Source organism: Moschus berezovskii, chromosome 10, assembly GCF_049115385.1.
Source record: "Moschus berezovskii isolate FMDL1 chromosome 10, NW_MosBer_1.0, whole genome shotgun sequence".
Taxonomy (NCBI): domain Eukaryota; kingdom Metazoa; phylum Chordata; class Mammalia; order Artiodactyla; family Moschidae; genus Moschus; species Moschus berezovskii.
Window position 1 is genome coordinate 72516419 of NC_142469.1, and position 487587 is coordinate 73004005.

General features: G+C 39.0%; 3 protein-coding genes, 1 non-coding gene and 2 pseudogenes across 8 annotated transcripts; 2 read left to right on the top strand and 4 right to left on the bottom strand.

Moving 5' to 3' along the window:
• Nucleotides 1-25549: 25549 nt before the first annotated feature.
• On the bottom strand, nucleotides 25550-33537 carry LOC129561088 (protein LEG1 homolog). Its single transcript, XM_055433459.2, has 6 exons — nucleotides 33181-33537; nucleotides 31751-31837; nucleotides 29577-29761; nucleotides 28994-29130; nucleotides 26975-27213; nucleotides 25550-25680 (listed from the first exon to the last, which is right to left on the bottom strand). Exons 1-6 carry the CDS (start codon nucleotides 33494-33496, stop codon nucleotides 25577-25579), a joined length of 1068 nt encoding a protein of 355 aa, XP_055289434.2. The 5' UTR covers nucleotides 33497-33537; the 3' UTR covers nucleotides 25550-25576.
• A 105446-nt stretch (nucleotides 33538-138983) lies between these two features.
• On the top strand, nucleotides 138984-139055 carry TRNAR-CCU (transfer RNA arginine (anticodon CCU)). The gene has a single exon. It is a non-coding gene; the product is annotated as a tRNA-Arg (tRNA).
• A 6877-nt stretch (nucleotides 139056-145932) lies between these two features.
• On the bottom strand, nucleotides 145933-199202 carry LOC129560802 (protein LEG1 homolog). Its single transcript, XM_088840481.1, has 7 exons — nucleotides 199149-199202; nucleotides 198763-198847; nucleotides 162240-162424; nucleotides 161473-161609; nucleotides 159448-159686; nucleotides 157043-157050; nucleotides 145933-146109 (listed from the first exon to the last, which is right to left on the bottom strand). The coding sequence occupies exons 1-7, from the start codon at nucleotides 199200-199202 to the stop codon at nucleotides 145933-145935; spliced, it is 885 nt and encodes a 294-aa protein (XP_088696607.1).
• Nucleotides 199203-204511: 5309 nt separating this feature from the next.
• LOC129560803 (endogenous retrovirus group PABLB member 1 Env polyprotein-like) lies at nucleotides 204512-206910 on the bottom strand (annotated as a pseudogene).
• A 12606-nt stretch (nucleotides 206911-219516) lies between these two features.
• LOC129560970 (vesicle-associated membrane protein-associated protein A pseudogene) lies at nucleotides 219517-220266 on the top strand (annotated as a pseudogene).
• A 20147-nt stretch (nucleotides 220267-240413) lies between these two features.
• On the bottom strand, nucleotides 240414-482541 carry THEMIS (thymocyte selection associated). 5 transcript variants are annotated; one of them, XM_088840734.1, is made up of 6 exons: nucleotides 482260-482539; nucleotides 435190-435348; nucleotides 412975-413433; nucleotides 389280-390325; nucleotides 269484-269619; nucleotides 240414-240633 (listed from the first exon to the last, which is right to left on the bottom strand). In XM_088840734.1, exons 1-6 carry the CDS (start codon nucleotides 482348-482350, stop codon nucleotides 240578-240580), a joined length of 1947 nt encoding a protein of 648 aa, XP_088696860.1. In that variant the 5' UTR covers nucleotides 482351-482539; the 3' UTR covers nucleotides 240414-240577. The 5 variants fall into 5 exon arrangements, with proteins under 5 accessions (XP_088696860.1, XP_088696864.1, XP_088696861.1 ...); XM_088840735.1 differs by lacking the exon at nucleotides 240414-240633 and adding an exon at nucleotides 250841-252689 and having other exon boundaries at nucleotides 482260-482538; XM_088840738.1 differs by lacking the exon at nucleotides 412975-413433 and having other exon boundaries at nucleotides 482260-482541.
• Between the last annotated feature and the right edge of the window lie 5046 nt (nucleotides 482542-487587).

A 487587-nucleotide genomic window follows, 5' to 3' on the forward strand; every position in this document is an offset into this window, starting at 1 on the left:
CATACATTGACGTGAATTCACCCCGGGTGTACATGTGCTCCCCATTCTGAATCCCCCTCCCACCTCCCTCCCCATCCCATCCCTCAGGGTCATCCCAGTGCACCAGCCCCTAGCACCCTGTATCATGCGTTGAACCTGGACTGGCGATTCGTTTCACATATGATAATTTACATGTTTCAATGCCATTCTCCCATATCATCCTGCCCTCTCCCTCTCCCACAGAATCCAAAAGATTGTTTAATACATCTGTGTCTCTTTTGCTGTCTCGCATACAGGGTTATCGTTACCATCTTTCTAAATTCCATATATATGCATTAGTATACTGTATTGGTGTTTTTCTTTCTGGCTTACTTCACGCTGTATAATAGGCTCCAGTTTCATCCTCCTCATTAGAACTAATTCAAATGTATTGTTTTTAATGGCTGAGTAAGACTCTGATGCTGGGAGGGATTGGGGGCTGGAGGAGAAGGGGACGACAGAGAATGAGATGGCTGGATGGCATCACCAACTCGATGGACATGAGTTTGAGTGAACTCCAGGAGTTGGTGATGGACAGGGAGGCCTGGCATGCTGTGATTCCTGGGGTCGCGAAGAGTCAAACACGACTGAGTTACTGAACTGAACTGAACTGAATATTCCATTGTGTATATGTACCACAGCTTTCCTATCCATTCATTTACTGACAGACATCTAGGTTGCTTCCATGTCCTGGCTATTATAAACAGTGCTGCAATGAACAATGGGGTACACGTGTCTCTTTCAATTTTGGGTTCCTCAGTGTGTATGCCAAGCAGTGGGATTGCTGGGTCGTATGGCAATTCTATTTACAGTTTTTTAAGGAATCTTCACATTGTTCTCCATAGTGGCTGTACTAGTTTGCATTCCCACCAACAGTGTAAGAGGGTTCGCTTTTCTTCCACACCCTCTCCAGCATTTATTGCTTGTAGACTTTCAGATCGCAGTCATTCTGACTGGAGTGAAATGGTACCTCATTGTGGTTTTGATTTTCATTTCTCTGATAATGAGTGATGTTGAGCATCTTTGCATGTGTTTGATAGCCATCTGTATGTTTTCTTTGGAGAAATGCCTGTTTATTTGTTTGTCCCACTTTTTGATTGGGTCTTTTATTTTTCTGGAATTGAGCTGCAGAAGTTGCTTGTAAATTTTTGAGATTAATTCCTTGTCCATTGCTTCATTTACTATTATTTTCACCCATTCTGAAGGCTGTCTTTTCACCTTGCTTATATTTTCCTTTGCTGTGCAGAAGCTTTTGATTTTATTTAGGTCCCATTTGTTTATTTTTGTTTTTATTCCAATGTTCTTGGAGATGGGTCATAGAGGATCCTGCTGTGGTTTATGTCAGAGAGTGTTTTGCCTAAGTTTTCCTCTAGGAGTTTAATAGTTTCTGGTCTTATGTTTAGATCTTTAATCCATTTTGAGTTTATTTGTGTGTATGGTATTAGAAAGGGTTCTAGTTTCATTCTTTTACAAGTGGTTGACCAGTTTTCCCAGCACCACTTGTTAAAGAGATTGTCTTTTCTCCAATGTATATTCTTGACGCCTTTGTCAAAGACAAGGTGTCCATAGGTGTGTGGAATTGATGCTTTTGAACTGTGGTGTTGGAGAAGACTCTTGAGAGTCCCTTGGCCTGCAAGGAGATCCAACCAGCCCATACTAAAGGAGTTCAGCCCTGCGTGTTCATTGGAAGGACTGATGTTGAAGCTGAAACTCCAATCCTTTGGGCACCTGATGCAAAGAGCTGATGCACTTGAAAAAACCCTGATGCTGGGAAAGATTGAGGTCAGGAGAAGGGAATGACAGAGGATGAGATGGTTGGATGGCATCACCGGCTCAATGGACATGAGTTTGGGTAAACTCTGGCAGTTGGTGATGGACAGGGAGGCCTGGCGCGCTGCGTTTCATGGGGTCGCAAAGAGTCGGACACGACTGAGTGACTAACTGAACTGAACACCCAATTAAAAATGGGTAAAAGTGCTTCCCTGGGGGCTCATGTGGTAAAGAATCTGCTCGCCAATGCAGGAGAACTGGGTTCTATCTATGGATCCAAAAGATGCCCTGAAGAAGGAAATTGCAGCCCACTCTAGTATTCTTGCTTGGAGGATTCCATGGACAGAGGAACATGGGAGTCCATGGGGTTGCAAACAGTAGGACACGATTGAGCAATTAACAGACACACACACAGGGTTTGAACAGATATCTCATCAAAAAAGATATATGATTGACAAATAAACACATGAAAAGATGTTCAGTATAATTTGTCGGGAAAATGTAAGTTAGTACCACAACAAAATACAAGCACACCTATTTCAATGGTTAATATTGAGGGGGAAAAAACTGACAGCAATAAATTCTGGCCAGAATGGGTAGCTCAGAAACTCTCATTTACTGCTAATGGACATGCAAAGCAGTAGAGCTTTGTTGGAAAATAGTTTGTCTGTTTCTTATAAAGTTAAACATAGGCCTACATATGACTCAAGTGATATTTTTTATATCTAGATACTGCCCCAAGTGATTTGAAAATTTACTTAAAAAAAAAATCCTGTACATGAATTGTTGCTGCTGTTATTCATTCACTCAGCCATGCTCACCTCTTTGTGACCCATGGTCTGCAGCATGCAAGGGTTCCCTGTCTTTCATTATCTTCCAGAGCTTGCTCAAATTCATGTCCACTGAGTCGGTGATTCCATCCAACCATCTCATTCTCTGTTGTCCCCTTCTCCTCTTGCCCTGACCCTCCAGGATCAGCGTCTTTTCTAACAAGTAGGCTGTTTGCATCAGGTGGCCAAAATACTGGAGTTTCAGCTTCAGCATCAGTCTTTCTAATAGTATTGTGGATTGATTTCCTTTAGGATTGACTAGTTTCATCTCCTTGCAGTCCGAGGGGCTCTCAAGAGTCTTCTCCAACAACACAGTTCAAAAGCATCAATTCTTTGGCACTCGGTTTTCCTTGTAGTCAAAATCTCATATCCATACACGACTACTGGAAAAACCATTGACTAAACAGATTTTTGTACATAAATAGAAACTTTCAGTGCAGTTCAGTTGCTCAGTTGTGTCCGACTTTGTGCCACCCCTGAATCGCAGCATGCCATGCCACCCTGTCCATCATCAACTCCTGGAGTTTACACAACACAGGTCCATCGAGTCAGTGATGTCATCGAGCCATCTCATCCTCTGTCATCCCCTTCTCCTCCTTCCCCCAATCCCTCCCAGCATCAGGGTCTTTTCCAACGAGTCAACTCTTCGCATGAGTTGGCCAGGTATTGGAGTTTCAGCTTTAGCATCAGTCCTTCCAGTGAATACCTAGGACTGATCTTCTTTAGGGTGGATTGGTTGGACCTCCTTGTAGTCCAAGAGACTCTTTAGAGTCTTCTCCAACACCACAGTTCAAAAGCATCAATTATTTGGCGCTCAGCTTTCTTCACAGTCCAACTCTCAGATCCATATATGACCACTGTAAAAACCATAGCCTTGACTAGATGGACCACTGTTGGCATATTAATGTCTCTGCTTTTAAATGTGCTGTCTAGATTGGTCATAACTCTTCTTCCAAAGAGGAAGCATCTTTTAATTTCATGGCTGCAATCACATTCTGCAGTAAATTTTGAATTAAAAAAGTCTAACACTGTTTCCACTGTTTCCCCATCTATTTCCTATAAAGTGATGGGACCAGATGTCATGATCTTAGTTTTCTAAACGTTGAGCTTTTTCACTCTCCTCTTTCACTTTCATCAAGAGGCTTTTGAGTTCCTCTTCACTTTCTGCCATAAGGGTGGTGTCATCTGCATATCTGAGGTTATTGACATTTCTCCTGGCAATCTTGATTCCAGCATGTGTTTCTCATGATGTACTCTGCATATAAGTTCAATAAGCAGGGTGACAATATGCAGCCTTTACATGCTCCTTTTCCTGTTTGGAACCAGTCTGCTGTTCCATGTCTAGTTCTAACTGTGACTTCCTGACCTGCATATAGGTTTCTCAAGAGGCAGGTCAGGTGGTCTGGTGTTGCTAAAATAAAATTGGACTTCCCTGGTGACTCAGATGGTAAAGAGTCTGCCTGTGATGTGGGAGACCCAGGTTCAATCCCTGGGTCAGAAAGATCCCCTGGAGAAGTGAAGGGCTACCCACTCCAGTATTCTTGCCTGGAGAATCCCATGGACAGAGGAACCTGGTGGGTTATGTCCATGGGGTCACAAAGAGTCAGACACGACGGAGCAACTAACACACACACACACACGCACACAAAATAACTAAAAATGGGAAACAATCCAGAAGTTTTTGAACAGAAGAGGGGGTAAACTAGAGTGTATAATTTATCATAATGGAACTCTAGTCAATCATAAAAAGGAATAAATTATTGATTCAGGAAACAAAAATGAGTCAAGTGCATTTTGCTAAACAACAAAAAGGCAAGAGCTACATGGGATGTGATACTCATCATATGACATTATGGAAAAGCTAAAAATATGGGCTGAAAACCACATCTGTCATTGGTAGTAACTGAGACTGGAGAAAAGGCTGAGTACCAAAGTGTACTGTTGCTGCTGCTGCTGCTAAGTCACTTTAGTCGTGTCTGACTCTGTGTGACCCCATAGATGGAAGCCCACCAGGCTCCCCCGTCCCTGGGATTCTCCAGGCAAGAACACTGGAGTGGGTTGCCATTTCCTTCTCCAATGTGTGAAAGTGAAAAGTGAAAGTGAAGTCACTCAGTCGTGTCCGACCCTTAGCGACCCCATGGACTGCAGCCTACCAGGCTCCTCCGTCCATGGGATTCTCCAGGCAAGAGTACTGGAGTGGGTTGCCATTGCCTTCTCCCAGAAAGTGTACTAGGAAGGGGTAAATATTTCTGTGACAGAAGTGATGTATGTGATACTATCGTGATAGGGACACATGTGTGCGTACTTAGCCATGTCTGACTCTTTGCAATCCTCTGGACTGTAGCCCGCCAGGTTTCTCTGTCCATGGGATTTTCCAGGTAAGAATACTGAAGTGGACTGCTGTGCCCTCCTCTAGGGGATCTCCCGTCCCAGGGATCAAACCTGAATTTCCTGTGTTTCCTGCACTGAAGGCAGATTCTTTACCACTTGAGCCATCGGGGAATGTGCTGAGGACATGAGTCTATGCATTTGTCAAAATCCATAGATCTGTGTACGAGAAAGAGTGGATTTCACTGTGTGCAAATTCTGTAAAATTTTGATAGGATATACTATAAGAAGATGAAATGTGGACTGGAACAAATCTATCTGTAAGTCACAAACACTGCAAAGTGTGAGATTGAAAAGAGATTGAATAATTTTGTAAAACAATATTTTGCCTAATAAGTAAAGAAAATAAGGCCTCCCCTGGGCGACATATGACAAAAATACTGAGGTCTTCAGTCAAGAGTTCACATTGTGAAAATCACTCAAGTTCTTTGGAGGAGACTGTATCAATATCATTGGAGTCTAAAACTAGGAGAATGTAAAAAGAAAATGAAAGCACAGTGGAGTGTCTCACCAATTGTTAGTTGTCAAGAAACTTGTGCTGATTTAGTAGACGACTTTGATCATATGAGATTAGTGACATTAGCAAAAGACCCTTAAACTCAATGATAAACAACTCATATACATCAGGTCTCTATTTCAGGAGGTCATCCTAAAATTTTGGAAAGTTCCACCACCTCAAAAGGATACTAACGCATATATATGGAATTTAGAAAGATGGTAACCTGAACCCTATATACGAGACTGCAAAAGAGACATAGATATATAGAACAGTCTTTGGGACTCTGTGGGAGAGGGTGAAGGTGGGATGATTGGGGAGAATGGCATTGTAGAATGTATATTATCATAAGTGACCAGTCCAGGTTTGACGCATGATACAGGATGCTTGGGGCTGGTGCACGGGGATGACATGGAGGGAGGATATGGGGAAGAGGGAGGTGGGAGGGGGTTTCAAGAAAGGGAACACATGTACACCCAGGGAGGATTCATGTCAATGTATGGCAAAACCAACCAATATATTAATGTAAGGTAATTTGCCTCCAATAAAATAAATTAAAATAAATAAATAAATAAAAAAGTATACAATATATAATTAATTAAGATTTGCCAACAATGAAAAGAAAGCCTATGAATGTTTGAAGGATTGTGTTAATAGAAGATGAAACTGCACATAGAATAATTTTGAAAAAAATAATCAGTATGGCTCCTGTTCTAAATAGGCCAGAGAGAAATGTACTCTTATTAACTGATCATTAAGGAAATAAGAATACATCAGAATACCTTAGTTTAATGATTTAGCCTGTGGGTTCAAGCTGTTTACTTGCCCAGATTTTGTGTTCATGGGATTCGACTTCCTTTGGGGAGTCCTCTGCGGGGACAAGAGTTCCCATCTTAAGAGCATGAATGTACAGCCATGTTTGCCTATCTATTGTAAATATATAAACAAGCACTGTGTTTAAAATAAAGTTTTATTTTGTTTTGTTTGGCTTGAACAATGTGAACCAAGTATGTAAATGCAATCAATGTTGGACATAAAAACAAAGAAACTTTGTGTTCATGAAAAGGAACAGCAGGTCCTGGGCAAGGACTGAGGAAATTTTACCTGATGGAGGTCACTTCCTCTGTGGTCAAGGTCACTTCCATCCAGGGATTTTAAATGCTTCCATCTGTTCAATTTTCCAGTAATGGAAAAAAAAATTTATTGAGTGTCTATATTATGAGCCAGATATTGTGTAGTGTCTAGGAACAAAAGATTGAAAAAGGCATACCTTGTTCGATGGTGGTGCTATGTCCAGTTTATTGTAAAAATGAGTATACTACCCAAAGTAATTTATACATTCAATGCAATCCCTATCAAGCTAGCAATGATATTTTTCACAGAACTAGAACAAATAATCTCACAATTTATATGGAAATACAAAAAACCTCGAATAGCCAAAGCAATCTTGAAGAAGATGAATGGAACTGGAGGAATTAACCTGCCGGACTTCAGACTCTACTACAAAGCCACAGTCATCAAGACAGTATGGTACTGACATAAAGACAGAAATATAGTTCAATGGAGATAAATCCACGCACCTATGGACACTTTATCTTTGACAAAGGGGGCAAGAATATAAAATGGAGAAAAGACAGTCTCTTTAACAAGTGGTGCTGGGAAAACTGGTCAGCCACTTGTAAAAGAATGAAGCTAGAACACTCCCTAACACCATCCACAAAAATAAACTCAAAATGGATTAGAGAGCTAAATGTAAGACCAGATTCTATAAAACTCCTAGAGGAGAACGTAGGCAAAACACTCTCCGACATAAATCACAGCAGGATCCTCCAAGACCCACCTCCCAGAATATTGGAAATAAAAGCAAAAATGGGACCTAATTAAAATCAAAAGCTTCTGCACAGCAAAGGAAACTCTAAGAAAGGTGAAAAGACAGGCTTCATAATGGGAGAAAATAATAGCAAATGAAGCAACTGATAAAGTGTTAATCTCCAAAATATACAAGCAGCTCCTGCAGCTCAATTCCAGAAAAATAAATGACCCAATCAAAAAATGGGCCAAAGGTCTAAACAGACATTTCTCCAAAGAAGACATAAAGATGGCTAACAAACACATGAAAAAATGCTCAACATCCCTCATAATCAGAGAGATGCAAATCAAAACCACAATGAGATACCATTTCACAGCAGTCAGAATGGCTGCTATCCAAAAGTCTACATGCAATAAATGCTGGAGAGGGTATGGAGAAAAGGGAACCCTCTTACACTGTTGGTGGGAATGCAAACTAGTACAGCCACTATGGAGAACAGTGTGGAGATTCCTCAAAAAACTGGAAATAGAACTGCTATATGATCCAGCAATCACACTCCTGGGCATACACACCGAGGAAACCAGAATTGAAAGAGACACATGTACTCTAATGTTCATTGCAGCCCTGTTTATAATAGCCAGGACATGGAAGCAACCTAGATGTCCATCTGCAGACGAATGGATAAGAAAGCTTTGGTATATATACACAATGGAGTATTTTTCAGCCATCAAAAAGAATGTATTTGAATCAGTTTTAATGAGGTGGATGAAATTGGAGCCTATTATGCAGAATGAAGTAAGCCAGAAAGAAAAACATCAATAGAGTATACTAATGCATATATATGGAAATTAGAAAGATGGTAACCTTAACCCTGTATACGAGACTGCAAAAGAGACATAGGTATATAGAACAGTCTTTGGGACTCTGTGGGAGAGGGTGAAGGTGGGATAATTTGGGAGAATGGCATGTGTATTATCATATGTGAAATTAATCACCAGTCCAGGTTCGATGCATGATACAGGATGCTTGGGGCTGGTGCAGGGGATGACCTAGAGGGAGGATATGGGGAAGAGGGAGGTGGGAGGGGGGTTCAAGAAAGGGAACACATGTACACCCGGGGCAGATTCGTTTCAATGTATGACAAAACCAACCAATATATTAATGTAAGGTAATTTGCCTCCAATTAAAAAAAAAGTTATTATTATTATTTTTTAAAGAAAGTAAATAAGAGAAGAATGGCAATGGCAAGCCACTCCAGTACTCTTGCCTAGAAAATCCCATGGATCGAGGAACCTGGTAGGCTGCAGTCCGTGGGGTCGCTAAGGGTCGGACACGACTGAGCGACTTCACTTTCACTTTTCACTTTCACACAGTGGAGAAGGAAGTGGCAACCCGCTCCAGTGTTCTTGCCTGGAGAATCCCAGGGACAGGGGAGCCTGGTGCGCTTCCATCTATGGGATCACACAGAGTCGGACACGACTGAAGTGACTTAGCATCAGCAGCATATTATGAGCTAGGTATTGTGTAGGGTCTAGGAACAAAAAATTGAAAAAGACATACCTTCTTTGATGGTGGTGCTATGTCCAGTTTAAGAAAGTAGATAAATGAACAAGGCTCATGTTGTAAATGCTTACATACTTGTGAGTTCAGAGTCTTCTGAGAACACAGAATAAAGGCATTTTAGTAGGAAAGGAAAGGCAAAAACTAATTCCCAATTTATAGCTACACAAACTTGAAAGAAAGGGGGTCCTTGCTGAGGGTGCTGCTCTTGCCTGGGGTGGGATGCTAATGTCATGTAGTACAGAGGGAAGGAAGGGTGAGAGACTTCCAGAGAGACAGAGAGAAATACCTCACAAAGAAGAATTATCTATATCCATACTCACTCAGCTAAGCACTCACGTAGTTAAAAATAAGCAATTTCTGAGCCTAGCTCTTTTTTAAAATTGAAGTATAGTTGATTTACAATGTTGTGTTGACTACTTCTGTATAGCAATGTGATTCAATTATACATATGCATCTATATATATTCTTTTGCATTGTGGTTTATCATTGGATATTGTAAATGGTTCTTTCTGTGCTATATAGTAGGACCTTGTTGTTTATCTATTCTACACGTAAAAGTGTACATGTGCTAACTTCAAACTCCCGCTCGCATCTCTCCACCAAACACTTCTTCGGTAACCACAAGTTTGTTCTGTTTGTCTGTGATTCTGCTTCTATTTCATAGTTAGGTTCATTTGTGTGCTACTTTAGATTCCACGTGTAAGTGATATTGTATGATATTTGGTTTTATTTCTGAAATTTAACTTGGTATGATAATCTCTAGGTGCATTCATGTTGCTTTAAATAGAATTATTTCATTCTCTTGTATGACTGAGTAGTATCCTACAGTATATATATGTACCAATTCTTCTATACCCATGCCTCTGTCAATTGAAATTTGAGTTGTCTCCATGTATTGACTGTTGTGAATACTGCTGTTATGAACAGAAGGGTGCATATATCTTTTTGAATTGTAGCTTTCGTGCAGGATTTGCTGGATTATATAGTGATTCTATTTTCAGTGTCCCGAGGAACCCCCATACTGTTTTCCACACTGGGTAAGCCTAGGTCTTAATCCCAATTAGGAGACATGATCTGTTGTACATTAAATATTCATTTAATTTTCCATAAATGCCACTATGAAGTAATTCAAGAGAGGGTTGCTACAGTATTGTGTTGAATGATGGAGTTTTTGTAATGTTCAAAAGAAGAAATCACTGATAGAAAAGTCATTAAAGGCATTTTTACTTCTAGTAAAAGCATATATAATATACATATATATGTATATGGCTCTGCATTTACGGCTGTCATATTTCAATGATTTTACTTAAATAAGTGGTGTGATTTGCTTCAACATTGACATACTAAGATGCATTTTTAAAATATTTCTTTTGATTTCTTTTCCATGTTTCCTGAGTCTAGAGAGTAATTATCTCTCTATATAAAATATTTTTGCACTTTACTATTTAAAAGGATTTATTTACTTATTTATTTTAGTTTTCGGCTGTGATGGGTCTTCGTTGCTGGCATGAGGGCTTTCTCTACTTGCAGCCGGTGGCGGCTACTCTTCATTGTTTTGTGCGGGCTTCTCGTTGTAGTGACTTCTCTTGTTGGGGAGCACAGCCTCTAGGTCTGCAGGCTTCAGCAGTTGTAGCACTTGGGCTCAGTAGTTAGGTTTCTGGGTTCTAAACCAGGGGCTCAGCTGTTGTGGGGCATGGGTTTAGTTAGTCCCTGGCATGTGGAATCTTCCTGGACCAGGGATCGAACTGGTGCCCTATGCATTGCAAGGCTGATTCTTGGTCCAGGCTTCCACTGCATCACCAGGGAAGCCCCCTGTACTTTAAATATGACCATAGTTTTCGAAAAGTATAATAACCTCATGTTTCAAAGGAAAAAATGTGCATAGTTCTCCTCAGAATTATATATTTTTATCATGTTGGGAAATGATGTCACTAAAGGCAGTGCTTCCCATGATAGTTCATTTGTTAAGAAACAACTCATTTATCAGGTTTAATTAGTAATTTTCAGAGTCATGTGATTTGACTTACAAGAACAAGTATCTAACTATTTCAATATCATTTCTTTAATAGTGTGTCCAACATTTTCAAATCCAGGAATTGCAGGTAGAGTCCTTTCAAGGTGCATGTATCTCTCTGATCCTTCTTCTGTCCTCACTTCTGTCTAACCTAGCCAGGAAATGTTCTCTGATTTTAAAGGCCCATGTGGCTAGACTTGACCCACAAGAATAAGTCAGTATAATCTACCCATCTAAATGTCTGTACACTTAATTCCATCTGCAACCTTAATTTCCGTTTCATATGAGGCAATAAATATATCCACAGGTTTTATAGATTAGGGTGTGGCCCTCTTCCTGGACCCTAAAGCACAACCTCAGGTGTCTTGCTCAGGAGGCTACAAATATAAAATTGCCACCTATGACTTAAGGTTACCTTTGATATTGAAATAGGTTTCTTATCAGAGAATTCTGATGCAAACTTCCTGCAAACTTCCCAAATGTTTGGCCACAGTTGTCAGAAGAATAAGGGCTTCTTCTCTTCCACGTTACAAAAAATCATGTTTACTTCTTGTGGTGATCAAAGCCAGAACTCTCCTAACAAGAAAATCAAGGAGATGTAGTTTCCATGCCAGTTTAAGGAATAAAGATGATGATGAATCAACAACATGCAACACGTTTGTACAGTCCACATAGTTGTCAGTTCAGCATGTGTAACATCCTCCTATCCTTTCAAATACCTATAAAAACTGCATCATGATCAAACATGATGACAGCAACCCTCTTACAAAAGTATTAGGTTCTTCCACTCTCCAGATGGTGGGAAATCCAAGTTTTGCCATCTAGTCCTTCCAGTTCACTAAAATTCCTCTTTTGATATTCTGTAACACAACTACTAGTATCTCACGTCAAACTTCCAAGAAATAATAGGAGACGGAACAAGGGAGAAACCAATTAAATAAACAAATATATAAATAATCAAACAAGGAAAAATATACCAGGTTTCTATCAGTTCAGTCGTTCAGTTGTGTCTGACTCTTTGCAACCCCATGAATCACAGCATGCCAGGCCTCCCTGTCCATCTCCAACTCCTGGAGGTCACTCAAACTCAAGTCCATCGATTCGGTGATGCCATCCAGCCATCTCATTCTCTGTCGTCCCCGTCTCCTCCTGCCCTTCAATGCCTCCCAGCATCAGAGTCTTTTCCAGTGAGTCAACTCGTCGCATGAGGTGGCCAAAGTATTGGAGATTCAGCTTTAGCATCAGTCATTCCAATGTATACCCAGGATTGATCTCATTTAGAATGGACTGTTTGGATCTCCTTGCAGTCCAAGGGACTCTCAAGAGTCTTCTCCAACACCACAGTTCAAAAGCATGAATTCTTTGGCGATCAGCTTTCTTCACAGTCCAACTCTCACATCCATACATGACCACCTTAAAAACCATAGCCTTGACTTTACGGACCTTAATAGCATTATTGGCACTGGTCATGGGAAAGTTAAAATTTGCTTTTTCCATACTCATTCAAATTCTGGTCTTGGCTGTATAGCTGGGAGAATAACTCAACCTTGTATTCTTGAAGTGTCTCTAATGTAGTAGTATTGGCTTGCAGAACTCTCCTATTAATTATTGTCACTAGTTTTAAAAGTACTAAAAAGCTACCTAGATAGTCACCGGGAAAACAGACACATTTCTCCTCATTCCTTATACCAACAATCCTCACTCCCCTGGATAATGAATATCAGTCACCTAGGAAATACTACAGTATACTTTTTTGGTGATTAGGAAATATAAGAGTCCAAACTGACTGAATCACAGCAGTTATTTTGATTCAATAGAGCTGAGCCTACAGCATTTAAATCAGCAGAGCACAAAACTGAAGGCATGAGAATAGAAAAATGTATGTTTGTAGCCCATCAGTGGTTAAGTTAAAAGTTAATCACTTCCATTCTCTATACTTGGTTCACAGGCTGAGAATTCTGTTGAGAGAAAGTCACCACTTAATAAAATTGATTTATATTATATAACGTGCTGCCTATGATATCACCTTAACTGTATGAGATAAGGTTTAAACAGGGTATAAGCTCTTTCACAGTTACATCATGTTTGCTTCTTCTGGTTAAGACAGTGAATCCCTTGGTTATTTACCGGTAAAACAAACACCTTTATCAGAAACAATGCAATGTGAACTGTTACACCAATAATTAGGTCATTCCACAAATCTACAAATATGGTATTGGCAGAAGATTTTACCTGTGGAAAGCAAATGCACTTAACAGAAGAATAAGGTTGTATTTTCAATGAGTGTAAACTCCTGCACCTTCTATGATGGAAGGAAGCTACTATAATTCACTGGCTAGCAGGAAGTCTAGTGATAAGGTGAGGGTGGTGTAGTACCCTGTTGGGGACTTACAAATGTCTGCTTATTCTTGGTTGCTCATTCAGCAGGCCACCTTACTTGCTTCCTGAGAAATCTGTATGAAGGTCATAACAGACTTGGATGCATACAAGACCTGTATGCGGGTCATACCAGACCACCTCACCTGTCTCCTGAGAAATGTCTGTGCAGGTCAAGAAGCAACTGTTAGAACCGGACATGGAACAACATACTGGTTCCAAATTGGGAAAGGAGTATGTCAACGCTATCTATTGTCACCCTGCTTATTTAACTTCTATGCAGAGTACATCATGAGAAATGCTGGACTGGATGAAGCACAATCTAGAGTCAAGTTTGCTGGGAGAAATATCAATAAACTCAAATACACAGATGATACCACACTTATGGCAGAAAGTGAAGAGGCTCTAAAAAACATCTTGATGAAATGGAAAGAGGAGAGTGAAAAAGCGACTTAGAACTCAACATTCAAAAAACTAAGATCATGGCATCTTGTCCCATCACTTCATGGGAAATAGATGGGGAAATAATGGAAATAGTGACAAACTTTATTTTCTTGGGCTCCAAAATCACTGCAGATGGTGATTGAAGCCATGAAATTAAGATATGTGCTCCTTGGAAGAAAAGCTATGACCAACCTAGACAGCATATCAAAAAGCAGAGATATTACTTTGTTGACAAAGGTCCATCTAATCAAAGTTATGCTTTTTCCAGTAGTCACGTGTAGAGATTAGAGTGGGACTATAAAAATACTGAGCACTGAAAAAATGATGCTTTTGAGCTGTGGTGTTGGAGAAGACTCTTAAGAGTCCCTTGGACTGATAGGAGATCCAAACAGTCCATCCTAAAATAAATCAGTCCTGAATATTCATTGGAAAGACTGATGCTGAAGCTGAAACTCCAATACTTTGCCTACCTGATGCAAAGAACCAACTCTTTGGAAAAAGACCCTAGTGCTGTAAAAGATTGAAGGCAGGCTGAGGAGGGGATGACAGAGGATGAGATGGTTGGATGGCATCACTGACTCACTGGACATGAGTTTGAGCAGGTTCTAGGAGCTGGTGAAGGACAGGGAGGCCTGGCATGCTGCAGTCCATGGGGTTGCAAAGAGTCAGATATGACTGAGCAACTGAACTGAACTGATTCAGCAGAAGTAATATTCAGATCAGCTTTGGTTAGAGGAAAATTAAGTTGTTGAAATAGCTGCATGCTATCCCCCAAGTCATCTTCACACTGATGTCCTTTTTAAGTCTCTGACTACTGACATTGAGGTAGTGTAGATCTGTACCTATGGCCATCTAAGCAAAGTGAAGGAGCAGATGCATTATTTAAAGTTCTTCCCACTGGAATACTCCTCCCCTTCCATTTTCCATCAAGTCCGTATTTGAAGATTATGGGAGTCTATTTCTAGTTTCTGCCAGTGTAACATGCAAAACTAACAGGTACTCAGGCAATGTGGAGAGATTTTTTCCCTTCCTCTTTCTACATCATCTGAAATGAGAGATTCTCCATGATTTCAGAAGTGTGGATTTGAGGAGAAATAGCCATGTGGCAGGAATAGATATTTCTAACTTCTTTCCCATGGTGATTTCAAATTATAACTAAATGGCTTTAGAGGAAAAAGAGACAAATTATGATTATCATTAGGGTAACCCAGGTATATTTGCCAACTAGTTGTACACGTTCAATTTCATAGGAAATATTTTCCCATTTCTTCTCACCTCATAACTAGCCATCTCCACTAATTCATCCTTGACATTTCAATAGTGTGCCTCATTGTAACAACCTTAATTGTTTCAAATAAGATTGAATTAAAAATAATTGTGGTATTAATTTGTTATGATTGCTCAGACTGTTCATTTACTATATATAAATTAGCTCATAGTCCCTTCCTATATGTGTATGTGTGTATAAATACTACAGACATATATATACTCTGAAGGAAAATAAAGGATATAAAATAACCATAGTACAACTTCTTGGATTGCCAATATTCTTTAATATATGCCATGTTTTATACAGTTTTAATGTACATTCAGTAATACCATATTCACTTTTCCTACTACAGAATGTTGCAAAAATTCTGTCATGTTTCATTTCTGTTTACCAACAACAAAAGTTCAGAAAGAGATATTAACAAAACCATCCCATTTACCCTCGCATTAAAGAGAATATAATACCAAGGGGGTTAAGGGTCTCCCTGTTGGCTCAGTGGTAAAGATTCCACCTGCAATACCAGAGGTACAAGAGACTTGTGTTTGATCTCTAGGTTGGGAAGATTCCCTGGAGGATGAATTCCCACTCCAGTATTCTTGCCTGGGAAATCCCTTTGATAGGGGTGGCAGACAACTACCTTCCATGGGGTTGCAAAGAGTTGGACAGTACTGAAGCGACTTAGCACAAACAGATATAGGGAGCAAAAGACTCATACTCTGAAAGCTAAAAAATGCTGATAAAAGAAACTGAAGATGACGCAAACAGAACGATATATGGTGTTCTTAGATTAGAAGAGTCAATATTGTCAAAATGACTATACTATCCAAGGCAATCTACAGATTCAAAGGAGTACCTATGAATATACTCAAGGCATTTTCTCATAGAACTAGAATAATTGTAAGACATGTATGGAACCAAAAAAGACCTCAAATAACTAAAGCAACTTGAGATAGAAGAACCATGTTGCCCCCAGTTTTCAAAATATATGACAAAGCTATGGTCGTCAAAACAATATGGCACTGGACCTATAAAAGATACAGAGAACAATAAAACAGACTAGAACATCCACAAATAAATCCACACACATATATCACTTAACTTATGACAAGAGAGGCAAGAATATGCAATGGGGAAAGACAGCCTCTACAAAGGAAGGGGAGGAGTATTCCAGTGGGAAGAACTTTAAAACACAAAAAATGGTGTTTTAAAAACTGAAAGGCTACACGCAAAAGAATAAACCTCCACAAAAGTGTACACTATGTAACTATGTCAAAAATAAAAAGAAAGTTTATAATTGCTTGAAGAGTTATGTTAACAGCAGATGAAAGTTTTTCTTAATAACTTCAGGGGAAAAAATACTCTGTCTTGTATTCCTAAGAAGATTAGAAAAATGTAACAGTACTCCTATTAATCTATCTTCAAAGACATGATTCATCAGAATGACCCAAGGCCCTACGACCAAACAGTTATTGATTCAAGCCCCTAAGCCCAGACACTTGATTACTCCTGTCCAGATTTTATTGACTGATCTGGCTTCTTCAGTAGCTTCCTCTGCAGGGGAAACACCGTGTTTTGAAAGCATGAGTGTACAGCCAAGTTGTCATCTCTGTTGTAAATAGATAAAAGTGTTCCTTCTTTTAAATGAGCTTGTCTTGGACTTACTTATTGTAAATGAATTGCTGGAGTTCTGACAAGGTTGGGCACAGGAACAAAGTTAATGTCCTGTGTCTACATGTCTACAAAGATGAACTCAAGATCCTCAATGAGATGATCTAGTTGAGGAGCCCCTTCATTTCTAAAACATGTTCTAAAAGCTTCTTTTTCATTAGGTTTTCCAATAAGTCAGCTGACCTTTTTTGATTGTTAAGAATGGGAGAAAATACTTGCAAATGAAGCAATGGAGAAAGGATTAATCTCCAAAATATACAAACAGATCATGAATGCATGCTAAGTCGCTTCAGTCATGTCTGACTCTTTGTCACCCTATGAACTGTAGCCCACCAGGCTCCTTGGGATTCTCCAGACAAGGACACTAGAGTGGGTTGTCATGCCCTCCTCCAAGTAATCTTCCCAACCCAGGGACCGAAACCAGATCTCCTGTGCCTTCTGCACTGCAGGTGGCTTCATTACCCTAGGCCACTGGGGAAGCTCCCACAAAATTATAGAATTCAATTAAAAAACAACAACAATGACAACAAACTAGCCAGTCAAAAAATAGGTGGAAGACCTAAACATTTCTCCTAAGAAGACATACAGATGGCCAAGAGGCACATGAAATGATCAACATCACTACTTATTAGAGAAATGCAAATCAAAACTACAATGAGGAATCACCTCACACTGATCAGAATGGCCATCATCCAAAAATCTACAAACACTGAATACTGGAGAGTGTGTGGATAAAAGGGAACCCTCATGCACTGTTGGTGGGAATGTAAATTGATATAGCCACTGTGGAGAGAAGTGTGGATGTTCCTTAAAAAGCTAAAAATAGAACTCCCATATGAGCCAGCAAACTCACATTGGGCACATACCCTGAGAAAACCATAAGTCAAAAGGAAACATGTACCCCATTTTTCATTGTAACTCTGTTTACAATAGCCAGGACATGGAAACAATCTAAATGTCCAATGACATTTGAATGAATAAAAATGTGGTACCTAAATACAAAGGAATATTACTTAGCATAAAAAGTAACCAAATTAGGTCATTTTTAGAGATGGAGTTGGATCTAGAGTCTGTCATACAGAGTAAAGTAAATCAGAAAGAGAAAAACATATATTATATATTAATGAAAATATGTGGAACCTAGAAATGGTACAGATGAAACCATTTCCCGGGCAGGAATAGAAATACAGATGTAGAGAATGGACATATGGACACGGAGGCAGGGAAGAGGGGATGATGGGATAAATTGGGCCATTGGGACATATGTATATATACTGCCATGTATAAAATAGATAGCTAATCAGAACTTGCTATAAAGCACAGGGAGGTCAGCTTGGTGCTGTATGATGATTACATGTGTCGTATGAAAATCTAAGAAGGAGGTGATATATGTTCACATACAGCTGATTCACTTCATTGTACAGCAGAGACTAACACAGCATTGGAAAACAATTTTAATGCTCCTGTAATGCACTTTTGCTTCTGTACTTTGCTTGCTGCTCGTAAAACCAAAGTTACTCCATTTTAATATAAGGTTGTTTTTAAGTAAAGATTCCTAAAATTGTTTTAGAAAAAATAAAAAAATTTTAAAAAAAGAAAAAAAAAAAAAAAAGGAAAGTTCCCAGTCTAGAGTAGAAAACAATACGTTCAATCTTTATACTTCTAGCCTAGAACTGAGAGACTGAGAATACTTGGCATTCATGTTATTTTATGAATTTCAGATAATTGATATGTACTATCAATTATATACCATAAATTTTGTTGCCCCTAGGGTAAAAAAAATAAATATAAATGAAATAGGAAAAAAAAAACACACAAAAAAAACAAAGGAAGCAGGCATTGTGCTAGAATCTAGGAACACAAAATTGAAAAAGACATTGTTCCTGCTACTTGGAGATCAGTCTGTGTACAAATACTCATAAGCAGGTAAGTGTCCATAGCTTATACAAAGAAAGCTATCTTAAGTACAGAGTGCCATGAGAATGTAGAGGGAAACACAGCTGGAAATGAGAGTAAAGGAGTAATTCTTATACTACAGCCATATGGTTTTGAAAGGACCTCATTTAGATGCTAGTCTTCATTCCAATCCTAAAGAAAGGGAATGCTAAAAAATGCTCAAACTACCGCACAATTGCACTCATCTCACATGCTAGTAAAGTCATGCTCAAAATTCTCCAAGCCAGGCTTCAGCAATATGTGAACCGTGAACTCCCAGATGTTCAAGCAGGTTTTAGAAAAGGCAGAGGCACCAGAGATCAAATTGCCAACACCCACTGGATCATGGAGAAAGCGAGAGAGTTCCAGAAAACCATCTATTTCTGCTTCATTGACTATGCCAAAGCCTTTGACTGTGTGGATCACAATAAACTGTGGAAAATTCTGAAAGATATGGGAATCCCAGACCACCTGACCTGCCTCTTGAGAAACCTGTATGCAGGTCAGGAAGCAACAGTCAGAACTGTACATGGAACAACAGACTGGTTCCAAATAGGAAAAGGAGTACGTCAAGGGTGTATATTGTCACCCTGCTTATTTAACTTATATGCAGAGTACATCATGAGGAACGCTGGGCTGGAAGAAGCACAAGCTGGAAGCAAGATTGCTGGGAGAAATATCAATAACCTCAGATATGCAGATGACACCATCCTTATGGCAGAAAGTGAAGAGGAACTCAAAAGCCTCTTGATGAAAGTGAAAGAGGAGAGTGAAAAGGTTGGCTTGAAGCTCAACATTCAGAAAACAAAGATCATGGCATCTGGTCCCATCACTTCATGGGAAATAGATGGAAAAACAGTGGAGGCAGTGTCAGATTTTATTTTGGGGGGCTCCAAAGTCACTGCAGATGGTGATTGCAGCCATGAAATTAAAAGACGCTTACTCCTTGGAAGGAAAGTTATAACCAACCTGGATAGTATATTGAAAAGCAGAGACATACTTTGCAAACCAAGGTCCGTCTAGTCAAGGCTATGGTTTTCAAGGTGGTCATGTGAGAGTTGGACTATGAAGAAGGCTGATCGCCAAAGAATTGATGCTTTTGAACTGTGGTGCTGGAGAAGACTCTTGAGAGTCCCTTGGACTGCAAGGAGATCCAAACAGTCCATTCTAAAGGAGATCAATCCTGGGTGTTCATTGGAGGGACTGATGCTAAAGCTGAAACTCCAAAACTTTGGCCACCTCGTGCGACGAGTTGATTCACTGGAAAAGTCTCTGATGTTAGGAAAGGTTGGGGGCGGGAGGAGAAGGGGACGATGGAGAATGAGATGGCTGGATGGCATCACCGACTCTGTGGACATGAGTTTGAGTGTACTCCTGGAGTTGGTGATGGACAGGGAGGCCTGTCTGCTGTGATTCATGGGGTCGCGAAGAGTGGGACACGACTGAGCGACTGAACAGAACAGAACTGAACTGAACTTCCCTAGGACAGGGAAATAGTAGCATTTAGTGTGGGATAGGAGGAGAGAAAGAGGGAAAGTGGAAGATAAGGTGAAAGTCTTCTGGACAAATTACAGAGATATCAACCACAAGGAAAAAATGTCATATATCCATGTCCGGTTGACAATTTATGTAGTTGAAAAACCTGTTTATAATTAATTGAGCCTAGGTCTTAATTCCATTAAATTTGTAAACATTATGTTTTTGCAAGTTTAATATTCACTTAAATATCATGAGGAGGTAACTCTAGGAAACGTTATAATACTTTGTTAGGTGATTAATAGTTTTTCTTGGTGGAGAATGACATCATTCATGAGAAAACCATTCATGGTTTGTTTTATTCCTGCTTTAAAAACATATAAGTGAGTATATATATGTAGCTGCTTTATTTAGGTTAGTCCACTTATAGGAATAGTGTGATTGACCATTAACATATTAAAACTCATATTTCATTAATATTAATTTACTTCAGTTTTTCTTTCATGTTTCAATTGGAGCATCCTGATATATTTTCATTAGTATATAGGTGGCTTATATTTTCTGTGATGTTCAGTTACTGGTTATAGAGTAGGCGTCATAAAGCATTTGATGTTAACAGTGGGTCAGTCAGTCAGTTCAGTCGTGTCTGACTTTTTGCAGCTTTATGGACTGCAGCATGCCAGGACTTCCTGTCCATCACCAAAACTTGGAGATGACTCAACTCATGTCCATTGAGACAGTGGTGCCATCCAGCCATCTCATCCTCTGTCATCCCCTTCTCATCCTGCCTTCAATCTTTCTCAGCATCAGGGTCTTTTCAAATGCGTCAGTTCTTTGCATCGGGTGGCCAACATATTGGAGTTTCAGCTTCAGTATCAGTCCTTCCAATGAATATTCAGGACTGATTTCTTTAGGATGGACTGGTTTGATCTCCTTTCAGTCCAAGGGACTCTCAAGAGTCTTCTCCAACACTACAGTTCAAAACCATCAATTATTTGGTTCTCTCTTTATGGTCCAACTCTCACATCCATACATGACTACTGGAAAAACCATAGCTTTCACTAGATGGAGCTTTGTTGGCAAAGTAATGTCTCTGCTTTTTAATATGCTGTCTAGGTTGGTCATAGCTTTACTTCCAAGGATCAAGCATCTTTTAATTTCATGGCTGCAATCAGCATCTGCAGTGATTTTGGAGCCCAAAAAAATAAAGTCTGACACTGTTTCCACTGTTTCCCCATGTATTTGCCATGAAGTGATGGGACCAGACGCCATGATCTTAGTGTTCTGAATTTTGAGCTTTAAGCCAACATTTTCCCTCTCCTCTTTCACTGTCATCAAGAGGCTCTTTAGTTCCTCTTCACTTTCTGCCATAAGGGTGGTGTCATCTGCATATCTGAGGTTATTGATATTTCTCCTGGCAATCTTGGTTCCAGCTTGTGCTTCATCCAACCCAGCGTTTCTCATGATGTACTCTGCATATAAGTTAAATAAACAGGGTGACAATATACAGCCTTGACATACTCCTTTCCCGATTTGGAACCAGTGATTCAAGTCTGATATAATTAAAAAAAAAAAAAAAAGAAAAAAAATAAGGTATGAAGAAGATTGCAAAATTTGTGGCTTTGGCTTTGTTTGAGCATTTGTGGGGAAAGTGAGAAGTAGTTAGGTGTTTCACTCTGTAAACCTAGTGATCCTTGCTCTGCTCTGGTAAAATATTTGTATAAATTATTGCCATTTATATAACAGACTAAAAATTTTATTCAAAGAAAAGTTGTGACATAGAAGAAACGACTGAAATTTTTGAGATTTTGTTATTTGTTAAATTCAAATTTCTACAAAGAGATGGTTTTACACTGAATGTAGTCAACCTGTAAGCAGAGTTATAAGAGACTACACCCCATCCCACTACAAGAAGCACTCTCTGCCTTGAATTCATAATACAAAGTGACCAAAAAACCCAGGTAATTTGGGACCTTTCCATGCATTCATTTTCAGAAGGAAAGTTTTACATTAGATATGCTCTTTCTATTGCATATCATTTAGTAGGAACTGAAAAAAGGTTTTTATTTTTTTTTCCATTTATCATTAATTCTACCATGAAGGATTCACCTGCTTCTAACCAGGAGGTAGAAGGATTTAGGTTGACTTCCTTGGAAGAGGGAATTGGCAAGACTGTTGACTTATGGGGAAAGTACAGATGCAACTATGAGAGTGATAGGAATACAGCTGGTGACAAAGACCACTAACTGTTCTCCATGTTCACTTTCTCCCTTCTCTCACAGAAACATTACTCAATATATTTTTTACAAAATACTCACTGCATCGTTTGTCCTTCCATATACATACTTTGAACAAAGCTTCTATTTTTCAGCATCTCTGTTGAACAGATACAGTCCAGCGACGTGCTTCTTTAGTTTCTGCCATAAGGGTATTGTCATCTGCATATTTAGGTTATTGATATTTCTCCCACCAATCTTGATTCCAGCTTGTGCTTCATCCAGCCTAGCGTTTCTCATAACATATTCTGCATATAAGGTAAACAAGCAGGGTGACAAAATACAGCCTTGATGTACTCCTTTTCATATTTGGAAGCAGTCTATTGTTCCATATCCAGTTCTAACTCTTTCTTCCTGACCAGCATACAGGTTTCTCAAGAGGCAGGTCAGGTGGTCTGGTGTTTCTTTCTCTTTAAGAGTTTTCCAGGTTGTTGTATTCCACACAGCCACAGGCTTTGGCATCATCAATAAAGCTGATAAGAGGTCTCTTTCTGGAACTCAACTGCTTTTTTGATGATCCAACGCATGTTGGCATTTTGTCTTTTGGTTCCTCTGCCTTTTCTAAATCCAACCTGAACATCTGGAATTTCACGGTTCATGTACTGTTGAAGCTTGGCTTGGAGAATTTTGAGCATTACTTTACTAGCAAGTGAGATGAGTGGAATCGTGCATTCTTTGGCAGTGCCTTTCTTTGGGATTGGAATAAAATCTAACTTTTCCAGTCCTGTGGCCACTGCTGAGTTTTCCAGATTTGCTGGCATATTGAGTGCAGCACCTTCACAGTATCATCTTTTAAGACTTGAAATATCTCAACTGAAATTCCATCATCACCTCCACTTGCTTTCTTCGTAGTGATGCTTCCTAAGGCCCACTTGACTTCACATTCCAAGACATCTGGCTCTAGGTGAGTGATCACACCATTGTGATTATCTGGGTCGTGAAGATCTCTTTTGTATAGTTTTTCTGTGTATTCTTGCCATCTCTTCTTAATATCTTCTGCTTGTATTAGGTCCAGACCATTACTGTCCTTTGTTGTTCCCATATTTGCAGGAAATGTTCTTTTGATATCTCTAATTTTGTTGAAGAGTTCTCTAGTCATTCCATTCTATAGTTTTCGTTGCATTGATCTCTGAAGAAAGCTTTGTTATCTCTCTTTGTTATTCTTTGGAAGTCTGCATTCGAATGGATATATCTTTCTTTTTCACCTTTGCCTTTCACTTCTTTTCACAGCTATTTGTATGGCCTCCTAAGGCAACCATTTTGCACCCTGGTGGGCTTCCGTCTATGGGGTCACACAGAATCAGACACGACTGAAGTGACTTAGCAGTAGCAGCAGCAGTCTTCAGGATGGTCTTGATCCCTGCCTCCTATACAATGTCATGAACCTCCATCCATATTTCTTCAGGCACTCTATCAGATGTAATCCCTTGAATCTATCTTTCACTTCCACTGTATAATCATAAAGGATTTGATTTAGGTCATACTTGAGTGGTCTTGGGTTTCCCTACTTTCTTCAATTTAAGTCTGAATTTGGCTATACAAATTTCATGATCTGAGCCACAGTCAGCTCCTGGTTTTCCTTTTGATGACTGTATAGATCTTCTCCATCTTTGGCTGCAAAGAATATAATCAATCTGGTTTCGGTATTGACCATCTGGTGATGTCCATGTGTATTCTTCCCTTGTGTTGTTGAAAGATGGTGTTTGCTATGACCAGTGCGTTCTCTTGGCAAACTCTATTAGCCTTAGCCCTGCTTCATTCTGTACTCCAAGGCCAAATTTGACTGTTACTCCAGGTATTTCTTGATTTCTTACTTTTACATTCCAGTCCCCTATAATGAAAAGAACATTTTAGGGGAGTGTCATTTCTCGAAGGTCTTGTAGGTCATCTTAGAACCATTCAACTTCAGTGTCTTCAGCGTTACTGTTTGGGGCATAGACTTGGATTACTGTGATATTGAATGGTTTCCCTTGGAAACAAACAGATGTTCTGTCGTTTTTGAGATTGCATCCAAGTACTGCATTTCGGACTCTTTTGTTGACCATGATGGCTACTCCATTTCTTCTAAGGGATTCCTGCCCACAGTAGTAGATATAATGGTCATCTGAGTTAAATTCACCCATTCCAGTCCATTTTAATTCACTGATTCCTAGAAGGTCTATGATCACTCTTGCCATCTCCTGTTTGACCACTTCCAATTTGCCTTAATTCATGGACCTAACATTCCAGGTTCCTATGCAATATTGCTCTTTACAGCATTGGACTTTAAGTCCATTAGCTGTCACATCCACAGCTGGGCATTGATTTTACTTTGAATCTGTCTCTATTCTTTCTGGAGTTATTTCTCCACTCATCTCCAATAGCATACTGGGCACGTACTGACCTGGAGAGTTCATCTTTCAGCGTTCTATGCTTTTGCCTTTTCATACTGTTCATGGGGTTCTCAAGGCAAGAATACTGAAGTGGTTTGCCATTTCCTTCTCCAGTGGACCACGTTTTTTCAGAAGTCTCTACCATGACCTGTCCATCTTGGATGGCCCTATATGGCATGGCTCATACTTTCATTGAATTAGACAAGGCTGTGGTCCATATGATCAGATTGGTTAGTTTTCTATGACTATGGTTTTCAGTTTGTCTACCCTCTGATGGATAAGGTAAGAGGCTTATGGAAGCTCCCTGATGGGAGAGATTGACTGAGGGGGAAACTGGGTCTTACACTAGAGTAGCTCAGAAATTTTCTACTGACGATGATATTATTTCTCCATGTGCTCTGACACTAAAATAGCAGCATCACTCACTACATGAATTGATAAATGTGCTCATATGGCAATGTACTTGGAGTTCACTCCTAGACTATAAATTACTTAAAATGTCTCTTCAATGCCCAAAGTTGTATCTTATAAGAATAATCTCTTACAGGAGAACTTTCCCTGCTGACCTGGCAATCTATGAAAAAGCATTGAAGATAGTATCAAAATTTTAAATATCAATAGTGTAACCTGTCTTTGACACAGATATGGAAATATTAATGTGTAACTCAGGCATTCTATGAAACTACTTAGCTTCTACCAGGTATGTGTGAATTCTGAGGGGAGGTTGGAAGGGGATATTATTGGCTGGTAAATTTGAAATACAAAGATGAAGCAGGGATAATAAGAACCACAAACTTTTTGCAGTCATTATAACATTTGATTGCTTTTATTCGAATTAAACTGATCTACATGTAATAGCACAAATTTAGGCTACTCAATTGGAATTAAGAGTAACCTTTTAATGAAGAAACGTCCTATAGCCCGAGCAAATTTTGAAGTCATGAGCTTCTTCCAAATTGTTAAAAATAAACCTCCTGTGAAAATAGAAACATTTATGTTTCCAGTTAATAAAATTATGAATACAGCTTTGAAATCTAAAAATATCCAAATAAGATAAAAATTCTAATTACAGGATTTGTAATATATTATTAACACTGTCTGACCATTAGGCTTGTCAAAGGTTGCAGGGAAATGCATTGTGTTGGACAATCTAACAACCTAAAAGAAGAGCTATTTCTCCTCGTGCTCATTTGGCAGCATATATAATAAATGAAGAGCTGTTTCCCTTATTTGAGAATGAGAAGTATTCAAAATATTCTCACCCAATGTAAAAACCATACTATTTATGGTGTAAATTAAGCACAAATTGTTGAGATCCGTCATAACTCCTTTCTTACTCTTGTTTGCAATGTTTATTTTCTAGAGTGAACCTTTTCCTGCTAGGAAGAAGACCTGGTGGCTGTCCAACTGTCACTAAAACTAAGTGATATTTGCAACTTAGCTTCCCTGATCCTCAGGATTAATCCATGAAAAAATGGGCTGGAACTGAAGAGATTCCACAGTTCTAATTCTAAATGACTGAGATTTAAATGTGTAAGATTCACTAGCTCATCAAAACTTTCATATTTTCAATGCAGGTAGTATTAGATAATGAAGAAAAACGAAACCCTCAAAAACTGAATTTAAACAAGCTATAGTTTATGTTTGCTTCAGCTACTTACAAAGTATATCATTGTTATTTAATAGTAATACATGTTATTTAATGTCAAATGGACTTTTTCTTCAAAAATGTAAACAATGCTATGAATTTCATACCGTACCTAAGGACAACAAATAAAATGATGTGTGAAGACAGAGGCTTAATATCCATTATTTAATTGATGCTCAAAAATTTTATATAACTGTCTCTCTGCACCCAGTCTTCCTACTTCCACCTCAACCATCTCTCTTTCTTATTATTTTCTCTGTCTTGGTGGATGAGCGGAATTTACACAGGGGAGAATGACACAACAATAATGAAGGAAAAGATTTTCACAGACTAGCAATTTTGAATCCTAAGCGAGAACCCAGAATTTTTCTGGGGTAGCAATAAGAATTTTAAGAAGAAACATGTAAAGTGTCTATTTTAGAACTGTCACTGTTGCAGAAGCTACAAGATATGTGAGGTCCTGGATGGGTAGTTTTCAGTAACTGTCATAATTATATTCAATATATCTATAATATATCTGGTATTCCATCATTCCTGTTGAATGAATCATTAAATATATTTAGTTCTTAAATAACTTTGGTTCATTTAGGCTTCATGGATAGCATAACTCATAATTATACCTGTGCTTTTATTTATTTTTGGAATGAGTTTTACTGCAGTCATCAGTGCTTTTTCCCGTCTGCTGAAGTTACTCGTGAGAACATTATGTTCCTCATATTTGAGTTGCCTGTGTGGGAAACCCACTAGGAATTCTGCTGAACTTTCATAGTATGGACGATATAATACTGCCTCAACAAATTCTATGGCCAATAGAAAGTCCATGGTGAAGTCCTGTTCAGTTTCTGAAGAATAGAATGATCTAAAGGAAGGACACAAAGTTTGCTGCATGAGTTACAAAATACTTCATTTAAATACAAATTAAACTCTAAATGTGTCTTTTCTCCCATGTTCCTTGGGAATTTTATGCTATTTATTAAATAGTTGACTGAACCGAAACTATAGTTTCAGTATACTGTAATTAATCCTCACACTATCTTCTACATGGTGCCTGGCTGAAGAATCTAAGTGAAAGCGAAGTCACTCACTAATGTTCCAGTCTTTGCTACCCCAAGGACTGTAGCCTACCAGGCTCCTTCCTCCATGGGATTTTCCAGGCAAGGGTAACGGACTGGGTTGCCATTTCCTTCTCCAGGGGATCTTCCCCACCCAGAGGGCGATCTCAGGTCTCCTGCATTACAGGCAGATGTTTTACCATCTAAGACACCACGGAAGAATCTATTACATAGCAACAGAGACGGCAACACTTTGGATCACAATTTTAAAAATTGTAGCATCTTAACCAACTCTTACTTACACTAGATTTACTCTTGGTGCTTTCTCGTTGTGCTTCTCCTATATCTAATTTCTGTGCCACCAATGTCTAATGTCACTTGTTTTCCACCAACACAGTTCAGGGACTGGGTACTGTGAGCCAGTATAACAAATAGAAGGTTATCTAAGAGCAATTTCTGAAAATTCTTCAACAACATGCATAATTGACTCATGTTTATTGTGTGTATATGCTTATACAATTGCTCCTAATTCCTAGGAAATAAGAAGTGGACTAGAAATTTGCCACAGTAATCAAATCACCTTCTTGAATAGGACATAACAGGGCCCAAGGCCAGGGGCAAACAGACAACAGATGGTTTCTCTTGAGCTCATCTAATTTAAAGACTTAAATGGCATGCTCAATTCTCTCTTGCAGAAAACAACCATAAAAACTGAATAAAATATTGAAAACATGTTCTATGAAGTCAGAGTGGACAACAATACTGAGAAATTGTGCATTCAAAATTAAAGAAAAAAGGTATGATAGTCTGAAAATTTACATGTTAAAGTTCATGCTAAAGAGGAAGAGGGACTAGAGTGCAGATTTTCTCGCTCTCTCTCTTCTCCATGTGAAGACACAGATGCCATGATGCAAGAAGGAAGTCATCTGCAAGCCAGAGGGCCCTCAGCTAAAGTTGACCATGCTGGCACCCTAGTTGTGAACTTGCAGCATCCAGAATTGTGAGAAAATAAATTTGCATGATGTAAACCAACTAATTTATAGTATTTGGTGATGGCAGCCCAAGTTCCTAATAAAAAGGGAAGACTCAAGGCAATGATTGATTTTTGAGAGGTATTGCTCTAATGTTGACATGATAAGAGTCTTTGATAACTTTGTGGAGCTGAGAGAAGAAACATCACAGTCAGTGATGAAATATTAATAAAAAGGACTCTACACACAGAGAGAAACATACAATAAAATTCCAAGCCATTGAAAATCACTGGGTAGGTTTTTGTTTTTGTTTTAAACCAGAAAAATAATTAAATGTTAAAAGAAAACAAGAGATTGGTCTATTCGGAAAAATTTTCAAATTATGAGACATCATTGAAAGAGTGAACTGACAAGTATCAACTAAGAAAAGCTACATTCAAGATATATAACTGATATGTGACTCTTAGATGAACTGCAAATAATAATGAAAAAACTATTTCCTGATTTTACGGAAAATATGAGCAATGAACATTTGAGTCAACCAAAACCTAAACATTATGTTTTACTATGCCAGAAAAAAAAAGTTTAATTACATCACATAATGCGATTCACTTACACATCACTGAACTTCGATTTTGCCACATCAAGGGCAGCTTGATGGACTGCCCACATCTTAAAGATCGCTGTGTCCTCATCTGTGTCATACTGTGGAATACCGCTGGTAGTAGAAACTATCTTTCTGGATTGCAGATACTGTAGAATGAATAAGATTTAGGTGAATAAAAGATTTTAAAGTAAATTAAAATACATTTAATTACCAGTATCATGAATTCCTGAAAAAGAATATTGTGACATACTCATCTTACTGATTGTTCAGAAATGAAATTTATTTTCAGAATAGATTTTAACACTTAAAGATGTCATTAAAAAAAACAAACAAACTTTGTTTGCTTTGTAGAAAGATTTATGCTGTTCTGCTTGCAGAGACAAACATAATTTAGTGATTATTACATGAATTCTATTGAAAAAATGTTTTTATAAATACAATTATGCCAATTTGCTATTAACTATTAAGATCACTTCAGGATACTAAGCAGAACGATTAAAGGGGGACGTGACAAAGCTCTAACATAATTTCCAATGCATATGTGTGAAGTTTAGTCTATTTTTAAATCAGAAATCATAAATAATTCTTTTACCTTATAAAAACTGTTGGCTATATCCATAACTTGTGGATAGGCTGCACGGCATTCCTCAAGTGAATAGCAGAAGTTAGATCTGTACTCCTCTCGAGATAGTAACTCTACCTCATATGGCAAATTCCCCAAAAACCCAGATTCAATTGCAGCAAGGAAATACATGATAATCACATAGTAGCTAATGTCTGTAAAAAAAAATAGGATGGAGATATCTGGAGCCATTAACTGTCTATACAAAGTAGGAGTTAACCAAATGACTAATGCTTAATCTATATAATTTCTCTTCTTTATTCTCCAAACTATCATGTTGAATTTGTTGCCTCTAGGAAATGCGTATGATTATGAGAACTTAGGGTTAATCGCAGTCAGGAAAGTTCCATTAGGGGCACATTCTGGATACAGAAATTTCTATGTGAATCTACTTAGTTCAATCGAGTTCCAAATTATTTACGTCCTATATTTATTTACCCCTTACATAAGAAGCAAATAATCAGATTTGACTCAGGAAAATATTTAGTTCAGTTTGGGAATATATGTAGATGATAATTGTGGAGATTCTCTGCCTAGACTATGGAAGAGATTTTGATACAACCATCTTGCTCTATCTCAGCTCTCTTAAGGATGGTTTTAGTCTGAAGCAAATCTCTTCCCAAACAACCTTGAATATATTTTCTCATTTTCAGTTTGACTTTCTTCTGGTTCTTGACGCTAATTCATTTCAACCCAGTCCTCACTCTCGTCTTTGGACTATTTATCTACTTCTTGATTCCTCGGTTCATCTTTTCTGCAAGGATTCTGGCAGCTCCCAGGCCAGGGTTATTCTTAGGCCTACTCCTCAGCCAGGCTTCGGTCATAGGCATGAATCCACATCTTCTGCTAATGAACCACATCCTTCCACATTCCTGCTTGACAATAAGAGAACTATTTTGATTGTTAATCTAGATGTCAAGGAGAAGCCAGAGATATTAGTGATATAAAATATAAGGGAGAAGACACAGTTGATAGGTATTTCCAGGAATATTTTCAAGCCTTTTGATGACAAGTCATTTTCTCATTACGTGAAACCTCGTGCACTAGTTGACTTCGTTTCACTTATTTCTACTTTTATCCTTAATTTTCACCTTTGAGTGGATGATTCTCAGTATAAACATTACATTGGATGAGAAAAATTTTGTTCATTGCCAAGTACAACCTTTATTTTGAAATGTACATTTATAAATTCACTTTTCCAAAACTTTGTCCCTAATGAAGATATATTTCTGCATAAACCAATCAGAAACAGCAGATATGTTAGGTGTCCCCTGCAGCAAAATTGGTCTTTAAGGCATGCAATGTTTTGCAATTGAAAATAATAAATCATTGTTAAGTTCTTGCTCTGTTTTCAAATTATGGGTTTAGGAAGGAAAACTTAAGTGATTAAGGAAATGAATTGAGAGAGAAAGATGAATGTTTAGACTTTCAATTACTAGCTTTGTGATAAAAAGCAAATTACTCAACCTCAGCTTCTGCTTGATTATCTGTATTATGAGAATATTAATTTAAGATCATGGCAAAAGATGAATTAAATCTCTCTAAATGGCTAACGAGAGATTCTGGAATGTGTAAGTGTGAAATAAACAGTAGCTAGTTGTAGAAGGAACTAGGAGTGTGTGGAATATGCAATAGAAAATTTGAAATACTAGGTACGGAAAGTATCATTTTATTCTTTAGTATATATCTAAAATGTACAGTGGTATCCCAGGTGGTACAGTGGTAAAGCATCCGCCTGCCAATGCAGGAGATGGCAAGAGACGGTGGTTCAGTCCCAGGGTCAGGAAGATCCCCTGGAGTAGAAAAGGGAAATGCATTCCAGAATTCTTGCTTGGACAGAAAAGCCTGGTGGGCTGCAGTCCGTGAGGCCTCAAAGAGTTGGACACGACTGAGCACATGCCCACATCTCTGACACAAAATGACAATGTACTGTGTACATCATTAATTTAGATATTGCCATAGCAGAGTTATCATTCATGTTTTGTTTAATTGATCATCTCCTGGGAGATTGCACAGAAAATTGTATATGTTTACAAAGGAAATATCGAGATTTCACCCAACTTAGCCTATCCCATAGAAAAGCAGAGGTAGCAAGCCCCACAGCCACAGATCAGTAAACATGCATGGTGAAATATAACACTTACCTCCCCAGCCACTGTTGATAGATATGCAGCTGGAGACTCCAGACTCATAAGCACACCGTGAACTCTTGGAAGGCTCTGAAAATCTATCTACAGAATAAACAGTGTAGGTGAAAAGAGTTGAACCTTGGATAGAAAGTAATAAGAGAGGAAAAGATTCATATGCTCCTTTCCAAAGAGTAAGAAGAGGGTTATCCCTGCTAATGATATGGTCTATTCATATGAATATCATTTCATTCACTTTGAGAGTTCAAACCTTCTCAGAAATTCCAACCTGTACAGACCATTTCTTGCATTTTTTCCTGGTTTTTTATTTTTCTTTATTATTTTCTTTATACCGTATTTATTTTCTTTACCAACTCCTTCTTGACTAAGCTGGACCTGCAGAGTGTTTCACAGGGCAGTCTCTGTGGGTCCTTCTTTCTTCCTAAATCAGTCAAGACTTCATTGCAATAATTCAAATGTGCAGAATTTTTTTTTTCTATATGAAGGCACCACATTCTAGTCCTTGTTTCATTCTAGACTCCATCAGGTAACATCCAAAGAAGACAATTTAAAAAAGAATTTCATGAGAATGGGAAACTGATTCAGTTCCAGAATCTCAGTAATATGATAATCTATTGAAGAAGTGGTGAGAGCAAAATAGAGATGGAGAAATTCACGGCAACTGAGGCAAAAAAGAGCGAAACTTTCTCCCTTTCTCAGAGAGGATGCTGGGTTTTGAGCATCACACTTGACTCACCATCCTACTTGTTTAAGTGCAGGAAGAGAGTGCTGCATTCTGGACCAGTTCCTCTCTGTTTTCAGCCCCCCCTTTTTTTTTTGCCTGAACCTAACAACTAACAGGAAAGACTGTGCAGTGAGGGCCAGATCTTATTACTCTTTCCACTAATATTTATGAGGAAAAGCCCAGGCTTTTAAGGGAAAATATGTTCCTTACCTTAGTTTGTGTGAAACCTCATCCTGGATTTCATACCTAAAAAGAATTTTGTCTTATTTCCTATAATAATCTTACCCCAAGAAACAGAGATAATTAAAGTGTCACATTTATCTGAGAAGCCTGTCAGGCTTTGAAAAAAACAAGATTTTTTTCATCTAGTAGGGGACATTTCCTCTTCAAACAATAAGCTTCTTCAGTTTACAGGAATTTATTTTAAAAGCTACAGGAATTTATTTTAAAAGCTGCAGGAATTTATTTTTAAATCAGGAAGTCTATAAAATGTAAAGCAAAGATCTGACATATAACTTTACTAAGTAAAAGATATATTTGATTAGGTAATATGAAAGACTGAGTACTTAAAGATAAACGATTATTTTGACTGCATTGGTTATATTGACTGAATGCATCAGCATGCAGACAGTAAAACTTAAATAGACTAGTATCAAAGAAAGAGAAAAGCAATTTTGCTTGCCAATAATGCAAATGTACATACCTGTTTTAAATAGCTTTCCATAAAATAAAGTCAATGCCCAAAACACATTGCCTGTATTGTTTTTTCCTAATGAAGCAAAATATTTGTTTGATTCTGTTATAAGGATCTTATACATTCTTAGTCTATCCATATATTTCCAGGGATCAACAATTATCTTGTTATTCTGCACTGGAAATTCTGCTATGTCTCCTTCGGTTTGGTCCCAAAATGGTGGGTAGTTGTCATTTTCTTCGGTAGTTGACCCTGGGTCTGGGGCCAGTCCCACAGAAGAAAAGCTCAGGAAGAGAAAAGTGGGGATCACCAAAGAAGACCACATCCTCTCACTGCCTGTTGTACTGAAGCGTGTCTCAAGCAGAAGCAAGAGATATAGCAGACGGGAGGAAGTCCTAAGGTCACTAGAGAATGATGAATATCTAAGGAGCTTATACACTGACCAACTAGAACCTGAATTAATGTGCAAATAAATGAGCATCTGCCAACATAGATTTAGTAATTAAAACTGTTAAAGAACATTGCAAAACACTTCAAATAAATTGTTTGTCTAGATAATTTTTTGCCGATAGGCAATTATTTCCTGTGGTTTAAGCTCAGTGGTTAAGTTAAAAGTTAATCATTTCCATTCTCTATACTTGGTTCACAGGCCGAGAATTCTGATGAGAGAAAGTCACCACTTAATAAAATTGATTTATATTATATAATGTGCTGCCTAGGATATCACCTTAACTGTATGAGATAAGGTTTAAACAGGATATAAGCCCTTTCACAGTTCTATTATGTTTGTTTCTTCTGGTGAAGACAGTGAATCCCTTGGTTATTTATTGGTAAAACAAACACCTTTATCAGAAACAATGCAATGAGAACTGTTATACCAATAATTAGGGCATTCTACAAATCTACAAAGATGGTATTGGCAGAAGATTTTACCTGGGGAAAGCAAATGCACTTAACAGAATATGGTGGTATTTTAAATGAGTGTAAACTCCTGCCCCTTCTATGATGGAAGGAAGCTACTGCAATTCACTGGCTAGCAGGAAGTCTGGTGATAAGGTGAGGGTGTAGTACCCTATTGGGGACTTAGAAATGTCTGCTTATTTTCTGGTTGCGCATTCAGCTGACCACCTTACCTGCCTCCTGTGAAATCTGTATGCAGGTCATAACAGACTTGGATGCATACAAGACCTGTACACAGGTCATACCAGACCACCTTACCTGTCTCCTGAGAAACCTCTATGCAGGTCAAGAAGCAAAAGTTAGAACCATACATGGAACAACAGACTGGTTCCAAATTGGGAAAGGAGTACGTCAAGGCTATATATTGTCAGTGCACTCTCTTGGCAAAACTATATTAGCCTTTGCCCTGCTTCATTCCGTGCTCCAAGGCCAGATTTGCCTGTTACTCCAGGTGTTTCTTGACTTCCTGATTTGCAAACCAACCTATAATGAAAAGTACATCTTTTTTGGGTGTTAGTTCTAAAAGGTCTTGTAGGTCTTCATAGAACTGTTCAACTTTGGCTTCTTCAGCATTACTGGTTGGGGCATAGGCTTGGATTACTGTAATATTGAATGGTTTGCCTTGGAAATGAACAGAAATCATTCTGTCGTTTTTAAGATTGAATCCAAGTACTGCATTTTGGACTCTTTTGTTGACCATGATGGCTACTCCATTTCTTCTAAGGGATTCCTGCCCACAGTAGTAGATATAATGGTCATCTGAGTTAAATTCACCCATTTCAGTGCATTTTAGTTCACTGATTCCTAGAATGTAGACGTTCACTCTTGCCATCTCCTGTTTGACCACTTCCAATTTGCCTTGCTTCATGGACATAACATTCCAGGTTCCTATGCAATATTGCTCTTTACAGCATTGGAGCTTGCATCTATCACCATCACACCCACAACTGGGTATTGGTTTTGCTTTGGCTCTATCCCTTCATTCTTTCTGGAGTTATTTTTCCACTGATCTGCAGTAGCATACTGGGAAGCTACCGACCTGGGGAGTTCCTCATACGGTATCCTATTATTTTGCCTTTTGATATTGTTCATGGGGTTCTCAAGGCAAGCATACTGAAGTGGTTTGCCATTCCCTTTTCCAGTGGACAACATTCTGTCAGACCTCTCCACCATGACCCGCCCATCTTGGGTGGCCCCACAAGGCATGGCTTAGTTTCACTGAGTTAGACAAGGCTGTGGTTTGTGTGATCAGATCGACTAGTTTTCTGTGATTATTATTTCAGTGTGTCTGCCCTCTGATGCCCTCTCACAATACCTATCATCTTATTTGGGTTTCTCTTACCTTGGTCATGGGGTATCTCTTCACAGCTGCACCAGCAAAGTGCAGTCGCTGCTCCTTAACTTTGTTGAGGGGTATCTCTTCAACAACACAAGACTCTACACAAGGACATCACCAGATCGTCAACACTGAAATAAAATTGATTCTATTCTTTGCAGCCAAAGATGGAGAAACTCTATACAGTTAGCAAAAACAAGACCAGGAGCTGACTGTGGCTCAGATCATGAACTCCCTATTGCCAAATACAGACACAAATTGAAGAAAGTAAGGAAAACCACTAGACCATTCAGATATGACCTAAATCAAATCCCTTATGATTACACAGTGGAAGTAAGAAATATATTTAAGGGACAGGATCTGATAGATAGAGTGCTTGACGAACTATAGATGGAGGTTTGTGACATTGTACAGGAGACAGGGACCAAGACCATCCCCATGGAAAAGAAATGTAAAAAAAACATAATAGCTGTCTGAGGAGGCCTTACAAATAGCTGTGAAAAGAAGGAAGTGAAAGGCAAACGAGAAAAGGAAAGATATAAGCATCTGAATGCAGAGTTCCAAAGAATAGAAAGGAGAGATAAGAAAGCATTCTGCAGGGATCAATGAAATGAAATAGAGGAAAACAACAGAATAGGAAAATCAAGAGATCTCTTCAAGAAAATCAGAGATAACAAGGGAACATTTCATGCAAAGATGGGCTTGATAAAGGACAAAAATGTTATGGACCTAACAGAAGAAGAAGATATTAAGAAGAGGTGGTAAGAATACACAGAAGAACTGTACAAAAAAGATCTTCAGGACCAAGATAATAAAAATGGTGTGAACACTCACCTAGAGCCAGACATCTTTGAATGTGGTGTCAAGTGGGCCTTAAAAGCATCACTACGAACAAAGCTAGTGGAGGTGATGGAATTCCTGTTGATCTATTCCAAATCCTGAAAGATGATGCTGTGAAAGTGCTGCACAAAATATGCCAGCAAATTGGAAAACTCAGCGGTGGCCACAGGACTGGAAAAGGTCAGTTTTCATTCCAATCCCAAAGAAAGGCAATTCCAAAGAAGGCTCAAACTACCGCACAACTGCATGCATCTCACACTGCAGTAAAGTCATGCTCAAAATTCGCCAAGCCAGGCTTTAGCAATATGTGAACCGTGAACTTCCAGATGTTCAAGCAGGTTTTAGAAAAGGCAGAGGTACCAGAGATCAAATAGCCAACATCCGCTGGATTATGGAGAAAGCAAGAGAGTTCCAGAAAAACATCTATTTCTGCTTCATTGACTATGCCAAAGCCTTTGACTGTGTGGAACATAATAAACTGTGGAAAATTCTGAAAGAGATGGGAATACCAGACCACCTGACCTGCCTCTTGAGAAACCTGTATGCAGGTCAAGAAACAACATTTAGAACTGTACATGGAACAACAGACTGGTTCCATATAGGAAAAGGAGTATGTCAAGCCTGTATATTGCCACCCTGCTTATTTAACCTATATGCAGAGTACATCATGAGGAATGCTGGGCTGGAAGAAGCACAATCTGGAATCGAGATTGCTGGGAAAATTATCAATAACTTAAGATATGCAGATGACACCACACTTATGGCAGAAAGTGAAGAGGAACTCAAAAGATTCTTGATGAATGTGAAAGAGGAGAGTGAAAAAGTTGGCTTGAAGCTCAACATTCAGAAAACGAAGATCATGGCATCTGGTCCCATCACTTCATGGGAAATAGATGGAGAAACAATGTAAACAGTGTCAGACTTTATTTTTTGGAGCTCCAAAATCACTGCGGAAGCTGGTTGCAGCCATGAAATTAAAAGACACTTAATCCTTGGAAGGAAAGTTTTGACCAACCTAGATAGCATATGAAAAAGCAGAGACATTACTTTGCCACCAAAGATCTGTGTTGTCAAGGCTACGGTTTCTCCAGTGGTCATATATGGATGTGAGAGTTGGACTGTGAATAAAGCTGATCGCCAAAGAACTGATGTTTTTGAACTGTGGTGTTGGAGAACACTCTTGAGAGTCCCTTGGACTGCAAGGACATCCATCCAGTCCATTCTAAAGGAGATCAGTCCTTGCTGTTCATTGGAAGTATTAAGCTCATTGGAAGGAGTAAGGTAAGGGTGAAACTCCAATACTTTGGCCACCTCATGCGAAGATTTGACTCACTGGAAAAGACTCTAATGCTGGGAGGGTTTGGGGGCAGTAGGAGAAGTGGATGACAGAGAATGAGATGGCTAGATGGCCTCACTGACTCGATGGACATGAGTTTGATTGAACTCCGGGTGTTGGAGATGGACAGGGAAGCCTGGCATGCTGAGATTCATGGGGTCATAAAGAGTCGGACATGACTGAGCGACTGAACTGAACTGATATATTGTCACCCTGCTTATTTAACTTCTATGCAGAGTACATCATGAGAAACGCTGGACTGGATGAAGCACAATCTAGAGTCAAGTTTGCTGGGAGAAATATCAATAGCCTCAAGCACACAGATGATACCACACTTATGGCAGAAAGTGAAGAGGCTTTAAAGAACCTCTTGATGAAATGGAAAGAGGAGAGTGAAAAAGCGACTTAGAACTCAACATTCAAAAAACTAAGATCATGGCATCTGGACCCATCACTTCATGGGAAATAGATGAGGAAATAATGGAAATAGTGACAGACTTTATTTTCTTGGGCTCCAAAGTTACTGCAGATGGTGATTGCAGCCATGAAATTAAAAGACGTGTGCTCCTTGGAAGAAAAGCTATGACCAACCTAGACAGCATATCAAAAAGCAGAGATATTACTTTGCTGACAAAGGTCCATCTAATCAAAGTTATGGTTTTTCTTGTAGTCATTTAAAGATGTGAGAGTTGGAGTATGAAAAAGCTGAGCACTGAAGAAATGATGCTTTTGAACTGTGGTGTTGGAGAAGACTCTTAAGAGTCCCTTGGACTGATAGGAGATCCAAAGAGTCCATCCTAAAATAAATCAGTCCTGAATATTCATTGGAAAGACTGATGCTGAAGCTGAAACTCCAATACTTTGCCTACCTGGTACAAAGAACCAACTCTTTGGAAAAAGACCCTAATGCTGTAAAAGATAGAAGGCAGGCTGAGGAGGGGATGACAGAGGATGAGATGGTTGGATGGCATCACTGACTCACTGGACATGAGTTTGAGCAGGTTCTAGGAGCTGGTGAAGGACAGGGAGGCCTGGCATGCTGCAGTCCATGGGGTTGCAAAGAGTCAGATACGACTGAGCAATTAAACTGAACTGATTCAGCAGAAGTAACATTCCGATCAGCTTTGGTTAGAGGAAAATTAAGTTGTTGAAATATTTGCATGATATCCCCCAAGTCATCTTCACCACTGATATCCTTTTCAAGTCTCTGACTACTGCCATTGAGGTAGTGTAGATCTGTACCTATGGCCATCTAATCAAATTGAAGAAGCTGATGCATTACTTAAAGTTCTTCCCCCTGGAATACTCCTTCCCCTCCATTTTCCATCAAGTCCGTACTTGAAGATTATGGGAGTCTATTTCTAGTTTCTGCCAGTGTAACATGCAAAACTAACAGGTACTCAAGCAATGTGGAGAGATTTTTTCCCCTTCTTCTTTCGACATCTGAAATGAGAGATTCTCCATGTTTTCAGAGGTGTGGACTAGAGGAGAAATAGCCATGTGGCAGGAACAGATGTTTTTAACTTATTTCCCATGGCGATTTCCCATCATCACTAAATGACTTTAGAGGAAAAAGAAACAAATTATGATTATCACTAGGGTAACCCAGGTATATTTGCCAACAAGATGTACACATTCAATTTAATAGGAAAAATTTTCCCACTTCTTCTCACCTCATACCTAGCCATCTCTACTAATTCATCGTTGACATTTCAATTGTGTGCCTTATTCAAACAACCTTAATTGTTTCAAGAGAGACGCCAGCTCCGGCAGCACAGATGTGAGAGACGCCAGCTCTGGGGGATCAGATGCCAGCTTCTGCGCAACCAACCACAAGCAGAACCATGGCCGAGAGGAGCTATCCCACACCCAAAGTAAGGTATAGCGGCTGCGCTTTGCTGGAGCAGCTTTGAAGACATATTCCACGACCAAGGTAAGAGAAACCCAAATAAGACGGTAGGTATTGCGAAGGGGCATCAGAGGGCAGATACACTGAAATCATAATCACAGAAAACTAGTTGATCTGATCACATGGACAACAGCCCTGTCTAACTCAATGAAACTAAGCCATGCCGTGTGGGGCCACCCAAGACGGACGGGTCATGGTGGAGAGGTCTGACAGAATGTGGTCCACTGGAGAAGGGAATGGCAAACCACTTCAGTATACTTGCCTTGAGAACCCCATGAGCAGTATCAAAAGGCAAAATGACAGGATACTGAATGAGGAATTCCCCAGGTCGGTAAGTGCCCAATATGCTACTGGAGATCAGTGGAGAAATAACTCCAGAAAGAATGAAGGGATGGAGCCAAAGCAAAACCAATACCCAGTTGTGGGTGTGACTGGTGATAGAAGCATGGTCCAATGCTGTAAAGAGCAATATTGCATAGGAACCTGGAATGTTAGGTCCATGAAGCAAGGCTAATTGGAAGTGGTCAAATGAGATCGCAAGAGTGATCGTCGACATTCTAGGAATCAGTGAACTAAAATGGACTGGAATGGGTGAATTTAACTCAGAAGACCATTATATCTACTACTGTGGGCAGGAATCCCTTAGAAGAAATGGACTAGCCATCATGGTCAACAAAAGAGTCCAAAATGCAGTACTTGGATGCAATCTTAAAAATGACAGAATGATTTCTGTACGTTTCCAAGGCAAACCATTCAATATTACAGTAATCCAAGCCTATGCCCCAACCAGTAATGCTGAAGAAGCTGAAGTTGAACGGTTCTATGAAGACGTACAAGACCTTTTAGAACTAACACCCAAAAAAGATGTCCTTTTCATTATAGGGGACTGGAATGCAAAAGTAGGAAGTCAAGAAACACCTGGAGTAACAAGCAAATCTGGCCTTGGAGCACAGAATGAAGCAAGGCAAAGGCTAATAGAGTTTTGCCAAGAGAACACACTGGTCATAGCAAGCACCCTCTTCCAACAACACAAGAGAAGATTTTACACATGGACATCACGAGATGGTCAACACCGAAATCTTTTTCCACCTCATGCGATGAGTTGACTCACTGGAAAAGACTCTGATGCTGGGAGTGATGGGGGTGGGAGGCGACAGGGACGACAGAGAATGAGATGGCTGGATGGCCTCACCGACTCGATGGACATGAGTTTGAGTTTACTCCGGGAGTTGGTGATGGACAGGGAGACCTGGCGTGCTGTGATTCATGGGGTCGCGGAGAGTTGGACACGACTGAGCGACTGAACTGAACTGAAATAATTGTTTCAAATAAGATTGAAATTAAAGTAATTCTGATATTAATTTGCTATGATTGCTCAGACTGATCATTTAATAAACATATAAATCTGTTCATAGTCCATTCTTGTATATGTATGTGTGTATAAATAATACACACATACATATATATATATAATCTGAAGGAAAATAAGGGATATAAAATACATAATACAACTTCTTGTGTTTCAAATATTCTTTAATATATGCCATGGTTTATACCGTTTTAATGTACATTCAATAATACCATATTCAATTTTGCTACTACAAAGTGTTGTAAAAATCTGTCATGTTTCATTTCTGTATACCAACAACAAAAGTTTAGAAAGAGATATTAACAAAACAATCCCATTTACCCTCCCATTAAAGAGAATATAATACCAAAGAGGTTAAGGGTCTTCCTGTTGCCTCAGTGGTAAATAATCCACCTGTAATTCTGGAGGTATAGGAGACGGGTTTGATCTCTAGGTTGGGAAGATTCCCTGGAAGAGGAATTCCCACTCCAGTATTCCTCCCTGGAAAATCCCATAGATAGTGGTGGCAGACAACTACCTTCCATGAGGTTGCAAAGAGTTGGACACAACTGAAGCAACTGTACACACACATATAGGGAGCAAAAGACTCATACTGTGAAACTTAAAAATGCTGATAAAAGAAACTGAAGATGACACAGACAAAAAGATATATGGTGTTCTTAGATTAGAAGAGTCAATATTGTCAAAATGACTATACTAACAAAAGCAATCTACCGATTCAAAGGAGTACCTGTGAAAATACTCACGGCATTTTCGCACAGAACTAGAATAATCTTAAGACATGTATGGAACAAAAAAAAGACCTCAAATAACCAAAGCAACCTTGAGAAAGAAGAACAATGTTGCCCCAAGTTTTCAAGATATATGACAAACTATGGTCATCAAAACAGTATGACACTGGCCCAAAAACAGATAGAGAGATCAATGAAACAGACTAGAACATCCACAGATAAATCCACACTCATATGTCACTTAATTTATGACAAAAGAGGCAAGAATATACAATGGGGAAAGACAGCCTCTACAAAAAATGCTGTTCGAAAAACTGAAGGGCTACATGCAAAAGAATAAAACTCCCCAAAAGTGTACACTATGTAACTATGTCAAAAATAAAAAGGAAGTTTATAATTGCTTGAAGAGTTATGTTAACAGCAGATGAAAGTTTTTCTTAATAACTTCAGGGGAAAAAATACTCTGTCTTGTATTCCTAAGAAGATTAGAAAAATGTAACAGTACTCCTATTAATCTATCTTCAAAGACTTGATTCATCAGAATGACCCAAGGTCCTAAGCCCAAACAGTTAATGATTCAAGCCCCTAAGCCCAGACAGTTGATTTCTCCTGTCCAGATTTTATTGACTAATCTGGCTTCTTCAGTAGCTTCCTCTGCAGGGGAAACACCGTGTTTTGAAAGCATGAGTGTACAGCCAAGTTGGCATCTCTGTTGTAAATAGATAAAAGTGTTCTTTCTTTTAAATGAGCTTGTCTTGGACTTACTTATTGTAAATGAATTGCTGGAGTTCTGACAAGGTTGGGCACAGGAACAAAGTTAATGTCCTGTGTCTACATGTCTACAAAGATGAACTCAAGATCCTCAATGAGATGATCTAGTTGAGGAGCCCCTTCATTTCTAAAACATGTTCTAAAAGCTTCTTTTTCATTAGGTTTTCCAATAAGTCAGCTGATATTTTTTGGTTGTTAAGAATGGCAGAAAACACTTGCAAATGAAGCAATGGAGAAAGAATTAATCTTTAAAATATACAAACAGATCATGAATGCATGCTAAGTCGCTTCAGTCATGTCTGACTCTTTGTCACCCTATGAACTGTAGCCCACCAGGCTCCTTGGGATTCTCCAGACAAGGACACTAGAGTGGGTTGTCATGCCCTCCTCCAAGTGATCTTCCCAACCCAGGGACCGAAACCAGATCTCCTGTGGCTTCTGCAGTGCAGGTGGCTTCATTACCTTAGGCCATTGGGGAAGCCCCCACACAATTATAGAATTCAATTAAAAAACAACAACAATGACAACAAACTAGCCAGTCAAAAAATAGGTGGAAGACCTAAACATTTCTCCTAAGAAGACATACAGATGGCCAAGAGGCACATGAAATGATCAACATCACTACTTATTAGAGAAATGCAAATCAAAACTACAATGAGGAATCACCTCACACTGATCAGAATGGCCATCATCCAAAAATCTACAAACACTGAATACTGGAGAGTGTGTGGATAAAAGGGAACCCTCATGCACTGTTGGTGGGAATGTAAATTGATATAGCCACTGTGGAGAGAAGTGTGGATGTTCCTTAAAAAGCTAAAAATAGAACTCCCATATGAGCCAGCAAACTCACATTGGGCACATACCTTGAGAAAACCATAACTCAATAGGAAACATGTACCCCAATGTTCATTGTAACTCTGTTTACAGCAGTCAGCACATGGAAAGTACCTAAGTGTCCAATGACATTTGAATGAATAAAAATGTGGTACCTATATACAAAGGAATATTACTTAGCAAAAAAAGTATCAAAATTAAGTCCTATATAGAGATGGAGTTGGATCTAGAGTCTGTCATACACAGTAAAGTAAATCAGAAAGAAAAAAACAAATATCATATATTAATGAAAATATGTGGATCTAGAAATGGTACAGATGAAACCATTTCCCGGGCAAGAATAGAAGTGCAGATGTAGAGAATATATATATGGACACGGAGGCAGGGAGGAGGGGAGGATGGGATAAATTGGAACATTGGGATTGACATATATATACTACTGTGTATAAAATAGGTAGCTAATGGGAACTTGCTATAAAGCACAAGGTGCTCAGCTTGGTGCTCTGTTATGATTACATGTGTGGATGTCGATCTAAGAAGGAGGGGATATATGTGCACATACAGCTGATTCACTTCATTGTACAGCAGAGACTATAACAGCATTGGAAAGCAATTTTACTCCAATGAAAGTAATGTAGGAAAAAAACACCACAAAACAAAGAAGCAGGCGTTATGCTAGACATTAGGACCATGAAAAAGACATTTTTCCTGCTACTTGAAGCTCAGTCTGTGTAGAAATACTGATAAGCAGGTAAGTGACCGTAGCTTATACAAAGAAAGCTATCGTAAGTACAGAGTGCCATGAGAATGTAGGGGGAAACACAGCTGGAAAGGAGAGTCAGGGAATATTTCTTATACTACAGCCATATGGTTTTGAAAGGACCTCATTTAGATGCAACTCTTCCCTAGGACGGGGAAATAATGGCATTTAGTGTGGGATGGTAGGAGAGAAAGAGGGAAGGGGGAAGATAAGGTGAAAGTCTTCTGGACAAATTACAGAGATATCAACCACAAGGAAAAAATGTCATATATCCATGTCCGGCTGACAATTTATGTAGTTGAAAAACCTGTTTATAATTAATTGAGCCTAGGTCTTAATTCCATTAAATTTGTAAACATTATGTTTTTGCAAGTTTAAAATTCACTTAAATATCATGAGGAGGTAACTCTAGGAAAGGTTATAATACTTTGTTAGGTGGTTAATAGTTTCTCTTGGTGGAGAATGGCATCATTCATGAGAAAACCATTCATGGTTTATTTTATTCCTGCTTTAAAAACATACAAGTGAGTATATATTTGTAGCTGCTTTATTTAGGTTACTCCACTTATAGGAATAGTGTGATTGACCATTAACATATTAAAACTCATATTTCATTAATATTAATTTACTTCAGTTTTTCTTTCATGTTTCAATTGGACCATCCTGATATATTTTCATTAGTATATAGGTAGCTTATATTTTCTGTGATGTTCAATTACTGGTTATAAAGTAGGTTTAACAGTGGGTCAGTCAGTCAGTTGAGTCACTCAGTCGTGTCTTACTCTTAGCAGCCCCATGGACTGCCACGTGCCAGGCCTCCCTGTCCATCACCAACACTTGGAGATGACAACTCATGTCCATTGAGACAGTGGTGCCATCCAGCCATCTCATCCTCTGTCATCCCCTTCGCATCCTGCCTTCAATCTTTCTCAGCATCAGGATCTTTTCAAATGAGTCAGTTCTCATCTGGTGGCCAACATATTGGAGTTTCAGCTTCAGTATCAGTCCTTCCAATGAATATTCAGGACTGATTTCCTTTAGGATGGACTGGTTTGATCTCTTTGCAGTCCAAGGGACTCTCAAGAGTCCTCTCCAACACCACAGTTCAAAAGCATCAATTATTTGGTGCTCTACTTTCTTTATGGTCCAACTCTCACATCCATACATGATTACTGGAAAAACCATAGCTTTCACTAGATGGAGCTTTGTTGGCAAAGTAATGTCTCTGCTTTTTAATATGCTGTCTAGGTTGGTCATAGCTTTACTTCCAAGGAACAAGTATGTTTTAATTTCATGGCTGCAGTCACCATCTGCAGTGATCTTGGAGACCCCCCAAAATAAAGTCTGCCATTGTTTCCACTGTTTCCCCATGTATTTGCCATGAAGTGATGGGACCAGACGCCATGATCTTAGTGTTCTGAATGTTGAGCTTTAAGCCAAAATTTTCTCTCTCCTCTTTCATGTTCATAAAGAGTCTCTTCAATTCTTCTTTGCTTTTTGCATAGGGGTGGTGTCATCTGTGTATCTGAGGTTATTGATATTTCTCCCTGCAATCTTGATTCCAGCTTGTGCTTCATCCAGCCCAGCATTTCTCATGATGTACTCTGCAAATAAGTGAAATAAACAAGGTGACAATATGCAGCCTTGACATTCTCCTTTCCTGATTTGGAACCAGTTGGTCAAGTCTGATATAATTCTTTATTTTAAAAAAGGGAAAAAATAAGGTAGGAAGACGAGTGCATAATTTGTGGCTTTGACTTTGTGTAAGCATTTGTGGGGAAAGTGAGAAATAGTTAGGTGTTTCAGTTTGTAAACCTAGTGATCCTTGCTCTGCTCTGGCAAAATATTTGTATAAATTATTGCCAGGTATATAACAGACTAAAAACCTTGTTCAAAGAAAAGTTGTGACATTAGAAGAAATGACTGAAATTTTGTTATTTATTAAATTCAAATTCCTACAAAAGAGAGGGATTTAAACTGATTGTAGCCAATCTGTAAGCAGAGTTATAAGAGACTAACCCTCCGTTACAAGAAGCACTCTTTGCCTTGAATTCATAGTACAAAGTGACCAAAACCCAGGTAATTTGGGGCCTTTCCATGCATTCATTTTCAGAAGGAAAGTTTTAAATTTGATATGCTCTTTCTATTGCATATAATTCAGTAGGAACAGAAAAATAGTTTTTTTTGCTTTTTTTCCCATTTATCATTAATTCTACCATGAGGAGTTCACCTGGATCAAATTGGCAGGACCGCACAGCACTTAAAACTCTCAGTTCACTTCAGTCGCTCAGTCGTTTCCGACTCTCCGCGACCCCATGAATCCCAGCACGCCAGGCCTCCCTGTCCATCACTAACTCCCAGAGTTCACTCAAACTCATGTCCACAGAGTCGGTGATGCCATCCAGCCATCTCATTCTCTCTCATCCCCTTCTCCTCCCGCCCCCAAACTTTCCCAGCATCAGAGTCTTTTCCAGTGAGTCACCTCGTCGCATGAGGTAGCCAAAGTATTGCAGTCTCAGCTTTAGCATCAGTCCTTCCAATGAACACCCAGGATTGATCTCCTCTAGAATGGACTGGTTGGATCTCCTTGCAGTACAAGGGACTCTCAAGAGTCTTCTTCAGCACCACAGTTCAAAAGCATCAATTCTCCGGCGATCAGCTTTCTTCACAGTCCAACTCTCACATCCATACATGACCACGGGAAAAACCATAGCCTTGACTAGACGGACCTTTGTTGGCAAAGTAATATCTCTGCTTTTTAATATACTATCCAGGTTGGTCATAACTTGCCTTCCGAGGAGTAAGCGTCTTTTAATTTCATGGCTGCAATCAGCATCTGCAGTGATTTTGGAGCCCCAAAAAATAAAGTCTGACACTGTTTCCACTGTTTTTCCATCTATTTCCCATGAAGTGATGGGATCAGATGCCATGATCTTTGTTTTCTGAATGTTGAGCTTCAAGCCAACCTTTTCACTCTCCTCTTTCACTTTCATCAAGAGGCTTTTGAGTTCCTCTTCACTTTCTGCCATAAAGATAGTGTCATCTGCATATCTGAGGTTATTGATATTTCTCCCAGCAATCTTGATTCCAGCTTCTGCTTCTTCCAGCCCAGCGTTCCTCATGATGTACTCTGCATATAAGTTAAATAAGCAGGGTCACAATATACAACCTTGATGTACTCCTTTTCCCATTTGGAACCAGTCTGTTGTTCCATGTCCAGTTCTAACTGTTGCTTCCTGACCAGCATACAGGTTTCTCAAGAGACAGGTCAGGTGGTCTGGTATTCCCATCTCTTTCAGAATGTTCCACAGTTTATTATGATCCACACAGTCAAAGGTTTTGGCATAGTCAATGAAGCAGAAATAGATATTTTTCTGGAACTCTCTTGCTTTCTCCATGATCCAGTGTATGTTGGCAATTTGATCTCTGGTGCCTCTGCTTTTTCTAAAACCTGCTTGAACAAGTGGGATTTCACGATTCACATATTGCTGAAGTCTGGCTTGGAGAAATTTGAGCATGACTTTACTAGTGTGTGAGATGAGTGAGATTGTGTGGTAGTTTGAGCATTCTTTGGCATTCCCTTTCTTTGGGATTGGAATGAAGACTGACATTTTCCAGTCCTGTGGCCACTGCTGAGTTTTCCAAATTTGTTGGCATATTGAGTGCAGCACTTTCACTGCATCATCTTTCAAGATTTGAAACAGCTCAACTGGAATTCTATCACCTCCACTAGCTTTGTTCGTAGTGATGCTTTCTAAGGCCCACTTGACTTCACATTCCAAGATGTCTGGCTCTAGGTCAGTGATCACGTTATCGTGATTATCTTGGTCGTGAAGATCTATTTTGTACAGTTCTTCTGTGTATTCTTGTCACCTCTTCTTAATATCTTCTGCTTCTGTTAGGTCCATACCATTTCTGTCCTTTATCGAGCCCATCTTTGATGAAATGTTCCCTTGGAATCTCTAATTTTCTTGAAGAGATCTCTTGTTTTTCCTGTTCTGTTGTTTTCCTCTATTTCTTTGCACTGATCACTGAGGAAGGTTTTCTTATCTCTCCTTGCTATTCTTTGGAACTCTGCATTAAGATGCTTGTATCTTTCCTTTTCTCCTTTGCCTTTCGCCTTTCTTCTTTTCACAGCTATTTGTAAGGCCTCCTCAGACAGCCATTTTGCTTTTTTGCATTTCTTTTCCATGGGGATGGACTTGGTCCCTGTTTCCTGTACAATGTCACAAACCTCCGTCCAGAGTTCATAAGGCACTTTTTCTGTCAGATCAAGTCCCTTAATTCTATTTCTTACTTCCACTGTATAATCATAAGGGATTTGATTTAGGTCATATCTGAATGGTCTAGTGGTTTTCCCTACTTTCTTCAATTTAAGTCTGAATTTCGCAATAAGGAGTTCATGATCTGAGCCACAGTCAGCTCCTGGTCTTGTTTTCGCTAACTGTATACAGCTTCTCCATCTTTGGCTGCAAAGAATATAATCAATCTGATTTCGGTGTTGACCATCTGGTGATGTCCATGTGTAGAGTCTTCTCTTGTGTTGTTGGAAGAGGGTGTTTGATATGACCAGTGTGTTCTCTTGACAAAACTCTATTGGCCTTTGCCCTGATTCATTCCGTGCTCCAAGGCCAAATTTGCCTTTTACTCCAGATCTTTCTTGACTTCCTACTTTTGCATTCCAATCCCCTATAATGAAAAGGACATCTTTTTTGGGTGTTAGTTCTTGTAGTTCTTCATAGCACCTTTCAACTTCGGCTTCTTCAGCGTTACTGGTTAGGGCATAAGCCTGGATTACTGTAATAGTGAATGGTTTGCCTTGGAAACGAACAGAAATCATTCTGTCGTTTTTAAGATTGAATCCAAGTACTGCATTTTGGACTCTTTTGTTGACCATGATGGCTACTCCATTTCTTCTAAGGGATTCCTGCCCACAGTAGTAGATATAATGGTCATCTGAGTTAAATTCACCCTTTCCAGTCCATTTTAGTTCACTGATTCCTAGAATGTCGACGTTCACTCTTGCCATCTCCTGTTTCACCACTTCCAATTTGCCTTGCTTCATGGACCTAACATTCCAGGTTCCTATGCAATATTTCTCTTTACAGCACTGGACCTTGCTTCTATCACCGGTCACATCCACAACGGGGTATTGGTTTTGCTTTTGTTTCATCGCTTCATTCCTTTTAGAATTATTTCTCCACTGATCTCCAGTAGCATACTGGGCACCTACCGACCTGGGGAATTCCTCCTTCAGTAGCCTATCATTTTGCCCTTTGATACTGTTCATGGGGTTCTCAAGGCACGTATACTGAAGTGGTTTGCCATTCACTTCTCCAGTGGACCACATTCGGCTGTGGTCCATGTAATCAGATCGACTAGTTTCCTGTGATTATGATTTCAGTGTGTCTGCCCTCTGATGCCCCCTCGCAATACCTACCGTCTTTATTGGTTTCTCTTACCTTGGGCGTGGGATATCTCTTCACAGCTGCTCCAAGATAGCGCAGCCACTGCACCTTACCTTGGATGAGGGGTATCTCCTCAAGGCCGCCCCTCCTGACCTTGAAAGTGGAGTAGCTCCTCTCGGCCCTCCTGCGCCCACACAGCCACCGCCTGTTGGACGTGGGGTAGCTCCTTTGGCAGCCGGCCCTGGCCTCAGGAGTGGGGTAAACTTTAAACACTGGTTAACCAGGAGGTACAAGGATTTAGGTTGCCTCTTTGGAAGAAGGAATTGGCAAGACTCTTAGACTTGTGGGGAAAGTCCAGATGCAACTATGAGAGTGATAGGAATACAGCTCGCGACAAAGACCACAAACTGTTCTCCATGTTCACTTTCTCCCTTCTCTCAGAGTAACATAACTCAATATATTTTATACATAATACTCACTGCATCGTTTGTCCTTCCATATACATACTTTGAACAAAGCTTCTATCTTTCAGCATCTCTCTTGACTAGATACAGTCCAGTGACTGTATGCCGAGTGGAATACGAGCAGATTCTACCTACATGTGAGCAGAGTCATGTGTAGTATTTCCAAATGTATCTTTTAAGATTTTAGGAACATTTCCTTCATTCCTGTCAACTGAAATGTAAACGTAAAATGAAGAAAAGTCATCATGTATCAGGTGGATGAATTCTAGACTAAAGAGGTGAAGGGCGGAAAGATAAAGAAACCTCATTTTTATTGAAAATTTTACATACTGTGCACTCTGCCCCCCCACCTAAAAAACATGAGGATTATCTTACACCCACAATACAGACTGCTCTGCTAATCTTCCTTGGAACCTACTCTGAAACCATTCTGTATAATAAGCATAATATTGAATAACACTTCACTTAACAAGTTATTCTATAATAGTATTAATTTGATCTTTATTTGGTTCTAACAGGGTATTTTATTAAAATACATAACTGTCATTAAGGTTAGAATTTATTATTTAAACTGATTATCTCTAATATTTAACTGAGAGTAAAATGGTGCTGAATAAAAACTAAGTTGAGAAAAGTTATATATTATTACTAGCACAAATATATGCTTCCATATAACAAAGTTACACATACATATACAAGACAGTACTGTTCTCTGAAAATGTGGTCTACATGCTTGTGGCAGAATGTAGCCTGGAACTTGTGTCTGATTGACAGAGGCCAATCAGAAATTAGTCAGCAAAACAGTAACCACTCTCATTGTTGCACAATTATTAACACAAACTTAGGTGACTGAAGAATTATTGTTAGGGCTGGAGGAATACAACTCATGGAAAACTGTCACTGAATCCAGGAAATCAGGAGGGTGAAAAAATATGGTTCTATATTTTTAATTTTCCCAGATGCCTTCAGTTTTGAAGCAGGTTTTTCATAGGATAAATCCCAGAATCTGATCTGCAACCGGCCTAAATATCTGCCCACATCTGTTAGAGAGGAATAAGGGCTGCTGCTTATTCGCCTCTTGCATTTTAACTTGCATTTATTTGGGGTATAAAAGGGTATTATTTTGTTTTAAAAATAGGTAAGATATTTGATATGTTGAACTTTACATTGTTCTAAGGATTGAGATTCCTATAATGAAAGTGTAATATTGTCATAATAATGTTACTATAGTGTGATGTATCATGATCAATTCTCTTCAACAAAATATTGATTAATGCTCATATAGTTCTTTCTTTAGAAACTAAATTAAAGATAAAACTACAACATCTTGAAGGATGGAGAAGGAGGGATTTGTTAACTGAAATTTCCAATTTATGAAAACTCTGTGTATAGATATAAGCGTGGAAGCAGTTTCTGCAGAGTTGATCAGAAACAATTTCGTAGTCCTTAAAACTGAACTTTTTTGGCCAAATGTAAGGCTTATTGTAGAAAGCAGACATGGTTTAAATTTAATTATTGAAAACACAGTTTTATTACACTTTTATAAACCAGTTTATTTTTTAGATGTTGTTACAGTAAATGCTGTATTTTTCCTCAGTTCTTATTCTAACAGAAAAACTAAGTATATACTGCAAATCTGATTCTAGCCATAAGGAATATGATACACTTTGAAAGCTTTTCAGTTCATTCCAGATGCGTATCTAACACCAGGTGTGTGCTTGCTCAATTGCTTAGCCATTTTTTACTCTTTGTAACTCCGCAGACTATAGTTACCAGGCTCCTCCCAATATTGCCTAAGCTTTTTCCTGCGTTTTAAGCATGAAAGGCATTACACATATTTAACAACCACAGAGTTCCTCCCTCATTTATAAGACTATAAAATTACACGCATATATAAAATTTATTTTTGGAAAGATTTTACTGTTGTCTAAATATTAATAAGATCCTTCCTCTTAGGTAGGTGTGAATTCACAGGCATCTTCAACTAATTCTCTTGGCTTAGTGAAGAACTCATGGATTGAAAAAGCATATGGCTTCTTCCTGAAAGTTGCTAGCGATATTTTAAATGAGTAGTATTAGAGTTTACTACTTCAAATCATCATTTCTACTCCATGTTAAAATACACTTTCAGTCTCGTATTTTTCCTCCAAAAATTCCATTAAATTTTCTATCTTATTAATATAATAATCATTGAGGAAGCAAAACTTGAAAATATTATATTGTTTTTATAAATTAAAATAGAAAGAAAATAATGTGTGAAAAAGAAGTCATGGACCCTCCCTCCCAAAGCAAAACATTGCAAGGACGTACACAAAAAGCTAACTGTACTACCATCCTATAACTCTTAAAAATGTAATGGAAAGTAAATGTCTTCATATCTGCATATTTGGATCACAGAATTACACATACTCGAAACACTCCTGGATAAAAACACCTAGCAGTACGATAACTAGGAGGCAATGCGTAAGAGTAAAACCAGGTTATCTAGACCATCACTGCCTAACATTTTGTGTATAAACACAACATAAAACTGCCTGTTAACATATAATACCAGAAGTGTGTGCCATCAAAATTGAGTGTTCCAAATAAAAGAGGCAAATACATTTAAATAAATAAATAAAATACAAAAGGCTGAGTATTAATATGACATAATCTAAAGCCATTAACTACCCAGAGTGAGATCGATGTATGTTAAACATAGTGAATCCCTACTTTCTTGCCTGATAGGAAATGTGCCTGCTCTTGATTCAGGGGCAGAAACTATCTAATCATCTCCCTTGAAAATTAGGGAAAGTGAGACTCAGTGAAAATTCAGGAAGTCTGCATTTATGCCTACAATTTTAAGATCTGAATATCATGAAGGAACATTTTCAAAAGCTGAGTTTCCTTTGTGGAATATAGCCCTCATTCCTACAATCTTGATAGGATCTATCACAGTTCAGTTCAGTCGCTCAGTCGTGTCCGACTCTCCGCGACCCCATGAATCACAGCATGCCAGGCCTCCCTGTCCATCACCAACTCCCAGAGTTCACTCAAACTCATGTCCACAGAGTCGGTGATGCCATCCAGCCATCTCATTCTCTGTTGTCCCCTTCTCCTCCCGCCCCCAGCCTTTCCCAGCATCAGAGTCTTTTCCAGTGAGTCAACTCGTCGCATGAGGTGGCCAAAGTATTGGAGCTTCAGCTTTAGCATCAGTCCTTCCAGTGAACACCCAGGATTGATCTCCTTTAGAATGGACTGGTTGGATTTCCTTGCAGTTCAAGGGACTCTCAAGAGACTTCTCCAGCACCACAGTTCAAAAGCATCAATTCTTTGGCGATCAGCCTTCTTCATAGTCCAACTCTCACATCCATACATGACCACCTTAAAAACCGTAGCCTTGACTAGACGGACCTTGGTTGGCAAAGTAATGTCTCTGCTTTTCAATATACTATCCAGGTTGGTCATAACTTTCCTTCCAAGGAGTAAGCGTCTTTTAATTTCATGGCTGCAATCACCATCTGCAGTGATTTTGGAGCCCCCAAAAATAAAATCTGACACTGTCTCCACTGTTTTTCCATATATTTCCCACGAAGTGATGAGACCAGATGCCATGATCTTTGGTTTCTGAATGTTGAGCTTCAAGCCAACCTTTTCACTCTCCTCTTTCACTTTCATCAAGAGGCTTTTGAGTTCCTCTTCACTTTCTGCCATAAGGGTAGTGTCATCAGCATATCTGAGGTTATTGATATTCCTCCCAGCAATCTTGATTCCAGCTTGTGCTTCTTCCAGCCCAGCATTCCTCATGATGTACTCTGCATATAAGTTAAATAAGCAGGGTGACAATATACAGCTTTGACGTACTCCTTTTCCTATTTGGAACCAGTCTGTTGTTCCATGTCCAGATCTAACTGTAGGTTCCTGACCTGCATACAGGTTTCTCAAGAGGCAGGTCAGGTGGTCTGGTATTCCCATCTCTTTCAGAATGTTCCACAGTTGATTGTGATCCACACAGTCAAAGGCTTTGGCAAAGTCAATGAAGCAGAAATAGATGTTTTTCTGGAACTCTCTTGCTTTCTCCATGATCCAGCGGATGTTGGCAATTTGATCTCTGGTGCCTCTGCCTTTTCTATAACCTGCTTGAACATCTGGGAGTTCAAGATTCACATATTGCTGAAGCCTGGCTTGGAGAATTTTGAGCATGACTTTACTAGAGTGTGAGATGAGTGCAATTGTGCGGTAGTTTGAGCATTATTTGGCATTGCCTTTCTTTGCGATTGGAATGAAGACTGACATTTTCCAGTCCTGTGGCCACTGCTGAGTTTTCCAAATTTGCTGGCATATTGAGTGCAGCACTTTCACAGCATCATCTTTCAAGATTTGAAATAGCTCAACTGGAATTCCATCACCTCCACTAGCTTTGTTCGTAGTGATGCTTTCTAAGGCCCACTTGACTTCACATTCCAAGATGTCTGGCTCTAGGTCAGTGATCACGTTATCGTGACTATCTTGGTCGTGAAGATCTTTTTTGTACAGTTCTTCTGTGTATTCCTGCCACCTCTTCTTAATATCTTCTGCTTCTGTTAGGTCCATACCATTTCTGTCCTTTATCGAGCCCACCTTTGCATGAAATATTCCCTTGGTATCTCTAATTTTCTTGAAGAGATCTCTTGTTTTTCCTATTCTGTTGTTTTCCTCTATTTCTTTGCATTGATCACTGAGCAAGGCTTTCTTATCTCTCCTTGCTATTCTTTGGAGTTTTGCATTCAGATGCTTATATCTTTCCTTTTCTCCTTTGCTTTTTGCTTCTCTTCTTTTCACAGCTATTTGTAAGGTCTCCTCAGACAGCCATTTTGCTTTTTTGCATTTCTTTTCCATGGGGATGGTCTTGGTCCCTGTCTCCTCTAGAATGTCACGAACCTCCGTCAAGAATTCACAATGGATTCTTATTACTGGAGATTAAGAACTTTTCGTAGTTACTCTGCTAATTTATAGGCCAGTGTTGTCTGATCTAAATTTTCTCCACAAAGCAGCTTATTCTTTGTGTGCTAAATTGCTTCAATCATGTCCAACTCTGAAACTCTATGGACTGTAGACTGCCAGGCCCCTCTGTCCATGGGATCTTCTAGGCAAGAATACTGGTGTGGGTTGCCATGCCCTCCTCCAGGGGCTCTTTCCAACCCAGGGATTGAACCCTCATCTCTTAAATTTCCTGAACTGATAGGTGGGTTCTTTATCCCAACATCATCTAGGAAGCTTATTCTATATGTTCTACAAAGTCTCTGATTTTTCCTTATATGGTATGTCTAGACAAAGAAATATAAGTTCAGTCTTAGATATAAGCCATTACAATGCATGATCAAAAAAGGAAGCGTGACTTGTAGACATTTCATCCAATGTTTCTGCAACAACACTTAACCGGACACCTTTATGGCTCTCCCACAACTGGCCTGACCTCTCTACGTGTCCTTTGCAAAATATCCTTGATTGACCTGGAGGTAATATGTAGCCTCTCTATTCCTTTCTTGGGTTGCATTACTTTTGTTTTCTTCATTGCTTTTGAAGATAAAAAAAAAAACAAAACAAAACATGAAAACCTGCCAGATTAATGGAAACCTTAATTTAAACTGCCTTACCAGAACTTTGCCTTTCCAATTCTGCAGATTTCAAACATAATCAAAAATTCTTTCCCCAAATTCTAGTGTTCTGAACCTGCTTTGGCCCTTCGCCAGCTCCTATGTTATATTGCAAAAGAAGAAACAGTTTATAATAGAAAATTTGATAGTTACACTTTCAGCCTAGTTGCAAAATAAATGTGTCTTGCTGAACCAAGTTATATTATCGTTGAATCACTTTTACTCTTTAAAGTAAAAATATCTAAACTAATGATAGCATGGAAGGAGGCAGTTTATGCATTTTTAATTATGTTGAGAATAACTATTTAGATATTATAACTAAGTTCTAGTTTTGAAAGGTATAAACCATCTCTTAACTTTTAGGACATGAAGAAAAAAGATTGAGTGGAGACTCAGATGCATTTTTTTTAAAAAACTTAGATCTACAAATTTATATTTTTATAAGCTCTAATTTTACTGACAGCATGAATAAGATATTGTATTTGGAAAACTTCAGTGAAGACAAGGGATAAGCACACTTTTGAGAAAATGGTTTTGATTTATAAATAAGACAACCAGCACCGTCTAGTGGTTGTTCCTATGATACCATTTTCTTCATTTCCAATGTTACTTAGAATTCAGTCACATGCCAAATTTCTTATCAGATATTTTGAATTAGGTTAAAGTAAAATAAACACAGAAATCATTATAAACTAAAAATCTAAGCATTAGTTCTAGTGTTTACATAATATAAAAATGAAATACACAATGTTATTCACAACTCTTCGGTTTCTGAAAAATAGGATTTAATATGTTGAACATTCAACAGTGTTCAACTGCTTTACCCATAAGAAGGGACAAAATTTCCCTATACACAAGAGACAGGACTTAATTCTACCAACTTTATCCCTAAAAGTTAAATTGATACTTAAAAACACCTGCTACAGATAACTATTATTTTAATTGATAGAACTGACATAGATTTTGAGCCATTATTTATTTTACTCAACTGTTTGAAATCAGATAAGAACAACAGATATTAGTCCTCGAATACACATACCATGGCAGTGAGGGCTGGTATACATGTAAAGAAATCATAGCTAATGCTTACTTGGGACAAAAGAAAGCTTGCCTGTGTTTTTTTAAATTTTTCATGGCAAGTTTACAAATGAATAAACAAGAGTTGAATATAGATTTTTTTAAAAAACTCAAAAATAGACAATTCCTTGGAGAAAATATTTGCAAATGATACAACTTACAAGGGCTTAATTTCCAAAATATACAAATATGTAATGCAGCTCAATATAAAAAAAAAAAAATTTAGCAGCAGATCTAAATAGACATTTCTCCAAAGAAAACATACAGATGGTTAACAGGCACATGAAAAGATGTTCAACATTGCTAACTATTAGAGAAAAGCAAATTAAAACTACATAGAGTTGTCACCTCATACCAGTCAGAATGGCAATCTTCAAAAAGTCTACAAACAAGAAATCCTGGAGAGAGTATTGAAAAAGGGAACACACCTACACTGTTGGTGGGAATGACAATTAGTGCTGCCACTATGGAAAACAGAATGGAGGTTCTTCAAAACGAAAAATAGAGTTACCATATGATCCAGCAATCCCACTCCTGGGCATATATCCAGATTAAACTCTAATTTGAAAAGATACATACACCCCCATATTAATTGTGAAGCCACTTATAATAGCCAAGGCAAGGGAACAGCCTAAGTGTCCATCAACAGATGAATGAGTAAAGAAGATGCAATACAATGGAATATTAGTCATAAAAAGAATGAATAAGGTTATTTGCAACATGGATGGACCTATAGATGATCATACTAAGTGAAGTTAGACAAAGAAAGACAAATACCATATGATATCACTTACATGAATCTAAAAAAAAATAATATAAATGTACTTATTTACAAAATAGACTCACAGACATAGAAAATAAGCTTATGGTTACCAAAAAGGAAATGGGGGAGAGGGATAAATTAGGAGCTTGGAATTAACAGATAAATACTATTATAAATAAAATATATAAGCAACAAAGTCATATCATATATCATAGGGAACAATATTTAAAATCATGTAATAATCGATAATGGAAAAAATCTTAATATATATATATATATACACACACGCATACATATATACATACCTACATATATGAATCACTTTGATGGCTCCTCTGTCCATGGGATTCTCCAGGCACGAATACTGTAGTGGGTTGCCATGCCCTCCTCCAGGGGATCATCCCCACCCAGGGATCGAACCCGATGTTTCCTGCATTGCCAGGCGGGTTCTTTACCACTAGCACCACCTGGGAAGTCCCTGTGAACCAACTATAATTCAATTTTAAAAAAATAAAATAGGTTATTTCTATTGATATTATTCAAATACTCAAGATTATTTCAAATAAAACAATAATATAATATACAGTATGGATAGTGAAAACATCAACAATATTGCAATCTAAAAAAATGAGGAAAGAAATGGAGGAAACAGATTTGTTAAGTTATGTGCATATCAAGTGCTAGACACTGGGTGGTGTTCCATGAGCTTCTGTCATCATACTTCATCTCCATGGTAATTCTAGAGACAGATGTCATTTGATTCCCCCCTCTACCCTATTTTATGAATAAAGAGACGAAGTCCCATTACTCTACCAGTAAGTGCCAAATCTAGGTTTGAATTCAGGTCAACTTGACTCCAAAATCAATGCTCTCAGTGTTTATCAAATCATTCCATTATGTATGGAATGATTTAGCATATATATGTTATATGCTAAATTTATACTGTGTGCAAAAAGCACTACATATGGTATTAGCATTTTATTTAAGTCTTCTAAATGTTTTGTAAGCCCTGGAAAAAATGGCTCTGGGGTGTGTCTTGAAAGATACTCCACTGGTCAAGTCTCACTTTTATTCATCAGTGAACAAAGTCTTTCATTTCACTCATTCATTTAACTATTATATCCTAATGAGACTAGAGAAAGTATAAAATAACAATCTATGTTGAAGGTAGCATAGTAAACTGAATTTATACAGCGTTAGAGATTCATTCATTTAAAAAACATGTATTGGATACTTGTAGTGTACCAGTCCAAACACAAAGACAATTGACACAAACTGCCTGAATACCAGGAACTCGGTGAAAACACATGCAAACAAGTATTCACAACCCTGAATTCTGTCCTACGTACTATAGCAGTAGAGGAGAAATGGGGATGGTGGTGTCTGCTTGAGTGAATCTTGCAGCATTCACGGAGGAGATGTTTGAACACTGCCATTCACTTGAGTTCATTGAGGTAGGAATGGAAGATCATGCCAGTTAGGAAAAGGAGTCCCTGTAAGGCAAGAAAGAGACAGACAGCAGTAGATGGGCATGAGCCACATTTAGAAAGAAATAATCAATGGTAATGAACCCCCAGGGCCTTAGAATAATGGGAAATATGCATCATCACCAGGTTGCAGGAGAGTCTGGTGTGAGGACAAGAAGCTATTGATTCGTCTTAACTGGTCTAACATGACAGGTTCTCTCCATGACACCATTTCCAACAGTCACTAATTATTTGCTTCCTATTTTGGTAACAATTACTATATAATACAGATGCAACATTTTCTCTTAGCTATTTTTAAAACTGTAATATATTTATTGCCAAAACATCAAAGTATATGCCTCTATAATTTAGCCCTCACTCTGCTTTACACGGTAGTAAGTAGGGGACATCACCAGATGGTCAACACCGAAATCAGATTGATTATATTCTTTGCAACCAAAGATGGAGAAGCTGTATACAGTTAGCGAAAACAAGACCAGGAGCTGACTGTGGCTCAGATCATGAACTCCTTATTGCGAAATTCAGACTTAAATTGAAGAAAGTAGGGAAAACCACTAGACCATTCAGATATGATCTCAATCAAATCCCTTATGATTATACAGTGGAAGTGAGAAATAGATTTAAGGGACTAGATCTGATAGATAGAGTGCCTGATGAACTCTGGACGGAGGTTCATGACATTGTACAGGAGACAGGGACCAAGACCATCCCCATGGAAAAGAAATGTAAAAGAGCGAAATGGCTTTCTGAGGAGGCCTTACAAATAGCTGTGAAAAGAAGAGAGGCGAAAAGCAAAGGAGAAAAGGAAAGATATAAGCATCTGAATGCAGAGTTCCAAAGAATAGCAAGGAGAGATAAGAAAGACTTCCTCAGTGATCAATGCAAAGAAGTAGAGGAAAACAACAGATTAGGAAAAACAAGAGACCTCTTCAAGAAAATTAGAGATTCCAAGGGAATATTTCATGCAAAGATGGGCTCGATAAAGGACAGAAATGGTATGGACCTAACAGAAGCAGAAGATATTAAGAAGAGGTGGCAGGAATACACAGAAGAACTGTACAAAAAAGATATTCATGACCAAGATAGTCACGATAACGTGATCACTGACCTAGAGCCAGACATCTTGGAATGTGAAATCAAGTGGGCCTTAGAAAGCATCACTACTACCAAAGCTAGTGGAGGTGATGGAATTCCAGTTGAGCTATTTCAAGTCTTGAAAGATGATGCTGTAAAAGTGCTGCACTCAATATGCCAACAGATTTGGAAAACTCAGCAGCGGCCACAGGACTGGAAGAGGTCAGTCTTCATTCCAATCGCAAAGAAAGGCAATGCCAAATAATGCTCAAACTACCGCACAATTGCACTGATCTCACACGCTAGTAAAGTCATGCTCAAGATTCTCCAAGCCAGGCTTCAGTAATATGTAAACCGTGAACTCCCAGATGTTCAAGTAGGTTTTAGAAAAGGCAGAGGCACCTGAGATCAAATTGCCAACATCCGCTGGATCATGGAGAAAGCAAGAGAGTTCCAGAAAAACATCTATTTCTGCTTCATTGACTATGCCAAAGCCTTTGACTGTGTTGATCACAATAAAATGTGGAACATTCTGAAAGAGATGGGAATCCCAGACCACCTGACCTGCCTCTTGAGAAACCTGTATGCAGGTCAGGAAGCAACAGTTAGAACTGGACATGGAACAACAGACTGGTTCCAAATAGGAAAAGGTGTACGTCAAGGTTGTATATTGTCACCCTGCTTATTTAACTTATATGCAGAGTACATCATGAGGAACGCTGGGCTGGAAGAAGCATAAGCTAGAATCAAGATTGCTGGGAGAAATATCAATAACCTCAGATATGCAGATGACACTACCCTTATGGCAGAAAGTGAAGAGGAACTCAAAAGCTTCTTGATGAAAGTGAAAGAGGAGAGTGAAAAGGTTGGCTTGAAGCTCAACATTCAGAAAACAAAGATCATGGCATCTGGTCCCATCACTTCATGGGAAAGATGGAAAAACAGTGGAAACAGTGTCAGACTTTATTTTTTGGGGCTCCAAAATCATTGCAGATGCTGATTGCAGCCATGAAATTAAAAGACGCTTGCTCCTTGGAAGGAAAGTTATGACCAACCTTGATAGTATATTGAAAAGTAGAGACATTACTTTGCCAACCAAGGTCCATCTCGTCAAGGCAATGGTTTTTCCCGTGGTCATGTATGGATGTGATAGTTGGACTGTGAAGAAAGCTGATCACCGAAGAATCAATGCTTTTGAACTCTGGTGTTGGAGAAGACTCTTGAGAGTCCCTTGGACTGCAAGGAGATCCAACCAGTCCATTCTAAAGGAGATCAATCCTGGATGTTCATTGGAAGGACTGATGCTGAAGCTGAAACTGCAATACTTTGGCCACCTCATGCGACGAGTTGACTCACTGGAAAAGACTCTGATGCTGGGAAAGGTTGGGGGCGGGAGGAGAAGGGGACGACGGAGAATGAGATGGCTGGATGGCATCACCGACTCTGTGGACATGAGTTTGAGTGTACTCCGGGAGTTGGTGATGGACAGGGAGGCCTGGCGTGCTGTGATTCATGGGGTCGCGGAGAGTCGGACACGACTGAGTGACTGAACTGAACTGAACTGAAGTAGGGGATCATAAAAATGACTGTGCAAACTGACATTGTACAAAGTGCTCTTAATAGTCAATGGGAGCTATTAAAACTGTGTCAAGATCTTTAAAAATTCTGTCTAAACATTACAGAATCATGTCTGCTATGTACGTGTGTTAAGTCGCTTCAGTTGTGTCAAATTCTGCGACCCCATGGACTATAAACCACCAGGCTCCTCTGTCCATGTGATTCTCCAGGCAAGAATACTGGAGTCAGCTGCCATCCCTTTCTCCAGGGTGTCTTTCTGATCCAGGGATCAAACCGACATCTCCTACATCTCCCGCATTGGCAGGGGGTTCTTTACCACTATGGCCATCAGGGAAGCCTCAAAACTGTCATTCATAAATGTACAATCAAACAAAAAATAGCAAAACTAATATTTATCTAGTACACTGTAATTTAAAACTGGAAACCATTGAGAACTGAGTGTCATGTCTCTTGGTAAAACACATCTGAGACAGTACAAACAGTCCCTGCATTCTTCTTCTCATCATATATCTTACAATAAAGAGCAAGTATACCTTGGTGAATTGTCATACTTTTTTTCTAAGTTTGGATCAGCATTCTGCATTTTACCCTTCAAATGTTGTGATACATCTCAGAGGGTTCCTGTAATATGAACATTTGTGCTGTCACCACCTTTTTAGCTGCCTCTTCATCTTCACACCCACTTTCTTCATTTATGCCTTCATCAGATCCCTCTGACTGCATACTTAAAATCTCTCAAATGGCAGCAGTGTCAACACTCTCCCAGTCAGGTTCTTCTACAACTTCGTTCTTGTTTTGATTCCCCTCTCACTGTCCGTGTTATCACAGTTCATTGATTTGCTGCACTTGCATTTTGATTGGCCTTTTTGATACCCTCTTTGGATTATCCAATCGTGTAAAATGTCAAGGGACTTCCCTGGTGGTGCAGTGGTTAAGATACTGCCTGCCAATGCAGGGGACATAGGTTCAATTCCAAATTCAGGATTTGACTTCCAGTAGACCTTGAGCCTTATTATATACTCATTGTAATATGTTAGCATATTCTAAATGACATACCCACAAGTGCCATGACTTCTTCTTCTTGGCCATTACCAACCCAAATGCAAACCACAGACTTCCTTCCATTAGCGTAAAACAGGGTTGACATCTTGTAAATGTAATATAAAACGAATCATGCAGCATATACTATTCTTGTGTCTGAATTCTGTCATTCAACATCATGGTTTTTAAATATATTCATTGCTGCATGTATCATCACCCTCATGTTGCTGCATCACAGTTTAGCTGTCTGTTCTATGGCTCATGGCTATAGACCATGCTCAGCTTGAAGCTATTGTGAATACGGCTGCTACAAACATCTTTTTTACATGTCCTATTGGTAGGTTAATGTACTCAGTTTCTTTTTAATAATTTAACTGGAGTTTGATTTACACCTAGGAGTGGAAATTCTGAGTCATTGAGCAGATATTTGTTTATCTTTGGTAGATACTGTAGTTTTCCGAATTAGATGTATCAGTTTAAACTCTCACCTGTGGGACTTCCCTGGTGGTCCAGTGGTTAAAATTCCACCTTGCAATGCAGGGGACATGGGTTTAATCCTTGGTTGGGGAACTAAGATTCCCACATACCTCACAGCAACTAAGTCTGCATTGCACAACTAGAGAGCCTGCATGCCTCATATGACACAGCAAAGATCTGGTATGCTACTACTAAGGCCTGACACTGCCAAATGTGCAAGTTCTGATTGCTCTACATGTTCTTCAATCTTGTTTTCATCATTAAAATAATCTTAGACATCTGCTGAATTTGTAATGGTATATGTCATCATGGCTCTAATTTGCATTTTCCTAAAGATTGCCGTTTCTGAGCACATTTACATATGCCCATTATAAGTTTGGATATATTTGTTTATGAAATGCTCACCTAAGTCCTCTATCCTCTCCTAAAATTAAACTATCAGCATTTTACCTAATGACTTGTGAAAGTGTTAATTACTCAGTTGTGTCCATGGAATTCTCCAGGCAAGAATATTGGAGTAGGTAGACATTCCCTTCTCCAGGGGATCTTCCCAACCCAGGGATTGAGCCCAGGTCTCCTGCAATGCCAGCAGATTCTTTACTGCTTGAGCACCGGGGAAATTGTAGTTATTTTTATATTTTCTGGATACAATTCTTTTGTCAGATGTGTATATGGCAAATATTGTCTCCCATTCAGTGAGTTCTCTTTTAATGTATCATTCTTTCTTGATTTTCTGATCTTCATTTCTGGATTTATTTTCTTTCTTGAAGTACATCCTTTATATAGTTTTGTGCTGAGAAGTAAACTGATTGTAAGTCATCTCTCTTTTTGTTTACTTGTAAAAGTTTCTTTATTCCTACTTTTAAAAATTATATTGGTTCACAGGTCTTAAGAGTGTCTCCCCCAGAACCCTTGCTTCCAGCTTCTCTTTTGGTCTTGGGAAAAGTTTATTGTTTGCCCGGCCTTAACTTGGCAACCATCTTCTCAAATTTCACTATTATATCATGTGTTGGGAAATTAATTTTTTTTCCTTCTTGAGATATTCTGTATTTTAATGAGAACTGGCATTATCTACTAATTCTAGAAAGTTCTCAGGTATCACCTCTTTGAATATTGCCATACCTCAGCCTTGCACCAGCCTCCCAATTTCTCTTGCTCTAACTCTAATTAAATAAGTATTGTTGTTGTTTAGTCGCTAGGTTGTGTCCAACTCTTTTGAGATCCCATGGACTGTAGCCTGCCAGGCTCCTCTGTCCACTGGATTTTCAAGGGAAGAATATTGGAGTGGGTTGACACTTCCTTCTCTATAATAAACAGTATACCTTCTAAAACTCATCTCAATGTTTTTTAATATCTCGTTTGTACTACCTATTTTCGTTTTGTTGCATTTTGGGTGATGACTTCATTACTACTATCCCTGCAACCTTCTCTGCTGTTGCACCTAAATGGTTTTTCTAATATTTTAAATGTTTATTTTATATTCTTACAAGGACAAGACCATTAGAATAATTTTCAGTTTCAGATTGTTAACTAATATACAAGACACATTAGGCTTACCCGCACCAAGTTTGCTTAGCTTAGTTCAGTTCAGTTCAGTCGCTCAGTCGTGTCTCACTCTTTGCCACCCCATGAATCACAGCACGCCAGGCCTCCCTGTCCATCACCAACTCCCAGAGGTCACTCAAACTCATGTCCATCGAGTCGGTGAGGCCATCTAGCCATCTCATTCTCTGTTGTCCCCTTCTCCTCCTGCCCCCAATCCCTCCCAGCATCAGAGTCTTTTCCAGTGAGTCAACTCGTTGCATGAGGTGGCCAAAGTATTGGAGTTTCACTTTAACATCAGTCCTTCCAATGAACACCCAGGACTGATATCCTTTAGAATGGACTGCTTAGATCTCCTTGCAAACCAAGGGACTGTCAAGAGTATACTCCAACACCACAGTTCAAAAGCATCAACTCTTCAGTGATCAGTTTTCTTCACAGTCCAACTCTCATCCATACATGACCACTGGGAAAACCATAGCTTTGACTAGACGGATCTTTGTTGGCAAAGTAATGTCTCTGCTTTTTAATATGTTATCTAGATTGGTCATAACTTTCCTTCCAAGGAGTAAACGTCTTTTACTTTCATGGCTGCAATTAGCATATGCATTGATTTTGGAGCCCAGAAAAATAAAGTCAGCCACTCTTTCTACTGATTCCCCATCTATTTCCCATGAAGTGATGGAATCAGATGCCATGATCTTAGTTTTCTGAATGTTGAGCTTCAAGCCAACTTTTACACTCTCCTCTTTCACTTTCATCAAGAGGCTTTTGAGTTCCTCTTCACCCTCTGCCATAAGGGTGGTGTCATTTGCATATCTGAGGTTATTGATATTTCTCCCAGCAATCTTGATTCCAGCTGGTGCTTCTTCCAGCCCAGCGTTCCTCATGATGTACTCTGCGTATAATTTAAATAAGCAGGGTGACAATATGCAGTCTTGACGTACTCCTTTTCCTATTTGGAACCAGTCTGTTGTTCCATGTCCAGTTCTAACTGTTGCTTTCTGACCTGCACATAGGTTTAGCTTAGTGAGGGGTAAAAAACGGATAGCAAGCATGATTCAGAGCAAGAGAACCCGAGCAGTATCTCATGTGCACCATCATAGCCCTGTTATCAAGAAATGACAAAATACATTAAGAGTGTGAGTCACATCAGTATAGGGAAGGTACAGAGACTAAGGACCCTCAGCTTACTTACCTAAAGGGCATTCTTTGGTGTGGCTTCAGTACATTAAATGTAGGGTATATAATAAACAGAGTATATAATACATATGGTAATATATATAATAAACAGAGTGTGTAATATACTTCTACTTACCAAAAAAAAAAAAAAAAAAAAACCCACTGAATAATTCAGTCCAGACTTTGATATATTTTAAATTTTTCACATTTTATAGAGTAAAGTTATAAGTAACAATCCATTAGGTGTCAGTAAACACTTTTCGTAGTTGAATGAATTTATTTCATTTCCAGTTGTACAGTTCTGTAGGCATTGAGTCGTTTTCAATAACCTGTTTCCACAATAGCTATAAGGAGTTTTAATTTTACACTCTTAATAAAATATTTGGGCTTCCCTGGTGGCTCAGTGTTAAAGCTTCACCTATCAACGCAGAAACCACAATAGATGCAGATTCGACCCCTGGGTCAGGAAGATCCCCTGGAGGAGAAAATGGCAACCCACTCCAGTATTCTTGCCAGAAAATTCCCATGGACAGAGAAGACCAGTGGGCTAAATGGGGTCACAGAAAATCAGACATGACTGAGTGACTGCGTGCGTGCACACATACACACACACAGACACACATACATAATAAAGAATTGTCGCAGTCATGGATATTGTGCTTAATACAGTAAAAAATAGTACAAGTCCTGTTAAGATGAAAAAGTGAAAGTGAAGTCGGTCAGTCTATTCTGGCTGTTTGTGACCCCATGGACTGTAGTCTGCCAGGTTCCTCCGTCCATGGGATTTCCCAGGCAAGAAGGTTCATTTCCTTCTCCAGGGGACCTCCCGACCCAGGGATTGAACCCAGGTCTCCTGCATTGCAGGCAGACTTCTTACCATCTGAGCCACCAGACAACTCCTCTCTGAGTAGGTCAGGTAACAAATAAAGTCTTTCAGGTCCATTCTGTCTCCCAGTGGGTACACTGATTCCACAACCCTGCTGCTGCTGCTAAGTCATTTCAGTCGTGTACGACTCTGTGTGACCCCATAGACGGAAGCCCACCATCTTCCCCTGTCCCTGGGATTCTCCAGGCAAGAACACTGGAGTGGGTTTCCATTTCCTTCTCCAATGTGTGAAAGTGAAAAGTGAAAGTGAATTCGCTCAGTCGTGTCCGACCCTTAGCGACCCCATGGACTGCAGCCTACCAGGCTCCTCCATCCATGGGCCTACTAGCAGTCATTTCCTCATTTCTCAAGTTATAATCAAAACACAAATACATCAGTTCCATTCATTTCAGTCGCTCATTCATGTCTGACTCTTCGTGACCCCATGAATCACAGCACGCCAGGCATCCCTGTCCATCACCAACTTCCAGAGTTCACTCAAACTCATGTCCATCGAGTCAGTGATGCCATCCAGCCATCTCATTCTCTGTCGTCCCCTTCTCCTCCTGCCCCCAATCCCTCCCAGCTTCAGGGTCTTTTCCAGTGAATCAACTCGTTGCATGAGGTGGCGAAAGTATTGGAGTTTCAGTTTTAGCATCAGTCCTTCCAATGAACACCCAGGATTGATCTCCTCTAGAAAGGACTGGTTGGATCTCCTTGACACTCAATATGCCAGCAAATTTGGAAAACTCAGCAGTGGCCACAGGACTGGAAAAGGTCGGTCTTCATTCCAATCCCAAAGAAAGGCAATGGCAAAGAATGCTCAAACTGCCACACAATTGCACTCATCTCACACGCTAGTAAAGTCATGCTCAAAATTCCCCAAGCCAGGCTTCAGCAATATGTGAACCGTGAACTCCCAGATGTTCAAGTAGGTTTTAGAAAAGGCAGAGGCACCAGAGATCAAATTGCCAACATCCTCTGGATCATGGAGAAAGCAAGAGAGTTCCAGAAAAACATCTATTTCTGCTTCATTGACTATGCCAAAGCCTTTGACTGTGTGGATCACAATAAACTGTGGAAATTCTGAAAGAGATGGGAATCCCAGACCACCTGACCTGCCTCTTGAGAAACCTGTATCAGGTCAGGAAGCTACAGTTAGAACCGGACGTGGAACAACAGACTGGTTCCAAATAGGAAAAGGAGTGCGTCAAGGTTGTATATTGTCACCCTGCTTATTTAACTTATATTCAGAGTACATCATGAGGAACGCTGGGCTGGAAGAAGCACAAGCTGGAATCAGGATTGCTGGGAGAAATATCAATAACACATATACATAGTGGCTCTTAAAACTGCAGCAATGGTCCTTTGGACTGTGGAGAAAGAGCTCATGGAGTAGAAAAAGGTGAACCAAATACCGTGAAACTATCTTGACTTACTTCTGACCAATATGGTAATCATAAAACAATAGTGTATCTCAGTGTATTGGCAGAAATCAATGCCATTCTCAAAGATTTCAGGATGATACATCGCATGTTAGATAGAAAAAAAATTATTAGGGAGAAAAAGACAATGGGAAGGAGAGAAGAAGAACCAGGTGGGGTTGTGTTCAGGGTTCCACTTTGAGGCAGTGTGGTCAGGACAGGTGTTTGCATGATGAAACCTGAGGGTAGTGAGGGACTGACCTGTATGGCTATCTGAGCAAAGAGCTCTTCCAGGTGGAAAGACAGCAAAGGAAAAGACCTGGAGGTAAGACTGCCCAGTCCTGTTGGACTAACAGTGAGGTGGCCAGCATGGCTTGAGCACAGTGACTGAGAGGACAAGAGGTCAGAGAAGTAACAGGAACAGATGGTGTAGGGCTTTGCAGATCATTTCAGGAATGTTGGCTGTTACTCTGAGTGAGGTGGGAAGCGACTGTGGTGTGAAATAATATGTTCAAATGAGATCATTCTTAGTACTGTGTTAAGCAGGAAAGGTGAGAATGGTTACAAGGTTGCTGTAGAAACCTAAGAAGAGATGACTGAACGTGGACCTCAGTGGTAGCAATAGAAACAGTAGAGTCAAACTGCAAATTTTTGATCATAAAACCAAAACAGTTTTCATTCTCTTGGGGCTTGACTTTCTAGTATTCCAGCCTATTGGGATATATTCAGATTCTGACTCTTCCTTCCCAGGGGTTTTACATACCCTTTTCCTTTTCGAAGCAGGTTGTAACTTAAGCCTTTGGATAAACATTCAATAGTCTCATTAATGTTGACTTTGATCTTAAAACAAATACTTTTTATACTAGAGTCTTGGTTATACAAATCAAACATGCCTCAAAGAACACCTTCCTTTCTTCATTTCTCAAACCTTTTCCATCCCCTTCCCCAAACTGCTTAATTCAGTTAGCAAGAAGGCAGCATTGATTGTTGGAGGTCTTGGCATCAATCTATGCTGCCCCATCATACCGTGAAATCTGATCATTGTGCTCAGGACTATGGGCTTCCCAGATGGCTCAGTGATTAAGAATTGGCCTGCAATGCAAGAGATGCAGGAGATGTCGGTTCGATCTCTGGGTGGAGATCCCTCAGAGGAGGAAATGGAAACCCAGTCCAGTATTCTTTTTGGGATAATCCTATGGACTCCTGTTGGGCAACATTCTATGGGGTCTCAAAGAGTTAGACACGACTGAGCTCAGCCCTATAGGTTCTTGGTTGTGGGTGATAGAGTGAGGAGTAAGTACCTCACTTCTGGCTTCTTTAACACAGGTAAACATGTTTCAAGCACGCATGTGTATTCGTGTCTGACTCTTTGTGATGCCATGGACTGTAGCCTGCCAGGCTCCTTTCTCCACGGAATTTTCCTGGCAAGAATACTTAAGTGGGTTGCTGTTTCCTACTCCTGAAGATCTCCCTGACCGAGGGAACAAACCTGTATCTCTTGCATTTCCTGTATTGGCAGGTGGTCTTTACTGCAGTGCCACCTGGGAAGTCAACACAGGTAAACTTTTCCTTGAAGAACTGATTTCAATCCTAGTTAAAGAATATTTTATTTGTTACAAGATGATACTTATTAAAGATGACAGAGAGCATACACATACGCAAAACAAACTTTATTTTCAAGCTCCCAAAGTCTTCCATAGATGAGCATGAAGTTTATTACGTCTTTGAAATTCAAGAAAGCCAGAAACACAGTACATAAAAGGACTTGCATTATTAGAAATGTTATATATGATTTCAAGAAGGCAATTGCAATTCACTCCAGTACTCTAGCCAATCCCATGGACAAAGGAGCCTGGTAAGCTGCAGTCCATGGGGTCGTTAAGAGTAGGACACAACTGAGTGACTTCACTTTCACTTTTCTCTTTCATGCATTGGAGAAGTTTCCATTTCGAAACCCACTCTAGTATTCTTGCCTGGTGAATCCCAGGGACAGGAAAGCCTGGTGGGATGCCATCTACAGGGTCTCACAGAGTCGGACACAACTGACGCGACTTAGCAACTGGAGCAGCAGCAGCAGCAGCAGCATACACGATTTCCACTAGAAAGCTCTTGATGACTTATGACTGAAATAACACATGCAGACTCTTAATTTTCTAATCAAAGAATTGTACTTACTAAAAGTACGGACTTAATTGTTCTCATGTAACAAATAAAAATACTAACTATTCATTATTATTTGAAAATTAACAAACTTGTCTATGAGTTTTACGAGTTTGCCAAAGTTGTTGAGAAAGGATTCTCAGTGGACTTCAGTAATCAAACGTGGGGACATAATCTTGTTTTTAGGGACACAACAATGGAAATAGATAAAAGTAAAACATCAGAAAATTTCAGAAATCATAAATAACGATATATGACCATATCAAATCACTAAATAATCCTTATGGTACTGGAAATCAGGGTCCATTTCCATTTAAAAAGGAAGAAAAATGGTACAGAGAAGCAAGCTAAGTCAGCATAGAAGCATTTATGAAAGATTTCTCATTGTAATTTTTTTCTGTTGAAGAGTTGTTTCATGATTTGTCTTCAGAAACGAATACTAAAAGAGTGAATAATTTCTATACATGATATAAAATAATTACGAGATATGAGATTACCTACATTTTTTTCTACAACACAACCTATGAACCAAGTGCAAAGTTGGCCATTAAATAACTGTGTAATACCAGTATGGATTCCCAGAAATCCAGGAACTAGCTGAGTGACTCCTACATAGGGGAAAGGGGGATAAAAAGGTAACCCATGTTGAGACAGGAAGGAGAAGCTGTGCCATAAACTCCACCCCTGTCACAGACACACATCTGGGATGGATCTTACAACTCCCAGCTTCTCCCTAAGCATTGAAGGATTTGGACCTACATTTGGTTTCCGAATTTTTGGGAATTCGACCTGAGAGATGAACCCCAAAACATGTAGCTTTGAAAGGGCAACAAGGAGTCCATTAATGGAACCCACAAGGCTAAAGTGAACCAAGAGGTACTTTTCAAAGGGCTTATGTAAACTCACTGTGGCCAAGTCCTCAGAGTCCACAGCAGAGGCAGCAGACTGAAACAGGCCCTCTTTCCTTGAAAGAAGCCTATTTTTTTTATCTTAGTAACTGCAGACTAGGAGCAGTCTTCTAATTTAACACCCATCAAGATGCTGGCTACATCACATTTCAGAGACTGGAGTCCCAGTGGATTCCATCTTCACACTCTTCCTCCATCTCACCCCAGATTGCTGATATCTCCTGGAAAGGCACTTTGCACACATTTGGTGCCCCACTTGTTTTTACAGCTGCTGTGTAGGGGATAACCTTTGAGTCCCTGGCTGTGGTTTTCAGCAAACTTTAAGTTCATAGGTTCCACAGGACTATAATGAACCAAAACTATTGCCTGAGGATCCAGCTTACCAACAACCTATATCTAGGTGCTATCTGAGATTCTCCCCTTTGGGACAGTGACCGGTCTCGGCACACTCACAACTTCTTTGAGCCACTAAGAACAGAAAAATGTTGCTTGAAAATCATGAAGGATTGAGACACAAGCAAAAGTTGGGTCAGAGATAAAAGATAAACTTCATCTTATATACTAGGTCACTCCTTCAAGATGGAAAGGGGTGGCTGTTTTTTGCTTTTGTTTTTTAATTGGAATATAATTGCTTTACAATGTTGTGTTAGTTTCTGCTGTACAATAAACTGAATCGGCGATATGTATATATACATATATCACTTCCCTCTTGTACCTCCCTCCCACCTGTCCATCCCACCTTTCTAGGTCATCACAGAGCGCCAAGCTGAGCTCCCTGCGCTATACAGCTGCTTCCCACTAGCTATCTATTTTACATGCTCTGGAGTTTATACGAACAGGGAAGCCTGGTGTGCTACAGTCCATGGGGTCACAGAGTCGGACATGACTGAGTGACTGAACTGAACTGAACTGAAAGTGTATGTGTCAATGCCACTCTCCCAATTCATCCCACCCTTTCCCTCCTTCCCCCACCCTCATCCATATGTGCATTTTCTATATCTGTGTCTCTATTCCTGCCTCACAAATAAGTTCATCAGTACCATTTTTCTAGATTTCTTACATATGCATGAACATACAATATTTTATTTTCTCTTTCTGACTTATTCACTATGTATGACAAAGTGTAGTTTCATCCACACCACTGCCAATGCAAGGGTGGCTGTTTTATACAATGCATAGAAATCAACATAGAAAATCTAGAAAAGTGAAGAAAAAAAGGAGTATATTCCTAATGAAAGAAAAATGCAACATCTCAGAAGAAAACCCTAATGAAACAGAGATAAGGTGTTACCTGATCAAGAGTTCAAAGTAATGGTCATGAACATGATCACTGAGGTCAGGAGAACAATGCATAAACAAAGTAAAAATTTAGCATAGAGAAAATACTAGAAATCACAGAGCTGTAGAATACAATATAAATACCTGAACTGAAAAATTCAATAGAGGAGTTCAATGACAGAATGTTGAAGTGGAAGAATGGATCAAAGAGAGGCCAATGAAATTCATCCAATGAAAGAAGCAATGGAATTCCCTGGTGCCCCAGTGGTTCAGTTCAGTTCAGTTCAGTCAATCAGTCATGTCCAACTCTTTGTGACCCCATGAATCACAGCACGCCAGTCCTCCCTGTCCATCACCAACTCCCGGAGTTCACTCAAACTCATGTCCATTGAGTCGGTGATGCCATCAAGTCATCTCATTCTCTGTCGTCCCGTTCTCCTCCCACCCCCAATCCCTCCCAGCATCAGACTCTTTTCCAGTGAGTCAACTCGTCACATCAGGTGGCCAAAGTATTGGAGATTCAGCTTTAGCATCAGTCCAATGAACACCCAGGATTGATCTCCTTTAGAATGGACTGGTTGGATCTCCTTGCAGTCCAAGGGAATCTCAAGAGTCTTCTCCAGCACCACAGTTCAAAAGCATCAATTCTTTGGAGATCAGCTTTCTTCACAGTCCAACTCTCACATCCATACATGACCACGGGAAAAATCATAGCCTTGACTAGGCGGACTTTGGTTGGCAAAGTAATGTCTCTGCTTTTTAATATGTTATCCAGGCTGATCATAACTTTCCTTCAAAGGAGTAAGCGTCTTTTAATTTCATGGCTGCAATCAGCATCTGCAGTGATTTTGGAGCCCCCCAAAATAAAGTCTGACACTGTTTCCACTGTTTCCCCATCTATTTCCCATGAAGTGATGGGACCAGATGTCATGATCTTAGTTTTCTGAATGTTGAGCTTCAAGCCAACTTTTTCACTCTCTTCTTTCACTTTCATCAAGAGGCTTTTGAGTGCCTCTTCACTTTCTGCCATAAGGGTGGTGTCATCTGCATATCTGAGGTTATTGATATTTCTCCCGGCAATCTTCATTCCAGCTGGTGCTTCTTCCATCCCAGCGTTCCTCATGATGTACTCTGCATATAAGTTAAATAAGCAGGGTGACAATATACAACCGTGACGTACTCCTTTTCCTATTTGGAACCAGTCTGTTGTTCCATGTCCAGTTCTAACTGTTGCCTCCTGACCTGCATACAGATTTCTCAAGAGGCAGGTCAGGTGGTCTGGTATTCCCATCTCTTTCAGAATATTCCACAATTTATTGTGATCCAGTGGTTAGGACTTTGCAATTCCACTGCAGGGGGCAAATGTTCAACTCCTCTTTGGGGGAGTAAGATCCTGCAAGGTTTGCGGAGTGGTCTCCCCCTGCCCAAAAAAAAAGAGTTTAAAAGTAGCTTAAAGACTTATGGGACAAAATCAAGTGGTCCCAAATTTGCATTATAAGGGTCCCAGAAAGGGAAGAGAGATTTAAAGGGACAGAAAATTTATTTGAAGACATAGTGACTGAAAACTTTTTTAAGCTGGGGGAGAAAACAGACATCCAGATTTACGAAGCATAGAAAGTTCCAAAAAACATGAACTTGAGACCCACACCAAGTCCCATTTTAATTAAATGGTCAAAAGTTTAAACAAGAAGAGACTCTGCAAAGCAACAGAGAAAAACAGCTTGCTATGTACTAGGAAACCCTCAAAGGATTGTCAGCAGATTTTTTTCAGCATGAGCTTGTTGGCCAGAAGGAGTGGCACAATGTATTCAAAGAGTTGAAAGAAAAAATATGCCAAACAAGAATACTCTACCAGGCAAAGCTGTTGGTCAAAACTGAAGGGAGCAGAAAAGCAAAAGCTGAAGTCCAACACCAGAAAGCAGCCTTACAAGAAATGTTAAAGGGACGTTTTAAAGCTGAAAAAAAGGATGCAAATTAGTAATGGGAAAATATATAAAAACATGTCCCACGGATAAAGGTAAAATGCAGTTAAATTCAGAAAAATCGAATGTTATAGTCATTAATTATAAATCTAGTATGAAGGCTAAAAGACTAGTTAAATTAACTATAACTACAATTATTTGTAAATGGATACACAAGGCGCTTCCCAGGTGGCACTAGTGGTAAAGAATACACCTGCTAATGCAGGAGACATAAGAAACATAGATTCAAACACTGGGTAGGAAAGATCCCCTCGAGTAGGACATGGCAACCCACTCCATGGAGAATTCCCATGGACAGAGGAGCCTGGAAGTCTACAGGTCACCAGTTCAGTTCAGTTCAGGTCAATCGCTCAATCATGTCCAACTCTTTGCGACCCCATGAATCACAGCACGCCAGGCCTCCCTGTCCATCACCAACTCCCAGAGTTCAATCAAACTCATGTCCAACGAGTCAGTGATGCCATTCAGCCATCTCATTCTTTGTCGTCCCCTTCTCCTCCTGCCCCCAATCACTCCTAGCATCAGAATCTTTTCCAGTGAGTCAACTCTTCCCATGAGGTGGCCAATGTATTGGAGCTTCAGCTTTAGCATCAGTCCTTCCAATGAACACCCAGGATTGCAAAATGTCGGAGATGACTGAAGCGACTTAGCGTGCATAGATGCACAAAAGACAAGAAATGTCAATTATGAAACTGAAAACATAAAACTTGGGGGTTGGAGCGTGATAGTAAAATGTAGAACTTTAGAATGTTTTCAAACTTAAGTTGAAGAATTAAGGTAGACTGTTATAAATATAACATATTTTATGTAAGTCTCATGGTAACCTCAAAGCTCTATAGTAGACACAAAAAAGGTAAAGAGAAAGTCATCTAAGTGTACCACTACGGAAAATCATCAAATCACAGAGAAGGAGAGCAAGAGAAGAAAGGCACAAAGGAGATACAAAACAACCAGAAAACAATTAAGAAAATGGCACTAAGTCCATATCTATCAATATTAGTTTAACTGCCAGCAGACTAAATTCTCCAATCAAAAGACATAGAGTGGCTGAATATAGAAAAAATAAGATCCGGCTGTATGCTGCCTACAAGAGACTCATTTCAGATTTAAGCATACTCAGACAGAAAGTGAAGAGTTGCAAAAAGATATCCAATGCAATTGGAAACCAAAAGAAAGCTCAGGTAGCTATACTTATACCAGAAAAAATAGACTTTAAGGCAAACATGGTAATAAGAAAAAAAAAAGATGATTGCATTATAAGAATAAACGGTCGATCTCACAGGGAGATGCAACATTTATAAATATTTGGTTACCCAACATCATAGTACCAGAATATATGAAATACAGTAACAAATTTTAAGGGAGAAATAAATTGCAAAAAATAATACTAGAAGACTTCAATATACAAATTTATTAATGGCTATATCATCTTGGCAGATGTTTCCTTACATCTAGGATTGAAGATTATTTTGGAGACTATTATAGTTTTCAAACCACTGATCCAATAATGGATCAAGGCTTTTATGTTTGGTCTACAAATATAAATATTTAAAATATCAAATTATTTGTGAAAATATAATAATGATAAATTTCATGAGAGTATTTATGATTTAAATGTAAAAATCTGAGACTCTTCTAAGAAATACAATGTAGGATATGGTGGGACCACATTTCTACATGTCAGCACACTCCTGAAGTTGAGTAGCAACCTCCTCTTGTTGGAACAGTTTTTATAGCTATCATCACTACTAATTTTCTTTTTTGTTTTCTCTTTATTATTCTCCCTCTTTGTCTCCACCCTAGATTTATCTTAAGGGGAAACACCGGGGGCTCCAATTTCCCTCCATTGGTTTTCACACGGCTGGGTCTGCAAACACCTGTTCCCAGTGAACAGCATCCTGAGGACTGAAGCAGCAATCCTTGAGTGCACAGCTGTATCTTCTCCCCCATCCCCAACTCCCACGTGCAACTTTGCCTCTCCCACTACTAATTTGATATATTTATCTGATCTCAAACATTTATGTTACCTTCTTGGCCTCTATGGACATTAGATTTTGCAGCCTCTGGTATAAGTAATGACTAGTGTTATATATATGTATATGAATTAAATCCCTCAAAGAATGAGTACTGGTAATGGTTACAGAATCAATAGATCACTTTTTTTGTCCCTGCCTAAAATCTAAACCAGTTGAGACAAGCGAAGGGATGGGTAAATGGAGGTGGAACCTCAGCTTTTTTTTTCAAATTGGAGGATAATTGCTTTACAGTATTGTGTTGGTTTCTGCTGTACAACAAGAATCACCTCTAAGTATACATATATCCCCTTCCTTTTGAGGCTCCCTCCCATCCCCTACCCCAGAAGCTCAGCTTCAATGCTGAAAGACAATTGAAGAATATGATTTAGACATGCAGCGACTATGTTCTCCCCACTTTGTTGATGTTGTTCAGTCCCTAAGTCGCATCCAACTCTTTGTGACCCCGTGGACTGCAGGACACCGGGCTTCCCTGTCCTCAAACACTATCTCCCAGAGTTTGCACAAATTCATGTCCATTGAGTCGGTGTGCTATTAGCCCTCTCATCCTCTGCTATCCCCTTCTCCTTTTGCCTCTAAACTTTTCCAGCACCTGGGTCTTTTCCAGTGAGTCAGCTCTTTGCATTAAATAGTCAAATATTGGAGCTTTAGCTTCAACATCAGTCCTTCTAATGTCTATTCTAGTTTGATTTCTTTTAGGATTGACTGGTTTGAATTCCTTGCAGTCCAAGGGACTCTCAAAAGTTTTTTTTTCCAGCATCACTATTTGAAAGCATCAATTCTTTGGCGCTCAGTTTCTTTATGGTCAAACTCTCACATTGTACATGACTACTTGCAAAACCATAGGTTCAACTATACAGATCTTTGTTGACAAAGTGATGTCTCTGCTTTGTAATATGCTGTCTAGGTTTGTCATAGCATACCCCCATGTTAGATCTGGGAAAGGGTACCCAAGGGAAAGTTTTCCGAATAGGTAAGTTTCCTAATATCAATTCCTAACTAGTCTAGGTAGAAAAAAAGAGAAAAAGAGCTATTCCTGGGTCTTAGGACTTTCATAGATTAATTCCAATGAACTGAAAACCATGAAAGGAATGCTGTCACCCATCAAACATGTAACATGTTATATCTCCATGGAAGAGAGTAAAGGGCGTTCATGAAAATAGCTCTTCATGGAAATTAAAGGTTATACTCTCATCACCAAGGAGGCTAGGAAGAAAGAGTAGGGACCAAGTATTCTGGATACTTCCAAACTGTTACCTCTTGTACATTAACAGATCTAACCTAAAATCTTCTTGTCAAAAATTGTTTTTAAAACTCTAATTAGAAGATGGAGGAGGAATAGGACTGCGAGACCACTCTCTCCTCAACAAATTCATCAAAAGAACATTTGAACGCAGAGTGAAGTCCACAAAACAACTACTGAATACTGGCAGAGGACGTTAGGCACCCAGAAAAGCAGCCCATTGTCTTCGAAAGGAGGTAGGAAAAAACGTAAAAGATAAAAAGCGAGACAAAAGAAGTAAGGATGGAGCTCCGTCCCGGGAAGGGAGGCTTTAAAAAGAGAGAAGTTTCCAAACACCAGGAAACACTCTCACTGGCGAATCTGTGGCGAGCCTTGGAAGATCAGAGGGCCACATAACCCTATTTTTTTTTTTTTAAGATTTTTTTAAAACCCACAGACTACCCGCCAAACGGTAACTCCCAGCGGAGAAGCAGCGCAGACGCCTGCATACGCCATTAGCAAGCGGGGGCTGGGCAGGGAGGAGCCGGCTGAACTGCTTAGAGAGAGGACTGGGCTTGAATGCCGCGAGAACAATTTGAGAGAACTGGGGAGACCAAAGCAGACTGTGGGATAGCTTCCCCACGAAAAGGCGGAAAGCTCTAACCTAAGACTTGGCCAGCCCCGCTCACAGAATAAAGGACTGAGCAGAGCGAGCCGACTGCCGTCGGCCCATCCCCCATCCCCCGCCGAGACAGGCAGGGAGCACTGCCAGAGCCGGAGCGGGCAACAGTGGCCCCAGAAAGGCATCTGATACAAACTGCAGACAGGCTTGTTGCTAATCATGACTTCTTGGGCTTGGGCCTGTCGATATCCCCCTGAGAAGGTGCGCCAGTTGTACATCCAGAAAACTGAGTGGCGGGGACTGGGGAGGCGATAAGTCGCAGAGACAGTGCTCGCCAAACACCTGGTCCCCTGAACTGCTCGGACCAGGGAAGGCACAAAACGCAGGCCCAACCAAGTCTGCGCCTTTGTGGAGTACCTGAGAACCTGAACTTGAGCCGCTCAGACCTGGGAAATGCATACAACCCGGTGCCAGCCTTGGACAGTTCCCGGCAGAGCAACCTAGAGCCTGTGCTGTGTAGACTGGGACAAAATACGTGCTGTGAGCGGGGGCAAACCCAGTGTGGCCGAGACACTGCGTGCACTCCCCACAGACGCCAGAGATATTCGACTGCAGCGTTCCTCCCTTCCCAGAACAGGACTGAACAACTGAGCCTTACAAAGTGTCCACCCACCCCCTAGTATCAGGGAGGAAATTAGACACTGAAGAGACCAGCAAACAGAAGCTATAACAGAGTGAACCACCTTGGAAATGAAAAAAAGAGACGTCTAGAGGCTACTCCAAGAATAAGACCAAAAACCAGAGGCAAGAGGCTTAAGGCCGAATCCTCAGAACACCAGAGATCTCCTGACTCCAGGGAACATTAATCGATAGGAGCTCATCATACGTCTCCATACCTACACTAAAACCAAGCACCACCCAAGGGTCAACAAGTTCCAGAGCAAGACATACCACGCAAATTCTCCAGTAACACAGGAAACTAGCCCTGAGCTTCAATATACAGGCTGCCCAAAGTCACTCCAAACCCACTGACATCTCATAACTCATTACTGGACACTTCGTTGCACTCCAGAGAGAACAAATCCAGCTCCACCCACCAGAACACCGACACAAGCTTCCGTAACCAGGAAACCTTGACAAGTCACCTATCCAACCCCACACACAGCGAGGAAACTACATAATAAAGAGAACTCCACAAACGGCCAGAAGAGGGAAAGGCCACCCCAAGCAAAGCATTATAAGCAAGATGAAGAGGCAGAGAAATACCCAGCAAGTAAAGGAATAAGATAAATGCCCATCAACACAAACAAAAGAGGACGATACAGGGAATCTACCTGATAAAGAATTTCAAATTTTGATGGTGAAAATGATTCAAAATCTTGAAAGCAAAATGGAGTTACAGATAAATAACCTGGAGGAAAAGATTGAGAAGATGGAAGAAAGGTTTAATAAGGACTTAGAGGAAATAAAAAAGAGTCAATATACAATGAATAATGCAATAGATGAGATCAGAAACACTCTGGAAGGAACAAACAGTAGAATAACAGAGGCAGAAGACAGGATAAGCGAGTTAGAAGATAGAATTGTAGAAATAAATGAAACAGAGAGGAAAAAAGAAAAACAAATTAAAAGAAATGAGAACAATATTAGAGACCTCTGGGACAATGTTAAACGCTCCAACATTCGAATTATAGGAATCCCAGAAGAAGAAGACAAAAAGAAAGACCATGAAAGAATATTTGAGGAGATAATAGTTGAAAACTTCCCTAAAATAGGGAAAGAAATAATCACCCAAATCCAAGAAACCCAGAGAGTCCCCAACAGGATAAACCCAAGACGAAATACTCCAAGACACATATTAATCAAATTAACAAAGATCAAACACAAAGAACAAATATTAAAAGCAGCAGAGGAAAAACAGCAAATAACACACAAGGGTATTCCCATAAAGATAACAGCCGATCTTTCAACAGAAACTCTTCAGGCCAGGAGGGAATGGCAAGACATATTTAAAGTGATGAAAGAAAATAACCTACAGCCCAGACTACTGTACCCAGCAAGGATCTCATTCAAATAGGAAGGAGAAATCAAAAGCTTTACAGACAAGCAAAAGCTGAGAGAATTCAGCATTACCAAACCAGGTCTCCAACAAATGCTAAAGGATCTTTTCTAGACAGGAAACACAGAAAGGGTGTATAAACTCGAACCCAAAGCAATAAAGAAAATGGCTACGGGATCGTACTTATCAATAATTACCTTAAACGTAAATGGGTTGAATGCCCCAACCAAAAGACAAAGGCTGGCTGAATGGATACAAAAACAAGACCCCCATATATGTTGTCTGCAAGAGACCCACCTCAAAACGGGGGACACACACAGACTGAAAGTGAAGGGCTGGAAAAAGATATTCCATGCAAATAGAGACCAAAAGAAAGCAGGAGTAGCAATACTCATATCAGATAAAATAGACTTTAAAACAAAGGCTGTGAAAAGAGACAAAGAAGGAAACTACATAATGATCAAAGGATCAATCCAAGATGAAGATATAACAATTATAAATATTTATGCACCCAACATAGGAGCACCGCAATATGTAAGACAATTACTAACAAGTATGAAAGGGGAAATTAACAATAACACAATAATAGTGGGAGATTTTAACACCCCACTTACGTCTATGGATAGATCAACTAAACAGAAAATTAACAAGGAAACACAAACTTTAAATGATACAATAGACCAGTTAGACCTAATAGATATCTACAGGACATTTCACCCCAAAACAATGAATTTCACCTTTTTCTCAAGCGCACACGGAACCTTTTCCAGGATAGATTACATCCTGGGCCATAAATCTAGCCTTGGAAAATTCAAAAAAGTTGAAATCATTCCATGCATCTTTTCTGACCACAATGCAGTAAGATTAGATCTCAATTACAAGAGAAAAACTATTAAAAATGCCAACATATGGACGCTGAACAACAGGCTGCTGAATAATGAACAAATCATAGAAGAAATCAAAAGAGAAATCAAAATATGCATAGAAATGAATGAAAATGAAAACACAACAACCCAAAACCTCTGGGACACTGTAAAAACAGTGCTAAGGGGGAAGTTCATAGCAATACAGGCACACCTCAAGAAACAAGAAAAAAGTCAACTAAATAACCTAACTCTACATCTAAAGCAACTAGAAAAGGAAGAAATGAAGAACCCCAGGGTCAGTAGAAGGAAAGAAATTGTAAAAATTAGGGCAGAGATAAATGTAAAAGAAACAAAAGAGACCATAGCAAAAATCAACAAAGCCAAAAGCTGGTTCTTTGGGAAGGTAAATAAAATTGACAAACCAATAGCCAGACTTATCAGGAAACAAAGGGAGAAGAACCAAATCAATAAAATTAGAAATGAAAATGGAGAGATCACAACTGACAACACAGAAATACAAAGGATTATTAGAGAATACTATCAGCAATTATATGGCAATAAAATGAATAACCTGGAAGAAATGGACAAATTCCTAGAAAAGTACAACTTTCCAAAACTGAACCAGGAAGAAATAGAAAATATGAACAGACCCATCACAAGCACGGAACTAGAGGCTGTAATCAGGAATCTTCCAGCAAACAAAAGCCCAGGTCCAGACGGCTTCACAGCCGAATTCTACCAAAAATTTAGAGAAGAGCTAACACCTATTCTACTCAAACTCTTCCAGAAAATTGCTGAGGAAGGGAAATTTCCAAACTCATTCTATGAGGCCACCATCACCCTAATCCCAAAACCACGTAAAGACCACACAAAAAATGAAAACTACAGGCCAATATCACTGATGAACATAGATGCAAAAATCCTTAACAAAATTCTAGCAATCAGAATCCAACAACACATTAAGAAGATCATACATCATGACCAAGTGGGCTTTATCCCAGGAATGCAAGGATTCTTCAATATCCGCAAATCAATCAACGTAATACACCACATTAACAAATTGAAAAATAAAAATCATATGATTATCTCAATAGATGCATAGAAAGCCTTTGACAAAATTCAACATCCATTTATGATAAAAACCCTCCAGAAAGTGGGATTAGAAGGGACATACCTCAACATAATAAAAGCTATATATGACAAACCCACAGCAAACATTATCCTCAATGGTGAAAAACTGAAAGCATTTCCCCTCAAGTCAGGAACAAGACAAGGGTGCCCACTCTCACCACTACTATTCAACATAGTTCTGGAAGTTTTGGCCACAGTAATCAAAGCAGAAAAAGACATAAAAGGAATACAAATTGGAAAAGAAGAAGTAAAACTTTCACTGTTCGCTGATGACATGATCCTCTACACAGAAAACCCTAGAGACTCTACCAGAAAACTACTAGAGCTAATCAATGATTACAGTAACGTTGCAGGATATAAAATCAACGCACAGAAATCCCTTGCATTCCTATACACTAATAATGAGAAAATAGAAAGAGAAATTAAGGAAACTATTCCATTCACTGTTGCAACGAAAAGAATTAAATACTTAGGAATATATCTACCTAAGGAAACAAAAGACTGGTACATAGAAAACTATAAAACACTACTGAAAGCAATCAAAGAGGACACTAATAGATGGAGAAATATACCATGTTCATGGATTGGAAGAATAAATATTGTAAAAATGAGTATACTACCCAAAGTAATTTATATATTCAATGCAATCCCTATCAAGCTACCAACGATCTTTTTCACAGAACTAGAACAAATAATCTCACAATTTGTATGGAAATACAAAAAACCTCGAATAGCCAAAGCAATCTTGAGGAAGAGAAATGGAACTGGGGGAATTAACCTGCCGGACTTCAGGCTCTACTACAAAGCCACAGTCATCAAGACAGTATGGTACTGGCATAAAGACAGAAATATAGATCAATGGAACAAAATAGAAAGCCCGGAGATAAATCCACGAACCTATGGACACCTCATCTTTGACAAAGGAGACAAGAATATAAAATGGAGAAAAGACAGTCTCTTTAACAAGTGCTGCTGGGAAAACTGGTCAGCCACTTGTAAAAGAATGAAACTAGAACACTTCCTAACACCATACACCAAAATAAACTCAAAATGGATTAGAGACCAGAAAATGTAAGACCAGAAACTATAAAACTCCTAGCGGAGAATGTAGGCAAAACACTCTCCGACATACATCACAGCAGGATCCTCCATGACCCACCTCCCAGAATATTGGAAATAAAAGCAAAAATAAACAAATGGGACCTAATTAAAATCAAAAGCTTCTGCACAGCAAAGGAAACTATAAACAAGGTGAAAAGACAGCCTTCAGAATGGGAGAAAATAATAGCAAATGAAGCAACTGATAAAGGATTAATCTCCAAAATATACAAGCAGCTCTTGCAGCTCAATTCCAGAAAAATAAATGACCCAATCAAAAAATGGGCCAAAGAACTAAACAGACATTTCTCCAAAGAAGACATAAAGATGGCTAACAAACACATGAAAAAATGCTCAACATCCCTCATCATCAGAGAGATGCAAATCAAAACCACAATGAGATACCATTTCACAGCAGTCAGAATGGCTGCTATCCAAAAGTCTACATGCAATAAATGCTGGAGAAGATGTGGAGAGAAAGGAACCCTCTTACACTGTCGGTGGGAATGCAAACTAGTAGAGCCACTATGGAGAACAGTGTGGAGATTCCTCAAAAATCTGGAAATAGAACGGCCATATGATCCAGCAATCCAACTCCTGGGTATACACACCGAGGAAACCAGGATTGAAAGAGACACATGTACTCCAATGTTCATTGCAGCACTGTTTATAATAGCCAGGACATGGAAGCAACTTAGATGTCCATCTGCAGATGAATGGATAAGAAAGCTTTGGTACATATACACAATGGAGTATTATTCAGCCATTGAAAAGAATACATTTGAATCAGTTCTAATGAGGTGGATGAAACTGGAGCCTATTATACAGAGTGAAGTAGGCCAGAAAGAAAAACACCAATACAGCATACTAACGCATATATATGGAATTTGGAAAGATGCAAATGATAACCCTGTATATGAGACAGCAAAAGAGACACAGATGTATAGATCAGTCTTTGGGACTCTGTGGGAGAGGGTGAGGGTGGATGATTTGGGAGAATGGCATTGAAACACGTATGTTGTCATATGTGAAATCAATCACTAGTTCAGGGTCAATGCATGTTATAGGATGCTCGGGGCTGGCATGCGGGGATGACCCAGAGGGAGGATAAAGGGAGGAGGGAGGTGGGAGGGGGCTTCAGGAGGGGGAACTTATGTAAACCTGGGGCGAATTCATGTCAATGTATGGCAAAACCAACCAATATAATATCGTAAAATAATTTGCCTCCAATAAAAAAAATAAATTAAAACTCTAATTATTTTCTCTCTACTTATATCGCACTTTACCTGCTGTACATTTCACTGATAATATATTCAAGCTTTATAAGTCTAAGTGACACATCAAATGAAAATAAAAGTCTTCTTTATTATCTTTCTTCACTTATGTCTTTTGGTCTTTTACCCAACTCAAAAAACTTGGTCATTGGCACATATTTACAGAATTATAAAAGCACTTAAAATAGTTCAAATAAATGAATAAATAAAACCCACGTTATTTGTATGAATGAAATCATGCTACAGCTCTACAATGAGTATATTATACTCTATACTACAAAGAGTATACGTTATACTCTATACTACACTCTATATATTTTAAATTAATTAATTATCTTATTTATTTATTTTTAAATAGTAGTAGTGTTTTATTTATTCATTTTTCAATTATATATTTTAATGGGAGGCTAATTACTTTACATTATTGCTTTGGTTTTGCCATACGTTGACATGAATCTGCCCTGGGTGTACATGTGTTCCCCATCTTGAACCCCCCTCCCACCTCCCTCCCCACCCCATCCCTCTGTTCATCCCAGTACACCAGCCCCGAGCATCCTGTATCATGCATTAAATCTGGACTGGCAATTCATTTCACATATGATAATATACATGTTTCAATGCCATTCTCCCAAATCATCCCACCCTCGCCCTCTCCCACAGAGTCCAAAAGACAGTTCTATACATCTGTGTCTCTTTTGCTGCCTTGTATACAGGGTTATCATTATCATCTTTCTAAATTCCATATATATGCGTTAGTATACTTGCTTTCTGACTTACTTCATTCGGTATAATAGGCTCCAGTTTCATCCACCTCATTAGAGCTGATTCAAATGTATTTTTTTCTTTTTTCTTTTTTTTTTATTGGAGACTAATTATTTTACAATATTATATTGGTTGGTTTTGCCATACATTGACATGAATCCGCCCCGGGTGTACATGAGTTCCCCTTCCTGAACCCACATCCCACCTCCCTCCTCCCCTTTTCCTCTCTGGGTCATCCCTGCACACCAGCCCCGAGCATCCTTAACATGCATTGACCCTAAATTGGCGATTCGTTTCACATATGATAATATACATGTTTCAATGCCATTCTCCCAAATCATCCCACCCTTACCCTCTCCCACAGAGTCCCAAAGACTGTTCTATACATCTGTGTCTCTTTTGCTGTCTCGTATACAGGGTTATCATTTGCATCTTTCTAAATTCCTTATATATGCGTTAGTATATTGTATTGGTGTTTTTCTTTCTGGCTTACTTTCTATAATAGGCTCTAGTTTCATCCACCTCATTAGAACTGACTCAAATGCATTCTTTTTGATGGCTGAAAAATACTCCATTGTGTATATGTACCAAAGCTTTCTTATCCATTAGTCTGCAGATGGACATCTAAGTTGCTTCCATGTCCTGGCTATTATAAACAGTGCTGCAATGAACATTGGAGTACATGTGTCTCTTTTATTTCTGGTTTCCTCGGTGTGTATGCCCAGGAGTGCGATTGCTGTGTCGTATGGCAGTTCTATTTCTAGCTTTCTGAGGAATCTCCACACTGTTCTCCATAGTGGCTCTACTAGTTTGCATTCCCACCAACAGTGTAAGAGGGTTCCCTTTTCTCCACACCCTCTCCAGCGTTTATTGCATGTAGACTTTTGGATAGCAGCCATTCTGACTGCTGTGAAATGGTATCTCATTGTGGTTTTGATTTGCATTTCTCTGATTATGAGGGACGTTGAGCATTTTTTCATGTGTTTGTTAGCCATCTTTATGTCTTCTTTGGAGAAATGTCTGTTTAGTTCTTTGGCCCATTTTTTGATTGGGTCATTTATTTTTCTGGAATTGAGCTGCAGGAGCTGCTTGTATATTTTGGAGATTAATCCTTTATCAGTTGCTTCATTTGCTATTATTTTCTCCCATTCTGAAGGCTGTCTTTTCACCTTGCTTATAGTATCCTTTGCTGTGCAGAAGCTTTTGATTTTAATTAGGTCCCATTTGTTTATTTTTGCTTTTATTTCCAATATTGTGGGAGGAGGGTCTTGGAGGATCCTGCTGTGATTTATGTCAGAGAGTGTTACTGGGCTCATTTTAAACTGTAGATATGCTAGATACATTGTTGTTGCTGCTGCTATTCAGTCGCTAAGTTGTGTCCGACTGCAATCCCATGGACTATACCCCTCGCGCTCCTCTGTCCATGGGATTTCCCAGGCAAGAATACTGGAATGGGTTGCCATTTCCTTCCAGTAGATCTTCCCAACTGAGGGATCAAACCTGTGTCCCCTGCATTGGCAGGCGGATTCTTTACGACTGAGCCACCAGGGAAACCCATACTCGATGCATCAAGTTAAAAAAATGCACAAAATATTCTTTTAAAGAATTGGTTCAGCCTTCCCATCACAGTTGTAAAAAAGTTAATAAACAGACACGTATTAAGTTGAAAGTTGGGAGACCAGAAGGAGGAGTTCTCACCTTACAATGATAGCAGAGCCCAACAGAAAGAAGAAAAATGTTTCTTTCTGCACAAGCACTCGGCCAGTGAAAAGCTATGCACTCTGTTTACTATAGCCCTCACAACTTTCTTTTTCTTCTATTAAAGTGTGTTCCTTCCCTTGCCACGTGAGCACTTGCATGTGGTTCACCATGGTTGTTGCTGTTGCTGCTCAGTCACTAAGTCGTATCTGACTCTCTGAGACCCCATGGACTGCAGCATGCCAGGCCTCCCTGTTGCTTACCATCTCTCAGGGTTTGCCCAAGTGCATGTCCATTGAATTGGTGATGCCATCCAACCATATAATCCTCTGTTGCCTTCTTCTCCTTCTGCCTTCATTCTTTCTCAGCTTCAGGGTCCTTTCCAACAAGTTGGTGGTTCTCATCAAGTGGCCAAAATATTGAAGCTTCATCTGCAGCCTCGGTCCTTCCAAAGAGTATTCAGGGTTGATTTACTATAGGATTGACTGGTTTGATCTCCTTGGTTTGGTCATTATGGCTGCTGACCCTGAATAAACCCATATTCCCTAGAGAAATACGTGGCAGTCTATTTACTTGTTTATTTGGACAACATTTTATTGGTCCATGCCGTGAACAGAGAAGATCCTCAAAGGTCCCCGAGATTGTGAGTAAACAGACGTGGTACCTACAATGGATCCCATTATCACTGCTTTCTCACTCACCCTAGCATTTGAAGGTACATCTTTCTCCTTGATCTGAGCTCATGTCCTCTTTGTGTCTAATGCTCTCCAGACTTTAACTGGGATCTGTTTTACATGGTCTTTCTGATTAAGTCCTTTTTCTGTGTGCAAGCACTTGTTTGGCACTTCAGTCTGATTTTCAGATTAGACCATTCCAACTGCAGCTGACTAAAGGGGACAGAGGTTGCATCATTGGATGTGTATTGAATTTTTTTTAGAGTTTCACTTATTTCTTTGGAAGTCACTGTTTTCTAGAAATTGTCTGAAAAAGCTTTTGGCCTGGTTTCTCTGGGACCAAACTATTTTGTTTTTTGGATTTTATTTTTATTTTTTTTTTAGCATTGGCTGGTATTAGGGTTGCAAGCTGCTTGAACTGACCCATAAGCTGTTGAAGTTGTTTGAAAATTGTTTGTTTTTTGGTTTTTTTTTATCATGGAGAGAGAGTAGTAAGTGGTCTTGAAGCTGGATCTTACTTCCCTGCCCAGGAATTGAACCTGAGTAGCCTGGAGGAAAACCAGGAATCCTAGCTGCTAAACTACCAGGAACTAGAGAATAGGGGCAAAATTACCCTGGCTCTTGTTCTCATTTGAAAGCAAGAATGGTCAGTTCAGTTCAGTCGTTCAGTCATGTCCGACTTTTTGCAACCCCATGGACTGCAGCACGACAGGCCTCCCTGTCCATCACCATCTCCTGAAGTTTACTCAAACTCACGTCCATTGAGGCGGTGATGCCATCCAAGCATCTCATTATCTGTTGTCCCCTTCTCCTTCCACCCTCAATGTTTCCCAGCATCAGGGTCTTTTCAAATGAGTCAGCTCTTCATATCAGGTGGCAGGAGAATTGGAGTTTCAGCTTCAACATCAGTACTCCCAATGAATTTTCAGGACTGATTTCCTTTAGAAAGGACTTGTTGGATCTCCCTGCAGTCCAAGGGACTCTCAAGAGTCTTCTCCATACACCACAGTTTAAAAGCATCAATTCTTTGGTGCTCAGTTTTCTTTGTAGTCCAACTCTCACATCCATACATGACAACTGGAAAAACCATACCCTTGACTATTTTGACCTTTGTACAGTAATAGTAATATTTCACTCTAGTTTAATTAGAATTTTCTAACTACTAACATTTTTAGCAACTTTGCATGTTGGCATATCTTCTTGGTGAATAATTTTTTTTTTTTTACTCTTTTGCTCATTTTAAAAACTGCATTATTTGTTGAAATTTGAGAGTTCTTTTATATGGCTCAGATGGTGAAGAATCTGCCAGCAATGCAAGAGACCCAGGTTCAATCCCTGGATAGGGAAGATCCCCTGGAGAAGGGAATGACTACCCACTCCAGTACTCTTACCTGGAGAATTCCATGGACAGAGGAGCCTGGTGGGCTACAGACCATGAGGTTGCAAAGAGCTGGACACAACAACTTAGTGTTGTTGTTGTTGCATGCAGAAGCAGCCTCAGAATTTCAAGGGGACAAAAGCAGGTATAAATTTTATTATTAGACACAGAGCACAACACATAGGAGAGTAAGTGGAGAAACAGTTTATCTATACAGAAGTAAAGTGGAAAAACACACCTGGAGAGAGAGAGGGTGTGTGTGTCTTTCCTAATGAAGAAGAGCTCAGCAAAGAGGAAGGTAAATCATCTACATAAGGGCACTGTGTGCATGTTTTTGCCAAGATGGATTCCAGCTCAGAGGCTGTGGGAGGTTTGACAATACCTACTATGGGATGGCATCCCTTCCCTTTTTGACCCTTGAGGAGCCTTCCTGCGCATGTGCAGTCAGGGAGGTTTTCTTGACCTCAGGAATGGAAGCTGTGCTCATCTTACCTCTTTACTCAAGCAGAGTTCACCCCCTGCCTTTAACTTTCTTATTGGCGTGAAACAAAACTCCAATTTACTCCACTTGACAAGGTCCAGCTGCTCAGTGCTGGGGCCCAACTACCTCCTACCTCACTTTCACTCTGAAGAAAACCTTTAAAGAAATAGGATCACAGTTACCTAAGTGTTTGGGCAGTGCCCCACCCAGCTGCCACCCTAGAACTCCAGCGATTTTTTAATTTAAAACCAGTGGTCCTTCCTCTTGTCATTTATAACCAAATGGATCAACCTGACCAACTACAATTAAAAATACCAGTGGTCATTATGGGGAAGGTTTGAAATCTCCAAGCAATTTCCGTAAAACCAAATTGGACTACAATCAGTTCAGTTTAGTTCAGTTGCTCAGTCGTGTCCGACTCTTTGCGACCCCATGAATCAAAGCACGCCAGGCATCCCTGTCCCTCACCAACTCCCGGAGTTCACTCAAACTCATGTCCATCGAATCGATGAGGCCATTCAGCCATCTCATTCTCTGTCGTCCCCTTCTCCTCCTGGCCCCAATCCCTCCCAGCATCAGAGTCTTTTCCAGTGAGTCAGCTCTTCTAATGAGGTGGCCAAAGTATTGGAGTTTCAGCTTTAGCAGCAGTTTTTCCAATGAACAGCCAGGATTGATCTCATTTAGAATGGACTGGTTGGATCTCCTTGCAGTCCAAGGGACTCTCAAGAGTCTTCTCCAACACCACAGTTCAAAAGCATCAGTTCTTCGGTGATCAGCTTTCTTCACCGTCCAAACATTTCCAAAACTGAGTGAAATGCTTACTTCAGTTGGTATCCTGAGGCTTCCCAAAATTATTGACTTTAATGTTGTCTCTCTGCAAATTAAGATTTTAACATTAACTGAGATAAACAATTGTACCATAGTTTGAGCTTCTTTGGCATTGCCTTTCTTTGGGATTGGAATGAAAATTTACCTTTTCCAGTCCTTTGCACTCTGTACAGTTTTCCAAATATGCTGGCATATTGAGTGCAGCTCTTTCACAGAATCATCTTTTAGGATTTGAGTTAGTTCAACTGGAATTTCATCACCTCCACTACCTCTGCTTGTAGTGATGCTTAGTAAGACCCACTTGACTTCACATTCCAGGATGTCTGGCTCTAGGTGAGTGATCACACCATCGTGATTATCTGGGTCATGAAGATCTTTTTTATACAGTTCTTCTGTGTATTCTTGCCACCTCTTCTTACTATCTCCTGCTTCTCTTAGGTCCATACTATTTCTGTCCTTTATTGAGCTCATCTTTGTATGAAATATTCCCTTGGTATCTCTAATATTCTTGAAGAGAGCTCTAGTCTTTCCCATTCTATAGTTTTCCTCTATTTCTTTGCACTGATCATTGAGAAAGACTTTCTTACTTCTCCTTGCTATTCTTTGGAACTCTGCATTCAAATGGGTATCTTTACTTTTCTCCTTTGTCTTTGCCTTGTTTTAGAAAAGGCAAAGGAACCAGAGATCAAATTGCTAACCAATGCTGGATCATGGAATAAACAAGAGAGTCCCCCTAAAACATCTATTTCTGTTTTATTGATGATGTCAAAGCCTTTGACTGTGTGGATCACAATAAACTGTGGGGAATTCTGAAAGAGATGGGAATACCAGACCACCTGACCTGCCTCTTGAGAAATCTGTATGCAGGTCAGGAAGCAAGAGTTAGAACTGGGCATGGAACAATAGACTGGTTCCAAATAGGAAAAGGAGTACGTCATGGCTATATGTTGTCACCCGGCTTATTTAACTTATATGCAGACTACATCATGAGAATGCTGGGATGTATGAAGCACAGGCTGGAATCAAGATTGCTGCGAGAAATATCAATAATCTCAGATATGCAGATGACACCACCTTTATGGCAGAAAGTGAAGAACTAAAGATCCTCTTGATGATAGTGAAAGAGGAGAGTGAAATGTTAAGATCATGGCATGCGGTCCCATCACTTCATGACAAATAGATGAGAAACAGTGGCAGACTTTATTTTGGGGGGCTCCAAAATCACTGCAGATGGTGACTGAAGCCATGAAATTAAAAGATGCTTGCTCCTTGGAAGAAAAGTTATGACCAACCTAGACAGCATATTAAAAAGCAGAGACATTACTTTGTCAACAAAGTTCTGTCTAGTCAAGGCTATGGGTTTTCCAATAGTCATGTATGGATGTAAGAGTTGGACTATAAAGAAAGCTGAGTACTGAAAAATTGGTGCTTTTGAACTGTGGTGTTGGAGATGTCTCTTGAGAGTCCCTTGGACTGCAAGGAGATCCAACCAGTCCATCCTAAAGGAGATCAGTCCTAAGTGTTCATTGGAAGGACTGATGGTGAAGCTGAAACTCCAATCCTTTGGCCATATTCCATGAAGAGCTGACTCATTAGAAAAGACCCTGATGCTGGGATAGATTGAAGGCAGAAGGAGAAGGGGAAGACAGGATGAGATGGTTGGATGGCTTCACCAACTCAATGGGATTGAGTTTTGGTAAACTCCAGGAGTTGTTGATGGATAGGGAGGCCTGGCGTGCTGCAGTTCATGGGGTGGCAAAGAGTTGGATCCGACTGAACGACTGAACTGAACTGAGATAAACAACTTCAAAAAGATAAAATGTCCCCCAAAGCCTCGAGCTCTTCTCCCTTGGTTCCTCCTTCAGCACCACCTTGTCTCTTTCCTGGCCAGACTTTACTTCTGATGTCATGATCCTCTCCCTTCTACACCACCCTCACCCCCTCTATACCCTCAATTCGCCCATGCTAACTCTCTCACTCAACTTCCCCCTTTCTCTGAAACTCTCTCCATTCTCTTTTCCTTTGAATTTGCCAGGATCTGTTCCTTTAAAACTAAGCCATCTGATGATCCAGAGAACTAATCCTTAATTTCTTATATTTCCTGGACTCAATTTAAACTGCACGTATTTGTCAAAGATTTCCCCAAAGTAACCGAAGGTCCTCACAGGTTTTTTAAGTAATTGAATATTGTGTTTCAAATTTACCAAACTGCTTTCTCTGACTTATTTTTGCTAGTTCATTTGCTTGTTGGTGAAGACTAGGCTCACCATTGCGTATGAATGCATGCTAAATTGCTTCAGTCATGTCTGGTGTCTGACCATTTGTGACCCCATGGTCTGTTGCCCCCCAGCCTCCTCTGCCCATGGGATTCTTCAGGCATAAATATTGGTTTGGTTTGCTGTGTCTTCCTCCAGGAGATCATCCCAACCTAGGGATTGAACCCACGTCTCCTGTCTCCTGAATTAGCAGGCAGGTTCTTTACCACTAGTGCCACCTGGGAAGCCCATAATTGCATAAACCCTGCTAATAGGGAAATCCTGAAAGATCTCTAGGAGATCAGCCCACTAACTTACTACATGCTCAGACTCGAGCAATCTCTAAGTGACTTCACCAAGCAATTTCTAGGGTTTTTCCAAAACACTGATTGGAACAAATTTCTAGCTTGCACAAAAATTCTATTAGCTAAAGAAAATCACTCTGTCAATAATTCCACAAGGAATGCTGCATTTAAAGGTACCATTAGGAGCCAAATCTCTGTCATGGTCCAAAGGGATATTTTCCCAAATGATAACATAGAAAAACTGACTTGAGAAGCCGAACAGTTGGCCTCAGCAAAAGAAATACAAGGTTGTAAATTTCACAATTGTTCATTTGTTAAAAAGAGAAAGCTCTGGTTTGACCAAACGACAATCTTGTCATACTGGAGACTCTAAAATTCCCAGTCCTCACCACTGAACATGCAATAAACTCCTGATCTTTTGTCAAAACGATAAACTTCATGAATCAGTTTTGGTGAAGAAACCTTAATAAGGTCACAAATAGTGCCTCCTTCATTATAGCCAAACTGTTCTTACCTCCTGTTGATTTCTTCTCTGAAGAATATTTTTCTTGGCTTCGATGGCAGGAAATACATCATTCTCAATAACATTGACCAAAACCTGTTTTTTCCTTTTCTTTTTTTTGGTATCTATTTTTTCCAGAGTAAAATTAATGTTATATCTTTTACTATTCAAACTAACTTATTCAGGAGACATAAGAGATGTGGTTTTAATCCCTGGGTCAGGAGATCCCTGAAGATGTCCTGGAGGAGGGCATGGCAACCCACTCCAATGTTCTTACCTGGAGAAAACCTATGGACAAAGGAGCCTGGTGGGCTACAGTCCACGGGATTGCAAATGTTGGACATGACTGAAGCAACTTAGCACATGCATACTAATTTCAAACTCTATCCTTTACCTCATTCTATTTCTTTATTCATGGGTTATTTTTCTTTTCAGTCCATCAATATTTACTATTTTTTCAAGATTCATTTCTAATTTTATTCTATTCTCAGATTATTCCAGCTCACATCACTCTCACTTTTATCCAATATTTTATGCCTTAGTCTCTTATTGTCCTCTGATTGTATCAGTTCTAACTTTTCTTCTGAACCAAATTGGAAGACCTTCAAGGGAAAACATTATCCTGACTCAGACTTTCAATAGTTTCTTTCCAATTCCAACATCTTTTTTAATTAAAACAATAAGAATGAACGAATACTGACACATGCAAATAGATTTCTGAATCTCAAAATAATTGTAACTGAAATAAACCAGAGCACACAACAGTCTGAAATCTCTAGGTAATGTCTAATTTTCAGTGACAGAAAGAAGATCAGTGGTGCCTGGGAAGTTGGGGAGTGGGGTGGGGTGAGGAATTAGTGGTATGTGGGGGTCAGGGAGAGAGTGGACATCAGAGTAGGGAAGTTCTCGAAGGCAAGAATACAAAGGGGGAAAAGAAAATTTTTAGAGTAATGCATGCGGTCATTATCTATGTTGATTAGTCCAAAGCCATAAAACATATCAGATTCATCAGTAAATACACTTTTGAATGTGCAAATTTTTGTATGCTTATTATATATTAATAGAGCAATTAAAAACTCTACTAAACAAGCAAGAAGCAAACATTCAGAAGTCCTGTTGCACAAGCATTATATCCTGCTGTTAAACTAAACCTTAAGAGCCCAATTGAAGTGCCTCAATCTAAATTTAAAGATATTTCTTAAACAGACCCTAACTGATCCTCCCAAATTTAATATCCATTACTTGTTTTACATTCCAATACTCCCACCCACGTGGTAGTATTGTTTCTAACACACCCTTCTGTCATTGCTATTTCTGTAATATTCTGGCAATACCTTTACCATGTTTCTTGGCCCCTACTTTCTTCTTATGTAGGGGATTCTCTGTGCTGTTGGAGAAGACGCTTGAGAGTCCCTTGGACTCCAAGGAGATCAGACCAGTCAGTCCTACAGGAAATCAGTCCTGAATATTCATTGGGAGGACTGAATGAAGCTGAAGCTCCAATACTTTGGCCACCTGATGCAAAGAACTGACTCACTGGAAAAGACCCTAATGCTGGGAAAGACTGAAGGCAGGAGGAGAAAGGGACCACAGAGGATGAGATAGTTGGATGGCATCACTGACTCGATGGACATGAATTTGAGCAAACTGTGGGTGTTGGTGATGGACAAGCAATCTTGTTGTGCTGCAGTCCATGGGGTCACAAAGAGTTGGGTACGACAGAGTGACTGTACTGAACTGAACTGAAGCGCTTCCTTGATAGCTCAGTTGGGAAAGAATCCACGTGCAATGCAGGAGATCTTGGTGTGAGTCCTGGGCTGGGAAGATCCACTGGAGATGGGATAGGCTAAACACTCTAGTATTCTTGGGCTTCCCTTGTGGCTCAACTGGTAAAGAATCCACCTGCAGTGCAGGAGACCTGGATTTGATCCCTGGTCTAGGAAGATTCCCTGGAAGAGGGCACTGTAACCCACACCAGTATTCTTGCCTGAGAATCCGCATGGGCAGAGGAGCCTGGCAGGCTACATTCCATGAGTTGCAGAGTCAGATGTGACTGAGCGACTAAGCAGAGTCCAACAGCTGTACAGCAGTAATTAACACACCATTGAAATTCAGTTCAGTTCAGTTGCTCAGTCACGTACAGCTTTTTGCAAACTTAAGGACTGCATCATGCCAGGCTTCCATGTCCATCACCAACTCCCAGTTTATTCAAACTCATGTCCATTGAGTCAGTGACACCATCCAACCACCTCATTCTTTGTCATCTCCTTCTCCTCCTACCTTAAAATTTTTCCAGCATCAGGGTCTTTTCCAGTGAGTCAGTTCTTTGCATCAGGTGGCCAAAGTATTGGAGTTTCAGCTTCAGCATTAGTCTTTCCAATGAATATTCGGGACTGATTTCCTTTAGGATGTATTGCAAGATGGCGGAGTAGAAGGACTTGCGCTCATCTTCTCCTGCGAGAACTCCAAAATTACAACTCGCTGCTGAACAACCGTTGACAGGAGAAAGTTGGATCCCACCAAAAAAAGATACCCCACATCCAAAGGCAAAGGAGAAGTCCCAGCAAGAGGGTAGGAGGGGCGAAATTGCATCTGGAATCAAACCCCATTGGAAATCTACTATACTTCAATTTAAATAAGCGTTTTTTTTTTTTTTTTAAAGTGGACAAAAGACATAAAAGGGAATTTTAGCTAAGAAAAGATATGGATGTTAAATAAGGACATTGAAATATGTTAACACATTAGCTCTTGAGGAAATTAAAACCCATAGTGAGTGGTCATTACATGCCTATTAGAATGGCTAAAATAAAAAAATAGAGAATACAAATGCAAGTTAGGATGCAAGAAATTGGATTATTCATATATTGCTGACAGAAATGTAAAATGGTAAAACCACTTTGGAAAATAATCTGGCAGTTTCTTTTAATACTAAAAACGGACTTATGATATACATGACAGCATATGATATACATCCCCAGGAAGTGAAAGCTTATTTCCACGCAAAAACTTTGTACACAGAGATTTTTTGCAGTTTGCTTTGTAGTAGCCAAAATCTATAATAGTCATAAGCCCAAAGGGCATTAGTGGATAAATGAATAAGCAAACACATACACTTATAGCAAAGTATATTAGTTGTTTAGTTGCCAAGTCATGGCCTACTCTTTTGAGACTCCATGGACTGTAGCCTGCCAGGCTCCTCTGTCCATGGGATTTCCTAGGGGAGACTACTAGAGTGGGTTGCCATTTCCTTTTCCAGGGTATCTTCCTGACCTAGAGATGATATCTGTGTCTGTTGCATTGGCAGACAGATTCTTTACCATTGAGCCATCAGGAAAGTCATGTAAAGAAGTAGAATGAAGACCGAGCCTTGTGTTAATGGTACAGTTAGTGTATTAATTATGGTGATAATTGCACAAAGCTACACATGTGATAAATTTGCAGAGATACACATACATACAGGTACACAAATGGGTACTGCTGTAAATGATGAAATCTGAACAGGTTGTATGGATTGAAACATTATCAGTATCAGTATCCCGGTTTTGATAATATAAAATCTTAACATTGAGGGAATTTTGGTGATGGGTGCCTGGGAGAATTCCCTGTACATTTTTTTGCATGTTCCAACAAATTATTGATGGTTTTAAACTATGGTGCTGAAGAAGGCTCTTGAGAATGCCTTGGGCAACAGGAAGATTAAACCAGTCAATCTTAAAGGAAATCAACCCTGACTATTGATTGGAATCACTGATGCTGAAGCTCCAATTCTTTGGCCACCTGATTTGAAGAGCCGACTCATTAGAAAAGACCCTAGTGCTGGGAAAGATTGAGGGCAGGAGAAGGGGCCGACAGAGGATGAGGTGGTTGGATAGCACCATCAACTCAATGGACACAAGTTTGAGCAAACTTCGGCAGATAGTGAAGGAAGGGGAAGCCTGGCATGCTGCAATTCATGGGGTTGCAAAGAGTTGGACTTGACTCAGAGACTGAACAGCAATGAATTTATGGTTGTAGCAAAATAAACTTTTTAAAAGTGAGAATGTATGTGGTCTTGTTATATATGGCCAGATCCTTCTGTGAGTCTTGTACTATTTTTCCCTGGTCCAATATTTTGGCCACCTGATGCGAAGAACTGACTCATTGGGAAAGACCCTGATACTGGGAAAGATTGAAGGGAGGAGGAGAAGGGGATGACAGAGGATGAGATGGCATCAGTGACTCGATGGACATGCATTTGAACAAGCTCCAGGAGTTGGTGATGGGAAGCCTGGAGTGCTTCAGGCCATGGGGTCTCAGAGTCAGATGCAACTGAGCGCCTGAACTGAACTGAACTAGTAATAATGACACACGAATTCATGAAGTGTTCCATATATGGCGTGGGGCACAGGGGGATTCCCTGGATCTGTCTGCAATGTAGGAGACCTGGGTTCAATCCCTGGGTTGGGAAAATCCCCTGAAGGAAGGCATAAAAACCCACTCAGAATTCTTGCCTGGAGAATCCCCATGGACAGAGGAGCCTGGTGGGCTACACTGCATGGAATCTCAAAGAGTTAGACATGCCTGAGTGACCAAGCAGACACACACTTGTATGAAAGATTTCATGCTTCATAAATTAGCTTTGTTAATTTCAGAGTAGGGTAGAGAAATGGTGTGCTAGCATCTTCTTAATTTGCATTTCTCTTATTATGAATGTGTTAAGACAAAGAATATAGCTGTCAAAGCATATTCACATGAACTGTAAATGTTTCCCTATCCCAAGCTTAATTAATGATTTTAAGAATATAAGTAAGAAGCAGATGGAGACAGATTTTATGTTTGAAGGGCAAGAAATCTTCAGACACTTCACCCTGCTTGTCTCATTCTACTTCACTAATATGCAATTTGATTTCAGATTAACAGATGTTGTCTTAAAAATGTATGCAAATAGTCTGCTCTCATAGGCAGTTATTTTACTCTGGGTGCTCCCCAGTTTTATGCTAGTTTATACTTACACAGATTTAAAACCTTACAAGATTAAATCCCATCACCTGCTCTGCCCCCAAATCTAAAATTTTTCTGTTTATGTGTGATAAGTCATAAACAAGGAGAGAGCTGCTGCAAGGACCCCTGCCTGAGCTGTTGGGGTAGTGTTGATCCTCTGAAGAGTGCAGAAGACAAAGAATCAAATCTAGATTTCATGTTGTTTGCCCTTTTAGACAAATTTGGGACCAGTTACCTCTTTCTTTTTCTTATTTCTTCCTTTTGGAATCGGGATGTCTATTTTATGCCTGTTCTATCTTAGAAGATACACACTTTCTTTGGTTTCATATGTTCATAGCTAGAGAAGAAGTTGCCTCATGATGAATCATACCTTGAGTCTCATCCATACAGGATATAGATGAGACTTTGGGCTTAGACTTTAAAATTAAAGTTTAAATGAGTTAAGACTTTTAGAACTGTTGTGACCTCATGGACTGTAACCTGAGAGGCTCCTCTGTACATGGAATTTTCCAGACAAGAATACTGGAGTGTGTTGCCATTTCCTTCTCCAAGGGATCTTTCTGACCCAGGGATCGAATCCTCATGTCTTGCATCTCTTCCATTGGCAGGTGAATTCTTTACCACCAGGGAAGTCTGCTCAAATTAGTTTTGGTAAAGGGTGTATTTCCATGAATCTACTTTTTTGGGGGGTCAAATTTATTAGCAACATTTTTCTCATAATATTTCTTTATTATCTCTTTAATATCTATAGGCTGTGTAGTGATGTTCCTTCATTAAGTTAATGGCTTTCTCTTTCTATATCGATCAACATTACTGCATTTTTGAGCAACTTGAAAGTGGTTTTTGCTGATCCAGTCTTCTTCTTTTTCTATTTCCTTGATTTCCACTCATTCTTTTCTTCCTCTCATTGTATGTTGGGTCTACTATTGCCTTCTATTTCTTGATTCTTAGCATGGAAGATGATTATTGACTTTTGACCCCATTTCTTTTTTCAATCTAACTTTAAAACACATACATTTCCTTTGTAGCACTGCTTTAGGAGCATTCCACTGATTTTGGACTGTCAGATTTTTATTTTCATTCAGTAAAGTTTTAAAAGTGTTCTTTGTCATATATTCTGTTATTGATGAATTATTTGGTCCTTTATTGTTTAGTTTATAAATATTTGTGACTTTTACAGATACCAATTTTGATAGTCTTTTTAAGTTTCTTTCTTTTTAATGAAACAGTTGATCTATAACATTGTATTAGCTTCCACTGTACAACAGAGATGTACCATATCAATACATTATGAAATGGTCATCATAACTCTAGTAACCATCCGTTTCCATGCAAAGTAATTACAATATATTGGCTATATTCCTTATCTGTATATTATATTCCTCTGACTTTTTTATTTCATAATGGGAAGTCTGAACCTCTTAATCTCCTTTACCTGTGTTAACTTAAAAAGAATGCACAGTATCAGAGTTGCAAGTTAAGCTTTATGTGAGGCAAAATGAGGACTGCAGCCCAGGAGACAGCACCTCAGATAGCTCTGAGAAATTGCTGCTAAGAGGTAGAGGGGTATGTTGGTATATATGTGATTTTGGTGAAGGGAGGGTACATGCAGTCAAGCACATATTTTCCTTTGGTAAGTTTCTGCTTGTCACGAGGAGTGGCTATCACCATGAAGGATTTTCGAGCTCTTCTAGATATGAGGAGATAGGAGAATTGGACTCCCAAATCGGCTTCAGAAAATATCTAACTATGAACACAGAGTGCTTCATTTCTGCTCTCTACTCTGAACTCCTTTTTCAAGGGGTGTTAAAAATCAGCAGCTGCAGCAGCACATGATTTAATCCTTGCAGAGGTCGATGGCCAGTCCCTATTTATAGCTGACATCTATTTCACACAACCCCTCACACTCTTCTCTCTGGAAACCACCCATTTGTTCTCTGTATCTATGAATGTGCTTTCATTATGTTTTGTTTATTCATTTGTTATGTTTCTTAGAATCCCCATAAAAGTGGAACATTACAGTTTTTGTCTTTTTGTGTCTGACTTGTTTCACTTAACATGATGACTTCTAGTCCATCCATGTTTTTGCAAATAGCAACATTTCATTATTTTCGTAACTGAGCAAAATTCCTCTGCGTGTGCCTTTATGCTTATTCATGATAATAGACACTAAAGTTGCTTCTGTATCTTGGCTATTGTAAATAATGTGGAAATAAACAGTAGAGTGCTAATCCCCTTTTGAATTGGTTTTGTTTTATTTGGATAAATACCTAGAAGTGAACCTGCTGAATCATATGGCAGTTCCACTTTTAATTTCTTGAGGAAGTCCTATACTGTTTCCCTGGTGCTTCAGGGATAAAGAATCCGCCTTTTAACGCAGGAGACACAGCATAGTCAGGTTTAACCCCTGGGTTGGGAAGATCCCCTGCAGAGGAATTGATAATTCACTTCAGTATTCTTGCCTGGAAAATTTCATGGACTGAGGACCTTGGCAGTCTACCGTCCTTGGGCCACAAAGAGTCACACATGACTGAGCACTAGAGCGCTAAAAGATAGTGGTCCAGTCTCAGCTTTTTGGCATGTGGGTCTCTGGTTTTCCCAACACCATTTTTTAAAGAGACTGCCCTCTCCCCATGTATATTCTGATCTCCATTGTTGTACATTAATTGACCAAAAGATTTTTAGGTATTTTCCTAGGCTCTATTTTATTTTATTTTTTTTTGCATTGATCTATGTGCCTCTTTGTATGTGAATGTCATACTGTTTTGGTTACTATAGATTTATTACATAGTTTAAAACTAGAAAGGGTGAGGCTTCTAGCTTTTTCTTCTATCTCAAGGTTGTTTTGGTGATTTGGGTATTTTTGTGGTTAGATACATGTTTGTCACTTCATTTCACTTATTAGTTTTATTTTTTTAATGTAAAAATGTCTCACCTGTATAGACATTGACCAATATGTTTTGTAATTTGAACAATAGATCTTCCTTAATAAGACCTTCCCCTAGCAAACACACACACTATAAAAAGTCATTTATTTTCATTAGGGATACATTTGGTTGAGAGGTAGTTAAAGAATACTGGGACTTTCAGGGGAAATGAGAAAATGACACAATATAGGGGAAAAGTACGACTGGTGAGCAGAACCATCAGAAGATAATTAGCCTACTTAATTAGTTTGATTCATGCCATTAGCAGTAGTTTAAATGTGGTCTCAGATACTTTTTATTCATTTTTAATAAGTGCTTTTTTACTTAGGGGCTTCAATAAAAACAAAAATTAGATTTAAAAGGAAAACTACAATTTAGTTTACACCAAAGTAGCTCAGAGATTTTCTACTTGATGTTGAAATGATTTCTCCAAGTGCTCAGACACTAAGAATGCAGCCTCTTTCACTACATGGATTGATAATTGTGCTCATAAGGCAAAGTCCTTTGAGTTCAGTCCTAGAATATAAATTAGTTAAAAACTCTCTTCAATGCCCAAAGTTGTATCTTGTAAGAATAATCTCTTAGAGGAGAATTTGCATTGCTTACCTGGCAATATATAAATAAGCATTGAAAGAAATATAAAAATCTGGAAAATCCCATGGATAGTGGAGCTTGGAAGAATACAATCCATGGGATCACAAAAGAGTTGGACATGACTTCGTGATTAAATAACAACAACCTGCCCTTGACACCGATATTGACATATTTAAGAGCAACTCAAGCATTCTGAGATTAATGAGGATTCCACCAGACGTGTAGCTAAATTCTAAGGAGAGGTTGGCTGAGGGGATTATTGGCTGGTAACTTTGAAAATTCAAAGATGAAGCAGGGATAATAAGGACCACAAATATCTCATAGTCATTACAACATGTTGCTTTTATTCATGGATTTAAACTGATCAACATGTAATAGCATAAATTTAGGCTACTCAATTGGTATTAAGAGTAGTCTTTCAATGAAGAAGCATGCCACAGTCTGAGCAAATTTTGAAGTCATGAACTTCTTTCAAATTGTTAAAAAATAAACCTCCAGTGAAAACAGAAATATTTATGTTTCTTGTTAATAAAATTATGAAGTATTTAGAAAAATAAAAGTATACAGACTGAGGTAAAATTTCTAATTAAAGTATTTGTAACATATTAGCAGCTCTGTCAGACAATTAGCCTTCTCAGTGTATAAAAGAAAATCCATTGTTTGGGGCAATCTAACAGTAAAATGAAGTGCTATTTCCTTCATTTGAGAATGAGATGCATTCAAAATTTCTCACACAATGTAATAGGCACAATATTTATGGAATAAATTAATTGCCCTACAATGTAACATCACTGTATTACAAATAAAATTGTTGAGACCCATGTTAACCCCTTTCTTTCTCTTGTTCGCAATATTTTCTTTCTAGAGTGAATGTTTTCCCTGGAGGAAGGAGACCTCATTGATGTCCAACTGGCACTAAAACTAAGTAATATTTGCCTACTTAGTCTCCCTGATCTATAGGGTTAATCAATGAAAAGATGGACTAGAATAGCAGAGACTCCACAGTCTTAATTTTAAAACATTGATATTTAAGTGTATAAGGTTCATTAGTTCATCAATACTTCTGTATTTTCAAGGCAGGTAATACTGGATTTAAAAAAAGAAAAACACCCACAAAAATTGTACTAAAACACAACCTAGTTTTATTTTGCCTTAACTGCTTACACTGTGTATCCTTTTGGACATGTTATTTATCTTCAGTGGATCTTTTAACTCAAAAACGTAAATGCTGTCATCATCATACTGTTTATAAGGACAATAAATAAACTGATGTGTGAAAACATGAAACCTAATATTTATTATTTAATTGATATTCAAAGATGTTATATAACTCTGTATCCCTGCACTCTGTTTTCCTAGTTGCACCCCAGCCATCTCTGTTTCTTATTATATTCTCTGTCTTGGTAGATGAGCACACCTTACACAGGGGAGAATTATACACCAATAATGAAGGGTCTGATTATCATGGATTAGCATTTTTTTGAAATGTAATCTAAATCCCAGAATATTTTTAGGGTAGCAATAAGTATTTTACGAAGAAATAGATGAAAGTGTTTATTTTAGAACTGTCACTATTGCAGAAACTACATGATATGTGGGGTCCTAGAAAAGTAGTTTTCAGTAACTGCCATAATTATATTCAATATATCTATATTATAGAAGGTACTCAATCATTCCTGTTGAGTGAATCATTAAATATATTTACCTCTTAAACGACTTTGGTTCATTTAGGCTTCATGGATAATATAACTCATAATCATACCTGTGCATTTATTTATTTTTTGAATGAGTTTTACTGCAGTCATAAGAACATTTTCCCGTACGCTGAAGTTACTCATGAAAACATTACGATCCTGATCTGTGAGTAGCCTGTGTGGCAAACCCACTAGGAATTCTGCTGAACTTTCAAAGTATGGGCAATATAATACTGCCTCAAAAAATTTTATGGCAAGTATAAAGTTCATGGAGAAGTCTCGTTCAGTTTCAGAAGAATAGAATGATCTAAAGAAAGCACACAAAATTAGATGCATGAGTTACAAAATATTTCATTATACATGCAAATTGAAATCTAAATGTGTCTTTTCTCCCATGTTCCTTAGGGATTTTATGCTATTTATTAAATAGTTGACTGACCTGAACCTACAATTTCAGTATATTGTAATTAATCCTCACACTGTCTTCTACATTGTGCCTGGCTGAAGAACCTACTAAATAGCAACAGAGACGGCAAAGCTTTGAACCACAATTTTTTAAAATTGTAGCATCCTAAGCAACCACCTCTCTTACTTCTACCAGATTTACTCTTTGTGATTTCTGATTCTATTCCTCCTGTATCTTATTTCTGTGCCACTAATATCTAACGTGACTTGTTTTCCACAAGCACAGTTCAGGGACAGGGTACAATGAGCCAGTTTAATGAATAGAAGATTATCTAACAGCAATTTCTGAAAATTCTTCAACAACGTACATAAGTGATTCATGTTTATTGTGTGTATATGCTAATATAATTTTTTAATTCATAGGAAATAAGAAATGGACTAAGAATTTGCCACAATTGAAAAATCTTCTTGAATAGAACACAGCGAGGCTCAAGGGCAAGGGACAAACAGATCAAACAGATGATCAGGGTTACTTTAGAGTTCATCTAATTTGTAGACTGGCATGAAAGACACAATTCTTTCTTTCAGTGAACAACTATAAAAACTGAACAAAATATTAAAAACACATTCTTGATACCAGAGAATGGACAATGATTTTGAGAAATTGTAAGATCAAAATCCAAGGGAAAAAGTATGATGGACTGAAAATTTACATGTTGAAGTTTATGTTAAAGATGAAGAAAGACCAGAGTGCAGACTCTCTCTCTCCCTCTCCTTTCTTTCTTCTCCACTTGAGGACAGAACAAGAATGCAGCCATCTGCAAATCAGAAGCAGGGTCCTCACCAGAAGTTGATCATGCTGATATCTTAATTCCTAAGTTGTAGCCGCCAGAATTGTGAGAATATCCATTTCTGTGATTTAAGTCATTCAGTCTTAAAAGCCAAAATGGACATAATCTAAAATTATTCAATTCTCTGAAACAAGATATTTGAACTAATGAGATAATACTTGCAAAGCACTACACACTGCTTGATTCACAGAAGCACTCAAAACAGTAAGTGACTAAAAAAGACAACAGGGGCTAATATATTGTTACTATTAAGATGTTTATAAAATAAGTCTGGAGCTGTTGATTTAAAAAATGTTGATGCAAAGGGCATGGCAACACTAAGTCTCAGAAAGTGCACAGTGTCAACCGTTATTGTAAATGGACGACTTTAACACTAAAAGACATGGAATAAGCATAGAGTGACAAGGGATGGAGAAAAAAAAAAGAATCTGCAGTGATAAAGAGGAAAATGTGCTTGGTCGCTCAGTCATGTCTGACTCTTTGTGACCCCATGGACTGTAACCCGCCAGGTTCCTCTGTCCCTGGGCATTCTCCAGGCAAGAATACTGGAGTGGGTTGCCATGCCCTCCTCCAGGGAATCTTCCCAACCCAGGGATCAAACCCAGGCCTCCCACATTGCAGGTGGATTCTTTACTGAGTCACCAGGGAAGCCCACAGAGGAAAATAACAAGCATTTTGATGAATAGGTGAGAAGATTTTTTGCCAAGACCATTCACCTTTGAGTAGATACTTTTTTACATTTAAATTCAAATATATTTCACTCACAAAATCAATAAAAAATATTTTACAAAAGGGAGTTTCCAGAGATATTCACAACTGAAAAAAAGACTCTCTTCAGGGTTTTCTGAGGTTCCATATCTGGGTACTGTTATACAGGAATTCTAGGGGCTTCCCAGGTGGCTCAGTGATAACAAACACAGCTGCTAGGTGTTTCAGGAGACACGGATTCAATATCTAGATTGGGAAGATCCCCTGGAGTAGAAAATGGAAAACCACTCCAGTATTCTTACCTGGAAACTTCCATGGACAGAGGAGCCTGGCAGGCTACAGTCCATGGGGTTGCAAAGAGTCAGATATGACTGAGCACTTGAGCACACAGAGATATAAAAACACCAAAAATTTTGTTCAAGGCTGTTTTGGGGCAAAAACTCATCTTAATGACTGAATGTAGATCAATGAAGTCACTGTAACTCAATTCACATTTATATCAAGAAATAACTCTGTGAATTGAGGAGGTGATGAACAGTACAATAGGCAGGAGGACAGAAGTTGACAATGGGTTTCTAGGATGACCTAGACCCAGGGAGATAAGAAGCCTAGAAGAGAAACAGGAGCAGGACCTGGACCTCTCCCACAAAAAGCCCTTACTTTACAAATACCTAGAGAAAGCTGACCATGCTTAGCAGCAGACTTCATTGTAGTCTTTGTCTTTTATTAAATGAAATTTCCTATATTTACCTAGATGTATGTTAAGCATGTAAGTTTCACATAGTTTATCTTACTACATTTTTATCTTTAAAAAAAGAGAAAATGACCTCTCTTTAAGAAATTACTTAACCTATTAGGAGAGTCAGACTACTAGATGAACCCCATAAAATTACCAAACAACATACTATGTATTTTAAACCTTTTTTTTTTTTTTTTAGGAGGATGAAGGTTGGCGTTGCAAATTGAAATCTAGTTTTTCCCGTGGTCATGTATGGATGTGAGAGTTGGACTGTGAAGAAAGCTGATCGCTGAAGAATCAATGCTTTTAGACTGTGGTGTTGGAGAAGACTCTTGAGAGTCCCTTATACTGCAAGGAGATCCAACCAGTCCATTCTAAAGGAGATCAATCCTGGGTGTTCATTGGAAGGACTGATGCTAAAGCTGAAACTCCAATACTTTGGCCACCTCATGCGATGAGTTGACTCACTGGAAAAGACTCTGATGCTGGGAAAGGTTGGGGGTGAGAGGAAAAGGGGACGACAGAGAATGAGATGGCTGGATGGCATCACCGACTCTGTGGACATGGGTTTGAGTGAACTCCGGGAGTTGGTGATGGACAGGGAGGCCTGGCGTGCTGTGATTTATGGGGTCACGGGGAGTCAGACACGACTGAGTGACTGAACTGAACTGAACTGAACTGAAGCGACTGAACTGAACTGAAGTATTTTGTATCACACTATTTGCATATCTACCTTATATAAACAATTAGAAATTAATTGCACATTGCATACATTAAAATAATATTGATTGGACATGAAGAATGACTTTGCTATGAGATATACTGTCACAGAATATATGGAACTTTCTCTCAAAAAACCTGTAAGCCGTCACCTAACTTTTCACGTAAAACTTCCTTGATAGACCAGAGGACTGATGAATTGCAATAATAAAGGAAAAATTATTTCTTGATACCTTTTGAAACTATGAGTAATGAATATATGAGGCAACCAAGTCTTACACGTTACATTTTAAAATTCCAGAAAGAAAGCCAGAGTTTAATTGCATCACATAAAGCAATTCTCTTACACATCACTGAACTTCCATTTTGCCATATCAATGGCAACTTGATGGACCGCCCACTCTTAAAGATTGCTGTGACCTTCTCTGTGTCATACTGAAGAATACCTCTGGTAGTGGAAACGATCTTTCTGGACAGCAGATATTGTAGAATGAGAAATGATTTGCATCAATAAAAGATTTTAAAATAAATTTACTTACCAGTGTCATGAATTCCTGAAAAAGAATACTGTAATACACTCATCTAGTTGACTGCTTACCAATGAAATTTATTTTCAAAATAAAATTTAACACTTAGAGATGTTATTTAGCTTAGCCTATTTGCTTTAAAATGGATGTATACTAATTTATTTGCAGAGACAGGTGTAATTTGATAATTATTACATTAATTTACAGAAAATTTTTTTTATAAATACAATTACACCAATTTGCTATTAACTATTTAGTAATATTTCAGGCTACTAATAAGGAGAGTACAAGGAGGTAGGGACAAAATTTTAAACTTAAAATTTCATGTGCATATTAATGTGAAATTTAGTCTATTTTTAAATCATAAATCCCAACAGAAGAACTTCATTGTATTCATTCATTCTATTTATAAAAACTTCATTGCATTCTTTTATCTTACAGAACCTATTGGCTACATCCGTAACTTGTGGATAAGATGCACAGCATTCTGCAATTGAATAACGGAAGTTAGATCTGCACTCCTCTCAAGATAGTAACTCTTCCTCATATGGCAAGTTCCCCAAAAACTCAGATTCAATTGCAGCAAGGAAATACATAATAACCACATAGTAGTTAATGCCCTGTAAAAAAACAGGATAGAGGTATCTGGAGCCATTAACTGTCTATACAAAGTAGGAGTTAGCCAAGTGACTAATGCTTAATCTATATAATTTATCTTCTTTATTCTCCAAACCATGTTGAATTTGTTGGCTCTAGGAAATGCATATGATTATGAAAACTGAAGGTTAATCACAGTCAGGAAAGTTTCCAATGGGGGCAGACTCTTGGTGTAGTTATTTGTATATGGGCCTACATTCACACACAATTAATTCAATTCAGTTCCAAATTATTTATGTCCTATATTAATTTATCCCTCACATAGGAAGTAAAGAATAAGATTTGACTCAGGAAAATACTCCCTTCAGTTTGGGTATATATGTTGTAGCTGTTTAGTTGCTAAGTCTTGTCCAACTATTTGCAACACCATGGACTGAAACCTACCAGGCTCCACTATCCACAGGATTTCCCAGGCAAGGATACTGGAGTGGGTTGCCATTTCCTTCTCCAGGGGATCTTCCAGACACAAGGATTGAACCCGAGTCTCCTGGTTAGGCAGGTGGATTCTTTACCACCAGGGAGGCCCTGGGTATATATGTGTGTGTGTGTGTGTGTGTGTGTGTGTGTGTGTTTGTCACTCAGTCATGTTCAACTCTTTGCAACCCCATGGACTGCAGCTCACGAGGCTCCTCTGTCCATGGAATTCTCCAGGAAAGAATACTGAAGTGTGTTGCCATTCCCTTCTCAAGAGGATCTTCCGGAGCTGGGTATTCAACTCCGGTCTTCCACACTGTGGGCAGATTCTTTACCATCTGAGCCACTGGGGAAGCCCAGGTATACATGTAGATGCTGCTAAATATTCATGTGTATGTCACATGTGGAGATTCTTTGCCTAAATTGTGGAAGAGATTTTGGTTTAACTATCTTGTTCTATTCTCTCAGCTATTGTAGGGATGGTTCTGATGCCCAACCAATTCTCTTTCCACACAACCTTGAATACATTTTCTCAGTTTTGGTAGTTTTCTTCTGGGCTTTTCTGGTGGCTCAATGGTAAAGAATCTGACTGCCATTGCAGGAGATTTAGGTTCTATCCTTGGGTTGCAAAGAGACCCTGGAGAAGGAAATGGCAACTCATTCCAGTATTCTTGCTTAGGAAATCCCATGGACAGAGGAACTTGGTGAAAGATAGCTCATGTGGTCACAAAAAGAGTTGGGCATGACTTAGGGACTAAGAAACAACAGTCTTTCTTCTGTTACTTGGCGCTAACTCATTTCAACCAAGTCCTCACTCTAGTATATTCTGTATTAAGACTATTTATCTGCTTCTGATTCCTGGGTTCATCTTGTCCACCAGGATTATGACAGCTCCCAGGCCAGGGTCATTCCTAGGCATATTCCTCAGCTTGGCTTCCAACATAGGCATGAATCTACACCTTCTGTTAATGAAACACATCCCCCCACAATCATGCTTGACATTCAGAGGACTATTCTGATCCTTAATCTAGCTGTCAAAAAGAAGCCAGGGTACTAGTGATACAAAACATGAGGGAGAAGACACAATTGATAGGTATTTGAAGGAGTATTTTCAAGACTTTTGATGACAAATCATTTTCTTACTATTTGAAACTTGGTGCACTACTTGAACTCATTCCACTTATTTCTCCTCTTAACCTTAATTTTTAAATTTGAGTTTATGATGTCAATATAAACTTTACCTTGGACTGTCTATACTAGGACTAGAAGAATTTTGTTAATTACCCAGTACAATCTTTATTTTGAAATGTTCATTTACAAGATCCAGTTTCTCAAAACTTTGTAACTAGTGAAGTTATATTTTTCAATAAAATATTAGGAAGAAGCATATATGTTGTTATTACCTATAGTGAAATTCACCTTTATGGCCTAAAATAAGTCTTGCAAATGAAAATAAGAAATCATGACCAAGTTTTTGGTTTTTTGCATATAAGTGGTTTAGGAGACAAACTAGAACAGTGATTTAGAAAATGAATTTTCGAGATAGATAAATATTGACACTTTATATTGAGTTTTGTAATAAAAGGGAAAATATTCAACCTCTCTCAACTCTGTTTGATCATCTGTATTATGAGGATATTAATTTTAAGATCATGGTAACAGTTGACTTAAACTATCTCTCTAAAAGGCTAGAGTGAGGCTGGGATATAGTGGGAAATAAAAAGTAACTTGTTGGAAAAGGGACTGGGAGTAGGTGAAATAAGCAACAGAAAGCTTGAAATACTAGGTTCATGTAAGGGTCATTTTCTTCTTTAGTATCTATCTAAGATGAACAATGTGCTGTAGATCTTAACATAGACATAGACATAGAAAGAGTTACCATTCATATATTTTTTTTTTTAAATTGACTAGACCCCACGCCAGGAAGTGCACAGAAAACTGTATATATTTACAGAGTAAATACCAAGATTTAACCCAACTTAGCTTACCCTACTTGCCTGGAGAATCCCAGGGACGGGGCAGCCTGGTGGGCTTCCGTCTATGGGGTCACACAGAGTCGGACACGACTGAAGTGACTTAGCAGCAGCAGCAGCAGCTTACCCTATCGGAGAAGGCAATGGCAAGCCATTCCAGTACTCTTGCCTAGAAAATCCCATGGATGGAGGAGCCTGGTAGGCTGCAGTCCATGGGGTCGCTAAGGGTCGGACACGACTGAGCGACTTCACTTTCACTTTTCACTTTCCACTTTCACACATTGGAGAAGGAAATGGCAACCCACTCCAGTGTTCTTGCCTGGAGAATCCCAGGGACGGGGGAGCCCGGTGGGCTTCCGTCTATGGGGTCACACAGAGTCGGACACGACTGAAGTGACTTAGCAGCAGTAGCAGTAGCAGCAGCAGCTTACCCTATAGAAAAGCAGAGTGAGCAAGCCCAACAACCACAAATCAATAAAGAAACATGGTGAAAATAAATATAACACTTACCTCCCAAGCTACTGTTGATAGATATGCAGCTAGAGACTGCAGACCCATAAGCACACTGTAAACTATTGGGAGGCTCTGAAAATCAATCTACAGATTAAACAGAGTAGGTGAAAAGAGTTGAACTTTGAATAGAAAGTCATAAGAGAGGAAAAGACTCGTATGCTCCCCTCCAAAGAGTAAAAAGAGGGTTATGACTGTTAATGATATGATCCATTCATGTGAATAGCATTTCATTCACTTTGAGAGCTCATGCCTCTTAGAAACTCTAGCCTGCATAGAACTTTTCTTGATTTTTTTCTGTTTTTAATTTTTCTTTATTATTTTCATTCAGTTCAGTTCAATTCAGTCACTCAGTCGTGTCCGACTCTTTGCGACCCCATGAATCACAACACGCCAGGCCTCCCTTTCTATCACCAACTCCCAGAGTTCACTGAAACTCATGTCCATTGAGTCCGTGATGTCATCCATCCATCTCATTCTCTGTCGGCTCCTTCTCCTCCTGCCCCCAATCCCTCCCAGCATCAGAGTCTTTTCCAGTGAGTCAACTCTTTGAATGAGGTGGCCAAAGTATTGGAGTTTCAGCTTTAGCATCATTCCTTCCAATGAACACCCAGGATTGATCTATTTTAGAATGGACTGGTTGGATCTCCTTGCAGTCCAAGGGACTCTCAAGACTCTTCTCCAACACCGTAGTTCAAAAGCATCAATTCTTCAGTGATCAGCTTTCTTTACAGTCCAACTCTCAAATCCATACATGACCACTGGAAAAACCATAGCCTTGATCTTTGTTAGCAAAGTAATGTCTCTGCTTTTTAATATGCTATCTAGGTTGGTCATAACTTTCCTTCCAAGGAGTAAGCATCTTTTAATTTACCAATTCCATCTTGACTAAGCCGGACCTGCAGAGTGTTTCACAAGGCAGTCTCTGTGGGTCCTTCTTTTCTTCCTAAATCAATCAAGATTTCATTGCAACAATTCAAATGTTCAGTTTTTTTCACCCTATATGAAGGCACCACATTCTAGTCTTTGTTTCATTCTATATTCTGTTTAGTCACATTCAAAGAAAACAATTAAAAAGGAGTTTCATGAGAATGGGAATCTGCTTTTGTTTCAGAGTCTCAGTAATAAAATGATTGATTGAAGAAGTACTGAGAGCAAAATATAGATGGAGAAATTCATCCCAACTGAGGCAGAAAAGAGAGGAGCTTTCTAGAAGCACAGAGTTCTGAGCACCACACTTGACTCCATTTCTCCATCCTACTTGTTTAAGTGCAGGAAGAGAGTGCTGCATTCTGGACCAGTCCCTCCCTGTTTTCAGCCCTTTTATCTGCCTGAACCTTACAACTTACAGGAAAGAGACTGTGCAGTGAGGGCCATATCTTATTTACTCTTTCTACTAATATTTATGAGGCAAAACTCAGGCTTTCAAGGGAAAGTATGTTCCTTACCTTTGTTTGTATGACACTTCACCCTGGGTTTCTTAGCTGAAAGAAACTTTGTCATATTCCCTATAATAGTCTCACCTCATGCAGTAGAGGTATTTTGGTACCATCTTGCTCTGAGAAGCTGTGACTACTCAGTGGCTAAGTCCTATCCAACTGTTTGGGAACCCATGACTCTAGCTGGCCAAGCTCTCCTGTCCATGGGATGTCCCAGGGAAGAATACTGAAGTGGGTTGCCATTTCCTTCCCCAGGAGATCTTTATGATCCAGGGATGAAAACTGGGTCTCTGGCATCTCATGCCATGGTAATCAGATTCTTTACCACTGAGCCAGATGGGAAGCCCAGGCTCCCAGTAGCCTCAGCAGTAAAGAATTTGCTGAGACTACTACCAGACAAAAACAACAACAAAAAATATTTGTTTTTCCAAACGATAAGCTTTTTCAGTTTACAGGAATTTATATTATTAAAAACTGCATTTTTAAACCAGAAAGTCTATAAAATGTAACAAAAAAGTATACCATATACTTTTACTAATCAAAGAAAGTGTTTAATAAGTAGACTCTTCAGAACCCCTTGGACTGCAAGGAGATCCAACCAGTCCATTCTAAAGGCGATCAGTCCTGGGTGTTCATTGGAAGGACTGATGCTAAAGCTGAAACTCCAATACTTTGGCCACCTCATGCGATGAGTTGACTCACTGGAAAAGACTCTGATGCTGGGAGGGATTGGGGGCAGGAGGAGACGGGGACGACCGAGGATGAGATGGCTGGATGGCATCACCAACTCGATGCACAGGAGTTTGGGTGAACTCCGGGAGTTGGTGATGGACAGGGAGGCCTGGTGTGCTGTGATTCATGGGGTCGCAAAGAGTTGGACACGACTGAGTGACTAAACTGAACTGAACTGAACTGAAGAGAGCCTGAATTATGGAAGATAAATGATTATATTAACTGCATACTCCATCAGCATTCAGAGAGTAAAACAGATTAGATATTTTGACTTTTAGTAACAAAGGAAGAAAAAAGCAACTTTCTTGGCCTTTAATTAAAATGTACATACCTGTTTTAAATAGCTCTCCATATTTTAAAGTTCCTGCCCAGTGTACATTCCCTGCATTGTTTTTTCCAAATGAACCAAAATATTTGATTCTGTTATAAGGATCTTATATATTCTTTGCCGATCCATATATTTCCAGGGATCAATGAATATCTTGTTATTCTGCACTGGAAATTCTGCTATGTCTCCATTAATCTGGTCCCTACAAGGGAGATAGTTCTTGTTTGCATTGGGTGGTTGACCCTGGATCTGGGGCCAATCCCACAGAAAAAAAGCTCAGGAAGAGAAAAGTAGGGGTCAGCAAAGAAGATCACATCCTCTCACTGCCTGTTGTACTTAACTGTTAGTCTCAAACAAAAACAAGTTATATAGCAGATGGGAGGTAGTCTTCTGGCCAATTAGAAAATGACGAATAAACTGCCCAACAAGTACCTGAATTGATGAGCAAATCAATGAGCATCTGCCAACACAGATTTAGCAATTAAAATTGTTAAAAGCTTCAAGTAAATTGTAAAATGCTTCAAATAAATTATTTGCACAGATAATTTTTTGCAAATAGGCATTATTTTGTATAGTTTAAATACGTAATCATTGTCAGTTTTTCTATAACAACGTATTAAATTTAACCTAGAGGAATACTTTCATTTTTTTGCGTTTTATTGTGAAATAGTTGACGTATGTCATTGCCTAAGTTTAAGGCATATAGCATTAAAGGTTTCGTTACATATCTTGTAAAATGATTACCACAAACGTTTCAGCTGATCTCCATCCTCTCATCTAAATACAATGAAAAGAAAGAAAAAAATAGGGAAAAGCACTTTCTTCTTGTGATGAGAACTCTTAAGTTTTACTGTCCTCACAACTTTTTTAATATATCATTAAACAGTGTTAGGCTTCCCTGGTTGCTCAGTGGTAAAGAATCTGAGGTAGGAGACCTGGGTTTGATCTATGAGTTGAAAAGGTCCCCTGGAGAAAGAAATGTCAATGCCCTGCAGTATACTTGCCTGAGAAATCCCAAAGACAGAGGAGCCTGGCTGGCTATAGTCCATAAAAAGTCGTATGTGACAAAGCAGGCATAGGTACTACAGTGTCAACTATAGTCATCGTGTTGTACATTATATCCTTCAGTTCAGTTCAGTTCAGTCGCTCAGTCGTGTCCGACTCTCCACCACCCCATGAATCACAGAATGCCAGGCCTCCCTGTCCATCACCAGCTCCCGGAGTTCACTCAAACTCATGTCCATCGAGTCGGTGATGCCATCCAGCCATCTCATTCTCTGTTGTCCCCTTCTCCTCCCACCCCCAACCTTTCCCAGCATCAGAATCTTTTCTAGTGAGTCAACTCGTCGCATGAGGTGGCCAAAGTATTGCAGTTTCAGCTTTAGCATCAGTCCTTCCAATGAACACCCAGGATTGATCTCATTTAGAATGGATGGGTTGGATCTCCTTGCAGTCCAAGGGACTCTCAAGAGTCTTCTCCAACACCACAGTTCAAAAGCATCAATTCTTAACCGGAAGTCTGTAATTACTAACCAGCTTCATTTCCCTATCCTCCTGACCACCTCCTCTGGTATCCCCAAATGTGATCTCTTTTTCTACAGCTTTTCTTTTTTTTCTTTCAGATTCTGCATATGAGTAAAATCATATAGCTTTTTTCTTTCTCTGACTTACTTCACTGAGTATAATACCTTAAAGGTTCATCTATGTTGCAGCAAATGTCAGGATTTCCTTGCACTTTATGGTTGAATAATATTCCATTGTATGTGTTTACCATGATTTCTTTATCCTTTCATCCATCAGTGGACACTTAAATTTTCAAGACTTAGCTCTTGTAAATAAAGCAGCTATCAATATGGGGTGGAGATATCTTTTGTTAGTGTTTTTGTTACCATTTGGATATACTCCCAGAGCGTCTCCCTGATAGCTCAGACAGTAAAGAATCTGCCTGAAATGCAGGCGACCTCAGTTTGACCCTGGGTCAGGAAGATCACATGAAGAAGGGGAGGGCTACCCACTCCAGTATTCTTGACTAGAGAATCCCAAGGACAGAGGAACCTGACGGGCTATAGTCCACGGGGTCTCAAAGAGTCAGACATGACTCTTTCATACTCTAACACTTCCATAATTCCAGAAGTACAATTGCTGGGTCATATGGTAGTTCTGTTTTTTGAGGTTCCATATGGTTTTCCATAATGACTACACCAGTTTACAATCCCACTAAAAGTGCACATTCATGCTAGCTTTTGTTATCTGCTGTCTTTTTGATAATAGACATTGTGAGGTGGTAAAACTGTGTGAGGTGGTATCTCATAGTGGTTTTCAATTGCATTTTCCTAATAACTTGTGATGTTGAGCATCTCTTTATGTATTTCTTTCATATTTCTTTTGTATTGATCATTCGTATTTCTTCTTGGAAAATATATTTGTGTTTTGTCCTAAGTTGTTGGAGCTTTTGTATGTTTTGAATACTAAACCCTTATCAGATAAGAGTTTTGCGAATATTTTTTTCCCATTGCCCTGGTGGTCTTTTCATTTTGTTGATGGCTTCTCCCTCTTTTTATTTTGATGTAGTCTTGCTGATTTATTTTTTATTTCTTGCTTGTGGTTTTATGAGTTATATTCAAAAAAACATTAACAAGACTATTGATGAGTTTTGTTCCTATGTTTTCTTCTAGGAGTTTCATATGATCAGGGCTTAAATTTAAGTGTTCAATTCATTTTAATTTAATTTTTGTAAATGTGTTAATTATGGGTCTGGTTTTATTCTTTCACATGCTTTCATTTAGTTATCCCAGTGCTATTTATTGAAGATTGTCTTTTCTGCAGAGTATTCTTGGCTTCTTTATTAGATATTAGTTGATTGATTATTGCATTTATTTCTGGGCTCTCTATTCTGTTCAATTGGTCTACATTTCTGTTTTTATGGTAACCTAGTGTTTTGCTACCTAGAGCTTTATAATATAGCTTGAAATCAGGAAGTGTGCCTTGTTATAAAAGTGCCTTGTTAGTTTTTCTCAGGACATTTTTTTTGGCTGTTCTTAGTCTTTTGTGGTTCCATATAATTTTCAGAAGTGCCTTTTCCTACTTCTCTATAAATGCCATTGAAATCTTGATAGGGATTAGTTTGAACTGAAAGGTGGTTTTGGTAGTATCAACTTTTTGACAGCATCATTTTTTACCATCCATGAACATAATGTATCTTTCCACTGATTTATGTCTTGTTTGATTTATTTCATCAATGTCTAATGATTTTCAGAGTAGACATCTTTCAGCACCTTAGCTAAATTTACTTTCTGTATTTTGTTTGATTTATATTGTTAAAAGTGGAATTAAAATATTCATTTTGTTTAAATTTGTTTTTAGTGCACAGAGTTGCTACTGTTTTGTATATGTTAATTTAGTTAATTTGTTAATTTTCCAACTTTACTGAATTCACAGTATAGATCTAGCGGGTTTTTTTTTTTGTTTGTTTGTTTGTTTGTTTTTTGAATCTAACAGTGTTTCAGTGTAGCTCTACTTCAATTCAACCTATTGGGAGATTCTTTTAGCCTCATGAATCTGGATGTTTATTTCTTTTTTTTTTCCAATTTTATTTATTTATTTTTTTCAAGTTGAACAGACTAAATTTCTTTAAACAAACTTACTTATACTCCAGAGTCCTTTAAAATATTAATAGCATTTATACATTGAAGGTATTTGATTTTCTTGTAACTAGCACTTCAAATGCAACAAGCATTTGAAGCAACAAGCATTTGACCCAACAAGTAAAACTTTCTACAGTTCATAACTTTTATAAATAAAATAAATTAAATGTACAGTGAATAAGTTCTCTGAAATATTTCAATATTTCTGCAGGTTTAGTAACATCGTAAAATACATTTCAACTAAAATTCACAAATCTAAAAACCTGTTAGGCATTTTTAGGCGTTTTAAGACGGAAATGAAGACCAATGTTACATCGTAATATGCCAGTTACAAATAGTACTTCAAATAGCAAATACTACAGTTTGTCCCAAACTTAAAAACTATTCATGAACTCAACACTGAACTATTGATGGCTATGAGAATTGTTTCCTAGCCTTTTTGAAAATTTCAACCCATTTACGTTTAAGGTAATTATTGATAAGTACGATCCCGTAGCCATTTTCTTTATTGCTTTGGGTTCAAGTTTATACACTCTTTCCGTGTATCCTGTCTACAGAAGATCCTTTAGCATTTGTTGGAGAGCTGGTTTGGTGATGCTGAATTCCCTCAGCTTTTGCTTGTCTGTAAAGCTTTTGATTTCTCCTTCATATTTGAATGAGATCCTTGCTGGGTATAGTAATCTGGGCTGTAGGGTATTTTCTTTCATCACTTTAAGTATGTCTTGCCACTCCCTTCTGGCCTGAAGACTTTCTGTTGAAAGATCAGCTGTTATCCGTATGGGAATCCCCTTATGCGTTATTTGCTGCTTTTCCCTTGCTGCTTTTAATATTTGTTCTTTGTGTTTGATCTTTGTTAATTTGATTAATATGTGTCCTGGAGTATTTCGCCTTGGGTTTATCCTGTTGGGGACTCTCTGGGTTTCTTGGACTTGGGTGATTATTTCTTTCCCCATTTTAGGGAAGTTTTCAACTATTATCTCCTCAAGTATTCTCTCATGGTCTTTCTTTTTGTCTTCTTCTTCTGGGACTCCTATGATTCGAATGTTGGAGCATTTAACATTGTCCCAGAGGTCTCTAATATTGTCCTCATTTCTTTTAATTTGTTTTTCTTTTTTCCTCTCTGTTTCATTTATTTCTACAATTCTATCTTCTAGTTCGCTTATCCTGTCTTCTGCCTCTGTTATTCTACTGTTTGTTCCCTCCAGAGTGTTTCTGATCTCATCTATTGCATTATTCATTGTCTATTGACTCTTTTTTATTTCTTCTAAGTCCTTATTAAATCTTTCTTCCATCTTCTCAATCCTTTTCTCCAGGTTATTTATCTGTAACTCCATTTTGCTTTCAAGATTTTGAATCATTTTCACCATCAAAATTTGAAATTCTTTATCAGGTAAATTCCCTATATCTTCTTCTTTTGTTTGTGTTGGTGGGCAATTATCTTGTTCCTTTACTTGCTGGGTATTTCTCTGCCTCTTCATCTTGCTTATATTTCTTTGCTTGGGGTGGCCTTTCCCTCTTCTTGCAGTTTGTGGAGTTCTCTTTATTACATAGTTTCTTCGCTGTGTGTGGGGTTGGACGGGTGACTTGTTCAGGTTCCCTGGTTAGGGAAGCATGTGTCGGTGTTCTGGTGGGTGGAGCTGGATTTCTTCTCTCTCCTTTAGAAGACAATGGGCTGCTTTTCTGGGAGCCTGATGTCCTCTGCCAGTATTCAGAAGTTGTTTTGTGGACTTTACTCCGCGTTCAAATGTTCTTTTGATGAATTCGTGGGGGAGAAAGTGGTCTTGCCATCTTATCCCTCCGCCATCTTGTTCCTTCCTCCCCAGAACACTGGATTCTTATATTCCACTTGGTCGTGGAGTATCTCTTCCCAGCTGCTCCGGCAAGGCGCAGCCGCTGTACCTTACCTTGGACGAGGGGTATCTCCTCAAGGCCGCGCCTCCTGCTTTGAATGTAGATCAGCTCCTCTCGGCCCTCCGGTGCCCAAGCAGCCACCGCCTCCTGAGCGTGGTACAGCTCCTCTCGGCCACCGCCCTAACCCTGGGCGCGGGGTAGCTCATCTCAGCCACGATTCTGCACGTGGTCGGTTGTGCCGGAGCCAGGCATCTCCCGCATCTGCGCCGCCGGAGCCGGGCGTCTCCCGCGTCTTGGATGTTTATTTCTATCTCCAGATTTGAGAAGTTTTCAGTCATTTTTGCTTTGAATATACTTTCTCTCCCTTTCTTCTTTTTTTCTCTTTTTGAAGTTCTCCTATTGCAAATATTGTTTTGTTTCATTGTGCCCCATAATTCCTATTGCTGTCTTCAATCTTTTTTATGAATTTTTCTTTTTCTCTTCTGTCTCAGTCATTTCCAGGGTCCTATCACTCTAGTTCATGGACTATTTCTCTGCATAATTAGTCAGTCTGTTTTGTTGCTCTCTATTGTATGCTTCAGTTCAGTTATTGTTTCTTTTTCTCTAGGATTTCTGTTTCTTTTCTTAATGGTTGCTCTTTTTTTTTGTCAAATATCTCATTTTCTTGCTCATGTATTGGTTTCCTAAGTTTGTTTAGTTCTTTTTCTGTATTTTCTTGTAGTTCAGTAAACCTTCTTTTAGAGAATTAATCTGAGTATTTTGTCTGACAGTTTTATAGTTTCCCATTTATTTGGGGTCAGTTATTAGATATTTATTAGTTTTCACTGGACTTGTCATTTGTATTTATTTATTTAAAAAATTTAATTTTATTTTCTTTCCCCAACTCCCTCCCCATCCCATCCCTCTGAGTCATCTCAGTGCACCAGCCCTGAGCACCCCGTATCATGCATCGAACCTGGACTGGCAATTCATTTCACATATGATAATTTACATATTTCAATGCCATTCTCCCATATCATCCCGCCTTCTCCCTCTCCCACAGAGTCCAAAAGACTGTTCTATACATCTGTGTCTCTTTTGCTGTCTCGCATATAGGGTTATCATTACCATCTTTCTAAATTCCAATATATGTGTTAATATACTGTATTGGTGTTTTTCTTTCTGGCTTGCTTCACTCTGTATAATAGGCTCCAGTTTCATCCTCCTCATTAGAACTGATTCAAATGTATTATTTTTAATGGCTAATATTACATTGTGTATATGTACCACAGCATTCTTATCCATTCGTCTGCAGATGGACATCTAGGTTGCTTCCATGTCCTGGCTATTATAAACAGTGCTGCGATGAACATTGCGGTATACGTGTTCCTTTCAATTCTGGTTTCCTCAGTGTGCAGGCCCAAAATGGGATTGCTGGGTCATATGGCAGTTCTATTTCCAGGTTAAAGAATCTCCACATTGCTCTCCATAGTAGCTATTCTAGTTTGCATTCCTACCAACTGTGTAAGAGTGTTCCCTTTTTACCACACCCTCTCCAGCATTTTTTGGTTATAGACTTTTGGAAAGCAGCCATTCTGAATGGCATGAAATGGTTCCTCATTGTGGTTGTGATTTGCATTTCTCTGATAATGAATGATGTTCAGCATCTTTTCATGTGTTTGTTAACCATCTGTATGTCTTCCTTGCAGAAATGTCTGTTTAGTTCTTTGGCCCACTTTTGATTGGGTCTTTTATTTTTTTGTAATTGAACTGCAGGAGTTGCTTGTTTATTTTTGAGATTAGTTCTTTGCCTGTTGCCTCGTTTGCTAATATTTTCTCCATTCTGAAGGCAATCTTTTCACCTTGCTTATAGTTTCCTTTGTTGTGCGGAAGCTTTTAATTTTAATTAGGTCCCATTTGCTTATTTTTGCTTTTATCTCCAATATTCTGAGTGGTGGGTCGTAGGGGATCCTGCTGTGATTCATGTCAGAGAGTGTTTTGCTTATGTTTTCCTCTAGGAGTTTGATAGTTTCTGGTCTTATGTTTAAATCTTTAATCCATTTTGAGTTTATTTTTGTGTATGGTGTTAAAAAGTGTTCTAATTTCATTCTTTTACAAGTGGTTGACCAGTTTTCCCAACACAAATTTTTAAAAAGAGATTGTCTTTTCTCCATTGTATATTCTTGCCACATTCGTCAAAGATAAGGTGTCCATAGGTACGTGGATTTATCTCAGGGCTTTCTATTTTGTTCCATTGATCTATAATTCCATCTTTGTGCCAGTCCAATAATGTCTTGATGACTGTGGCTTTGTAGTAGTGCCTGAAGTCAGGCAGGTTGATTCCTCCAGTTCCATTCTTCTTTCTCAAGATTGCTTTGGCTATTTGAGGATTTTTGTATTTCCATACACGTTGTTAAATTATTTGTTCTAGTTCTGTGAAAAATGCCATTGGAATTGCATTGAATCTATAGATTGCTTTGAGTAGTATACTCATTTTCACTATATTGATTCTTCCAATCCATGAACACGGTATTTTTCTCCATCTATTAGTGTCCTCTTTGATTTCTTTCACCAGTGTTTTATAGTTTTCTATATATAGGTCTTTTGTTTCTTTAGGTAGATATATTCCTAAGTATTTCATTCTTTTTGTTGCAATGGTGAGTGGAATTATTTCCTTAATTTCTCTTTCTGTTTTCTCATTGTTAGTGTATAGGAATGCAAGGGATTTCTGTGTGTTGATTACATACCCTGCAACTTTAATATATTCATTGATTAGCTCTAGTAGTTTTCTGGTGGAGTCTTTAGGGTTTTCTATGTAGAGGATCATGTCATCTGCGAACAGTGAGAATTTTACTTCTTTTCCAATCTGGATTCCTTTTATTTCTTTTTCTGCTCTGATTGCTGTGGCCAAAACTTCCAAAACTGTGTTGAATAGTAGTGGGGAGAGTGGGAACCCTTGTCCTTTTCCTGACTTTAGGTGAAATTCTTTCAATTTTTCACCATTGAGGATAATCTTTGCTGTGTGTCTGTCATGTATAGCTTTTATTATGTTGAGGTATGTTCCTTCTATTCCTGCTTTATGGAGGGTTTTTTTTTTTTTACCATAAATGGATGTTATATTTTGTCAAAGGCATTCTCTGCATCTATTGAGATAATCATATGGCTTTTATTTTTCAATTTGTTAATGTGATGCATTACATTGATTGATTTGCGGATATTGAAGAATCCTTGCATCCCTGGGATAAAGCCCACTTGGTCATGATGTATGATCTTTTTAAAGTATTGTTGAATTCTGATTGCTAGAATTTTGGTAAGGATTTTTGCATCCAAGTTCAATGGTGATATTGGCTGTAGTTCTCTTTTTTTGTGGTGTCTTTGTCAGGTTTTGGTATTAGGGTGATGCTGGCCTCATAGAATGAGTTTGGAAGTTTACCTCCCTCTGAAATTTTCTTGAAGAGTTTGAGTAGGATAGGTGTTAGCTCTTCTCTAAATTTTTCGTAGAATTCAGCTGTGAAGCTGTTTGGACCTGGGCTTTTGTTTGCTGGAAGATTTCTGATTACAGTTTCAATTTCCGTGCTTGTGATGGGTCTGTTAAGATTTTCTATTTCTTCCTGGCTCAGTTTTGGAAAGTTGTGAGTTGTCCATTTTATTGGCGTGTAGTTGCTGATAATAGTCTCTTATGATCCTTTGTATTTCTGTGTTGTCTGTTGTGATCTCTCCATTTTAGTTTCTAATTTTGTTGATTTAATTGTTCTCCCTTTGTTTCTTGATGAGTCTGGCTAATGATTTATCAATTTTATTTACCCTCTCAAAGAACCAGCTTTTGGCTTTGGTGATTTTTGCTATGATCTCTTGCTTCTTTTGCATTTATTTTTGCCCTAATTTTTAAGATTTCTTTCTTTCTACTTAAAGTGGAGTTCTTCATTTCTTCCTTTTCTAGTTGGATCATGTGTAGCGTTAGGTTATTTATTGGACTTCTTTCTTGTTTCTTGAGGTAAGCCTGTATTGTTTTGAACCTTCCCTTTAGCACTGCTTTTACAGTTTCCCATAGGTTTGGGGCTGTTTTGTTTTCATTTTCATTCGTTTCTGTGCATATTTTGATTTCTTTTTGGATTTCTTCTATGATTTGTTGGTTATTCAGCAACGTGTTGTTCAGCCTCCATATGCTGGAATTTTTAATAATTTTTCTCCTGTAATTGACATCTAATCTTAGTGCATTGTGGTGAGAAAAGATGCTTTGAATTATTTAATTATTTTGAATTTACCAAGGCTTGATTTATAGACGAGCATGTGATCTATCCTGGAGAATGTTACGTGTGAACTTGAGATAAAGGTGAAATTCATTGTTTTGGGGTGAAATGTCCTATAGATATCAATTAGGTCTAACTGGTCTATTGTATCATTTAAAGTTTGTGTTTCCTTGTTAATTTTCTATTTAACTGATCTATCCATAGGTGTGAGTGGGGTATTAAAGTCTCCCACTATTATTGTGCTATTGCCAGTTTCCCCTTTCATACTTGTTAGCATTTGTCTCACATATTGGTGTGCTCCTATGTTGGGTGAGTATTTATTTATAATTGTTCTATCTTCTTTTTCGATTGATCCTTTGATCATTATGTAGTGTCCTTCTTTGTCTCTTTTCACAGCCTTTGTTTTAAAGTCTATTTTATCTGATATGAATGCTGCCACTCCTGCTTTCTTTTGTTCTCTATTTGCATGGAATATCTTTTTCCAGCCCTTCACTTTCAGTCTGTATGTGTCCCTTGTTTCGAGGTGGGTCTCTTGTAGACAACATATATAGGAGTCTTGTTTTTGTATCCATTCAGCCAGTCTTTGTCTTTTGGTTGGGGCATTCAACCCATTTACATTTAAGGTAATTATTGATAAGTAAGATCCCCTTGTTTTGGTATTGAGTTTATACACCTGATCTCTGTTTCCAGTGTAGAGAAGGTCCTTTAGCATTTGTTGGAGAGCTGGTTTGGTGATTCTGAATTCTCTCAGCTTTTGCTTGTCTGTAAAGCTTTTGATTTCTCCTTCATATTTGAATGAGAACCTTGCTGGATATAGTAATCTGGGCTCTAGGTTATTTTATTTCATCACTTTAAGTATGTCCTGCCATTCCCATCTGACCTGAAGTTTCTATTGTAAGATCAGCTGTTATCCTTATGGGAATCCCCCTGTGTGTTTTTCTTTTTTTTTCCCTTGATACTTTTGTTTTTTGTGTTTGATCTTTGTTAATTTGATTAATATGTGTCTTGGGGTATTTCGCCTTGGGTTTATCCTGTTTGGGACTCTCTGGGATTCTTGGATTTAGGTGTTTATTTTCTTCCCCATTTTAGGGAAGTTTTCAACTATTATCTCCTTAAGTATTTTCTCATGGTCTTTTTTTTTTTTTTTTGTCTTCTTCTTCTGGGACTCCTATGATTCGAATGTTGAGGCATTTAACATTGTCCGAGAGGTTTCTGAGATTGTCCTCATTTCTTTTAATTCGTTTTTCTTATTTCTTCTTTGTTTCATTTATTTCTACCATTCTATCTTCTTCCTCACTTATCCTATCTTCTGCCTCCGTTATTTTACTGTTGGTTCCCGCAGAGTGTTTTTTATCTCATTTATTGCATTATTCGTTATACATGGACTCTTTTCTGTTTCTTCTAGGTCCTTGTTAAGCTTTTCTTGCATCTTCTCGATCCTTGTTTCCAGCTATTTATCTGTAACTCCAATTTGTTTTCAAGATTTTGGATCATTTTCACTATCATCATTCGGAATTCTTTATCAGGTAGATTCCCTATTTCTTCCTCTTTGGTTTGGTTTGGTGGACATTTATCCTATTCCTTTATTTGCTGGGTATTTCTCTGCCTTTTCATCTTGTTTATATTGCTGTGTTTAGGGTGGCCTTTCTGTATTCTGGCTGTTGGTGGTTCCTCTTTATTATGGAGGTTCCTTGTTGTGGGAGTGGTTGGACGGGTGGCTTGTCAAGGTTTCCTGGTTAGGGAAGCTTGTGTCTGTGTTCTGGTGGGTGGAGCTGGATTTCTTCTCTCTGGAGTGCAATGAAGTGTCCAGTAATGAGTTTTGAGGTGTCAGTGGGTCTGGTGTGACTTTGGGCAGCCCATATATTGAAGCTCAGGGCTATGTTCCTATGCTGGAGAATTTGCGTGGTATGTCTTGCTCTGGAACTTGTTGACCATTGGGTGGTGCTTGGTTTCAGTTAGGTATGGTGGCATTTGATGAGCTCCTATCGATTAATGTTCCCTGGATTCAGTTCTCTGGTGTTTTCAGGATTTGGACTTAATCCTCTTGCCTCTGATTTTCAGTCTTATTCTTAGAGTAGTCTCAAGACTTCTCCATCTATCCAGCACTGATGATAAAACATCTACGTTAACAATGAAAAGTTTCTCCACAGTGAGGGACAGCTGGAAAAGTACACAGCATACATGGAAAAGAGAAGAGGGAGGAGGGAGATATAGGTTACCAGGAGGAGAAGAGGGGGAATCAAAAGGGGAGAGAGCAATCTAGCCAGTAATCACTTCCCTATGTGCTCTCCACAGTCTGGATCCCTCAGAGATGTTCACGGAGTTACACAGAGAAGAGAAGAGAGAGGAAGGAGACAGAGGTTACCAGAAGGATTAAAGGGGGAATCGAAAGGAGAGAGACAAATCCAGCCAGTAATCAGTTCCTTAAGTGTTCTCCATAGCCCAGAACACACAAAGAGATTCACAGAGTTGGGCAGAGAAGAAAGGGTGAGGGGGAAGATAGAGGAGACCTGGTGGAGAAAAAGGAGCATCAAAAGTGGAAGAGGGCAATCAGGCCAGTGATCTCGTTTCCAAGTAAAAATGGGTAATGAAGATTGGGTTCTTAAAGGTACAAAGTTGATAACAAACACCAAAAAGCAAAGATTAAAAATCTAGAGTAGAGGTTAGATTCTCAAAAATACAATATTAAAAAAGTCACAAAAATTGTAAAATATATATATGAAGTTTGCTTTAAAAATAGGGTGTTTTTTATGCAAGATGATAGTAGGTTATGAAAATTAAAATTAAAGGAGTAATAGGGGACTTAAAAGTAAATTTTTTCTTTTTAATTAAAAAAATGATCATAGTAAAAATATATCTAGGATTTTCTCTGGAGCTGTTGTAGACAGTGTAGGGTCAGTTCATTTTCAGATAGTTCCTTGGTCCAGCTTGTACTTCTCAAGGTCTATAGGCCCCTTCCTATGTAGTCGGTGCTAACTACAGGGTTTTAATCTATTGCACCTGTCACTTCCAAAGTGGTTCCCTTTATTTTAGCTTCTTCTGTTTGCTTGTCTCTTCAGTGTCTAATTTTTGCCCTGACACAAGTGGGGTGGTGGTGGTCACTTTTTTTAGGCTCACTTGTTCAGTTGTGCTGTGGGGAGGGAGGAACATTGCAAACAAATATCACTGGCATGTGCTCAGAGTGATTCAGCCACACTGGGTTTTCCCCCACTCATGTCGTGTGTGTTTTCCCAGTCTACCCTGCTTAGGATCTAGGTTGCTCTGCCAGGAACTGTCTGATGCAGGCCCTGGGTTGCATGCACTCTCCAGGTCTAAGCCACTCAGGTTCAGATTCTTGGGTACTCCACAAAGGTGCAGACTTGGCTGGGCCAGCGTTTTGTGCCCATCCCTTGTCCGAGCAGCTCAGGTGACCAGGTGTGTGGTGAACCCAGTTGCCCCCAGATGAAGGCTGCAAGTTATTGCCTCCCCTGTCTCAGCCGCTCGGTTTTTTGGGTGTATAATGGGCGATCCTTCTTAGGTGTGCTGTGTGTCTCTTCTGGGGAGCTGATGTCTGGCTGTGACCCTCCCGGAGGATATCGACCATCCAGAATCTCAAGAAGTCTTAGTTAGAAAAGAAGTTGGCCTGCAGTTTGGTATAGAATGCCTCTCTGGGGCCACGATTGCCCTCTTCTGGCCCTGGCTGCCCTCGCCTGCCTGTTTCTGGTGGGGGATGGGCTGGTCCACAGCCAGTTAGCTCTGCTTAGACACCTGGAGGTGTCTTAGGTTAAGGCTTTTTAAGGGATAGTTCTGCATATAAGTTAAATAAACAGGGTGACAATATACAACCTTGACGTACTCCTTTTCATATTTGGAACCAGTCTGTTGTTCCATGTCAGGTTCTGACTGTTGCTTCCTGACCTGCGTACAGGTTTCTCAAGAGGCAGGTCAGGTGGTCTGGTATTCCCATTTCTTTCAGAAAGTTCCACAGTTTATTGTCATCCACACAGTCAAAGGCTTTGGCATAGTCAATGTTGGCTTGAAGCTCAACATTCAGAAAACAAAGATTATGGCATCTGGTCCCATCACTTCATGAGAAATAGATGGGGAAACAGTGGAAACAGTGTCAGACTTTATTTTTTTGGGCTCCAAAATCACTGCGGATGCTGATTGCAGCCAGGAAATTAAAAGACTCTTACTCCTTTGAAGGAAACTTATGACCTAACTAGATAGTATATTAAAAAGGAGAGACATTACTTTTCCAACAAAGGTCCATCTAGTCAAGGCTATGGTTTTTCCAGTGGTCATGTATGGATGTGAGAGTTGGACTGTGAAGCAAGCTGAGAACTGAGGAATTGATGCTTTTGAACTGTGGTGCTGGAGAAGACTCTTGAGAGTCCCTTGGACTGCAAGGAGATCCAGTCAGTCCATCTAAAGGAGATCAATCCTGGGTGTTCATTGGAAGGACTGATGCTAAAGCTGAAACTCCAGTACTTTGGCCACCTCATGAGACGAGCTGACTCACTGGAAAAGAGTCTGATGCTGGGAAGGATTGGGGGCAGGAGGAGAAGGGGACGACAGAAAATGAGATGGATGGATGGTATCACCGACTTGATGGACATGAGTTTGAGTGAACTCCGGGAGTTGGTGATGGACATGGAGGCCTGGCGTGCTGTGATTCATGGGGTCGCAAAGAGTCAGAAACGACTGAGCGACTGAACTGAACTGAACTGAAGGGATAGCTATCACACAGTCTGGGTTGCTATCTTAAGCTGGTTCGCTCAGAATGCCCTCAAGGCATTCAGGCACTCTGCTTACCCAAAGCAATGCAGCCCGCACCTCCCTGTCCAACCCCTGCTTGCTAGTAGGGAATACAAGTATCTGGGCTGCTGCTCTGCTGGCAGTTGCTGTTAGGCACGTAATCTGTGGGTTTTAATTATTTATTTATTTTTCCTCCTGGTTATTTTGCCCTCTGAGATTCCAAGGCTAACAACAGACCCACCGGACAGAGTGTTTCCTGGTGTTTGGAAACTTCACTCTTTTTTAACACTCTCTTCCCGGGATGGATCTCCATCCCTCCCTCTTTGTTTCTCTTTTTATCTTTTATATTTTGTCCTATCTCCTTTTGAAAACAACGGGCTGCCTTTCTGCGTGCCTGATGTCCTCTCCCAGCATTCAGAAGGTGTTTTGTGGAATTTGCTCAGCGTTCAAATGTTCTTTCGATAAATATGTGGGGGAGAAAGTGGTCTCCCCATCCTATTCCTCCACCATCATCAGTCTTGTCATATTTATCTGATTATTTTATCTGTGTATTTGAGTAATAGGATTTCTTTTCCAGGCCTTATAAATTTATTCTTGCAGAGACTGTTCTTTACTGTTCAGCTCAATTTGGGTTTCTGGGTGCGTCTGCTGGTAATGTTTTCAGGCAGGAGGAGCCTGCTATTATGGTCTATTCTGGGGCAAGACACATGTTCCACCTCTGAGGATGGAGATGGGATGGGGTGCACCACTGGCTGAGGACAGTTGGCTAGGACTTCTGGCTTGGTTTCCTACCCAAATGAGACCACAGAATGGAATCTATGACTGCGTGAGTTCTCTGGTCAGAACTGGGTCTATATTCTGTGGTAGGTGGGACTATGAATTAGTTTCCCTACTCTGGCAGGGCAGCAGGCCAGGACACAGGGATTGGATAGCTCATTTTTTCTGCTCCAGATTCAGCCTGAGTGTGCACTGAATTCTCTGCTGAGGACACCAGCTTTGCTCTGTAGTTGGGGGAAGGCGTGGGCTGTTCTCTGTTCAAGTGGTACTGCACTCCAACTTTTCTGATGAACAAGGACAATGGCTTTGCTCTGCAAACTATCGACTCTGTTTACCCATCTCTCAGCTCAAGTGCTATTGGACCACACAGCTCCAAGGAGTTGTTGCCAATATTTCTGGTCAGATTGGGCCAGGTTATTGTTTTACAGTCACTAAGTCGTGTCTGACCCTTTGCATACCCACAGATTGCAGGATGCCAGGCTTCTTTGTCCTTCACTATCTCCCAGAGTTTGTTCAAATTCATGTCCACTGCACTGATGAGTTGGGTCGATCCCAGCGTCAGGAAGATCCCTTGGAGGAGGGCATGCCAACCCACTGCAGTATTCTTGCCTAGAGAATCCCATAAACAGAGAAGCCTGGTGGGCTACAGTCCATAGGGTGGCAAAGAGTCAGACAAGCCTGAAGTGACTTAGCATGAACAAATTGGTGATACTATACAACCCTCTCATCCTCTGCTGTCCTCTTCTTCTTTTTCCTTCAATCTTTGTCATCATCAGGATTTTTTCCAATGAGTTGTGTGTGATTTTTGTCTATTCATCTGTCAATGGACAATAAATTTGCTTCCTTACTTTGGTTATTCTAAATAATGCCAATTAAACTCTAAAATGCAAATATCCTTGTGAAGTGGTTTTTTTCTTTGGGTAAATATCCAGAAGTGAAACTGCTGCATTACATGGCAGTTCTACATTTAGTTTTTTCAGAAGCCTCTATATTATTTTTCACAGACTCATAGATATTGTATTCTTGCCTGGGAAATCCCATGGACAGAGGATCCTGGCAGGCTACAGTCCATGGAGTCAGAAAGAGTCCATCAGGACTTAGTGACTAAACAACAACCATACAGGGAACAAACAGATTATTGCTGGTGCTGAGGTGGGAAAAATAGGTGAAGAGAATTAGACATACAATCCCCCATTTACATAATAAATAAACCATGAGGATTTAATATGCAGTACAAGAAATATGGTCAATAATATAGTAATAACTGTATGGGGACAGATGTTTACTAGACTTATTGTGGTGATTATTTCATAATGGATACAAACGTCAAATCACTATGTAATACACTTGGGACTAACATAATATTGTATGTCAACTATTTTCAAGAATAAATAACGAGTGTTCCTGAAGCAACTCTAGAGTCACCTTTGCCTGGGACTAGTTTTCTTTACTACTAAAATGTGACATTCATACAGTGTTTAATGAATGTTTTACTTATTCAACAAAAACTCCTCCATATGGTTGGAGGAAACTTAAATGAATGATGGCCTTCTAGGAACTTAGGGAATTTGAAGGCTTATGCAACCCCAGAAACTGTTTTTCCTTTGGTCTTGTAGAGTTTCATTCTATACATATGCCAATTGCTATTCAAATTAAAGATTGGAGGGGAGGAGAACTCTAAGCAAATTTCTGAAGTTCTGTCTTTGCATGTTTTCCTTTTTATCCTGGCATTATCCTTTGCAAATTCTGATAGCTTTAATTTCCCTAAAGTCTAGCCTTTTTCTCCTCAAGTCAGGATAAGCTCTGGAGTCTTGGGTTTTTGCTTCTTGAGCTTAGCAAATGGCAGAAAATTATGACTTGTATAGGACTCACTAGATTTGTTTCCTTTTTTCTAAACCATTAAATACTTCCCTCTTCTGAATGCTTTCTCATGTCTGGAAAAAAATTTTATATATTTTATGCTGGTTTTTAGTTTTTATGCAAGCAGCAATTCCAGTTGGAGTATCTTTGTAATAGGCTGAAGCAGAATTTCTTAAACTTACAAATTTGAGCATCTGGAATAGAGTTTCCAAGTTCTTTCTACTGAGGGACAATAGTGACCGATCTTGGCATAACATTCATAAAGGAAGCAAGTTTTCAGTGCTTGGGTACTATCAGTAGCATTTTTACCTTAGAAAGTCAGCTCTGAACTATTCAAGAGCAAAAGGCCCAATGGGATAACTCTGTTTTTCCTAGACTTGAAACCAGTTACATCTAGAGGGACAGTCAGGAGGATAAATGTTTGTTCATCAGAACACTACTGACATTAAAAAAAAAAATCATAGACATACTAAATATTTTGAACCACACTAAACCTTACTAAAAAGATGTTTGCCCATAAAAATATTTTAGATAGAGATAAAGGGGATGATATAAAATCTTGAAGGTTCGAAGAGAAATATAGGAAGAAAGAGACGACTTTTTTCTAAATGCTATAAACATGGACCACATGATCTAAAATTCTCTAGGAACTGCAAGTCCAGAAACATTGTTGAAGTTCAAAAATATATGAAAAAGAGATCTCATGTCAGATGCAAGTTCAGTTCAGTTCAGTCTCTCAGTCGTATGAGACTCTTTGTGACTCCATGTACCGCAGCACGCCAGGCCTCCCTGTCCATCGCCAACTCCCGGAGTCCACCCAAACCCATGTCCATCCTGTCGGTGATGCCATCCAACCATCTCATCCTCTGTCATCCCCTTCTCCTCCTTCCCTCCATCTTCCCAGCATCAGGGTCTTTTCAAATGAGTCCTCTCTTCTCATCAGGTGGCCAAAGTATTGGAGCTTCAGCTTCAACATCATTCCTTCCAGTGAACAACAGGACTGATCTCATTTAGGAAACTGATTGGATATCCTTGCAGTTCAGGGACTCTCAAGAGTCTTCTTCAACACCACAGTTCAAAAACATCAATTCTTCAGGGTTCAGCTTTCTTTATAGTCCAACTCTTACATCCACACATGACCACTGGAAAAACCATAGCCTTGACTAGATGGATATTTGTTGGCAAAGTAATCTCTCTGCTTTTCAACATGCTGTCTAGGTTGGTCATAACTTTCTTTCCGAGGAGTAAGCGTCTTTTAATTTCATGGCTGCAATCACCATCTGCAATGATTTTGGAGCGCAGAAAAATAAAATCAGCCACTGTTTCCATTGATTCCTCATCTATTTGCCATGAAGTGATGGGACCAGATGCCATGATCTTAGTTTTCTGAATGTTGAGCTTTAAACCAACTTTTTCACTCTTCTCTTTCACTTTCATCAAGAGGCTCTTTAATTCTTCTTCACTTTCTGCCATAAGGGTGGTGTCATCTGCATATCTGATGTTGTTGATATTTCTCCCAGCAACCTTGATTCCAGCTTGTGTTTCCTCCTGCCCAGCATTTCTCATGATTTACTCTGCATATAAGTTAAATAAGCAGGGTGACTATATACAGCCTTGACGTACTCCTTTTCCTATTTGGAACCAGTCTGTTGTTCCATGTCCACTTCTTACTATTGCTTCCTGACCTGCATACAGATTTCTCAAGAGGCAGGTCAGGTGGTCTGGTGTTCCCATCTCTTGAAGAATTTTCCGGTTTATTGTGATCCACACAGTTAAAGGCTTTGACATAGTCAATAAAGCAGAAATAGATATTTTTCTGGAACTCTCTTGCTTTTGTTATTATCCAGCGGATGTTGTCAATTTGATCTCTGTTTCCACTGCCTTTTCTAAAACCATTTTGAACATCTGTAAGTTCACGGTTCACATATTGCTGAAGCCTGGCTTGGGGAATTTTAAGCATTAGTTTACTAGCGTGTGAGGTGAGAAGCAAGTTAGAGTGACTTAACAAAGAAACCTTTATCCTTTGACCAGCATACCCTTAAAGCTGCAGATGAAGTCCTTCTATTTAACAATTGAGCTCACATTCCTGGAACACTAAATGCTTGCTAGAAAAGTGTTAAGGAATGGCAAGGAATTCTCGGTAGGTTCAGTTCAGTTCAGTTCAGTTCAGTCGCTCAGTCGTGTCCGACTCTCCGCGACCCCATGAATCACAGCAGCCAGGCCTCCCTGTCCATCACCAAATCCCAGAGTTCACTCAAATTCATGTCCACAGAGTCAGTGATGCCATCCAGCCATCTCATTCTCTGTCATCCCCTTCTCCTCCCGCCCCCAACCTTTCCCAGCATCATAGTCTTTTCCAGTGAGTCAACTCGTCGCATGAGGTGGCCAAAGTATTGCAGTTTCAGCTTTAGCATCAGTCCTTCCAATGAACACCCAGGATCGATCTCCCTTAGAATGGACTGTTTGGATCTCCTTGCGGTACAAGGGAATCTCAAGAGTCTGGGTAGGTTAGTACAATATATTTAAATTAATATTAGGGGAATTTTGAAATGATGTGGAATGGGAAATTCTTGTATAATTGGGAATTTTTGTATCTTTATGTTGCTTTTTCATTATTTTGTGTAGTTCCTGGTGCTCTGAGCTATACTGGTTAATTAGCTACAAATGAAGATGCCCGTAGGTGTGTGAATTTCATCTTCAAGGACAATGAGACCTTTGAGTTTTGTCACTTAATGTACTTCTTTAGACCCCTTTTAGGGTTTTCTGGGGCCAAAACTTCTTCTTAATAATGGTTCTATGGAATGGATTCTTGAAAATGGAAGCATGAGAACTCTAGATGATTCTGGTATCCTCCCTCAAGAACAGTGTCCAAGCTTTCATGATGAACATCAGTAGAATTTTTAAGCCTGACCGGCTAAGCAAACAAGAAATATTGTTACTATATAATATTTATATAATATAAATTTTTAAATATTCATGGTCAAAATCTTATCCATAAACCACCATTATCCACATTTATATTTCACTGTCTTGGTATTTCTTATCTGTTTTACATCTTTTAGATATAGATTGATATTTTAGGACTTCTCAGCTTACAACAGTAAAAGCCATATATAGATGCCTAACTTTGGATATGCATTTCAATGAAACAATTTTCTGCAGCCAGCCTTAGCTGTAAATTAGCTTCTAATTTTTCTGTAAAGTTTTAAGGAATAAAAGAACTCGTCATAAGAGTAACATTAGTTCAGCAGAACGGACATAAACAATAGCAGGATAGAAAATGTATTGACACTTTTATGATGACCATCTCAATGATATTTGAATTCTTTGATAGAATGACTATCATTTTATGGAAAAATAAAAGAACTGGTGAATTCACTTTGATGTCAACCACAAGGAAAGGAAAACACATTATTTGACCACTTTCATTTACTTTTCTTCTTATCTGTAGCCTATATCAAATAAGGTTAAATTTTTAAAATTGCCTGCATCTCATATCTCTTCTTTCTCCAACTGTATTTCTCACTAGGTTGCACTGTTAAGTGATCCAATTTTCTACAAAGATTGTGTTGTCACAGTATCATTTCATGCACTTAAATATCTTGCTTCATAGAAAAGTCTGAGATTCAGCACAATGGTTTGGGGGATGTGGGTTTCTCTGAGACTTATTCTAGGCTTGTTTTGATGAGCTGGCCCCAAACTTGCATCAGTCTTAATTACTTACCTTGTCAGAAGAACATATAAGAGAATCCTGGAACAAATGATAAGTGTTTTTCCAGGTTTTTCCAGGAGAAGATGGGGTAGTGGAAGGAAGAAAAAAGAAACGTCTTCTGGAGATGTAATATCCAGTAAAAACCGTATTCTTGGTGATTCGAACACTACTTTGCCCAGTAAATAAATAAATAAACCCTCAATAAAAATAAAAAAAAAAAAGAAAGAAAAACAAGAGAGAACTGGTGGTCTTGGGAGATGGATACGATGTGTTAGACAATAGGACCTGGTTAACTCACAGACACTAGAAGGATTTTCTTCCAAGCATCTGCTAGCACTTGGTTACTAGAAAGAAGTAGTTGGCAAATGGACTCTGTTTGTTACTGAGGCAGCACACTTGCCATCAGCTCTATGCCAGGAAACACAGAGTTTCTTTTTGCACTGCAAAAAAATAAAGTTACAAACTTAGTGACTTAAGAGACACAGATTTCTTATATTATACTTCTGGTTTCAAAAGTCCAAATATTGGCTTCACTTAGCTTAATTCAAGATGCTCATAGGACTGATTCTCTTTAAAGCTTCTGAAGGCAAAATCAATTTCCTTGCCTTTTACAGTTTCTAGATGCCACTTAAATGTCTTGTAATCCCTTCCTTTCATCACTGCAACTTGTGGTCTGGTCCTCCCATCTACTATCACATCTCACTCGGATCATCAGGATTCTTCTTTATAAGGATCTTGTGAGTCCACTGGACTGAACCTGATAATTCAGCTTAATGTCCCCATTTCAAGATCCCTGAATTAATCACATCTGTTAAGTCTCTTTTGTCATGAAGCGTAACATATTCTCAAATTCAGGGTTTAGGACATTGTATTAATACTAGTATTGCAAGGGCTCCCTTAACAAAATACCACCAACTAAGTGGCTTAAACAACAGAATTTGTTTTCTCACAATTCTAGAGTCTAGAAATCTAGGATCAAGGTGCTGGTAGGACTGATTCCTTTCCAGGGCTGTGAGGAAGAGTCTGTTTCATGCCTCTCCTCTGCTGCTGCTGCTGCTGCTGCTAAGTCACTTCAGTCGTGTCCGACTCTGTGTGACCCCATAAACGAAAGCCCACCAGGCTCCCCCATCCCTGGGATTCTCCAGGCAAGAACACTGGAGTGGGTTGCCATTTCCTTCTCCAATGTGTGAAAGTGAAGTTGCTCAGTCGTGCAACTTAGCGACCCCATGGACTGCAGCCTACCAGGCTCCTCCATCCATGGGATTGTCTAGGCAAGAGTACTGGAGTGGCTTGCCATTGCCTTCTCCAGCCTCTCCTCTAGCTCCTGGTAATTTGCTGACAAGCGGCCATTTCTCAGCATGTATAAACATTGCACAAGCTTAAATTTAATATGCTATTTAAACTGGAAAATGGGTTTATTATAGTGCTATTATGTCATGTCCAGGACATCATGAATTAAAAATGAAACTACATACCCTGTGGTACGTAAGTCTCACAGTTTTGAGCCAGAATTGCCATGTGCTATGCCCATGGGTTGTGCTTCACAATGATACATGAGTACCTGTGTTGTGAAATCTTGTTGCTTAGTGTCTAGCTTATTGTTATCCTCCCAGGCCAGATGGAACCAGAACATACCAAGCAGTACCTCTGGTTGTTATCTTGGTAACAGGATATAAACGGTATATAATTGGTATATACAGCAGAAGTATTTTGGGAGTCAGGAAACTTAGGGAAAAATAGGAGACTAACTGATATGAGGTGTTATAAACATTATGTTAACATTTCTGTCACCACTATAAGGTGACCTGGTAAAGGTCAGTTTTCATTCCAATTCCAGAGAAAGGCAATGCCAAAGAATGTTCAAACTACCATACAGTTGAACTCATTTCACATGCTAACAAGGTAATGCTCCAAATCCTTCAAGCTAGTCTTCAACATTACATGAACCAAAAACGTCCAGATGTACAAGCTAGATTTAGAAAGGCAGAGGAACCAGAGATCAAATTGCCAACCTCTGCTGGACCATAAAGCAAGTGAATTCCAGAAAAATATCTTCTTCTGCTTCATTGATTACGTTAAAGACTTTGACTGTGCAGATTACAGCAAACTCTGGAAAAGTCTTAATGAGATAGGAACACCAGACCACTTTACCTGCCTTCTGAGAAATCTCTATGCATGTCAAGTTCAAGAAGCAACAGTTAGCACTGAACATGGAACAATGAACTGGTTCAAAATTGGGAAAGCAGTACATCAAGGCTATATATTGTCACCCTGCTTATTTAATTTATTTGCATAGTTCATCATGCAAAATGTCAGGCTGGATGATTCACAAGCTAGAAGCAAGATAGCCAAGAGAAATATCAACAACATTAGATATACAAAAGATACTACACAAATGGCAGAAATCAAAGAGGAACTAAAGAACCTCTTGATGAGGGTGAAAAAGGAGAGTGAAAAAACTGTCATAAAACTTAGCATTCGAAAAACTAAGATCATGTCATCTGGTCGCATCACCACATGGCAAATAGATGGGGAAATGATGGAAATCATGGCAGATTTTATTTCCTTGGGCTCCAAATCACTGCAGATAGTGACTGCAGCCATGAAAGTAAAAGACACTTACTCCTTAGAAGAAAAACTATGAAAAACCTAGATGGTGTATTGAAAAGCAGAGACACCACTTTGCCAACAAAGATCCATCTAGTCAAAGCTATGGATTTTCCAGTAGTTATGTCCGGATATGATCGTTGGACCATAAGGAAGGTTGAATGCCGAAGAACTGATGCTTTCAGACTGTGGTTCTGGAGAAGACTCTTGAGAGTCCTTTGAATGGCAAGGAGATCAAACCAGTCAATCCTAAAGGAAATGAATTCTGAATATTCTTTGGAAGGACTGATGCTGAAGCTCAAGCTCCAATACTTTGGTCACTGATCAGAAGAGCCTACTCCTTGGACAAAAGACCCTGATGCTAGGAAAGACCGAGGGCAGAAGGAGAAGAGGATGAGATGGTAGGATGGTATCATGGACTCAATGAACATGAGTTTGAGCAAACTCTGGGAGATAGTGATGGACAGGGCAGCCTGGTGTACTATAGACGATGGGGTCACAAAGAGTTGGACATGACAGAGCAACTGAACAACAATAAAAAAACGTCACAATACAGAATTTGGAACTTCAGTATATGAAAACATGTTTGTGCCTTTTAAAGATTTTCATTTATTTAATTTTAGCTGCACTGCGTGTTCGTTCCTATACTCAGGCTTTCCCCAGTTGTGTTGAGCGGGGGTTACTCTTCATGGCGGTGCATGGGCTTCTCTTTTTATTTATTAGTTTATTTTTTTATTTTACATTATTGCATTGGTTTTGCCATACATTGACATGAATCTGCTTCGGGTGTACATGTGTTCCCCATCTTGAACCCCCCTCCCACCTCCCTTCCCATCCCATCCCTCTAGTTCATCCCAGTACACCAGCCTTGTGCTCCTGTATCATGCATTGAACCTGGACTGGTGATTTGTTTCACATATGATAATATACATGTTTCAATGCCATTCTCCCAAATCATCCCACCCTCGCCCTCTCCCACAGAGTCCAAAAGACTGTTCTACACATCTGTGTCTCTTTGCTGTCTTGTATACAGGGTTATCATTATCATCTTCCTAAATTCCATATATATGCGTTAGTATACCGCTTTGGTGTTTTTCTTTCTGGCTTACTTCACTCTGTATAATAGGCTCCAATTTCATCCACCTCATTAGAACAGATTCAAATGTATTCTTTTTAATGGCTGAGTAATACTCCCCTGTGTATATGTTCCACAGCTTTCTTATCCATTCGTCTGCAGATGGACATCTAAGTTGCTTCCACATCCTGGCTATTATAAACTGTGCTGCGATGAACATTGGAGTACATGTGTCTCTTTCAATTCTGGTTTCCTCGGTGTGTATGCCCAGGAGTGCGATTGCTGGGTCGTATGGCAGTTTTATTTCCAGTTTTTTAAGGAATCTCCAAAATGTTCTCCACAGTGGTTGTAATAGTTTGCATTTCCACCAACAGCGTAAGAGGGTTCCCTTTTCTCCACACCCTCTCCACCATTTATGGCTTGTAGACATTTGGATAGCAGCCATTCTGACTGGCGTCAAACGGTACCACATTGTGGTTTTGATTTGCATTTGTCTGATTATGAGTGATGTTGAGTATCTTTTCATGTGTTTGTTGGCCAACTGTAGGTCTTCTTTGGAGAAATGTCTGTTTGATTCTTTGGCCCATTTTTTGATTGGGTCATTTATTTTTCTGGATTTGATCTGCAGGAGTTGCTTGTATATTTTTGAGATTAATCCTTTGTCAGTTGCTTCATTTGCTATTATTTTATCCCATTCTGAAGGCTGTCTTTTCACCTTGCTTATAGTTTCCTCTGCTGTGCAGAAGCTTTTAATTTTGCTTCCCTGGTGGCTCAGAGGTTAAAGCGTCTGCCTCCTATGCGGGAGACCCAGGTTCAATCCCTGGGTTGGGAAGATCCCCTGGAGAAGGAAATGGTAACCCACTCCAGTATTCTTGCCTGGAGAATCCCATGGATGGAGAAGCCTGGTAGGCTACAGTCCACGGGGTCGCAAAGAGTCGGACACGACTGAGCGACTGAACGGAATGGAACGGAGGTCCCATTTGCTTATTTTTCCTTTTATTTCCAATATTCTGGAATGTGGGACATGGAGAACCCTGCTGTGATTTATGTCAGAGATTGTTTTGCCTATGTTCTCCTCTAGGAGTTTTATACTTTCTGGTCTTACATTTAGATCTTTAATCCATTTTGAATTTCTTTTTGTGTATGGCGTTAGGGAGTGTTCTAGTTTCATTCTTTTACAAGTGGTTGACCAGTTTTCCCAGCATCACTTGTTAAAGAGATTGTCTTTCCTTCATTGAATATTCTTGCCTCCTAGGTCAAAGATAAGGTGGATTTATCCCTGGGCTTTCTATTTTGTTCCATTGATCTATATTTCTGTCTTTATGCCAGTACCATACTGTCTTGATGACTGTGGCTTTGTAGTAGACCCTGAAGTTCGGCAGGTTGATTCCACCAGTTCCATTCTTCTTTCTCAAGATTGTTTGGCTATTCGAGGTTTTTTGTGTTTCCATACAAGTTGTGAAATTCTTTGTTCTAGCTCTGTGAAAAATACTGTTGGTAGCTTGATAGGGATTGCATTGAACCTATAAATTACTTTGGGTAATATATTCATTTTCACAATGTTTATTCTTCCAATCCATGAACACGGTGTATGTCTCCATCTATTAGTGTCCTCTCTGATTTCTTTCACCAGTGTTTTATAGTTTTCTATATATAGGTCTTTGTTTCTTTAGGTAGATATATTCCTAAGTATTTTATTCTATTCGTTGCAACGGTGAATGGAATTATTTGCTTAATTTCTCTATTTTCTAATTATTAGTGTATAGGAAATCAAGGGATTTCTCTGTGTTGGTTTTATATCCTGCAACTTTACTCTATTCATTGATTAGCTCTACTAATTTTTTGGTAGAGTCTTTAGGGTTTTCTGTGTAGAGGATCATGTCATCTGCAAACAGTGAGAATTTTACTTCTTCTTTTCCAAATTAGATTACTTTTATGTCTTTTTCTGCTCTAACTGTTGTGGCCAAAACTTCCAACTATGTTGAAGAGTAGTGATGAGACTGGGCACCCTTGTCTTGTTCCTGAATTTAGGGGAAATGCTTTCAATTTTTCACCTTTGAGGGTAATGTTTGCTGTGGGTTTGTCATGTATAGGTTTTATTATGTTGAGGAATATTCCTTCTATTCCCTCCTTCTGGAGGGTTTTTATCATAAATGGATGCTGAATTTTGTCAAAGGATTTCTCTGCATCTATTGAGATAATCATATGGCTTTTATTTTTCATTTTGTTAATATGGTGTATTACATAGATTGATTTGCAGATATTGAAGAATCCTTGCATCCCTGGGATAAAGCCCTTTTGGTCATGATGTATGATCTTCTTAATGTGTTGTTGGATTCTGATTGCTATAATTTTGGTAAGGATTTTTGCATCTAAGTTCATCAGTGATATTGGCTTGTAGTTCTCTTTTTTTGTGGCATCATTGTCAGGTTTTGTTATTAGGGTGATGCTGGCCTCATAGAATGAGTTTGGAAATTTATCTTCCTCTGCAATTTTCTGGAAGCATTTGAGTAGGATAGATATTCAGTTCAATTCAGTTCAGTTGCTAAGTCGTGTCCGATTCTATGCGACCCCATGAATCACAGCACGCCAGGCCTCCCTGTCCATCACCCACTCCTGGAGTTCACTCAAACTCATGACCATGGAGTCAGTGATGTCATTCAGCCATCTCATTCTCTGTCGTCCCTTCTCCTCCCGCCCCCAATCCTTCCCAGCATCAGAGTCTTTTCCAGTGAGTCAACTCGTCGCATGAGGTGGCCAAAGTATTGGAGGATAGGTGTTAACTCTTCCCTAAATTTTTGATAGAATTCATCTGTGAAGCCATCTGGACCTGGGCTTTTGTTTGCTGGAAGATTTCTGATTACAGTTTCAATTTCCGTGCTTGTGATGGGTCTGTTAAGATTTTCTATTTCTTCCTGGCTCAGTTTTGGAAAGTTGTACTTTTCTAAGAATTTGTCCATTTCTTCCAAGTTGTCCATTTTATTGGCATGTAATTGCTAATAGTCGTCTCTTATGATCCTTTGTATTTCTGTGTTGTCTGTTGTGATCTCTCCATTCTCATTTCTAATTTTATTGATTTGGTTTTTCCCCCTTTGTTTCTTGATGAGTTTGGCTAGAGGTTTGTCAGTTTATTTACCAGGTTTTGGCTTTGTTGATTTTTGCACTGGTCTCTCTTTTTTTTTTTTTTTTTTTGCATTTCTTTCTGCCTTAATTTTTACGATTTCTTTCCTTCTAATAACCCTGGGGTTCTTCATTTCTTCCTTTTCTAGTTGCTTTAGGTGTAGAGTCAGGTTATTTAGTTGACCTTTTTCTTGTTTCTTCAGGCATGTCTGTATTGCTATGAACCTTCCCCTTAGCACTGCTTTTACAATGTCCCACAGGTTTTGGGTTGTTTTGTTTCCATTTTCATTCATTTCTATGCATATTTTGATTTCTTTTTGGATTTCTTCTATGATTTGTTGGTTATTCAGCAGCGTGTTGTTCATCCTCCATATGTTGGAATTTTTAATAGTTTTTCTCCTGTAATTGAGATCTAGTCTTACTACATTGTGGTCAGAACGGATGCTTGGAATGATTTCAATTTTTTTGAATTTACAAAGGCTAGATTTATGGCCCAGGATGTGATCTAGCCTGGAGAAGGATCCGTGTGCACTTGAGAAGGAGGTGAAATTCATTGTTTTGGGGTGAAATGTCCTATAGATATCAATTAGGTCTCTCTGGTCAATTGTATCATTTAACGTTTGTGTTTCCTTGTTAATTTTCTCTTTATTTGATCTATCCATAGGTGTGAGTTGGGTATTAACACCTCCCACTATTGTTGTGTTATTGTTAATTTCCCCTTTAATAATTATTAGCATTTGTTTTAAATATTGCGGTGTTCCTATGCTGGGTGCATATATATTTATAATTGTTGTATCTTCTTCTTGGACTGATCCTTTGATCACTATGTAGTGTCCTTCTTTGTCTCTTTTCACAGCCTTTGCTTTAACGTCTATTTTATCTGAGATGAGTATTGTTACTCTTGCATTATTTTGGTCTCTATTTGTGTGGAATAATTTTTTCCAGCCATTCACTTTCAATCTTTATGTGTCCCTGATTTTGAGGTGGGTCTCTTGTAGACGACATATATAGGGGTCTTGTTTTTGTATCCATTCAGCCAATCTTTTTCTTTTGGTTGGGGCATTCAACCCATTTACATTTAAGGTAATTATTGATAAGTAAGGTCCCGTTGCATTTACTTTATTGCTTTGGGTTAGAGTTTATACACTGTTTCTGTGTTTCCTGTCTAGAGAAGGTCCTTTAGCATTTGTTGGAGAGCTTGTTTGGTGATACTGAATTCTCTCAGCTTTTACTTCTCTGTAAAGCTTTTGAATTCTCCTTCATATTTGAATGAGAAACTTTGGGTACAGTAATCTGGGTGGTAATTTATTTTCTTTCATCACTTTATGTATGCCCTGCCATTCCCTCCTGGCCTGAGAGTTTCTGTTGAAAAATCAGCTGTTATCCTTATGGGGATCCCCTTGTGTGTTATTTGTTGCTTTTCCCCTGCTGCTTTTAATATTTGTTCTTTGTGTTTGATCTTTGTTAATTTGATTAATATGTGTCTTGGGGTATTTTGCCTTGGGTTAATCTGTTTGGGACTCCCTGGGTTTCTTGGACTTGGGTGATTATTTCCTTCCCCATTTTAGGGAAATTTTCAACTATGAGCTCCTCCAGTATTTTCTCATGGTCTTTATTTTAGTCTTCTTCTTCTGGGATTATAATGATTTGGATGTGGGGGCAATTAACATTGTCCCAGAGGTCTCTGAGATTGTCCTCATTTCTTTTAATTCGTTTTTCTTATTTCCTCCCTGTTTCATTTATTTCTACCATTGTATCTTCTAACTCATTTATTCTATCTTCTGCCTCCATTATTGTACTCTTGGTTCACTCCAGAGTGTTTTTAATCTCACCTATTGCATTATTCATTGTATACTGACTCTTTTTTATTTCTTCTAGATCCCCGTTAATCCTTTCTGCATCTTCTCAATCCTTGTCTCCAGGTTATTAATCTATAACTCCAATTTGTTTTTAAGATTTTGGATCACTTTCACTGTCATTATTCAGAATTCTTTATCAGGTAGGTTCTTTATCTCTTCCTCTTTTATTTGGGTTGGTGGGCATTTATCCTCTTCCTTTATATGCTGGGTAATACTCTGCCTCTTCATCTTGCTTATATTGCTGTGTTTGTGGTGGCCTTTCCATCTTCTGGCAGTTTGTGGAGTTCTTATTGTTGAGTTTCCTCGCTGTGTGTGGGGTTGGACGGGTGGCTTGTCAAGGTTCCCTGATAAGGGAAGCTTGTGTTGGTGTTCTGGTGGGTGGAGCTGGATTTCTTCTCTCTGGAGTGTAATGAAATGTCCAGTAATGAGTTATGAGATGTCAGTGGGTTTGGAGTGACTTTGGGCAGCCTATATATTGAAGGTCAGGACTATGTTCCTGTGTTGCTGGTGAATTTGCATGGTATGTCTTGCTCTGGAACTTGTTGACCTATGGGTGGTGCTTGGTTTCAGTGTAGGTATGGAGGCGTTCCTCTTCACTTTCTGCCATAAGGGTAGTGTCATCTGCATATCTGAGATTATCGATATTTCTCCCAGCAATCTTGATTCCAGCTTGTGCTTCTTCCAGCCCAGCGTTCCTCATGATGTACTCTGCATATAAGTTAAATAAGCAAGGTGACAATATACAGCCTTGACGTGCTCCTTTTCCTATTTGTAACCAGTCGATTGTTCCATGTACAGTTCTGACTGTTGCTTCCTGACCTGCATACAGGTTTCTCAAGAGGCAGGTCAGGTGGTCTGGGATTCGCATCTCTTTAACTTTATTGTGATCCACACAGTCAAAAGCTTTAGCATAGTCAATGAAGCAGAAATAGATGTTTTTCTGGAACTCTCTTGCTTTCTCCATGATCCAGCGGATGTTGGCAATTTGATCTCTGGTGCCTCTGCCTTTTCTAAAACCTGCTTGAACATCTGGTAGTTCACGGTTCACATATTGCTGAAGCCTGGCTTGGAGAATTTTAAGCATTACTTTACTAGTGTGTGAGATGAGTGCAATTGTGCGGTAGTTTGAGCATTCTCAAAAGCCTCTTGATGAAAGTGAAAGAGGAGAGTGAAAAGGTTGGCTTGAAGCTCAACATTCAGAAAACAAAGATCATGACATCTGGTCCCATCATTTCATGGGAAATAGATGGAGAAACAGTGGAAACACTCTCAGACTTTATTTTTTTGGGCCCCAAAATCACTGCAGATGCTGATTGCAGCCATGAAATTAAAAGACGCTTGCTCCTTGGAAGGAAAGTTATGACCAACCTTGGTAATATATTAAAAAGCAGAGACATTACTTTGCCAACCAAGGTCCGTCTAGTCAAGGCTATGGTCTTTCCCATGGTCATGTATGGATATGAGAGTTGGACTGTGAAGAAAGCTGATCGCCGAAGAATTGATGCTTTTGAACTGTGGTGTTGGAGAAGACTCTTGAGAGTCCCTTGTACCGCAAGGAGATCCAAACAGTCCATTCTAAGGGAGATCGATCCTGGGTGTTCATTGGAAGGACTGATGCTAAAGCTGAAACTGTAATACTTTGGCCACCTCATGCGACAAGTTGACTCACTGGAAAAGACTCTGATGCTGGGAAAGGTTGGGGGGGGGGGAGGAGAAGGGGACGACCGAGAATGAGATGGCTGGATGGTATCACCGACTCGATGGACATGAGTTTGAGTGAACTCAGGGAGTTGGTGATGGATAGGGAGGCCTGGCGTGCTGTGATTCATGGGGTCGCGGATAGTCAGACACGACTGAGCGACTGAACTGAACTGAACTGAACTGATGGAGGCGTTTGATGACCTCCTATCGATTCATGTACCCTGCAGTCAGGAATTCTCTTGTGTTCTCATGATTTGGACTTAAGCCTCCTGCCTCTGGTTTTCAGTCTTATTCTTATAGTAGCCTCAAGATTTCTCCATCTGTCACTTCCAAGGTGTTTCTCTCTGTTTTAGCTTCTGTTTGCAGGTTTTTTCAGTGTCTAATTTCCGCCCTGACACTAGGGGGCGGTGGTGGACACTTTTTAAGGCTCACTTGTTCAGTCGTGGTGTAGGGAGGGAGGAACGCTGCAGACAAATATCTCTGACATCTGTGGGGAGTGCTCACAGTTTTTCAGCCACACTGGGTTTGCCCCCACTCACGGCGTGTGTGCTGTTACAGTCCACACTGAACAGGCTCTAGGTTGCTCTGCTGGGGGGGAACTCTCTGAGGCTGGCACTGGGTTGCATGGACATCCCAGGTCTAAGCCCTCAGGTTCAGGTGCTCGGGTACTCCACAAAGGCGCAGACTTGGTTAGCCCTGCATTTTGTGCCCTTCCCATGTCTGAGCAGCTCAAGTGACCAGGTGTTTGGTGAGCATGTTCGCGGCGACTTATCACCTCCCTGGTCCCTGCTGCTCAGTTTTCTGGGTGTACAACTGGCCAGAAAGCCAAGAAGTCTTGGTTAGCAATGAAGCCTGTTTTGAGTTTGGTATCAGATGCCTCACTGGGGCCCCAGTTGCCCCCTTCCTACTCTGGCTGCCCTTCCCTGCCTGTCTCTGTGGGGGATGGGCTGTCTGCACCTGGCTAGCTCTGCTGATTCTTTTTTTCTGTGAGTGGACTGGTGGAGTCTTAGGTTAGGGCTTTTCGCCTTTTCACGGAGTAGCTATCCCGCAGTGTGCTTTGCTATCTCCATTTAGCTCTTTCAGATTGCTCTCGGGGCATTCAGGATGGGCCCTTACTCTAAACAATGCAGCCTGCTCCTCCTTGCCCAGCCCCCGCTTGCTAATTGCCGATGAAGTTGTCTGCGCTGCTTCTCCGCTGGGAGTTACCTTTTGGCATGAAATCTGTGCATTTAAATTATTATTTCTTTTTCCTCCCAATTATGTTGCCCTCTGAGGTTCCAACGGAGAAAGCAATGGCAAGCCACTCCAGTACTCTTGCCTAGAAAATCCCATGGATGGAGGAACCTGGTAGGCTGCAGTCCGTGGGGTCGCTAAGGGTCAGACACCACTGAGCGACTTTACTTTCACTTTTCACTTTCACACATTGGAGAAGGAAATGGCAACCCACTCCAGTGTTCTTGCCTGGAGAACCCCAGGGAAGGGGGAGCCTGGTGGGCTTCCGTCTATGGGGTCACACAGAGTCGGACACGACTGAAGTGACTTAGCAGCAGTAGCAGCTGAGGTTCCAAGGCTCCCTGGAGACTCGCCAGTGAGAGTGTTTCCTGGTGTTTGGAAACTTCTCTCTTTTTTGTTTCCCTTCCTGGGACGAAGCTCCAGCCCTACCTCTTTTGATTCTCTTTTATCTTTTATGATTTTTCCTACTTCCTTTTGAAGACAATGGGCTGCTTTTCTGGGTGCCTGATGTCCTCTGCCAGCGTTCAGAAGTTGTTTTGTGGAATTTACTCAGCGTACAAATGTTCTTTTGATGAATTTGTGGGGGAGAAAATGGTCTCCCCGTCCTATTCCTCCGCTCTCTTGTTCCCTCCTCCTCTGGACTTCTCTTGGCTATATCTTCTGTTATTGTGGAGCACAGACTGTAGGCACGGAGGCTTCAGTATTTGTGGCATGTGGGCTCAGTAGTTGTGGCTCCCTGGCTCTAGACACAAGCTCAATAGTTTGGGCGTGCTAAGTTGCTTCAGTCATGTCTGACTATTGTGACCCTACGGACTGCCCTTTGCCAGGCTCCTCTGTCCTTGGGATTCTCCAAGAAAGAATTCTGGAGTGGGTTGCTATGTCTTCCTCCAGGAAATCTTCCCAACCTAGGGGTTGAACCTGCGTGTCTTATGTCTCTCCTGCATAGGCAGGAGTTCCTTTACCCCTCAGTTCAGTTCAGGTCATTTCAGGTGCTCAGTCATGTCCAACTCTTTGCAATGCCATGAACCACAGCACGCCTGGCCTCCCTATCCATCACCAACTCCCAGTCCACCCAAACCCATGTCCATTGAGTCAGCGATGCCATCCAACCATTTCATCCTCTGGTGTCCCCTTCTTCTCCTGCCCTCAATCTTTCCCAGTATCAGGGTCTTTTCAAATGAGTCAGCTCTTCTCATCAGGTGGCCAAAATATGAGACTTTCAGCTTCAACATCAGTCCTACCAAAGAACACCCAGGACTGATTTCCTTTAAGATGGACTGATGGATATCCTTGCAGTCCAAGGAACTCTCAAGAGTCTGCTCCAACACCACAGTTCAAAAGCTTCAAATCTTTGGTGCTCAGCTTTCTTTATAGTCCAACTCTCACATCCATACACAACCACTGGAAAAACCATAGCCTTGACTAGACGGATCTTTGTTGATAAAGTAATGTCTCTGCTTTTTAATATGGTGTCTAGGTTAGTCATAACTTTCCTTAGAAGGAGTAAGCGTTTCATGTCTGCAATCACCATCTGCAATTATTTTGGAGCTCAGAAATATAAAGTCAGTCACTGTTTCCACTATTTCCCCATCTATTTGTTTTGAGGTGATGGGACCAGATGCCATGATCTTAGTTTTCTGAGTGTTCAGCTTTAAGCCAAGTTTTTCACTCTTCTCTTTCACTTTCATCAAGAAGCTCTTTAGTTCTTCTTCACTTTCTGCCATAAGGGTGGTATCATCTGCATATCTGACTTTATTGATATTTCTCCCAGCAAACTTGATTCCAATTTGTGCTACCTCCAGCCCAGTGCTTCTCATAATGTACTCTGCATATAAGTTAAATAAGTGGCAATATACCACTAACACCATCTAATAAGTCCACATTGTTTTGGCACTTGGGTTTAATTCTCTGTGGCATGTGGAATCTTCCCAGACCAGGGATCAAACCCATGACCTCTACACTGGCAGGTGAGTCCCTATCCACCACACCATCAAGAAGCAGAGAAACCTGTTGTGGTAACATCACCAGGTATCTTGGGGAAACAATCTAAAATATCCAAATTTATGTAACAACAATAGAGACTGATTAAATAAGAAAATATATAAATTTACCTTTGAAAGATAATATATGCAGCTATTTCCATCAACAGCTTGAGAAGGTGTTGGGTGGTAAGGGAAAAAATTACAAGAAAACAAGGAAATATAAAGATATCCTGCTGCTGCCGCTAAGTCACTTCAGTCGTGTCTGACTCTGTGCAACCCCATGGACTGCAGCCTACCAGGCTCCTCCGTCCATGGGATTTTCCAGGCAAGAGTACTGGAGTGGGGTGCCATTGCCTTCTCCGAAGGATATCCTGAGGGTTATGATATTGGCTAATGTGCTATTTTAGGAAAACCTAAACTTTCTTTCATATAATGTAGCTTCCAATGGCTACATAAATCACAGTTATCTTTTGTGCACAAGAGACTATGGAGGCATCTTTATAAGAATTATGATCATACACTTGAGGAATATATTGCAAAGAAGTATTAATAATATGGCTAAGAGTCATATTAGAATAATAATATAGTAATCTCCAAAAAAAGCTTAGAGAATCCTTAAATAATTCTGGTCACATTTTTGAGTGACCAAGAGAAAAACATCCAAGATTTGTGTGAGAGAGTACCGACTATGAAATCCCATCCCATTCGTGCTTATTTAAGACTTTTTTCAAGAATTCTTACTATAGTATCAGGCAAAGTCACAAGAAACTGTACACTAGTATTTTTCTGAGTAATTTCAATAATTTGGGACATTCTTACAAAATGTCTTCCTATGACAAGGACTGTGTTATTCTGTTCTCACAGGGAAGCAGTTACAATTACATTCTTTACATTCTTCCTGAGAGGTGTTGTTGTTCAGTCACCAAGTCATGTCTGACTCTGCACAACCCCACGGACTGCAGCACATTAGTATTCCCTGTCCCAGATGTTCACAAGCCTGTAAAGAATTTGTCCTGCAGAAATTTTACATACCAAGCCTATGATTTATTGACCCACCTTTGACTGGGCTTCCTTGGTGGCTCAGAGGTAAAGAATTTGCTTTCATTTCGGGAGACTCAAGAGATGTGGGTTCGACCCCTAGATCAGAAAGATCCCCTGGAGAAGGAAATGCAGCCCACTTCAGTATTACGTGCTTCTCTGGTGGCTCAGATGGTAAAAAAAAAAAATCTCCCTGCAATGCAGGAGAACACTGTTCAGTCCCAGAGGGAAGATCCCCTTGAGTAGAAAGTGGAACCCACTCCAGTATACTTGTCTGGAGAATCCCCATAGACAGAGGACTCTGGCAGGCTACAGTCCATACTGTCGAAAAGAGTTGGATATGACCGAAAGACTAACACTTTCACTATGTGTTTCCACTTGTTTAATTTGCTTTTGTTGCCTCTGCATTTGGCATCTATTGCAATGTCAAGGAGCTTGCCATCTATATTTTCTTTTAGAACTTTTATAGTTTCAGGTGATATTCTCAAGTCTTTCATAAATTTTGAGTTAAGTTTTGTGTATATTGTAAGATATTCATCCAGTCTGTTTTTTTTGTTTTTTTTGTTTTTTTTTGGCACATGAGTTGGGTTTATTTCTGGCTCTCTATTTATTTGCACTAATCATGGCAAATAGATGGAGAAACAGTGTAAACAGCGTCAGACTTTATTTTTTGGGCTCCAAAATCACTGCAGATGCTGATTGCAGACATGAAATTAAAAGACGCTTACTCCTTGGAAGGAAAGTTATGACCAACCTAGACAGCATACTAAAAAGTAGCGACATTACACTGCCAACAAAGGTACGTCTAGTCAAGGCTATGGTTTTTCCAGTGGTCATGAACGGATGTGAGAGTTGGACTATGAAGAAAGCTGATCTCCAAAGAATTGATGCTTTTGAAATGTGGTGTTGGAGAAGACTCTTGAGAGTCCCTTGGACTGCAAGGAGATCCAACCAGTCCATTCTAAAGGCAATCAGTCCTGGTTGCTCATTGGAAGGACTGATGCTAAAGCTGAAACTCCAATACTTTGGCCACCTCATGCAAAGAGTTGACTCACTAGAAAAGTCTCTGATGATGGGAGGGATTGGGGGCAGGAGGAGAAGGGGACAACAGAGAATGAGATTGCTAGATGGCATCACCAACTCAATGGACATGAGTTTGAGTGAATTCTGGGAGTTCCTGATGGACAGGGAGGCCTGGCATGCTGTGATTCATGGGGTCGCAAAAAGTCAGACATTACTGAACGACTGAACTGACTGACTGATGTGCCTCTTTGTATGGCAATACCATATATTTTTGGTTTGTTTTTATTGTTCAGTCTCAAAGTCCTGTCTGACTCTGAACCCTATGACCTGTAGCACAATAGGCTTCCCAGTTCTTCACTATCTCCTAGAGTTTGCTCAAACTCATGTCCATTGAGTCCATGATGCCATCCAACCATCTCATCCTCTGTCGTCCCCTTTTCCTCTTCTCCTCAATCTTTCCCAGCATCAGGATCTTTTCCAGTGAGTCGGCACTTTGCATGAGGTGGTGAAAGTAATAAAGCGTCAATTTCAGCATCAGTCCTTCCAATGAATATTCAGGCTTGGTTTCCTTGAGGATTGACTGGTTTGATCTCCTTGCTGTCCAAAGGATTCTCAAGAGTCTCCTCCAGAACCAGTTAGAAATAATCAATTCTTTGGCACTTAGCCTTCTCTGTGATACAACTCTCACATCCACAAATGACTACTGGAAAAACCATAGCTTTGACTAGACAGACCTATGTTGGCAAAGTGATGTCTTTGCTTTGTGAATACACTGCCTAGATTTATCATAGCTTTCCTTCCAAGGAGGAAGTGTCTTTTAATTTCATGGCTGCAGTCACTGTCTGCAGTGATTTTGGAGACCAAGAAAACCTGCCTCTGCTTCCACTGTTTCTGCATCTATTTGTCATGAAGTGATGGGACTGAAGGCCATGATCTTAGTTTTTCTAATGTTGAGTTTTAAGATAGCTTTTCACTCTTCTCTTTCACCCTCATCAAGAGCTCTCTAGTTCCTCTTCACTTTCTTCAATTAGTGTAGTATTATCTGCATATCTGAAGTTATTGATATTTCTCTTGGCAATCGTGATTCCAGCTTGTGTGTCATCCACATCAGCGTTTCACATGATACACTCTGCATAGAAGTTAAATAAACAGGGTGACAATATACAACCTTGTCGTACTCTTTTACCAATTTCAAACCAGTTTGTTGTTGCACATCTGGTTCTAACTGATGTTTCTCGTCCTGCATATAGGTTTGTCAGGAGACAGCTAAGGTAATCTGGTATTCCTGTCTCTTGAATAATTTTCCACAGTTGGTTGTGATCCACACAATCGAAGGCTTTAGTGTAGTCAATGAAGAAGAAGTAGATGCTTTTCTGGAATCCCCTTGCTTTTTACATAATCTGATGAATGTTGGCAATTTTATCTGGTTCATCTGTCTTTTGTAAACCCAGCTTATACATCTGAAAGTTCTCAGTTCGCATACTGTTGAAGCCTATCTTGAAGGATTTTGAGTATTGACTTGCTAGCATGTGAAATGAATACAATTATATGGTAGTTTGAACATTCTTTGGCATTGTCCTTCATTGGAAGTGGAATGAAAACTGCCCTTTTCCAGCACTGTAACCACTACTGATTTCAGTTTATAGCTTTAACTAGAAAGTGTGATACTTCCAGTTTTTTCTTCTATCTCGTTTGTTTTGGTGATTTGGGTATTTAGGGTTTGATACATTTTGTCACTTCAGTTATTAGATTTATTTTTATGAAAAGATATCTCACTTGTATTGAGACATTGATAAACCTATATTTGACTTTCAAAAAGTGGCTTTTGTTTAATATGTCCTTCTCACGGGGAACAACAGATAATATAAAAAATCATTTATTTTCATAGTGGACCATTTTGGTTGAGAGGTAGTTAAGGAATACTGGGTTTTGAGGGGAAATTAAAAAGTGGCACAATATTGGGAAAAGGTATGACAGACAGGTGGTCAGAAACACCAGAAGATAATTAGCCTACATAGTTTGATTAGTGCCATTAGCAGTGATTTAAATATGGTGAGTTTCAGATAATTTTTACTCATATTTAATATGTGCATTTTTCATATAGGGCTCCAATTATAGCAAAAATTATGTTTAAAAGGAAAATTTTAGTTTTGTTTAGTTTACACTAGAGTTCATTTCAGTTGCTCATTCATGTCCGACACTTTGTGACCCCATGGACTGCAGCATGCCAAGACTCCATAACCATGACCAACTCCCGGAGTTTACTCAAACTCATGTCCATTGAGTAGGTGATGCCATCCAGTCATCTCATCCTCTGTCGTTCCCTTTTCCTCCAGCATTCAAAGTTTCCCAGCATGATGTTCTTTTCCAATGAGACAGTTCTTTGCATCAGGTGGCCAAAGTACTGGAGTTTCAGCTTCATCATTAGTCCTTCCAATGAATATTCAGGATTGATTTCCTTCAGAATGGACTCGTTTGATCTTCTTTCAGTCCAAGGGACTCTCAAGAGTCTTCTCCAACACCACAGTTTAAGAGCATGAGTTCTTTGGCACTCAGCTTTCTTTATTGTCCAAATTTCACATTCATACATGACTACTGGAAAAAACATAGCTTGGACTAGATGGACCTTTGTTGTCTAAGTTGGTCATAGCTTTTCTTTCAAGGAGCAAGCATCTTTTAATTTCATGGCTTCAGTCACCATCTGCAGTGATTTTGGAGCCAAAGACAATAGTCTGCCACTGTTTCCACTCCTTCCCCATCTATTTGCCATGAAGTGATGGGACCAGATGCCATGATCTTAGTTTTCTGAATGCTGATTTTTAAACCAACTTTTTCCACTCTGCTCTTTCATTTTCATCAAGAGGCTCTTTAGTTCTTCACTTTCTGCCATAAGGGTGTTGTCATCTGCATATTGATGTTATTGATATTTCTCCCTGCAATCTTGACTCCAGCTTGTTCTTCATCCATGCCAGCGTATCTCATGATGTATTCTGCATATAAGTTAGATAAGCAGGGTGAAAACATACAGCCATGATGTACTCCTCTTCATATTTTGAACCAGTCTATTGTTCCATGTCCAGTTCTAACTATTGCTTCCTGACCTGCATACAGGTTTCTCAAGAGGCAGGTCAAATGGTCTGGTGTTTCTTTCTTTTTAAGAATTTTCCAGTTTGTTGTATTCCACAGAGTCACAGGCTTTGGCATAGTCAAAAAAAGCAGAAATAGATGGTTTTCTGGAACTCTCTTGCTTTATTGATGATCCAGCGGATGTTGGCAATTTGCTCTCTGGTTCCTCTGCCTTTTCTAAATCAAGCCTGAACATCTGGAATTTCTTGGCTCATGTACTTTTGAAGCCTGGCTTGGAGAATTTTACTAGTGTGTGAGTTGAGTGGAATTGTGCATTCCTTGGCATTGCCTTTCTTTGGGATTGGAATGACATCTAACCTTTTCCAGTCCTGTGAACACTGCTGATTTTTCCATATTTCCTGGCATATGGGTGTAGCACTTTCACAGCATCATCTTTCAGGATTTGAGATTGCTCAACTGAAATTCGACCACCTCCACTCTCTTTGATCATAGTGATGCTTCCTAAGGACCAGCTGACTTCACATTCCAGGATGTCTGGCTCTAGGTGAGTGATCACGCCATTGTGATTATCTGGGTCGTGAAGAACTTTTTTGTATAGTTTTTCTGTGTATTCTTGCCACCTCTTTTTTAATATCTTCTGCTTGTGTTAAGTCCATACCATTACTGTCCTTTATTGTGCCCATCTTTGCAGGAAATGCTCTCTTGGTATCTCTAATTTTCTTGAAGAGATCTATAGTCTTTCCCATTCTAGACTTTTCCTCTATTATTTGCATTGATTACTAGAAAGCTTTCTTATCTCTCCTCGTTATTCTTTGGAAGTCTGCATTCAAATGGGTATATCTTTCCTTTTCACCTTTGCCTTTCACTTCTCTTCTTTTCACAGCTATTTGTAAGGCCTCCTCAGACAACCATTTTGCCTTTTTTCATTTCTTTGTTTTCAAGATGGTCTTGATCCCTGTATCCTAAACAATGTCATGAACCTCCATCCATAATTCTTCAGGCACTCTATCAGATGTAATCCCTTGAATCTATCTTTCACTTCCACTGTATAATCATAAGGGATTTGATTTAGGTCATTTCTGAATGGTCTAGTGGTTTTCCCTACCTTCTTCAATTTAAGTCTGAATTAAGCAATACAGATTTCATGATCTGAGCCATAGTCAGCACCTGGTCTTGCTTTTACTGACTGTATAGAGCTTCTCCATCTTTGGCTCAAAGAATATAATCAATCTGATTTCGATATTGACCATCTGGTGATGTCCATGTGTAGTCTTCTGTTGTGTTTTTGAAAGACGGTGTTTGCTATGACCAGTGCATTCTCTTGGGAAAACTATTAGCCTTAGCCCTGCTTCATTCTGTACATCAAGACCAAATTTGCCTGTTACTCCAGGTATTTCTTGATTTCTTCCTTCTGCATTCCAGTCCCCTATAATGAAAAGGACATTTTTTGGGTGGGTATTAGTTCTAGAAGGTATTGTAGGCCTTCGTGGAACCATTCAACTTCAGCATCTTCAGTGTTACTGGTTGGGGCATAGACTTGGATTACTGTGATATTGAATGATTTGCCTTGGAAACAAACAGAGATGTTCCGTTGTTTTGAGATTGCATCCAAGTACTGCATTTCAGACTCTTTTGTTGACTATGATGGCTATTCCATTTCTTTTAAGGGATTCTTGCCCACAGTAGTAGATATAATGGTCATCTGAGTTAAATTCACCCATTCCAGTCCATTTTAGTTCTCTGGTTCCTAAAATGTCGATGATCACTCTTGCCATTTCCTGTTTGACCTCTTCCAATTTGCCTTGATTCATGGACCTAACATTCCAGGTTCCTATGAAATATTGCTGTTTACAACATTGGACTTTACTTCCATCATCAGTCACATCCACAGCTGGGTGTTGTTTTTGTTTTCAATCTGTCTGTTTATTCTTTCTGGAGTTTTTTTTCCCACTGATCACCAATAACATATTTGGCATGTACTGACCCGCTGGAAATGGCTGGATGGCATCACCAGCTCGATGGACATGAGTTTGAGTGAACTCCGGGAGTTGATGATGGACAGGGAGGCCTGGCGTCCTGTAATTCATGGGGTCACAAAGAGTCGGACACGACTGAGCAAATGAACTGAACTGAACTAACCCACTGGATCATGGAGAAAGCAAGAGAGTTCCAGAAAAACATCTATTTCTGCTTCATTGACTATGCCAAAGCCTTTGACTGTGTGGATGACAATAAACTGTGGAACTTTCTGAAAGAGATGGGAATACCAGACCACCTGACCTACCTCTTGAGAAATCTGTATGCAGGTCAGGAAGCAACAATTAGAACTGAACAGGGAACAACAGACTGGTTCCAAATAGGAAAAGGAGTACTCAAGGTTGTATATTGTCACCCTGCTTATTTAATTTATATTCAAAGTACATCATGAGGAACGCTGGGCTGGAAGAAGCACAAGCTGGAATCAAGATTGCCGGGAGAAATATCAATAACCTCAGATATGCAGATGACACCACACTTATGGCAGAAAGTGAAGAGGAACTCAAAAGCCTCTTGATGAAAGTGAAAGAGGAGAGTGAAAAGGTTGGCTTGAAGCTCAACATTCAGAAAACAAAGATCGTGGCATCTGGTCCCATCACTTCATGGGAAATAGATGAGGAAATAGAGAAAACAGTGTCAGATTTTATTTGTTTGGACTCCAAAATCACTGCAGATGCTGACTGCAGCCATGAAATTAAAAGACGCTTACGCCTTGGAAGGAAAGTTATAGCATATTAAAACCTAGATAGTATATTAAAAAGCAGAGACATTACTTTGCCAACCAAGGTCCGTCTAGTCAAGGCTATGGTTTTTCCCGTGGTCATGTATGGATGTGAGAGTTGGACTGTGAAGAAAGCTGATCGCCAAAGAATTGATGCTTTTGAACTGTGGTACTGGAGAAGACTCTTGAGAGTCCCTTGGACTGCAAGGAGATCCAACCAGTCCATTCCAAAGGAGATCAATCCTGGGTGTTCATTGGAAGGACTGATGCTAAAGCTGAAATTCCAATAATTTGGTCACCTCATGCAACGAGTAAACTCAATGGAAAAGACTCTGATGCTGGGAGGAATTCGAGGCGGGAGGAGAAGTGGATGACAGAGAATGAGATGGCTAGATGGCATCACCAACTCAATGGACATGAGTTTGAGTGAACTCCGGGAGTTGGTGATGGAGAGGGAGGCCTGGCGTGCTGTGATTCATGGGGTCGCAAAGAGTCAGACAGGATTGAGCGACTGAACTGAGTGTTCTATGTTTTTGCCTTTTCATACTATTCATGGGGTTCTCAAGGCAAGAATACCAAAGTGGTTTGCCATTTCCTTCTCCAGAGGACCAGGGTTTTTCAGAAGTCTCCACCATGACCCGTCCATCTTGGGCGGCCGTACATCGCATGGCTCATAGTTTCATTGAGGTAGACAAGGCTGTGGTCCATGTGATCCGACTGGTTAGTTTTCTGTGATTGTGTTTTCTTCAGTTTGTCTGCCCTCTGATGGAGAAGGATAAGAGCCTTATGGAAGCTCCCTGATGGGAGAGACTGACTTAGGGGGGAAATGGATCTTACACTAGAGTAGCTCAGAAATTTTCTACTTGATGGTGAAATATCTCCATGTGCTTGGACGCTAAAACAGCAGCCTCATTCATTACAGGAATTGACAATGTGCTCATATGTCAATGTACTCGGAGTTCAGTCCTAGAACATAAATTACTTAAAATGTCTCTTCAATAGACTTTTCCCTGCTTACCTGGCAATCTAAGAATAAGCATTGAAGATAGTGTCAAAATCTTAAACATCAATAGTGTAACTTGTCTTTAGGAGAAGTCAGTGGCAACCCACTCAAGTATTCTTGTGAGGAAAGTCCCATGAAGGGAAGAGCCTGGTAGGCTGCAGTCCATGGGGTCGTGAAGAGTTGGACACAACTGAGCAACTTAACTTTCACTTTCATGCATTGGAGAAGGAAATGTCAACCCACTCCAGTGTTCTTGCCTGGAGAATCCCAGGGACGGGGGAGCCTGGTGGGCTGCCGCCTATAGGGTCACACAGAATCGGACACGACTGAAGGGACTTAGCAGCAGCAGCAGCAACCTGTCTTTGGCGCAGATATTGACATATTCATGTGTAACTCAGCCATTCTATGAAACTAATTAGCTTCAACCAGGTATGTAGCTCAATTCTGAGAGGAGGTTGGCAGTGGGGATTATTGGGTGGTAACTCTGAAAATACAAAGATGAAGCAAGGATAATAAGAACCACAAACTTTTTGCAGTCGTTATAGCATTTGATTGCCTTTATTCATGGAATTAAACTGATCTACAAGTAATAGCATACATTTAGGCTACTCAATTGGAATTAACACTAGCGTATTAATAAGGAAACGTCCCATAAGCTGAGCAAATTTTGAAGTCATGAGCTTCTTCCAAATTGTTAAAAACAAACCTCCTGTGAAAATAGAAGCATTTATGTTTCCAGTTAATAAAATTATGAATACAGTTTTGAAATCTAAAAATATACAAAATTAGATAAAAATTCTAATTACAGGATTTGTAATATATTAGTAACACTGTCTGACCATTATCCTTCTCAAAGGATACAAGGAAATACATTGTGTTGGACAACCTAACAGCATAAAAGAAGGGCTATTTCTCCTCGTGCTCGTTTGGCAGCATATATAATAAATGATGAGTTGTTTCCCTTATTTGAGAATGAGATGTATTCAAAAAATTCTCACATGATGTAATAACAATAATATTTTATGGAGTAAATTAAGCACAAATTGTTGAGGCCCATCGTAACTCCTTTCTTACTCTTGTTTGTAATGTTTTGTTTCTAGAGTGAACATTTTCCTGCGAGGAAGGAGACCTGGTTGCTATCCAACTGTCACTAAAACTAAGTGATATTTGCAACTTAGCTTCCTTGATCTTTAGGATTAATCTATGAAAAAACGAGCTGGAACTGAAGAGACTCCACAGTTCTAATTCTAAACGACTGAGATTTAAATGTGTAAGGTTCACTAGTTCATCAAAACTTTCATATTTTCAACGCAGGGAGTATTATATCGTGAAGAAAAATGAAAACCTCAAAAACTGAATTTAAACAAGCTGTAGTTTAAGTTTGGTTCAGCTACTTACAAAATATATCATTTTGGACATGTTATTTAATGTCAAGTGAACTTTTTCTTCAAAAATGTAAACAATGCTATGAATTTCATACCGTACCTAAGGACAACAAATAAAATGATGTGTGAAGACAGAAGGCTTAATATCCATTATTTAATTGATGCTCAAAAATTGTATATAACTGTCTCTCTGCACCCAGTCTTCCTACTTCCACCCCAACCATCTCTGTTTCTTATTATATTCTCTGTCTTGGTGGATGAACACACATTACACAGGGGAGAATGACACAGCAATAATGAAGAGCCAGATTTTCAGACTAGCAATTTTGAATCCTAAGTGAGAACCCAGAATATTTCTGGGGTAGCAATAAGAATTTTAAGAAGAAACATGTCAAAGTGTCAATTTTATTTATTATTATTATTTTTAATTTATTTATTTTTTATTGGAGGCAAATTATTTTACAATATTATATTGGTTGGTTTTGCCATACATTGACATGAATTCGCCCCAGGTGTACATGAGTTCTCCCTCCTGAACCTCCCTCCCACCTCCCTCCTCCCTTTATCCTCCCTCTGGGTCATCCCTGCATGCCAGCCCCAAGCATCCTGTAACATGCATCGACCCTGAACTGCTGATTCGTTTCACATATGACAACATACATGTTTCAATGCCATTCTCCCAAATGGGGAGAATGACACAACAATAATGAAGAGCCAGATTTTCAGACTAGCAATTTTGAATCCTAAGCGAGAACCCAGAATATTTCTGGGGTAGCAATAAGACTTTTAAGAAGAAACGTGTCAAAGTGTCGATTTTAAAACTGTCACTATTGTAGAAGCTACATGATATTATAGGTCCTGGAAGGTTAGTTTTCAGTAACTGTCGTAATTATACTCAATATATCTCTCATATATCAAGTACTCAATCATTCCTGTTGAATGATTCAATATATTAAACGGATCATTTATTATATTTAGTTCTCAAATGAATTTGGTTCATTTAGGTTTCATGGATAATATAACTCATAATCATACCTGTGCTTTTGTTTATTTCTGAAGTGAGTTTTGCTACAGTCGTCACTGCTTTTTCCCGTCTGCTGAGGTTACTCATGAGAACATTACGATCCTGATCTGTGAGTAGCCTGTGTGGGAAACCCACTAGTAATTCTTTCATAGTTTCAAAGTGTGGGCGATATAATACTGCCTCAACAAGTTCTACGGCCAGTAGAAAGTCCATGGTGAAGTCTCGTTCAGTTTCAGAAGAATAGAACGATCTAAAGGAAGGACACAAAATTAGCTGCATGAGTTACAAAATACTTCATTTAAACGCAAATTAAACTCTAAATGTGTCTTTTCTCCCATGTTCCTTAGGAATTTTATGCTATTTATGAAATAGTTGGCTGATCTGAATGTATAATTTCAGTGTATTGTAATTAATCTTCACACTATCTTCTACATGATGCTGGCTGAAGAATCTAAGTGAAAGCGAAGTCACTCACTAATGTTCCAGTCTTTGCTACCCCAAGGACAGGCTCCTTCCTCCATGGCATTTTCCAGGCAAGCATACTGGAGTGGGTTGCCATTTCCTTCTCAAGGGGATCTTCCCCACCCAGAGGGCCATCTCGAGTCTCCTGCATTACAGACAGATGTTTTACCCTCTAAGCAGCCAGGGAAGAATCTATTACATGGCAACAGAAACGGCAAAACTTTGGATCACAATTTTTAAAAATTGTAGCACATTAACCAGCTCTTACTTCCACTAGATTTACTCTTGGTGCTTTCCTCATTGTGTTTCTCCTGTATCTTATTTCTGTGCCACCAATATCTAACGTCACTTGTTTTCCAGAAACACAGTTCAGGGACTGGATACTATGAGCCAGTATAACAAATAGAAGGTGATATAATAGCAATTTCTGAAAATTCTTCAACAACATGCATAATTGACTCATGCTTATTGTGTGTATATGCTTGTATAATTGCTCCTAATTCCTAGGAAAAAAGAAGTGGACTAGAAATTTGCCACAGTAATCAAATCACGTTCTTGAATAGGATATAACAGGGGCCAAGGCCAGGGGACAAACAAACAACAGATGGTTTCTCTTGAGTTCATCTAAAGACTTAAATGGTATGCTCAATTCTCTTACAGAAAACAACCATAAAAACTGAATAAAATATTAAAAAACATGTTCTATGATGTCAGAGTGGACAACAATACTGAGAAATCATGAGTTCAAAATTTAAGAAAAAAGGTATGACAGTCTGAAAATTTACATGTTGAAGTTCATACTAAAGAGGGAGAGAGACTAGAGTGCAGATTTTCTCTCTCTCTCTCTCTTCTCCATGTGAAAACCCAGATGCTATGATGCAAGAAGGCAGTCATCTGTAAGCCAGAAAGAGGGCCCTCAGCTGAAACTGACCATGTTGGCTCCCTAGTTCTGAACTTGCAGCATCCAGAACTGTGAGAAAATAAATTTCCATGATATATATAAACAAATTAATTTATAGTATTTGGTGATGGCAGCCCAAGTTCCTAATAAGAAGAGAAGACTCAAGGCAATGTATGATTCTGAGAGGTATTGCTCTAATGTTGACATGACGAGAAGAGTCTTTGATAACATTGTGGAGCTGAGAGAAGAAACATCACAGTTAGAGATGAACTATTAATAAATAGGACTCTACACACACACACACACACATACAACAAAATACCAAGCCATTGAAGATCACTGGGTACGTTTCTTTTTTAAACCAGAGTAAGAAATAGGAAAGGGAAGAAAACTGACAAATTGGTCTACACTGAAAAATTTTCAAATGAAGGATACAACACTGAAGAGCGAACTTACAAGTATAAACTAAGAAAAGCTACATTGAAGATATATAGCTGATATGCAATTCTTAGATGAACTGCAAATAAAAATGGAAAAACTATTTCCTGATATTATGGAAAATATGAGCAATGAACATTTGAGTCAACCAAAACTTAAACATTATGTTATACTATGCCAGAAAACAACAAAACAAAACAGAGTTTCATTACATCACACAAAGCAGTTCTCTTACACATCACTGAACTTCGGTTTTGCCACATCAAAGACAGAGTGATGGACTGCCCACAAATTAAAGATTGCTGTGTCCTCATCTGTGTCATACTGAGGAATACTGCTGGTAGTGGAAACTATCTTTCTGGACTGCAGATACTGTAGAGTGAATAAGATTTAGGTCAATAAAAGGTTTTAAAGTAAATTAAAATACATTTAATTACCAGTATCATGAATACCTGAAAAAGTACATTGTGACATACTCATCTTGCTGATTCTTCAGAAATGAAATTTATTTTCAGAATAGATTTTAACACTTAAAGATGTCATTTAACTTTGTTTGCTTTGTAGAAAACTTTATGCTGTTTTGCTTGCAGAGGCAAACATAATTTGGTGATTATTACATGAATTCTATTGAAAAAATGTATTTATAAATACAATGATGCCGATTAGCTATTAACTGTTAGGATCACTTCAGTATGCTAAGCAGAATGATTAGAGAGGGAAGGGATAAAGTTCTAATATAATTTTTTCCCCCCTGTTTTCAATTTTTTTTTTATTTTTATTTAAAAATTGTTTTAAAATTTATTTATTTTAATTGGAGGATAATTACTTTACAATATTGTATTAGTTTTGCCATACATTGACATGAATCCGTCCCAGGTCTAACATAATTTCAAATGCATATAAATGTGAAATTTAGTCTATTTTTAAATCAGAAATCCCAACAGAACTTCTTTCAGTGTTTTCATTCATTCCATTCATAAAAATATCATTACATTCTTTTACCTTATAAAACCTGTTGGCTATATCCATAATTTGTGGATAGGCTGCACGGCATTCCTCAACTGAATAACAGAAGTTAGATCTGTACTCCTCTCGAGAGAGTAACTCTACCTCATATGGCAAATTCCCCAAAAACCCAGATTCAATTGCAGCAAGGAAACGCACAATAATCACATAGTAGCTAATGCCTGTAAAAAAATAGGATGGAGATATCTGGAGCCATTAACTGTCTATACAAAGTAGGAGTTAACCAAATGACTAATGCTTAATCTATATAATTTCTCTTTATTCTCCAAACTGTCATGTTGAATTTGTTGCCCCTAGGAAATGCTTATGATTATGAGAACTTAGGGTTAATTGCAATCAAGAAAGTTTCCATTAGGGGCACATTCTGGAAACAGAAAGTTTGATATGAATCTACTTAGTTCAATCCAGTTCCAAATTATTTATGACCTAATTTATTTACCCCTTACATAGGAAGCAAATAATCATTTTTGGCTCAGGGAAATATTTACTCAGTTTGAGAATTTATGTAGATGATAAATATGGAGATTCTCCGCCTAGACTGAGAAAGAGATTTTGATATAATCATCTTGCTCTATCTCATCTCTTTTAAGTTCATTTCAGTTTAGTTCAGTCTCTCAGTCCTGTCCGACTCTTTGTGACCCCATGAATCACAGCACGCCAGGCCTACCTGTCCATCACCAACTCTCGGAGTTCACTCAAACTCATCTCCATCGAGTCGGTGATGCCATCAAGCCATCTCATTCTCTGTCGTCCCCGTCTCCTCACACCCCCAATCCCTCCTAACACCAGACTCTTTTCCAATGAGTCAACTCGTCGTATGAGGTGGCCAAAGTATTGGAGTTTCAGCTTTAGCATCACTCCTTCCAATGAACACCCAGGATCGATCTCCTCTAGAATGGACTGGTTGGATCTCCCTGCAGTCCAAGGGACACTCAACAGTCCTCTCCAGCACCACAGTTCAAAAGCATCAATTCTTCGGCGATCAGCTTTCTTCACAGTCCAACTCTCACATCCATACATGACCACGGGAAAAACCATAGCCTTGACTAGATGGACTTGGTTGGCAAAGTAATGTCTCTGCTTTTTAATATACTATCTAAGTTGGTCATATCTTTCCTTGCAAGGAATAAGCGTCTTTTAATTTCGTGGCTGCAATCAACAAGTGCAGTGAATTTGGAGCCCCCAAAAATAAAGTCTGACACTGTTTCCACTGTTTCCCCATCTATTTGCCATGAAGTGATGGGACCAAATGCCATGATCTTCGTTTTCTGAATGTTGAGCTTCAAGCCAACCTTTTCACTCTCCTCTTTCACTTTCATAAAGAGGCTTTTGAGTTCCTCTTCACTTTCTGCCATAAGGATGGTGTCATCTGCATATCTGAGGTTATTGATATTTCTCCCAGCAATCTTGATTCTAGCTGGTGCTTCTTCCATCCCAGCGTTCCTCATGATGTACTCTGTATATAAGTGAAATAAACAGGGTGACAATATACAACCTTGACGTACTCCTTTTCCTATTTGGAACCAGTCTGTTGTTCCATGACCCGTTCTAACTCTTGTTTCCTGACCTGCATACAGGTTTCTCAAGAGGCAGGTCAGGTGGTCTGGGATTCCCATCTCTTTCAGAATGTTCCACAGTTTATTGTGATCCACACAGTCAAAGGCTTTGGCATAGTCAATGAAGCAGAAATAGATGTTTTTCTGGAACTCTCTTGCTTTCTCCATAATCCAGTGGATGTTGGCTATTTGATCTCTGGTACCTCTGCCTTTTCTAAAACCAGCTTGAACATCTGGAAGTTCACGGTTCACATATTGCTGAGGCCTGGCTTGGAGAATTTTGAGCATGACTTTACTAGTGTGTGAGATGAGTGCAATTGTGTGGTAGTTGGAGTATTCTTTGGCATTCCCTTTCTTTGGGATTGGAATGAAGACTGACATCTTCCAGTCCTGTGGCCACTGCTGAGTTTTCCAAATTTGGTGGCATATTGAGTGCAGCACTTTCACAGCATCATCTTTCAGGATTTGAAATAGCTCATTTGGAATTCCATCACCACCACTAGCTTTGTTCGTAGTGATGCTCTCTAAGGCCCATTTGATTTCACATTCCAAGATGTCTGGCTCCGGGTGAGTGATCACACCATCGTGATTATCTTCATTGTGAAGATCCTTTTTGTACAGTTCTTCTGTGTATTCTTGCTACCTCTTCGTAATATCCTCTGCTTCTGTTAGGTCCATACCATTTCTGTCCTTTATCGAGCTCATCTTTGTATGAAATGTTCCCTTGATATCTTTAATTTTCTTGAAAAGATCTTGTTTTTCCTATTCTGTTGCTTTCCTCTATTTCTTTGCATTGATCGCTGAGGAAGTCTTTCTTATCTCTCCTTGCTATTCTTTGGAACTCTGCATTCAGATGCTTATATCTTTCATTTTCTCCTTTGATTTTCGCTTCTCTTCTTTTCACAGCTATTTGTAAGGCCTCCTCAGACAGCCATTTTGCTTTTTTGCATTTTTTTCCCATGGGGATGGTCTTGGTCCCTGTCTCCTGTACAATGTCAGAACCTCCATCCAGAGTTCATCAGGCACTCTATCTATCAGATCTAGTCCCTTAAATCTATTTCTTACTTCCACTGTATAATCATAAGGGATTTGATTGAGGTCATATCTGAATGGTCTAGTGGTTTTCCCTACTTTCTTCAATTGAAGTCTGAATTTGGCAATAAGGAGTTCATGATCTGAGCCACAGTCAGCTCCTTCCCCAGGTCAGTAGGTGCCCAGTATGCTACTGGAGATCAGTGGAGAAATAACTCCAGAAATAATGAAGGGATTGAGCCAATGCAATACAAATACCCAGTTGTGGATGTGACTGGTGATAGAAGTAAGGTTCAATGCTGTAAAGAGCAATATTGCATAGGAACCTGGAATGTTAGGTCCATGAAGCAAGGCAAATTGGAAGTGGTCAAACAGGAGATGACAAGAGTGAACGTAGACATTCTAGGAATCAGTGAACTAAAATGGACTGGAATGGGTGAATTTAACTCAGATGACCATTATATCTACTATTGTGGGCAGGAATCCTTTAGAAGAAATGGAGTAGCCATCATGGTCAACAAAAGAGCCCGAAATGCAGTACTTGGATGCAATCTCAAAAATGACAGAATGATCTCTGTTCATTTCCAAGGCAAACCATTCCATATTACAGTAATCCAAGCCTATGCCCCAAACAGTAATGCTGAAGAAGCTGAAGTTGAATGATTCTATGAAGACATACAAGACCTTTTAGAACTAACACCCAAGAAAGATGTCCTTTTCATTATAGGGGACTGGAATGCAAAAGTATAAAGTCAAGAAACACCTGGAGTAACAGGCAAATTTGGCCTTGGAGCACGGAATGAAGCCCGGCAAAGGCTAATATAGTTTTGCCAAGAGAACGCACTGGTCATAGCAAACACCCTCTTCCAACAACACAAGAGAAGACTCTACACATGGATATCCCCAGATGGTCAACACCGAAATCAGATTGATTATATTCTTTGCAGCCAAAGATGGAGAAGCTCTATACATTCAGCTCTTTTAAGGATGGTTCTAAATCCCAACCAAATCTCTTCCCAAACAACCTTGAATATATTTTCTTATTTTCAGTTTGACTTTCTTCTGGTTCTTGATGCTAATTCATTTCAACCAAGTCCTCACTCTAGTATATTCTGGCTTTGGACTATTTATCTACTTTTTGATTCCTCAGTTCATCTTGTCTACAAGGATTCTGGCAGCTCCCAGGACAGAGTTATTCTTGGGCGTACTCCTCAGCCAGGCTTCAGTCACAGGCATGAATCCACACCTTCTGCTAATGAAGCACATCCTTCCACACTCTTGCTTGATAATAAAAGAACTATTTTGATTGTTAATCTAGATGTCAAGGAGAAGCCAGAGATACTGGTGATATAAAACATAAGGGAGAAGACACAATTGATAGGTATTTCAAGGAATATTTTCAAACCTTTTGATGACAAGTCATTTTCTCATTACATGAAACCTGATGTACTAGTTGACCTCATTTCACTTAGTTCTACTTTTAGCCTTAATTTTCACATTTGAAAGGATGATTCTTAGTATAACTTTACTTTAGACTAGAAGAATTTTGTTCATTGCCAAGTGCAGAATTTATTTTGGAATGTACATCTATAAACTCAATTTTCCAAAACTTTGTCCCTAATGAAGATATATTTCTGCATAAACCAATCAGAAGGAGCAGATAGATTAGGGATACCCTCCAGTGAAATTGGTCTTTAAGGCATGAAATGCCTTGCAATTGAACATAATAAATCATTATTAAGTTCTTGCTGTTTTTTCAAATTAGGGGTTTAGGGAGGAAAACTTAAGTGATTAAGGAAATGAATTGAGAGAGGAAGATGAATGTTTAGACTTTCAATTACTAGCTTTGTGACAAAAAGCAAATGATTCAACATCTCTCAGCTTCTGCTAGATTATCTGTATTATGAGAATATTAATTTAAGATCACGGTAAATGTTGAATTAAATCTCTCTAAATGGCTACTTACACACTGGTATGTGTTAGAGTGAAATAAATAGTAGCTAGTTGTAGAAAATTTGAAATACTAGGTAGTTGAAAGTATCATTTTCTTTAGTATCTATTGGCGGCACAGACACAAGAGATGCTGGTTCCACGCAACCAAACACGCGCAGAAGTGTGGCCGAGAGGAGCTACCCCACGTCCATGTAAGGTGCAGTGGTTGCGCTTTGCTGGAGCAACTGTGAAGAGATATTCCACGACCAAGGTAACAGAAACCCAAATAAAACAGTAGGTATTGCGAGGGGCATCAGAGGGCAGACACACTGAAATCATAATCACAGAAAACTAGTTGATCTGATCACATGGACCACAGCCCTGTCTAACTCAATGAAACTAAGCTATGCCATGTGTGGCCACCCAAGACGGATGGGTCATTAAGGAGAGGGCTGACAGAATGTGGTCAGCTGGAGAACGAATGGCAAACCACTTCAGTATACTTGTCTTGAGAACCCAATGAACAGTATCAAAAGGCAAAATGATAGGATACTGAATGAGGAATTCCCCAGGTTGGTAGGTGCCCAGTATGCTACTGGAGCTCAGTGGAGAAATAACCAGAAAGAATGAAGGGATGGAGCCAATGCAATACAAATACCCTTGGGGATATTTGTATATGGGTGATAGAAGCAAGGTCCGGTGGTGTAAAGAGCAATATTGCATAGGAACCTGGAATATTAGGTCCATGAAGCAAGGCAAATTGGAAGTGGTCAAACAAGACATGACAAGAGTGAATGTAGACATTCTAGGAATCAGTGAACTAAAATGGACTGGAATGGGTGAATTTAACTCAGATAACCATTATATCTACTACTGTGGGCAGGAATCCCTTAGAAGAAATGGAGTAGCCATCATGGTCAACAAAAGAGTCCGAAATACAGTATTTGGATGCAATCTTAAAAGTGACAGAAAGATTTCTATTCGTTTCCAAGGCAAACCATTCAATATTACAGTAATCCAAGCCTATGCCCCAAACAGTAATGCTGAAGAAGCCGACATTGAACGGTTCTATGAAGACCTACAAGACCTTTTAGAACTAACACCCAAAAAAAATGTCTTTTTCATTATAGGGGACTGGAATGCAAAAGTAGAAAGTCAAGAAACACCTGGAGTGACAGGCAAATTTGGCCTTGGAGTACAAAATGAAGCAGGGCAAAGGCTAATATAGTTTTGCCAAGAGAATGCACTGGTCATAGCAAACACCGTCTTCCAACAACACAAGAGAAGACTCTATACATGGACATCCCCAGATGGTCAACACCGAAATCAGACTGATCATATTCTTTGCAGCCAAAGATGGAGAAGCTCTACTCAGTTAGCAAAAACAAGATCAGGAGCTGTCTGTGGCTCAGATCATGAACTCCTTATTGCCAAATTCAGACTTATTGAAGAAAGGAGGGAAAACCATTAGACCATTCAGATATGACCTAAATCAAATCCCTTATGATTATACAGTGGAAGTGAGAAATAGATTTAAGGGACTAGATCTGACAGATAGAGTGCCTGATGAACTCTGGACGGAGGTTCGTGACATTGTACAGGAGACATTGACCAAGACCATCCCCATGGAAAAGAAATGCAAAAAAGCAAAATGGCTGTCTGAGGAGACCTTACAAATAGCTGTGAAAAGAAGAGAAGTGAAAAGCAAAGCAGAAAAGGAAAGATATAAGCATCTGAATGCAGAGTTCCAAAGAATAGCAAGGAGAGATAAGAAAACCTTCCTCAGTGATCAATGCAAAGAAACAGAGGAAAACAACAGAATGGGAAAAACAAGAGATCTCTTTAAGAAAATTAGAAATATCAAGGGAACATTTCATGTAAAGATGTGCTCGATAAAGGACAGAAATAGTATGGACCTAACAGAAGCAGAGGATATTACGAAGAGGTGGCAAGAATACACAGAAGAACTGTACAAAAAAAGATATTCACGAATAAGATAGTCACGATGGCGAGATCACTCACCTGGAGCCAAACATCTTGGAATGTGAAGTCAAGTGGGCCTTAGAGAGCATCACTACGAACAAAGTTATTGGAGGTGATGGAATTCCAGTTGAGCTGTTTCAAATCCTGGAAGATGATGCTGTGAAAGTGTGGCACTTAATATGCCAGCAAATTTGGAAAACTCACCAGTGGACACAGGACTAGAAAAGTCAGTCTTCATTCCAATCCCAAAGAAAGGCAAAGCCAAAGAATGCTCAAATGACCACACAATTACACTCATCCCACACGATAGTAAAGTCATGCTCAAAATTCTCCAAGCCAGGTTTCAGCAATATGTGAACCATGAAATTCCAGATGTTCAAGCAAATTGCCAACATCCTTTGGATCATGGAGAAATCAAGAGAGTTCCAGAAAAACATCTATTTCTGCTTCATTGACTATGCCAAAGCCTTTGACTGTGTGGATCACAATAAACTGTGGAACATTCTGAAAGAGATGGGAATCCCAGACCACCTGACCTGCCTCTTGAGAAACCTGCAGGTCAGGAAGCAAGAGTTAGAATGAGTCATGGAACAACAGACTGGTTCCAAATAGGAAAAGGAATACGTCAAGGCTGTATATTGTCACCTTGCTTATTTAACTTATATGCAGAGTACATCATGAGGAACGCTGGGCTGGAAGAAGCACAAGCTGGAATCGAGATTGCTGGGAGAAATATCAATACTCTCAGATACGCTGATGACACTACCCTTATGGCAGAAACTGAAGAGGAACTCAAAAGCCTCTTGATGAAAGTGAAAGAGGAGAGTGAAAAGGTTGGCTTGAAGCTCAACATTCAGAAAACAAAGATCGTGGCATCTGGTCCCATCACTTCATGGGAAATAGATGGAAAAACAGTGGAAACAGTGTCAGACTTTATTTTTTTGGGCTCCAAAATCACTGCAGATGCTGATTGAAGCCATGAAATTAAAAGACGCTTACTCCTTGGAAGGAAAGTTATGACCAACCTTGATAATATATTAAAAAGCAGAGACATTACTTTGCCAACCAAGGTCCGTTAGTCAAGGCTATGGTTTTTCCCGTGGTCATGTATGGATGTGAGAGTTGGACTGTGAAGAAAGCTGATCGCTGAAGAATTGATGCTTTTGAACTGTGGTGCTGGAGAAGACTCTTGAGAGTTCCTTGTACCGCAAGGAGATCCAAAAAGTCCATTCTAAGGGAGATCGATCCTGGGTGTTCATTGGAAGGACTGATGCTAAAGCTAAGGCTGCAATACTTTGGCCACCTCATGCAACGAGTTGACTCACTGGAAAAGACTCTGATGCTGGAAAGGGTTGGGGGCGGGAGGAGAAGGGGACGACTGAGGATGAGATCGGCATGATGGATGGCATCACCAGCTCGATGGACTTGAGTCTGAGTGAGCTCCGGGAGTTGGTGATGGACAGGGAGGCCTGGCGTGCTGTGATTCATGGGGTCACAGAGAGGTGGACACGACTGAGCGACTGAACTGAACTGAACTGAGAATAAATAAAAAAGAGTCAGTACACAATGAATAATGCAATAGATGAGATCAGGAACACTCTGGAGGGAACCAACAGTAGAATAACAGAGGCAGAAGATAGAATAAGAGAGGTAAAAGATGGAATGATATAAATAAGTGAAACAGAGAGGAAAAAAGAAAAACAAGTTAAAAGAAATGAGGACAATCTCAGAGACTTCTGGGACAATGTTAAATGCCCCAACATCCGAATCATAGGAATCCCAGAAGAAGAAGACAAAAGAAAGACCATGAGAAAATACTTGAGGAGATCATAGTTGAAAAATTCCCTAAATATGGGAAAGGAAATAATCACCCAAGTTCAAGAAACCCAAAGAGTCCCAAACAGGATAAACTGAAGGCGAAATACCCCAGTTCAGTTCAGTTCAGTCGCTCAGTCGTGTCCGACTCTCCGCGACCCCATGAATCACAGCACGCCAGGCCTCCCTGTCCATCACCAACTCCCGGAGTACACTCAAACTCATGTCCACAGAGTCGGTGATGCCATCCAGCCATCTCATTCTCCGTCGTCCCCTTCTCCTCCCGCCCCCAACCTTTCCCAGCATCAGAGTCTTTTCCAGTGAGTCAACTCGTCGCATGAGGTGGCCAAAGTATTGCAGTTTCAGCTTCAGCATCAGTCCCTCCAATGAACATCCAGGATTGATCTCCTTTAGAATGGACTGGTTGGATCTCCTTGCAGTATAAGGAACTCTCAAGAGTCTTCTCCAACACCACAGTTCAAAAGCATCGATTCTTCGGCGATCAGCCTTCTTCACAGTCCAACTCTCACATCCATACATGACCACAGGAAAAACCATTGCCTTGACTAGACGGACCTTGGTTGGCAAAGTAATGTCTCTGCTTTTTAATATACTACCAAGGTTGGTCATAACTTTCCTTCCAAGGAGCAAGCGTCTTTTAATTTACCCCAAGACACATATTAATCAAATTAACAAAGATCAAACACAAAGAACAAATATTAAAAGCAGCAAGGAGGGGAGACGCCCGGCTCTGGCGCAACTGACCACGTGCAGAATTGTGGCTGAGAGGAGCTACCCTGCGCCCAGGGTTAGGGCGGTGGCCGAGAGGAGCTGTACCACGTCCAGGAGGCGGTGGCTGCTTGCACACCAGAGGGCCGAGTGGAGCTGATCCACATTCAAAGCAGGAGGGGCGGCCTTGAGGAGATACCCCTCGTCCAAGGTAAGGTACAGCGGCTGCACCTTGCTGGAGCAGCTAGGAAGAGATACTCCACGACCAAGTGGAATATAAGAATCCAGTGTTCTGGGGAGGAAGGAACAAGATGGCGGAGGGATAAGACGGCGAGACCACTTTCTCCCCCACAAATTCATCAAAAGAACATTTGAACGCGGAGTAAAGTCCACAAAACAACTTCTGAATACTGGCAGAGGACATCAGGCTCCCAGAAAAGCAGCCCATTGTCTTCTAAAGGAGAGAGAAGAAATCCAGCTCCACCCACCAGAAAACCGACACATGCTTCCCTAACCAGGGAACCCGGACAAGTCACCTGTCCAACCCCACACACAGCGAAGAAACTACATAATAAAGAGAACTCCACAAGCTGCAAGAAGAGGGAAAGGCCACCCCAAGCAAAGCAATATAAGCAAGATGAAGAGGCAGAGAAATACCCAGCAAGTAAAGGAACAAGATAATTGCCCACCAACACAAATAAAAGAAGAAGATATAGGGAATTTACTTGATGAAGAATTTCGAATTTTGATGGTGAAAATGATTCAAAATCTTGAAAGCAAAATGGAGTTACAGATAAATAACCTGGAGAAAAGGATTGAGAAGATGGAAGAAAGATTTAATAAGGACTTAGAAGAAATAAAAAAGAGTCAATATACAATGAATAGTGCAATAGATGAGATCAGAAACACTCTGGAGGGAACAAACAGTGGAATAACAGAGGCAGAAGACAGGATAAGCGAACTAGAAGATAGAATTGTAGAAATAAATGAAACAGAGAGGAAAAAAGAAAAACGAATTAAAAGAAATGAGGACAATATTAGAGACCTCTGGGACAATATTAAACGTCCCAACATTCGAATCATAGGAGTCCCAGAAGAAGAAGACAAAAAGAAAGTCCATGAGAGAATACTTGAGGAGATAATAGTTGAAAACCTCCCTAAAATAGGGAAAGAAATAATCACCCAAGTCCAAGAAACCCAGAGAGTCCCCAACAGGATAAACCCAAGGCGAAATACTCCAAGACACATATTAATCAAATTAACAAAGATCAAACACAAAGAACAAATATTAAAAGCAGCAAGGGAAAAGCAGCAAATAACGCATAAGGGGATTCCCATAACGATAACAGCTGATCTTTCAACAGAAACTCTTCAGGCCAGAAGGGAGTGGCAAGACTTACTTAAAGTGATGAAAGAAAATACCCTACAGCCCAGATTACTATACCCAGCAAGGATCTCATTCAAATATGAAGGAGAAATCAAAAGCTTTACAGACAAGCAAAAGCTGAGGGAATTCAGCATCACCAAACCAGCTCTCCAACAAATACTAAAGGACCTTCTCTACACGGGAAACACATAAAAAGTGTATAAACTCAAACCCAAAAAATAAAGTAAATGGCAACAGGATCAAACATATCAATAATTACCTAAATGTAAATGGGTTGAATGCCCCAACCAAAAGACAAAGACTGGCTAATGGATACAAAAACAAGACCCCTATATATGTTGTCTACAAGAGACCCACATCAAAACAAGGGACACATACAGATTGAAAGTAAGAGGCTGGAAAAAGTTATTCCATGCAAAGAGAGACCAAAAGAAAGCAGGAGTAGCATTACTCATATCAGATACAATAAACTTTAAAACAAAGGCTCTGAAAAGAGACAAAGAAGGACACTACATAATGATCAAAGAATCAATCCAAGAAGAAGATATAACAATTATAAATATATATGCACCCAACATAGGAGCACCGCAATATGTAAGACAGATGCTAACAAGTATGAAAGGGGAAATTAACAATAGCACATTAATAGTGGGAGATTTTAATACCCCACTGACACCTATGGATAGATCAACTAAACAGAAAATTAACAAGGAAACACAAACGTTAAATGATACAATACAGCAGTTAGACCTAATTGATATCTATAGGACATTTCACCCCAAAACAATGAATTTCACCTTCTTCTCAAGCGCCCACGGAACCTTCTCCAGGATAGATCACCTCCTGGGCCATAAATCTAGCCTTGGTAAGTTCAAAAAAATTGAAATCATTCCAAGCATCTTTTCTGACCACAATGCAGTAAGACTAGATCTCAACTACAGGAGAAAAACTATTAAAAATTCCAAAATATGGAGGCTGAACAACACGCTGCTAAATAACCAACAAATCATAGAAGAAATCTAAAAAGAAATCAAAATATGCATAGAAACGAATGAAGATGAAAATACAACAACCGAAAACCTGTGGGACAGTGTAAAAGCAGTGCCAAGGGGAAGGTTCATAGCAATATAGGCATACCTCAAGAAACAAGAAAAAAGTGAAATAAATAACCTAAGGCATCTAGAAAAGGAAGAAATGAAGAACCCCAGGGTTAGTAAAATGAAAGAAATCTTAAAAATTAGGGCAGAATGAAATGCAAAAGAAACAAAAGAGACCATAGCAAAAAACAACAAAAGCAAAAGCTGCTTCTTTGTGAGGGTAAATAAAATTGACGAACCACTAGCCAGACTCATCAAGACACAAAGGAAGAAAACCCAAATCAATAAAATTAGAAATGAGAATGGAGAGATCACAACACAGAAATACAAAGGATCATAAGAGACTGCTATCAGCAGTTATATGTCAGTAAAAAGGACAACATGGAAGAAATGGACAAATTCCTAAAAAGTACAACTTTCCAAAACTGAGCAACGAAGAAATAGAAAATCTTAACAGACCCATCACAAGCACGGAAATTGAAACTGTAATCAGAAATCTTCCAGCAAACGAAAGCCCAGGTACACACAGTTTCACAGCTGAATTCTACCAAAAATTTAGAGAAGAGCTAACACCTATCCCACTCAAACTCTTCCAGAAAATTGCAGAGGAAGGTAAACTTCCAAACTCATTCTATGAGGCCAGTATCACCCTAACACCAAAACCTGACAAAGATGACACAAAAAAACAGAACTACAGGCCAATATCACTGATGAACATAGATGCAAAAATCCTTAACAAAATTCTAGCAATCAGAATCCAACAGCACATTAAAACAGTCATACATCATGATCAAGTGGTATTTTCCGAGGGATGCAAGGATTATCCAATATCCACAAATCAGTCAATGTAATACATCATATTAACAAAATGAAAAATAAAAAACTTATGATTATCTCAATAGATGCAGAGAAAGCCTTTGACAAAATTCAGCATCCATTTATGATAAAAACCCTCCAGAAGGCAGGAATAGAAAGAATATTTCTCAACATAATAAAAGTTATATATGACAAACCCACAGCAAACCTTATCCTCAATGGTGAAAAATTGAAAGCGTTTCCCCTGAAGTCAGGAACAAGACAAGGGTGCCCACTCTCACCACTAATATTCAACATAGTTTTGGAAGTTTTGGCCCCAGCAATCATAGCAGAAAAAGACATAAAGCGATCCAAATAGGAAAAGAAGAACTAAAACTCTCACTGTTTGCAGGTGACATGATTCTCTACACAGAAAACCCTAAAGACTCTACCAAAAAATTAGTAGAGCTAATCAATGAATAGAGTAAAGTTGCAGGACATAAAATCAACACACAGAAATCCCTTGCATTCACATACACTAATAAAGAGAAAATAGAAAGAGAAATTAAGGAAACAATTCCATTCACCATTGCAAAGAAAAGAATAAAATATCTAGGAACATATCTACCTAAAGAAACAAAAGACCTGTATGGAGAAAAATATAAAACATTGGTGAAAGAAATCAGAGATGACACTAACAGATGGAGACATATACTGTGTTCATGGATTGGAAGAATGAATATTGTGAAAATGAATATATTACCCAAAGTAATTTATAGGTTCAATGCAATCCCTTTCAAGCTACCAACGGTGTTTTTCACACAGAACAAATAATTTCACAATTTGCATGAAAATACAGAAAACCTCGAATAGTCAAAGCAATCTTGAGAAAGAAGAATGGAACTGGGGGAATCAACCTGCCAGACTTCAGGCTCTACCACAAAGCCACAGTCATCAAGACAGTATGGTACTGGCATAAAAACAGAATTATAGATCAATGGAACAAAATAGAAAGCCCAGAGATAAATCCATGCACCTATGGACACCTTATCTTTGACAAAGAAGGCAAGAATATTCAATGGAGAAAGACAATCTCTTTAACAAGTGGTACTGGGAAAACTGGTCAGCCACTTGTAAAAGAATGAAACTAGAAGACTCCCTAATACCATACACAAAAATAAATTCAAAATGGATTAAAAATCTAAATGTAAGACCAGAAACTATAAAAATCCTAGAGGAGAACATAGGCAAAACACTCTCTGACATAAATCACAGCAGGATCCTCCATGACCAAACTCCAAGAATTTTGGAAATAAAAGCAAAAGTAAACAAATGGGACCTAATTAAAATTAAAAGCTTCTGCACAGCAAAGGAAACTATAGGCAAGGTGAAAAGACAGCCTTCAGAATGGGAGAAAATAATAGCAAATGAAGCAACTGACAAAGGATTAATCTCAAAAATATACGATCAACACCTACAGCTCAATTCCAGAAAAATAAACGACCCAATCAAAAAATGGGCCAAAGAACTAAACAGACATTTTTCCAAAGAAGACATAAAGATTGCTAACAAACACATGAAAAGATGTCAACATCACTGATTATCAGAGAAATGCAAATCAAAACCACAATGAGGCACCATTTCACGCCAGTCAGAATGGCTCCTATCCAAAAGTCTACAAGCAATAAATGCTGGAGAAGGTGTGGAGAAAAGGGAATCCTCTTACACTGTTGGTGGGAATGCAAACTAGTACACAGCCACTATGGAGAACAGTGTGGAGATTCCTCAAAAAGCTGGAAATAGAACTGCCATATGATCCAGCAGTCCCACTGCTGGGCATACACACTGAGGAAACCAGAATTGAAAGAGAAACGTGTACCCCAATGTTCATCACACACTGTTTATAATAGCCAGGACATGGAAACAAACTAGATGTCCATCTGCAGACAAATGGGTAAGAAAGCTGTGATACATATACACAATTGAGTATTACTCAGCCATTAAAAAGAATACATTTGAACCTGTTCTAATGAGGTTGATGAAATTGGAGCATATTATACAAAGTGATGGAGAAGGCAATGGCAAGCCACTCCAGTACTCTTGCCTGGAAAATCCCATGGACGGAGGAGCCTGGTAGGCTGCAGTCCATGGGGTCACTAAGAGTCAGGCTCGACTGAGTGACTTCACTTTCTCTTTTCACTCTCATGCATTGGAGAAGGAAATGGCAACCCACTCCAGTGTTCTTGCCTGTAGAATCCCAGGGACTGGGGAGACTAGTGGGCTGCTGTCTATTTGGTCACACAGAGTCGGACACGACTGAAGCGACTTAGCAGCAGCAGCATACAGAGTGAAGTAAGCCAGAAAGTAAAACACCAATACAATATACTAACGCATATATATGGAATTTAGAAAGATGGAAACGATAACCTTGTACACGAGACAGCAAAAGAGACACAGATGTATAGAACAGTCTTTTGGACTCTGTGGGAGAGGGCGAGGGTGGGATGATTTGGGCGAATGGCATTGAAACATGTAAATTATCATATGTGAAACAAATCGCCATGTCCATATTCCATGCATAATACAGGATGCTCAGGGCTGGTGTAGTGGGATGAACCAGAGGAATGGGATGGGAAGGGAGATGGGAGGGCGGTTCAAGATGGGGAACACATTTACACCCGAGGTAGATTCATGTCAAATTATGGCAAAACCAAACAATAATGTAATCAGCCTCCAATTAAAATAAATAATTTTTTTTAAAAAAAAGAACAAAGCCCAAGTATCTTTCTATGACATCATACTATGACATGAAACATAGAAACAAAATAAAAAATATTCAAATCAAACTCCCAGAGATAAAAACTACCATGTATGAGATGACAAATATACAACCAATTAGATAAACAACTGGTGATATTAACAACCAATTAGTGCTGAAAGAAGATTAGAAAACTTGAAGACATAACAATAATAACAAAAGTACCTATAAGAAAGAAAGAAAAAATAATTATAAAATGAACAAGACGTCAGTGAGCTGTGGGTGCACTCCAATTTCCCCAAAATACATGTTATATGAGTCCCATAAAAAGGGGAAGATAAAACTATTTAAAAAACTGCCTGAAAATTTTCCAAAGAAGATGCTTGAGCTCCATATAAAATAACCATGAAGAAAACTACACCAAGGCATATCATTATTAAATAATTCAAAACCAATGATTAAGATAAAACCTTAATATCAGAGAGGCTTAAAAACATATTATGTAAAAAAAAAACCAAAGATAAGCTGATTTCTCCTTATACACACAGATATATAAGGCAAGTAAGAGTGTAATACCTTTAAATAAATAAATAGTAACCTAGAATAAATAATAATATAAATAGACAATAACCTAAAATATTTTTAAAAGAAATAAAACAATCATTCAGACATATCCAAGCTGAAAGAATTGATCACCTGCAGAGCCACAGTGCTCGAAATGTTAAAGGATGCTTAGGCCCAAGAAACAACAAATCTTATGCAAACGTGGATCTGCAGAAAGGAGAGAACACAATAAATGGCAGATGCATGGACAAACATATATGACTTATTTTCTTAAATGTAAAAACCTGAAAAGATAACTAGCTATTTGAACAAAAATGGTGAAAATGTACTATGAGGTCCATAACTTATACACAAGGTAAATATATTATGCCTTGAAGGGGAAAATGGAAATATATTAAGATGCTTATACTATACATGACATGGTATAAAAATCACTTGAAAGCTGACTGGGATAAGTTAATTATGTGTGTTATAACCCTGAAGGAATCACCAAAAGTATGAATTCCAATCATCGATAATAAGCAATATGTTTATTGAGCCTAAGAATCAATAGTAGTCAAGATGCAAATTCTCCTAAATTTGAAACATAGATTCAATGCAGCCCACGTTTGTCTCAAAACAAGTTTCTTGCAAACATGGATGAACCGATTACAAAATTTATGTGGAAAGGCAAAAGAACCCAAATAGTTAAAATAACTCCAAAAAAAGAAAAGAATGAAGTTGGAAGACTAGTAGATTTCAAGACATTATAAAGTTAGAATAATCAAGACAGTATAGTATTAGAGAAAGGATAGGTCAACAGAACAGAAGAGAGAACCCAGAAATAGACGATACAAACTCTGTCAATTTATTTTTGACAAAAGCTCAAAGGCAGTTGAACTGGGGTATTTTTAAGAAATGTTACTTAGGGTAAATGGACATCTATATACAAAATATAAATCCTGGCATATGCCCCCCAGTTTTTATATAAATTAGCTCAAAATGGATTACTGACATACATGTAAACTGCACAAATAAACTTTCAGAAGAAAACACAGGAAAAAATCTCCATGAACTTGATTTTAGTGATGTTTTGAGATACAATGCTGAAAACACAATCTAAAAAAAAAAAAAAGAAAAACAGAGCACCTGTAGGTAGATAGGAAGACAGACAGAGATTTACCAAAATTAAAAATTTTGCTCAGCAAAAGACACTGTTAAGAGAATAAAAAGATAAGTCACTATTAGAAAGTATCTGCAAATAATGTAACTACTGTAGGTCTTAGATCTAGAATGCATAAGGAATTCGTAAAATGTAAGATTTAGAAAACAATAAAGAAAGCTGAGTGCCAAAGAGTTGATGTCTTTTTAAATTAGTTAATTTATTTATTTTATTTTACAATATTGTATTGGTTTTGTCATACATTGACTTGAATCCACCACGGGTGTACATGTGTTCCCCATCCTGAATCCCCCTTCCACCTCCCTCCCCATCCCATCCCTCTAGGTCATCTCAGTGCACCAGCCCCGAGCACCCTGTATCATGCATTGAACCTGGACTGGCAATTCATTTCACATATGATAATTTACATGTTTCAATGACATTCTCCCAAATCATCCCGCCCTCACCCTCTCCCACAGAGTCCAAAAGATTGTTCTATATATGTGTCTCTTTTGCTGTCTCACATCCAGGATCATCGTTGCTGCTGCTGCTGCTAAGTCACTTCAGTCGTGTCCGACTCTGTGTGACCCCATAGACGGAAGCCCACCAGGCTGCCCCGTCCCTGGGATTCTCCAGGCAAGAACACTGGAGTGGCTTGCCATTTCCTTCTCCAATGTGTGAAAGTGAAAAGTGAAAGTGAAGTCGCTCAGTCGTGCCCGACTCTCAGCGACCCCATGGACTGCAGCCCAACAGACTCCTCCATCCATGGTATTTTCCAGGCAAGAGTACTGGAGTAGCTTGCCATTGCCTTCTCCGGTTATCATTACCATCTTTCTAAATTCCATATATATGTGTTAGTATACTATATTGGTGTTTTTCTTTCTGGCTTGCTTCATTCTGTATAATAGGCTCCAGTTTCATCCACCTCATTAGAACTGATTCAAATGTATTCTTTTTAATGGCTGAGTAATATTTCATTGTGTATATGTACCACAGCTTTCTTATCCATTCATCTGCTGGACATCTAGGTTGTTTCGATGTCCTGGCTATTATAAACAGTGCTGCGATGAACATTGGGGTACATGTGTCTCTTTCAATTCTGGTTTCCTCAGTGTATGCCAAGCAATGGGATTGCTGGGTCACTTGGCAGTAATACTTCCAGGTTTTTAAGGAATATCCACACTGTTCTCCATAGTGGCTGTAGTAGTTTGGATTCCCACCAAAAGTGTAAGAGGGTTCCCTTTTCTTCACACCCTATCCAGCATTTATTGCATGTAGACTCGGATAGCAGCAATTCTGACTGGCATGAAATGGTGCCTCATTGTGGTTTTGATTTGCATTTCTCTAAACAGAATGGGAAAAACAAGAGATCTCTTCAAGAAAATTAGAGATTCCAAGGGAACATTTCATGCAAAGATGGGCTTGATAAAGGACAGAAATGGTATGGACCTAACAGAAGCAGAAGATATTAAGAAGAGGTGGCAAGAATACACAGAAAAACTGTACAAAAAAGATATTCACGACCAAGATAGTCACGATAATGTGATCACTGATCTAGAGCCAGACATCTTGGAATGTGAAGTCAAGTGGGCCTTAGAAAGCATCACTACGAACAAAGCTAGTGGAGGTGATGGAATTCCAGTTGAGCTATTTCAAATCTTGAAATATGATGCTGTGAAAGTGCTGCACTCAATATGCCAGCAAATTTGGAAAACTCAGCAGTGGTCACAGGACTGGAAAAGGTCAGTCTTCATTCCAATCCCAAAGAAAGGGAGTGCCAAAGAATGCTCAAACTACTGCACAATTGCACTCATCTCACATGCTAGTAAAGTCATGCTCAAAATTCTCCAAGCCAGGCTTCAGCAGTATGTAAACCGTGAACTCCCAGATGTTCAAGCAGGGTTTAGAAAAGGCAGAGGCACCAGAGATCAAATAGCCAACATCCGCTGGATCATGGAGAAAGCAAGAGAGTTCCAGAAGAGCATCTATTTCTGCTTCATTGACTATGCCAAAGCCTTTGACTGTGTGGATCACAATGAACTGTGGAACATTCTGAAAGAGATGGGAATACCAGACCACCTGACCTGCCTCTTGAGAAACCTGTATGCAGGTCAGGAAGCAACAGTCAGAACTGGACATGGAACAACAGACTGGTTCCAAATAGGAAAAGGAGTGCGTCAAGGTTGTATATTGTCACCTTGCTTATTTAACTTATATGCAGAGTACATCAGCAGCAGCAGCAGCAGCAGAGTACATCATGAGGAACACTGGGCTGGAAGAAGCACAAGCTGGAATCAAGATTGCTGGGAGAAATATCAATAATCTCAGATATGCAGATGGCTGGATGGCATCACCGACTCTGTGGACATGAGTTTGAGTGTACTCCGGGAGTTGGTGATGGACAGGGAGGCCTGGCGTGCTGTGATTCATGGGGTCGCGGAGAGTCGGACACGACTGAGCGTCTGAACTGAACTGAACTGATGCAGATGACACTACCTTTATGGCAGAAAATGAAGAAGAACTCAAAAGCCTCTTGATGAAAGTGAAAGAGGAGAGTGAAAAGGTTGGCTTGAAGCTCAACATTCAGAAAACAAAGATCATGGCATCTGGTCCCATCACTTCATGGGAAATAGATGGAAAAACAGTGGAAACAGTGTCAGACTTTGTTTTTTTGGGCTCCAAAATCACTGCGGATGCTGATTGCAGCCATGAAATTAAAAGACGCTTACTCCTTGGAAGGAAAGTTATGATCAACCTTGATAGCATATTAAAAAGCAGAGACATTACTTTGTCAACCAAGGTCCGTCTAGTCAAGGCTATGGTTTTTCCCGTGGTCATGTATGGATGTGAGAGTTGGACTGTGAAGAAAGCTGAGTACCGAAGAATTGATGCTTTTTGAACTGTGGTGTTGGAGAAGACTCTTGAGAGTCCCTTGTACTGCAAGGAGATCCAACCAGTCGATTCTAAGGGAGATCGATCCTGGGTGTTCATTGGAGGGACTGATGCTAAAGCTGAAACTGCAATACTTTGGCCACCTCATGCGACGAGTTGACTCACTGGAAAAGACTCTGATGCTGGGAAAGGTTGGGGGCGGGAGAAGAAGGGGACAACAGAGAATGAGATGGCTGGATGGCATCACCGACTCTGTGGACATGAGTTTGAGTGTACTCCGGAAGTTGGTGATGGACAGGGAGGCCTGGCGTTCTGTGATTCATGGGGTCGCAGAGAGTCGGACACGACTGAGCAACTGAACTGAACTGCACTGAATAATGAGTGATGTTGAGCATCTTTTCATGTATTTGTTAGCCATCTGTATGTCTTCTTTGCAAAAATGTCTGTTTAGATCTTTGGCCCACTTTTTGATTGGTCTTTAATTTTTTTGGAGTTGAGCTGCAGGAATTGCTTGTTTACTTTTGAGATTAGTTCATTGCCCATTGCCGCATTTGCTATTATTTTCTCCCATTCTGAAGGCTGTATTTTCACTTTGCTTAGAGTTTCCTTTGTTGTGCAGAAGCTTTTAATTTTAATTAGGTCCTATTTCCTTATTTTTGTTTTTATTTACAATATTCTGGGAGGTGGGTCATAGAGGATCCTACTGTAGTTTATGTCGGAGGGTTTTTTGCCTATGTTTTCCTCTAGCAGTTTAATAGTTTAGATCTTTAATCCTTTTTGAGTTTATTTTTGTGTATGGTGTTAGAAAGTGTTCTAATTTCATTATTTTACAAGTGGTTGACCAATATTCCCAGCACCACTTTTTTTAAAAGTGATTGTCTTTTCTCCATTGTATAATCTTGCTCCCTTTGTCAAAGATAAGATGTCCATAGGTGCGTGGAATTGATGCTTTTGAACTGTGGTGTTGGAGTAGACTCTTGAGAGTCCCTTGGGCTGAAAGGAGATCCAACCATCCCATCCTAAAGGAGATCAGTCCTGGGTGTTCATTGGAAGGACTGATGCTGAAGTGGAAACTCCAATCCTTTCACCACCTGAGGTGAAGAGCTGACTCATTTGAAAAGACCCTGATGCTGGGAAAGATCAAGGTCAGGAGGAGAAGGGGACAACAGAGGATGAGATGGTTGGATGGATGGCATCACCCACTCAATGGACATGAGTTTGAGTAAACTCCAGGAGTTGGTAATGGACAGGGAGGTCTGGTGTGCTGCAGTCCATGGGGTCGCAAAGTGTTGGACACGGCTGAGGGACTGAACTGATCTGAACATCCAATTAAAAATGGGTAAAAGGGCTTCCTTGGGGGCTCAGGTGTTAAAGAATCTGGAGACCTGGGTTCAATATATGGATCCAGAAGATGCCCTGAAGAAGGAAATTGCAAACCACTCTAGTATTCTTGCCTGGAGGATTCCATGGACAGAAGAACTTGGAAGTCCATGAGGTTGCAAAGAGTAGGACATGATTGAGCAATTAACACACACACACACACACAAAGGGTTTGAACAGATATCTCACCAAATAAGATAAATAAACACTTTAAAAGATGTTCAATATAATTTGTCAGGAAAATGTAAGTTAATACCACAACAAAATACCAAAGCACACGTATTTCAGTGGTTAATATTGAGGGAAAAAAAACTGACAGCAATAAATGCTGGGCAGAATGGGTAACAACAGAAAATCTCATTTATTGCTAATGGACATGCAAAACAGTAGAGTTTTGTTGAAAAATAGTTTGTCTATTTCATATAAAGTTAAACATAGGCTTACATATGACCTATGTGATTTTTTTTTATATAGCTACTGCCCCAAGTGATTTGAAAATTTGCATTAAAAAATCCTGTACATCAATTGTTCTTGCTGTTGTTCAGTCACTCAGTCTTGTTCACCTCTTTGTGGCACCATGGACTGCAGGATACCAGGCTTCCCTGTCCTTCACCATCTTCCAGAGATTGCTCAAACTCATGTCCATTGAGTCTGTGATGCCATCAAGCCTTCTCATTCTCTGTCGTCCCCTTCTCCTCCTGCCCTCAATCTGTCCAGCATCAGGGTCTTTCCAATGAGTGAACTCTTCACATGAGGTGGCCAAAGTATTGGAGTTTCAGCTTCAGGATCAGTCCTTCCAATGAACACCCAGGAATGATCTCCTTTAGGATGGACTGGTTGGATATCCTTGCAGTCCAAGTGACTCTCAAGAGTCTTCCCCAACACCACAGTTCAAAAAGCATCAATTCTTTGGCGCTCAGCTTTCTTCACAGTCCAACTCTCACATCCATACATGACCACTGGATAAACCATTGCTTTGACTAGATGGACTTTTGTTGGCAAAGTAATGTCTCTGCTTTTTAATATGCTATCTAGGTTGGTCATAACTTTCCTTCCAAGGAGTAACCGTCTCTTAATTTAATGGCTGCAATCACCATCTGCAGTGATTTTGGAGCACAAAAAAATAGTCTGACACTCTTTCTAATGTTTCCCCATCTATTTCCCTTGAAGTAATGGGACCAGATGCCATGATCTTAGTTTTTTGAATGTTGAGTTTTAAGCCAACTATTTCACTCTCCTCTTTCACTTTCATCAAGAGGCTTTATAGTTCCTCCTCACTTTCTGCCATAAGGGTGGTGTCATCTGCATATCTGAGGTTGTTGATATTTGTCCCGGCAATCTTGATTTCAGCTTGTGCTTCTTCCAGCCCAGTGTTTCTCATGATGCACTCTGCATATAAGTTAAATAATTAGGGTGACAATATGCAGCCTTGGCGTACTTCTTTTCCTATTTGGAACCAGTCTGCTGTTCCATGTTAATTTGTAACTGTTACTTCCTGATCTTTATATAGGTTTCTCAAGAGGCAGGTCAGGTGGTCTGGTGTTGCTAAAATAAAATTGGACTTCCCTGGTGACTCAGATGGCAAAGAGTCTGCCTGTGATGTGGGAGAGCCAGGTTCGATCCCTGGGTCAGAAAGATCCCCTGGAGAAGGGAAGGGCTACCCACTCCAGTATTCTTGCCTGGAGAATCCCATGGACAGAGGAGCCAGGTGGGTTATGTCCATGGGTTCACAAAGAGTCAGACACGTCTGAGCAGCTAACACACACACACACACACAATAAACTAAAAATGGAAAACCGTCCAGAAGTTGTTGAACAGTGAATGGGTAAACTAGAATGTATAGTTTATCATAATGGAACTCTAGTCAATCATAAAAAGGAACAAATTATTGATTCAGGAAACAAAAATGAGTCAAGTGCATTTTGTTAAACAGCAAAAAGGCAAGAACTACATGGGGTGTGATATTCGTCATGTGACATTATGGAAAAGACAAAAATATGGGCTGAAAACCACATCTGTCATTGTCAGTAACTGGAACTGGAGAAAAGGCTGAGTACCAAAGGGTAGTAGGAAGGGGTAAATATTTCTGTAACAGAATTGATGTATGTGATACTATGGTGCCGGGGACACATGTGCGCATGCTCAGCCATGTCTGACTCTTTGCAGTCCTCTGGACTGTAGCCCGCCAGGTTCCTGGGTCCATGGGATTTTCCAGGGAAGAATACTGAAGTGAGCTGCTGTGCCCTCCTCCAGGGGATCTTCCCGACCCAGGTATCAAACCTGAATTTCCTGTGTCTCCTGCACTGCGGGCAGATTCTTTACCACTTGAGCCATCTGTGAATGTGATGGGGATATGACTCTATGCATTGAAGAGATGGACCTTTGTTAGCAAAGTAATGTCTCTGCTTTTTAATATACTATCTAGGTTGGTCATAACTTTCCTTCCAAGGAGTAAGCATCTTTTAATTTCATAGCTGCAATTACCATCTGTAGTGATTTTGGAGCCCACGAAAATAAAGTCTGACACTGTTTCCCCATCTATTTACCATGAAGTGATGGGACCAGATGCCATGGTTTTAGTTTTCTGAATGTTGAGCTTTAAGCCAACTATTTCACTCTCCTCTTTCACTTTCATCAAGAGGATTTTTAGTTCCTCTTCACTTTCTGCCATAAGGGTGGTGTCATCTGCATATCTGAGGTTATTGATATTTTTACTTCTAGTAAAAACATATATAATATACATATATATGTATATGGGTCTCATTTACAGCTTTCATATTTCAATGATTTTACTTAAATAAGTGGTGTGATTAGCTTCAACATTGACATAGTAAAATGCATTTTTATTTTATATTTCTTTTGATTCTTTTCCATGTTTCCTGAACCAAGAGAGTAATTATCTGTATATGTAAAATATTTTTGCACTTTATTTTTTAAGAGGATTTATTTACTTATTTTATTTTTTCACTGTGATGGGTCTTCATAGCTATTATGTGGGCTTTCTCTAGTTGCACCCGGTGGCGGCTACTCTTCATTCTTATGTGTGGGCTTCTCATTGCAGTGACTTCTCTTGTTGGGGAGCACAAGTTTTAGGTTTGCAGGTTTCAAAAGTTGTAGCACATGGGCTCAGTAGTTAGGGTTCCTGAGTTCTAAACCAAGGGCTCAGCTGTTGTGGGCTATGGGCTTAGTTGCTCCCCGGCATGTGGAATCTTCCTGGACCAGGGATCGAACTGGTGCCCTATGCATTGCAAGGCTGATTCTTGGTCCAGGCTTCCATTGGATCACCAGAGAAGCCCCCTGTACTTTAAATACGACCTTAGTTTTCCAAAAGTATAATGACCTCATGTTTCAAAGGGAAAAAAAATGTGCATACTTCTCTTCAGAATTGTATATTTTTATCATGTTGGAAAATGATGTCACTAAAGGCAGTGCTTCCCATGACAGTTCATTTGTTAGGTTTATCAGGTTTAATTAGTTGTCACAGTCATGTGACTTGACTTACAAGAGCAAATATCTATTTCAATATCACTTCTTTAATAGTGTGTCCAACATTTTCAAATCCAGGAATTGCAGGTAGAGTCCTTTTCAAGGTCCATGTGTCTCTCTGATCCTTCTTTGTCCTCACTTCTGTCTAACCTAGCCAGGAAAGGTTCTCTGATTTTAAAGGCCCATGTGGCTAGACTTGGCCCACAAGAATAATCCAGTATAATCTACCCATCTGAATGTCTATACACTTAATTCCATCTGCAACCTTAATTTCTGTATCATATGAGGTAATTAATATATCAAAAGGTTTTATAGATTAGGGTGTGGCCCTCTTCCTGGACCCTAAAGCACAACATCAGGTGTCTTGCTCAGGAGGTTACAAATATAAAAATGCTACCTATGACTTAATGACGTACTTTGAAGTTGAAATAGGTTTCTTATCAGAGAATTTTGATGCAAACTTCCCAAGGTTTTTTATTAGAAAATTCTAATGCAAACTTCTTGCAAACGTCCCAAATGTCTGACCACAGTTGTTAGAGAAGAATAAGGGCTTCTTCTCTTCCACATTACAAAAATTACATGTTTCCTTCTTGCAGTGATCAAAGCCAGAACTCTCCTAACAAGAAAATCAAGGAGATGTAGTTCCCATGCCAGTTTAAGGGATATAGATGATGATGAATCAACATGCAACACGTTTGTACAGTCCATATAGTTGTCAGTTCAGCATATGTAACATCCTTCTATCCTTTCAAATACCTATAAAAACAACATCATGATCAAACATGATGGCAGCAACCCTCTTACAAAAGAATTAGGTTCTTCTACTCTCCAGAAGGTGGGAAATCCAAGTTTTGTCATTCAGTCTCTGTACCCGTCTTTGGTTGGTTAAAGATCGCTCCCCTTTCAGTTCATTAAAATTCCTCCTTTGACATTCTGTAACACAACTACCAGTATTTCAGGTCAAACTTCCAAGAAATTATAGGAGACAGAATAGGGGGAAACCAAATAAAATACAAAAATATATAAACAGACAAGGAAATATATGCCTAGTTTCTATAGTAGCATTATTGAAACTGGTCATGGGAAAGTTAAAATTTGCTTTTCCATACTCATTCAAATTCTGGTCTTGGTTGTATAACTGGGAGAATAACTCAACCTTCTATTCTTGAAGTGTCCGTACTGTAGTAGTATTGGCAGAACTGTAGTAGTATTGCAGAACTCTCCTATTAATTATTGTCACTAGTTTTAAAAGTACTAAAAAGCTACCTAGTTAGTCACCTGGAAAACAGACACATTTCTCCTCATTCCTTATACCAACAATCCTCACTCCCCTGGATAATGAATATCAGTCACCTAGGAAATACTACAGTATACTTTTTTGGTGATTAGGAAATATAAGATTCCAAACTGACTGAATAACAGCAGTTATTTTGGTTCAATAGAGCTTGAGCCTACAGCATTTAAATCAGCAGAGCACAAAACTGAAGGCATGAGAATAGAAAAATGTATGTTTGTAGCCCATTAGAGGGGAAGCTCAGTGGTTAAGTTAAAAGTTAATCACTTCCATTCTCTATACTTGGTTCACAGGCTGAGAATTCTGATGAGAGAAAGTCACCACTTCATAAAATTGATTTATATTATATAACGTGCTCCCTAGGATATCACCTTAACTGTATGAGATAAGGTTTAAACAAGATACAAGCTCTTTCACAGTTATATCATGTTTGTTTCTTCTGGTGAAGACAGTGAATCCCTTGGTTATTTACCAGTGAAACAAACACCTTTATCAGAAACAATGCAATATGAACTGTTTAACCAATATTTAGGTCATTCCACAAATCTACAAAGATGGTATTGGCAGATTTTACCTGGGTAAAGCAAATGCACTTAACAGAATATGGTTCAATTTTCAATGAGTGTAAACTCTTGCACCTTCTATGATGGAAGGAAGTGAAGTCACTCAGTCATGTCCGACTCTTTGCGACCCCATGAACTGTAGCCCACCAGGCTCCTCCATCCATGGAATTTTCTAGGCAAGAGTACTGGAGTGGGTTGCCATGATGGAAGGAAGCTACTGCAATTCATTGGCTAGCAGGGAGTCTGGTGATACTGTGAGGGTGTAGTACCCTACTGGGGGCTTAGAAATGTCTGCTTATTTTCTGGTTGACCATTCAGCATATCACCTTACCTGCCTCCTCAGAAATCTGTATGCAGGTCATAATAGACTTAGATGCATACCAGACCTGTATGCAGTCATACCAAAACACCTTTCCAAATTGGGAAAGGAGTACGTCATGGCTGTATAGTGTCACCCTGCTCATTTAACTTCTATGCAGAGTACATCAAGCGAAATGCTGGGCTGGATGCAGCATAATCTAGAGTCAAGATTGCTGGGAGAAATATCAATAACCTCAAATACACAGATGATACCACCCTTATGGCATAAACTGAAGAGGTTTAAAGAGCTCTTGATGAAATGAAACGAGGAGAGTGAAAAAGCGACTTAGAACTCAACATTTAAAAAACTAAGATCATGGCATCTGGTCCCATCACTTCATGGGAAATAGATGGGGAAACAATGGAAATAGTGACAGACTTTATTTTCTTGGGCTCCAAAATCACTGCAGATGGTGATTGCAGCCATGAAATTAAAAGACGGTTACTCCTTGGAAGGAAAGTTATGACCAACCTAGATAGTATATTAAAAAGCAGAGACATTACTTTGCTGACAAAGGTCCATCTAATCAAATTTATGGTTTTTCCAGTAGTCATGTGTGGAGGTTAGGTTGGACTATAAAAATGCTCAGCACTGAAAAAATGATGCTTTTGAACTGTGGTGTTGGAGAAGACTCTTGAGAGTCCCTTGGACTGATAGGAGATCCAAACAGTCCATCCTAAAATAAATCAGTCCTGAATATTCACTGGACATACTGATGCTGAAGCTGAAACTCCAATATTTTGCTTACCTGATGCAAAGAACCAACTCTTTGGAAAAAGACCCTAGTGCTGTAAATGATTGAAGGCAGGCCGAGGAGGGGATGACAGAGGATGAGATGGTTGGATGGCATCACTGACTCACTGGACATGAGTTTGAGCAGGTTCTAGGAGCTGGTGAAGGACAGGGAGCCCTGGCATGCTGCAGTCCATGGGGTTGCAGAGTCAGATACGACAGAGAAACTGAACTGAACTGATTCAGCAGAAGTAATATTCAGATCAGCTTTAGTTAGAGGAAAATTAAGTTGTTGAAATATTTGCATGATATCTCCCAAGTCATCTTCACCACTAATGTCTTTTTTAAGTCTCTTACTACTGACATTGAGGTAGTGTAGATCCGTACCTATGGCCATCTAAGCAAAGTGAAGGAGCAGATGCATTATTTAAAATTTTTCCCACTGGAATATTCCTCCCCCTCCATTTTCCATCAGGTCCATACTTGAAGATTATGGGAGTCTGTTTCCAGTGTAACATGCAAACCTAACAGGTACTCAGACAATGTGGAGAGATTTTTTCCCTTCTTCTTTCTACATCATCTGAAATGAGATATTCTCCATGATTTCAGAGGTGTGGACTGGAGGAGAAATAACAATGTGGCAGGAAAAGATGTTTCTAACTTCTTTCCCATGATGATTTCCCATTATGACTAAATGGCTTTAGAGGAAAAAGAGACAAATTATGATTATCACTAGGGTATTCCCATTTGAATACAGAGTTCCAAAGTATAGCAAGGAGAGATAAGAAAGACTTCCTCAGAGATCAATGCAAAGAAATACAGGAAAACAACAGAATGGGAAAGACTAGAGAGCTCTTCAAGAAAATTTAGAAATACCATCTTTCTAAATTCCATATATATGCGTTAGTGTACTATATTGATGTTTTTCTTTCTGGCTTACTTCACTCTGTATAATTGGCTCCAATTTCATCCACCTCATTAAAACTGATTCAAATGCATTCTTTTTGATGGCTGAAAAATACTCCATTGTGTATATGTACCAAAGCCTGAACCCTGTATAAGAAACTGCAAAAGAGACATAGGCATATAGAACAGTCTTTGGGACTCTGTGGGAGAGGGTGAAGGTGGGATGATTGGGGAGAACGGCATTGTAGCATTTATATTATCATAAGTGACCAGTCCAGGTTCAACGCATGATACAGGATGCTTGGGGCTGGTGCACGGGGATGACCTGGAGGGAGGATATGGGGAAGAGGGAGGTGGGGGGGGGGGGTTCAAGAAAGAAAACACATGTACACCCGGGGCGGATTCATGTCAATGTATGGCAAAGCCAACCAATATATTAATGTAAGGCAATTTGCTCCAATAAAATAAATTTTAAAAAAAAAGAAATACCTAGGTAATATTTCATGTAAAGATGGGCTTGATAAAGGACAGAAATGGTATGGGCCTAACAGAAGCAGAAGATATTAAGAAGAGATGAAAAGAATACACAGAAGAACTGTAAAAAAAAGAGCTTCATGACCCAGATAATCACGGTAGAGTGATCACTCACCTAGAGCCAGACATCCTGGAATGTGAAGTCAAGTGGGCCTTGACGATGAACAAAGCTAGTGGAGGTGATGGAATTCCAGTTGAGCTAGTTCAAACTCTGAATGATGATGCTGTGAAAGTGCTGTACTCAATATGCCAGCAAATTTGGAAAACTCAGCATTGTGCATAGGATTGGAAAAAGTCAGTTTTCATTCCAATCCCAAACAAAGGCAATGCCAAAGGATGTTTAAACTACTGCACAACTGCACTCATCTCAAACGCTAGTAAAGTAATGCTCAAAATTCTCCAAGCCGGGCTTCAGCAATACAAAACCATGAAATTCCAGATGTTCAAGCTGGTTTTAGGAAAGGCAGAGGAACAGAAGATCAAATTGCCAACATCTGCTGGATCTTCGAAAAAACAAGAGAGTTCCATAAAAATATATATTTCTGCTTTATTGACTCTGTCAAAGCCTTTGACTGTGGATCATAATGAACTGTGGAAAATTCTGAAAGAGATGGGAATACCAGACCACCTGACCTGCTTCTTGAGAAACCTGTATGCAGGTCAGGAAGCAACAGTTAGAACTGGACATGGAACAACAGACTGGTTCTAAATAGGAAAAGGAGTACGTCAAGGCTGTATATTGTCAACCTGTTTATTTACCTGATATGCAGAGTACATCATGAGAAATGATGGGCTGGAAGAAGCGCAAGCTGAAATCAAGGTTGCTGGGAGAAATATCAATAACCTCAGATATGCAGATGACACCACCCTTATGGCAGAAAGTGAAGAGGAACTCAAAAGCCTCTTGATGAAAGTGAAAGATGAGAGTGACAAGGTTGGCTTGAAGCTCAGAAAACATTCAGAAAACTAAGATCATGGAGTCAGGTCCCATCACTTCATGGCAAATAGATGGGGTAACAGTGGAAACAGTGTCAGACTTTATTTTTCTGTGCTCCAAAATCACTGCAGATGGTGACTGCAGCCATGAAATTAAAAGACGTTTACTCCTTGAAAGGAAAGTTATGACTAACCTAGATAGCATATTAAAAAGCAGAGACAATATTTTGCCAACAAAGGTCTGTCTAGTCAAGGCTATGGTTTTTCCAGTAGTCATGTATGGATGTGAGAGTTGGAGTATGAAGAAAGCTGAGCGCCGAAGAATTGATGCTTTTGAACTGTGGTGTTGGAGAAGACTCTTGCGAGTCCCTTGGGCTGCAAGGAGAGCCAACTAGTCCATCCTAAAGGAGATCAGTCCTGGCTGTTCATTGGAAGGACTGATGCTAAAGCTGAAACTCCAATACATTGGCCAGCTCATTCAAAAGGTTGACTCATTGGAAAAGACACTGATGCTGGGGGGATTGTGGGCAGGAGGAGAATGGGATGACAGAGGATGAGATGGCTGGATGACATTACCGACTCGATGGACATGAGTTTGAGTAGACTCTGGGAGTTGGTGATGGACTGGGAGGCCTGGCGTGCTGTGATGCATGGGATCGCAAAGAGTCAGACACGACTTAGTGACTGAACTGAACTGAGCAGTCTGAACTCAGGTATATTTGCAAACAAGATGTACACATTCAATTTCATGTTTCAAATAAGATTGAATTAAAAATAATTGAGGTATTTATTTGTTATGATTGCTCAGATTGATCATTTAATATATATATAAATCAGTATATAGTCCCTTTTTGTATATATAGCCTTTGAGTGTGTGGATCATAATAAACTGTGGTAAATTCTGAAAGATTGGGAATACCAGACCACTGCCTCTTGAGAAAGCTATATGCAGGTCAGGAAGCAACAGTTAGAACTGGACATGGAACAACAGACTGGTTCAAATTGGAAAGGGAGTATGTCAAGGCTGTATATTGTCACCCTGCTTCTTTAAATTATATGCAGAGTACATCATGAGGAACGCTGGGATGGAAGAAGCACAAGCTGGAATCAAGATTGATGGGAGAAATATCAGCAACCTCAGATATGCAGATGACACCACCCTTATGGCAGAAAGTGAAGAGGAACTCAAAAGCCTCTTGATGAAAGTGAAAGAGGAGAGTGAAAAGGTTGGCTTGGAGCTCAACATTCAGAAAACAAAGATCGTGGCATCTGGTCCCAATACTTCATGGGAAATAGATGGGGAAACAGTGGAAACAGCATCAGACTTTATTTTGGGGGGCTGCAAAGTCACTCCAGATGGTGATTGCAGCCATGAAATTAAAAGACGCTTACTCCTTGGAAGGAAAGTTATGACCAACCTAGGTAGCATATTCAAAAGCAGAGACATTACTTTGCCAACCAAGGTCCATCTAGTCAAGGCTATGGTTTTTCCCGTGGTCATGTATGGATGTGAGAGTTGGACTGTGAAGAAAGCTGAGCACCGAAGAATTGATGCTTTTGAACTGTGGTGCTGGAGAAGACTCTTGAGAGTCCCTTGGACTGAAAGGAGATCCACCCAGTCCATTCCAGACGAGATCAGTCCTGGGTGTTCATTGGAAGGACTGATGCTAAAGCTGAAACTCCAATACTTTGGCCACCTCATGTGACGAGTTGACTCACTGGAAAAGACTCTGATGCTGGGAAGGATTGGGGGCGGGAGGAGAAGGGGACGACAGAGAATGAGATGGCTGAATAGCATCACCGACTCGATGGACATGAGTTTGAGTGAACTCCAGGAGTTGGTGATGGACAGGGAGGCCTGGCATGCTGTGATTCATGTGGTCACAAAGAGTTGGACACGACTGAGCGACTGAACTGGAACTGATTGTAACAGTACTCCTGTTAATCATTCTTCAGAGTCTTGATTCATCAGAATGTCCCAAATCCCTAAGTTCAAACAGTTAATGATTCAAGCCCCTAAGCCCAGACAGATGATTTCTCCTCTCCAGATTTTTTGAGTAATCTGGCTTCTTCAGTAGATTACTCTGCAGGGACAAAAGCCATGTTTTGAAAGCAAAAGTGTACAGCCAAGTTGACATCTCTATTGTAAATAGATGAAAGTGTTCCTTCTTTTAAGTGAGCTTATCTTGGACTTACTAAATGTAAATGAATTGCTGGAGTTCTGACAATTTGGGCACAGGAACAAAGTTAATGTTCTGTGTCTGCATGTCTACAAGCATGAACTCAAGGTCCACAATAAGATGAGCTAATTGAGGAGGCCCTTCTTTTCTAGAAAATGTTCTAAATGCTTCTTATTCATTAGGTTTTCCAATAAGTCAACTGCTATATTTTGATTGTTAACAATGGGAGAAAATACTTGCAAATGAAGCTATGCATAAAGGATTAAACTCCAAAATATACAAACAGCTCATGAATGCATGCTAAGTCCCTTCAGTCATGTCTGACTCTTTGTGACCCTATGAAGTGTAGACCACCAGGCTCCTTGGTCCATGGGATTCTCCAGGCAAGAACAGGAGTCGGTTGTCATGCCCTCCTCCAGGTGATCTTCCCAACCCAGGGATCGAAACTAGATCTCCTGTGGCTTCTGCACTGCAGGTGGCTTCTTTATGCCAGGCCACAGGGGAAGCTCCAATCAACTATAGAGTTGAAGCAAAAACAACAACAACAACACCAAACAAGCCAGTTAAAAAATAGGTGGAAGACCTAAACATTTCTCCTAAGAAGATATACAGATGGCCAAGAGGCACATGAAATGCTCAACATCACTAATTGTTAGAGAAATGCAAATCAAAACTACGATGAGGAATCACCTCACACTGATCAGAATGGCCATCATCCAAAAATCTACAAACACTAAATACTGGAGAGTGTGTGGAGAAAAGGGAACCCTCATGCACTGTTGGTGGGAATGTAAATTGATATAGCCACTGTGGAGAGAAGTGTGGATGTTCCTTAAAAAGCTAAAAATCGAACTCCCATATTACCAGCAAACTCACATTGGGCACATACCCTGAGAAAACCATAAGTCAAAAGGAAACATGTACCCCATTTTTCATTGTAACTCTGTTTACAATAGCTAGGACATGGAAACAATCTAAATGTCCAATGACATTTGAATGAATAAAAATGTGGGACCTATATGCAAAGGAATATTACTTAGCATAAAATGTAACAAAATTAGGTCATTTTTAGAGATGGAGTTGGACCTAGAGTCTGTCATACAGAGTAAAGTAAGTCAGAAAGAGAAAAACAAATATCATATATTAATGAAAATATGTGGAACCTAGAAAAAATGGTACAGATGAAACCATTACCAGGGCAGGAATAGAGATGCAGATGTAGAGAATGGATATATGGGCACGGGGGCAGGGAGCAGGGGAGGATGGGATGAATTGGGACAGTAGGATTGACATATATATATACTACCGTGTATAAAATAGATAGCTAATGGGAACAGGGAACTCCGCTTGGTGCTGTATGATGATTACATGTGTGGGATGAAGATCTAAGAAGGAGGGGATATATGCACACATACAGCTGATTCACTTCATTGTACAGCAGAGACTAACACAGCGTTGGAAAACAATTTTACTTCAATAAAAATAAAGTAGGAACAAAACACAGCAAAACAAAGGAAGCAGGCGTTCTCCTAGACACTACTGCTGCTGCTGCTAAGTCGCTTCAGTCATGTCCGACTCTGTGCGACCCCATAGACGGCAGCCCCCCAAGCTCCCCCATCCCTGGGATTCTCCAGGCAAGAATACTGGAGGGTGTTGCCATTTCCTTCTCCAATGCATGAAAATGAACAGTTAAAGTGAAGTTGCTCAGTCTTGTCCAAATCTTAGCGACCCCATGGACTGCAGCCAACCAGGCTCCTCCATCCATGGGATTTCCAGTCAAGAGTACTGGAGTGGTATGCCATTGCCTTCTCCTAGGACCAAAAAATTGAAAAAGACATTGTTCCTGCTCCTTGGAGCTCAGTCTGTAGAAATACTGATAAGCAGGTAAGTGACCATCGCCTATACAAAGAAAGCTTTCATAAGTACAGCGTACCATGAGAATGTAGAGGGAAACACAGCTGGAAAGGAGAGTCAGGGATTATTTCTTATACTACAGCCATATGGTTTTGAAAGGACCCCATTCCTCATTTAGATGCTACTCTTCCCTAGGACAGGGAAATAATAGCATTTAGTGTGGGATGGGAGGAGAGAAAGAGGAAAGGGGGAAGATAAGGTGAAAGTCTCTGGACAAATTACAAAAATATCAACCACAAGGAAAAAATGTCATATATCCATGTCTGGTTGACAATTTATGTAGTTGAAAAACTTGCTTATAATTATTTGAGCCTAGGTCTTAATTCCATTAAATGTGTAAACAGTATATTTTTGCATGTTTAATATTCACTTAAATATCATGAGGAGGTAACTCTAGGAAAGGTTGTTATAATAGGTTGTTAGGTGTTTAATAGTTTACCTTGGTGGAGAATGACATCATTAATGAGAAAACTATTCATGGTTTGTTTTATTCCTGCTTTAAAAACACGCAAGTGTGTATACACCCGTAGTTGCTTTATTTAGGTTACTCCACTTATAGGAATAGTGTGATTGACCATTAACATATTAAAATTCATATTTCATTAATAATAATTTATTAAATTTCTCTTTCATGCTTCAGTTGGAGCATCCTTATATATTTTCATTAGTATATAGATAGCTTATATTTTATGTGATTTTAAATTACTGCTTATAAAGTAGGTGCTATAAAGTATTTGATGCTAAAAGTGGGTCAGTCAGTCAGTACAGTCACTCCGTCATGTCCGACTGTTTGTGGCCCCATGGATTGCAGTATGTAAGGCCACCCTGTCCATCACCAACTCTTGGAGATTACTCAAGTAATGTCCATTGAGTCGGTGATGCCATCCAACCATCTCATCCTCCGCTGTCCCCTTCTCCTGACTTCAATCTTTCTCAGCAGCAGGGTCTTTAAAATGAGTCAGTTCTTCACATCGGGTGGCCAAAATATTGGAGTTTCAGCTCATTATCAGTCCTTCCATGAATATTCAGGACTGATTTCCTTTAGGATGGACTGGTTGGATCTCCTTGCAGTCCAAGGGACACTCAAGAGTCTTCTCTAACACCACAGTTCAAAAGCATCAGTTCTTCTGTGCTCAACTTTCTTTATGGACCAAATCTCACATCCATTCATGACTACTGGAAAAACCATAGCTGTGACTAGATGGAGCTTTGTTGGCAAAGAAATGTCTCTGATTTTTCAGATGTTGTCTAGCTTGGTCATAGCATTTCTTCCAATGAAGCAAGCTTCTTTTAATTTCATGGCTTCAGTCACCATCTGCAGTGATTTTGGAGCCCCCCCAAAATAAAGTCTGACACTGTTTCCACTGTTTTCCCATCTATTTGTCATGAAGTGATGGGACCAGATGCCATGATCTTAGTTTTCCAAATGTTGAGTTTTAAGCCAACTTTTTTGACTGTCCTCTTTCACTTTCATTAAGAGGCTGTTTAGTTCTTCTGTGCTTTCTGCCATAAGGGTGGTGTCATCTGCATATCTGAGGTTATTGATATTTCTCCCGGCAATGTTGATTCCAGCTTGTGCTTCTTCCAGCCCAGCGTTCCTCATGATGTACTCTGTATATAAGTTAAATAAGCAGGGTGACAATATACAGCCTTGACGTACTCCTTTCCTGATTTGGAACCAGTCGGTCAAGTCTGATATAATTCTTTAAAAAATAAGGGAAGAAAATAAGATAGGAAGAAGAATCTAAAATTTGTGGCTTTGACTTTGTGTAAGCATTTGTGGGGAAAGTGAGAAATAGGTTTTTTAGTCTGTAAACCTAGTGATCTTTTCCCTGCTCTGGCAAAATATTTGTATAAATTATTGCCAGGTATGTAACAGACTAAAAACCTTGTTCAAAGAAAAGTTGCGACATTAGAAGAAATGACTGAAATTTTCAAAATTTTGGTATTTGTTAAATTCAGATTCCTACACAAGAGAGGGATTTAAACTGAATGTAGTCAATCTGTAAGCAGAGTTATAAGAGACTACCCCTCTGCTCCAAGAAACACTCTCTGCCTTGAATACATAATACAAAGTGACCAAAACCCAGGTAATTTGGGACCTTCCATGCCTTCATTTTCATAAGGAAAGTTTTAAATTAGAAATGCTCTTTCTATTGCATATCATTTAGTAGGAACAGAAAAAGAGGTTTTTTGTTTGTTTTCTTTTTTTTTCCATTTATCATTAATTCTACCATGAGGAGTTCACCTGGATCAGATTGGCAGGACCACAGAACACTAAAACGCTGAACACTGGTTAACCAGGAGGTACAAGGATTTAGGTTGGCTTCCTTGGAAGAGGGAATTGGCAAGACTGTTAGACTTGTGGGGAAAGTACAAATGCAACTATGAGAGTGATAGGAATACAGCTGGTGACAAAGACCACAAACTGTTCTACATGTTCACTTTCTCCTTTCTCTCACAGTAACATACATAACTCAATATGTTTTATACATAATACTCACTGCATCATTTTTGCTTCCATATTCATACCTTGAACAAAGCTCCTATTTTTCAGCATCTCTGTTGACAAGACACAGTCCAGTGCCGTGCCGAGTGGAATGCGAGCAGATTCTATCTACACATGAGCAGACTCATGTGTAGAACTTCCAAACATATCTTTCAAGCTTTAGGGAACCTTCCCTTCATTGCTGTCAACTGGAATGTAAATGTAAAATGAATGAAAGTCATCTTGTATCCTGTAGGTGAATTCTAAACTAAAGAAGTGAAGAGCAGAAAGATAAAAGAAACCTCAATTTTATTGCTAATTTTATATGAACAGAGTGCTTACTGTGCACTCTGCCCCACCACCTGAAAAACATGAGGACTGTCTTACACCATCAATACGGACTGCTCTGCTTTCCTTCCTTGGAACTTACTCTGAAACCATTCTGTATAATAAGCACACTATTGAATAAGACTTCACTTAACATGTTATTCTAAAGTAGTATTAATTTGATCTTTATTTGATTCTAACAGGGTATTTTTTATTAAAATACATAACTGCCATTAAAGTAAGGATTTATTATTTAAACTGATTATCTCTAAATTTAACTGAGAGAAAACCTGTGCTGGATAAAAACTAAGTTGAGAAAGTTCAGTTCAGTTCAGTTCAGTCGCTCAGTCGTGTCCGACTCTCTGCGACCCCATAAATCACAGCATGCCAGGCCTCCCTGTCCATCACCAACTCCCGGAGTACACTCAAACTCATGTCCACAGAATCAGTGATGACATCCAGCCATCTCATTCTCCGTCGTCCCCTTCTCCTCCCGCCCCCAACCTTTCCCAGCATCAGAGTCTTTTCCAGTGAGTCAACTCGTCGCATGAGGTGGCCAAAGGATTGGAGTTTCAGCTTTAGCATCAGTCCTTCCAATGAACATCCAGGATTGATCTCCCTTAGAATGGACTGGTTGGAACTCCTTGCAGTATAAGGGACTCTCAAGAGTCTTCTCCAACACCACAGTTCAAAAGCATCGATTCTTCGGCGATCAGCTTTCTTCACAGTCCAACTCTCACATCCATACATGACCACGAGAAAAACCATAGCCTTGACTAGACGGACCTTGGTTGAAAAGTAATGTCTCTGCTTTTTAATATACTATCAAGGTTGGTCATAGCTTTCCTTCCAAGGAGCAAGCGTCTTTTAATTTCATGGCTGCAACCAGCATCTGCAGTAATTTTGGAGCCCAAAAAAAATAAAGTCTGACACTATTTCCAATGTTTTTCCATCTATTTCCCATGAAGTGATGGGACCAGATGCCATGATCTTTGTTTCCTGAATGTTGAGCTTCAAGCCAACCTTTTCACTCTCCTCTTTCACTTTCATCAAGAGGCTTTTGAGTTCCTCTTCACTTTCTGCCATAAGGGTAGTGTCATCTGCATATCTGAGGTTATTGATATTTCTCCCAGCAATCTTGATTCCAGCTGGTGCTTCTTCCAGCCCAGCGTTCCTCAAGATGTACTCTGCATAAAAGTTAAATAAGCAAGGTGACAATATACAGCCTTGACGTACACCTTTTCCTATTTGGAACCAGTCTGTTGCTCCATGTCCAGTTCTAACTGTTGCTTCCTGACCTGCATACAGGTTTCTCAAGAGGCAGGTCAGGTGGTCTGGGATTCCCATCTCTTTCAGAATGTTCCACAGTTTATTGTGATCCACACAGTCAAAGGCTTTGGCATAGTCAATGAAGCAGAAATAGATGTTTTTTGAAACTCTCTTGCTTTCTCCATGATCCAGCGGATGTTGGCAATTTGATCTCTGGTGCCTCTGCCTTTTCTAAACCCTGCTTGAACATCTGGGAGTTCACGGTTTACATACTGCTGAAGCCTGGCTTGGAGAATTTTGAGCATGACTTTACTAGCGTGTGAGATGAGTGCAATTGTGCGGTAGTTTGAGCATTCTTTGGCATTGCCTTTCTTTGGGATTGGAATGAAAACTGACCTCTTCCAGTCCTGTGGCCACTGCTGAGTTTTCCAAATCTGCTAGCATATTGAGTGCAGCACTTTCACAGCATCATCTTTCAAGACTTGAAATAGCCCAACTGGAATTCCATCACCTCCACTAGCTTTGTTAGTGGTGATGCTTTCTAAGGCCCACTTGACTTCACATTCCAAGATGTCTGGCTCTAGGTCAATGATGAGAAAAGTTATATATTATTACTAGCACAAATATATGCTTTCATATAACAAAGTTACCCATACATATACAAGACAACACAAACTTAGGTGACCGAAGAATTATTCTTACAGATGGAGGAACACAGCACATGGAAAACTGTCACTGAATCCAGGAACTCAGCAGGGTGAAAAAATATAGTTCTATATTTTTAATATTCTCAGATGCCTTCAGATTTGAAGCAGGTTTTTCATAGGATAATTCCCAGAGTCAGACTTGCAACCTGACTAAATATCTGCCCACATCTGTTAGAGAAGAATAAGGGCTGCTGCTTCTTCTCTTCCTGTATTTTAACTATTTTGGGGTATAAAAGGGCAATATTTTGTTTTAAAAGTAGGTAAGACATTTGGTATGTTGAAGTTTACATTGTTCTAAGAATTGAGATTCCTATAATGAAAATGTAATATTGTCATAATAATGTTACTATAGTGTGATGTATCATGATCAATTCTCTTCAATAAAGTATTGATGAATACTCATCTAGTCCTTTCTTTAGAAGCTAAATTAAAGATAAAATTGCAACATCTTGAAGGATGGAGAAGGAGGGATTTAGTTAACTGAAATTTCCAATTTATGAAAACTCTCTGTATAGATATAACTGTGGAAGCAGTTTTTGCAGAGTTGATCAGAAACAATTTTGTGGTTCTTAAAACTGAACTTTTGTTGTCCAAATGTAAGGCTTATTGTAGAAAGCAGACATGGTTTAAATTTGATTATGGAAAACACAGGTTTATTGCACTTTTATTTTTTTTTTATCTTTATAACAGGTTTATTCTTTTTTTTCTTTTTTATTGGAGGTTAATTATATTACAATATTATATTGGTTGGTTTTGCCATACATTGACAAGAATCTGCCCCGGGTGTACGTACGTTCCCCTTCCTGAACCCCCCTCCCACCTCCCTCCTCCCTTTATCCTCCCTCTGGGTCATCCCCGTGCACCAGCCCCCAGCATCCTGTATCATGCGTTGAACCTGGACTGGTGATTCATTTCACATATGATAATATACAGGTTTCAATGCCATTCTCCCAAATCATCCCACCCTCACCCTCTCCCACAGAGTCCCAAAGAGCGTTCTATACACCTGTGTCTCTTTTGCTTTCTCGTATACAGGGCACTTTTATAAACCAGGTTATTTTTTAGATGTTATTACATTCAGTTCAGTTCAGTTCAGTGGCTCAGTCGTGTCCGACTCTCCACAACCCCATGAATCATAGCACGCCAGGCCTCCCTGTCCATCACCAACTCCCGGAGTTCACTCAAACTCATGTCCACAGAGTCGGTGATGCCATATTACATTAACCGCTGTATTTTTCCTAGATTCTTATTCTAACAGAAATACTACCACCTAAGTATATACTGCAAATCTGATTCTAGCCATTATGAATATGATACACTTTGAAAGCTTTTCAGTTCATTCCAGATGTGTATCTTACACCGGGGGTGTACTTGCTCATTTGCTCTGCTTTTTTTTACTCTTTGCAACTCCTCAGACTGTAGTTACCAGGCTCCTTCCAATATTGCCTAAGCTTTTTCCTGCGTTTTAAGCATGAAAGACATTACATATATTTAACAACCACAGAGTTCCTCCCTCATTTATAAGACCAAAATTACATGCATAAATAAAATTGATTTTTGGAGTGATTTTACTGTTGCCTAAATATTAATAGGAGAAGACAATGACACCCCATTCCAGTACTCTTGCCTGGAAAATCCCATGGATGGAGGAGCCTGGTGGGCTGCAGTCCATGGGGTCGCTGAGAGTTGGCCATGACTGAGCGACTCCACTTTCACTTTTCACTTTCATGCATCGGAGAAGGAAATGGCAACCCACTCCAGTGTTCTTGCCTGGAGAATCCCAGTGATGGGGGAGACTTGTGGGCTGCCATCTATGGGGTCGCACAGAGTTGGACATGACTGAAGTGACTTAACAGCAGCAGCAGCAGCAAATATTAATAAGATCCTTCCTCTTAGGTAGGTGTGAATGCACAGGAATCTTCCAGTAATTCTGTTGGCTTAGTGAAGAACTCATGGATTGAACAAACATATGGCTTGCTCCTGAAAGTTGCTGGTGATATTTTAAATGATAAGAATATTAGAGTCTTACTACTTCAAATCATCATTTCTACTCGATGTTAAAACACAATTTCAGTCTCATATTTTTCCTCTAGAAATGCCATTAAATTTTGTATTTTATTCATATAATAATCACTGAGGAAGCAAAGCCTGAAAATATTATATTGTGTTTATAAATTAAAATAGAAAGAAAATAATGTGTGAAAAAGAAGTAATGGGCCCTCCCTCCCAAAGCAAAAAATTGCAAGAACAGTCTCTAAAAGCTAACTTACTACCAATTTCTACCTATAACTCTTAAAAATGTAATACACAATGGAGTATTACTCAGCCGTTAAAAAGAATGCATTTGAATCAGTTCTAATGAGGTGGATGAAACTGGAGCCTATTATACAGAGTGAAGTAAGCCAGAAAGAAAAACACCAATACAGTATACTAACGCACATATATGGAATTTAGAAAGATGCAAATGAGAACCCTGTATACGAGACAGCAGAAGAGACACAGATGTATAGAACAGTCTTTGGGACTCTGTGGGAGAGGATGAGGGTGGGATGATTTGAGAAAATGGCATTGAAACATGTATGTTGTCATATGTGAAACGAATCACCAGTTCAGGGACGATGCATGTTACAGGATGCTTGGGGCTGGTGTGCGGGGATGACCCAGAGGGAGGATAAAGGGAGGAGGGAGGTGGGAGGGGGGATCAGGAGGGGGGAACTCATGTATGGATTCATGTCAATGTATGGCAAAACCAACCAATATAAAATTGTAAAATAAGTAGCCTCCAATAAAAAAAAATAAAAATAAAAGTAATGGAAAGAAAGTATCTTCATGTCTGCATATTTGGATCACAGAACTACACATAATCAGAACACTTCTGGATAAAAACAACTAGCAGTACTGTTGTAGCCACGTGTTCCAGGAAACAAACTCACTCAGAAGGACAATGCAGATAGTGAAGTGCAGTTTATTACACAGGCGGGCCCGAGGCAGAGTCTCCTCTTAGCCAAGGACCCCGACCAACATTTGAAAATCTTTTATACCTCATGTGTACGTGTCTGAACCCACCACTCCAAATTCCTTGAGACTTACATAACCAAGGAAAATACAACCCCAGTAACCCCATCATTCACGTGCTATGTGCTCGTGTGCTATGTGCTCTTGTGATATGTGCTTATGTGCTCAAACAGTCAGTTAGCCAATAATCAATAAGCCCAAGGTTACACTCTGATAGATACAGAAAAATTTATGGCCTGTCTGGAGGAAGGGGTGATCAGTGTATGTTTTCTCTTGGGCGATGGGTAACCTAGATACGATCTTTAAGGTTCCCCTCTCCAGAGGGGGGTCTTATCCTTCTGTTGTCAGTTTTATAAGCACTAAACACAAAGTTCAGAGTCCATAGGAAAGGTGGCCAAGCATGATCAGCATGAACAGGCCTAAGATGGAGTCCAGGCCCTATGAATTCCTTCTTTATTCCCCCCTCTTGATGCTCTTAGTTTCTGTAACGAGCATCATTTATTGAGATATATTGTACCTTAGTCCTCTGGCCGCCTGCACGAGAGAACACTATCAACCTCTGGGTTACAAAATTTACACGACATTGTAAGAAGCAGGGCCCACAAAGCAGTATGATTAGAACGATTATGACAACAGTAGCAATAGTTTTCCACCAGTCTCCCTTTACCCAGGACAGGACCGAAGTCCAGAAGGAAATATTTTTATCAGACATGGCTTTCACTTGATTTTGCATATCTTCTAAGGCAGTACATACATTTCCAGACAAATCAGGGATGTACACACAACATTCCACTTTAATTATGGCGCAAGCTTCCCCCTGGGCTGCTGTGAATATGTCTAATGCCATCCTATTTTGAATTACTGCTTTCCTCACCTGAATTTGTTCTTCATTCAAAGCTTGAATGGCTTTTGTACTGTCTAAGAGGGCCTGTTTAGTGAAATTAGTTGAGGCCTCTACCTTAACCATGATATCCATTGTCCCTATAGAGGTTACAAACAGGGCAGCAAGAGAGTCATACCACTGGAACACTGATCGTGTCCATCTTGCATGCAGATAGGGCAGGTTTACTGGAGGTTGGTGTCAGTCAGTCAGTTCAGTCGCTCAGTCGTGTCCGACTCTCCGCGATCCCATGAATCACAGTATGCCAGGCCTCCCTGTCCATCACCAACTCCCGGAGTACACTCAAACTCATGTCCACAGAGTCGGTGATGCCATCCAGCCATCTCATTCTCGGTCGTCCCCTTCTCCTCCCGCCCCCAACCTTTCCCAGCATCAGAGTCTTTTCCAGTGAGTCAACTCGTCGCATGAGGTGGCCAAAGTATTGCAGTTTCAGCTTTAGCATCAGTCCCTCCAATGAACATCCAGGATTGATCTCCCTTAGAATGGACTGGTTGGATCTCCTTGCAGTATAAGGAACTCTCAAGAGTCTTCTCCAATACCACAGTTCAAAAGCATCGATTCTTCAGCGATCAGCCTTCTTCACAGTCCAACTCTCACATCCATACATGACCACGGGAAAAACTATTGCCTTGACTAGACGGACCTTGGTTGGCAAAGGAATGTCTCTGCTTTTTAATATACTATCAAGGTTGGTCATAACTTTCCTTCCAAGGAGCAAGCGTCTTTTAATTTCATGGCTGCAATCAGCATCTGCAGTGATTTTGGAGCCCAAAAAAATAAAGTCTGACACTGTTTCCACTGTTTTTCCATCTATTTCCCATGAAGTGATGGGACCAGATGCCATGATCTTTGTTTTCTGAATGTTGAGCTTCAAGCCAACCTTTTCACTCTCCTCTTTCACTTTCATCAAGAGGCTTTTGAGTTCCTCTTCACTTTCTGCCATAAGGGTAGTGTCATCTGCATATCTGAGGTTATTGATATTTCTCCCAGCAATCTTGATTCCAGCTTGTGCTTCTTCCAGCCCAGCATTCCTCATGATGTACTCTGCATATAAGTTAAATAAGCAAGGTGACAATATACAACCTTGACGTACACCTTTTCCTATTTGGAACCAGTCTGTTGTTCCATGTCCAGTTCTAACTGTTGCTTCCTGACCTGCATACAGGTTTCTCAAGAGGCAGGTCAGGTGGTCTGGGATTCCCATCTCTTTCAGAATGTTCCACAGTTTATTGTGATCCACACAGTCAAAGGCTTTGGCATAGTCAATGAAGCAGAAATAGATGTTTTTCTGGAACTCTCTTGCTTTCTAGGCTTAATACTGCCATGGGCGAAAGCAAATCCTAGTGTGCAACGCCCTACCCAGCCAACTGGTAACAATGGCCATAAGTTAAGCTCACAGAGACACTGGGTCCCACTGGGGGCTACTCAATGGATTCCGGGATTATATTTCCAGTCAGAACCGGACCACTGAACAGACCTATTGGGATGATAGGTAACTTCAAAGATTTGTTTACATTGTCCAGGGAACAAATAACCCATATATTTTAATTCTTTTGGGTCTAGGGGGCGGTCTCCAAACCCAACCTTGTGTTCTTTTTGTTCCCAGCGGGAGTAATCAACTGTCCTTTCTCAGGAGTCATTCAGAAATATTCATCCCAGACCTGGTAGTATTGCTCAAGGTACCGGGAGGCCTGTCACTTTTTTGTAAGGGAGCCCCTCTCCTTTTTATTTTTCACATATGAGGTATAAGCCCTTGTTACCTCCGCCCCATAACGAAGTGGCGACACCCACCATGGGAGTCCATCCATTACTGACAGGAGCATAGCCCCACATACCCAACAGTTGGAGGAGTTGTGGAAGTCCGCGTAAGAATGTGCCCATGAGAGGAAGATGTTGTCCTGTGCAGGAACAGTGGTCAGTCTCAGAATTGCATTGGTGAGGCCAAGTAGCAGGAGTCGTTTACCCAGCTCCATCCTGTAGAGGGCTCTTCCGGGACCTCGTTTTCTTCTTCTTCTTCAGAAAGATCTTGGTTTCCCATGGATGGGTGGGGTCCTTCTGTGCGGTCCACTCGGCGTCTTCCAGGTCAGCGTGGTATGCCTTCTTCACTTTGGTGTGATGGATCCAAGGGGCAATGCCTGCAACTTTAACTGCAGTAGGGGTGGTTAAAACAACAGTATATGGACCTTTCCATCGGGGGGCTAGTGTGTCATGTTTCTAGTCTTTCACCCATACCTGGTCCCCTGGTATAAACCCATGCATTTGCTCCCTGAAGGGGAACGGTATTCTTTCTTGCACAAACCTAGTTACTTGGTTAATTACCTTACCTAGTTATTCCATCTGCTGTGATATCCCGTCTCCTCTTACCTGAAGTATATCAATTGTTACCTGTCTTATTATGGGAGGAGACCTCCCTTATACAATTTCGTAGGGAGAGTAGCCGTGGGACAGTGGGGTCATCCTGAGTTTGAGCAAGGCCATGGGAAGTAAATCCACCCAGGAACAATCAGTCTCTATAATCCATTTAGAAAGCATCTCCTTTAGTGTCCGGTTAGTTCGTTCTACCATTCCGGAGCTCTGAGGCCGGTAGGCAGTATGTAACTTCCATTTTATATTCATGGCTTTACTTACTTGTATCAGATCTGGTATGAAGTCTGGGTCATTATCTGATCCTATGCTGGTGGGGAATCCAAATCGAGGAACTATTTCCCTAAGCAGGCTCTGAGCCACTTCTGAGGCTCTTTCAGTTTGGGTGGGGAAGGCCTCCACCCATCCTGAGACTGTACATACCAAGACCAGCAGGTAACAGTAGTGTCAGTGAGGTTTCATTTCAGTGAAGTCCACTTCCAGATGTTCGAAGGGAAGGGTACATTTTAGTTGGATACCTGGGGGTTTTGGTCTGCATCCTGGAGTGGTGTTAATCTGAGAGCAGGCGTTGCAATTTTGGGATTCCGTTCTACATAAAGAAGAGAGGCGAGGAACCAGAAAATACCTTCGGATCAATTCCTCCAATTTTTCATGTCCTAGGTGAACATCTGGTCCCATCACTTCATGGGAAATAGATGGGGAAACAGTGGAAACAGCATCAGACTTTATTTTTTTGGGCTCCAAAATCATTACAGATGGTGATTGCAGCCAGGAAATTAAAAGACGCTTACTCCTTGGAAGGAAAGTTACGACCAACCTGGATAGCATATTGAAAATCAGAGACATTACTTTGCCAACCAAGGTCCGTCTAGTCAAGGCTATGATTTTTCCCGTGGTCATGCATGGATGTGAGAGTTGGACTGTGAAGAAAGCTGAGTGCCGAAGAACTGATGCTTTTGAACTGTGGTGCTGGAGAAGACTCTTGGGAGTCCCTTGGACTGCAAGGAGATCCAACCAGTCCATTCTAGAGGAGATCAATCCTGGGTGTTCATTGGAAGGAATGATGTTAAAGCTGAAACTCCAGTACTTTGGCCACCTCGTGCGACGAGTTAACTCACTGGAAAAGACTCTGATGCTGGGAGGGATTGGGGGTGGGATGAGACGGGGACGACAGAGAATGAGATGGCTGGATGGCATCACCGACTCGATGGACATGAGTTTGAGTGAACTCCGGGAGTTGGTGATGGACAGGGAGGCCTGGCGTGCTGTGATTCATGGGGTCGCAAAGAGTCAGACACGACTGAGCGACTGAACTGAACTGAACTGAACTGAGGTGAGTCATACGATGAGCTTGGCTCACCAGAGAGGGGGCCATCTCTTTGGGCACAAGTAGCTTACTGCCTGCTAGCTCCCACCATCCTTTTTTTGTTTTGGTGGCTCCCTCCACTTAAGCTAGTTGGTTTTGAGCCTCAGTGTATGTCGGGGAGTCTACGACCAGCTCAGGTAGCTCAGCTAGGACAAATATTCTCATGGGGATTTCCCTGGATTCTTTTCTGTCCTCGGCTGCCCATCTGGCGGTCTCGTCAGCCAGCCTATTTCCTGAGCCTGTGGGGTGTCTTATTTCTGGTGCCCATGGCAATGCATGACTGCTACCTCTGTGGGACTCCAGACAGGGTCTAGCAGAGTCAGGACCTCCCCCTTATTTTTAATGTCCTTTCCATTGGCCGTTAGAAGGCCTCTCTCCCAGTATAAGGCCCCATGTACATGGAGTGTAGCAAAAGCATACCGGGAGTCGGTGTAGATGTTCACTTTCTTACCCTTTGACAATTGCAGCGCCTGGACTAAGGCCCATAACGCAGCTCGTAAGGCTGACCAGTGCTGTGGTAAGGAGCCGGCCTCGATAACAGTCCTCTCTGTGACTACAGCATAGCCTGACAGTAGCTGTCCTAGCTGGTGGCATCAGTATACAGAGTCCAGTCAGGATTTGAAATTGGCTTGTCTCGGAGGTCTGGACGGCTAGCATAGACCTCCTCTAAGACTTCTTTGCAATCGTGGGTAGGTCTACCTTCTCCCGTTGGGAGAAGCGTTGCCAGGTTTAAACCCTGGCAAGGCTCAATACAGAGGTTGGGGTTTTCACATAGCAGTCCCTGGTATTGAATAATCCAGGAATTTGACAGCCATTTGTGGGGGTCTCCTCGAAGGAGGGTGTTGACTTCATGTGGGACCTTTACGATCAGATCCTGGCCAAAAGTCAGCTTTGTGGCTTCATATACCAGTAAGGCAACTGCAGCCACTGCCTGCAGACAGCTAGGCCACCCAGTGGCAATGTTATCAAGTCGCTTTGAAAGATAAGCTATTGGCCTGTCCCATGTTCCCAAGGTTTGAGTCAAAACCCCCATGGCTGTTTTATCTTTCTAGGTCACAAATAAGGTGAATGGTTTGGTGAGGTCTGGCAATCCCAAGGCGGGGGTGGAGGTGATTGCTAGTCTTAGATCCTCAAAGGCTTTTTGCTATTTCTCAGTCCAGTTTACTGGATTCTCTTCAGGCCCTGTCAGGAGCTCAAATAGGGGCTAGGCTATTTGAGAATACCTTGGAATCCAAATCCTGCAGAATCCTGTGGCCCCTAGGAACTCCCTGAATTGCCACCGAGTCTTGGGCATGGGGAGCCTCAGAATTACTTCCTTTCTAGATTGGTCTAGCAACCTTGTGCCTTCCCTTAAAACAAACCCCAAATACCTTACCTCCTCCTTGCGGATTTGTGCTTTTTTCCTTGACACTCGGTATCCCACCTCTGCCAGCAATTGGAGGAGTGCTTGGGTCCCTTCCCAGCATTCTCCCCAGGTCTCAGCAGCCAGCAATAGATCGTCCACATATTGCAGGAGCCAACATCCATACATTTCAGGCTGGAAAGCTTCCAGGTCCGAGGCCAAGGCTTCTCCGAAGATGGTTGGGGCATTCTTGAACACTTGCAGGAGGCAAGTCCAAGTGAGCTGCTGCTTATTGGCTCAGATTGGGTCCCCCCATTCAGGAGAAGGCAATGGCACCCCACTCCCGTACTCTTGCCTGGAAAATCCGTGGATGGAGGAGCCTGGTAGGCTGCAGTCCATGGGGTCGCTCAGTCAGTTAGACCCAACTGAGCGACTTCACTTTCACTTTTCACTTTCATGCATTGGAGAAGGAAATGACAACCCATTCCAGTGTTCTTGCTTGGAGGATCCCAGGGACAGGGAAGCATGGTGGGCTGCCGTCTGTGGGGTGACACAGAGTCGGACACGACTGAAGTGACTTAGCATTAGCATTCAGAGGCAAAGATTGGCTGTGATGCAGGTGTTAGGCGTATACAGAAAAAGGCATCTTTGAGGTCCAAGCAAGTATAGATCCTTGTTTTAGGTGGGAGGAGGCTAAGTAAGGTATAGGGGTTTGGGACAGTCGGGTGCAGAGTTACAGTGGCCTGATTGACCAATCAGGATCCTGTATGGGCCTATAGTCTTGTCCTCCTTCCTTCTTTACCAGAAAGATTGGTGTGTTCCAGGCTGATTGACATTCCACCAGGATGCCTGCCTGCTTTAGCTTATTGATGTGAGGCAGAATACCGGTTCGGGCTTCTGTGGGTATTGGGTATTGACACTTTCTCACCGGGGTGGCGCCTGGTTTGAGTTCTCTTATTACAGGGGCTTGGTGTCTGGCTAGCCCAGGGGGGTTATCTTCCCCCCAGACCTCAGGGAACAGTTGATTAGCCTTCTCTCCAACTCTGTTGCTTTGTCTCATTTATCTCCAGGGGGCTCATGTAACCTCCACTTGTCTTAAGAGGGCACAGAGAGGGAGAGTAAGTAGGTTGTTGTGCCCACCTGAAAAGTGGGCCTCTCTTCAGGAGAGAAAGTCACTTGTGCTCCCAGCTTGGAGAGTAAATCTCTCCCCAGCAGGGGTACTGGGCACTCAGGGATATGGAGGAACTCATGAGTCACTTGGTGACCCCCCATCTGACATTTCCTGGGCTGGCAAAACGACTTAACCATTTCTTCTCCCGAAACCCCAGTTACGGCGGCGGTCCTTTTAGACAGTGGTGCCACAGGCTTAGTTACTACAGACAATTCTGCTCCGGTGTCCACCATAAAGTCAATGTCTTGGTCCCCAATTTTTAAAGTTACTATGGGCTCTTGGGGACCTGATGTCATTGAGCCCTGGCATCCCTATTCAGTCTCTATGTTAGTGAGTTCTGCAACTGGGAGGGGTTTGTTCTCCCTTCTTCTTTCTGGGCACTCATTCTTTCAACGACCGAACCCACGGCATCGGGTGCATTGATTTGGCTGTAATGGAGCCCGAGGCCTCCTTTGGGACCGGTTGGAGGACTGTCCTGACCTCGAATCTAAGGGGAGTTTCTTTCCTTTGGCAGTGTGGAAAAGTCTTCAGAAGACTTTCCAAGAGCAGCAGCCAACATTGCAAACCTCTCATCTGTTCTCTTCTGCTCGTCTTTATACCTTTTTTCGTATTTCTTTTCTATTTCCGTGTCCCTATTTTGGAACACCTTATCTGCTATTTCAATCAGCTGAGAACTAGACATGGATAGAACTCCCTCAGTCTTTTGAAGCTTTCGCTTTATGTCAGGACATGCTGGCGAGATAAATGTCGAATTGATAACAATCTGGGAGCCCGTAGCCTCTGGATCTATGGGTGTATAAAGTCTGTAGGCTTCACAAAGTCTCTCGTAAAATTCAGAAGGTGGCTCGTTCCCCTTCTGAACTATTCTGGCCAGTTTAGACATGTCCATCGGCCTCCGGGCTCCCCTTTTAAGTCCTTGTATAATCGCTGTCCGGTATCTGTCTAATTGGAATTTTCCTTCCTCTGTATTTTAGTCCCAATTAGGTCTGTCAGTGGAGAGGGCTTGCTCTATCTACTTCTCTGGGTTAGCAGTGCCCTCAGGAACCATCTCCTGTAACCATTTCCTCGCCTCAGTGTTGATCCTATATCTCTCTTCTGTACTGAAGAGGGATGCTAGTAATTGCATTATATCATCCCAGGTTGGTCAATGGGTGCAGAAAATAGTCTCTATTACTCTAGACATGCCCTGAGGTTCCACCGAGTAAGCAGGGGTGTTTTTTGCCACTTCAGTATATCAGTTGACGAAAAGGGCTGATAGTAATAGGCTACAGGAGCTTGGTGATAATTACCTTCCTCCCCAATCATTGGGGGTTGCTGAACTTGTTTGAGAGGCAACTGCAAGGGTATTCTTTTCTCTGGCTCTTTGGCAGAGCGGAGCCTTTCTAATTCCAGTGGTTCCTCCCCCTTGTCCTGGAATACTTACCGGGAGTGGATGGTAAGAGTTTAGGGAATGTAGTGGCAGCATCCGAGGTGGTAGAGTGTGGTGGGCTCATTGTCCTTCCAGGTGAGGCTGAATCCGGCCGGGAGCGGGCGGCTCTACAGCCTGTGGAGCTGTTGGGACCGTTGAGGAGTCCGGGAGGCTTACCAGTCTCGGACTGGTTCCTCCGGATGGGCCTCTGGTGGCCGCAGTGATACTAGCTGGTACGACCATCATCCAATACGGTGGTGGGGGAAGTTCATCTCCTTCAGGGTCCTGTAAAATTTCCTTCTTATCCTTGGTTACCTTTGGGCCATCAAGATTTTTCTTCCTACACCATGGGCATAAAAACGGGCCCATTTGGGGGGCTCTTGCATTGGCGCAGGAGAGCCAAGAGGAGCTACTCCACGTTCCAGGTCAGGAGGGACGGCCTTGAGGAGATACCCCTCATCCAAGGTAAGGTACAGAGGTTGCGCTTTCTTGGAGCAGATGTGAAGAGTTATCCCACGCCCAAGGTAGGAGAAACCCAACTAAGACGGTAGGTATTGCGAGGGGGCATCAGAGGGCAGACACACTGAAATCATAATCACAGGAAACTAGACAATCTGATCACATGGACCACAGCCGAATGTGGTCCACTGGAGAAGGGAATGGCAAACCACTTCAGTATACTTGCCTTGAGAACCCCATGAACAGTATCAAAGGGCAAAATGATAGGCTACTGAAGGAGGAATTCCCCAGATCGGTAGGTGCCCAGTATGCTACTGGAGATCAGTGGAGAAATAACTCTAAAAGGAATGAAGGGATGGAGCCAAAGCAAAACCAATACCCCGTTGTGGATGTGACCGCTGATAGAAGCAAGGTCCGGTGCTATAAAGAGCAATATTGCATAAGAACCTGGAATGTTAGGTCCATGAATCAAGGCAAATTGGAAGTGGTCAAACAGGAGATGGAAGAGTGAACATAGACATTCTAGGAATCAGTGAATTAAAATGGACTGGAATGGGTGAATTTAACTCGGATGACCATTATACCTACTACTGTGGGCAGGAATCCCTTAGAAGAAATGGAGTAGCCATCATGGTCAACAAAAGAGTCCGAAATGCAGTACTTGGATGCAATCTTAAAAATGACAGAATGATTTCTGTTCGTTTCCAAGGCAAACCATTCAATATTACAGTAATCCAGGCCTAGGCCCCAACCAGTAACGCTGAAGAAGCCAAAGTTGAAAGGTTCTATGAAGACCTACAAGACCTTTTAGAACTAACACCCAAAAAAGATGTCCTTTTCATTCTAGGGGACTGGAATGCAAAAGTAGGAAGTCAAGAAACACCTGGAGTAACAGGCAAATTTGGCCGTGGAGCACGGAATGAAGCAGGGCAAAGGCTAATATAGTTTTGCCAAGAGAACGCACTGGTCATAGCAAACACCCTCTTCCAACAACACAAGAGAAGACTCTACACATGGACATCACCAGATGGTCAACACCAAAATCAGATTGATTATATTCTTTGCAGCCAAAGATGGAGAAGCTGTATACAGTTAGCAAAAACAAGACCAGGAGCTGACTGTGGCTCAGATCATGAACTCCTTATTGCCAAATTCAGACTGAAATTGAAGAAAGTAGGGAAAACCACTAGACCTTTCAGATATGACCTAAATCAAATCCCTTATGATTATACAGTGGAAGTGAGAAATAGATTTAAGGGACTAGATTTGATAGATAGAGTGCCTGATGAACTCTGGATGGAGGTTCGTGACATTGTACAGGAGACAGGGACCAAGACCATCCCCATGGAAAAGAAATGCAAAAAAGCAAAATGGCTGTCTGAGGAGGCCTTACAAATAGCTGTGAAAAGAAGATAAGCGAAAAGCAAAGGAGAAAAGGAAAGATATAAGCATCTGAATGCAGAGTTCCAAAGATTATCAAGGAGAGATAAGAAAGCCTTCCTCAGTGATCAATGCAAAGAAATAGAGGAAAACAACAGAATGGGAAAAACAAGAGATCTCTTCAAGAAAATTAGAGATTCCAAGGGAACATTTCATGCAAAGATGGGCTCGATAAAGGACAGAAATGGTATGGACCTAACAGAAGCAGAAGATATTAAGAAGAGGTGGCAGGAATACACAGAAGAACTGTACAAAAAAGATCTTCACGACCAAGATAGTCACGATAATGTGATCACTGACCTAGAGCCAGACATCTTGGAATGTGAAGTCAATTGGACCTTAGAAAGCATCACTACGAACAAAGCTAGTGGAGGTGATGAAATTCCAATGGAGCTATTTCAAATCTTGAAAGATGATGCTGTGAAAAGGCTGCACTCAATATGTCAGCAAATTTGGAAAACTCAGCAGTGGCCACAGGACTGGAAAAGTTCAGTCTTCATTCCAATCTCAAAGAAAGGCAATGCCAAAGAATGCTCAAACTACCACACAATTGCACTCATCTCACATGCTAGTAAAGTCATACTCAAAATTCTCCAAGCCAGGCTTCAGCAATATGTGAACCGGGAACTCCCAGATGTTCAAGCAGGTTTTAGAAAAGGCAGAGGCATCAGAGATCAAATTGCCAACATCTGCTGGATCATGGAGAAAGCAAGAGAGTTCCATAAAACCATCTATTTCTGCTTCATTGACTATGCCAAAGCCTTTGACTGTGTGGATCACAATAAACTGTGGAATATTCTGAAAGAGATGGGAATCCCAGACCACCTGACTTGTCTCTTGAGAAACCTGTATGCAGGTCAGGAAGCAACAGTCAGAACTGTACATGGAACAACAGACTGGTTCCAAATAGGAAAAGGAGTACGTCAAGGCTGTATATTGTCTCCTTGCTTATTTAACTTATATGCAGAGTATATCATGAGGAATGCTGGACTGGAAGAAGCACAAGCTGGAATCAAGGTTGCTGGGAGAAATATCAATAACCTCAGATATGCAGATGATACCACCCTTATGGCAGAAACTGAAGAGGAACTCAAAAGCCTCTTGATGAAAGTGAAAGAGGAGAGTGAAAAGATTGGCTTGAAACTCAACATTCAGGAAACAAAGATCATGGCATCTGGTCCCATCACTTCATGGGAAATAGATGGAAAAACAGTGGAAACAGTGTCAGACTTTATTTTTTGGGGCTCCAAAATCACTGCGGATGCTTACTGCAGCCATGAAATTAAAAGACGCTTACTCCTTGGAAGGAAAGTTATGACCAACCTTGATAGCATATTTAAAAGCAGAAACATTACTTTGCCAACAAAGGTCCATCTAGTCAAGGCTAAGGTTTTTCCCATGGTCATGTATGGATGTGAGAGTTGGAAATTGAAGAAAGCTGATCATTGAAGAATTGATGCTTTTGAACTGTGGTGTTGGAGAAGACCCTTGAGAGTCCCTTGTACTGCAAGGAGATCCAACCAGTCCATTCTAAAGGAGATTAATCCTGGGTGTTCATTGGAAGGACTGATGCTAAAGCTGAAACTCCAATACTTTGGCCACCTCATGCGACGAGTTGACTCACTGGAAAAGACTCTGATACTAGGAAAGGTTGGGGGCAGGAGGAGAAGGGGATGACCGAGAATGAGATGGCTGGATGGCATCACCAACTCTGTGAACATGAGTTTGACTGAACTCCGGGAGCTGGTGATGGACAGGGAGGCCTGGCGTGCTGTGACTCATGGGGTCGCAGAGAGTCAGACACGACTGAGAGACTGAACTGAACTGGGCTATTCCCAGCCAATAGTCTATGTACGGGAACTGATCGGGGTGTCCAGGCTTTCCCGTAACTATAGGATAGACTGCCTTTATGAGATTTAAGTCCACAGTTCCCTCTGGTGACCAGCCAACACCCATGGAAGGCCATTCGACTTCACAAAGGGTACGGAGCCGGCCGGGTGTCATTTTCTTCCTGTAGTCTCCATCAAATCCTTTCTTAAAAATCTTAATCATATTCTCCAATACAGTGGCCTTAGATTTGCTTCCTCCCATTTTCTTACCTCTGGATTCCCACGTCCCAGGGCCTTCCTGAGAAGCCAATCTACCTGTTTCCACTGGCAGGGGAGATGATTGGTCACACAGTAGATGGGTACCTCCTGGGGGAGGGCAGAATACGAGCACACAGAATTCGATATTCTCTTTCTAAAACCCTGTGGTGACCACTCGGCACGTTTCCTAAGACGGTGTGGATACACCTCCTGACTGGCTTTCTTAAACCCTAAGTTCCCTTTCTTTATCCCTGGCATGGCCATCGACCTGAGTGCCGAGCAGCTATTGTCGCCAACCTAAACTAGCTTCCTATGTGTCTCCCTTCTGGTCCCTCCCAGGGGGATGATCAGGCCCCTTCTTCCACCCTACCGGGTGGGTTCCTCCTCACCTGAGCGCTCAGTTCCCTTGCTGCCTTTCACTACCTGCCAAAGCAAAGAAACTGGGCGTTGAAAGGCTGAATTCTTCCAGAGGAGTGAGGCGCCTTCCCCCCTCTAGGGGATTCAAGCCACAAAGCCTCGGAGTGGCCTCAAACAAGACCTGTCTCCTCAAAGTGAGAAGTTTCCCGGCCAATGCACCAAATGTAGCCACGTGTTCCAGGAAACAAACTCACTCAGAAGGACAATGCAGATAGTGAAGTGCAGTTTATTACACGGGCGGGCCCAAGGCAGAGTCTCCTCTTAGCCAAGGACCCTGACCAACATTTGTGAAAATCTTTTACACCCCATGTGTACGTGTCTGAACCCACCACTCCAAATTCCTTGAGACTTACATAACCAAGGAAAATACAATCCCAATAACCCCATCATTCACGTGCTATGTGCTCATGTGTTCAGTCAAACAGTTAGCCAATAATCAGTAAGCCCGAGGTTACACTCTGATAGATACAGAAAAATTTATGGCCTGTCTGGAGGAAGAGGGTGATCAGTGTATGTTTTCTCTTAGGTGATGAGTAACCTAGATACAATCTTTAAGGTTCCCCTCTCCAGAGGGGGTCTTATCCTTCTGTTGTCAGTTTTATAGGCACTAAACACAAAGTTCAGAGTCCATAGGAAAGGTGGCTGAGCATGATCAGCATGAACAGGCCTAAGATGGAGTCCAGGCCCTATGAATTCCTTCTTCAGTACGATATGACAAAGGAGGAAATGCATAAGAGCAAAACCAGGTTAACTAGACCATCACTGCCTAACATTCTGTATATAAACACAACATAAAACTGCTTGTTAACATATAATACCAGAAGTGTGTGCCATCAAAATTGAGTGTGCCAATTGAAAGAACCAAATAAATTTAAATAAATAAATAAAATACAAAAGACTGAGTATTAATAAGTGACATAATCTAAAGCCATCAACTACCGGATCAATGTATGTTAAACATAGTGAATCCCTATATTCTTGCCTGATAGGAAATTTGCCTGCTTTTGATTCAGGGGCAGAAGCTATCTAATCATCTCCCTTGAAAATTAGGGAAGGTGAGACTCAGCGAAAACTCAGTAAGTCTGCATTTATGCCTACAATTTTAAGATCTAAATATCATGAAGCAAAATTTCCAAAGAGCTGAGTTTCCTTTGTGGAATACAGCCCTCATTCCTACAATCTCGATAGGATCTATCACAGTGGATTCTTATTACTGAGATTAAGACCTCTTCGTAGTGACTTTGCTAACTTATAGGCCAGTGTTGTCTGATCTAAATTTTTTCCAGAAAGTAACTTATTATTTGCGTGCTAAGTTGCTTCAATCGTGTCCGACTCTGAGACCCTATGGACTGTAGCCTGCCAGGCTTCTCTGTCCATGGGATCTTCTAGGCAAGGATACTGCAGTGGGTTGCCATGACCCTCTCCAGGTGATCTTCCCAACCCAGGGACTGAACCCTCCTCTCTTATGTTTCCTGCACTGACAGGTGGGTTCTTTACCCCTAACATCACCTGGGAAGCTTATTCTATAGGTTCTACAAAGTCTCTGATTTTTACCTTATATGGTATGTCTAGACAAAGCATTATAAGTTCAGTCTTAGATATAAGCCATTACAATGCATGATCAAAAAAGGAAGTGTGACTTCTAGATATTTCATCCAATGTTTCTGCAACACTTAACCGGACACCTTTATAGCGCTCCCACAACTGGCCTGACCTCTTTACGTGTCCTTTGCAACACATCCTTTGACTGACCTGGAGGTAATATGTAGCCACTCTGTTCCTTTCTTGGGTTTCATTACTTTTGTTTTCTTCATTGCTTTTGAACATAAAATTAAACATGAAAATCTGTCGGATTAATAGAAACAATAATTTAAACTGCCTCACCGGAACTTTGCCTTTCCAGTTCTGCAGATTTCAGACATAATCAAAAATTATTTCCCCAAATTCTAGTGTTCTGAACCTGCTTTGGCCCTTCTCCAGATCCTACGTTATATTGCAATAGAAGAGAAAGTTTATAATAGAAAATTTGACAGTTACCCTTTCAGCCTAACTGCAGAATAAATGTATCTTGCTTAAGCAAGCTATACCATAATTGAATCATTTGTACTCTTTAAAGTAAAAATATCTAAATTAATGAGGGCATGGAAGGAGGCAGTTTATGCATTTTTAATTATGTTGAGAATAACTATTTAGCTATTATAACTAAGTTCGAGGTTTGAAAGGTATAAACTATCTGTTACCTTTTAGGACATGAAGAAAAAAGATTGAGTGGAGAATCAGAAGCATTTTTTTTTTAAACTTGGGGTGGCCGCGGCTGGCAGCTGGTGTGGGATTGAGTCAGTTGTGAGACCCGGAGCTGCGGACCGGCGAGCGACTCAGCGAGTCGCCGACAGAGCTGAGGGTGTCAGGTTCGGGAGCCGAGCGCTGGCCCCGCGTCGAGCCGCCCCGCCCCTCCCCCCCCCCCCCCCCGCCCCGCCCGCAGCCAGCGACCCGCCGCGGGCACACTCCCACTCTGTGCTGTCTCCGATGGTGTCCGCCTCTGGGACCATGGCGAAGCACGAGCAGATCCTGGTCCTCGACCCGCCCACAGACCTCAAATTCAAAGGCCCCTTCACAGATGTAGTCACTACAAACCTTAAGTTGCGAAATCCTTCAGATCGAAAGGTGTGTTTCAAAGTGAAGAGGACAGCGCCTCGTTGGTACTATGTGCGGCCCAACAGTGGGATCATTGACCCTGGATTGACTGTGACCGTTTCAGTAATGCTGCAGCCTTTTGACTATGACCCCAATGAGAAGAGTAAACACAAGTTTATGGTATAGACCATCTTTGCTCCACCAAACATTTCAGACATGGAAGCTGTGTGGAAAGAAGCAAAACCCGATGAATTAATGGATTCTAAATTGAGATGTGTATTTGAAATGCCCAATGAAAATGATAAATTGAACGACATGGAACCCAGCAAAGCCGTTCTCCTGAATACTGCGAAGCAGGACGGGCCGTGCCAAAGCCGCACAGTGTTTCCCTCAATGACCCCGAGACGAGGAAGCTCATGGAGGAGTGCAGGCGGCTGCAGAGGGAGATGATGAAGCTGTCGGAAGAGAACCGGCACCTGAGGGATGAAGGCTTACGGCTCAGGAAGGTAGAACATTCGGATAAACCTGGATCCACCTCAGCTGTGTCCTTCAAAGAGAACGTCACCTGTCCTCTTCCTTCACTTCTTGTTGTCATTGCAGCCATTTTCAATGGATTCTTTCTAGAGAAATTCATCTTGTAGAGTGAAGCATGCAGAGTGCTATTTCTTTTTTTCCTCTTGACCAGAAAAGATTCGTTCGTTTACCTGCCATCTCACTGGTAGTGTGGCCCACGGTGACCATGCTTTATGTGTACAGCTTCATATAGGCCTCGCCGGTAATGGTCTCACGGTTAGAAAGAAACACGTAAGAGCAGAGTGCTGGGCTCCGGACAGCGCCGCCGTCACCAGACTGTCCCTAGCAGGTGTCATTGCACATTCAGTCCTTTATGAAATTCATAAAGAATTGTTCTTTCTTTGTGGTTTTAATAAGAGTTCAAGAATTGTTCAGAATCTTGTAAATGTTATTTTAATAATCCCTTTAAATTTTATCTGTTGCTGTTACCTCTTGAAATATGAATATTTAGATTGCTAATCCCACTCATTCAGGAAATGCCAAGAGGTATTCTGTGGGGAAATGGTGCCTCGTACAGTGTAAATTTTCTCCTTCACCTTTGCTAATATCATGGCAGAATTTTTCTTATCCTTTGTGAGGCAGTTGTTGACTGTGTTTTTCATCCTTCCAATCCTGTCCCATGGTATTTAACACAGAAATAATAAAACTGTTAACAGATTCTTGCTCGGAAAAAAAAAAAAAACTTGGATGCTACCAATTTAGGTTTTTGTGTTTTTATTTTTTTAACATTTTCCCCAATAATCTTTAATTCTACTCAAGTAGGTCAAAGTCTGGTTTCAGCCATTAAAAGACAAAAGGCTAAAATAATAGTCTTTTATGCCTAGAGAAAGCGTGAGTATGAACCTTGATCCTGGCTCACCCCATGCGGGCTGCACAGAGAAAGGGCTTCCCCTGCTCCCCTCCAGCCCCCAGTGTTTATCTGCATGATAGAAAAAATGACCCTGAAAAGAATTTTTAAAAGAATAGATATGTATATATGTCTATCTGAATCACTTTGCTATGTTTCTGAAACTAACACGACATTGTAAATCAACTATACTCCAATATAAAATAAAAATTAAAAAAAAAAAAAAAACAGGCCCCCAGAAGAACTTCGTGTTCTCAGTCCTGGGCAGCAGGCGGGGCACAGGGCACAGGGCCCTGACCTGTGGGTGAAACATCGCATTTGTCCTGGAACAGGAAGATGCCCTGGGTTCTCGGGGGTGTTGTCACTGCCCAGAGTCAACGCTTGAAACAGGACTTGATGGTCTCACAGTGGGTGGCCGGGAGGTGGTGTAGTGCCCAGTAGGCAGCCTAGGTGAGATATGTGAGCAGAGAGAGAAAAGCGAGCCTCCAAGGGGAGAGCTGGGTGGTGGAGAGGGTGAGGGAGGTGGGAGTGAGGTCTGGCAGTCACTCAGGGGTGGACAGGACAGCAGAGTTCCTGCTGCAGAGCTCACAGCACGTGAGGGCAAAGTCTGCGTCAGCTGGATTATGCTGTTGGTGATCTCAGGCAGGACTTGGAGGAGTCTGGTACAGCATCCATTGGCATCCCCACTGACTGCTGTTTTTAGACTAGAGTCAGAAATACACCTTTGCCACAACCACCACACTGGCCAGAGGCTGGACAGAGCACAGGTCAGCAGCCAGGCCCTGGGGTCTCACATGACAGGAGAAGACCTGTGGTAGGGTCCACTTTGATAATGGAATCAGTGCCCCGAGGAGAGGTGTCCTGTTAGGAACAGGATACCTCAAATAGGGAACAGAACCTAAGTGATTGTTTATGATCTCTCTAAAGCAGTGACATAATTGAAACTGTATCGAAAGCGTCCAGGGAAGAGAATCCTTGGAGGTGTGTGTAAGGCATTGCCTGTGCACACCTCATTTCTAAAACCACAGATAACAGAGCTCCACCCAGAAGGCAGTCTTCTGAGGAAGAGTATGCCTCATGAGCCTGCATCACTGGGCACCTGACACAATATGAAAGTCATGGTGATTCTTTTTTTTTTTTTTAACCTTACATTAATATATTGGTTGGTTTTGCCATACATTGACATGAATCCGCCCCGCGTGTACATGTGTTCCCTTTCTTGAACCCCCCTCCCACCTCCTTCTTAACCATATCCTCCCTCCAGGTCATCCCCATGCACCAGCCCCAAGGATCCTGTATCAAGCGTCGAACCTGGACTGGTCACTTATGATAATATACATGCTACAATGCCGTTCTCCCCAATCATCCCACCTTCATCCTCTCCCACAGAGTCCCAAAGACTGTTCTATATACCTATGTCTCTTTTGCAGTCTCGTGGCCCCGGCGGCGCAGACGCGACGCGAGAGACGCCGGCCCCGGCGGCGCAGACGCGACGCGAGAGACGCCGGCCCCGGCGGCGCAGACGCGACGCGAGAGACGCCGGCCCCGGCGGCGCAGACGCGACGCGAGAGACGCCGGCCCCGGCGGCGCAGACGCGACGCGAGAGACGCCGGCCCGGGCGCAACGAACCACGCAAAGAGGTGCGGCCGTGAGGAGCTACCCCACGCCTGAGGCCAGGGCCGGCGGCCGAAAGGAGCTACCCCACGTCCAACAGGCGGTGGCTGCGCGGGCGCAGGAGGGCCGAGAGGAGCTACTCCGCGTTCAAGGTCAGGAGGGGCGGCCTTGAGGAGATACCCCTCGTCCAAGGTAAGGTACAGCGGCTGCACTTTGCTGGAGCGGCTGTGAAGAGATTTTCCACGACCAAGGTAAGAGAAACCCAAATAAGACGGTAGGTATTGCTAGGGGGCACCAGAGGGCAGACAAACTGAAATCATAATCACAGGAAACTAGCTGATCTAATCACATGGACCACAGCCGAATGTGGTCCCCTGGAGAAGGGAATGGCAAACCACTTCAGTATACTTGCCTTGAGAACCCCATGAACAGTAACAAAGGGCAAAATGATAGGATACTGAATGAGGAATTCCCCAGGTCAGTAGGTGCCCAGTATGCTACTGGAGCTCAGTGGAGAAATAACTATAGAAGGAATAAAGGGATAGAGCAAAAGCAAAACCAATACCCAGTTGTGGATGTGACCAATGATAGAAACAAGGTCCGGTGCTGTAAAGAGCAATATTGCATAGGAACCTGGAATGTTAGGTCCATGAATCAAGGCAAATTGGAAGTGGTCAAACAGGAGATGGCAAGAGTGAACGTCGACATTCTAGGAATCAGTGAATTAAAATGGACTGGAATGGGTGAATTTAACTCGGATGACCATTATATCTACTACTGTGGGCAGGAATCCCTTAGAAGAAATGGAGTAGCCATCATGGTCAACAAAAGAGTCCGAAATGCAGTACTTGGATGCAATCTTAAAAATGACAGGATGATTTCTGTTCGTTTCCAAGGCAAACCATTCAATATTACAGTAATCCAGGCCTATGCCCCAACCAGTAATGCTGAAGAAGCCGAAGTTAATCGGTTCTATGAAGACCTACAAGACCTTTTAGAACTAACACCCAAAAAAGATGTCCTTTTCATTCTAGGGGACTGGAATGCAAAAGTAGGAAGTCAAGAAACACCTGGAGTAACTGGCAAATTTGGCCTTGGAGCACGGAATGAAGCAGGGCAAAGGCTAATAGAGTTTTGTCAAGAGAATGCACTGGTCATAGCAAACACCCTCTTCCAACAACACAAGAGAAGACTCTACACATGGACATCACCAGATGGTCAACACCGAAATCAGATTGATTATATTCTTTGCAACCAAAGATGGAGAAGCTGTATACAGTTAGCGAAAACAAGACCAGGAGCTGACTGTGGCTCAGATCATGAACTCCTTATTGCGAAGTTCAGACTTAAATTGAAGAAAGTAGGGAAAACCACTAGACCATTCAGATATGACCTCAATCAAATCCCTTATGATTATGCAGTGGAAGTGAGAAATAGATTTAAGGGACTAGATCTGATTGATAGAGTGCCTGATGAACTCTGGACGGAGGTTCGTGACATTGTACAGGAGACAGGGACCAAGACCATCCCCATGGAAAAGAAATGCAAAAGAGCGAAATGGCTGTCTGAGGAGGCCTTACAAATAGCTGTAAAAAGAAGAGAGGCGAAAAGCAAAGGAGAAAAGGAAAGATATAAGCATCTGAATGCAGAGTTCCAAAGAATAGCAAGGAGAGATAAGAAAGCCTTCCTCAGTGATCAATGCAAAGAAATAGAGGAAAACAACAGAATAGGAAAAACAAGAGACCTCTTCAAGAAAATTAGAGATTCCAAGGGAACTTTTCATGCAAAGATGGGCTCGATAAAGGACAGAAATGGTATGGACCTAACAGAAGCAGAAGATATTAAGAAGAGGTGGCAGGAATACACAGAAGAACTGTACAGAAAAGATCTTCACGACCAAGATAGTCACAATAACGTGATCACTGACCTAGAGCCAGACATCTTGGAATGTGAAGTCAAGTGGGCCTTAGAAAGCATCACTAGGAACAAAGCTAGTGGAGGTGATGGAATTCCAGTTGAGCTATTTCAAGTCTTGAAAGATGATGCTGTGAAAGTGCTGCACTCAATATGCCAGCAGATTTGGAAAACTCAGCAGTGGCCACAGGACTGGAAGAGGTCAGTCTTCATTCCAATCCCAAAGAAAGGGAATGCCAAAGAATGCTCAAACTACCGCACAATTGCACTCATCTCACACGCTAGTAAAGTCATGCTCAAAATTCTCCAAGCCAGGCTTCAGCAGTATGTAAACCGTGAACTCCCAGATGTTCAAGCAGGTTTTAGAAAAGGCAGAGGCACCAGAGATCAAATTGCCAACATCCGCTGGATCATGGAGAAAGCAAGAGAGTTTCAGAAAAATATCTATTTCTGCTTCATTGACTATGCCAAAGCCTTTGACTGTGTGGATCACAATAAACTGTGGAACATTCTGAAAGAGATGGGAATCCCAGACCACCTGACCTGCCTCTTGAGAAACCTGTATGCAGGTCAGGAAGCAACAGTTAGAACCAGTCATGGAACAACAGACTGGTTCCAAATAGGAAAAGGTGTACGTCAAGGTTGTATATTGTCACCTTGCTTATTTAACTTCTATGCAGAGTACATCATGAGGAATGCTGGGCTGGAAGAAGCACAAGCTGGAATCAAGATTGCTGGGAGAAATATCAATAACCTCAGATATGCAGATGACACTACCCTTATGGCAGAAAGTGAAGAGGAACTCAAAAGCCTCTTGATGAAAGTGAAAGAGGAGAGTGAAAAGGTTGGCTTGAAGCTCAACATTCAGAAAACAAAGATCATGGCATCTGGTCCCATCACTTCATGGGAAATAGATGGAAAAACAGTGGAAACAGTGTCAGACTTTGTTTTTTTGGGCTCCAAAATCACTGCAGATGCTGATTGCAGCCATGAAATTAAAAGACGCTTGCTCCTTGGAAGGAAAGTTATGACCAACCTTGATAGTATATTAAAAAGCAGAGACATTACTTTGCCGACCAAGGTCCGTCTAGTCAAGGCAATGGTTTTTCCCGTGGTCATGTATGGATGTGAGAGTTGGACTGTGAAGAAAGCTGATCGCCGAAGAATCGATGCTTTTGAACTGTGGTGTTGGAGAAGACTCTTGAGAGTCCCTTATACTGCAAGGAGATCCAACCAGTCCATTCTAAAGGAGATCAATCCTGGATGTTCATTGGAGGGACTGATGCTAAAGCTGAAACTCCAGTACTTTGGCCACCTCATGAGACGAGTTGACTCACTGGAAAAGACTCTGATGCTGGGAAAGGTTGGGGGCGGGAGGAGAAGGGGACGACGGAGAATGAGATGGCTGGATGGCATCACCGATTCTGTGGACATGAGTTTGAGTGAACTCCGGGAGTTGGTGATGGACAGGGAGGCCTGGCGTGCTGTGATTCATGGGGTCGCGGAGAGTCGGACACGACTGAGCGACTGAACTGAACTGATACAGGGTTAAGGTTACCATCTTTCTAAATTCCATATATATGCGTTAGTATACTGTATTGATGTTTTTCTTTCTGGCTTACTTCACTCTCTATAATTGGCTCCAATTTCATCCACCTCATTAAAACTGATTCAAATCAATTCTTTTTGATGGCTGAAAAATACTCCATTGTGTATATGTACCAAAGCTTTCTTATCCATTCATCTGCAGATGGACATCTAGGTTGCTTCCATGTGCTGGCTATTATAAACAGTGCTGCAATGAACATTGGAGTACATGTGTCTCTTTCCATTCTGGTTTCCTCGGTGTGTATGCCCAGGAGTGCGATTGCTGGGTCGTATGGCAGTTCTATTTCCAGTTTTTTGAGGAATCTCCACACTGTTCTCCATAGTGGCTGTACTAGTTTGCGTTCCCACCAACAGTGTAAGAGGGTTCCCTTTTCTCCACACCCTCTCCAGCATTTATTGCATGTAGATTTTGGATAGCAGCCATTCTGATTGGTGTGAAATGGTATCTCATTGTGGTTTTGATTTTCATCTCTCTGATTATGAGGGATGTTGAGCATTTTTTCATGTGTTTGTTAGCCATCTTTATGTCTTCTTTGGAGAAATGTCTGTTTAGTTCTTTGGCCCATTTTTTGATTGGGTCACTTAGTTTTCTGGAATTGAGCTGCAGGAGCTGCTTGTATATTTTGGAGATTAATCCTTTATCAGTTGCTTCATTTGCTATTATTTTCTCCCATTCTGAAGGCTGTCTTTTCACCTTGCTTATAGTTTCCTTTGCTGTGCAGAAGCTTTTGATTTTAATTAAGTCCCATTTGTTTATTTTTGCTTTTATTTCCAATATTCTTGGAGGTGGGTCTTGGAGAATCCTGCTGTGATTTATGTCGGAGAGTGTTTTGCCTACGATCTCCTCTAGGAGTTTTATAGAATCTGGTCTTACATTTAGCTCTCTAATCCATTTTGAGTTTATTTTTGTGTATGGTGTTAGGAAGTGTTCTAGTTTCATTCTTTTACAAATGGCTGACCAGTTTTCCCAGCACCACTTGTTAAAGAGACTGTCTTTTGTCCATTTTATATTCTTGCCTCCTTTGTCAAAGATAAGGTGTCCATAGGTGCGTGGATTTATCTCCATTGAACTATATTTCTGTCTTTATGTCAGTACCATACTGTCTTGATGACTGTGGCTTTGTAGTAGAGCCTGAAGTCTGGCAGGTTAATTCCTCCAGTTCCATTCTTCTTCTTCAAGATTGCTTTGGCTATTCGAGGTTTTTTGTATTTCCATACAAATTGTGAGATTATTTGTTTCTGTGAAAAATATCGTTGGTAGTTTGATAGGGATTGCAATGAATGTATAAATTACTTTGGGTAGTATACTCATTTTCACAATATTTAATCTTCGAATCCACGAACACAGTATATTTCTCCATCTATGGGTATCCTCTTTGATTACTTTCACTAGTGTTTTATAGTTTTCTATGTACAAGTCTTTTGTTTCCTTAGGTAGATATATTCCTAAGTATTTAATTCTTTTCGTTGCAACAGTGAATGGAATAGTTTCCTTAATTTCTCTTTCTATTTTCTCATTATTAGTGTATAGGAATGCAAGGGATTTCTGTGTGTTGATTTTATATCCTACAACTTTACTCTATTCATTGATTAGCTCTAGTAGTTTTCTGGTAGAGTCTTTAGGGTTTTCTGTGTACAGGATCATGTCATCAGCGAACAGTGAAAGTATTACTTCTTCTTTTCCAATTTGTATTCCTTTTATGTCTTTTTCTGCTCTGATTGCTGTAGCCAAAACTTCCAGAACTATGTTGAATAGTAGTGGTGAGAGTGGGCACCCTTGTCTTGTTCCTGACTTAGGGGAAATGCTTTCAGTTTTTCACCATTGAGGATAATGTTTGCTGTGGGTTTGTCATATATAGCTTTTATTATGTTGAGATATGTCCCTTCTATTCCCACTTTCTGGAGGGTTTTTGTCATAAATGGATGTTGAATTTTGTCAAAGGCTTTCACTGCATCTATTGAGATAATCATATGATTTTTATTTTTCAGTTTGTTAATGTGGTATATTACGTTGATTGATTTGCGGATATTGAAGAATCCTTGCATTCCTGGGATAAAGCCCACTTGGTCATGATGTATGATCTTCCTAATGTGTTGTTGGATTCTGATTGCTAGAATTTTGTTAAAGATTTTTGCATCTATGTTCATCAGCGATATTGGCCTGTAGTTTTCTTTTTTTGTGGGATCTTTACCAGGTTTTGGGATTAGGGTGATGGTGGCCTCATAGAATGAGTTTGGAAGTTTCCCTTCCTCAGCAATTTTCTGGAAGAGTTTGAGTAGAATAGGTGTTAGCTCTTCTCTAAATTTTTGGTAGAATTCAGCTGTGAAGCCGTCTGGACCTGGGCTTTTGTTTGCTGAAAGATTTCCGATTACTTCCTCTAGTTCCGTGCTTGTGATGGGTCTGTTTCGATTTTCTATTTCTTCCTGGTTCAGTTTTGGCAAGGTGTACTTTTCTAGGAATTTGTCCATTTCTTCCAAGTTATTCATTTTATTACCATATAATTGTTGATAGTATTCTCTAATAATCCTTTGTATTTCTGTGTTGTCAGTTGTGATCTCTCCATTTTCATTTCTAATTTTATTGATTTGGTTCTTCTCCCTTCGTTTCTTGATGAGTCTGGCTAGTGGCTTGTCAATTTTATTTACCTTCTCAAAGAACCAGCTTTTGGCTTTGTTGATTTTTGCTATGATCTCTTTTGTTTCTTTTGCATTTATCTCTGCCCTAATTTTTACGATTTCTTTCCTTCTACTAACCCTGGGATTCTTCATTTCTTCCTTTTCTAGTTTCTTTAGATGTAGAGTTAGGTTATTTAGTTGACTTTTTTCTTGTTTCTTGAGGTGTGCCTGTATTGCTATGAACTTCCCCCTTAGCACTGCTTTTACAGTGTCCCAGAGGTTTTGGGTTGTTGTGTTTTCATTTTCATTCATTTCTATGCATATTTTGATTTCTCTTTTGATTTCTTCTATGATTTGTTGGTTATTCAGCAGCGTGTTGTTCAGTCTCCATATGTTGGCATTTTTAATAGTTTTTCTCCCGTAATTGAGATCTAATCTTACTGCATTGTGGTCAGAAAAGATGCTTGGAATGATTTCAATTTTCTTGAATTTACCAAGGCTAGATTTATGGCCCAGGATGTGATCTATCCTGGAAAAGGTTCCGTGTGCGCTTGAGAAAAAGGTGAAATTCATTGTTTTGGGGTGAAATGTCCTATAGAGATCTATTAGGTCTAACTGATCTATTGTATCATTTAAAGTTTGTGTTTCCTTGTTAATTTTCTGTTTAGTTGATCTATCCAAAGATGTAAGTGGGGTATTAAAGTCTCCCACTATTATTGTGTTATTGTTAATTTCCCCTTTCATACTTGTTAGTAATTGTCTTACATATTGCGGTGCTCCTATGTTGGATGCATACATATTTATAATTTTTATATCTTCTTCTTGGATTGATACTTTGATCATTTTGTAGTTCCCTTCTTTGTCTCTTTTCACAGCCTTTGTTTTAAAATCTATTTTATCTGATATGAGTACTACTACTCCTGCTTTCTTTTGGTCTCTATTTGCCTGGAATATCTTTTTCCAGCCCTTCACTTTTAGTCTGTATGTGTCCCTCGATTTGATGTGGGTCTCTTGTAGACAACATATATGGGGGTCTTGTTTTTGTATCCATTCAGCCAGCCTTTGTCTTTTGGTTGGGGCATTCAACCCATTTACGTTTAAGGTGATTATTGATAAGTATGATCCCATTGCCATTTTCTTTATTGTTTTGGGTTCAAGTTTATATACCCTTTCTGTGTTTCCAGTCTAGTGAAGATCCTTTAGTGTTTGTTGGAGAGCTGGTTTGGTGATGCTGAATTTTCTCAGCTTTTGCTTGTCTGCTAAAGCTGAAACTGCAATACTTTTGCCACCTCATGCGACAAGTTGACTCACTGGAAAAGACTCTGATGCTGGGAAAGTTTGGGGGCGGGAGGAGAAGGGGACGAAGGAGAATGAGATGGCTGGATGGCATCACCGACTCTGTGGACATGAGTTTGAGTGAACTCCGGGAGTTGGTGATGGACAGGGAGGCCTGGCGTGCTGTGATTCATGGGGTCGCGGAGAGTCGGACACAACTGAGTGACTGAACTGAACTGAACTGAACTGAAAGCTTTTGATTTCTCCTTCATATTTGAATGAGATCCTTGCTGGGTACAGTAATCTGGGCTGTAGGTTATTTTCTTTCATCACTTTACGTATGTCTTGCCATTCCCTCCTGGCCTGAAGAGTTTCTGCTGAAAGATCAGATGTTATCCTTATGGGGATTCCCCTTGTATGTTATTTGTTGTTTTTCCCTTGCTCCTTTTAATATTTGTTCTTTGTGTTTGATCTTTGTTAATTTGATTAATATGTGTCTTGGAGTATTTCGCCTTGGGTTTATCCTGTTAGGGACTCTCTGTGTTTCTTGGACTTGGGTGATTATTTCCTTCCCCATTTTAGGGAAATTTTCAACTATTATCTCCTCAAGTATTCTCTCATGGTCTTTCTTTTTGTCTTCTTCTTCTGGGACTCCTATGATTCGAATGTTGGGGCATTTAATATTGTCCCATACGTCTCTAACATTGTCCTCATTTCTTTTAGTTATTTTTTTCTTTTTCCGTCTCTGTTTCATTTATTTCTACAATTCTATCTTCTAGCTTGCTTATCCTGTCTTCTGCCTCCGTTATTCTACTCTTTGTTCCCTCCAGAGTGTTTCTGATCTCATCTATTGCATTATTCATTGTATATTGACTCTTTTTTATTTCCTCTAATTCCTTATTGAACATTTCTTGCATCCTCTCAATCCTTTTCTCCAGTTTATTTATCTGTAACTCCATTTTGCTTTCCAGATTTTGAATCATTTTCACAATTAAAATTCGAAATTCTTTATCGGGTAGGTTCCCTATATCTTCCTCTTTTGTTTGTGTTGGTGGGCATTTATCCTGTTCCTTTACTTGTTGGGTATTTCTCTGCCTCTTCATCTTGCTTATATTGCTGTGTTCAGGGTGGCCTTTCCGTCTTCTGGCAGTTTGTGGAGTTCTCTTTCTTATGTAGTTACCTCATTGTGTGTGGGGTTGGATGGGTGATTTGTCAAGGTTTCCTGGTTAGGGAAGCTTGTGTTGATGTTCTGGTGGGTGGAGCTGGATTTCTTCTCTCTGGAGTGCAATGAAGTGCCCAGTAATGAGTTTGAAATATCGGTGGGTTTGGAGTGGCTTTGGGCAGCCTGTATATTGAAACTCAGTGCTATTCTCCTGTGTTGCTGGATAGTTTGCATAGTATGTCTTTCACTGAAACTTGTTGACCCTTGGGTGGTGCCTGGATTCAGTGTATGTATGGAGGCATTTGATGAGTACCTATCAATTAATGTTCTCTGGAACAGGAGATCTCTGGTGTTCTCAGGATTTGGCCTTAAGCCTCTGCCTCTGGTTTTCAGTCTTATTCTTGCAGTAGGCTTTAGGCTTCTCCCTCTGTTACTTCCAAGGCAGTTCCTTCTGTTGAAAAAGCTCTTCTGTTTTCTGGTCTCCTCAATGTCTAATTCCCGTCCTGACACCAGGATGCGATGGTAGACACTTTTTTTTTTTTTTTCCCAGCTCACCTATTCAGTCCTGCTATGGGGAGGGAGGAACAGCTAACAAATATCCCTGGCGTCTGTGGGGAGTGTTCACAGTGTCTCGGCTACACTGGGATTGCTCCCGCTCGAGGCGTGTGTGCTTTCCCTGTTTATGCTGCTTAGGCTTTAGTTTGCTCTGCTGGGAGCTGAACGTGGCTGGCGCTGGGTTGCATGCACTTCCCAGGTCTGAGTGGCTCAGGTTCAGGTCCTTGGGTACTCGACAAAGGCGCAGACTTGGCTGGGCCTGCGTTTTGTGCCTTCCCCGGTCGCGAGCAGGGTCGCTGCGACTTATTGCCTTCCAGGTCCCTGCCACTCGGTTTTCTGGGAGTACAAGCAGCGCACTTTCTCAGGCGGATATTAACCGGCCTGAACCCAAGAAGTCCTGGCCAGCAAGGAAGCCTGCCTGCAGCTTGTCACTGGAAACCTCTCTGGGGCCACGGCTGCCCCCGCCCCGGCGTTGGCTGCCCTCCCCGCCCGCATCGGTGGGGGCTGGGGGCTGGGCTGCCCGCTGCCGGCTCACTCAGCTCAGTGCCCCATTCTGTGGGCGGGGCTGGTGGAATCCTGAGTTGGGGCTTTTCTCAGGATTTTCCTAGCTTTTTCACCTTTTGGTATCTTAAGTTCGAGCCCTCAGTTTGCCCTGGGGCGTTCAAGTCCAGTTCTCCCTCTAAACGCTGCTGCCAGTTCTCCCTCTAAGCACCGCTGCCGGCACCTCTCTGCCCAGCCCCTGCCTGCTAGTGAGGGGCGGGGGCGTCTGAGAGTTTCCTCTGGGCACTTAGTCTGTGAGTTTTAGTTATTTATGTCTTTTGTCTCCCAGTTATGTGGCCCTCTGAGATTCCACTCGCCAGTGTTTCCAGGTGTTTGGAAACTTCTCTTTTTTTTTAAGCCTCCCTTCCTGGGACAGAGCTCCGTCCCTCCCTCTTTTGTCTCTCTTTTTGTCTTTTTATCTATTTTCTACCTCCTTTCAACGACTATGTGCTGCTTTTCTGAGTGCTTGATGTCCTCTGCCAGTATTCAGAAGTAGTTTTGTGGGATTTACTCAGCGTTCAAATGTTCTTTTGTTGATTTTGTGGGGGAGAAAGTGGTCGCCCCGTCCTATTCCTCCGCCATCTTCCCGTGCTCCCCCCAATTTAGGTTTTTATAAGCTCCAATTTTACTGACAGAATGAATAAGATATTGTATTTGGAAAACATCAGTGAAGCCAAGGGAGAAGTAAACTTTTGAGAAAATAGCTTAGATTTATAAATTAGACAACCAGCACCATCTAGTGGTCATCCCTATGATGAACCAGTCTCTTCATTTCAAATGTTAGAATTCAGTCACATGCCGAATTTCTTATCACATGTTTTGAATTAGGTTCAGTTCAGTTCAGTCGCTCAGTCGTGTCCGACTCTTTACAACCCCATGAATCACAGCACGCTGGGCCTCCCTGTCCATCACCAACTCCCGGAATTCACTCTAACTCATGTCCATCGAGTCGGTGATGCCATCCAGCCATCTCATTCTCTGTCGTCCCCTTCTCCTCCTGCCCACAATCCCTCCCAACATCAGAGTCTTTTCCAGTGAGTCAACTTTTCACATGAGGTGGCCAAAGTATTGGAGTTTAAGCATTAGCTTCAGTCCTTTCAATGAACACCCAGGACTGATCTTCTTTAGAATGGACTGGTTGGATCTCCTTGCAGTCCAAGGGACTCTCAAGAGTCTGCTCCAACACCACAGTTCAAAGCATCAATTCTTCAGCGCTCAGCTTTCTTCACAGTCCAACTCTCACATCCATACATGACCACGGGAAAAACCATAGCCTTGAGATGGACCTTTGTTGACAAAGTAATGTCTCTGCTTTTTAATATGCTATCTAGGTTGGTCAAACTTTCCTTCCAAGGAGTAAGCAATTTTAATTTCATGGCTGCAATCAGCATCCGCAGTGATTTTGGAGCCAAAAAAATAAAGTCTGACACTGTTTCCACTGTTTCCCTATCTACTTGCCATGAAGTGATGGGACCAGATGCCATGATCTTAGTTTTCTGAATGGTGAGCCTTAAGCAACTTTTTCACTCTTTCACTTTCATCAAGAAGCTCTTTACTTCCTCTTCACTATCTGCCATAAAGGTGGTATCATCTGCATATCTGAGGTTGTTGATATTTCTCCCGGCAATCTTGATTCCAGCTCGTGCTTATTCCAGCCCAGTGTTCCTCATGATGTACTCTGCATATAAGTTAAATAAGCATGGTGACAATATACAGCCTTGACGTACTCCTTTTCCTATTTGAACCAGTCTGTTGTTCCATGTTCGGTTCTAACTGGTGCTTCCTGACCTGCATACAGGTTTCTCAAGAGGCAGGTCAGGTGGTCTGGTATTCCCGTCTTTTTCAGAATGTTCCACAGTTTATTGTGATCCACACAGTCAAAGGCATTGACATAGTCAATAAAGCAGAAATAGATGTTTTTATGAAACTCTCTTGCTTTCTCCATGATCCAGCAGATGTTGCCAATTTGATCTCTGGTGCCTTGGCCTTTTCTATAACCTGCTTGAACATCTGGAAGTTCACGGTTCACATACTGCTGAAGCCTGGCTTGGAGAATTTTGAGCATGATTTTACTAGCGTGTGAGATGAGTGCAATTGTGCGGTAGCTTGAGCATTCTTTGACATTGCCTTTCTTTGAGATTGGAATGAAAACTGACCTTTTCCAGTCCTGTGGCCTCTGCTGAGTTTTCCAAATTTGCTGGCATATTGAGTGCAGCCCTTTCACAGCATCATCTTTCAGGATTTGAATTAGCTCCACTGGAATTTCATCACATCCACTAGCTTTGTTTGTAGTGATGCTTTCTAAGGCCCACTTGACTTCACATTCCAAGGTGTCTGGCTCTAGCTGAATGATCACACCATCATGATTATCTTCATTACGAAGATCTTTTTTGTACAGTTCTTCTGTGTATTCTTACCACCTCTTCTTAATATCTTCTGATTCTGTTAGGTCCATACCATTTCTGTCTTTTATCGAGCCCATCTTTGCATGAAATGTTCCCTTGGTATGTCTAATTTTCTTGAATAGATCTCTAGTCTTTCCTATTCTGTTATTTTCCTCTATTTCTTTGCATTGATTGCTGAGGTAGGCTTTCTTATCCCTCCTTGCTATTCTTTGGAACTCTGCATTCTGATGGTTATTTCTTTCCTTTTCTCCTTTGCTTTTGGCTTCTCTTCTTTTCACAGCTATTTGTAAGGCCTCCCCAGACAGCCATTTTGCTTTTTGCATTTCTTTTCCCTGGGGATGGTCTTGATCCCTGTCTCCTGTACAATGTCAGGAAGCTTCGTCCATAGTTCTTCAGGCACTCTATCTATCAGATCTAGTCCCTTAAATCTATTTCTCACTTCCACTGTATAATCATAAGGGATTTGATTTAGGTCTTACCTGAATGGTCTAGTAGTTTTCCCTACTTTCTTCAATTTAAGTCTGAATTTGACAATAAGGAGTTCATGATCTGAGCCACAGTCAGATCCGGGTCTTGCTTTTGCTAACGGTATCGAGCTTCTCCATCTTTGGCTGCAAAGAATATAATCAATCTGATTTTGGTGTCGACCATCAGGTGATGTCCATGTGTAGAGTCTTCTCTTGTGTTGTTGAAAGACGGTGTTTGCTATGACCAGTGTGTTCTCTTGGCAAAACTCTATTAGTCTTTGCCCTGCTTCATTCCATATTCCAAGGCCTGATTTGCCTGTCACTCCAGTTGTTTCTTGACTTCCTACTTTTGCATTCCAGTCCCTTATAATGAAAAGGACATCTTTTTTGGGTGTTAGTTCTAAAAGGTCTTGTAGGTCTTCATAGAACCATTCAACTTCGGCTTCTTCTGCATTACTGGTTGGGGCATAGGCTTGGATTACTGTAATATTGAATGGTTTGCCTTGGAAATGAACAGAGATCATTCTGTCGTTTTTGAGATTGCATCCAAGTACTGCATTTCGGACTCTTTTGTTGACCATAATGGCTACTCCATTTCTTCTAAGGGATTCCTGCCCACAATAGTAGATATAATGGTCATCTGAGTTAAATTCACCTATTCCAGTCCATTTTAGTTCACTGATTCCTAAAATGTCGACCTTCACTCTTGCTATCTCCTGTTTGACCACTTCCAATTTGCCTTGATTCATGAACCTAACATTCCAGGTTTCTATGCAATATTGCTCTTACAGCATTGCTTCTATCACCAGTCACATCCACAGCTGGGTATTGTTTTTACTTTGGCTCCATGCCTTCATTCTTTCTGGATTTATTTCTCCAGTGATCTCCTGTAGCATATTGGGCACCTACCGACCCGGGGAGTTCCTCATTCAGTATCCTATCATTTTGTCTTTTGATACTGTTCATCGGGTTATCAAGGAAAGAATACTGAAGTGGTTTGCCATCCCCATCTCCAGTGGACCACATTCTGTCAGACCTCTCTGCCATGACCCACCTGTCTTGGGTGGCCCCACAAGGCATGGCTTAGCTTCACTGAGTTAGACAAGGCTGTGGTCCCTGTGACCAGATTGACTAGTTTTCTGTGATTATGATTTCAGTGTGTCTGCCCTCTGACACCCTCTCGCAATACCTACTGACTTACTTGGGTTTCTCTTACCTTGGTAGTGGGGTGTCTCTTCATGCCTGCTCCAGCAAAGTGCAGCCGCTCCTCCTTACCTTGGAGATAGGTATCTCCTCACGGCTGCCCCTCCTGACCTTGAACGTGGAGTAGCTCCTCTCAGCCCTCCTGCGTCTGCCCGCGGAGACACCGCTACTCGGAGGTGGGGTTGCTATTCTCGGCCACTGCCCTGACCTCGGGCATGAATTAGGTTAAAGTAAAATAAACACAGAAAACAATATAAACTGAAATCAAAGCATTAGTTCTAATGTTTACATAATATAAAAATGAAATACACAATGTTATTCACAACTCTTCAGTTTCTGAAAAATAGGATTTAGTATGTTAAGCATTCAACAGTGTTCAACTACTTTACCCATAAGAAGGGACAAAATTTCCCTATACACAAGAGACAGGACTTAATTCTACCAATTTTATCCCTAAAAGTTAAATTGATACTTAAAAACACCTGTTACAGATAACTATTATTTTAATTGATAGAACTGGCATAGATTTTGAACCATCATTTATTTTACTTAACCATTTGAAATCAGATAAGAACAACAGATTTTAGTCCTTGAATACACATATCATGCTTTGAAGGCTGGGATACATGTAAAGAAATAATAGCTAATAGTTACTTGAGACAAAAGAAAGCTTGCCTGTGTTTTTTTAAATTTTTCATGGCAAGTTTACAAATGAATAAATAAGAGTTGAATACAAAATTTTTAAAAAACTCAAAAATAGACAATTCCTTGGATAAAATATTTGCAAATGATACAACTGACAAGGGCTTAATTTCCAAAATATACAAACAGATAATGCAGCTCAATGTAAAAAAAAAAAAAAATTGGCAGCAGACCTAGATATAAATTTTTCCAAAGAAGACATACAAATGGCCAACAGGCACTTGAAAAGATGCTCAACATTCCTAACTATTAGAGAAAAGCAAATTAAAACTACATAGAGGTATCACCTCATACCAGTCAGAATGCCCATCTTCTAAAAGTCTACAAATAATAAATCCTGGAGAGAGTATTGAAAAAGGGAACCCACCTACACTGTTGGTGGGAATGACAATTAGTGCTGCCACTATGGAGAACAGAATGGTGGTTCCTCAAAAACTAAAAATAGAATTGCCATATGATCCAGCAATCCCACTCCTGGGCATATATCCAGATTAAACTCTAATTTGAAAAGATATATACACCCCAATATTCATTGTGAAACTACTTACAATATCCAAGGCAAGGGAACAGCCTAAGCGTCCATCAACAGATGAATGAGTAAAGAAGATGCAATACAATGGAATATTAGTCATAAAAAGAATGAATAAGGTTATTTGCAGCAACATGGATGGACCTAGAGATGATAATACTAACTGAAGTTAGACAAAGAAAGACAAATACCATATGATATCACTTACATAAATCTAAAAAAATGATATAAATGTACTTATTTACAAAATAGAAATAGACTCACAGACATAGAATATAAACTTATGGTTACCAAAGAGGAAATGGGGGAGGGATATTGAAATTAACAGATAAATACTACTACAAATAAAATTATAAGCAACAAGGTACTATCGTATATCACAGGGAGCCATATTTAAAGTCGTGTAATAATTGATAACAGAAAGGAATCTGAAAAAAATATATGTACACATACACACACACACACACACAGACATACATAATATATGAATCACTTTGAATGCTTTTCTGTCCATGGATTCTCCGGGCAAGAATACTAGAGTGGGTTGCCATTTTCTCCTCCAGGGGATCTCCGCGACCCAGGGATCGAACCCTCATCTCTTATGTTTCCTGCATTGGCAGGTGGGTTCTTTACCACTAGCACCACCTGGGAAGTCCCTGTAAACCAATTATAATTCAATTTTTAAAAATAAAATAGATTGTTTCTATTGACATAATTCAGATGCTCAAAAAGATTATTTAAAATAAAACAATAATTTAATATACAGTATGGATAGTGAAAACATCAACAATATTGCAATCTAAAAAAAAGAGGAAAGAAATGGAGGACAGAGATTGTTAAGTTATGTTCATATTAAGTGCCAGACACTGGGTGGTGCTCCATGAGCCTCTGTCATCATACTTCATCTCCATGTTAATTCTAGAGACAGATGTCATTTGCTGCCTCCCTACCCTATTTTATGAATAAAGAGATGAAGTCCCATTTCTTTGATCACTCAACCAATAAGTGCCAAATCTAGCTTTGAATTCAGGTCAACTTAACTCCAAAATCAATGTTCTCAGTTCTTATCAAATCATTCCATACATATATATGCTAAATTTATACCCTGCACAAAAAGTATTACATATAGTATCAGCATTTTATTTAAGCCTTCTAAATGTTATGTAAGCCCTGGAAAAAATGGCTCCAGGGTGTGTCTTGAAGGAAACCCCACTGGTCAAGTCTCACTTTTATTCATCAGTGAACAAAGTCTTTCATTTCACGCATTCATTTAACTATTATGTCCTCACGAATCTAGAGAAAGTTTAAAATAACAATCTATGTTGAAGGCAGCATAGTAAACTGAATTTATACAGCATTAAAGATTCATTCATTTAAAAATCATGCATTACATACCTGCAGAGTGCCAGTCCAAACACAAAGACAATTGACACAAACTGCCTGAATACCAGGAACTTGGTGAAAATACACGCAAACAAGTATTCACAACCCTGAATTCTGTCCTACGTACTATAGCAGTAGAGGAGAAACGGGGATGGTGGTGTCTGCTTGAGTGAATCTTGCAGCATTCACAGAGGAGATGTTTGAACACTGCCATTTATCGGGGACCTGCCTCGATATGGCCCAGGGTATCCTCGGGATGAATGGCGTTGGCGTCAGAGAGAGAGAGAGAGAAAGAGAGAGAGACAGGGGCTGATGATTCCTTGGTTTACGCTGGAAACCAATAAAACCCCAACACAGGGTTTGCTCTGTTTACGTAGGCCACAGGCGCCCTCTCGAATCACTGGAGGCACCCCACCAGGGCACCCCCTCGAGTGGGTCTTAGAAGCCCAGGCAGATAAGTAAACTCAGAGGGCCCAGCGCTCCAAGGATCTCAACCAGAAAAAGGAGAATAGAGAAAAGGACGGAAAAAGAAAAAGAACGACACGGGGAGACCAAGCTTCAGTGAGCAAGGCCCAAAACTTTATTTTCCAGTGCTGCTTTTATACCCTAAGTTATGCGCATAAGAAACAGAGAAAGGGAGGTATAGAGTCACACCAAAATCACGTGGGGTCAGCAGTCTTGACCCTTATCAGGATCAGGGCTTATTTTTGTGTGTCTCGTGATAAAAGTTTTAGGTGGTTTACATCATCTTCTGGCCAGGGGGCCTGCTAACAGTTTATGGCCCTCTCTCCTAACAATAGGTTAGTTAGCTAGTACATCATCTTCTGGCCAGGGGGCCTGCTAACAGTTTATGGACCTCTATCCTAACAATAGGTTAGTTAGCAAGTAAAAGGCTTATATTCTTTTAAGGTGACTTTCCTAGAGTCAGGTGCTAGACACATAACAAAGTTACATTCCTATAAGGCACTGGTGTAGTGAGCTACAAGAAAGGAATTTATTAACTTAAGATCTGATGTGCTTAAATCAAAGGCTACTACTTATATTCTCTATATGTGATTAATATATTTCCAAGGATACAATAGATAGAGGAAACTTTGCAGCAAGCATTTATTCAACAATGAAATCTTTTTTAGTACAATTCTAATGATTTTAACTTCTTCAACAGATTCCTGTATTTTAGAATATTAGGCTTTCTGTCCTTGCATGGCTGGGAGGCTATAAACAGTCACACTCATAGTTGTAAGAGCCCGGACAAACTTGTCATGCAAGTTAGAAAGCTATCAGAGGGGCTTGGATTGGAACACTCCTATTAAGCAGAGGAGAACTTTTAAACTACAGCTCTGAATTAATGTTTTCAGAGAAAGGTGGTTGGGGGGAAGCCCCCGTAAGTATTAGAGGACTTGATAAGAGGCGTAAGATAGTAAAGCAGTCAGACTCCGGTTTTCTTTGGGGTAGATGCTCAGGTAAGTCCAGTCCTGATTAGCCTTTGCCCGTCAGGCCTCTTCCCCAGTTGACCTTTGCCACGGGTAGGATTTCCCTCGCTGGCTCCCGGCAGCCATTCACTTAAATTCATTGAGGTGGGATGGAAGATCATGCCAGTTAGGAAAAGGAGTCCCTGTAAAGGCGAGAAAGAGACAGACCACAATAGATGGGCGTGAAACACATTTAGAAAGAAATAATCAAGGGTAATGACCCCCATGGCCTTAGAATAATGGGAAATATGCATCATCACCAGGTTGCAGGAGAGTCTGGTGTGAGGACAAGAAGCTATTGATTCGTCTTAACTGGTCTAACCTGACAGGTTCTCTCCATGACACCATTTCCAACAGTCACTAATTATTCGCTTCCTATTTGCAGAGTACATCATGAGGAACGCTGGGCTGGAAGAAGCACAAGCTGGAATCAAGATTGCTGGGAGAAATATCAATAACCTCAGATATGCAGATGACACTACCCTTATGGCAGAAAGTGAAGAGGAACTCAAAAGCCTCTTGATGAAAGTGAAAGAGGAGAGTGAAAAGGTTGGCTTGAAGCTCAACATTCAGAAAACAAAGATCATGGCATCTGGTCCCATCACTTCATGGGAAATAGATGGAAAAACAGTGGAAACAGTGTCAGACTTTGTTTTTTTGGGCTCCAAAATCACTGCAGATGCTGATTGCAGCCATGAAATTAAAAGACGCTTGCTCCTTGGAAGGAAAGTTATGACCAACCTTGATAGTATATTAAAAAGCAGAGACATTACTTTGCCGACCAAGGTCCGTCTAGTCAAGGCAATGGTTTTTCCCGTGGTCATGTATGGATGTGAGAGTTGGACTGTGAAGAAAGCTGATCGCCGAAGAATCGATGCTTTTGAACTGTGGTGTTGGAGAAGACTCTTGAGAGTCCCTTATACTGCAAGGAGATCCAACCAGTCCATTCTAAAGGAGATCAATCCTGGATGTTCATTGGAGAGACTGATGCTAAAGCTGAAACTCCAATACTTTGGCCACCTCATGAGACGAGTTGAATCACTGGAAAAGACTCTGATGCTGGGAAAGGTTGGGGGCGGGAGGAGAAGGGGACGACGGAGAATGAGATGGCTGGATGGCATCACCGACTCTGTGGGCATGAGTTTGAGTGTACTCCGGGAGTTGGTGATGGACAGGGAGGCCTGGCGTGCTGTGATTCATGGGGTCGCGGAGAGTCGGACACGACTGAGCGACTGAACTGAACTATTTTGGTAAAAATTACTATATAATACAGATGCAACATTTTCTCTTAGCTATTTTTAAAACTGCAATATATTTATTGCCAAAACATCAAACTATATGCCTCTATAATTTAGCCCTCACTCTGTTTTACACGGTAGTAAGTAGTGGATCATAAAAATGACTGTGCAAGCTGACATTGTACAAAGTGCTCTTAATAGTCAATGGGAGCTATTAAAACTGTGTCATGATCTTTAAAAATTCTGTTTAAACATTAAAGAATCATGTCTGTTATGTACGTGTGTTAAGTCGCTTCAGTTGTGTCCAACTTGCCACCCCATGGACTGTAGCCCACCAGGCTCCTCTGTCCATGTGATTCTCCAGGCAAGAATACTGGAGTAGGCTGCCGTCCCCCTCTCCAGGGTGTCTTTTGATCCAGGGATCAAACCGGCCTCTCTTACGTCTCCTGCATTGGCAGGGGGATTCTTTACCAGTATGGCCATCTGGGAAGCCTCAAAACTGTCATTTATGAATGTACAATCAAACAAAAAATAGCAAAACTAATATTTATACAGTACACTGTAATTTAAAACTGGAAACCATTGAGAACTGAGTGTCATGTCTCTTAAAACACATCTGAAATAATACAAACAGTCCCTGCCTTCTTCTTCTCATCATATATCTTACAATAAAGAGCAAATATACCTTGGTGAATTGTCATACTTTTTTTCTAAGTTTGGATCAGCATCCTGCATTTTACCCTTTTAATGTTGTAAAATATCTCAGAGGGTTCCTATAATATGAACATTTGTGCTGTCAACACCTTTTTGGAGGCCTCTTCATCCTCACACCCACTTTCTTCATTTATGCCTTCATCAGATCCCTCTGACTGCATACTTAAAGTCTCTCAAATGGCAGCAGTGTCAACATTCTCCCAGTCAGCTGTTCTTCTACACCTCCATTCTTGTTTTGATTCCCCTTTCACTGTCCGTGTTATCACAGTTCATTGATTTGTTGCACTTGCATTTTGATTAGCCTTTTTGATACCCTCTTTGGATTATCCAATCGTGTAAAATGTCAGGGGACTTCCATGGTGGTCCAGTGGTAAAGACACTGCCTGCCAATGCAGGGGACATGGGTTCAATTCCAAATTCAGAATTTGACTTCCAGTAGACCTTGAACCTTATTATATACTCATTGTAATATATTAGCATATTCTAAATGACATACTCACAGGTGCCATGACTTCTTCTTCTTGGCCATTACCAACCCAAATGCAAACACAGATTTCCTTCCATTAGCATAAAACAGGGTTGACATCTTATAAATGTAATATAAAAGGAATCATGCAGCATATACTATTCTTGTGTCTGAATTCTATCATTCAGCATCATGGTTTTGAAATATATTCATTGCTGCATGTATCATCACCCTCATGCTGCTGCATCACAGTTTAGTTGTCTGTTCTATGGCTCATGGCTATAGACCATGCTCAGCTTGAAGCTATTGTGAATACGGCTGCTACAAACATCTTTTTTACATGTCCTATTGGTAGGTTAATGTACTCAGTTTCTTTTTAATTAATTTAACTGGAGTTTGATTTACACCTAGGAGTGGAAATTCTGAGTCATAGAGTAGATATTTGTTTATCTTTGGTAGATACTGTAGTTTTCCGAAGTAGATGTATCAGTTTAAACTATCAGCAGTGGGACTTCCCTGGTGGTCCAGTGGTTAAAATTCCACCTTGCAATGCAGGGACATGGGTTTAATGTTTGGTTGGGAAACTAAGATTCCCACATACCTCACAGCAACTAAGTCTGCATTCCACAACTAGAGAGTCTGCATGCCTCATATGACACAGCAAAGATCTGGTATGCTACAACTAAGACCCGACACTGCCAAATAAATATTAAAAAAGAAAAACCTCCCACCAGCAATATGTACAAGTTCTGATTGCTCTACATATTCTTCAAATTTTTTTCATCATTAAAAAAAAAATCTTAGACATCTGGTGAATTTGTAATGGTATATGTCATCATGTCTCTAATTTGCATTTTCCTAAAGATGGCCATTTCTCTGTAGCCTATTATTCAGAGTGAAGTAAGCCAGTAAGAAAAACACCAATACAGTATACTAACACATAAATATGGAATTTAGAAAGATGGTAACAATAACTCTGTGTGTGAGACAACAAAAGTGACACAGATGTATAGAACAGCCTTTTGGACTCTGTGGGAGAAGGCAAGGGTGGGATGCTCTGGAAGAATGGCACTGAAACATGTATATCATCATATGTGAAACGGATCTCCAGTCCAGGTTTGATGCATGATACAGGGTGCTTGGGTCTGGTGCACTGGGGATAGGATGGGAAAGGAGGTGGGAGGGGGTTCCTGATGGGGAACACATGTACACCCATGGCGGATTCATGTCAATGTATGGCAAAACCAATACAATATTGTAAAGTAATTAGCCTCAAAAAAAATAAAAAGATTGTCATTTCTGAGCACATTTACATATAAATTTGGATATTCTTGTTTATGAAATGCTTAAGTCCTCTCTTTCTTAAAATTAAGCTATTAGCATTTTATCTACCGATTTGTGAAGTGTTAATCAATCAGTTGTGCCCAACTCTTTGCAGCACATGGATTGTAGCCATTCAGTCTCCTGTGTCCATGGAATTCTCCAGGCAAGAATACTGGAGTGGGTAGACATTCCCTTCTCCAGGGGAACTTCCCAACCCAGGGATCAAACCCATGTTTCCTGCAATGCCAGCAGATTCTTTACTGCTTGAGCACTGGGGAAGTTGGAGTTATTTTTATATTTTCCGGATACAATTCTTTTGTCAGATGTGTATATGGCAAATATTGTCTCCCATTCAGTGAGTTCTCTTTTAATGTATCATTCTTTCTTGATTCTCAGATCTTCATTTCTGGATTTATTTTCTTTCTTGAAGTACATCCTTTATGTATTTTTGTGCTGAAAAGTCAAGTGATTGTAAGTCCTCCCAGTTTTTGTTTACTTGTAAAAGTTTCTTTAGTCCTACTTTTAAAAATTATTTTGCTTCACGGATCTTAACAGTGTCTCCCCCAGAACCCTTGCTTCCAGCTTCTCTTTTGGTCTTGGGAAAAGTTTATTGTTTGCCCGGTCTTAACTTGGTAGCCATCTTCTCAAATTTCACTATTATATCATGTGTTGGGAAACTGGATTTTTGTCCTTTGTCCTTCTTGAGATATTCTGTACTTTCAATATCTTTTTTATACTTCCTTTTGTCTTTTTTGTTGCATTTTGGGTGATGACTTAATTACTACTATCCCTACAATCTTCTCTCCTCTTTCGTCTAAACTTTTCTTCTAATATTTTAAATGTTTATTTTATATTCTTACAAGAACAAAACCATTAGAATAAGTTTGCATTTCAGACTGTCAACCAATATACGACACACATTAGGCTTACCAGCACCAAGTTTTCTTAGCTTCAGTTCAGTTCAGTTCAGTTCAGTTCAGTCGCTCAGTCATGTCGACTCTTTGCGATCCAATGAATCACAGCACGCCAGGCCTCCCTGTCCATCACCAACTCCCAGAGTTCACTCAAACTCATGTCCATCAAGTCGGTGATGCCATCCAGTCATTTCATTCTCTGTCGTCCCCTTCTCCTCCTGCCCACAATCCCTTCCAGCATCAGAGTCTTTTCCAGTGAGTCAACTCGTCTCATGAGGTGGCCAAAGTATTGGAGTTTCAGCTTTAGCATCAGTCCTTCCAATGAACACCCAGGACTGATCTCCTTTAGAATGGACTGGTTGGATCTCCTTGCAATCCAAGGGACTCTCAAGAGTCTTCTCCAGCACCACAGTTGAAAAACATCAATTCTTCGGTGATCAGCTTTCTTCACAGTCCAACTCTCACATCCATACATGACCACAGGAAAAACCATAGCCTTGCTTAGCTTACTAAGGGATAAAAAACAGATAGCAAGCATGATGCAGAGCAAGAGAACCCTGGCAGTATGTCATGTGCACTGTCATAGCTCTGTTATCAAGAAATGACAAAAAAACATTAAGAATGTGAATCACATCAGCATAGGGAAGCTACAGAGACTAAGGACCCTCAGCTTCGTTACCTAAAGGGCATTCTTTGGTGTGGCTCTAGTACATTAAAGATAAGGTATATAATAAACAGAGTATATAATACATATACTAATATTATATAATAAACCGAGTGTGTAATAAACTTCTACTAACAAAAGAAACTGAATAAAGTACAGTTGATTCATTCCAGACTTTAATGTATTTTAAATTTTTCACAATTTATAGAGTAAAGTTAGAAGTAACACAATCCAGTAGATGTCAGTAAACACTGTTTGTAGTTGAATGAATTTATTTCTTTTTCATTTGTACAGTACAGAAGGTATTGAGTCTTTTTCAATATACTGTTTCCACAATAGGTATAAAGAACTTTAATTTTACACTCTTAATAAAATATTTGGGCTTCCCTGGTGGCTCAGTGTTAAAGAATCACCTATCAATGAAAGAACCACAGGAGATGTGGATTCAACCCCTGAGTCAGGAAGGTCCCCTGGAGGAGAAAATGGCAACCCACTCCAGTATTCTTGCCAGAAAAGTCCCATGGACAGAGAAGCCCGGTGGGCTAAATGGGGTCACAGAAGAGTCAGACATGACTGAGTGACTACGCGCACACACACACACACACACATACATAATAAACAATGGTAGTAGTCATGGATATTGTGCTTAGATTTAAAAATAGTACAAGTATTCTTAAAGTGAAAAAGTGAAAGTGAAGTTGCTTGGTCTATTCTGTTTGTGACCCCATGGACTGTAGTCTGCCAGGTTCCTCCATCCATGCGATTTCCCAGGCAAGAAGTTTCCATTTCCTTCTCCAAGAGATCTTCCCGACCCAGGGATTGAACCCAGGTCTCCTGCATTGCAGGCAGACTCCTTACCATCTGAGCCACCAGACAACTCCTCTCTGAATAGGTCAAGTAATAAATAAAGTCTTCTAGGCCCATTCTGTCTCCCAGTGAGTACACTGATTCCACAACCCTACTAGTAGTCATTTCCTCATTTCTCAAGTTATAATCAAATCACATATACATAGTGGCTCTTAAAACCGCAGCAATGGTGCTTTGGGCTGTGGAGAAAGAGCTCATGGAGTAGAAAAAGCTGAACTGAATCCCTTAAAACTATCTTAACTTACTTCTGGCCAATATAGTGATCAGAAAACAATATTGTATCTCAGCGTACTGGCAGAAATCAATGCCATTCTCAAAGATTTCAGGATGATACATAGCATGTTAGATAGAAAAAAATTATTAGGGAGAAAAAGAAAATGGGAAGGAGACAGGAAGAATCAGGTGGGGTTGTGTTCAGGGTTCCACTTTGAGGCAGTGTGGTCAGGGCAGGCATTTGTATGGTGAAACCTGAGGGAAGTGAGGAACTGACCTATATGGCTATCTGAGCAAAGAGCTTTTCCTGGCAGAAAGAGAGCAAAGAGCTTTTCCTTGCAGAAAGAAAGCAAAGGAAAAGGCCTGGAGGTAAGACTGCCAAGTCCTGATGGCTGAACAGTGAGGTGGCCAACATGACTTGAGCACAGTGAGTGAGAGGACAAGAGGTCAGAGAAGTAACAGGAACAGATCGTATAGGGCTTTGCAGATCATTTCAGGAATGTTGACTGTTACTCTGAGTGAGGTGGGAAGCGACTGTGATGTGAAATAATATGTTCTAATGAGATCATTCTTCAGTTCAGTTCAGTTCAGTCGCTCAGTCGTGTCCGACTCTCCGCGACCCCATGAATTACAGCACGCCAGGCCTCCCTGTCCATCATCAACTCCCGGAGTACACTCAAACTCATGTCCACAGAGTCGGTGATGCCATCCAGCCATCTCATTCTCTGTCGTCCCCTTCTCCTCCCGCCCCCAACCTTTCCCAGCATCAGAGTCTTTTCCAGTGAGTCAACTCGTCGCATGAGGTGGCCAAAGTATTGCAGTTTCAGCTTTAGCATCAGTCCCTCCAATGAACATCCAGGATTGATCTCCTTTAGAATGGACTGGTTGGATCTCCTTGCAGTATAAGGGACTCTCAAGAGTCTTCTCCAACACCACAGTTCAAAAGCATCGATTCTTCGGCGATCAGCTTTCTTCACAGTCCAACTCTCACATCCATACATGACCACGGGAAAAACCATTGCCTTGACTAGACGGACCTTGGTTGGCAAAGTAATGTCTCTGCTTTTTAATATACTATCAAGGTTGGTCATACTTTCCTTCCAAGGAGCAAGCGTCTTTTAATTTCATGGCTGCAATCAGCATCTGCAGTGATTTTGGAGATCATTCTTAGTACTGTGTTAAGCAGGAAAGGCGAGAATGGTTACAAAGTTACTGCAGAAACCCAAGAAGGGATGATTGAAGGTGGGCCTCAGTGGTAGCAATAGAAGCAGTAAAGAGTCAAACTGCAAATTTTTTTATCATAAAACCAACACAGTTTTCATTCTCTTGGGGCTTGAGTTTCTAGTATTGGGATATAATCGAATTCTGACTCTTTCTTCCCAAGGGTTTTACATATCTTTTTCCTTTTCGAAGCAGGTTGTAACTTAAACCTTTGGATATACATTCAAAAGTCTCTTTAATATTGACTTTGATCTTAAAACAAATACTTTTTATATTAAAATCTTGCTTTTAAAACCCAAACATGCCTCAAAGAACACCTTCCTTTCTTCATTTCTCACCCACTTTCCATCCCCTTCCCCAAACTGTTTAATTCAGTTAGCAAGAAGGCAGCATTGATTGTTGGAGGTCTTGGCATCTATCTATGCAGCCCCATCATACCGTGAAATCTGATCATTGTGCTCAGGACTATAGGTTCCCCAGATGGCTCAGCGATAAAGAATTGGCCTGCAATGCAAGAGACGCAGGAGATGTGGGTTCGATCTCTGGGTGGAGATCCCTCAGAGGAGGAAATGGCAACCCAGTCCAGTATTCTTGCCGAGATAATCCTATGGACACAGAAACCTGTTGGGCAACAGTCTATGGGGTCTCAAAGAGTTAGACACGACTGAGCTCAGCCCTGTAGGTCCTTGGTTGTGGGTGGCAGAGTGAGGAGTGAGTCCCTCCCTTCTCCTGACTTCTTTAACACAGGTAAACATGTTTCAAGCATGCATGTGTACTTGTGTCTGACTCTTTGTAACCCCATGGACTGTAGCCTGCTAGGCTCCATTGTCCAGGGAATTTCCCTGGCAAGAATACTGAAGTGGGTTGCTGTTTCCTACTCATGGGGATCTCCCTGACCCAGGAATGGAACCTGTATCTCTTGCATCTCTTGTATTGACAGGTGGTTTTTAACGCAGTGCCACCTGGGAAGTCAACACAGGTAAACTTTTCCTTGAAGAACTGATTTCAATACTAGTTAAAGAATATTTTATTTATTACAAAACGATAGTTATTAAACATGACAAAGAACATCAGTTCAGTTCAGTTCAGTCGCTCAGTTGTGTCCGACTCTTTGCAACCCCATGAATCACAGCACGCCAGGCCTCCCTGTCCATCACCAACTCCTGGAGTTCACTCAAACTCATGTCCATCAAGGCAGTGATGCCATCCAGCCATCTCATTCTCTGTCATCCCCTTCTCCTCCCACCCACAATCCCTCCCAGCATCAGAGTCTTTTCCAGTGAGTTAACTCGTTGCATGAAGTGGCCAAAGTATTGGAGTTTCAGCTTTAGCATCAGTCCTTCCAATGAACACCCAGGATTGATCTCCTTTAGAATGGACTGGTTGGATCTCCTTGCAATCCAAGGGACTCTCAAGAGTCTTCTCCAGCACCACAGTTCAAAAGCATCAATTCTTCGGCAATCAGCTTTCTTCACAGTCCAACTCTCACATCCATACATGACCACTGGAAAAACCATAGCCTTGACTAGACGGACCTTGGTTGGCAAAGTAATGTCTCTGCTTTTCAATATGCTATCAAGGTTGGTCATAACTTTCCTTCCAAGGAGTAAGCATCTTTTAATTTCATGGCTGCAATCAGCATCTGCAGTGATTTTGGAGCCCAAAAAAATAAAGGCTGACACTGTTTCCACTGTTTCCCCATCCAGATCCCATGAAGGGATGGGACCAGATGCCATGATCTTAGTTTTCTGAATGTTGAGCTTCAATCCAAACTTTTCACTCTCCTCTTTCACTTTCATCGAGGCCTTTGAGTTCCTCTTCACTTTCTGCCATAAGGGTGGTATCATCTGCATATCTGAGGTTATTGATATTTTCCCGGGAATCTTGATTCTAGCTGGTGCTTCTTCCAGCCCAGCGTTCCTCATGATGTACTCTGCATATAAATTAAATAAGCAGGGTGACAATATACAACCTTGACGTACTGTTTTTCCTATTTGGAACCAGTCTATTGTTCCATGTCCAGTTCTAACTGTTGCTTCCTGACCTGCATACAGGTTTGTCAAGAGACAGGTCAGGTGGTCTGGGATTCCCATCTCTTTCAGAATGTTCCACAGTTTCTTGTGATCCACACAGTCAAAGGCTTTGGCATAGTCAATAAAGCAGAAATAGATGTTTTTCTGGAACTCTCTTGCTTTCTCCATGATCCAGCGGATGTTGGCAATTTGATCTCTGGTGCCTCTGCCTTTTCTAAAACCTGCTTGAACATCTGGAATTTCATGGTTCACATATTGCTGAAGCCTGGCTTGGAGAATTTTAAGCATGACTTTACTAGCGTGTGAGATGAGTGCAATTGTGCAGTAGTAGGAGTATTCTTTGGCATTCCCTTTCTTTGGGATTGGAATGAAGACTGACATTTTCCAGTCCTGTGGCCACTGCTGAGTTTTCCAAATTTGCTGGCATATTTAGTGCAGCACTTTCACAGCATCATCTTTCAGGATTTGAAATAGCTCAATTGGAATTCCATCACCTCCACTAGCTTTGTTTGTGGTGATTCTCTCTAAGGCCCACTTGACTTCACATTCCAAGATGTCTGGCTCCAGGTGAGTGATCATGCCATCGTGATTATCTTCATCGTGAAGATGTTTTTTGTACAGTTCTTCTGTGTATTCTTGCCACCTCTTCTTAACATCTCCTGCTTAAAGATGGGTTCGATAGAAGACAAAGAACATATACACAGGCAAAACAAAATTTATTTTCAATTTTCCAAAATCTTCCATAAATAAGCATGAAGTATATTACGTCTTTCAAATTCAAGAAAGCCAGAAACACAGTACATGAAAGGACTTGACTTATTAGAAATGTTATATATGATTTCTACTAGATAGTTCTTGATGATTTACAATTGAACTGAGACACGCATTCTCTTGAATTTCTAATCAAAGAATTGTACTTACTAAAAGTACAGATTTCATTGTTCTCATATAACAAATAAAAATACTAACCATCATTATTTGAAAATTTACAAACTGGCCTGTGAGTTTCAAGAGTTTGCCAAAGTTGTTGAGAAAGGATTCTCAGTGGACTTCAATAATCAAATGTGGAGACATAATCTTTTAAACGTTCTTGTTTTTATGGTCACAAACAATGGAAATAGATAAAAGTGAAACATCAGAAAATTTCAGAAATCATAAATAACAATATATTATCATATCAAATCACTAAATAATCCTTAGGGTACTCAAAACCAGGGTCCGTTTCCACTTAAAAAGGAAGAAAAAATGGTACAGAGAAGCAAGTTAAGTCAGAATGTAAGCATTTATGAAAGATTTCTCATTGTTTTGTTTCAAGATTTGTCTTCATAAACTAGTACAAAAAGAGTGAATAATTTCTATACATAATATAAAATAATTAGATATGAGATTACCTATATGTTTGTATACAGCAAGATCTATGAACCAAGTCCAAAGTTGTCCATTAAATTCATGTATAATACCTGTATGGCTTCCCAGGTGGCTCAGTGGTAAAGAATCTGCCTGCCAATGCAGGAGATGCAGGAGACACGGGTTTGATCCCTGGATTGGGAAGATCCACTGGAGAAGTAAATGGTAAACCACCCCAGGAAAATTCTTGTTTGGAAAATCCATGGCAGAGGAGCCTGGGGGGCTATAGTCCATGGGGTCACAAGAATTGAGCAAAACAACACACATGCATAATTCCTGAATAATTCTCTGTCATGTCATTTTGTTAGAGGCAAAATAATGTTGTCCCTGTATACTTAATACATAAATGATATATAAATGAAATGGCTTCCATACAATCCTAATAAACATTTATCTAAAGGGTTATCTAGTGTACAGTACATAAATTAATAAAGCATATTATCAGATCTTTAGTGATATTGCAGTAATGAACTCTGGTTGTTAAGGCACAGGGGAAAAAGTTATTAGAACTTCCTGTAACTCACAGTGGTTTTGACTGTCAAGTCTCAAATACACTTTTCACTGTATGTTTCTAAAACTAAATGAAAATGTGAAGTCAAACTTATTTCCACAGCTCCACGGGAATGACATAAGAAACCTGGCTATTTTAGATCACTCTCATATAATTATTTTTTGTTATTTTTAACAATAATGATGATAACACTAAAAAATGGCAAAACAAATTCTAAGGAAAGTGAAGATATTTGGTGAGCTTTTATCCTATTTTAAATTGTTTTACTAAGAAACTAAAGTATAAAAGTAATTTTCAATTGCTTAATCGTCGGTAGTGGAAATAGAAACCACACACAAAAAAATGTGCACATTAAATAAACATGTCCCAAGAAACAATAAAAAAAAATACATGTAGATTTTCACACAACAGAATAGACTGTGAATTTTATATCCTTGGCTGCTCTTTAAGTTTTATCTGTTAAAACTTTTAATGTCGTCTTCGCCTTTGCAATGGCCCAGACTCCTCTTAGGGCTGTTTTTTCAGCTAGAAGGCTAGGTTTGGTTTTACATTGCAACATTTATGTTCACTGCCCAAGTGGCTTCAGTCACATCTCATTATTTTTGATGTTCTTCAGTTTTGAAGATTTCTGTAAGAAAAAAAGTTTAAGAGGGGTCCATCAGAAACATGTATTAGGAATAGTCAAGAAAGAAACTACTTGCTTTCAAGTACTGTTTGTAGGACACTCACTTGCCTGTAAGTTTTTTGAGAACTGAGAACAAAATAAGAACCAAAACAAAACAAACAAACAAACCCAAAACTCCAGGAACTAATGTTAACCCTTCAAAAACAAAGTAGATATTTCTGTGAGATAATACATTAAATTTGTTAAGTGTCTTTCAGTTTACAAAATGTTTTTCTTTGCGTTTTAGTTTATGCTTATAAAAACTCCTTTATCTGGTAATGTAAAGTAAAAACCTGACTCCAAGGTGAAGTTAAGAGACGCCTAGCAATCACACAGCTAGTAAGAGGCTAGAGCTTGATTGTGCTCTAAAAAATGTCCGATTGCAGACCTATCACCTCAGCTGTGACACAATGGCTATGCACTGGAGTCCATGTCTAGTGGAGGAGAAAAGGGTACCTATAATGTTAAATGAAAAAAAGCCAACGGTTCTCAAGCAAAAGCTGTACAATCTCGAGTTTCTAATAAACATGTGCACAGACTTGATGTTAAGACATCAAGTACACCCATAGCTGATTTATGTCAATGTATGGCAAAAACAACTACAATATTGTAAAGTAATTAGCCTCCAATTAAAATAAATAAATTGACTTTTTTTTAAAAAGACATCATGTCATACTCCCAAGGAAAGTAAGCTACCCTGCACTCTGTCTGTGTTCAGGGAAGATGGATGCTTCTTTCCACTATGGCTTTATGGAGCATGGGGCATAGGTAGTTTAAAAAAAAATTCTAATGGCATGAACTATAATGGTCAAACAGTACAGAAAACTGATCACTTCTTTCACTTGCACACTCCTCATTATACTAGTGATCTACTGTTAAGTGCTTAGCCTCGTGGACTTGGAGAGGAACACTCTGAGGTTGTTTCCCCTGAGCATTCATTAGCCTACGACTTCCTCCCTACCTTCCTTCCTGCCTCCCTTCTCCTCTTCTTCCTTCCTTTCTTCCTCCCTTCCTTCTTGCCTTCCTCTCTCCTCTCCTCCCTCTTCCTCTTCTTCCCTTCATTCCTTCTTTCTTCCTTCCTTTCATTGAAAACAAGATTGGGGGAAGGGACACTAATGCCTATCTTACAGGGTTATGACAAAGATCAAATGAGTCAATAAATGTAAAAGTTTTATATTTTGCAATAAACAGGTTTACTGTTTCATCAACTGTTACCTAGTTTTACTATCTGTATAAAATATAAGGACAAAACTTACAGTCTGTGATCTCCGAGGAGTTCACAAACTGGGAAAAAAGAAAGGGGATGTCAAAGCAGAAAAAAGTGGAATTTCTCCACACATCATGCTAATTCCCCTAACAGCCTAAATTTGTTTTCTTCCATCAACTTCCCCTCAGTGCTAAGTGAGGCTGGGGCCTGGAAGGTGGAGTTGGATGAGAGGAAGATTGTCTAGATCCTACGCTCTCTTTGATTTCATTCTCTCTCCTCATCATCCACCATCCCCAAATGCTGCCTTTAGATTTTCAAGTCTTCCTTTTATCACAAACAGCAATAAAACTACATACTGTGGAATATACATTATAGTTAAAGAACACAGGATTCTTAGGCAGTATGCCCAGATACAATCCTACTTCCACCATGGACTATCTTTGTGACTTTATCTGCGAAAAGGGATAACAACTGAATTTCTCCCTCACAGCATTGCCTTTCCTAAGGGGAGAGGCTGGGGAGGGCAAATGAAACAGATACACTGTAGTTCAGAGAAACAATCTGAAGAATTCGATCTGAAACCTGATTCTAAGATTTACTGACTGTGTGTCTTGAGAAATCTCTGAATTCCATTTTCTTACAAGTGAGTACTTTTTGATAGCAATAACAGAATCATAGGATTGAGGAAACATCAAATGCAATAATGGACCCACAAGTGTTTTGTAAAATGTAAAGTGCAACAGAAATATTACTTGCTATTACTATCTCATAGTCACACAAGCCTGTAACTTGAAAGTTCAATCTGTCATCTTGACAGTTATTAGTCTCACTTTCCCTTGTCAATAAATTGATTTAAAATAGTACAGAGTTAAGCAGAAAAATGGGAGGGGAGGAATTAAAATAATTAAATTATCTCAATATAAAATAATAGGATTTAAACAATCTTAGCTTTGGAAGCGACCTTATAAGTTGCCTGTCTCTTCCTGAATTAGCCCCATCTTCCACCCAGGGTGCAGATCCCCTCAATGATGCCAGTGCTTTAATGGCCAGCTGAAGTTAAGACACAGCTGATTTCATGTTGAATAGAAACTTTGTTCTTTATTGAACAAGAATTCTCAAAATGTGAATTGTTCCTTCTGACAATTATTTAGGTTTTAAAATTCAAATTGATTTAAAGCCATCAAACCTTTTGGCATTCATCGACCACTTCTTTGGAAAATGTCACCAAATTAATTTGGAGGTGATGTTTCTTACCTTGAATTGAATACTGACTGATTATTTTTGAAAATTCATAATTACTTAGATGATGATGTTAACTGAAGGCTGTGGAATCATTTACACTCAGTTCCTGGGAGTTCAAGCCAAATACTTCATCCACAGAAGAACAGACACAGAATGGAGTTTTATTTTGTTTTGTTTTTCCCTCAAAAATGTGTTCTTCAATTGTCAGAATAGTTATTCAATGGTCAACATCTATGTAAGAAGAGATGACTGTTTAATCCACAAAATGAAGCTTTAAAAATATGTAAGAACAAGTTGACACACTGGAAAAGATTCTGATGCTAGGAAGGATTGGGGGTGGGAGGAGATGGGGACGACAGAGAATGAGATGGCTGGATGGCATCACCGACTCGATGGACATGAGTTTGAGTGAACTCCGGGAGTTGGTGATGGACAGGGAGGCTTGGCGTGCTGTCGTTCATGGGGTCGCAAAGAGTCGGACACCACTGAGCGACTGAACTGAACTGAACTGAAGATTAGATGAGAAATTTTTTGAATGAGAGTATTAAAGTCGAAGAAAATCTCCATTTCATCTGATTTTTGAGGAATCCAGTTCAGGTGTATCTAAAAATGCTTTCAGTTCACTTCAGTTCAGTCGTTCAGTCATGTCCAACTCTTTGAGACCCCATGAACTGCAGCACGCCATGCCTCCCTGTCCATCACCAACTTTACATTCTCTTATAAAGCTGATTTTTCCCAAACAGTTAACTGAACCAAGGCTAGTCATGCCTTGCATTTTCCCTTTTGAGAACTTTGAGTGTCCATTTCCTCAAACTACTCAACCTTATGTTGAAAAGTAAAACTTGCAGTAACCACATCTACCTGCTCTAAGAAGTACTTTTTTTGAGAAACTTTCTAGAATCTCTTCCAAACATCTTCAACTGAATTTTCACCCATGTAGCTGATTGCAGCCATGAAATTAAAAGACGCTTACTCCTTGGAAGGAAAGTTATGACCAACCTTGATAGTATATTAAAAAGCAGAGACATTACTTTGCCAACAAAGGTCCGTCTAGTCAAGGCAATGGTTTTTCCCGTGGTCATGTATGGATGTGAGAGTTGGACTGTGAAGAAAGCTGATCGCCGAAGAATTGATGCTTTTAAACTGTGGTGGTGGAGAAGACTCTTGAGTGTCCCTTGGACTGAAAGGAGATCCAACCAGTCCATTCTAAAGGAGATCAATCCTGGGTGTTCATTGGAAGGACTGATGCTAAAGCTGAAACTCCAATACTTTGGCCACCTCATGCGACGAGGTGACTCACTGGAAAAGACTCTGACGCTGGGAAAGGTTGGGGGCGGGAGGAGAAGGGGACGACAGAGAATGAGATGGCTGGATGGTATCACCGACTCTGTGGACATGAGTTTGAGTGAACTCCGGGAGTTGGTGATGGACAGGGAGGCCTGGCGTGCTGTGATTCATGGGGTTGCGGAGAGTCGGACACGACTGAGCAACTGAACTGAACTGAACTGAACCCTTCCTCTACTTACTTTCCTTTAGTATCTTTTGTAACTAAGTTATTGGTTGAGAGAGAAAAAAGTAAATGATACAAATTTATTCTTCTTCTCATCTGTGATGGTTATAAGATATTACATCATTTTTCAAAGACAAGTCTTATACTCCTGGCAATTGTTTTTGCATGTTTGATAGGTGTCACACATAATCTGTCGAACAGAATGGGAGTCTGGGCTTCATTTCTCTATTCAAGAACTATTTATTGAGAACTGGCAGTAAGCCAGCAACTCTTTTAAATCTAAGGCAGATCAAATGGAATAAAATTCCTGTCCTCATGGAGCCCACATGTGGGGAAGATGGTCCATAATCAAAATTAAGAAGCAAGGTGTGCAGTATGTGAGATGGCATAAAGGAGATCAGTAGACCCCGATGAAGAGAGTACAATTTCAAATAAGGTGTTCATGGAAGGAATTGCCAAGAAGGTAATGGCTAAGGAAAAGCCTAAATGAGACGAAAATAAAAGCCATGCAAATTTCTAGGGGAAAGACTATGGCACTTCGAGAAAATAGCCTGTGGTGTGTTGAGGATGGAGTGCCCCTGTGTTTCTGAGAAGCAGCTGGGAGGCCAAGGTAGAGAGAAGTGAAGAGAAACCTGGAAGATTCTGAAGAAAAGAATTACATGATTGGATTAAGGTTTTAACACATTCACTCTGGCTGGCCTGTTGAGAATGGAGGATACTGAGGCAAGGGCAGAAGCAGATTGACTAGTTAGGAAGCAAATACAAGAATTCAGATGAAAGACGATGATGGCTTAGACAAAGCTGATGGCAGTGAACTAGGTGAAAAAAAAAAAAAAAAAAGATAAATTCTAGATACTGCTTGAGGATAAAGCCAATAGGAATTGTTGATGGAGTAGGTGAAGAGAAGGGGAGAAGAAGAGACAAGTTGTTCATAATTTTCCTACTGTATTACCTTTCAAAGTGTCATCAGACCTCAGTATCACAATCACCTAAAAATATGTTGAAATCGATTCAATTACTGTTCTTTCTTGAGAACTTCTGAATCAGACTCTCTAGAGCAGGGGTTAGCAAAGTTTCCTTCTAGAGGGCCAAATCATAAAAACTTTAGGCATTGCATGTGGTCTTGGTCAAAACTACTCAATTCTGCTGATACTGCACAAAAGCAGCTACAGACAAGATGCACATGAATAAGTGTGGCTCTGTTGCAGTAAAACTTTATTAAAAAATTGAAATTTGAATTTCAGGTAATTTTCATGTGTCAGAAAATATTTTTATTTTTCAACCACTTAAAAATGAAAAAAACTAATATTCTTAGCTTGAGGGCAGTACAATAATAGGCAATGGGATGCATATGACCCACCAGAGGTTGTTAACACTACTAGAGAGAGAACATCCCAAGAATATATATTTTTAACATGCTCAATAAATGAATATTTTATGTACAAGAACTTAGAAACTCACTGAGACAAATTTTAAAAGTCATCTGTTCCTTTTTGCTTTGCTTAATTTATTGGCCAAATTAAAGATGGGCCTTGTGAATGACATAAAAACCAGAATTGATTGAAATAATAGATGAAAGAAAGTCCTTTGCCAATAAGTAAAAAAGGTTAGGAAAAAAAGGGAAAGGAAATTTAAAATGATAAGATTAGAAGCTGCTAATAAGGAAAATTAGGAAATTGGGGAGAGGCTCAAAAGCTCATTATTTTAAAGAAAACTCTATAGTTTCAAAAATGCATTTACGATTAAAAAGGATCCATTAATGATGTGCATATGACTCTATAAAGGTCAAAGGCAAAGATCAACATACAGATCCAATTCCTTGTTCTCTGTTCAGTTCAGTTCAATTGCTCAGTCGTGTCCGACTCTTTGCGACCCCATGAATTGCAGCACACCAGGCCTCCCTGTCCATCACCAACCCCCGGAGTTCGCTCAAACTCATGTTCATCGAGTTGATGCCATCCAGCCATCTCATTCTCTGTCGTCCCCTTCTCCTCCTGCCCTCAATCCCTCCCAGCATCAGAGTCTTTTCCAGTGAGTCAACTCTTCGCATGAGGTGGCCAAAGTACTGGAGTTTCAGCATCAGCATCTGTCTTTCCAATGAACACCCAGGACTGATCTCCTTTGGTTTGGACTGGTTGGATCTCCTTGCAGTCCAAGGGACTGGTTTTACCCAAGTTAAAAATACTGTCACTGGTCATTAAGAAAAATATTATTTTGCCATTTGAAAGAATAGTACTTTTCTTTGCTCTGTGCACAGAGCTCCGGTCTCCTGTAGGAGCCCTGTATCAGGTCTCAGTTATTATGAGTTTTCACTGTGACATCTTTTTCCTATTTTATCACAGAAAAATGATACATTTGCTTTAATTGGTTTTCTTTCTAATGTTATACACAAATTATAAAACCATGTGGGGGAAACAATAAAAAAGTGAATACACTTAAACAGATTTGTTAATTGTAATCATACTACTGAAAGCATGATCATCCTGGACTTAAAATAATTGATTTTGTTTCTTCATTTTGTATCTCTCAACTTTATCTCTACTTTACTGCCACTGTCTTTGCTTATAATCTTCTTTGTTCCAAGACTTAATTCACCAAAATTTGTTTCTGAGAGGCAAGCAAGCAGAAATTGACAATTTTAGAGAATTAACTTTTAATAAAATCAAACACAGTTTCCAACCTGAATAGATAGGTCTAAAACTATTAGCAAACACCTTTTAATTTTTTAAGAACTAATTTTTGAAAAAAAAAAGTAAAAAAGTTCATAAGTATCTAGTGAGCATCATGAAAAGCGTGAGTGATGATGAGAAGAGAAAGGAAATGAGTAAAACTTCAAACAGTCCATCTCAATAAGGTGTCTTCATCTCATATGCCTAACATCTAAAGCTGAAAGATATATTTCTTCAAATTTCGAATAGATTAACATGTGACATGATTACTATTATGCCATACAAGTCAATCTGCAGTAGGTGCTAAATGAAGACTATGATAATGTGAATAATTTTCTAGTGTCTACTCTCTGCCAGTCTCATTATATAATTTCATATGAGGCAGGCATTTTTATGTTAATTTTACAGATAAAGAAACCAAATCCGAAAGAAATTCAACATTCTTTGAATTAGAATTCAGTCTTGGGTCTGTCTGGTGGCAAAGCCTTCACATTTCCTCTATATCCCACCATCTTGCAGAATGTTTCCCCAGTGGATAATGTTCCTACTGAGGCACAGTCTGAAGAGAGAATAAAGTGGAGAGAAAAGAAAACAAAAAGGTTTCACTGCCTTAAGAACTGTTTATCCCTTTTGATATGGTATATAGTTTTGCTTTTATAATTAACATTCTGCTGATGAGATCTCCCATTGGTGAAGGCTGACAAGTAAGATTTTCCACGAAGAGCAAGCACTGCAGGAAATAAATTGATCTCTAGGGAAGAAGAGGGGCAAGGCTGTCAGTACTCACACAACTGCCTAATAGGAAATGATGTTTCAGAATTGTTCAAAGAAAGAAATGACTGTGGGTTCTCCTTCCAGTATATTCTTCAACATTTAAACCTTCTAAAAAGAGGGAAATATTAATAGGTTGCTATAAAAAGAAGAGCAGACTTATAATGTTTTACTTTAGGCTTTCAGTATTTCTAAACTGAAAACAGTACTCCCTGGAGACATGAGAGAAATTCTACTGGTCTCATTATTTTGTTTATATTATATTTATATTATGAAAAATCTGCACGATGTTAAGTAGAAGGACAAAAGATATACCAGATTTTTGGATTACCAGTTTGAAATTATCTGATATCTTAAACAATGATTTTCTAGTCTTTAGGAGTAAAAGTAATTATTGTGCTTAAAATTACATATTCTCTAGAATAACAATGAATTATTGAAGTCTGCATTTAATAAAACTGAAAAACAAGGATATATTTTATTATTTCTAAGATGACTACCTCTAAATAACATATATTCAGTCATTCAGTCAAGGTCTTTAAAATGGAACCCTCACCTTGTTTAATTCTCAAATAGTTTTATAGAGAATTTCCTATGCTTAGATTCCCAACATATAAAAACTGAAGTTTAGAGTAAACGTTAACATTAAATTAAAGCTCAATATAAAAAATTCTTTATCTTCTATTTTTTTGAATTTTGTTAAAACTTTTTAATATTAAAAAGTGGCATGAACTTTCTATGTAGAACAAAAAATCTTGGGAAGGCAAAATTGGACAAAATCATTCGAACAAATAATAGTGCTTCAAATGAATCCCATCACCTTGTGATGTTTCTTATAAACCATCCCTAAGCCAACACCAGATACAAGTACAGTCAATCCTAAAAAAATGAGCAGCAGTCCAGGGCCTCCACATTTATCTTCTTATAAATCCATTCTTTCTTTCTAGCTTCTGCTATGACCTTAGTGAAAAGTTTTTCCATGAAACTTATTTCCTCTTATCTGTTTAATTTACCATAAGTATGTTTCTAGATGTGGTGAACTGTTTCTATGTGAGTCTTAACTTAGAGATGAAAGTCTTAACTTATCATGGTGTCATGACTCTATGATATCAGAAAAGACCGTCTAATCACAACTAAAAGGACATCAAAATTACCTGAGGCATCTCATATTTTGATGTGGAAAATATAATTCAGAAAAATGAAATGTCCTGTGAAAGGCTGTACAGCTAGGATGTACAGTGCTGGGATTAGACCTTACTGTACCTGCATTTTGCTTTCTGGCCCAGGGATCTTGTCACTGCTTGACAAATCTAACTAATGGAGGATGAGTCACGGCTTGGGTTTAATATAAAGATGTCGGATAATCAGAATATAGTTGGAGCTTCCAAAGCAAGGAAATTCCATTAGAGAATGTTGATCAGGAGAGTATAAAATTTACTCAATAGAGAACATTTATGTAGGGTAAAACCAAATATATAAAGAGGAAAAAAGAAAACCATCTTTCTGTTCAGCCAGTCAGATCACCAGAAGCAATCTCTGCAATTGTGATGCTGGGAGGGATTGGGGGTGGGAGGAGACGGGGACGACAGAGAATGAGATGGCTGGATGGCATCACCGACTCAATGGACATGAGTCTGAGTGAACTCCGGGAGTTGGTGATGGACAGGGAGGCCTGGCGTGCTGTGACTCATGGGGTCGCAAAGAGTCGGACACCACTGAGCGACTGAACTGAATTGAACTGAACTGAACACAATAACCAGATCCTTCTCACAACTAAATGATAATCCTCTGATACCAAACAACTTTGCCCGGGTTGAAGGAAGCCACTTGCCCACAGTCATGTCCCCTTTCCAAAAGCAGCTGAACCCAATGATGGACTGAAGCAGGGGCCATGAAAACCTGGCCCCCTTGTCCTAACACAGGACAACTCAGAAGAGCCACACCAGTTCCACAGTTCCCTGTGCATCAGCTGAGGTCTTTTTTGTGACTCTATTATGATTTCACTTCTCTGTCTGTCCAAACCTGCTTTCGTTCCTCAATCTATGTGTTGTTCCACAAAGCACTTCTCACTAAACTTTCCATATGCAAGTCCACCCTGGAAACTGGACATGAAACAAGTAGCTCGAAACAAACATTTACAATTAACACATGTCATCTCTTCAAAAATAGTGCTGTCACTGATTAACCAGGGAAACTGTGCTCTTCCTGAGCTACTGCAGCTGAGGTAAGGAAGGGGAGGGGTCCTTTAGGGAGGCTCAAGGCTTCCATGTCTCTGTAGGATCGCATTGCTTCAAAGATTCAGAGGATTCAGTGACACATCTCCAAAAGATTTCTAATCACTTTCCATGGACATAAGATGCATAGAGACCTTGAAATTCCCAAGAGGATAGAGTTCTCAAAGGGAAATACTGTGGACAGAAACTCAGAGACTATAAGAGCCATATCAAGTGATCAGAGCCAGCACTTTGCAAAATATACTGTCAAGAGGCAAAATTTTCCTTAGCCATCAACTCATAAATATGCAGGCATTAATTATAATAGCCATAATTCAACCGGAATGTATTATGTACTATACTAACTTTGGGCTTCTCAGGTGGTGTTAATGGTAAAGAACCTGCCTGCCAATGCAAGAGACTTAAGGGATGTGGGTTCAATCCCTGGGTTTGGAAGATCCCCTGGAGGAGGGCATGGCAACCCACTCCAGTATTCTTGCCTGGAGAATCCCATGGACAGAGGAGCCTGGCCAGCTAGTGTCCATAGCATTGCAAATAGTTGGACACAACTGAAGCGGCTTAGCATGCAGGCATACTAATTTTAACCTATTTTATCTAATGTAGTCATTGAAATAGCCTGTAGTATAGCACTATTATTAACCCAATTTTACAAATAAAGAGATAGAGATGTTAGCAAATTGTTTTTGGTACACAGCTGGTGAATGCAGTAGTCAATATTTAACGTTTAGTAGCATAGTGGCCTGGAGAAGGCAATGGCAACCCACTCCAGTATTCTTGCCTGGAAACTCCCATGGACAGAGGAGCCTGGTAGGCTGCAGTCCATGGGGTCGCTAAGGGTCAGAGGTGACTGAATGACTTCACTTTCAATTTTCACTTTCCACTTTCATGCATTGGAGAAGGAAATGGCAACCCTCTCCAGTGTTCTTGCCTGGAGAATCCCAGGGACGGGGGAGCCTGGTGGGCTTCTGTCTATGGGGTCACACAGAGTTGGACACGACTGAAGCGACTTAGCAGCAGCAGCAGCATAGTGGCCATTCCCCGGTGCCAGAATCCAAAAGTTAACTATGTAATCATCCTACTTTCAGAGAACTGCTCTTTTGGTAATTTATGGACAAAACAATGTGCAGACTTAATAACGATGTTCCCTAAATAAGATATGGGCCTTGTCGAACAGCCAGAGTGAATCGAGGATCCAGAGAGGAATGTCACCCTTGAGATCTGGTGAGGAATTTTCATCAGTTTCTTAAGTGAAGAGGAGCTGGGACTGACAGCACCGATCCTGTGGTAGAATTTCCTGTGCTCCCGGCCGCAACAGAGCAAACTCTCATTACACAATGTGTTCAGCCATTTAGAGCAAATCTTCTACTCGTTTGTACTGAATTTCAAAATAAATAATTCCCTTCAGTATAATTATTAGATACAGATCTGAAATGGTTCCACTTCACCTAACTGAAAGAATAAGATCTGGGTGTCCAGAAGGAGCAAAACTGGAGAAGCAGCTCCCCTGTCTTAATAAGGTTTTGTTTGGTTTTGCTTTGTTTTCTCTGTGATATGCTGCAAAGACTCTGTAATTGCCATTCTCATCCGAAGAGAATTTAGGAAATGACTGGCTTGTGTCCAAAATTTAAAAAGAGGAGAAACTCAGAAAGAGTATGATTTGTCCATCCTGAACTATCAGGTAATTAACGAATATTCACAGATGAGCTACTCATTCAAAGTACAGTAAAAAAATTTTTAATTTTTTTATTTTAAAAATTTTAATTGAGACGCGGGAGACGCCCAGCTCCGGCGGCGCAGGCGCAGACGCGGGAGACGCCCGGCTCCGGCGGCGCAGGCGCAGACGCGGGAGACGCCCGGCTCTGGCGGCACAGATGTGGGAGACGCCCGGCTCCGGGGCAACCTACCACGTGCAGAATCGTGGCTGAGATGAGCTACCCCGTGCCCAGGGTTAGGGCGGTGGCCGAGAGGAGCTGTACCACGTTCAGGAGGCGGTGGCTGCTTGGGCACCGGAGGGCCGAGAGGAGCTGATCTACATTCAAAGCAGGAGGCGCGGCCTTGAGGAGATACCCCTCGTCCAAGGTAAGGTACAGTGGCTGCACCTTGCTGGAGCAGCTGGGAAGAGATACTCCACGACCAAGTGGAATATAAGAATCCAGTGTTCTGGGGAGGAAGGAATAAGATGGCGGAGGGATAAGATGGCAAGACCACTTTCTCCCCCACAAATTCATCAAAAGAACATTTGAACGCGGAGTAAAGTCCACAAAACAACTTCTGAATACTGGCAGAGGACATCAGGCTCCCAGAAAAGCAGCCCATTGTCTTCTAAAGGAGAGAGAAGAAATCCAGCTCCACCCACCAGAACACCAACACATGCTTCCCTAACCAGGGAACCCGGACAAGTCACCCGTCCAACCCCACACACAGCGAAGAAACTACGTAATAAAGAGAACTCCACAAACTGCAAGAAGAGGGAAAGGCCACCACAAGCAAAGCAATATAAGCAAGATGAAGAGGCAGAGAAATACCCAGCAAGTAAAGGAACAAGATAATTGCCCACCAACACAAACAAAAGAAGAAGATATAGGGAATTTACCTGATAAAGAATTTCAAATTTTGATGGTGAAAATGATTCAAAATCTTGAAAGCAAAATGGAGTTACAGATAAATAACCTGGAGAAAAGGATTGAGAAGATGGAAGAAAGATTTAATAAGGACTTAGAAGAAATAAAAAAGAGTCAATAGACAATGAATAATGCAATAGATGAGATCAGAAACACTCTGGAGGGAACAAACAGTAGAATAACAGAGGCAGAAGACAGGATAAGCGAACTAGAAGATAGAATTGTAGAAATAAATGAAACAGAGAGGAAAAAAGAAAAATGAATTAAAAGAAATGAGGACAATATTAGAGACCTCTGGGACAATGTTAAATGCTCCAACATTCGAATCATAGGAGTCCCAGAAGAAGACGACAAAAAGAAAGACCATGAGAGAATACTTGAGGAGATAATAGTTGAAAACTTCCCTAAAATGGGGAAAGAAATAATCACCCAAGTCCAAGAAACCCAGAGAGTCCCCAACAGGATAAACCCAAGGCGAAATACTCCAAGACACATATTAATCAAATTAACAAAGATCAAACACAAAGAACAAATATTAAAAGCAGCAAGGGAAAAGCAGCAAATAACGCATAAGGGGATTCCCATAAGGATAACAGCTGATCTTTCAACAGAAACTCTTCAGGCCAGAAGGGAGTGGCAAGACATACTTAAAGTGATGAAAGAAAATACCCTACAGCCCAGATTACTGTACCCAGCAAGGATCTCATTCAAATATGAAGGAGAAATCAAAAGCTTTACAGACAAGCAAAAGCTGAGGGAATTCAGCATCACCAAACCAGCTCTCCAACAAATGCTAAAGGATCTTCTATAGACAGGATACACAGAAAGAGTGTATAAACTTGAACCCAAAGCAATAAAGAAAATGGCTACGGGATCGTACTTATCAATAATTACCTTAAACGTAAATGGGTTGAAATTTTCAAAAAGGCTAGGAAACAATTCTCATAGCCATCAATAGTTCAGTGTTGAGTTCATGAATAGTTTTTAAAGTTTGGGACAAACTGTAATATTTGCTATTTGAAGTACTATTTGTAATTGGCATATTACGATGTAACATTGGTCTTCATTTCCATCTTAAAACGCCTAAAAATGCCTAACAGGTTTTTAGATTTGTGAATTTTACTTGAAATGTATTTTACGATGTTACTAAACCTGCAGAAATATTGAAATATTTCAGAGAACTTATTCACTGTACATTTAATTTATTTTATTTATAAAAGTTATGAACTGTAGAAAGTTTTACTTGTTGGGTCAAATGCTTGTTGCTTCAAATGCTTGTTGCATTTGAAGTGCTAGTTACAAGAAAATCAAATACCTTCAATGTATAAATGCTATTAAGTTTTTAAAGGACTCTGGAGTATAAGTAAGTTTGTTTAAAGAAATTTAGTCTGTTCAATTTGAAAAAAATAAATAAATAAAATTGGAAAAAAAATTTTTAATTGGAGGCTAATTACTTTACAATATTGTATTGGTTTTGCCATACATTGACATGAATCTGCCCCGGGTGTACATGTGTTCCCCATCTTGAACCCCGCTCCCACCTCCCTCCCCATCCCATCCCTCTGGGTCATCCCAGTGCACCAGCCCCGAGCATCCTGTATCATGCATCGAACCTGGACTGGTGATTTGTTTCACATATGATAATATACATGTTTCAATGCCATTCTCCCAAATCATCCCACCCTCACCCTCTCCCACAGATTCCCAAAGACAGTTCTATACACCTGTGTCTCTTTTGCTGTCTCGTATACAGGGTGAAGGCTACCATCTTTCTAAATTCCATATATATGCGTTAGTATATTATATTGGTGTTTTTCTTTCTGGCTTACTTCACTCTGTATAATAGGCTCCAGTTTCATCCATCTCATTAGAACTGATTCAAATGTATTCTTTTTAGTGGCTGAGTAATATTCCATTGTGTATATTTACCAAAGCTTTCTTATCCATTCATCTGCTGATGGACATCTAGGTTGCTTCCATGTCCTGGCTATTATAAACAGTGCTGCGATGGACATTGGGGTACATGTGTCCCTTTCAATTCTGGTTTCCTCGGTGTGTATGCCCTGAAATGGGATTGCTGGCAGTTCTATTTCCAGTTTTTTAAGGAATCTCCACACTGTTCTCCATAGTGGCTGTACTAGTTTGCATTCCCACCAACAGTGTAAGAGGGTTCCCTTTTCTCCACACCCTCTCCAGCATTTATTGCATGTAGACTTTTGGATAGCAGCCATTCTGACTGGCATGAAATGGTACCTCATGGTGGTTTTGATTTGCCTTTCTCTGATAATGAGTGATGTTGAGCATCTTTTCATGTGTTTGTTAGCCATCTATATGTCTTCTTTGGAGAAATGTGTGTTTAGATCTTTGACCCATTTTTTGATTGGGTCTTTTATTTTTCTGGAATAAAAGGCAGGCATTGCTTGTATATTTTTGAGATTAATTCTTTGTCAGTTGTTTCATTTGCTATTATTTTCTCCCATTCTGAAGGCTGTCTTTTTCCTTGCTTATAGTTTCCTTTGCTGTGCAGAAGCTTTTAATTTTAATTAGGTCCCGTTTGTTTATTTTTGCTTTTATTTCCAATATTCTGGGAGGTGGGTCATGGAGGATCCTGCTGTGATTTATGTCGGAGAGTGTTTTGCCTATGTTCTCCTCTAGGAGTTTAAATGTTAAGTATAGATTCATAGGGGTTTCCCTGATCGCTTAGATGGTAAAGAATCTGCCTACAATGCAGGAGACCTGGGTTTGATACCTGAATTGGGAAGATTCCCCTGGAGAAGGAAATGGCAATCCACTCCAGCATTCTTGCCTGGAGAATCCCATGGACAGAGAAGCATGGTGGACTACAGTCCATGGGGTAGCAAGAGTTGGACACGTCAGAGTTACTAACACATCATACAATTATAATTCACAATGAAGATAGACTCTACAATTTATTGTAATTTCAAATGGGAAAGCAAGTGAAAATATTGCCCAGATACATATACTGTGTAGTTTTTAAATAAATTCTTGTTGAAATTAATGTAAGAAAGCAGATTTCATTTTACTCTCTTGAGTAAAGTTAGTAAGTCTCACTTGCCTAGGACCATCACTTTAATTCCAGGTCCTCTCTTTTCTTAAACCATCACTAACAGACAATAGGCTCAAAGCAGTTCCTGCCCTGTATCATACTCTGTATCATACTCTGCACTGATTCATTCACAGCACAAACCTGGAACTGTCATATAGCATCCCAGGAAGATTCACACACAGGGGAAGATCAGATAATAAGTTTTCCAATGATTGAAACAAAAACTTTGATCTCAGCAATTGTGTTATCTGGTACTTTTTAGGATCCATAATCTTAAGGAAAAAAACAGTTTCCAATGAATTAATAATAGCCTGAGACTCAGCACACTGCAGCCAGTTTTTGCTGTAGTAGTTGTTTCTTTTATAGTCACACTTGGTTAGTATTTGAAATTTGGAGGAATTGCAATATGCATGGTTTTCAAAGCCCTTTACAGAATTTCATTTTTATCATTCAGAAAGAGTCAATGAAAAGGTAATAAGAAAAGCTCTATGGGATATTTTTTTAAGAGTGTCAGAAGCCAGTAAGTTAACTACATGAAAGAACCCAGATTGCACAGTCAGAGTTTGAGCAGAAACACTTCAGAGACTTTATATCTAGTATTTTGACTTTTACATGCCCTTGGAGGAAAAAAGAGTGTTGGCTATAAAATCAAATAAGGAGGGAAAAAGAACAAACCATATGCTTAAGCATAATTACAGTTTCAATTTTTCTACAAACGAAATGTGAAGTTTCAAAGATAAAGTGTAATAGAAATTGAGCTTCTTTGGTGTGTTTAAAAATATTGCCAAAAAAGAAAATTCTCATTTCCCTTGCTAACTTATTCCAGATTTCCACAATGTGGAAGTTAGTCTGGGTAACTTAATTGAATGCTATCAACTTCTTGACAAGTCCATTTGCTCTTGATTTGCTTTTAGTAGAGATGAAAAATATCTGAACACTGTCTCTATAAACTAAACTATTATAATTCAAGTCTGCATTAGGCTACCCATCTTACACTTTTTAAAATTAAAAGCATCTCAATTATCTTGACCTCTTCTCAAGCTATTAATCCTTCTTGTTAAATCTAGCAAACATTTAGCAATATTATTGTCATGATAATGCAAGCAATATTAGAATAAAAACTCTTCCTTGGGCATGAAAATCATAAATGAGAAGAAAGTCTAATAACAGCAAACAACGAACAGATCTTTTGTCAATGTGAGTGTTTAATATTATGCTTCACTTAAAACTAAATTTCAGTGAGATTCACAGGTTAGGGCTGTTGCTTTGACTGAGTCATATACTCCAAACAAAATGGTAATAAGAAGCTGTACATTTTGCCTTTGTCATAAAGACAGTTAAAATCAGTATCATGTTAAAGCTGTACATTTTGCCTTTGTCATAAAGGCAGTTAAAACCAGTATCACAGGCTTAACCAACCTGTGGTTGCATTGGTACCTGTTACTGCAGTTGCCTCAGTTTTTCTCTTCTCTTTCTCCAGATCAGACAAATCATTTTGACAACCAGCTGGTACTTTTGAGTTCATACCAGCTTGATTTGAATACAGTTTCTTGGATCTGTCTACGTGGACACTCTGAAATGACACAGACCAGAGTGATTAATTTTACAAGTAAATTATCAGTCCAAAATAAATGCTTCCCAGTGCATGACAAGGATACTTATCATATGGCGAGTTATTTCTGTATATCTGAAATCAAACAGTCCATATGTCAAAGTGGGTTACAGATTATATCTTCATCAATATAATGGTAATCTAGGTGTCGAATTTTTGAGGCAATCTAAGTGATTCAAGTAACAAGTCCTCTCAGACACAGAATGTTATCTTCAAAACCTATTTGTGGACATTACTTTCTTCTTATGAAGCTTATAAAATATTGTTTACTTCATTTTTAATCTTAATAATTTAGTAATGCAGGCTTTCATTATATGTTACATAATTATGTATTGTATAATGAAGAACAAGTTTCACTTCTGTATTATCTACACGTTTTATATTATAAAACTAATCACAATATTTACTTTAAAATAACCCACATTTTTATCAACATTATCCAAGTATGACAAAGCTCCTCTAGTCAATTTTAGAATGGTAATTCATCATAACAATGAATTATTAAAGTAAAACATCAATGGACTCTAAAACATATCTCACATATAAGAAATGTCATAGTGTTTGATGTTAGCCTCATCAGATAGGAGCAAGCACTAAATTGAATTTTCAATTTAAATAAGAAATTGAATTTTCAGCACATTGATGCTTACTGAAATTCAGATTAGAAGTTTTTCAGTTTGGATATGATAACAAAACATTCAGAGATTCATGAATTCAAAAGTAGCCCATCAGTTTTGGCCATCCACACTAGCCATTTTGGTTCACTAAAGAGTAGGATAATGAACAGCTTTCCTTAGGTTCCTCTTATAGACTGTATACAGCATTAAATTCATTAAAACATCATTACAAGCTTGAATCGAAGGCTTTTAAAGTTTGGGAAGAGCCAATAAGGAAATTAGGGTCCATCATAATTAAACAATATACCCAAATTAACAGAATGAACAATGCTAAGCCTCAGGGATATGACTCCCAACCATTAGTCCAGGGCTCTTCCATCACTTGTTGATCCATGTATTCACTCAATGGACCAGTTTTACCAATGGCCCCAATTCTTGCTCCTCTCTGTATCCATGTCCTTCCTGTATGATTTTGCACTGCCTTCTTACTCTGACTTTTGAATTGTCTATGTTACTTTTGCTAGACCAACAGGAAATTGACACATGTGACACACAGTTGAAAATGCTTGCACAATTGGTTTTACTCATTGATGTCCTTCCCCTACATTGTTAGAACATGTCCAGACTAGCCTTCTGCAGGTTGAACAGGACAGAAATTAAAGTCAGGTTACCCCAGTCATCCTGGTTGAGACAACTAATGGCTAGAAGAGTCTTAAATATTTGGTCAAACCCAACCAGATCAGCTAAAACTAACTTAGGTCAGCTGAATTCCAGAACCTCATGAAAAATGTGTTTTTATTTGGATGCCACTAAGTTTTTCTGGTGAATGAACAGCATTGTGTGACAAAAGATAACTGGTACATCCAACAACCATTTGTATTTGGTATCCCAGATACTGGGAACATTGTGAGAATATAAACATAAATATAAATAATCTCAGACTCTAAGTTGTTCAACTATAATTTCTTAAACCTGTCATCCCCAACTTTTGTGTCACCAGGGGCTGGTTTCATGGGAGACAATTTTTCCATGGACCAGGGTGAGGGGGGGTGGTTTCAGGATGATTCATGTGCATTACATTTATTGCATACTCTATTTCTATTATTATTACATCAGCTCCACCTCAGATCATCAGACATTAGATCCTGGAAGTTGGGGATCTCTGCCAACTATTTAGGCAGAGAATTAAAAGAGTACAGTAAGTCATTTGTTGATAATTCTCAAATTCCTTCTTCTTCTTTTTTTTAAGAGCTCTGCTTTGTATTGAATGTGTTACTAAAGAGGTTTAGTCAAAAAGACCAAAGCTCATGTCATCATCAGACTCTTCAGTTTCTTCTATCTTTACTTCTACTTCTTTCTCTTAGTAGGGACAGCAGCTGTGGATGGGGTCGGACCTCTTTCTGGGTCTGGTCCACCAGCTCCCACATTGCAGATGAGGTTCCTGACGCTGACACTGGCCAAAACCTTTGCCAAAAAGCCTGGCCAATTTAATGACAAAAGATGGAATCCTGATGGTACTATGGGGACAACTCAAAGATCACAGCTTGAATATTGATATTTATTAACTAGAACTAAGCCACTGTACTTATTTATATTTGACTCATCCACAGCCCATAAAAGCTAAATCCATCACTTGATATGAATTTTTAAAATATTTTCAAGCCTGTAGTACCTCATAGCTTTGAAAAAAAAAAAAAAAACTTTCCTGATTTTGAATTACTTTGGAAAATATATTAATATCTCAAGTTATTAGGTGAGTATTAAATCATGGTACTTAGTACTGAGAAGTATTAAGCAGTAAATTAGGTTCAAGAGGGAATGCAGTTTCCTGCTTTTTCATACCAAATTCAATTGATGACATTAAAACACTGAGGAGAAAATGTTAGAAAAATTAATGCAATTTATGTAACTAACGTATATCCCAGACTTCAGAGAAGAATGCAGAATTTAAATAAAATTCTTAAACCTGAAAGCTTAACATGAAAGGCTGAGAAAAGAAAATAACTCTTGATCAGAATGGGTCAATTATTACAAAAGCCTGGAGCTTATTCGTGCAAACCTCTGGGCAGGTTGAACATTTTATATATCAGCATTTCAACAATTAAGAACCACACTTTGCTAGAGACAGTACCAACATTTTGATCTCTTCTAGTGACGCTCACTGAAGCTTTCCAAGCTCTTCTTTGCTTTAGTTATTACAGCCAAGCTCCTGTTCCCAGGTCTGAATGAAAAGGGAGGTACTCATCTCTTAAGCTACTAATCCTGCCACGATGTCCTCTAAACCCTGTTTACTTAGCCCTTCCCTCCAGGTCCCTGAGTCTTCAAACCATCCCCAGGTATTGATTTTGTGCTACAGTAAAATTCCCATAATGCTCCATTTTTCAGTGCCAATGCTCTTCACCCCACCCACCACCCACCCCCCAACCCCCAGCCCCCACCTCTTGCTCTGCCCCCATGGCTTTCTCTCCTTCATTCCTCTCTCTCAAGTTCTTCCACTGTGCCTTCACAACTTTGCTCTATGGTTTGCAAATTTCACCACATACATTTCAGAACATTGTCTCTACCTTCCAACCTTGACTATAACTCCATTCTTCACTAAGGACAGCACTTCCATTGCAAATGACAATGGCTGCCTATTCCTCCATACCCTAATACCCTAGATACCCTCAGGTTGATGATGCTCTGTCCCCTAGTGCTTATGTTAATTTGGTGTGTAGAATATTTTAAATGAGTTTGTGTGTGTTAAGTCATTTCAGTTGTGTCCAACTCTGTGAGACCCTATGGACTGTAGCCCATCCATGGGATTCTCTAGGTAAGAACACTGGAGTGGGTTGCCATGCCCTCCCCTTAAATGAGTATAAGATTGAATAAATGGATATCCTTAGCTCCTTACAAAAAAATCCTTGTTGCTTGGTTATTCCTGCAATCCAGCTATGCACTATCTCCTTTATTGTTGGTACCATCTGTCCACTAATCTCTAGTCACAGTTCATTCTTCATAAAAAGACTGGGTTATTTCTCTTCAAGCCCCACGATCAAAAGTGATGCTCATATCTACAAAAATATTCCTTTCAGCACCCTCACTGGATCTCCTTACTACAAATAAACTTTTCATTTCTCTTCCTTAGCCTTTCACTTCCAGAGTCACATCTGAAATCTGACATAACCTGAACATTTTCCACTTTCCAAATCACTAAACGTCCTCCTTTCTCCACTAATCTCCCATGCTCAAATCCAGTGTCTCTCTCTATTCCATCCAATGTTCTCATTTCCAAGAGTGCTTTTGTCCCCAGGGCTATTTCTGGATCTCATTGAGACCTCAGATCTGCTGATTCCTCTATTTTCTCTATGTCCAGTAGCCTTCTAGCTCTATGACCCCACCCCTCTACCTTCTCGTCTTGTGACTCTGCTATTTCGTTCACCTAGAATGTTCTTCACAAATGCTTCCTCATGGATTTTACTAAGTCTGGAGATCCTACACATTTTTCATCACCATGTAGTCATTAGCTAGCAACATTTTTTCCAAGTCTTTGAGAAACTCTTACTTCTACTGAAATGCAATTTTCACAAATACAATTAAACAACAGTTAGCTTCATGTTTAATATCTATCTTCTGATTAAAATAGAAATCCACCTAAAATAAAAATGATGTCTTTACTATTTTTAGTCCTTATTTTGGGATTTAAATATAGTATTAAATAACTATAAATTAAACAAAAAAAATGCATAAATAAAATACAGACAATTTTTATGACTTTTAAAGAAAAAGAAGCCGGCTTATCAATGGCTAAGACACAGTTACATGTTCACATGTTAAGAATGATAGCCACTCACTCTTAATAGTAAAGCTTATTATATAGTTGAAAGGCACTCATATTTTAACTTCTTTTATCCATTAAAAAAACATATCACAAATCCTGTGCTTTTAAATGAATTTATTGTTGCAATCATTGCAAACACTGTGTTATGTAACGTCTCATATATTTCTTTGATTCATGTTAGACAGTCACTACCTATGGAAATTATAAATCAAATAATGGTGATGTCAGGGAAAGTGAGAACCTGAGAACTGAGTATGTATAAACAGTGGCCCCATATTCCCAAGGCATGAAATTGTGGCCTAACAATAATAGAAGAAATAAAACCCTCTGTTTGGCACTGCTGCAGTGATATCAAGCTTTCAACCTGAAGATCAAGTCCGAGAAAAATGAGAAAGATAAGATGTGTGCAAAGAATAGAGAGGAACGCAGATAAATCTGAACTGGCAGTCACCGGGCCTTTGTGACCACTCTATAGTACTTCAAAAATAGATCCTGTTCATTTTGTGTAATTTCCATTTAACTTGTCATTAGAAATGAGTCATTAGCATCCTGTCTGCTAATATAAAATGACTGTTAAATTATTTGTCATGTTATTCTTGGCTTGCAGTTTAAGTACTGCTTTTAGTGTTCCTGCTGAAAGCAATGATCCAATTACAAGATATTGGATATTTTTCTCATGCACACAGAAAGGAGCAAATAAACACTGTCCCAGAAAAGTTAAACCAGACAGCCATGGAAAAAAAATTGAAAGACTTTTTTTCAAATCTATGTTTCGTCTCATACCTTAGGCCATGTTGTTGGGTAAAAATTACCTTTTCCAAACAATTCATTGAGATTCCCAGTTTGTGATTATATTCACTTGTGTCTTTTCTCCCCAAGGGCAAATAAGGCTTGCTTTTTCTTAGAAAGCCGCATAGGACTTCTTGGCCCAGGAACTAAACATCATCCACGCTTAAAATAATGCAAAATATCCCACTTAATGTACTTTACTTTTTATTTTGCAAAAAAATCAATCATTCTCTTAACAGAATTTAAAAATGACCTCCTTCTCTGCTTATATAAATAACTTCTCTTTTACACTGCCTGTACTTTTTCACTTCAGGGTAGTGAACTCAAGGGATACTTGAGAATAAATTTCAAATGTGAAATATTCAGGAAAAAATTTATCATGAACTTTATTCCTCGGAATTAAATTCTACTTAAAACAAAAAAGTAACAATAATTCAAGCCTATGGATGGCATCACCAACTCTGTGGACATGAGTTTGAGTGTACTCCGGGAGTTGGTGATGGACAGGGAGGCCTGGCGTGCTGTGATTCATGGGGTTGCGGAGAGTCGGACACGACTGAGCGACTGAACTGAACTGAACTGAACTGATACATTAAAATAAACAAGTAAAGACAAAAATCTAATCACAAGAAATATAGGTTTGCTATGCAGATTCAAATTATCACTCCGGGAGAACATGTCATCTTCTGCGTAGTCTGTGTTCTAGTAACTATGTGTTCTCTTTGGTTCATTTATTGTTGAATCGCCATAAATAATTTAGAAGGTTATCAAGTTGTTTGGAAAAAGTAATAAATTTCTCATTGTGCACTATAAAGATTTAATTAAATGGAGACAAATATTTGGTATTTTTTTTTCTGAGGAAAATATTTAAATAAGCAAGAATATCAACTGAAAAATAATCTAAAGTTGATCATCCATATAAACAGTCCTCTGTTTCAGACAATAATTTGAGGTTTCCGTACAATCATCCATTTACACAGATTAACTGTCTTTTCTGCAAAGAAAACATTCTCTGTACCAACTGAAAAAAAATGCTTTTGAGCTTGCTCTGTCCGATTCCAAAGATAAACCATCTCTGAAACCGTTTCAGTCCCTTCCAGCCTTAGGTTGTTTGCAAGGGGGTTGCCCAGGCCTGTGGTATGCATGCCCACTGACAGCCCATTGACAGCCCATTAGAACCCCACCTTCCCTTCCATTCCCAGAGCTTCAGGCTGTGGCTTCTCTGGCCTTTCTGAGACCCTTTGCTGGTATCGCTCACCCTTCTCAGCCAGGGCTCTTCCCTCCTCTACCATACACACCTTCTTTGCTCCCTGGGATCACACTAACCAGACTGAGCTGGCAGCTGACTGGGGGCCTCAGCAACAGTCCCAGGTGCATGCACACATGTGACTTGACACTTAGATGCTATTGGGCCTAATTGTGGTTAACAGGTGCGACCAAGCCCTCTTATCCCAGCCTGCTCCAAGGACCACCCAGAAGCTTAGACATTTAAAAGAGCTGGGGTTTTCTATTTGCCTTGTCCTTTCCCTTGGGTCAGAAAAGAGACAACTAGCCCATGGAAAATAAAGATCCCTGTATCTACTTCCCTAGCTGCCCTGATAAGAGATGAGAGTCTTCCATTTCTGACCTTCAGGGCCCTCCACTTCCTGCTGGACTTGCTGGGGCCAGAGCCAAAGGAGACTATCCTTCTTGGAACTATGATTAGAGATTTTATCATGTATCATATATCACAAATCACATCATGCTCTCTGGGAAAGAAATCCTTCAGTTATTACTAAGCCTACTTTAAACCTTTAAGCCTACTTTCAAAGACCTGTTTCCAGAACATATTATGTACCAAAGGAAGTTAATAAGTACTCATATATTTCATTGCATCGTTCTCTCTTTCCTCTGCTGAAAACTGGCAACTAGGTAATTTGACATCTACAATTCCACCATCTTAATTTGATGTTTATTTGGCCACTGTCTTGGCAAAAAATAAAATAAAATCCTAGTTTATAGATGCAAGAAGAACTCAATATAATAAAACACTTTGATTGAAAGAAATTATTTCAAGAATTTTCCTCCAGAGTCTCGGGGCAGAGAACCTCTTCACACTGTTCTGTCATGCTCAATTCAATCTTCTTCTTGCCACTCTAATTTTCTATGAATTAAGCCAAAGATGAAAAGGAAACTTGAGGTAATGCTTGACCAACATACCATTATTTTAAAATAAGGTCAGAAGAGACAGCTACTCTGTACATTTGTTATTCTTAAGGAAATAAATGAGAAGTCTGTCTGCCCTCAAAAGATGTTAGACTTGTTAGATAATGGACAGGCATGTGAATATATTTGCTGTTTTAGTGACAACTGCATTCCCTATAAAATACAGCAGTTGGCTTACTTACAGCGTTACTATTATGAACACAGGAATAGCTCTTTGTATAGAAATATATTTCCTTCTTTTTCATTATTTGGCTTTCCTGAAAGTTTTAAGATGATTAATTCATATGGTTATTATAACTTTCATGGCTCCTATTTTAATTGGAAAATTCTAACTCTTAGATTTTGTAAGGGCAATTTGTGACCAAAGGGCACGGAAATTAATCTTAATTTGAATTAGAGAAACAGAAATTCTAGCAATATAAATTATGTGACACATTTTTTGTTTAGATTAGTTTTGGTGAAATTAGTTTTGAATCAGTAGACATACGAATAGCATTTGAAAAATGTCCAGCAGAGCAAGGCTTGCTGCAGATGGCAGATGGGAACTGCAATCTACCATATAATAGTTCTGTATCTAAAAAAAGAATTTAAAATTCATTTCTTAAAAATTACATTTGAAACCATTTTAACCTTCTGGGTATTAAAAATGCAGGCTTTCACATGGGTCTTTGAAAGGCATCCATCCTGGCAACTTGATTTAAAACATTGCTATACTATTAATTGAGCCAGCAACAGCTTTGATGAGTATGATTCATCTATTTCTTCAGGTATTTACAGTCTATGAAATGTTAAATGGCACTCTTGCCACCAAAGTGCTGCTAAAATGTAAAAATCTCCTGCTCTTGTGAAAGAGCCCAACACAGGACGTCGTCTTCAAAGGCTGCTTCCCACCTCTTCACCTCAAGCCTGGCCACACTTCTGTGAAAGCTGTTCCCCATAAGGCTGCTTTCTGACCTCTTCCTGCTCATACACCCCATTCTCCATGCCCTTTATAAAGTGTGCTCTCGTACCACCATCCAACAACGTCTCTAAATTTCTTACACAATCTTGGTATGATCCCTCCATCATCTCTAGGATCCTTTCCCACTTTGCTCACAATGCTCTCTTCAGCTCCTGTCCTGCTCTTTGCCATCCCTCTACCAAAATAACATCAGAGGACTTAACATTTCATGTCCTGTAGCACTTTATTTTTGACTCATTTTTTTTTTTAAAGTCTCTTCTAAGTACAGTTAGAACTTGGATCTCACTGTCCCTCAGAGTTTCTCCATCATCCAGATCTTGGGTTCCAGCACTCTCCTCTGCACACACTCTTACTTAGCCCTGTTCTGCCCTCTCAGTCTTCAGTTCACTTTTTCCTTCTAGCTTCCCCCTTATCTCACTTGTTTTCCTACCCAAAGGATCCTTGGAACCCACGTTAACAGTTTTCTCACTGTGGTTGTTAAGATTTTCATTTTCTATTCCACTCGTTTTGCCAATTCCTAGAAGTCACTTTCTGTTCTATCACTTCCCAAAATGTGGCTCATTACTGTTAGTTGGTTTTTGTTTGTTTGTTTTTAAAGTCTTGTAATTTTCCCATTTGTCTCTGACATAAATCCATGTTGCCTGGTGACATTGGGTCCTCTGTATTGCTCAGCAATCTGAGGATCTCTACTTCAGTTCCTTGTGAAGCATCCATAGACAACGTTTCAAAATCTTTCCCTCCTTTATCAAGCTGAAGTTGTAACCTGGCATTCCTCAATCATAGAATGGTATTTAATCAGTTAATTCAATGAGATCATGGCTATTTGAAAATTTCCACAGCTTTCCTTGTCTTTTCTTAGAAAGTCAGTTAATCTCTCTTCTTTCTCATTGCCTTGCAAAATGTCTTGTCCACTTTCTAAAATATGTGCCTGTTTCTCTGACTGTGACCCTTTCTTTCCCACTTTTCCCTTGTCTCAATTACTATGCCCACTTCCACACTATTCTCTGACTCTGCCACTCCACTGTTTTGTTCATTTTCTGCCAAATTTTAGTGAGAGTGGACTATTCTTATTGCTCCTTTTCCTTCTCTCCTACTCATGTATTAACTGATATTTACTGCATAGAATTTGGTTTCTGTGCCTGCCACTTGACTAAAAACATTTTCAACTATAACTTTCTAATCATCAGTCATAAATCCCAAGGCTTTTCCTCAGACCTCATGGTTCCCGAGCTTTCTGCTGCACATAACTCTGTTACCAATCTCATCATTTTTTAAAAAATGTTTTCCCCTCAGTATCTAGAAACACTGTGGTCTCTTCTTTCTTGGATCCTCATTCACTCATCTCTTTCATCATCTTTTCTCTTTCCTCAGTTCAGTTCATTTGCTCAGTCGTGACCGACTCTTTGTGACCCCATGAATCACAGCACGCCAGGCCCCCCGTCCATGACCAACTCCCAGATTTCACTCAAACTCATGTCCATCAAGTCGGTGATGCCATCTAGCCATCTCATTCTCTGTCGTCCCCTTCTCCTCCCGCCCCCAATCCTTCCCAGCATCAGACTCTTTTCCAGTGAGTCAACTCATCACATGAGGTGGCCAAAGTATTGGAGTTTCAGCTTTAGCATCAGTCCTTCCAATGAACACCCAGGATCGATCTCCTTTAGAATGGACTAGTTGGATCTCCTCACAGTCCAAGGGACTCTCAAGAGTCTTCTCCAACACCACAGTTCAAAAGCATCAATTCTTCAGCCACCAGCTTTCTTCACAGTCCAACTCTCACATCCATACATGACCACTGGAAAAACCATAGCCTTATCTAGGTTGGTCATAACTTTCCTTCCAAGGAGTAAGTGTCTTTTAATTTCATGGCTGCAATCAGCATCCGCAGTGATTTTGGAGACCAAAAAATAAAGTTTGAGACTGTTTCCACTGTTTCCCCATCTATTTCCCATGAAGTGATGGGACCAGATGCCATGATCTTTGTTTACCAACCTCTAAATCAGTGATCTTTAAACCATTCTGATTTCATGTTTTTGACAATAAAATATTTAAGCATAAAACATAAATGTGATGCATGTGTTTTGTTGTTGTTCAGTTGCTAAGTCATGTCTGACTCTATGTGGCCCTATGTACTGTAGTCAGCCAGGCTCCTCTGTCCCTGGGATTCTCCAGGCAAAAATACTAGAGTGGGTTGCCATTTCCTTCTCCAGGAGATGCATCTGCAAATACACAAAATTTTACATATGTACTCTACTAATATGTATGAATTTATGTATATTTACTATACAACATATGATTATAAAACAAAGTAGAAAATTTGGTAAAGTTGAAGTAAAAATACTTTAAGCAAAATTTTATTTCATTTATTAATAACAGAGAAAAATGGTGGAATTGTTTTCATTATTTTTAAATCTTGATTTAACTCTTTGTGATACAGCAATTCAATTGTTTCCTTCATAATTAAGTTGATTTATATACTGAGTTTAAGTGGTTGTCACCAATGAAAAGTAGTGCTTCACAAAAATACATTGATCTAAATGGAAAAGGTACATTGTTAATTGCTCTCACTAAATCATGATGCTTATATTTCAACAAAGTCTACTAATTTTGCAAAGATAATATAGTACATGTGGTACAAAGTAATGTAGTTCAGCTAGTAATACCCTATCTTTCCTAACATACAACTGTTTTTTAAAACCCAAACAGATTTGAGTTGTCAATTAATTAAGATTTTAAATACTGTGTTCAAAACCCATTGAAATTCTTTGGAAGTGTTTGTAAATGAATGATTAAAAGTTTTGTTTCTAAGTTTTTAAAGTTTGTAAGATGAGAGGTTTTATATGTTGTACATTGTTTGCAAGAATTAAAGCACTTAGCATCAGAATTATTTTTAAACCATTCTTTAAAAAATATTCCTTATGAATGATTCTTAGTTATTTTTTGTCCTTTTTATTGAAAGGCCAGCTCAAATGTGTATGTTTGTATTCCTCTAGGTTATAGACAACAAACAGGCAATTGGAGTCATGGATTAGGTAGGCAGATTTGAACACTTGACTTGTTATAAAATAAATCTTAATAAATCTTCAGTTTTGCAAAAAATAACTTGCCATCAGATAATTTATAAATAAAGCTTTAAATGGCACCAAAAAAATGCCATAATCATTCCCCTCTTACAAAGTGTAGTGATTTGAGGCTCCTACTACATTTTTTACTTTTGTTTCTATAAATTAACCATATTCAAAACATCCTGTATAACTTTGTAAACTTCTGGCTACAATTTCTTTACTACAGTAACTTGCATATAATGACACTGGGAATACATATCATATGCTGATTCACCACTCTAAGCCTCCTGTGGGATCACTTTAAAGATTCTAGATAAGAGAGCTCCTCTATCAACTAGTTGAACTTCATTCACCCATAAAGCAATGCTTTTACTAAAGAAATTATTAAGGGAGAGAATCATAGTTTCTCTAGTGCATTAAAAAATACTTCATGGGTTCCATTATTGAAGCACAATCTAGCAAAACAAATGAACACACGTGTCAGGAAAAATTGAACTCTCACACAACTTTATAGAAAATCTTCCTCACTGAGTCATTTGTTTGAATAAATAATAATAATAGCTAACATTTATTTGGAGCTTACTGTCAGGCACCATATTCTATGCCTTTTACATCTACTAGCATATTGAAATCTTAAGCATTTTTCTATACATCTTATAAGATTATTTTCATGAAAAGAAATGGTTTTAATTTGTCACCATATTGCTTCTTTGTGTTACATTAGCCATTTTTAGAAAGTACTAGTTTACACAATAATATGTAATTTTTTTCCTTACTACTATTAGAAAAACTCAAGTTATCATTACTTATAGTGACTTTTAAGTACAATGAAGTACTAGAGTTAGAATAACATAATTATAAACAGCACTGAAAAACTATAGACAAATGTCTTCATATTCTTATTGCTTAGTTTTAAAATATATTGTTAATCACTAAGGTTTCATTTTCTCAGTGCTAATGTCACATAACAAAGTATAAAATATGGTGAAATTTGCTGTCATAGTGTTGTAAACACTTATTTCAATCTTTTTGATAATTTCAACTTTTTGGCTGACATTTTGATGGGTTTGACTATTTAACTTTTTTTTCCTTTTAATGTGGCTGATAGAAAAATACTAGAAGTAAAATAGAGTATTAATAGCAACTTGCAACTCTCTCATGCCTCAACCCACTCACATTTTCAATTCCTCTTCCCCAAAGCTAACCACTACCTTGACTTCTGATAGCATAGTTTAGTTTTCTTTTTTGTTTGGAAACTTTGCATATTTTGGATAGCAGAGTATATTCTCTTTTCTGTCTGGATTCTTTCTTCTTATCCAAAAGTTCAGAGAGTATTCCATTGTACAAATATACCAAAATTTATTAATATACTCTACTATTGAAGAAGATCTGAGTTGTTTCCAGGTTTTAGCTATTACAAATAACACTGCTGTAAATATTCTAATGCGTGTCTTTTTGTGCATATGTATATACATTTATTTCTGGTGCACATATGCATACATTTCTGTAGGCACAAAATTATTAGTTCATAGGGGATGTATATGCCTAGCTTTAGTAGATCCTGCAAAACAATTTTCCAGAATATAGTCTCACAGAGTATGTGAGATTCAGTTTTTTTATATTCTTGCTAAGATTTGATACTCTCTGTCTTTTTAACCACTCTATGAATCTATAGTGTTATCTCTCTGTGGTTTTAATTTACATTTCCCAGGTGACTAGTGAGATTAACTATCTCTTCAATATTATACTGGTCACTGTGAAGGAACTGTTAGTACTTTGTGAGTAACAACCATTCAGTTGTTCTGCCCATTTTCTGTATTATTCTGTTTGTAATTTTGTCATTGACTGGTAAGTTTTATATACTCTGAATACAAGTTTTTTTTTTTAATATTGCTTATTTATTTTATAAATAGTCTTCGCTTCTCTGTAACTTATCTTTTCACTCTTTTAACAGTGTCCTTTGTAATATAATCTTTATTTTGTATTATGTGTGTGCTCAGTCACATCTGACTCTTTGTAACCACATGGACTGTAGCCCAATGGGCTCCTCTGTCCACAGAACTTTTCAGGCAAAATACTGGAGCAGGTTGCCATCTCCTATTCCGGGGGATTTTCCTAGCTTAGGGATTGACCCTGCAGCACTTGCATTTCCTGCATTGGCAGATGGATTCTTAAATCGACAGTTTTTTTCTGTAATTAAAAAGGATTGTACATTTTGTGAGATCCGATTTTATTCAAACTAGAAAACAGTTTTTGAACACCTTGATCAGGTTTATCAAATCCATAGTGCAGTGCAATTTCCTGAAATCGAGGGTGTCACCATGTTCCTAGGCAGAGTCCCATCTTAGGGATATCCAATCTCTTAAAACAGAAGTGAGACCAGGTGACCCAGAACTGCTCTATAATTTGAGTTGGCAATGATCATCAACAGCAGCCAACTTTATAAAAACAAACCAAAACCTACTATACAGCAGAGAGAACTCTACTCAATGCTCTGTGGCTCCCTAAATGGGAAGAAGTCCAAAAAAGAAAGACTATACATATAACTAATTTGTTTTGCTATACAGTAGAAACTAATAACAACATTGTAAAGTAAATATACTTTAATTTAAAAAAATTAATAAATAAAAACAAAAGACAACCAGATATTATGTACCTCCTGATAGAAATACACAGCACTCTTTATGGATTAGTCCTTCCAAAAAATCAAATCTGAATCTTCCAAGCTTCAAGAGTCAACTAACAATGTATAAAAAAACATGTCAGAAGAACATCTTCAAACGAAGCCAACTCACAGGCAAAGCAATCTTAGAATGCATGACATCTAGAATATATTTTATCTAGATTACATGGCAGAAAGCAAAAAAGAATGAAAAAGTCTCTTGATAAAGGTGAAAGACCAGAGTGAAAAACACTGGCTTAACACTCAACATACAAAAAACTAAAATCATGGCATTCAGTCCCATCACTTCATGGCGAATAGATGGAGAAAAAGTGGAAACAATTACAGATTTTTTTTTTTCTTGGGCTCCAAAGTCACTACAGCCATAAAATTCAAAGACGCTTTCTCCTTGGAAGAAAAGCTAGGACAGTGTATTAAAAACCTGGACAGTTTATTAAAAAGCAGAGACATCATTTTGCAGACAATGATCCTTATACACAAAGTTATGGTTTTTCCAGTAGTCATGTATGGATGTGAGAGACAGACCATAAAGAAGGCTGAGCACCGAAGAATTGATGGGTTTGAACTGCGGTGCTGGAGAAGACTCTTGAGAGTCCCTTGGACAGCAGGGAGATCAAACCAGTCAATGCTAAAGGAAAACAGCCCTGAATATTGGAAGAACTGATGCTGAAGCTGAATTTCCAATACTTTGGCCTCCTGCTGTGAAGAGCCAAATCTTTGGAATAGAGCCTGATGCTGGAAAAATTGAGGGCAGGAGGAGAAGAAGGTGGCAGAGGATGAGATAGTTGGAAGGCATCATTGAATCAATGGACATGGGTTTGAGCAAACTCTGGGAGATAATGAAAGCCTGGCAATGGGGTCTCAAAGAGTCAGACTGAACAGCAACAACAAGATTACATGGCATGTGGTCGACCAAGGAAAAAACTGATACACAAAAATCCTATGTGAAATACAAGAAATCTACAAAGAAAAGGTGTTTGGTAAACAACTAAAATATCAGAGTTAATTTCAGTTTCTACACAATTTCTCTATTTCACTGGCAAAAAAAAAGCATTTCCACTCCTGAAACCACAGGGATACGATTGGTAAAATTCACGCTGTAGAAAACTGTAGAACTAATCCAGTTTTTCAAACAAACTGAGAAAAAAACAGAAAGAAATCTATAGATTAAAAGAGACTTTAAAACATGTCATTCAATTGCAATCTTTACATTTTATTTAGAGAAAACATTTAATAGACAACCAGACAAATTTGAATTCTAACTTGATAATAACATTCAGGCATTATTGCTAATGTCAGGAATACAACAAAATTGTTTAAGAATCTGTATCTTTTAGAGATATTCAGTGAAATATTTGGTGTATAATGCCCTATGTGGGAAAATAATCTAAAAGAGTGTATATAGGGACTTCCCTGGCAGATCAATGGTTAAGATTTGGCCTTCAAATGCATGAGGAGTGCGTTCGATCCCTGGTCAGGAAGCTAAGATCCCGCATGCCTTGTGGCCAAAAAACCAAAGCAGAAAACAGAAACAGTATTGTAACCAATTCAATAAATACTTTAAAAATGGTCCACATTAAAAAAAAAAATAAAAAAAAAACCTTTAAAAATAAAAGCGTGGATATATGTTATGTATAATTGATTCACTTTGATGTATACCTGAAACTAACATAACGTTGTAAATCAACTATACTCCAATAAAAATTTGAAAAAAAAAGCCTTAAAATTTTAGCTCTTAAGAAAATAAAGTAAAACATCATTTCATTTTTGCTTTAAAAGTTAGGTTGTAAACAAATAGCAACAGAGAGGTTGTGACTGTATTTTAGTAGTAATTTTACATTCCCACCAGATGGCAGTCTTCCCTGACTCTTCGCAGGTACCTTACGGAGTCTACTATTTATTGCTTACAAAGCAGTGAGATTACATCCGTGTACTCGGATAGAATATTGAAAATCTGCCAGAACTCCATGGCTCCAGGATTAAATATCTCTTTGAAAGAGACTTCCACGGCAGAGGTTTTTAGTTTTTCAAATGATATGTATATCTCTGGGACAACGGCTATTTATATAAACTCTAGGCTTACACTGAGTTTCTCAGGATCACAGTTGGCACCTTTTCTTGATGTGCAGGACGCCAACAGGCTGGTAAATGCACCAGAGAAGGTTTCAGAGTATTGTGTTTCTCCAAGCAAAGCCAAGTAAGAAGAATTCAAATGCCACCCGTATCTCAAGTATTCTCATCTAATCTCAGCTCCTAGAGTATTTACTTAAAACATTTTCATTTTCTTGGCAAAAAGCTACATAAATACATTCAATTTTACCTCTTTTATACATATGTCCTTGAGATATTTTGACTAATGTGTTAGGTTTGAGAATTTTACTCTCCAACTACATGTGCATGAATAGATCATAAACTAATTCTAGACTAAAGGCTTATCTCAATGATCAGTGACATTTGCAATTGAGAATTTATCTATTATTTGCAATGTTGGAGAGAATGTCACTGCATTTTCAAATTTAATTATTTTTTATTTATCAGTTCAGTTGCTCAGTCGTGTCTGACTCTTTGCGACCCCATGAATCACAGCACGCCAGGCCTCCCTGTCCATCACCAACTCCCGAGTTCACTCAAATTCATGTCCATCGAGTCAGTGATGCCATCCAGCCATCTCATTCTCTGTCGTCCCCTTCTCCTCCTGCCTGCAATCCCTCCCAGCATCAGAGTCTTTTCCAGTGAGTCAACTCGTCGCATGAAGTGGCCAGAGTATACCTATCAAAGTATACCTATGTATACTTATGTCATATCCCTGACACGGATCAGTATTAGTAACTATTTATTCAACAGGGAAATTCACACAACCCCTCTATTTTATATAGGGAGGGATAGATTAGGAATATTCTCACAGGGGCCTTGTGAAAAGAATCTTCTTAGTCAAGGGTGTGATGGTGACTGAGGGAGTAAATTCGAAGTCAGGCTCTGTCCTTATCTTCTAGACTCTTTCCTACTGACAGATAGCAGCACACATAATTTCAAAATATGACTACAGGAGTTTAGGGCATGCCACCTCAAAAGCATGTTGCTTTGGTATATTTATTATTTTGAGCTGTATGTACTTGGAAAATAGCAAATGGAGGAAGAGTCTGCCTCTGGACTCTCCTTATCTGATTAAAAGATAGATCCTCCAAAATTCAATTGTCATAGATCTCCTCCCTGGGGGTTTCAGGTTGAGATTTGTTGGCTCTTATCACAGAAAAGATCAGAAGTCAACACCACATTCAGACAGACTGTGTAACAAACTATCATAGCTCTTCTTAATGGCCAGGAATCAGCAATATGTGAACTGTGAACTTCCAGATGTTCAAACTGGTTTTAGAAAAGGCAGAGGAACCAGAGATCAAATTGCCAACATCCTCTGGATCATGGAAAAAGCAAGAGAGTTCCAGAAAAACATCTATTTCTGCTTTATTGACTATGCCAAAGCCTTTGACTGTGTGGACCACAATGAACTATGGAAAATTCTGAAAGAGATGGGAATACCAGACCACCTGACCTGCTTCTTGAGAAACCTGTATGCAGGTCAGGAAGCAAAAGTTAGAACTGGACATGGAACAACAGACTGGTTCCAAATAGGAAAAGGAGTATGTCAAGGTTGTATATTGTCACCCTGCTTATTTAACTTATATGCAGAGTACATCATGAGGAATGCTGGGCTGGAAGAAGCACAAGCTGGAATCAAGATTGCCGGGAGAAATATCAATAACCTCAGATATGCAGATGGCACCACCCTTATGGCAGAAAGTGAAGAGGAACTAAAAAGCCTCTTGATGAAAGTGAAAGAGGAAAGTGAAAAAGTTGGCTTGAAGCTCAACATTCAGACAGCAAAGATCATGGCGTCTGGTCCCATCACTTCATGGGAAATAGGTGGGGAAAAAGTGGAAACAGTGTCAGACTTTATTTTTGGGGCTTCAAAATCACTGTGGATGCTGATTGCAGCCATGAAATTAAAAGACGCTTACTCCTTGAAAGGAAAGTTATGACCAACCTACACAGCATATTAAAAAGCAGAGACATTACTTTGCCAATCAAGGTCAGTCTAGTCAAGGCTCTGGTTTTTCCATTGGTCATGTTTGGATGTGAGTTGGACTGTGAAGAAAGCTGACCGCCGAAGAATTCATGCTTTTGAACTGTGGTGTTGGAGAAGACTCTTGAGAGTCCCTTGGACTACAAGGAGATCCAACCAGTCCATTCTAGAGGAGATCAGTCCTGGGTGTTCATTGGAAGGACTGATGCTAAAGCTGAAACTTTGGCCACCTCATGCGAAGAGTTGACTCATTGGAAAAGACCCTTAGGCTGGCAGTGATTGGGGGCAGGAGGAGAAGGGGACGACAGAGGATGAGATGGCTGGATGGCATCACCAACTCAATGGACATGTGTTTGAGTGAACTCCAGGAGTTGGTGATGGACAGGGAAGCCTGGCGTGCTGTGATTCTTGGGGTCGCAAAGAGTCGGACACGATTGAGCAACTGAACTGAACTGAACTGACTGATCATAGCTCTTATGTTTTTTCTAAGGATCTCTTCTACTTTCTCGATAAGAATGAAAGATCTTGATGAGGATGAAAGTTGAGAGTGAATAAATTGGCTTAACATTCAACATCCAAAGAGAAAAAAAAAATCACGACATCTGGTCCCATCACTTCATGGAAAATAGAACGGGAAACAGTGGAAACAATGACAAACTTTATTTTCTTGGGCTACAAAATCACTAGGATGGTGACTTCAGCCATGAAATTTAAAAATGCTTGCTCCTTGGAAGAAAAGCTATGACAAACCTAAACAGCATATTAAAAAGCAGAGACATCACTCTGCCAACAAAGGTCCATCTAATCAAAGCTATGGTTTTTCCAGTAGTTATGTATGGATGAAAGAATTGAACCATAGAGAAGGCTGAGCACTGAAGAACTGATGCTTTCAAACTGTGGTGATGGAGAAGACTCTTGAGAGTCCCTTGGACACAAGGAGAACAAACAAGGCAATCCTAAAGGAAATCAATCCTAAATATTCATAGGAAGGACTGATGCTGAAGTTGAAGCTCCAATACTTTGGCCACCTGATGCAAAGAGCTGACTCATTGGAAAAGATCCTGATGTTGGGAAAGACTGAGGACAGGAGGAGAAGGAGGCAACAGAGGATGAGATGAATGGATGGCATCACTGACTCAATGGTCATGAGTTTGAGCAAACTCCAGGAGATAGTGAAGGATAGGGGAGCCTGGTGTGCTGCAGTTCATGGGGCCATAAAGAATGGAACACAATTTAGTGATGGAACAACAACAACATCTTTCCTAAAAATCACTGATTCCCCTCTGAAGGGCCTATGTTCCCCTACCCTTTCCTGATTAAGATGGTATTTAAACTTAAATTCTAAAGCTATCTCTTTGGTATACTCAGTTACCCTAGGTGTTACCAGGGTTACTCTCATTTACACATGAGGTCTACGTGTTAATAAACCTCTGCTTTCCTCTTGGTAATCTGTCTTTTATTACAAGGTTCTCAGCCAAGAACCCAGAAGGGTAGAAAGAAAAATATTTCTCCTCTCCTACACTATTCACACCTAACAGAGAAAATCTCAGCTATGGAACAAAGCTATGGGAAGTCCCCCCCACCACAAGATTCTCATTCTCTGCCTGTCACCCTACTTCACACAATGGTCTGCTGCACATCTAGAGAATATAAACTATTTTTCATATGCATAATATAAAGCAAGTGTTAGAATTCAGTATAAATTTAAGTTAAAAAAAATACTCATTATCCAGAACTAAATTCAGTCATTCACAGAGAATGGGGCTATAATCCAGTTGCCTAACAATGTAGCATATGTGGATACAATCATGCATAGGAAAGGAAAATTTTCTGTGGATGGGGCATTGGGGACTGAATCACATAGGGAAACAAGGCAATGAGTGGAGGCTCCAGTATTGTTCATGAGAGTTGAAGACAGAGACATTTTTATTTTATTTCAACAGCAAAGAATTTTAGGTTTATCATATAAAATTAGAGTTTTTGATTTAATTTCTCTGGTATTTAAAATTCCTCAATGAATGCTATGCTATAGCCCAAAGGACAAACTCCAGACCACCTTCTGTGACCTTTAAGATTATTTCTCAGCCTCATTTAATGCCTCCTCTTCTATGCTTTACAATTACATGAGCAAGCCCTGACTTTGCTTTTTTTCGAGTCCACCCCACTACACAGTGTGCTCCTGGCAGTCTCTCTGCTTGTTCACCTTTGAAATTTCCAGTGAATTCTTAATACATGTGTAGTGGATTAGTTAATCAATTATTAACTCATGGTTGGCCTTCTTACCAAGCTATTTCTGTAAAATTCTAAAATGCCTGGGAAGTAAATGCCTATCCATGGTTCTCTGGGAAGACTTGAGATACCTGGGTCTGATATTTATTCCTGCTGCAGCAAACTTCTACAAACTGATTGGCTTAAACAACAGAAATCTATTCTATAAAAGTTCTGGAGGTCAGAAGTTTGAGATCAAGGCATAAGCATGGCTCTGTTTTCTTTGTAGGCTCTGGAGAAGAAGCATTTTTGACATCTTCTGGTGGCTGTTGACATTTCTTGGTGTTCCATGGCTCATGGCTGCTTCATTTCAGTATTGGCCTTGTTGCCTTTTCCACTATGGTTTTGTGTGAATAAAATTCCTCACGTTTTGTCTTATAAGATGTGTATGATGCCATTTATGGTTTACCTGTTAATCTATGATAATCTTCTCTTATCAAGTTCCTTAACTTAATAACATCGTTGCCATATAAGGACATACTCATTCTTTTGTCATACAAGATAAGAGTCAGATTTTCATGTGACCAAGATGTAGACATTTTAAGATATTCTATGTAGCCCACCACAACCTTAGAGTAAATAATTAAACATATGAGGATACAAAGTCCAAACTGAATTCAGAGTATCTATCACAAATGCAGTTTTTTCTTGGATAGACCTAACCCTAGATGTTTCGATAGCTCTGAAGAAGAACTCTTAGATATAGCACCCAAATGAACTGCTACAGCTAAGTGAGCTATAAATGAACTGACACCTCCCAAAGAACATGAAGATGCAGTGGTAAAACTGAAGAAGACCCTGGTGATAAAAGAGTACCTCAGGAGGCAGACCTGATCAATGCCTTTTAGTCCTGTTTATTGGACAGGCCAGTACTCTGACTATCTGGGGATGGAGACCTCAAATACATGCCATCCAAAGAGAAGTATTTGGGGGCTAGATAGTTCCCTCATAGCTCAGACAGTAAAGCATCTGCCTACAATTCGGGACATCTGGTTTCGATCCCTGGGTCAGGAAGATCCTCTGGAGAAGGAAGTGGCAACCCATTCCAGTACTTTTGCCTGGAAAATCCCATGGACGGAGGAACCTGGTAGGCTATAGTCCATGGGATCGCAAAGAATCAGACACGATAGAGTGACTTTATTTTCAATTTTTCACTTTCTAAAAGATGGATAAGAAGCCCAAGTAGAAAAACAAATTTTCATTTCCAAAGAACAAAGGAATTGAGAGAGCAAGACTAAGCAAACTGTGGGGCAAAAATAAATGACAATTACTACTTCCAATTACTTCCAAGGGTTAAGAATAAAGGGGAAAAAAGCACCAGCAGGAAGAAGAAGATGGTAAAAAAGCACCAGTGTGAAGATGGTGGTATGTGAAACATGGAGGGCCTGGGCAGCCTACTTAATGATGTAAACCTAACAAGCTCTTCGGAACTAAAATGAGACTTTGTATAAATCTGCAGTCTACCACTTTGCCATTATTCTTGTATGCTATGACTCTGTTATACTAATTATTAAAAGCTTATGGTAGCTTTAATATCATTGATTAAAGGGCTCACATTCAGTTGATATGTACTGGTACCAAACAGACCAGCATCTCTTCTCAAATAAGGCATGGTTCTATGGCCAGCGCCCGTATCCATTTTCTCCAGTGTCATCTGATCATATGCATGGTCATGTCAAGACAGAGTTGGAAATAGAACCACTGGAGAAGGGACACTTGGGACAGAGATTCTACCCTGATTCCTCCAGGGAAAGAGATAGAAAAATAATTAGAACTTTGGCAATAGGAACCTAACTGGGTTTTCCCCCTTGTTTTATGGGTCTTTTCTGGGAAGCTGGGAATATCTTATCACAAAGAACATCTAAAATCATTTAAAATATCCATGAAATTAGGTGCTGGTAACTCAAATACCTTCAGAGCCCATGAAGTAGGGCTGAAGATGGAAAACAGAAAAAACAATAAGGACAATAATTGTGACTGACTTTGGGGGTGAGGGTAGGGGTAGGGGTGCGGTTACTAGTTTTTGATCCTGTTTAATGACAGTATCTTGTCAAATACTACAGAAGTTTGGACTCCTTTCAAGTATTCGAACATTGCTAATCCTTTCAAGTATTCGAACATTGCTAAAACTTTTTAATGGATATAAATTTCAAACTGTTCATAGGCATAGCCCAGTATTAAAAAAAAAAATTGAACAAAAGCGATTAAAAGGTGATTTTTAAAAAACTCAATTGCATGGCCAATCCAACTGATTTTCCCCAAAGTGCCTCTTAAATGGCCTAAAATGTCTGAGTGGAATGTGAAAATGTTGATTATATGTAAGGTCAGCTTCATTCTGCTATTGCTATATAAAGATGAAGGCATAAACAACCTGATCAGTTTTTTTTCCTTTTGCTATTTAAAAATAGAGACTGTATACGGTTACAAAGGCTGTGGAGAAGGGGAGAAATTATTTACTGAAATATCTGTGATGGACATAGCATCAGACCTCCAGAGAGCCTTTATGAGTTACTAGGATTCCAAAATATAAACTACAAACTATTTCCTACAATATTTATTATGAAAAAAGGAATAAGAATTTAGTAGGCATTTTATGATATATATATGTATCTGTGTATACATAAATATTTTTATATTACAAGCAAGTGTTCTAACTAAAAATCAAAAGCTTTTAAAAAATTTTGCCTTTGTAATCATGTTTGAATATATTTTTACTTTCTTGTTCCCCTCATTGTATATATAGACATTTGACATATTTGCATGCCTACATCTAAAAAGTTCTTAAATTTTATAGATATCATCTATGTGAACAAAGAAAACTCTACAAATACTGCAATTCTATAGAAAAGTCAGCTTTAAATATGTAAATATACTATCCAACCTTCTCACTTCTCAATAAACATGTGGTATTAACATGTGTGTCTATTAAGACACAGAACAGTCAAAGATAACAGTCCACAATACATAAATTATAAAAAATATGAATAAGCTTACTAATTTCTTTAAACTTGTCTATTAAGTTTTCTAGTGTGTTTTCAGTATTAAGGGTCAGTCACCTATGCAAGCAAGAGAGTTTCAGAGAAACATCTATTTCTGCTTTATTGTCTATGCCAAAGCCTTTGACAGTGTGGGTCACAATAAAGTGTGGAAAATTCTGAAAGAGATGGGAATACCAGACCACCTGACCTGCCTCCTGAGAAATCTGTATGCAGGTCAGGAAGCAACAGTTAGAACTGGACATGGAACAACAGACTGGTTCCAAATAGGAAAAGGAGTACATCAAGGCTGCATATTGTCACCCTGCTTATTTAACTTATATGCAGAGTAAATCGTGAGAAACGCTGGGCTGGAAGAAGCACAAGCTGGAATCAAGATTGCTGGGAGAATTATCAATAACCCCAGATACGCAGATGACATCACCCTTATGGCAGAAAGTGAAAAAGAACTAAAGAGCTTCTTGATGAAAGTAAAAGAGAAGAGTGAAAAAGTTGGCTTAAAGCTCAACATTCAGAAAACTAAGGTCATGGCATCTGGTCCCATCACTTCATAGCAAATAGATGGGGAAACAGTGTCAGACTTTATTATTTTGGGCTCCAAAATCACAGCAGTTGCTGATTGCAGCCATGAAATTAAAAGATGCTTACTCCTTGGAAGGAAAGTTATGATCAACCTAGATAGCATATTAAAAAGCAGAGACATTACTTTGCCAACAAAGGTCCGTCTAGTCAAGGCTATGGTTTTTCCATTGGTCATGTATGGATGTGAGAGTTGGACTGTGAAGAAAGCTGAGCGCCAAAGAATTGATGCTTTTGAACTGTGGTGCTGGAGAAGACTCCTGAGAGTCCCTTGGACTGCAAGGAGATCCAACCAGTCCATCCTAAAGGACATCAGTCCTGGGTGTTCATTGGAAAGACTGATGTTGAAGCTGAAACTCCAATACTTTGGCCACCTGATGTGAAGAGCTGACTCATTTGAAAAGGCACTGATGCTGGTGAAGATTGAGGGCAGGAGGAGAAGGGGACGACAGAGGATGAGATGGTTGGATGGCATCACCAACTCAATGGACATGGGTTTGGGTAGACTCCAGGAGTTGGTGATGGACAGGGAGGCCTGGCGTGCTGCAGTTCATAGGGTCGCAAAGAGTCGGACACGACTGAGTGACTGAACTGAATTGAACTAAACCTATACCTCATTTATATAAAATTATGTTTTTATTTCTTTTTGTGTTTCTTCTGATTTTGAAAATAGCTCCTAAAATATCACTGTTTGCTGTTGTTTATCAAACTTCATTTGCAATATTATAGAATTAAAATTACAAAAGGTGGAAAATCTGCCAGACATATTATGCTCTCTTTTCCATAATAAAATAAAAATGCAAAATGGAGTGAATGAGGAAGATAAGCCAATTAAGGATTTACAACATTTCTAGAATAAAATTTTAAGGCTTAAAGCAAACAAAAATTTAGAGACACAGCAGAAAGTATTCACTTAGAAATTTAGAAATTGATTTTAAAACCAGCTTCTCCAACTCCCTAAGTAACATGTGGAAGTTGTGGTTACTCTGCTTTTCAGTTAATCCTTTGCTATGCCAACTCAGTCTCATAACAGACATGCTCATCTAATCAATATCTCAATCTGCAAAATGGAAATAACAGTTACTGTTTGATCAAGATAATGGTTAAGGTTACACGAGGTGTTCAAGCTTGACAGAACACAGAAGAAATCATTGGAACACAGATACTTTCCCATCAGGTGACAGTTGATCCCCATGCAAATAATTAACACCAGTGAAAAATGACAAAAGTGGTTGCCGTATAATGAGTAAATGAAAACAATTTAAACCAGATCTTTGCAGAGCAGTCAATAGAATTACATCAGATTCAGGGGAGAAAAGGTTATGGATCATTGTGGAAAATAGTATTGTGGTTCCTAAAGCAATTAAACACAGAATGACCTGGCAATGTAACTTCTGGATATACATCCAAAAGCATAGAAAGCAGGGACTCAAACAGATGACTGTATATCAATGTTCACAATACCGAAAGATGAAAATGAAACACATGTCTACTGACAGAAGAATGGATAAACAAAATGTAGAATATTATTCAGCCTTAGAAAAGGACTTGTGACACATGATACAACATGAAGAAATTTTAAAGTTATTATGCTAAGTGAAGTAAGCCAGACTCCAAAAAACAAATATAGTATGATTTCACTTATATGAGTTACCTAGAGTAGTCAAATGCATACAGATGAAAAGCAGAAAGGTGGTTTCGAGTCAGTGGGGGGAATGGGTCTAACTGTTTAACAGGTACAAAGTTTCAATTTGGGAATATGAAAACATTCCTGAAATGGATTGTGGTGACAGTTGTACAACAATATGAATACACTTAATCTCACTGAACTGTATTACTAAAAATAAGTTGAAATGGTAAGTTTACATCATGTATATTTCATCACAATGAAAATGTTATGAATAGTATTTCTTCCTAAGTTTAAAAATCATTTGTTGAAAAGGCTAACAAATAACAGATCAAATTATTCTTACAATGATATGTAGCGTGCGATGAGATGATTCATAAACAAGAAAGTGGCTATTCTCTTGAGGAAGGTAAGCATCCAAATAAGTGGTCCACAGGAGACAGAAAGGCAAAAAGCACCACTTAGGTGACTGTCTTCTCTTGGCTAGTTTTGCTTTTTTTTTTTTTGGCAAGTTGCTCAGTCGTAACCGACTCTTTGCAACCCCATGGACTATACAGTCCATGGAATTCTCCAGGCCAGAAAACTGGAGTGGGTAGCCTTTCCCTTCTCCAGGGGATCTTCCCAACCCAGGGATAGAACCCAGGTCTCCCGCATTGCAGGCGGGTTCTTTACCAACTGAGTGACAAGGAAAGCCCAAGAATACTGGAGTGGGTAGCCTATCCCTTCTTCAGCAGATCTTCCTGACCCAGGAATCAAACTGGGGTCTCCTGCATTGCAGGCAGATTCTTTACCAATTGGGCTATTAGGGAAGTCCCGATAGCTGTTGCAGAGTCTCTTAATTTCAAATTTGTCACTTGTATGCTAATTTGGCTACCAAACATTCCAGATATGAAGTCTCAGCCTCAAGTTTTGTCTTCAGTTCAGTTCAGTTCAGTCGCTTAGTCGTGTCCAACTCTTTGCGACCCTATGAACCACAGCACACCAGGCCTCCCTGTCCATCACCAACTCCCGGAGTTCACTCAAACTCATGTCCATCGAGTCGGTGATGCCATCCAGCCATCTCATTCTCTGTCGTCCCCGTCTCCTCCTACCCCCAATCCCCCCTAGCATCAGACTCTTTTCCAGTGAGTCAACTCGTCTTACCCAAAGGTAAATTAAATGCAAAAGTCAGGTTGACATTTAGAAATTAATGGATGTGTATGGAATGAAGAAAAGAAGTTCACATTAGAAATATGCTTGGTGTTTAAGAGGAATTAAAGAATGAGATATCTGGGAAAAGAGTAGGACAAAATGGTAATGTTCAGAGGATAAGTTTTCTAGTCTTAAATGTAATGGGGATGGAGTATAAAGGTTTCTTAAGTTAGACTCTCTTAAGAAAAATGTCTACAAGTATTTTTTAGTAGCTATGCTATTAGCTTTGTGGGCAGAAGTCAAATTCAAACAATCCTGGACATCTTATTGTGCCCCAGGCTGCTTGACATATATACAAGGACGAAGAAGATGGTAATGAACTCAATTCGTTTCATAAGCTTTAACCCAAATTTCTCAGGTACACAATGTATTACAAAAGCAAATCTTGTATTTAGAATATGTTATGTTGAAAATATGAATAAATATTGAAAAGCTATTGTATGTTTCTCAATATTATTATAGTCATTTCTGTATTATGCCTATGTGTTTCCTTAGGTTAAAAGTACAACAGCTCACTAGGTTTTACTTTAAACAATTTAATGTTACCTTTGGAAAATTCTTTTTGGCCATGATAAAAAGATTAGATAGTAAAGACAAATGAGATCTGGAAATAAAACTTTTTTAAATCACTGAAATTGACCAACTTACCAAAATTTTATATCAGATACAATAATCAGAGTTCCCCCTAGAACAGACTTTTCACTGCCTGTTCTTGGCAATTATTCTTCAATATGTTATGGAAGCTGAAAATGTCTTTATTGGGTTTGCCAAAATCATCTGCTCACTTAGCTCAGGAAGTTAAAGAGTGGTTGATCCTTTGGAAATTGTCAGCAGAAACAAAATTTGTCTTTGGTATTCTCTTTTTGCCCATTATCCCACCTTCCATTTCCCAGCTCCCTTTAATATCCTTATATTATCCCAGATCCTTCATACTGTTCTAAATGTACAATGGAAAAGTATGAGAGAAAAGACTAATATAAAGAAAGAAAACACAATGGAACTTATTCTAAAATGGCTCCTGAGCTTCAGAGATGTTTAAACAAAATCCTCTCTTTAACTACATAAAACAATCAAAGCAACGTGACGAAAAATAGCACTCTTACACGTATCTAACTTGAGAGAACATAAATTATTCCCCAGCTCTTACAGAACGTCACTTGGAAATATATATCAAGACTTTTAAACATTATTATACCCTTGACCAGTAATTCTACTTGTGGGAAATAAGCCTAAGTAACTAATCTTAAATATAAACTGTTTTATAGAGAAATATTGGAAATGAACATTAAAATGACAAAATTCCAAAAAATACAGGATAACTGTAGGGAAACTGTGGTGAATTCATATAAAGTAGATATTTAAAGTCATTTAAAAAGATGATGCACAATATCTTTATGCTATAATTTTATATGGAAAATAAAGATTCAAGTGTGTTATACAATGTATCTGCACTACTGTGTCAAACTGTAAGTACTTAAGGGTATTATGTTACGTGAAATAATAGGATAGGAAAATACAAATAGTATACGGTCTCAGTTCTTAAAACAAACAAAAAGCTCAGAGACACAGAAAACAAATTGTGGTTGCCCAAAGCTGGCGATTACAAGAGGGCAAAATGAATGAAAGGGTCAAAAGGTATAAATTTATAAGTAAAATATAAATATGACATAGCTAGGTAATAAACAGCATGGTGACTATTGTTAATAATGCTGTTTCATGTTTGAAAGTTGCTAAGGGAGTAAACAGAGAAGGCGATGGCACCCCACTCCAGTACTCTTGCCTGGAAAATCCCATGGATGCTACAGTCCATGGGGTCGTGAAGAGTCATACATGATTGAGCGACTTCACTTTCACTTTTCACTTTCATGCATTGGAGAAGGAAATGGCAACCCACTCCAGTGTTCTTGCCTGGAGAATCCCAGGGACAGGGGAGCCTGGTGGGCTGCTGTTTATGGGGTCGCAAAGAGTCGGACACGACTGAAGCAACCTAGCAGCAGAAGCAGCAGCAAGGGGGTAAATCTTAAAAATTTTCATAACAAGAAAAAAAATTTTTAACTATGTACTATAACAGATGTTAACTAGACTTACGGTGTTAATCATTTCACAAAGTACACAAATACAAAATTATTATGAAGTAATATAATGTTATATGTCAATTATACATTTATTTTTTTTTAAAAAAGAAACAGGATGTTAATCATAGTTCTGTTACTACTACATAACATTGAGAAACTCACACTTTCTCAGAAACTCATATTCCATGTTAACCTATAATAATATAATTATGAAATGATTTGTGAAAATGAAAGTGTCAGTAGCTCAGTTGTGTCCAACTCTTTGCAAACCCATGGACTCTAGCCTGCCAGTGTTCTTTGTCCATGAAATTCTCCAGGCAAGAATACTAGAGTGGCTAGCCATTTCCTTCTTCAGGGCATCTTCTGAATCAAGGGATCAAATCCCAGTCTCTTGCATTGCAGGTGGATTCTTTACTGTCTGAGCCATATTCAGACCTCAAATCATTTCACAATGAAAGCAGCCTGGATTGAAAGTCAGGAGATTAAATGTCATTCCCAGTTTGACTCCTAACTTTTTAATTGATTCTAGGCTAGGCAGTGTATTAGGAATACATACCTACACATGAAAGAGTAGCATAAAATGAACTTTAAGGTCTCACTCCATTTAACATTCCATGAGTCTTTCAATATGGCCCCTATAACAATTTCATATGTCAGAATATTGCTATTGGCAAAAAATTTCCTCATATGCAAAACCTGATCTAGCCCTGAGGATATTGTGCCTCGTTGAGTCTAGAGCTCACTGCACGGTAAAAGCTATTTTCCTTTATCTGGAAAAGCACGTAATTATTCAGTCTATGCCCCTCACAGTGTGAACAACTTCTTTAGTTTCCATTGTTCAAACATGACAAGAGCATAAAGATACGTAGTGATTATAAACTGACTGTAAGCAAAGCAAGTGAACTCGATCTTTATTCAAACTCCAGGATTGATGCTCTCTATGTCAAGTTAATGGGGAAGAAAAGTCTTCATTAAACTACATATGAAGCTTTGCACATCGGCAGCTTATTTTGAAAGAATATTTGAAACAGAAAAGAATGATTTATATTCATAAAAAGGTATCACATTTTCAATTCTTTGGATTTTTGTTGCATGTCCAATATGCTTTCATAGGAAATGACATCTCAAATATAGCAGTAAACCTACAGGTGAGTCTGAAATAGATACCTTGATAGGACCAGAGATTTTTTTTAGACTTTTTGAAAGGAGGTTAAGACTCCAATTAAGTAATCTTATTCTATAAGATCCCGACAAAGCATTACCCGGCCATAAGGTTAAAAGTTCCTGGATCTTACTAGATTGAAGATGAGGTTTAAGCTGTACAATAGGCTTTATCCTCTGGACTTATAACTGAACTGGAAGTTTATTAGAGCATAATACATCATAGAGAATTGCAGCCAGCTCCAATGACCATAATAACCCCATGTCTCGAGTATTACAGAATATAGGGATAGATTCAGAATTTTGAGTGGATCAAAATATTAATTAAAATGGCATTTTGTTGATCTTTTCTGGGATACTAATAAAAGCCATTCCTAACCTCTGCTCACTTCTTTACAAAGTTGAAGCACTATCTCCCAGAGCACTTGGAAATGCTTGTAAAAAATGTTCTATGCAAATAAAATGTCATTGACCTCATTATAATCATTGTTTATTATGGGGGTATTACCACACTTCTGTCCAGGTCTCAGTCAACTAACTCTATGGGACCTGGGTTTTAATGAGAAAGCAGTCCTTGCAGGGCAGAGAAGGAATTATTGGCATCCTTTTCTAAGTAAAGCATATGCTGATCAACTGATGTTGAAAAACAACCATCTCTTAAGTGAAAATTAAACATCGTTTATATATCGTCTTTTTGAGTCAATTACAGTTTCTCCTCATAGCCTTGACCAACATGGAAATTTATCACTTCATATATATTTCAGTATTGAATTTGTTTATTTGATTTTATATATATACCTCATATAGTATTTTGTACAGTCAACCTGAAAAAGAAAACACAAAACAACTCACTAATTATAGGCAAAAGCTTATTTATTTCTAATCACAAATTCTAAATTAGAATGTTAATGCATCATTAATGTAAGAGCTATCCTCTTAGTAAATGTTTGGATTTAGATTCTCAAACAATAGAAATAAAAATGTGGTAAAATTCGATCTTTTTTGTCTTTTTATCTGATTTAAGGCAGGAAAAATCTGTTTGTTCCCAGACTGGATAATTACTTACACAATTTTAAGCTAATGGTTGAGATTTATGGGAAAGTTAAAATATGATATAAAAAAGCAACTTAATATTCATTGCATATTATTTAAGTGCTTTATGAGGCATAGATTATACAAGCAGTCCTCAATTTACAAGGGACCATATTCCTACACTTGGGTAAAGTTATTGACAGAATTTTTCTATAAAAGTATTCTCAACCATATGTCTAAGCTTATGGACTTTCTCATAACAGTTGTTTCAATGTAGCTTAAATTTAATACAAATAATATTTTCAAACTGATATTTAATATCTAATTTTTATTGTGAAATGTGTATGAAGCTGCAACTCATGATGCCATGGCCCAATGATGCTATTATGGACCTAGATTCTTGCTTCTCTCCACTTTGTCATTCTTAGCTTGTCAATTCTGTCTTTTTAACTGTCGTCATAGCCACAATATGACTGCTAGCAGCAACTCCAAAAAATGTTTCTTTGTTCACATCCACTGTAAGGCAGAAACTTCTCTACTCAACTAAGAATATACTTCCTCTCTTTGGTCTCAACTAGGCAATCTTGGATCTTGTGACTGTCTCCAGACCAATCAAGGTTGATAGGAAAATTGCATAAAATGAATCATAAAATAACCTTGAAGACTGGAACAGAGGTTTTTAAAAAAGGGTTACATTAGGAAGAAGGAGGACAGCAGTTCATTCTGGGCATTTTGAATGCTGCTTTACAAATCTGGGAAAGACAGATTTCAGGCAATAAAAAATGGATGAAGAAGGAGGTGATTTGTGGCAACTGTTCAAATTAGTGAATTGTTTATAGATTACTTACTGATAAATTGGGAAATTTTTATAATGTTCATAATGAAACAGGCATGTAGGACTATGCTTCTAGAAAATATTGTAACTAATTGGAAAAATCTCCCAAGAAATCAAGTTGTCTTAAAACTTTATCACATTCATTATTTTCAAAAGACTGCCTCCTTAAAAAATTATGTGACAGCTTGTTATTTTGGAAATAGATTCTTTAAGCAAAAGTCTTGCTCTGCTGATGTGTGAGGGCTTTATCTCCTAAAACTGCAAGTATCCACAGATCACATTTCTTCCAGAAACACATAATGCTCCAAAACTATACCTGGCATTATGATCATCATCACTAATTTAGACACAGGCAAAGCAATCCAAGGATAAAGCACATGAGAGACATTGACTGTCTAAATGAAAAAGACTTAAATACTATTTCAACTCCTAAAAGATGATGCTGTTAAAGTGCTGCACTTAATAGCCAGCAAATTTGGAAAACTCAGCATTGGCCAAATTTGGAAAACTCAGCTTTGAAAAAGGTCAGTTTTCATTCTAATCTCAAAGAAGGGTAAAGTCAAAGAATGTTCAAACTATGGCACAATCGCACTCATTTCACATGTTAGCAAGGTAACACTCAAAATTCTTCAAACTAGGCTTCAACAGTATGTGAACTGAGACCTTCAAATGTACAAGTTCAATTTAGGAAAAGCAGAGGAACCAGAGATCAAATTGCCCACATTCTTGGATCATAAAAATATCAAGGGAATTCCAGAAAAAGATTCACTTCTGATTCATTGACTACGCTAAAGCCTTTGGCTATGACTGAGCGACTTCACTTTCACTTTTCACTTTCACACATTGGAGAAGGAAATGGCAACCCACTCCAGTGTTCTTGCCTGGAGAATCCCAGGGACGGGGGAGCCTGGTGGTCTGCCGTCTATGGGGTTGCACAGAGTCGGACACGACTGAAGTGACTTAGCAGCAGCAGCAGCATGATCAGTTCAGTTCAGTTGCACAGTCGTGTCCGACTCTTTGCCATCCATGGACCGCAGCATTCCAGGCTTCCCTGTCCATCATCAACTCCCTGAGTTTACCCAAACTTATGTCCATTGAGTCAAAGATGTCATCCAGCCATCTCATCCTCTGTAATCCCCTTCTCCTCCTGCCTTCAATCTTTCCCAGCATCAGGGTTTTTTCAAATCAATTAGCTCTTTGCATCAGATAGCCAAAGGATTGGAGTTTCAGCTTCAACATCAGTCTTTCCAATGAAAACTTGGGACTGATCTCCTTTAGGATGGACTGGTTGGATCTCCTTGCAGCCCACGGAACTCTCAAGAGTCTTCTCCAACACCACAGTTCAAAAGCATCAATTTTGGCACTCAGTTTTCTTTGTAGTCCAACTCTCACATCCATACACGACTACTGGGAAAACAATAGCCTTGACTAAATAGAGCTTTGTTGACAAGGGAATGTCTCTGCTTTTAATATGCTGACCATGTTGGTCATAACTTTCCTTTCAAGGAGTTAGCTCTTTTAATTTCATGGCAACAATCAACATCTGCAGTGATTTTGGAGGCCCCAAAAATAAAGTCAGCCATTGCTTCCACTGTTTCCCCATCTATTTGCCATGAAGTGATGGGACCGAATGCCATGACTTTAGTTTTCTGAATGTTAAGCTTTAAGCCAACTTTTTCACTCTCCTCTTTCACTTTCATCAAGAGCTTCTTTGGTTCTTCTTCACTTTCTGCCATAAGGGTGGTGTCATCTGCATATCTGAGGTTATTGATATTTCTCCCTACAATCTTGATTGCAGCTTGTGATTCCTCCAACCCAGCAATTCTCATGATGTACTCTGCCTATAAGTTAAATAAGCAGGGTGACAATCCACAGCCTTCAGGTACTCTTTTTCCTATTGGAACCAGTCTGTTGTTCAATGTCCTGTTCAAATTGTTGCTTCCTGGCATGCATACAGATTTCTCAAGAGGCAGGTCAGGTAGTCTGGTATTCATATCTCTTGGAAAATTTTCCACACTTTATTGTGATCCACACCTTCAAAGGCTATGGTATAGCCAATAAAGCAGAAATAAATGTTTTTCTGGAACTCTCTACGTTTTTCAATGATCTAGCAGATGTTGGCAATTTGATCTCTGGTTCCTCTTCCTTTTCTAAATCCAGCCTTAATATCTGGAAGTTCACGGTTCACGTATTGCTGAAACCTGGCTTGGAGAATTTAGAACATTATTTTACTAGCATGTGAGATGAGTTCAATTGTGTGGTAGTTTAAACCTTCTTTGACATTGCCTTTCTTTGGGATTAGAATGAGAACTGTCATTTTCCAGTCCTGTACACACTGCTGAGTTTTCCAAATCTCCTGGCAATTTGAGTGCAGCACTTTGACAGCCTCATACTTTAGGATTTGAAATAGCTCCACTGGAATTCCATCACCTCCACTAGCTTTGTTCACAGTGATGCTTTCTAAGGCCCACTTGACTTAACATTCCAGGATGTCTGGCTCTAGGTGAGTGATCACATGATTGTGATTATCTGGGTCATGAAGATCTTTTTTGTATAATTCTTCTGTGTATTCTTGCCACCTCTTCTGATTCTGTTACATCCTTACAATTTCTGTCCTTTATCGAGCCCAACATTCATGAAATGTTCCCTTGGTATCTCTTAATTTTCTTGAAGAGATCTCTAGTCTATCACATTCTATTGTTTTCCTCTATTTCTTTGCACTGATCACCGAGGAAGGCTTTCTTATCTATCCTTGTTATTCTTTGGAACTCTGCACTGAAATGGGTATATATATCCTTTTCTCCTTTGCATTTTGCTTCTCTTCTTTCACAGCTATTTATAAGGCCTCCTCAGACAGCCATTTGCTTTTTTGCATTTTCTTTTTCTTTGGGATAGTCTTGATCCCTATCTCCTGTACATTGTCACAAACCTTCATCCATAGTTCACCAGGCATTCTGTCTATCAGATCTAGTCCCTTAAATCTATTTCTGACTTCCACTGCATAATTGTAAGGGATTTGATTTAGGTCATACCTGAGTGGCCTGAAGTTGAACGGTTCTACGAAGACCTACAAGACCTTTAGAACTGAACCAAAAAAAAAAAAAAAAGATGTACTTTCCATTATAGGGAATTGGAATGCAAAAATAGGAAGTCAAGAAACACCTGGAGTAATGGGCAAATTTGGCCGTGGAGTATAGAATAAAGCAGGGCAAAGGCTAATAGAGTATTGCCAAGAGAATTCACTGGTCATAGCACATACCTTCTTTCAACAACACAAGAGAAGACACTACACATGGATATCACCAGATGGCCAACAGAGAAATAAGACTGATTTATGGTCATGTATGGATGTGAGAGTTGGACTGTGAAGAAAGCTGATTGCCGAAGAATTGATGCTTTTGAACTGTGGTGGTGGAGAAGACTCTTGAGAGTTCCTTGTACCGCAAGGAGATCCAACCAGTCCATTCTAAGGGAGATAGATCCTGGGTGTTCATTGGAAGGACTGATGCTAAAGCTGAGATTGCAATACTTTGGCCACCTCATGCGACGAGTTGACTCACTGGAAAAGACTCTGATGCTGGGAAGGGTTGGGGGCGGGAGGAGAAGGGGACAACCGAGGATGAGATGGCTGGATGGCATCACCGACTCTGTGGACTTGAGTCTGAGTGAGCTCCGGGAGTTGGTGATGGACAGGGAGGCCTGGCGTGCTGTGATTCATGGGGTCGCGGAGAGTCGGACAGGACTGAGCGACTGAACTGAACTGAACTGAACTGATTCTTTGCAGTCAAAGACAGAGAAGCTGTATATAGTCAGCAAAAACAAGACAAGGAACTCACTGTGGCTCAGATCATGAATTCCTTATTGCCAATTTCAGACTTAAATTGAAGAAAGTGGGGAAAACAAATAGACCATTCAGCTATGACCTAAACCAAATCACTTATGATTATACCGTGGAAGTGAGAAATAAATTTAAAGGACTAGTTCTGATAGACAGAGTGCCTGACGGACTATGGATGGAGGTTCCTAACATTGAACAGGAGACAGGGATCAAGACCATCCCCAAGAAAGAGAAATGCAAAAGGCAAAATGGCTTTCTGAGGAGGCCGTACAAATAGCTGTGAAAAGAAGGGAAGGAAAAAGCAAAGGGCAAAAGGAAAGATATAAGCACCTGAATGCAGATTTCTAAAGAATAGCAAGGAGAGAAAAAAAGCTTTCCTCAGCAATCAATGCAAAGAAATAGAGGAAGACAACAGAATGGGAAAGACTAGAGATCTCTTCAGGAAAATTAGAGCTATCAAGGGAACATTTCATGAAATATGGACTTGATAAAGGACAGAAATGGTTTGGACCTAACAGAAGCAGAAGATGTTAAGAAGAGGTGCCAAGAATACACAGAAGAACTGTACAAAAAAGATCTTCACAACCGAGATAATCAGGATGGTGTGATCACTCACCTAGAGCCAGACATCCTGGAATGTGAAATCAAGTGGGCCTTAGGAAGCATCACTGTGGACAAAGCTAGTAGAGGTGATGGAATTCCAGTGGAGCTATTTCAAATCCTGAGAGATGACTCTGTGAAAGGGCTGCACTCACAAGGCCAGCAAATTTGTAAAACTCAGCAGTGGCCACAGGACCAGAAAAGGTCAGTCTTCATTCCAATCCCAAAGAAAGGCAATGCCAAAGAATGCTCAAACTACCGCACAATTGCACTCATCTCACACGCTAGTAAAGTCATGCTCTAAATTCTCCAAGCCAGGCTTCATCAATATGTGAAACATGAACTTCCAGAGGTTTAAGCTGGTTTTAGAAAAGGCAAAGGAATGAGAGATCAAATTGCCAACATCCAAAAAAGCAAGAGAGTTCCAGAAAAACATTTATTTCTGCTTTATTTACTATGTCAAAACCTTTGACTGTGTGGATCACAATAAACTGTGGAAATTTCTGAAAGAGATGGGAATACCAGACCACCTGACCTGCTTTGTGAGAAACCTGTATGCAGGTCAGGAAGCAACAGTTAGAACTGGACATGGAACAACAGACTGCTTCCAAATAGGAAAGGAGTACATCAAGGCTGCATATTGTCACCTTGCTTATTTAACTTATATACAGAGTACATCATGAGAAACACTGGGCTGGAAGAAGTACAAGCTGCAATCAAGATTACAGGGAGAAATATCAATAATCTCAGATATGCAGATGACACCACCTTTATGGCAGAAAGTGAAGAGGAACTAAAGAACCTCTTGATGAAAGTGAAAGAGGAGAGTGAAAAACTTGGCTTAAAGCTCAACATTCAGAAAACTAAAATCATGGCATCTGATCCTATCCATGGCAAATAGACGGGGAAACGGTGTTCATTGGAAGGACTGATGCTGAAGCTATGTTGGCCACCTCATGTGAAGAGCTGACTCATTTGAAAATACCCTGATGCAGGGGAAGATTGAGGGCAGGAGGAGAAGGGGACGTCAGAGGATGAGATGGATGGATGGCATCACCGACTTGATGGACATGGGGTTGGGTGTACTCTGGGAGTTGGTGATGGACAGGGAGGCCTGGCATGCTGCCTTTCATGGGGTCACAAAATGTTGGACATGACTGAATGAAGGAACTGAACTGAATGATCTAGTGGTTTTCCCTACTTTCTTCAATTTCAATCTGAATTTGCCAATAAGGAGTTCATAATCTGAGCCAAAGTCACCTTGTATTTGCTGACTGTGTAGAGATTCTCCATCTTCAGCTGCAAAGAATATAATGAACTTCATTTTGGTCTTGGCCATCTGGTGATGTGCATGTAGAGTCTTCTCTTGTATTGTTGGAAGAGGGTGTATGCTATGACAAGTGCATTCTCTTGGCATAAATCTGTTAGCCTTTGCCCTGCTTCATTCTCTACTTCAAGGCCAAATTTTACTATGTCATTGCAACAAATTTGAAAATTCTTAAAGAGATGGGAATTTCAAAGCATCTTACCTGCCTCCTGAGAAACCTATATGCAGATCAAGAAGCAAAAGTTAGAATCAGACATGGAACAATGAAGTGCTTCAAAATTGGAAAAGTAGTACATCAAGGTTGAATATTGGCATCCTGTTTAACTTATATGCACAGTACACCATGAGAACTGCTGGGCTGAATGAACCTCAAACTGGAATCAACTTTGCCAGGAGAAATATCAACAACCTCTGATATGCAGATGATACCACCCTTATAGACACCGGCTCCAGCAGCGCAGATGCAAGAGACGCCGGCTCTGGAGGGGCAGACGCAGGCTCGGCGCAACCGACCACGTGCAGAAGCATGGCTGAGAGGAGCTACCCCACGCCCAAGGTCAGGGCAGTGGCTGAGAAGAGCTGTCCCACGACCAAGAGGCGGTGGCTACGCAGGCACAGGAGGGCCGAGAGGAGCTACTCCACGTTCAAGGTCAGGAGGGGCGGTCTTGAGGAGATACCCCTTGTCCAAGGTAAGGTACGTTGGCTGCACTTTGCTGGAGCAGCTCTGAAGAGATATTCCACGACCAAGATAAGAGAAACCCAAATAAGACAGTAGGTATTGGGAGGGGGCATTAGAAGGCAGACACACTGAAATCATAATCACAAAAACTAGTTGATCTGATCATATGGACCACAGCCATGTCTAACTCAACGAAACTAAGCCATGCCGTGTGGGGCAACCCAAGAAGGACAGGTCATGTTGGAGAAGTCTGACAGAATGTGGTCCAATGGAGAAGGGAATGGCAAACCACTTCAGTATACTTGCCTTGAGAACCCTAAAACAATATCAAAAGGCAAAATGATACGATACTGAATGAGGAATTCCCCAGGTTGATAGGTGCCCAGTATGCTGCTGGAGATCAGTGGAGAAATAACTCCAGAAAGAATGACGGGATGGAGCCACAGCGAAACAAATACCCAGTTGTGGATGTGACTGGTGATACAAGCAAGGTCTGATGCTATAAAGAGCAATATTGCATAGGAACCTGGAATGTTAGGTCCATGAATCAAGGGAAATTGGAAGTGGTCAAAAAGGAGATGACAAGAGTGAACGTAGACATTCTAGGAATCAGTGAACCAAAATGGACGGGAATGGGTGAATTTAACTCAGATGACCATTATATCTACTACTGTGGGCAGGAATCCCTTAGAAGAAATGGAGTAGCCATCATGGTCAACAAAAGAGTCCGAAATGCAGTACTTGGATGCAATCTTAAAAACGACAGAATGATGTCTGTTCGTTTCCAAGCAAAACATTCAATATTACAGTAATCCAAGTCTATGCCCCAACAAGTAATGCTGAAGAAGCCAAAGTTGAACGGTTCCATGAAGATCTACAAGACCTTTTAGAACTAAAACCCAAAAAAGATGTCCTTTTCATTATAGGAAACTGGAATGAAAAAGTAGAAAGTCAAGAAACACCTGGAATGGCAGGCAAATTTGGTCTTGGAGCATGAAATGAAGCAGGGAAAAGGCTAATATAGTTTTGCCAAGAGAATGCACTGGTCATAGCAAACACCCTCTTCCAACAACATAAGAGAAGACTCTACACATGGACATCACCAGAGGGTCAACACCGAAATCAGATTGATTATATTCTTTGCAGCCAAAGATGGAGAAGCTGTATACAGAGAGCAAAAACAAGACCAGGAGCTGACTGTGGCTCAGATCATGAACTCCTTATTGCCATATTCGGACTTAAATTGAAGAAAGTAGGGAAAACCACTAGACCATTCAGATATGACCTAAATCAAATCCCTGATGATTATACAGTGGAAGTGAGAAATAGACTTAAGGGACTAGATCTGATAGATAGAGTGTCTGATGAACTCTGGACGGAGGCTCATGACATTGTACAGGAGACAGGGATCAAGACCATCCCCATGGAAAAGAAATGCAAAAAAGCAAAATGGCTGTCTGAGAAGGCCTTACAAATAGCTGTGAAAAGAGAAGCGAAAAGCAAAGGAGAAAAGGAAAGATATACGCATCTGAATGCAGAGTTCCAAAGAATAGCTAGGAGAGATAAGAAGGCTTCCTCAGCGATCAATGCAAAGAAATAGAGGAAAACAACAGAATAGGAAAAACAAGAGATCTTTTCAAGAAAATTAGAACATCAAGGGAACATTTCATGCAAAGATGGGCTCGATAAAGGACAGAAATGGTATGGACCTAACAGAAGCAGAAGATATTAAGAAGAGGTGGCAAGAATACACAGAAGAACTGTACAAAAAAGATCTTCACGACAAAGATAATCACGATGGCGTGATCACTCACCTGGAACCAGACATCTTGGAATGTGAAGTCAAGTGGGCCTTAGAGAGCATCACTACGAACAAAGCTAGTGCAGGTGATGGAATTCCAATTGAGCTATTTCAAATCCTGAAAGATGATGCTGTGAAAGTGCTGCACTCAATATGCCAGCAAATTTGGAAAACTCAGCAGTGGCCACAGGACTGAAAAAGGTCAGTCTTCATTCCAATCTCAAAGAAAGGCAATGCCAAAGAATGCTCAAACTATCGCACAATTGTACTCATTTCACACGCTAGTAAAGTCATGATCAAAATTCTCCAAGCCAGGCTTCAGCAATATGTGAACCGTGAACTTCCAGATGTTCAAGTAGGTTTTAGAAGAGGCAGAGGAACCGGAGATCAAATAGCCAACATCCGCTGGATCATGGAGAAAGAGAGTTTCAGAAAAACATCTATTTCTGCTTCATTGACTATGCCAAAGCCTTTGACTGTGTGGATCACAATAAACTGTGGAACATTCTGAAAGAGATGGGAATACCAGGCCACCTAACCTGCCTCTTGAGAAACCTATATGCAGGTCAGGAAGCTACAGTTAGAACTGGACATGGAACAACAGACTGGTTCCAAATAGGAAAAGGAGTACGTCAAGGTTGTATATTGTCACCCTGTTTATTTAACTTATATGAAGAGTACAGCATAAGGAATGCTGGGCTGGAAGAAGCACAAGCTGTAATCAAGATTGCCGGGAGAAATATCAATAACCTCAGATATTCAGATGACACCACCCTTATGGGAGAAAGTGAAGAGGAACTCAAAAGCCTCTTGATGAAAGTGAAAGAGGAGAGTGAAAAGTTGGCTTGAACTCAACATTCAGAAAACGAAGATCATGGCATCTGGTCCAGTCACTTCATGGGAAATAGATGGGGAAACAGTGGAAACATTGTCAGACTTTATTTTGGGGGGCTCCAAAATCACTGCAGATACTGATTGCAGCCAGGAAATTAAAATACACTTACTCCTTGGAAGAAAAGTTATGAGCAACCTTGATAGCATATTAAAAAGCAGAGACATTACTTTGCCAACCAAGGTCCGTCTAGTCAAGGCTATGGTTTTTCCTGTGGTCATGTGTGGATGTGAGAGTTGGACTGTGAAGAAAGCTGATTGCCGAAGAATTGATGCTTTTGAACTGTGGTGCTGGAGAAGACTCTTGAGAGTCCCTTGGACTGCAAGGAGATCCAACCAGTCCATTCTAGAGGAGATCAGTCCTGGGTGTTCATTGGAAGGACTGATGTTAAAGCTGAAACTCCAATACTTTGGCCACCTGATGCAACGAGTTGACTCACTGGAAAAAACGTCTGATGCTAGGAGGGATTGGGGGTGGGAGGAGACGGAGACGACAGAGAATGAGATGGCTGGATGGCATCACCAACTCGATGGACATGAGTTTGAGTGAACTCTGGGAGTTGGTGATGGACAGGGAGGTCTGGCGTGCTGTGATTCATGGGGTCGCAAAGAGTCAGGCAGGACTGAGCGACTGAACTGAACTGAACTGAACTGAACCATCCTTATGGCAGAAAGCAAAAAGGAACCAAAAGCCACTTGATGAAGGTGAAAGAGGAGAATGAAAAAGCTGGCTTAAAACTAAACTTTCAAAAAACAAAGATCATGGTACCCAGTCCCTTCACTTCGTGGCAAATAGATGAGGAAAAAATGGAAACAGTGAAAGACATTATTTTCTTGGGCTCCAATATAACTTCAGATGGCGACTGCAGCCTTGAAAGTAAAAGAAGCTTATTACTTGGAATGAAAGTTGTGACCAAATTAGACAGCATATTAAAAAGCAGAAACATTACATTGTCAACAAATTTCCGTCTAATCAAGGCCATGGTTTTTCCAGTAATCATGTTTGGTTGTGAGTGTTGGACTATAAAGAAGGCTGAGCACTGAAGAATTGATGCGTTTGAACTCCGGTGCTGGAGAAGGCCCTTGAGAATCCCTTGAACTGCGAGGAGATCAAACTAGTCAGTCCTAAAGGAAATGAATCCTGAATATTCACTGGAAGGATTGACACTGATGCTAAATTTCCAATAGTTTGGCCACCTGATGTAAAGAGCCTAGTCATTGGATAAGATACTGATGTTGAGAAAGATTGAGGGCACTAGGAGAAGAGGGCGACAGAGGATGAGATGTTTGGATGGCATCATTGACTCAATGGACATGAGTCTGGCAAACTCCTGAAGATAGTGAAGGACAGGGAAGTCTGGTGTGCTGCAGTCCATGGGGTCGCAAAGAGTCAGACACAACAGAGTGACTAAAGAACCACAAATACTTTTCAAAGCGTTAGTTGCTCAGTCAGGTCCGATTCTTTGCGACCCCATGAACAGTACTTTTGTCCATGGAATTCTCCATGCAAGAATACTGAAAGGGGTTGCCATTCCCTTCTCCAGGGGGAACTTCCTGACCCAGGGATTGAACCTGGTCTCCCACATTACAGGTAAATTATTTACCATCAGACCCACCAGGCTATCCTTTTCAAAGGAAATGTTATAAAAGACTGGTTAGTTCAACTTCCTAGTCTAATCCACGTTTGGGATTTATATTGAGATGCCAATGAGCAAGAACTGTAGGGCTTTCAATAAAATGTTTAACACTTCATATTTTTATCCAAAATAAACATTTTTTCCAACACCCTAGAGAATGCTGGAAGAAACCATCTGGCATATCAAGATAACATTTTATAAGTTTTTTTTACTTTGATATCAACTTACTATAACTTTTAAATATGTATTTGTATAAACATCCTCCAAATTCAAAGCAGTAGCATAAAATTCACAATATTCTCATCTTACATGTTATGATTTAGTTAATCAATAATCAACATTAATTCATCCAAGTATGGGAAAAGATTCATGGTATGTAACTAGGAAATGTAGCTAAATAATATTCTTTTTTGAAAAAGAAAGACTTTATCATCATTATCTTTAAAAAACTAGAAATGTCATTTCTCAACACTGTTCAGTGTAACTTCCTAAAAACCTATATGAAAGAATACCAATATGTAGTAGGTACCAAGCAGGTATTAATTTGTATGACTTTATAAGTACAACTGTACAGAGTGGCTGTCTGGTTAAAAAGATAGCACACAAAAATCTCATTAACTTGTAGACCAATGCCTCAAATGCAACTATGAAATCTTGGACACATTTTACTATATCTAAGATTATTATGAATCAATTTCACATTTGTAGAAGCATAAAGAAAGGAGCACAAAAATGGAAATTATTGTGTGACATTCTCTAACAGAATATCTCCATGAAAAAATTCAATTTTACTCAACATGAATGCCCATTGCCTCTACTGGCTCAGTTCAGTTCAGTTCAGCCACTCAGTCATGTCCGACTTTGCAACCCCATGAATCGCAACAGGCCAGACCTCCCTGTCCATCATAAATTCCTGGAGTTCACCCAAACTCATATGCATCGAGTTGGTGATGCCATCCAGCCATCTCATCCTCTGTCATCGCCTTCTCCTCCTGCCCCCAATCCCTCCAGCATCAGAGTCTTTTCCAATGAGTCAACTCTTCCCATGAGGTGGCCAAAGTATTGGAGTTTCAGCTCTAGCATCAGTCCTTCCAATGAATACCTGGAACTGACATCCTTTGGGATGGACTTGTTGGATCTCCTTGCAGTCCAAGGGACTCTCAAGAGTCTTCTCCAGCACAACAGATCAAAGGAATAAATTCTTCAGTGCTCAGCTTTCATCACAGTCCAACTATCACATGCATACATGACCAATGGAAAAACCATAGCCTTGACTAGACGTACCCTTGTAGGAAAAGTAATGTCTCTGCCTTTTAATATGCTATCTAGGTTGGTCATAACTTTCCTTCCAAGCAGTAAGCATCTTTTAATTTCATGGCTGCAATCACCATCTGCAGTGATTTTGGAGCCCCAAAAATAAAGTCTGACACTAGTTCCCCATCTATTTCTCGTGAAGTGATGGGACCAGATGCCATGATCTTAGCTTTCTGAATGTTAAGCTTTAAGCCAACTTTTTCACTCTCTTCTTTCACTTTCATCAGGAGGCTTTTGAGTTCCTCTTCACTTTCTGCCATAAGGGTGGTGTCATCTGCATATCTGAGGTTATTGATATTTCTCCCAGCAATCTTGATTCCAGCTTGTGCTTCTTCCAGCCCAGTGTTTCTCATGATGTACTCTGCATATAAGTTAAATAAGTAGGGTGACAATATGCAGCCTTGACACACTCCTTTTCCTATTTGGAACCAGTCTGTTGTTCCATGTCCAGTTCTAACTGTTGCTTCCTGACCAGCATACAGGTTTCTCAAGAGGCAGGTACGGTGGTCTGGTATTCCCATCTCTTTCAGAATTTTCCACAGTTTACTGTGATCCACACAGTCAAAGGCTTTGGCATAGGCAATAAAGCAAAAATAGATGTTTTTCTGGAACTCTCTTTTTTTGATGATCCATCAGATGTTGGCAATTTGATCTCTGGTTCCTCTGCCTCTTCTAAAACCAGCTTGAACATCTGGAAGTTCACGGTTCACGTATTGTTGAAGCCTGGCTTGGAGAATCCGGGAGTTGGTGATGGACAGGGAGGCCTGGAGTGATGTGATTTTGGGGTCGCAAAGAGTTGGACACGACTAAGTGACTGAACTGAACTGAACTGAATTTACTAGTGTGTGAAATGGGTGCAATTGTGCGGTAGTTTGAGCATTCTTTGGCATTGCCTTTCTTTGGGATTGGAATGAAAACTGACCTTTTCCAGTCCTGTGGCCATTGCTGAGTTTTCCAAATTTGCTGGCATATTGAGTGCCGCACTTTCAGAGCATCATCTTTCAGGATTTGAAATAGCTCAATTGGAATTCCATCACCTCCACTAGCTTTGTTCCTAGTGATACTTTCTAAGGCCCACTTGACTTCACATTCCAGGATGTCTGGCTCTACCTGAGTGATCACAGCATCGTGATTATCTTGGTCATGAAGATCTTTTTTGTACAGTTCTTCTGTGTATTCTTGCCACCTCTTCTTAATATCTTCTGCTTCTGTTAGGTCCATACTATTTCTGTCCTTTATGGAGCCCATCTTTGCATGAAATGTTCCCTTGGTAGCTCTAATTTTCTTGAAGAGATCTCTAGTCTTTCCTATTCTGTTGTTTTCCTCTATTTCTTTGCATTGATTGCTGAGGAAGGCTTTTTTTATCTCTCCTTACTATTCTTTGGAACTCTGCATTCAGAGGCTTATATCTTTCCTTTTGTCCTTTGCTTCCCTTCTTTTCACAGCTATTTGTAAGGCCTTCTCAGACAGCCATTTTGTTTTTTTGCATTTCTTTTCCATGGGGATGGTCTTGATCCCTGTCTCCTGTACAATGTCATGAACCTCTGTCCATAGTTCATCAGACACTCTATCTATCAGATCTAGTCCCAGATCTGACTTGGCCGTGGGGCGTGTGAGCCCCACCAGGGAGCGAGGATTACCCGGGCCTGCTCCCCACGGAGCCTCCAACGAAGACGTCGAGTGGAGACCCCCACCCTCACCCCCACCCCCGTCCCCGCGAAGTTGACTTCAGAACTGGAGCTCTCTTCTGATTGGGACAGTGGTGTACGTGTTTGCTAAGTCACTTCAGTCGTGTCCAACTCTTTGCGAACCTATGGACTGTAGCCTGCCAGGCATTTGTGTCCATGGCATTCTCCAGGCAAGAATACTGAGTCGGTTTCCATACCCTCCTTTGGGGGATCTTCCCGACTTAGGGATGGAACCCATGTCTTATGTCTACTGCACTGGCAGGCGAGCTCTTTACCACTAGCGCCACCTGAGACAGTAGGGGATTGCTTATATTTGGGCTCGCCTCATTATTCCACTGAGATGGCTTTGTTCTCCTCTAACTCTATAGGATATGCAAATTGATGTCAAGAAGTTTTTTTTTTAATAACGTGTATTGTTTCCACCTTGAATTATTGCTTCAGTAAGTCAATTCTTATTTCTTAATTGAACTTTCTTGGTTTGCAGGTGCCAAACCAAAATAAATAAAATGATCAGAAACACAGAACACTAAATGGCTTAAATGTATTTTATCTAAAATCAGAAAGAAATCTAAACTGAACAAAGGGCTATATTTAGGGATACTTCTCCAGTGTTCTTGCCTGGAGAATCCCAGGGATGGGGGAGCCTGGTGGGCTTCCGTCTATGTGGTCGCACAGAACCGGACTTACCAGCAGCAGCAGCAGCATAGCCTTATATACAGGAGCAACCCTACATCCAAGTAGCGGTGGCTGTGTGATCACAGGAGGGCCAAGAGGAGCTACTCCACGTTCAAGGTCAGTAGGGGCGGCCGTGAGGAAATACCCCTCGTCCAAGGTAAGGAGCAGTGGCTGCGCTTTGCCAGAGCAGCTGTGAAGAGATACCCTACGTCCAAGGTAAGAGAAATCCAAGTAAGAGGTTGGTGTTGCAAGAGAGCATCAGAGGGCAGACACACTGAATCCATAATCACAGAAAACTAGTCAATCTGATCACACAGACAACAGCCTTGTCTATCTCAGTGAAACTAAGCCAGGCCGTGTGGGGCCACCCAAGACAGGCGGGTCATGGTGGAGAGGTCTGACAGCATGTGGTCCCGTGAGAATGGAATGGTAAACCACTTCAGTATACTTGCCTTGAGAACCCCATGAACAATATCAAAGGCAAAATGATAGGATACTGAATGAGGAATTCCCCAGGTCGGTAGGTGCCCAGTATGCTACTGGAGATCAGTGGAGAAATAACTCCAGAAAGAATGAAGGGATGGAGCCAAAGAAAAACAAACACCCAGTTGAGGATGTGACTGGTGATAGAAGGTCCAATGCTGTAAAGAGCAATATTGCATAGGAACCTGGAATGTTAGGTGCATGAATCAAGGCAAATTGGAAGTGGTCAAACAGGAGATGACAAGAGTGAACGTCAACATTCTAGGAATCAGTGAACTAAAATGGACTGGAATGGGTGAATTTAACTCAGATGACCATTGTATCTACTACTGTGGGCAGGAATCCCTTAGAAGAAATGGAGTAGCCATTATGGTCAACAAAAGAGTCCGAAATACAGTACTTGGATGCAATCTCAAAAACGACAGAATGATCTCTGTTTGTTTCTAAGGCAAACTATTCAATATCACAGTAATCCAAGCCTATTCCCCAACCAGTAATGCTGAAGAAGCCGAAGTTGAATGGTTCTATGAAGACCTACAAGACGTTTTAGAACTAACACCCAAAAAAGATATCCTTTTCATTATAGGAAACTGGAATGCAAAAGTAGGAAGTCAAGAAACACCTGGAGTGACAGGCAAATCAGGCCTTGGAATATGGAATGAAGCAGGGCAAAGACTAATAGAGTTTTGCCAAGAGAACGCACTGGTCATAGCAAACACCCTCTTCCAACAACACAAGAGAAGACTCTACACATGGATATCTCCAGATGGTCGACACTGAAATCAGATTGATTATATTCTTTGCAGCCAAAGATGGAAAAACTCTATACAGTCAGCAAAAACAAGACTGGGAGCTGACTGTGGCTCAGATCATGAACTCCTTATTGACAAATTCAGACTTAGATTGAAAGAAAGCAGGGAAAATCACTAGACCATTCAGATATGACCTAAATCAAATCCTTTATGATTATAGAGTGGAAGTAAGAAATAGATTTAAGGGACTAGATCTGATAGATAGAGTGCCTCTAATGGCTACTTTTGACAAAATGACAATAAAAACAATCAGATCAGAATGATCAGTATACAAAACATTTCAGAAAGCATTCTGGAACTTTTAAATGAAGCTTTTGGCTTTTTCCTCTGAGTACTTTCATTGTCACTCAACTGCATCATCTAGAATTTTTCAGTAATTATTAACTATTTACTAAAATGATAGCTACTTTAGCTGAAGAAATAAAGTTTATAGTGATAGAGTATTTTGTAGAATTTTGATATGCTAGTCGAATTAATTCCAAAAGTGAGTTTCATCAGAGTGACTCACTGCTTAGATTTTATGAGGGAGTGGTAATGTCACTTTGAACTCTGAAATGTGCCTGCTCTGCAGTCTAATTATTTATATACTAATAGAAAATGCCATAACACTGGATTTTTCTTCTATTAAGTGAACAGCATATAATGACTTTTCAATTGAGATTTTTCCTCATTAGAATGTTCCTACCAATTTGTGATTTTTTTGTAGCAAAAAATCATAACAAAATAGTGTCATGATCAAAAAATGGCCACCATTTTATTTAGAAAGAAAAGTAGGAAATAAAAAATATCTGTACAGCAAAGTCAAAAGAATATTCTTTTATATGGTGATAGAAGTTTCCAATAGAACTTTCTGGAATGAAAGAAATGTTCTTTATCTGTGTTATCCATTACACTAGTCAGTGGCCACATGCAGTTATTTGAACACTTGAAATGTGACTGCTGCTGCTGCTGCTGCTGCTAAGTTGCATCAGTCGTGTCCCACTCTGTGCAACCCCATAGACGGCAGCCCACCAGGCTCCTCTGTCCCTGGGATTCTCCAGGCAAGATACCTGAGTGGGTTGCCATTTCCTTCTCCTGAAATGTGACTAGTTGAACTAGGAAACTGTATTTTTATTTTAGGTAATTTAATTTTAAGTAGCCCCACATGGCTAGTGACCATATTAGTCATGAAGTAATATGTTACTTATTTCTACAATAATAATTTGAGTTACTGATGATGCATTTAAACCTTAGGGAAATATATATATTCTTGAACAGACAAAAATGTACTTAAAATGTGATAGTCTCTAAAGGCACTGATATATTTAGGTGGTTTATATGTAAAAAGAAATTAATTCCCTTACATAGTGAGATAGATGAATAATACAGAATAATATACATGAATAAACTGTATTAGCTTATAATTAATTAGTTTAGTATCAACAATTACCAAATCTTAATGGGTTATAATATAGGTTTATTTGTTATTCCTATTATATGCTTGTTATGGTTCATCTGTAGCTAAGATCTGAGACCAAACTGAAGAAGTGGCTACTATCTAGGACTTAATTCTTGAGAATAATGGTGAAACCAAGCACAGGATCTAAAAACTTCTTCTTGGAAGTGACATGTGTCATATGAACACATTTCATCAGCTAAGTCAAGACACATGGACCAGTTTGATATCAATGGTACCAAAAATATTATCTTTCTTCAGGAATAACCTAGTAAAGAACAATCAGATAGATAAGGGCAGCAAATATTTTTACAATATCACAACTTATTCACCATAGATACATATAGATATAGCCACATATACCACATATGTATATATACACAAATATATATAGATATAGCCACAATCTATGCATTTATGTTCCTCATGATGTACTCTGCATATAAGTTAAATAAGCAAGGTGACAATATACAGCCTTGATGTACTCCTTTTCCTATTTGGAACCAAATCACTGCAGATGCTGATTGCAGCCATGAAATTAAAAGACGCTTACTCCTTGGAAGGAAAGTTATGACCAACCTTGATAGTATATTAAAAAGCAGAGACATTACTTTGCCAACAAAGGTCCATCTAGTCAAGGCTATGGTTTTTCCCGTGGTCATGTATGGATGTGAGAGTTGGACTGTGAAGAAAGCTGATCGCCGAAGAATTGATACTTTTGATCTGTGGTGTTGGAGAAGACTCTTAAGAGTCCCTAGTACTGCAAGGAGATCCAACCAGTCCATTCTAAAGGAGATCAATCTTGGGTGTTCATTGGAAGGACTGATGCTAAAGCTGAAACTCCAATACTTTGGCCACCTCATGCGACGAGTTGACTCACTGGAAAAGACTCTGATGCTGGGAAAGGTTGGGCATGGGAGGAGAAGGGGATGACAGAGAATGAGATGGCTGGATGGCATCACCAACTCTGTGAACATGAGTTTGAGTGAATTCCAGGAGTTGGTGATGGACAGGGAGGCCTGGCATGCTGTGATTCATAGGGTCGCGGAGAGTTGGACACGACTGAGCGACTGAACTGAACTGATGCATTTATGTATATGTATACACAAATATATATACTTAGTCTCATTACAAAAAATATATTTATTGGTTATAATTATATATAAAACCAACAGATTGCAATAATAAAGAATTGAGAACAGAACAAAATTAGAATCAAAACAGCGAGTATACAAAAATCAAATCATAGGTCCTTTACAGTTGAGAGAGCTGAATTGCAAACTTCCAGTATGCTAAATGATGGCTACATTATCAATTCTAACACTTACATTAAACTTAAGAGGAAAATAAATCCATTTCTTGGAGAAATATGGCTTTTATTAGTAGAATTTAGGAATATTATGATAATGAAATAACATTTCTTAATTACCTGAAATAAATACATATTATAAATATATATCACTACACTAAATAAAGAACTCAATGCCTATCAGGTTTTCAATAGATTTTAGTTGAATTTAAAAAATAACAGGAATATCGAGTTTCCTATAGCAGCAACACAAAAAGTCACTTAAATAAGGGAGAATATCTTTTACAAGAAGGCAAGTGTATGGATAGTTGCGTGATTTGTTACAAAAATAATTTGGAGTATATTGAAGAATGAATGGACTACAGATTGTTTAGCTAAGCATTCTTAAAAGAAAGTATTCTTGGATCATTTCCATGAAAAAAAGAAACTGGCTCTTTATTGGGTAACATGATCAGAATTATAGTAAAAGATTATGAGACTATAATCTGTTTTATATTTTTAAGCAGGTACGTAGGTATTTGGTGCAATTCTATGTACAACTGAAAGACTTATACTTAACAAAAGAACTCAATTCTAGAGATTCAAGGAATCTTGAAAAAGATATACTAAAAGAATAAAGTCATAGTGTTATGTACAGAAAATGGTTATATTTTTAGAATTTAGGAAGAGTGTCTTTATTTTAATTAGTTTAAAAAGGAGTTTAAGGGCACTTCCTTGGTGGTCCATTGGTTGAGTTCACCTTCTGATTCAGGGGATGCAGGTTCAATCCCACATGCCTCTTAGCCAAAAAACAAAAACATAAAACAGAAGTAATACTATAACAAATTCAACGAAGACATTAAAAATGGTCCACATTTTTAAAAATGCTAAGAAAAAGGTGCCTAATATATAAGTATTATTGGACATAGGATGATTAAATTAATTACAGTATTTTAAAATAAGGGAGTTTGATTACAAATAATTTTCTATTTATCATTATTAAATAGAACACAGCATAGTACTCTCATAAATTTTAATTGAATTATTCAATGAGTAATATTTATAAATAAACTTTGAGATTTGCTCAGTTATCAGACACACATAGACTAAAGACACTCAAAATTACATCTCCACCTATAATCTCTTCCCTAATCAGTGAACTTAAATACATAATATATATTCAACTACCTTCCAATGGGTATAGTTGTATGTGCAAGGCATTTTAGATTTATATCTAAAACTTATTACTCCCCTTCTCTCAATCATGTTGGGCTTCAGAGGAAAGAAGCAGCTCAGAGGAAAAGAATCCACCTGCAATTCAGGAGACACGGGAGACATGGGATTGATCACTGGGACAGAAAGATCCCACGGAGGAAGAAATGGCAATCCACTCCAGTATTCCTTCTGAGAAAATTCCATGGAGAGAGGAACATGGCAGGCTACAGTCTATGGGGTCACAAAGAGTCAGACATGACTGAGTGATGGGCACGTTCATTTATTCTTAATCATGATTCCTTATCAATTATCTCTATCTCAGTAAATGGCAAGTTATTTCTTCCAACACCTCAAATTAACAACCTTGGAGTCCTCCTTGACTCTGTATCAGCTAAATTCAGTTCAGTCTCTCATTCATGTCCAATTCTTTGTGATCCCATGGACTGCAGCACACCAGGCTTCTCTGTACATCACCAACTCCTATAACTTGCTCAAACTCATGTCCATTGAGTTGGTGATGCCATCCAACCATCTCATTCTCTGTCATCCCCTTCTCCTCCCGCCTTCACTCTTTCTGAGCATCTGGGCCTTTTCAAATGAGCCAGTACTTCGCATCAGGTGGCCAAAGTAATGAAGCTTCAGCTTCAGCATCAGTCCTTCCAATGAACACACAGGACTGATCTCCTTTAGAATGGACTGGTTGGATCTCCTTGCAGTCTAAGGGACTCTCAAGAGTCTTCTCCAACACCACAGTTCAAAAGCATCAATTCTTCAGCGCACAGCTTTCTTTATAGTCCAACTCTCACATCCATAAATGATTTCTGGAAAAACCACAGCCTTGACTAGACAGACCTTTGTTGGCAGAGTAATGTCTCTGCTTTTTAATATGCTATCTAGGTTGGCCATAGCTTTTCTTCCAAGGAGCAAGCATCTTTTAATTTCATGGCTATAGTCACCATCTGCAGTGATTTTGGAGACAGAATATAGTCTCTCACTGTTTCCAGTGTTTCCCCATATATCTGTCATGAAGTGATGGGACCAGATGCCAAGATCTTAGTTTTCTGAATGTTGAGTTTTAAGCCAGCGTTTTCACTCTCCTCTTTCACTTTCATCAAGAGGCTCTTTAGTTCTTCACTTTCTCCCATAAGGGTGGTGTCATGTGCATAACTGAGGTTATTGATATTTCTCCCTGCAGTCTTAATTCCAGCTTGTGCTTCATCCAGCCCGGCATTTCTCATGATGTGCTCCGTATAGAAGTCTAATAAGCAGCGTGACAATATAGAGCCTTGATGTACTCCTTCCCCGATTTGGAATCAGTCTGTTATTGCATTTCCAGTTCTAACTGTTGCCTCTTGACCTGCATACAGATTTCTCAGGAGGCAGTTCAGGTGGTCTGGTGTTCCCATCTCTTGAAGAATTGTCCTCAGTCTGTTGTAATCCACACAGTCAAGGCTTTGGCATAGTCAATAAAGCAGAATAGATGTTTTTCTGGAACTCTCTTCCTTTTTTGATAATCTTGTGGATGTTGGCAATTTGATCTCTGGTTCCTCTGCCTTTTTAAAACCAGCTTGAACATCTGGAAGTTCACGGATCATGTACTGCTGAAGCCTGGCTTGGAGAATTTTGAGCATGACTTTGCTAGCGAGTGAGATGAGTGCAATTGTGCAGTAATTTGAACATTCTTTGGCGTTGCCCTTCTTTGGGATTGAAATGAAAACTGACCTTTTCCAGTCCTGTGGTTACTGCTGAGTTTTCCAAATTTGCTGGCAGACTGAGTAAGGCACTTTCACATCATCATCTTTCAGGATTTTAAATAACTCAACTGGAATTCCATCACCTCCACTAGTTTTGCTCATAGTGATGCTTCTAAGGCCCACTTGACTTCACATTCCAGGATGTCTGGCTCTAGGTGAGTGATCACACTATCATAGTTATCTGGATCGTAAAGATCTTTTTTGTATAGTTCTTCTGTGTATTCTTGCCACCTCTTCTTAATATCTTCTGCTTCTGTTAGTTCCATCCTGTTTCTGTCCTTTATTGTGCCCATCTTGGCATGAAATGTTCCTTTGGTATCTCTAATTTTCCTGAAGAGCTCTCTAGTCTTTCCCATTCTATTGTTTTCCTCTATTTCTTTGCACTGATCACTGAGGAAGGCTCTCTCACCTCTCCTTGCTATTCTTTGGAACTCTGTCTCATATATCTATCAATGAATCATGTATATGTACAACTGATTCACTTTGCAATATGGTAGCAAGTAACACAACACTGTAAAGCAACTATACTCCAATAAAAATTAATTCTAAAAATAAAATAAAATAATGCCCTTGGTAAGGATTCAGGACAGACATACTACATGGTGGCTTTACTCAAAGACAATGAGAACATTGATAATCACACTGTAACTCAACAGCAGCTTGTGTATTTTCTTACTCTGCGCATTCTCTAATTTAATTTCTGATAGCTATATTTCCTTACTTCTTACTTAAGGCCTCCAGAAGTTGTTTCAACTCTGCTTTACATGAAGAGATGAATATAAATGTTATTATTTGTTCTGCCCTCTCTCTTTCCTTCCAGATTACAATAAAATTAAACCACCCTCAGCTCCAGTAAGAGTTTATGCTTCATTTTGTTCTGATATCTCCATTTGTATAGGCCACCATGGGGGGAACCTCATTAACTTTGAATTTCAAAGCTTCTTGTAAACTACAAGTGTCCTATAAATCTAATCCTCCTCCTGGAGACCCTAGCATTCTCAAGAGATACATCCTGAGACTTTCAAGAATTTTCAAAGTCAAAAATACTATTATATTACATAATTTCTTCCTTAAAAATTCAGAAATACAGAGTGAAAAAGAAGGTAAGTGGTTTCTTCTAACTCTTCACGGTCCTACAAACACAAGGCCAAAATCATATATAAAGCTATTTGAGGAATAAGAATTGCTACTCTCTTAGGTCTCTTTACTACTCACGAACATCATCAGTTGGCTATATTCTGGAAATATATCAGAAAGCAAAAAATTTTCACCATGTTATGAGTGTAGCTGTGTAGAAGATGATGAAGTGAGAACTTCATAAAAGCCCAAGTTAAGATGTATGGTGAAGCTAACTCCAGCACATTAGCTTCAAAGCATAAGATAGATTCAATTTCATTTGTAAACTGCAAATTGTTACATATTTGTGTCTAAATATGGTGTAGATATAAGGCTTACTGGGATGGGAAGGAGTTACAAGCCACGAAGTAGTAGAGTACAAGCAATCATTTGAATTCTATGACTCTTCAGCTTAAAACAGTCATTTATTGTTGCTGCTGTTCAGTTGTCAAGTCGTGTCCAACTCTGAGACCCCAGGGACTGCAGCATGCCAGGCTCCCTGATCCTTCACTGTCTCCTAGAGTTTGCTCAAACTCATGTCCCATTGAGTTGGTGATGCCTTCTAACCATCTCATCCTCTGTTGTCCCCATCACCTTTTGCTTTCGATCGTTCCCAGCATAAGGGTCTTTTCAAATGAGTCAGTTCTTTGCATCAGGTGGTCAAAGTATTGGAACTTCAGCTTCAGCATCAGTCCTTCCAATGAATATTCAGGATTGATTTATTTTAGGGTGGACTGGTTTGATCTCCTCGCAGTCCAAGAGACTCTTAAGAGTCTTCTAAAACACCACAGTTCAAAAGTATCAGTTCTTCAGCACTCGGGCTTTCTTTATGGTCCAACTTTCACATCCCCATACATGATTACTGGAAAAACCATAGCTTTGACTAGACAGACCTTTGTTGGCAAAGTAATGTCTCTGCTTTTTAATATGCTGTCTAGGTTTGTCATAGCTTTTCTTCCAAGGAACAAGCATCTTTTGTTTCATGGCTGCAGTCACCATCTGTAATGATCTTGGAGCTCAAGAAAACAAAGTCTGTCACTGTTTCCATTGTTTTCCCATCTATTTGCCATGAAGTGATGGGAATGGATGCCATTATCTTAATTTTCTGAATGTTGAGTTTTAAGCCAGCTTTTTCACTTTCCTCATTCAGCTTCATCAAGAGGCTTTTTAGTTTCTCTTCACTTTCTGCTATAAGAGTGGTGTCATTTGCGTATCTGAGGTTGTTGATATTTCTCCCAGCAATCTTGATTCCAGCTTGTGCTCCATCCAGACAGGCATTTCGTATGATGTACTCTGCACATTAGTTAAATAAGTAAGGTGGTAATACACAGCCTTGACATACTCCTTTCCCGAATTTGAACCAGTTTGTTGCTCCATGTCCTGTTCTAACTGATGCTTCTTGACCTGCATACAGATTTCTCAGGAAGCATGTAAGGTGGTCTGGTAGTCCCTTCTCTTTAAGAATTTTCCACAGTTTGAATGTTTCTTTTCATGGAAAGAATGCTTATAAGTAAGCTCTTAATATATAGTTCGCCTCTTTTCTATTCTACTTCCAGAAATCAGATAATTCCCTTACTCAGCTAAGAAAAAATGTAAAATCTATTCAATAGGTTCAATAAATTCATGAGTTATTTATCAACAATTTATGATAGAACGTCCATAAATGCATCTTCTTTCCTCTTACAATCTCTTTCTCTGAGCTGTGCACACAGATACACAATAGTTTATCTAGTTCTGAGCTTAGCTACTTAATGATTTCTCCATTCATACAGATTATAAGTTGGTAGAGGAATATGAAGCTTCTTTTATTTAATTAAAGAAATGTACTTTCAAAGCTAAATAAATATTAACTAACATTATTTGTATTCCAGGGATTCATCTTCCATCCTTTCTAACTAACTTAAATGCCACGCTGTGTTTCTGGATTCGTTAACAACTCTAGGCACATTTCCCTCCATTTGCCTCTGTCAACCCGGCAAGCTGTTTCTTCTGACTTCAAAGTGTGAATGTTTCTGCGCCATCATCAAATTTGTCATTTGTAGTAACACTTGGCTTACCTAAAAAGGAACTATACTTTCAAATAAAGACAAGAGAATAAGGATACTAATCACCACTTTCTTTTAAAATATGCATGCCTCTTCTCCTTCAAAAAGAAGAAAGACAAGGGGACTTTCTTTTCTTGAAAGAATAAAGGCTAAATGTGAAAGAGAGCTTCAAACAGTATTAATTACATTTTAAAAATTCAGAATATTATAATTACACAATGAAATTATAAGCTGAATTATTTATGCATTCAGACAATTATTCAGATTAGAATTTTAACAGTCTCAATAATATCATGTTTCTAAACAAAAGTTCCCAGGTTACTCATCATTTCTACAGTTACCTAGATAAAGCTCATTGTTGAGTGTAGAAGTACCACTTTGGGTTCATTATATTGGCTTTGCTGTCTGCTATCAGGTTCTAATAGTTTTTGCAGACCTGGTCTTAGTTAGTGATTAAATCACTTAGTAGTGATTTAATTTGTTTTAAAATAGTTTACCTTGGTAAGACTATTGTGAATTAACCTTCATAAATAAATACACTTTGAGACATTTCAGTGTCAGTAAATCTCCATAAAGAACGTTACTCTATAAAATTCCAAAGTGACATGGTCATCAGTTTTCAGCAATTTAACTCAGAATGAAATGCTGTGATTGATAAAGACTTTTCTTTTTAAAATTTTTTAATCCTATCCCTTAGCATAGGATCAGACTTTCTTATCATATGGCTAATCTGGAAGAATCTTTTAACCTTAAACACAAAGTTGCGCTCAATCTAAAATCCAAGTATTACAGTGTTTCAAACATATCCAAGACAACATTCATTTCTAATTTACTTTGCAAACCTTTCTTTACCAGGTGGCATTCTAAATTCTGGTCAATTTATGACTCTGTAGGGACATGGAAACATTACTTACATTAAGAATTATTTGAATTTCTTTTTTTTTTTTTCTACTGATTTTTTTTTTAATTTTTTTTTTGGAGGCTAATTATTTTACAATATTATATTGGTTGGTTTTGCCATACATTGACAATTATTTGAATTTCTAAAGCTATATTTCAAATGATAAATTTAATGAGGAAAGAAATAGACTAGAATAAAACTAATCCTTTTAAGGATTCCATTAAATTGGGTTAATCATTTAAGTTAACTGTCTTTACTTTGTTCTAATCAGTGATTTAAGATGCTGTTTTAAATTTCTTAGCTTATTTTATTATGAATACATTAAAATAGATATTAATTTATGAGGACTTATGTGCTTGGCAGCATATGAAATATTTTCCTATAATATCTTCTTTGATCTTCCCCAGGAACTTACTAGATTCATTTTACAAGTAAGGAAAGAGAGGAACAGAGGTGAAGTATCACTCAGTCCATAAACTCAGGTTTTGTGTCTGTAGTCAGTCGTTCTTATTGTTCTGGATTACAAAGATTTTATCTATACCCCATTAGATAATGGAACTTAAAAATTCTTTATATTCCATAGCAATCACTAACCTCACTTTGAAAGTTGGACCTATGAAGGTATTTGATTATTTATTGTTTACCTAGCCACTCCAGTACTCTTGCCTAGAAAACCCCATGGATGGAGGAGCCTGATGGGCTGCAGTCCATGGGGTTGCTAAGGGTCGGACACGACTGAGCGACTTCACTTTCACTTTCATGGATTGGAGAAGGAAATGGCAACCCACTCCAGTGTTCTTGCCTGGAGAATCCCAGGGACGGGGGAGCCTGGTGGGCTTCCGTCTGTGGGGTCACACAGAGTCGTACACGACTGAAGTGACTTAGCAGCAGCAGCAAGCACAATTTAAAACCAAAGATGAGATTCTTTCAAGTTGTACCTTACATTTTTCCCATTCTTTTTATTTCTGCATAAATACAAAATTAATATATGCATATCTCTTACCTCATTATTTTTCCCTCCTTTTCCCATAGGATCACTGTCCTCAGCATAGCTTTCTTCATGAAATAATATATCTTGAATACTTTTATTTTATAATACATCTAGATCTGTCCCACTCTCTTAAAATGCAATTTGCAGCAACAAGGATGGTCCTAGAGATTATCATACTAAATGAAGTAAGCCAGACAGAGAAACACAAATATATGATATCGCTTATACATGGAAGCTGAAATGATAGAAACAAACTTATTAATACATACAAAAGAGAAATAAATCCACAGACATAGAAAACAAATTTATGGTTACCATAGGTGTAAGTGGGAGAGAGGAATAAATTCGGAGTTAGGGATTAACATATACACACTATCATATATAAAATAGATTATCAAAAAGGAATTTATAGCACAAAGAACTATACTCAAAATTTTGTAACACCCTATAAGGGAAAAGAATATGAAAAAATCTACATATACATATGTAAAAGTAATCACTTTGTTGTACACCTGAAAGTAATACAACATTGTAAATCAGCTATACACTGGAGAAAAAAAATGTAAAATTATTTTAAATAAATAAATAAAATGCACTAGGGATATTCTCAGATTATAGACTCTCTCCTATTAATAGATATTTATATTGCTTCCATGTGTTCATTATTTTTTTTTAATTGGAGGCTAATTACTTTACAATAATATATTGGTTGGTTTTGCCATATATTGACATGAATCCGCCCCGGGTGTACATGTGTTCCCCTTCTTGAACCCCGCTCCCACCTCACTTCTCCCCATATCCTCCCTCCAGGTCATCCCCGTGCACCAGCCCCAAGCATCCTGTATCATGCGTCGAACCTGGACTGGTGATTCGTTTCACATATGATAATACACATGCTTCAATGCCATTTTCCCAAATCATCCCACCCTCACCCTCTCCCACAGAGTCCCAAAGACTGTTCTATACACCTATGTCTCTTTTGCTCTCTCGTATTCACGGTTAAGGCTACTATCTTTCTAAATTCCATATATATGCGTTAGTGTACTGTATTGATGTTTTTTTTTTCTGGCTTACTTCACTCTGTATAATAGGCTCCAGTTTCATCCACCTCATTAGAACTGATTCAAATGCATTCTTTTTGATGGCTGAAAAATACTCCATTGTGTATATGTACCAAAGCCTTCTTATCTATTCGTCTGCAGATGGATATCTGGGTTGCTTCCATGTCCTCGCTATTATAAACAGTGCTGCAATGAACATTGGAGTACATGTGTCTCTTTCAATTCTGGTTTCCTTGGTGTGTATGCCCAGGAGTGTGATTGCTGGATCATATGGCAGTTCTATTTCCAGTTTTTTGAGGAATCTCCACACTGTTCTCCATAGTGGCTGTACTAGTTTACATTCCCACCAACAGTGTAAGAGGGTTCCCTTCTCTCCACACCCTCTCCAGCATTTATTGCATGGAGACTTTTGGATAGCAGCCATTCTGACTGCTGTGAAATGGTATCTCATTGTGGTTTTGATTTGCATTTCTCTGATTATGAGGGATGTTGAGCATTTTTTCATGTGTTTGTTAGCCATCTTTATGTCTTCTTTGGAGAAATGTCTGTTTAGTTCTTTGGCCCATTTTTTGATTGGTTCGTTTATTTTTCTGGAATTGAGCTGCAGGAGCTGCTTGTATATTTTAGAGATTAATTCTTTATCAGTTGTTTCATTTGCTATTATTTTCTCCCATTCTGAAGGCTGTCTTTTCACCTTGCTTGGAAAGTTATGACCAACCTTGATAATATATTAAAAAGCAGAGACATTACTTTGCCAACAAAGGTCCATCTAGTCAAGGCTATGGTTTTTCCCGTGGTCATGTATGGATGTGAGAGTTGGACTGTGAAGAAAGCTGATCGCCGAAGAATTGATGTTTTTGAACTGTGGTGTTGGAGAAGACTCTTGAGAGTCCCTTATACTGCAAGGAGATCCAACCAGTCCATTCTAAGGGAGATCGATCCTGGGTGTTCATTGGAAGGACTGATGCTAAAGCTGAAACACCAATACTTTGGCCACCTCATGTGACGAGTTGACTCACTGGAAAAGTCTCTGATTCTGGGAAAGGTTGGGGGCGGGAGGAGAAGGGGACGACAGAGAATGAGATGGCTGGATGGCATCACCGACTCGATGGACATGAGTTTGAGTGAACTCCGGGAGTTGGTGATGGACAGGGAGGCCTGGCGTGCTGTGATACATGGGGTCGCAGAGAGTCGGACATGACTGAGCGACTGAACTGAACTGATAGTTTCCTTTGCTGTGCAGAAGCTTTTGATTTTAATTAGGTCCCATTTGTTTATTTTTGCTTTTATTTCCAATATTCTGAGAGGTGGGTCTTGGAGGATCCTGCTGTGATTTATGTCAGAGAGTGTTTTGCCTATGTTCTCCTCTAAGAGTTTTATAGTTTCTGGTCTTACATTTAGCTCTCTAATCCATTTTGAGTTTATTTTGGTGTATGGTGTTAGGAAGTGTTCTGGTTTCATTCTTTTACAAGTGGCTGACCAGTTTTCCCAGCACCACTTGTTAAAGAGACTGTCTTTTCTCCATTTTATATTCTTGCCTCCTTTGTCAAAGATAAGGTGTCCATAGGTGCATAGATTTATCTCTTGGCTTTCTATTTTGTTCCATTGATCTATATTTCTGTCTTTATGCCAGTACCATACTGTCTTGATGACTGTGGCTTTGTAGTAGAGCCTGAAGTCCGGCAGGTTAATTCCCCCAGTTCCATTCTTCCTCAAGATTGCTTTGGCTATTCGAGGTTTTTTGTATTTCCATGCAAATTGTGAGATTATTTGTTCTAGTTCTTTGAAAAAATTCATTGGTAGCTTGATAGGGATTGCATTGAATGTATAAATTACTTTGGGTAGTATACTCATTTTCACAATATTTAATCTTCCAATCCGTGAACACTATATTTCTCCAACTATCAGTGTCCTCTTTGATTATTTTCACTAGTGTTTTATAGTTTTCTATGTACAAGTCTTTTGTTTCTTTAGGTAAATATATTCCTAAGTATTTAATTCTTTTCGTTGCAACAGTGAATGGAATAGTTTCCTTAATTTCTCTTTCTATTTTCTCATTATTAGTGTATAGGAATGCAAGTGATTTCTGTGTGTTGATTTTATATGCTGCAACTTTACTGTATTCATTGATTAGCTCTAGTAGTTTTCTGGTAGAGTCTTTAGGGTTTTCTGTGTAGAGGATCATGTCATCAGCGACATATGTTCATTATTTGAAACAATGCGACAACTTTTATGCTTTTGAATGCACATATGAAGGAGATCAATCCTGGGTGTTCATTGGAAGGACTGATGCTAAAGCTGAAACTCCAATACTCTGGCCACCTCATGTGATGAGCTGACTCACTGGAAAAGACTCTGATGCTGGGAAATGTTGGGGGCGGGAGAAGGGGATGACAGAGAATGCGATGGTTGGATGGCATCACCGACTCGATGGATATGAGTTTGAGTGAACTCCGGGTGTTGGTGATGGACAGGGAGGCCTGGCCTGCTGTGATTCATGGGGTCACAGAGAGTCGGACACGACTGAGCAACTGAACTGAACTGAACTGAACTGATGGAGGCACTTTCTAGGTCACAAAATGTTAACTGGAAATGCTAGGTCAAAAATATTCATACAGGGTATAAGGAAACCTGTTAGCTCAAACTTTTTGATTATCTTATTACCCTTCTTTTCTCCTAGTGAATTCAAGTATCTTATTTTTAAATTTGTATATTTGTGATTTTTAGTGAGATTAAGCAGTGTTTCACTTATTTCATGTCATCTGGATTTCTATAAATTTTCTATTCATATCATCTGCCCACTTTTCAGAGTGTTCACCTGTTCACTAAGGATTTGTAAGGAAGAGTCCTTATATTTGAACTTTAAAAAGTTTCTTTATAATTGAATTGTCTAAAGATTAAGCCCTAGAGGTTATCCTCTGGAAAAAACTTGGATGTTATGTTTCATTTCTGTATAGCCAGAATCATTCAAATATTTTCTTGTTTCTGTAATTCCATTCTTCTGTTTAGTAAGTATACTTTCCAACAGATTCTAATTGTTATGACTTTTTCCTGGAAATAAGAGCAACAACTTTTAAATCTAATGTTATTATGATGTTTACACTCTCAGAGAAGTCTAAAAATGTAAAAAGTTCTACTGAATAATTTAGAAGTCCAACCTTTTCATTTAGTTGTAGCTCGCTTAAGGGAGGAGGTTGGAAAATACTCCATAACTAAGAAATTCTTATTTTATAAAAATAAAATTTGTATATTAGAATTCTATTGGCTCTGCCAGTCATGAGCTTTTAGCATAAAATGAAGTTATGCTAAATCAAGATGACAGAACTAGATACATTCCAGAGATCAATGTCTATGTGCGTATAAAGATACACTGATTCAAACTAAACACAAAAATTCTCTAAGTTACTTTTTGCATGGTTTTGAGGATGAAAATAATTAAGAATCTATAGGTAATTCCAAGATTTTTCTGATAAGAGAATAAAACTTTGGCCTGAAATGCAGTTTCTTTGGGAGTAAGGCAATGAATGTAACTTTTTGTAATGGTCTCATATAACCAACCAATGTGGAAGCATTGAGACCTATCAGAATATTTTTGGAGTACCAGCTTATTAAAGAATCACTATTTCTGATTATCACACATACTCCAAATATATTTCAGCATGACTAGTACACCAAGTTCTAAGCTAGAAACTTTCAAAAGAAAAATTTATATTTTTAGAACATGTTTGAGCCTCTTTCTCCTATTTTCTACTATTAAAATGAAGACACTATTAAAAATACTCAGCAATTTCTTTAAAGTATTTTATGTATTAAAAAAATCATGTTTTCCTATGACTGATAAGCAGATACAAATCTAAACTTCCACTAAAGGATTTTAAAAGATTTTTTAATGACAACAGGAAAATTAAGAATATTTTCATCACATATGGGACATCTGGTATCTTCTTTATTGCCAAATCTATAAATGGCTTAACTTTCATTTAACTTTGGGAAAAAAAAAACTTCAGAAAGAAGCAAGCAACCAAAAGTATAGTAATTAATACAACAACAACTGTACAAAACTCTAATATTAGTGGCTATGTAGTTATACGTCAGAGAAAAAGAGTTAACCTTAGCTCAATTTCAAAGCGAGGAAATCATAATTAGGCAATTCATTCATTTTTATTCTTTTAGTGACTTATGAGTGTCTCAGTTACCTATCAATGAACTACAAATCACCCCCAAATTTAGTGGTTTAAAACAACACCATCTTATTATCTCCACCACTGTGTGACTCAACTAAGTTCAGCTCTATGTAATGTCATCTGGGTCTACAGCATCCAAGATGGTGCACTATGTGTCTGACACTTTGGTGGAAAATTCAAGGTTCTGCTGGGATGCTGTGATGATTTGAGTATCCCAACGGGCTCTTCAATAAGAGTCGATTTTTGTACATGGAAGCTCAGGGCTCTCTTAGCATGCAAAGTAGAACCTACCAAGCCTTCTTCAGATTTAGACCAAGAACTGACTTACTGACACATATACTACTTTAAGTTGGAAGACCAGGAGGTAAGGCTCATTGGGAGCTGTCTAGCTAAACAACTCCAGACTATTGCTATCTTGGCATTTATTTGGTTTAGCCAAGCACCCTGAAGACCTTAAACTAATACCAGCCCTTCATGTAAGGGTGTGTTCTAGATGACAGCCTGCAGAGTCACAAGTAAATATAAGTTCCTAATATGACTTCCCCAAAAGCCCTTGTGACAAAATTTCCTTTGTCTCCCAGGGTCTTCCCTTTACACACTCCACGGAGCTTACTAAAACCTCATTTTTATGGTCTGAATTGATCGATCCAGGCTTAGATCAGGAACCCCAAAGTACCCCATTGGGATCCCAATAAAGGCATGTGCCCCTATTCCTGCCAGCTTTCTGCTGCATCCTTAACTTGGCTAGGTAGACCCCCCAGGCTTGTCATGTACTTTCTCCAGGACCTATGAGTATTCAATTTTCAATCTTAATTCCCTTGCAGTCTTCTCCTGAACCTCAGCTCACGGACAAACTGTGACTCTACCTATCAAATGTTTATTTAAACATACTTGTCATCTCCAAAATTTTCCTTGGGACTCTTTGTTTTTGTTGTTGTTTTGTGATAAGACCACTTAACATGTTATCTATTCTCTTAAAACATTTTTGAAGTAAACAATACTTTATTGTTAACTATAGGCATTATGTTGTACAATAATTTCAAGTTTACTCATCTGGTTTAATATTTACCCATCAAACAACTCCACATATTCCCCTCCCCTTATCACTGGGTAACTGCTATTCTATTACATATTTCTATATATTTAACTATTTTAGATGCTTCATACGAGGAATCAAGAGTATTTGTCCTTTTTTGACTTACTTATTGCACTTTTTATAATGTCTTCAAGGACCATCCATATTGTCACAAGTTCATAGGATTTCCTTCTATTTTAAGGTTGAATAATATTTCACTGTATATATATTTTATATCTTCTTTATCCATTCATCTGTCAATGGATGTTTGCATTGTTTCCACATCCTGGTTATTAAGAACAATACTGCAACAAAAATGGGAATGCAGATATCTCTGTGACATCCTGATTTCATTTTCTTTGGATAACTACACAAAAGTAAAACTGCTGGATCATATGATAGTTTTAAATTTTTTGAGGAAACTCCATAATGTTTTCCATAGCAGCTATATTTTACATTCTCACTATGGTGTACAAGGGCTCCAATGTCTCCATAACTTCAAATATGTAATACTTTTCCTTTATAATAATAATCACCCTAAAAAGGTGATGATATCTCATTGTAATTTTGATTGGCATTTTCATGATGATTATTGATGTGAGCACCTTTTCATGTACCAATTGACCATTGGTATGTCTTCTGTGGAACAATGTTTACTCAAGTCCTTCACTCATTTCTAAAATCAAATTTTTCTTTTTTTTTTTTGCTATTGAGTTGTAGTTCTTTATATATTTTGGAAATTAAGCTCTTATCAGATATATAGCTTGCAAATATTTTCTCCCATTCCATAAGTTGCCTTTTTGTTATATAGAAAGTTTTCCTTGCTGTGCAGCTACTTTTTAGTTTAGTGTAGTCTCACATTTTTGTGTCTCTATTTTTGCATTTGTTGCCTTTGGTATCGTATCCAATAAATCACTGCCAAGACTAATGTCAAGAAGCTTTTCCTCCATGCTTTCTTTTAGGAGTTTCAGATCTTACATGTCACTCTTTCATCCAGATTGAGTTAATTTTTCTGTATGGTATAAGGTTTTGTTGTGGTTCAGTTGCTAACGCATCTGACTCTTTAATTTTTGCATGTAGATATGCAGTTTTCCCAGCACTGTGTGTTGAAGAGTAGGCGATCTTGCCTTCTTTCCAGATCTCAGAGAAAAAGTTTTTAGTTTTCACCACTGAGTATGTTAGCTATGGGTTTTTCATATATGATCTTTTTTGTGTTAATTGACTATACTTAATTTTCTGAGAATTTTGTCATAAAAAGGTCTTGAATATTGCCAATGCTTTTTCTGAAACAATTGAGATTATTATATAATTTTTGCTCCTTCATTTTCCTATATCACATTGATTGACTGGCATGTGTTGACCCATTTTGGTATTCCAGGGATAAATCCGACTTGGTCATGGCACATGATCCTTTTTAAAAAGTGCTGTTGAATTTGTTGTGCTAATTTTTTGTTGAGGCTTTTGGCATCCATGTTAATTAGGGCTATTTGCTTGAAGTTTACTTTTCTTGTGGTGTCTTTCTCTGGCATTAGTATCATGGTGATGCTGGTCTCATAAAATGAGTTTGGAGGTGTTCCCTCTCTAATTTATTAGAGGACTTTAAGAAAGACTAGTATGAATATTTCTTTAAGTATTTGGTAAAACATCTACTTCTATTTTATTAACTATGCCAAAGCCTTTCCACAAACTGTGGAAAATTCTTAGAGATGGGAATACCAGACCACCTGACCTGCCTCCTGAGAAATCTGTATGCAGGTCAGGAAGCAACAGTTAGAACTGGCCATGGAACAACAGACTGGTTCCAAATAGGAAAAGGTGTACGTCAAGGTTGTATATTGTCACCTTGCTTATTTAACTTATACGTAGAGTACATCATGAGGAACGCTGGGCTGGAACAGGCACAAGCTGGAATCAAGATTGCTGGGAGAATTATCAATAAACTCAGATATGCAGATGACATCACCCTTATGGCAGAAAGTGAAGAGGAACTCAAAAGCCTCTTGATGAAAGTGAAAGAGGAGAGTGAAAAGGTTGGCTTGAAGTTCAACATTCAGAAAACAAAGATCATGGCATCTGGTCCCATCACTTCATGGGAAATAGATGGAAAAACAGTGGAAACAGTGGCTGACTTTATTTTTGGGGGGCTCCAAAATCACTGCAGATGGTGACTGCAGCCATGACATTAAAAGACATTTTCTCCTTGGAAGAAAAGTTATTACCAACCTAGACAGCTTATTAAAAAGTAGAGACATTACTTTGCCAACAAAGGTCCGTCTAGTCAAAGCTATGGTTTTTCCAGTAGTCATGTATGGATGTGAGAGTTGAACTACAAAGAAAGCTGTGCGCTGAAGAATTGATGTTTTGAACTGTGGTGTTGGAGAAGACTCTTGAAAGTCCCTTGGACTGCAAGGAGATCCAACCAGTCCATCCTAAAGGGAATCAGTCCTGAATATTCATTGGAAGGACTGATGTTGAAGCTGAAACTCCAATACTTTGGCCACATGTGAAGAACTGCCTCTTTGGAAAAGACCCTGATGCTGGGAAAGATTGAAGGCAGGAGGAGAAGGGGACGACAGAGGATGAGATGGTTGGATGGCATCACTGACTCAATGGACATGAGTTTGTGTAAGCTCCAGGAGTTGATGATGAACAGGAGGGCCTGGCGTGCTGCAGTCCATGGGGTCACAAAGAGTTGGACACAACTGAGCGACTGAACTGAACTGAAATTTACCTGCAATGTTATCCTTAGTCCTTGCTTTTTTTTGTTGGGAGGTGTTTGATTATTGATGCAATCTCCCTGTTATTTAGCTCTTTAGGCTTTCTATTTCTTTTGAATCAGTGTTAGTAGGTTGTATATTTCTAGCAATTTATTTCTATAAGTTGTCCAACTTGCTAGCTCACAATTGTTCACAATTATCCCTTATGATTTTTTATTTCAGTGTCATTATTTGTAATATCTTCTCTTTTAATTCTGATTTTATTTGCACCATCACTGATTTATTCCTAGTCTAGCTAAGGATACATAAATTTTGTTTTCTTTTCAATAATTCTTATTTTTATTGCTTTTTGTATTATTTTCCAATTCTCTAATTTCTGCTCTAATCTTCATTACTTCCTTCTTTGCGCTAATTGTGGCTTAGTTTGGTCATTTTTATATTTATTGAGGTATAAAATTAAGTGGTTTATTTGAGATCTTCCTTGTTTGAGATCTACCTTGTATAGGTGTTTTTAAACTTCCTTCTTAGTATTGTTTTTGCTGTATCTCATTTTGGTGTGCTTTCATTTTTGTCTAAGATATTTTTTAATTTCTCTTTTTATTTATTCTTTGACCCAATAATTGCTCGAGTGTATTCTTTATTTTCCATTTATTCATGAGATTTTCCAATTTTCTTTTGCTATTGATTTCTAGCTAATTTCCATTGTGATCTGAAAATATATTTGAGATCATGTCACTCTTCTTGAATTTCCTAAGACTTACTTTGTAACCTAATGTGTGATCTTAGATGTTCCATGTGCACTTGAATGTGCAGTCAGCTTGCTGTTGGGTAGAAAGTTCTGGGTATGTCTGTTCGGTTTGTTTGGTATTTAATGTTGTTCAGGTCTTGTTTCCTTAGTGACTTTCTGTCTGAGTAATCTATCCATTATTTAAAGTGGGTTATTTAAGTCTCCTATTATCATTTTATTGCTGTCTATTGCTACCCTCATATCTGCCAATGTTTGCTTTACATATTAAATGCTTTGATATTCAGTGTACGTATATTTGTAATTGTTTTATCTTCCTGTTTAATGGATCCTTTTATTATTATGTAATGATCTTCTTGATCTCCTGCAGCAATTTTTACTTAATGTCTAATTTTGTGATATATAAGTTCAGATAAATATATCTGTGCGATATAAGTATTTATCTCAGACAGTAAAGAATTTGCCTACAATGCCGGAAACCTGGGTTCGATCCCTGGGTTGGGAAGATTCCTTGGAGGAGAACATGGAAACCCATTCTAGTATTCTTGCCTGGAGAATCCCCATTGACAGAGGAGCCTGGCAGACTATAGTCCATGGGGTCACAAAAAGTCAGACACAACTGAGTGACTAAGTACAGCACAGACATAACCATAGTCACTTCTGCTCTCTTTGGTTCCAGTTTGCGTGGCATATCTTTTTCCATCCCTTTATTTTCAATGTGATCCTTTGATGGCTGCAAGGTTGCTGGTTTTCACAGACACTGTGTTTTGCAAGGCTACTAGTTTTTAAGTCCACTACAGAGGTGAGGGGGCTTCCCTAGTGGCTCAGACTAGGGAAAGCTCAGGTGGCTGAGCCATGGTGGCTGAGATTCAGATAAATCTGCCTTCAATGTGGGAGACCAGGATTTGATCCCTGGGTTGGGAGGATACCCTGGAGAAGGGAATAGTAACCCATTCCAGTATTCTTGCCTGGAGAATTCCATGGACAGAGGAGCCAAGCACACTACTGTCCATGAGGTCACAAAGAATAGGACACGACTGAGTGACCAACATATACACATACAGAGGTGAGGAGACAGAAAAGAGAGTAAATTAGTTTGGGATGCGTTTTTGGTAATAACAACTGAAAGAGTCTAATTGTCATAGGGCTTACCTATGAAAGCATTTTCTTTCCAAAACATCAGATAGCAAAGGCAGTCACACTGTCAACATATATATATATATAATATTCATGGAATACATGAAAAGATTATAGGAAGTTAAGTAAAAATGCTGATTCTTAAGAAATAAGTTTTTTTTTTTCAGAATGATTAGAAGGTTTTATGTGAAGTATGTCTATCTCCCTTAGATCTAATTTGATGTAATCTTTAACATCAAAATATTCAAAATTATAATAATTGAAATATATCAGTTGAGTCTTAAAAAAAGAACAGCTGATAAACTAACATAGACATCTTTGCTCTCTTATTCAAAAATCACAAATCTTGAGAACACTAACTAAAAATATAAATCCCAAAAGAAAACCTGAAGTGAATATTTACATGAATATTATGCTCAATATATTTATAAAAGAGAGGGGAAATAATGATGATTTTTTCATACCTAATTATTATTTTTAAATATTCTAAATTATCCATTTTGATTATGTATTAATCCCATTCACTGACAGGCTGAAGCTTGCTGACATTTAAGGCACTGAAATAGCCCTGTCCTAACATCCACTCACCTTTGGGAGAATATATCTTAAGGAAGCATCTTTGCTTGTTATTAAAATTTTAAATATTTCATAAAAACTTAATGACTTTGTAACTCTAGGTACCTCATAAAACATTATAAATTTTACATTTTCTTCCTGAGACAGTCCTTTCAAAAAGTGCAGTTTTGTTAACACATTTTAAAAAGTACATAAAAATATGTAGCAGGCTTATTTTTCTGAAGTAACAAAAGTACCCTGTTTTAGTGTGATTTTTTTCAGCTTACATACTTGAACAGTAAGTATAAGCATAATATCTCCAACAGGTTGGCCATCTGGTATTGCTTCAAAAAGCTTTAGGGAATACACAATGTGGTATGCGGGGATGACCCAGAGGAAGGATAAGGGGAGGAGGGAGGTGGGAGGGGGGTTCGGGAGGGGGAACTCATGTACACCCGAGGCGGATTCATGTCAATGTATGGCAAAACCAACCAATATAATATTGTAAAGTAAAAATAAAATAAATAAATAAATAAAAGTAAAAAAAAAAATTACCAACTGCTGTGATCTGAAACTTTGTATAATATAATCTATAAACCCATCTATCCAGATAAATGAATTCAGAAAAAAATAAAATGTGACTTACATTGTAAATATAAAAGTAAATATTTTTAAAAGATAAGTATGTTAATATCTGAACTTATGTATTTAAAATGAATGTAAATGATCATGTTGCCCAGTGTTTACTGGGTGTTATGTGCCAGGTACTATTCGCAGTGATTTTCCTCAATGAACTTGTCTAATACTCATAACTTTTCTGAGGTATGTTATTATCCCTGTTTCACAAATGTGAAAACTGAGAGGAAGGATGTTAATTAATTTGCCCAAGATGAACAGTTATAAAGTGTAGACTAAGGACCTCCAAAATAGCAATGAACACCAGCAAAAAACATCAGAATCAATTTTCTAAAAACTCCAGAGATTAATTAAATATTTGCAAGAATCTGAGATCTTTTATTCAAGAAAAATGACTGAATCTTGATGAGTGTGCTTTGTAGGGTCTTACTTGCTTCAGTCCTATTCTCTCTCTTGAAAACCAGCAGCATTGCAATTACAGTAGCTGTGAAAACCAGAAACCCTGTAGCCATCAGAGAGGCATGCAGGGATTTTAGAGCCTGAAAAAATTAAAAACAGAACTACATATGATCCATCAATATCACTTTTAGGTAGTTATCCAGAAGAATTGAAATTAAGATCTCACAGTGACATATACACTTTCATATCCATTTTAACACTATTCATAATAGCCAAGAGGCAAAAACAAGCTAAATATCCATTGATAGATTAGTGGATAAGGAAAATATGGTGTATATATATACAGTATAATACTGTTCAGCCTTAAAAAATAAGGAAATCCAATGAAATGTAATAACATGGATAGACCTGAAAGACATTATGCTTAGGGAAATGTCAGGCACACGGACATACTCCTCATTGTTCTATCTTTATGAAATATCTGAAGTAATCAAATTCATAGAGTCAAAGAGTGGAATGGTAGTTGTTAGGAGAAGAATGGGAAAATGGGAATAACTAATCAATGGACATAAATTTCAGTTAAGCAAGATTAATAAGTTCTAGAGATGTGCTGTATGATCTAGCACCTATGTTCAACAATATTGTATTATACACTTCAGTTCAGTTCAGTCACTCCATCATGTCTGACTCTTTGTGACCCCACAGATTGCAGCATGCCAGGCCTCCCTGTCCATCAGCAACTCCTGGAGTTTACTCAAACTCATGTCCATTGAGTCAGTGATGCCATCCAACCATCTCATCCTCTGTCACCCCCTTCTCCTCCCACCTTCAATCCTCCCCAGCATCAGGGTCTTTTCAATGAGTCAGCTCTTCACATCAGGTGGCCAAAGTATTGGAGCTTCAGCTTCAACATCAGTGCTTCCAGTGAACACCCAGGACTGATCTCCTTTGGGATGGACTGGTTGGATCTCCTTGCAGTCCAAGGGATTCTCAAGAGTCTTCTCCAACACCATAGTTCAAAAGCATCAATTCTTCAGTGCTCAGCTTTCTTTATAGTCCAACTCTCACATCCATACATGACTACTGGTAAAACCATAACCTTGACTAGACGAACCTTTGTTGACAAAGTAATATCTCTGTTTTCTAACAGGCTGTCTAGGTTGGTCATAACTTTCCTTCCAAGGAGTAAGCATCTTTTAATTTCATGGCTGCAGTCACCATCTGCCGTGATTTTGGAGCCCCAAAAAATAAGGTCTGCCACTGCTTCCACTGTTTCTCCATCTATTTGCCATGAAGTGATGGGACCAGATGCCATGATCTTAGTTTTCTGAATGTTGAGCTTTAAGCCAACTTTTTCACTCTCTTCTTTCAGTTTCATCAAGAGGCTCTTTAGTTGTTCTTCACTTTCTACCATAGGGGTGATGTTATCTGCATATCTGAGGTTATTAATATTTCTCTCAGCAGTCTTGATCCTAGCTTGCACTTCTTTTAGCCCAGAGTTTCTCATGATGTACTCTGCATATAAGTTAAACAAGCACAGTGACAATGCACAGCCTTGGTGTACTCCTTTTCCTATTTGGAACCAATCTGTTGTTCCATGTCGTTCTAATTGTTGTTTCCTGACCTGCATATAGATTTCTCAGGAGGCAGGTCAGTTGGTCTGGTATTTCCATCTCTTTCAGAATTTTCCACAGTTTATTGTGATCCACACAAAGATACTTTTAAAATATGTGAATAGGCTAGTTTTCTTGTTAAGCGTTCTTAACACAATAAAACAATTGTTTTTAAAAGAAATAGCCTCATTTTTGAGCATTGACACTATTACATCGATCTGGCAGCTCCCTGAAAAGCTCCTTTAGTTGGATTTGCCATTCCTTTACCTGACTCCACACACTTGCTGGGAATAGTTCTATATCTAGGCCATTTATTGAAAATCATTCAGCAATTACTCATCACATCTTCCTAAAGCTGTGATACCAGCTCTGGCAATCAAAATATAAAATATCGAGGTTATCCCTTTCATATTCTAAATCTCTTAACTTTTTTGTTTCATTTACCTCTGCATGCGTATCTTGCATGCAGAGACACAGGGGCACATGTGTGTGCTTGTGCACACCACACACACACACACACAAATGTATACCACACATACCACATCATCATCTTGTTCCTTAACCAGAAAGCAAAATCCCTGCATAGCTACTCACTCAAAGAAAAAAAAGAGATCACCAGTCCACTGAGTATGTCAACATGACATTCTGCAGCACTCATGTCACCATGTTCTCTGTATGACATCATGTTTAAACTTATTATGTTTCAATGAAATTCAAAGTCATCATCTCAGCCAGGGAAGTGCTTTTACCTATACATATCAACAGTCCTGAAAGTGTGTGTGTGTGTGTGTGTGTGAAGAAGATATTTATACACACATTATTTCATCTCTTTTTTGAATGTATCATAGAGAACAATTGACAGAATATCTTGACAACTAATATCACAAAACAAGTCTCATTTCTCAGTACAAACATCACTATGGCATGAGCCTCATGAAGGGAATATATCAGTATTTAATCTGAAATTGTGAAGGATCTGAGACATTACTTAGAAGATGAGAAATCAGACAACCCAGGTGATAGATAGATAGACATGTAGATGGTAGGTAAATGGATAGGTAGGTAGGTAGATAGATTGATCAATTGATTGTTTGATAAATCAGTCAATCAATAGATAGATATTCTAACAAGAAACACAAAATCTACAGATCAGAACACAGTTTATCATTCACAGAGCATCTCATTACTGGCAAGGCTATGGCAGCATGATATTACTCTACCCATACTGAGGGGTTGTATCACAGACTCAGAAAACCATGACATTCAGCAGTTTGGCTGACACAGTGGCCCATCCTCCCCTTTGAATAGGGAGAGACTTTTACTCTGGGATATATGCTACTATCTACAAGAGAAAGAAGTCTCAAAATCCCTCTGAAGCAATATATTACTTCTATATTCCAGGACATGGTTGCTCTTTAGTCATCCTTTAACCAAGAAAAATGGTCTTTACTCAGAAAGTTTGGACTCTGGGTTAACAGAACAATGTTCACAGAGAATTGTCTTCCAGTAGTCAGATCTAGGTTCTGAGGCTAAGCAGTCTAGTGACCTTTCCTGATTTATTCTACAATTCTCTATTATTTAATAATGAAAGGTTGGAAATCTAAAGGGGGAAAAGTAAAATGGTTCTTCATCATTATTGACATGTTCATTAAAGAAATCAATGATATTCATAATTATTGCCTTTGAACTGTCTGAACTTTTTTGAAAGTAATCATTTACTGGCAGTAACATGGTACTAAAATATATTTTAGACTGCAGTATCCTAATTGAAAATAAGTTTTCTTAACATTTTATTCCTATATCTTTCCTTGAAAAGACACAACAAAAATAACAACTCCAGCCGAGATCCACCCTGTGTGTCACTGAATAGGCAATATAATTTTTGTATCTTAACAAATTCTGTTCACACTAAGTTACCTCACTTAATCCTCATTATCCTCTACCTTGCCCAGAATATGACAAAGTATTACAGAATTAAAATAGACTTCATTTTGATATAGTAAAAATATTTTCAAATAAATTTGAAAAGTATAATAAAATGGTTGCAATATCTAGGTCACATTCTAGAAACAAAGTTTCAGTGTCTTGACAATTGACAATGTTAATAATTTGTGACCCACTTATATGCAGAGTACATCATGAGGAACGCTGGACTGGAAGAAGCACAAGCTGGAATCAGGATTGCCGGGAGAAATATCAATAACCTCAGATATGCAGATGATACCACCCTTATGGCAGAAAGTGAAGAGGAACTCAAAAGCCTCTTGATGAAAGTGAAAGAGGAGAGTGAAAAGGTTGGCTTGAAGCTCAACATTCAGAAAACAAAGATCATGGCATCTGGTCCCATCACTTCATGGGAAATAGATGGGGAAACTGTGAAAACAGTGTCAGACTTTATTTTTTGGGCTTCAAAATCACTGAGGATGCTGATTGCAGCCATGAAATTAAAAGACACTTACTCCTTAGAAGGAAAGTTATGACCAACCTACATGGCATATTAAAAAGCAGAGACATTACTTTGCCAACCAAGGTCCATCTAGTCAAGGCTATGGTTTTTCCCATGGTCATGTATGGATGTGAGAGTTGGACTGTGAAGAAAGCTGATAGCCAATGAATTGATGCTTTTGAACTGTGGTGCTGGAGAAGACTCTTGAGAGTCCCTTGGACTGCAAGGAGACCCAACCAGTCCATTCTAAAGGAGATCAATCTTGGGTGTTCATTGGAAGGACTGATGCTAAAGCTGAACTCCAAAATTTTGGCCACCTCATGCGATGAGTTGACTCACTGGAAAAGAGTCTGATGCTGGGAAGGATTGGGGGTGTGAGGAGATGGAGACGACAGAGAATGAGATGGCTGGATGGCATCACCGACTCGATGGACATGAGTTTGAGTGAACTCCGGGAGTTGGTGATGGACAGAGAGGCCTGGCGTGCTGTGATTCATGGGGTCGCAAAGAGTTGGACACGACTGAGCGACTGAACTGAACTGAACTGAACTGAAGCTGGTTTCATAAAAAGCAGAGGAACCAGAGATCAAATTGCCAACATCCACTGGATCATCAAAAAGCAAGAGAGATCCAGAAAAACGTATATTTCTGCTTTATTGACTATGCCAAAGCCTTTGACTGTATGGACCACCATAAACCCTGGAAAATTCTGAAAGAGATGGGAATACCAGACCACCTGACTTGCCTCTTGAGAAACCTGTATGCAGGTTAGGAAGCAACAGTTAGAACCGGACATGGAACAGACTGGTTCCAAATAGGAAAAGGAGTACGCCAAGGCTGTATATTGTCACCCTGCTTATTTAACTTATATGCAGAGTACATCCTGAGAAACGCTGGGCTGGAGGAAGCACAAGCTGGAATCAAGATTGCTGGGAGAAATATCAATAACCTCAGATATGCAGATGACACCACCCCTATGGCAGAAAGTGAAGAAGAACATCACTCTTGATGAAAGTGAAAGAGGAGAGTGAAAAAGTTGGCTTAAAGCTCAACATTCAGAAAACGAAGATCATGGCATCTGGTCCCATCACTTCATGGCAAATAGATGGGAAAACAGTGGAAACAGTGGCAGACTTAACTTTTGGGGGCTCCAAAATCACTGTAGATGATGATTGCAGCCATGAAATTAAAATTGCTTACTTCTTGGAAGGAAAGTTATGACCAATATGGACAGCATATTAAAAAGCAGAAACATTACTTTGTCAACAAAGGTCCATCTAGTCAAGGCTATGGTTTTTCCAGTAGTCATGTACTGATGTGAGAGTTGGACTATAAAGAAAGCTGAGCACCAAAGATGATGCTTTGGAACTATGGTGTTGGAGAATACTCTTGAGAATCCCTTGGACTGCAAGGAGATCCAACCAGTCCATCCTATAGGAGATCAGTCCTAGCTGTTCATTGGAAGGACTGATGCTAAAGCTGAAACTCCAATACTTTGGCCACCTGATGCAAAGAGCTGACTCATTTGAAAAGACCCTGATGCTGGGGAAGATTGAGGGCAGGAGGAGAATGGGATGACAGAGGATGAGATGGTTGGATGGCATCACTGACTCAGTGGACATGGGTTTGGGTGTACTCCTGGAGTTGGTGATGGAAAGGGAGGCCTGGCCTGCTGCAGTTCATGGGGTCACAATGAGTCAGAGACAACTGAGCAACTGAACTGGAACTAGCATGTAGTTGAGAAGTAAGTCCTAAAGTTATTTAGCTTTGCATTGAAACTACATGAATTCTGTGTATAATTCAATGTTTTTTCCTATGGGAGATTTTTTTCAAGTGTCTTGAAAATTTGTTCTCTTGTTCAACTCCAGACAAAGATTTATTTAGCATCTTTTGAGGGTAGTCATACGGTGGCCCAGAGGTTAACGCGTTTGCCTCCAATGCGGGAGACCCGGGTTCAATCCCTAGGTCGGGAAGATCCCCTGGAGAAGGAAATGGCAACCCACTCCAGTATTCTTGCCTGGAGAATCCCATGGATGGAGAAGCCTGGTAGGCTACAGTCCACGGGGGTCGCAAAGAGTCAGACACGACTGAGCGACAGAACAGAACAGAACATACACACTTTGAAATATGGTATTTAATGCATAGATTATTCCAGTCTAACAAAGGAGATATGTACATCAATATTAATTTTAGCAAGTAAGGTGGTAAAATGAAAAATAAAATTCTAAGGAATTCCAAGGGAACTCTGGTCAAGATATTTTCATTACTTGTTCCAAACTGGAAAATTCTCCTAAGTGAGGAATACCCAGAAACTTAGATCTGCTATATCTCAGAAGGAAGATAGAACAGAAACAGAGAGACATTAATTTTATAAAGTTCAAAGAAAAGTTGGCAGCAATGCCAATATACAGTCCAAAGGTATTAGCTTACCACAATCTTTGTTCATCTGGTTAGCACACAGAACTACAGAAACAGTACAGATCCAAAGAGGAAAACGGTTTACAACATCCTTCTTTGCAACAATATGTAACAATATCATTTTTATATAAAAATAAAATGCACTTGCTTCTAATTTACATTACTGATGTACCTTATCACAATATCTTTGACCTAAAGGAAACAACTTTATCTCAAATCATGAACTCTGCATATAAAACAGGAGAAATTTAGTTTGAAATGAAATTGTTCATTTTTAGACATGTGTTATTTGGGGACATTTTGTCTTTGTTATAAAGATGAAGGTGCAATCACTCCATTTGGCCAATGATGGAAACAATAAACATGGATTCCATACAAGGAACAATAGAGCATAAAACTGATAGAGTCATTCATATACTACCTTTCCAGGAGGCATCTGGGATCCTAAGAAGCTCAGGGGCTCTGCTGGCAGGAGAGTATGGAGAATATTCACCCTGATACTGACTGCAAACCTGGGAACCTTGGGCAAGTCTTCTTAGCTATAAAATAGTGATAATGATGCCCATAACACAAGGTTGTGTTATAGGGCTCAAATGAGATGGAGTACACAAAATCACTGTGTATTTTTAATTATAGCTGCTAAGAAAGACACAACTTGAAAATTTTATAACATATTTATCGATAACCCAATGTTAGGAAAATTCTGAGAATCTTCATTTTGGATCATGTTTCTGGGTCTCTCAAAGTGCTCCTTATTCTGAACTATTCCCTGAAAAGCCTATGCTACCAATCAAATCTGAATTACTGCTTACCTCTACAGACCACTCTCTTGAACACTGATTACCTTTTAACCATGACTTAAGATTTAGTTTTCATAATAGGAAATAACAGTTGTACAGAGTGGTCTGGCAGGGCTTTATAGAACAGCTTCAATCAGGTTGACATTTGCTTTTATTAGCCATATTTCCTGTAGCTACTCAGACAATGAGAAATCTATTTCTGTGAGTTGAACCAATTATAACTGACAAAGTACACTTTTTTCCTGGCCTGGTCATGATGTTAAATGTTTGATTACAAAAGCCTTGTGCTTTTAGCTAAATAGGAGTAAATTTTTTCCCATTTGCAAGAACAAGCTATTTCTGCCTTTCATTCCATAGCCTCTAAGTATTTTAATTCTGGTCTCTTAGTGCCAAATAGATTCACAAATGTAACACCCTTGAGATGGGGAAAACAATATTGTTATATTCCTTTGAAAACAAATTGAGTTAGCTTCTGGAAAGACTAGGCTGCACCACTGCATAGAAACAAATGCATTGCATGATCTAGGTGAGAACAGAGACAAGTTACACATGAAGAATGGGTTTCAGTGGGCAACATGGGGAAGGAACTGGTAGCTCTAGAAATAAATTTCAAGAAAGGCATCAAATACAGGGAAATTTTAAGATGAAGACGATAAAAAGGTGATGGGGATATTTTTGCATGCACACCTAATGGAATGACACAACCACAATAAAACATGCTTTGGAACGGCAGGCTTGAAATAGGAAAGGGTGATTCTGAAAAGAGGCAGTTCCTGGGAAAGTTTTTCCAGAGAAGCACAAAACAAGGGAAGAGAAAAATGGGTCAAATCCTACTAAGTGCAGAATTAAGAAGCCAAAACAGGCCACATTAAATCAAGCATTATAGATAAGGACTCCTCTTACAAGTAATGTCGTCAGGGAGATGACCATTGTCCCAAAGTACCATAAGCTTATTTTTTGGATACTTCTGTTTCATCTCTTTAAAATTATTCAGCTATGGCTAAGCAACATGTTGACATTTCACGTAACTCAAATGAAGATTTTTCAGTTACTTATAACTCTTTAATGACCATTATATAAATATGGGATCAGAGATTTGTAGAATACTTAGGTTCAAAGAAATAGTACTGATCATTAACTCCAACTTTACTTTATAGTCAAGGATGCTAAGATTATCCCAGATTACATGCCAACTAGTAACAGAGCCAGGACAAGAATTATGTTCTCCAAGTTTCCAGATTTTTTTTTTCCTTTTTTTAAATCATAGCTAAAATTAAAATTTCAATATTCTAAAAAGAGAACTACATCCATGTAAAGTCCAAGGGACAGCAATAAGATCAAACCAATTTATCCTAAAGGAAATCAGTCCTGAATATTCACTGGAAGAACTGATGATGAAGCCGAAACTCCAATCCTTTGGCCACCTGATGTGAAGAACTGACTCATTGGAAAACACCCTGATGTTGGGAAAGATTGAAGGTGGGAGGAGAGGGGGATGACAGAGGATGAGATGGCTGGATGGCATCACAGACTCAATGGACATGAGTTTGAATAAGCTCTGAGGGTTGGTGATGGACAAGGATGCCTGGCGTGCTGCAGTCCATGGGGTCCCAAAGAGTCGGACACGACTGAGCAACTGAACTTAACTGAACTGAAAGTCCAAGGGAAGAAAATTTTGTTATTAAAGGAACCCAAGTAGAAATAAGCTAAATTTAAAAAGTCAGCAGTAGAGAAGTTGTAAAATGAAGATCCCTTATTGAAAGTAGAAGGAAAAAACGCAATTCAGAAGAAATATTTTTGACTTTGCACTCAAAATAGTTTTGGAACTTATCATTTCTTATTACCTCCATTGCTACCACCCTGGCTCAGGACAGTATAAGGGGGGCATGAGCCCCAGTTTGCCCCCCTGTTTTCCATCCTTGCTCCCCTACCGTCTTAAAGCATCACAAAATCATAATGAGTTTAAGATGTAAGATGGTTTATCTCATTCCCCTACTCATCCTCCAGTTGTTTCACATCTCATGAAAAGTTAAGTGAAAATCACAACAATGACCTACAAAGACCTAACAAATGGCTTCCTCATTTCCTCTTATCTCATCCCCTTTGTCTCCTTCACTCACTATATTCTAACTATTCTGGCTGTCCAACTGACTCTCAAGCACATCAAGGACATTCCTGTCTCAGGATTTGTACCATCTCTCTCCCTGGCCTGGAACACTTCTCTCTGGTCTCTATGTAGCTTACCCATTCAAGTCTTTGGAAAAGTGCTGTCTTTTCAGTAAGGCATAGTATGACCACCTTATTTAAAATTATTCTATTTCTCTCATACTTTTAATTTTTCTTATGGGGCTTCCTAGGTGGCACTAGTGGTAAGAGATCTCCCTGCCAGGGCAGGAGGCAATGGGTTTGATCCTGGGTCGGGAAGATCCCCCTGGAGGAGGAAATGGCAACCCACTCTGAATTCTCGCCTCAAAAATTGCGGACAGAGGAGCCTGGCAGGCTACAGTTCATGGGGTGGCAAAGGGTCGGATGTGACTGAGCACACAAACACACACATCTTGCCTTATTCTTTTTTCTGTAGCACTTACCATGCTCTAACATTCTATATCATTTACTCCTACCAGAATATAATATTAAATGTGGTATCAAAACATTCACCAAGATGTTTTGCTACTGATGTATGCGTAGTACTTAAAATAGTACTTAGAACATAACAATAAGGAAATGTTTTCTGATTGAGAGACTTGACTAAAAGAAGATCACCATGTTAAAAGACATACCCTCTGGTTTTACTCAAATGTGTGTGTTTGTGCTCAGTCACATTCGACTCTTTGTGACCCCATGGACTATATAACCTGCCAGGCTCCTCTGTCCACCAAATATTCCAGGCAAGAATATTAGAGTGTTACCATTTCCTCTTCCAAGGGATCTTTCTGACCTAGTGATCAAACCCATGTTTCTTTTGTCTCCTTAATTGGCAGACCAATTTTTTTCCACTCGCACCACCTGGGAAGCCCCACAAAAATACATAAATCCTACACCAGAGAAAGTACCACAGTCCTGAATATTTCTATTTTTTTTTTTTTAAAGCAAGAATGGGGTTTATTTCTAGCTCGAGCTAGGGCTCATGCCTCCTCCAGCGCAGTGGAGTGGGACAAGAGCTCCGAGCCCAGGTCACAGCAGTTTTTATAGTCTCAGGTTACATAAGCACCTATTTCTGTTCAAAAGATCAAGCTGGCAGAAGCTCATTGGCCAGTTCATGCACGCGCGGAAGCTCATTGGCCAGTTTATGCGTGCACGGGGTTTTTCTGGGGGATTTCCTTTTTTCCTCTGATTGGCCTGATTTTTGGCGCCAGTGGGACTTTTCTAGGGAGGAGTTTCTTAATTTTGGCGCCAGCGGGATCTTCTTAGGGAGGAGTTTCTGTGAACTTAGCCTCCACCCTGTCTCCAGGAAATCGAAACTTAGGCCTAAGCAAGGTCTCAGGCCTATCCTGGCTACTCAGATGTTAGGGCTCCTAACATCTCCCCCCTTTTCTGTTGTTCAAACGGAGGAATCTTCCTCCGTGGGTAGAGTTTGATTCAGGGATCTTTATACAGCCTTACTCAAAACAATTCTAGGAATCTTTACTTAAAAACAACCTTATCTAAAATGGAGTAACTGGTTTTACGAGCAGCAAGCAAAGTACAGAAGCAAAAATGCATTACAGAAGCATTAAGTTCTACATTAGGTTACAGTGTCTAATCTGAAATCACACCCATAATATCATTTTTCAGGATATCTGGGAAATATTTATTTCCCAGGATGTCTGAACAATAGCTACTCTATTTTGACTTTTAATAGTAAAATTTTTTTAATAACCAAAGCAGATGTCACCATTAATGACGTCAGTGTTTTTCTAGGTATGAGAAGATGCAAGAATTGGAACTCATAAAACCTTTTTCTGAAAAGATCTGACTATCTGAAGGCCTGTTCTGCCAGTTTTTTCAGAGCACAGAGTGCCTCATTCCTGATTTTCACCCTGAACTTCTTTCAGGGGGTGTTGAAGTTCAGCAGCTTGCAATGGTCATGACATAATCTTTGTAAAGGCAGCTGGCGAGTACCAACTTCTAGTCAGCAGGGTCTCTTCATAGCCACATATCCGACCATGTGACACCATTTTATGGCCATTGTGTCCCGCGGTGCTGGGAAGGCTCATTTCCCAGGTCTAGGGAAGCGATTGGCCACTCAGTGTGCTAAAATTGGACCAGGCCTTGCAAGTAGCAAAAGTCTCTGGACCACTGTCTTACTAGCCTCCTGGTCCAGGAAAATATTTCCTCTTGTTGCTTTTTCTCATACCCAGAGTCACATTATTACAATTATTGATCTCATATGGAACTGCATATCAGCATTATATCACAGACTCAGTGAAACAAGTGACATAGAAAATAATATAGCCATAGCTAGCAGTTAAGAGTAAAATAAGAATTATAAGTCAAGAACTTTTCTTAGATAAAGCCTGGTATACCCCAAGTCACCTGACTTCATTTGTTAAATGACTATAGCCTGGTGTTAATCTCCTGGTTGTACATTATGGAGCATCTGACCTTTATCTGAAGATTGGTTACTGAGATAAGCCTTAGAAACTAACCTACAGTGTCCTTTTTAATCACTTAGTTAAATCTTTTAGCAGTATCACGTAACAAAGAACTGTTTCAGCAGTGAGTCTTAGTAAACACTAGACATTAACAAAACTAGAAACTTAATTTAACAATTTACAAACTTAATATTCCATGATTTTTCATTATGGAGGCATTAACACTGTAGCCAGGAAGGCTTTAACCCATCAAATAAAAAATGAGGGTTGTCAGGGAGCTGAAAAAAGCAAAGCAGCCATCTTGGATTTCCCATAGCCCTGACTCTGATTTCCAACTTTTTTTTTTTAATTTTCCAATTTAGAAGCAGACTGTTGCCATGGTTTAAGGACATTAGGATGGCACAAGTATAACAGAGTTTTTGTATAAGCAGAATGAGCTTTTACATGTCTACAAACCCGACAATTGGATTAATTTCTGAAACTAGCATAGGATCAGGCCTATGGTAGAAAAGCATTTGATTTATATGCAGAGGTCTAAGAAGTCAAGAAAACATTGTAAGTAATCATACGAATCAGGTCCAGCATCTTGGGCAAGCTGTCTACCTCTGATGTTGTCGTCTTCTCATCCTGGTGTAGTGTAGTTTCTTCTGAAAAAAGTCCTTCCATTCAGTTGGAGACAGTCCCTTAAATTATGTCTTTTTCTAGTCCTGGTTGCAGGTCATGAGGCATCTGATCTTCATTCAAAGATAGATCACTGAGACAAGCTTCAGAAACAAACCTAGGGTGCTCTTCAAGAACTCAACCAAATCCCAGTTCAGAAACTTGTATTTATCCAAAAGTCATTTTTATAAATCTTCTTCTGTGCGCTCAAAGTCCCACTGGGGCTGGGTCAATGGAAATCCCTCATCAATTAGGTTCGGCTGCAGGGTGGGCCTCCCGTCCACACCCCGGACATGTTTCTGAGCTTCCGATAGAATCCGCTCCCGTTCTTCCGTGGTGAAGAGCACCTGTAACAGCTACTGACAGTCATCCCAGGTGGGATTATGGGTGAAAAGGATAGAAACAAAAGGCTTTATCCATGCTGGTGGGTTTTCCACCAGATCTTGCCAGACCAGGATATAGGGCATCTGGTCCGGGTGGCCAGAAGGACCAGGCGTGAGAACCTTCCCCCAACAGCCCGGATGGTGGGCAGGCTGAAGGTTCCCTCTCTCGGCCACCTGACATTAAAAGCGGGCCACTCCGAGGAGCAGAGCGTCACCAGCTTATTCCTCTTCACTAGCAGAGACAAGTCTCGCGCCCTAGATTTAAAGTCAGAGAAATGATCCATCATGAGGGAGAGCAGGGTAGAGCTTCCTTGAGCCATGACCACAGAATAGATTAGGGCAGAGAATAGACACAGGAGAGAGAGACAATGCTGGCACACACAAAAACAGGACAAACTGAGGACAGACAAACGTCGGCCGAAAACACACTACTAGGTCTCTGAGACCTCTGAGGCTTCCTGCAGTTTAAAGTAACCTTACCGAAGGGCGTCCACTGCCCACCAGATTCCGAATCTGGAGAGACCTCCTCTCTCCCGCAGAGCCAGCTGCCTTCCAGCGCGAATACTGGGCCTCGGCCTTATGCCGGCTATGGTGATCAATTCGCCCCTGAACAGACCTTGCAGATCCAGCTCCCTTCCAGCGCGAATGCTGGGCCTCGGCCTTACGCTGGCTACGGCGACCAATTCGCCCCTGAACAGACCTTGCAGATCCAGCTCCCTTCCAGCGCAAATGCTGGGCCTCGGCCTTACGCTGGCTACGGCAATCGCCCCTGAACAGACCTTACACCGGTGCTATAATCAGCCCTCCTCCGGGCTGATGAACCCCTTCTGCCGGGAGAGCGTTATTCTCCCCAGTCAGAGGGATCCCGGACGAGCCCCCAAATGTTATGCCCTGAGTCCGGTCCCCCCATACTGGTAGAATAAGACACTCGCAGCAATGCAAAAGCAAGAATGGGGTTTATTTCTAGCTCGAGCTAGGGCTCATGCCTCCTCCAGCGCAGTGGAGTGGGACAAGAGCCCTGAATATTTCTAAATCTCAAGGAAGGGCCTCTAATATGAAACATCACAACTGCATGAAAACTTGTTAGAATGATACATGATTTTAATGAGAAGATTTAACTAAATGGAATATCAAATGATTTATCAAGTTGGGAAATCTAAGTGTCAAAAAATTTATATTCTCACAAATTAATATTTAAGTTCAGCATAATTTCAGCCAAAATCCCATCAGATGTTTATATAGAAATTAACATTGTTTTAAAAATTAATCTGAAAGAATAAGACAAGAACTTCAACAATTATTGATAAAAAGAAAAATATATGTCAGTGTTAAGATGTATTAAAATGGAATCTATAAAAATGGTTCTGAAGAATTTATTTACAGGGCAGCAATGGAGAAACAGACATAGACTTATGGACATGGGAGAGGAGAGGAGAGGGTGAGATGTATGGAAGGAGTAACATGGAAATTTACATTACCATATGTAGAAGAGATAGCCAAAGGGAATTTGCTATATGGTTCAGGAAACTCAAACAGAGGCTCTGTATCAACCTAGAGGGGTGGGATGGGGAGGGTGATGGGAGGGAGGTTCAAAATGAATGGGATATATGTATACTTATGGGTGATTCATGTTGAGGTTTGACAGAAAACAACAAAATTCTGTAAAGCAATTATCCTTTAACAACAACAAAAAATAAATTAAAAAAAAAAGATTTATTAGAAAATACTACATTGTGAGTTACTGATCTTGCATTAAAACAACTCAGGCAAACCAAAGAAATAGAATAAAAAATTGAGAAACTGCCTCCAATATAGATGGGTAAAGAATAGTCTAGCAAATATATAGTACTGAGAAATATATGCACCAGTTTTTATAAAGTTTGATCCTCATCTCATGCAATGCACAAAATAAATTCCTCATGGAATAGAGAGTTAAATAAGAAAACAAATAAAGATACAGAATAAATTATAAGTGGATCTTCCTTCAAGGCAGGTCAGGCCTTCCAAGCTTAAAACTACATAACTAAACTGTGAGAATGAGCATTTTGAATTCATTAAGTTAATAATTCAATTATCTATTACTTAATACCTTGTTATTATTACCACTCTTCTTATTGTTGTTAAGCAACAACCAATATGAGACAATCCTGGATGAAAAAGCATTGATTTTCAGTTCAGTTCAGTTCAGTCGCTCAGTCGTGTCCGACTCTCCGCGACCCCATGAATCACAGCACGCCAGGCCTCCCTGTCCATCACCAACTCCCGGAGTTCACTCAAACTCATGTTCACAGAGTCGGTGATGCCATCCAGCCATCTCATTCTCGGTCGTCCCCTTCTCCTCCCGCCCCCAACCTTTCCCAGCATCAGAGTCTTTTCCAGTGAGTCAACTCGTCGCATGAGGTGGCCAAAGTATTGGAGTTTCAGCTTTAGCATCAGTCCCTCCAATGAACATCCAGGATTGATCTCCTCTAGAATGGACTGGTTGGATCTCCTTGCAGTATAAGGGACTCTCAAGAGTCTTCTCCAACACCACAGTTCAAAAGCATCGATTCTTAGGCGATCAGCCTTCTTCACAGTCCAACTCTCACATCCATACATGACCACGGGAAAAACCATTGCCTTGACTAGACGGACCTTGGTTGGCAAAGTAATGTCTCTGCTTTTTAATATACTATCAAGGTTGGTCATAACTTTCCTTCCAAGGAGCAAGCGTCTTTTAATTTCATGGCTGCAATCAGCATCTGCAGTGATTTTGGAGCCCAAAAAACCAAAGTCTGACACTGTTTCCACTGTTTTTCCATCTATTTCCCATGAAGTGATGGGACCAGATGCCATGATCTTTGTTTTCTGAATGTTGAGCTTCAAGCCAACCTTTTCACTCTCCTCTTTCACTTTCATCAAGAGGCTTTTGAGTTCCTCTTCACTTTCTGCCATAAGGGTAGTGTCATCTGCATATCTGAGGTTATTGATATTTCTCCCAGCAATCTTGATTCCAGCTTGTGCTTCTTCCAGCCCAGCGTTCCTCATGATGTACTCTGCATATAAGTTAAATAAGCAAGGTGACAATATACAACCCTGACGTACACCTTTTCCTATTTGGAACCAGTCTGTTGTTCCATGTCCAGTTCTAACAGTTGCTTCCTGACCTGCATACAGGTTTCTCAAGAGGCAGGTCAGGTGGTCTGGGATTCCCATCTATTTCAGAATGTTCCACAGTTTATTGTGATCGACACAGTCAAAGGCTTTGGCATAGTCAATAAAGCAGAAATAGATGTTTTTCTGGAACTCTCTTGCTTTCTCCATGATCCAGCGGATGTTGGCCATTTGATCTCTGGTGCCTCTGCCTTTTCTAAAACCTGCTTGAACATCTGGGAGTTCACGGTTTATATACTGCTGAAGCCTGGCTTGGAGAATTTTGAGCATGACTTTACTAGCGTGTGAGATGAGTGCAATTGTGCGGTAGTTTGAGCATTCTTTGGCATTGCCTTTCTTTGCGATTGGAATGAAGACTGACCTCTTCCAGTCCTGTGGCCACTGCTGAGTTTTCCAAATCTGCTGGCATATTGAGTGCAGCACTTTCACAGCATCATCTTTCAAGACTTGAAATAGCTCAACTGGAATTCCATCACCTCCACTAGCTTTGTTCATAGTGATGCTTTCTAAGGCCCACTTGACTTCACATTCCAACATGTCTGGCTCTAGGTCGGTGATCACGTTATTGTGACTATTTTGGTCGTGAAGATCTTTTTTGTACAGTTCTTCTGTGTATTCCTGCCACCTCTTTTTAATATCTTCTGCTTCTGTTAGGTCCATACCATTTCTGTCCTTTATCGAGCCCATCTTTGCATGAAATGTTCCCTTGGAATCTCTAATTTTCTTGAAGAGATCTCTTGTTTTTCCTATTCTGTTGTTTTCCTCTATTTCTTTGCATTGATCACTGAGGAAGGCTTTCTTATCTCTCCTTGCTATTCTTTGGAACTCTGCATTCAGATGCTTATATCTTTCCTTTTCTCCTTTGCTTTTCGCCTCTCTTCTTTTCACAGCTATTTGTAAGGCCTCCTCAGACAGCCATTTCGCTCTTTTGCATTTCTTTTCCATGGGGATGGTCTTGGTTCCTGTCTCCTGTACAATGTCACGAACCTCCGTCCAGAGTTCATCAGGCACTCTATCAATCAGATCTAGTCCCTTAAATCTATTTCTCACTTCCACTGTATAATCATAAGGGATTTGATTGAGGTCATATCTGAATGGTCTAGTGGTTTTCCCTACTTTCTTCAATTTAAGTCTGAACTTCGCAATAAGGAGTTCATGATCTGAGCCACAGTCAGCTCCTGGTCTTGTTTTTGCTAACTGTATACAGCTTCTGAAGAGGGTTAAGGGTCAAGAATTAATCATTAAACATGAGGATTTAGAACTTTCACTTCCTGTTCCCAGCTATTATTACTAGACCTTCAGCAAATTCATGTTTACCCCAGGGTGCACTGCTAGTGTTTCCTTGAAAAATTGAAGAGAACAAACTTAATTCAAACATTGGGGTGGGGCACTAAAGATCCGGAAAAGGCAATGGCAAGCCACTCCAGTACTCTTGCCTAGAAAATCCCATGGATGGAGGAGCCTGGTAGGCTGCAGTCCATGGGGTCGCTGAGGGTCAGACATGACTGAGCAACTTTACTTTCACTTTTCACTTTCACACATTGGAGAAGGAAATGGCAACCCACTCCAGTGTTCTTGCCTGGAGAATCCCAGGGATGGGGGAGCCTGGTGGGCTTCTGTCTATGGGGTCACACAGAGTCGGACACGACTGAAGTGACTTAGTAGCAGCAGCAGCAGCAGCACTAAAGATCAGAGCAATCTGATGCAACTGAAGGGAGATGAGCTAAAGTGGGTGTGAAAGTTTAAGTTGCTTAGTCACGTCCAACTCTTCGAAACCCCATGGACTGTAGCCCTCCTGGCTTCTCTGTCCATGGAATTCTCCAATGACTTAGGGTGACTGAAAAACAAACGTTATTTAAGAAAGAGTGAGCAACAATAATAAATAGGGTGGAAGAAAACTTTTGGAGGTGACGAATGCGGTTTCTGACACGGACTGTGCTGATACTTTCATGGGTATCAGTTCAGTTCAGTTCAGTCGCTCAGTCGTGTCCGACTCTCCTCGACCCCATGAATCACAGCACGCCAGGCCTCCCTGTCCATCACCAACTCCCGGAGTTCACTCAAACTCATGTCCACAGAGTCAGTGATGCCATCCAGCCATCTCATTCTCTGTCGTCCCCGTCTCCTCCTACCCCCAATCCCTCCCAGCATCAGAGTCTTTTCCAGTGAGTCAACTCGTCGCATGAGGTGGCCAAAGTATTGCAGTTTCAGCTTTAGCATCAGCCCTTCCAATGAACACCCAGGACTGATCTCCTTTAGAATGGACTGGTTGGATCTCCTGGCAGTCCAAGGGACTCTCAAGAGTCTTCTCCAACACCACAGTTCAAAAGCATGAATTCTTCGGCGATCAGCTTTCTTCACAGTCCAACTCTCACATCCATTCATGACCACGGGAAAAACCATAGCCTTGACTAGACGGACCTTGGTTGGCAAAGTAATGTCTCTGCTTTTTAATATGCTATGTAGGTTGGTCATAACTTTCCTTCCAAGGAGTAAGCGTCTTTTAATTTCATGGCTGCAATCAGCATCTGCAGTGATTTTGGAGCCCCAAAAAACAAAGTCTGACACTGTTTCCACTGTTTTTCCATCTATTTCCCATGAAGTGATGGGACCAGATGCCATGATCTTTGTTTTCTGAATGTTGCATATGACCAAACTCAGCAAACTATATACGTTCATTGGGTACAACTTTTTTATATCAAAAAATATAAAACAAAATGGTAAAATACAGGAATAAAGAGTAAGAAGCATGAAAGCAAAGGAAATTTAAAGGAGAAAAGAAACGCCTCCACATAAATTTTAGGAAATAAAAGGAGTGGGGCACTGGTATGACAGAAATTATATGAAACAGATAACAAATTTGCTTATATTTGTACATTAAAAAATCTTGATATTCAAAAGGATGAGATAAATGCATTGCACATTTGAAAACATATATATTTGTACATGAGATATGCACACATGGTAATGCAAACACACATATAGTTATAAACAATTTACTGAGCAAGTTGGATTTGATAGGATATGACCAGAACCAACTTCATGCTTGTTCTTTTATATCGCTTCAAATCTCTGTGAACTAGTGGTTGTTCTAACTCTGCCTAAAATCTTGAGGTAATCCCATAGGTTTCAGTGATCAAATAATTCATAAAAATCCACATCTGTTAGAATAACCACTAAACTGCAGGCCAGTTTAGTATAAAAACCAAACCTCAGAGTTCTTTCCTAGTTTGAGGTTTTGTCCTGCAGTTGCCTGAAGCCCTCTTGACTTCGCACTCCAGGATGTCTGGCTCTAGATGAGTGATCACACCATCATGGTTATCTGGGTCAATAAAATCTTTGTTGTATAGTTTTTCTATGTATTCTTGCCACCTCTTAATATCTTCTGCTTCTGTTGCATCCATATTGCTTCTGTCCTTTATTGAGCCCACCTTTTTTTTTTGTTTTTGGAACCAATACATCTGTATTTATTATTATTATTATTAACTTTACAATATTTTATTCGTTTTGCCATACATTGACTTGAATCCACCATGAGTGTACATGTGTTTCCCATCCTGAACCCCGCTCCCACCTCCCTCCCCATACCCTACCTCTGGGTCCTCCCAGTGCATCAGCCCCAAGCACCCTGGATCATGCATTGAACCTGGATTAGCGATTCATTTCACATATGATAATTTACATGTTTCAATGCCATTCTCCCATATCATCCTGCCCTCTCCCGCAGAGTCCAAAAGACTGTTCAATACATCTGTGTCTCTTTTGCTGTCTCACATGTGGGGTTATCGTTACCATCTTTCTAAATTCCATATATATGCGTTAGTATACTGTATTGGTGTTTTTCTTTCTGGCTCACTTCACTCTGTATAATAGGCTCCAGTTTCATCCACCTCATTAGAACTGATTCAAATGTATTCTTTTTAATGGCTGAGTAATATTCCATTGTGTATATGTACCATTGCTTTCTTATCCATTCATCTGCTGATAGACATCTAGGTTGCTTCCATGTCCTACGATGAACATTGGGGTACACGTGTCTCTTTCAATTCTGGTTTCCTCAGTGTGTATGCTCAGCAGTGGGATTGCTGGGTCATATGACAATTCTATTTCCAGTTTTTTAAGGAATCTCCACCCTGTTCTCCATAGTGGCTGTACTAGTTTGCATTCCCACCCGCAGTGTAAGAGGGTTCCCTTTTCTCCACACCCTCTCCAGCGTTTATTGTTGTAGACTTTTGGATAGCAGCCATTCTGACTGGTGTGAAATGGTACCTCATTGTGGATTTGATTTGCATTTCTCTGATAATGAGTGATGTTGAGCATCTTTTCATGTGTTTGTTAGCCATCTGTATGTCTTCTTTGGAGAAATGTCTGTTTAGTTCTTTGCCCACTTTTTATTTGGGTCTTTTATTTTTCTGGAATTGAGCTGCAGGAGTTGCTTGTATATTTTTGAGATTAATTCTATGTCCATTGCTTCATTTGCTATTATTTTCTCCCATTCTGAAGGCTGTCTTTTCACCTTTGAGCCCATGTTTGCATGAGATGTTCCCTTGGTATCTCTAATTTTCTTGAATAGATCTCTAGTCTTCCCCATTTTATTGCTTTCCTCTATTTATTTGTACTGATCACTTAGCAAGGCTTTCTTATCTCTCCTTGCTATTCTTTGTAACTCTGTACTCAGATGGATATATTGCTCCTTTTCACCTTGGCCTTTTGCTTCTCTTCTTTCCTCAGCTACTTGTAAGGCTTCCACAGAAAACCATTTTGCCTTTTTGCATTTCTTTTTCTTGGGGATGGTTTTGATTACCAACTCCTATACAATGTCACTAGCTTCCGTCCATAGTTCTTCAGTAACTCTGTCTATCAGATCTAATCCCTTAAATCTATTTGTCACTGAATAATTGTAAGGGATTTGATTTAGGTCATACCTGAATGGTCTAGTGGTTTTCCCTACTTTATTCAATTTAAGTGTGAATTTTGGGATAAGGAGTTCATGATCTGAGGCACAAACAACTCCCAGTCTTGTTTTGGCTGACTGTATAGAGCTTCTCCATCTTCAACTGCAAAAAAATATAATCAATCTGATTTCAGTATTGTCTATCTGGTGATGTCCATGTGGAGTCGTTTCTTGTGTTGTTGGAAGAGGGTGTTTGCTATGACCAGTGCATTCTCTAGGCAAAACCATTAGCATTTGCCCTGCTTCATTTTGTACTCCAAGGTCAAACTTGCCCACTACTCCAGATATCTCTTGACTACCTACTTTTGCATTCCAGTCCCCTATGATGAAAGGGACAACCTTTTTTTTTTTTTTTTTGGTGTTAGTTCTAGAAGGTCTTGTAGGTCTTCATAGAACCTTTCAACTTCAGCGTCTTTGGCATTAGTGGTTGGGGCATAGACTAGGATGACTGTGACACTGAATGGTTTGCCTTGGAAATGAACAGAGATCATTCTGTCATTTTTGAGATTGCACCCAAGTTACTGTATTTTGGACTCTATTGTTGACTATGATGACTACTCTATTCTTCTAAGGGACTCTTGCCCACAGTAGTAGATATAATGGTCATCTGAATTAAATTCACCCATTCCTGTCCATTTTAGCTCAGTGATTCCTAAAATGTTGATGATCACTCTTGCCATCTCATTTTTTACCACTTTCAATTTGCCTTGATTCACGGACCTAACGTTCCATGTTCCTATGCAATATTGTTCTTTAGAGCATTGGACTTTACTTCCATCACCAGTCACATCCACAACTGGGTGTTGTTTTTGCTTTGGCTCAGTCTCTTCATTCTTTCTGGAGTTATTTCTCCACTCTTCTCCAGTAGTATATTGGGCACCTACCGACCTGGGGAGTTCATCTTTCAGTGTCATATCTTTTTGTCTTTTCATACTGTTCATGGGAGTCTCAAGGCAAGAATACTGAAGTGGTTCACCATTCTCATTTCCAGTGGACCACATTTTGTCAGAACTCTCCACCATGACCTGTCCATCTTGGGTGGCCCTACACGGCATGGCTCATAGTTTCATTGAGTAAGACAAGGCTATGATCCATCTGATCAGTTTGGTTCATTTTCTGTGATTGTGGTTTTCATTCTGCCTGCCCTCTGATGGATAAAGATAATAGGCTTATGGAAGCTTCCTGATGGGTGAGAGTAGCTGTGGGGGAATCTGGGTCTTGTTCTGATGGGTGGGGCCATGCTCAGTAAACCTTTAATCCAATTTTCTGTTGATGGGCGGGACAGTGTTCCCTCCAGTGATGGCGACCTCCTTCAAAAGGACTTATACCAGCATGCTTGATCTCCCAGGACTGTTGTATTCAGTGCCCCTGATCCCCTGGAAGGCCATTGTTGATGCACGCCTCCACTGGAGACTCCTGGACATTCACAGGCATGTCTGACTCAGTCTCTTGTGGGGTCACAGCTCCTTACTCCCGGGTCCTGGTGTGCACAAGATTTTGTTTGTGTCCTCCAAGAGTCTGTTTCCCCATTCATGTGGAGATTCTGTAATCAAATCACACTGGACTTCAAAGTAAAATTCCCTGGAGATTTTCAGTACCTTTGCTGGATCACCAGGTTGGGAAATACATTATGGGTCCTAGAACTTTCAAAACAGTACAAGAACTTCTTTGGTATAATTGCTCTCCAGTTTGTAGGTCATCTGCTTGGTGGCTCAATGGTGGACCTTAGGAAGCAGCTCTATGAAAAGCCAGTGGAGGTGATGGAATGCCAGCTGAATAATTTTAAGTCATAAAAGATGATACTGTTAAAGATGCTCCACTCAATATACCAGCAAATTTGGAAAACTCAGCAGTGACCACAGGACTGGAAAATTTCAGTTTTCATTTCAATCCCAAAGAAAGTCAATGCCAAAGAATGTTCAAACTACTGCACAATTGCATTCATCACACATGCTAGCAAAGTAATACTCAAAATTCTCCAAGTAAGGCTTCAATAGTAAGTGAACCAAGAACTTCCAGGTGTTCAAGCTGGAGAAAAGGCAGAGGAACAAGAGATCAAACAGCCAACATCTCCTGGATCGTAGAAAAACAAGAGAATTCCAGAAAAACATTTAGCTCTGCTTCATTACTGTGATAAAGAGTTAGATTGTGTGGATCACAACAAACTGTGGAAAATTCTTAAAGTGATGGGAATAGAAGACCACCTGACCTGCCTCCTGAGAAATCGGTATGCAGGTCAAGAAGAAACAGTTAGAACTGGACATGGAACAACAGACTGGTTCCAAATAAGGAAAGGAGTGCAACAAGGCTGTATACTGTTACCCTGCTTATTTAACTTATATGCAGAGTACATATGAGAAATGCCAGGCTGGATGAAGCACAAGCTGGAATCAAGATTGCTGGGAGAAATATCAATAACCTCAGATATGCAGATGACATCACCCTTATGGCAGAAAGTGAAGAGGAACTAAAGAGCCTCTTGAAAGTGAAAGAGGAGAGTGAAAAAGTTGGCTTAAAACTCAACATTCTAAAATCAAAGATCATGGCATCCATTCCCATCACTTCATGGCAAGTAGATGGGGAAACAATAGAACCAGTGAGAGACTATTTTCTTGGGCTCCAAAATCATTGCAGATGGTGACTGCAGCCATGGAATTAAAAGACGCTTGCTCCGTGGAAGAAAAACTATGACTAACTTAGCCAGCATATTAAAAAGCAGAGATATTACTTTGCCAACAAAGGTTCATCTAGTCAAAGCTATTGTTTTTCCAGTAGTCATGTATAGGGATGTTAGAGTTAGACCATAAAGAAAGCTGAGAACCAAAGAATTGATCCTTTTGATGTGTGGCATTGTAGAAGACATTTGAGAGTCCCTTGGACTGCGAGATCAAACCAATCGATCCTAAAGGAAATCAATCCTGAATATTCATTGGAAGGACTGATGCTGAAGCTGAAGCTTCAATACTTTGGCCACCTGATGTGAAGAACTCACTCCTTGGAAAAGACCCTGATGCTGGGAGAGATTGAGGGCAGGAAGAGATGGGGCTGTCAGAGGATGAGATGGTTGGATGGCATCACCGACTCTATGGACATGGGTTAGAGCAAGCTCCGAGTGTTGGTGATGGACAGGGAAGCCTGGTGAGCTACAGTCCTTGGGGTCACAGAGTCAGACACGACTAAGTTCATATCTTGTCTGCAGGGAACCCACATACACGCTCAGTCATTGATGGAAATATAGTTTATTCCCAGTATCACTCACCCCAGGCAGAGAGCTTCTTCCATCATAACCTCCTACTTTTCACTTTGTAGATATGTGTCAAATACTAGTCCCTATTTTCCTCAAACTCCCAGCCCAATGACATGATCTCCAAATGATGAAAACTTGAAAACCTCGTCACAAAACCTGAGGTGAGAAAGAAGAACCCAACTTCCTTTACTCATAATGTCGGAGACAGAAAACTCAGAGGATGTGGTCAAGTTTCTGAACAATAAGTCTTCTCTCCTCCTCTTGTTAACTTCTCAATCTTCCTCTTTCTCAACCTGAGGTAAGATGAAATGCTCTAGCACTTAAAGAACACTTGCTTATGACTTCACTAGAATCAAGTTTCCTTTGGCTTCCAAGATACAACACTGGCTATCACTGTTGCCATTGCTTGCAGGACTTCATGTTCCAGGTCCTGCATATACAGTCTAGCAGCTCACTTTAAACTATATAGTGTTCATTGGGTCACATTTAGTCTCAGGTTTGGAGCAATGCTCTGGTGTAATTTCAGGGCAATGAGTAAAATGTAATAATCTGTTAGACTACACACATGTGTACCTATGCATATATGCACCGATATCTTTATATCACTTTATCACAGATAAATACAGATCCACACATATATGTGTTCCTCAGCCTATAAGTATATGAATAATGGAAATACAGTATTTACCAGAAAAAAAATTTAATGTGATAAGATAACTGGTGATTTTTTCTTCTTTTGTCCTCTGCTTCCTAAAATGTCATGCCTCATTCTTAAAATCATTTAAAAAGTATATTTTTATATAAATATATAACTGTGGATTTTATTTTAAAGGTATCATAGTTCAACAATGAAACAATCACTGAAAAAGGATGAACAATCCTGAAGCAGACTTTAAAGAAATTTATTATATGATAAAAAAGCTATAGAAAATTAAGAAGAATTTCTTAATGAATAGAATTTAGATATTTTGCAATCAACTTCATAATATCAGATGAGTTCAATAATATACAATCTATAATGGAAGGACTGATGCTAAAGCTGAAACTCCAATACTTTGGCCACCTCATACGACGAGTTGACTCACTGGAAAAGACTCTGATGCTGGGAAGGATTGGGGGCGGGAGGAGAAGGGGACGACAGAGAATGAGATGGGTGAATGGCATCACCGACCCGATGGACATGAGTTTGAGTGAACTCCGGGAGTTGGTGATGGACAGGGAGGCCTGGCGTGCTGTGATTCATGGAGTCGCGGAGAGTTCGACACGACTGAGCGACTGAACTGAACTGAACTGAACTGATACACATACACACGTGTGTGCACACATACATGCATGCATAGCACACATCTCTATGCATGCATATATGTGATTATATATTTTAAGTGTATATGAAATCAATTTTTTTTAAAAATTAAAAGTAAATGGGATTGATCAACATGTATTAGGTCACTGGAATGGGGATAAATTTAATAGCAATACTGGTAGGCACAAATGAACAGGTTTGGGTATATAAGAATTTAATACTTTCACATAGAAATACTAAGAACCACTAGTCTGAAAATACCCCCGAATGTGACAAATTTGCAGGCTGTTTTTAATATATGGTCTTCAAAAAAATAAATTTAGAGAAAAATGAAATAAGGTAGAGTTTCCTTTCTTTCTTTCTCCCTATCACAAACACTTATTGAGTGATTTCCCTATACCAGGAACTTTAATAACACTAAGGAAGTAAACACATATATTCCATAGCCTAAAGAATCATAAAGTCTAATTATCATGACAGACAAGTAAAAACCATTATAACACTTTAAGTGCTGCAATAGCAATTTCATAAGGCTTATTACAGAAACCCATTTAGGAGTACCAAACATAAGTGTGGACTGAAGGTTGGTAGGTATAGGAGTGCAGGGAAATTTCCTTAGAACAGGTGAAAACATAGAATCACTTACATGAAAGATAAAAGATGGTTTAGAATTCTAGCTCTAACTCATTGGTAGCTCTCTTTCCTTGGTCAATTATTCTCTGACTTTCAGTTTCCTTTCTATAAATTGGGAATAATAGTAATATGCATGTGTGTGCTCAGTCACTCAGTCATGTCCGACTCTTTACAACCCCTATAGACTGTAGCCTGCTAGGCTCCTCTGCCCCTGGGATGGATTGCCCAATACACTGGAGGGGGTTGCCAATTCCTCCTCCAAGGGATTTTCCCATCCCAGGGATTGAATGCACGTCTCCTATGACTCCTGCATTAGCAGGCAGATTCTTTATCACTGAGCTACCTGGAAAGCCTAGTAGCACTCATAGGGAAACTAAAAGGATTTAATAAGAATTATTTAGTTATTTGAAATTTAGTAAGTCCCCAGAGAACAGATAAAAATAACAAAATTCCTTTCAAAGATTGGGAACTGAGGAAAGAATCAAGTCTTTGCAAACTACACATTTAGTATAGTTGAAGTATAAATGTGAAGAAAGATATGGAGAGAAGGAAGGCTTTAGAAATACATAAGGGACAGATGATAAAAAGAAAAATTCAAAGGAAAACTACATCGAATTTTTAGAGAGACTACACAGTAAGAGTTTCCTTTTACAATGATCAATATGTCACTGATGTGTAGAACATATTTGAATATAGTGTGACCAGAAATAAAGGCTACATATTTATTGAAAAAGTTTGCATATAAATGGATGCACTTAATTCAAACTTTTGTTGTTCAAGAGTCAGCTGTAGTTAGAAGATGGTCTCAATAATCCATCCAAGAAATAATGATGACCTGAAGTGAGGAGGTATATATTCAAAAGATGTTAATAAATAGAATCTATAGAATTTAAAAATTAACAAATGTGAAGAGTAAAAAAATTTAAAAAAAAAAGATTGTTCCTAGGTGCCTGGTTTAAGCTACTCAGTATACAGCATTTGGAAAGACAGGAAATACAGAAGGAAGATTAAATGTGATTAATGTTTTTAAAGACAGTGGAGTAGTCCTTGTATTGTTCACTAGTATCAGATTTCCTTCTACATCCAAGCATAAAGGAAGGTTACACTTTCTCATCCCCAATTATACAGGGACTATACTTTTCTTTGGCTAATTAAATAAGTGTAGTGGATAGAGCTAGAACTAGAGATCTATCATTAGTGCATTATTTCCAGTTTTCCATTCTCTATCCACAGAATGACAACCGCCATGTTCCAGAAAAGGGACTTTCCATCAATGAAGGTCCTTAAAAGAGGATGCCACGCTTCAAAAAAATTCTCCTTTGACAACTTAAAATTCCATGAAATTTTAAGTTACACACACATTGAGAACCTTGATGAGTTCTATCATTTTTTGTAAGGAAAAATAAAACCATCAGTTAGCCACAGCTTGAATTTTGATTCTAAAATCACAGGTATTCTCAATGGCACTGAGTCTCTTTAAATATTGTTCATTATATCTACCTGAAGGTCTATAATCCAGACTTTTGGTCTTGGAAAATTATACAACGTTGAGCAGCCTTAATCACCGTAGAATTGAGGTAATAAATTTGAGACTACTTTTATTGGATTTTTGTGAGAATTAGATGAGTTTACACAGGGAAGAAAGCTTGGAGTAGTGACTGATTCATTGTAAGCATTTAGTTAATAAAGTTCTCCAATTGCTTATTTTTAGGCTTTTTATGTACCTCTTTTGTCCCTTATATTTTGGATTTCCTCACAAATTCCATCATTCTTTCTCATGAGATACACACTCTCCAGTTTCATCTAATCCTTTCCTAGAACTTCATTTACCATTTATATTTGCTGACACTTGAATCATCAACTTCATCCTGGAATTCTTTCCTAAACTACAGACTGTTAACTTCTAACCAGACACCTCAGCTCAGACATCTCACAGATATTTCAAACTAAGCATACTTTAAAATAGACTTTTCCTTTTTCCCTGCAAAACCATCCCTCCATGAACTGTGTTCTTGATTTAATGAGTTTCATCACCATCCATTCTGATGCTTATGTCAGAAGTCTGGATATTTTCCTTATACAGTGCCTTTGTTACTCCCTACACTTCATCAGTCACACATCCTATAAATATCATCACCTAAAATCATTCTGAATATTTCTCTTTCAGTCACAGAGGCAATTATCTTATCTCTCTTATATTAGTATTTTAAGCTAATTGGTCTCTCTGCCTCTATTTGAATGGATTATCTTCTTTACAATTAGAGTGTTTTTCTAAACTAGACAACTGAATAACTTTATGAGATGCAGTTTTTAAAATTATTTTTATTTTGTATTGTGGTATAGCTGATTAACAATGTTGTGATAGTTTCAGATGAACAGTGAAAAGATTTAGCCATACATATACCTGATCCAACCAGTCCATTCTAGAGATCAATCCTGGATGTTCATTGGAGGGACTGATGCTAAAGCTGAAACTGCAATACTTTGGCCACCTCATGCGACGAGTTGACTCACTGGAAAAGACTCTGATGCTGGGAAAGGTTGGGGGCGGGAGGAGAAGGGGACGACGGAGAATGAGATGGCTAGATGGCATCACCGACTCTGTGGACATGAGTTTGAGTGAACTTCGGGAGTTGGTGATGGACAGGGAGGCCTGGCGTGCTGTGATTCATGGGGTCGCGGAGAGTCGGACACGACTGAGCGACTGAACTGAACTGAACTGAACTGATACCTGTTGATGTTTTTACTCTTAGTTCAGTGGTTAAGACTCTATGCTTCCAAAGCAGAGAACGTGGGTTCAATCCCTGGTCAGGGAACTAAGATCCTATGTGCCATGCAGCCAACAAACAAACAGAAAATGCTCCTCACTTTATAAGTATACAGTTCAATGAGTTTACTAAATTTATAGTGTTGTGCAACTATTGCTAAAATCAAGTTTTAGAACTTTTTCATCACCCAGAGAGTTCCCTTATGCTATCTGTTTGCATTTCATTTCTACTCCTACCCACCACCCTAGGCAATCATTTCTCTGTTTTCTGTCTCTATAAACTTGTCTTTTCTAGGTGTTTTGTATCTAAAATAGAAATTTTATTGTTATTTCCCACCTGGGGAGCCTACAATAGCCTCCATTTTCTTCTCTTTAGAAAATCCAAATTCCTTAAAAAACAGAGCAGTTTAGAAAGAACTAGTCTTTTTTTTCAATGTGGAATATAACTGATTTTTTTTTTTCCTTCATTTTTTTGGTGTACTAAAACACTAAAGTATAGTATTTCTTTTTAAAAGTTAGGAAGATAAGGAGAAAATGAGAACTAGTTTGTTTCAAATCCTAAGCTAAAAGTTGAAGCTGTGGGCTTTAATGGGCACCAAAGATTATTGTCAAAAGAGACTTGAAAATAACAAAATAAAGTACCTTTTGGAAAACCAAAACCAAAAAAAAAAAAAAAAATACTAAAGGTAGGAGAGATAAAGAATGGTGGTGAGATTTGTGAAAACATGGAAACAATCCTTAGGAAATTAGGTAAGAAGAAAGGGGTCCACAATCATGTGGACCTGATGACAGAAATAGGCAAACGGTAGGTCAAATAACATGAAAATTGAGTTCTGACCTTTGGGAACTTGCGGTGTGGCAGGAAATCTAATAAGATGATTCTGAGATAGTCTCATTCCCCATCTGTGATGGAGTGATACAGAAATGAGCTGAACAACTTTGAAGCCCTGACCTAAGAAACTTGGTAATGATTCACCTTTTATATCCTAACCCTCTTTTATCTTTTTCCCTCATATTATTACACTGTGCTACAGACATTTTAAGCTTCTCATAGATCCTGATATGAAGATACAGGAGACAACTCAATGGACATGAGTGTGAGCAAATCCAGGATATAGTGAAGGACAGGGAAACCCGGCATGCTGCAGTCCATGGGGTCGCAAAGAGTCGGATATGCCTGAGTGACTGAACAACAACAGATGTTGATAAGGTTATGTCTCCATACTATCGCCAACACAGGATTTTTTTTTTCTTTTGGCTAAATCACTCTAAACAACACTCAACATCTGACTATTTCTACATGTCCAAACTTACATATTTCAACTGAGTCATTAAATATCCTTTTCTCAGCTCAATCCCACATTTCATTGTGTGCATGTGCTCAGCTGCTAAGTTGTGTCCGACTCTGACTCCATGGACTGCCCACCAGGCTCCTGTCCATGGGATTTTCCAGGCAAGAATACTGTAACAGATTGCCATATCCTCCCAGGGGATCTTCCAGACACAAGGATTGAACTCATATCTCCTCTTTCTCCTTCAATGGCAGGGGAATTCTTTACCACTGAGCCACCTGGGGAGCCCACATTTCGAGAGGAGATTTTAATAAGTTGTCTTCCAAATCCCAATACTGGCCTGCAAAGAAGACTTTTCAATTTCCATACTGTAATTGTCTGTTTTTCTGTTTTGCTATGTCTAACCCATTGTACAGAAAGTCCACTGAGCACAGTTATTATATTTCATTCAACTGATATGTCTCCATTGCTGATCATAGTAAATGGCAAATAATTAAGGTTTTATATCTATGGAACTAAAATAACCATAAACAATTATAATAATTGTTTTTAACATTTTAGAATAATTATTGACATAATTTTAAAACACTGTATGCACAATGTACAATTAAAGTAATATTTAAAGAAATTCAAATCAATAGATTTTTTAATCTTTCTCCTCAATCTTTTATTGTAATTATATAGTTCTAGTTTTTCTCTATGTATCTGTCATATGCTCTGACTTTTCTTGACTTATTAAGAATATGTTCATATTTTGAGATCCATAACTCATTACTCCTTCAGTTCAGTTCAGTTCAGTTCAGTTCAGTCGCTCAGTCGTGTCCGACTCTCCGTGACCCCATGAATCACAGCACGCCAGGCCTCCCTGTCCATCACCAACTCCCGGAGTACACTCAAACTCATGTCCACAGAGTCGGTGATGCCATTACTCCTTACTAGTCTTTTTCTTCGTATAGGTCCATAGCTCCCTTAATGAATAAAAGGCTTCCTATTCTCTCTGGATCTGTGTTATCACCAGCTTGATGGGAAATTTCAAAATTCCTAATCCAAGTCCTAGTCTTCATTATAGTTCCTGAAATTCATTTCAGCTAAATCTGAATTGTCACCAAAGAACTTTCTGATCATGCCAGTAATGGCCTTAGGACTTCCCTAAATTTCTAACATCTCAAATAACTTAAGGTATTCTCCAGCATTTTCTCATTACTGGATCAGGAAAGAAAAATTCTGAGCATGATAAACACATATTTATAAGAATAAAATGTTAGAGGGAAGTGCCTTTCCTCACATCAGCACTTCCTTGTCCTTTGATTTCTTCTAGAGGTACATGAAAAGAGTATAATTGCTACATCAAAGCAGAAAAAGAAATAAAAGGAATCCATATTGGAAAAGAAGTAAAACTCTCACTGTTTGCAGATGACATGATCCTCTACACAGAAAACCCTAAAGACTCCACCAGACAATTACTAGAGCTAATCAATGAATATAGTAAAGTAGCAGGATATAAAATTAACACACAAAAATCCCTTGCATTCTTGTACACTAACAATGAGAAAACAGAAGGAGAAATTAAGGAAACAATTCCATTCACCATTGCAACAAAAAGAATAAAATACTTAGGAATATATCTACCTAAGGAAACAAAAGACCTATATATAAGAAACTATAAAACACTGATGAAAGAAATCAAAGATCACACAAATACATGGAGAAATATACCATGTTCATGGATCAGAAGAATCAATATAGTGAAAATGAATATACTACCCAAAGCAATCTATAGATTCAATGCAATCCCTATCAAGCTACCAAAGGTATTTTTCAGAAAACTAGAACAAATAATTTAACAATTTGTATGGAAATACAAAAAACCTCAACTAGCCAAAGCATTCTCGGCTCCGGCAACGCAGACGTGAGAGACACCGGCTCTGGCGGCGCAGACGTGAGAGACGCCGGCTCCGGGGGCACAGATGCAAGAGACGCCAGTTCCGGTGCAACTGACCATGCGCAGAAGCATGGCTGAGAGGAGCTACCCCACTTCCAAGGTAAGATACAGCAGCTGCGCTTTGCTGGAGCGGCTGTGAAGAGATATCCCACGACCAAGGTAAGAGAAACCCAAATAAGATGGTAGGTATTGCAAGGGGGCATCAGAGGGCAGAAACACTGAAATCATAAACACAGAAAACTAGTTGATCTGATCACATGGACCACAGCCCTGTCTAACTCAGTGAAACTAAGTTAGGCCATGTGGGGCTACCCAAGACGGGCGGGTCATGGTGGAGAGGTCTGACAGCATGTGGTCCCGTGAGAATGGAATGGCAAACCACTTCAGTATACTTGCCTTGAGAACCCCATGAACAATATCGAAGGCAAAATGATAGGATACTGAATGAGGAATTCCCCAGGTCGGTAGGTGCCCAGTATGCTACTGGAGATCAGTGGAGAAATAACTCCAGAAAGAATGAAGGGATGGAGCCAAAGAAAAACAAACACCCAGTTGAGGATGTGACTGGTGATAGAAGGTCCAATGCTGTAAAGAGCAATATTGCATAGGAACCTGGAATGTTAGGTGCATGAATCAAGGCAAATTGGAAGTGGTCAAACAGGAGATGACAAGAGTGAACGTCAACATTCTAGGAATCAGTGAACTAAAATGGACTGGAATGGGTGAATTTAACTCAGATGACCATTGTATCTACTACTGTGGGCAGGAATCCCTTAGAAGAAATGGAGTAGCCATCATGGTCAACAAAAGAGTCCAAAATGCAATACTTGGATGCAATCTTAAAAACGACAGAATGATCTCTGCTCGTTTCCAAGGCAAACCATTCAATATTACAGTAATCCAAGTCTATGCCCCAACCAGTAATGCTGAAGAAGCCGAAGTTGAATGGTTCTATGAAGACCTACAAGACCTTTTAGAACTAACACCCAAAAAAGATGTCCTTTTCATTATAGGGGACTGGATTGCAAAAGTAGGAAGTCAAGACACATGGAGTAATAGGCAAATTTGGCCTTGGAGCATGGAATGAAGCAGGACAAAGGCTAATAGAGTTTTGCCAAGAGAACGCACTGGTCATAGCAAACACTCTCTTCCAACAACACAAGAGAAGACTCTACACATGGACATCACCAGATGGTCAACACTGAAATCAGATTGATTATATTCTTTGCAGCCAAAGATGGAGAAGATCTATGCAGATAGCAAAAACAAGACCAGGAGTTGACTGTGGCTCAGATCATGAACTCCTTATTGCCAAATTCAGACTTAAATTGAAGAAAGTAGGGAAAACCACTAGACCATTCAGATATGACCTAAATCAAATCCCTTATGATTATACAGTGGAAGTGAGAAATAGATTTAAGGGACTAGATCTGATAGACAGAGTGCCTGATGAACTCTGGACGGAGGTTCATGCCATTGTACAGGAGACAGGGACCAAGACCATCTCCATGGAAAAGAAATGCAAAAAATGCAAAATGGCTGTCTGAGGAGGCCTTACAAATAGCTGTGAAAAGAAGAGAAACGAAAAGCAAAGGAGAAAAGGAAAGATATAAGCATCTGAATGCAGAATTCCAACGAATAGCAAGGAAAGATAAGAAAGCCTTCCTCAACGATCAATGCAAAGAAATAGAGGAAAACAACAGAATAGGAGAAACAAGAGATCTCTTCAAGAAAATTGGAGATATCAAGGGAACATTTCATGAAAAGATAGGCTCGATAAAGGACAGAATCTTGAGAAAGAAGAATGGAACTGGAGGAATCAACCAGCCTGACTTCAAACTATACTGTAAAGCTACAGTCATCAAGATAGTATGGTACTGGCACAAAGACAGAAATATAGATCAATGGAACAAAATAGAAAACCCAGAGATATATCCACACATATATGGACACCTTATCTTTGACAAAGGAGGAAAGAATATATAATGGAGAAAAGACAGTCTTTTTAACAAGTGGTGCTGGGAAAACTGGTCAACCAGATGGTCATTCATTCATAGAAGAATGAAACTAGAACATTTTCTAACACCATACACAAAAATAAACTCAAAATGGATTAAAGATCTAAACATAAGACCAGAAACTATTAAACTTCTAGAGGAGAACATGGGCAAAACATTCTCCGACATAAACCACAGTAGGATCCTCTATGACCCACCTCCTCGAATATTGGAAATAAAAGCAAAAATAAACAAATGGAACCTAATTAAAATTAAAAGCTTCTGCACAAAAAAGGAAACTATAGGCAAGGTGAAAAGACAGCCTTCAGAATGGGAGAAAATAATAGCAAATGAAGCAAATGACAAAGGATTAATCTCAAAAATATACAAGCAACTTCTGCAGCTCAATTCCAGAAAAATAAAAGATCCAATCAAAAAGTGGGCCAAAGAACTAAACAGACATTTCTCCAAAGAAGATATACAGATGGCTAACAAACACATGAAAAGATGCTCAACATCCCTCATAATCAGAGAAATGCAAATCAAAACCACAATGAGGTACCATTTCACACCAGTCAGAATGGCTGCTATCCAAAAGTCTACAAGCAATAAATGCTGGAGAGGGTGTGGAGAAAAGGGAATCCTCTTACAGCGTTGGTGGGAATGCAAACTAGTACAGCCACTATGGAGAACAGTGTGGAGATTCCTTAAAATACTGGAAATAGAACTGCCAATATGACCCAGCAATCCCACTGCTGAGCATACACACTGAGGAAACCAGAACTGAAAGAGACACATGTACCCCAATGTTCATCACAGCACTGTTTATAATAACCAGGACATGGAAGCAACCTAGATATAAATCAGCAGATGAATGGGTAAGAAAGCTGTGGTACATATAGACAATGGAATATTACTCAGCCATTAAAAAGAAATCATTTGAATCAGTTCTAATGAGGTGGATGAAACTGGAGCCTATTATACAGAATGAAGTGAGCCAGAAAGAGAAACACCAATACAGTATACTAACACATATATATGGAATTTAGAAAGACGGTAATGATAACCCTGCATGTGAGACAGCAAAAGAGACACAGATGTATTTAACAGTCTTTTGGACTTTGTGGGAGAGTGTGAGGGTGGGATGATTTTGGAGAATGGCATTGAAACATGTAAAATATCATATGTGAAACGAAAAAAAAAAAAAGGAAAGAGTATAATTGCTACAGACCAGACACACTGGTAGAAGCTGGCATCTCTCAAAGACTGAACTTTCCTTAAAAAGCTGATATCCAAGCACATTTAAATAGATTAAAGAAAAAAAAACTTGAGATTATTTCCAGTTTCTTTCTTTAATAAATCCATATATATGAGTGATTTTACTGAGAGCCATTTTATATGCATAAAATAAGAAATTGTGATTATAAGCAGGAACTTAAAGACGGAGCATGGATAGAGAAGAGAGTAAGAATTGAGTTCTAAAATACTTGAAACACTTAGATATGAAGATCATAGGAAGAACCAGCAAGGACCTCAAAAGAAAATTAGACTCCTGCAGCATAAAAAAACTAGTAGGGTATGCATTTCCAGAAAATGAAGAAAGATTCCAAAAAGTAGGGGGTATCGAACTGTGACATTTACTGCTTAGTATCTAAATAATATGAGCAGTAAAGATTGACCATAAAATTCTGCAACCCCACAACCATTACATACTTCTCAGTATCAATTACCTCCCCTGCAAAAAATATCGAGACTCATTTCATGAAAAAGTATGAAGGACTAAATAAGATAATACGTGAAAGCACCTAGTGTAATGCCAGTAACAGAGGTATAAGCAGGAGGTTTTTTAAATTATTGATACAGACTGAGGTTGCCTAACATAGACCTCCTGAATATAGTATGCTTGACAACCATGTGAGAGAATTAGGCTAAAGTGTCTAGTATGACTGGAAAAAGCAGAAATGATCATAGCTCAGGGAGGAAGCTTGAACCAGACAATGAGGAGAAAAATAGTGTGGGTAGGGCAATTCCTATCCTTGGATAACAATTAAAGGAACACATCTCTCATGACTTTGTGTTTTATCCTATCTCATAACTGGTATCTGCACACTTTTAAAACATTAGTTAATATTTGGAAAGCATTTGAAAACAACAACAAACTTCTCTTAAGGACAAATGGTATAAAAGTTTAGTGATCTAAATAAGCATTAATGTCACAAGTTAAAATTCCATTCTTATCTCCTACTCAATATATTGTCTAACTCCATAATTTTACAATAAACCCTTTTACATTTTGTATCTGCATAAATATCTATAAGTGGGCTTCCCTGGTGACTCAGTGGTAAGGAATCCATCTGCCAACGCAGGAGACATGGGTTTGGTCCCTGGATCAGGAAGATCCCCTGGAGAAGGAAATCGCAACTCACTCCAGTATTCTTACCCGAGAAATCCCAAGGACAGAGGAGCCTGGCAAGCTATAGTCCCTGGGGTCACAAAGAGTCAGACATGATTTGACAACAAAACAATAACAAAAAATAACTATAGACTTATTATATAGTTCTTGTGGTTTTTGATATATAAAGTTACTCCATTTGGCTAATTTTTAGTCAATGGCCTTTTGATTTTATAAGATTTCCCCTAATTTTTTCCTCTTCTCATCAGATTTAAAATTAGTTATGTAATTGGTCATGGTAAACATCTTAAATAATGGTGTGTCCTATAAGACAACTAAAAGCAACTTGTGTTTTTAGAAGTATTTTTCATCATAATGATCATGACCATGACATCGTGATCATATTGAAGCTAGAGTCTGGATGAAGTATAATGTAAAAGAATTAATGCTGGAAAAGGCTGGTTCAAAGTTTGCCCTTAAATAATGCATTTGTATGAATCATTTCTTTCTCTATAAATTTTTAGAAAAATACTAATTTTTGGAAGCCTATTTTTATGCATTCTTTCAGAATCTTCTTATACTCATTTTCTATCTTAACATTTACGCAGGAAATTTGGTTTGCAAAGCAAAGCATATGTCCTTATTTATGTAAGTCTTACATCAGTGATTAAAAGTAATGGTTGACTTTCAAGAAATGTATTTGCTCAAATATATTGCTTATGCTTTATTAATTTTTTCTAGGCAAGGTTTTTACTCTAAAATAAATTCAGGACTGATAAATACAGTAATGAAAAAAATCATATGAATCCATTTTGAAAACTGCAAAGTCATTTGGAACTTACCCTCTCTAGATTTCTCTACCTGCTCTTTGGATTTTTTTAAATTTTAGAAGAAAAAAGCAGCAGTTAACTATCTAGTGAGCCCACACATAACTCAATGATTCCAGGCACTAAATTCACTACAGAAATTATAGGAAGTTGGCAATTCAAATGCCTTCCCTTTATACAAACTGTGCACTGAACATTCTAAACTGCTGATTCTTCTCCTAAGGTTGCTCATTTCTATATAGGGGTATCCAGGTTATGGACATTTAAGAAAGTGAAAAGCCTTTGTAAATGCCAAAAATCTAAAGTGAAAGGATTTATTCCAAATGTTCATTTAATCATTTTGCAAATCTACTGGAAAAATTAATATTTTTTTAATTTACCTTTTTTTGTAACTTTAATACTAACACTGAAAATATAACGATCACCTATTTGTTGGTATTTTACTTCTTGATTCCACAGATGGGAGAGAGAAGCAAGAAACAGTATTAATCAATGTTTCTCATCAGCTCTTTCTCATTCATCCAGTGAGGGCATTCTCAGTTGGCAGAAAGCCTAAAGATGGCCAAATTTTTGGTTTGTTTAAGTATTTCTGAGCAGGAGTGTACTTCAACCATCCTGGAATGGAAACAATGTTCTCCGGACAAAAACTCCTTAGAAAAAAGTCGTATTTTACTATTAGTTTTACAGCTTGCTCATTTTTGCTTGCAATTCCCTTAAAATTGGACAATGTTTCTAATGTCTTACTTTAACCAATACTTTTCATTTAAAATTCATTTAAACCATTCTTATTTGGCTAGAAGTATTCATGTGTCATAACTAGAGAAAAGTTTTAAAAGTTCTGATTACTCTCCCACTTCCAACAGCACAAAAAGTACTTATAAATATTCTGTGCTACCCATTGGGCACAGATTTCTACCTGCAAGGTTTCAGTGGGAAACTGGGTTTGGCTCATTTTCAACCAAGCACTTCCTTTATTCATTCTTTGCCTGATTCTCCCATCTTTTTCACTTCTTCCTACTATAGTTGGCTATTTACAGGCTAAAGCCATTTACTAGACTACAAACTGCAGGGAACTCAAAAACCATCATGTACTAATCTGTATGTTATCTGGCCCTAATAAAAGCTAAAATATCTGCTAACATACGCTAACACTGTATCTCACAGTTAAAATTTGTCTTTTTAAAGGAAGATCATAGATTCCCTTTATTTTCCTTGTTATTCAGATTTAAATCCCCAATTTCTTAAGTATGTCTGTATTTCACATTCCTTGCTTTTGGTCTTTGAAAATGGCTGACACATTAATTTTCTCTATTCACAGCGAAATAGACTTAAAGCTTCTAAGTTAGAACAAGAGGACACACTAAGGCATCAGTCTTCAGAAGTGCAGAGTTGGTTACAAATCCACTCTTAAAGTCTTTACACCACATCAGGTTAACAAAAACAAAAACAAATCACATCCTTTGTGACTAAATCCTACGGATGACAAATGAGTGGATGTCTCTAAAGATCTAGATTTAGCCTAGGAGTGTGGGTTTCTTAAACACTTTTCAGCCACTCTGTCACACCAGATCAGAAATGAGTCTCTGCACCCAGCAGCAGCTGTTGAAGTGTTCTCTCTCTGTACCTCCCAGAAACGATTGCTTTCCTTCTGCCTTTTTCAGCTCTCACTCTAATTCTGGTACAGGGTTTGTTTTCTGCTCAGTTCATAGTACCTTGCCATAACTGCCTCCCCTGCTCTTTGCCTTAATGTCTCCTATGGGTGTTCTTGTCCGACAGAAATCTAGACATTCCGGCAGCAAAGTGGACACTTGGGCATTAAATGGCCAAACAGAGTTAGTGAAATGCAAGATTTCTGGTCCCAGATGCAGTCTCCAAAGGAGTGGAATATCTCATCTTTCAACCAAAGGTTTGTTTTTCTATCTGGTTATAGGCTTTTTCATCAGAATACAGAAGTTACATTTCTCCTATGTGGCACTCAGAAGTCATAGCCATATATATTCAGGACAGGCAAAAACCCCAGTGAGGATATGCTCTTTCAAACTATCTGAAACTACTTCTGACAGAGAAACTAACCATCAGAGAAGGAGAGTTTACTCCACAACACTCATTTAGAACAGAATTTTAGGCCCAGCTTAATTTATTTAATTGTTGTATAACATTTAATCACTTTATAACACTGTTTTCATCTGATTAAGTATTAGAATGCACAAATCTTAAAGATACTATTTTTAAATGGTATAAACCTAAGAGGAAATTTGAAAGGTTGTTTGGTGCATTCTTATCCCTTTTTTCTTTTTTCCAGACTCCAAACATTATTCTTCCAAACACTGAACTATCACATTTAAAAAACAACAACAGAATCTTCCAGTGTAAGACTTCATGGGCCTGGAGATGTGCTGTCATCGTTATTGAAATCCATCCCCCAGCTCATCTGCGTGGCTTACACCCAAACCACAATTCTCAAATTTCTACTACAACTGAGTGCTTTCTTAGTTAGGTATTAGAGAACAGTTGACAATCTCACCTTGGGAAACAATTCTATAATATTCTAGCTCTTATAACCTATCCTAACCTGACCTGCCTCTTGAGAAACCTGTATGCAGGTCAGGAAGCAACAGTCAGAACTGTACATGGAACAACAGACTGGTTCCAAATAGGAAAAGGAGTGCGTCAAGGCTATATATTGTCACCCTGCTTATTTAACTTATATGCAGAGTACATCATGAGGAACGCTGGGCTGGAAGAAGCACAAGCTGGAATCAAGATTGCTGGGAGAAATATCAGTAACCTCAGATATGCAGATGACACTACCCTTACGGCAGAAAGTGAAGAGGAACTCAAAAGCCTCTTGATGAAAGTGAAAGAGGAGAGTGAAAAGGTTGGCTTGAAGCTCAACATTCAGAAAACAAAGATCATGGCATCTGGTCCCATCACTTCATGGGAAATAGATGGAAAAACAGTGGAAACAGTGTCAGACTTTGTTTTTTTGGGGTTCCAAAATCACTGCAGATGCTGATTCAGTTCAGTTCAGGCGCTCAGTTGTGTCCGACTCTCCGCGACCCCATGAACCACAGCACGCCAGGCCTCCCTGTCCATCACGAACTCCCGGAGTACACTCAAACTCATGTTCACAGAGTCGGTGATGCCATCCAGCCATCTCATTCTCCGTCTTCCCCTTCTCCTCCCGCCCCCAACCTTTCCCAGCATCAGAGTCTTTTCCAGTGAGTCAACTCATCGCATGAGGTGGCCAAAGTATTGCAGTTTCAGCTTCAGCATCAGTCCCTCCAATGAACATCCAGGATTGATCTCCTTTAGAATGGACTGGTTGGATCTCCTTGCAGTATAAGGGACTCTCAAGAGTCTTCTCCAACACCACAGTTCAAAAGCATCGATTCTTCGGCGATCAGCTTTCTTCACAGTCCAACTCTCACATCCATACATGACCACGGGAAAAACCATTGCCTTGACTAGACGGACCTTGATTGACAAAGTAATGTCTCTGCTTTTTAATATACTATCAAGGTTGGTCATAACTTTCCTTCCAAGGAGCAAGCGTCTTTTAATTTCATGGCTGCAATCAGCATCTGCAGTGATTTTGGACCCCAAAAAAATAAAGTCTTGACACTGTTTCCACTGTTTTCCATCTATTTCCCATGAAGTGATGGGACCAGATGCCATGATCTTTGTTTTCTGAATGTTGAGCTTCAAGCCAACCTTTTCACTCTCCTCTTTCACTTTCATCAAGAGGCTTTTGAGTTCCTCTTCACTTTCTGCCATAAGGGTAGTGTCATCTGCATATCTGAGGTTATTGATATTTCTCCCGGCAATCTTGATTCCAGCTTGTGCTTCTTCCAGCCCAGCGTTCCTCATGATGTACTCTGCATATAAATTAAATAAGCAAGGTGACAATATACAACCTTGACGTACACCTTTTCCTATTTGGAACCAGTCTGTTGTTCCATGTCCAGTTCTAACAGTTGCTTCCTGACCTGCATACAGGTTTCTCAAGAGGCAGGTCAGGTGGTCTGGGATTCCCATCTCTTTCAGAATGTTCCACAGTTTATTGTGATCGACACAGTCAAAGGCTTTGGCATAGTCAATGAAGCAGAAATAGATGTTTTTCTGGAACTCTCTTGCTTTCTCCATGATCCAGCGGATGTTGGCAATTTGATCTCTGGTGCCTCTGCCTTTTCTAAAACCTGCTTGAACATCTGGGAGTTCACGGTTTATATACTGCTGAAGCCTGGCTTGGAGAATTTTGAGCATGACTTTACTAGCGTGTGAGATGAGTGCAATTGTCCGGTAGTTTGAGCATTCTTTGGCATTGCCTTTCTTTGGGATTGGAATGAAGACTGACCTCTTCCAGTCCTGTGGCCACTGCTGAGTTTTCCAAATCTGCTGGCATATTGAGTGTAGCACTTTCACAGCATCATCTTTCAAGACTTGAAATAGCTCAACTGGAATTCCATCACCTCCACTAGCTTTGTTAGTAGTGATGCTTTCTAAGGCCCACTTGACTTCACATTCCAAGATGTCTGGCTCTAGGTCAGTGATCACATTATCGTGACTATTTTGGTCATGAAGATCTTTTTTGTACAGTTCTTCTGTGTATTCCTGCCACCTCTTCTTAATATCTTCTGCTTCTGTTAGGTCCATACCATTTCTGTCCTTTATCGAGCCCATCTTTGCATGAAATGTTCCCTTGGAATCTCTAATTTTCTTGAAGAGGTCTCTTGTTTTTCCTGTTCTGTTGTTTTCCTCTATTTCTTTGCATTGATCACTGAGGAAGGCTTTCTTATCTCTCCTTGCTATTCTTTGGAACTCTGCATTCAGATGCTTATATCTTTCCTTTTCTCCTTTGCTTTTCGCCTCTCTTCTTTTCACAGCTATTTGTAAGGCCTCCTCAGACAGCCATTTCGCTCTTCTGCATTTCTTTTCCATGGGGATGTTCTTGGTCCCTGTCTCCTGTACAATGTCACGAACCTCCGTCCAGAGTTCATCAGGCACTCTATCAATCAGATCTAGTCCCTTAAATCTATTTCTCACTTCCACTGTATAATCATAAGGGATTTGATTGAGGTCATATCTGAATGGTCTAGTGGTTTTCCCTACTTTCTTCAATTTAAGTCTGAACTTCGCAATAAGGATTTCATGATCTGAGCCACAGTCAGCTCCTGGTCTTGTTTTTGCTAACTGTATACAGCTTCTCCATCTTTGGTTGCAAAGAATATAATCAATCTGATTTCGGTGTTGACCATCTGGTGATGTCTATGTGTAGAGTTTTCTCTTGTGTTGTTGGAAGAGGGTGTTTGCTATGACCAGTGCATTCTCTTGACAAAACTCTATTAGCCTTTGCCCTGCTTCATTCCGTGCTCCAAGGCCAAATTTGCCAGTTACTCCAGGTGTTTCTTGACTTCCTACTTTTGCATTCCAGTCCCCTATAATGAAAAGGACATCTTTTTTGGGTGTTAGTTCTAAAAGGTCTTGTAGGTCTTCATAGAACCGATTAACTTCGGCTTCTTCAGCAGATGCTGATTGCAGCCATGAAATTAAAAGATGCTTACTCCTTGGAAGGAAAGTTATGACCAACTTTGATAATATATTAAAAAGCAGAGACATTACTTTGCCAACCAAGGTCCGTCTAGTCAAGGCTATGGTTTTTCCTGTGGTCATGTATGGATGTGAGAGTTGGACTGTGAAGAAAGCTGATCGCCGAAGAATTGATGCTTTTGAACTGTGGTGTTGGAGAAGACTCTTGAGAGTCCCTTGGACCGCAAGGAGATCCAACCAGTCCATTCTAAGGGAGATCGATCCTGGGTGTTCACTGGAAGGACTGATGCTAAAGCTGAAATTGCAATACTTTGGCCACCTCATGCGACGAGTTGACTCACTGGAAAAGACTCTGATGCTGGGAAAGGTTGGGGGCGGGAGGAGAAGGGGACGACCGAGAATGAGATGGCTGGATGGCATCACTGACTCTGTGGACATGAGTTTGAGTGAACTCCAGGAATTGGTGATGGACAGGGAGGCCTGGCGTGCTGTGATTCATGGGGTCGCGGAGAGTCGGACACGACTGAGCGACTGAACTGAACTGAAGAGAGTCTTAATTTCTAAACTTCTTAGGTGAAGTGTAGAGTTCATAACTAACAATGGATACCTATCACAAGTGAATCTGATTAACACTGTGTATATTTAATTTCTTGCCATTAGACAGCCTATACAACTATTCTATTATTAACAGTACACGAAATGATCTTTTAAAGCTGAGGACCAAGGGAAGGCAGAAGTAAACTATACAATGAAGGATCTGATATTCTTCCCTACATATGTAATATGATATTTTAATGAGTCAAGTCAGTTTGCATAGTTAATCTCCAAATAACCCTTACAAATTATTATCTGAATTTAAGGCACTATTCCACATACAATCCAAAATCTTCTAGGCTTCCTTTCAATGGCTGCTTTCTGCCTACAAATATTTTTAAAAAATCTTATCCAATCCCTTCAAAAGCATACATAGAAGATATTTAATGCAGATATCAGAAGAAATATGAAAGAAATATGTGAAAGGATGACATTGTGATAATAAGAAATGGTTGGTTGCAAGATTTTTCAAGTACATTATGAAGAAACTGACATAGTTTCTGTTTAAATTCCAAAAATAACATACTGAGTAAAGTCCTATTTTCATGGTGAGAAAAAATGTTGAAAATTAGGTGGTCAGTAGATCTGAACACAGGTAAATTAAAGCATACTCTGGCATTTTAAACTGATTTCAGAGAAAATATAGCTCTTTATTGACCACACCAGAAATTATGATACTAATCATGAAGAATTATAGACTCTCAATTGACTGATAAATTTTCCATCAAGCAGGTATCTCTTGATAACACCACTAACCTAGGGTTTCCTAGCTTCTGCTGAACCCTTTTCAGGGTTAAGAAATAAGTTCCAACATATTACACCAAAAATGTCCCTTCTTTCACTCTCAACCAATGTCACAATGGAAAATAAGAATGCACTCTTTGCTACAAAATAGCTCTTTCAATTATAAAATAACTAACATCATCTAGCACTAAGTCATTCAAGTTTAGACTCTCATTCAGTTTCCTTAATAATTCACAGAACAAAATGACTCATGGACCTTTTAACATCTTAACAAATAGCTCTTAACATCTTAACAAAGTTCAGTTAATCAACATTGTTTAGAAGCGTGACTCAGAACTAGACACAGAGTCAATATGGGGTCTGAAAATTGAATAAACAGTTAGGAATTGTTAAGTTGATCTGGAATCCTACATGTATCAATTTAATCGAAGATAGCATTTGTTTTAGTTTAGCATCTGGTGATAAAAGAAAATATATGAACTGATCTCTGTCCCTGGTTCTTGGCACAGAGCTCCTGAAGCCCTTGTAAATTCCTAGGTGAAAAGATACTAGGAACATCTTTTTTTCTAATGTTTGGTCTTTGATCCTAGCTCCTGACACAGGGTCTCTAAATTCCCTGGAATTTTCTGTGTGATAGTGAGTTAACTCAGGTAGGTGGATAAAAGAGTCCAGAGCCCTCAAGGAGGAAGAAAGTGTACACAGCTCTCAAGGAGGAGAAAAGGACAAACATTTTTTTTTCAACATTGGTTTGTCTTAGTCACATAAGACATTATTTTCTTTAAGCCCAGAGCTAACAATGACACAACAAAACTCATCTTGCTCAAGGGTATGTTTTTCCTTAAGCTCTGTACTAATGAGCTTACCTTGTGGCTCAGCTGGTTAAAAATCTGCCTGAAATGCAGGAGACCTGGGTTGATCCCTGGGTTGGGAAGATCCCCTGGAAAAGGGAATGGCTACACACTGTAGTATTCTGGCCTGGAGAATTCCATGAAGTTGCAAAGAAGTGGACATGACTGAGCGACTTTCACTTCACTTCTAACGATTATATAATAACAATGTATATTGTTTCTCCTCCTTAACAAGAACCTTCTGACTAATCTTATCTTGTAGGAGTGAGTCTGGTAAGACCTTTCTATTGTTAGTTCTAATCTTGTCAGTTTAAGATGTATCTTGTGGGAATGGGTCTAAAAGTATGTAAGGCCTTGATAAGACTAGCAAAGGGGGCACTTTCTGTTCCCCTTCTGATGTCTATGTCAGAAGCATTCTCTGTCCTTTTTCACTGTAATAAACTTCTGCCACACAAGAGCCTGAATGATCAAGCCTGGTCCCTGACCCCAAAGCTAAATCTTCTTTGGAGATCACTAATTTCACATCCTTCACCATAAACTATCAATAGGGGTGCCTTTTGTTCTAATAAGGCAACTCTGGGTAGATTCTCAGATGGCTCTTGGATGGGGGCTGGTCACCAAAAACACCAAGCCATAATTAGAAGCTTTGAATTTTCAGGCCTAACCCCCATTCTCTAGAGGAGAGGGACTGGAAGAGGAGTTAGTAATTGTTCATGCTTACAAGAGGAAAAGTCCATAAAATTCCGCAAAGTACAAAGTTCAGAGAACTCTCATTTAGCAGACACATCCACACACCAGAAGGATAGTACTGTACACCCCAGAAATTCCTGACCCTTTCAGACCTTTATCTGACTGTTCATCAGTATCTTGTATCATATCCTTTAAGAAACATAGGAGGAGGACTGGAACGTTTTCTAAGCAGTAATCTAGACACAACATTATTGCTTTGTGTTTCTTTCCTAATAAAGCACATAGATCATTTTCATTTGACATTCTTTCAAAGGGAATTTAAATTTTTTCAAATTTGTTTTTTCCACAAATGCTTTCTTAGTAGTTTAGGGATTTTTGGTCTTTTCCCTCCTACTTGTAATAGGCACCTACTCTTTTATATCTCTAGACCTTAACATACTGTTCCCATATTTCTATTATTTGAGACAACTAGTTGTCATTCCCTTCCCCACCAGTCCTGGTTGTAGTTGGGACAACCAATGAGTTGATTGAAACAGGAGATGGGCCTATGATCCAAACTCCTTCTTCTTTTAAAAACTGGAACCAAACAAAGAAATTACATTCTTCTCTAGTGATGAAACTATGAGATGCAGGAACTGTCACAAGTCATGTCCAATGTTTGATGAAAATGAAGGCCCACTAGGGCTGTGTTCTACATCCTGTCTCTAATCACCCCTGAGTCCTAATGTACCCTTAGGTTCTCCAAAGGTACATGAGCTCATACTTTCATTAAAAGGAAAAAGGAAGGGAAAAACCACTTTGCCAGCAAAATAACACAGTTTAGGGGCTCAGTCCCACAGGACTGCTGCCCACTTCAGATGCCAGTTGCAAGTAGTAGGTCCCCAGGTTATTGACAGCTTCTGTCTGACGGTTACAAATCAGAGGTCCCCAGAATCCCATCCTTGGGTTCCATTAATTTGCTAGAGTGGCTCACAGAACTCAGGGAAACCCCTATTTACATTAACCATTTAAGAAACTTTTTGGAGGCTCTAGGGAAGAAAGCTTTCTTGTCTTTCTAGCTTTTAGAGACCATCCACATTCCTTGCCTTGATGATTCCTGCCTCCATCTACCAAGGCAGAAATGCTCCACCTTTCTAAAGTTCTTCTGTAGTCACATCTCTCTCTGACACTGACCTCAAGTGAGAAAGATATTTTAAGGACTCTTGTGATTAACTTGGACCCTCCTGAATGAAGAATCTGCCTGTAGTGCAGGAGACCCGGGTTTGATCCCTGGGTTGGGAAGATCCCCTGCAGAAGGAAATGGCAACCCACTCCAGTATCGTTGCCTGGAAAATCTCATGGACAGAGGAGCCTGCTAGGCTGCAGTCCAGGGAGTCGCAAAGTGTCGGGCACGACTGAGCGACTAGCACTAGCACCAGCACCTGAATGATCCAGGATAATCTCATCTCAAACTCCTTAATTCTACATACATGTGCCAACTCTCTTTTGCTTTCCAATGTAGTGTATCCAACAGTTCTGAAGGCTTAGGCATAGACATAGGCATAGAGGGTGAGAGGGTGGTGGTAGGCAGATGGGACTTTCTTCTACTTCCCACTAAAAATGAGAACAGCATTCCATCTCTCACATCATTTGATTCAGTAATAAAAATATATTAAACAGGAGAAGCCAGACACCCTCCATGTTTAGCAGCCTGTTAATCAACATTATTTGGAAACAGTTAAATTTCAAAATGACACCTTCAAAATTGATTTTTCTGGAAAGGAAATTTCTGCTGGTTTTATCTTTTCCTGAAGATGAGTTTGAAGATCTTTATTGGATTTCCCCAGCAAACAATCAGAATGCAATCTTTGAAATGTAGAAGTAAAAGTATTTCCATACCCATATCCTTGAAGCCTGGGGCTGCTATCATTCCTGAGTATAGAGAGTAAACATAGCATCTCTCTTTGTTTTACTAATTGCTTTGTTTCCCCAAGCTGCCAGCTCAACATCTGCCAGGCCAGAATGCACTCTCTCCACATACCAGAGAACTACTGCCGGCCAGATGAAGGACCTGAGCTCCCTGGTGTAGGGGTAAGTGATTTCCAGACACTCAGCAGGTGGTTTCCAAGAGGCAAAAACTTTCAGAGAAAATGAAGCTGAAATCCCTCCCCTCCCAAAATCTTTAGAGTGGTTATGGAGTTGTTGATTCTATAATGATCTCATACTGTCTGCAATTTTATTGATTTTGTTTTTCAAAAGAACTGTTAAAGATGACAATTCTCAGACAGGCAGAATGTGAGCAGATGCCCACATTCTCACACAGTTCTGCCAAGATACTTTTGCATCTTTCTGCACATAAATCAAAATGAAGACATGTGTCATAGACGCCTGCTACTGGTACCCAACCCCCAGAAGAAGGGGGTTTATTGTGTGCTCATTTCCTGCATGTAGTATTAAAACAACTCCACCTGAAAAAAAATGAACAGCTCTTCCAAAATAAAAGAGATTTGCTTCTGAGGCACCTTATAAACCATTCTTAATTAACAAAACCCACTGAAACAGAAATTTGGGTCATCACAATCAAGTGCCATCCCTGCTATTTCTAATTCTTAAACTTCTTGTCACATCTACTGGTGAAGCATCAAAATACAAAATGCTGTAACAGCTTATGTTCTGTTGATGTTCAATCATCTACTGTGCATCAGAAAGGCTCATTTCAAATATGGCATGAAAGGAAGAGAAGTAAGCAAAAACCAGATTCAGAAAAGACTTGAAATAAACTGCCTCCAGGAAAATGCTCAAGAGGAAAAACTGCAAAATCATAGCCTTACCTTGGGAGACTTGGGCAGATCCACTGTCTTTTTTGCTAAGTTTAGCGGAGTTAACTCTAGTTTCTCCACTGAGGGGTGTTTCGGAGGGCGAGGTGGGGGGTGCAAGAAAGAGCTTTCATATCTCCGTATCAGGTAATACTGTTCTTCAGTGATCTCTTCGACCAGAGTACTGACTAGAAATGATCCTGGATCCCCAGAAAAATTATTAATTAACTGAACAGTCATATTCACACGGCCAACAGAAATTTCCCAGCACTCCTTGGGATTGGCAAAGTCACTTATGAGTAGATAAGAGTTAGTGATAGATTCCTCCAACTGTAGTCCTGGTGTAGTAGTCAAAATGTCTTTTTCAATAAAAAGATCTCTCACAGACACCTTCACATTGAAGGGCAGGCGGAACTGTGCACAAAGCTCAGAAATCTGGTACAGTTTCTTATCATGAATCACCTCTACAAAACCTCCGTCCATGTACAAAGGGAGCAGTGCTGCCTCATGGGAATTTCTGAGGATTTTTTCACAAGACAGAACATCCATCACTTTTTTAATTCCTTCACAGAAGACTTCAGTTGTCTGTGAGTGATGCACTAGAAACTCATCCCCGACAGAGACAGATGACAGCTCCTCAAAGGGTGAATGAAAGGATTTGGTGGCCACCACGTGCAGAGGCTCCTTTTCACTCTTTGCTATCTCAAGGTCATAGGCGGTTGGGAACTTTCGAGGTTGCCGCTTGAATTTGCCTTTATAGCTAGTGGGGATCAAGAAGTGTCTTTTAGGGGAATTGCTTCTAATTTCTGAAGCCAAGATCTTTGATGCCTGGCACTTTTTGTGGATCACAATGGTTTTCCCAGGCTGTAAAATGCTTATGGGTAGCTGGCTTCCTTGGGACACTTCTATGACTTCAGCCACTATGGGGAACTCTTTATTGGTCATTTCATAAAGATCTTGTGTAGATAACACCTGAAGAAACCAGTTGGCATCATAGCTGTCGGTAATGTCTTTGACTTCAACATCTAAACTGGGGAGGATACGGACAATATCCTTTCGGACTGAAAAAGAAAAGACATTTTTTGCATCAAAATGTTGCTCTGGAGCAGTATTAAAATCACTCCAGGAAATCCAAGGAAGAGGGGAAATATGTGTACATGTGGCTGATTCACTTTGCTGTACAGCAGAAATTAACACAATCTTGTAAAGCAACAACTCTAATTAAATAAATATTCTAGGGAAATGACAACCCACTCCAGTACTCTTGCCTGGAAAATCCCATGGGCAGAGGAGCCTGGCAGACTTCAATCCATGGGGTCAAAAAGAGTCAGACACAAGTGAGTGACTTCACTTCAAAGAAAGTTAAAAAAAACTCAGTCCAGGTAACACAAATAAATTTATTAGAAAAATCTCAGATGCTTATGATATAACATTGTTTATGCATGACTTCCCTTTTTTATATTTAAAAATGAAATAGACAGTAAATAAAACCAATATCTATAAATCTGCCTAATTTTAGAAATGGACATTAACTAATATCTTGGAGCCCTACAAACGTCACCAAAATCATATCCTTACTTTAACCTAAGAGTAGTCATTCTTCTGATTTTGGTGTTAACTATTCCATTGGGTTTTTTTGTAGTTTTATCATACATAACATACATGAGTGTATGTACATGTGTTTAAACATATGTGTGTTTTTCCAGAAAACTTATTATATCATATTAGGTCATGTTTTTGCAGTCCAGATAGTGTATGTAAAATAATCTTAGAGGAAAGTTTGGGTATTTTAAGTAAGATTCTTCCTGCATAAGCCTCAAAACATACATTCTATATACAAAATTCTATCCTATGGGGTATAACTGTTTTGCAAAATCATGGGATATAAAGTAATCAAGATTAATTAATATGTGGAAATGGATACCAAAATGCAGTCTTTTTCCAACATGAAAATTATTCCTATCTTTGCTGGTGCTACCTTAACACCTAGATAGAAAAGAAGTAGTACAAAATGTTATAGTCAAAAGACCACTCAGGAACCCTAGGTTTGCTGGCAGAATGCTTACCAGTGTATTCTCTGCCAATGTGTCACCAGAAATAATGAATCTCTTTATTTTTTCCAAGAGCCCACTGTCTCAGAAGTCTTTCTTTGAGACTACAAAGACACTTAAAATATTGTCCTGAAATCATCTGCTCTCCATATGCTGTCCCACACAGTATCCTTGCAGATGGTCTTGCATCAAAAAATAAAGTTTAACATTAATATTAAAGGATTTTATAATGGTTTGAATTTTCTTGAAAATTTCCTAGCACTTAATGTTTTGTAGCCTTTCTATGATCTACCATTGTTTTCCAGTAAATCTAGCTACCCTTCTGTTAATATTCTTTCTTCCCTGTATGCTTTTGTAGATGAATAATTTGGAATATTTGGAAGACAGAATTTTTCTCCTATAAAACATTACCTATATTAATATGCTTTGTATTACTGTTGATACATAATCTGAAAGCTCTAATTTGTGTCATGTTACTTGTACATGCTGCATAAGAGAGTTCCTAAAAACACACAGGATGACATTGTATTATTTTATTTTCTTCAACATAAAAAAGAAAAAAAAATCAATGGTTATCTATCAGTTGAAAGTCAGTAAAAACTGCAAAGATTTTCCATTAAAAAAGAAAAGAGGGGAAATGCTTTTTTTAAAAAAAAAACTTTATCAGTTAATTTTATAAAATTTGGTAAACTCAAACTTTTGAAATTGTTCCCATAGGTTTCCCTGAAACCCAAGGTAATTTTAGAAGCTTTAAAATCACACTATTTCAATTGAAATGAACAGTGTTTAAGAATTATAGAGCTAGGACTAGATGGATGCATAGACTCACATCATTTCTCAAGTTGAGGGCACAGCTTGACACTGGTAGGATAGATGCCATTAAGGAGTTTCTGAGGATTCTAAATTGAACATAAAGATCATAACACAAGCTAGATCACAATCTGCATTTGGGCACAATGAGTACGGTGGGGAAAGAACTGTCTTAATACTTTAGGATGATTTTATTGCCAGAGAAAGGCTATGGGCCAGGTTACCTAACTTCTGTTCAATTTTTATGTACCCAATTCCTGACCTATATTCAATGCTTCTGTACCAAATCCACTGAAGATATACTAGCTTATCTGATCCTACTTGAAATATCAGCAGCATTTGACAGAGTAGATTTGACTCTTCGCTATAAAATTTTCTCACTTATTTCCTTCTTATAATCCTTCTCAACTTTTTGCTGGTTCCTTCTCCTCTACACACCACCCACTCCGCCCACCCCACACACATACCTTTTAATGTTTCTTGGTTCTCCTCCTTTCTTTGTCCACAGTCACACCCACATGATCTTACCCAGTCTCACGTCTGTCTTTAAGACTCATCTGTGTGCTGATGATTCTCCAATGTGTTCAGTTCAGTTCAGTCGCTCAGTCGTGTCCGACTCTCCGCGACCCCATGAATCACAGCACGCCAGGCCTCCCTGTCCATCACCAACTCCCGGAGTTCACTCAAACTCATGTCCACAGAGCCGGTGATGCCATCCAGCCATCTCATTCTCTGTCGTCCCCTTCTCCTCCCGCCCCCAACCTTTCCTAGCATCAGAGTCTTTTCCAGTGAGTCAACTCTTCGCATGAGGTGGCCAAAGTATTGCAGTTTCAGCTTCAGCATCAGTCCTTCCAATGAACACCCAGGATCGATCTCCCTTAGAATGGACTGGTTGGATCTCCTTGCAGTACAAGGGACTCTCAAGAGTCTTATCCAACACCACAGTTCAAAAGCTCCAATGTGTATCTCTAGCCAAATAATTCTCCTGCACTCCAAATATCTACTTAAGATCTCCACTTGGATGTCTAAAAGATGTCTCAAAATTAACACGTTTAAACTGAAATTCTGATCTTCCCAACCCAAACCTAATCTATCTGTTGCTCATTCTTCTAAGAAAAATCCCCTCATGCTTTAGGCAAGATGAGGAGAAAAGTAACCATTTTAAAATATATCCAGATCATTCACTTCTCTTAAAAAAAGGCCTGAGCTAAGAAAATCTGTTTTGCTGCAGCCTAGCCAACTTGGGTTTTACAGAGTCTAACTGATGTGGGAAGGGAATTACCAAACTCCAGTCCCCGATGATCATTTTATCTCACTAAAGAGATGTGAGGAAAAAAGCTGAGAAGCAAGATCAGTAAAAGACTGAGACTTAATTACAGGATTGTAGAAGGCTTCTGCTCCCCTGCACTTCACCAACCACATCAAGGAGACTTATATATGATAGCAGAAGATTGCAATGGAAAGAATGGCATTTATGACCCTATTTAAGTAGGGGTCTCTAGGGAAAGACAACAGGGGAAATAATAAACTAGAACACTACATAGAATGTTAGGTTCTGGCACCTACAGGTACAGTAACCAATGAGCACAGCCCAATTCCTATTTTAAAAATTCACACTAAAGACCTATTACCTCAATTTATTTTATCCTATAATACATCATGCTTAGCTTTCAACAGAATATTCCAAAGTATGTTAAAAGGCAAACAACAGTCTGCAGATATAAAGCAAGCATCAATACTAGACTCAGAAATGGAAGAGATTTTGGAATTATCAGATTGGCAATTTAAATATGATTAATATACTTAGGGCTCTAATGGAAGAAAATGCAAGAAAAGACAGCTAATGTAAGCAAAGAGATGGACACTCTTGGAAATAACCACAAAGAAATGCTAGAAATTAAAAACACAGGAAAAGAATTAAAGAATAACTTTGATGTGTTTATTAATAAACTATATATGGCTAAGGAAAGAATCAGTGAGTCTGAAGATTTGTCAGTAGAAACTTCCCAAACTGGAAAGAAAAAGAATGAAAAAAAAAAAAAAAACTGAGAATTTCGAAGACCATAAGGACAATTCCAAAGGTGTAATACACACATTAGAGCAATGCTAGAAGGCAATGGCAAGCCACTCCAGTACTCTTGCCTAGAAAATCCCATGGACGGAGGAGCCTGGTAGACTGCAGTCCTTGGGGTCGCTAAGGGTCGGACACGACTGAGCTACTTCACTTTCACTTTTCACTTTCACACATTGGAGAAGGAAATGGCAACCCACTCCAGTGTTCTTGCCTGGAGAATCTCAGGGACGGGGGAGCCTGGTGGGCCTCCGTTTATGGGGTCACACAGAGTCGGACACGACTGAAGTGACTTAGCAGCAGCAGCAGAAGGAAAAAGGGAGAGAAAAGAAAAGATGCAATCATGACGCTGTAATGGCTGAGAATTTTCCAAAATTAATGAAGTTAGTAAATACAAAAAATTGACACCTAAACATATCATAATCAAACTACAGAAAATCAAAGAAAAGAGAAAACTTAAAGAAGCCAGAAGGAAAAACAAAACAAACCATTTTACCTTTGGATGAAAGAAGCTAAGAACTACACTGGACTTCTCTTCAGAAACCATGAAAGCAGAAAGATAGTAAACAGAATATTAAAGTATTGAAAGAGGAAAAAAATACCAACCTAGAATTTTGTATGTGGGAAAATTACCCTTCAAAAGTCAAGGGTGGAAGAAGATGCCATCTCAAAATATCTCTTTGGTTTGAGGATTATTTTGAGCTAAATGTACTTCAAAAGTAGCAGATTCAAGAACATGCTAATCTCCCCTTTCTTCCTGAAAACAGGAGATAAAAACTCTATGCTAAAGATGTCCTCCATACCAGAAGAAAGAAAAAATTTTAACAGGGAGTCAAAGCCAATTCTGGACAAACAGGCCTTGTCAAGATAATTTTTATCTTCCTTTAGGCTCTCCTCACAGTTTACTTTTCCACAAAATTCTCAGTTGTTCAACCCAATTTAAAAGCTGCAGGTTTCACCATTTCTTTGGGTCTTCATTTTCTTAGGGCTCCCACGTCAAACTTACGCAAATTTGTATGTTTTTCTCCTGTTAATCTAAGATCAGTTTAATTCTCAGGTACAGCCAAAAAAACTTTAAGAGGGTAAAGGTGAAATTTTACCTTCCCTACAAAAGTGAAGGAGAGATAAAGACTTTCTCAGACAAACAAAAATGATAAACTATGTCAACAGTAGACTTGACTTGCAAGGAATATAAAAGAAGTTCTTCAGAGAAAAGAAAATTACATGTCAGAAACTAAGATCTACATGAAGAAAGAAGAGCATTAGAGAAGAAATAAATGAAAGCAAAATAAAATGTTTTATTTTTCTTACATTTGATTGATAGAACAAATAACAGTTTGTTCAAAATAAAAACTGAAACAGCATATTGGATGATTACAGCACATCGATAATGAAATAAATGACAGCACTGTATAAAGGGACAAGAAAGAGTAAGTGGGCATACTTTGTTATACAATACCTGCACTTGTCATGAAATGGTATAGTGTTAGTTGAAAGTAGACTTAGATTACACATGCACATTTCAAACTCTAATGACTAAAAATATTTTTGAAGTAAAGCTGATATGCTGGGGAAGAAAGAAAATGGAATATGTAAGAGGCTCAATTAAAACTAGAGTAGGCAGAAAAACACACCTAGTTTTTTTGGATGGGGCCAGAGTTGACTCACTGGAAAAGAGTCCGATGCTAGGAGGGATTGGGGGTTGGAGGAGACAGGGACAAAGAGAATGAAATGGCTGGATGGCATCACCGACTCGATGGACATGAGTCTAAGTGAACTCCGGGAGTTGGTGATGGACAGGGAGGCCTGGCGTGCTGTGATTCATGGGGTCGCAAAGAGTCGGACACGACTGAGCGACTGAACTGAACTGAAAGATAGATATTAGGAAAGATGTGGCCACAACATCAGTCTTTAAGGATGGGGAGAAATTACAAGCCAAGATAGAATAGGAGAAGGAACACCCTAAGAAAACCACAATTATAAATAAGAAAGCAGACTAAAAGGATATGGTCAGTGATCAACATGTAGTCCAGTCTCAGGATTTTAAATGAGAGCACGGAGTTTGGAGAAGAGACCTGTTGAAAATAAGACTATGTCTGAAAATGGATATGTCCCTGGAATATTTGAGATTAGTGCAGGTTGGGAAGCAACAGTTAGAACTGGACATGGAACAACAGACAGGTTCCAAATAGGAAAAGGAGTACGTCAAGGTTGTATATTGTCACCTTGCTTATTTAACTTATATGCAGAGTACATCATGAGGAATGCTGGGCTGGAAGAAGCACAAGCTGGAATCAAGATTGCCGAGAGAAATATCAATAACCTCAGATATGCAGATAACATCACCCTTATGGCAGAAAGTGAAGTGGAACTCAGAAGCCTCTTGATGAAAGTGAAAGAGGAGAGTGAAAAGGTTGGCTTGAAGCTCAACATTCAGAAAACAAAGATCATGGCATCTGGTCCCATCACTTCATGGCAAATAGATGGGGAAACAGTGGAAACAGTGTCAGACTTTATTTTTTTGGGCTCCAAAATCACTGCAGATACTGACTGCAGCCATGAAATTAAAAGACGCTTGCTCCTTGGAAGGAAAGTTATGACCAACCCAGATAGCATATTAAAAAGCAGAAACATTACTTTGCCAACAAAGGTCCATCTAGTCAAGGCTATGGTTTTCCCGTGGTCATGTATGGATGTGAGAGTTGGACTGTAAAGAAAGCTGATCGCTGAAGAATTGATGCTTTTGAACTATGGTGCTGGAGAAGACTCTTGAGAGTCCCTTGGACTGCAAGGAGATCCAACCAGTCCATTCTAAAGGAGATCAGTCCTGGGTGTTCATTGGAAGGACTGATGCTGAAGCTGAAACTGCAATACTTTGGCCACCTCATGCAACAAGTTGACTCACTGGAAAAGACTCTGATTCTAGGAGGGGTTGGGGGCGGGACAACAGAGAATGAGATGGCTGGATGGCATCGACTCGATGGACATGAGTTTGAGTGAACTCCGGGAGTTGGTGATGGACAGGGAGGTCTGGTGTGCTGTGATTCATGGGGTTGCAAAGAGTCGGACATGACTGAGCAACTGAACTGAACTGAATGACCAAATTAAATAGAATTCTGGAATATTAATTTGACAGTACGTTTGGAAGACAAGTTGAAATCGATCATTTGTCTATCTCTACTAAGTACTATGAAGCCCACAGATAATCACTGTACTGACAACTCACTCCATCTAATTGCTGTTGCATCAACTTCAAATTTTATGTATTTTACCATTTTGTTAGATAATACATTAAAATAAAATCCTTGTTATTGTTTATAATATTCTCTTTACTCTTGCCTGTTTTAAATTCTCCACTGTTTTTCAGTCACTAAGTCATGTCCAACTCTTTGTGACCCCATGGACTGTAGCACAAGCTTCTCTGTCCTTTACTATTTCCTGGAGTTTGCTCAGATTCATGTCCATTGTGTCAATGATGCCATCCAAGCACCTCATCATGAAGTGATGGGATCAGATGCCATAATCTTTGTTTTTTGAATGTTGAGTTTAAGCCAGCTTTTTCACTCTCCTCTTTCACTTTCATCAAGAGGCTCTTTAGATCCTCTTCACTTTCTGCCATTTGTGCCATGTTCTGTGTATTTGAGGTTATTAGTATTTCTCCTGGCAATCTTGATTCCAGCCTGTGCTTCATCCAGCTCAGCATTTCTCATGATGTACTCTGCTTATAAGTTAAATAAGCAGGGTGACAATATACAGCCTTGACATACTCCAATTTAGAAACAGTCTGTTGCTCCATGCCCGGTTCTAACTGTTGCTTCTTAACCTGCATACAGATTTCACAGGAGGCAGATAAGGTGGTCTGGTATTCCATCTCTTGAAGAATTTTCCACAGTTTGTTGTGATCTACACACTCAAAGGCTTTGGCATAATCAATAAACCAGAAGTAGATGTTATTCTGTAATTCCCTTGCTTTTTCTATGATCCAACAGATGTTGGCAATTTGATCTCTGGTCCCTCTGCCTTTTCTAAATCCAGCTTGTACATCTGGAAATTCTCAGTTCGTGTATTGCTGAAGCCTAACTCGAAGGATTTTGAGCAAAATACAATGCATTATAGCATGTAAAATGAGTGCAATTGTATGGTAGCTTGAACATACTTTTGGCATTGTCCTTCTTTGGGATTGGAATAAAAACTGATCTTTTTCAATCCTGTGCCTCTTGCTGAGTTTTCCACATTTGCTGACATATTGAGTGCAACATTTTAACAGCATCATCTTTTAGGATTTTAAAAGTTCCATAGCCAAAAGTTAAAATAAAAACATATATTTTTAAAAGTTTCCTAGAATTTGGATATGACATACTTAAGTTTTCAAACTGAAATACTTTCATGATAAATTTTATCATATCTAAGTATGTGTCCAAGAGAAAGATAAAGAAACATTTCTGCTGCTTTTCTTACAAAATAGACAGTTATATGCTGTTGCAAAATATTTTTTTAAAAATAAGAGGGGAGATATCACATTATAATCTTTATTAGCTTTAGACTACCACTGCTTACATTTGGTATATATAGTTCCAGTGTGTGTGTGTGTGTGTGTGTGTATGTATTACACATCCTTAAACAAGCACTTTTAACTTATAACTGGAAAAATGTAATACTCTCTGATACCACCAAAAATGAAAATGGTTACAGTGAGGGAGTTAAACTAAAAAATTTCCCAAAAAAGTTATCTTCATAAAAAACTGATAAAGAGATAAGAAGGCACCAACCCAGAGCATGAGAGGCATTCCTGAAAGTATTTATTACAAATTTTCCAGTTTCAAATTAATCTGAAGTAAAAACAATATATATTCACAAAACCTTAATTAACACTTTCCAAATTTTCTTCCTGGGTAAACAAGAATTCTTGGGTACATTTCTGGTTTTCCAAAGGGAGCTATTAAGAAAAAAATTTCCATTCCATTTTCTCTAAAAAATGTAGCATTGGTTTCCTCCCTCTGCTTCTGAGTCATTTCATTAAATTCTGTCTTTCTGCCTATTCTTTTCAAGGAAAGTCCCTTTTACAGTTAGGGCTAATGTTAATCACAGTGTGATGCTTTTCTGCATTTCCCACTGCAACAACTCTTTTACTTAAGTATGAATTTGGGGTACCCCACTAAAAATTATCTTTAAAGAGAAAATAAAGGTATATATTTACGCTTGATTAATATTAAGCAATACGTGAATCCTTGGACAGCTAATACTCTAGAATACTCTTGGTCTCAACTCAGTATTCAAGGGCCCATCCTTTGCAATTAGACCTGAATTAGCAGTACACAGTTAGAAATCTACTGATACAATCTTATTCAAGTCTGGAAGGCAAGATGGTTGTTTTGACATATTTTTATCTTAACAAATTTTGTAAATTTTAGCCTGCAGTTTTTCTCAATTTTTAGTTTCTCCTATATTATTATGGTTAAATAGTTCATGTATTTTTGGGAAATTTTCACTTTTTAAGTTTGATTTTTGTTGTTGTTGTTAATTACTTTAAGACTATACTTATATTTCTTTAAAGTCCTTTCATAAATTTTGTCTCCAACTCTCATTTATTCAGTGAATTGGTTACATTTTCCCATTTATTCAGTTTCATTTCAACTTAAGAGAAGCTATACAATGAATTTCCATTTTGTTGGGTGTCCTCCTCTGGTTCTACTTCTGCTTATATTTACAAACAGATATAGTTCCTTTTGGATAACTCTCCAACATTTGTAGCAGGAAAAAAATCATGACTGCCCTTGAGAAATCTTGCATTTGATATGGCTTTATCTGTAACACTACTCTGTCTTTTACATTTTCATTTAGTTCATAAAAGCTAAAAAAATGAAGAGCCATTTTCTTATATTTAATGATACAATTAACATATTTTCTTCATTTGATATGTCAACTTGCCTGGCCTGTTGTTGCCAGTTATTTAATCAAACACTGATCTAGCTGTTGTCATGAAGGTATTTTGTAGATGTGGTTATCATCCAAATCACTTGACATTAAGTACAGGATGTTGATCTCAATATGTGGATGAGCCTGATCCAATCAGCTGAAGGTCTAAAAAGCAAAAACAAAGGTTTCCCATAGAAGAAACTCTGCTTCAAGAATATAGCATAGACTCCTGTTTAAAGCTTGCCAGCCTGTCTGATTGACATAGAACTTATTAGCCATTGCCCTCCGCCCCGTAATTACATTAGCCAAGACCTTATAATTAATTAAATATTTAAATAACATATAATGGAGGAGAAGGGGATGACAGAGAATGAGATGACTGGATGGCATCACCGACTTGATGGACATGAGTTTGAGTGAACTCCAGGAGCTGGGATTGGACAGGGAAGCCTGGCGTGCTGTGATTCATGGGGTCACAAAGAGTCGGACACAACTGAGTGACTGAACTGAATTGAACTGATGCATATACAATATAATTATATATAATATACAATATTGATTTATATAAAATGGTATACCGTTTCTCTGGAGAACCCTAACTGATAAAATGTTATTTATTGGTAGTTTAGGAATAAATAAACATGTATGTATACACACACACACACACACACACACACATGCAGTAAAAACTGTACTTTGCTTGTTGTTTGATGCTTATATTAGTAGTAAGATTTCTGCCTAAAGGAAGAAAATGAAATGGAAGCTTGCTAGAGTATTCATGGGTTTTAGAGATCATGTTATGTCACAATATTTTCATGGACACATCAGGAAAAACGTCACTAATAAAAACTGAACTTGTTATATGACTATGTGTGCATACTAAATAGCTTCAGTCATGTCCAACTCTTTGCGACCCTATGGACTGTAGCCCATCAGATTACTCTATCCATGGGATTTCCCAGGCAAGAATACTGGAGTGGGTTGCCATGCCCTCCTCCAGGGGATCTTCCTTACTCAGGGATTGAACCCATGCTTCTTGCAGCTCCTGTATTGCAGGCAGATTCTTTACTGCTGAGCCACGTGGGAAGCCTGTTATATGACTATAAAAGGAGAATGAATATTCACTTCTTGGCACCAAAGTCAGTATTATTTGTAGTTATATAACTGATATATATCTGACACTAAATTTGGTACCATAAAGTGAATATTCATTCTCCTTAGCTATTAAATTCATAAATACATCATTGCAACAAATCAAATCTGGATATGATAGGTGAGAAAATCCTCTTCTACCTAAACAGGATCTTTGTACTGTACAATATACATAGACGGAAACAATTATTTTAGATGCTTCATTCATTCAAGTATTTAATTTATTGAATAATAAACATTTACTTTTTGGGGGCTTTCCTGGTAGCTCAGTGGTAAAGAATCTGCCTGCCAATGCAGGAGATGCAGGAGATGTGGGTTCGATCCCTGGGTTGGGAAGATCCACTGAAGGAGGAAATGGCAACCCACTCCAGTATTCTTGCCTGGGAAATCTCATGGACAGAGGAGCCTAGTGAGCTACAGTCCATGGGGTCGAAAAGAGTTGGACATGACATAGCAATGAAATAACAATCTCCAGCATCAAAAAGATAAATACATAAGAAATTGACAAAGAAAGTTTCAAAAATTACTAAAAATTAAAAGACACTTCCTCCTTGACAGGAAAGTTATGACCAACCTAGACAGCATATTAAAAAGTAGAGAGATGCTTTTGAACTGTGATGTTGGAGAAGACGCTTAAGAGTCCCTTGGACTGCAACCAATCCATCCTAAAGGAGATCAGTCCTGGGTGTTCATTGGAGGGATTGATGTTGAAGGTGAAACTTTAATACTTTGGCCACCTGATACAGAGAGCTGACTCATTTGAAAAGACCCTGATGCTGGGGAAGATTGATGGCAGGAGGAGAAGGGGACGACAGAGGATGCGATGGCTGGATGGCATCACTGACTCAGTGGACATGAATTTGAGTGAACTCCGGGGGTTGGTGATGAACAGGGAGGCCTGGCGTGCTGCGATTCATGGGGTTGCAAAGAGTCAGACACGACCGAGCAACTGAACAGAACTGAACTGAATGTTGTGTTAAAAATATTAAGTTTATAAATTACCCATCACACTTAGCAATATTAGCAACCAGTCCTTTCAAGGTAATATTACGTCCAGGAAAAACTCTGGGCAAGGACGAATTTAAGTAAGTAGTGAGGCTTATGGGTAAAATATATTGCTTTTCAGCCCTTTCTTCCCTCCAATGTATCACAGGGTAAAAAGGAGGAAAAGAAAGAGAAAAGACAAGTTTCAATGAATCTAAAAGATGTCTGTAATCCTTGAACTAGACAAAGATTGAACTCAGATGGAATAATGGTCAATGATTTCATAGAACAGAAAAAGGAAAGTCTGTGTACCTAAGGTTTTTCCAATAGTCATGAATGGACGTGAGAATTGGACTATAAAGAAAGCTGAGCACCGAAGAATTGCTGCTTTTGAACCATGGTGTTGGAGTAGACTCTTGAGAGTCCCTTAGACTGCAAGGAGACCCAACCAGTCCATCATAAAGGAGATCAGTCCTGGGTGTTCATTGAAAGGACTGATGTTAAAGCTGAAACTCCAATACTTTAGCCACCTGATGCTAAGAGCTGACTCATTTGAAAAGATCCTGATTCTGGGAAAGATTGAGGGCAGGAGGAGAAGGGGATGACAGAGGATGAGATGGTTGGATGGCATCATCGACTCGATGGACATGGGTTTGGATGAACTCTGGGAGCTGGTGATGGACAGGGAGGCCTGGCGTGCTGCGGTTCATGGGGTCACAAAGAGTGGGTCATGACTGAGCAACTGAACTGAACTGAACTCCTTGGAAGGAAAGTAATGACCAACCTGAACAGCATATTAAAAAGCAGAGACATTACCTTGTCAACAAAGGTCTGTCTGTGTCGATCACAATAAACTGTGGAACATTCTGAAAGAGATGGGAATCCCAGACCACCTGACCTGCCTCTTGAGAAACCTGTATGCAGGTCAGGAAGCAACTGTTAGAACTGGACATGGAACAACAGACTGGTTCCAAATAGGAAAAGGTGTACGTCAAGGTTGTATATTGTCACCTTGCTTATTTAACTTATATGCAGAGTACATCATGAGGAACGCTGGGCTGGAAGAAGCACAAGCTGGAATCAAGATTGCTGGGAGAAATATCAATAACCTCAGATATGCAGATGACACTACCTTTATGGCAGAAAGTGAAGAGGAACTCAAAAGCCTCTTGATGAAAGTGAAAGAGGAGAGTGAAAAGGTTGGCTTGAAGCTCAACATTCAGAAAACAAAGATCATGGCATCTGGTCCCATCACTTCATGGGAAATAGATGGAAAAACAGTGGAAACAGTGTCAAGACTTTATTTTTTTGGGCTCCAAAATCACTGCAGATGCTGATTGCAGCCATGAAATTAAAAGACGCTTGCTCCTTGGAAGGAAAGTTATGACCAACCTTGATAGTATATTAAAAAGCAGAGACATTACTTTGTCAACCAAGGTCCGTCTAGTCAAGGCAATGGTTTTTCCCGTGGTCATGTATGGATGTGAGAGTTGGACTGTGAAGAAGGCTGATCGCCGAAGAATCGATGCTTTTGAACTGTGGTGCTGGAGAAGACTCTTGAGAGTCCCTTATACTGCAAGGAGATCCAACCAGTCCATTCTAGAGGAGATCAATCCTGGATGTTCATTGGAAGGACTGATGCTAAAGCTGAAACTCCAATACTTTGGCCACCTCATGCAACGAGTTGACTCACTGGAAAAGACTCTGATGCTGGGAAAGGTTGGGGGCGGGAGGAGAAGGGGACGACGGAGAATGAGATGGCTGGATGGCATCACCGACTCTGTGGACATGAGTTTGAGTGTACTCCGGGAGTTGGTGATGGATAGGGAGGCCTGGCGTGCTGTGATTCATGGGGTCGCGGAGAGTCGGACACGACTGAGCGACTGAACTGAACTGAACTGAACTGAGTCAGCCTATGCTTTTGCCAGTAATCATTATGGATGTGAGAGTTGGACTATAAAGAAAGCTGAGCGCCGAAGAATTGATGCTTTTGAACATGAGTTGGACATGATTTTGAGTAGACTCTGGGAGTTGGTGATGGACAGGGAGGCCTGGCGTGCTGCAGTCCATGGGGTTGCAAAGAGTCAGACACTGAGCGACTGAACGGAATTGATATACCTAAGGAGTAGACTCCAATGAAAAGTCAACCTTTTGTGCCCCATATGACACTCAAAAGGCTTTTGAATTGATGGCGTGCTGCTGCTGCTTCTGCTGCTGCTAAGTGACTTCAGTCGTGTCTGACTCTGTACAACCCCATAGACAGCAGCTCACCAGGCTCCCCCATCCCTGAGATTCTCCAGGCAAGAACACTGGAGTGGGTTGCCATTTCCTTCTCCAATGCATGAAAGTGAAAAGTGAAAGTGAAGTCGCTCAGTCATGTCCGACTCTTCACGACCCCATGGACTGTAGCCTACCAGGCTCCTCCACCCACGGGATTTTCCAGGCAAGAGTACTGGAGTGGGGTGCCAGTGCCTTCTCTGGAATTGATGGCATAAGGCCCCTCTGAAGGTGGAGAAAGTAGAGGACAAAACAAGGGGATTATGTGAAGATTTGAAGCATGATTAAATCCAGATCTTCAGTTCTAATTTGGGGAAGATGGCTGACAACCCCTCCAACCTCTCTCACTGTAGCAAACATTACAGGGTCCCAGAATCTGGAAAGTGAGCACAAGTGAGCAAAGAAGTGTGGAACTGAAAGCAACAATGAAGTCTAAACCTATGAGGGAACAGTGAAACCCTCAGCAACTTCCCACTCAGTTACAATAGTTTCATAACCCCCACATGGTATCAAGAACATTCTTTTCAGATGAAACTGAACAAGTCCTGAAGGAAAGACTCACAGGATCTGAATTTAGGGAATTCTCCAATGAAAAAGCCAAAAAAATGAAACCTTAAATTCAAAGCAAAGAGCTTGTATATAAACAGTACCTCACTTTTAATTAAATTAAAATTTGTCTCACATGCAAATAGGAACAAATGGCAAATAATTACTAAGCATTTGAGAAAAGCATTTAACAAGAATGACAGACTAAACCTACAAAAAGACTAGAAGAATCAGATAAAATGCAAGGAAATGCAGAAAACTTTAAGAAATAGTATATTCTCAGTGAGATAAGATATTGCGTCCTTAAAACAAGAATATGGTAACAGTTAAAAAATGATGTAAGAAATAACTCTTAGAAATTAAAAATATGATAGCTGAGATTAAAAATTCATTGAAACAGTTGGAAATGTAGTTAAGAAATTTTCCCTGAAGGTAAACCAAAGACAAAATCATAAAGAAAATAGTTCTACATCGGTATGGGAACTTCAACATGAGATTAGAAGTTACGGAATGAAAAGAGAAAAAATAGTTGAATGGCAATTACCAGAGAATTTATCCTAGAAATGAAGCACCTGAAATTCCAACTTGAAAACTTCCCTCACAATGAAAGAACAGACCTACCACAAAGTCCATTACTGTGCAGTTTCTGAATACTATGGATAATCTCTCAAAGGCAAAATGGGAAGGTAGATGATAAGGGTGCAAAGCTTTCAAAATTCTGAGTAGTTTTCAACTGGGAATTCTAGAAATAATCAAACTATCCATCTTATTTGAGTGTAAAATAAAGATCTTTTCAAACAAGCAGTTCTTGTAATCAACTAATTAATATCCTCTGCACCTTTGCCTAGAAAATCCCATGGATGGAGGAGCCTGGTAGGCTGCAGTCCGTGGGGTCGCTAAAGGTCGGACGCGACTGAGCGACTTCACTTTCACTTTTCACTTTCACACATTGGAGAAGGAAATGGCAACCCACTCCAGTGTTCTTGCCTGGAGAATCCCAGGGACGGGGGAGCCTGGTGGGCTTCCGTCTATGGGGTCACACAGAGTCGGACACGACTGAAGTGACTTAGCAGCAGCAGCAGCAGCAGCACCTTTCTTAGGAAACGAGTAGGGTATGGGCTCCACAAAACTAAAGAAAACCAGAAAAGAATGTTATTTGAGTTCAGAAATTGCTAGTAAACCACTAGGATGGTGTTAAATCAAAGGTCCAGTATCAAACTGTTATGCACTAAATGTTTGTGCCCCCCAGTATTCATATGTTGAAACTGACTCCCAATGTAGGGATACAGAAGGTGGCACCTTTGGGAGGTGATTAGAATTAAATAAAGTCATAAGGATAGCTAAAATCATGGAGCCCTCATAAATGAGATTAGAGCCCTTATGAAAGTCACCAGAGGGTTTTCCTAGGTGGTGCAGTGATAAACAACCCACCTTCAATGCAGAAGATGCAGGAGACATGGGTTCGATCCCTGGGTAGGGAAGATCCCCTAGAGGAGGAAATGGCAACCCACTCCAGTATCCTTGCCTAGAAAATACCATGCAAAGAGACATGACCAAGCAACCGAAGCTGCAAAAGTCACTAGAGGGAGACTTCCACAGGGATCCAACAGTTAAGACTCTGCGCTTCCACTGTAAGGGGCATGGATTCGATCCCTGGTGGGGGAAGTTCCACATGCCACATGGTGCAGCCAAAAAGAAAATAAAAGAAATGTCACCAGAGAGTTTCCTTTCCCTCTCTGCTCTGAACTATGTGAGGATACTGTCAGTATGCAACCTGCAAGAGTTTCCTCATCAGAATTCGACTGTGGTGGCAACCTTGTCTCAGACTTTCAGCCTCCAGAACTGTAAGCAACAAATTCCTGTTGCTTATAAGACACCCAGTTTACAGTATTTTTTAATTATAGCATCGCAACCCAAGCCAAGCACCTATGCATTAGTTCTAGAGATCCACAGACACAGATTGGAGCATGAGGTTGGAGAGTTCCAGGAGGAATATTTCAGGATTAAAAATAAAAGAAGATGTAGATCTCCTGACAGTCTGGGCTCTGGGAAATTGTAGAGAATAGTTTTGTGTTTTTTTTTAACAAAGATGTTGGAACATACTTTAAGTCTTAGGAGAGGACTGAGGAAAATTAAGCAATGAAATAATAAGGTCATGATTACAAAAAATTAAGTTATACAGAAGTGGAATTATGGTCACTATCTACCACCTGATTCAGCAATGAATTGTCACAGAAATGAAACTACTTAACCATAACTTATCATAAACTCAGAGGAAAGGAGAAAGAGAAGAGAAAGTAGGAATATAAGACCATTAAATCTTCACATGACAAGTGAAAGTCAGTAGTTTATGTCTAAAATTGATCACTTCAAAAATAGTAATATCATATATTATTTGGAAATGTGAATGGCAATACAAGAAAGCAGGAGCAAAATATTTAAAGGAGTTACTTCAGAGTAGCAGAATGTAGGGATAATTTGGGAATGATCAAGAACATGGGTTTGCTGATAACTTTTTTTTTTTACCACCATTTGATATTTCTGACTTTGATAAAAATGGAATTTTTTTAAATAAATGAGAGAAAGACTAAGTCTCAGAATACTAAAAGGTTGATGCATTTTTTACTTCATCTTTCACCTGTTATACAATATTCAGATACTGCCTTTCTGATAACACCATTTTGCTTGTACGATTTCAGCCCTCTGTTCATAAATGAACTAATATATCATATATTTGAGTGGAAACTTTTTCCCCCAAAATTGAAAGGCACTAAGTTTTTCTCCTAAAGCAAAATGCAACTTTCCAACTTGTAAAATTTCCATTAGTAAAGAAACAACTATCAATCGATACATCAAAACATAACTTCAAATAAAAGTTTTAATGATCAAGATTTCTAGTTTTTTTGAAGCAATTTTAAATGGCTGCCTCCATTTTTCATTGGCAAATATTGTTCATTCCATCTGTTGTACTAGTGTGAATTTTATCTTCCTGTTAAAGGCACAAACTGATTTTGCTATGACTTATATGAAACCTGTGGTTAGATGTCTTAGGTGGTTATACCTTTTTACCAAAGAGATTTAGCTTTTTAAAAAATCATTAAATGTATGGTAAGAGTTAGAGAGGTTTGGTCTATGATGGAAATACGACCAAGAATTTCCAGAAACAAATATTTCATTTAAACACTTTCAGCTACTTTTCTTCTTTAGTGAAGTCTAAATTTTCCCATTAATAACGTTAAAAACTACCACTAGGAGTAGAATATCTTACTTTTCTTCTTTCCTCTAGTTGCTATGTTCTCTTTTCAACAAATCAATAATTTCATAGCTTCCTATAGTTCTCAGTGTTTTTCATCTTGCTTTTTGCTCTAAGGTTTCTCTAAAGTTCCCTGTTCCTAACCCAGATCTATTCTTTTTCTTGTCACTTCAGAAAAGAAGGATTCAAGAGGAGTTTGAACTATGCCAGACACTCAAAGCCATTGAAAAACAACTTAGCAGACCACATGCCCGTGACTTCAAGGCAAGTTTAACTCTTAAATATAAAAAAGAATAATGTAAAACAAGACCACAATTGATTAAATAATTATATATAAGAAGAAACAGAATTACAGATGTAGAAAACAAACTTAGGGTTACTAAGGGGTAAGATGGAGGAGAGATAAATTGGAAGATCAAGATTGACATACACATACAACTAAATATAAAATAGATAACTAATAAGGACCTACTGTATAGTACAATGACCTCTATTCAATACTCTGTAATAGAAAACAGTCTAAAAAAGACTGGATGTATGTATAACTGATTCTTTTTGCTGTATACCTGAAACTAACATAACATTATAAATCAACTGTACTCCAATAACATTTTTAAAAGTAAATTGAAAATAAAATTTAAAAGTCTACATTTTATCTTTAGAAGAAAAATGCCTATAATAACAATTTTTAAAATTGGACTTTTTTGTGTTGAACACCCAGCATCCATTTTCAGAAAATACTCTGCAGTCAGTATACAGGTAAAGCAGTCTCATACAGAATCCTGAAATTTCTATACAATAAGAGCTAATGCTTAAAATAATCCCTAAAAATTAAATATCCAAAATAATTAAAATCAAAATCCAATTTTAATATTATTAAAGAATAGAAATTGGATTAAAACCTTTTGGGAAGGATTTTATTTCATCCAAAGGCAATTTCTTCTGGGACCTTAGCTATTAGCATGAAATCATATTTAAGTCCGTCTAAACAATTCAGTTAATATCCCTTGCTCTTTGTCAATGTTAATATTTACTAAACAGCACCACTATTCAGCCAGCAAATCAAACCAGAAGCTTGGCAAAGAGGTTAACTTCTTTCCACTTCCAATAGACCTTGAGCTCTGGCTGAATGTTCTTCTGAAATACCCATAAAGAACAGCTGTCCCTCTTAGGTTACCATTATATTAAATTTTTGGTTCTCTGCCATAGAACAAGCAGCCTAACTACACTTTTATCTTGTTTATCCAGATGGAAAATCTCTTAATTTGCCCTTTGGACAAATTTAATCCCTATTTAATCCCTTACTTAACCCATATATTTCAAGACCCACCATGCCTGATTCTACTCCTCCATTGCATGTTTTGATGACTGTCTCAACCTGCCTTCTCTTCTCTTTTCTCATGCCAGCTGCACTAGAACCACAATCTCTTGCTTATCTCCTTTCCTGCAAGCTGCATCTGCTTCCTCCAACGTTGTCCTCTCTTTCTCTACCTGCCCATCTCCTAGTCAGCCTTCAGATCTCAGTTTACATGTCATTTTCTCAGTGAAGGCTTTGTGATACCTAACATAAATTCATTAAATATTGGAGCTATCTTGTTCATATATTTAGGTTCTGGGTTCACCTTCATTTGCATCTGCATTATAGGAGCTGCCAATGGTTTTAGAAAAACAACCGATTTTAAAATGAGAAAATGCTACCCATTATTTATGAAAATTGAGGAAAATCCAATTACCAATTTTGATTGTACATTTTGTGAAAGTTTCCAGACCACTAATGTAAGGTCTAAAGTTTACTGTGATTTCAATTTTTTGTCATGTTGACCAGTTATTGACAAGAGTTAGAATCCAGGACTTCTGACTGAAAATACAGAACTCTTTGCTCCATCTTAAAAAGTGTCAATTTCTTTAGGATTACAAGGCTCTATCCAGCTATTCCTATTTTAAAATGTAAAAATCTTAAGAAGAAGATTATGCCATTTGCAGCAACATGAATGGACCTAGAGATTGTCACATTGAGTGAAGTAAATCAGACAGAGAAGTATTTATGACATCCCTTACATGCAGAATCTAAAAATAAATTATACAAATTAACTTATTTACAAAACAAACTCACAGACTTAGTGAACGAGAACTTACAGTTGCCAGGGGAAAGGATCAGGGGAAAGGATAGATAGGGAGTTTGGGCTAAATGTGTACACACTGCTATATTTAAAATGGATAACCAACAAGGACCTACTGTATAGCACAAGGAACTCTGCTCAATGTTATGTGGCAGCCTGGATGGGAGAGGAGTTTGGAGAACATATATATATATATACCCACATATATATATATAGTTGAGTCCCTTTGCTGTCAATCTGAAACTACCACAACATTGTTAATCAGCTACACTCCAACATAAAATTAAAAGTTTAAAAATACAATTTTAAAAATCTTATGAAGATTACATAATAAAATACATTCACATGGGAAGAAGGAAAGGGGAGTAGGATAAGGATATGGGATTAAGATATACAAACCACTATGTATAAAATAGATAAGCAATAAAGATATATTGTACAACACAGGGAAATACAGCCTTAATTTTGTAATAACTCTAAAGGTGGTATAATCTATAAAATACTGAATCACTATGCTGTACACCTAAAGCTAAGATTATAAAATATATTTCAATAATTTTTTACCCACACTTTTGTGTGAATAATTTGTCACATTATTTTCCCTTAAGTCAGAGGAACTCTCAGCTGATAGGGAGATTTATGACCAGTAATGGATGGCTAAAAATAAAAGAAAAAAGGATCTCACAAAATAAGAGTAAGGGACACATTAAGGTAACTTTGCATCCTTATCACTTTTGACCACCTCCATACAAGAAAGCTATGTATAATCCTAAAAGATGATGCTGTTAAAGTGCTGCACTCAATATGCCAGCAAATTTGGAAAACTCAGCAGTGGCCACAGAACTAGAAGAGGCCAGTTTTCATTTCAATCTCAAAGAAAGGCAATGACAAAGAATGTTCGAACTACCATAGAGTTGCACTCATTTCACATGCTAGCAAGGTAACGCTCAAAATCCTTCAAACTAGGCTTCAACAGTGTGTGAAATGAGAAATCTGGATGTATAAGCTGAATTTAGAAAAGGCAGAGGAACCAGAAATCAAATTGCCAACATCCATTGAATCATAGAAAAAGCAACAGAATTCAAAAAAATTATCTACTTCTGCTTCATTGACTATGGTAAAGCCTTTAACTGTGTGGATCACAACTAGAAAATTCTTAAGGAGATGAGGATTCCAGACCACCTTACCTGTCTCCTGTGAAACCTATATGCAGACAAGAAGCAATAGTTAGAGCTGCTCATGGAACAATGAACTAGTTCAAAATTGGGAAAAGAGTACATCAAGGCTGTATATTGTTACCCTGCTTTTTAAAATTATATGCAGAGTACATAATGCAAAATGCCAAGCTGGATGAATCACAAGCTGGAATCAAGATTGCCAGGAGAAATATTAACAACCTCAGATATGAATAGGATACCACTCTAAAGGCAGAAAATGAAGAGGAACTAAAGAGTCTCTTGATGAGGGTGAAAGAGGAAAGTGGAAAAGCTGGCTTAAAACTCAACGTTCAGAAAACTAAGATCATGGCAACTTATCCCATCACTTCATGGGAAATAGATGGGGAAACAATGGAAATAATGACAGACTTTATTTTCTTGGGCTCCAAAATCACTGTGGACAGTTCAGACATGAAATTAAAAGATGCTTGCACCTTGGAAGGAAAGCTATGACAAACTTCAACAGCATATTAAAAAGCAGAGACATCATTTTGCCAACAAAGGTTCATACAGTCAACACTATGCTTTTTCCAGAGTCATGCATGGATGTGAGAGTTGGACTATAAAGAAAGCTGAGCGCCAAAGAATAGATGCTTTTGAACCATGGTGTTAGAGAAGACTCTTGAGGGTCCCTTGGATAGCCAGGAGACCAAAGCAGTCAATATTAAAGGAAATAAACCCTAAATATTCATTAGAAGGACTGGTGCTGAAGCTCCAATACTTTAGTCACTGATGTGAAGAGTCGACTCATTGGAAAAGGTCCTGATGCTGGGAAAGATTGAGGGTAGGAGAAGGGGGCAACAGAGAATGAGATGGTTGGAAGGCATCACTGACTTCATGGACATGAGTTTGGGCAAACTCTGGGAGATATTGAGGGACAGGGAAGCCTGGTGTGCTGCAGTTCACGGGGTCACAAAGAGTCAGACACAACTTAGTGACTGAACAATGACAACAGTAATAATATAAGAAAGACTATTTCTAACCAATTATGCTGTGTTCTAAAATGTAACTCTTTTTTTTGACCGTGTTTAACTGGCAGTGATAAAAAATCAATATTTTAATCTGTCTGTACCTGACAGTTATAGCATTTTACACTTGGATAGGATTACACAATTTAAAATATTCATTTAAATACATTATTGAATTAGATTCTTGAAACAAATACATGGCTTGCTTATTTACAGATGAGAATCTAACTCTCAATGGGCTTAATGGATCAGTAGGGACAGAGTTTCATTCTTTAGACTAAAATCTTCCTCTTTCCCAAACCCCACAAACTTGCTCATAAAACATCATTCTCAGTACATACTTACATTTCATCACACCTTGAATTTCATAAACAGGCTTGAGAATCACAGCGCCATAAAAGCCTCTAGGGAATGGATTTGTTGAGTCCCAATTAGCTGAAAAACCTGTAAGTATCACAGTTCGTGTTCTGTTCTTGGGGATCTTCCATTGGATAATTTCCTTTAGGGTATAAATCTGTTCATCTTCACACTCATAGAACTCTCCTTCTTGTGACAAAGGCAAAGTAAATGAGTGATTTTGATGATTCCTTAGCACACCACAGTTTACCATTATTTCTCCATTTATCTCTTCCACTGAGTTGAGCATGATTCGCTCACCTTGCTTTATGATGAGATTCTCTAGTTTTATATCCTTCTGATGATAGAAGCAAGGATGATTCAGTCTACTTGGTCTAATATGGTTGGCTTTTGTAATCTCTTCCATAGTGAGGTATGGAGTTGTATCAGTCACAATCTTAAAAAGACCTGAGAACAGAATTCTGTGAATTAAAAAAAGTTCTTAACAATGGAAGTTCTTATAAGTAAATCACAGTGAGAGAGTTATAAAGTAAGTAAAACATAGCATTTAAAAGTAATGTACCTTTTTAAAGATTAGAGATATTTGTTTTAACCCTGAATTCTTCTAGGGTATATTTTAATGTATTATCTGTAGGCTGGATTGTCAGATCCAGACAGGTCACATAGATGGAAACAAGAGGAAAATATCTTGAAATAGAAAAGGCCCACTTCTTGAAAATTAAATCCGCATGAAATACTGGCTCTCTCCTAACTACATGTGTGATCATGAGCAAGGCACTTAATTTCTCAAGATCACATTTTAATTTTTAAAATGAAAGGACTAGATTAGATGAGTATTTCCACATATATTCTCTGGAAACACCAAAATTAAAAGATATTCCAGTTGGAAACTGCTTCATGGTCAAGTTAACAATTACAAAGCTATTACCTGGAACTTGACCATGCTGATGACTGTAACACATCATGAATGAACTTAATGACACTAAATTGCACACTTTAAAGTGGTAAATTTGATGCCATGCATATTTTACTATAACAAAATGTATCTACCTTTTTCCAAATAATTTGAAATTTCTCAGAAACTTTAGATGCACCATGACTCATAAGAGAGGACTATAACATGCAGAATTTCCAAAATTTCTTTCATCATAAAACTCTTAGGGAAACATTCATTAATAAATTACAAAACAGCATATCATACATATTAGTTATCCACATAACTCTCATTGGGAAATGCCAGGTTAGGAAGTTGTTCTGGATTGAAATCTCTTGATTATATATCATTCATTCTTTCTATTACTTCTCCAATTTTGTCATTATTTCACTATTTCAAATCTTTTCTTTCAAAACTATTGGGACAGTCAAGTAACAAAGCTTTTTATGTTTGCATGTTTAAATTTAATTCTTCTCTTTCAATTATTTTGCATTTATTTCATAAGCACATCTGTTTTGTAACACTACCAGAAATTTATTTATTGAATAAATTTCATTAAATTCCAAAGAAAGTAAGAACAAAGGGAAAATTAGGTAACTGCTTGCTTAACTCCAAAGTAAATTAAGAAAATATTAAATAATAGCATCCACTTAGAAAGCAGCATCTAAAGAACCCTAGAAGGATGATATAGCTTGGAAAAGTTATTTATTCACTTAGTCAAAAATACAGTTCAATTAAATTTATCTTTATATCAAATTATTATTAACCAGATTAAAATGTCTTTTACATGTATTTTGGGTTATGGTACAAAGATTTATGTTGCTATTTTACTCAAACAAAAAAAAATACAGGATTTTGAAGTTTTTAAATATAAATGTTCTGAAAAAGTACGTGATGCAATCCTGACTAAGACTGAAGAAGATAGCATGTGCAATCTGTCCTGAAAACTTTTATAAATCAAATAGCGTTCATCCTCTGCATGGTGTGCTTGAAGGCAGTAAGGGAAAAAAACATTTACTTTGAAGGAGCTTCTTATTTTGTTATGTCTTGTATCAGGGAAAATCCAATAAAACAGTACACTTGAATTCCCCACAGTAACTGAATGTGTGTGTGTGATCGTGCGCGCGCGCGCATGCACCCGTGTGCAAGTGTATGCACATGTTTAGTCTCATTTGTCTCCATGGGAAGATTTATTTCGAAGCATCCACAGGCATTATAAGGGTATAAAAAATTTAGCAGTTTTTCCGAAATAAGTTTAAATAATAGTTACCTAGAATCTCATAAGCGTAGAGAAACATAGTTTTATTTCTATCCTAGCTATATTGATGACATAAGTCACAGAAGAATTAATTCAGCATCTTCTTTCCTGGGGAATTGGGTTCACCTAAGGTAATAACAGACCCGAAGTGTTATGAAGTAGAAAAGCTGAAACCCTAAGGGCCACTATTATTTCAAGTTAATCACACATTTCAGAGTTTCAGAGCTGTCTTGTTGGATGTCTCTATTGCAAGAAAAATCTATCTAAGAAATCTGTGTGTTTTCCCTTAGAAGATGATTAAGGACACAGTTTAGCATATTAAGTGGCAGAGTACAGTAAAAATATTTTATTATTAACTTGTTTCTTTATATATTATTGCAGCCAGTCCAAGAGTCTCTCCTTATAAATAGCCATTCAATACCATATAAACTAGTTTGAAGTATATAGAAATATATATCTATACACATACATATGAAAGTGAAGGTGAAAGTCACTCAGCTGTTTCCGACTCTTTGCAACCCCAAGGACTATACAAGCCATGGAATTTATCAGGCCAGAATACTGGAGTGGGTAGCCTTTCCCTTCTCCAGGGCATTGTCCCAACCCCGGGACTGAACACAGGTCTCCCACATTGCAGGCAGATTCTTTACCAGCTGAGCCACAATGGAAGCCCAAGAATACTGGAATGGGTAGCCTAACCCTTCTCCAGTGGATCTTCCTGGCCCAGGAATTGAACTGGGGTCCTCCTGCATTGCAGGTGGATTTTTTACCAACTGAGTTATGAGGGAAGCCCTACACATACATACATATATATATATATATATATATATGAATTACATAATACTGGAGCTATAATTTCATAATAAACTAAAGCAATATAGTTTTATAGTGCAGAAAATATAATCTAGTATTTTTTCAAAACAAAACATGCTTCAGGAGCTGCATAATAATTAGAGTGATAATAAAATAAGCCAATGAAGTGAAGTCGCTCAGTCGTGTCCAAGTCTTCGCGACCCCATGGACTGTAGCCTACCAGGCTTCTCAGTCCATGGGATTTTCCAGGCAAGAGAACTGGAGTGGGTTGCCATTTCCTTGTCCAGGGTATCTTCCCAACCCAGGGATCAAACCCGGGTCTCCCGCATTGTAGGCAGACGCTTTACCCTCTGAGCCACCAGGGAAGCAAAATAAGCCAATATATCATCTTAACAATTTAAGTTAAAAAGCAGAAAGAAAATAGATTTCTATTCCAAATTTGATTTTCACCTATTAAAATGGATGGGCTTCCCAGGTGGCACTACTGGTAAAGAACTCAGTTGCCAACGCAGGAGATGGAAGAGACATGAGTTCAATCCCTGGGTTGGAAAGGTAATCCACTCCAGTGTTCTTGCCTGGAGAATCCCCATGGACAGAAGAGCCTGGTGGGCTACAGTCCATAGGGTTGCAAAGAGTTGTACACTACTGAATCAACTTAGCACACATGCAAAAAGGATACTACTCTTATTTTTACTTAGGAGAAATTGCTCATATGTAGTGTGTTTCTTGAGAAACAAAAATTATAAGGAAATGTAATCAGCTGTTCTGTTGAAAATTAGTCAATAAGAAAATTTAGTCTTTGAGATCTTAATCCTGAATCTTAGGCTTTTGGGAAGTTCATACTTTTATCTAATTCTTAATGATCTGCAATCATTATTATTAATAGTAACAACTGAAATTTGCTCAAAAAGTAACAAATTTGAACAATTTTTTCATATGCATCATTTATAATCTTTTAAAAATAATAAAATAAATATTACCAAGGAATATAAAAAGTCATGATTTTCTCAGTCATGGCTATAGAATCTCAACTCAGACCTTTGAAATCCAAATGTCATAATCTTACCTACACACCAGGCTACCTCCCTTTTGCACAAATGACTTACAAGGACACTATGAAAACATATTTATTCCAGTTCACAAAAAAATGTATGTGATCTTACAAGTAGCCCTTTGCTTTCCATTGATCAGCCTTTCCAGAGCCTCCAATATGAAAAGAGATAAAATAAATTCCTGGTTCACTGTGCAGAATTTACACTCATCAGACTTTTTTCTACTTTTTCCTTTACCTCATCAATTCTCACACAAATAGGGAGAAATTTTTTAAAACACAAAATTTACAACTGTATATTACAATACTATTTATATTCCAATTGTGTATTCACATAAGATCACTGTGAAGAGTTCACAATCTTTTTTCCTTATCTAATCTCTAATTCAGATAAGCAGATGACACGACCCTCATGGCAGAAAGTGAAGAACTAAAGAGCCTAGTGATGAAAGTGAAAGAGGGGAGTGAAAAAGTTGGCTTAAAGCTCAACATTCAGAAAACCAGAATCATGGCATCTGGTCCCATCACTTCATAACAAATAGATGGGCAAAAGTGGAAACAGTGACAGACTGTATTTTGGGGGGCTCCAAAATCACTGCAGATGGTGACAGCAGCCATGAAATTACAAGACGTTTGCTCCTTGAAAGAAACCTAGACATCATATTAAGAAGCAGAGACATTACTTTCCAACAAAGGTCTGTCTAGTCAAAGCTTTGGTTTTTCCAGTAGTCATGTACAAATGTGAGAGTTGGACAATAAAGAAAGCTGAGCGCTAAAGAATTGATGCGTTTGAACTGTGGTGTTGGAGAAGACTCTTGAGAGTCCCTTGGACAGCAAGGAGATCCAACCAGTTCATCCTAAAGGAAATCAGTCCTGAATATTCATTGGAAGAACTGATGTTGAAGCCGAAACTCCAATACTTTGGCCACCTGATGCAAAGAACTGACTCATTTGAAAAGACCCTGATACTGGGAAAGATTGAAGGTGGGAGGAGAAGGGGCAACAGAGGATGAGATGGTTGGATGGCATCACCGACTCAATGGACATGAGTTTGAGTAAACTCCAGGAGTAGTGATGGACAGGGAGGCCTGGCGTGCTGCAGTCCATGGGGTTGCAAAGAGTCAGACACGACTAAGTGACTGAACTGAACTGAATCTCTAGCTCATCTTCACAGTTCCAACCAAACATATCCCACCAACTCTGAGAAAAGGAATCCTAGAGTGAACTTTATGAACTAATTCTCATTTTCCTCTCATACCTTCAAAATTAGAATATTAAAAGACTGGCACCTTGAATGTGCTGGAAATTTACCTGCATGATAGAATTCATTCTGAATAACAATATGAGGTAGCTAAATATAAAAAACAAACGCTTCACAAATAAGCACAGGAAAGTCTGAAGAGATACCATAAATTCTCTATCATCTCAGCAAATAAAATACATAGTAGGATTTTGTGTCTCTGAAGCTCAAGGGCTTAATCACAAGGTTACACATTTAAACCTTTCATTATTATTTGGAGCCATAAATTGTTTGTCTAGCTTTTCACTCTCCTTTTGGGTGCAGAAATTCTTAGAACTTCTTAAAACAAGCAAGATGAGAAAGTGAACTTCACTGATATTTAAGACATTGATTGACACTAGTCTCAACTCTTCATGTGTCAGGTGGCCACATGCCTGGAGGTGTAGGCATGTGGGAGTCCAGGGAACTGCACAAGCTGAAGAGGTTGACAGCACTGCCTATTAGATCATATACTCTGAGTGTGCTGCAGACCACCTGGCCATATGTTAAGTGGGTTTCCAGAATATATTATCACAGTTTTTAAATAAAATAAATCTCACAAAATGGATAAATGACTTCACGCACTTCTTGCAAAAAATCATGTATTGAAAATAAAACTAATATAACACAGACAAGGAGCAAAAAATGATGAAGCTGACATTTCTACTCTAACTCAAGTTTTTCTTTAGCCATATTATGAAATAAAACAATGACATTATAGTCTAATAAAATATGAAAGGTGGCTGAAACTTCTTTAATACTTTAAAGTTGTCAAAATGTAGATTTATATCCATTACATCATAGAGAAATTAGTCTTTGACATATAGGTTAACAATACATAAAATATACATGCAATCACATAATTTTAAATAAATACATATATATTTGATATACTGCTCAAAAATTTCCAGTGGACTTCTTCTATGTGAAGAAGAATATTTAGAGACAAATCAAAAGCATTTGTCATACAAAGACATGATGTACCTTTTTGTCTTGTGTCTTGTCTCTCTGCCAGTAAAGCAAACTGTATTTCACTTATTTTTGTGAGGGTATGCCTTTGCCTCTTAAAATTGCACTTTGTCCTGCAATCAAATTCTTCAGAATCCCTCAAGAATTTTATTTTATACTTGCTTATATAAGTATTTTTGTTCTGCATTTTCCTATTATTTTGTTATATTCTCAAGGTAATTCTTAGGTCAGGATATCCTACAAAAAGTATTTTGTTCAATACTACCCTAAATCTGGTATTTTGACTAGAAATTTTAGTTCAATTATCTCTACTTAATTTCAGATTTAATGAGATGCATGAAATACCCTATCAAAGCAAAAAAAAATAAAAAACACAAAATTCTTGGGGAAAGTAATGAAATGTAATAATAATAACATCCAAGCTTTAAAAACATTTTCAGATTTCTCAGAGTCAATTATAGGATTACTGAAAATCATCAACTGATAAGTGATTCTAACAATCTTGACAGAAGTCTCTAAGAGTAGCAACAAGGATTGCAAGGAAAGTCAAAGTTCGTAAGAAAATTTTGCATAGGAATTTAATGGGGTATTTAGGAGGGGAGAAGACATATCTAAGATGGTGACCAAGTCTGTTAAATGTTAGATGCTAAATGAGGACGTAGAATTAATATGTTTGAATGTCTTTACATGTATAATGAAATCAGAATTATCTATAATAGCTGTTAATGGTTTTTAATAGTTCTTTTACTTGAGGGTAAAAAATAATAAATCATAAAATCTTTTAAATCATTTTTACCTCAATGGTTCAAACATTGCATGAAAAAAAAACTTATTTTCCCACTAAGTCCTTAAAAGTTTTGACTATGTATATCTAACACATTTGAGATATTAAGCAAATAATTCATGTACATAATGTTAGATTTTAAAATCAAATGATATAATATTATATCTACTCCTAAAACTCTGTTATAATCGTGGCTTTATTAATAAAAGTACCATATATCCTTGTTCATGTTAAAACTTTCTCTCTACTAAGCAGTGAGAATGAGTAATAGACCTAGGATGAAGTGAGAAGATGTGAGAAATTTTTCTTTTCATGAATCTTGACAAGAGCACAGTTCTCTGGACTCTTGTAGTTCTGCAGAGCGCTGTCCCTTTTATCATACACATAGAGGCATCAGGACTGGAAAGAACCCCCATAGACAATTATTCCCCTCAAATCTCTCATAAGGCTTTATTAAGAGGATAGTAGAAATATTATAGATTTACTATTTCTGGCCCTTGGTGACTTCAGGCACTAGAATTTTCAGGGCCAGCAACATACTACTATTCCAACAGTAAAGTAAAGTAGTCAGAGTAGGAATTTTTGATTCAAACAGATGGAGTTTGATTTTGACCTCAGTCCGTCCCCCACTGTGTAAAGTTGAGAACTCAGATTCTCAGAGTTATAATTTCGTTTTCTGTAAAATGGAGAATGTTGTATCATCCTCCTCATAAAGTCATTCTGATGATTAATGAGTCAATACATGTAACACACGTAGATAGCACTTAACACATAGCAAGCACCAAAAAGGAAAATACAAAAATTTATTTGCTATTCTTTCACCTCATTTCTTTCACTCTGGAATTCTAAGCCATTGTAGGATGGTTATAACATCAGAGAGACGAACACTTATAGGGCCAAAGAGTACACACTAGATATTTCAGTTTGGATCAAATTAGATGAGACAAAATATGTAGAATCCACAATTCACTAGTAAGTGACACAGGCTGAGCAAAACTAATTCCCAGCAACCATTATAGATTATGCCAGAGTGTTTGATTATGGAAAAGAACCTCAGGTGACTTCTTTAGCTGGACTGCCTTTGGGGAAATATTTCCAGGTGGCTTTGAGGAGTCTGTCTGACTCCGGTGGCTTTGAGGAGTCTGTCTGACTCTGTGCTTCAATAAATTTGCTTAGAATTTAACCATCATAATATTATGCTCATAATAAGCTGATTATAGGGAGATGTAAGCACATTTTAAATGCAAATATTGTGCTGGTTGTAGTTATTTACAAGGTATACATTATACACAGTTGCTGAAGTTCCCTTGAACAAAAGAAGCAGCAAAATGCCAAGGTATTTTTGAAAACGTGTTTTATTCACAGCTCTGAAGGGTAGTTGAAGCCAATTGAGGGAGGAGTATACCCTCCCTCTATTTTAATGATCTTAATTTTGCTTATAGAAAGAGTTTGGGAGCCATGTGGTGCTGATTGCGTTGTTCAGTATTGATGTTGCTTGCAAATTAAATGTACCTAAGTAGCCACCTGTTTATGCTTATGATTATGTAAAGCCCCATATGTTTCCCTCTCTACACATGGGAGGTAAATATTGAAAAAATTATTCTGGTGTGAAGGGTGAAAACAGCAGCAATTCTTCTATAACTGTCAACATATGCTGTGGTGTTTCCTTTAATGTTGTGCTTTTTCTGACATATTTGCTGATTTTTACCATGCAGTGTTCAAAAAAATCTGTTATCCATGGTTATACAAAACAATTAAAAAATCAGTTTACATTAAATTCAAATTAGGAAGAGATATAGTTTTCCAATGTAACCGTAAGTTCTAAATGGATTTCAGAGCTTATGATTTAAATAGATTTTGATTTGCACAATAAAGAAAACCAAACATTTTTTCTAAATTCACCAGCATGTATAAAAGAATATTTTCTCCCTAAGCACATCCTTTTGATCCCATATTAGTAGGCAACCAAAAAACTAACTCGAATAACATAAATTTGAAACTCCCACCTGAAATCGGCAATGGCTCTTCAGTTGGAAATTCCACCATAATTCCCACTGGATTGGCTCTGAAATTTTTTCCTGAACCTCATACAAAAGATCTGACCTGGTACCTGGTCAGCAAGGGCTCATGAGCAGTTTTTGAGATGAGCCTTGTTAGAGCACTGGGAGATCTGGAAAGGTTTAACACCTTTGGAATTAGTTCAGACTATTCAGAGTTTGGCCCTGACAATAACTTGCAGAAGAGATCAGAGAGACTGGATTTGCTGTTGATGATCACTTTAGACACTGCAGATAAACAAACTGGAGTTCCATATGGTTTATATCTGATTGAGAGGGTTTTAAATGTCGATTGTCTAGCAGCCTAAACATAACCATCTCTAACTTCCCAATAAAGTAATGCAAAAAGGCACAGGGTATGTTAGAAAAAAGATGAAAATTAACCTCATTATCAAAAACTAAGTGTAACAGACCAACTCCCCTACTTCCAAAAAGCAGTCAGTTTGGGCCTTTTATTAGTTTCTGCTGCTGCTGCTGCTAAGTCGCTTCAGCCGTGTCTGACTCTGTGCGACCCCATAGACGGCAGCCCACCAGGCTCCCCCGTCCCTGGGATTCTCCAGGCAAGAACACTGGAGTGGGTTGCCATTTCCTTCAATGCATGAAAGTGAAAGTGAAGTCGCTCAGTCATGTCCAACTCTTAGTGACCCCATGGACTGCAGCCTACCAGGCTCCTCCACCATGGGATTTTCCAGTCAAGAGTACTAGAGTGGGTTGCCATTGCCTTCTCCATTAGTTTCTAGTGGAATGTAATTGGCAGAAGCTTTATTGAATCTGATTTGGCAATATGCATCAAAACTTCAAAAACATTTTTACTTTTGAAGTCATAATTTTATGTATATGAAATGATCATAACAATCAGAAGTGCAGACAAAACTTTAGCCAGAAGACTGTTCAAAATAAATTGCATAAACGATCATGTTTGGAATGGATTTATTATGCTATAGCCACATGATGAACCATTATATAGAAAATAAAAATCATGCTTTGAAGAATATTTAATGACATTGACAAGTCCTCATAAATGTTTATTTTTCATATGAAAACACATGCCTATATGTGTGTAGGTGTACAATGCACTTGAAAACAATGGAAGGGAATGCACTAAATATTAATGCTAAAAAGCTCTAGTGATGTGACTATAGCTCCCTGAATTTTCTTCCATTTTCTATATTTACTTCTTTGTATTTTCTTCCACTTTCTAATTTTCTACAAGATATATGTGGCATCTGCAAAGTTAGAAGAAATCAATACATTTTATAACTTTAAATAGTTGTATTCCTTATGGTTGGATGGCATCACCGACACAATGGACATGGGTTTGGGTGGACTCCGGGAGTTGGTGATGGACAAGGAGGCCTGGCGTGCTGCAGTTCATGGGGTCGCAAAGAGTCAGACAGGACTGAGTGACTGAACTGAACTGATTCCTTATGTTCCTACAGAAAGTCTCATGACATTTATAGCAGCTTTACTTATAGCTGTCAAAACTTAAAAGCAACTAAGATGTCCTTCAATAAATGAATGGATAAATAAACTATGGTACAACCAGACAATGTAATATTATTCAGTGCTAAAGAGAAATGAGATATAAAGACACGAAAAGACATAGAGGAACCTCAAATGCATATAACTCAGTGAAAGAAGCCAATCTGAAAAGACTACATAGTCTGTTATTTCGACTGTATGATATTTTGGAAAAGGCAAAACTATGGATACAGTGTAGTGGTGAAGAATCTGCCTGCCAATGCAGGAGACACAAGAGATGCGGATTCAATCTCTGGGTCGGGAAGATCTCTTGGAGTAGGAAATGGCAACCCACCCCAGTATTCTTGTCTGGGAAATCCCATGGACAGAAGAGCCTGGCAGGTCACAGTCCATGAGGTCACAAAAAGTCAGACACAACTGAGTAGACACACACACGCACAGACACTGTTCCTTTTTTGACTTTCATTTGGGCTTCCCAGGTTGTGCAGTGATAAAGAATCCACCTACCAATGCAGGAGATGCGAAAGATGTGTGTTCAATCCCTGGGTTGGGAAGATTGTCTGGAGTAGAAAATGGCAACCCACTCCAGTATTCTTGCCTGGAAAATTCCATGGATAGACAATCCTGGTGGACCATAGTCCATGGGGTTGCAAAGAGTAGGACATGACTGAGTGACTGAGCACACAGCACACGTGGAAACAGTAAAAAGACCAATGGTTGCCAGAGGTTTGGGGGAAGAGATGAAGAGACCAGACACAGAGGATTGTTAGGGCAGTGAAAATACTCTGATTCCATAATGATGATTACAAATCATTTGTTTAAGCCCATAGGACACACAGCACCCAGAGTAAAGCACAGTGTAAATCATGAACCTCAATGATTATGATGTGTCAAGTATGATGTACCAATTGTAACCAGTGTACCACTCTTGGAGGAGATCAAGAAGGCTAAGCATATGCAGAGGTAGGGTGTATATGGGATATCTCTGTACTTCATGTCAAGCGTGTTACGAAAACCTAAAGTTGCTCAAAAAACTAAAGTCTATTAAAAATCTTTTCTTGTGATGACAGGAACTCTAAATCTCTGATACATAACTAAATATAAATACAGCAATGTTCTTTAGCAACATCCACTTCAAGAAATGAAGGCCTGAGTAGACAATTTGGGTGGACAGTCTGGTTCCTCTCATGAGAGTCCATGCTGGTACTGCTGAGGCAACAGCATAGAGAGCTTTGAAGGAATTGTTCATGAAAAAGAAGGAGATGGTAAGAGCAAAGAGTAATGACATGGATTTTTAAAAGTGCTTACAATATTAATATTATGAGGACTTATAGAATAGTGCCAGTTGTAAAAGAGTCTATTTTAAAGTCATCTTTCTGACAGAATTCCAGTCTAATTCTAAGAGGTACACAGCTGGGCAAAGAGAACATTTTGAGCTAGAACTGCTGGTCTATTTGTCTTTCAGATAATATATATTTTAGTTATTTAAAGACCAAAGATGAGGAAAAGAAATCTGATCTTGTACTACAGAGAAGAAAACAGAGGCAAAAAAAAAAAAAATGGAGCTAAAAATTATCAGCTAAAAGTCTGAATTTTTGTGCATTTAGATGACTTCACATTTTCTTGTGTGGTATAAGAATACCCCTTTCCTGAACAGTCTAGGAAAATATTTTGTATAAGAGACAGAGATGAATCTATTTCGCTTAAGTGAGCACAGAGGGGAAGAAATGCCTTAAGAGAAGTTGACCCAGAAAACCTGGAAGAATGGCCCATGATTCCTGGAATAGAAAATAGTCCAGAAATCGGGGAGCCCTACTTAGGGCTTTTCTGAATCACGTGTCATCAGAACATCCAGATGGAAAAATAACAGCAAATTCTGCACTATAGATTGCTTCTTTTAATGTAAGTCATTTAAAAAATGAAGACAAAATGTTATTCATGTATTATAAAGCTATTAAACATATTTTAAATATTTTCGCACAATTTTCCTATCAGGTCCCTTTATAAACTCATATTATAGTAAAAAAATTATAGCTACAATCATAAAATGGCTAAACATAAAAGATTTAGTCATTCTAATTCCAGTTGAGCTATTTCAAGTCTTGAAAGATGATGCTGTGAAAGTGCTGCACTCAATATGCCAGCAGATTTGGAAAACTCAGCAGTGGCCACAGGACTGGAAGAGGTCAGTCTTCATTCCAATCCCAAAGAAAGGCAATGCCAAAGAATGCTCAAACTACTGGACAATTGCACTCATCTCACACGCTAGTAAAGTCATGCTCAAAATTCTCCAAGCCAGGCTTCAGCAGTATGTAAACCGTGAACTCCCAGATGTTCAAGCAGGTTTTAGAAAAGGCAGAGGCACCAGAGATCAAATTGCCAACATCCGCTGGAGCATGGAGAAAGCAAGAGAGTTCCAGAAAAACATCTATTTCTGCTTCATTGACTATGCCAAAGCCTTTGACTGTGTCGATCACAATAAACTGTGGAACATTCTGAAAGACATGGGAATCCCAGACCACCTCACCTGCCTCTTGAGAAACCTGTATGCAGGTCAGGAAGCAACTGTTAGAACTGTACATGCAACAACAGACTGGTTCCAAATAGGAAAAGGTGTACGTCAAGGTTGTATATTGTCACCTTGCTTATTTAACTTATATGCAGAGTACATCATGAGGAACGCTGGGCTGGAAGAGGCACAATCTGGAATCAAGATTGCTGGGAGAAATATCAATAACCTCAGATATGCAGATGACACTACCCTTATGGCAGAAAGTGAAGAGGAACTCAAAAACCTCTTGATGAAAGTGAAAGAGGAGAGTGAAAAAGTTGGCTTGAAGCTCAACATTCAGAAAACAAAGATCATGGCATCTGGTCCCATCACTTCATGGGAAATAGATGGAAAAACAGTGGAAACAGTGTCAGACTTTATTTTTTTGGGCTCCAAAATCACTGCAGATGCTGATTGCAGCCATGAAATTAAAAGACGCTTGCTCCTTGGAAGGAAAGTTATGACCAACCTTGATAGTATATTAAAAAGCAGAGACATTACTTTGTCAACCAAGGTCTGTCTAGTCAAGGCAATGGTTTTTTCCGTGGTCATGTATGGATGTGAGAGTTGGACTGTGAAGAAGGCTGATCGCCGAAGAATCGATGCTTTTGAACTGTGGTGTTGGAGAAGACTCATGAGAGTGCCTTATACTGCAAGGAGATCCAACCAGTCCATTCTAAAGAAGATCAACCCTGGATGTTCATTGGAGGGACTGATGCTAAAGCTGAAACTCCAATACTTTGGCCACCTCATGCGACGAGTTGACTCACTGGAAAAGACTCTGATGCTGGGAAAGGTTGGGGGCGGGAGGAGAAGGGGACGACGGAGAATGAGATGGCTGGATGGCATCACCGACTCTGTGGACATGAATTTGAGTGTACTCCGGGGGTTGGTGATGGACAGGGAGGCCTGGCGTGCTGTGATTCATGGGGTCGCAGAGAGTCGGACACGACTGAGCGACTGAACTGAACTGAACTGAACTGAATGGAACATGAAACATAATAAATCACCACTGAATGTAATGTTACATTTTCTATCAATTAAGTATATATTTTCCCAAATAAAACAATGAGAAAATTCATTTTGAAAAATGTTAATGTATTAGGTGTTTTAGTGCCCAAGCATAAAGGAGCAAGTTTCATAAATTTTAATCATTTAACTTTAATCAATTTCTTGAGGAAATACTTTTATTATTCATCCAATTTTGTCACTGATTTTCACTACTTTCCTATATTTTTCACCTTTATAATTAAAATGATTTTGGAAAGAGTTTTATTGTTAAGTGATATAGATATGTTGGAAGATAATTCTCCATAGCATTTCACATGCCTCAGAAACTGGAGGTAAAAGATTTATTTCCAGACCAGTATGGAAATAGTAGAGAATATCTCCCTCCTGAGAGACATTCTAGGATCATAAAGTCTCCCTCCTCTTTCCCAAGATATTTCCTTACATTCCAGGTAATAAAGGCAACGTTTTCTTCAAGGACAAAGAATGGCAGGTTGGTAAGCACCCATTACACTTTGGAGATTTCCTGAACTCAGTATTCCTCCACTGTGCATTAGACATCCACCTGGCTCAGTCCCATCTTACCTGTGGGAGATGGGACTCAAGGGGAACCACTAAGGCTTGATGCTCAAGCTGTCAGCTGTGCCATGAGAAATTAACTGCTGCATTCATATGGGCTTATTGTTTCATGACTGATCTAATTTATGAAGTGTGGCAAGTCAGCTTGGCAGCTACAAGGCTACTTAAAGATGGCTTGACCACTTGACAAATGAAATCCATTTATCCACTTATCTGGTAGCAATTAATTTATGTAGGAAGCACTGCCTAAAGTTTGTCTTTAAAGCATGACTCAAGTCCATTAAACATATGAAAGAAATTTTATAGTTAATAAATTTCCAACATTCACTTAAAAATTCCTATTTTATGTTATTTAGGAGTAGCATTAATTTAGATTTAACATTACAAGGCTTACTGCATATAACAGAAAAGTTAGAAAGAATGCCACATATCTGGGAGATTTGTTGATCCTCATAATTTTTTGTTTGTTTAATTTTTGTTCTTTTCTGTGTTTTCTTAATTTTTTATTTTGTTTGTGGATCCTCATTATAACCCTGATGCTAGTTGACAAAAAGACCATGTTACTCTTTTCTATGATTAAGAAAGAAGTGCCCCAGAGCACAGATTCTGGAATGGTTTGGATATATACTGCAGCTCTCCAATACAGTACCACAGCTGGAGCACTGCATTGAGCATTTGAAATATGGCCACTTGAAATTTGTATGGCCAGACTTGATATGTGCTGTAAGTGGAAAATACGTGCTGGGTTTTAATGTATTAAAAATACATGCTTGACATGAAAATAATGCAAAATATCTCAATAATTTTATACTGATTAGATATTAAAAGAATAATATTTTAGATGAAAGTGAAAGTGTATTAGTCTCTCAGCCATGTCCAACTCTTTGCAACATCATAGACTGCAGCCTGCCAGGCTCTTCTATCCATGGAATTCTCCAGGCAAGAATACTGGAGTGGATAGCCATTCCCTTCTCTGGGAGATCTTCCTGACCCAGGGATTGAACCCAAGCCTCCTGCGTTGCAGGCAGATTCTTTACCATCTGAGCCATCAGGGAAGCCCCAGTATTTTAGACACATAGTTTTAAATAAAATATATTTGTAAAACTAATTCACTTTTTTTTTAACTTTTAAAAATATCTGTGTTTGGTAACCTCCAAAATAGGCCCCAGTGATTCCTGCCCTACCTCCTAGTTGTCACATCTTTGTGCAGTCCCCTTCCAGATCACCAGCATTTACCTGTGTGATCAAAAAATACAGCAGAGGTGATGGTATGTCACTTCTGAAATTAGGTTATAGAAGACTACGATTTCAATTTTGGGCTTGCTTAGATTACTTATTCAGGAGAAACCCAAGAGTAGAAGAAATGAAGCTTTCTCGGATAGCCACATAAATGCTTGATGAATAAACATATTAAATGTCTATTGGACAGTGCTAGTGTAGATTTAGGGGCTTCCCTGGTGGCTCAGTGGTAAAGAATCTGCCTGCAATGCAGGAGACCCCCTACAATGCAGAAGACACAGGCTTAATCTCTGGGTAAGGATGATCCCCTGGAGAAGGAAAAGGCAACCCATTCCAGTATTCTTGCCTAGGAAATCAGAGGATCCCGAGGGGCTACAGTCCACAGGGTCACAAGAGTCAGTTACGACTTAGCAATAAACCACCACCACCAAGGTAGATTTAACATAACCACTTGAGTAACTATGTGATCTTGGGCAAGTTACTTGGCCTTTCTGTAACTCTTATTCCTCATATGTAAAATGTGAATTCAATTAGTAATCCATATATACATGAAACTGTTTAGAACAGTTTTACATGTATAAGTATTTAGAACAGTGTCTGACACATCATTAGGATTCTCATTTGAGACTGTGGTGTGGGCAGGATAGAGTATAGGGTAGTAGAGAATGTTCCATATCTAAGTTCTACTACCACACTTCCCACACACCTACACAAGAGTATTCCTCCACAATAATAAAATTCATAAAATATGATCTAAAAATTTAAACAGAAAAATGTAACCATGTTCAATCTAACCATGTAATCTTAATGGTGAATCTACAGATGCAACCACAGCCTTTCTTGAACATATGGTTTAGAGATATTATGTAAGTTTGCTGCTTGGAAATAAACTTTGACCATCAGGAAAAAAAACGGTGTACTAAAATTTAGGATACTTCTTATGTCTAAAGAGAAAGCATTTATTATACATGCTTAATGACACTATGAAGGAGAAACAAATATTTCTAAGAAGTAATCCAGATTTGGAACTTTACTATAACCCAAACATTACATGATTTACTGGTGTATGTGGAGAATGCAATCAACTACCAAATATCAGAATGTATTTCTGTTGTATTTGGCAAGAATGATGTGTTTTCTAGCTCATAAAAGTACTTAACCAAGTGGGCTATCTTCTAAAATAAGAAATTATGCTTCTAATACAATAATGTTATTTCCATAAACAATCGAAGTGATTGATTTTTATTTCTTTTACTATGTTGAAGATTTTTTAGGTAACATAGTAAATATATCTAGAAACATAACATTAATATATGATGCAATCAGCTATGTATATTGTAAGCTTAATTTCCCACTCACATTTTAGCAAAATATCAGCTTCCAGTTCGTTGCCTTAAAGAGTCCTTGCCAACTCACTGCAAAGCTTTTCTTTCTTAATTGTTGCTTGAATTTTCATTTGCTGGAGTTGCATCTATACAGCTATATTTACAGATTAAAAGCATATATCTTTCTTCAGTAGAGCGTCTTTATTTGCAAAGAAAGGGTACCATGCATACCATTGTCAAAGTTATGGTCATCTTCATCAAAACTTTTGAATTATCAACAAGAAATTAAGAATCTACATTTGTATACTTTACTTCAGTACAGAAGAGTAGATGATGTCAAAGGGATGGTGGAATAAGGGCCTTTGAAAATTGTCTCTTCCATAAAAGCAGTAGAGAAACTGGTTCAAAAAAAAAAATCATCAGGATTAATTTTTTCAGAACTCTGGAAATTAATCAAAGAATTACAGCAATCTGGAGAAAATTTATTAATGAAAAAATCAATGAAAAAATATTAAGACCTAAATCTTTTCAAGAACAGCAAACTTTGTGGCTTTTAAACGTGCTTGTATTCCCACTCTTCCTACCCACTTCAACTCCATAGTAACTTGAAAACCAACAGCCTACGATCATAGCAAAGCCCAGCAGTCATAAGATGGGGCAGAAGCTGGAGTTCCTTCAAAGCTCATTCCCAAAAAATACTCATTATTTGACATGCCTGGTGACTCCCTGGAAGATTCTGTTTGTAATGCTGTCTCTATTTGGTCTATTTTGAGTTCAGTGAGGGGGAAAGACTTTTCCTCAGGGCATTTGTCAAAAACAATGAGAGGCAATTATTTAATTTCTGTGGGGTGTAACAGGTGGGGAGGGGGAATGTTAATCAAAAAGCCTAAAATGAAAAGCTCAGGAATGAGATGTCCATAAGGACACTGAGAAGTTCCAACACATTCCTGGAAATCTAGAGGACCATATAAATGTGTATGACCGTGCACATGCCCAAAACTGTGTGCACACTCAAGGAAGACCTGAGAAGTCCATAAACTCTCAATTCTGGTTGACTTTGAAGCTTTATGTGAGCAGGAAACAAAAGCTAAGCAAGAGTTTTCAACTGCTTTGTTGAGTGTTTGAAAGCATGCTCCAAGTGAACACAGAATCTCTTCAAAGACTGGGAAACTTCTTGGTTCCAGTTGTTTAAGGAAATCTCTGTCCCCACTTTCATAGTCCACCAAGCAACGACTTCTATAGCAGAGATTTCAATGGCTGTATGTAACAGAGAATGTAAACTTTGCAGACTTAGTTCAGAAGAATCACTAAACAATCAGCAATAAGAAGCCCTGAGGAGGGAAGAGAATCCAACTTCTAGAGTTGATACATTATATTGTTGAAAATATGTAATTTTTGACATTAAATTGCAAGACAGGCAAAAGAACAAGAATGTCTGTCTCATAAGCAAGGAGAAAAAAATTAAATCAACAGAAACTGTTTCTGAGGAAGCCCAGACACTAGAATTCCTAGAGAAATAATTCAAATAGCTATGTTAAATATATTCAAGAGAATTTGGTGGGGGGTGGGGGAGGAGAAAAGAAAAGATTCATCACGTACAAGGGTTTACCATAAGATTAAAAGCTAATTTCTACTAGGAACCATGGAGGACAGAAAAAACTGGGATGACACACTTAAAGTGCTGAAAGAAAAGAACTATCAACCAAAACTTCTCTATAAAGAAAAAAAAATCCTGTAAAAATAAAGAAAATATAAAGACATTTCCAGATAAACAAAAATTGAAAGAATTTATCACTACCAAACCTTCCATACAAGAAAACATTCAAGGGGGTCTTTCAGGCTGACATGTGAGGACACAAATCAGTGACTCTATTGTATGTGAAGAAATAAGAATTATTGATAAAGGTAACTATGAAAGTATAAGACATTTAAATGCATGCTTTGCTTTCACTTTTTCCTTCTAACTTACTTTAAAAAAAAGCTGCATAAAAAAGTCACAAATCTGTGCTGATGGGCACACAATGTATAAAGGTGATTTTTATAATAATAAAACGAGATACGCAGAGTATATCATGAGAAACTTTGGGCTGGAAGAAGCACAAGTTGGAATCAAGATTGCCAGGAAAAATATCAGTAACCTCAGATATGCAGATGACACCACGCTTATGGCAGAAAGTGAAGAAGAACTAAAGAGCGTCTTGATGAAAGTGAAAGAGGAGAGTGAAAAACTTGGCTTAAAGCTCAACATTCAGAAAACGAAGATCATGGCATCTGGTCCCATCACTTCATGGCAAATAGATGGGGAAACAGTGGAAACAATGGATGACTTTATTTTAGGGGCCTCCAAAATCACTACAGATGTTGATTGCTGCCATGAAATTAAAAGACTCTTGCTCCTTGGAAGGAAAGTTATGACCAACCTAGACAGCATGTTAAAAAACAGAGACATTACTTTGCCAACAAAGATCCATCTAGTCAAGGTTTTTCCCATGGTCATGTATGGATGTGAGAATTGGAATATAAAGAAAGCTGATCGCCGAAGAATTGATGCTTTTGAACTGTGGTGTTGGAGAAGACCCTTGAGAGTCCCTTGGACTGCAAGGAGATCCTACCAGTCCATCCTAAAGTGGATCAGTCCTGGGTGTTCATTGGAAGGACTGATGTTGAAGCTGAAACTCCAATACTTTGGCCACCTGATGTGAAGAGCTGATTCATTTGAAAAGATCCTGATGCTGGGAAAGATTGAAGGCAGGAGGAGAAGGGGAAGACAGAGGATGAGATGGCTGGATGGCATCACCGACTCAATGGACATGGGTTTGGATGGACTCCGGCAGTTGGTGATTGACAGGGAAGCCTGGCATGCTGCAGTTCATGGAGTCGCAAAGAGTTGGACACGACTGAGCAACTGAACTTATCTGAACCAAGGAGTAAGAAACGGGAGCCAAATTTTTTATACCATTGAAATGAGATTTGCTAATCCAACTAGATTGCTTAAAATTAAGACATTAATTGTAATCCCATGACTAATACTGAAAAAAATCACTAAATATACACACATATATTTAGATTTTTTTTTTTTTAAAGCACCAGACTTCTGGTTTCTGGTCTGGCATACAAGGAATTTGGAAGATATCCCTCTGTCCAAAAGAAAAGTTAAATCTGAACAAACTGAAAAAATCAACCACTATTCTTAGGTACATCAGAGCAGTGAGATCAGAGGACAAACTACTGCCTCCAAAACTGGAGAGACAGACAGGCAAGTACAGAGAATCTCAATTTACTAGAGAAGAAACTGCTACAGAAACCAGTACCAGCGTAGACAAATCTGAACTGCAATCAACAAATTGCTGGAGGCTTACAGTGGACAAGTATGAGAGTAAAAAATCTCCAGGGAGATCTAGTCATAGGGAGGGACCACAAAAACTCAACCTAGCTCTCACAGTGAATATCAAAGAAAAATCCCCTCATGCTTCTCATACAGGGAAGGTAGAAAAACCCATTTTGAAACAGTCCAGAGCATTCTATTCTTACCGGAGGGATGAAAATACACAGCTAACACCCACTCTAGCCTTCTACTTCAGGAAAATACACAACAAAGCCCACTCTCACCTTTCCACTTGGGGAAAGGGAAATACCCAGCTTTAGCCTGCACTGGTTTTCCACGAGGGAGAAGGGAAATACCCAACTCCAACCCACTCTTGCCATACTGTCCCAACTAAGGATGTGGGGAAGGGGACCGAGAAGCAGCCATGAAGTTCACAATGCAGAGGCACAAGTTCACAAAAATACTATAACATAATCATAGGACTAGAGAATGTTTCCACCCCTGCCACACCTTACTGCCACATTGAGTGCGTGCATGCCAAGTCTTTTCAGTTGTGTCCAACTCTGCAACCCTATGGACTGTAGTCTGCCAGTCTTCTCTGTCCATGGGATTCTCCAGGCAAGAATATTGGAGTGGGTTGCCATGACCTCCCCCAGTGGTCTTCCTAACCCAGGGATCGAACCTGTGTCTCTGATGTCTCCTGTATAGGTTTTATTCTCAGGCAGATTTCACCAAACTATAGTTCACAGGTCAAAATCTGCCAATCCCCTGATTTTGAAATAAATTTCTATGGAACCACAACCACGTTCACTGATTTAAGTAGTGTCTGTAGCTTCTTTCATGTAACAACATCAGAGTGGAGTAGTTGTTATGAAGACTGTTTGGCAAATGAAGTCTTAAATATTTACCATCTGGTCCTCTAAAAAAAAAGCCTACCAACTCTGGTCTAAAGAATAAGACAAATAAGAAAATCATTAATTACTATCCAATAAGGTATATAGTATGGTGCCCAAGATACTATGGTAACATAAAAGAGTGATATCTAGACTGAATTATAAAGTCAGCAAAAGTTTTCTAGGAGACATAATATCTAAGCTAATTTTTGAAGACAGAGTTAACTAGAAAATGAAGAGCAGCCAAACTTGTCAGTAAGGCCACAAAATGAAGTTTAGCAGTGATCCAGGGAGCTAGGAATAAAGAGTGCAAATGATTAAGAAAGATTAATTAGTTCTACATAAATTATGAAAATATATCTTTAATTTCTTCATTCCCACTATCTAGCACAACTAATGGTGCGTATAGTTGAACTCATGAATATCTCTTAGCAGAAAATATTAATTCCTAAGTAAAATATGTTTACTGAAAAGGTGAGAAAATATTTGCCTTCTATTAGTCCTTAAAAATCACTGAACTATAAGACTCGAGTTTTTTACCCACTACCCTAGAATAAAACAAAAAATACCATTTTTTCATTGCTTTTAGTTGTAGAGATTATATAACATTTAACAATACAGTTTTACACATGAGAAATGGTTGCAAAATACCGTACCGGGAAAATTCATAGGCAGTTCAAATGATTGTGGAGACATACAACCTTCAACATGCTCACAAATTTCAGCCATGATTTTCTTAATTTTGAGGTCAGTAATTTTAATCACTTCTCCTGTTGACAAACAGCATTCATTTCCAAACATTTCATAAATAGAACCTGAAAAGAGGAAGAAAAATAGAATTCAATAATGAAGAACAAAGTAGGAATCAAAAGCCTCATATGAAGCATTTTTATTCAGTTCTTCTCTTACACACCTGCTAAACAGGAATTTAATTAAGCTCAGCAAAATGTACAGCATGTACTAGGAAAAATATTAGATTTTTTACTTCATCCACTGGGCAAAGTGTAAACAATCTTATTTTTGCTATTATTGTAAATTGAATTTATGGTTTCTTCAGTACCTTTAGCTCATCTTTCTAAGGTCAAGCTCAGCCATGTCTTCCCCTGCTGGAATTTATGATCTTTTTTGGCTAGGTCACAGAGTGAAACCCACATGAGTCAATAATGATCTAAGTAAATACTGCAAACAAGGTTGCAATACAACCTAACCTCCAAAGACAGAGGGTTTGTATACCTGGGCTTCATATTAAGAGCATTGCATCTATTTATAATACCTAGTTCTTTTCATCATCATGAATATAACATTTTGCCCACTTTTTCTCTTGTTTTTGACAAGCTGGAAACAATTCTCAATATCTGATGGCAATAGGGGGCAGACCAATTCAGACAAACTGAAAAGCTTCATTTTAGTTCAGGATTTCAGTCTCCTTCCTAAGAAACCTTTTACCTTAGATGTCAAACCTAAATTTTTCACCTAGTTAATTTTTCTTTTATATCCCCTGATGGAGAAACAATGAACAGTGAAATAACTAAAAGATGAGCAACAGGAAACGGGAGAAGCAAAAGTTCTGGATAACCTACCCTCCGTAAAAAAAAAATAACCCCCAAACTATATCTCTGTGATACTGTCACTTTACAATAAAACGGGAAACTAGAGGTTGATAAAAATAAACATTGCAGAACTGTCTGATTTTTAAATATATCAATTTTCTTTACTCCAATATGATTTAACCCCTCTTTATCACACTAAAATACGAACAATAAGAGCATAAGATTTTAGGTTAGTTGGTTGGTTTTCTGAATTTTTCTCTGCTGAGACCCCTCCTCACAGATATAGCAGGTATCTAAAACATTTTTATCGCATTAATGATTATCATGAAAGCTATTAAGCCCAGCATTTAATCTAGGTCTATCCTGTAGCTCAAACTGTAAAGAATTTGCCCGTAATGCAGGAGACCCAGATTCGATCCCTGGGTCAGGAAGATCCTCTGCAGAAGGAAATGGAATTTAATCTAGCTTCAAACAATTCTGTAATCGTATCACTCTCAACAAGGAGCAGGGAACATAAGCAAATCAGAATGATTTAAGGAAGTTTTATACAATTCATGAGGTTCTCACAGCAAGTATTCTGTGGTGGTTTGCCATTCCCTCCTCCAGTGGATCATGTTTTGTCAAAACTCTCTACTATGACCCTGTCCATCTTGGGTGGCCTTACACAGCATGACTCGTGTGCAATAGATGCAATAGACATGAACTTGGGCAAACTTCTGGAAATGGTGAGGGACGGAGAGGCCTGGTGTGCTACAGTCCATGGGGTGGCAAAGAGAAAGACACAACTGGGCAACTGAACAACAACAACAAGAAGGTTTCAACAAAGGGGCAATTTACACAGGCACAGTCAGTTCTAGAAAACACAAGAACATAAATGTCCTGATCTCACTCTTCCTCCATTGGATCATAAGCCAGTGCACCCCAGTTCAGTCAGAAGCTAGAGGACAATGGAGGTGTGGAAGACAATGACTCCTGTGGAGTCGGCCTTCCAGGCAGAGTGGAAATGAAATCTAGCACACCAATCTTATTGTCCAAAAATGAAGGTCATTTTTGCAGACAAGCTAGTGTATGCACTCCTAGTATACTTCTAAAACTCACTTCTTTTCTCACACTATTCCCTTAACTACATACACATATGTTCATTACTTTTCATTAACTGAAATACATTGTGTTGTTGGCCATCTCAAATCCCTCACAGAACACACTGGGATATTAAATAATAATAATAAATTCACAGTGACATTTTCTTCCAGTGAGCTCAGAATAGTTATTTTCTGATTCTCATTTGGCAATTAATCTCACAGTAGCATTTTACTTTTACAGTATTATCTCATCCTGTACTTAACTTTTTATGACTTTAGTTTCTATTACTCCCAATTTAATTTTAAGCTTCATGAAAAAAATACTGCATTATTGTATATCTACCAATACATCAACCTCCCTTCCTCATTTATTGAGCAATCTTTAATGAACACTTACTATGTGTCAGACATTGTTATTGGCAGTTGCCGGGAGCCAGCGAGGGAAATCCTACCCTTGGCAAAGGTCAATTGGGGAAGAGACCTGATGGGCAAAGGCTAATCAGGACTCGAGGAACCCCCTGGACTTACCTGAGCATCTACCCCAAAGAAAACCGGAGTCTGACTGCCTTACTATCTTACACCTCTTATCAAGTCCTCTAATACTTACGGGGGCTTCCCCCCAACCACCTTTCTCTGAAAACATTAATTCAGAGCTGTAGTTTAAAAGTTCTCCTCGGCTTAATAGGAGTGTTCCAATCCAAGCCCCTCTGATAGCTCTCTAACTTGCATGACAAGTTTGTCCGGGCTCTTACAACTATGAGTGTGACTGTATATAGCCTCCCAGCCATGCAAGGACAGAAAGCCTAATATTCTAAAATACAGGAATCTGTTGAAGAAGTTAAAATCATTAGAATAGTACTAAAAAAGATTTCATTGTTGAATCAATGCTTGCTGCAAAGTTTCCTCTATCTATTGTATCCTTGGAAATATATTAATCACATATAGAGAATATAAGTAGTAGCCTTTGATTTAACCACATCAGATCTTAAGTTAATAAATTCCTTTCTTGTAGCTCACTACACCTGTACCTTATAGGAATGTAACCTTGTCATGTGTATAGCACCTGACTTTAGGAAAATCAACTTAAAAGAATATAAGCCTTTTTCTAGCTAACTAACCTGTGTTAGGACAGAGGGCCATAAACTGTTAGCAGGCCCCCTGGCCAGAAGATGATGTAAACCACTTAAAACTTTTGTATATCACGAGACATACAAAAATGAGCCCTGATCTGATAAGGGTCAAGACTGCTGACCCCGTGTGATTTTGGCGTGACTCTATACCTCTCTTTCTCTATTTTTTATGTGCACAACTTAGGGTATAAAAGCAGCACTGGAAAATAAAGTTTTGGGCCTTGCTCACTGAAGCTTGGCCTCCCCGTGTCGTTCTTTCTCTTTTTCCATCCTTTTCTCTATTCTCCTTTTTCTGGTTGAGATCCTTGGAGCGCTGGGCCCTCTGAGTTTAATTATCTGCCTGGGCTTCTAAGACCCACTCGAGGGGGTGCCCTGGTGGGGTGCCTCCAGTGATTCAAGAGGGCGCCTGCGGCCTACGTAAACAGAGCAAACCCCATGCTGGGGTTTTATTGGTTTCCAGCGTAAACCAAGGAATCATCAGCCCCTGTCTCTCTCTTTCTCTCTCTCTCTCTCTGACGCCGACGCCGTTCATCCCGAGGATACCCTGGGCCATATCGAGGCTGGTCCCCAATAGGCAGTAATTTAATTTGGCATTTAATTGGCAGTAATTAATTGACATTGTAATTAGAGATATAGAGGCTTCCCATGTGGCTCAGTGGTAAGGAGTTCCTTTGCCAATGCAGGAGCTTCAGGAGACGTGGGTTTGATCCCTGAGTCATAAAGATCCCCTGGAGGAAGCAATGGCAACCCACTCCAGTATTCTTGCTGGGAAAATGCCATGGACAGAGGAGACTGGTGGCTTACAGTCCATAGGGTCACAGAGTCAAACATGGCTGAAGTAACTGAGCACACATGTATGCATTAGAGGTCCAATGCATATGTTTTCTCCATAGAGGCACTGCTTTGAAGGGAAGAGACAAGTAACCAAACAATTGCAGTAGATTATGAGAATGCTATAATACAGAAAACACAGGGCATTGTGGGAGTAAATTGGCCATTTAACTAAGCAATTACATGGTAGAGAGATTAGAGAAAGAATTATGGAGGAGACGACAGCCTAGCTGAGTTTTAAAGGAAACCTCACAAGATGTTAGGGCAGGAGGGGATATAGTATTTGAAAAGGCAGTGAAATGTGAAAGAGTCTGATACATTCTGGAAACTTCACATAATATTTTATGTCTCAAATATAAGAAGTGGGAACCAGTAAGAAGGGAGACTGGAGAATTAGAGGAAATCCAGATCATGCAGTGTGTTTATAAAATTACCAATAAACAACAACAACAAAACAATTAAAGTCTGAAGCAACCTCAGAGTCAGAGAATTTACATTTTCAGTTATCAGAGTTCAGGAACTAATACCAATTTAATGAGAGGTCATACATATCTAGGCACTTGCTATCCAAAGTGTGGACTGCTGCATCACCTGGGAGCTTGTTAGGATCTTAGCCAGACCCCAGACCTGCTGAATCAGAACCTGCATTTTTAACAAGATCCCTAGATGATTCATAAGTACATTAAGGTCTGGAAAGCACTGGTCTAGACAACAAATGTATAACTGAAATAGTCTCTGTTCTGAGATTGTAGCAAAACTCAGCAGAGAGAAGGACATGCCAGGGTGAGGAAGCATTCAGCGTCACTGAGGCAGAGGATGTGTCAGTGGGGATATGGAAAGGGAAGGATTTAAAATAGCAAAGTGACATGGTAAGATTTTTGTCACATGAAATAGAATGTAATTTGATCTTTCCCATTTCAGCAGACTTCTGTTTGGCTTAATTTCAATGCAATGAATGTCTAATTGCAGATGTAATGTGTAGCAAACTGACTCACTTGGAATGCCATCTCTTTTTCAAAGGTTCCACTGGAATTCAAAATTAAAAGGTGAGTTTATGTGAGATTACATATCAACTCACAGGGGACAGAAGTCAAATTCTAAGAGAAAATTCTCTGAGTTTTTGTCACTATACAAAAACCTTTTTCCACTTCAGGTCTCTTTCTAATCATCTCTCTTCTTTTGAAAAAAGAAAATCCCCCCCTGTTTTTTCAGTCATACAAGGAAAAGAACCTCATGAGAATGTTAATCTTTAAAACTTGCCTTTAAGTCTTTGTGACTTGCAATTTTCTCTAAGTAAGAAAGCTATGAACTCATTTTTAATAAAGAGAGAAGTCAGTGATACCCAACCCTAGGAAGTTATGTCCATGATAGGTGACAGGAAATATAGCAAGTCACAAACTCCTGAAACTTGAAGAGTTCTTGTACATTGTTATCATTATTATGTCTCTTAAAATACATTTTTCCTCAGTGAAAATATAAAATGGTTAATTTAAAATACAGCCAACACTCATAATCTCAGAACAAGCACATTATAATAAGCCTAATTGCCTTCAAAAAATTGCTGAGATGTGTGTCTGAATAATGTGTTGTGTATATATAGATATAAAAATAGTTTTCATTTCATTTTTAACCACAAGACATGCATTTTCAATATGCAAATCTCGAATCTATTAAATCTTTACAGACTGATTCTTTCCAAGTCAGAGCATATGTATTCAGGATAATGCCAAACATCAGAGAAAGCTGGAACAAAGCAGCCTGTTTTCAGTGATCAAACATTGCCCCTGAAGGCTGTAATGAAAGAGTCATGTGCCTTTGAAATCACCTGTTCTGTAATGCTACTTTGCTCAATAAAAATGACACATTAATATCCTTTTATGAGTCCATCCCTTATTTGACAATCCACATAAGCAATGCTGGGATCACACAAGAAAAAAAATTTTTTTTGTTCCAAAGATTTTCTTCCTTTTCTTTTACAAAGTTGAAAATATGTGGCAGTCAGGGAAGAGGAAACTTGTTAGAGGCCTTTTTCCCTTTACTCAGCATGTGCTCATTTCTTCCATTCCCCCTGCCATCACTTCTCAGCTCTGCCATGCCAACCACTCATTCCATCATCAGTCTGTCGAAGTTCAACCAATCCTAAAAATTTAGGTTATGTTCATTGCCTTCTTCAAAGCCTTCCTTTATTTCCACCCAAGAATTAATTCTTTTCTCTGTGCTCTAATAGTACTTTGCATGTCAGTTCAGATCAGTCACTCAGTTGTGTCCAACTCTTTGCGACCCCATGAACTGTAGGACACCAGGCCTCCCTGTCCATCACCAACTCCCAGAGTCCATCCAAACCCATGTCCATTGAGTCGGTGATGCCATCCAACCAACTCATCCTCTGTCGTCCCCTTCTCCTCCTGTCCTCAATCTTTCTCAGCAAGGGGCCTTTCAAATGAGTCAACTCTCCGCATCAGGTGGCCAAAGTATTGGAGTTTCAGCTTCAACATCAGTCCTTCCAATGAACACCCAGGACTGATCCACTTTAGGATGGACTGGTAGGATCTCCTTGCAGTCCAAGGGACTCTCAAGAGTCTTCTCCAACACCACAATTCAAAAGCATCAATTCTTCGGTGCTCAGCTTTCTTTACAGTCCAATTCTCACATCCAAACATGACCACTGGAAAAACCATAGCCTTGACTAGATGGGCCTTTGTGAACAAAGTAATGTCTCTGCTTTTTAATATGCTGTCTAGGTTGGTCATAACTTTCCTTCCAAGGAGTAAGAGTCTTTTAATTTCATGGCTGCAGTCACCATCTGCAGTGATTTTGGAGCCCAGAAAAATAAAGTCAGCCATTGTTTCCACTGTTTCCCCATCTATTTGCCATGAAGTGATGGGACCAGATGCCAAGATCTTTGTTTTCTGAATGTTGAGCTTTAAGCCAAGTTTTTCACTCTCCTCTTTCACTTTCATCAAGAGGCTCTTTAGTTCTTCTTTCTGCCATAAGGGTGGTGTCATCTGCATATCTGAGGCTTTTGATATTTCTCCTGGCAATCTTGATTCTAGCTTGTGCTTCCTCCAGTCCACCGTTTCTCATGATGTACTCTGCATATAAGTTAAATAAGCAGGGTAACACGTGTCTCCATTGTAAGCCAGGTGTGATCATTATCACAGCCTGTGGTTGCAGTATTATTTTCTGACCACTGATATTATATATATACATTAGAATTTCCTATGCTTTCCTAAAGAAAAAACATCATCTTAACTATATTTATACCCTTCCTCACATATGCACAGATAATTGCTCCTCTTTTGTTGATTAGTATTTAGATCCTTATTGAATGTTAAATTATAACTTAGCTTTACTGTAAAATGACAGCAAATTACTGGGAATAGAGTAGAAATCTTTCTCCATCAACAGTTTAAGACATAGCTAACCCAAGGCTTTGGCATGGATTATACCTCTAACAACAAATGTACAAGCATATGTGAGATTAACTGGTCACCTTGTGAATTCCCTAGACAAGGAACATTAAGAGCAAGTAATTCTATAATATGAATCTCTGGGGTTAAATTTTCTATTTTTCCATTATGTTTATCATTTTTATATTGCTGGACTTTAGGATGAGGTTCATAAAATGATCTAAGTTTGATTTAATTTACTCTGTAAAGTCAGACTGATATCGTATGACACTATCTATAGATTGGGCTTGCTAGTAGAGATTTATCATTGCTACTCATAAACAGTTGTGATTATTCTTTGTTATTATTCTTACATAGCTAGTCTTCCATAAAGAGACTGTCTCCATCCCCCGTATGGCATAGGCAAAGTCATTCCCACCCACGACATGAATATATCTAAAAATAGATGAACATGATATATGAATGTAGTTTGCAAATAAACAAACATAAAACAGCAAGCTTGCAGTTTTACTAGGGATGGATTCTACCAGCTGGATATCAGGTATATCTGAGAGGTACACCACTGAGAAGTATATCTGAATATTAATAGGAAATGATCTTTCAAGGTCATAGAGACTCTCATTCCTTCTGCCAAACTATCAATAGGAGAAAGGCAAAACAGTGGCACTAAGTATTAAGGCAAATGATGACCGACACCAAAGAGAGCTAAGGTATAATCTCTCTTACTTCTACCAATATGGGGTTTGTTTTTCTGGTGAATTTTAGGTTTAAGTGTTAACTGAGAAATCAAGTTTAAAGACAGAAATATGCTAGAAACTATAGTGAATGTTGGTGAGTCTTAAAAAGTTTGAACATGGAAGCAATGGTAAACCACAATAGGCTGAAAATGATGGAATCCAAGTCAATAAAACAGATTAAAATCATAATGAGGCCTTAAAATGTCTAACTTTTCAACTACTCTGAGTGAAATATGCAGCATTTAGACAATCAGGTTTTAGTAGTTGATGGAGAAAGATTCACAGTGTCATACAGCAGCTAAAAATTTAAAGTTTGTTTAATGGTAGAATAAATTTAGTAGATTAAATAAAATTGTTCTTAGAGGCTTGCAAGTTGGTGTAACCATAGAAGTCATCATCATGGCTCTTTGTGGCAACAAATATCAGAACAAGGGGACTCAGGGTATATGAAATGAGTATCCCTTCTACATAGCTACGAAACATTTCCCTATGATGATGGAGCATATCAGTAATTTGTATTTCCCAATATTATTATTGACCAAATATTCCCCTAGCTTAACCCAGATTTTAATTCTGAAAGTTACATCATAAATAATGTTATAATCATATGTTCATATAATTATATGAACAAAGTTGCATTGAGAGTTGGTTTATTATCTTAGGAATGACTTGATTTCAAGTACATTTTACATACTTCAATATATTTGCCTATGTATTATATCCTAAAGGTTAAATAAAGCTGCTGTAGTCCTCCATAGCCATTTAAAATATAAACTTGTTCTCCATATCCCACTTAATGAATATCAATACATTGGTTGAATTGTTTATACATGGGCCCCAATGTATTATAATGTGTTTACTCCATGCAACAAGATAAAACTTCACTATATTATAAATTTTCCCTAAGTTCATTAGCACTGAATATTTCATTAACTATTTTGCTTATAAAATATGAATTTTGAAGTTACTTTATATCCATGGAATTAAATAATAAATACATATGCTTGAATTTAAATGCCTTTATTTTTTATTTTTATAATAATTTATTTGTATTAAATTACCCATCTATAATGGGTTGGGAAAAGAAAATAAACTGGACCTTCACGATAGGTAGTTTGAGAAGCACTTCTCTAAACTGTTAAGTACAAATATGACCACAGTCAGTCTGTGCAGGGAACCAGGATGTAGTCTCAGGGAGTTAGAGTTAGAGAAAAATTTGAATATACTAGAAAAGGGAAAGTTATAATGTAATACACAAAATCAGTATTATTAACTCATCTATCTCAATATCACCAGTGACCTGTGTACCCTGACTAAAAGACACAGGAATTTTAATCAACTTGACAGTAATAGTTCTAATTGCAAACTATTACACTGGCATTCTGATTTGTACATTATACTCTTCTGAGTTTGTATGCTTGAACCTAATTGAAACTGGACACTTTGAACTGCTGCATCTACAACAGCTAAGCAACAAAGCCAGGAGCACGTGAAATCCACTAAGAGATGAATTTTGTGAGTTCCATCTAACTAGTGTGCCAGGTATTCTCAATGAGAGGGATGGCAAATATCTAAACTATATTCTTCCATTCTCCCTTCCCATCAATAATCATCCATGGCACATTTCCAGCTGAATCAAGATGAAGCCTAATAATCCACCTCAACATAAATTTCCAAGTGACTATCCATCAGTTGAAGATGGCATGCCAGGTATAAATTATTCTGATCCCAGTCCTGTACTATGACTTTTCTTGCTTTCTTTAAGCCCCTTGGGAGATATTTATTTTTAAAGATTTTAATTGTCTGGTTTGGCTAATTTACTCTCAAAGGCTTAGCTTAAAAAAAAAATCTGGCAGAATAATACAGACTCTCCATCCATCATTTTTTCAGGTAGCTGCCTGAACTAAGTCATAAAATATCTAACGAGAATAATCACAACTATGGATAGCCCAATGGCAGCCATAGAATGACTTTCAATTTTGTTTATATTTCTAAGCCAAGAACCATTATTTCTAAAGATCTCTTGAATCACTAGTCTTAGTGTCAGAAGCTTAAATATCATCACATCCTACTAATATGTTGAAATGACTGAGTCTCTATACAATATCCCTACCATCTGGTTGTCTAAACTATATTTGAATACTTTCAATGGTAGAATTCCAATTATTTTAGTGTGACACACTTGATGAGCATGCATGCTTTTGAGAAATTCTTATTGTTAAAAGCTCTGCATTTTAAGTGTAATATGTGTTCCTATAGGATATAGACACACTGAGAACTACGCTTATCCTTGGCATCATAGAGAAAACAGTTATTTAATTATCATATATCAGTTCAGTTCAGTTCAGTCGCTCAGTCGTGTCCAACTCTTTGCGACCCAATGAATCACAGCACGCCAGGCCTTCCTGTCCATCACCAACTCCCGGAGTCCACTCAAACTCATGTCCATTGAGTCGGTGATGCCACCCAGCCATCCCATTCTCTGTTGTCCCCATCTCCTCCCACCCTCAATCCGTCCTAGCATCAGACTCTTTTTCAGGGAGTCAACTCGTCGCATGAGGTGGCCAAAGTATTGCAGTTTCAGTTTTAGCATCAGTCCTTCCAATGAACACCCAGGATTGATCTCCTCTAGAATGGACTGGTTGGATCTCCTTGCAGTCCAAGGGACTCTCAAGAATCTTCTCCAGCACCACAGTTCAAAAGCATCAATTCTTCGGCGATCAGCTTTCTTCACAGTCCAACTCTCACATCCATACATGACCACGGGAAAAACCATAGCCTTGACTAGACAGACCTTGCTTGGCAAAGTAATGTCTCTGCTTTTTAATATGCTATCTAGGTTGGTCATAACTTTCCTTCCAAGTTCCAAGGAGTAAGTGTCTTTTAATTTCATGGCTGCAGTCAGCATCTGCAGTGATTTTGGAGCCCCCAAAAAATAAAGTCTGACACTGTTTCCACTGTTTCCCCATCTATTTGCCATGAAGGGATGGGACCAGATGCCAGGATCTTCATTTTCTGAACGTTGAGCTTCAAGCCAACCTTTTCACTCTCCTCTTTCACTTTCATCAAGAGGCTTTGAGTTCTTCTTCACTTTCTGCCATAAGGGTGGTGTCATCTGCATATCTGAGGTTATTGATATTTCTCCCAGCAATCTTGATTCCAGCTGATGCTTCTTCCAGCCCAGCGTTCCTCATGATGTACTCTGCATATAAGTTAAATAAGCAGGGTGACAGTATACAACCTTGACGTACTCCTTTTCCTATTTGGAACCAGTCTGTTCTATGTCCAGTTCTAACTGTTGCTTCCTGACCTGCATACAGGTTTCTCAAGAGGCAGGTGAGGTGGTCTGGTATTCCCATGTCTTTCAGAATGTTCCACAGTTTATTGTGATCCACACAGTCAAAGACTTTGGCATAGTCAATGAAGCAGAAATAGATGGTTTTCTGGAACTCTCTTGCTTTCTTCATAATCCAGAGGATGTTGGCAATTTGATCTCTGGTGCCTCTGCCTTTTCTAAAACCTGCTTGAACATCTGGGAGTTCACGGTTCACATATTGCTGAAGCCTGGCTTGGAGAATTTTGAGCATGACTTTACTAGCATGTGAGATGAGAGCAATTGTGTGGCAGTTTGAGCATTCTTTGGCATTGCCTTTCTTTGGGATTGAAATGAAGACTGACCTTTTCCAGTCCTGTGGCCACTGCTGAGTTTTCCAAATTTGCTGGCATATTGAGTGCAGCACTTTCACAGCATCATTTTTCAGGATTTGAAATAGCTCAATTGGAATTCCATCACCTCCACTAGCTTTTTTCGTAGTGATGCTCTCTAAGGCCTACTTGACTTCACATTCCAATATGTCTGGCTCCAGGTGAGTGATCACACCATCGTGATTATCTCCATCGTGAAAATGTTTTTTGTACAGTTCTTCTGTGTATTCTTGCCACCTCTTCTTAATATCTTCTGCTTCTGTTAGGTCCATACCATTTCTGTCCTTTATCGAGCTCATCTTTGCATGAAATGTTCCCTTTATATCTCTAATTTTCTTGAAAAGATCTCTTGTTTTTCCTATTCTGTTGTTTTCCTCTATTTCTTTGCATTGATCGCTGAGGAAGGCTTTCCTAGCTCTCCTTGCTATTCTTTGGAACTCTGCATTCAGATGCTTATATCGTTCCATTTCACCCTTGCTTTTCACTTCTCTTCTTTTCACAGCTATTTGTAAGGCCTCCTCAGACAGCCATTTTGCTTTTTTGCATTTCTTTTCCATGGGGATGGTCTTGGTCCCTGTCTCCTGTACAATGTCACAAACCTCCGTCCAGAGTTCATCAGGCACTCTATCTATCAGATCTAGTCCTATAGCAGCCTTAAAATGTCTGAAGATATCCATAACCCATTGTTCTTTAAAACAAAGCAATCTGTCCAATGATGGAAATATGTTTAGGGCCACTGCTTACAGCATAGGTTGCCCATTATAAAAGTACTTGAAGCATAACTTACTTGGATGTTAATGGCATTCTTGCAGTTCTGCAACAAGGTATCATGCCCCTAAAAAACACACATGCCACTGACTGTTCCAGAAGAGGTTTGATAGTGCCTATGGGGATGCTCTAAGGTGGCTACTTCAGCACCTACCACGATATCTGAATTTCAACTAGTGAGAAAGAGAGATGAAGAGAAGGAAACATTCTTTTTGTTTCAGTGGCATGCAATAGAAATTTCAAATGTCAGAGAAGGAACAAGATGGCGGAGGAATAGGAAGGCGAGACCACTCTCTCCCCCACAAATTCATCAAAAGAACACTTGCACGCGGAGTAAAGCCCACAAAACAACTTCTGAATGCTGGCAGAGGACATCAAGCACCCAGAAAAGCAGCCCATTGTCTTCAAAAGGAGGTAGTAAAAAACATAAAAGATAAAAAGAGAGACAAAAGAGGTAAGGACGGAGCTCTGTTCCAGGAAGGGAAACTTTAAAAAGAGAGAAGTTTCCAAACACCAGGAAACACTTTCACTGGCTAGTCTGTGACGAGCCTTGGAACCTCAGAGGGCCACATAACCGGGAGGAAAAAGAAAGAAATAATTAAAATCCACAGATTACCCGCCAAACGGTAACTCCCAGCAGAGAAGCAGCGCAGACACCTGCATACGCCATTAGCAAGCGGGGATTGGGCAGGGAGGAGCCGGCTGAACTGCTTAGAGAGAGGACTGGGCTTGAATGCCGCAAGAACAATCTGACAGAACTACCTGGGGATAGCAAAGTAGACTGGGATAGCTTCCCCACAAAAAGGCAGAATGCTCTAACCTAAGACTCCACCAGCCCCGCTCACAGAACAAAGGGCTGAGCAGAGTGAGCCAGCTGTGGTTGGCCCATCCCCCATTCCCCCACCGAGACAGGCAGGGAGGGCAGCCAGAGCTGGAGGAAGCAACCGTGGCCCCAGAAAGTCATATGATACAAACTGCAGGCAGGCTTGTTGCTAATCAAGACTTCCTGGGCTCGGGCCAGTCAATATCCACCTGAGAAGGTGCGCTGGTTGTACACCCAGAAAACCAAGTGGCAGGGACTGGGGAGGCGATAAGTCGCAGCGACCACATTCACCAACAACTGGTCACCTGAGCTGCTTGGACTGGGGAAGGCACAAAACGCAGACCCAGCCAAGTCTGCGCCTTTGTGGAGTACCCAAGAAACTGAACTTGAGACGTTCAGACCTGGGAAGTGCATACAAGCCAGCGCCGGCCTCGGACAGTTCCCGACAGAGCAACCTAGAGCCTGTGCAGTGTAGACTGGGACAACACACGCGCTGTGAGCAGGGGCAAACCTAGTGTGGCCGAGATGCTGCGAGCACTCCCCACAGACGCCAGAGATATTTGTCTGCAGCATTCCTCCCTTCCCAGAACAGGACTGAACAACTGAGCCTTAAAAAGTGTCCACCCACCCCCTAGTATCAGGGCGGAAATTAGACACTGAAGAGACCAGCAAACAGAAGCTAAAACAGAGGGAACCACCTTGGAAATGACAGATAGAGAAGTCTAGAGACTACTGCAAGAACAAGACCAAAAACCAGAGGCAAGAGGCTTAAGCCCGAATCCTGAGAACACCATAGAACTCCTGACTCCAGGGAACATTAATCGATAGTTCATCAAACACCTCTATACCTACACTAAAACCAAGCACCACCCAAGAGTTAACAAGTTCCAGAGCAAGACATACCACGCAAATTCTCCAGCAACACAGGAAAATAGCCCTGAGCTTCAATATACAGGCTGCCCAAAGTCGCTCCAAACCCACTGACATCTCATAACTCATTACTGGACACTTCATTGCACTCCAGAGAGAAAAAATCCAGCTCCACCCACCAGAACACTGACACAAGCTTCCCTAACCAGGGAACCTTGACAAGTCACCCGTCCAAACCCACACACAGTGAGGAAACTACATAAAAAAGAGAACTCCACAAATGGCCAGAAGAGGGAAAGGCCACCCCAAGCAAAGCAATATAAGCAAGATGAAGAGGCAGAGAAATACCCAGCAAGTAAAGGAACAAGATAAATGCCCACCAACACAAACAAAAGAGGAAGATTTAGGGAATCTACCTGGTAAAAATTTCGAATTTTAATGGTGAAAATGATTCAAAATCTTGAAAGCAAAATGGAATTACAGATAAATAACCTGGAGAAAAGGATTGAGAAGGTGGAAGAAAGGTTTAATAAGGACTTAGAGGAAATAAAAAAGAGTCAATATACAATGAATAATGCAATAGATGACATCAGGAACACTCTGGAGGGAACAAACAGTAGAATAACAGAGGCAGAAGACAGGATAAGCTAGCTAGAAGATACAATTGTAGAAATAAATGAAACAGAGAGAAAAAAAGAAAAACGAATTAAAAGAAATGAGGACAACATTAGAGACCTCTGGGACAATGTTAAACACTCCAACATTCGAATCATAGGAGTCCCAGAAGAAGAAGACAAAAAGAAAGACCATGAGCGAATACTTGAGGAGATAATAGTTGAAAACTTCCCTAAAATGGGGAAAGAAATAACCACCCAAGTCCAAGAAACCCAGAGTCCCCAAAAGGATAAAACCAAGGCAAAATACTCCAAGACACATATTAATCAAATTAACAAAGATCAAACACAAAGAACAAATATTAAAAGCAGCAAGGGAAAAGCAGCAAATAACACACAAGGGGATTCCCATAAGGATAACAGCTGATCTTTCAACAGAAACTCTTCAGGCCAGGAGGGAATGGCAGGGCATACTTAAAGTGATGAAAAAAAATAACCTACAGCCCAGATTACTGTACCCAGCAAGGATCTCATTCAAATATGAAGGAGAAATCAAAAGCTTTACAGACAAGCAAAAGCTGAGGGAATTCAGCATTACCAAACCAGCTCTTCAACAAATGCTAAAGGATCTTCTCTAGACAGGAAACACAGAAAGGGTGTATAAACTCAAACCCAAAGCAATAAAGAAAATGGCAACCGGATCATACTTATCAATAATTACCTTAAATGTAAATGGGTTGAATGCCCCAACCAAAAGACAAAGGCTGGCTGAATGGATACAAAAACAAGACCCCCATATATGTTGTCTAAAAGAGACCCACCTCAAATCGAGGGACACATACAGATTGAAAGTGAAGGGCTGGAAAAAGATATTCCATGCAAATAGAGACCAAAAGAAAGCAGGAGTAGCAATACTCATATCAGATAAAATAGACATTAAAACAAAGGCTGTGAAAAGAGACAAAGAAGGAAACTACATAATGATCAAAGGATCAATCCAAAAAGAAGATATAACAATTATAAATATTTATGCACCCAACATAGGAGCACTGCAATAAGTAAGACAATTACTAACAAGTATGAAAGGGGAAATTAACAACAATGCAATAATAGTGGGAGATTTTAATATCCCACTTACATCTATGGATAGATCAACTAAACAGAAAATTAACAGGGAAACATAAACTTTAAATGATACAATAGACCAGTTAGAAATAATACATATCTATAGGACATTTCACCCCAAAACAATGAATTTCACCTTTTTTTCAAGTGCACACGAAACCTTTTCCAGGATAAATCACATCCTGGGCCATAAATCTAGCCTTGGTAAATTCAAAAAAATTGAAATCATTCCAAGCATCTTTTCTGACCACAATGCAGTAAGATTAGATCTCTATTAAAGGAGAAAAACCATTAAAAATGTCAACATATGGAGGCTGAACAACATGCTGCTAAATAATGAACAAATCATAGAAGAAATCAAAAGAGAAATCAAAATATGCATAGAAATAAATGAAAATGAAAACACAACAACCCAAAACCTCTGGGACACTGTAAAAGCAGTGCTAAAGGGGAAGTTCATAGCAATACAGGCACACCTCAAGAAACAAGAAAAAAGTCAACTAAATAACCTAACTCTACATCTAAAGAAACTAGAAAAGGAAGAAATAAAGAACCCCAGGGTTAGTAGAAGGAAAGAAATCATAAAAATTAAGGCAGAGATAAATGCAAAAGAAACAAAAGAGACCATAGCAAAAATCAACAAAGCCAAAAGCTGGTTCTTTGAGAAGGTAAAAAAAATTGACAAACCACTAGCCAGACTCATCAAGAAACAAAGAGAGAAGAACCAAATCAATAAAATTAGAAATGAAAATGGAGAGATCACAACCAACAACACAGAAATACAAAGGATTATTAGAGAATACTATCAGCAATTCAGTCAGTCAGTCAGTTCAGTCGCTCAGTCGTGTCCGACTCTCCACAACCCCATGAATCACAGCACGCCAGGCCTCCCTGTCCATCACCAATTATATGACAATAAAATGAATAACCTGGAAGAAATGGACAAATTCCTAGAAAACTACAAGTTTCAAAACTGAAACAGGAAGAAATAGAAAATCTGAACAGACCCATCACAAGCATGGAACTAGAGGTTGTAATCAGAAATCTTTCAGCAAACAAAAAGAGAAGGCAATGGCAAGCCATTCCAGTACTCTTGCCTAGAAAATCCCATGGATGGAGGAGCCTGGTAGGCTGCAGTCCGTGGGGTCGCTATGGGTTGGACACGACTGAGCGACTTCACTTTCACTTTTCACTTTCACACATTGGAGAAGGAAATGGCAACCCACTCCAGTGTTCTTGCCTGGAGAATCCCAGGGACGGGGGAGCCTGGTGGGCTTCCTTCTATGGGGTCACACAGAGTCACTTTTCACTTTCACACATTGGAGAAGGAAATGGCAACCCACTCCAGTGTTCTTGCCTGGAGAATCCCAGGGACGGGGGAGCCTGGTGGGCTGCCATCTATTGGGTCACACAGAGTCGGACACAACTGAAGTGACTTAGCAGCAGTAGCAGCAGAAGGCTTCACAGCTGAATTCTACCAAAAATTTAGAGAAGAGCTAACATCTATTCTACTCAAACTCTTCTAGAAAATTGCTGAGGAAGGGAAACTTCCAAACTCATTCTATGAGGCCACCATCACCCTAATCCCAAAACCTGGTAAAGATCCCACAAAGAAAGAAAACTATAGGCCAATATCACTGATGAACATAGATGCAAAAATCCTTAACAAAATTCTAGCAATCAGAATCCAACAACACATTAAGAAGATCATACATCATGACCAAGTGGGGTTTATCCCAGGAATACAAGGATTCTTCAATATCTGCAAATCAATCAATGTAATACACCACATTAACAAACTGAAAAATAAAAATCATATGATTATCTCAATAGATGCAGAGAAAGCCTTTGACAAAATACAACATCCATTTATGATAAAAACCCTCCAGAAAGTGGGAATAGAAGGGACATATCTCAACATAATAAAAGCTATATATGACAAACCCACAGCAAACATTATCCTCAATGGTGAATAACTGAAGCATTTCCCCTAAAGTCAGGAATAAGACAAGGGTGCCCACTCTCACCACTACTATTCAACATAGTTCTGGAAGTTTTGGCTACAGCAATCAGAGCAGAAAAAGACATAAAAGGAATACAAATTGGAAAAGAAGTAAAACTTTCACTGTTCGCTGATGACATGATCCTCTCACAGAAAACCCTAAAGACTCTACCAAAAAACTACTAGAGCTAATCAATGAATACAGTAAAGTTGCAGGATATAAAATCAACATACAGAAATCACTTGCATTCCTATACACTAATAATGAGAAAATAGAAAGAGAAATTTCCATTCACTGTTGCAATGAAAAGAATTAAATACTTAGGAATATATCTACCCAAGGAAACAAAAGGCTTGTACATAGAAAACTATAAAACATTGGTGAAAGTAATCAAAGAGGACACTAATAGATGGAGAAATATACCGTGTTCATGGATTGGAAGATTAAATATTGTAAAAATGAGTATACTACCCAAAGTAATTTATACATTCAATGCAATCCCCATCAAGCTACCAATGATATTTTTCACAGAACTAGAACAAATAATCTCACAATTTGTATGGAAATACAAAAAACCTCGAATAACCAAAGCAATCTTGAGGAAGAAAGATGGAACTGGGGGAATTAAGTTGCCGGACTTCAGGCTCTACTACAAAGCCACAGTCATCAAGACAGTCTGGTACTGGCATAAAGACAGAAATATAGATCAATGGAACAAAATAGAAAGCCCAGAGATAAATCCATTCACTTATGGACACCTTATCTTTGACAAAGGAGGCAAGAATATAAAATGGAGAAAAGACAATCTCTTTAACAAGTGGTGCTGGGAAAACTGGTCAGCCACTTGTAAAAGAATGAAACTAGAACACTTCCTAACACCATACACCAAAATAAACTCAAAATGGATTAGAGAGCTAAATGTAAGACCAGAAACTATAAAACTCCTAGAGGAGAACATAGGAGTTCTGACATAAATCACAGCAGGATCCTCCAAGACCCACCTCCCAGAATATTGGAAATAAAAGCAAAAATAAACAAATGGGACCTAATTAAAATCAAAAGCTTCTGCACAGCAAAGGAAACTATAAGCAAGGTGAAAAGACAGCCTTCAGAATGGGAGAAAATAATAGCAAATGAAGCAACTGATGAAGGATTAATCTCCAAAATATACAAGCAGCTTCTGCAGCTCAATTCCAGAAAAATAAATGACCCATTCAAAAAATGGGCCAAAGAACTAAACAGACATTTCTCCAAAGAAGACATAAAGATGGCTAACAAACACATGAAAAAATGCTCAACATCCCTCATAATCAGAGAATTGCAAATCAAAACCACAATGAGATACCATTTCACACCAGTCAGAATGGCTGCTATCCAAAAGTCTACATGCAAAAATGCTGGAGAGGGTGTGGAGAAAAGGGAACCCTCTTACACTGTTGGTGGGAATGCAAACTAGTACAGCCACTATGGAGAACAGTGTGGAGATTCCTCAAAAAACTGGAAATAGAACTGGCATATGATCCAGCAATCGCACTCCTGGGCATACACACCGAGGAAACCAGAATTGAAAGAGACACATGTACTCCAATGTTCATTGCAGCACTGTTTATAATAGCCAGGACATGGAAGCAACCTAGATGTCCATCGGCAGACAAACGGATAAGAAAGCTTTGGTACATATACACAATGGAGTATTATTCAGCCATTAAAAAGAATGCATTTGAACCAGTTCTAATGAGGTGGATGAAACTAGAGCCTATTATACAGAGTGAAGTAAGCCAGAAAGAAAAACACCAATACAGTGTACTAACGCATATATATGGAATTTAGAAAGATGCAAATGATAACCGTGTATACGAGACAGCAAAAGAGACACAGATGTATAAAACAGTCTTTGGGACTCTGTGGGAGAGGGTGAGAGTGGGATGATTTGGGAGAATGGCATTGAAACCTGTATATTATCATATGTGAAACGAATCGCCAGTTCAGGGTCAATGCATGTTACAGGATGCTCGGGGCTGGTATGCGTGGATGACCCAGAGGGAGGATAAGGGAGGAGGGAGGTGGGAGGGGGTTTCGCGAGGGGGAACTTATGTACACCTGGGGCGGATTCATGTCAATGTATGGCAAAACCAACCAATATAATATTGTAAAACAATTAACCTCCAATAAAAATTTTAAAAAAAGAAATTTCAAATGTCAAATACTATCTCAGTCCATTAGCTAAAACTTAATCAAGTGGCTACTTTAAACTTCAAGAGACAGGCATCTTTAACCAGGCAGCTGTGTTCACAGTTGAAATCTCTGTTACCATAGAAGACCGAGAGAACAGATACGGTTATCGGGACAGTTAATAGTCTCTCAAATGGTAAGGAAAATTTATGCATATTTCAGGATTTAAATTAGGCTTCATGTGCCTATAAAATTTACATTGTCTTATGTGGAGAAGGCAATGGCAACCCACTCCAGTACTCTTGCCTGGTAAATCCCATGGGCAGAGGAGCCTGGTAGGCTGCAATCCATGGGGTCACTATAGTCTGACACAACTGAGCGACTTCACTTTCACTTTTCACTTTCATGCATTGGAGAAGGAAATGGCAGCCCACTCCAGTACTCTTGCCTGGAGAATCCCAGGGATGGGGGAGCCCGGTGGGCTGCCGTCTATGGGGTTGCACAGATCGGACACGATTGAAGAGACTTAGCTTGAAGAAAAAATGTACATTTTTATTTGAAACACAAAAGATAGGTTTGTTGCTGGGGTTGAGACTGAAGGATAAAATTTCAGGGTTGAACTTTATTAAGAGACACAACTGTTGAATACACACAAGCACAACTTCCTCTCTCTACTCATTCCTAGACATTTAACTAGGTAAAAATCACAGATAAAAAATGCCTTCTCTAGAGTCAGTGTCAAAAGCAGAACCCACATTTGATAAATATGTGACTTCAGGCAATATCTTCTGTAAAATGGGCTAGTACCTCAATTTATTTATCTTTAAAATGAGAATAGCAATTTTACCTTGGGTAGTTGCTTTGAGGATCAAGTAGAAAATCAATTTTTAAGTGTGCAACCCACAATCTGGCACCTATTTAGGGCTCAATAGACTGAGTCACTGAATTGAACTGAACTGAAATATTAGCCATCATTGGCGTCATTATTATCATTTCATATGATATTGTTTAAGACCAAATAACTCAATATAATGTTATACTATTGTAAACTGGTGTGATTTTCTTGGTTAAGATGAAAGATAAATGTCTTCCTGTAGATAGGGATGGGGGTTTTCCTGAATAAAAAAATGCTATTTTCTTGCCATTCTAAAAAGAGAAAATAACAGAAGTGAAAACAGAAACCTGAGAAGACGGACTTGGGCTGGGAATCAAGAAACATACATCAAAGGTAAATTTTTTCCCACCCTGTACCAAGGAAGCTTAGTTTGCCACAAATGGGTTACAAGTACGCCAGAATGTTGAAATTCGTCTTCCTTGAGGTTATCAACTAAGATAGGTCTGGGACGACTAGTGGCTTTGGCTGGTGGCTCTGGTTGAAAGTTACCTTGTCTGTTTACCCCATCCAAACAAATACAGCTGACTCTTGAACATTGCTGGGGTTTGGGGTGCTTACCTTCCAGGTGGTTGAAAAGCTGCCTATACTATACAGTCAGCCCTCTGTATCTGTGGTTCCACATTAATCCAATCAGCAAATTAACTGAATACATGCTATGTGCCAAGCAAAATAACTATGATAAGTACTACTGATATAATGGTGACCAAATGATGTGTGATCTTAACCTTCATGAAATATTTAATATACTGAAATAAAAATCACTAATCAAAGAACCATACAAATATATAATTACAAAAAGATAATTACTATGAAAGAAAACAACATGTACTAGGAGAAAGGGCCCGGGATTGGGCTCCATGAATAGGACATCTGTACTACATTTATAAGACCATTTAACAAATATTTATTGAGTCCTAGGAGTATTTATCTCAAGTTTATAGAAAAGTCTTATTAAAAGGTGCTTCAGCTGGGACTTCTGTTTCTGGAAAGATGAAGTAGACATACATTTTCCTAACCACATATATTCCAGACTTGCAACTAAAGATGCTGGCAACCTAGAAATGCCAATGGGTACAGACAAAAAAAAAAAAAACTCCGATAAATTCTGTTCTCTCTAGCCAAAAAGTCAGGAAAGGAACAGCCTAGTAAAACAGAAAACTTTTTGACAATGATCATTCTACTCAAGCCAAACACCACAGAAAAATGGTTAGTTTCACAACCACCTACACCAGAAAAGCTGGGTAGAGTTATTAGAATTGCACCCTCAATGAGTGTAGTGAGACATTCACCCACCCTTTGCTGAGGTGGTGTCAGAAAAGGCAAAGTTGAGAGATAGGACTTACATCTTTGTGAGACAGTAATAAATTCCCATTTTCTGTCAGGGAAACCACGTGGGGAGTCTAGACTTCCAACACTACCCAGCAGTTCTGAGGTACACTTGCTCCTCCCCCTTGCAGTGAAGTCAGAGGATGTCAGTGGAATATCAGGATTTTCACTACTGCCCAATGTAATTAGGCACCACCTCACCACAAGAGACCATTACTCACAAGAGTAATGAGGCACTATTATCCCTCCTATCAAGAGTGATATCAGTGAAAAACTCGTGAGGGGTCCGTACTCCCACTCTAACCAGCATTAAGAAGGAGCCCTTCTCCTTTGGGTGTCAAAAGAGGCTGAAAGGAGAACCTGGGCTTCTAACCCCACCTAGCAATAATGAGGCTATGCATCTCATCCCCTGTTGGAGAAATAAAAATCAGAAACCAAACAGAAAACTAAATATATAACAGATATAAGCTTTGACATAACAATAGTTACATTAAATGTAAATGGTCTAAATACATCAATTAAAAGAGATTTATAGAGTGAAGTAAAAAGAATGATCCAAAAATATGCTTATTTCAAATATAACAATATAGACAGGCTGAAAGAAAATGGATGGAAAAAGATATATCATGCAAAAATGTATCAAAGGAAAGCAGAAGGGGCTATATTAACATCAAATACAGTAACTTTAGATTGAAGAAAATTGCTGAGAATGGGGATATATATTACATAATGATAAAAGGGTCAATATACCAAGAAAATACAGCAATCTTAAATATGTATATATCAAACAATGGAACTACAAAAGATGACAACAAAAACTGATATACCTGAAAGGAGAAATAGACAAATCCACAATTATAGTTGGAGACTTCAACATCTATCACTCCACAACTGATAAAACATTAGATAGATTATCAGTAAGGATATAGAAGAGCAAGGAATCTAAACAACAGAATCTAATCAACTTTTATGGAAGATGATAACCAACATAGCAAATACACATTGCTTTCAAGTGTCCATCCATTCTGAGATATCCTGAGCCATGAAACAAACCTCAACAAATTTAAAGAACTGAATCATAGTAGTCTCTGATTACAATGAATTAAACTAAAAATAAATAACAGAAAGATAACAAAAATTATCCAAATACTTAAAAACCTAATGCCATACCTCCAAATAATCTGTAGGCCTAAAGAAAATTGCAACAATTGCAACCACAAATTTTGACAATGATAAGGAATTACAGAGGGGAAAATGTATATTACTAAGTGCTGATATTAAAAAAGAGAAAAGTCTCAAGTAAATATTCTAAGCCTTTTCATTAAGAACTTGGAAAGAAAATAATATATAGAGAAAAATCAATGAAACAAAGATGATTCCTTGAAAAGATCAATAAAGATTACAACCATTAGAAACTCTGAAAAAGAAAGAAGATACACATTACAAATAAGAGGAATAAATGAGAAGATAATCACTGCAGACCCTCCAGATGGCAAAAAGGAAAAAAGAGAATCCTACAAACAACTGGTGTGCTGTGATTTATGGGGTCGCGTAGAGTCGGACATGACTGAGCGACTGAACTGAACTGAACTGAACTGAAAAAACAACCTATATAATTCAACAACTAAGGTGAAATGAACCAGTTCCTCAAAAACCACGAAATACCACAACTCACCGAAAACAAAATAAATAATTATTTCAGTTCTTTATTCTGATAATTGATTAATAATTACAAAGTCCTATAAAAGAAAACTAGTTCCAGCCCCTGGTTGTTTCACTACAGAATTCTATCAAGCTTAAAAAGGAAGTATTTTCACCAATTCTATACAATCTCTTTCAGAAAGCAAAAGAGAGACTATGTACCAATGTATTTTATGATTCTAATACTACCAAAATCAGACAGACATCACAAGAAAGAAAACTGTAGACCAATACTTCTACCAATATAGACCAAAAAAATTCACAAAATTTTAGCTAATAAAATACAGCAATATATTTAAAAACTATGTATCATAACTAAGTGTGGTTAATCCCAAAGATACAAGGTTGGTTCATATATTCAAAACCAATCAGTGCAATCCTCTATATTATTAGGCTAGAGAAGGAAAAGCATATGACCAAGTAAATTGATACAGAAAAAGCATTTGACAAAATTTAGCACACATTCAAAATAATTTTAATAAAAAGAACTCTAAATAAAAGCCAATGTGAAAAAGATGAAAAGACAAACTACAGATTAGAAGAAAATATTTGCAATCCATGTATATAGAATTTACAGGGAATTAAATCAAATAGTAAAAAATCAAACAATCCCATTAGAAAACGGTCAAAAGACATGAGCAATCATTTCATTGAGGAAGAAACACAGATGACAGATGAGCACATTGTTAGCCATTAATGAGTGCAAATTAAAAAGTACAATGAGAATCACTACATAAAATTTTTTAAAAAGTCACAACAACAAATGCTGGTGAGGATGCAGAAAAGCTGAAATACTTGTACATTATTGGAAATGAATGTAAAATGGTAGAGTCACATGAAAACACAGTTTGGCAGTTTGTTAAAAACATAACTAAACATGCAACTACCAGTATTTCACTCTTGGACATTAATCCCAGAGAAATAAAAAAATTGTTTTCACATAAAATCCTGTCTACAAATGTTTGCAGCAGCTTTATTCATAATAGCCCCAAACTGGAAACACACCAAATATCCTTTAACATGTGAATTGCTGAATAAATTGTGGTACATCCATGCTATGGATATCCCTCAGCACTAAAAAATGAACTATTAATTCATCCAAAAATCTGTATTAATCTTCAGAGAATTATGCTGAGTGAAAAGGTCAATTCCAAAAGGTTACATGCTGCATGTTTCTCTTTACATAACACTTTTGAAATGAAAAATTATCAAAATGCTGAATAGAATAATGGCTAAAAGGGGTTAAGTATGAAATGGGGGAGTGGGAAGGAAGTGGGTGTGGCTATAAAAAGGCCACATGAGTGACATGATGATAGAAATACTCTGTACCTACACTGTATCAATGTCAATACCATGGCTGAGATGCACTTTAGTTTTGTACCATGTTACAACCATTAGAAACTAGATGAAGGTTCCATGGGATTTCTCTATATTATTACTGCAATTTCTCAGGTCCGCAGTCATCTCAAATAAAGGGTTTAATTTTAACATATGTGTGGGTGTGGGTGTGGGTGTGGGTGTATTATGCCTGTGGTGCAGAGCAACTTCTCACATCAGTGACAGACTAAGAAAGGCTCAGTCAAGCACAGGAATATAGGAAGACAAAGGGAAGCAGTAGAAGGAGCCTGAGGAAAACAAATAACCCCTAACTGCAATAAGTCCTTAGGAGAGTCATGATAACAGCAATAGAGACGGTGGGTTACGTTGATACTGGAAAAAATGTGAGTTTCTTCCTACCTTTAGTATGCCCAGAGTCCTAGAGGGACTCTAGAGCAGCATTGTCCATTCAAACTTTCTGCAAAAATGGACATATAGTAACTGAGCATGGTGTTTACTGCATGTTAACAGCCACAAAGGGCTCATGAGCACTTCAGATATAACTAATGTAACTGAGGAACTCAATTTAAAAATGTATTTAATTTAAATTGCCACAGAATGGCTAGTGGCCACTGTATTGAACAGTAGCTCCTTTTGGAAGGAAAAAAAAAGCTTATATGAGAGCCTAGGTTCTGCTACTGGTAAAGTGCTTCGGATTTGGGTAATTTGGGTGTCCTTGTACCACCTTTATTGTCCTCTTATGCTAATGAAGTCAGCAAGAAACAACTTAAAGTCTCTTACATATGTAGTAGGTGATATATGATCATGGTCATATGGGGTCAGTCTGGAAGGCTGGTTATTAATATTAAGGGACAGGCATTCCAGAAAGTTAAAATAGCACTTTTCAGATTTAAACAAATTAATACATATTAGAGAATTATATGTCATCTAGTGTCTTTCCAAGATGATCTGATTACAAAATACAAATCGGTTGAAGAGAACGTATGAAGAGTGGATTTGAACTGTAGGCAATACATTGCTGTTTCTAAGAAAGTTCTCCTAAGGCCTGCTTGCTCTTAGGAGCAACAGCAAGACAGGAGAGGCAAGGAGAAGTTACCAGGTGCCATTAAGTATTCAGTGAGGAGAGCCAGAATAGACTGGCAGCCACAAATACTGAAATGGCCCTCCACAAACTGGTGAAACAAAAGCAGAACAATGTGGCCAAAGTGACTTCCAGACCACAATGCTGGGACACTACGAGAAAGCTGGTGTATTAAAATGCAGAAAAACTGGAAAGGAAACACCATGCTCAGTTACTATATTTTTCTGCCATCAAATGGTCATACTTAAGTAGCAATAGTCCTATCTAGTTTCTCTTGAACAACTGTTTGGCAGCAGGCTGCACCAGAATTAATTGGGGAACACTTTAAAATACAGATTCTAGGGCTTACTCTAAAAATTCTAAATTTTCCAGGGTAGAATCCAGGAATATGTTTTTATTTTTTTTAAGTTCCCTAGTATATTGTACTCTTGCCTGGAAAATCCCATAGATGGAGGAGCCTGGTAGGCTGCAATCCATGGGGTTGCGAAAAGTTGGACACGACTGAGCGACTTCACTTTCACTTTTTCACTTTCATGCATTGGAGAGGGAAATGGCAACCCACTAAAGTTTTCTTGCCTGGAGAATCCCATGGATGGAGAAGCCTGGTAGGCTACAGTCCACGGGGTCGCAAAGAGTCGGACACGACTGAGCGACTTTACTTACTTACTTACTATCAGAAATATAGAACCCAAGTATAAACTAGTTAACCCCCCAAAAAAATTAATCAGAAGCTCATACTCTCAAAACAACTCCCACAAGTGTCATCTACATTTAACTCCTATTAACACAGTTTTTTAAATTAGAATTATGGATATTAGTATTGCTGCTGCTGCTGCTGCTAAGTCACTTCAGTCGTGTCCGACTCTGTGTGACCACATAGACGGAAGCCCACCAGGCTCCCCTGTCCCTGGGATTCTCCAGGCAAGAACACTGGAGTGGGTTTCCATTTCCTTCTCCAATGTGTGAAAGTGAAAAGTGAAAGTGAAGTCGCTCAGTCGCGTCCAACTCTTAGCGACTCCAGGGACTGCAGCCTACCAGGCTCCTCCATCCATGGGATTTTCTAGGCAAGAGTACTGGAGTGGCTTGCCATTGCTTTACTGGTAGTGAAAGTGTTAGTCACTCAGTTTGTGTTTGACTCTTTGCCACCCCATGGACTATAGCCCACCAGGCTCCCCTCTCCATGGAATTCTCTACACAAGAATACTGGAGTGGTAGCCATTTCCTTCTCCAGGGGATCTTCCTGACCCAGGGATTGAACCCAGGTATCCTGCATTGCAGGTGGATGCTTTATCATCTGAGCCAAAAATGAGTGGTGTTCAATTTAGTATCAAATGTAACGCAGACACTCCTGTTCTTGCAAAGGGGTAGAATTAAGTGAGCCCAATATAGGTCCTGGGCTTCACAATCCTGGTTTGGCAAAGCAACTTTGTCATCTAACCAGAAAGATAGCTGGAATATTGCTGCAGAAGTCTCTAATGAGCCTTTCATGGAAGGTGCTATCAGAGTATTTAAAAAGACAAATAGTTTAGACTACATCAAGCTGACACACAGGTCACATAAGTATTTTGATATCTGTTTGCAAATAAACATTTGATAAAATTTCATTTTATGAGACCATATGCTTCCAAGGATTGAAGGCTACCAACACCTACAAAAAATAGCCTAGTAAAGGTGAATGATGACATCAATTCTTAGTCAGTTTGAAACTAAAGTCATTTTCTCCAGAAAGTTTGGCATGGCCTTTTTTTATCAGTTACTCTTAATAAATGGGATTCCCAGGTGGTGCGTTGGTAACCTGACGATGAAGGAGACACAGGTTCGATTCTTGGGTCAGGAAGATCCCCTGGAGGAGGAAATGGCAACCCACTCTAGCATTCTTGCCTGGGGAACCTCATGGACAGAGAAGCCTGGCGGGCTACAGTCCATGGGGTGGCAAAGAGTCAGATGTGACTGAGTAACCAAGTATACACACTTTTAATAAATAGAATGAAATTAATAACACCATGGGCTTATTTCAACAAATGAGACCTGCTAATTTTTGCCGAGCATTGAGCTTGTGGGTTTTTAAAACATGATACTCCCTTGAATAATTCTGTTTTCTTTTCAATAGAAATCTGAATTAGAAAACCAACTAGCATGGAGCCCAACAGTAAAACTACAAGGTTGCAGGTCACCTGTCAGGTGAATGGCATCTATTGTAGACAATTTCACTCTCAAAGTTTTAATGAGAAATGATAAACGAAAGGCTTATTCCAAGTAAGAAGAGAATGTAACAGCAGAAATCAAAAATTCCATACTTACTTCTATCTTCAGTGGTTTAAAGCACTCATTTAAAGTGTGTTGCAATAAGTAGTTTACTCAACTTCCTATTTTAAAAAATCTTCTTCAAAATAATGTTATTTCTATACAAAAAAATTTCCTTAGGTATATTATCAGAAAATTCCAATGTTCTAATCAGCAGTTGACCAAAACTCTATCATACACTGATCCAGGAGTGACCACATAATTGTAAGCATTTGTCAGCATAGAGCTGGACAGGACACACTTCTGTAGCTGATATGTCTGACTTCACGAGGAGTCTTGACTTCTTAGGGAGGGCTATGGTGATTTAATGAGCTTTGTTACTGCAAATTCAGCATACTGCCAGGTATTATCAGTCATTCAGAGTATTAGCTGAATAAATGGATATTCTTGAAGATTTATTTAATCATTTATTTGCTTGTTTTCCTTTGTTAAGTATCATTAAGAAAGATAATTGTTGATCCTGTTATTGGAAAAAGAAAGTTTTCTTCCTCTCTTCATTTATAATCAGTGAATGGAATAACTGCACAGAAACTTTATGGACAAGTCTGCCCCTCTAAAAGGAGGAGGTTAATTTTGTTGATTTGGAATACTGTCTTATTCTAAAAAGTGTAGATTTACTAGAAATGAAGAAAATAACTTTGTTTGTTTTAAATGGACAAATTTCAAGAAGGCAGGGTTAAGCGAGATTAAAAAAAAAAAAAAAAGGATCCTTGGGGCTGTCAGTAGCTGCTTCTGTTGTCGCGACTCTGATGCACTGAGAGAGACCAGACCGAGGCCACTGGAGTGGGGCGGCAGCATCGCAACCGCATGGCCTGAAGCTGCCTTTTCAAACCGGGAGCTGCCCTGTCTGTTTCCTATCCGATGCCTCTGCTAAGCTTGTATTTCAGGATTTACAACCCTCCCTCTCCCGGCATTTTTGCTCTACCTCGGCATTTTTTCCTACCTATCAACAGGAGCTGTGCGTGCATTAAGCCTTCTCTGGCAGCCCTGATTTACACCCACCTCGGTGCCAGCTCACAGCCCGGCTGCAATGCGTGTACAGTCGACCTGGAATTTTTTCAGGTGTCATCTCTATTATTATCCTCTTTATTATCTGTCCTTTCTTTGAGTGAAAATATTGATTGCAGTGGGTTTTATTTTATACGCCCGCCCCTCTTCCTGTTTTACTACAGCTGCTGCTGCTGCTGCTAAGTCACTTCAGTCGTCTCCGACTCTGTGTGATCCCATAGATGGAAGCCCACCAGGCTCCCCCGTCCCCGGGATTCTCCAGGCAAGAACACTGGAGTGGGTTGCCATTTTACTACAGCACAAAACTGCTATTCCAAGTACACTGCTGTCCAATAGTATCAGACTGGAGTGCAAAGGAGAATGGAAGGGAGGCAGGCAGGGAGGGAAAGTGAAGGAAGGTCCAGCCTGTGTCTGTTCTAAAACAAGTTCAAATTTTCATTACTGTCAAGTTTCTATAATCTCTCTGAACATGTTAAATGATTGCTCTTTTTTCTTAAATTACTGGAATAAATACATACACTATATTTAAATTGGGATATATTTAAATCAGTAACTATATTAGTAATATTCAAAATCAGAGTGGCCTCTGATAATCAAACTCAAGATTTGATTTCACAAGTTCTTGGGAAAATATTTTAAATATGTTTTAGGCTTTTCCTAATGTCAATAAAGAAGTTAAAAAAAAAATGTCTTTTGGTCTGTGGTTACAATTTACACATTGTTCATGGGGCAGGTGTTCTTTCCTTAACTGACATTAAGTGCTGAATCACTAAACCAACCCTTCTAACCTAGAGTCAAATAGAAAACCAGAAAATTAATTTCATTACATAAATTAGTGAAAACCTTCCCCATTTCCTAATAAATTATTTTTCATTAAAATAATAAAATTTTCAAATAATGTCCTTGCCATTTAAAAATATTATTTCATGTGAAAAATTTTGTTTCATTTAAGTAAATTTCATCTTATGGCTTTTGCTAAAATTTGCTTTAAAAAGGTACAATGGTTTCAATTATATATTAGAAGTAGAACAAAGTAGATGCCCCAACTAAAGTGCAATTTTTAAAATTCAGACCTTAAATATTGCATCAAAGATAGACATTTCTAAAAATAATTTTTTAGAATTTTGAACACCTTACTTGAAATTACCTTTTCTCCCATTCTCAGTGCTCACTCTCCAGTTATTTAGCAGGCCCTAAAAAAGTTTGCTGGTATCATAGTATACAGAAGTATAGACTACTACACGTAAGGTCAAAGCTTTTTCATTTTCTTTAGAAAATGTTTTTCAATGTTAAATAACTGATGAATAATTTGTACTTATTCAAAGGAATTTGATAATTAATAACCCTAAACAAAACATTCATTTCACAGTATTTGAAAACCTAGAAGCCAATAAGAAACACAGTTTTTACTTAATTTATTGCGTAGTTACTTCTTTACACTTATAAAATGAAGGAAGCTTATGAATAATCTCTATATGAATATATGTGAAAACATATGCTAGCTTTCCATTTCTTTCATCTTTATACTGCATAGTCAAGCTTGGCACTTAACAAGTTGAATTTTTAAAGTAAGAATATTCTACAATAGATGTGAACAGTGTGTACCATTGTATAAAAATGCCCACATTTGGGGACATTTCCACTTAAGTTAAACAACACAAAAATCTTCCTGTCAGTTATTTTCCTCTATAGCTTTTGAAAATAAAACAACTGATATTACTCTTACCTGAGCTTCTTTTGCTTGCTTTTAATGTTCCTATTTTAGGACTTTTTCCTAAAATAAGTTCTGCTTGAGCTAAGTTTTAGGAAAAAAATGTATTCCATTCAAGAACAAACACAAAAATGCCACACACTTTAAAAATCCTTTTATATTTTCAAATATTTTAATTTTATTTTTTAAAATGTAATGTTTAATTACACTAAAAGGGTAATTCATTGATGTGTAGTGTATGGCCTAGAACCAATCTAAGAGTCAAGATAACAGTACCTGAAGTGTTAAACCTTAGATAAAAAACGATTCCAAGGTTTTTATAGGAAAACATTTAACATCATTTCAAATAATATTGTGCTTTAATGAATGTAAATTTTGCATATTACCAAATCAACATTTTTCAAATAAAATTGAATGCTTAGGTTTGCCAAATTCTATTCTGATAGTCATTTTAGTGTCCAACTACATGACAGTGACACAAATAGAGCAAATTCATATTTGTTTAATTAATCATATTATCAATTTCAAATATTGGGATATAATAAGTTTTACTGAATTGTAAAGCTTAGATATTGAAAGTGTTCAACTTTCACTGTCTGCGAACTTAGGTCTTCCTGAATCAAGAGCAGTTTTAAACCTGTGAAGCTCAACAGAATATGTTGTAAATATTTAGAAAATTCTACTTTAGAAATGTAATGTTCATCTTTAATACATTATTATGAATATAAACTCATGTAGAGAAACATTGCTGCTCTGTTTTCATTTAACTGAAATTATTTTTTAAACCTGTGACAGGACATATTTCACTGGCCTTTACACAATTTTATTTCTCTTGAGTCTGTATGAACCAATATCAATATTGTGAACTCATATTAAAATGTGAAAAAAGTTTTCTTTTGCCCTAATATTTAAAACTTATGAAATATGAATAAACACAAGTTGAATACAATGCTATAATTTTCAAATTTTCCCTGATTTTACTACCATATCCCTAGCTGATTAAATTAAACCTTAAAAAAGTTTAAGTCAATTAGCCATAAAAGAATTATGTTGGTATTAAAATAGGCACAATTTTTTGCCATATGAACTCATACATGTGTCAAATTAATAAAAGTCATGTTCATATAGTACATAATTCACTGTGTATCATTATTCAATGCATTTAACCAGTTCAAGTTAATTTTTAACATCATACTTATTAAATTGAAATTGTAATCAGTTGTAGAATGTGCATGCTTGTGCGTACTGTCACTTCAGTCATGTCTGACTCTTTGTGATCCCATGAACAGTAGCCCACTAGGCTCCTCTGACCATGGGATTCTCCAGGCAAGAATACTGGAGTGAGATGCCCTGGCCTCTAGAAGGGTTATCTTTCCAACCAAGGGATAGAACCCACACCTCTTGTCTCCCCCACTGATAGGCAGGTTCTTTACCACTGAGCCACCAAGGAAGCCCTAAAAGACAAAACAAATGTGTATCTAATACAAGCTATTTCTTGTGTTTGTTTGTAACCCAATTGTATAGTCAAACAGTAAATAGTTATAAAATTTCTAAAAATATTGATGATTTTATAAAGATAGGATTCACTGCTGCTGCTGCTGCTGCTAAGTCACTTCAGTCGTGTCTGACTCTGTGTGACCCCATAGACGGCAGCCCACCAGGCTCCCCCATCCCTGGGATTTTCCAGGCAAGAACACTGGAGTGGGTTGCCATTTCCTTCTCCAATGTGTGAAAGTGAAAAGTGAAAGTGAAGTTACTCAGTCATGTCTGACTCGTAGCGACCCCATGGACTGCAGCCTACCAGGATCCTCCGTCCATGGAATTTTCTAGGCAAGAGTACTGGAGTGGCTTGCCATTGCCTTCTCCGTAGGATTCACTACAGAATATCGTAAACTTCAGGTAGGAAGAGCAAGAATAAACTTCACAAGTTTTATCTCTGGGGCAAATAGGCAAATATGTGACTTGAAAATGAAAATAATAATAGTAATTTCAGCAGATAACACCAAGGATAAAATGTACTTATAACCATAAAAAGTTTAATAAGATTAAATATATATGCATAATGTACTAAATTTGTGTGTAGATGAGAATAAAGTATTATTTAATTATATGTGTTGTATTAGATATATTCACATATATTTATGTATAGACATACATATGCAAAATACATTTATACACTCATTACTTATGCTTACACACCCAAATCTATATACAAAGATACTCATCCCACAATAATCCTTCAGTATATAGAGCTATCATAGTCAATAATCTATCATAAACTATGTGCTGATAGCAAATGTTATCTCTGACACTTTTATTCTAATGCTTTATGTTCATTTATTTTGATTGACAAACTATCCCACTTTCTCCTGTTTCTCCTTCAACAGAGACTTTTTTTCCTTTATTCTTTGTCGGCTTGACCAACTCCTCCTCTATCCATACTTTCCACATTGTTTTTTGAGATCCACATATTTCTGACCTAATACATGCACTACAGGGCAATCCTGAAATAACAAGGCTTCTTTCACCCACTTACAATTCTGATATATTAAATCTTGGAAACCTACTACTTTTTTTACTTCAGATATACATTTTTGGTGGGCTAACGTTCATCTGCATCTGAATGTCCTACAGGAACTCTTGCTCATTGGAATGTAACTGAATCATGCCTCCATCTCCAAAACAACTGCTGCTCTTGTGGCAAGTCTTTCAAGCAATATTTTTATCACCAACCATGTTTCCTTAGTTCAGAAACCTCTGATCTGTCATCAACTCCTCCCTCTTGCTCACAGCTCATAAACTGTGAAGTTCAGAATGTTCGACCCAAAAAGACCACAGATCCTGTCTTTTCTATTTGTAGCTGCTATTAGCTCCTTACTGTTTGTCTCATATTCATATAGTAAACCTCTACTGGAATAGATGCTTAATCTACTCATCTGAGTTTTTTTTTTTTGCCTTAAAATCTCAGAAATTCTTTAGCTTTTTCTATAATTTTCAAATTTACAATCAACATGATTTACTTTTATAATCAGATATAAAAATAATATCCTTTTATAAGTTACTATTGATTTTAGCATAAATTCAATATCCTTATTATAGCTCAGAAGCCACCTAAAATATGACCACAAATAACCTGATCACCTATTATTCTCTGAGCTGTTCTTGGATCATGTTTTGAATTTTCAAACTTGTATAATGATCTAAAGATTTTTTTCTCATTCTGAAATTTTCTTATTTGCTTGCTCATTTTCTATATAAGCTGCAGAAAAATATCATCACCTCTTGATAAGCTTTTTGGGTGGTAAGTTCTCAGTGTTCTCAAAACAGTTTATTAAAATACATTTCACAATATAGCATATGTATTGATTTTTTAAAAATCCATCTTCTTTTACTGGCCTATAGAGTCCTTAAGGACAAGACTCATACTCTATTCATTTTGTAGAAGGAAGGATAGAGAGAAGAAATGCAGGGAGGCAGATACAATTTAAGAACTAATTTCCATAATTTTAACATATTTTGGCAGGAAAAAGAAATATGATATTTAATATATTCAAAACATAATATTTAAAAATCTTACCTCCTCCAAATCTTACTTTCCCCAAGAGGGAAAACATTTTCATGGTATTTAAAAATTGCTATAAGAAACACTTTTGGACATTATATTTATGGACTTATTTAAGCAAAACTATGCTCTCACTTCTGCAAATGTATGTGTGCTTTCATCAATATTCATTTTGGTAAACAGAAGAAATGGCTAATAGAATCTATATTCAAAGTGATGAGAAGAGTCCTTGCATTGTTTTAGTTGCTTTGCTAATTTAGATTGGTAACTCCAAGTTCCCAATTCTAAGAGTAAAACTCATAATATTCAAAAGGACTACATATGGTTCTGCACTATTTCCCCTCTGATATCATTTCTGTTCTCTCTTCTCCTCCCTCTAGCTTTAGTGGTTTCTCACTTTTTCTGAAATACACCAGCACACTCTCACCATAATACTTCGCTAAAGATATTCTCGAAACTTGGAAAGCCATTCACGAGATGTCTGATTGGTTAACTCCCTCACCTCTCTCAGCTAGAGAGAGCTTGTTGTACCTGAGTTATCCCCAGCATGTTTCATAACTGTGTAGAGAGCTGATTAATTATTAAGTTACTTGAAATGAAGGCTTTAGAAAATTCTAGCTAGTGCAAATGGATCTTAGAACTAGAGATAACAGGCAAAACTCATGTATAAAAAAATTAAACTGTGCAGTAATGGGTTAACTATTACTTAGGGTACTCAAACCCTGCACATATCAAAGAAAGGACTACCCCTTAACTGGCTCTGGAGAGAAAACATCTAAGCCCTCGGAATATCCTGTCAGATAAGAGTGCTTTTTTATATCTGGGATCTTGGGCCACACCAGATAGTTTATGCTAACAATGTGATTTATGGTGAATGCCCTTTACGGTTCATTTGGGGTCCTGGACCATACAGCACCACTTGATCTCTAGAGGGTCTAGAGACCCAGTAGTTGAGGTCAGTCACACAAATCCTTCATGCTTGTGTAACTGCTCCAATAAAAACCTTGGATACAAAGGCATAGATGAGCTTCCCTAATTGGAAATAATTTGTCCTTATTGTGACACATCATTGCTAGGAGAATTAAACATTATCCATGTATCTTCAATTGGACAGGATAACTGGCAATTTGTTTTCTCATAGACCCTGCTGTATATATGCCTTTTTCTTTACTGGCTTTAGTTTTTCTTTGTTCCCTGTGGTAAACCATAACTCAGTTTAACAGCTTCTCTGAGTTCTGTATTTCTAGAAAATCAGCAAGACCAGGAGTGATCTGGTGGACCCCCAACACAAAATAGGAGGAAATTTTTGTAACTTTGGGTTAGGTAACATGATTAAAAAGTATGAAAAATCTTGACTATATAAATTTAAAATCTTTTTGTTTCAAAAGATAATATGGAAATGAAGACAAGCCATAGGACAGAAGAAAATATTTTCAATTATATATCTGAAAGTATTGCAAATCAAATATTCAAAATACAGAGATAAGTCTTACAGCTCAATAACAAGAGGACAAAGGCCAAAAAAATTGAAGCGATGTTATTTCAAAAAAAGGTAAATAAATTGCTACTAAGCACAGGCAAAAATGCCCATCACTTGTCATTAAGGAAATGAAATTAAAACTACAGTGAGATGCCATTGATTATAAAACAAAAGATGCACAAGTTTTAGCAAGAATTTGGAGAACCCAGAATCCAAATTCATTGTAAATGGGAAATTAAAATGGTACATTATTCATATTATCCCCAAAAGGGAGATAATACAAGTGGCCTTTGGTGTTGAATAAACAAAATGTGGTATGCTGCTGCTGCTGCTAAGTCACTTCAGTCGTGTCCAACTCTGTGTGACCCCATAGATGGAAGCCCACCAGGCTCCCCCATCCCTGGGATTCTCCAGGCAAGGACACTGGAGTGGGTTGCCATTTCCTTCTCCAATGTGTGAAAGTGAAGTCTCTCAGTCGTGTCCGACCCTTAGTGACCCCACGAACTGCAGCCTACCAGGTATATCCATACACAAAAAAACTATTTAGCAACAAAAAACACACCAGAATAGTAATATATGCTACAACATAGATGAACCTTAAAAACATTAAGCTAAGTAAAATGGTAGTTTCAAAATACTGCATATTGTATAATTTATTTTATATGAAATGTATAGGAAAGGCAAATTTATAGACAGGAGAGCAGTGGTTGCCTGGGGCTGGAAATGTAAACAATAATGATTGGCAAATAGCTCAAGGGACTTCTTTTGGGTGATGAAAATGGTCTAAAGTTGGTGGTGGTTGCACAACTCTATGAATTTACTAAAAATCATTGTACCTATACCTATAAGGGATGAATTATATGGTTTAAAAAATTAATACCTCATTTAAACTGTAAGAAAAATCTAATGGGAAAAGATACAAAAATAAACAATAAATAATAACCTACATGGTATATAAGAAGACGATAGTGTTAAAACAATGAAGAATTTAATAGTGAGTAAAGGAAATATAGGGAAGAGGGAACAAAAATTTTGCAGTAATAATAGGGTGGTCAGATAAGCCTCACAAGTTGACATCTGGTTGAAGAGCTTGCCGACTCAAGGAAAAAGTGGGATCTAAGTTTTAAGGCAGGAGCATATCCTCGAGTTTGAGTAACAGTGAAGGGGGTCAATGGGGTTAGAAGGAAAAGATAAAACAATAAAGTCAGAGGAATACTGAGAGTAAAGAGAGAAAAATAAAAGCCTATTACCCACTGGAAGGTCCTTATGTCGAGAAAAACTGGGAGAACCATTGGAGATTTTTTAACAGAGAAGCAGCATAATCTGACATACCACTTACAAGCATGACTCTGGATGCTATAAGAATAGACTTCAAGCATGAAAGAGAAATAGGGAGACCAATTAGGTGGCTATTTTGATAATCCTGGCAATATGTTATGATGATTTGAACCCACCAAGGGGGTAGATGGAGGTCACAGTGAGTTGTGATAGTCTGGATAAAGCATGGGAAAGAAATTGGCATAAATTTTTCTCCTTTTAAAAAAATGTTAGCTCATATTTTTATGAAAATTAGAAGTTAATACATCAAAATGTTAATATTTCTTTATATTTGATGAAATTATTGAATATTTATGCTTCTACATTTTCCAATTTTCTAGCCATGTGCACATATTATTTATAGAGAGAAAAACCATTTTTTCAACATCCAGCTAATTGAGCAAGATCGTAATACAAACAAACTTTGTTTTTGCCAAAATTTTAAGTCAACATCAAAATGATTACATATATGAAGTAATCAGTGACAATGGTAATATTAGCAATATGCAGAATAGTCAAGCAACAAATATTTCCTGAATACAGAGCAGTGAACTCATTTTTCTAAAAATATGTGGTAACATTATTATCAACTAACTTTCCTGGGATTGTATGACTCTCTCCAGAGTTTGTCTAATATCTAGTTTTTATTAGTTGGTAATAAATACAGTTCTAGTTATAATGAATATACTTGCATCGATAAGGAAAATATTATGCTGAAATAGGGCTTCCCAGTGGTAAAGAATCCATCTGCCAATTCAGGAGACACCGGAAATGTGGGTTTGATACCTGGGTAAGAAAGATCCCCTGGAGGAGGAAATGGCAACCTGCTCCAGTATTCTTGCAAAGAAAATCCCATGGACAGAGGAGACTGGTGGGCTACAGTCTATAGGGTCACAAAGAGTTGGACATGAATGAGCATGTGTGTGCGTGCACACACACATGAGCACACACACATATGCTGAGATAACAAACAACTTCAAATTCTCAGAGATTTAAATAATAAAGGTATATTTCTCATTTCACCATGTGTCCAATTCAAATGAGTGAGGGCAGGGTCTATAATAATTATAGTTATTTAGAGATCCAGACTGTTGAAGGCTTCATTTTGACATGATCTACCAGAACAAACTATGTTAAATTATGAACTGGTTCTTAAAGCATCTGTTCAAAATGATACACCTTACTTCTGCTCTCATTACATTGGCTAATGCAAGTCCCATGTCCTATGGTCACAAAAGAGTCAGGAAGTCCAATTCTATTATGTACTCAAAATTTAAAGAGAAAAATCTATGATAATTATTATTATGAGAAGAAATTATTATCAATTATTATTAAAAGAAAAAAATATTAGAGCTTTAATTTGTATTAATTTTTATATAAAAAATAAATTTTTACTAATATTTACTCTAAAGGTTTTCTAAAATTTAATTTTAAACTCTATTAGTATTTAATTATAAAATATTTAATTTATTCCTATACCAGATGGTCACATGACATGTATAGTCCACAATATATTGAGACAGTTTCAGAATTCCAAAAATAGGAATTAAAACAATTGTCTTCATTCATTCATTTTCTTGCAATACTTCCATATAATGGATTTTATACAGATCAAGTTAAGAATTATTATAGTCCATTTTCAACTCTCCACAAAATAGACAATAACTTTGTAAGATGCCTACAAAGACATTTCAGAATTGAAAATTGCAGAACCTATCAAGAAGAAAATGACAGACTGATGCTTCTATTCCTAGTATGAACTTGTCATCAGCTACATACAATTTCTGTCTAAAGAAACTGCCAAAATCAGATTTATGAAGAAAATTATTTCACATATGGATTGATGGTCACCAACAATAATGATAAATCTTCCTTAAATATATATTTTATATGGTGTGTACATGCTGAATACTGGACCTTTACAAGGTATCTTTAAGGGCTATTACTTAAAATAAGCACTGAAATAAATACATTACAGCTATGTCTTTGAATCACCCTATCACATGGTATTAAATCAACATTTTTCCAAATACTGAAGTATTCAATAATGGAAATATTTAATACTTTCAATAATGTTCAATAATAGTTAATATATTATAACAATTTAACCTCTATGAGGTTTATTATTAATAAAACATTTAAATTGTTTAAACATTATTAATTTCATCTTTATCATCTTACAATTTTTATTACTGTGTATGCTTTAGAATTACCATAAAAAACAATAAAGAAATTGATATTTTAAGGTATGTGCTCATTTTGTTTGTTTGCTTTTAGCCTACAAGGTTTGTGATTGAATAAAGTCCTGATCAATTAGCTCATGGATGCAGCATTCCAGTCATTATTTCAATCTGTGGTCAAAATTTATTTTTTTCAATTGTCTACTTGAAATTTCCATTTGGGTGAATAACAGATTTAACATGTCCAAAACGGAGCTTTTGCTTTCTCCATCAAACCTCTACCCTGCCAAGGTCTTCACAGCTCTGTCAAAAGTACAAACATCTATCTAATGGTTTAGGTCAAAGTCCTCCCATGCATCATTTAGTCTTCTCCTACCTCACACCAATATCAAATCTATTAGCACATCCTGACATTTCTACCTCCAAAGTACACACTAAATTGGTCATTTCTCTTCCAACTGAATCAAGGTAACATGGACTCTCTTTTGGATTATCACACAGTCCTAAACTGTCTCAACCCAGTTTTGCCCCGCAAAAGCCTGTGCAGTCCCACCTAAAGTGGTGATCAAGTCCTGTCAATCTCCTGCTGCGAATTGGTCATTACCAGTTATAAAATCTAAACTTGAAATGCTCTTGCCCATTCCTTAAATCTCTTTCTCATATGACTTTCCTCTCTGTTTTGTCTTATATGTGTGAGGTACAAGGATATTTTTCTCTTCTTCAAACAGACTAAGCCCCTTTTGGTCTAGCCGCTCACTCTGTTTGGAACACACCTCCAGGATATTTTCTTGTCTGCTTCCTCATTTCCACTGTTTCCCCTCAGTTGCTCTGCTTTATCCTCACTCATCTCCTTTTTGTTTCTTAATTAGATGAAGAGATCTGTTATATGGTTTGCACTTGCTCTGTCCTCAGCAGACATGTTCTTCCAGAAATATGCAAGACTCTTTTCTTCAGTCTATTCTGGTTTCTGCTCAAATATCTTCTCAGCAAAGCTATCTGCCCTGACTGCCCTAGCAAAAGATCATCTGCTTCCCTTCTTGCTTTGCTCTCTACTTATTTAGTTCTTCATAGTACTTTTGTATATATGAAATCTGTCTATTGTTTGTTATTTCTTCCAGCCACTGGAATATAAGACCCAATAGGGTAGGGGCTTCCCCATTCCCTTCCATGATTCTAGCCTTTTGAACAATGCCTGATAATGTGTTATTGTATTTTATATAAGCTAGTCCATGCTGAGACTCACTTGATGTTTCACATGTTTCATGTCATAAAGGAAGCCTGAATCAATTTCAAAGAAACAGTAATATAATACAATATAGACTACTGTTCTCTAACAACATACAATAAAACTAGTAATTAAAAGAAAAGAACAGCTAAAGACAATTTTTATTATCAGAAAATAAATAGCCATTGGATTTAAAAGGAAAAACATGTACTCAGAACTGAGTAAAAGTGAAAATATTACAAGGCAAAATTTATGGGAAAGAAAGAAGTATCTAGAGAAAAATATAGGTTTAAGTGTACTTAAAAAGAAGCAAGAAATGTTTTAAAATGACTGTGATTTATACCAGGAAGCCAGAAAAAGAGCAAGAGAGTAAAGGACATGAGAAAATAATGGAGTCAGAAATCAAGGAAAGAAGCAAAACAACAGAGGATTTTACCAAGCCAAATTCTGATTTCCCTCCCCCAAATTTCACATCCAGTTATTCTTATAAGAGAATCTACCAAATTAAATAACTTAAGGCCCATTTCTCTCTTTTCAAATACCTCAAAAAAAGAGAAAACAACAAAATCTATGTAGTTAATTTTAGAAAGCTGCTGCTGCTAAGTCGCTTCAGTCGTGTCCGACTCTGTGCGACCCCATAGACGGCAGCCGACCAGGCTCCGCCGTCCCTGGGATTCTCCAGGCAAGAACACTGGAGTTTTAGAAAGCTAGTGTTGTCTTAAATCTAAAATTATAAATGAGTCTATTAGCTCATTTCATTTATGATCAAATGCAAAACTCTTTAAATATATCAAACTCCTACTTTGTATTTCAAATGTTAATACATATTATTATAAATACTATATTAAAAGATTCTTAAATTTGAATAATCTTTTAAAGGTAATTCATTAGCAGACCAAAGAAACCAAACCACCTAGAAAGCAAGGAATAGACAGGAACTTCCTTAATTTAGAGATGACTAAACACCAGTTCTAGAATATTGTACTTAATGAAGGAATTTTGAACACATTTTCTTTATAATTCAGAATTCTTGTTTTTTAACATAGTACTGGAGGCTCTGGACTATACTATCAAGATAAGGAACAATGAAAAGTTGCAAAACATATTAGGGAAGAGACACAATTCGATGTTTTCTAATGATATCAATATTTAGGAAAATCAGAGAAATAAAAAATAAATTATTAGAATTAATAGGTTCATTCAGTATCATAGTAATATGTACTTACATTTCCACTTCAGTGGTAATCAGTGAGAACAGATGAAATATGGCATCAGTCAATATAGCAATATAACATGTGTATGTGTCTGCATTCTAAGAACTAGCTTTAGAATACACAGGATCTCTACGGAGACAATTTTTTAAAAATTCTGATACATGATCAGAAAGATGAATTTTTGGTTTGTTGGTTTTTTAATGAGAGATAAACTATGCTAATGGATGGAAAGATCTTACTATTTAAAAAACTGAAGTCATAATCAAAAAACATATCTACATTAGAAATCCCAGCTCAGAATGGCTTTATTTGTAATTTTACTAAATATTTAAATAAGAAATTACATCTAATTTATATAATATCTTTGGAAGAAGAAAAAAAGACTCTACCCAAGAAATTCTATAAGTTCAAAATAACTCAATACAAAAACCTGGGTAGGATGTCATACAAGATTAAAATTATAAGCCAATTTCATACCCTAAAAGAAATATAAAAGTTCTTTAAAACTAATAAACTGAATTCAATGATATATAACCAAATTGATCTTATTCCACAAATAAATGACTTAAGATTTTTTTAAAATCAATGTAAAAAAATCATATTATCATCACAAAAGTTATTTAAAAGTTTGATAAAGTAAACATACCTTTATGACTTAAAAAACTGGTAGAAAACTAGAAACTTCTTTAAATTAAAGCAAACATTATATGTAATGATAAATTATTAAAACTTCTCTCTATGGTTGTGAGGTGAGTGAAACAAGGGCCTTTATCATTACTCTTACTTGATATTATACTATTGATAGAAACACTAGTTAATACTTAACCCTCGTGGCTCAGACGATAAAGTGTCTGCCTACAATGCCGGAGACCCGGGTTCTATCCTTAGGTTGGAAAGATCCTCTGGAGAAGGAAATGGCAACCCACTCCAGTACTCTTGCCTGGAAAATCCCATGGAGAGGAGCATGGTAGGCTCCTACAGTCCATGGGGTCGCAAAGCATCGAACAGGACTGAGCGACTTCACTCACTCACCCATTGATAGAAACACCAGCTAATACTTAACTGAAGGAAAATAAAGAAAGAATAAGAACGTATCAACATTTACAGAAAATGTAAATATGTATATAACAAATTTAAAATAATCTAAAGATATATTCTTAGAATTCAAACACATAAAGAAAAAATGGAAACGTCAAAAGATACCACTTATAATAGAATTTTAAAAATCAATGAGGTACCTAAGAATAAATCTGAAATAGAAGTGTAAGAACTTCACAAATAAAATTATTAAATGCTATTGACAAGATATCTATTCCTATAACTAGACAGATAAACTAGGTTCATGGTTCAGAGGACGACTTCATTTAAAAATCATGTCAATTCTCTGTAAACCAATGAACTGCTAACAAAAAAATTGGGAGAACTAGTTTTATAATACTAGTTCTCAAATTTGGATTCATTTTTAATCATCAGGGAGATTTTTTAAAAACTGATGCTTTATCACTTACAAATTAAATCCTTGTCTTTTCAGGAGAGAACCAGACTATGAAAGTTGCTAAGAAGGTAAATTTTAGAAGTTCCCATCACAAGAAAAAAAAAACTGTAATTATGTAGGGTAATAAATGTTAACTAGATTTATAGTGGTGATCATTTTGCTATATGTGCAAATAATGAATCATAATTTTATACACTTGAAAATATATGATATATCTAAATTAATCTCAATTATCTTAAAAAGACAATATCAAGTGTTATCAAGAATATGGATTAATTAGAACACTCATATTCTGCTGGTAGGAAGGTAAAGTGATATAACTACTTAAGAAACTTGTTTTCCATTACTGACCCAAACTAAACATATGCATCCTGTGTGATGTGGAAATTCCATTCATTCATATACACAACTGAATATTATACACGTGTGAACAAACATATATAAGAATGTTCATGACAACGTTAACAGACATCTTCAAACTGGAAATAATTAAAATGCCTATTAGTAGTGGAATGGATAAATAAATTATAATACATTCATCTACTGGAATATTACACACACTGGAATGAATAGCTTATAAAGAACAGCATGGATTAATTTTACAAAGATAATGTTGGACATATATGCCAAACATAAAAGGATACTATTATAATGTTTCATTAATACAAAGTTCATAAATGGGCAAAAGTCTGATAAGGGTTACTTCTTGGGAAGATGGTATATAATGATTTAGAAAGAACACAAGATGTAACTTCCAAAATACTTGTAATTTTCTATTTCTTGACCATGATGGTGGTTACACAGATATACTTAATTTGTGAAAATTCATCAAGATGTATGCTTTTTTCTCTGAAGTGAAGTATAACATAATAGTAAAGTATTAAACAATAAAGATAGTCTGAACACATGAAGAGAGTATGTTCTTTTGCAAGATTTAAAGCAAAAATGTCAATTCTTCCCAAGTTAATCTATAAAATCAACATACTCTAATACAAATTCCAGTTGGATTTTTAAAGTAATCGATTTATTTAAAGACATATTTGAAAGGTCTGTGGATAGCTACAAAAGGAGCAAAGAGATTGGTTTATATGTGAACTATGCTTATGCCAAAGCCATAGTTACAAAAACAATGCTTTCGAACACAATTGAGAAAACACAGACTAATGAACAGAAGACATATTTAAGAGACAAACCAACCCAATTATGAGCATATAAAGACAACAACACAAATCAGAGGGAAAAGGATAGCTAGCTTAGTAAATGGTGTTGGAAAATTGTGGTTACTATATGGAAAAAAACTAAAATTGGATTCCTTTGCACTTCATGGAATAGTTTAAAATTTAAATATGAAATATAAAGCTGTAAAGTTGATTTAAAATAACATAGGAAAATATCTTTGTAAACGAAACATGAGGAAGAACTTTCTAATGTGAAATCTTAAAAGCACAAACAATAAGACAAAAAAATGACCTGGGGACAGCTTAGGAACAAAGATACACTTCACAATATTATATATATTGAAAAATACAGTCTGCTTCAGAATAATCAATTTACAAATGAATTAAATAAAATGGTCTATACTAAAACTGATGACTGTCTACACCAATTCATTGCCTGTGCATGCGTGCTCAGCTTCTCAGTCACATCCGACTCTTTGTGACCCCATGGACTGTAGTCCACCAGGTTTCTCTGTCCATGGGTAAGCATACTGGAGGGGGCTGCCATTTCCTATTCCAAGGGATCTTCCTGACTCAGACATCAAACCCGCGTCTGCCACATCTCCTACACTGCAGGTGGATTCTTTACCACTGTGCCACCTGGGAAGCCCACCTTCACTCATTCTATTCTGTTATAAATCGTACAGTCTTAGTAAAAGTCACTCTGTACTACCTCAAGAGGTTAACTTAATCTCTCCTATAAAGTGATTTTGTTTTATTTGTTTATTTATGGCTGCGCTGGGTCTTCATTGCTGCCTGCGGGCTTTCTCTAGTTACGGTGAGTGAGTGTTACTCTCTCGAAGCGGTGCAAGAGCTTCTCACTATGGTAGCTTCTCTTATTGTGGAGCACGGGCTCTAGAGCACTCCGGTGTCAGTAGCTGCAGCTCCCTGGCTCTAGAGCACAGACGCACAGGTGTGCATGTGTGTGTTTGTGTGTGTGTGTGAACTGGGTCTGACATTCATCAATCTTTGTTTATTTCATAATATAATATCTAAAAAATTATTTTGTCTATAAATGGGAAAGATTTGCCTACCAACAGTTTTTTATCTTCCCAGTACTTTTCCTGGACTTAATTGTACTACTGGCTCAATTCTACCACCCTTGGAACCAGAAATATATATCTCCCCAGAAAATGACTATGTCTTACATATATTCAAACCACTGCTTAAAAAAAATTGAGGGTATGTATTGTATATGTTGTAAGCCTTAATGCTTTTTCTGAAGTAATACAGTAAGTTACACCAAAGCACACTAACTTATTCAACAGTCTTAGTTGAACTCTGACTTCAGAATTCTGACATAGATTCTATAAAAATTATCTTATATTTAGTAAATGTTAACTTCTATACCTTTAAATATTAATGCCATTATTAAAGAAATTAGAAGTTAGGCCACTACAGAAAGAGGGAGAAGCATTTAGAAGTGGTTAAGATTTTGGTGAAATTTTCTTCCTAAATGCTGTGCTTTTAATAGTTGTTTTTTAAAACAAAAAACAAAAAACAACTGTATTTTATGTTCTAGAAACATAGATACAGATAACTTTTCACTTGAATTACAACCAATTTCAAAGGAAAGGCAGGAATAATTCATGTTGAACTATTTAAAGCCCTACAAAAAGTTCAAGAAGCTTCACTCAATTCCTAGCCCCTATCCACACCAGTCTTATCCAGTTTCTCCCTTCTTCAACACTATTAAGTCTTGACAATTTCTCAATTACTTTCTCTGATAATTACCTTTCCTTTAACAGAACTCATATATATATTCTCTGTTTAAAAAGTTTGCAGTAAAATTCCTAACAGTATATTCTTTATGAGCATATTCTAGCCAATCAAGAGATAGGAAGGTGCTTACCTTCAAAATAGAAGCCTGACTGGATTTCTAGGACCCTGGGGAGGGTCCTGAGGTCAAGGGAGTGGATGAATTCTTCTAGTGACAATGCCATTGCTTTGGTTTGGATCTTGTGCAGACCTGGTACTTACAGAAACTTTTGGCTTCTGAATGTTACTTGTCTGCAGCTACAGTCCCAGCTCATCATTCCTTTATCAGGGATGTCACGCCAGAGCCTGCTTGGGGTGGAGTAACTCTATGTGGGGAGGGGAGTGAGAAGGGAGGAAAGGGGCTGGCAGGGGACAAAGGGTGTTAAAACTCTTTTTAGTTCTCACTGTGGCTTCATTTCCTTCTAACACTGAAGTAGAACAGGATGGGGGTGTGGTGAGCATGTCTGAACAGACACTGCCAAAAAAAATGAGAACTGGCAAGTAGCTGTGTTCATCTGTTGCTTGTCCAGGTGTGCATCTTCATCAGGGGCCAGGCTGTTTGAGGTCAGAGTTGTTAGTGGCTTGTCAACCAGGAAAGAACAGGAATTCAGGACTAGAGTATAATCTTAAAAAGGGCACTGTATCAATTCTTTATCTCTTCACTTCTAAAGTTTGGCTCTGTGCCTTATTTGCATACTCTCAGGGCTTTTATACGAAATTAGGTTACAAAAGTGCTTTGTGTCAGCTCTTTTCAGAAATCTGATACTCTGGAGGGGGAGGATCAGAAACCCCTTTTTTTTCTTCCACATTAAAATATTTGCTGAATATTAAAGGAGAGTGGGGGAGTTGTACACTATGCAAAATGATACAGTAAATCAATATGAATTTTCTAATCACCACATTATAGTGAAAGTATCTAAATCTGTTGTTAGGAAATCTGAATTTCCTGGGGTTAGCTCTGCCTTTGATTTACCAGTAACATCAGCCTTGTCTTCTCTGTCCCTCATTTGTCTCATTTATTTCATAGAGAAAAAGTTAGAGACTAATAAATTGTACAAATTTCTTACAAGGCCAAAATTCTACAACTCTGATCATGGGGTCCAAATTTGCAAAGGCGAGGGTTGGGGATGACCAAAGTCAAAGGAAGCAAAAGAAGCCTCATTAAAAACAAATCTCTAAAAAATCTTCTCTCTTCTTAGTCTTTGTATTTAAGTGAGACAATAGTTTAGAGCTAGAGTATACAATTCAGGTAACGTTTTCCAAGTCTCTATAAAGGTGACTAAAAGAAGACTGGTAGATATAAACACAGCGAAAAAAACTAAGAAGCTGCATATTATGCTTATAAATTGGACTCCAGGTTCCCTGTCTACAAACTGTTTTAGCCTTAAGCTGCAAACAGCATAGCCAGACAGAGAAGGTCAGGGTGCGTTCATTATGTAAATAACCTAAGAAAATAAAAACAAGGCCTTATAAAACTCTTTTAACTCTTAAAATCATATTTGATATTTGCAATAATCTGCCTGGCTTCAAGTCTTTCTTTACAAAACTAAATTTTATAAGGTCACATCAATAGTTTATTCACCAGTAGCTTCTAAGTACTTTTTCATTTGCAGTTGTTTTTTTCTTTTTGTTCAAGATCCTCCTAAACTTGATCAGTCTGCCTTCTGCACCCCTTTTCCCAAGCTTACTCCCTTCAATAGACTGCAAACATTGTTTACAGCTTGCTTCTCATGTGGTTGAGTATCTGGAAAGGGCTGCTGTGGACTGCTCCTTAAAAATCGTGTATCAGTTAGAAGTGGTACTATAGCAAATCTCATTTGATATCTAATTCAAACTGGACTTCACTTGATTTTTTCAAAAGTTCTCCCACATCAACTTTTTATCCTACTAGTCAATGAAGCCATTTCAAATATTTTCAATCTTTTACAATAGTCTTTGCTTCTCCTGCTTTTGCTCTAAGAAGAGATGAACCTCCTTTTCTGTTACGTTCTCCTTCTTTTATATTCTCAGTCTTAGTTAATGACACTACCACTTTCTCAGTTTATCAAGCCTGAAGGCTGCCACATGAGAGATGCCATGTCCTGCCTCCAAATCCCTCAAGCACTATAGGCAGCAATAATCAATATCACTCACCTTGTTCTTGCTCTATATTCTCCACTACTACTACTTTAGTTCAGATCATTATCACTTCTGACACTTTAGGCAAAGAAATCCTGACATGAACAGCTGAGATAAAGTTGACAAATAAGAATATTAAGAGAGTATTTGAACCACCAAGTAGTAAAATAAATGCTTAAGGTTTAATAACTGAAACAGCAGATTACAGGTGTAATAAGAGCCTGATCAATGAGAATTCAGAAAAAAACCAAAGCGTTGCCAAGTAAAGATGATGCTTCATTACCCAGTTCTACAAGAACTGAGTCATTAGCCACTTTGGTTGCTGATATTCAACACATACTGAAAGAAGTTCAGGGCAGAGATTGGAATAAGGCACTCTGTGCTCTGGGAAAACTGGTAGAACAGGCCTTCAGATAATTAGATACTCTCTGGAGAAAATTTTAAGAACTCATTGTCTTGCATCTTCTCATTCATAGAAAAGCACTAAAATCATTAACTGAGATGGCTGTTCTTCATGACTAGCAGCAACCCTCCACTGAGATGTGTGCTTGATTGCACATAACTCTTCTCCAAAATTCACCCCCACCACCACTTCTCCAAAATCTCCACCCCACACCTCTTCTGATCAGTTCGAGTTCTCTGAAAGGCTTCTCCTGGGCTACAGTTCTCAGTAAGTGCTCAAATAAAACTGAAACCCACAGCTCTCACATTTTGCATTTTTATTTCAGTCAACAGTATAAATAATAATTCTATATGAAAAAGATGAAATTTTAAAGCAGTAAGGGAAAATTCATTCAACAAATAATTTTAAATAATTTTTAAATAAAAATTTCCCAAAATTAATTGCAAGGAAAGGGTTTCCCTGGTGGCTCAGTGGCAAAGAATCCTCCTGCCAGTGCAAGAGACATGGGTTCAATCCCTGGGTCTGAAAGATCTCCTGGAGAAGGAAATGGCAATCTACTCTATCCTTTCCTGGGAAAGTCCATGCACAGAGGAGCTTGACATGCTACAGGCCATGGGATTGCAAGAATCAGACATGACTTAGTGACTACAGCAGCAGACCAAGAGGGAAAATGCCTGAAGAAGGTAAGGAGACAATTATTTCTTAGCATCAATGGAATTCTTAAAGGAAAAGACTAATAAATTTGACAACAGACATATGAAACACTTTTATAAATAAAAAATGAGCTTTAAAAAATAGAAAAAAATATTTTACATAAAGAATTAATGTCCTGGATCTATGAGGATCACTTATTATTCTTTTTTTTTTCTTTCAAAATGTTTATTCTCAACAATATTATATCAGAAAGCTTTTTTATTTCTATCTTATATCCTTTTTATTTTATTGGAGGCTAATTATTTTACAATATTATATTGTTTGGTTTTGCCATACATTGATATGAATCTGCCCCGGGTGTACATGACTTCCCCTTCCTGAACCCCCCTCCCCCTACCTCCTCCCCTTATCCTCCCTCTGGGTCATCCCTGCACACCAGCCCCGAGCATCCTGCAACATGCATCAACCCTGAACTGGCGATTCGTTTCACATATGGTAATATACATGTTTCAATGCCATTCTCCCAAATCATCCCACCCTCACCCTCTCCCACAGAGTCCCAAAGATTGTTCTATACATCTGTGTCTCTTTTGCTGTCTCATATACAGGGTTATCGTTATCATCTTGCTAAATTCCATATATATGTTTTAGTATACTGTATTGGTGTTTTTCTTTCTGGCTTACTTCACTCTGTATAATAGGCTCTAGTTTCATCCACCTCATTAGAACTGATTCAAATGCATTCTTTTTAATGGCTGAGTAATACTCCATTGTGTATATGTAGCAAAGTTACTAGCACATTTTCTTTGCTTCTCAGTCTTTCTTGGTGCCGACTATTAGTCCACAAATGCCTAGAGGACAAAAGAAGTGTAGAATACTGGATTTCCCTCACTTAGTATTCCCCTGCCTTTCAAGATCTTGACTCTTAAGTTCGAACTGCCCTGATGACTCTCCTGTTCCTTAAAACAAATTTTGAAAAACTATTCATTTCTCAAATAGTCCTTGGTAGAAGAGTTGGTCAATTCCTAACTCAATATTATTAATAAACTTAATGTTATTTAAGGACTTCTGCTTCTGGCTATGAGTTTGGAATTGATCAACTCTTCTACTAAGGACAAAGGAATACTAAGTGAGGGAAATCCAGTATTCTACACTTCTTTTGTCCTCTAGGCATTTGTGGACTAATAGTCGGCACCAAGTGGAAAGAAGCAGAGCTGAGTCTTAGCAGTTGCACATAGCTAGGGAGACAGACCGCGCAGAAGCGTGGAAAAGAGGAGCTACCCCATGCCCGAGGCCAAGGGCGGCAGCCGAGAGGAGCAACCCCACATCCAAGTGGCAGCAGCTGCACGGGTGCAGGAGGTCCAAGAGGAGTTATTCCACGTTCAAGGTCAGGAGGGGCGGCCGTGAGAAGATACAACTCAGGCAAGGTAAGGAGCAGCAGCTGCACTTTGCTGGAGCAGCTGTGAAGAGATACCCCACGAGCAACGTAAGAGAAACCCAAGGAAGATGGTAGGTATTGCGAGAGGGCATCAGAGGGCAGACACACTGAAATCAATATCAGAGAAAACTAGTTGATCAGATCACACGGACCACAGCCTTATCTAACTCAGTGAAACTAAGTCATGCCATGTGGGGTCACCCAAGACGGGAGGGTCATGGTGGAGAGGTCTGAAAGAATGTGGTCCACTGGAGAAGGGAAAGGCAAACCACTTCAGTATTCTTGCCTTGAGAACCCCATGAACAGTATGAAAAGGCAAAATGATAGGATACTGAATGAGAAACCCCCAGGTCAGTGAAAGCTCAATATGCTAGTGGAGATCAGTGGAGAAATAAATCCAGAAAGAATGAAGGGATGGAGCCAAAGCTAGAACAATACCCAGTTGTGGATGTGACTGGTGATAGAAGCAAAGTCCGATGCTGTAAAGAGCAATATTGCATAGGAACCTGGAATGTTAGGTCCGTGAATCAAGGCAAATTGGAAGTGGTCAAACAGGAGAGGGCCAGAGTGAACATCGACATTCTAGGAATCAGCAAACTAAAATGGACAGGAATGGGTGAATTTAACTCAGATGACCATTTTATCTACGATTGTGGGCAGGAATACCTTAGAAGAAATGGAGTAGCCATCATGGTCAACAAAAGAGTCCAAAATGCAGTACTTGGATGCAATCTTAAAAATGACAGAATGATTTCTGTTCGTTTCCAAGGCAAACCATTCAATATTACAGTAATCCAAGCCTATGCCCC

Excerpts from the sequence above, each read along its gene's own strand:
- LOC129561088 (XM_055433459.2), bottom strand. The coding sequence starts at position 33,496 with ATGTGGTCTTCTTTGGTGATCCCCACTTTTCTCTTCCTGAGCTTTTCT. Across the intron at positions 29,762-31,750 it reads TATCAACAGTGGCTGGGGAG|ACATTAGCTACTATGTGATT; the intron begins GTAAGTGTTATA and ends TTTTTTTTACAG. Across the intron at positions 25,681-26,974 it reads AAAAATAAATAAAAGCACAG|GAGGTTTATTTTTAACAATT; the intron begins GTATAATTATGA and ends CTATTTTCACAG.
- LOC129560802 (XM_088840481.1), bottom strand. The coding sequence starts at position 199,202 with ATGTTAAGTGAAGTCTTATTCAATAGTGTGCTTATTATACAGAATGGT. Across the intron at positions 161,610-162,239 it reads TAGCCAACAGGTTTTATAAG|TATCTGCAGTCCAGAAAGAT; the intron begins GTAAAAGAATGT and ends TTCACTCTACAG. Across the intron at positions 159,687-161,472 it reads AAACCGAAGTTCAGTGATGT|ATCGTTCTATTCTTCTGAAA; the intron begins GTAAGAGAACTG and ends TCCTTCCTTTAG.
- THEMIS (XM_088840734.1), bottom strand. The coding sequence starts at position 482,350 with ATGGCATTGTCACTAGAAGAATTCATCCACTCCCTTGACCTCAGGACC. Across the intron at positions 413,434-435,189 it reads ACTGCCTATGAATTTTCCCG|GTCTTTTTAAGATTGTGACT; the intron begins GTACGGTATTTT and ends TTCTGTTCTCAG. Across the intron at positions 390,326-412,974 it reads AATTCAAGGTGTGATGAAAT|TCCGAAAGGATATTGTCCGT; the intron begins GTAAGTATGTAC and ends TTTCTTTTTCAG.